At 36.4% G+C, this 576,716-nt stretch overlaps 1 protein-coding gene across 2 annotated transcripts; it reads left to right on the top strand.

Moving 5' to 3' along the window:
* The first annotated feature begins 18,908 nt into the window (after positions 1–18,908).
* Positions 18,909–255,954, top strand: LOC150100465 (26S proteasome non-ATPase regulatory subunit 11-like). Of its 2 annotated transcripts, XR_016549277.1 has the most exons (13): positions 18,909–19,011; positions 32,354–32,452; positions 44,174–44,298; positions 63,590–63,661; positions 89,371–89,428; positions 125,926–126,037; positions 135,356–135,583; positions 168,264–168,387; positions 179,377–179,502; positions 215,265–215,300; positions 234,212–234,263; positions 234,387–234,826; positions 251,187–255,954. XR_016549277.1 is itself a non-coding variant. In XM_090403074.1 (12 exons), exons 1-12 carry the CDS (start codon positions 18,924–18,926, stop codon positions 234,527–234,529), a joined length of 1,263 nt encoding a protein of 420 aa, XP_090259200.1. In that variant the 5' UTR covers positions 18,909–18,923; the 3' UTR covers positions 234,530–234,972. The 2 variants fall into 2 exon arrangements, 1 of the variants encoding a protein (XP_090259200.1); XM_090403074.1 differs by lacking the exon at positions 251,187–255,954 and having other exon boundaries at positions 234,387–234,972.
* The last annotated feature ends 320,762 nt before the right edge of the window (positions 255,955–576,716 follow it).

The following is a 576,716-nucleotide window of genomic DNA, read 5'->3' on the forward strand; positions in this document are numbered from 1 at the left end:
AAATATCCAACCCCATATGCTCTAGTTTGACTGTCAGCTTATCATGAGGTACTCTATCAAAAGCCTTTGCGAAATCTAAGTATATTACTGTGTATCCTTCTCCTCTGTCCAAGGAAGCAGTCACTTTATTGTAATAAGTAAGTAGATTACCAAAACATGACCTCCCTTTAGCAAATCCATGCTGTCCATCAAAGATTATACCATTGTTGTCAACCCAACTCCGGATCCTAGTTCTCACGTTTTCCAACAACTTAACCACAACACCTGACACAGAGATAGTCCTATATTTTGATGCTTGAGTTCTATCACCTCCTTTATGAAGTGGCACAATCTTGCTCTCCTTCCACTCTTTAGGAACTTGACCAAGTGCAAGACTCGTATTAAAAAAATATGTCAAGGCAGGTGTCAACTCTCTGGCACATTCCTTCAGATTACGCAATGATATATTATCAAGTCTCACAGCCTTATTTCTATTAGGATATTTTGTGTGGTAAATTGTTGACCTTTATAGTTAATAATGCAAAGTAGAATCATAATTTCAAATAAAATATCAACAATAGTAAACGAAATACACTACTCTTAGGATAGATAAAGAGAGTTCCTATTTAAACAGAGTTAAGTGAGTTAACTAATTATAATAATTTAACTTTTGTTAAATTAGATATATCAAATTTTGTATGAAAGAAGGTTTAGTAATAAAATGTGATTGTAACTGAAATAGCATCCTGACCCCCCCCCCCCCCAGTTGGAGATAGCGACCATGTGGTCTTGGCTTGGGGGATGATATGCAGAAGTGTTGAGAAGAAAAGAATTTATGTGGAAATTTAAGGCAGATGATTATAATAATCTTAGAAATCACTTTGAAGAACTGGAAGGCAGACATATCACTGGTGCATGGGAACTAGCAAAGAAATATTTATTAGAAGTAATGGCAAGTTGCATACTGCAAGTGAAAAAGAGAACAAGATTTGGTGTAACGTGGATGACTAACAATATCAAATGAAAACTGTAGATTAAAATGAGGTTATGAAAAAAGCATAAGGAGAGGGATGAAGGAATTGCATGAGGAATATAAGACTGGCTAGGAAAGTACTAGCATGGTAAGGAAGGATGTCAAGGTTCGTCTGAGAACAGACTAGCCTTGATATCCAAGCAAAATCCAAAGGAATTCTTTTGTTATGTGGCCAGTAGGAGGAGAAATAAATGTGGAAGAATTATTTATTTATTTAGCATTTGGCTAAGAAGAATACATGCATATGCTACCACACACAAAAAAAAAACTACATACAAGACAACAAAATGCATAAAGGAATATAACCATGTGAAGTGACAATGTAGTCATATATACATATAAAAATATACAAAAGCATAAAATTAAAATTGAATCTAAGTTTTACAACCAGTCAACAACATCAGTAGAAACTGTTATAAAGTCAGTTACTGGTCCCATGAAGGCTCTGTGAGGACAGTCAAATGTGATATGTTGTGTAGTTTGGTTATCCTCACTACAGAAATAAGATGAGTTTGGTCTTATTCCACAAGTAAATAAGGAAGCTCCACACCTTCCATGGTTGGTGTGAACCCTATTTAAGGAAGTTCATATTTTTTGAGGTAGGTCAAACCTGATGGAGGGCTGTTTGGGTTAACAGATTAATGGACCTTTGGCAGTCCATTCCATCTGCCATGCTATTGTTGCATCATAACCCTCAGTGACAAGTTGTTATATAGGCAGGTGTCTTGACTTAAGCTTCTGTGATGTAAAACTGTCAATATCAGAGTCTATAGGATGCAGTGGGTTCCGGCAAATTTTGTTATATTCCAGTGGCGGCTCGTACATAACAACTGCGACACTGCAGCATCCCCAAGGAAAAAGTGAAAAAATTAAATTTTGTTTGTGTTTATAAATAATAACAATGCTTACAACATTACATAAATGCAATACAACATGTTAAAAGGTTACAGCTTATGTTTCGACATTAATTGAATAGTTAATAATTGGAATTGTTCGATTAATGCCTTAGATTACGATACAAATGACTGCGATCTAACGCAGTGCATTTTATTCCCTATATACGAGAATAAAAAAAGGCGTTAGCTGATTTATATATATTATTAGTATTAGTATTACATAACACCTCCAGGGAGTCCAAAGACTCATCGAGGGAGGGCACTGCTCTACAACTCTCTGTCTCCACTAACCGCAGCTACCTTCATTATCTACACCAGCGCCACCATCCTCGTGTGTATATGTATATATATATATATATATAGAAAGTATTTTACCTTGAGTATAATAAATGTAGAATCTTATTCTACCTTTACCATGATTTGCTTTGACTTGCGTTACTTTGAGGGTCAGCTAGACTTGCGTTACTTTGAGGGTCAGCTAGACTTGCAATACATGCAGGAGCAAACTTGACTTATTTGTCTGTTTACTTACTTGGGAAATGGACTAAAACCAAGTTTAAAATTAATAAAGTTAAAACACCTTATGGTAACTTGTTCTAGTAAAATACTTATAAGCTCTGTATTACTAAAATCTTGGTATTTCTAGCCTGGCTCCCACTGATGAGACCTCAATAAAGGTCGAAACCGGTCTGGGGAGTGGCCCCTTGCCTTTAATACATAGCATCATACATCTCCTCAAGGAGATGGGCTGTGCATTATGGGTATATATTAAGAATAGTGATCAGAGCTTATTCTACCTTTACCATGAGTTGCCGTGACTTGCACTACTTTGAGGGTCAGCTAGACTTGCAATACGTGCAGGCGCAAACTTGACTTATTTGTCTGTTTGCTTACTTGGGAAATGGAGTAAAACCAAGTTTAAAATAGCTTGGCATCTTTAATATATATATACACGAGGATGGTCTGAAAAGTGCTCGGCCTAACAATGACAAAACGAATTTATAATTTCAAAATTATTTTTATTTTTCAACATAATCTCACTTAAGTATTCCAGCTATGCTCCAGTGCCATTATCCCGTCCCTGTAGTGGTTCTCAGTAGGATCTGCAAAATACCTCTCTACAGCTGCAATCACCTCTTGATCGAAGAAAAACGCTGACCAGCAAAGAAGAGTTTTAGTTTTGGGAAGAGATAGAAGTCAGAGGGAGACAAATCTGGGGAATAGGGTGGATGTTCCAACAATTCATAGTGCAGGTCCTTTAATTTTTTCCATTGTCAAAACACCTTTGTGTGCAGGTGCATTGTCCCGATGAAAGATGATTTTTTTCTTCTGCAAACCAGGTCTTTTCTCACAAATTTTTTCGTCTAGTCTGGTTAAAAGATCGGAATAATATTCCCCTGTTATTGTTTCACCCTTTTCAAGATAATTAATAAACAAAATGCCTTCAGCATCCCAAAATCCCAGTGCTATGACCTTTCCTGCTGATCGAACTGAATTTGTGTTCTTTGGCACTGAACAACCTGGTTCTGTCCACTGATTGGACTTCTGTTTGGATTCTGGTATGTAATGGTGAATCCAAGTCTCATTCTTAGTAATAAATCGATGCACAAAATCAGTTTTATTCTTGGTAAAACACTCCAAACACTGTTCCGAGATTTTCATGTGAGCCATGTTTTTGATCTGCTGTGAGCAAGCGTGGCACCCCTCCTGTGCAAAGCTTTTTCATTTGCAATTCTTCATGCAAAATATATCCTACACATTCTTTTAAAATGCTTCTGTGTCTCAGCAATTTCACGCACTTTGACTCGCTAGTCATCCAATGCCATATCGTCCACTTGATCCATGATTTCTGGATCATCTTGAAGGTTGGTACGGCCAAGTTTAAACTCAACAGCCATCTAAAGGTTCTGGAGGTGGTGTCATAGTGTAGGGAAGTTCTGTTGGTACGGAACGGTTTCTATGATATTACAGGACGGTCGGGTGTCATTGAAGGTATAACTGTATATTGTTGGCAGTGAAGTCTGCCCTGCAATGTTGACCTTTTATCCAACAGGTGATGGTTGTTTCATGGATTCAGCAAGCATGGCAGTGACTCAACCATCCTCCCTTGCCGCCATAAAGCCTGGATCTGAATCCCATTCAAAATGTATGGGAAATGTTAGAAAAAGAGATCTGGGAGCAACATCCACTTCTATCAAATCTGAACATGTTACAGGATGCTTCGGTGAACTCTTGGTGTGTTGTGGATATAGATGCAGTACAACACCTTGTTGAATCTATGCCAGAGCACATGTGTACTGTATAATCGACCTAAAGGTGGTCCAAGAAGGTATTAAATAAAAGTTTCTAAATCAGTTGCGGGATGTGTATGAAACGGAGTTTCGGGGATGTATTCGTAAATATTAATGTAATTACTGTTTTATATTCCATGAAATATAAATATTTTAGCTAATTTAAAGTATTCAATTTTGTACTTATTTCATGCTATAAAAGTGACAGTTTTTTAAAATATCATTTTTTTTTTTATTTAAAAATGGTTGTAAGGAGCATGTGTAGCTCAGTTCAAGTGGTGTTTCCATTCCTCACCTGATCGCTAGTTATTCGATCTCTGGCACGGGAAAGCGGACTTTTTCTCCCAATAACCCAGATTTTTCGTCCTGTAAACTCAAGCAAATCGACCTTAGAGCCCACACTATTTCAGACATAAAACTATTGTTAAAAGTTTATTTTTCACTTGGTTAGACTATAATAAATTTAGTTTAATCCTTTATCCAAGCGTGAACAAACAAAGTTTGCACCTGAAAGTATCTTCAGGACTGGGGTAAGGTAGTACAACTCCAGGCAACTCGTTGCAAAGGTGGACCAAGCTAACATCACTCCTATCTCAGTATCTCCCATAATGCAAAACATATCTCCTTGCAGATATGTATAATGTCATGCAATAAAGGAAGGGCCACCACTCAGACTAGTTTCGATCTTTATTGAGGTCTCTCCAGAGTAATTTAATAAAAAGGTGGCACACCTTTTGGCAACTCCTATAGGTAGAGATGACCTTGCTAATGCTTCTGTCTGGTATTTCCACTTGGGCCTGTCTCCCACTGAAGAGACCTCAATAAAGGTTGAAACTAGTCTGGCTAGTGGCCCTTCCCTTAATGCATAACATTATACATATCAGCAAGAAGATGTGTTTTGCATTATACATATCTGCAAGAAGATGTGTTTTGCATTATGGGAGATACTGAGATAGGAGTGATGTTAGCTTGGTCCACCTTTGCAATGAGTTTCCTGGTGTTGTACTACCTTACCCCAGTCCTGAAGATACTTTCAGGTGCAAACTTTGTTTGCTCACACTTGGATAAAGGATTAAACTAAATTTATTACAAAATGTGTTACGATTAGGGACGATGAGATGGCGACACTTGTTTAGCCATCTCTTCACTGTGGGCTGCTTAAATTAGTGATAGACTTGGGCCAGCTATCTCAAATTGGCTACCAGTGGAGATTGAACTGCCCACGCAGTCTCCAAAATTAGAGAGGTCTAAAACGGCCTCGCCTACTCCCGATATGGGAATAAAAGGCTTTAGCTGATAAAATAAATGTTTGTATAATCAGTTGAAATCGGGGTTGAGCTTGTAGTTTTACAAGATTTGTATTTTTTTTTAGCTTTAATTTAATTTTTTTTTATATATAATCAGTTGAAATCGGGTTTGAGCTTATAGTTTTACAAGATTTGTATTTTTTTTTTTATATATATATAACGAAACCTTTGGTGAATTCATCACTAAAAACACACGTACTAACCACAGTAATGACTATTTAATTATATTTACGAATTAAATATTCATTACTGTGGTTAGTAGGTGTGTTTTTTTTTAAATTTTTTGTTTGAATTATAGTTCAAAAGTAGAATTTAGACAAATAATTCAGTAAATTAATCCGCCAACGTTTTTTTTAATTCCCCAAAGATGTTGTGGAACTCTTTTGGACTTCACATTTAGACACTAATAGTTGAATTTATCTGTGGAGATGAATATGTACTTCCGGGTGTCGAGATAAGTGTGAACAAGTGACAACTGTCGTTGTCACATGTTCTTATTGCGTGGTAATATTTTCTGAAATAGTGTAAATTTTACGATGTTTCTGCATTGTGATTTAAAATCTAATATTTATGGGAACAAACATTCCACTCACTTCATTTAAAGCTTGAGTAACTCGGGAACGCTGCGGGTGGAGTTTGGTTGGGGGTAAAATCGAACCCTGCCATCGACAAGAATCGAACATACCCGGTCTTTCTTCAGTTCATTCAGCTTTATGGAAATTATCAACAAGGTTACAAAGGAATTTCAGTAGAATCACTAAAAAACTGTTTTTATCTAAAAAAATTTAAACAGAATTAGTTAAGCGAAATATTAATATTTCGGTATTACTACTTTTAGAGTCTATGTAGTTCAACTGAAGTGGTCTTGCACTCCACGGCGCATGATCGCATGGAGGAAGCCCTAGGTTCGAAACTGCTCCCCGACTAGAGGAACATTTTAAGCCTTTCTTTAACCGGTTTCCTAGTTAGTCGATCTCTGGCACAGGCAAGCCAGTTTTTCCTCCTGTAAACTTCAGAAAATAAACCATAGAGCTCATACTACATCAGACAATAAATATAATATTAGTATTATAGACCATGCGATGGTGGATGCTGGGTAATGTTAGTGACAGACTTGGGTCAGCTATCTGGCGTGTGGTGCAGATTGAATTGCATCCTCAATCTCCAAAAGTTACCTAAAACTGTTTGTCTATTCCTTGTAAGAGAATCAAAGGAGTTAACTGTTTATTTTTATTATTTGAGTCAAGATAAAATACCTTTGCATCTGCACTTTTAAAGTTTTCCGAAGATGAAGAACTCCTACGAATACAACCTCGTTCTACATTGATTTGGAATTGCACGTCTTAAAATGTATGGTACTAATATGCATTATCCAATAATTTCCCGTGGACCTCCTGTAATTTGAAGTTATAGAACATTCCAGGTTTATTAGTAACATAAAAATCGTGTACAAATAATAGAAAGCAGTATTTCATCGTCGTAGAAATTGAATACAAGTGGTATGTCAACACGACATGAACTCAACGACTTTGAGGGAGGTGTCAGTGCCAACTGGAACATCGTAAATCAACTGTTGCCGATGCGATTAAAAATGGAGACGTTCTGGCATCACTAGTGCAAGAAAATACCCAGGGCGGTCGACGAAACTGACTGACAGGAACAGGAATGTGTTAAACCGGGTGGCACTCCAAAACCAGTTACAATCGGCACGGATTATGCGTGATGAGTTCCAGAGTGCCAGTAATACCATGGTGAGCACTAATACTGTAAGAAAAGAACTCCATTTACTGGGTTTCCATGGAATAGCAATAGCTTACAAGTTGAACGTGACAACAGCGAAAAAGGCGGCTTGTCTGACCTGGTGAAAAGAGCATGTTAACTGGACATTGGACCATTAGAAAACGGTACTCTGGAGCAATCAATCAAGGTTGATCTGTTTCCAGTCTGATGGCATGGCGTGGGAGAGAAGGTAGCCTGGTGAACGCTTGTTTCCACAGTACATTTCGGTGGTGGAGGAGAAACGGAGTGAGACCACTGGTCGTCCATGATGGCAACTCAGTACCTTGATATTCTGGATAATCAGGTTCTGCCCACACTGGTAGTTTTTATGGAACGGACCCATATTACTATCAAGACGACAATGCCTCGTGCCACAAGGCTGCAGCTGTTATGGAATGGTGTGAAGAGATGCCCGTGGCCTGTGCAGAGTCATGACCTGAATTCCCTCGAACATTTGTGGGTCGAATTGCAATAGCGATTGATGTCCAGAGCATCATATCCTCAATCGCTCGCAGAACTCATTGCTGTTTTGGTGAAGGATTGGAGACAAATTTCACCTGATGTCTGCCTCACACTGGTAGGAAGCCTCCCTCAAAGAGGCTGGAGGTGATTAAAGCCAAAAATAGACATACACGATATATTCACCTGCTAGTATCAACTGTACACTGCTAAAGTGTCTGGACAGTTACTGGTAGATAGCGTGCTATACGTTGACATTATACACTGCTTAGAAACAAGTCAACTATAGCATGAGGAACATACAACCATGGAGCCCTACTTAATAAGGGACTTAATTTAATAAGGGACTATTTAATAAGGGACTTGTGTAGGACTTAATTTCACTGCGATGATTGTACCAATCGTACTCGGAATACTTTCTACAATTGGAATTTTGGATCATTCTTCCTGTAGAATGATCTTCCTGAACTTGAGTATCGAATGTGGTCAAGAGAAGCCAACAGATGTTCAATTGGGTTGAGATAAGGGATCTGTGGGGGCTAGTCAAGCATGATACTATGACTGTTACACCGCTCACCACACTCGGGCAGTGCATTCCAATTGCTCGCTACTCACCATGAAAAAAACCTGCTCCTTACTCACAATCACCTTATACATCTTCAAATGACGACCTCTTGTTCCCTGTCTTTACCATTCTATGAAAACTTCCCAGACATTAATCTGGTAATAACCTCTCAACAGCTTATATGTCTCAATCATATCCCCCCCCCTTTCCTCCTTCTATCCACCAATTACTGTAAACTACATTTTGTCAATCTGTCTTCATCTTCACTATTCAAGAGACCACCTTAGTCAATCATTTCTGGACGTTTTCCAATTCATCTTCATCTTTTTGAAAACCAGATCACCAAATCTGTGCACAGTAATCCATATGTGCCCTGATCAAAGCCATATAAGGGAGCCATAACATCCTTACTTCTACAAGTCAGAGCCTTCCTCATCATTCCCATTATTCGCTGTGCTGTTCTAGCAATTTTAGCAACATATCCCGGAAATTTTAGTTCCCAGCTCACAATCACCCCCAGATCTCTTCTACCTCTTCCAAGAGATTTACACCGATTATGTACTCTAAATCCTATCTCTGCTTCCCAAATGTCAAAACCTTGCACTTCGCAACATTGAATTGAATACCCCACTCATTCATCCATTCAGCCAATGTATTCAAGTCATCTTGTAAAGCCACTTTTTACGATATTTTAAAATTAGTCTTGAAATAAGAATGGAATGCAATTTAACATGTCTTGTTCATAAATTCAGAAAGAGCTGTTCTCAAATAGCAGCAGTATATCTAAATCTGCAAGCATAACAACGCGACATGCATATTTCCATACATCGTAGTAGCAGTGCAAGGTAAAATAAAAAGTAATGTTCGAACCTTATTTCTTGCAATAGATTTTACTTAGTATCATTTTTTTTTCCAGAATATTTTAAAACAATTGTTTAACACAAGCACGGAAATTATCATGAAAATAATATCCACAATATTTTCTGTAACACATATTCCAAATTGAATATATTTTAAAACAATTGTTTAACACAAGCGCGGAGATTAGCATGAAAATAATATCCACAATATTTTCTTTGACACATATTCCAAAATGAATATATATATATATATATTACTTGGCAATTACTTGGTAACCCTAATATATAAATAAATAAATAAATAAATATATATATATATATTAGGGTTACCAAGTAATTTTATAAACTTAGTTATTTTACTCCTAATCACAAGTAAGCAAACAGTTAAGTTTGCGCCTGAACGTAGTTCAAGTCTAAAGGTGGTGCAACACTAGGGCAACTCATTGTAAAGGTGGAATTTATGGAAAATACTAAGAATCACTATTCTTAGTATTTTCCATAATTCCACCTTTACAATGACTTGTCCTGGTGTTGCACCACTCACTATTCTTAGTATTTTCCATAATTCCACCTTTACAATGAGTTGTCCTGATGTTGCACCACCCTTAAACTTGAACTACGTTCAGGCCCAAACTTAACTGTTTGCTTACTTGGGATTAGGAGTAAAATAACCAAGTTTATAAAATTACTTGGTAACCCTAATATACATTACAAAAGTTAAAAAAACTTATTTACATCTATATCTCCTCCAGAGATTCTTATTCAAAATAAAAACATCTTGTAGCAACTTGTATAGGTAAAGTTGATAAGGCTCTGTATTACTAAAACCTTGGTATTTAGGGTCTAGTTACACACTGAGGAGACCTCAAAAAAGGTTGGAACCAGGTCTGGGTAGTAACCCCACCCATAATGTATTGCAGTATATATACATCTCTTAGTGAAATGTGCTTTACATTATGGAAAATACTAAGAAAAGTGATCAGTGCTTAACCACCTTTACAATGAGTTGCCCTGTTGCACCACCTTTAGACTTGAACTGCGTTCAGGCGCAAACTTAACTGTTTGCTTACTTGGGATTTGGAGTAAAATAACCAAGTTTATAAAATTACTTGGTAACCCTAATATATACATTACCCAAGTTAAAAAAAAACTTATTTACATATTTAAGTTAAGGGATATTACATCCCATATTGTTTCATAGCCGAATAAGAAACACAAAGAGTTTCATGGAGCCTGTGTAGCTCAGTGGATGTGGCGTTTGCACACCACCGCGCTAGGCCGCACGAAGGAAGTCTTGGTTTCGAGTCTAGTCGGCGACTAGAGGAAATTTTTCTAAGCCTTTTTTCGACCGGTTCCCGAGTTAGTCGATCTCTGGCACGGGCAAGCAGGTTTTTCCTCCCGGAAACTCGGGTTTTTCGTCCTGTAAACTCAAGAAAATCGACCGTAGAACCCACATTATTTCAGACATTAAATATATTGTGTTAGGGTTAGAGACCACGAGATGGCGGCACATTTGAGCCGTCTCTCTTCACTGCGTACCGCTTAATTAGTGATAGCCTTGGGCCATCTGTCTCTGATTGGGTACCAGTGGAGATTGAACTGCCCACTCAGTCTCCAAAAGTTAGATAGAGCTAAATGGCCTCGCCTACTCCCGTATATACGGGAATAAAAAGGCGTTAGCTGATTTTTTTTTTTTTTTTTTTTTTTTTAAGAGTTTCATGTTGCACTCCCTACAGGGTCAGTTGTAATACTATCCAAGGTATTTGCTTACGCTTGGACTCGCCGAATATAGTAAATATATAGAGCATGAAACTCTTTGAGTTTCTTATTCGGCTATGAAACAATATGGGATGTAATATCCCTTAACTTAAATAAGCTTATGTCGCCGAATTGAAGCCTTTGGCTCTTCATATAATTAATAATTTATTAGGACACCTTCTTGGCAAATCTCATAGTAGGGTATATGTAAGTTCTGTTTGCTACAATCTTGGCATTTCTAGGTCTACCTACTCACTGATGAGAGGTGGACGCTGGATATATGAGAAGCTTCTGCTTGGGATAGGTTTTCACCTGTCTCTTAGTAGGGCCACCGCTGAGATTATGATTCTGGCTGGTGGTGGGGTCAGCCTGTCACTAGGTAGAGTTAACGCTGAGAAGTTCTTCTCGGTGACGGAGTGAGTCTGTCACTGAGTGGAACAACGCTGAGTTGGACGGTCTTTCGGCCACTATTGAGTGGTCTAGGGATCGTCCTAATTTTTAGAGAGGTCTTTACGTAAATACACCTCAATAACCGGTCTGAGTAGTGACCTTCTCTCACTCATAATGTAAAACAGCAATAGAACTCCTAGGAGCTGGGTTTCACATTATAGGGAAATATCCAGAATAGTGATCGGAGCTTGCTCCACCCTTATCATGAGTTGCCTCAGTGTTGCACTCCCTACAGGGTCAGTTGTAACACTATCCAGGTATTTTCTTACGCTTGGACTCGCCGAACTTTATATATATTACTATATTCGGCATGAAACTCTTTGAGTTTCTTATTCGGCTATAAAACAATATGGGATGTAATATCCCTTAACTTAAATAAGCTTAGGTCGCCGAATTGAAGCCTTTGGCTCTTCATATATATATATATATATATATATATATATATATATATATATATATATATATATATATATATATATATATATATATATATATGTAGAAAGTATTTTTACCTTGGGTATAAATATGTTAAAGATACCAAGTAATTTTAAACCTGGTTTTACTCCATTTCCCAAGTAAGCAAACAGACTAAAAGTCAAGTTTGCGCCTGCAATTGATGCAAGTCTAACTGATCCCACAGGTAGTGCAGGACCAGGGCAACTCGTGGCAAAGGTGGAACAAGCTCCGATCACTAATCTTAATATTTACCCTTAATGCCAAAACACATCTCCAAGAAGGGGATGTATATATAATGTTTTGTATTAAAGGCAAGGGGCCACTACCCAGACCGGTTTCGACCTTTATTGAGGTCTCGTCAGTGGGAGCTAAGCTAGAATTAGAAATACCAAGATTTAGTAGTACAGAGCTTGTAAGTATTTCGCCAAAACAAGTTACCATAAGGTGTTTTAACCTTATTAAATAAGAATCTCTGGAGGAGATATAAATGTAGAAAGTATTTTTACCTTGGGTATAAATATGTTAAAGATACCAAGTAATTTTAAACCTGGTTTTACTCCATTTCCCAGCTCCCACTGACGAGACCTCAATAAAGGTCGAAACCGGTCTGGGTAGTGGCCCCTTGCCTTTAATACAAAACATTATACATCCCCTTCTTGGAGATGTGTAATGTTAGACATCTCCAAGAAGACTTGCATCAATTGCAGGCGCAAACTTGACTTTTAGTCTGTTTGCTTACTTGGGAAATGTTTGCTTACTTGGGAAATATATATATATATATATATATATATATATATATATTGGAAAAGACATTTACTGCTAGTTTAAATAGGTGGCAAAAATATCTATAATTTTACTACAGTTTTACACTAAAATGTATGAGTCAAATGATGTGGATATTTTACAGGATGACTTAATAGGCTGACGGTATGGACTGAGGTAAATGGCTGTCAGTTCAACGTGGCTAAGTGTAAGGTGATGCACTTCGTGAGGATGACATCGCATGCTGTTTACTATATTAACGGAACTGAACTGCAGGAAGTTGATGAGACAAGAGACTTGGGAGTTATTGTGGACAGAGAACTTAAGTTTAATGGGAATATTGCAAAGATTGCCAAAACATCACATCAAATTACATGGTTGTTGAGGAACACACTAACAAGCAGGGATAGGGAAGTTATTGTTCCACTCTATAAGGCATTAATAAGGCGCGTTGGACTATTGTGCACAGATCTGGTCGCCAGGATTTCTTGGTGATGCGGAAGTGGTAGGGAGGATTCAGAGGCGGGTTACAAAGATTGTTGCAGGTCTGTGGGATGTTCCCTATGAGGATAGATTGATCTGTGGGCTCAAAAACTAGCTGATAGACGTAGGAGAGGCGATATGATAGAGGTATTTAAATTGTTAAAGGGATTTTACAGGATTGATACTGATGATATTCTTAAGACCAGTGCAGGATGTGAGAGAACGAGGGCCATCCCTGGAGATTGTGTAAGAGTGTGGTTAACAAGGGTGTTAGGACTAGATTTTTTACTTGGAGAGTTGTGAATGGGTGGAATGCTTTGCCAGAACTGGTTGTGAATGCTTCAACTGTGAATGAATTTAAGGAGAGGTATGACAGGTATTGTGTAAATAATGGTTAGTGTGTCAATGTCGGGTCTCCCGCGATGAGTCTTTTGACTCCATGGAGACACCGTTAAAATAATAATAATAATAATAATAATAATAATAATAATAATAATAATAATAATAATAATAATAATAATAATGCTCCCCAAGTGATTTAGGTTTGTAACAATTGTATTGTGAACGGTTTAGAAAATAAATCATTTCAAACATCAGCAGGATGAATAGGTGGGTCCTCTTCCCTTCCCCCCCCCAAAAAAAAGGTGAACGCTTATGCAACACATGCAGCGATTTTTTTTTTTAAATTCAAATATTTCTTTCTTTCTTAAATAACTGCATCAAATTAAGTTTTCGATAATAGAAGTGATGTTGTGATTATTATAGATTGAGAAATTATTTTGACATAAATATTGTATCAGACTGTAAAAGAAATCTCAATAATTTATTTCTGTTTAGGATATAATTGAAAACAATACAAGACATTGCTGATGTATTATGCACTACTGCTTGAATTCCTTCAGTGTCCCTTCCTGAAGAAGTGATCTTTATTTCGCAGTAACATTGAGAGTAATCAAAGCTTTAACCTTTACCTCCAGCTGAGATTTCTGTAAAGCGAAAGTTATTTCCAGTAGCAGTTAAAAGTCGTCATATTTGGAATTTTTTAAGAAAAAAAAAAACTAACTTTACTGAACTTTCTTTTTTGTCACATGCATGTAAACGGTTTTTATATGATGAAAATATAGAATAGAATTTCTAAAACTTAGATTAACGTTAACAGACAGCGGAACAAAAATATTGTATATTACAAAGAAATAGTCCGGAATTAGAAGTATCTGCTTCGGCGGATACAACAATATTATTGGCTTAATTGTAATAACAAACGGTAGAATGAAGTAATAGATTTATTTATTTTTATTTAGCGTATGGCATAATAAAGACACATGAAGTAATAGATATTGAATATTGTCTGTTCAAACTTTCAAACTAGCAGAAAATTAGATACAGTAGTTACAGTATTTATAATAGAACCTCCGTAGCTCAGTCATTGTACACACGGCCTTTTGGTCGGAAAAACCTGCTTTCGATCCCATCAGTGATGTGAGGAACCTTTATCTGGTCCCATATATTTCTGGTCCAAAATTTGTTGAGTTAGCTGGTCTCATACGGTGCTTAAGGTTTTTTTTTTTTTTTTCACCCGGACACTCGGGTTTTTCGTCCCCCCAGAACATGCAAACTGTCCCAGTGAACACAGACATAGGGCACATTGGGAGGCATGGAGCCAACCACCTTATCCTCGAGACGGTTGCGATTGAAAGAATAAAAAACCTCGACACCACCGTAAATAAGGTAGAAGAGGAGGATTAAGACAGAAAGAAAGAAAATGATTTATAATTCAGTTTCAGGAGTTTCTATTCTGAAATAAAAAAAATTTAATGAACCAAAAATTTAGTAAGACAAAAAATAAATGTAAACGAAAATAAATACTTAAAGAAATTCATAAATTTTTCTTTGATTTGTAAAGCCTTAGTTTAAATTTTGAAAAATATACAGGGTGGCCATAGATTAACTTTTCCTCTTTGGAGGTATCTGTAGCTAAAACTAATACACGGAATGAGGCCACATTTTATATTGAGGCTTTTGAAGACATGGGAGATGAATTCGGCGAAAAAAAGATTTGGTACCAAAAGTCACCGATAGGGGAAATTTTGGCGCTAAAGGAGCCGAAAGCAGCCAAATATTTGCAGTAAACGCAGGTAAAAAGGATTATGCAAATTTTACTGTGCGTATACGTGACAGCAGCACCACCATTTCCACTTAAAAGGGATTGGGAACGTTCAGGTAGTTATGCATGTAAACGAGCGTGCTTGTAGCTCAGTGGATGTGGCGTTTGCACACCACCGCGCTATGCCGCACGAAGGAAGTCTTGGTTTCGAGTCTAGTCGGCGACTAGAGGAAATTTTTCTAAGCCTTTTTTCGACCGGTTCCCGAGTTAGTCCATCTCTGGCACGAGCAAGCAGGTTTTTCCTCCCGGAAACTCGGGTTTTTCGTCCTGTAAACTCAAGAAAATTGACCGTAGAACCCACATTATTTCAGACATTTAATATATTGTGTTAGGGTTAGAGACCACGAGATGGCGGCACATTTGAGCCGTCTCTCTTCACTGCATACCGCTTAATTAGTGATAGCCTTGGGCCATCTGTCTCTGATTGGGTACCAGTGGAGATTGAACTGCCCACTCAGTCTCCAAAAGTTAGATAGGGCTAAATGGCCTCGCCTACTCCCGTATATACGGGAATAAAAAGGCGTTAGCTGATTTTTTTTTTATTTTTTTTTTTTACGAGCGTGCTTTACTTGTTAAGTTGTTTTACCTTAAACAATGCAATGCCGTAGCTGCCCTTCGGGAATTTAGAAGGCTTCATAACCTGCGTTCAGGTCCTAGGATAGCTTTAGCACTGAGAGCTATGATTAAGAAGTTTGAAGAAACTGGATCACTAGGAGTTAGACCTGGCAGAGGACGAAAAGCAGTGCAAGAGGAGACAGTATCAAACGTTGCTGATGAATAAAACATTATTTCCTGTGAGCTCAATCACTACATTAATTTCTGTCTCTCGCAAGTTATTGTTTTAATTTAATTATTATTATTAAATAATAATTAAACACGGAATATGTGGCACGTTACAATTATTGTAACGTGCCACATATCCAGCTGGAATGAGTGACGCAGCTGTCGCTTACACCGTCGAAATGTTATTATTCCATTTTATCAGCCTTTCATGTTATTATCCGCTTATTTTCGCCTCCGCCAGTGCCAAAATTTCCCTTGTCGGCGAGTTTTAGTACTAAATCTTTTTTTCGCGGAAATCATCTCCCCATGCCTTCAAAAGTCTCAATATAAAATTTGGTCTCATTCCGTTTATTGATTTTAGCTACAGATGCCTCCAAAGAGCGAAAGTTATTTTATGGCTACCCTATACATTACAAACATAGAGTTTAAGCGAGTACACCTGCGTGACTCATGTCCTAATTGGCGAATGTGCGCTGCATGTAAACAAAAAGTCGGTAGTGTAAGGGAGTCCCCTGTAACACGACGCGAGGGCGAGCGTCTGGCTTGTCTAGTTTTTCCGCCAGCTCTATACTACAAATAGCGAAAAACAACTTGCAGTTTTGGCTGAATGTTATTATTGAAAGGCACAATATTTATTAAAATATATTTAGTGCATATCCACGTTTAATAAAAATCAGCTAACGCCTTTTTATTCCTGTATACGGGGAGTAGGCGAGGCCATTTAGCCCTATCTAACTTTTGGAGACTGAGTGGGCAGTCCAATCTCCACTGGTACCAATCAGAGATAGATGGCCCAAGGCCATCACTAATTAAGCGATACTCAGTGAAGAGAGACGGCTCAAATGTGCTGCCATCTCGTGGTCCCTAACCCTAACACAATATATTTAATGTCTGAAATAATGTGGGTTCTACGGTCCATTTTCTTGAGTTTACAGGACGAAAAACCCGAGTTTCCGGGAGGAAAAACCTGCTTGCCCGTGCCAGAGATCGACTAACTCGGAACCGGTCAAAAAAAGGCTTAGAAAAATTTCCTCTAGTCGCCGATTAGACTCGAAACCAAGTCTTCCTTCGTGCGGCCAAGCGCCGCGGTTGGCAAACGCCACATCCACTGAGCTACACAGGCTCTATCCACGTTTAATAAAAGCTAATATTAAACTGTGTTTTCATTTAATTTTTTCCGCTCACTTCAGCTCCCCGATGCGATGCATCGCCTGCTTACCGTGTTAAGCCAGCCCTGCATATTTTTATTTACTACCGTTATGCATTCACATCTAGCACATTTCAATGTGCTACCCTTCCTGGTGTGTGTGACAAACTGCATCCTTTACATGGCAGAACGCAGCTAGTCGAGACTGATGTTGCGTAAATGCTGGGTTATGTTGCCTTTTCAGCGCGTTCAAGTTATCAGGATAATCGAAATAAAAATAAACCCTGTCAGAGAAATCCACATTGGCAAAAGTCACAGAGGGGGTCAGATCAAATGAACGAAGCGACCACGCAGTGGGAAATTTACAGCTGATCATTATGGTTTCTGTGAAATGTTCTCCAAGAACCTCGCGTATGGATTGACCGATGTGGGGAGGACACCCTAATGCTGCATCAGAATGACTGAATCCATGCACAGGCGCTGCTATAACTGTGGCATAACAAAACTGTGTATCATATAGTGATAGGCAGTAATTGAGCAGGTCGGAAGAATGGTCCAATGATAAACGAAGCTGTTAATCCCCACCAGATAGTAACTTTTGTTGAATGCAAAGGAATTTGCTGGATTGTATGCGGATTTTGCATAATCCATACCCAGCAATTGTTGATATTTACAGTTCCATTCAAGTGAAAGTGAGCCTCACCTCCCCACAAAATCATGTCACAAGGAATGTTAAAGCGAATGTCAGTGCACTTTCAAAGTCCTATGAGTGCAATTCCTGTGTCATGTGTGTCAAATCCTATCTATCTATGTGTCTTGATACAGCATTTGCACCGCAGAAGCCAACGCTGTTATTTATGGCTTTCTCCATAATCACAGTAGCAACCTCAATCACATGTGAACTGATTGGCTTGCAACCTCTGCCAAGTCTAACAAGTTAGTCGATATATGCGAAGCCCTTTGTTTGGAAAGACCTGGGTTCGATTCCCGTCCAAGAGAGTAAGAACCCTTTATGTGGTCTTTCGACTAAAGATAAACTAACCACTCTCATACGGAGGCAGGGTTTTTTCACCCGGAAATTCGGATTTTTCTCCCCCGGAGCAGGCAAACTTGCCTGTGAGCACATGCATCTACAGACGTAGGATACATAGGGAGACATGGTTAACCACTTTATCCTCGAAGCGGTTGCGGTTTTTCGAATCGTAATAGGCCATCCCTAATACGAATTTAACGGCCGCTAGGGCCTAATATACGCATAAGGAGGAGGAGGAGGAAAAGCACAAAGTCACACAGGAATTAAACTGTATAGAACTATGATTAGACTATAATTAGACTAAAACAACTTAATTATATGGAAACATGGACCATAAAAGAAAAACGGATTCCTTAAGCAGAAAATAAATTTCTCTGAAAAATAGCCTGTTATACCAAGTGGGACTGTAAAATATGAGACAACTTTACAATTCCTGATTATAAAACAAGTCTGTTACTACATAAGCAAAAATGGTTAGAACATCTAAATTGAATGGACAATAGCACACTGTCAAAAATGCTCTACTTTCTTGGTCTTTCAATGTCCATTGAAAGACCAAGAAAGCGATAGCATGAGACCTGAATAAGCCACGCTGCCTAAAATCCATGAAAAGAAAAAATATATATATTAATATATTTTCCAGTTTCAATATTCCTCTTATTAAGGAGAAATTTGCTTCGGATCCTCTGTCACCTGTGGCGTTTTACTTGTAATCAACATGGCGGCTGCTGCTGCAGTTCTGGAAAGAGCGGAAACGCTTTCTCATATTGGTAATCAGATGGGAATCGATATATTTAATAAATTAGGTATGTTCCAAGAGCGGTTTTGTACGAAGTTATTTTATTACCCCCCCCGTCAAATAATTTCATTTATATATCTTGAAGTTATATTGTTACTGTTACTCCGGTGCGTGACATTACTAGACCATTGACAGCATTTTGTGTGCGATCTGCTGAATCATGTTGTGCACGAGGCTTGATTTGCTCATCGTAAAATGGAAATCGTTTTAAATTTAGTTTTCCGGATATTGACAGGTTCTGGTCATTTGTGAGGATAGTTATGTTTAGAAGCATTTGTTATGGACAATTTTTTCCCTCCCAATATAATAACGGGCTACCATTTTGTTACAGAAATGAATGAAATAGTAGTTGGAACCCAGTCATTCTTATCCCCAAGTTTGTTACCCCATAAAGGGATAGGATGTGGATTGTGTAATGGGACAGTTGTTGATTGTAATTATTTATTGCCTATTGATTCGGTTAAAGGATCTTCAATAAATCATGCAGACTTAGTAAAATAAAAAGTAATTAGAAGCATGGAATTATTTTTTTTTTCTTCCTCCAAGGAGATTTGGATATGCATTTAAAATCGCAACTAGAGAGCATGAAATTAATTTGTATATATTTTTAATAGTTGCATTTGTTATCAAATGCCTCCCCATAACTCTTGTTGAAACCATGGAAACTAATTTGATGCATCTGGGTTTATTTTTTTCTTATTGGCTATTCCATATCCAGTTATAAAAAAAAAATGGTAACAATTTTTTTTAAGGTTTGGTAATTGCATTTTTTAAAATCAGCTTTACTTATGTACCTTTACTCAGTGAATAGTAATTATGATTTGTCAGCAATTATGAGTGCTTATAAATGCAGAGAATCTCCTGTCTTCATGTCATTTTATATAGCAAAAAGATGTTTAGGAATAAGTTGTCTAATAAGGTGATACCAAATAAGATGATGATAATGGCATCATGCTGTTAATTTAATGGAAGGATGATAGCACTGTGGCAAGAATTGAACAGTGGTTTGATCCAGAATTTTGTCTGTCACAGGTACATCATTGGAGGTATAATATAAAACTAATAGGTATACAAGCAACACAGTGAAGTAGAACTGATTGGACTTAAAGCTAAATTTGGTATGGATGCTTAGATGATTATCACTCATGTTAATATTTAGTGGTCCATGAAGAAATATACTAAATACCTCCATGCAGTTACTCAAGTAGGAAGGCAGACAATAAGCTGGACTACTTTTGTTTGGTTAAAAGATGCTGAGACTTCTGGCATTGGCTAGAATAGTTTCTATGAACACTCCAAAACTGATTTTATTATTATTTTTTTATGTAGCTCCACTCATTAAAGATTTTTCTGTAAACAACCTGTAGTGCACATTTGTACTGTGGGTGGGTTATTTTTTTCCCCCCATTTTATAAATTTTGTATATTTTGTTGGCATTTTTTAAATTCATTTTACATAGTCTGGAATTCCTGCTCTAAAATCAAACATGGAGCTTTTTCAAGCCATTTCAGGTCTGTGATAAGCAGAGTTGTGGTCTCACACTGGGCAATGAAATTCATATCCCACCTGAAGACAATCCCAAACATCCATTTCCATGGTGGGATTTAAATCCACAGCCTGTTGGTTGGAGAGCGGATAAGCTAGTTACTCGGACAACAAAGCCGACATCATTTTATAAGAATATGAGATTCTACATTCTTAACTGGTGCCATCTATGGTGCAGTGATGGTCTCCCAGATTTTTGGTAATGTGAGGCAGCCAAATTTCTTTAGATTTGTAGAATGCTATAGTGTTGTGGTAAATTCTATACATAGTTTCTTAGATTTACACTTGAAAGCCAGAACACTGTGGCCATCCACCCAGTAGTGCTTTAGGTCTTCTTTGGCTGAGATTACTGCTTCCACCTGTTTTGGCATTGACTATTAGAGTATGGAGGGTGTATTGGGGTATTATTCTATAGCATGATCTGCCATACCAGAACAGCTGTAGTATAATAGACATAGCGAGTATCTGTGGAGCAAGAGATACCATAGATACCTGTATGCCCTGGATGATGGAAAGTCTCTCTTGGTCACATAAGGACAGCTAATTTAATGATGCATGAGATTCTCTCTGAGGGGCTCCTTTAAAGCTGGTGACTTTTAAATATTGGAGCCATTAAATATTATTTTATTCTGTATGCTATCTTAATTTTATTAAACTGTTAACACATGCTTCAACCAGTCTAAATACACATCTGATGTCCTGTTTTTTTACACATACTCTGTGAATTCTTCTCCAGAGACCAAACATGGAACTCTTTCAAGCCACCTCTGGCCTCCAATAAGTCTCACAATTCATCTGCCATCTAAAATAATACTTACCAAGAAATATTCTTGTTTTTATTTTTTCCTCAGGTATGTAAAGTAATATCACATTAGGCTACTTACAATAGACGATTTCACATTAGATTGTCCTAATGTTGCTTAATGCAAAACACACTTCTTTTGAACATGCATATTGCCATGTATTACGGGAAGGGTCACTACCCAGATTTGTTTCAACTTTAATTAAGGTCTCCTCTTTGTATACCAGAGGAATGTGCAATGATTTAGCTCCTATTAATGATACATGAGATTCTCTCTGAGGAGCCTAAGCTCTTGCTAATGGCATCTCAATAAAGGTCCAAACCACTCTGGGTTATATGGTTATCTGCCTCCACACACAAGTTGCAAGTAGCCTGTTGCGATGTTACCTCAATTGCTCATATCTGAGCAAATGATAAAAAGAATATAATTTCAGTTTAAGCATAATTTATAATGGTGAAGTTAGTCAAAAGCATGTCATTGGTATTAATGGAATAATAGTTTCATGCAGAGTAAAAGATGTATCGTGAATGTTACAGAACTCTGTCAAGGCTTCAGTGATGTCCTGAATTAAAGTGAACACTAGGGTCATGCATGCACACAGACCAGTGATCAACTTAAAATAGTTTAATTAGTTCAGGAATTAGCATCTCAGATAACTAGTACTTTGTCAGACTTAACTTGAACACACACAGCTATTAAGATTCTTGTGCATGTAGCATATTTATGACATCTTTGAAAGATATTAAATTCAAGAAATGGTATGTAGTCTGCACACTCATAAAATGATAAGCAATCATTTCATGAGAAACAAAATCTTTTAATGCAAAAGTAAATATTCAAGACTCAAGTCTACTAGAACATTATTTACCAGTTATTCTTGGAAGGCATTGCTGTTCTTTTTAAATCAGGACCATTGAACATTACAGTTTGTATAGCTTTAGCTTTACTGATGCATTTTTAGATAAATGCATTGTATTATATGGTTACAGCTTCCTGTGATTTCTAGATTCATTCATTACCCGGATTTTTTTTTTTTTTTTTTTTTTTTTTTTTTTAAATATTAGCACATGTGGAAAATAAGGTAGAGAAATGCAAGTATAGTTGCAGATCAGTAGCAATGATGAAGGAAATGTGTCATGAAGTACATTAACAATGTACACTATGGATGAGCACTGTACAAACAACTGTTTGTACTTTGGAAAGATAGATTTTTTTTTTTAGATAAATGCATTGTATTATGTGGTTACATTATTAGGTATTATTTCCCAGAAATAATACGTAATAAAAAGTTCACCAGAGATTTCCAGCAGATTTCGTAAATTGTACATGCCAAATCATTTATTAATATGTTTTTGCATTTTTTGCTAGACGAGTTACATTTTAATTGGATAATATCATATGTATAACTGCCTATATACAACACCAGTTTTCTATAAGTTTTGAAATGTTTCTTGTGGAAGTGATATTAAAAAATGTAACTGGAAATTTTTTAACTGGAGGAAAATTAAACATCTTTTTCCTATTGGAAGTTTTTCCATTTGCTAATGCAATAAATTAAAGATGCCAAGAAATTATATTCTTGGTTTAATCCTTTATCCAAGTATAAGCAAAATAAGTTTGCACCTGAAGTAATTTCAGGACTTCAATTACTTCAGGGGAAATTACCTGAGAGGAAGTAGCCACAGCATTAGAGGAACAAACGATAGGAAGCAACAGTGCATGGTGTGTTGCATGGTCTTTAGACAAACCTGTAAGCACGATTCACAAAGTTGTAAAGTAAATTCTGTGCCATTATCCTTACAAGATTTCCCACGTTCAGCAATTGCTTAATCCTGACCGGGATGCATGAGAAACATTTGCCTTGCAGTTTCTTGCTTGGATTGAACTGGACAACGACTGGCCTTGGAATGTTTACTGGACTGATGAAGCTCACTTCCACTTGGATGGTGCTGTGAAAACTGCAGAATTTTGGGAACCTTAAATCCATAAGTTGTGTGACATTTTCTGCTTCATTCTGTGAAGGTTCACCGTTTGGTGTGGTTTTACAGTGGTATTCATCATCGGACCTTTCTTTTTTGAGGAGCTCAGTCCTGCTGGTCTCATTACCTGCACTGTTAATGGCCAGCAATATGCATCTCTCTTAGCCAATTAGGTGATTACAACACATCAGCAGCATCAATGTCTGGATTCAACAGTTTTTATGCAGGATGTCACCCCTGTCAAGCAGTTGCTTCAGATACATTTTACTGAGAAAAGAATCATAAGCCACTGTTTTCGTACAATGTGGCCAGCACGCTTGCCGGAACTGAACTTTGGCTGTGGGGACAACTCAAAGATGTCTATCATGGACACATAGCCAACTTAGTGGACCTTAAGATAAGCATTACATGCCATATCCACAACATTTTGAATGAAACTCTGTTCTGTGGTTGAGCATGCAATTTCAGCACATTGCCGACAGTGAAGGACAACATGTTGTGTAACCACATGACGCGTTGTGTCTATCCTATATTTTGTGATGTTTTGAATTGCCCACTACAGTGCAGTGCCATGTATTGCCCTGATGGCCACTTTTAGAACTAACATTGGTTTTAGCGCAAAATAAAATTATAATAAAATTATATTTTATTTTTGTGATTCCCACCCATGAAAGGTTTACTTGTTGCTGGCAATTACATAAAAATTTTTTTATAGAGATTCACTATATGAACCTTTATAAAAATTAAGTGGATATTAAATCAAACATTATTTCAAAGCTGAATACGGAAACTATAAAAGTTTCGTATGAAATTTGACCAGAGAGCTTATGGGAATACATTCGCCTGCATTTACTAAAATAAAGAGCCTTTTGGCTCTCTATTTTAGTAAAAACTATATAAACCATTTGGATATGTTAAAACAATTAATTTCTTGAATGCTAAAAATTGTTTTGTTACATCTTTTGAACTAATTTTACTCTTTTGTTTATAGTGGAATAACAATGTACAAATTATAACAAAAAATTCTGCATGCACAATACTGTATTGTAATAATGAAGATTGAGTGTATAGTGTTTTGTTGCACTTATCAGTAAAATAATACATGGAGCAAGAGTAATTCTTGTTCCATGTATTATTACATGAAGAAAAAACATGGAGTAAGTGTAATTTTTCAAAGCTGATGTTTAATTGGGCAATTCATGAGAAGCTAAGTAACGAACAAAAAATTCTTCCACAAGTTATACACCAGATGCATAACTTATGGAAGGTCTAAGCTAATCATTTTAAACTTTTTTATGGAATTTACAACCATGTTAAAAAAACTTTTTTTAATTATCCCGACGTTTCGATCTTCACATCAAGATCATCATCTGGAGCATACATAAGTATACAGAACAAGCTGAGTTACATCATTAACTGTAAGCTAGAGAAACAATGATTTGATCACATGTTATTCTACTGGTGTGACCTCTGGTGGAAAAAAAAAATTACATCAAGCTAAATTCTATTTTTTACAATGACAGGAATAAACATTCTTTTAGATGGTTTTTCTTTCAGAAACAATTGGTGTCTATTTTTAGTATTACAATTCTTATTTACAATACTGGATTTTCTACAGTCCTGTTTATAGTTGTTCTTGGTGAGGAAGGTCGAATATATATCTTCCATATGTTTGGGATTTTTAAATCATCATTGTTGTTCAGATTGGGGTGGTTGCTGATAATCTGATAATGCTGAATTTTCATTCATACCATGTTCTAGTGTGATGTAGACAGCTGGTGGTTTTCCAGTCATTTCTGTGTAAGGTATTCAGGGCATGATCAGAAAGGCCAGCTTCACCATAATTATTATATTTAATGTGTCATTTATGTTCTTTTTGTCTAATAGGAATAGTGCGTCCTTTTCTCCTATATGTGGTATGTTGCAGGTACAATAAATCTGGTATACTCCAGGGTGAGCTAGTGGAGGGAGTGGGTCTTTGGATGAGTTGAGTAAGTTTTTTAATTTTGCAGGAGGTTTAAAGGTGGCTTTGAGGTTGTATTTTTGTAGTACTCTGTTTATTTTGTCTGATATTCCTTTAATGTTGGTAATGGTTATAGTTTTACTGTAGTCCGGTTTGTCTTTGATTTTTATTGTGGTTTTGTAGAGAATTTTGTTTATAGTATTTTGGCTGTATCCGTTTTGTTGTAGGTTATTACGGTCGGGTTATTTTGTATGGCAAAACGCCTTCTACTTACAAAAAGAAGGCACAGCTATGGGCTCGCCATTATCCCCCCCCTATTGCTAACTTTTACATGGAACATTTTGAGCAACTTGCCCTAGATTCCTCCCCTCTAAAACTCAAAGTCTGGCTTAGATACGTTGACGATGTTTTCACAATCTGGTCCCATGGCTGCCAGACATTAGACCCATTCCTTAGCCACCTAAACAAACAACACAAATGCATACAGTTCACAATTGAAATTGAAAACACAACACACTTCCGTTTTTTGATACACTTGTCACACGTCTTCCCTCGGGCAATCTTTCCTTCACTGTTTACCGAAAACCGACACATACGGGACGATATATACACATAAATTCCTACCACCCAACACAAAAACTAGGTGTCATCAACACGCTAAAAAACAGAGCTCAGACGATTTGTTCCAGTGAACAGGCACTGAAAGACGAATTTAAATTATCTGTAATAACCTACAACAAAACGGATACAGCCAAAATACTATAAACAAAATTCTCTACAAAACCACAATAAAAAACAAAGACCATTCCCTACATTAAAGGAATATCAGGCAAAATAAACAGAGTACTACAAAAGTACAACCTCAAAGCCACCTTTAAACCTCCTGCAAAATTAAAACACTTACTCAACTCATCCAAAGACCCACTCCCTCCAATAGCTCACCTTGGAGTATACCAGATTTATTGTACCTGCAACATACCATATATAGGAGAAACAGGACGCACTATTCCTATTAGACAAAAAGAACATAAACGACACATTAAATATAATAATTATGGTGAAGCTGACCTTTCTGATCATGCCCTTGAATACCTTACACAGAATTGACTGGAAAACCACCAGTTGTCTACATCACACTAGAACATGGTGTGAACGAAAATTCAAGGAAGCCTGCGAGATTATCAGCAACCACCCCAATCTGAACAACAATGATAGTTTAAAAATCCCAAACATATGGAAGATATATATTCAACCTTCCTCACCAAGAACAACTATAAACAGGACTGTAGAAAATCCAGTATTGTAAATAAGAATTGTAATACTAAAAATAGGACACCAGTTGTTTCTGAAAGAAAACCATCTAAAAGAATGTTTATTCCTGTCATTGTAAAAATAAAATTTAGCTTGATGTAATTTTTTTTTTTTTTTCACCAGAGGTCACGCCAGTAGAATAACATGTGATCAAATCATTGTTTCTCTAGCTTACAGTTAATGATGTAACTCAGCTTGTTCTGTATACTTATGTATGCTCCAGGTGATGATCTTGATTTGAAGATCAAAACGTCAGGATAATAAAAAAAGTTTTTTTAACACGGTTGTAAATTTCATAAAAAAGTTTAAAATGAATGCTGATCACCATGTAACCCTAAAAGAAAGGTCTAAGCTAATTCTGGGGATGAGGTGACAGCAGAAATGGGCTTCTTTAAAAATTTGTACATCATGTCTAGTTTAGTCTTCACAGGTTTCTTTTCTGCATAAATTTCTCTGTAGCAAGTAATTGCAGCTTACATCATTCTGTCTACTCTGTTAATCCTTTCCATGTTGGATGTATATCCTCAAACAACTGAACTGCCTTATTAACAGAAGTAAAAGCCTCTGCCAATTTTTTTACATTATAATCATATTAATGAAATTATAATAGTAACATTCAACAGAATCATAACAGCACTGTTGTAAAGCATTTAGATAATTTTATTGGGTGAGGGAGGAACTGGTCTCTTCCACAACACCTGAACTAGAGTTTAATTTAATAGTTCACTTGCTAATAGCCCACTTTGGTATTATCAAGTGAACTTTGAAATACAGTAACTAATAAACTTTAAAATGCAGTAGCATATGACATTGTTCTTAACTTTTTGTCTTGCAAAAAAAAAAAAAATTGTGTATGGTTTGCTACAAGAAGAGAGAAAGAAGTTATCATTATTACTGCCCATGATAGAATGGCATCGCCAGGATCAATTTATAGCTTTGAATCCCACCCGGGGCACTTATTGCCCACTCACATCACTGATATGTTGTAGGTCTTGCAGTCTTTTTTTTGTGTGCAATTCAATTAAAAAGGTGAAACACCCAGCTTCTATTTTTTCCAATGTGTTGTGCTCATTTGGATGCTTTTTAAGCACTATGGACAAATCATTAAGATATAGCTTAAAGATAATCAAATAAATTGTTCTTATAAATTATTAGTGTATTATTATATCATAACACATAACAATATATATTAGTATATTATTTCTTTAATATATAATAGTAATAATATATTAACTAATAATTGTCAGTTATTATTAAATTATATATATGATTGCATGTTATAGATCAAGATATTAAAACATCTTAATATCTTGATTTTTCAAAATCAGGAATATCCAAAAATCTTTTGGTAAAAGTGTATGGTAATAGCCTGCTTGCTGAGATGTAAGCAAAACCGTGTAACTTAGTGTGCAGTATGTTCTTGAAGTCACTGGAAGTGACGTCACTCAGGAAACTGATACACTGTCATGCATAAGACTAGAAACTTGAAATTCAAAATCAGAAAAAAAAAAATAAAGTAAAAACAACAAAAATGCTACATATTACACACACACACACACACACACACACACAAACCAATTATAAAAACAACATACCATAAAAAAAATTCAGAGAGCAAAAATAAATGATAAAATAGAAATAAACACATTCTCAATATGGAACTCTTCAAATTCTCTGAAGACAACTTCAGAGAATTTGAAGAGTTCCATAGATACAAACAACTAGAATTCATGAATAAGATCCTAAATAGCCAATTACCACCAGAAAATCGCTCATTGGCAAAATGCTATGATCTTCAAAAAAGACAATATTAATGAATGTCAAGACTATAGAGATAAAATATATTCAAGTCTCTTAAAGACTAAATATTATGAAAATATTTTTGGAGAAGAACAAAATGGTTTCTGTAAAGGCAGATCCTGCACTGACACCTTTTTCACTCTCAAGCTCCTGGTAGAAAAAAAAAAGAGAATGCTATATATTATTCATAGACTATAAAAAGGCTTTTGATAAAGTCAATTGTAATAAGCTGTAATACTGGAAATTTGAAGAGACAACGACATTCCTAACCAGTTAATTAAAGCAGTTTTCAATATATATATAACAATGACCAAATTAAAATAAAGATAGCCATGTAAAATTCTGAATCACAGAATATAAATGCAAGTGTCTGATAAGGATGGAATGTATTGCCATTCCTCTTTAATATCTGTATTAATAATAATATGAGAGAGTGGAGCAAACAATCAGTTTTGGCATTCACATAAATGATTACATCAATACAGTTTTATTTGCCAATGATCACGTTCTAATTGAAGATCACATTCTAAATGAAGATAGCGCATAGCATTTTCATTAAATGAAATAGCAAAAATGTACAATATGGAAATCTCTACTTCCAAAACCAAAATCTTGGCATATAAAGGCAAGACCCAGTTAGAAGTAAAACATGCATCAACTATGATATTGTAGAATAGGTTAATACATTCAAATATCTATGCTACCACTTATCTTATGAAAGAGAGAAAGGCATGCAACATAAAATAACCAGTTATATAGGAATAACAAAAACTGTTAATGAGATATTCAATCCAAATTTAATAAACTAGAAAACATGAATAAGAATCCATAACTCAATAGCAAGACTTATCCTAACATATGGTTCAGAAGCCTGAACCATAACTCACGCAGATAGAAAAAGACCGATAAGCTCTGAAATGAGATTCATGTGCAAAACAGCTGGATATACTAGACTTCAAAAGAAATAGTGATATCTTAAAGGAGCTTGAGGTGATATCTGTTTTAGACTACATTGATCTTTACACACACAGAGAGATATGGAGACAACACAGAAAGAATGAGTGAAGGAAGACTCCCCAGAGGGATACAGGGATATCGACCTCAAGGGAGAAGGAATAGAGGATGGCCTTTGAAAAGATGGGAAGAGATCATAACGGGCCACTAGGCCTATTACTGGAAAGGAGGAAGAAGAATACATTCACTTATAAAAGCAAACAGATGATAAGAAACCTATCAAGATTTTTATGTGTTACGTTAGCTCTGGTGTTCGAGAGCTAACCTGACCATAGGGCAGGGTGGGTGTTAAACGAACCAATCATAACATGAAGAAAAAACAGTTCTACACCTGCCTTTCCCACTTAAAAAAAAAAAAAGACACCCACCAACTCTGCCTGCTATAGTACGTCCACTTATTCGAGACCCTTCGACACTTCTGCGCATGTCACCAGAAGAGAATCCATTCTGTATTGTGGGATGAGTTGTTTATTATTACACATCGGAAAATTAACTTCACTTTTATGATCATTGTAGTTAACTATGTTGCTTGCATAACAGTTGGAAAATTTTACCTATAAAGCACGTGATTTCGCGTGTTGGTGACCAATTCGTACGTCCTTTATTTCTTTCTCCCCTTCAACATGAATCGACTATTCTTGGCAAGTCTCCAAACGAAGATCTCTAAAGCATAGGCATACTATACCTCAAAAAGCATGCCTACTCTGCCCACCACCTCAAAAAGCATGCCTACTCTGCCCACCACCTTAAAAACATGTACCCACCTGATTCCCCCCCCCCCCCTCTCAAAAAAGCATACTACCATATACAGGTAACCCTCATATAACGCGGTCTACAAATTGTAGTAACCCTTATTGAACACGCTTTCAATATAAGATGGTCTACAAACTGGTAACCTTGATCTTTTCATATATTTTTCAACGTGCAACTTAAAAAATCAAATTTTATCTTCGTTAAATTTGCACCTGCCCGTATCGAGCATTTAGTTATAAGTAGCGATATAAGTTATAAGTTATATTTCCCCTAATTTATATTAGGGGAAATACCCCTTAGCATGCATGTACGTCAATTGTTTACAGTATAAAGTATTAATTGTTGAAAATTGTCTTCGTTTTCTGCCAGGAAAGCGCATTAAAAATCATAATCTCAAGCTGAGCACTTTATTTTTTGGTGAGTGACATACAATATGTAATGCTTATTTTATGTAAAAAAAAAAAATATTTTTATAGTAATGGCAACTTAGAGCACTTTTGAGATATATGCATTTGTTAATAGGGATAAACCCACCCAGTGTAAACTGCAAAGATAACAATTGAAGAAGACTGAAGATACATTCTGTTTCAATCAGCACATGAGACTCAACCTTCGCGAACTTCATAAGTGCTCCAATCTCTTCAATAGTGAATTAATTGATGGGGAAATACATTTAAATGAGCAGGAACTGGTACAATTAATAGATGACATCAAACCAAATGGTGGGGAAAGTTCTGCCAAAGATTCTGATTGTGATGAATCCATTAAAGAATTCAGTTTAAAGAAACTACCAGAAGGATTGGACTTGGCAAGAAAGTTATTTTATGGATAATGATCTCTCAATGGAGCACTCCGGAAAATTCACGAGACAATTGGATATTTGTTTAGCTTCGTACTATGAACTTAATAAAAAATTGCAGCATAGTGATATGCAAGGTCTTATTATTGACTTCTTGATAACTACTAATGATGTCCAAGAGATTTCAAGTAATGACGACGTCCTGCCACTCGTAAATAAACATCTAGGAAATGTTAGTTTTGAAGAGAGTGATGATGATTAAAATATACACTTCATTTTATTTTGCCTAAAACATTTATGTATTATGTGCAATGAAGTTTACGTACAATTTATAACTTTTTATAATTTTATACTATGTATTTGTTTCATAATTTATGTTTTCTTAACTTACATGAATTACCTGAATTAAAACAATATCTTTTTGTTGGATATGTCATTGTTTATATAATCTTAAAAAAAAAAAAATACGATTTTGGAACCTAACCCTACTTTTTCTATGTGATCTGAGTCTCGTATAATGCGATTTATATAATGCAGCATTTTTATGGAACCTAACATCCGCGTTTATACGAGGGTTACTTGTCTAGATTTCATCAGCATCATACCAAATATGAGGTCGTTTGTATTGCTGTGGATTTCTGGAACATCCACATTATATGAGGGTTACCTGTATGTCTGTCACCACAAAATAATCACACTTGCCGTTTTAAAAACATCTTTACTCTACCCCCAGGCGCGCACGCGCGTGCGCACACACACACACACACACACACACACACACCACCTCAAAAAAAATAAAATACCAGGTATGCAACACCACTTTCATGATAAAAAAAAAACTCTCTATTTCCTAATATCACATGCATACACATAAACGGTATAAAAATGAAAAATCCCCCAAAATAAATATACCAGAACAAACAAGAACACACAAAAATAATATTACAACAAACTCATTTGAGTAACTACTAAGATAAAATATGTAAAAAAAAATGCAAATAAAAAATATCTGCATAATGGTTTCTGCTCTTCTGCATGGTAGTGCAGAAGTAGTGCGTCAATTGCCAGTGTGACTAATGTGTTGTCCACTAAGGGGGTATGTTGATAGCATCACCCTGACAATATATTTTTACCAAGCTTTCCTTTATAATTTGTGGATGGGCCTTCCTGCATTATGGTTGTAATATTTATTTTTACTGAAAACTCATGTAATACCTGAAGATTTTCCAGTCATCTATGCCATAGTGAGATTTAAACCTATCTATTGGTTACAAAGTAGGAATGCTACTATCCACTCAACCACCCTGGCTTATAATTTTATGCATAAATATAAGATAAGGGACAAAATTTTCTTATGATCTTATTTGTATTTTTTTGTATAGTGGTATCTCCGGATGCATCTGGTGATGAGACTATCTGTATTAAGGAGCAAGATATCTTAGAATTAGGAAAGATGTTGAGTCGGACAGGTAGAGCAATGGGTGAGTATGAAATATATTTTGCACTGAACTTTGTACTATATATTATGCTTGCACTTTTCCCATGACATTTTTTGCAGCATTTATTGAACTTTATGCTGTTTAGCCAACCAACATGGTTAACATACTGGCTCTCCAACCAACAGTTATGTTTCAATTTTGTCTAGGGCATAGAATGCTCATGATTGTGCTTCATTCGAGATTGTTTCATTTCTCATTTCATTTCAGATTATTGACTCACTAATTGGAGGCCTGAAGTGCCTTGTAAAAGTGCCGTTTGGCCTTTGGAGTAAAGTTTCTGGACTATATAAAATTTAATACTAAAAATGATAAATTCATTATCTAGTTCAGCGCTTCCCAAGCTGTGGGCCGCGGCCCCTGGAGGCCGTGAAATAACGAAAACAAATTTAAAATGTTTCAAGACTAAGTAGTTCTTTTTTTAATCTTAAAAGAAAAGTATTTCATTTTTATTATTTATTATTTCTTTTTTGTATTTTTATATTTTAATGGGAAAAAATCACACATTGATGTCATCATCATCATCATCATCAAATTCCTGCCATGTACCCTCAAGGGGTGTACAGGATATGATAGTACTACATGAAAAAAATTACATCATTATTAATTTCCTATCTACAATTTTCCTCCAAATCAGCCTGTTACTTGTCAACACTCCAACATTATCAGATCTTATATTTCTATCGTCTAAAGCACTTTGTACCGTATCAATCCACCTATATCTTGGTCTTCCTCTGGGTCGTTTTGCTGCCAACCTGGCAGAGAACACTTGTTTTGCTAATCATCTTTCGTCTCCCATTCTGTTTAAGTGACCATACCACCTGAGATTAGCTCTGCTAACGCATTCCTGGATGCTGACAATGCCAAGTTCTTTCCTAATATCCTCGTTTTTAATATGATACTGCCATTGATGCCATCTGTTCACGCCTATAATCTTTCTCAGGACTCTCATATCTGTGGTCTCTAGTCTTTGGTCAAGTGTTTTACTTCTGACCCAGCTCTCAGATCCATAAGTTAAAACTGGTTTGAACACTGTCTTGTATACAGCTAATTTAGTGTTCCGACTAATTTCTCTCTTATTCCATATGAATTCAGTCAATTGACTTCCTACCATACAAGCTTTGTTAATTCTGTTGTCTATTTCCATATTTAATTTACCATCTTCACTCAAAATCATGCCTAAGTAGCTGAAATGTTTTACTTGTTCTATAGGTTCTTCATTTACAATGCAGTTGAAATTTTCAATGATTCTGCCTATTTTCATTGTCTTTGTCTTTTTATTGCTGACCTTCATACCATATCTATTACAACAGTTATTCAATTTAGTCGAGGAATCTTGCAGACTTGTAGCAGATTTATTTAGAAGTATAACATCATCTGCATAAAGCAAAGAGCTGACATTAACATCTCCAAGTTTGATATCATGTTTAATACCATTTTCCTTCATAATGTGATCCATATAGATAATGAATAACAGAGGGGATAATGTACTTCCTTCAATTCTAACTCCTGACTTACAACTCAAATAAAGACTAAGTATTGCTTGATATAATGCCCCATTGACACCATATAACTGCAGCGTATTGAATAGCTTCTCTCTTGGCACCTTGTCATATGCCTTTTCCAGATCGACAAAACTTAAATACAGATCTTTGTTATATTCCCATGCTTTCTCGACTATTTGTCATAAAGTGAAGATCTGATCCTGACAGCCTCTATTTAGCCTGAATCCAGCTTGTTCTTCACCAAGCTTTTGTTCCAAAATTCTTCTCAAACGTTTCTCAAGTATACTTGCATAGATCTTGCCAGGTACACTCAGTAGGGAAATACCTCTGTAATTCTCACATTCAGTTTTATTTCCCTTTTTATATATGGGTACTATGAGAGCTCTACTCCAATCATCAGGAATTCGTCCCTCTGTCCAGGCTTTCTGAACTATGCAGTGCAGCCACTGTACGACTCTTATACCACCATACTTCAGCATTTCTGGTCGAATATCATCTACTCCTGCTGCCCTTCCACATTTCAAGCCTTTGATGGCTTTTTCTACTTAAAGTATGGATATGTATTCCTGACTGCATGCGTGGTCAATTTTTTTACCACTGTGCTGTCATCACTGCTTGTTTCATTTAGCAGTTTTTCAAAGTAATTACTCCATACTTCAAGGATATCTGTTTCTCCCGTTTTCATGTCACTTTTATCATCTCTAATTCCTTTTATAGCACTCTTTCCTCCATTCTTAAGCTTCTTCAACAACCTCCAGAATATTTTACCTGGAGGTTGTTGATATTTATTTACCTTCTTGATATTTATTTTCTATATTCTTGCGAAAGTCCTCCCATGACTTTTGTTTAGCTAGTTTTATACAGTGTTTAGCATTCTTACATTTGTCTCTATATTCTCTAAGAGCACAAGCTGACTTATTTGACAGGAACTTTTGGTATGCTTTCTTCTTTTCCTTCACTGCCTCTTTAACTTCCTGTGTCCACCAGGGAGTTCTGATTTTTTTTATCCTTATAGACAACCTCACCAGATGCCTCTCTGGCAGAATCAATCAATGTTTTCTTCAGAGTTTGCCACTTAATCTCCAAGGTTTGATTCCTGTTCTCAAACTCTTTCATTTTTTCTTCAATAATCTTTGTGTATTTTAGTCTACAGCTCACATCTGAGAGCTGCTCAACTTTTATTCGCTTTAAAACTTTCTTACATGTTATTCTTTTCAATATGAAATTCAATTTTATCCTGCTCAAGACTAAATAGTGATCACTTCCAATTTCAAATCCTCTGTACACTTGTCCTGCACCAGGGAGAAAACATCACTATCAACAATAACATAGTCAATGAGACTTTTCTTATTCCTAGCCTCTTCTCTCCATGTGAATTTGTGCACATTTTTATATTGGAACATGGTGTTAGTAATAACCAGTCCCTGTCCTGAGCAGAAATCCAATAGATATTTGCCATTATTATTAGCTTTGCTGTTTTCTCCAAATTTTACCAAAATATTTTTGTATGTCTCACAATCATTTCCTACTCTGCTACTTAGATCCCCAACAAGGACCAACTTTTCATATTTCATTGTGTCAGTTGCTTTTTCTAAAGCATCAAAAAATTGCTCCACTTCTACCTTAGTAGAACCGTCTGTGGGACCATAGGCACAAATAAGTCTCATTGTCCAGTTCCCCATTCTCATATTTGCCCACATTACTCTACTTGAGACTGACTGCCATTCAAGAAGATTAGCCTCGTATTTTGTGTTGAATACTATGGCTACTCCTTCTTTTCCTTGATTGTCATTGCCTGAATATAACATTTTGTATTTATTGCTCAGAAAGATCTCACCAGGTTTGGTCTTTTTTTTTCAGTCACCCCTATTATGTCGATCTGGTACTTATCTAATTCCTCAGCTAGCTCCATTTCTTTGCCATTCAGGCTTCTTACGTTGATAGTACCGATCTTTAACTCTGGTGATGTTGAGTTGGGGTTTATTTTCAGATTTGTGAACCAACACATTGATGTTGGTTCACAAATTTTGCTTCTTGCGTATTTCGGCGCTTAATGGATACTAGTAAATATATGCTTATCATATAAGTTTCATTTCAAAGATATATTGATAAGAAGCACAAAAAAGATTACAAACACAAAATCTTGAATAGAAATTGTATTGAATATAAATACAATAAATATTGTAATATATGTCTTTATTACGATTTTTTTTTCACTGGAGAGGCTGTGAAATATTTTAATTTTTACAAAGGGGTCCTTTACATCCATAAGTTTGGGAAGCACTGATCTAGTTCATAGTACTGATGTCCTATAGGTTTATAACTTTTCATTGGTAGTGGGGAGACATGCACACAAAAAAATAATTGATTTAGTATGTAAGCAAAGTAAATGTGGCTGAACTCCAAATTTAGTGATCTTTATTTTAAATAATATAAGAAATTATAGGCATTACTTAGGGGGCTACGCTCCATGATGCCTACGGCACCCAACCCCCTGTATTCCGGACTGGTAGGCCGGTTCTTGAATTCTGATGACTCAAATTTTGAAGACTCAAAAGGGAGGATACTGCCCCCCCCCCCGGCACATACGGCACCCAACCGCTTGAGTTCCGTGGGGGTTGTGTGCCAACCCATTTCATTTGTTTACCACTCCAAGTAAAAATGAGTCCCCTCAGCGTTTCTAACCACCTTCTTACCCAATTTCCAGGGACGACCTCTTGTCTTATCCCCTCTAGCCAAGTATTAAAATATTTCCTCTATTAATCCTATGAAATCCTTTTAACTAACTGAAATGTTTCTATTATACTTTTTGTCTGTCAACCAACTTTTGCAACCTACAAATCCCCAATCGATGCTCATAGGAAGCATTCCATGGACAACTCCTCATCTTGGTCCCTTGACTCAGCATCCTCTTCTCCATTTCCTCATTCCCAATTCTCTTATCTCTGCTTGTGTGTTATTCAATAACCAAGTAATTCTGTGAGCTCTCCTGGCTACTTTGGCAGTGTGCCATCTAAACTTCAACAATCTCTCTTTCTACTGTCTCTAAATCCCTGGCTTCATAATTTTCCTGGAGTATGGTTTCCTCAGTGTGGTGCACAGTTCGTAATATTTTTATCCCAAAATGCATAACTTTATACTTTTTTACATTAAATTGACATCCATTATGTTTTGCACATACTGTCAGCCTATTTAAATCATCCTTCAAGCTCTCTTCATCACCTTAACTGTTACTTTATCCAACTTTGCATCATCAGCAAACAACTGAATCTCTCATTTCAGATTATTTCCTATATCATTTATGTGCAAATTAAACAGCACTGGTTCAAGCACTGAGACGTATTACACCACTAGTCACCTGCTTTCTCTTGGATTCTGCTTCTCCATCTACTATATGGTATCAGTCACTCTTGTATCCATATCACCAATTTCATATCCATCACCATTTGTTCCAATATGTATCCTATTTGATATAGCTCTTTTATTTGGGTTTGTGTAAGTACTTGTGTGTGCTCTATTCCAGTCCTTCAATGGCTTACTTGTTTTTGTATTTTGCTAGCAATATTTGTTGATAGTAGTTCAGTGTTTTGCCTTTTGAACTAGTTTAGCTAGTAATGCTCAGTGATTAAACAATAATTCTCTACTGAAATTACTGTAACCTTTGAAACTGTCTTCTCAAATTAATATTGTGATTTGATTATTTGCTAATTTTGTAAAATGTTCCTTAAACATATACAGCAAAAGCAAGGGTATTTTTGGTGATGGAGCAATTTCAACATTAAAGATCGGTACTATTAACATAAAAAGCTTGAATGCAAAGAAATGGAGCTAGCTGAGGAATTAGATTACCAGATCGACATAATAGGAGTGACTGAAACAAAAAAGACAAAAACTGGTGCGATCTTTCTGAGCAATAAATACAAAATGTTATATTCAGGCATTGACAATCAAGGAAAAGAAGGAGTAGCCATAGTATTTAACACTAAATACGAGGCTACTCCTTCTTGAATGGCAGGGAGTCTCAAGTAGAGTGATGTGGGCAAATATGAGAATGGGGAACTGGACAATGAGACTTATTTGTGCCTATGGTCCCACAGAAGGTTCTATTAGGGTAGGAGTGGAGGAATTTTTTGATGCTTTATATAAAGCAACTGACTCAGTGAAAAAAGAAAAGTTGGTCCTTGTTGGGGGATCTAAATAGCAGAGTAGGATATGATTGTCAGACATACAAAAATATTTTGGGAAAATTAGGAGAAAAGAGCAAAGCTAATAATAATGGCAAATACCTGTTGGATTTCTGCTCAGGACATGGACTGGTTATTACTAACACCATGTTCCAACATAAAAATGTGCACAAATTCACATGGAGAGAAGATGCAAGGTATAAGAAAAGTCTCATGACTATGTCATTGTTGATAGTGATGTTTTCTTCCTGGTGCAGGACACCAGAGTGTACAGAGCATTTGAAATTGGAAGCGATCACTATTTAGTCTTGAGCAGTATAAAATTGAATTTCTAACTGAAAATAATAACATGTAAGAAAGTTTTAAAGCGAATAAAAGTTGAGTAGCTCTCAGATGTGAACTGTAGACTAAAATACACAAAGATTATTGAAGAAAAAATGAAAGAGTTTGAGAAGAGGAACCTAATCTTGGAGATTCAGTGGTAAGCCTTGAAGAAAACCTTGATTGATTCAGCCAGAGAGGCATGTGGTGAGGTTGTCTGCAAGGATAGAAAAATTAGAACTCCATGGTGGACATAGGAAGTTAAAGAGGCAGTGAAGGAAAAGAAGAAAGCATATCAAAAATTCCTTTCAAATAAGTCAGTTTGTGCTCTTAGAGAATACAGAGACAAATGTAAGAAAGTGAAACACTCTGTAAAACTAGCTAAACAAAAGTCATAGGAGGATTTTGGCAAGAACATAGAAAATAATTATCAAGAAGGTGGTAAGATATTCTGGAGGTTGCTGAAGAAGTTTAGGAATGGAGGAAAGAGTGCTGTAAAAGGAGTTAGAGATGATAAAGGTGATATGAAAAAGAAGAGAAAAAGATATCCTTGAAGTATGGAGTAATTATTTCGAAAAATTGCTAAATGAAACAAGCAGTGATAGCACAGTGGTAAAAAACATTCAACAGGCATAGAGTCAGGAATACATATCCATACCATCAAAAGCTCGAAATGTGGAAAGGCAGCTGGAGTAGATGATATTCGACCAGAAATGTTGAAGTATATGGTGGTATAAAAGTCTTACAGTGGCTGCACTGTATTGTTCAGAAAGATTGGATAGAGGGACGAATTCCCGATGATTGTAGTAGAACTCTAATAGTACCCATATATAAAAAGGGAAATAAAACTGAATATGGGAATTGCAGGGGTATTTCCCTACTGAGTATTCCTGGCAAGATCTATGCAAGTATACGTGAGAAACTGGAGAAGAATTGTGGAAGAAAAGCTTGGTGAAGAACAAGCTGGATTCAGGCCAAATAGAAGCTGTCAGGATCAGATCTTCACTTTACGACAAATAGTGGAGAAAGCATGGGAATATAACAGAGATCTGTATTTAAGTTTTGTCGATCTGGAAAAGGCATATGAGAAGGTGACAGAAGAGAAGCTATTCAATACGCTACAGTTATATAGTGTCAATGGGGCATTATATCAAGCAATACTTAGTCTCTGTTTGAGTTGTAAGTCAGCAGTTAGAATTGAAGGAAGTACAGGAAGATGGTTTAATGTTAAATCTGGTGTGAGAAAGGATGTACATTATCTATATGGATCACATTACGAAGGAAAGAGGTATATATCAGAATACATGATATCAGAATTGGAGATGTTAATGTCTGCTCTTTGCTTTATGCAGACAATGTTATACTTCTAAATAAATCCGCTACAAGTTTGCAAGATTCCCTGGCTAAATTGAATAACTGTTGTAATAGATATGGTATGAAGGTCAGCAATAAAAAGACAAAGACAATGAAAATAGGTAGAATTGTTGAAAATGTCAACTGTGTATTGAACGGGGAACCTGTAGAACAAGTAAAACATTTCAGCTACTTAGGCACTATTTTTATTGAAGATGGTAAATTAAATATGGAAATAGACAACAGAATCAACAAAGCTTGTATGGTAGGAAGTCAATTGACTGAATTCATATGGAATAAGAGAGAAATTAGTCGGAACACTAAATTAGCTGTATACAAGACAGTGTTCAAACCAGTTTTAACTTATGGATCTGAGAGCTGGGTCAGAAGTAAAACACTTGACCAAAGACTAGAGACCACAGATACGAGAGTCCTGGGAAAGATTAGAGGCATGAATAGATGGCATCAATGGCAATATCATATTAAAAACGAGGATATTAGGAAAGAACTTGACATTGTCGGCATAAAGGAATGCGTTAGCAGAGCTAATCTCAGGTGGTATGATCACTTAAACAGAATGGGCAAGGAAAGATTAGCAAAACAAGTGTTCTCTGCCAGGTTGGGAGGAAAACAACCCAGAAGAAAGCCAAGATATAGGTGGATTGATACGGTACAATATGCCTTAGACGATAGAAATATAAGATCTGATAATATTGTTGTCTAGACAAGTAACAGACCGATTTGGAGGAAAAATTTACAATTGTAATGATGTAAATTTTTCATTTAGTACTATCATATCCTGCACTCCTTGAGGGTACATGTCAGGAATTTGATGATGATAAAAAAAAGTAAAATGAAACTTGTTGTTACTGTTTTTATATATACTGCAAGCTGGCAGCTTAAATATTTTATCATCATTTGCTTCAAGAACATCTGTGTATGTAATGAATCTTTTTTTTAACTGGATTATAAAACTTTTTTGTTCTCCCTTGAAGTATCTTTGTCCTGGGGTCGTTCACTTTTTTAACTTAGTCAGCATCATGTCTTTTCCTTGGAGCATATCACACAAATTTTCGTTTATATCCAAATATTAGAAAACCTCTAACAATCCACCACTGGATAAGCACTAGTTAAATCAAGCAGGTAGCAAAAAAAAAAAAAAGAAAACTGTATTCTCTAGGAAAGGCTTTGATTTCTGTGAGTTCTATACTGTTATCTGATAATTAAAACCAGGATTACTGAAAAAAGAGCCAACAGGCTTCACTTTGGCCAAGTAAAATTATTCAAAATTAAGTGGATATTGAATACCACGTTATTTTATTTCACCGATTTGAATCCTTTTGGCTCTTTTTTCAGTAATTGTATTTCTGCACCTTTTTTGTCAACTTGTACAGTAAAGATATAAGTTCTGACCATTGAAACCTTAGTTTCAGTGGTCAGAACTTATATAAAACAAAATATAAAACCACACATGCACATACACATGATGTGTGTGGTTTTATATTTTGTTAATCCAAGTGTTTTTCACTCCCCTATCTCCAGTTCTTGAAGTATATTTGTGCCATGAAAATAACCAAAATGCATTATCCAGTTAAATCTCATATTTTATAGGTTTAAACATTTTGTAGGTCAGATTATCTGAACCTATTTATTTACAGTATACTGGTTAGAATTAGGAAAATATTACTGTAAATTATCATTATTTTATTTAATATTTTTAGAGCATTTCTATAAATCTTGACAAACTTTTATATTTCCACTTAGAACTATTGTCTGTTCATAACTTCCTTAACCTTCTCTCTGTGTACAAATATTTTAACGTTAACTGTGTACACAGGTGTAATTACACCCCATGCATTTTCAGTGCAAAATGTAAAGAAAAAACTTTGGCTGCATAAGTATTTGTGAAATTTTATTGATTTTTAAGAAGATAGGTATAAAAAAATCAAAAAATTTAAAATATAAAAATTAAAAAGTTTTGTATAAATAAAAAAAAAATAAATTTAAGATGCATCGTCAAAATTGGTGTGAATAATTTCTTCATCATAATGAATTTCAGTGTTCATGCATTTGTCTTTCTCCCAGAGCTCGTCCAGCCATTCATCCCAATTCCAGCGTATATTAGAATGCCAATCATAGTACAGGTAACCCTCATATAACGTGGTACTTATACAACACGGTTTTGATATAACACGGTCTACAAATTGTAGTAACCCTTGTTCAACGTGGTTTCGATGTAACATGGTCTGTAAATTGTAGTAACCCTTTATCTTTTCATATATTTTTCACCACGCGACTTAAAAATCATATTTTATCTTAAATTTGCATCTGCCTGTATTGCGCATAAGTAGCCAATTTATATTAGGGAAAATACCCTTTAGCAAGCATATATGCCAATTGTTAAACGAAGACAATTTTGTCTTAGTTTTCTGCCAGGAAAATTAATTAAAAATCATAAGTGTGTTAATCTCAAGCTGAGCACTTTATTTTCTGATGAGTTACATACAGTATGCAATGCTTTTTTTGTGTAAAAATGTTATTTTTATAGTAATGGCCACTTAGAGGGCTTTTGCAATATGGTTGAAAACAAAATTAGTAAATTAATTGATGGGGAAATAGATTTAAAAGAGGAGGAACTGGTAGAATTAATAGATGACATCGAACCAAATGATGAGGAAAGTTCTGCTGAAGATTCTGATTGTGATGAATCTGTTAAAGAATTCAGTTTAAAGAAATTAGCAGAAGGATTGGACTTAGCAAGAAAGTTAGGAAGTTATTTTACAGATAATGATCCCTCAATGGAGCGCCCTGGAAATTCACAAGATTTTTGGATATTTGTTTAGCTCCATATCATGAACTTAATAAAAAAAAGTTGCAGCATAGTGGTAAGTAAGGTCTTATCAGCTGAAGTATACAAATGATGTCCAAGAGATTTCAAGTGATGATGACATCTGGCCACTCGTAAATAAAGAACATCTACAAAATGTTAGTTTTGAAGACAGTGATGACGATTAAATTATGCACTTTATTTTATTTTGCCTAAAACATTTGTGCATATGTGCAATGAAGTTTACATACAATTATTAATTTTATTAGTTTATATTATGTATTTGTTTCACAGTTTATATGTTTTCTTAACTTAGGTGAATTACCTGAATTAAATAAAAATATATAATTTTGTTGGGTATGTCATTATTGTTTATATAATATTAAAAAAAAAAAAACAATTTCAGAATCTAACTCTACTTTTTCTATGTGATCTGAGTAGCCCATAACGTGATTTATATAACGCGGCATTTCTATGGAACCTAACATCCGCGTTATACGAGGGTTACCTGTATAGAGTTCATCAGCATCAGTATCATACCAAATACAAGGTCGTTTGTATTGCTGTGGATTTCTGGATGCATCGTAATGATCTCTGGCTTTTCTATTAGTTTCACACATAATCACATTTAAAATTGTTTCAGGAGTTATTTGTTTGAAACAGTCCATTGCAGAACATAGATTTTGAGTTAGTATTGCTCCAGCAGTTTCTTCTCTTTCTCGAAATACTTGAAAGTTAGGAACTTTATGTACATTAGGAGGAACATTGGTCCATCTTCTGTTCATTTTTGAGTTTCTATTCGGATACACGGCAACATTTTCCAGGATATTTTCATCAGAAGAACCAGGAGCTGAAGTGTCCACAGTAGTTATAGATTCTGTATTTGCTTCTTCTTCTCTTAGTTCTTCATCTAATTGTAGTATATATTCTTCAGCAACATTGTCAAAAGCTGAGAAATCGTGATCAAAAATATCATTTTCTAATTCCACATCTGAATCATCATCATTGCTTCATCAGATATGCAACAACTGATGACACTTCCTCTAAAAGATCTCTCAACTCAGAACTGGTACGTCTTTTTCTTCCTGTCATAATTATCTAAAATATCCACAGAAAAAAATTCTATAAAAACTATAACAAAAAAATAAACATATCACAAAACAAACTGTGGAAAAATACTAACGCAGCTGCTTACAAAAAATGGTTTTTGTATAGAGAATATTTGGATGCATATGCACCCCTGTACACGGTTAAGTACTCAAGTGCTTTGAAGCCTTACTACTAGATTCAAATTCACCAATTTCAATGAAATTTTTTTTGAATTGTGTGTGGAACATATCACAGATAGCATTCCTAAGAAAACTGGAAAATTTTCCATTCAGCAACTTTTTATTTACATTTTTATTAGCCTGGGATGTGTTTGCACAGAGAGAGGGTTAAAAGGTAAAAAACTTCAGATATGCAGGTAAATTTTTCTAAATTTAACCTTTTTTTAATTGATTATTTTTTCTTGTAGAATTAGGACAACTGATTAAAGCAACTCGCCCATTCTTGAATTTAATCAGTAAAGCAAAGGCTGCTAAATTAGTACGGGCATTAGTGGATATGTTTCTTGACATGGAAGCTGCAACAGGCTTAGAGGTTTGACATTTGATTTTTACTTGTGTGCATGTTAGTTTTTAAATTTAAAGAAAGAAATGTCATTTTATATTATTTTTCCATGGAATAAAATTTTATTCTGAAATTTATTTTTCATGTTACTCAATCCCTAGAACTCTACATTTCCTGTTTAATTTGTATTATAGCTAATACAAAGACAAGTACTGGTATCCATATTGCTTTTGGGCAAAATGAATTACTATGTGGATGTCAACATGTGGTATTAGTCTGTGATTTGAAATTAGAAATGGTGGTAAAACTTGTTACCCACAGACAAATGGGTGTGGCATTGTATAAACAGAGGTATTGTAAATGCTTTAGTGGAGATTTCAAACTGCGAAGTTTATCTGGACTTAAGAAAAGTGAAAAACCATCCAGTTTAATATATCTGGCATTGAATGTATAGTTAGCAAAAATTTGATTTCATTGCATCCTTTAAGTCTTGATGTCTACTTCAGCAGTGTACAGAAGAATGCTTGCTTATATCTTACAACAAAGGCTGGTTATTTTTGAAATAAATGACCTAATTTGAACATCCTTTGCTTGTCCAATGCATTTACATGACTACTCTGTGAAGACATCTGACTTCTTATCCAGAAGTCAGATGTCTTTACAGAGTAGTCATGTCTTTCCTCTATGACCAAAAATATTAACATGTTTTACTTGAAGGATTTATAACAGAGAGAAGTCTTAACTTTTCTTGCTTAATTGCAATGATGGCTTTAATTTAAACCTGATCTGGTCATCCATCTTGAACCTTTTGAGGAATTAAGCATATGGATTCACCAACCAGTATGTGGTGAAAATTAGTTGTATGAATGGCAACAGTACATGTGTTGCATGCCAATACTCATGATACTAATCAGTCTGTTGGAACTAGGAAAACTTTCAGCTTTTGTATCTCACTTCATAGTTTCTTATTCTTTATATGGTATGTCCTTGAAGATTGACAGGCAGTAAGATATCAAAGACAACCCAAAAGAATTCTGTCATTATGCTGCAAGTAAAAGAAAGAATGAAGAAAGAACTTCTTTGTTAAATGCAGATGGTATGCTGGAGGTGACTGATGTAGAAGTGATTGTTCAGCTAATGAGTAGCCATTTGCTAAAAGCTATCAACTGGATATTTGCAACATATGTCTTCACTAGACGAGAAAAGTCGTGTATGAGGAGGAAGTACTAGAGCTGTTGCACAAATTTAATAAGAATTCTGCAATAGGAACTGATGGGATATCAGCAAGGATGCTAAAAACATGTTCAGCTGAACTGGTTATTCCTTTCACCATGCTATATAATTTGAGTCTCAGAATAGGGAAGATTCCACAGGAGTGGAAAGAATGTATGGCAAATTTGGAAAAGTTGATTAGGACTTGCATTCAGAAATGGATTGAAAGAGAATCTCTACTTTGCAATGAACAGCATGGGTTTACTAAGGGAAAGTCATGTTTGATCAAATTGCTCACATTCTGTAATAATGTTACCACTGAGTTAGACAAGGATGGATACACAATGATACTTTTGGATTTTATAAAGCTTTTGACAGAATACAGCATGGGAGACTGTTGCATAAATTGGAGAATATGGGATTGGATTATAAACTATTGGCATGGATCCATGTGTTAAGACTTCTGGGAGGATATCATATTGGAAGTTTAATGGAGTATTCACAGCACTAGGAAAGGATTAAAAATTAATTTTAATGCTTCCAATATTTCATCTCAGTCACGGAAACATCTCCAGGGAGTACAAATAATGCTTATAACACACATATACACACAAAGACAACACAATACTTAATGAAACATGTGAGTGACTCTAAAGTCCTATCTAGGTGGTGCACTTGCAGGCAACTTAGGGTATAACTGGCACCCTGTGATGATTATTATTTCCCAAATTTTGGGAAGTTTTATGTTTCTGTATTTGTTTAAATTAGGTTGATTTCTGAGTGCCGCTGAAGATTCCGAAAACAGTCTTTTTAAATTTACTATGCTGGAGCATGGTGGTTTTTTTTTTTTTTTTTTTTTTTTCAGAAGATCCTGTGAGTTGTATCTAATACATGGTCTGTGAGGCAGGATTGACCATAGTAAATTTAAAAAGGAAAGATTGTTTTTGCAATCTTCAGCAGCACTTAGAAATAAAACTAATTTAAACAAATGTGGATGCATAAAACTTTACAAAATTTGGGAAACAATAATTGTCAGAGGTCCCAGTTTACATCCGTAGGCTGCCTACAAATGCCCATAGAGGGGCGGCACCACCTAGATAAGTCTTGAGAGTCATCCACATGTTTTATTGTGTTGTCTTTGTGTGTGTGTTACAAGTGTTATTCATACTCCCTGAAGATGTCTTAATGACTAAGATGAAATATTAGGAGCATTAAAATTTGTTTTTGATCAAAGGATCAAAGTGCTTTCCTAGTGCTATCAATACTCCATTAAACCTCTAACATGATATTGGCATGAATAAGAGGATGGCTGACTGACAGATATCCAAAAGTTGTATATGGAGGTGTGAATCTGCAAGATTCAAGGTAACTAGTTGTGTGCCTCAAGAATCAGTACTTGGTCCATGTGTTGGGGTTTAAGTGCTGTGAGGATATCATGTTGGAGGCTTATTGGATTGTATACAGCACTCAGAAAGGATTTTCAAAATTTTCACCTAGAAAAACACAAGTCATACATCTGCAACCATGACTATGGCCAGTCAGGCCTGGCTGACCATGTCTTGGATACAACCCACAGGATCTCTTGGGAAAAAACTACCATGCTCCACCACAGTAAATTCAAAAAAGAGAGACTATTTTTAGAATCTGCAGCAGTTCTCAAAAATTAACCAAATCTAAATAAATATGGTTGCATTAAACTTCCGAAGATTTGGGAAACATTAATCATCAGAGATCCCCCCCCCTTACATTCTGGGCCACCTACAACCACCCATAGAGGGCGCACCACTTAGATAGAACTTTAGAGTCACCCATGTGGTTAGCTTAGTTTTGTGTGGTATTTGTGTATGTGTTACATTAGTTTTTTTTTTGTAATCCCTGAAGATGTCTCAGTGACTGAGACAAACTATAGGAAGTATTAAATTTCTTTTTAAATTTCATTTTAATCCTTTCTGAGTATACAATCCATTAAGCCTCTAACATGAAGTACTTGGTCCATTCTTATTCAGTCTGTAGATTAATGACAGTGGGAAAGATTTGACATATGACATATGGCTATTTGCTGATGATACAAAGATAGGTTGGGTAATCAGGAGTGCTGATGATATGCAGTACTTGCACAATAATTTGAATAGGCTGGAATTGTGGTTATGTGAAAATGGATGTCGGTTCAATGTTGATAAATGTAAGGTCATGCACTTGGTGTGATTAGATATTCAGTGTCATATTATATTGGTGGGATTATGCTAGAAGAAACTGATCAGGCTAGGTTAGGTTAGGAAGTTCATATAGCAAAAATTGTAAATGCAACTCGGAGAATAATTACCATGTGAAGATATGAAAAGACTTGTAAAGATAAGGAAGTTATTTTACCTCTTTGCAAAGTCTTGATAAGATTTGACTTAGACTTGCATGCAGGTCTGGTCTCCTGGTTTCTATGGTGATTCGGATACGGTGGAAAGAGTGCAAACCAGAGTGTCAAAAATAATATGAGACTTGTGGAATACTGATTATGAAGATAGAGTGAGAATTTTTAAGTTGCAGACATTAGCAAACAGGAGAAAGAGGGATGATATGATTGAGAATTACAAACTTCTGAAAAGGTTATTATAGAGAATTTCAGTAAATGGAATTTTTTCATTTTATGGAGGGTGGGGAAAAGATGCTAGAGCATCCTTGGCAGTTGATAATGAATGCTGTCAAGAAGGGGTGAGAGCTAGATTTTTCTCTCATAGAGTGGTGTGTGATTGGAATGGATTGCCGTTGGATGTTGTGTGTGCAAGTAGCGTGGAAGAATTCAAGAGCAGGTATGACAGCTGGTGTGAATAGTACGGCCTCTCCAAATGAGTTTCTGACTCCCTGGAGGTCTCTCTTAATAATAATAATCAAAAAACAATAAATAAGAAAGACAGTATTCAAACCAGTTTTAACTCAGGGATCTGAGAGCTGGGTCAGAACTAAAACACTTGATCAAAGACTAGAGACCACAGATATGAGAGTCCTGAGAAAGATTAAGGGAGTGAACAGATGGTATCAATGGCAATATCGCATTAAAAACGAGGATATTAGGAAAGAACTAGATGTTATTATTATTATTATTTGTCACCTCCAGGGAGTCCAAGACTCATCGAGGGAGGACATCCACTTTACAACTTTGTCTCCACCATTCACAATCCACCAACTAACTGCAACTACACCAATGCCATCTATTGCCAACCACTACCACTAGTATTTCCACAGACAATCACAAACAACCATGTCCATGGCAGGATTCGAACCCACAGCCTTTTGGCTGGGGGAGCAGATATGCTAACCACTTGGCTCACCAGGCTGGCATCCAGGAATGTGTTAGTAGAGCTGCTCTCAGATGGTATGGTCACTTAAACGGAATGGAAGAGGAAAGATTAGCAAAACAAGTGTTCTCTGCCAGATTGGCAGGAAAAAGACCCAGAGGAAGACTCAGATATAGGTGGATTGACATGGAAGTTAGTAATAATGTGATGATGATGTAGACATCAAAGTTTTAAAACCATGGCCTTTTATTGACAAAGAATATGAATTGATAAACTTGTTATTCTGTCAAAGCTGGCTTATAATGCAGTTTTATTTCATAAAATATTTTACTTTAATCCATGCATTGATTTCTGAAAATGTTTTAATACTTTGTTTTGTTTGTTTAAGAAACAAAATGTATGCTTAACAATTGTTTAAGAAACTTAAACAATTGTTAAGAATACAGATCTGAGTTAAAGACTACTCTACTGTTCCACTTTAACTGTTAAGATGGAATACCTGTTATTAAATATTCCTCTGATTTACTTTATTTTATTTTATTTTTACTTATTGGATTGTCAGTGAAGTACTTTTTTTTTGTAATATGGAAATAACTGTGTGTGCGCTCATATTTGTTTGACTACAATGAGAAAAAAACAAGTTTATGAGAGAAAATTCCCTTCTTTCTCTACTCAAGGATGCAAGCATTTTGCAGCAGTGAGCCAATATGCAAGCATTCTTCTGATATTCTTCTGATTTACTTTATTTTCTTATGCATATTAGCAGCATGGATTATCTGTTTGCAAAAGTTCAGGTGTACAACTAAATGCTTTTCTCTACTCTTCATACTTTACCAGACATGAAATGAGTAAAGCAGGAACAAAATGAACAAAGCTATGGGTGTTGTGTTTTTCTTGCTATAATGCAGTACATTTGATTTAACATTTTTTTTTTCTAGCATTGATATTTTAAAAGTAAAGATTTAAAAAATGTGCCCATAGCAATGGTTATTGAGACATAATGAGTTGAAAATTATCACTTATATCAGAAACCTAAGAGGTGCTTAAGGATCAAAGCTATATAATTGAGAGGAAACCTCCACATAGCCTTTAAAGGAATGTGGAGAACCAACCAAGGCTTCTGACCTATGTCCAATCCTCACCTTCTCGTGGTGCATCCTGTTAGGTATCTACCTGGATACTGAACGAATGAGGATGGGTTGGCAATTTGGGATTTAGCTGACCAAATTGTATTCTTATTGGTTTGAACCAAAATATCAAATGATGGTACAACAAGACAAAATTTCATGTCGGTTAGGGCATCGCGCGGTTAAACAAGGCTCCTGTTGCTTTTGCCAGGGAACCAGGGCAAACACTAAAAAGTCAGCTACAGGAACAAATCCTGAAACCTACCCCATCTCAACATCACCAGAGTTTAAGATTGTACTGTCAACATAAGAAGCCCGAATGGCAAAGAAATGGAGCTAGCTGAGGAATTGGATAAGTACCAGATCGACATAATAGGAGTGACTGAAACCAAAAAGACAAAAGCTGGTGAGATCTTTCTGAGCAATAAATACAAAATGATATATTTTGGCAATGACAATCAAGGAAAAGGAGTAGCCATAGTATTCAACACTAAATACTAGGCTAATCTTCTTGAATGGCAGGCAGTCTCAGGTAGAGTGATGTGGGCAAATATGAGAATTGGACAATGAGACTTATTCGTACCTATGGTCCCACAGAACGTTCTACTAAGGTAGAAGTGGAGGACTTTTTTGAGGCTATAGAGAAAGCAGCTGACACAATGAAAAATGAAAAGTTGGTCCTTGTTGGGAATCTAAATAGCAGAGTAGGAAATGATTGTGAGACATACAAAAATATTTTGGGAAAATTTGGAGAAAAGAGCAAAGCTAATAATAGTGGCAAATACTTATTGGATTTCTGCTCAGGACACGGACATGTTATTACTAACACAATGTTCCAACATAAAAATGTGCATAAATTCACATGGAGAGAAGAGGCTAGGAATAAGAAAAGTCTCATTGACTATGTTATTGTTGATAGTGAGGTTTTCTCACTGGTGCAAGACATTACAGTGTACAGAGGATTTGAAATTGGAAGTGATCACAATTTAGTCACGATAAGGATAAAATTGAATTTCATATTGAAAAGAAGAACATGTAAGAAAGTTTTAAAGCAAATAAAAGTTGAGCAACTCAGATGTGAACTGCAGACTAAAATACACAAACTTTATTCAAGAAAAATGAAAGCGTTTGAGAACAGGAACCGAACCTTGGAGATTCATTGGCAAGCTCTGAAGAAAACACATTGGCTGAATCAGCCAGAGAGGCATATTGGTGAAGTTGTCTGCAAGGATAGAAAAATCAGAAATCCATGGTGGACACAGGAAGTAAAAGAGACAGTGAAGGAAAAGAAGAAAGCATATGAAACGTTCCTGGCAAACAAGTCAACTTGTGCTCTTAGAGAATACAGAGACAAATGTAAGAAAGCTAAACAAAAATCATGGGAGGACTTTGGCAAGAAGATAGAAAATAAACATCAAGAAGGTGGCAAGATATTCTGGAGGTTTTGAAGAAGCTAGAAATGGAGGAAAGAGTGCTGTAAAAGGAATTAGAGATGATAAAGGTGACATGAAAACAGGAGAAAAAGATATCCTTGAAGTATTGGAGTAATTACTTCAAAAAATTGTTGAATGAAACAAACAGTGATGACAGCACAGTGGTAAAAAAACACTGACCAGGCATGCAGTCAGGAATACATATCCATACTTGAAGTAGCAAAAGTCATCAAAAGCCTGAAATGGAAAGGCAGCAGGAGTAGATGATATTTGACCAAAAATGTTCTATGGAGGTGTAATGGACAAAGGGATGAATTCCAGGTGATTGGAGTAGAGCTCTCATCGTACCCATATATAAAAAGGGAAATAGAACTGAATGTGAGAATTACAGAGGTATTTCATTACTGACTGTTACTGGTAAGATATATGCAAGTATACTTGAGAAACGATTGAGAAGAATTGTGGAAGAAAAGCTGGATTCAGGCCAAATAGAGGCTGTTAGGATCAGATCTTCACTTTACGACAAATAGTTGGGAAAGCATGGGAATTTAACAAAGATCTGCATTTAAGTTTTGTCAATTTGGAAAAGGCATATGACAAGGTGCCAAGAGAGAGAGAAGCTATTCAAAACAGTACAGTTATATCAAGCAATGCTTAGTCTTTATTTGAGTTGTAAGTCAGCAGTTAGAATTGAAGGAAGTATGGGAAGGTTGTTTAATGTTAAATCTGGTGTCGGACAAGGATGTACATTATCTCCTCTGTTATTTATATGGATCACATTATGAAGGAAAGTGGTATTAAACCTGATATCAAATTTGGAGATGTTAATGTCAGCTCTTTGCTTTATGCGGATGAGTTTATACATTTAAATAAATCTGCTACAAGTCTGCAAGATTCCCTGACTAAATTGAATAACTGTTGTAATAGTTATGGTATGAAGGTCAGCAATAACAAGACAAAGAAAATAGGCAGAAGCATTGAAAATATCAACTGTGTTATGAATGGAGAACCTATAGAACAAGTAAAACATTTCAGCTATTTAGCCATGATTTTTAGTGAAGATCATTATTATTATTATTATTATTGTTCTGGGAAACTCCAAGGAGTCGACAGACTCATTGAGGGAGCCCCTCACATCATGTCTGGAACAACTATTCAACATTCACACAGTATCTATCATATCTTGCCTTGAACTCATTCACGGTCGTAGCACCCACAACAGACTCTGGAAGCTTATTCCACTCATTCACCACTCTCCAAGTAAAAAACCTAGCTCTAACACCCTTGTCAACCACGCTCTTGCCCAGCTTCCATGCATGGCCCCTAGTCCTCCCACCACCAGTCATATTTTCAAAAATATCTTCTGGATCAATCTTATAAAAACCCTTCAGTAATTTGAATGTCTCAATCATATCACCCCTCCTTCGCCTATCGTCCAATTTCTGCAACCCACAAATCCTCAACCTATTCTCATAAGCATCATTCCACAGACCTGCTATCATCTTGGTCACTCGTCTCTGGACCCTCTCCACTTCCTCCCCATCACGAAGAAACCCTGGTGCCCATAACTGGGCACAGAAGTCCAGATGGGGTCTTATCAAGGCTCGATACAGAGGAACAACAACTTGCTTTTCTCTGCATGTTAAAGTATTTTTCATAAGCCAAGTGATTTGGTGAGCTGTTTTAGTTACTTTTGTAATGTGCCCCGTAAACTTCAACTCCCTATCCACCAGCATTCCCAAATCCCTGGCCTCATCAATCTCCTGGAGTTCGGTTCCACCTATGCGATATACTGCTGCTATTCTTTTCACCCCAAAGTGCATAACCTTACACTTTGCCACATTAAATTGACATCCATTTTTTCTAGCCCAGTCCTCCAAACTATCCAAATCATCCTGTAAAATTTTGACATCCTGTGCACTCACAATTGCTCTACCCAACTTTGCATCATCAGCAAATAAGTGAACACTTCCTCTCAAATCCTTTCCAATATCATTGATGAACAAATTGAAAAGCAGTGGTCCAAGAACAGAGCCCTGCGGCACTCCACTAGTCATAAGACGTCTTTTTGACTCCACTCCCGAATAAACGACTCTCTGGTATCTCTCCTTCAACCACCCTCCTATCCATCTCACTAACATTATATCTATTCCCATCTGCTCCAGTTTACTGATTAGGGTTCCATGTGGTATCCTGTCAAAGGCCTTGGCAAGGTCCAGTAGTATCACTGTAAACCCATTACCCCTATCCAGTTCAGCTGTCACTATGTTATAAAACGTGAGCAAGTTACTGAGGCATGATCTACCCTTCACAAAACCATGTTGTCCCCCATACAATATCCCATTTTCATCTATCCAATTCTGTATTCTTTTCTTGACTAATTTCTCTAAGACCTTGACAATGATTCCTGATATGCTAATCGGTCGGAATTTACAACAGCGGTCTTGGAACCACCTTTATGCAGTGGAACTATTTTCCCCTCCTTCCATCCGCTCGGGACTAACCCAGACCCGAGACTCAAATTAAACAAAATGGTCAAGGGTACTGACAATTCATTAGCCGCTTCTCGTACTACACGAGCTGGTATACCATCCAACCCCACAGATGTATTGACATTGAGGTTATGCAATAGACTACTCACCTCCACTTCATTCGCCACAATTCCCGTATAATCTACTGGTTTATTCGTTTCTGCAATGTCACCACCTGGATGATATATTCTTGCAAAGTGCTCACTCAGTAACTCAGCTATCTCAACTGATTAAGTTACCTCCCTACCATCGGCATTCTTTAAAATCATTCTGCCATGTACATTTTTCCTTTTCTTTGCTACATATCTAAAAAACTGTTTAGGATTCTCTTTAGCCTGCATGGCCAATGTTCTTTCGTAATCCTTTTTTGCTTTTCTTACCACACTCGTCACCCTTCTGGCCTGCGCTTTATACCGTTCATGTGCCTGCCGGTCACCCTTCTCCTTAAATTCCCTCCATAGTTGTTTCTTTTTTTGCAGCTCAAGCTTAATGGTGTTATTCATCCATTTAACCCCTACTTGATTTATTATTCGGACTCTAGGTATACAGTCAGCCATTGCTTCATGCAAACACTTCTTAACCACCTCCATGTACTATCAACTTCTAGTCGTTGCAGTTGTACATGCCATGGCACTGAACCAATCAAACTCCTAAGCTTGTCATACTGTCCAACCCGATAATTCCACATGTACCCTGTCTTAATTGAAAATTCTACACCTTTAGCCACCTCCTAAGTCAAGACCCTATGATCACTCTCACCGATTGGTGGCAATGTGGTCGTATTTGTTACAGCCAAATTCTCAGATGTAATTACTAGGTCAAGCACTCTCTAACCCCTAGTATTTTCCATTACATGCTGTCGCAGATAGTTATCCCTTAATAACCGCATAAAATCCAATTCCTTCCTCCCGTGTGTCCTCTCCTCACTCCAATCATTGTGACCATAGTTGAAATCTCCCATAATAATCACCCTCCTTCCACTCATTTCTTCTATTTGCTTGTGCATACTGTCATCACCATCTTTTCCATCACCTGGTCTATAGCAGCACCCAATTGTATATTTAGTTCTGCTAGCCACAATCTCACACCAAATGGCCTCAAATGTGCTCTTTTCTCTATCTTGCAATTCAACTTCTATTCTCCTTGGCTGTAGCTCATCAGCTATCATCAACAATACTCCTCTCCCCATTTTATTCTCTCTGTCATTCCTGAAGATGGTAAATTAAATATGCAAATAGACAATGGAATCAACAAAGCTGGTATGGTAGGAAGTCATCTGAATAAATTTATATGGAATACCAGAGAAATTAGTCAAAACACTAATTTAGCTGCATACAAGACAGTGTTCAAACCAATTGTTACTCATGGATCTGAGAGCTGGGTCAGAATTAAAACACTTGACCAAAGACTAGAGACTGCAGATATGAGAGTCCTGAGAGAGAGATTAGGGGCATGAACAGATGGCATCAATGATAATATCATATTAAAAACAAGGATGTTAGGAAAGAACTTGACATTGTTAGCATCCAGGAATGTATTAATCAGAGCAAATCTCAGGTGATGTGGTCACTTAAACAGAATGGGAGAGGAAAGATTAGCAAAACAATTTTTCTAATCCAGGTTGGCAGGAAAAAGAACCAGAGAGAAGACCAAGATATAGGTGGATTGATACAGTAAAAAGTGCCTTAGAAGGCAGAAATATAAGATCTAATAATGTTGGAGTCTTGAAAGGTAACAGACCGATTTAGAGGAAAATTGTAGATAGGAAGTTAGTAATGCCTTAAATTTTTCATGTATTACTATCTTATCCTGTACACCCCTTTAGGGTACCTACCAGGAATTTGATGATGATGTCAAAAACTTATTTATATTCCCAATTTCAAGTTGTGTGCTTCTTATAAATAAATAAATAAATATTTGGTGTGTGTGTGTGTGTGTGTGAGTGATTGATTGATTGTTATTTGGTGTAGTGTTATGGAAGTCTGCCAGGAGAAAAACTCGAGGTTTCATTCTAGTTGTTGAGTAGAGAATCTTTTTATCCCTTTTCATCTTGTTCTTGGGTTAGTTCAACTTTGATTCTGACAAGTAGCGTGCTTCTCACTGAAAATTTGGGTTTTTAACTTGTAACTCAGTGTAAATTCTACAATAAATTTTTCTATTTCATACAATACTGGGTAGGGTTTAGGAAAACAATATGGCAGCATTTGCCTGCCATACTCTTTTTGCTTGTAAAGTCTATCTACAAATTGTATCATCTCAGTTACTAGTAACAGCTAAGGGTAGTGATCAGCCGCCTACAAATTTCCAAAAGTTCAGGATAAAAGATTATTAGAATCACTCTTTTCAGTATTAAACCACATGCAAAGAACAAATAAAGTAAGGGATATAAAGAAAAAGTGATTCTCCCATATATATAGTCAGTCACAAATAAAATAGCAGGATTGCTTTGCGAAAAAAATCTAAAGTGACTTTCTACCCACTGAACACAGTCTTCAATCATCTGAAACCTAAACCACCACATCAACCACTTAAAAAATCAGGTGTCTACAAGATCAGTTGCAGTTGTGGGCTGCACTACATAGGACAAACACTGGCAGATCTGGGGGAGATACACTGATCGGGACACTTTAAGGACATTAAGAATGTAAATACAAATCAGGGCTGGCAGCACATACAACATATACAAAACATCTAGTAGAATGGCAACAAACTGAAATGCTCTAAATTGATTACTGATTTTACTGCCTTTACATTCAAAGAATAAGTGTTGAAGTACAGTGTAACAGAAAACGGGATGATATTACATCAAATCTAGTCTTCCTGAATCCATCATGACACACTTGTATTTATCCTCAGTATACTATAGCCCATAAACCAGCAGCCATCGTAACAGCGAATGTACACTTTCCATTGTTTAAACATTTTCAAATATTCTTCACTAGAAATGTTAATAGTTATTACTTTGATTGTAGTTTTTATCATTTATCTCTGCTATTTCTTGATGAAGTGAAACAAAGTTTTTTCATGAAACTAGTTGAATTAAAACAGTTTCTTTTTGACTTCTTTCTGTGGGATGTAATATGGAGAAAACAGTGATACTAATATGTCCTTTCTCTACAGAGCCTACACCATAAGATAAAAGAGTTTTGCCTACTTCCTACATGTAATAAAAGGTGTTATAGGATTTCTTATATATGTCTAATGTTTTATATGTGTATATACGATAGTGCACACTATTGTTGAAGCCAGTTTGACAAAATGATGCACTATAATGAACTGTGGAAAAGTTCTGGCTTAAGTTTCATAGAACCAATGTAATTTTAAGCTCCCTATTACAAATAGTAAAACTGAAAAGTGTCACTATAGCAAACCGAATTTCCTAGCAAATGATTTCACAATCAGGATACAAAGGAAAGAGCAGGAAATATAACAAAAGAAGATCATGGGAAGTGAAACTTCCAAGGAATCTTCATAGAATAAAAAAGGGAATGAATCCTCCCAGATCATCATCATCACATTCCTGACATGTACTTCAAGGGGGATGTACAGGATATGATAGTATTAAATCAAACTTACATCATTACTAACTTCCTATCTACAATTTTCCTCCAAATCAATTTGTTACCTGTTAAGACTACAACATTACTAGATTTTGTATTTCTATCTTCTAAGGCATTTTTTACTGTATCAATCCACCTATATCTTGGTCTTCTCTCTGGGTCTTTTTCCTGCCAACCTGGCAGCGAAAACTTGTTTTGCTAATCTTTCCTCTCCCATTCTATTTAAGTGACCATACCACCTGAGATTAGCTCTGCTAACGCATTCCTGTATGCCGACAATGTCAAGTTCTTTCCTAACATCCTTGTTTTTAGTATGATATTGCCATTGATGCACTCTTTTCATGCCTCTAATCTTTCTCAGGATTTTCATATTGCAGTCTAGTCTTTGGTCAAGTGATTTATTGCTAACACAGCTCTCAAATTCATAAATTAAAATTGGTTTGAACACTGTCTTATATATAAACACTAAATTAGAAATATATATATCTATATCTAATTTAGTGTTTTGACTAATTTCTCTCTTATTCCATATAAATTTATTCAGTTGACTTCCTACTACACTAGCTTTGTTGATTCTGTTGTCTATTTCCATATTTAATTTACCATTGGTACTAAAATTTGTACCTATGTAGCAGAAATGTTTTACTTGTTCTATAGGTTCTCTATTCACAATGCAGTTGATATTTTCAATGCTTCTGTCTTTTTTCGTTGTCTTTGACTTGTTATTGCTGATCTTCATACCATATCTGTTACAACAGTTATTGAATTTAGTCAGCGAATCTTGCAGACTTGTAGCAGATTTATTTAGAGCTATAACATCATCTGCATAAAGCAAAGAGCTGAAATTAATATCTCCAATTTTGATATCAGGTTTAATACCACTTTCCTTTATAATGTGATTCATATAGATAATGAATAACAGAGAGGATAATGTACATCCTTGTCTGACAACAGATTTAACATTAAACCATCTTCCTGTACTTCAGTTCTAACTGCTGACTTACAACTCAAATGAAGACTAAATATTGCTTGATATAATGTGCTATTGACGCCTTACAACTCTAGTGTTTTGAATAGGTTCTCTGTTGGCACCTTGTCATATGCCTTTTACAGATCTACAAAACTTAAATACAGATCTTTGTTTTATTCCTATGATTTCTCAACTAATTGTCATCATCATCATCAAATTCCTGCCATATACTCTCAAATTAATAATGACAAAATTTATGTCATTATTAACTTCCTATCTACAATTTTCCTCCAAATTAGTCTGTTACTTGTCAAGACTCCAAAATTATCAGAATATATATTTCTAATTAAAATAAAAAGCCAAAAGGCTAGTTTTCTGGCAATTGAATAGATATTAAATGGATAAGAATCCTATATTGTTATATTGCCAGTAAGTGAAACTCAATATCGATAACTACGATCTATGAGTTTCAATGCCGAAAAAACTATCAGCGAAGGCAATTCGAAGCAAAGATGGAGCAAGCTCCCTCACTATTCTTGATATTCTCTCATAATGTAAAACACAGCTCCTAGGAGATGTAATACTGTCATAACATTATGAGGGGAGGTCTCTACCCAGACCTGTTTCAATCTTTTTTGAGGTCTCATCAGTGAGTAGGTAGACCTGGAAAATATCAAAGCTTAGTGAAAAGAACTTACATACCTTCACTATACGAATGCCATAAAGATGTGCTTGTATTTTGTAATTAAAATAAAAAGCCAAAAGGCTAGTTTATATCAAAAAAGGTTGAAACCGGTTTGGGTAGTGACCTCCCCTCATAATGTAATGACAGTATTACATCTCCTAGGAGCTGTGTTTTACATTATGAGAGAATATCAAGAATAGTGAGGGAGCTTGCTCCACCTTTGCTTCGAATTGCCTTCGCCGATAGTTTTTCGGCATTGAAACTCATAGATCGTAGTTATCGATCTTGAGTTTCACTTACTGGCTATATAACAATATAGGATTCTTATCCATTTAATATATATTTCTATCGTCTAAGGCACTTTGTACCGTATCAATCCACATATATCTTGGTCTTCCTCTGGGTTGTTTTTTTGCCAGTCTGGCAAGATGCTAATCTTTCCTCGCCCATTCTGTTTAAGTGACAATACCACCTGAGATTAGCTCTGCTAATGCATTCCTTGATGCTGACAATGTCAAGTTCTTTTCTAATATCCTCGTTTTTAATATGATATTACCATTGATGCCATCTGTTCATGCCTCTAATCTTTCCCAGGACTCTCATATATGCAGTATATAGTCTCTGGTCAAGTGTGTTACTTCTGACCCAGCTCTCAGATCCATAAGTTAAAACTGGTTTGAACACTATCTTGTATATAGCTAATTTAGTGTTCCGACTAATTTCTCTCTTATTCCATATGAATTTATTCAGTTGACTTCCAGCTTTGTTGATTCTTTTTGACTATTTCTATATTTAAGTTACCATCTTCACTAAAAATTGTACCTAAGTAGCTGAAATGTTTTACTTGTTCCACAGGTTCTCCATTCACAACACAGTTGACATTTTCAATGATTCTGCCTATTTTCATTGTCTTTGTCTTTTTATTGCTGAACCTTCATGCCATATCTATTACAACAGTTATTCAATTTAGTCAGTGAATCTTTTAGACATTTATTTAGAAATATAAGATCGTCTGCATAAAGCAAAGAGCTGACATTAACATCTCCAATTTTGATATCATGTTTAATACTACTTTCCTTCATAATGTGATTCATATAGATAATGAATAACAGAGGGGATAATGTACATCATTTTGTCACACCAGATTTAATATTAACCAATCTTCCTGTACTTCCTTCAATTCTAACTGCTGACTTACAACTCAAATAAAGACTAAGTATTACTTGATATAATGCCCCATTGACACCATATAACTGTAGCGTATTGAATAGCTTTTCTCTTGGCAGCTTGTCATATGCCTTTTCCAAATCGACAAAACTTAAATACAGATCTTTGTTATATTATCATGATTTCTCCACTATTTGTCATAAAGTGAAGATCTGATCCTGACAGCCTCTATTTGACCTGAATTCAGCTTGTTCTTCACCAAGCTTTTCTTCCACAATTCTTCTCAACCATTTCTCAAGTATACCTGCATATATCTTACCAGAAACACTCAGTAGGGAAATACCTCTGTAATTCTCACATTCAGTTTTATTTCCCTTTTTATTTATGGGTACTATGAGAGCTCTACTCCAGTCATCAGGAATTCGTCCGTCTGTCCAGGCATTCTGAACTATGCAGTGGAGCCACTGTAAGACTTTTATACCGCCATACTTCAGCATTTCTGGTCGAATATCATCTACTCTTGCTCTTTCCACATTTCAAGCCTTTGATGGCTTTTTCTACTTAAAGTATGGATATGTATTCCTGACTGCATGCCTGGTCAGTGTTTTTTACCACTGTGCTGTCATCACTGCTTGTTTCATTTAGCAGTTTTTCAAAGTAATTACTCCATACTTCAAGGATGGAGTAATTACTTTGAAAAATCCTTTTCTCCCATTTTCATGTCACCTTTATCATCTCTAACTCCTTTTACAGCACTCTTTCCTCCTTTCCTAAGCCAACAGCCTCTAGAATATTTTGCCACCTTGATATTTATTTTCTATCTTCTTGCCAAAGTCCTCCCATGACTTTTGTTTAGCCAGTTTTATACAATGTTTCACTTTCTTACATTTGTCTCTGTATTCTCTAAGAGCAGAAGCTGACGTATTTGCCAGAAACCTTTGATATGGTTTCTTCTTTTCCTTCACTGCCTCTTTAACTTCCTGTGTCCACCATGGAGTTCTAATTTTTCTATCCTTGCAGACTTCACATGTCTCTCTTTGAATCAGTCAGGGTTTTCTTCAAGGCTTGCCACTGAATCTCCAATGTTTGCTTCCTGTTCTCAAACTCTTTCATTTTATCTTCAATAATCTTTGTGTATTTTAGTCTACAGTTCACATCTGAGAGCTGCTCAACTTTTATTCGCTTTAAAACTTTCTTACATGTTATTCTTTTTAATATGAAATTCAATTTTATCATGCTCAAGACTAAATAGTGATCCCTTCCAATTTCAAATCATCTGTACACTGGTGTCCTGCATCAGGGACAAAACATCACTATCAACAATGACATAGTCATGAGACTTTTCTTATACGTTGCATCTTCTCTCAATGTGAATTTGTGCACATTTTTATGTTGGAACATGGTGTTAGTAATAACCAGTCCATGTCCTGAGCAAATATCCAACAGATATTTGCCATTATTATTACCTTTGCTCTTTTCTCCAAATTTTCCCAATATATTTTTGTATGTCTGACAATCATATCCTACTCTGATATTTAGATCCCCAACAAGGACCAACTTTTCCTTTTTCATTGTGTCAGTTGCTTTTTCTAAAGCCTCAAAAAAATTCCTCCATTCCCACAGAAAGTTCTACCTTAGTAGAACTTTCTGTGGGACCATAGGCACAAATAAGTCTCATTGTCCAGTTCCCCCTTCTAATATTTGCTCACATCACTCTACTTGAGACTGCCTGCCATTCAAGAAGATTAGCCTCATATTTTGTGTTGAATACTATGGCTACTTCTTTTCCTTGATTGTCATTCCTGAAAATAACATTTTGTATTTATTGCTCAGAAAGATCTCACCAGTTTTGTCTTTTTTGTTTCAGTCACCCCTATTATGTTGATCTGGTACTTATCTAATTCCTCAGCTAGCTCCATTTCTTTGCCATTCAGGCTTCTTATGTTGATAGTACCAATCTTTAACTCTGGTGATGTTGAGTTGGGGTGTGTTTTCAGATTTGTTCCAAAAAACTTTGTCGGAAAGTTAAAATCTGATCCTGATACCAGCTTGTTCTTCACCAATCAAAAATATGTTCTTGTGCATATATACTTTGGGATGAGTAAAGTGAAAAAAGGTGGTGAAGCAAAAGAATAGCAGAAAGCTACATAATTATAGTTCTGAAGTCTGTTTGCATGAAAACTTGAGATTTGTACTACACTACCTTAATAGTTGAGAAAATTATCAAAACATAAAGATTGCGAGGAAAACATCTAGGATGTAAGTATGACACAAAGCAAGAGAGTATAGATGTAGTGACAACAGATACAAATGGAAAGGGCCATCATGCTTACCTAAAAAGAACATGTAAAGAAGTTCATGCAAAAGAAAAAGTTCAATCAACACAGTCTGTTCAAGACAGTTAAAAAAAGGAGGGCGGGATAATGAACCATTATATGTGAATTTTGACACATCTTCTGAATATCATTTCGACATATTGTTAAGCAATGAAGGCTGATTGATTAATAGAATGAGAAATGCTTTTTAAAAAGATGACTTGGCACTCTTGTGCTAAATATAATAGAAATCCAATAATGCAGTAAAGAAAATATCTCCATCCTTCTTTCCTAAGAAAGAGAGAGGCATGGGGGTGGGGGAATTGATGCCTTGATCACTACTCCTGCCTGAGGGCATCAAGGAGTGACTGAGAAACAGCACAGACACTTAAGATGAAAGTTGGATTTTATTTAAAGTCAGTTTCTCAGTTACATCATCATGTAATCAAGGATGTAACCTAAGGCTTTGGTGCTACTGCAATTGTCTTAAATAATATGAAATGAAACAACTTCCCTTTCTTTATTGTATATTACAGTGACAGAGTTTCTCCTCTTCCAAAAGCAGGCAAACCTAGCAACAAGAGAATGCATGGTTAATAAGCATAATTACACTGGTTTTATGGCCTTGGTCACCTCAGTTGTAATTCAAACTAAAATTGACACTTTTTGACATTATTAGTTTCTTCTATTATAATTGTGATGGGATGTTGAGCAACATTATATTTTGTATTTTGAGCAACATATGATTTAAACAACATGAAGTTTTGGAATTGTTTTCTCAAAATGTTTCACACACTTTTTCTCTGTTCTGATATCACCATTTTTGTGGCTTTCACATGTTCACAACAGAATGTCTCTAAATGTTAAATATTAATTGAACTTATATGCTTGTGTGCAACTTTTCTGTGAGATTGTCTATTAGTACTGTGAAATTTATTCAGTTAAAAATCAAATCTGTCATGAATTTTGACCATCTTTATTTTAAATAGTGTGTGTATTTATTTTTTTAATTATTGATTTTCCAATTATAGGTTCAACTCTGTAAAGAATGCATTGATTGGGCCAAACAAGAAAAAAGAACTTTCTTAAGACAGTCTCTTGAGGTATATCTTGAATGTCTTTATTAATCTATATATATATATTTTTTAAATTAATAATTTTATTAAAAGTAGTTTTAATAAAATGTAAGATGCAAGCTGGTTAGAATTGAAGGTGTCCAAAAAAAAAAAAAAAAGAAAGAAAATAGCTTCATGTTAAATAGTATGGAAGGCAATATTCTATGCTCTTCTTTTTCTCCCTACTATTATTTATGATCTATATGAAAAACACTTCATTAAGGCACATATTCAAGAGTCTTGAGTTAAATTATTGTTGCAACAGATTTTATATGAACATCATATGCGTTATTATTAGTAAACTCATAGAACGGGTGTTTTTATTTCATTTATTTATTTTATTTTTTTTTAAGGGTAGAACAAATTAATGGAAATAGATATTAGAATAAGTTAGATGATGTAGTTGGGAAGCTAGCCATGTACCAAAGTGTTCAAACCAGTTTTAACATATAGATGAAAGTTGGGTTAGAAATAAAACAGTTGATGAAACTGAATGTCATAAATATGAAGATTTTTTTTAGGAAAATTGAGGATTAATCAACAGATAGTATCAATGGCAGAACCTTATTAAAAATGAGATGTGGAACTAATGAAAGATGTGTGCTTGACTACCATTAAGTGTTGGGGCTGTGATTGAAAAGAAAGGGAAGAAGGTAAGACTGGCAGTAAATTAGGTAATGAGCTTGAATAACCAGCCTGGTAGGCTAAGTTGATAGCATATCCATTTTCCAGTCAATAGGCTATGGATTTAAATCACACTGTGGGCATAGATATTTGTAAACGTGTGTGAATTGCACTACTTGGTGTTCACTGCCACCCTCCTTATTGGAGATTTGAAGTAGCTTGAATTCCATGTTTGGTACCATGGATGAACTATAGGCTTAAGCTTTGGTGAGATTCACATTTAAGAGAGTTGGATGAGACTCGGTCCTAATCAGGAACAGCACTTTTATAATAAGAGTTAAAATATTTTCAATAAGCAGTTATTATGTGACTACTTTGTGCAAGTCATACAAGCAAGATGTCATAGAATGACAGAAGCGAAATTTAAAAAAAAAAAAAAAAAAAAAAAAATGCAAAGTAAAGCATTATATTTAGGCCATCACATATATGCCAGGCACTGTCGCTCTTTGTGAGATCAGGCGTTATCAGAAGTCTACCGAACTTTTGATAAGGAAGCTGCCCTTCCAACGTCGTATTCGTGAGATCGCCCAAGATTTTAAGACAGACTTTCACTTTCAAAGTTCTGCCGTTATGGCTCTCCAAGAAGAAGTGAAGCTTATTTGGTAGGCTTATTTGAAGATAAAGCATTATTTATTATTATTATTGTTCTGGGCAACTCCAAGGAGTCGACAGACTCATCGAGGGAGGCCTTAACATCATGTCAAGAACTACTATTCAACATTCACACAGTATCTATCATACCTTCCCTTGAACTCATTCACGGTCGTAGCACCCACAACAGACTCTGGAAGCTTATTCCACTCATTCACTACTCTCCAAGTAAAAAACCTAGCTCTAACACCCTTGTCAACCATGCTCTTGCCCAGCTTCCATTCATGACCCCTAGTCCTCCCACCACCAGTCATATTTTCAGAAATATCTTCTGGATCAATCTTATAAAAATCCTTCAGTAATTTGAATGTCTCAATCATATAACCCTTCCTTCGCCTATCGACCAATTTCTGCAACCCACAAATCTTCAACCTATTCTCATAAGGTTCATTCCACAGACCTGCTATCATCTTGGTCACTCTTCTCTGGATCCTCTCCGCTTCCTCCCCATCACGAAGAAACCCTGGTGTCCATAACTGGGCACAGTAGTCCAGATGGGGTCTTATCAAGGCTCGATACAGAGGAACGACAACTTGTTTGTCTCTGCATGTTAAAGTATTTTTCAGAAGCCAAGTGATTTGGTGAGCTGTTTTAGTCACTTTTGCAATGTGCCACCTAAACTTCAATTCCCTATCCACCAACACTCTCAAATCCCTGGCCTCATCAATCTCCTGGAGTACGGTTCCACCAATGCGATATACTGCTGCTAATCTTTTCACCCCAAAGTGCATAACCTTACACTTTGCCACATTAAACTGACATCCATTTTTCCTAGCCCAGTCCTCCAAACTATCCAAATCATCCTGTAAAATTTTGACATCCTGTGCACTCACAATTGCTCTACCCAACTTTGCATCATCAGCAAACAAGTGAACACTTCCTCTCAAATCCTTTCCAATATCATTGATGAACAAATTGAAAAGCAGTGGTCCAAGAACAGAGCCCTGCGGCACTCCACTAGTCACAAGACGTCTTTTTGACTCCACTCCTGAATAAACCACTCTCTGGTATCTCTCCTTCAACCACCCTCCTATCCATCTCACCAACCCTATATCTATCCCCATCTGCTCTAGTTTACTGATTAGGGTTCTATGTGGTATCCTTTCAAAAGCCTTGGCAAGGTCCAGTAGTATCACTGTAAACCCATTACCCCTATCCAGTTCAGCCATCACTGTGTTATAAAACGTGAGCAAGTTACTGAGGCATGATCTGCCCTTCACAAAACCATGTTGTCCCCCATACAATATCCCATTTTCATCTATCCAATTTTGTATTCTTTTCTTGATTAATTTCTCTAAGACCTTGACAATGATTCCTGATGTGCTAATCGGTCGGTAATTTACAACAGCAGTCTTGGAACCACCTTTATGCAGTGGAACTATTTTCCCCTCTTTCCACCCCCTCGGGACTAACCCAGATCCGAGACTCAAATTAAACAAAATGGTCAAGGGTACTGACAATTCTTTAGCTGCTTCTCGTACAACACGAGCTGGTATACCATCCAATCCCACAGATGTATTGACATTGAGGTTATGCAATAGACTACTCACCTCCACTTCATTCATCACAATTCCCATATAATCTACTGGTACATTCGTTTTTGCAATGTCACCACCTGGATGATATATTCTTGCAAAGTGCTCACTCAGTAACTCAACTATATCAACTGATTCAGTTACCTCCCTACCATCGGCATTCTTTAAAATCATTCTGCCATGTACATTTTTCCTTTTACTTGCTACCTATCTAAAAAACTGTTTAGGATTCTCTTTAGCCTGCATGGCCAATGTTCTTTCGTAATCCTTTTTTGCTTTTCTTACCACTTACCAATATGTTAAAATATTATGATGAAATATTTAAAATAAATAAAATATTAGTGGAGATTCTGATACTAATATGTAAAATATAGAGGTATTAAAACAACTAAATATGTATTTGTATGTTTGTGTATATGCATATAGCATTAGTACACACAAAAAACATAGCACCCATTATCACAATACAGGCAGGCCTTGAGATGGTGGCAATTATAGCCCACTGGAGAACAGCAAACTGGTTTTGGATGAATTTATAGTGCACACATAAATGACACTTTTCCATTGTACTTCTGTAATGTTTTACAAAAGATGCACCTATCCCAAGTGAATTTACACTCAACATTTCTGTAGAAAGACTGTTATTGTGTGTAAAAGATCGGAATAATATTCCTCGGTTATTGTTTTATCCTTTTCAAGATAATTAATAAACAAAATGCTTTCAGCATCCCAAAACCCCAGTGCCATGACCTTTCCTGCTGATGAAACCGACTTTGTCTTCATTGGCGCTGAACAACTGGCTTCTGTCCACTGTTTTGACTGCTGTTTGGATTCTGGTGTGTAATGACGAATCCAAGTCTCATCCATAGTAATAAATCGATGCACAAAATCAGTTTTATTCTTAATAATAAATTTAGTTTAATCTTTTATCCAAGTGTAAGCAAACAAAGTTTGCACCTTAAGTATCTTCAGAACTGAGGCAACTCATGGTAAAGGTGGACCAAGATCTCATCACTCCTTGTCTTAGTATCTCCCATAATGCAAAGCACATCTCCTTTCAGACATGTATAATGCTATGCATTAAGGGAAGGATCACTAGACTGGTTCAAACTTTATTGAGGTCTCGTCTGTGGGAGCCAGACCCAGAGGTGGTGATACTAAGCTAGAAGCAATGGAGAAGTCATATTACTTATATGAGTTGCCAAAAGGTGTCTCACCTTATTAAATTACTTTGGATTTAGAGAAAGATGTTAAGTAGTTTTTTCCCCCACTTAGTTAGACTAAGAAAAAGGGGGAAAAAACTACTCAACAGTTTTATTCTTGGTAAAACGCTCCAAGCACTGTTCAGAGATTTTGATGCAAGTGCATTTTTGATCTGCTGTGAGCAAGCGTGGCACCCATCTTGCACAGAGCTTTTTCATTTGCAATTTTTCATGCAAAAGATATCCTACACGTTCTTTTGAAATGCCTATAGTCTCAGTAATTTCATGCACTTTGACTTGCCAGTCATCCAATACCATATCATGGTATTGGATGACTGGCAATCATGCACTTGATCAATGATTTCTGGTGTCGTTACACTTTTTTGGACGTCCTTCACGTGGATCATCTTCAGGGATTGTACGGCCACTTTTAAACTCGGCAGCCCATTTCTTAATTGTTGTAAATGAAGGAGGAGAGTGCCCATAAACTTTTATGAACTTCGAAGAATTTCTTTTGGCATTAAACCTTCTTTTATAAAGAATTTTATAACTGCACGATACTCAATTTTATCCATTTCAAGGGATACAGACAACACTTTTGCTTCAGACAGCTGCAAAAAAAAAAAAACTGACTTGCAATATTACATGGATGCTTATGACAGATGAACCAACTTAGTAAAAAAAAATCAATAGTGTTGCAGTCTATGGTCGAGGCCAAGAACTTTTCAGACCACCCTCGTACATAAGGTAAAAATAACTGTTTTACTATTTAATCAACCATAAACACCAGCTCCACCATATTTATCCATGCTTCCCAGATATTGAACTGCTTAGTGTGCAGTTAATATCATCATAGCTTTCGGACCTACTGTTAATCAGTATTAGAATATTCCCACAATTAACCATGGTTTATAAGTAGTGCAGTCTCTGAGCAACGCATTTATTTTTTGATTACATTCACTATGCTAATGGTTATATTCATTATGCTAATAAGAGAGCTAATGGCTGACTTAATAGAAGATAGAGTAACATGTGTTGTGCCGATCTGTTCTTGAAGTAAAGCAAAGCTAGCAGATCTTTAGATACGAAGAGCTTTATATGAGTGAAATTTAATTTTCAGCTTAACATGTAGTTATAATTCTAGTGACCCTACACCTTTTCAAGACGGTTAGCTGGTTAAGTTCCGTGGATAAACAAAGTTTCCACTTCAAGTACTATTTAGCTTTGCATGCTATGCCTACTTCGTATAGTATTAACAATCAACTATTTAGGCTTACATGCTAGTTAAAACTCATTATTAGGTTTCATGGAATGAAACATATGGCACATATAAATAATTAATCACAAGTTTAATTGATCCTATATTTTGTCTCAGTTATTGTTTCCCTGACAATGTCCCAGACATTGTGAGGGAAACAATATTAAAATTGTAAAAAACACACACAAAAATGCATGAAATAAGTGGAAAAAAGACGGAAAGCCTAAAGTTCTATGAGGGATGCCCTCTATAGGTGCTGTTGACTGTGATCCAGTGGATCATAGTCAACAGCATTTCTCAAAAGAAAACATTAAAAAGCTTCTAAAAATGTCATATCTGTCTTGGCCTCTTGAAATAGTTAAAAAAAAAAAAAAAAAAAAAAAAAAAAGAAAAAACTCCAGTTTATCCTCTCCTCTCCAATATATGGATTACCAAAATTTCATAAACCTAATAACCCTCTCTTTTAAATTAGCCAAACAGTTAGCTATATCCTTAACCCCACTAGCTGGCCATTTTTCATCTTATAAAAATTCCACTCATTTCAAATCCTTAATACCAAATTTAGTTTTAAACAATAATGATATCATGGTGAGCTTTGATGTCACCTCTCTTTATACCAATACCCCTCTTTCTGACAACACTTTAAATTGACTGAAAATGCCACCTCTCCCTGATATAATTGTTTTTTTCAATTTTACCATCCATTTTGGCTACTTTGTTTGGAAAGATACCATTTATAAACAGATTGAAGATATAGCTCAGCTATGGGCTCTACCTCTCTAGCTAGTTTCTATATGGAGCATTTTGTAAAACCTATTCTTGATACTGCTATTCTCAAACCTTTTATCTGGCTGAGATACATTGATGATGTGTTCTCAGACACATTAGACTCCTTCCTCCTCCATCTCAACATCTAGTACCTCAAAATCTAGTTAATTGTAGAAAAAGAAAATAATAATAGCCTGCTTTTTCTAAATATTCTAATCACACTTCTTCCCAATGGCACCCTTTCTTTCTCAGTTTACAGAAAATCTACCCAATCCACAAACTTCCCCATCACATCTTCTCTCAGCAATATGGTATTATCAAAACCTTTGTCAACAGAGCTTCCAATCTTTTTTCTATAATCCCATGTGCTCACATTCCTCTTAACATACAGACTAGTAAAGTGGTCATTGTTTGCTATATCCTGAATACTTCAGAAAAAAAGAGAATTCTAAAAGAGTACAATCTATGTAACATTCAAACTTCATTTGAAGTTGGCTGCCCAAATCTGCTCTCTAAAGGTTCCTTTAGATTTTTTTTTTGTTGTTGTTCAAGGTGTTAAGAGAGTTCTTTGTTGTTGGAAATTATCATATTATGATTAAACTGTGAGATCTGTTAGCATCTGCCTAGAAGAACATAAGAAATACATCTGCAGCCGTATGGTCAGTCAAATCCAGCTGACCTTGCCTGTGGATACAGATACCTTTTGCAGAATTAAAAAAAAAAAAAAAAAAAAACTTCACAACAAATACAAACTTGAAAGACATTTTTTTTTTTTTTTTTTTTTAAAGAATAGCAGCAGATTTAAAAAAAAAACCAACAACCAAATCTCAATAAATAATTTGCTTATATTACCAAACTAATACATGAGAGTAATCTTGATGTAACTTTGTTACCTTGGTGTCACACTTGGCCAGTCTAACTTACTGAAAAATTTTGAAAAAACTAAGTTAAAGATATATGCCAGGAACAACATCATAAACAAGCTGACAGACATAACTTGCGGTTGTAATGCTTCGACTCTTGGAGCAGCAGTGCTAGCTCTTAGTCTTCCCTGTTGCAGAGTAATGTTCACTAGTTTGGAGCCCAAGTCACTATGCGACTCTATTAGACACACAGCTTAATGAGAACCACTTCTGGTACCTTACGATCTACTCCTCTCCATTGGTTACTTTCTCTTTCTCATATCACCTTTCCATGCTTCAGAAGAGAAGCTATCATCAAAGAAATAAAGAAAATCAGAAATAACATGTATCTTGCTATTCATCAATATATAATTGGAGAAGACTCTGGAATGAGCTACAAACAAGTGCCTGATCACAGATCCAACCATAGAACTTCCAGGATTCAATCTACCCCTCAACATCCCTGGAGTCGGCTAAACAGATTTAGGACCAGACAAGGTTACTGTGCCCACTTACACATCTGTAAGGAATTTCACATTCACCTTTTTGCATGTGCAGTGCTGTGCCAGACTATGCATCATATCACCGATGACTGTCCCCCATACACTTCTTTCCTGGAGGCTTCAGGAATTTGCATTTACTTCCATTGACTGGTTAACTGAACTGTAAGAGTGTATATAGTTTTGCTCAATAATTTCTTATATTTCCTCCTAAATAAATAAATTTCATTAACATAATAATGCGTTTTAACCAGCACATAAGTTTAAATAGTCGATAGTACAGGTATGAATGACAAAAGTTTATGAATACAGTATAGTATAAATAAAAACAGATTTATTATTTTCTATACTTACATAGAATAGATTAAGTCATGTAAAGTTATTGCCAGCATTTCCGAGAATTATCAGGCTACAACTTATGCCAGCATTTCTTTAGTGGTGAAGCTTTTACCTTCTCATAGGCACTACAACCAACCAAAGCACATCTTTTATGCTAAATTCTTTAATGTCTGTACAGATTTGCCAGCATTTATCATATCTAACAGATGTTTATGAAAAGTGAGCAATTTAGTGAGTGATTTCATTGAGCATATTTCTTGGTCTTTGGTTCAATATAAAAGATGTGCAGTTTGATGGTAAATACACTGTATAAACATTTTTCTTATACCAACATTTAACTCCAAAGTTAGCTGAACACTTCTGCAGATTGAGAAGCCTTTTACAAATTCTGGCTGGGCTACAGATGTTGCAAGATGCTTGAGCTTCAGACACAAAACTTTTTCCGTTTTAACATAATCTCAATGGTAATCCGCCATTTGTATTTACACCAGATAAAGTTTAAGGTTTTAGATGATTTCATTTTTCCAATCAACTGTGGCTTATCAGTGCATGCCTGTCTGCTGCATTTTAGTACTTTACAGTAGTAACTATCATTAGATTACTTAAATTCTGCAGGTGTTTCTTTGTCCTCTTGTTTTAATGCCCTTAGCAGTGTGCATCTCCAGTATAATGCCGTTTCACGCTCATCAGCTATAAGATTAATAAATTCATCTACATGTTCAGTAGCTCAGGAATGGCTCTTACAGAATTCTCTATCTGTAACAAGCTTTATATTATGAATACATTTTTTAAGAAAGCCCTCAAAAGAAAATGGACATGGAGAAGTCCAAAAGGAGAATAAAAAATGAAATAGATTATACTGTGTAATAATAAAAAAATAGTTCAAGATACCTCAGTACTAAATCAGGAAGTGACCACTTACTGGTGAGAGCCAAAATTAAAATAAATCCCAAATTGGAAAGAATAAAATGGCTAAACAACAAAAAATCAATAAGTTTTGACTTAAAACCTATTGAAAACAAGACTGATTATGAAGAAAAAACTCAATGAAAAACTAGACTTAACAAATAGACATAAATAAAAATAGATAATAAAGAAGACATAAATAAAATAAGCAAAAACCTAAAGGAAGTAATGATCTCAGCAGCCAACGAATCCAAAAGCAACAAACAACAAAAAGACCATAAACTTTCAGAGGAAACCTTACAACTACTAAAAAAGAGATGAAATATGAAACGAGACGAAAATTGAATTTCTAAAATAGAATATGCAAAACAATAAGGAAAAAGATGAGAAATGAAATAAGATCTTATAACACTAAAAAAAATAAAAGAAACAATTGAAAACAATAAAAATATGAAAATACTAAGAAAACATTTATCAGTTTGCAAAAGTCAAATAACTGCAATAAAAGATAAGAATGGAACTACAATAAGAAACCAAGAACAAATCCTAAGCAGGCTAGAAGAATTTTATAAAGAACTCTATAGTGATCCTTCAATAGATAAATCAAGTATAAATAACCCTTCTCCATCGCATATAGAATTCATCCCCCTATTCAGATGAAATAAAACAAGCATTAAAACAAATGGAAAATGTCCTGGTGAAGACCTAATTCACATAGAATTAATTAAATGGGGATTTAATTAAATATAATTAAATTTAATTAATTATATTTAATTAAATATATGCCTAGAAGAGGGGAAGATACCAGAAAACTGGAAAAATACTACTCTGATACTGTTATTTAAAAAGGGGAACAAAGATCTATAGACCAATTAGTATTCTCTCTAATCTATGCAAAAATTCTAACAAAAGTAATAACAAACTGCTTAACCCCTCTTCTAGGCTCAAATCAACCAGTAGAACAAGCTGTATTCCATAAAGGCTTTAACTCAGTTGATTATATTCATGCAGTAAAACAAATAATAGAAAAAGCAGAAGGAAACCAATTGCCTCTCTGTTTAGCTTTTATTGATTATGAAAAAACATTTGATTCCATCAAAACTAATGCAATAATCAAAGCACTACAGAATCAGGGAGTTCCTGGAGAATATATGGACCTCCTGCAGGAAATATACCGCACTGCAACAGCAACGATCCCACTTCACACAAGTAGCAATGAAATATCAATTGAAAAAGGTATCCAAAGGAGACTATATCACCCAAAATCTCTACAGCAATCCTTCGAGAAATATTTAATAATATATACTGGACAAACCTTGGTATAAAAATTAATAACAGAAATTTAACACACCTAAGATATGCAGATGATATCATAATTTTTGCAAACATTCTAGAAGAGCTTAATATAATGATAGAAGACCTATATCATGAAAGCAGAAAAGTTGGTCTAAAAATAAACAGAGAAAAAACTAAAATCATGTTTAATCATGTTTAATTATTTTGTAACACCAAAAAAAAAAATAATAATTGAAAACAATTTCTTGGAAAAGTCTCTTCATATACATACTTAGGTCATCTCATTGATCTAAACTGTGGACTCCAAAAGGAAATAAATAGAAGAGTTCAACTTGCCTGGAGTGCATTCAGAAAATTAAAAAGCATTTCTCAAAACAATGATGTCCAACTCTGTTTAAAAAGGAAGCAATTTAACCAGTGTATACTTCCAGTCATCACGTATGGCTGTAAAATTTGGTCACTAACAAAAGCACTGGCAAATAAACTAACAACAACTCAAAGAAAAATGGAGAGGTTGATGCTAGGCAGTCACCATAAGCGACTAAAATTGAAATGGGCCGGACATCTATCCAGAAGAGAAGATGAGCGATGGATCACCATACTAACGAGCTGGATTCCAAAAGAAGGGAAATGAGCCAAGGACGTCCTAAAAGAAGGTGGAGCGATGAATTGTCAAATTTTTTTGGGGAAAATTGGTCAACCATTGCCAAGAATAGAGAAAGAAAGGTGGAAAGAACTGGAATAGGTCTTCATCCAGCAGTGGACAGAAAATGGCTGAAAATAATAAGAAGATTCAGTAGTTACTTCTGGTATGGACCATTCTTAGCCACACACTTTATGCATGCCATCACACATGCCACACACTTTGCAGCCATCCCTTATATATGCTGTATATATATATAGTCACACTCATGTCCTAATTTAAGTTCTTAATGGACTACCTGAGACTTTTCCATTAACATGATAACTGGACAAATCTACCCATCACTCCATTGTTGTTGAACCTATTCCATCATCACTCAATCATGCTCATAATCTTAGCATTTTTTGTAATGTTTTCTATCACTCATTTTCTACTTGGAATAACTGTCTGCAAAGAAACTGTATTTTGTCTCTTTGCTTGTTTATATCATAAACAGTGGATGAACCAGTACCATATGCATCACATAGTTTCTACACCAGAACACCACAGTCAGGTTGTTTGAACACTTCTACCTTATCCTGTATCAATATGGACTTGTGCTCATGCTTGACACCACCACACTGAACTTTACATTGTTTAGAAACAGTAGCTAGAGTTAAATGAAGGGAATTTTTACATTGCTCCCACCTGCAAAAAGTTATTTGTAAACCTATAGTGCATTTTGTACTTTGGGTGGGCTGGAGATTTTTTTTTTTCTATTTTTATCAATTTTATATATATATATATATATATATTTATTTATTTTTTCATTTTTTTAAATTAACTGACTTAAACCCGAGAATTATAACACAATGACATTTATTTGAAAAAAACGCAACATGTTTCGTCAAGAATGACTTCTTCAGGCGATAAGAACATAGAAAAGATAATAAAAGACACTTAAATTAACATTGACACACTCCAAAGCTATACAATTACAAAGCCATAATATTCGACTGTAAATTACAGTTATTATGAGCTTGAACTACAGTCCGAGTTAATGTTCTATTGTTTTATTTATTGCTCTAGAAACCAAAGATGGAACTTTTTTCAAGCCACTTCAAGCCTCCAAGAAGCAGGATAGTGGTGTCACACTGTGCTATGAAATTCATCTCCCACCTAAAAACCCACAGACATCCATGCTCATGGTGGGATTCAAACATGCAACCTTTTGGTTGGAGAGTGGATATGCAAAGAATCACTCAAAATCAAGGGATCAATCATTGCCATTTGCAGATACAAACAAATAAGTGAGCATGTATACCACATGCAATCCTATGGAGTTATATTTTCCACAAGCATACGATAGTGACCAGCAGGAAATTTTGGACCACTCTTCCTGTAGGCATGTAATGAGGTCTTGGACTGTTGTGGAGAAGACATCCCTTGACCTGAATTGGAGTAGTGAGTGAGGTCAAGGGATATCTTCTCCACATCTTAAACTCATTCACACTATTTGCACTCACTACTTCAACAGTGCAAATTTTTCCACTCATGATTCTGTGAGAGCAAAATCTAACTCTTACCCTTTTCTTAATCTCACAGAAACTTAACTTCCATGGATGCTCCCTTGTACTCTCTCCATCTTCCATATAAGGAACAATTTTATCAGTTAGTATTGTGTAATGCCCTTTAAAATGTTTATATACCTCATGGCATCCCCCTTTTGCCTGTCCACCAGTGTCTGCAGCCTATGTACTTTTCAGTCTGTTTTTGTAATCTACATTCCATAAAGCCAATATCATCATCTGTAGCTCTTTTTTGCATCCTTTCAACAGTCTGTGCACGGTGGTCCAGTTGCAGTTGTATCAAGGTGTTGTAAAGAGGCAGAATGACTTCTCTATCTTTTGAGAAAGAATAATTGCAATGCTGAGATTAGCACACCAGTGTTCATCTCGGCATTGCAATTATTCTTTTGGTTGCATTTGCAGTTTTTGATATGTGAACCCCAAATTTCTGTCCATCACGACTCCAAGATCTCTTGCCTCAACGGTTACTCCTGGAATAATCCCAGCAGCATAATATGCCATTAGATATTTTATCATGCCAAAGTTCATGACTTTATGCTTACTGACACTGAATTAATAGCAATTATCCTTTTCCCACACTTTCAGCCCATCCAAATCACCCTATAAATGCTGTATTTCAGTAGCTTTTCTGAGTGCCCTGCCTATCCTGGCATCGTCAGCAAACAATTGAGGATCTCCTGTCAGGTCCTCTCCACTATCATTGATGTATAGATTAAACAACAGTGGTCCAAGGAATGACACTGGTTACCTTAAATCTGGATCCCCCCCACCCCCAACACACCATCTCTCATATACTTTCTGATATCCATCCATCAGTCATCCACTTATCTAAGCATAGTTTACATCCCAATCCCATATTCTCTAGTTTATACAACAACCTTTCATGTGGTATCCTATCAAATGCCATAGCAGAGTCCAATGTTCTCGTAGTGCATTCCCATTATCCATCTCAGCCATAACATTATAAAATATGAACAAATTGCTCAGACACAACCTCGCTTTAGTAAGCCATGCCCCGCTTTAGTAAGCAATTCTTACTAAAGCAAGAATAAATTAAATTTGCTGTTTCTTGCAAAGTATATTTTGTTTGCTCACCTGATTTTGGATGTGAGTTCTTACTAACTTGTCTAAAATCTTTACTGTGGAGACACATAGGTCAATAGTTAGACACATTACTCTCTGCACCACACCATCCTTGTTATTGGAATTATCATACATTCTTTCCATTCATGTGTGATCTTTCCTGAGCTAAGACTAAAATTATGCAAAAATGTCAAGGCCCTAGCCAGTCTGGTTGAACATTCCTTTAGCATATGTGCTGATATCTCATCTGTCCCTATTGCTTAATTTTAACCCAGGTTATGCAACAGCTCTGAAATCTACTTCTCATGCATATCAATGTTTTCATCCAATGCAGTGATAGCACTGTGCTCCATGTTACATATACCAGGTTCATATATCTTGGCAAAGTGAGCACTCATTGTTTGAACTGTTGCATCTGCTACAATCAGTAAAGTTAATCTTCTGCATTCATTCTTTCTTTTACTTGCAGCATAACGATAAAATTCTTTTGGGTTGCCCTTATCCTGCACAGCAAATTTCTTCTTATACCCTAACTTAGGCTTTCCATACAGTACTCATAACATTTCTGGCCTGTAATTTATATATTTCATAAGTCCTCTCATTCTTCTACATCTTATGGATTTCTTGCTTAACAAGTTTGCACATCCATTTTACTCCCATATAGGATGGGAGTAATTTTATAAAATTACCATATTTTCACCTTATAAATCATGCTTTTTTTTTTGTACCTAAAATTTATCTGAAAATTAGGGTGTGTTCTATAAAGCCAAATGCATCTTATAAACTGGTGCATCTTACTGTGCGCCTTATACACTGATGTGTTTTTATGTATGTGCAGCCACAGTGCTTAATCGCTTGTTGGTAATGCATGATCAGTTTGAATAGTAGCACAGTCATTAATGGTCACACATTTAAATTAGTGGTCAGTACATTATTATATTTAATTTTTTTATATTTTTTATAACCCATGGATTCTACGAAGCACAGATATAGCTATATGACTGCGTTTAAGCATAGTGTGATTGAGTATGCAAAAAAGAATGGCAATTGGGCAGCAGAGCAGCACTTTGGGCTTCTGCCCACAGAAAAAAATGGTATGAACTTAGGCGGAAACAAGAGCAGCAAATTCTAAAAAACACAATCTCTGCAGCAAACTGCAAAAATGGCCAGAAATTGAAAATGAATTAAAAACTTGGAATAATGGATCAAAGAAGATTGGGTTGCTGTGCATCTACAAAAATGAATATTCAATGAGCAAAATTATTGTCAAGAGAAAGAAATACCATCGATTTTACATGGTCAGCATCATGGTGCTTTAGACTTGTGAAGAGAAATGATTTATGCATGCATGCATGAATTGAAAATATCACAAAAAATGCCAGATAAATTTGAAAATAAAATTATCGAGTTTCACAAATTCATCATAAATGTTAGAAAACAAGTTTTGAATTTTCACAGATAACTAATATGGATGTAGTGCCTCTGACTTTTGATGTGCCCTTAGATAAGACTGCTGACTCTAAAGGTAAAAAAAAAAATATTGCTAAAACTTCTGGTCATGAAAAAAATGACTATGCTGTTAAAAGGATGGACGAGGAAGGGATAAAATCATGGATAAAGAAAGTGTGGTCCAGATGTCCTGGCAGTGTATGTCAAAAACCTGCTTTTAGTATGGGATTAGTTTAGATGCCATAAAACCATAGCTGCAGTCCCAGGAGGAATCATCCTCACTTCAACCTTTAGATGTATCGATAAACAAACCATTCAAAGGATTTATTGAGGAAAAAATAGGTTAATTGGATTCAATCTCCAAATTTTGAGGAAACATCTATAGGTAAGAGGAGAAAGGAGATCACAATTTTGCAGGTGTGTGAATGGGTAAAGAGTTCATGGAATGAAAAATCTGAATTTATTATAAAATCTTGAAGAATCAAGTTAGAAAATTTTGAGAGTAAAGATGATGAATAAAAATTTAAAAAGGAACATTCATGAAATTTATAAAAATTATTTGTTTATAAACGGCCTGTGTAGCTCAGTGGATGTGGCGTTTGCACCCCACCGCGCTAGGCCGCACGAAGGAAGTCTTGGTTTCGAGTCTAGTCGGCGACTAGAGGAAATTTTTCTAAGCCTTTTTTCGACCGGTTCCCGAGTTAGTCGATCTCTGGCACGGGCAAGCAGGTTTTTCGTCCTGTAAACTCAAGAAAATCGACCGTAGAACCCACATAATTTCAGACATTAAATATATTGTGTTAGGGTTAGAGACCACGAGATGGCGGCACATTTGAGCCGTCTCTCATCACTGCGTACCACTTAATTAGTGATAGCCTTGGGCCATCTGTCTCTGATTGGGTACTAGTGGAGATTGAACTGCCCACTCAGTCTCCAAAAGTTAGATAGGGCTAAATGGCCTCGCCTACTCCCGTATATACGGGAATAAAAAGGCGTTAGCTGATTTTTTATTTTTTTTATTTTTTTTTTATTTGTTTATATTATTATTATTATTATATATATATATATATATATACACACACACACACACACACACACACACACAAGTATCCTCAACTTACGACAGCCAAAATTATTAGTATTAAAAATTATCTAATTTAACTTTGCTGCCAGCATATACATACATATATCACATTGCTTTTGTATGCACATTGCAGTGTCGCCATTAGTCGACAAGCAAAGCCTATCACCAACACTCAATAGCCGCTGCTATGGTTCATCCACTTCTAACTTATCACATCCTTTGGCACGTCAGTTGCTAATCAGTAGTCGAAGTGTTAATTTTTCTCTCGTTGCAATTTTTGTATCTCAGTGTAACCCTATCATGTCCAGTAAGAGAAGTAAAACTACTTATGAAAATTCCAACATAAAAAAGAAGGCGAGGAAAGCTTTAAGTTTAGATGCTAAAATGAAGGTCATTAAAGCATATGACAAAGGAAAGAAAGTCGGTGAAATAGCACAAGAAGAAAAACTATCGCATTCAACTGTTTCAACAATCATAAAAGATAAATCAAGAATAATGGAGGCAGCTAAAGGGGCAGTTAATATGAAATGTACAATTTTAACGAAAAAAAGAGAAGGACCAATTCATGAAATGGAGAAGCTTTTAATGATATGGATAGATGATCAAATCAACAAGAATATTCCTCTCAGTTTATTTACTATTCAAACAAAAGCACGCAGCCTATTTGACAATTTAAGGAAACAACAAGAAGATAAATATGATGAGCATACTTTTAATGCTAGTAAAGGTTGGCTTTATCGATTCAAAAGCCGATTTAACTTACATAACATACAAATAACAGAAGAAGCTGCTTGTTCCGATTTTGAAAGTGCCGAAATTTTCAAGAAAAATCTGAAAGAGATGATGAAGGCTATTTGCCAGAGCAGATTTTTAACGCAGATGAAACTGGACTGTTCTGGAAAAGAATGCCAGGACGAACTTACATTCACAGAGAGGCTACATTGCTGCCTGGTTTTAAGGCATTTAAAGATAGGATTGTGCTTCTTCTTGGAAGAAATGCCGCTGGTTTTAAATTAAAACCATTTCTTGTTTACTGTTCACAAAACCCCAGAGCTTTGAAAAACATTGACAAGAATAAATTGCCAGTTTACTACAGGAGTAATCCTAAGGCTTGGATGACAATTGTTTTATTCCAGAAGTACGTGCCTACTGTCTTGAAAAAAACATTCCTTTTATAATTCTATTGCTGCTTGACAATGCTCCAAGACATCCTCTTCACATCGGCGATTTGAATGAAAATATAAATGATGTATCTCCCGCCCAATACAACACTGTGATTCACAAGGTTCGATTGCTATATTCAAGACATATTACTTGAAACTACATTTTCTCAAGCAATAACAGCAATGGACAACGATGCTATAACATTACGCGATTTTTGGAAAAATTACGATATTAACCAATGTATCCAGAAATATATATTTAAAAAAAAAAAAAAAAAAAAAAGAACAGAAACATCATTATTTTACCTGCAGATAAAGGCAATGCCACAGTCGTCCTCAATTCTGAAGATTACCACAATAAAATGCTTCAATTGCTTGAAGACAACATTACATATTCAATTCTTCAGGATGATCCAACGAGAGAACTACAAAACTGCACAAACAATCTGTTAAAGACTACATTTGAACTTCCTCACAATATTCGCCTTTCTTTACGTTCTCTTCACCCTCTTATTCCACGCATTTATGGAGTTCTGAAGATCCACAAAGTAAACACCCCTCTTTGCCCAGTTGTGGAAGGAATTGATGGGCCTACTTATAAGCTTTCGAAACATCTTGCAGAATACCTCAAGTGTTTCTCCAATAAATTTTCATCGTTCATCAAAAACACCAGACTTTGTTTCTCATATCAAAATTATTTCAATCAGTGAAAATGATATCATAGTAAGTTTTGACATCATCTCATTATTTACTAACGTCCCTACCGAGGAGGTATTAACGTTACTTAAGGACAAATTATCTAAAAAGATATTTGCTTTATTAATGCATTGTATTCAATCTGGCTACTTCAGATATAGGGACTCCATTTACAAACAAAACCAAGGCTTAGCAATGGGCAACCCTTTATCCCCGGTTCTTGCAAACATTTTCCTGGAAGATTTTGAAACGAAAGCCATATCGTCCTTCTCACTTAAACCGAAACTTTGGAGACTTTATGTTGACGACATTTTCATTATATGGAGTCATGGACACACATCTCTCATGGATTTTCTTCAACATCTTAACAACCAGCATTCTAATATAAAATTCACTGCTGAACTAGAACGAAATAACCGCCTTCCTTTCCTGGAAATCTATCAGAGCTTCTTACTCGAAGCTCTGATAGATTTAAAATCTCTATATACCAAACACCAACTCATACTAACAGATATCTGCACTGTCAATCTCATCACTTTCCACCACAAAAGCTCGGAACTATTTCTACCTTAGGACACAGAGCATGATCTCTTTTAAATGAGCCAGATGAACTCCAAAAAGAAATTGAACAACTTTCTCTCATCTTTAAACAAAATGGATATTCTGAAAAAACAATTAAGAAATTTCTTCTGGATCCTCCTAGGTAGCGTACTACGGAAACTACTGTTTTTAAAGGTAGCATCTCAATACCTTACATTAGTTCAGTCTCCAATAAATTGGCTAAAGTTCTTAAAAAATACAACATCAGGACATTTTTCACTACACTCCCTAAAGTCCGTTCTCTTATGAGCCACCTGAAGCCCATTCATCATAACTTGAAATATCCAGGTGTTTACAAGTTATAAAGATTGTAATATTCCTTATTTTGGACAGACTAACAAATCTGTTGAACTGCGTATTGAGGAGCATAAGAGAGACATATCCTATAAAAGGTCACATGCATCTGCATTATCCAGTCATGTTCTTTTCTCTAACAATCCTCATGATAATCTACAGAGTCACTCAGTGTGCTGGGATAAATCCGAAAACATTTTTCGCTGTAGTGATGAGTTGGAAAGAAAAATCGTGGAGTCCAGGGAAATCCTCCTTAATCCTGAACATTTGAACAGCAATTTGAGTTATAACATCTGATAGTCATACAGCAGTTGTTCAATACCGGCATTCACAAGAACATGCAAGCACGCATGCAACAAACAATAGCGCTTTAGGTAGAATGACTTGAAAAGTATACAACGTTTTTTGTGTCAATTATGTATTTCATTTTTTGCCTGTAATTCTCAGTTTTTTGTATCTTCAATTTTTATTAGTGTGTTCTACCTTTAGCGGATACCTGATGAAGGCTGTAAAAGGCTGAAACTAGTTGCATCATTAAATTTCATATTTTATCTCGGTTTAAAGTCATTTAAAATTTATTATTTAAAATGTATCATTACAACCAAGTAGAAACCCAAGAATACACATATATATATAAACGTATTCATTCATCTTGGGAAACTGCACTTCTAATCGGCAAATTTTTCCAATAATGAATAAATCCTTCTGCACCTTTTCATTCACCAAAGGAAGTAGACAGCACAGTTTTTGTCTTGACTCTGGAAATTAATAGGTTGCTGGTCTTTTCCTTTTGCCATTGCCATAGTTCAGTTCATTAACAAGACATACTAAATAGCAAATCATATTTGCAGAAGCACTGGAACAGTACCATGTGAACATTATTGCTGTTACCGAGACAGAGAAGAACAGATGAGATTCATCATCATCAAATTCCTGCTATGTACCCTCAAGGGGTGTACAGGATATGATAGTACTACATGAAAAAAATTACATCATTATTAATTTCCTATCTACAATTTTCCTCCAAATCAGTCTGTTACTTGTCAAGACTCCAACATTATCAGATCTTATATTTCTATCGTCTAAGGCACTTTGTACCGTATCAATCCACCTATATCTTGGTTTTCCTCTGGGTCATTTTCCTGCCAACCTAGCAGAGAACATTTGTTTTGCTAATCTTTCTTTGCCCATTCTGTTTAAGTGACCATACCACCTGAGATTAGCTCTGCTAATGCCTTCCTGGATGCTGACAATGTCAAGTTCTTTCCTAATATCCTCGTTTTTAATATGATATTGCCATTGATGCCATCTGTTCATGCCTATAATCTTTCTCAAGACTCTCATATCTGTGGTCTCTAGTCTTTGGTCAAGTGTTTTACTTCTGACCCAGCTCTCAGATCCATAAGTTAAAACTGGTTTGAACACTGTATTGTATACAGCTAATTTAGTGTTCTGACTAATTTCTCTCTTATTCCATATGAATTTATTCAATTGACTTCCTACCATACCAGCTTTGCTGATTCTGTTGTCTATTTCTATATTTAATTTACCATCTTCACTAAAAATCGTGCCTAAATAGCTGAAATGTTATACTTGTTCCACAGGTTCTCCATTCACAACACAGTTGACATTTTCAATGATTCTGCCTATTTTCATTGTCTTTGTCTTTTTATTGCTGACCTTCATACCATATCTATTACAACAGCTATTCAATTTAGTCAGAGAATCTTGCAGACTTTTAGCGGATTATTTAGAAGTATAACATCATCCGTATAAAGCAAAGAGCTGACATTAACATCTCCAATTTTGATATCATGTTTAATACCACTTTCCTTCATAATGTGATCCATATAGATAATGAATAACAGAGGGGATAATGTACATCCTTGTCTCACACCAGATTTAACATTAAACCATCTTCCTGTACTTCCTTCAGTTCTAACCGCTGACTTACAACTCAAATAAAGACTAAGTATTGTTTGATATGATGTACCATTGACACCATATAACTGCAGCGTATTGAATAGCTTCTCTCTTGGCACCCCTTGTCATATGCCTTTTCCAAATCGACAAAACTTAAATACAGATCTTTGTTATATTCCCATGCTTTCTCGACTGTTTGTCGTAAAGTGAAGATCTGATCCTGACAGCCTCTATTTGGCCTGAATCCAGCTTGTTCTTCACCAAGCTTTTCTTCCACAATTCTTCTCAATCGTTTCTCAAGTATACTTGCATATATCCTGCCAGGAACACTCGGTAGGGAAATACCTCTGTAATTCTCGCATGCAGTTTTATTTCCCTTTTTATATGTGGGTACTATGAGAGCTCAACTCCAATCATCGGGAATTCGTCCTTCTGTTCAGGCCTTCTGAACTATGCATTGCAACCACTGTAAGACTCTCACACCACCACACTTAAGCATTTCTGGTCGAATATCATCTGCCTTTCCACATTTCAAGCCTTTGATGGCTATTTCAAGTATGGGTATGTATTCCTGACTGCATGCCTGGTCAGTGTTTTTTTACCACTATGCTGTCATCACTGCTTGTTTCATTTAGAAGTTTTTCAAAGTAATTACTCCATACTTCAAGGATATCTTTTTTTCCCGTTTTCATGTCACCTTTATCATCTCTAACTCCTTTTATAGCACTCTTTCCTCCATTCCTAAGCTTCTTCAACAACCTCCAGAATATTTTGCCACCTTCTTGATATTTATTTTCTATATTCTTGCGAAAGTCCTTCCATGAGTGTTGTTTAGCTAGTTTTACTCAGTGTTTAGCATTCTTGCATTTGTCTCTATATTCTCTAAGAGCACACTGACTGCTGACTTATTTGACAGGAACTTTTGATATGCTTTTTTCTTTTCCTTCACTGCCTCTTTAACTTCCTGTGTCCACCAGGGAGTTCTGATTTTTTTATCCTTACAGACAACCTCACCACATGCTTCTCTGGCAGAATCAATCAATGTTTTCTTCAGAGTTTGCCACTGAATCTCCAAGGTTTGATTCCTGTTCTCAAACTGTTTCATTTTTTCTTCAGTAATCTTTGTGTATTTTAGTTTGCAGTTCACATCTGAGAGCTGCTCAACTTTTATTCACTTTAAAACTTTCTTACATGTTATTCTTTTCAATATGAAATTCAATTTTATCCTGCTCAAGACTATCTAGTGATCACTTCCAATTTCAAATCCTCTGTACACTCCGGTGTCCTGCACCACTGAGAAAACATCACTATCAACAATAACATAGTCAATGAGACTTTTCTTATTCCTAGCCTCTTCTCTCCATGTGAATTTGTGCACATTTTTATATTGGAACATGGTGTTAGTAATAACCAGTCCCTGTCCTGAGCAGAAATCCAACAGATATTTGCCATTATTATTAGCTTTGCTGTTTTCTCCAAATTTTACCAAAATATTTTTGTATGTCTCACAATTATTTCCTACTCTGCTATTTAGATCCCCAACAAGGACCAACTTTTCATTTTTCATTGTGTCAGTTGCTTTTTCTAAAGCATCAAAAAATTGCTCCACTTCTACCTTAGTAGAACCGTCTGTGGGACCATAGGCACAAATAAGTCTCATTGTCCAGTTCCCCATTCTCATATTTGCCCACATTACTCTACTTGAGACTGACTGCCATTCAAGAAGATTAGCCTCGTATTTTGTGTTGAATACTATGGCTACTCCTTCTTTTCCTAGATTGTCATTGCCTGAATATAACATTTTGTATTTATTGCTCAGAAAGATCTCACCAGTTTTGGTCTTTTTTGTTTCAGTCACCCCTATTATGTTGATCTGGTACTTATCTAATTCCTCAGCTAGCTCCGTTTCTTTGCCATTCAGGCTTCTTATGTTGATAGTACCGATCTTTAACTCTGGTGATGTTGAGTTGGGATTTGTTTTCAGATTTGTTCCAGTAGCTGACTTTTTGCTGTTCGCCCTGGTTCCCTGGCGAAAACAACGGGGGCCTTGTTTAACCGAGTGATGCTCCAGCCAGCATGAAATTTTGTCATGTTTTACCATCATTTTTTTATTTTGGTTTAACCAATAAGAATACAATTTGGTCGGCTAAGTCCCAAATTGCGAGCCCATCGTTGTTCGTTCAGTATCCAAGTAGATACCCAACAGGGTGCACCACGAGAAGGTGAGGATTGGACATTAGGTCAGAAGCCCTGGTCGGTTCTCCGCATTCCTTTAAAGGCTCTGTGGAGGTCTCCTCTCAGTTATACAGCTTTGACCCTTAAGCACCCCAGGTGAGATTCAACTAAATAATAAATATGGAATGTTATATTCATGGAGCAGTGATAAAGGAAAGGGTAGTATTCAACCCAAAAAATGAAGATAAACTTCTTGATTGGAATGCAGTTTCAAGTTGAATTATGTAGGCAGACTTCAAAATGGGTGCAATGGACAACAAACCCTATTTGTGCCTGTGGTTCCACAGAAGGTTCTCCTAAGTAAGAAGCGGAAAAATTTTCAAGTTAATCAGAGAAGGCAGCTGATATAAAGAAAGTGGGAGATCTGAACAGTTGAGTAGGAAATGAATCCAAAGCATATAGAGATGTGTTTTGGAAAATCTGTACAAAAGGGCAACACTTATAATAATAGTAAGTACCTGTTATTCCAACATAAAGATGTGCACATTCAAATGGAGGAAGAGAAGACAAAAAAGAAAAGCTCCTTTGATTATATTATTGTTTAAAGCAATATCTTCATGCTGGTTCAGGATAAGAGTATACAGAAGCAGCATGAATATATCATTACTAACAGTAATATTCACTGACCATTGATCATCACCTTAAGTAGGATTAAAATGAATATTACATAAGAAAGAACAATATGTATGAAAGTTTTAAAAATAATTAAAGTTGAGCAGTTTTAGAAGTGAGTTGTAGACATAACTGTATTAACATTATTCAAGAAAAAAAAAAATGAAATCATTCAATAACAAGACTTTTGACTTCTCAGTGTCAAACTCTGAAGAAAAATACTGAATTTGGCTATTAAAGAACATGGTGAAGTATGCAAGGGTAGGAAAATGAGAATACTTTGGTTGACACAAAAAGCAGTCCTGGAAAAGAAGATAAGATACGGAAAGTTCCTAGCAAAATAAACCAGCAGATACCCTAAAAGAATATAGAGAAATATGTATGTGTGAGAGAGCGAGTGAGCTAAGCTATGTGTAAAAGTAGCAGGGTCAAATATTCAGGATGTGCTAGGTGTGTGGTGCTCATCCACTGAATAGCAATATCACTGATGTTATATTTTTGCATTTATTTCTGTTAAAGAGTTGCCTAATTGTTTCCAGATTTCACTTGACTCCTAAAAGTAAGCACAATATACTAATGTCTCACAAAGAGGACACTTTTCGATGTGTAAGCATTGCATCACATTTGGGTTAATAGTCCGGGTGTGCATTCAAAATGCAATACACCTTTGATTACAGAAAAGAATACAGAGAAAAATGCGAGACAGAGAGAGAAAGTCAATTATTAGAACTAAAGGTTCTAATAATTATATTGTAAGTATTGTAATTGACTTATTAGAACTAAAGGTTCTAATAAGTCAGTTATATTGTAAGTCAATTATTAGAACTAAAGGAAATACAGAAAGGTGGTTTGATGTAATCTCAGGTGTAAGATTACAATCTCCACTCTTATTCCTTATCTGTGATAATTGCATTATGGGAGAAAGTGGGATTAAACCTGATTTTAGAATTGGAGATATTAAACTTAGCTCTTTATTATGCGGATGAGTTGTACTCCTAAACAAATCCAACTCAAATCTGGATCCAGTATTGACTGACTTTATTGAATAGCAACTGTAACAAATTTGACAGGAAATTCATCAGTAAGAAGATCGAAACTATGCACATAGGCAGGAACATAGAAAATTTTGCTGTTTAGCAAAATTTTCTATGTTTAGGCATCATTTTTAGTGAAGATGGCAGATTAAATATGAGAATAGACAGTGGAATAAGCAAAGCTGATTAGTTGTGAAAACCACTTGAATAAATTTATCTGGTAAAAGAGAAATTAGTCAAAACACTAAATTAACGGTATTCAAGATGATGTTTTAAGTTGGAGATCTGAGATTTTGGGTAAAGTACATGATCAAAGACTAGAGACCACAGATATGAGTTTTGAGAAAAAATTATGGCAGTGAAGAGATGGTGTCAATGGCAAAACCATATTTAAAATGAAGATATTAGGAAGCACTTTGACATTGTTAGCATTCAAGGATGAGTGAGTACAGCTAATCTAAGATGGTATGGTCATTTAAACAGAATGAGAGAGGAACAGGTGTGTGAGTTGTCACAATCTCTGGAAAAGTCCCAGAGGAAGACCAAGATCTAGATGGATTGATTCAGTTAGAAGTGCTCTAGAACCTTGTTCTTCAACCTGTGGTCTGTGGACCGGCACCAGTCTGTCAAAAAATTTCTTCGTCTCTCAGAAACAACGCTCCAGCCACATATCAAATTTTCTAACCTCTAAGCAGCAGCCGCAGATGTCACACTAGCTAAAAATTGTAATTTTATAACATTGGATTTAATAAATAAAATACTATCTACATTGGTTTATATTTCTGTCTTAGCCGCAGCCGGTCAGCGAAATTTTTTTCCTATTTTTCCCGGTCTGCTAGTGTAAAAAGGTTGAAGAATGCTGCTCTAGAAGATTGAAATATTAGATCTGACAATGGAGTCTAATTTGGAGGAAAATTATTGATCAGAGAGCTATTAATAATGTAAACTTAATTGTCACGAACTGTCATAGTATCCTGTTATACCCCTTGAAATTACATATCAGGAAATTGATGATGATGATGATTTTTTTTTTTTTTAGATCTAACTTCCAAGATACAGTTGACTCTTACTGTAGGAAACTCCTAGGTACCACATGAATTGTTTTAGCAGACAGTTTATTATAGGGAATGTTCTTTAATGTTTCATTTTGCCTGTGGCATTTTGAATTGGACTTTTTATAATATTTGCTATAATAGTGAGATTCCACTGTACATAGATACATGCTGTTTTTACAAAATCACATTGCTAATTTTTTTTCCCTATCTCTTGTAGGCAAGATTAATAGCTTTGTACTATGATACCTCAAAATTTGTTGATGCTTTACAGTTAGGTAAGTATCATCATGCCTTATTAATATATATATATATAAAAGACATGAATGAATAAATAAAATAAATAAATAAATAAATGAATAAAATTCCTTACTCAGAAGCTAATTAATTTCTCAAAATACAATAAACCAAATGAGTACAGTGAAAGTAAGATTTGTGGAGATCAAATGAATAGCTTGTTATGCTTAAAGATTTGCTGTAGTGAATTTCCTTCAGACTAGCATTTGTCAATTTCCTTGACATATTGACAATCAAAGTCTTTGTCAATTTCCTTGACAAAGACTTTGATTGTTATACTTAGTGAGTTCACTATAAGAAATGAATTTTAGTGTGAGTTGACTATATCATCACATATTATCCATCTTTGTGTTTTCAAACTTATTATAAGCGGTAGTCATTTGTACTTCCATTTTGAAATACATTTTAATACATTTTTATGTATTTTACTGTATTCTCTTGCTTTAATCCAGATTTTACTATATGGTAAGTAAACAATAAATGTTTGCACTTTTAAAGTATCCCACGATGCAGAGTACACTTCTTATATGGTATATATCCACGTTTTACTGTGGATCACTTCTCAGATATTTTTTAACATTTATTGAGTTCTCATCAGAAAGGAGTTGCTAGGCCATTCAAATATCAGGAGAATGCAGAAATCGTTTATTAGACTCTGAATTTCTGATAGTTGTAGCTAGTTTTTCTGCTAAGTTAGGTACTATGTTATACTTGAAAAGAAATTTTCTTATTTTTATTCATATTTTTTATAACAGTCAAATTTATAATTGGATTGATCGTAGTCATAGTAATCATAATCTAATTATTGAATTTTATATTATCATTTGTAACTGTTAGATTTCATTATATCTGTCTACATGAGATATATTCACCGTATATTGCTAATTGGGTTCATCGGATAAAGAAATTAGAGAATATTGCTTAAAAATTTCTGTTAATCATTTTGTGTGTTATTTTTTAATTATTTTTTTAAATCTTCTAAGTGATAGACCTAAAACACCTTAATGTTAAATCAAACCTAACGTGTTTCAGGAAGTTTGGGTTATACTGGCTTGTGTGGCCGAGTAGATAGTCTGGTTCAAACACCACTGTGGCGTGGGTGTCAAATTTGACATCATTAGTCAAATTTAGGTGATTGGTTTTCACCTCCTGGTGTGCCGTTACATTGCTTATTAATAAATAAGCAATGTAATCACACGTCAAGAAGTGAAATGAAAAGCCTTAATCAAGAGATCAAGACTGTGTGTGATCTCTTCTAGAGGCACAATTCTTTCTCAGATGAGCTAAAGCTTGCCTACAATTCTAATGTATGTGCTATAGATGTTGTACCTTTTATGAGCAGGTTTTTTTTTTTTTTTTTAAGAGAGGGAAAAAAAAATTTCATCTTAGATTTATACATGAAACATGGACTTGGGGAGAACGAGATAAAAGACAAGTGGGAGCTGCAGAAATGAAGTTCCTAAGACCGCTCACAGGCTATAAAAGAATAGACAAAATAAGAAATGAAGAAATAAGAAAATAATTAACATAACAGAAGACATCACAGACAATAGAAAGAACTGGAAAAACCACATAGAAAGGAAGAATGAGGACAGATGACCAGATATTGCCTGGAAATATAAACCAAAGGGACACTGATCAAGAGGAAGACCCAAGAGGAGATGGGCAGAAGACTTTTTAAACCCTTGAAAACGTTACAGGCAAACAATTGCCTAATATGCGAAGCCAAGAAGAAGAAGATTTATACATGAGATTGCATAATTTAAAATGAATCTCAAACTAGTTACATGTTTTCAGTATAGCAGGACAGGTTGCTTGTTGGTTTTTGTCACTTATGCAATAACATTGCATAAGTGACATATCAGCATATACACTGATTGCTCAAAATTCAAACAACCATCACTCTTTGTCGTGTGTTTTGTATAACTTTGTGCAATATTATTTCTGGATCATAGTCTGCAATTCAATGTTGTTTCAGTTCCTCTGCTTTGTGGATTATTCAGTTATACTATTTCTTTGCGAAATTTTCCTTGATTAGATCACCCACAGTGTATCATGAGGATATATAGCTTCCTCTCCCCTTCCTCAACTCACAAGAAAAGTCCAAACCCTTCAAAGTCCAAATTTTTATTAATAACACTCCTGCTTATTTTCCAAAGTCGACTCCTTATTTTCTACCCCCTTCCCTAACTTCCATATATTGAAAAATCTTCATATTGTAAGAGGGTGGTCTGAAAAGTTCTCGGCCAAACAATGAAAAAACGAATTTATAATTTCAAAATTTTTTTATTTTTTTTATTTTTCAACATAATCTCCCTTAAGACTAATACATTTATTCCAGCAATGTTCCAGCACCATTATCCAGTCCCTGTTGTGGTTCTCAGTAACATCTGCAAAATACCTTTCTACAGCTGCAATCTCGATTCGAAGAAAATCACTGACTAGCGTGGAAGATTTTTAGTTTTGGGAAGAGATAGAAGTCAGAGAGAGCCAAATATGGGGAATAGGGTGAATGTTCCAACAATTCATAGTGCCGATCCCTTAATTTTCCAATTGCTGAAACACCTTTGTGGGCAGGTGCATTGTCCTGATGAAAGATGACTTTTTTCTTCTGCGAACCGGGTCTTTTCTCAGGAATATTTTCATCTAGTCTGATTAAATTGGAATAATATTCCCCAGTTATTGTTTTACCCTTTTCAAGATAATTAATAAACAAAATGCCTTTAGCATCCCAAAACACCTATGTCACGACCTTTCCTGCTGATGGAACTTACGTCTTCTTTGCTGCTGAACAACCTGGTTCTGTCCACTGTTTTGACTTCTGTTTGGATTCTGGTGTGTAATGGTGAATCCAAGTCTCATCCATAGTAATAAATTGATGCACAAAATCAGTTTTATTCTTGTTCAAATGTTCCAAGCACTGTTCAGAGATATTCATGCGAGTGCGTTTTTGATCTGCTGTGAGCAAGCACGGCACCCATCTTGCGCAAAACTTTTTCATTTGCAATTCTTCATGCAAAATATCATTTTTTTGAAATGTAGTCTCAGCAATTTCATGCGTTTTGACTCGCTGGTATTCCAATACCAGCACTTGATCAATGATATCTGGTATTGTTACACTTTTTGGACATCCTTCACGTTGATCATCTTCTGGTACGGCCACATTTAAATTCAGCAGCCCATTTCTTAATTGTCGAAAATGAAGGAGAAGAGAGCCCATTTTTGAACTTTGATTGAATTTCTTTTGGCATTAAACCTTATTTTACAAAGAATTTTATAACCGCACAATGCTCAATTTTATTGATTTCAAGAGATACAGACAACGCTTTTGCTTCAGACAGCTGTAAAAAACAAACTACTTGATAGAATGACTTGCAATTTCACATGGATGCTTATGATAGATATACCAACTTAGAAAAAAAAATCTTACCGATAGTGATGCCGAGAACTTTCAGACCACCCTCTGCTATAAAGTCTACTTAATATCTTATGTGCTACTATTAATCTCTTTTTCTACTTCTCTTCCTCTCTCTCTTGGAAACTGAATTTTTTCATCATAAGCACACACATGTAGCTGATGTTGGTTTTGTAGTTACAATTGCTTTAGTAATTTAGTCCTGCCCACTCTCCCCCCTCTCTCTCTCTGTCTCTCTCTCTCACACACACACACACACATATATATATGTGGAAGCAATCGCTTTCCTGTTCTTTGCACAATGTCTTCACAGGAACCATGTTCACCTACATGGATACCTATATGGAAAATGGATCAGGCTGACTTGAACACTTTTTCCTATCTTGCAAAATTACTGCTGATACCATCAATCAGAGAACTGTCAATGAAGCAATACTAAGCAAGCAAATTAACTGCCTCTATCACTTAGACAGAAATAACTGTCTCTTAATTATACCCTAAAGATAAAATCTCTCCCAGATCATCCTACACGGAACTAGTCTCTTTTCTCTGCATTGGGAAGCTCAATATCACACACACAGCAGACTGCCATACGTACTTTTCATATGCATGTTAAAGACTATGCAGGCTGTTGGCACGAATGTTCACAACATTGCCTACACCAAACATAACAGCATTCCTCCATGGTAAGTTTGCACTTCATCGTGCAACCTCTCACTTTGTCAGCTACAGAAGTCTCATACTCATCATACCATCATCTGTCTATTGCAGTTGTTTAATGCACACAGAGCAGCCCACTCTGATTTCTTGTCCATCTATATTGGTGGCTTAAGAACTGATACTGTGAACCAGATCTGTGCTGCTGTTTCCTGACATTACTATCTTTAGCCAGATCCCACTTGATTGCAGTAATTATACAGCAGCGTTGCATACCATTCAGCTTGCACTTATGCATATAAAAGAAAACTGCTACCAAAAGTGTAATTTATACAGACTCATTGAGCTCTTTACAGGCTATCTCCCCTCCTTTATATAATCCACATGCAGTGCTGTATGAGGTGTTCCACCTATTATACAAAATCAAAACCTTTAATTTGATGTTTAGTTGTGCTGGATTCCCAGCCACATTGTAATTAAGGGAAATGAGGCTGCAGATGCAGCTGCTAGATCAACTTATATAATAAGTTTAGTTTAATTCTTTATCCAAGTGTGAGCAAATAAAGTTTGCACCTGGAAGTATCTTCAGGACTGAGCTAAGGTGTACAACACCAAGGCAACTCGTGGCAAAGGTGGAGAAGGCTATCATCACTCCTATCTCAGTATCTCCCATAATGCAAAGTATATCTCCTTGCGGATATGTGTAATGCTATGCATTAAGGCAAGGGCCACTACCCAGACCGATTTCGACCTTTATTGAGGTCTCGTCAGTGGGAGCCAGGCCCAGTAGTGAAGGCACCAAGGTAGAAGCAATTGAGAGGTCATCCCCACCTATAGGCATTGCCAAAAGGTGTACAACCTTATTATTAAATTACTCGCGATTCAGAGAAAGATGTTGAGAGTTTATTTTTCACTTGGTTAGACTATAATAAGTTTAGTTTAATACTCTATCCAAGTGTGAGCAAAGAACGTTTGCGCCTGAAAGTATCTTCAGGACTGAACTAAGGTGGTACAACACCAACAAGTTGCCACAAGTTGCCTTGGTGTTGTACCACCATTTGTCACTATTTGTCATATTCTGGTGGAGTGCCAGCACTTTACACAAGAGAGGAATGAAATTTTTCCCTATCTAGCCAAGCCATATACACTCAGGCAGATGTTATCAGACTCAGACAGATTGCATGACGTTTTAACTTTCTACAAAGAATTAATTTGTACAAACCAATTTTAATGTAATTTTGTTTATACGTAGATACTGCATTTCTTAACTTAATTTTTGTACATATTTACTAGTTTATTTTTGACTATTTATGTACTGCTATAGTTTTTGACCTTCTGTGATGGTGTAACCTTGCTGTAATTTTGTTTATATGTAGATACTACATTGCTAAACTTAATTGTTGTGCATGCATATTATTTAATATCTCTTTGACTATTTATGTACTGCTGTAACCTTTGCAGTAATTTTATTTGTATATAGATACTGCATTGTGAAACTTAATTTTTGTGCATGGGCATTGTTTACTAATTTCTATTTGACTATGTACTGCTGTAAACTTTACTGTAATTTTATTTATATGTATATACTGTTGCTGGGCTTTTGTTAATTTTTTTGTATATTGTTTACAATTTTTCTTTGACTATTTATGTATTGCTGTAACTTTTGACCTTGCATATTGCTATAAAAGGTCATACTGTGCCTATGTTATGGCATGGCATGACATGACTTTTTCTGTTCTTGTGCCAGTAAACTATAAACCAACCAATCTAGCCACTTCATGCATCCTTGTAATTCATGTTTACAAGGCGACAGTGCTAAGTGTATATCACTTTAGCAATTATATTATCTTAACTACCTGCCATTAAAAGTAGGATCAATAACCTTTACCCATGCATTCAATTCACCATGGAAAAAAGAAAATGCTGGTAGTTAACCATTCTTGGACATTCTTGCACAGCCTCGGGTACTTTGTCAACCAGCATTTATCGAAAACCTACCTTTACTGGCAGATAGAAATTGGTGTTATCCTCTCAAAAAATTGATGTTATCAAATCTTTAATCAATAGAGCACATAATATGCTCTATTAATCTCTCCTTCAAGCTTACCACAAGAACTTCTCATTGTCAAAACTTTAATGAAATTAAATGGTTACAACCATCATCAAATCCAACAGATAATTGACTTCTGTGTTCCAACACCTAAGGATTCTGCCACAGACCTCAGAATTTGAATCCCTTATATTTTTGGTATCTCTAAAAATTTTGAAGTATCATCTTATTTCCACATGTTTTCCTATCAACAAAAGTTCTCATCTGTTACCGTCTACAAACTGTCACCTCTGTCTTTAACTGGTGTTTACCAGATTCCTTGTAAGTGTGTGAATTTTGTGAATTTAATATACTTTGGGCAGACAAGCCATTTTGTGGAAAAAAGAATGAATGAACATCAATACCAAATTGAATATGTGAAACATAAAAAGTCTGTTCTGGCACAGCATAGTATTGACACTAAACACCGTATCTGGTGGGATGAAAATTATATTTTCTCTATAGAAGCAGTTTAATTATGAACACCTTTTCAAAGAGAAAGTTTGTCAATCCTTTTGCATTGATCTAAATTGGAACGATTGTCTCCCCCCCCCCCCCCCCCCAAAGTTTGAGATTCATCATCATCATCATCAAATTCCTGCCATGTACCCTCAAGGGGTGTACAGGATATGACAGTACTACATGAAAAAATTACATCATTACTAACTTCCTATCTACAATTTTCCTCCAAATCAGTCTGTTACTTGTCAAGACTCCAACATTATCAGATCTTATATTTCTATCGTCTAAGGCACTTTGTACCGTATCAATCCACCTATATCTTGGTCTTCCTCTGGGTCGTTTTCCTGCCAACCTGGCAGAGAACACTTGTTTTGCTAATCTTTCCTCTCCCATTCTATTTAAGTGACCATACCATCTGAGATTAGCTCTGCTAACGCATTCCTGGATGCTGACAATGTCAAGTTCTTTGCTAATATCCTCATTTTTAATATGATATTGCCATTGATGCCATCTGTTCACACCTCTAATCTTTCTCAGGACTGTCATATCTGCGGTCTCTAGTCTTTGGTCAAGTGTTTTACTTCTGACCCAGCTCTCAGATCCATAAGTTAAAATTGGTTTGAACACAGTCTTGTATACAGCTAATTTAGTGTTCCAACTAATTTCTTTCTTATTCCATATGAATTTATTCAATTGACTTCCCACGATACCAGCTTTGCTGATTCTGTTGTCTATTTCTATATTTAGTTTACCATCTTCAGTAAAAATTGTGCCTAAGTAGCTGAAATGTTTTACTTGTTCCACAGGTTCTCCATTCACAACACAGTTGACATTTTCAATGATTCTGCCTATTTTCATTGTCTTTGTCTTTTTATTGCTGACCTTCATACCATATCTATTACAACAGCTATTCAATTTAGTCAGAGAATCTTGCAGACTTGTAGCGGATTTATTTAGAAGTATAACATCATCCGCATAAAGCAAAGAGCTGACATTAACATCTCCAATTTTGATATCAGGTTTAATACCACATTCCTTCATAATGTGATCCATATAGATAATGAATAACAGAGGGGATAATGTACATCCTTGTCTCACACCAGATTTAACATTAAACCATCTTCCTGAACTTCCTTCAATTCTAACTGCTGACTCACAACTCAAATAAAGACTAAGTATTGCTTGATATAATGCCCCATTGACACCATATAACTGCAGCGTATTGAATAGCTTCTCTCTTGGCACCTTGTCATATGCCTTTTCCAAATCGACAAAACTTAAATACAGATCTTTGTTATATTCCCATGCTTTCTCGACTATTTGTCGTAAAGTGAAGATCTGATCCTGACAGCCTCTATTTGGCCTGAATCCAGCTTGTTCTTCACCAAGCTTTTCTTCCACAATTCTTCTCAACCGTTTCTCAGGTATACTTGCATAGATCTTGCCAGGAACACTCAGTAGGGAAATACCTCTGTAATTCTCACATTCAGTTTTATTTCCCTTTTTATATATGGGTACTATGAGAGCTCTACTCCAATCATCGAGAATTCGTCCCTCTGTCCAGGCTTTCTGAACTATGCAGTGCAGCCACTGTAAGACTCTTATACCACCATACTTCAGCATTTCTGGTCGAATATCATCTACTCCTGCTGCCTTTACACATTTCAAGCCTTTGATGGCTTTTTCTACTTCAAATATGGATATGTATTCCTGACTGCATGCCTGGTCAGTGTTTTTTATCACTGTGCTGTCATCACTGCTTGTTTCAATTAGCAGTTTTTCAAAGTAATTACTCCATACTTCAAGGATATCTTTTTCTCCTGTTTTCATTTCACCTTTATCATCTCTAATTCCTTTTACAGCACTCTTTCCTCCATTCCTAAGCTTCTTCAACAACCTCCAGAATATTTTGCCACCTTATTGATATTTATTTTCTATATTCTTGCCAAAGTCCTCCCATGACTTTTGTTTAGCTAGTTTTACACACTGTTTAGCTTTCTTACATTTGTCTCTGTATTCTGTAAGAGTAAAAGCGGACTTATTTGCCAGGAACTTTTGATATGCTTTCTTCTTTTCTTTCACTGCCTCTTTAACTTCCTGTGTCCACCAGGGAGTTCTGATTTTTTTATCCTTACAGACAACCTCACCACATGCCTCTCTGGCAGAATCAATCAATGTTTTCTTCAGAGTTTGCCACTGAATCTCCAAGGTTTGATTTCTGTTCTCAAACTCTTTCATTTTCTTTTCAATAATCTTTTTGTATTTTAGTCTACAGTTTACATCTGAGAGCTGCTCAACTTTTATTCGCTTTAAAACTTTCTTACATGTTATTCTTTTCAATATGAAATTCAATTTTATCCTGCTCAAGACTAAATAGTGATCACTTCCAATTTCAAATCCTCTGTACACTCTGGTGTCCTGCACCAGGGAGAAAACATCACTATCAACAATAACATAGTCAATGAGACTTTTCTTATTCCTAGCCTCTTCTCTCCATGTGAATTTGTGCACATTTTTATGTTGGAACATGGTGTTAGTAATAACCAGTCCATGTCCTGAGCAGAAATCCAACAGATATTTGCCATTATTATTAGCTTTGCTCTTTTCTCCAAATTTTTCCAAAATATTTTTGTATGTCTCACAATCATTTCCTACTCTACTATTTAGATCCCCAACAAGGACCAACTTTTCCTTTTTCATTGTGTCAGTTGCTTTTTCTAAAGCCTCAAAAAATTCCTCCACTTCTACCTTAGTAGAACCTTCTGTGGGACCATAGTGGCACAAATAAGTCTCATTGTCCAGTTCCCCATTCTCATATATGCCCAACTCTACTTGAGACTGACTGCCATTCAAGAAGATTAGCCTCGTATTTTGTGTTGAATACTATGGCTACTCCTTCTTTTCCTTGATTGTTATTGCCTGAATATAACATTTTGTATTTATTGCTCAGAAAGATCTCACCAGTTTTGGTCTTTTTTGTTTCAGTCACCCCTATTATGTCGATCTGGTATTTATCTAATTCCTCAGCTAGCTCCATTTCTTTGCCATTCAGGCTTCTTACGTTGATAGTACCGATCTTTAACTCTGGTGATGTTTGAGTTGGGGTTTGTTTTCAGATTTGTTCCAGTAGCTGACTTTTCGCTGTTCGCCCTGGTTCCCTGGCGAAAACAACGGGGGCCTTGTTTAACCGGGCGACGCCCCAGCCGGCATGAAATTTTGTCATGCTGTACTATCATTTTTTATTTTGGTTTAACCAATAAGAATACAATTTGGTCGGCTAAATCCCAAATTGCCAGCCCATCCTCGTTCGTTCAGTATCAAAGTAGATACCCAACAGGGTGCACCACGAGAAGGTGAGGATTGGACATTAGGTCAGAAGCCCTGGTCGGTTCTCCGCATTCCTTTAAAGGCTATGTGGAGGTCTCCTCTCAGTTATACAGCTTGGACCCTTAAGCACCCCAGTTTGAGATTCTCAAACATCAAATCTCAACATCAAAAATAGTTTTAATATTAATATTAATTTCTAGCTTGGGGCAACCATTTTTAATTTGTAAACCAATTGTTGTACTGTTATTTTCTAACTGATGTTGTACTGATATTGTCAGTACAAAATATCTGTACTTGCATTTGAGTTTATTACCATGGTTATCGTGTAATTTTTTTTTTATGACTTTAGCAATGCCGCTTTGAGATTCATTTGCTACTTGCTCCGATGTCTTATCTACCAGTGAAGTCATCATCATCATCTTCATCAAATTCGTGCCATGTACCCTCAAGGGGTGTACAGGATATGATAGTACTACATGAAAAAAATTACATCATTACTAACTTCCTATCTACAATTTTCCTCCAAATCAGTCTGTTACTTGTGAAGGCTCCAACATTATCAGATCTTATATTTCTATCGTCTAAGGTACTTTTTACCTATCAATCCACCTATATCTTGGTCTTCCTCTGGGTCGTTTTCCTGCCAACCTGGCAGAGAACACTTGTTTTGCTAATCATCTTTCGTCTCCCATTCTGTTTAAGGGGCCATACCACCTGAGATTAGCTCTGCTAACGCATTCCTGGATGCTGACAATGTCAAGTTTTTTCCGAATATTCTCGTTTTTAATATGATATTGCCATCGATGCCATCTGTTCACGCCCCTAATCTTTCTCAAGACTCTCATATCTGCGGTCTCTAGTCTTTGGTCAAGTGTTTCACTTCTGACCCAGCTCTCAGATTCATAAGTTAAAACTGGTTTGAACACTGTCTTGTATACAGCTAATTTAGTATTCCGACTAATTTCTCTCTTATTCCATTTGAATTTATTCAATTGACTTCCCACCATACCAGCTTTGCTGATTCTGTTGTCTATTTCTATATTGAATTTACCATCTTCACTAAAAATTGTGCCTAAGTAGAAATGTTTTACTTGTTCCACAGGTTCTCCATTCACAACACAGTTGACATTTTCAATGATTCTGCCTATTTTCATTGGTCTTTGTCTTTTTATTGCTGACCTTCATACCATATCTATTCTTCTTCTTCTTCTACAGCTTCTCCCACTTAAGTGGGGTCACTGTTTGCTATGAGTCTCCTCCACACCTTTCTGTCTTGGGCTGTCACCACATCCAAGTCCTTCATCTTCAAATCCTCTTCTACCAGCTCCCTCCATCTCTTCTTTGGCCGCCCACGCTTTCGCCTTCCTTGCACATCCATCTGCATGACCCTTCTTCCCACATATTCGTCTTCCCTCAACCGTTTCTCAGGTATACTTGCATAGATCTTGCCAGGAACACTCAGTAGGGAAATACCTCTGTAATTCTCACATTCAGTTTTATTTCCCTTTTTATATATGGGTACTATGAGAGCTCTACTCCAATCATCGAGAATTCGTCCCTCTGTCCAGGCTTTCTGAACTATGCAGTGCAGCCACTGTAAGACTCTTATACCACCATACTTCAGCATTTCTGGTCGAATATCATCTACTCCTGCTGCCTTTCCACATTTCAAGCCTTTGATGGCTTTTTCTACTTCAAATATGGATATGTATTCCTGACTGCATGCCTGGTCAGTGTTTTTTTATCACTGTGCTGTCATCACTGCTTGTTTCAATTAGCAGTTTTTCAAAGTAATTACTCCATACTTCAAGGATATCTTTTTCTCCTGTTTTCATTTCACCTTTATCATCTCTAATTCCTTTTACAGCACTCTTTCCTCCATTCCTAAGCTTCTTCAACAACCTCCAGAATATTTTGCCACCTTATTGATATTTATTTTCTATATTCTTGCCAAAGTCCTCCCATGACTTTTGTTTAGCTAGTTTTACACACTGTTTAGCTTTCTTACATTTGTCTCTGTATTCTGTAAGAGTAAAAGCGGACTTATTTGCCAGGAACTTTTGATATGCTTTCTTCTTTTCTTTCACTGCCTCTTTAACTTCCTGTGTCCACCAGGGAGTTCTGATTTTTTTATCCTTACAGACAACCTCACCACATGCCTCTCTGGCAGAATCAATCAATGTTTTCTTCAGAGTTTGCCACTGAATCTCCAAGGTTTGATTCCTGTTCTCAATCTCTTTCATTTTCTTTTCAATGATATTTCTGTATTTTAGTCTACAGTTTACATCTGAGAGCTGCTCAACTTTTATTCGCTTTAAAACTTTCTTACATGTTATTCTTTTCAATATGAAATTCAATTTTATCCTGCTCAAGACTAAATAGTGATCACTTCCAATTTCAAATCCTCTGTACACTCTGGTGTCCTGCACCAGGGAGAAAACATCACTATCAACAATAACATAGTCAATGAGACTTTTCTTATTCCTAGCCTCTTCTCTCCATGTGAATTTGTGCACATTTTTATGTTGGAACATGGTGTTAGTAATAACCAGTCCATGTCCTGAGCAGAAATCCAACAGATATTTGCCATTATTATTAGCTTTGCTCTTTTCTCCAAATTTTTCCAAAATATTTTTGTATGTCTCACAATCATTTCCTACTCTACTATTTAGATCCCCAACAAGGACCAACTTTTCCTTTTTCATTGTGTCAGTTGCTTTTTCTAAAGCCTCAAAAAATTCCTCCACTTCTACCTTAGTAGAACCTTCTGTGGGACCATAGTGGCACAAATAAGTCTCATTGTCCAGTTCCCCATTCTCATATATGCCCAACTCTACTTGAGACTGACTGCCATTCAAGAAGATTAGCCTCGTATTTTGTGTTGAATACTATGGCTACTCCTTCTTTTCCTTGATTGTTATTGCCTGAATATAACATTTTGTATTTATTGCTCAGAAAGATCTCACCAGTTTTGGTCTTTTTTGTTTCAGTCACCCCTATTATGTCGATCTGGTATTTATCTAATTCCTCAGCTAGCTCCATTTCTTTGCCATTCAGGCTTCTTACGTTGATAGTACCGATCTTTAACTCTGGTGATGTTGAGTTGGGGTTTGTTTTCAGATTTGTTCCAGTAGCTGACTTTTCGCTGTTCGCCCTGGTTCCCTGGCGAAAACAACGGGGCCTTGTTTAACCGGGCGACGCCCCAGCCGGCATGAAATTTTGTCATGCTGTACTATCATTTTTTATTTTGGTCTAACCAATAAGAATACAATTTGGTCGGCTAAATCCCAAATTGCCAGCCCATCCACGTTCGTTCAGTATCAAAGTAGATACCCAACAGGGTGCACCACGAGAAGGTGAGGATTGGACATTAGGTCAGAAGCCCTGGTCGGTTCTCCGCATTCCTTTAAAGGCTATGTGGAGGTCTCCTCTCAGTTATACAGCTTGGACCCTTAAGCACCCCAGTTTGAGATTCTCAAACATCAAATCTCAACATCAAAAATAGTTTTAATATTAATATTAATTTCTAGCTTGGGGCAACCATTTTTAATTTGTAAACCAATTGTTGTACTGTTATTTTCTAACTGATGTTGTACTGATATTGTCAGTACAAAATATCTGTACTTGCATTTGAGTTTATTACCATGGTTATCGTGTAATTTTTTTTTTATGACTTTAGCAATGCCGCTTTGAGATTCATTTGCTACTTGCTCCGATGTCTTATCTACCAGTGAAGTCATCATCATCATCTTCATCAAATTCGTGCCATGTACCCTCAAGGGGGTGTACAGGATATGATAGTACTACATGAAAAAAATTACATCATTACTAACTTCCTATCTACAATTTTCCTCCAAATCAGTCTGTTACTTGTGAAGGCTCCAACATTATCAGATCTTATATTTCTATCGTCTAAGGTACTTTTTACCTATCAATCCACCTATATCTTGGTCTTCCTCTGGGTCGTTTTCCTGCCAACCTGGCAGAGAACACTTGTTTTGCTAATCATCTTTCGTCTCCCATTCTGTTTAAGGGGCCATACCACCTGAGATTAGCTCTGCTAACGCATTCCTGGATGCTGACAATGTCAAGTTTTTTCCGAATATTCTCGTTTTTAATATGATATTGCCATCGATGCCATCTGTTCACGCCCCTAATCTTTCTCAAGACTCTCATATCTGCGGTCTCTAGTCTTTGGTCAAGTGTTTCACTTCTGACCCAGCTCTCAGATTCATAAGTTAAAACTGGTTTGAACACTGTCTTGTATACAGCTAATTTAGTATTCCGACTAATTTCTCTCTTATTCCATATGAATTTATTCAATTGACTTCCCACCATACCAGCTTTGCTGATTCTGTTGTCTATTTCTATATTGAATTTACCATCTTCACTAAAAATTGTGCCTAAGTAGAAATGTTTTACTTGTTCCACAGGTTCTCCATTCACAACACAGTTGACATTTTCAATGATTCTGCCTATTTTCATTGTCTTTGTCTTTTTATTGCTGACCTTCATACCATATCTATTCTTCTTCTTCTTCTACAGCTTCTCCCACTTAAGTGGGGTCACTGTTTGCTATGAGTCTCCTCCACACCTTTCTGTCTTGGGCTGTCACCACATCCAAGTCCATCTTCAAATCCTCTTCTACCAGCTCCCTCCATCTCTTCTTTGGCCGCCCACGCTTTCGCCTTCCTTGCACATCCATCTGCATGACCCTTCTTCCCACATATTCGTCTTCCCTCTCATCACATGACCAAACCATCTCAACCTTGCCTCCTGTATTTTCGCTCCTAAGTTCGTAACTTTCACTGTTCCCCTGACATAGTCATTTCTCAGATGATCCTTTCTGGTCACACCGCACATCCACCTAAGCATTCTCATCTCTGCTACTTCCATCCTGCTGATGTTATTTTTCCTCAGGGCCACAGTTTCTATAGCATATGTCATAGCTGGCCTCACTACTGTCCTATGAATTTTGCCTTTCAGATTGATCGGCACCCTCTTATCGCATAACACTCCAGCCATCTCCCTCCAGTTCCTCCAACCCGCTTGTATCCTGCATCCCACTTCCTTCTCAGCTCCTCCATCTTCTTCCACTGTTGAACCTAAGTATCTAAAGTCTCTCACCTTCCTGATGACATTTCCTTCCAGCTCCAGATCTGTCTCCTGGCCACCGCCCACTGCGCAACACATATACTCTGTCTTACTTCTGCTCAGTCTCATACCTCTCTCTTCCAGTACTTTTCTCCATCTTTCCAGTTTAGTTTCTGCTTCTTCTCTAGAATCTACACACAGCAAGATGTCATCTGCGTACAACATTGTCCAAGGTGCATCTTCTCTCACCTCCTCTGTTACCACCTCCATCACAATATTAAACAGAAACGGACTTAATGCTGACCCTTGATGTAAGCCAACTGTTACTTGAAAACTTTCTGTCTGTCCCAAACAGGTCCGAACACTTGTCTTCACATTTCTGTACATTTCCTGCACCAACCTGACATATTTTTCCGGCACCTTCTTCTACCTCAGACACCTCCAGACTTCTTGCCTTGGCACTCTATCGTATGCTTTCTCAAGATCAATAAATACCAGATGTAGCTCCCTTTGTTTCTCTCGATATTTTTCCATCATCTGTCGTAACCCAAAGATAGCATCTGTTGTTGATCTACCAGGCATGAAGCCAAATTGTTCCTTTGCAATCTCCACCTCCTCCCTCAATCTACCATCAAGAACCCTTTCTAGGATCTTCATTGTGTGGGACATCAACTTTATTCCTCTGTAATTTTTACAGTCTTGTGCATCCCCTTTACCCTTGTAGATGGGAACAAGAGTACTCTCCCTCCATTCCTCGGGTATATTTTCCTGTTGGCAAACTTTCATGAACAGGTCCCACAGCAGGTCAATTCCCTCTTCCCCCAGTGCCTTCCATGCCTCCACTGGAATTCTGTCGGGGCCCACCGCTTTTCCATTCCTCATCCTCTTCATGGCCTCCATCACTTCCATTCTACTGATGTTCTGCACCATCCCCTCAGAAGGCTGCCCATCTCCTCTGTGAGTCCTTGCATTTTCCTCATTCAAAAGTCCCTCAAAGTATATTTTCCATCTGTTTCTTATGTCCACATCCCTCCATAATACTCTTCCTTTAGCATCTTTGATCTGCCTCACATGTAAGATGTCCTTAGCTGCTTTATTTCTACATTTCGCTAGTTGGTAAATTTTTCTCTCTCCTTCCTTTGTTTCTAATTGATCATACAGATCTTGATATGCCATGGCCTTTGCCTGTGCCACAACTCTCTTGGCTTCTTGCTTTCTCTCTTTGTACACCTCTCTCTCCTCTTCCTCTCTGTCCTCTTCCACTCTTGACTCATCCCACTTCTGCTTTGCCTTCCTCTTAGCTGTCACTGCCACTTGTACATCATTATTCCACCACCAGCCCTCCTTCTGCTCTCTAATCTTTCCAGATGTCTCACCAAGCACCTCGATTGCACAGCTCAGGATTACTTTTGAATTATGTTTCCACCAATCTTGTACACTTTCCAGACCATCCAAAATCCTCTCTAACACTCTCTCCCTGAAACGATTCCTCACACTCTCCTCTTTTAAGCGAAACCACTTAATTGTCTTCATCCCATGGCAACCAGAAGTTCTTATCTTCGATCTTATTTTAAAGTATGCGCACAGCAGTCGGTGTTGTTGTGCTACTTGATCTGTTGGAATTACTTTACAATTTGTCACAACCTTAAGATGTTTTCTTCTAGTCAAAATGTAGTCAATTTGTGAGCTGTTGTTACCACTTCTAAATGTTATCAAATGTTCTTCCCTCTTGAAGAAAAATGAGTTCACAATTGCCAGATCAAACGCTACTGCAAAGTCCACAACCCTCTCTCCTTCCTGGTTCATCATTCCCACTCCATGGCCACCATGCACCCTTTCACAGTCTCTATTCTGTCTTCCTATGTGCCCGTTCAAGTCTCCTCCGACAATCACCATCTCATTTTCTTCCAATTCCCTCATTTCTTCATCTAACACATTCCAGAACTCATCTTTTTCCTCTGCTGTACAACCAACTTGCGGGGCATATACACGTAATACGACCACCCGCTCTTCTCCAAGACCCAATTTCTTTCGCATGATCCTGTCGTTCCTTCTACCCACGTCCAGTACTTCACCCTTCATTCTGCCACACACCACAATTCCTACACCATTTCTTCCCTCGTTATTCGCTCCAGAGTAGAACAATTTATATCCATCTCCCAGTTCCTTTGCCTTTCCCCCTTTCCACCTTGTCTCCTGCACGCATAAAATGTCCAACTTCCTCTTCCTCATCATGTCTGCCACCTCTCTTCCCCTTCCAGTCATGCTTCCAACATTCAGTGTTCCCACTCGCAACATCCTCTCCGTCTGCTGGGCTTGCTTCTTTAACCGCACCCGCCCTTGATGCGGTAGCCCTCGTCCACTTCTCACAGCTGTAGGGCGATGTGGCTCCTCGTTGCTTGAGGGGTACGCCCTAGCCCTTATATCATTTTCTCTTCGACTCATAATCATAGTTTGAGTTGGCACTGAAGTTTTCCGACCGGATGCCCTTCCTGATATCAACCCTCGCATTTATCCAGGCTTGGGACCGGCACCTATTGAGGCTAGCTTGCCTCCTTCGGTGGCTGCATAAGACGAAATGACTTAGCAAGATAGAAAAGACTCGCCCCTAGCCCTCGAATACTCTAATAGCATCAGGGGGAAGGAGCAAGGAGAGGAGAAAGAAGCAAAGAAAGAAGAGGAGGGACCAGTCTACAGAATAATATAACAGATATATATTACATGAAGTAAGGCATGGTCCAGCATCAGGTACCTCGGGTTTGCCATGCCCGTACTCACTAAAGTGAGCCCTTGAGGATCTTCATACCATATCTATTACAACAGCTATTCAATTTAGTCAGAATCTTGCAGACTTGTAGCGGATTTATTTAGAAGTATAACATCATCTGAATAAAGCAAAGAGCTGACATTAACATCTCCAATTTTGATATCATGTTTAATACCGCTTTCCTTCATAATGTGATCCATATAGATAATGAATAACAGTGGGGATAATGTACATCCTTGTCTCACACCAGATTTAACATTAAACCATCTTCCTGTACTTCCTTCAATTCTATCTGCTGACTTACAACTCAAATAAAGACTAAGTATTGCTTGATATAATGCCCCATTCACACCATATAACTGCAGCGTATTGAATAGCTTCTCTCTTGGCACCTTGTCATATGCCTTTTCCAAATCGACAAAACTTAAATACAGATCTTTGTTATATTCCCATGCTTTCTCGACTATTTGTCGTAAAGTGAAGATCTGATCCTGACAGCCTCTATTTGGCCTGAATCCAGCTTTTTCTTCACCAAGCTTTTCTTCCACAATTCTTCTCAACCGTTTCTCAAGTATACTTGCATAGATCTTGCCAGGAACACTCAGTAGGGAAATACCTCTGTAATTCTCACATTCAGCTTTATTTCCCTTTCCATATATGGGTACTATGAGAGCTCTACTCCAATCATTGGGAATTCATTCTTCTGTCCAGGCTTTCTGAACTATGCAGTGCAGACGCTGTAAGACTCTTATACTACCATACTTCAGCATTTCTGGTCGAATATCATCTACTCTTGCTGCCTTTCCACATTTCAAGCCTCTGATGGCTTTTTCTACTTCAAGTATGGATATGTATTCCTGGCTGCATGTCTGGTCAGTGTTTTTTTACCACTGTGCTGTCATCACTGCTTGTTTCATTTAGCAGTTTTTCAAAGTAATTACTCCATACTTCAAGGATATCTTTTTCTCCTGTTTTCATGTCACCTTTATCATCTCTAACTCCTTTTACAGCACTCTTTCCTCCATTCCTAAGCTTCTTCAACAACCTCCAGAATATTTTACCATCTTCTTGATATTTATTTTCTATATTCTTGCGAAAGTCCTCCCATGACTTTTGTTTAGCTAGTTTTACACAGTGTTTAGCATTCTTGCATTTGTCTCTGTATTCTCTAAGAGCACAAGCTGACTTATTTGACAGGAACTTTTGATATGCTTTCTTCTTTTCTTTCACTGCCTCTTTAACTTCCTGTGTCCACCAGGAAGTTCTGATTTTTTTTATCCTTGCAGACAACCTCACCACATGCCTCTCTGGCTGAATCAATCAGGGTTTTCTTCAAGGCTTGCCATTGAATCTCCACGGTTTGGTTGCTGTTCTCAAACTCTTTCATTTTTTCTTCAATAATCTTTGTATTTTAGTCTGCAGTTCAAATCTGAGAGCTGCTCAACTTTTATTCGCTTTAAAACTTTCTTACATGTTATTCTTTTCAATACGAAATTCAATTTTATACTGCTCAAGACTAAATAGCGATTGCTTCCAATTTCAAATCCTCTGTACACTCTGGTGTCCTGCACCAGGGAGAAAACATCACTATCAACAATAACATAGTCAATGAGACTTTTCTTATTCCTTGCCTCTTCTCTCCATGTGAATTTGTGCACATATTTATGTTGGAACATGGTGTTAGTAATAACCAGTCCATGTCCTGAGCAGAAATTCAACAGGTATTTGCCATTATTATTAGCTTTGCTCTTTTCTCCAAATTTTCCCAAAATATATTTGTATGTCTCACAATCATTTCCTACTCTGCTATTTAGATTCCCAACAAGGACCAACTTTTCCTTTTTCATTGTGTCAGTAGCTTTCTCTAAAGCCTCAAAAATTCCTCCACTTCTACCTTAGTAGAACCCTCTGTGGGACCATAGGCACAAATAAGTCTCATTGTCCAGTTCCCCATTCTCATATTTTTCCAAATTACTCTACTTGAGACTGACTGCCATTCAAGAAGATTAGCCTCGTATTTTGTGTTAAATACTATGGCTACTCCTTCTTTTCCTAGATTGTCATTGCCTGAATATAACATTTTGTATTTATTGCTCAGAAAGATCTCACCAGTTTTGGTCTTTTTTGTTTCAGTCACCCCTATTATGTTGATCTGGTACTTATCTATTTCCTCAGCTAGCTTCATTTCTTTGCTATTCAGGCTTCTTATGTTGATAGTACTGATTTTTAACTCTGGTGATGTAGAGTTGGGATTTGTTTTCAGATTTGTTCCAGTAGCTGACTTTTCGCTGTTCGCTCTGGTTCCCTGGCGAAAACAATGGGGAGGGGGGCATTGTTTAACCAGGCGACGCCCCAGCCAGCATGAAATTTTGTCATGTTGTACCATCATTTTTTTATTTTGGTTTAACCAATAAGAATGCAATTTGGTCGGCTAAATCCCAAATTGCTAGGCCATCCTCGTTCGCTCAGTATCAAAGTAGATATCCAACAGGGTGCACCACGAGAAGGTGAGGATTGGACATTAGGTCAGAAGCCCTGGTCGGTTCTCCGCATTCCTTTAAAGGCTATGTGGAGGTCTCCTCTCAGTTATACAGCTTTGACCCTTAAGCACCTGTCCAGTGAAGTCAATAAATATAAAACACTATCTACCCTGTATTCAGTCCAGAATGCATAACTTTTACACCTGTTTACAATTAACTAACCCTCATTATTGTTTAGCCATGTCAGAAGTCTGTTCAAGTAAACACACACAAATCTTCCCTACTAAAAAGATTCTTCATCACCATCTGATCTTCTATAATTGGCAAATGATTGGAAATAGGTGCATCTTTTGATGGCTGAGTTGATCATGAGTATACTCTCCAGCCATCACACTGAGTTCAGATCCCACTGTTGTATGGATTCTGAGCTTTAGGAGTTAGATGAGTTTTATTTTCAGCATTCAACACCAAACATGAACATAAAATTTTTGATTGGAAGACATTTAAAAGTATAGTGATGTGGGGGAAATGGACAATGAAACTTATGTCTGTGGTTCCTCAGAAGGTTCTGCTAAGGATGAAGTGGAAAAAATTTTAAAGAGATTAGAGCAGGCAGCTGGCATAAAGAAAATGGAAAAAGTGGTCCTTATTGGAGAGCTTGAACAGCAGAGTAGGACATGAATTCCATCAGGCAAGAGACATTTTGGGAAAATGTGGAAAAAAGGGAAGGGCTAATAATGGAAATACCTGGATTTTGACTCGTCATTACTAACACCTTGTTCCAACATACACATGTGCACAAGTTCACGTTGAGAGAAAACACAAGAAATAAGAAAATTCTCATTGACTGTGTTATTGTTGATAGTGATATCTTCATCCTGGTTCTGGATACAAGAATACAGAGGATTTTTAATTGGAAGAGATCATCACTTAGTTTTAAGTAGGATAAAAACGAATATTTCATAGAAAAAGAAGAATGTGTAAAAAGTTTTAAAAACAATTAAAGTTGAGCAGTTTTTTACAAGTAAACTGTAGACTCAACTATACAAAAAAGTCCTTCAAAATAAGAACCAAACCTCATGTTTTGGTTTGTTGTGGTGAAGTTGTTTTCAAGGACATAAAAACAAGAATACCATGGCAGACAGAAATTAACCAAGCAGTCTGAGAAATCCAGAAAGCATACCAAAAGCAAATAAGTCAGCAGATGCCCTAAAAATACTCAGAAAAATGCAAGATAGCTAACCTGTGTGTAAAAGTAACTAAACCAGAATCATGGTAAGACTTCAGTAAGAATATAGAAGATAAGAGAATATTCTAGATGTCTGGAGTGGTTTCATTTTCAGCATTCAAACCAAACATGAACATAAAATTTTTGATTGGAAGGCATTTAAAAGTATAGTTATGTGGGGGAAATGGACAATGAAACTGATGTCTGTGGTCCCTCAGAAGGTTCTACTAAGGAAGAAGTGAAAAAATTTTCAAGAGATTAGAGCAGGCAGCTGAAAAGAAAATGGGAAAGTGGTCCTTTGAAAGTGTTGAACAAAAGCAGTGACAACAAATAGTAGAAAATATTTTAAGAGGAATGCAGTAAGAGTACATATCAGTACTTGAGGTAGAAAAAGCTATACAAAGCCTGAAATGTGGAAAGGCAGCTGGAGTAGATAATATTCAACCAGAAACTTAAATATGGATGTTTGTAGTTTTGAATTGGCTACACTGCATAATTCAGAGGGCCTGGTCAGAATGTCATTTTTTTTTTACAGATGAGATTGGAGTATATCTCTCATAGTTCTTATCTGTAAAAAGGGAAATAAAGCTGAATGAGAGAATTGCATAGGAATTTTGCTGCTAAGTGTTCCAAGTAAGATTTATGGAGATATACTTGAGAAGAGCCTGGGGAGAATTGTGGAAGTGACAACTTTTAGAAAAATAGCCTTAAAAGAGGTTGTTAACATCAGATTTTCACTTACAAATGACAAATAGTTGAGAAATCATGGGAAGATAATAGGGAAAGGTATACAACATTGTACTCAGAGAAAAACTTTCCAAAACCAGTTTTATAGGATAATGGAACATTATACAGAGCGATACATGGTCTACACTGTCTATCTACCAATAATTGTCTGACCCCCCCCCCCCCCAATTCCCTTATTTGGAGTTATGGAATATTCCAGGTTTGTTAATAACATAAAAACCAGTGTACAGATAGTAGGAAGCTGTATTTCATTGTAGCAGTTGAATACAGGTGGTATGGCAACATGATGTGAATCAGTAATTTCGAGAGAAGTGTCATTGTGGGCTGTCACATTGGTGGCATGTCCATATGTGCCATTGCCATTCAACTGGAGCATTCAAAATCAGTGGTTGCCAATGTAATCAACAAATGGAGATTTGTTGATCTCATTGATCCATAAAACGCCAGGAAAATACCCAGGGCAGTCACTGAAAATGACCGACAAGGACAGGACAGTGTTAAAACAGGTGGCATGCAAAAACTGGCTACAGTCAGCACAGACCATCCATGATGAGTTCCAGAGTGCTAGTGACACTATGGTGAGCACTAATACTGTAGGGAAAAAAAAAATTCCATTTAATGGATTTCCATGGAAGAGCAGTTGAGTCGAACATCACAGCAACAAACAAGGAAGCTTGTCTGGGTGCAAAGAACATGTGAACTAGTTAATTGAGTACCAGTGGAAAATGGTACTCTGATGAATCAAAGTTTCCAGTCTGATGACGGGGTGTGGAGGCAGCCTGGTAAATCTGACAGATCATGCATGTACTTCTCTGGACCTCAATCATTACTCCGATTCGTCCCACAAGTATTTGATGAGGTTGAGGTCAGGACTCTGTGTAGGCCAGGGCAGTCGTTTAACATTCATCTCTTCTTACCATTCCATAACAGCTGCAGCTTTGTGGCATGTGGCATTGTCGTCTTAATAGTAACATGGGTCCATTCCATAAAAATTCCACAGTGTAGGCACCACCTGATTATCCATAATATCAAGGTACTGATCTGCCTTCTTATGGAACCACAGACAATGATTTGTGTCCCACTCCAAACCAGCTGAATGCACCAACACCATTACTCTTCTATCACCAAACAAATTTCGCATAAAAATTGACAATGAAAAGACCAAATTAGGAAGGAACTTGACTAGCATTCAGGAATGTGTGAGCATTTCTAATCTAATGAAGCTGGCCTTTCTGATCATGCCAACGAACACCTTACATAGAATTGACTGGAAAAGCACCAGTTGTTTACATACACCAAAACATGGTATGAACGCAAATTTAAGAATCCTGTGAGATTATTATCAACCACCCCAATCTGAACAATAATGATGGTCTAAAAATCCCAAGCATATGAAAGGCACATATTTGACCCACAGAACCTTCCTCTCTAAAAGTTAACTATAAACAGGAATGTAGATAATTCAGAATCCTAAATCAAAAATAACAATTGTAATGTTAAAAATTAAAAACAGTAACATCATTGTTACTGAAAGAAAACTATCTATAAGAAAGAATGTTTGCTCATGTTATCCTAAATAGAATTTAGCTTGATGTAGTTTCTGAATAATTAATTTGCAATTTCTTTTTTTTTTTTTTTTTCTACTAGAGGTCATGCCAGTAGAATAACCGGTGATCAAATCATTGTTTCTTTAGCTTACTGTATGTCATGTAACTCAGCTTGCCCTGTATATTTGTATATGCTCTAGATAATGATCTTAATATGAAGATCGAAACGTCAGGAAATTAAAAGTTATAACACTGTTGTAAAGTCCATAATTTCTAAAATGAATGCTGATCATCGTGCAACACTAAAAGAAAGGTAAAATGAATTTTTAATCTAAGGTGGTATGGTACTTTAACAGAATGGAAGATGAAATGTGAACAGAACAGGTGTTTGATACCAAAGTGGCAGGAAGAATATCCAAAAGAAGACCAAGATGGAGACAGATTGAGTCAGTCAGAAGCACTTTATAAGTGCAAAATTTTAGATACAATAATATTAGAGTGCTGATAAGTAATAGACTAATTTGGAGGAAGATTGTTGAAAGATTCGTAATAATATAAACTTAATCACGTAATGCTGTCATAGTAGCCTGTATATCCCTTTAGATTACATATCAGGAAATAGTTCATGACGATGAATTTCATTGCCTTGTGAGACCCTTACCTGTTTATACTAGGAAATTGGCTTAAAAATGTTCCGTGTTGATTTTTAGTAGAGGATTTCTGCATTATTTAATCCTTAGACCACTTACAGTGTTAATACTGTAATTGGTCTAAGGTTTACAATTGTTTATGGGTTGGATTCACATAAAAAACAAAAATTACTACCTCAGTCTTAATCTATGATTAGATTCTGTCCCCCCCCCCCCATATGTGTCCTTCTGATACCTATCATTCAGCTACTATTCTATCCATGCCACTGTTTCATTTTTTATCCAATCTGTTTTAGTATATATAGTCATCCCTCCATGCTGAATATCCATTTCTCTTTGTTCATCTCAGTTAGTTGTCATAAAACATAGCTGATTACTGTGACAAGACCTGTCCTTGACAAAGCCATGTTGTCATTTATGGATAATTATGTCCCTATTGAACCATTTCTGTATATCAATTTCTCCATTACCTCAATCATCCTGGCAATGACAATCAAGGAAAAGAAGGAGTAGCCATAGTATTCAACACAAAATACGAGGCTAATATTCTTGAATGGCAGTCAGTCTCAAGTAGAGTAATGTGGGCAAATATGAGAATGGGGAACTGGACAATGAGACTTATTTGTGCCTATGGTCCCACAGAAGGTTCTACTAAGGTAGAAGTGGAGGAATTTTTGGGGCTATAGAAAAAGCAACTGACACAATGAAAAAGGAAAAGTTGGTCCTTGTTGGGGATCTAAATAGCAGAGTAGGAAATGATTGTGAGACATACAAAAATATTTTGGTAAAATTTGGAGAAAAGAGCAAAGCTAATAATAATGGCAAATATCTGTTGGATTTCTGCTCAGGACATGGACTGGTTATTACTAACACCATGTTCCAACATAAAAATGTGCACAAATTCACATGGAGAGAAGAGGCATGGAAGAAGAAAAGTCTCATTGACTATGTTATTGTTGATAGTGATGTTTTCTCCCTGGTGCAGGACACCAGAGTGTACAGAGGATTTGAAATTGGAAGCGATCACTATTTAGTCTTGAGCAGGATAAAATTGAATTTCATATTGAAAAGAATAACATGTTAAGAAAGTTTTAAAGCGAATAAAAGTTGAGCAGCTCTCAGATGTGAACTGTAGACTAAAATACAAAAAGATTATTGAAAAGAAAATGAAAGAGTTTGAGAACAGAAATCAAACCTTGGAGATTCAGTGGCAAACTCTGAAGAAAACATTGATTGATTCTGCCAGAGAGGCATGTGGTGAGGTTGTGTGCAAGGATAAAAAAATCAGAACTCCCTGGTTGACACAGGAAGTTAAACAGGCAGTGAAGGAAAAGAAGAAAGCATATCAAAAGTTCCTGGCAAATAAGTCAGCTTTTACTCTTACAGAATACAGAGACAAATGCAAGAATGCTAAACACTGTAAAACTAGCTAAACAAAAGTCATGGGAGGACTTTCGCAAGAATATAGAAAATAAATATCAAGAAGATGGTAAAATATTCTGAAGGTTGTTGAAGAAGCTTAGGAATGGAGGAAAGAGTGCTGTAAAAGGAATTAGAGATGATAAAGGTGACATGAAAACAGGAGAAAAAGATATCCTTGAAGTATGGAGTAATTAATTTGAAAAACTGCTAAATGAAACAAGCAGTGATGACAGCACAGTGATAAAAAACACTGACCAGGCATGCAGTCAGGATTACATATCCATACTTGAAGTAGAAAAAGCTATCAAAGGCTTGAAATGTGGTAAGGCAGCAGGAGTAGATGATATTCGACCAAAAATGCTGAAGTATGGTGGTATAAGAGTCTTACAGTGGCTGCACTTCATAGTTCAGAAAGCCTGGGCAGAGGGACGAATTCCCAATGATTGGAGTAGAGCTCTCATAGTACCCATATATGGAAAGGGAAATAAAGCTGAATGTGAGAATTACAGAGGTATTTCCCTACCGAGTGTTCCTGGCAGGATCTATGCAAGTATACTTGAGAAACGATTGAGAAGAATTGTGGAAGAAAAGCTTGGTGAGGAACAAGCTGCATTCAGGCCAAATAGAGGCTGTCAGGATCAGATCTTCACTTTACGACAAATAGTCGAGAAAGCATGGGAATATAACAAAGATCTGTATTTAAGTTTTGCCGATTTGGAAAAGGCATATGACAAGGTGCCAAGAGAGAAGCTATTCAATGCGCTGCAGTTATATGGTGTGAATGGGGCATTATATCGAGCAATACTTAGTCTTTATTTGAGTTGTAAGTCAGCAGTTAGAATTGAAGGAAGTACAGGAAGATGGTTTAATGTTAAATCTGGTGTGAGACAAGGATGTACATTATCCCCACTGTTATTCATTATCTATATGGATCACATTATGAAGGAAAGCGGTATTAAACATGATATCAAAATTGGAGATGTTAATGTCAGCTCTTTGCTTTATGCGGATGATGTTATACTTCTAAATAAATCTGCTACAAGTCTGCAAGATTCTCTGACTTAATTGAATAGCTGTTGTAATAGATATGGTATGAAGGTCAGCAATAAAAAGACAAAGACAATGAAAATAGGCAGAATCATTGAAAATGTCAACTGTGTTGTGAATGGAGAACCTGTGGAACAATTAAAACATATTAGCTACTTAGGCACAATTTTTACTGAAGATGGTAAATTAAATATAGAAATAGACAACAGAATCAGCAAAGCTGGTATGGTGGGAAGTCAATTGAATAAATTCATATGGAATAAGAAAGAAATTAGTCGGAACACTAAATTAGCTGTATACAAGACAGTGTTCAAACCAGTTTTAACTTATGGATCTGAGAGCTGGGTCAGAAGTAAAACACTTGACCAAAGACTAGAGACCACGGATATGAGAGTCCTGAGAAAGATTAGAGGCATGAACAGATGGCATCAATGGCAATATCATATTAAAAATGAGGATATTAGGAAAGAACTTGACATCGCCAGCATCCAGGAATGCGTTAGCAGAGCTAATCTCAGGTGGTATGGTCACTTAAATAGAATGGGAGAGGAAAGATTGGCAAAACAAGTGTTCTCTGCCAGGTTGGCAGGAAAACGACCCAGAGGAGGACCCAGATATAGGTGGATTGGTACGGTAAAAAGTGCCTTAGACGATAGAAATATAAGATCTGATAATGTTGGAGTCTTGACAAGTAACAGACTGATTTGGAGGAAAATTGTAGATAGGAAGTTAGTAATGATGTAATTTTTTCATGTAGTACTGTCATATCCTGTACACCCCTTGAGGGTACATGGTAGGAATTTGATGATGATGACCTCAATCATCTGAGGTGATGATTAAGGTACTGGATTGCAACTAGTCTAGGATTGCTGATTTTCATATTTTATATTTCAATGAAATTCATATTTTACTGAAAGAGTTTTACAACTAAAAATGATTCATATTTATTAGTCGTTTCCTAAATAAATAAATTACACCAACTAGTTTCACCACCTGAAAGAGAACTGGTGGCTTCTTCAGTGTTAGACATATCAAAACAAATATAAATACAAAGATCATGAGGTTGATTAACCTTTAAAACAATATTATAATACAAATAGGTGAGTTCATGCTATACAGTAAATATAAAAACACATGGCATGTGTTAACTGTCTTCAGTTAGTGATAGAAGATAATTGTTCTCATCTCTAATGCTGAAAGATTTAACAAGAGATTTCCATTTATATTTCCAGTCCTTGGTTTTTATTCAGTGATCTGTGTGAATGGATAATTGTGTAACATATTCCTTCAGGAGTCTGGAATAAAAGTTCTCATGGTTGAAAGGTTCCACTCAACTGCATGGTTAGTGCTAGAAATATGGCTGGCCAAACCAAATCTGTCTTTTCTTTTCTGGTCAATTTACAACATCCTCCTTCTTTCTCACCTCAAATTCATTGCTTGTCTATCCTATGTAGACCTAACTACATAAGCATGGAATTTGGTATACTTCTGGGTATTTGTTGAATTGTGTGCTATCTTTAGGGGATCTCAGGAGCTTATGAATAGTTTGAATTGGCTTGAACTTACTCTGATGTTAGGATCTTTGAAAAGAGGTGATATTTTAATTGATAAACTTATAATATTGTGTCAGAGTCTTTGTATTGGATATTCTGTTATTGGGAGTGGAAGGGTTCAAAAATAAAATCATATCAAGTTTTCTTTGAATAGCTATCACCACATTTATGTTGTGTTCATATGTGATTATTACATATATATATATATATATATATACACTGGTGTCCAAAACCTAAGGACGAACATTATTTCTGAAGATTTCAACCACAAATTCAGATGAATCAGCTTATGGTAATTTATATAACTGACAATTTCAAGTAGAAAGCAGGTACACATTCAAATTTTCAACTCATGCACAAAGAGGGCATGTGAGTATCACTCAACAGGATAAAAGGCTGCCCCGAGTGAATTGTGTTTGAAGGAAGCTCTTTTCGTGAAGGAATAAAGATGCAAACTTGGATACCTTGTAATGTTTCAAAAACATCATCTAGATGATTTCATGTAGGGAAAAATTATTGGAAAGCTTGAAGGCTGCAGAATTGCTGATATTGCTTAAGAGTTTGGAATCTTACATAACATTGTATCCAGTCTCTGGGTAGCATTTCAAACAATAGAATGTGTTCCAGATGTTTGCTGAGCGGTTGCCTTGCTTTACTATGGTGCATAAAAAAAGATTTTTAGTTATAACAGCAAACATCAATGCACCATGGCAGGTCAACTTGCAAGTTAGCTCTATTCAGCACAGGTACAAGGATATCTCAACAAGTAGGCCTATATGCCTGAAGTCTGTTCTAGAGTTTTATCCACAGCTCATCGTAGAACATGTTTTCATTGGTGTTGTATCCATAAAAATCAGATGAAACACCAATGGGTTAATGTACTCTTTACAGACGAGTCATTTTAGTCTTTCCTCTAATTCTAGACGACACTTGATTTGGCATGAAAGTGGTACTTCTTACTGTCATGAGAATGTTCCTGAAAGGGATAGATATGGCATTGCTGGGGTTACGGTGTGGGGAGGCACTGAACTACAAACTGGGAAAAAGGGACTATGACTGGTGACAATATTGCACCAAAGTTATTCAATGTCGCATTCGTTTGTTCTGTGGTACTGTAGGTGAAAAATTCATTTTTATGGATGACAATGCTACACCACATCGTATACAAGCAGTTGAGATACTTCTGGAGACTGAGGATATTAATTGAATCGAATGGCTACTGCACACCAGATCTCAACCCCATAGAACACTTTTGAGATGCAGTAGGGAGATGCATTGCTGCTCGAAATCCCCCTTCCCTTCAGAAAACAAACTATGTTATCCTTGCTCTAAAGGAGTAGTGGGCCAGTTTGCCTCAAGAACTCCTGAATCATTGATGCTAGGCTTGGCATGCATTGTAAGAGCTGTATCACAGTTTGGGATGGACATATTCCATACTGAATTGCCGCTCCATATATTTTATGTAAGCATTGTACATTAATTCCTTAACTGTGTCCTTAGGAAATTTGTAACTTTTGCCAAATCATATTGCATAATTTGTATGAAATTTATAACACATTTTTTGTGTAATATAATTTATTAGTATGCTGGCAACAAATTTATGTCCACGTTTGGCTGTAGTCGTGAAAATTTTTTTATATAGAGATAAAAATATAATTTATCCGTAGCCTTTAGACACCAGTATGTACTATAACGTAAGCATTGATATATCATAAATGATATGTAAAAGCAGAGTGTGTTATATACTTCTGCAGGACTTTCCAGTGATTTTTATTTGTGTAGTTTATGTTCTGAATAGTCCTGGACTGCACTTTGTACTACTTATTAATCTACTTATCACACTTCTGATATTCATCCACATTTTTTTTTTTTTTTTCATGTGGTTCTGCTTTATAATTTTTATTTGCTGTTTAACTACCTGTGTAATTTATCCTCCTAATTCTGGGAATGTAGTTGGTTATTGCTTTCTTCAGGTTATTAAGCCCTCCTCTAAGGTTATTGTAATCGCCTATCCTGTAATTCTACATATACTGTTCTTTTATGATTCTAGATATTTTTGCTAACATTTGCATGTCTGTATTTCCTCACAACTATATGATCAGCCATGTCATTTATAGATACATCTTTGGATGTTATATCACCAAAAAGTGCTCTTTCTTTACATTCTGAGATAATTTAAATTTATGAGTACAGGGAGGGACCCTCGAGTTACTTCGGAGATCCATTCCTACGGACCGATGTAAGGCGATTTTCGATGCAAGTCGGAATTTCCTTAGCCTAAGTTACTTACCTAACTTAAAACACCCTAAAGTCATATGTATATATCAAGAAACAGAACTAGGCCATAGGAAAATGAAAGGGAGAACATAATTACTGTATAGTACAGAAAAATGACAAAAAAGAACAAGAAGCTTTTCCATCTCAATCATGAGCCTACTATGTTTTTTCGTAATCACAGTCGATTTCATGGACGCCAATCCTTTCAAGTGTTCAAGGATGTGAACTTTATCCTTGATAATAAGTCCTGACTGTCGTACAACTTAAGTTCAATACGCGGCCAATGTTCATTGCCGTTTCTCCCTTTTTTACCCTTTTAATAATGTCTAATTTCACTTCTAATGTAATGGCTTTCCATTTCTTCAACACACTGCCATCAGAAGAGTCTACCTTACGTTTGGGAGCCATATTGAAGGGTAAAAAGTCACAAAAAAACACAAACACAAAAGTGAGAGAGTGGATGTAAACAAAGCATGTGGTACCCAAAGAGTGATGCTGGGACCCAAGTGATGGCATCGCACCCAAACAAACGCTGCGTAACAGCATGTTCTTCCGCCGTGCTCGCAAACAAGTTCTCCTGCTACAGTTGAATTTTACGTCGTGCTGCTTCAAGTCAATTTATTTTTTAAATTACTTATGGGATTACCGCTGCAAAGTCGAAATGACGCATGTCGAGGACGACGTAGGTCGAGGACCTCTGTAATTTAAATTCCTGCCATACATTTTTTTGATCCTTCTGGTCAATGTGGTAGTAGTTGAAATCATCCCATAATGCTTGTTTTTCTTGTACTCATTAATCATTTATGTTTTTTTTTTTTCTTATCTTCTACTTCAAACTAAACTCACTGTCTATAGGACCATGTTGCTATCCTTGATCTCTACCCGAAATGGATTAATTCGTCTGTTGTAATCAGTAACAACCTCACTTTTTATCACTGTCTTTCCTCAGTATAATCTATTCATCACATTTTGTACAGGTGTTCTCACTTATGTGTGTAATTTACACATCAGTGCCAGTTCCACCTCTTTATTGCTACTACTCTTGGTATTAGTAAACATGCTTAGCAACTGAAACTCTTATTAACTTATTGAGACTTGTCATGAAAAAGGGATGGGGGTCTTTGGCGAGTACATTTTATTTGTTGCAAGTAGGATTTTATATAATTTGTCAAGCTCTAGATATATACAAAAACACACACACACACACACACACACACACACACACACACACACACACACACACACACACACACACACACACACACACACGTATATATGTATTTATTTATTTTCCCTCATCTCTGACAATTTCCATCCTTATAAGTCCAGTTTCCCAGATTCGTTATATCCACTCTATCACAGAACAATGGTTTCCCATTCATATGAAGGTAAAGATTGCAAAATGACTCAAAATGCTCAAAAGTTGCTTAATATCACTAAGATTTACATAAGATGCTAAGAATTACAATTATTAAGAAAAATTGTCAGCTACTGAAAAATCTGAAAACACACCCCAACTCAACATCACCAGAGTTAAAGATCGGTACTATCAACATAAGAAGCCTGAATGGCAAAGAAAGGGAACTAGCTCAGGAATTAGATAAGTACCAGATCGACATAATAGGGGTGACTGAAACAAAAAAGACAAAAACTGGTGAGATCTTTCTGAGCAATAAATACAAAATATTATATTCAAGCAATGACAATCAAGGAAAAGAAGAAGTAGTCATAGTATTCAACACAAAATATGAGGCTAATCTATTTGAATGACAGGCAATCTCAAGTAGAGTAATGTGGGCAAATATGAGAATGGGGAACTGGATAATGAGACTTATTTGTGCCTATGGTCCCACAGAAGGTTCTACTAAGGTAGAAGTGGAGGAATTTTTTGAGGCTTTAGAGAAAGCAACTGACACAATAAAAAAGGAAAAGTTGATCCTTGTTGGTGATCTAAATAGCAGAGTAGGAAATGATTGTGAGACATACAAAAATATTTTAGGAAAATTTGGAGAAAAGAGCAAAGCTAATAATAATGGCAAATACCTGTTGAATTTCTGCTCAGGACATGGACTGGTTATTACTAACACCATGTTCCAACATAAAAATGTGCACAAATTCACATGGAGAGAAGAGGCATGGAAGAAGAAAAGTCGCATTGACTATGTTATTGTTGATAGTGATGTTTTCTCCCTGGTGCAGGACACCAGAGTATACGGAGGATTTGAAATTGGAAGTGATCACTATTTAGTCTTGAGCACGATAAAATTGAATTTCACATTGAAAAGAATAACATGTAAAGAAGTTTTAAAGCGAATAAAATTTGAGCAGCTGTCAAGTGTGAATTGTAGACTAAAATACACAAAGATTATTGAAGAAAAAATGAGAGTTTGAGAACAGGAACCAAATCTAGGAGATTCAATGGCAAGCCTTGAAGAAAACCCTGATTGATTCAGCCAGAGAGGCATGTGGTGAAGTTGTCTGCAAGGATAAAAAAATTAGAACTCCATGGTGGACACAGGAAGTTAAAGAGGCAGTGAAGGAAAAGAAGAAAGCATATCAAAAGTTCTTGACAAATAAATCAGCTTGTGCTCTTAGAGAATACAGAGACCAATGTAAGAAAGCTAAACACTGTGTAAAACTAGCTAAACAAAAGTCATGGGAGGACTTTGGCAAGAACATGAAAAATAAATATCAAGAAGATGGTAAAATATTCTGGAGGTTGTTGAAGAAGCTTAGGAATGGAGCAAAGAGTGCTGTAAAAGGAGTTAAAGATTATAAAGGTGACATGAAAATGGAAGAAAAAGATGTCCTTGAAGTATGGAGTAATTACTTTGAAAAACTGCTAAATGAAACAAGCAGTGATGACAACACAGTGGTAAAAAACACTGGCCAGGCATGCAGTCAGGAATATATATCTATACTCTAAGTAGAAAAAGCCATCAAAGGCTTGAAATGTGGAACGGCAGCAGGAGTAAATGATATTCGACCAGAAATGCTGAAGTATGGTGGTATAAAAGTCTTACAGTGACTGCACAGTAGATCAGATTGATTGGACAGGGAACGAATTCCCGTTGATTGGAGTAGAGCTCTCATAGTACCTATATATAAAAAGGGAAATAAAGCTGAATGTGAGAATTACAGAGGTATTTCCCTACTGAGTGTTCCTGGCAAGATCTATGCAAGTATACTTGAGAAACGGTTGAGAAGAATTGTGGAAGAAAAGCTTGGTGAAGAACAAGCTGGATTCAGGCCAAATAGAGGCTGTCAGGATCAGATCTTCACTTTACGACAAATAGTCGAGAAAGCATGGGAATATAACAAAGATCTGTATTTAAGTTTTGTCGATTTGGAAAAGGCATATGACAAGGTGCAAGAGAGAAGCTATTCAATATGCTGCAGTTATATGGTGTGAATGGGGCATTATATCAAGCAATACTTAGTCTTATTTGAGTTGTAAGTCAGCAGTTAGAATTGAAGGAAGTACAGGAAGTTGGTTTAATGTTAAATCTGGTGTGAGATAAGGATGTACATTATCCCCTCTGTTATTCATTATCTGTGTGGATCACATTATGAAGGAAAGTGGTATTAAACATGATATCAAAATTAGAGATGTTAATGTCAGCTCTTTGCTTTATGCATGTGATGTTATACTTCTAAATAAATCTGCTACAAGTCTGCAAGATTCCTGGACTAAATTGAATAACTGTTGTAATAGATATTTTATGAAGGTCAGCAATAAAAAGACAAAGACAATGAAAATAGACAGAATCGTTGAAAATGTCAACTGTGTTGCGAATGGAGAACCTGTGCTACAAGTAAAACATTTCAGCTACTTAGGCATGGTTTTTAGTGAAGATGGTAAATTAAATATGGAAATAGACAACAGAATCAACAAAGCTGGTATGGTAGGAAGTCAATTGACTAAATTCATATGGAATAAGAGAGAAATTTGTCGGAACACTAAATTAACTGTATACAAGACAGTGTTCAATCCAGTTTTAACTTATAGATCTGAGAGTTGGGTCAGAAGTAAAACACTTGACCAATGACTAGAGACTGCAGATATGAGAGGCCTGAGAAAGATTAGAGGCGTGAACAGATATCATCAATGTCACAATCCACAATATAGGTCGATTGATACTGTACAAAGTGCCTTAGACGATAGAAATATAAGATCTGATAATGTTGGAGCCTTGACAAGTGACAGACTGATTTGGAGGAAAACTGTAGATTGGAAGTTAGTAATGATGTAAATTTTTGATGTAGTATCATATACTGTACACCCCCTTGAGGGTACATGGCAAGAATTTGATGATGATGACGAAGAAAAATTGTGGAAGAGAAAGTTGGAGAAGAACAAGCTTTGTTCATGCCAAATGGAAGATGTTGGTATCATATTTTCATTTTATGACATATAGTTGAGAGAAATCTTTAGAATATAGCAACAGGGATCTGTACTTAAATTTTGTTCATCTAGAAAAGGTAATGACTCAGAGAAAAAAAAGAAGCTTTTCCTACAGTTATATTGGATAAAAGGAAATTTAAGATTGTAATACATAGTCTATATTTAGGTTGTAAGTTGGTAATTAGAATTGAAGGAAATACAAAATAAAAGGTTTGATGACCTCTGGCAGAAAAAAAAAACTTAAACTACATTAAAGCTATGGTAGTACTGTTATTATTATTATCTATTTGGGTACAAATCGTTAAGAGATATATTAAGCTAGAGAGCATGCTCCCACATAATTACTTGCGTAAATTAATACATAACAGTATAGATGATGGCCAGCAAGAGCTGAAATTAGAGTCCTAAAGTAAGGGTTTACTGGAAAACATGAACTTTAGTGGGCTGAATGTGTAACCATCCAGATTTTTGGGATTTTTATGCTACCATTATTAAAATTAGGATGATCAAAATTTCGCAGACTTCTTTAAATTTGCATTCATACCAGGTTTTTCTATGATGTAAGGAACATGTACTTTTCCAATCAATTTGGTGTAGGGTTTTAAGAGCATGATCTGAGAGGCCTGCTTTACAAAATTCGTTAAATTTAATGTGTCATTTGTGTTCTTTTTTACAGATAGGAATTGTGCATCCAGTTTAGCCAATATGAAGTAAGTTACAGGTGTAATGGATAAGGTATACTCCAGGATGGGCCAAGGAGGACGAGGATCCTTAAAGGAGTTGAATATGTTTTTTAATTTTATAGGTGGTTTAAAAGTATTATTAAGATTGTAATGGTGTAGAATTCTATTTATTTTATATAATAACTCTTTAATGTATAGGATAGCTATGGTTTTACTGTAATCTATATTATATGCATTTTTGAAGATTTAGGAAGAACTGTATTGATGCCATTTTTGCTATAGCCATTATTTATGAATGTGTTGCTAATAATTTGTAATTCTGAGATTTGAATTTGTAATTCTCTTGTTTAAGAGCTTGTTCATTAGAGCAAAATGTTATAGCTCTGTTTTTGAGGATGTTAATGACTCCAAGTTTTTGTGAAGGGTAGTGATAAGAGTTAGCCTACACATTACCCACCAATATATACATGCTAATAAATAATATATACTTGTATGCCTTTCCATCTCATTATATATGGTTGAAAAATTTGTCTTTCATATATTGAAAGAAGAAAGAATAATCTTAGAAGTAATGTCTTCCACACACTCAGGTTTGGTTCCTTTATTTATTATAGTATTTATTTTCTAGGAAGTGTCCTGTTGAGAGAATTGAAGAAATTGGATGATAAGAATTTATTAGTTGAAGTTCAACTACTAGAGAGTAAGGTGTATCATGCACTTAGTAATTTGCCAAAAGCTAGGTATGAGTTATTTGAAATATATTTAATCACGTTTATGTATTATAAGAGAAACTAAATTAGCTTATATTACTAGTTAATGCTGTGCTTCTTGGCAAGATGTCTTAGTCTACCCACCTTTCATTTAACACGTTCGCTTCCACGTTCCTCGGGCATAGTTTGTTCCCACATGCCAAGTGCTTTTGCATCTTCAAGGTCACTACGAGTAATCTCGTAGCCGGCTTATCAGACACAATTTTGTTTCATACGCCAACTACGAGTAATCTCGTATCACCCCCACTCATATATCACCTGCGCTGACGAATGTGTATTGCGTCTAGTCTCTAAAAACCTTTAGTTTCTCCATGACCAGTAAAAGAAAACTTACTAATAAAGAATTAGAAGTTTACTCTAATTAAACTCTCCATATGAGTGACTATGAATTTAATGAATTCATCATCGCAAATGGAAGGATAAGAGGGAAGTTCTTTCCATTTCAAATATGCACAAATTTTAACTGGTTGAAGCAAAAAATCAGAATGGTAAAATTCAATGAAACCAAATATCGTTAGGGACGATAATTTGGATATGTCAGGCATCGATCTTTCTGATCAAATGCTTTCTTACTATTCCCCCTTACGAAAGACAATTAGATGGCTAAAGAAATTGGCAATACGCATTTTTCATATATACATTCAAAATGTGCATAAATTTTATAATATAATTACTGGAAACGCAATGACTGCATTAAAATTTAGAGATCAGTTTATCTCGGTTTTTGTTTTTTGTTAGCATGGATGAGCTTACAGCATCACAGATTATCAGCAGGATTCGGGATCTTCATTATTTGGAAATTTTACCACCTACAGAAAAAAATATTCGCGGACAAAGCCATGCCGAGTATGTACACGAAACGAACAACAACGCGAAACACGTTATTATTGTCCTGTTTGCCAGGAAAAAAACATCATTGTGCGTGGAAAATTGTTTTAAAGTGTATCATTTGTAATTTGAATAAATTGGTTTTTATTTTATTGATTTCATTTTATTATTTTTATTGATTTTTATCAGTTTTAAAATGATTTACAAATTACGTGTTATACTATGGATTAGCTCGCGCTTGGCATAGGAGGTTGAATAATCGACATATGAATATATTCGTAGTTGGCTTCTGAGGCACATACATAATATACTATATTTTAGTTGAAATTATTTCCCTTCTATCAAGCCCCCAGACGTGCTCTCCTCTTTATTCAGAATCCAAGGGTCCAAATTAAGGTAATTATACTAAGGGTTAACTCGTGTTTGGCATAGGAGGTCGGTAAATCGACATACAAGTATACTCGTATGTCGAGTATACTCGTAGTTGGCAGTGAACATGTTAATAGGCGGTGAGTTCAGATCCTGTCACCATCATGTAAGAGATTTGTTTCTTTGCTGGTCTCGTTGGCCAAGTGGTTAGTGTATCCGTTTTCTAACCAACAGTTTGTGAGTTCAAATCCTGCTGTGGACATAGATGTTTATGATTGTGTTTAGGTTGGAGGTGAATTTTGTCACCCAGTGTGAGACCACTGCTCCACTTATTGAAGTTCTGAAATGGCTTGAAAAAGTTTCATTTTTGTTTGGTCTCTACAGCAGGGGTTCTGGATTATATAAAAAAAAAGTTAAAAAAAAAAAAAAATATATATATATATATATATATATATATATATATATATGTATATATATATATATATATATATATATATGTATATATATGTATATATATATATGTATATATATATATATATATACAGGGTGTTCGGGATAAATTTGACAGTTTCGTAAGGAAAAAGAAAATCTTCTTTGTATCTATTAAATTTAATGAATTGACAAAAAAACATTACAGGCAGAGTTAATTACAATACTATCAACAAGATTTACTCAAAATAACCACCATTAGCATCGATCACAGCTTCAATTCTGCTTCGGAACCTCGAACAAGCTGATGCTACAGTCTCCCTGGGAAGGGCCGCAAAAACTGTTTTAATTTTATCCATTAACTGGGCTTTTGTATTACTGGAAGTGCGATTGGTGTCTTTTTCAACTGCGCCCCATACAAAATAATCCATGGGGTTAAGGTCTGGGGAGTTTGGAGGCCAAACATTTGGACTGGTGAAGTCGTAGAAATTTTCAGACAACCATTTTTGACTTTTCCCAGAGGTGTGGCAAGGGGCCGAATCCTGCTGCCATACATACGGCCTACCATTGGCTACCCTTGTTATCCAGGGCTTGACTACAGTTAGCAACTCCACGAACAAAGCCCGAATTCCAATGCCAGGGTTCTTCAACACCTGTTCCTGCAGATTTGCGAGGAATTCTGCTGTACGAACGCAATCAGATCGTCTGCTAGGGATCTTTCTTCTTGCTACATCCTCGTAGTCACCATTGCAAGTCTCTAGTTCATGCCTGATTGTTTTTACTGTATTCAGGGAGCATTGGGCAGCAGTCGTAATATCCTTATTTTGATGGCGGGCACGAATCATCATGATACAAGTTATTCTCTTCCATGATTCAGGTGGGTTCCAGCTATCCATCCTTTCTGACATCTTGTATATGAATGAAGAAGGGTCCAAACTTTTAAATGAAGAGAAGTGTGTGTTAATACATGTAACTTACGGAAAAATATAATTAATTATAAATATGTCAAATTTATCCCGAACACCCTGTATATACATATACAGTAAAACCCTGTTTTTACGTTCCCGCAATTTACGTTTTCCTGTAATTTACGCATTTTCCGTTGGTCCCGTCCTAAGGCCTATTCTTACGATATATTGTTTTTTCCAGCCATTGACAACTTCATGTGGACGTTATTTCCTGTGACGTGTGGACAGACTTATGTGTTCGTCGAACATGTTGTTTATTATTTTAACGGTATAATAGAACACAGAAACTAAGTAAATAATTAGCAGACCATGCTCTGGATACCCCTGCACACAGGATCAACTGGAAAAACACAAAAGTATTACACAGAAACCCATATAAATCAGAGAGATTGTTCTTAGAGGCGACAGAAGCCCTAAAACACACTCCAAATCTCAACAAATATGGCTGTATTAACTTGCCGAAGATCTGGGAGACAGTCATATTAAGAAAAAACTAGCACTTTTCTAGGACTCTAGTAATATATGATAGCGGTTTTTTTTTTCTTTTTCAGATAGAGGGCGCCAAAATCAGGACTCTAGTCTTTGTGTTGCTGCTACAATTTTGTTTAAGTGCACCATGTTGTTTTAGTCTTGCGTATTGTGACAAACAGTGTTTTTGTGCTCTGAAGATGCTGGTTATAATACCAGCGAAATATCAGCATCAAGTTAATAAATTAATTATTTACTTAGTTTCTGTGTTCTATTATACCGTTAAAATAATAAACAACACGTTATTTCCTGTGATTTGTGTTTTTTTCTTGGGTGGCAATACTGATTTTCGAAACGATTTCTGCGGAAATCTGTGCATTTCTGTTCCCAGTTGGCGTTGCTTTTGGCTGTAGTTTCATTTCCACCATCACGGTGACTTGCACGTTTGCAGCAGTAATGTAATGATGAGCAATACCGTGATTTTCCAATCACAGTACGAATTGATATTGCAGAATTTCTGCTACGTAATTTAGTGTGTGAAAGTTGCTTTCAAGTTGCTTTGGTGAATGATCCATGTTAGTAACATGGAGAAAAAAGATAGAAAATGTATTTCGGTAGAAGAAAAGATGGCAATTCTACGATGTTAGATTGGCATGCCGGAACATGTGTGCATTTAGCAAAAGATCTTGGACTCTGCGTGTCCACTTTGAACACGATACTAAAAAACAGGTCAAGCATTGAACTCAATGCAAAGCAATCTGGGGCTATGTCAAAAAAAAAAACGAAAAGCAAAAACAATCAACACTTAAAGGTTTTTTTTAAATAGATAAATATAAGTAATTGTAAATTCATTTATTTTCAGTTATTAAATTTGGTAATCTAGTATGTAGACTCACATACTAGCAGTAAGTCATCTTTTAGCCTTTTTTTAAATGTTTTTTTACATTATCTGCTATTTACACTTTTCCCATCATTCCCCTGAAAAGTGTAAAAAAGGGATTTTACTGTATATATAATCAATAAAAATAGAAAAAAACACCTTAGCCTGTTCACAGTACAAATGTACAATAGGTTTACGAATAAATTTCTTGTGGACTTGATCCACATAAAATCTCATTTTCTGGTGTGAGATCACTGTCCTGCTTATTGGAGGCCTGAGGTAGCTTTAAAAATGTTGTCCCTAGAGCAGGGTTTTTTGATTATATATTAAAAAAATATATAAAATAAATAAAAAAAAATATGCTCAAAGGATGATGAAATTAAAGCAAAAAAATTGGATAAAATAATCTTTTTAACCGTTTTGTGTATTGTCTTTGTTTTTTTAAAACATTCTCTGAATATATACCCAGTATAAAGATTTCTTTACTCTTATGAATTTAATGTTTCAATAAATTAGGTAATGGATATCAAAATAAGCATTATTTTTACAATAGACTAGAAAGAAAATGCATGTTATGACCAGCTTATTCTGCCTGACAAATTCTAAAATTTCATCACAATATTTGCTTCCAGTTAATGATGACAGTCAAAATGTGTTTTTCTCAGATCATTGTCATTATCACTAACCTAATGTGTTGCCAGTATTAGTAGCAATTTTCCATGCAACTCTTGAGATGTTTGGTGCTATCTAGTCTAACAAGATCATTTGCTGGCAGTGATGGAATGCATTGCCTAATGAACCTGATAGGTACCAAATGAATAATCATTATGGATAAATTTAATTATCTAAACATTGACTGGATAGTACCGAAATTTTTTGAGAAGATTGAAGCTATATTTATTGACCTTTATTCTTCTCAAGAGATTGAATGCAATATCCATATACTTATCCACTTTCCAGGTCAGTACAACATTATCACTCTCACCAACTGGAGACAGAACAGTTACATCTTTAACTGAAATCTCCTCTGACACTATAATTAGGTCTAACACTCTTTGACCTCGAGTTTCCTCTATTACGTGCTGCTTAATTCTTCGGAAGTTTAACAGAACCATATTTATATGATTAGAAAAAAAAAAAAAGATTAGATTTAAAAAACAAATCTAATCTTAATAAATATGGCTGTTACTAAATCTGACCCAACAACTATGGCACAGCACCCATAGAGGACAGCCCTCCCCATAGGACTTTAATCTTTATATAGTCTAATTTCATTTCTTCCAGTTATTGTTTATTGTGGGTTTTTTGTGCATGTTATTTATAATTTTAACGTATTCCTGAGGATGTCTCTATGACTGCTGTTTAATTATTTCTCTTTGTGCTGTAGTTATTCCATTAAATTTTATTATAAGGCATATGGTGAGGTTGTCTGCATGGATAGAAAAATCAGAACTCCATGGTGAACTCAGGAAGTTAAAGAAGCAGTCAAGGAAAAGAAATCATATCGAAAGATCTTGGCAAGTAAGTCAGCTTGTGCTATTAGAGAATATAGAAAAATGTAAGAGAGCAAAGCACTGTACAACTAGCTGAACCAAAGTCACAGGAAGACTTGGGTAAGGAAAGAACATAGAAAATAAATATCAAGAAGGTGGTAGAATATTTTGGAGACTGTTTAAAAAGTGTAGATATGGAGGTAGGAGTACTGTAAAAGGAGTCAGAGATGATAAAAGGAACATGAAAACTGAAGATAAAAATATTCTAGATGTCTGGAGCAATTAATTTGAAAGTTTGCTAAATGAGACAATAATGACAGCTAGGTAGTAAAAAACACTTAACAGGAATGCAATCAGGAATACATATCAATACTTTAACTTGAAAAAGTCATCAAAAACCTGAAATGTGGAAGGGCTTGAGTAGATGATATTCAACAATAAATGCTCAAATATGGAGGTATGAAAGTGTTACAGTAACTACACTGCTTAATTCAAAAGATCTGGTGAGGGTGAATTCGACATAATTGGAATACGGTCCGTAGTACCCATCTATAAAAAGCATCATCATCAAATTCCTGCCATGTACCCTCAAGGGGTGTACAGGATATGATACTACATGGTACTACATGAAATGTAGTAATGTGTGTAACTAAAATGGTACTACATGAAAAATGGTATATGGTACTACATGAAAAATGGTATATGGTACTACATGAAAAATTTACATCATTACTAACTTCCTATCTACAATTTTCCTCCAAATCAGTCTGTTACTTGTCAAGACTCCAACGTTATCAGAACTTATATTTCTATCGTCTAAGGCACTTTGTACAGTATCAATCCACCTATATCTTGGTGGATATAGGTGGATTCTCCTGCCAACCTGGCAGAGAACACTTGTTTTGCTAATCTTTCCTCACCCATTTTGTTTAAGTGACCATACCACCAGAGATTAGCTCTGCTAACACATTTCTGGATGCTGACAGTCAAGTTATTTCCTAATATCCTCATTTTTAATATGATATTGCCATTGATGCCATCTGTTCATGCCTCTAATGTTTCTCAGGACTATTTTATCTATGGTCTCTAGTCTTTGGTCCAGTGTTTTACTTCTGACCCAGCTCTCAGATCCATAAGTTAAAACTGGTTTGAACACTGTCTTGTATATAGCTAATTTAGTGTTCTGACTATTTCTCTCTTATTCCATATGAATTTATTCAATTGACTTCCTACCATACCAGCTTTGTTGATTCTGTTGTCTAATTTACCATCTTCACTAAAAATCGTGCCTAAGTAGCTGAAATGTTTTACTTGTTCCACAGGTTTTCTCCGTTCACAACGCAGTTGACATTTTCAACAATTCTGCCTATTTTCATTGTCTTGGTGTTTTTATTGCTGACCTTCATACTATATCTATTACAACAGTTATTCAATTTAGTCAGGGAATCTTGCAGACTTGTAGCGGATTTATTTAGAAGTATAACATCTTCCGCATAAAGCAAAGAGCTGACATTAACATCTCCAATTTCGATGTCATGTTTAATACCACTTTCCTTCATAATGTGATCCATATAGATAATGAATAACAGAGGGGATAATGAATGGAAGTCACATTACTGATAAAATTCACCATATACATACATACAATGAGGGTGCACACACACACACACTTCATTTACAAGCTAAAGGCATATTCGGTTTGCATAAAAACATTTCATTTTTTAGTTATGCTCCTTCAAATTACTAGGCTGTTTCTACAAACATCCCTTGCAGCTGACTTCACAGTGAAATGCAAGTAAAGGCATTTCACTCCCCCAATATTATTGCCTCCTTTTTTCTTTTTAAGAATGTTGTATATATATATTATTTCAGTTGTCTAATAAAAGGACCAGCAGCAATTACTGCTCATATTTATCATAATTAGATGCCAGTTATTTAATAATAACTGGATAACTTGATGTCCATGTACAGATTCATGTAAGGGTATGCAAAAAAAGGACCAGCAGCAATTACTGCTCATATTTATTTATCATAAGGTAGATCCACCATAGCACATTTGGAAGAACAATGGTTGTTGTGCCCTTCGGTTGGAAATGGCCCAAGTTCAATTTTTGTTGTGATGACAGGAATCTTTATATGGGTTTTTTCAACTTGCTTATTCTTATGGCAAAAACAGCTACAGGTCAATGTCCAGACTAGAAAGCCAATTTGTTTTGACAGGCAAATCAACGTTGAGAACACGTGCAAAATTACAAACAAACACTAGTAATGGCGGCGCCGATTTTGTATAGTTGGTGGATTAAGTGGTTGAGACGAAGAGTTGTAGAGTGCCCTTCCCCAATGAGTCCTTGGACTCCTTAGAGGTGTCATGTAATAATAATAATACAAATTGCTCGGAAATTTCTTTCTTTCAATCTTGACTTAAATGCATAATTAATGAATGTGAATGACTTGCACTCAATTTAGTAATAAACTAGTTCCAGTGATTCAGAAAAGTTCCCTAAGAAAGCAAACCAAAACATTTATAATGTTAGTGTGCGCACTTCTTTCCCAGACAGGGGCACAGTATTCTGCTGCAGATGTTTTTTCAACTGAAGGTGAGTTACTCAATCTCATATGGAGATAGTAAGGTTTTTCCTGTTGGAAATTTTAGTTTTTAATTTGGCATACAGTCAAATCAGCCTGTTATCCGCTTATCAAAAATAAGGCAGTATAAAGGTAAAACTATTTTACAACATAAGTCGCAGTTGTACATAGTGCAATATCAAGATAACCTGTAGATGTGACAGTTTAAATATAAGAAAGTAAGGCAAGGAGCTCACCCTCCCACTAAGCATAAACTCAGTACAAGCCAAATATCAATGATTTTGTTGCATATTTTAGTATTGCCAGTAAAATTCCTGATCAACCATTCACTTATCAAGAATAAAATTTTAAGGATAAAGCAATAATAATACCAAAAAAAGTTAAAACTGAATTACATGATTACACACACACACATGCATACATATACAAGCAAATTGACCAGACATGTATATAAGCAATTTACAGACAAAAATACCATTAATGGGCAGCACATGACATAACATTTAGATGGTGGTTGTGACACTGTGGAGGATTAAGCAGTGTTCATTGGGGGGTCATGTGGAGAACAGTGCCCTCTCAAAATGAGTCCTTGGAGGTGTCATGTAATAATAATAAGACACACACAACTGAATTTGTCAGCACACGGGTGAATATACAACAGTTTATAAGACAATAACTGGTAATTGGCTTGTAAACTGCTGTATGCACACAAGCGCACGCACACACACACATATAGAAAGAGAAAAATAAAATCTAACTCTTGTATATACTGATTATAAAGTCATAATATGTAAGTAGCTTTTGTGTGTTACAACTACAGTCCATCAGCACAACAGATGAACTAAATTTTTATTTATTTTTGAATGTTTTTTTTTAATCTTATAGATAATTTGGAAACACTCTCTACAGACCATACAGAATTTTTTCAATTCACTTCAGGCCTCTAATAAGTAAGGCAGTGGCCTCACACCAGGCAATGAAATTCATCTCCTAACTAAAAGTTAAATTACTGCAACAATGGTCATTATGAATAGGTAAAAATTAGCCACAGCATTAAAAAAAAAAGCTTATAAATTAACAAGGTAAAGTAAAACAACAGTTCATTTAATTTAGGGATTAATATATGTGAAGCTGGATTTTATTTGCATTATAACTACAAGAAACACTGGAAATTTTTAAATTTCTTAGTAGAAATTTACAGTTATATTATAAACTATCAAAATAGCTATATCAGTGCTCATCCCATTCTTTTAAATTTGATATTTAGAGCTGCTTTAACATCTGCAAGGACCACAGCCAATGGAATATATTGTCCTCCAAAGTTACAGGCAGCTTTAGATCTGCAGTCTGGCATTTTACATGCTGCTGATGAGAGGGATTTTAAAACAGCATTTTCATATTTTTATGAAGCCTTTGAAGGATATGACTGCATTAACAGTACCAAAGCAATCATAGCACTAAAATATATGTTGCTGTCAAAAATTATGCTTAAAATGTAAGTATTTTGTGCTATCTTGAATGGCTACCCTTTTATTTATTTTATTTATTTATTTTTTTCTGATGTGAATTTCATGTAGTACTTCTGCTTATTTATACAGAGTGAGTCAAAACAATGTGCTTGATAAGAAACATTTATTGAGCAAGTATTAAATACAAAAAATATGAAATGCATTTTTCAACAACTCATCTGTGGGGTAATCATAGTTGTGCCATTTTCTTTACAGATTTCCACTTAGTTTTTTTGAAGAAAAAAAAAAGTTCTTTGTCATGTCAGGCTCAAAAAAATTTTAATTTTGGACTGTCTCTTGAATGTTCAACAGCAGTGTTGATATTTAGAGCTACTTTAATATCTGCAGTTATTTATTGCATAATTTCTGAATTCACATACAGATGTTATGCATGTCTGTTTACTTTTCTTGACACATGAAATGTGGCCTCATCATTGAAATACACTATTGAAAAGAATGTTGTATCCTCCTTGATGTAGGCCATGTCTGCAAAATGTGAAGTGGATCACTGTCATTTGAAAATAATGGCCTGCTGTAAGCGTAAACAGTATGATTGTAATGCAAGGCATTTTTGCATCATTCACCACATAGGTTTCTGTGGGACACTTTCATCACACGTACACTGTTTTGTCAACTTGTCTGAGCTTCATATAAGTGACTGCCAAACCCAATTACCTGTTTACTTGCTCATGTAAAAAAAACAACAATAATTTGTAACTTCAAGACACAGAAAGCAGGTTCCTGTCTATTTGCCATCTTTCTCTAAATTAACGATGTAACTGAATCAGTTACATTGTTAATTTAGTGGTACATGCCGGAAATTAATTCTCTCACCTGATCATACTGAAACTCCTCTTTCTAATTATGTATGTTGCATTTTCCTACCCCACTTTTTTTTTTTTTTTTTTTTTTTTTATCATCATCATCAAGTCTTTCCATGCCTACTGGCACATAAGGCTGCAATGCTGGTTTTCCATTTGCCCCTGTCCCTCGCAGCTGCTCTTGCTTCTGCCCAACTCGCCCATTTTGCTTCCTTCATTTCGGATTCCATCATTCTTCTCCAAGTTAATTTTGGACGACCTCTAGAGTGTCTTCCTTCTAGAGTCCAACTCAGTGCTACTTGGAGAATTCTGTTTATCCCCATGCGAAGAATATGTCTGGTCCATTTCCATCTTCTTAGGTGAATCTCCTCATCTATTGACTTGGAGAAGGTTTTCTTTAAAAGTTCCTCGTTAGTAATTGTATTTGACCAGAAGATTTTTAATATTCTTCTTAAACACTTGTTTTGGAAAATGTCCAATTTATTACTTTGTGCTTTAGTAAGTTTCCAAGATTCAGAGCCATATAGCAATATTGCTCGCACAGTAGATTTATAGACATTAATTTTCACTTTAACTGTAATGGTTGATGCTTTCCATAATTTGTTTAGTTACCTGAAGCAATTTTGTGCTTTAGCAATTCTTTGTAAAACGTCTTCGTCAGTGCTGCCTTGTTTATTTATTCCTGATCTAAGGTATGTAAAAGTATCAACATCTTCAATTGTTTCATTTTTTAACTTAATTTCTTTATTTGATTTTTCATTTATTCGCATGACCTTGGTTTTTTTCTTGTTTATATGTAGACCCACAGTTTCTGCGCAGCGAGCAAAGACATCAGGTTTTAGCTGTAAGTTATTTAACTTGGAGTACCGGAGCATTATGTCATCAGCAAAATCAAGGTCTTCCAGTGTGGATGTAAAGTCCCAACATATTCCTCTCTTTTGATGATTAATTGAGTTTTTCATATTCCAATCAATTAAAATTATAAATAATAAACCAGATAACACACAACCCTGCCTAACTCCAGTTTCAATGATAAAGAAGTCTGTAAGTTTTCTATCGATAACACACAACCCTGCCTAACTCCAGTTTCAATGATAAAGAAGTCTGTAAGTTTTCTATCTACTTCCACACAAGACTTGCTGCCATCACATATTCCAGTATTTGCTTACGCTTGGAATCGCCGAACTTTATATAGTTTCTACTATATTCAGCATGAAACTCTTTGAGTTTCTTATTCGGCTAAGAAACGATATGGGATGTAATATCCCTTAACTTAAACAATACATATTCTGTATTCTTCTAATATTTTCCAAAGTTTCTCTCTATTTACTGAGTCAAATGTTTTACTGAAATCGAGAGAAACTTTGGGAAGTTTAGGTAAAGTGGGACTCGAAATTCTATACTTTGTTCGATTATATTTCTAAGAGTAAATATTTGTTGAATGGTTTCGCAACCAGTTCGAAAACCTGCCTGTTCTTCTCTTAGTAAATTTTTGATTTCCTTTTTTAATTTATTAATTAAAATTTTGGTAACTTTTGCAGGAATTGACAGCAAACTTTTATTCCTCTCCAATTTTCACATTTAGTCAGATCTCCTTTTTTAGGGATTTTTATAATTACTGCTTCTTTCCATTGTTCAGGAATTTTTTCTGTCTTCCATATTTCATTGTATAACCTTTTAACATTTTGGCATTGATATTATCATTTCCACATGCTTTTAGTGCCTGGGTGTTACACTAGTTGTAATATTTTGTGCCTGTTGAGATCCTGTATCTACCTTTACATTTAAAGTTTCTTCAAAATAGTCTCTCTATCTTGCTTCGATTTTGGAGTCAATAACTTTCCTTGTTTGTCTCTAATGGAGGAAGGGATTGCTTTTTTGTTACCACTGATTTGTTTTATAGTCTGATAAAGTTGTCTAATTTGTCCATTTTCTGCAGCATGTTGTGCTTCTTTTGCTAATTTATCAATATACTTTCTCTTGTCAGCTCTTGCAGCTCTCTTTACGCTTTTATTTAGTTCATTATGGTGATTGCTATGCACCTTATATAATTTCTGAATTTGTATTCATTAATGATTTAATCTTTTTTCTCTCTTCAATGATCTTCCAAGTTTCTGAAGTTAGTCATTCTTTATTTTTCTTTTTTCTTCGTTTACCAATTGCATCTTCAGAAACTTCATTATATGTATTCCTGAAGTTTTTCCAATTCTTCTACTTTGTTGTTTTCTACTGTTATTACATCTTGATTTTCCTCTATTTCTAATATATTGAATCTGTTCTTTATCTCCAAAGCAAACTTTTCTCTTGTTTCTTTAATTTTTCAATATCAAATGCAGTTTCTTGAACTTCTTTTCTTTCTTAATACACTTTGAAGTTTTAATTTCAACTTTGTCACTAACAAGAAGTGGTCAGAACTAACATCTGCACCACGTTTGACTCTCACATCAAGCAAGGATCCTACGAATTTACTATTGATAGTAGCATGATCAGTTTGGTTTTTTTGTGCTGCCATCCAGTGCGATCCAAGTCAATTGATGTATTTCTTTATGCTTGAATTTACTTCCTCCAATGACAAAGTTGTTCATTTCACAAAAGGATACAAACATCATGCCATTTTCATTTCGGTCTCCACAAGCCTTGAAATCTAAGCATTTTTCTTCTACACATGACCTTTTATCCACTTTTGCATTAAGATCGCCAATGAGTATTATCATATCGTGTTTTGGAATAGAATTTATTACTTTTTGGAGTTGTTCATAAAAACATTCTTTTATTTCTTCATCTGCATCATTAGTGGGTGTATAAACTTGCACAACAGAAAGTTTGATAAATTTGGAATAAAACCTGGCTTTTATAATTCTCTCGTTTGCTGGTTCCCATTCCATCAGTCTTTTGGGTTCAGTTTTAGCGCAACTCCTTTTCATGCTTCTCCTCTGATCCAGAGTACAATATTGTCTTGTTGTCTTTAGTTGTAAGTCTACCAAAATCAGTCCATATGAGTTCACTGATGCCTAAAATGTCTAGCTTGTAATTTTCCATTTCATTTGTTACCTGCCTAGTTTTTCCTACCTGGTACAGTGTTCTGACATTCCATGATCCAATCTTTAAAATTTTTTGTGGCTTCATAAGTGGCTCTTTCAACAACAAGGATTCCGAAAGGCTTTCCCCTTGGTGTGTCATATATACGCTATCCACATCAGACCAGGCTAGATAACAGTCTTCTGGGGACTCGCAAGTCAGGTCTGTTGCCAGGAGCATTTGTTCATCCAGATTTGCAGTTTCTGTAATCAGATAATTTTTACACGGAAGGGTGATTAGCCCCTCACCCAACCCCCAAAGGGACCTGGCTATACCCCTGGGGACTGGGTCTTCATTTATCGCCTCTTACGATATGCAGGGGTGCAGTTGGGGTATTATTACCCGTCCCAACACAATGGGGTGTTTTTTTTATAATTTTTAGAAATTTTCATTTTGACTTGTATATTATATTATGAAAAATTTTCAGTTAATATGCAGTTTTCAGGCGTCATTTTTAGAACTATGAAATTTGCTTGGTTTTAATTCATCTGCTTAGTATTGGAATTAATAGTATTCTACCAGTCAAGTCAGGTTAATATCCATAAAGATTTGTAAAAATCTTTATGGATATTAACCTGATAGATTACTGTATTTGCTTGAATATAACTCGCACTTTTCTCCCCAAAATTAAAGTTCAAAAATCATGGTGAGAGATAATGCAAGGATTTTCGGAAACAAATTTTTTATTTATTTGGGGGGGGGGAATATATGTCGGTGTATAAGATGACTCTCAAATACCACAAAAATCCCCTCAAAATCATGGATTGTCTTATACGATGAGCATAAAAAGGGAAGCTTAATTTCTTGGATGAACATTGAGGTAGTTACAATACATCGTTATATAAGAAAATAGGCAGTGTTTATAAACAGTTCAGATTAATTTTTTGTTACATAAATTAATTTAAAATATTACAATAGATGTAAGTCTTAAAAACCAAATAATAATTATTAATCCCAATTTTCATGTTAATTTTCTTCATCACCTGTTGAAAATAGTTCTTCAGATTCATTGTTTAAATTATTGTCATATGGATCCCAGTTTGAATCCAGTGAATTGATTTCGTTTTCATTGTCATCAGTGTCCCACAACATATCATCTTCCATACCATCCATAAGATTAGAGATACCACACTTTTTAAATGATTTTATTATTTAAAAATTTAATTCGAAATTTAAAAATTTCAAATCAGTCTATACTTTTACTTTATTTCATGCTTTGATCCCAAAATTGCACAACATATCAAGTGATGCAGCGCGCATAGATCCACCGTTTGTAAATGATTTTTCACCAGTCGACATCCAGTTATTCCACTCTTCTCACATGTGAACTTTAAATAGTTTGTTCAAGCAGACATCTAGTGGTTGTAAGTAACCTCACCTTCATGCGATATATTTGAATCTTTTAGCATCAATTTAATTACTTTTGTAATTAAATTATTTCTGGCGAAATCACGACCCAAGCTCCCAAAATCCAGTTGTACAACAGTTCTAATAATGGTGTCTGAATTTTAACCCACCTCTGTGCAATCCAAGATGGAGTAGAAGTCAGTGCTCTCACTCCCACATTTGCTTCCATCTCTATGCATGTGATTGATGTGGTATTAACAAGAGATCGCACGCCTCAACGACAAAGGCAATATATGTGACTGAACATTCCCACAATATACACACAAGACTTAGTTAACCCTGTCACAATGCTTGCCTTAACTTATTAACTAATTAAAGGCTTGGTTGGCTGAGTGGTTAGCGTATCCGCTCTCCAGTCAAAAGGCTGCGGGTTCAAATCCTGCCTTGGGCATGGATGTTGGTGATTGTCTGTGAAAATACTAGTGGTGGTTGGTGGTAGATGGCGTTGTTGTAGATCAGGAAGGTGGTTGCGGCTGGTGGAGACGGAGAGTTGTAGAAAGGTGCCCTCCCTCGATGAGTCTTTGGACTCCCTGGAGGTGTCACATAATAATAATAATAATAAATACTAACAATTTCCTGTAAGCACACATACAATTCTCAAGTGCAAGCTTTTAAGAGATTAACAAAGTAGTGTTTGCTTACATTTACTTTTACAAACACGGCTCAATCAATTTGAACAAACTTCAGCTAATTTAGCTTGATGTTTTGTCTTCTTCCTGGGTACTGGCTGTTTCCTGAACGATCCTGGCAGTTCTGCTATAGAAGTTTTCCGTGAAAGCTTAGATTGATTTTCCGTCAGGAAACTGGAATGGAACTGCTGAAGTCACTGCAATTTCTAACGGGTAACCACACTCTTGTAGCACGTCCACAGGAAATTCATCGAAAATTACAGCCTCCCCCCCCCCCACACACACACCTGGGGTCATATACCTGGAACAAAAATCTGGAGATGGAAAAAACTGAGAGCCTAGAGCCCTTTTATATCATCACTAATCCTTTGTTCTTCTGATGTAGTTTCTAGGAGATTACCCTCGAGCACGATGACATCACTTTGGCTCCCTCTGTTCTTTGGAGCATATTTCTATATTCACATGACCTTGCGAACTTTTGTTTTTACTTCGTCATTGCTACAATCCATGTTAATCCTGTTAATCCCTTAATTTCCATTTATATATACAGTCATACCCCGAAGTTATGCGGTAGGCGGGACCAACAAAAAGCGTGTAAATCGAATTCACGTAACTCTGGTATAATTTTGCATACAAACATACAAAATATTAGTTAATTGGGACCAAAGGCTTACAAAAACACCTATTTTTTTAAGAAATATAATCATAATTGTAGTTTTTTGTACATAAAAAAAAGAAAGTTATTTCGATGTCAATGGTTTCATAAAATCTAATAGATTCGTCTGATGGCATAATGTCTTTCTTGTCATGCAAAATTTCTTCGCAAGCTAATAATTTTTTTATTCCTTACCTTGTGGCTACAATTCATTCCTCGTTATCCAAAATCTGTAAAATTTTGGATAACGAGGTAGCGCACAAATTTTTGTGCGCTAGCAAAGAAGTTTAATCTACAGGAATCCACAGTAAGAACAATCATACTGTGGCGGAATGAAAATTTGTGCGCTAGCACAAATTTTCATTCCGCCTTCAAAATCCTTAATAATGTTGAATTTTGTTTCCAAAGTCAATGTTTGTTTTTCTTGCTAGCTGTAGAAAAATCGGACTTGCTTCCTTTGGACGACATTATTATTTTTTATGTGATAAAATTTTTATCAAGAACATAACATTAAACAGTTGCAAGGTTTGTAGACTATAAAAATCGTGTATGAATGGAGACCACGCGAAACACATCAGTGCTTGTTCACAGCATGTGCGACACTGGATAATGCGGCTGGTGCCAGAAAGATACGACTAGTGGTGAGGCATTAAGTGGGACTAGAATACGTACATATACGAAACAGCGTAAGTCAGGGTATGACTGTACTTCAATATATATTAATTTATGCATTTTAACAGTAGAGGTATAACATTCATTTTAATACATTATAATTTCTAATTTCTATATGTTCGAAAACCTCTGTGAAATCGATCTTGGAAATTTAATTAAAAAATTTATCGCGAGAAATTTTACACCATCTTAAATGGAAATCAAAAAATTACAGAAGAATTTCCCATGGTGTTCTAGTAAGGTTTATGCAATTATACTTGAGAAGAGGCTAAGAAAAATTGTGGAAGGGAAACTTGGAGAAGAACAAGACCAAATACAGGTTGTCAAGATCAGATTTTTACTTTGTCGAATAGTTCAAGTTCATCATGCATGCACTTGAAATCAAAGTATTATAATGAGTGAGTTAGAGAGACATCTTTTTACATGGATCGGAGATTGTAACCAAAAACGGATCCCACTAAACACTGGCCTTATTAAATCAAAAGCATTGCCTCTTTGTAACCTGGAAAGAAAGGGCTATCAATGATGGAAAAGAAGAATTCCATGTTAGTGCTGGTAGAAACCATGAGAATATGACAAGGATCTGTACTTAAGATTTTTGATCAGAAAAAAGCATACAACATGCTACTCAGAGAAAAGCTTTGTGAATGAATTCAAGAACAGGTATGACAGCTAATGCAAAGAGTGTGGCCTCCCTTGATGAGTTCTGACTTCCTGGAGGTCTCTCTTAATAATAATAATAATAAAATGCTGCAATTATATTGGGTAAATGACACATTATACAGAGTTATACATAGTCATCAGTTACAATTGATGAAAACACAGGAAATGGTTTGCTGGTCTGGTTGACTGAGTGGTTAGCATATCTGCTCTCCAGCCAGTCGGTTATTTGGTTCAGATTCCACTGTGGGCATGGATGTTTGTGATTGTCTTTAGGTGGAAGATGAAATTTATTGCCCAGTGTGAGACCACACTCCTAGCATATTGGAGGCCTGAAATGGCTTGAAAAAGTTCAATATTTGGTCTCTAGAGGAGGGTTTCCAGATTGTGTAAAATATAAATAAAATACCAAAAAACAAACAAACAAACATATATTTACTAAAATAAAGAGCCAAAAGGCTTCAGTTCGGCGATGCAAAATTATATAAATCATGTGGATATTAAATCTAGCACTATTTCAAACTTTCAGAGAAACTGAAAGTTTTGTACAAAATTTGACCAGAGAGCTTACGGGAATACACTTGATGACATTTACGAGTTGCCTAGCACGGACCTTATAGAAAACATGATTGCTTGCCCAAGCATCCATATATTCACCGGTGTAAAGTAAATATTTTATGCACTGACCGAGAGTTTGCTTACGAAAAATACACCTCTCCAACACTTCAAGTTCCTTAGTACTGAATAAGAGTTTTTGCTCTCTTAAGGTTTCTGCTTATTCTCTGAGGAGAACCAACCAGCTTGAAACAACTGTCAGACCAGTGAAACCTTATCAGAATGGACCAATAGATGGCGTATATATGGATGCTTGGGCAAACTATGATGTTTTCTATAAAGTCCGAGCTAGGGCAACTGGTAAATGCCGGCGAGTGTATTCCCATAAGCTCTCTGGTCAAATTTCATACGAAACTTTCATAGTTTCTAACATTCGACTTTGAAATAATGCTGGATTTAATATCCACTTGATTTAAACACAACCTCTTGATACACACACACACACACACATATATATGTAAACTTTGTCAGTTCAGGAATAGTTGATTAAAGTTTATAAGGCAGAACACTGAAATAAGTTGAGAGCATTTATTTGTTTAGTAACACAACATTTCCCAGTTGCACAGGATTTCAGGTGTAAATAAACTAGTCAACAAAACAGTAAAGACTAACAAAAGTGACAACTGTTATGCAGCTGTATAAAAGATACTGATGTTATTTTTCAAATGTTATTTCTAATTGTTCCGAATGTTTTGTGTGTTTTTTGCATTCACATGAACATTCTTGACTAATGAAAGCTAGGATGTTTTGAGACAAGTTAATACTTTGGTTAGTATTTAAATGTTTAGGATCTAATGCTATTTCCAAGGATTCCCATATTTTTCTTTCTGTTGTATCATAGCAACAGTGTAATACAGTAATCCCTCGATTAATGCGTTCTTTAAAACAGGTGCATTAATCGAAAATACACTAATCGAATATAATAACCTATGGGAAAATGTATAATTCGTTCCTCGCATTTATTTTTTTATAAAAGAATTAGGGTATGTCTCAGGGCCTAGTTAAAGGAAACACCATGAAGCTGAAAGACAATAAAATATTCAGAATATAAATTTATTATTCTGCTTCTTAACAAAGAATTGAGCTAACGTAGTTTGCCGAGCATTTTGTTTCTTTTTTTCATACAACTGAGTTATGGCCCTATTGCTGCTGCTTCTGCAACTTTTTACTGGTTCTCTCTCTCTCTTCACCAGGGTTAGTCTCTAAGCATTGCTGCTTAAAAACGTCAACTGTATGAAAACTATTTCCAAATTGTTTCTGTGAAACCTCTTTGGACTTGTTAGTGATTAAATTTTCTTCATATTCTTCAGGATCTTCCTGTTGTGTATCTAAATTTAGCAGGTCAGAATGAGATTTAATTAACTTAGATTTATTTGAAAAACTCTAAAATCATTTTCACAATGTGGAAGAATGTGCTTCGAAACGGCTCGCATATTGCTAGCAGTAATTTCATTCGACTTTGCAACTTTATGACAAGGCTGAGATTTCTCTGATTTGGCCAGAAAAGTCTTGGAGGGCTTTGCTTACAAGAAAGGCCAGTTTCATCGACGTTAAATATTTATTGGTCACAATAGCTCCCTTCTTCCACAGTTTTCTTCAAAATCTCTGGATCATTTGCATCCCCCTCCTTATCTGCACTTGCAGCTTTGCCTGTGATTAGAACATTATGTAGGCTATTTCTCTTTTTGAAACACTTAAATCAACCAGCACTAACGTGGAATTCTTCTTTTCCATCATTGATCAAGTTCATCATGCATTCGAGTGCATGCATGATGAACTTGAAGCAGCCATACCTTTCTCTTTGTATTCAGCAGTTGATTCACCCATTTTTGTGTTCTTGTCCTATCTTTGCTCTGGACTCGCCTTGCTCATTTTTCTTTATTATTTCAAGTTCTTCCAATCAGATTAGTTTTCGAATCATTTTCACAGTTCTATTTTTTGCTCACTAATTCTTCTACTCATGATTAAAAGTTAGGAAAATAATTTAAAATAAAAAAGTAAGGAAAACAATTGCATAAGATATGATTAGCAAAATGCAATGTAAAGCAGACGACATAAATTTTGGCCGTAAACTTGGAACATAGCGTACATGGAAATACTGTAGTATGCCATTAAAAAATAATTTTGTAAAATGTTTCAAATCAGTAACTAAATTATTTCATCCTGGTGAGTGATTTTTTAAAATAGTTAGCCATAAAAAATGTATAGATCGAAAATTTTTAAAATCTGTAACATTTATTTTTAAGATAGGCACACTAATCGAATTTGGGCATCGGAAAAAAATGATGCACTAATCAAAACACACTAATTGGGGGCGCATTAATCGAGGGATTGCTGTAGTTTTCATTTATCCCATAAAACTTGATGTCTCATTTGCAAAGCATCTTGTGGGTCAGCTGAAGAGAGCACGTGTGATGACAAAGCTGAGGCTTCGTTTCTGTGGTATTCAATATGTCGAACGTGTTGTTCAATTGATTTTTCTGCCTGTCCATAGTAAGATGACCACACCTTGGTCGATAAACATCCAGACATTGAGGTGGGCTGTGTTGAGGCTTTGCATATCTTAGTAGTGATCTCATCTTGATAAGGGGGGTAAATACTACTTTGATTTTATATTCCTTAATCATTTTTGCTAGTTTTATGGACACAGAGAATATATATATATATATATATATATATGGGATTGTGATGAATCCTCTGTTTACTTCTTCATTAGAAATTTCTCTGGTCTCATGTCGGTTGAATAGTCTGGAGATCGTGTGCTCACTATAGCCATTTTGAAGGAAAATGTTTCTTAACTTTTGAAGTTCTTTGGCTGATTTGTTCTTGTCAGTGATGAGTTTCAGGCTCTTGCTCCTAGTGTGGAAATGATACCCAATTTTTAGGTCTATAAGGATGGGATGAGGCATGGATATCTGTCAGCATGTGTAGGCTTTTGAAATATAGAGACTTAATTTACCCAGTTTGTTAGTAGAAGGTCCAGAAATGGGAGTGAACCATTAGATTCTAATTCATAGGTAAATTTTATGTTAGGGTGTTGGTTCAGGTACTCATGAAAAAGCAGAAGTGAAGAAAGTCCATGGTTCCAGAATAAGAATATATCATCGGCGTACCTTTTCCATAATTTTGGTTTATGATAGTATTCTTCTAAGGTCTTGTTTTCAAAATGTTTCCGTATAAAGATTTGCTAAAACCGGTGAGAGAGGACTGCCGATGTTCTAGACCCGAGTTCTGTTTGTATATTGTATTTTTATGTTTGAAATATCCAGATGAAATACAGTGTTTGAGAAGTGGCATAACCTTCGTAGAGAATTTATCTTGAAGCATTGCAAGTATATGATCACTAGGAACATTGGTAAACAAATTGATTACATCAAAGCTTGCTAAAATGTTATGTTCATCAAGGATAATTTGCTGATGCTCGAAACAAAATGCTCAGAGTTTATAGCAAAGGATAGTAATTGTTCTGTTAGGCCCTTTAATAGTTTGCAAGAAGATATGTTGGAGAATCTATCCCTTCTACTATTGGACGTAGAGGCGTATCTACTTTATAAATTTTGGGTGTCTCATATTAACATGGAGGAAGAGAATGGAGAGCTAGTCTGGCTTCTCTGTTAAGTTCATTATATCTATATCCTGTCTTGTCAGGCGTCTTCTCCCTCCAGGAGATTGACTACCATGTGTCTTCACCATGGCCTATTCTGCGCCTCTCTGCTGCATTCTTCATATTTTTCATCCACTCCAGTCTTTGTCTTCCTCTCTTTCTCTTTCCCTCAACAGTTCCTTTGAGAAGTGTCCTTTGTAGGCAGTTATGTCTCAGAATATATCCAAAATATCTGACTTTTCTCTTTTTAATTTCTTTCATCAAGCTCCTGTTTGCGCCTGCCATCTCTAGTACCTCTTCATTTGTCTTTTTGTCTTTCCATGATATTTTCATAATTCTTTGCAGCATCCACATTTCAAAGGCCTCCAGTTTTTTCACACTCAGATTGGACAGTGTCCATGTCTCTACTCCATATAATAATGTAGACCATATGTAGCATTTGGAGATTCTTAGTCTTGTTTTCAGATTTAATTCTCTAGATGTTAGTAGATTTTTCATACTGTTGAAAGTTGACCTTGCAATTTCAATCCTTTTTCTAATTTCATCTTCTGTTCTGCCATTTTATGTGATCAAGTGTCCGAGGTATCTGTATTTTTGCACCTGTTCTAATTTATTTCCTTTTATATTGATGCATATTTTTGATATTTTCTTTTCTCTTGAAATTATCATGATTTTTGTCTTTTTAAAGTTGAAACTGAGGCCATACTGTTCGCTATACTTGAGGGTTTCATCTATAAGAGTTTTGAGGTCATATTTGTTTTCAGCTAGAAGAACTATATCATCTGCATATCTTAGGTTATTAATATTTCTGCCCCTACAGTGATTCCTTTGAGGTTACTAATTTTATTAAATATTTCTTCTGTGTACAGGTTAAAGAGAATCGGAGAAAAGACACAGCCTTGTCTCACACCTTTCTGAACTCGTGTGTAGAGGCTTAAGTGCTGTGAGGACATCATGTTGGATGCTTAATGGATTTTTTTACAACACTCAAAAAGAATTAAAATAGAATAGAATTTAATACTTCCTATATTTCGTCCTAGTCACTAGGACATCTACAGGGATTACAAAAACAATTAATGTAACATATGCACAAATAACAAACAATACTAAGCCCAACCACGTGGGTGACACTAAAGTCCTATCTAGGTAGAGCGCCCTCTAAGGGCAGTAGTAGGCGGCCTGGAATGTAAGGTGGGAACTCTGGTGATGAGTGTTTCAAAAATCTTAGGAAGCTTAATGCAACCATATTTATTGGGATTTGGTTGGTTTTTGAGAGCTGCTGCTGCTTCTAAGAAAAGTCTCTCTTTCTTGAATTTGCTGTGGTGGAGCATGGCGGTTTTCTTCCATGATACTCTGTGGGTGGTGTCCAAAACATGGTCAGCCAAGCCTGAATGGCCATAGTTGTGTTTGAAGATGTAAGACTTGTGTTCCTCTAGACGGATGGATGCTGATCTGCCTGCCTGTCCAAAGTATGCCAGCTTACAGGAACAGGGTACTTTGTAAACTCCATGCAGAGAGAGAGGAGGGAGCTGATCTTTCGTAGAACAGATAAGGGTAGCCAGTTTGCGGTGGGGCTTATATGCTGTGTGTAGGTTGTACTGTTTTATTATCTTGGCTATTTTTTCAGATGTGCCATGGATGTAGGGTATGGTGATGGCATTTTTAAAATCTTGTTGACGAGACATGGCGAGACAACATGACAAAATTTCATGCCGGCTGGGGTGTCGCCTGGTTAAACAATGCTCCCCCCCCATTGTTTTCGCCAGGGAACCAGGGCGAACAGCGAAAAGTCAGCAACTGGAACAAATCTGAAACCACATCCCAACTCAACATCACCAGAGTTAAAGATTGGTACTATCAACATAAGAAGCCTGAATGGCAAAGAAATGGAGCTAGCTGAGGAATTAGATAAGTACCAGATCGACATAATAGGGGTGACTGAAACAAAAAAGACAAACTGGTGAGATCTTTCTGAGCAATAAATACAAAATGTTATATTCAGGCAATGACAATCAAGGAAAAGAAGGAGTAGCCATAGTATTCAACACAAAATACGAGGCTAATCTTCTTGAATGGCAGGCACTCTCAAGTACAGTGATGTGGGCAGATATTAGAATGGGGAATTGGACAATGAGACTTATTTGTGCCTATGGTCCCACAGAAAGTTCTACTAAGGTAGAAGTGGAGGAATTTTTTGAGGCTTTAGAAAAAGCAACTGATGCAATGAAAAAGGGAAAGTTGGTCCTTGTTGGGAATCTAAATAGCAGAGTAGGAAATGATTGTGAGACATACAAAAATATTTTGGGAAAATTTGGAGAAAAGAGCAAAGCTAATAATAATGGCAAATATCTGTTGCATTTCTGCTCAGGACATGGACTGGTTATTACTAACACCATGTTCCAACATAAAAATGTGCACAAATTCACATGGAGAGAAGAGGCAAGGAATAAGAAAAGTCTCATTGACTATGTTATTGTTGATAGCGATGTTTTCTCCCTGGTGCAGGACATCAGAGTGTACAGAGGATTTGAAATTGGAAGTGATCACTATTTAGTCTTGAGCAGGATAAAATTGATTTTCATATTGAAAAGAATAACATGTAAGAAAGTTTTAAAGCGAATAAAAGTTGAGCAGCTCTCAGATGTGAACTGTAGACTAAAATACACAAAGATTATTGAAGATAAAATGAAAGAGTTTGAGAACAGGAATCAAACCTTGGAGATTCAGTGGCAAGCCTTGAAGAAAGCCCTGATTGATTCAGCTAGAGAGGCATGTGGTAAAGTTGTGTGTAAGGATAGAAAAATTAGAACTCCATGGTGGACACAGGAGGTTAAAGAGGCAGTGAAGGAAAAGAAGAAAGCATATCAAAAGTTCCTGTCAAATAAGTCAGCTTGTGCTCTTAGAGAATTCAGAGACAAATGCAAGAATGCTAAACACTGTGTAAAACTAGCTAAACAACAGTCATGGGAGGACTTTGGCGAGAAAATAGAAAATAAATATCAAGAAGGTGGCAAAATATTCTGGAGAAGCTTAGGAATGGATTAAAGAGTGCTGTAAAAGGAGTTAGAAATGATAAAGGTGACATGAAAATGGAAGAAAAAGATGTCCTGAAGTATGGAGTAATTACTTTGAAAAACTGCTAAATGAAACAAGCAGTGATGACAGCACAGTGGTAAAAAACACTGGCCAGGCATGCAGTCAGGAATACATATCTATACTCTAAGTAGAAAAAGCCATCAAAGGCTTGAAATGTGGAACGGCAGCAGAGTTAAATGATATTCGACCAGAAATGCTGAAGTATGGTGGTATAAAAGTTACAGTGGCTGCACTGCATAGTTCAAAAAGCCTGGACAGAGGGACAAATTCCCGATGATTGGAGTAGAGCTCTCATAGTACCCATATATAAAAAGGGAAATAAAACTGAATGTGAGAATTACAGAGGTATTACAGAGAATTACAGAGGAATTTCCCTACTAAGTGTTCCTGGCAAGATCTATGCAAGTATACTTGAGAAACGGTTGAGAAGAATTTTCGAAGAAAAGCTGGGTGAAGAACAAGCTGGATTCAAGCCAAATAGAGGCTGGCAGGATCAGATCTTTACTTTACGACAAATAGTCGAGAAAGCATGGGAATATAACAAAGATCTGTATTTAAGTTTTGTAGATCTGGAAAAGGCATATGACAAAAGGTGCCAAGAGAGAAGCTATTCAATACGCTACAGTTATATGGTGTCAATTGGGCGTTATATCTAGCAATACTTAGTCTTTATTTGAGTTGTAAGTCAGCAGTTAGAATTGAAGGAAGTACAGGAAGATGGTTTAATGTTAAATCTGGTGTGAGACAAGGATGTACATTATCACCTCTGTTATTCATTGTCTATATGGATCACATTATGAAGGAAAGTGGTATTAAACATGATATCAAAATTGGAGATGATGTTAATGTCAGCTCTTTGCTTTATGCGGATAATGTTATACTTCTAAATAAATCTGCTACAAGTCTGCAAGATTCTCTGACTAAATTGAATAACTGTTGTAATAGATATGGTATGACGGTCAGCAATTAAAAGACAAAGACAATGAAAATAGGCAAAATCATTGAAAACGTCAACTGTGTTGTGGAGAACCTGTGGAACAAGTAAAACATTTCAGCTACTTATTCACGATTTTTAGTGAAGATGGTAAATTCATTATAGAAATAAACAACAGAATCAGCAAAGCTGGTATGGTGGGAAGTCAATTGAATAAATTCATATGGAATAAGAGAGAAATTAGTCAGAACACTAAATTAGCTGTATACAAGACTGTGCTCAAACCAATTTTAACTTATGGATCTGAGAGCTGGGTCAGAAGTAAAACACTTGACCAAAGACTAGAGACCGCAGATATGAGAGTCCTGAGAAAGATTATAGGCATGAACAGATGGCATCAATGGCAATATCATATTAAAAACGAGGATATTCGGAAAGAACTTGACATTGTCAGCATCCAGGAATGCGTTAGCAGAGCTAATCTCAGGTGGTATGGCCACTTAAACAGAATTGGCGAAGAAAGATTAGCAAAACAAGTGTTTCTGCCAGGTTGGCAGGAAAAGGACCCAGAGGAAGACCAATATATAGGTGGATTGATATGGTACAAAGTGCCTTAGACGACAGAAATATAAGATTATATTAAGTAACAGACTGATTTGGAGGAAAATTGTAGCTAGGAAGTTAGTAATGATGTAATTTTTTTTTCATGTAGTACTATCATATCCTGTACACCCCTTGAGGGTACATTGCTGAAATGATGATGTTAATTTCATCAATTGGTGTTCTATTTTCTGGATGAGTTGTGGTGTCAGACTTGTTAAGGAATTTTGTGACTTTTATAAATCAGTCTTTAACTTCTTCGTTGTTAAGTGAGTCTGAATTATAAGTTTCTGTTATGAATGGTTGGCTTGGTATCTTAAGTTTTATTTTGATTTTTGCAATCACTGGGTTGTGGTCTGATCCTATGTCTGCTCCAGGATATGTTTTTGTTTGTGTTATTGTATTTTGGAATCTTTTGCTTATTATTATATAGTCAATTTGGTTTCTATAGATGTCTCCAGGGCTTTTCCAGGTATATAGTCTTCTGGGAGGATGTTTAAACAGTGTGTTGGCAATTAATTGGTCATTGGTTTCACAGAATTGAATTAATCTTTCACCTCTTTCATTTTTAATTCCAAGCTCTTGGTTTGCCATGCAAAATGAGATTTTTTCTGATCCCATTTTTGCATTTAGGTCACGAATCATTATAATAACATCATCTGACTTACCACTGGAGATTGCATTTTGGATGTCTTCATAAAATTGTTCCATCTCTTCATCTGGGTGATCTTGGGTTGGCGCATATGCTTGGATAATATACAGGATGAATGGGTGTGCAGTTATTTTGGCTGTTATGATTCTGTCATGTATATGCCAGTATCCCTGTAGAGATTTTGCAATTCTATTAGGACAAGCGCTACTCCATTAAAGGGTAAGTCACTGCCAAAGTAGATTATAATGTGATTTTTTCTTCTTATTATGCCTGTATCTGTCCACCTCACTTCACTGATACATCGGTCTTCATCACTTCTAATTCCTGGAGTAAGTTATCTAATTTGCCTGCCTCGTAGAGTGTTCTGACGTTCCATGTTACTATTTTCAAGAGATTGCTCCTGGTTTTCAGACAAGGGACATCTGAGAATATCCTCCCTGGAGGGTTTAGGATATTCTCAGTACCTTAGTAGTTCTTGTTTTACAATTCCTGGTTTCAAGCTCTTCCCTGTAGCTATAAGAGCTGATGGTTGCAGGGGTCTCAACCACATCTCTAACTTCATATTGGGACATGGCATGTTTCATGGTTGACAATCGATAAATACGTGGTGAGGCTCCAATCTCTTCCATGACGGCTGGCCACAAGTCCCTTAGATGTGAGGAGTGTGCTCTCGATGTGCCGCACATCTTGCTGTCATGCCCTTGATGCCATTGATCAGTCACTGTTGATTCTTCTGCCATCTTGACCATTCCAGACTTCATGCGCATAAAGGGTGACATTCCCTATTTACAGCATTCTTTATTGCTGATAATACCCTCACTTAGTTTAGTCCGCCAGCTGAGGCGGTATATCTATATATATAATGAAAAAAAAAATCCTTATCCAACTCACAGTACTATATGTTTATAGAAAACCTTTTATGGATGTTAGATGCATAATTTTTTTTTTTTTAATGTAAAATCAAATTCATCCATATAAATAAGATTCATTTATATGGATCACATTATGAAGGAAAGTGCCATTAAACTTGATATCAAAAGATGTTAATATCATTCTTTACTTTATGTTCATGATTCCTAAATAAATCTATTTTATCTGCAGGATACCCTGACTAAATTGAATAACTACTGTACTAAATTTGATATGAAAATCTGCAATAAAAAGACAGTGAAAATAGGCAGAAATATTGAAAACATCGACTATATCCTGAATATAGAACCTCTAGAATAAGTAAAACATTTCATTTATTTAGGTACAATTTTTAGTGAAGATGGCAAATTAAATATGGAAATAGACAACAGAATTAGTGAAGGAAGTCAGCTGAATCATAGGGATTAGCTGAATATGTTTATATAGAATAAAAGAGAAATTAGTGTAAACACTAAATTAACTGTATACAAGGCAACATCATAACCAATTTTAACTTATAATTTTGAGAACTGTGTTAGAGATAAGACTTGTTTAAAGACTGGAGACCATATATATGAGAGTTCTTCTGAGAAACATTAGGATACATGGTACCTTTGGCTTAACCTTATTAAAAACGAGGATATTAGGATTAAACTTCATGTTGCTATTATTCAGGAGTGTGTGAGTAGAGCTAACCTCAGGTAGTATTGTCACTTAAACAAAATTGAAGAAGAAAGGTTAGCAGAACAATTGTTTTGCCAGGATGGCAGAGAAAAGACCCAGAGAAAGACGAAGATTTGGGTGGATTGATGCAGTAAGAAGAGCTTTAGAAGACGAAATATGAGATGGGATAATTATTGGAGTCCTTACTGATAAAGATTAATTTGGAAGAAAATTGTTGATAGGATGTAAATCTTTTCCAAATATTTAAGAGGCTTTAGCCAAATTAAGAAATTCCTTTAACAAATGTGGTGTGTGGAAAACATAACCAATTTGTTAGTTTTTTTCTTCTTTGCAGTAAGAAGACAAAACTATGAAAATAAACAGGTAAACAAAATGCATTAACTTCATTTTCACTAGTAAACTTCTAAAACAGTTTAACCTCCCTACCGCCCAAGGTGGATGAAATAGTGAGACCAAATTGCACCTCTTATCCATGTTATTCAATAGGTGTTATTACAGACTTATATCCAGATTTAGCTGGACATCTATAGACATCATGACTGGTTGGGGTGTTAACATTTTTGCACTATGTAATCACAATTTTAAGTGAAAATGGAAAATTAAATAAGGAAGTGGTTATTAGAATACAGTATGCTGATATGTTTGGAAGCTGGTGAATAAATTTTTATGGAACAAATTAGAAATCAGCTAGAATACCAAATATACAAATGGTGTTCAAATGAATTTTGACTTATATATCTGAGAGTTAGGTTCAATAACAAGTGCTGCAGATTCCAAAAACTCCATAGTAAATTCAAAAAGTAAAGAGAATTTATCTTGGAACTGTTTTTGGAATCTGTAGCAACACTCACAAATCAATGTAACTTAAACAAATATGGATGCATTAAACTTCCAAAATTTTGGAAACAATAATTGTTAGAGGTCCCAGTTTACATCCTAGGCCAGTGATGGCAAACCTTTTTACCCAGGTGTGTCAGACATCTTTTTTTTTTTTTTTTTTTTAAATATTGATGTTGTTGATGTGCCACTTGCATACATGCATTATTAATTTAACTACATAATCATAGATGGTGACTTATACATATCATATTAGGCTATTTATTTAATAGGACTTTCATATAAAATCTTTGAATTCATATTATACAATTAATTTAATAAACTGAAATTACAAACTTACATTACATTTAATCACTTTTCTGTTGCTGAGTGCTGGTAGAAAGTTGCTTTATAGAATGACTATAGTGTGTAGATTTTAATGCTACACAGGCAGTGCTCAAATCATTGCTCAATCTATTTCTCCCTTTCGATTTGATATTATTTAAGGCAGAAAATAGAGTTTCACAAGAATATGTAGAAGAGAAAATTGTTAGAAGAGCTTTAGGAAAGATTTTAAGAGCATGAAAGTTTTCGGGAAGGCTATTTCACACGCTTAGAATTTCACAATCTGAATTTTTACATGTGGTATCATGCAGAAGTTCCCGCTCAAGTTCTTCTAATTCATTTCTAAGAGCAATAAACTTTCTTTTCCAGATAGGATTACACTGGAAGTCGGCTAGTTGCATTTCTAGAGCTTTGAAATCCAACTACTCAGAGCCATCTAATTTAAGATCCATGAATTCTGTTTCATCAGAATACTTTATGAATTGGATTGTTTGTTCCAACATTCGGAATTGCTCAAATCTAGAAGAAAACTGCTCGGTTACTGACTTTTAGAACTTCCAATAGATTGGTTGATATGTTGTGTTGTTCAAGATTTTTGGGGCTGGTTTCGTTAAAAAAAATTTTCACTCTTGGGAAATACTTAAAATTGTTACTTTTTAAATCATGTTGAAATATTTTGCGTTTATTCTCAAAGCCGAAACCTAACGTCGCCTTAACTGAGAGCGATCTTACATGATTTATCACAGTTTTTTCATCAGAATACGAATATTTTTCAACATCCAAGGTGTGTACTTGAAACTCTGAAGTGTATCAGTGCTGACACGCGTGTCATAGGTTCGCCATCACTGTCCTAGGCCGTCTACAAATGCCCATAGAGGGCACATCACCTTGATAGGACTTGAGAGTCACCCATGTGTTTCATTTAGTATTATGTGTCTTTGTGTGTTTGCTACAAGTGTTAATTGTACTGCCTGAAGATGTCTCAGTGACTGAGATGAAATATTGGAAACATTAAAATTAGTTTTTAATCCTTTCCTGGTGCTGTCTATTCTCCATTAAACCTCCAACATGAGATTCTCTCTTATTCCATATAAATTTATAGGATGGATTTGTTGAACTGTGGTAAAAGAAAAAAAAAGTGCTTTTAAAGATGTATAGTGTGACTTTTTTTGCAAATTGTGCTACATTTCCCTCAGTAATACAAGTGTTCTTTAGAGGTGCTACTTTTGGAATTTAGTTGTTGTTTATATTGTGATTTTTGTGTTACTGAGAAGGTGAAGTCAGAGTCGGACATCTGCGGTGGAAGAAAAGATAAGTTTTTGTTATTCGCTATTTAGTATAGTTAAATATAGGGTTATACTTATAGTATCAAGTAAGTAAATTAGCTTATGTATAGTGTATAACATAGTATTTAGCATTTAGTTGTAGTTGTTTCTCGGCACAATTTAAATGATGGCAGCTGCCATTGCTCCAATTACAACTGGCATGCCACCAAGTTCTCCCCCATTTAAGGACTCTATTTTGCATAAAAGATTTTGTGGCATGTATACATCCCAGCAGTTGGATATGTGGCGGGTGAGAGAAGGGGGGGAGGTGTATATGCTTAAAATGTAGGCAATGGGAGGAATTCAGTGAGTTAGATGTTACAATATTTGACCTCATTGCATCAGGAGCAGGAGATTTTCGAGAGACGAGTAGTGTGATAGGTGAGAATAACAAGCAATGAAATATGAATGAAAAAATAAGAGTGGTGAGTGTGGAAGGCTTGAACGATTGTGAGGTTTTTGGAGATGGTCATGATTGTGAGGATGAATGGCGAGTAAGAGTGGCTAACTTACAGAGAGAGATAGATGAGCTGAAAGGGATGGTGGAATGTCTCGGGAATGAGATGAGTGTGAAAGATGAGATTAGGCGAATGGAAGAGATGAATGCAAGGCGAATCAGAGTAGGACTGAGAGAGAGTTATGGGAATGATAGAAGAGGAGAGAATGGAAACAGTCAGAGAGAATGAGAAGAATGTGATGAGGGAGTGCTGGAACCAGGGATGGAGTGAAGACAGGACAGCAGGTAAGTAGGGGAACACAGTGAAAGAGTTAGAGGAGGGAAGAGAGAGAGAGAGTGAGGGATGCAGGTGAGCAATCAAGGAACAGAGTGGTAAGAGCTGTAATGTATGGAGACTCAATCCATGGGGTGCAAGATAGGATGCCACAGGTGTGTTTGCCTGGAGGAACTATAGACAGTGTGGCTATGGCAATTAAGTGGGGTGAAAGGGGGGATGAGATGATTGTGATGGTGGGCACAAATGACTTGAGAAGCAATGTAAATTGGGTGTCAAGAGATCTGAGATTCTTGCTTGGGGGGGTTGTACGAAAGAAAATGCAGAGAGGAAAGGTTGTGTGTGTTGCCCAGGTATGATATGAGCTGAGCAGAAGAGCAGTAATAATAAATAGCATAATATTCAGAATGTGTCAGAAGAGAGGATTGGAATATGTGGATGCTTGGAGGACATTTGAGGACAGAAAGGAACTGTATGCGAGAGACTGCTTGCATTTGAATGAGGAAGGACGTAGACATCTGGAGAGATTGCTGTTTTCTGAACGAGTTGGTGTGTCAGTGCAGGGAAACTAAAATTCCCAGAGTGGTAGCAGGGGGGGGGGCTCTTGGGGGAAGGGGGATGACATCAGGTAACACAGTCCAGGGGGCTGAAGGGGATAGTGATAGGTATAGAAGCAGTGACATTTTTATGCTTTATACTAATGCCAGGAGTATCCGGAATAAAGGAGATGAATTGATGGCACTGATAGCATCAACCTGGCCAGAGATTATTAGGATCTCTGAGACATGGTTGATGGAAGATGATATAATAGCAGGAATAGAAGTAGCAGGATATAGCATTTTTCAGCAGGATAGGAAGGGAAAACGTGGTAGTGGAGTACTGCTTATGATAAGTGATGTCTTATGTCCTCTAAAAGTGGAAGCTTTGGAAGACAGTGATACTAATGGTTTTGAAAGCATATGGTGTGAGGCGGGCAAGATGGGATATTTAGTGGGGTATTGCTACAAGCTAAGGAACACAGGAAGTGGAGAGCAAGAGATGTTTAGGCAGTTGAGCTTGACAAGTGCAAGAAGAATAATTGTTATGGGAGATTTTAACTACAGCAGTATAAGCTGGGAAGAGAAAATGCATGTAGTAATTAGGGAATTACTACTGCCTCTTAAACGATTTGACAATGACTCTAAGACTTCAGCAGGCCATGCTAGGTCTAAATCCTTGATACGCATGATGATGATGTAATTAGGGAATGGAATTTCTAAAATTCTTGAGGGACAAATGTCTTAGACAAATTTGGATTTGGTCATATCATCAGAAGAGCTGATAATAACTAAGATGACATCTCCCCCCCAGTTGAAGAGAGTGACCGTGTGGCTTTGACTTGGAAGATGAATAGACATGCAGGAGTATCAAAGAAAAGGGAACATATGTTGAATTATAAGGTGGGTGATTATAATAGTCTTAGATATCAACTTGGGACAGTTCCATGGAAGGGAGAATTGGAAGGGCGAGATATCATTAGTGTTTGGGAAATTGTGATGGAATATTTGTTAGCAGCAATAGTAACTGTATTCCATGGGTGAAGAAGAAGAGAACAGAATTTGGTGTAAAGTGGATGACAAACAATATCAAACAGGAAACTGCAGGTGAAAAAGAGATTATGGGAGAGATATAGGGAGAGGGGCGGAGAGCAGATGCACGAAGAATATAACTCAGGCCAGGAGAGTGACTGGTACGGTGAGGAAGGCAAAACTGGAATATGAGAAGAGATTGGCATTAAGATCCAAAGAAAATTCTAGGGAATATTTTAGCTATATGGCCAGTAGGATGAGAAATGATTGTGAAAGAATGACATTGTGGGATAAAAATGGGAATAGAGTGACTGATGTAGAGGACATAATGTAATTGTTCAATGAACACTTTATTGGAGTATTTCATCCTAGAGGAGTCAGTTTTCATGCTAGAGGGGCAGGTTCGAGGTTTAGAGGTACAGGAGGAGAGTGTGTTTCAGATACTGAGTACTCTAGATGTCAGTAAAGCTTTGGGACTGGATAGTATTTCACCACTAGTTTTGAGAGAATGTGCTAAAGAACTGACAATTCCATTGACCTGGCTTTTCAATGAAAGTCTGGTTACAGGAAAGGTACCCAGGGAATGGAAGGAAGGTAAGATAGTGCCATTGCATAAGGGCAGTAGCAGATTGGATGTGTCTAACTATAGGCCAGTTAGTGTGTCATCAGTAGTTGTTATTAAAGTTTTGGAAAAACTGCGTTGGGCAGATGAGGATAATGTTATCTGTGAGAATCAACACGGATTTGTTAAGGGGTGTGCTTGTTTTAGTAATATGATTGCCTTTTATAATAAAGTGACAAGAGCAGTTGATGAGGGAAAAGCATATACTGCCATTTTTTTGGATTTCGCAAAGGCATTTGATAGGGTGCCACATAATAAGCTGACACTTAAGTTGCAGCACATGGGTTTAGATGTTGGGTTAGTCAACTGGATTCAGGATAGGCTGTCTGATAGGTGTCAGAAGTTATCAAGGAGGCAATATGAAGGAGGCAGAAGGTTACGTGGGTTCCCACAGGGCTTAGTGCTGGGACCTGTATTATATAACCTTAATATCAATGGATTGCAAGGGGATATTCAATTGTTTGCAGATGACGTGAAGCTTGGGCATGGTTATTAGTAATAGTGCAGATCTGGCAGCCCTGCAAGAGGATTTGAATAAACTGGACAGATGGGCAAATGCATGGGAGTGTTGGTTTAATGCAGCAAAATGTAAAGTCTTGAAGTTTGGGACACATCAATGGGAGGCTGCATACTCAATTGGAGGAGCTGTACTGGAGGAAGTAGGGGAGACGAGATTTGGGGGTGGTGACTGATAGAAACCTGAAGTTTAGGGGACATATTGCAAAGCTGGTGAAGGTAACCCAGAGGATTGCCTCAATACTGAGAAGGACGCTGACCTGCAGAGATAAAAGAGTTATCATTCCGTTGTATAAGACTCTGATCAGACCACACTTAGACTATTGTTCTCAAATTAGTCCCCAGGATTCGAAGGGGATAAATTAACTGTAGTAAGGGTACAGAGGCAGATAACAAAGATGGTTTCAGGACTGTACAATGTTAGTTATGAGGATCGGCTGAAGGATTGTAGACTGCAGAGTTTGGTGGATAGAAGAAGGACGTGATATGATCGAAGCTTTTAAACTGTTGAGAGACAGTTACAGGATTGACACTGGGGTGTTCTTTCACTTGGTGGATCAGCAGGAAGGAATGATGACAGGGGACCATCCCTGGAAGCTATTAAAGGAAGCTGTGAGCAAGAGGGTGAGGAATGGTTTGCAGAGGGTGGTTGAACTGTGCAATGCATTGCCTGATAGAGTGGTGAGAGCAAGGAACGGTAATGAGTTCAAGGAGTTGTATGATAGACTATGTATTTCATAGGAAGGTTCTCCCACGATGAGTTTCTTGACTCCATGGAGGCCTGAATAATAATAACAACATTTATGCATTTGACTTCCTACCATACCAGCTTTATCAATTCTGTTGTCTATTTCCATATTTAATTTGTTGTCTCAACTAGCAAGTGTGCCTGAATAGCTGAAATGTGTTACTTATTCTGTAGGTTCTCCATTCAGGATGTAGTGACGTTTTCAGTGTCTTTTTAATTGCTTATTTTCATAACAAATTTATTACAATAGTTATTTAGTCAGGGAATTTTGCATACATGTCTGAATTTATTTAGAAGTATAACATCATCATAACATTATTAAGAATACTGAATAGGATGACTTTTGTGATTTATGCGGTTCATTATATATACCAGAGAGTGGTTTATTCAGGAGTGGAGTCAAAAAGACGTCTTGTGACTAGTGGAGTGCCGCAGGGCTCTGTTCTTGGACCACTGCTTTTCAATTTGTTCATCAATGATATTGGAAAGGATTTGAGAGGAAGTGTTCACTTGTTTGCTGATGATGCAAAGTTGGGTAGAGCAATTGTGAGTGCACAGGATGTCAAAATTTTACAGGATGATTTGGATAGTTTGGAGGACTGGGCTAGGAAAAATGGATGTCAGTTTAATGTGGCAAAGTGTAAGGTTATGCACTTTGGGGTGAAAAGATTAGCAGCAGTATATCGCATTGGTGGAACCGTACTCCAGGAGATTGATGAGGCCAGGGATTTGGGTGTGCTGGTGGATAGGGAGTTGAAGTTTAGGGGGCACATTGCAAAAGTGACTAAAACAGCTCATCAAATCACTTAGCTTCTGAAAAATACTTTAACATGCAGAGACAAAAAAGTTGTTGTTTCTCTGTATCGAGCCTTGATAAGACCCCATCTGGACTTCTGTGCTCGGTTATGGGCACCAGGGTTTCTTCGTGATGGGGAGGAAGTGAAGAGGGTCCAGAGACGAGTGACCAAGATGATAGCAGGTCTGTGGAATGAACCTTATGAGAATAGGTTAAGATTTGTGGGTTGCAGAAATTGGATGATAGGCGAAGGAAGGGTGATATGATTGAGACATTCAAATTACTGAAGGATTTTTATAAGATTGATCCAGAAGATATTTCTGAAAATATGACTGGTGGTGGGAGGACTAGGGGTCATGAATGGAAGCTGGGCAAGAGCATGGTTGACAAGGGTGTTAGAGCTAGGTTTTTTACTTGGAGAGTAGTGAATGAGTGGAATAAGCTTCCAGAGTCTGTTGTGGGTGCTACGACCGTGAATGAGTTCAAGGGAAGGTATGATAGATACTGTGTGAATGTTGAATAGTAGTTCTTGACATGATGTTAAGGCCTCCCTCGATGAGTCTGTCGACTCCTTGGAGTTTCCCGGAACAATAACAATAATAATAATTACTTACTGGGACTATTGTTTTCAGATAAATATCTGAAAACAATAGTCCCAGTAAGTCCCATTTAATGCATTGCTGAAATAATTTTAATTGAATTGAAACATTTATTCCTTATTCTACTTAAATTCTTGTTCTCTATTAAATTCTTGATTCAGGACTGTATGAGGAAAGAATCAGGCAAAGAATTAATTTTTCAATTAGATCTGTCTTTCTTTTCTGTTTATACTGAGTCTCAAAATAGTTATAAGAAGATCATCAACACATCCCAAAGTAATTTTGAGAGTTGAAAGCAAGAAATATACACCATGTATAAATGGGATGCTTTCCATGGTTTTGCTAAAGCTATTGGTTGTGACTTTAGTCCAGTCCTGCTTCTGCCTCCTTTGCACTTGAACAGTTCTGTTATATCATTACCCACAGAAAAACCCATCTCCTGTATTCATACTTTACCTTCAATTTTTGCATTGATGAACTTGATAAGTATCCTCCTACTACTTGTTGCTTTCCTCTCTTGGATTCTTTTAGAACAAGATAAGAAGAATCATTTCTAAGTTGCATGCTATAAAGTTTCCTGTTCCCAGCAGCATATCTCCAGTTGTCCTGAAAGTTTTATTCTTTAGAATTGACTGCTGAGTTCTATGTTGTATATTTATTTGCTTGTATTCCACTGATATCTGTCTTGGGACCTGGATATCAGTGTATATTCAATCCATTCCTAAGCCGAGACCATCAAATTACTGTCCAGTGTCTCTCGCTCCATTTCTTTCTAAAGTAATGGAGAGAAAAGTATTAACACATCTCATCATGTGCTCTCTAGATATCTCCCGATCATTAAACGATTGCAGTATGGATTTTTTCACCATTGATCAATAGGTTATCTTCTTTCTTGTATATCTTTAATGACTTGAAGTATGTATAGCATGATAGTTTGTTACTTTTAAGTCGATGTAAAGTAGCATTATATGCTGGACTCCACATTTATTCATATTCTATTTAGACCACTTTAGTAAAGAAATGGTATTAAGCTGACATTTACATAGGAGATATCAGGGCGAAGAAAGATTAGCAAAACAAGTGTTCTCTGTCAGGTTGGCAACAAAACGACCCAGAGGAAGATCAAGATATAGGTGGATTGATACGGTACAAAGTGCCTTAGACGATAGAAATATAAGATCTGATAATGTTGGAGTCTTGACAAGTAACAGACTGATTTGAAGGAAAATTGTAGATAAGAAGTTAGTAATGATGTAATTTTTTCATGTAGTACTATCATATTCTGTACACCCCCCCCCCTTGAGGGTACATGGCGGGAATGTGATGATGATGATGATATCAGGTCTTTTCTCTATGTATGACATTCTCTTAAATCTTTTACAGGTCATCTGGTTTGGGATAAATGCAGTGGAAAAGTTTGGAAAATCTTTATATCTAAGGCATGCGATCGTGATTGATATAAAGGTTCACTAAAAGAGCTCTCATCGTGTGATCTGATTGTGCTACTTCTGCATTTTGGTTGCCAGCTTTCTCTTTAGTCATATATTATGTGTAAGGATGGATCTTTATTTTCAAATGCTAAGCTTTTACAAAACTTCCTTCTATACATCAGTGACCATCTTCATTGACTGCAGATCCAGTCTACATCAGATGAGAAAGAGGAGTGGAGTATACTCTGTATTCCTCTTCTTGTATAAAGATGTCTGTGGGATGGGACATGAATTGTTTTAAATCAAAAACACCTATGCCAAAGTAAAAAAATAATATTTATTAATCATAAATATTTCGTTTTATGTACTGTAAAACATCATCAATATAAGCTGAAGAATAGTAAAACTTTGAATACTGTAGACTAGAAAAATGCATGGATTAAAAGTTTAAGATTCTATTATTGTTCTTCATCTCACTGATGATGTTTTATGATACATAAAATGAAATATTTGCGATTAATAAATATTCATTTTTATTGTGGCATGCATATTTTTGGTCTAAAACTGCAGCTTTCACAATATCAATTTCTGAAACTCTAAATTCTAATATTTAAACTAATCTATAGTGGGAATTCTGATAACCGTATTAATTTCCATGCCAGCAAGGCAACCTGTTTATTCAGGTTTGTTTGAAAGCATCTAAATTTCTAGACAGGATGATGTTTCGCTTTGTTTGATTGCTCTATCCTTCTGTCTTTCTTGGTACAGATATATTACAAATAATCACCTTCTCACTGTTCAAAAAATCAAGTTTTCTTTTTGCTGAAGTTGTTACTTAACCTGTGAACGACTTAACTGTACAAATTACTGCTCCATCCAAGAATTCAGTAAAGTTTCCACAGTTGGAGTTCTTTCTCTAAGAAAATGCAAAAATCCCATGATTCAGTGAAGAAGAAAGTAGTTAGGGTGATGTCTTATTTCCTGCTAATTCATTTCACTATAGATGGAGTTTAAACCAATTTTATCATATAGATCTGATAGTTAGGTTAGAAATAAAACACTTGATCAAAGACTGGAGACTACTGAGGGTTCTGAGAAAGATTAGGGGAGTGAACAGATGGCATCAATGCATGAAATCAGATGGTATTAATATTAGAAAGGAACTTGGCTTTGTTAACATTAAAGAATGAATTGAGCAGATCTGATGTAAGATGGTCACATAAAGAGAATGGGGGGGGGGGCTGAAAGGATAGTGAAACAGGTGTTTCACTATCCTTTTGATGATGAGTAATTTGGAAGGAAATTGTTGATGAAAAACTGATAATAACATAGACGTACTTATATATAGTACTATCATGATATCTTGCACATTTTAAAGGGTACATGTTTGGAATTGATACTCATCTGAATTTATATTTGGACGAGTAGTATTACAGATAGTTTTTTTTAATGCTTGTAAAACATGCATCCTTGTTTTTTTTTTTTTTTTTAATTTTATACTACTTAATTATAATCATTACATCTATAGTTTATATATGAAATGACCAAGAAACTTAGTTAAAAACTTTGCCTTCAATAAAGAATGAAATTTTTATTTTTTTCTCATCTAAGTAATTATTCTGATATATGTAATTTGTATGTCTTTCATCTCAAACAAGCCTTCATGTTTCAGTCAACAATAGCAATGCTCTTGTTCAGAAGGATCCAGGTGATTTGTATCCTATATAATATGCAAAGAATCTTTATAATGCCATTTCACTAGAAAGCAAGTTAGTGGATCTCGCACTTGGGTTTTTTTCATCCCAAGTTTACACTAGCTTCATAGTCGTTGCTTTGGTTGGTCAAAATTGGTGTTGCTTATCACAGATGTTTGGTAAAGTAATACAGCCATTTCTGGTTTTCAGTGCAGTTATGATATGGGGGGGGGGGATTATATAAATTCCTATAAACTTTAATGATCAGTAATAATAGAATTTTAATTTAAGAAATGTGTAGCATGAAGTTGTTATCACCTCTTCTTTCCTCTATTACATTAGGTATCTTGAAATTCGACAGATATGTCTGTTCAACTTATCTTATCTAATATCCCTATTCAGAATTTGCTCTTGAATAAAACATTAAGGACTTAAACATAGTCTTAAATTCATTGTGAAGAATTTATGGAAACAAAAAACACCTGTGCTGGACTATTATTTTACTTATAATTATGAAAATAACACTTGATGTGTCAATCCTAGTTGTGTCTTATTTCTCACAAAAAAAGAACCATTTTCTCCTAGTATTATTTTTGACAAGGATTTCCAGACAAGATGAGATTTTTCTTCTTAGAATAACCCTGACATCAAGCCTATCCTGGTATATACACATCACAACCATTATATCCTCCGCTTCAAAAAAAAACTAGGATTTCTTTTGCTCAAGATGTTACTTCACCTCTAAACAGCTGTTAACCTTATACAAATCAGAAATCTGCCAGCTATTGAATACTGCTCTCACATTTGTAGTGGGAATCCCTAAGAGCTCCTTCACAATGCTTGATTCAATTCAGAGAAGAGCAATTAGATTGATTGATGATCCATCTTTACTAGCTCAGTTCTCCCACTTTTGCACAGATGTTTGGTTTCTGCAATATGTGTATTCTATAAATACTTCCATGGCAAATGTTCATCTGAAATAGCATCAATAATTCCCCCACTCAGTACTAAGTCCGTTGGAACATGTACAGCTGCTGCCCAACATTCCTTCACAGTACACCTTGAAACCCATAGAACAGATTTTTTTCCTCCTCTTTCATCTCTACTACTGCTGTGTTGTGAGACAGGCTTCTGCCTGATGTGTTTCCCAAGGAATACAATATTCAGGCTTTTAAATCAAATGTAAACAAGTTCTCCTTTCCCAACCCACTACCCATACATGGTACTAATGTACTATAGGTTGATTAACCAACCTCTCGTGTATGAACTCAACATAAAAAAAAAAAAAATGTATATAAATATTTCATTATATATATATTTGTGTGTGTGTGTGTGTGTGTGTGTGTGTGTGTGTGTGTGTGTGTGTGTATAATAATGGAATAAGAAAAGTGGCATTATTACTAATTAAATTTACTTAACTTATGAATACCATCAAGAAGTTAATTATAGCACTTTTCATGATTCTTTGGTTCAGCAATGCTTGTGTTACCATAATGACCACTAGTAGTATGAAGTGGCAATAATTTTGAACTACACTTTTCCAGAATAAAGTAAAGCATATTTAGCATGCGTTTATCATGCTAAATGTGCTCTGCTTTATCTTAAAATTGGAAATTTTTGAGTTGTCACTTTTACAGCATACAGATATATCAATATCTCTTTGCTTGCTACATATTTATGATCATTAGAATGGAATTTCATTATTCATGGAGCTTATTTTTCTGCATAGATAATGCAGCAAAATTAATTAATAGATCAGTTTTGATCAATAAATATTCTTTATTTCACTTTTCTGATATTACACTATTGCACTGACTTAAAAGTTTATTTCTCCCATTCATGAAAGGTTAGAATACAGTTTGCTAAAATATCTTATTCATAATGTTGTTTTTCATTTGAAAGAATAATTGAAATTGGCGATGTTATTTTTCTCTAAAGTTTGACCTGATCTTATAGGTAACAGAATTATATTTTGAAGAAACAAAAGTGCAGTTAATAAGTGTTAGTAAATGTATTTCACATTTAACCATGTAATGAGATGTGATGTTTTTAGTACAAAAATAATATATCATTGTACCTCCAGTTTATTTACTATTTATTAATAGGGCTTCTTGTTCATACATTAACATTTCTCACTTGCTTAAGAAAAGGCTGTGCTATTTGTTGCCATGAAATATTTGTATTAATTTATGGTATTTAATAACTAATACTGATTCCGTACTTCTTTTTTTACTTCCAAAAATGCATTTATCCATAGGCGTTATGACCCACCCACAGTCCTCACAGCTTTAGTTATTAAGAAGGAAATTAAGTTTTTTTTTAGATCCTGTAACTTTGTTAATGGCCAGTAATTGTCGTTTTTCATGAAATGTGAATTTATCATACTACATAACTTACTAGAAATGGTTAATACACAAAAATTCATTATAACAGTTTATATATATTTTTTGTTAAATTTAAGGCCTGAAGATGTTAATTCTATTGTACTTGGGAAGTTAGCTCTCAGGTATGCTGGTCCACAAGTTGAAGCCTTAAAATGTGTTGCACAAGCAAGTCATAAAAGATCTCTAGCTGAATTTCAGGAAGTAAGTTCAATTTTATCTAGAACTAAATCTATTCTCCTTATATAACTCTTTTTAAAATTCAGTGTTAAGACTTCAAGTTTCTGATATCTACCCTGAAGGGGTCTATGTACAGGTTACTTTTTAGTCGTTCTTAAGTTTGCAATATCACTTTCTTCCTATGAACAATTTTCTTTCATGTTATTTGTCAAGTCGATAATATTAACAAATTTGATACTTTGGACCAGCACTCCTCCAAACATAACTAAAGGAAAGGTAAACCCTAACAGTATTACAAAAATCTTAGCACAAAAAAGCTAAACCCAAAATTCCCACGTAAAAGATACAAAAAAAAAAAAAAAATCCATTATCTTTATAAAAAAAGTTTTCTTATTATGTCTTACATCTAAAGCAACCTCCAATCCAGTAACTGTAGTGGAAATTAATGCAGCTCTCAAATTAACAGGTAAAGCTTATGGCATTGGTGGCATCCTTCTAGACTTTTTTTTACTCGTCTTGGCCTAACAGCAAAATCCTGGTTATCGAATTTCTTCTCCTCAATAATAAATAATGAATGACACCAAAACTTTGGCATGAATCAAAGATAATAGCATTGCCAAAACCTAATAAGTCAACTGATGGTCCTATCAACTACCACCCAATAGTTCTGCACTCCTTACAAACACTATGAAAGGATCATTCTCCTTAGGATTTCTCCAAAAATAGAAGCCAATTACCTATCACAGAAGCTAAGTTTAGATCTGGCAGAAGCTGCTGCAACCAACTCTGTGCTCTTACAATCCACATAGAAGCTGGATACCAAAAGGGTTTAAAAACAGGTACTGCCTTCATAGACCTAACATCAGCTTATGACATTGTGTGGAAGAAAGGTCATCATCATCAAATTCCTGCCATGTACCCTCAAGGGGTGTACAGGATATGATAGTACTATATGAAAAAATTACATCATTACTAACTTCCTACGATTTTCCTTCAAATCAGTCTGTTACTTGTCAAGCCTCCAACATTATCAGATCTTATATTTCTATCGTCTAAGGCACTTTGTACCGTATCAATCCACCTATATCTTGGTCTTCCTCTGGGTCGTTTTGCTGCCAAACTGACAGAGAACACTTGTTTTGCTAATCTTTCTTCGCCCATTCTGTTTAAGTGACCATATCACCTGAGATTAGCTCTGCTAACGCATTCTCGTTAAATTTCCCTCGTTAAATCTTCGTTTTTAATATGATATTGCCATTGATGCCATTTTTCACGCCTCAAATCTTTCTCAGGACTCTCATATCTGCGGTCTCTAGTCTTTGGTCAAGTGTTTTACTTCTGACCCAGCTCTCAGATCCATAAGTTAAAACTGGTTTGAACACTGTCTTGTATACAGCTAATTTAGTGTTCCGACTAATTTCTCTCTTATTCCATCTGAATTTATTCAATTGACTTCCCACCATACCAGCTTTGCTGATTCTGTTGTCTATTTCTATATTGAATTTACCATCTTCACTAAAAATCGTGCCTAAGTAGCTGAAATGTTTTACTTGTTCCACAGGTTCTCCATTCACAACACAGTTGACATTTTCAATGATTCTGCAGTTTTCATTGTCTTTGTCTTTTTATTGCTGAACTTGATACCATATCTATTACAACAGTTATTCAATTTACTCAGAGAATCTTGCAGACTTGTAGTGGATTTATTTAGAAGTATAACATGATCCGCATAAAGCAAAAAGCTGACATTAACATACCTAATTTTGATATCATTTTTAATACCACTTTCCTTCATATTGTGATCCATATAGATAATGAATAACAGAGGGGATAATGTACTTCCTTCAATTCTAACTGCTGACTTACAACTCAAATAAAGACTAAGTATTGCTTCATATAATGCCCCATTCACACCATATAACTGCAGCGTATTGAATAGCTTCTCTCTTGGCACCTTGTCATATGCCTTTTCCAAATCGACAAAACTTAAATACAGATCTCTGTTATATTCCCATGCTTTCCCAACTATTTGTTATAAAGTGAAGATCTGATCCTGACAGCCTCTATTTGGCCTGAATCCAGCTTGTTCTTCACCCAGCTTTTCTTCTACAATTCTTCTCAATCGTTTCTCAAGTATACTTGCATAGATCTTGCCAGGAACACTTAGTAGGGAAATACCTCTGTAATTCTCACATTCAGTTTTATTTCCCTTTTTATATATGGGTACTATGAGAGCTCTACTCCAATATTTGGGAATTCGTACCTCTGTCCAGGCTTTTTGAACTATGCAGTGCAGCCAATTTTAAGACTTTTATACCACCATACTTCAGCATTTCTGGTTGAATATCACCAACTCCTACTGCCTTTCCAAATTTTAAGCGTTTGATTGCTTTTTCTACTTCAAGTATGGATATGTATTCCTGACTGCATGTCTGGTCAGTGTTTTTTTACCAGTGTACTGTCATTACTGCTTGTTTCATTTAGCAGTTTTTCAAAGTAATTACTCCATCCTTCACAGATATCTTTTTCTCTGTTTTCATGTCTAGGGGTGCTTAAGGGTCAAAGCTGTATAACTGAGAGGAGACCTCCACATAGCCTTTAAAGGAATGCGGAGAACCAACCAGGGCTTCTGACCTAATGTCCAATCCTCACCTTCTCGTGGTGCACCCTGTTGGGTATCTACTTTGATACTGAACGAACGAGGATGGGCTGCAATTTGGGATTTAGCCGACCAAATTGTATTCTTATTGGTTAGACCAAAATAAAAAATGATAGTACAGCATGACAAAATTTCATGCCGGCTGGGGCGTCGCCCGGTTAAACAAGGCCCCGTTGTTTTCGCCAGGGAACCAGGGCGAACAGCGAAAAGTCAGCTACTGGAACAAATCTGAAAACAAACCCCAACTCAACATCACCAGAGTTAAAGATCGGTACTATCAACGTAAGAAGCCTGAATGGCAAAGAAATGGAGCTAGCTGAGGAATTAGATAAGTACCAGATCGACATAATAGGGGTGACTGAAACAAAAAAGACCAAAACTGGTGAGATCGTTCTGAGCAATAAATACAAAATGTTATATTCAGGCAATGACAATCAAGGAAAAGAAGGAGTAGCCATAGTATTCAACACAAAATACGAGGCTAATCTTCTTGAATGGCAGGCACTCTCAAGTAGAGTAATGTGGGCAGATATTAGAATGGGGAATTGGACAATGAGACTTATTTGTGCCTATGGTCCCACAGAAGGTTCTACTAAGGTAGAAGTGGAGGAATTTTTTGAGGCTTTAGAAAAAGCAACTGACACAATGAAAAAGGGAAAGTTGGTCCTTGTTGGGAATCTAAATAGTAGAGTAGGAAATGATTGTGAGACATACAAAAATATTTTGGGAAAATTTGGAGAAAAGAGCAAAGCTAATAATAATGGCAAATATCTGTTGGATTTCTGCTCAGGACATGGACTGGTTATTACTAACACCATGTTCCAACATAAAAATGTGCACAAATTCACATGGAGAGAAGAGGCTAGGAATAAGAAAAGTCTCATTGACTATGTTATTGTTGATAGTGATGTTTTCTCCCTGGTGCAGGACACCAGAGTGTACAGAGGATTTGAAATTGGAAGTGATCACTATTTAGTCTTGAGCAGGATAAAATTGAATTTCATATTGAAAAGAATAACATGTAAGAAAGTTTTAAAGCGAATAAAAGTTGAGCAGCTCTCAGATGTGAACTGTAGACTAAAATACAGAAATATTATTGAAAAGAAATTGAAAGAGTTTGAGAACAGGAATCAAACCTTGGAGATTCAGTGGCAAACTCTGAAGGAAACATTGATTGATTCTGCCAGAGAGGCATGTGGTGAGGTTGTGTGCAAGGATAAAAAAATTAGAACTCCCTGGTGGACACAGGAAGTTAAAGAGGCAGTGAAGGAAAAGAAGAAAGCATATCAAAAGTTCCTGGCAAATAAGTCAGCTTTTACTCTTACAGAATTCAGAGACAAATGTAAGAAAGCTAAACAGTGTGTAAAACTAGCTAAACAGAAGTCATGGGAGGACTTTGGCAAGAATATAGAAAATAAATATCGAGAAGGTGGCAAAATATTCTGGAGGTTGTTGAAGAAGCTTAGGAATGGAGGAAAGAGTGCTGTAAAAGGAATTAGAGATGATAAAGGTGAAATGAAAACAGGAGAAAAAGATATCCTTGAAGTATGGAGTAATTACTTTGAAAAACTGCTAAATGAAACAAGTAGTGATGACAGCACAGTGATAAAAAACACTGACCAGGCATGCAGTCAGGAATACATATCCATACTTGAAGTAGAAAAAGCCATCAAAGGCTTGCAATGTGGAAAGGCAGCAGGAGTAGATGATATTCGACCAGAAATGCTGAAGTATGGTGGTATAAGAGTCTTACAGTGGTTGCACTGCATAGTTCAGAAAGCCTGGACAGAGGGACGAATTCCCGATGATTGGAGTAGAGCTCTCATAGTACCCATATATAAAAAGTGAAATAAAACTGAATGTGAGAATTACAGAGGTATTTCCCTACTGAGTGTTCCTGGCAAGATCTATGCAAATATACTTGAGAAACGGTTGAGAAGAATTGTGGAAGAAAAGCTTGGTGAAGAACAAGCTGGATTCAGGCCAAATAGAGGCTGTCAGGATCAGATCTTCACTTTACGACAAATAGTCGAGAAAGCATGGGAATATAACAAAGATCTGTATTTAAGTTTTGTCGATTTGGAAAAGGCATATGACAAAGTGCCAAGAGAGAGAAGCTATTCAATACGCTACAGTTATATGGTGTCAATGGGGCGTTATATCAAGCAATACTTAGTCTTTATTTGAGTTTTGAGTCAGCAGTTAGAATTGAAGGAAGTACAGGAAGATGGTTTAATGTTAAATCTGGTGTGAGACAAGGATGTACATTATCCCCTCTGTTATTCATTATCTATATGGATCACATTATGAAGGAATGTGGTATTAAACCTGATATCAAAATTGGAGATGTTAATGTCAGCTCTTTGCTTTATGCGGATGATGTTATACTTCTAAATAAATCCGCTACAAGTCTGCAAGATTCTCTGACTAAATTGAATAGCTGTTGTAATAGATATGGTATGAAGGTCAGCAATAAAAAGACAAAGACAATGAAAATAGGCAGAATCATTGTGAATGGAGAACTTGTGGAACAAGTAAAACATTTCAGCTACTTAGGCACAATTTTTACTGAAGATGGTAAATTAAATATAGAAATAGACAACAGAATCAGCAAAGCTGGTATCGTGGGAAGTCAATTGAATAAATTCATATGGAATTAGAAAGAAATTAGTCAGAACACTAAATTAGCTGTATCCAAGACTGTGCTCAAACCAATTTTAACTTATGGATCTGAGAGCTGGGTCAGAAGTAAAACACTTGACCAAAGACTAGAGACCGCAGATATGAGAGTCCTGAGAAAGATTAGAGGCGTGAACAGATGGCATCAATGGCAATATCATATTAAAAATGAGGATATTAGGAAAGAACTTGACATTGTCAGCATCCAGGAATGCGTTAGCAGAGCTAATCTCAGATGGTATGGTCACTTAAATAGAATGGGAGAGGAAAGATTAGCAAAACAAGTGTTCTCTGCCAGGTTGGCAGGAAAATGACCCAGAGGAAGACCAAGATATAGGTGGATTGATACGGTACAAAGTGCCTTAGACGATAGAAATATAAGATCTGATAATGTTGGGGTCTTGACAAGTAACAGGCTGATTTGGAGGAAAATTGTAGATAGGAAGTTAGTAATGATGTAATTTTTTCATGTAGTACTGTTATATCCTGTACACCCCTTGAGGGTACATGACAGGAATTTGATGATGATGATGTTTTCATGTCACCTTTATCATCTCAAACTCCTCTTACAGCACTCTTTCCTCCATTCCTAAGCTTCTTCAACAACCTCCAGAATATTTTGCCACCACCTTGATATTTATTTTCTATATTCTTGCCAAAGTCCTCCCATGACTTTTGTTTAGCTAGTTTTACACAGTGTTTAGCATTCTTGCATTTGTCTCTGTATTCTCAAGAGTACAAGCTGACTTATTTGCCAGGAACTTTTGATATGCTTTCTTCTTTTCCTTCACTGCATCTTTAACTTCCTGTGTCCACCAGGGAGTTCTAATTTTTCTATCTTTGCAGACAACTTCACCACATGTCTCTCTAGCTGAGTCAATCAGGGCTTTCTTCAAGGCTTGTCACTGAATCTCTAAGGTTTGATTCATGTTCTCAACCTCTTTGATTTTTTCTTCAATAATCTTGGTGTATTTTAGTCTACAATTCACATCTGAGAGCTGCTCAACTTTTATTCGCTTTAAATTTTTCTTAACATGTTATTCTTTTCAATATGAATTCAATTTTATTCTGCTCAAGACTAAATAGTGATCACTTCCAATTTCAAATCCTCTGTACACTCTGGTGTTCTGCACCAAGGAGAAAACATCACTTTCAACAATAACTTAGTCAATGAGACTTTTCTTATTCCTTGCCTCTTCTCTCCATGTGAATTTGTGCACATTTTTAATGTTGGAACCTGGTGTTAGTAATAACCAGTCCATGTCCTGAGCAGAAATCCAACAGATATTTGCCATTATTATTAGCTTTGCTCTTTTCTCCAAATTTTCCCAAAATATTTTTGTATGTCTCACAATCATTTCTTACTCTGCTATTTAGATCCCCAACAAGGACCAACTTTTCCTTTTTCATTGTGTCAGTTGCTTTTCTAAAGCATCAAAAAATTTCTCCACTTCTACTTAGTAGAACTTTTTTTGGGACCATAAGCACAAATAAGTCTCATTGTCCAGTTCACCATTCTCATATTTGCCCACATTACTCTACTTGAGACTGCCTGCCATTCAAGAAGATTAGCCTCGTATTTTGTGTTGAATACTATGGCTACTCCTTCTTTTCCTTGATTGTCATTGCCTGAATATAACATTTTGTATTTATTGCTCAGAAAGATCTCACCAGTTTTGGTCTTTTTTGTTTCAGTCACCCCTATTATGTCGATCTGGTACTTATCTAATTCCTCAGCTAGCTCCATTTCTTTGCCATTCAGGCTTCTTACGTTGATAGTACCGATCTTTAACTTTGGTGATGTTCAGTTGGGGTGTGTTTTCAGATTTGTTCCAGTAGCTGACTTTTCGCTGTTCGCCCTGGTTCCCTGGCGAAAACAATGGGGGGGGGGGCATTGTTTAACCGGGCGACGCCCCAGCCGGCATGAAATTTTGTCATGTTGTACCGTCATTTTTTTATTTTGGTTTAACCAATAAGAATACAATTTGGTCGGCTAAATCCCAAATTGCTAGGCCATCCTCGTTCATTCAGTATCAAAGTAGATATCCAACAGTGTGCACCACGAGAAGGTGAGGATTGGACATTAGGTCAGAAGCCATGGTCGGTTCTCCGCTTTCCTTTAAAGGCTATGTGGTGGCCTCCTCTCAATTATACAGCTTTGACCCTTAAGCACAGAAAGGTTTATTGTATAAAAATGCAAAAATAATCAATTTCCAAAAAAAATTTTTAAATTATTCGAGCAAATGCTCTCCAATAGGAAAATAAAAGTTCATCTGAATTCACATGAAAGCAGAACATTTATTCTGCAGGATGGATTGCTGCAAGGATCTGCCCTCACTTAGCTCTGTTCAGCCTGTACAGAAGTGACATCCCTTCAACAGCTAGTTGAAAGTTTATCTATGCTGATGACAGCAGTTGCTATCCAAGACATACCTTCCAAGACCTTGAGGAAATACTGAGCAAAGATCTGAGCTCACTGGAAAACTACTTTGAAATCTTGGAGTTATCTATTTCCTAACCTAACTGCAGCATATGATACCATAAACCATCTCACACTCAGAAATAAAATATACAGAATAACTAGAGACTATCGCCTTGTTCTCCTGATCCAATCACTCTTGGAAAACAGAGGCTTTTTTGTTAACCTGGGTAGTAGGAAGAGCCACTGGCATCCCCAAAAAATGGCTTCCCCCAGGGAAGTGTGTTATCACCATTACTCTTCAACATTTATGTCAATGATCTCCCCATCTTTCCAGGAACTAGAAATTTTACCTATGCTGATGACCTTGCCATAGCTACCCAATCAAAAAAATTTCAAGTCCACTGAAACTACTCTATCACTTCCTTAAATAGACTAACCACATATTATAGTGGCAATCAATTAAAACCAAACCCCTTGAAAACCCAGACTGGTCTTTTCTACCTTAACAATAAGGAAGCCAACAGGAAGCTACAGATTTCTTGGGAAGGCCCTAATTTAGAACAATTCTGGAACTCAATTTACCTCTGTGTGACTCTCGATCGCACCCTCTCATATAAAACCCACATAGAAAAAACAAAGGCAAAAGTGAATGCAAGAAACAACATACTAAGAAAGCTTATCTCCTCCAAATGGGGTGCAGATACTACCACACTGAGATCTTCTTCCTTGGCCCTTTGCATATTCTTCTGCTGAATATGCCTGCCTAATATGGTCCAGATTCTGCCATGCTGAAAAACTTGATCGAGCATTGAATGAAAGCTGCCACTTAATTACAGGATGCCTGAAACCAATACCATAAAAAGATCTGTATACTTTTGGCTGGTATTGCACCCCCTTCAATTTGAAGATCTGCATTCTCAGCTGATGAAAGAAGCAGATAAATGAATGATGAATGCCACCCAGTATTCGGCCAGACCGCAGTGCCCCGAAGACTAAGATCCTGACATCTTCCTGATAACTGTTGAATCACCTAAAAACCTCCCAGACACAACACTTCAACAATGGCTTGCATTATATCTTGAAAATAATACTGGTATTCGAACAGCCGAACATCTTCCACGTGGTGCCCACTTGGACTGGAATACTTGGAAAAGCCTCAACAGACTGCGGATGACAGGACGCTGCAAACAAAACCTCATCAAATGGGGCTACCTCACTGGACCAGTGGCTACCCCACACTCACAATTTCACATCCCTTTCTTCAATCACAAAAGAGGATATGATATCCTGCACAGAAAGAGCAGTTGATTGTGCAAGATACTGGAGTAACATCTGACCATATTTATTGTATATAACTTATGTATAGTTTCTTTTTCTTCATACTTCACTTATTATTCCCTGTATAATTCACCTATCAAATTTCAGCTGTTCTCATTTGTTATGTATCCTAATTTGTTGTAAATAATGTTGTACCACTTACTTACTTACTACTGTACCACTTGGGTTTGGATATTAAATAAATAACTAGGCCAAGTCCTGAACAGAAATCTAGCAAATACATACTGTTATTATTAGATATATTCTTTTCTACAAATTTTCCCAAACATTTCTATATGCTCTAATCATTTCCTACTCTGCTGTTTAGTTCTCCAACAAGGACTAACTTTTCCTTTTTTGTTGTGCCATCTGCTTTCTCTAATGCCCCAAAAAATTCCATCTTTTTCTTCCTTAGTAGAACCTTCTATGTAGAATACCATAGGTATAATTAAGTCTCATTGTTTAATTCCCCTATTTTCACATCACTTGATATTGTCTGCCATTTAAGAAGATTATTGTTATATTTAGTGTTAATACTATAGCTGCTTTTTCTTTTCCCAGATTGTTATTGCCTGAATGTAACATTTTATATTTCTTACTTGAAAAGATATCACCTGTTTTTGTCTTCTATGTTTGAGTAACACCTATTATGTCAATCTGGTACTTATCCAATTCTTCTGCTAGTTTTATTCCTTTTCCATTAATGCTTCTTATGTTGATAATACCAATCTTAGGATACTGCTGATATTGAGTTATTTGGATGTATTCCAGGATTTGTTTTTAGTCCCTTGTTTTTTTGGCCCTTAAGCATCCCTGTTCCATGGGCTAGGAATTTGGATTTAGCCAACCAAATTGTATTCTTATTGTCTTGAACCATAATGCAAAATGATAGACAATAAGACAGAATTTCATGTCAGCTGGTGTGTCGCCCAGTTGAACGATGCCCCTTTTGTTTTCATCAGGGCAAACAGTAAAATGTCATCTACAGGAGTAGATGACAGTAAATTGAACACATCCATTTACTTATAAAATAAATTTTACAAGAAAAAAGCTGCTACATTTCTGTAGCAACCAAATTAAATATAGCTATTAATTTGATTATTATATTGCACATCTCCCTTTATGTATTAGCATGATTTTGTACTCTGGATGATAAGAAAAGATGCAGGGTCAAATCTTGCATAGGTTGCAAGGAACAACTGCAGGAATTAGTGTTCTACAGAAAAGAGAGATTTTCATCTTTAACACAAATGGAATGATAGATAAGCTACTCTACAGAGATAGAATCAACCACCCTATCAATACAAAAATTAAGTTTATAAAAGAAAAACTGTTATTTGGCTGTAATAGGGTACTTATGCCTAATACATAAAGGGAGATGTGCAATATAATAATCAAATTAATAGCTTCGTTTAATTAGGTTACCACAGAAATGTAGCAGCTTTTTTTTTTTTTTTTTGCTTTTTTCTTGTAAAATTTATTTATTTAATTTTATTAAATTTATAAATTTATTTAATGGAGTATAGGTGAAAAGGGATTTGATTTCAGCTAACCACAATGTCCAAATTATCTATTATAAGACTGATTTTCTTAGGTGTTATTTGGATGTAGAGAAGTTGATTTGTAGAGAAGTAAATTTCCTCTAATAATTCAAATGGAAGTCTAATTTGCGAACTTTGAGAAGGCTATAAATTTTAGGAATGTTTGCTTAGTCTTAAATATATTTATAAGTTTAGGATCCTAGGAGATTATCTCTTCAAGGGATCTGGTAATTTTAGGGCTGCAGTTAGTAAGTGGAGAAAACCACACCAGAAAAATTACCGGATTCTTTGAAGAAATGATGATTGCTTTTTTAACTAAATTAAAAACACATTTTATTGTTAACAATTGTCTTATGCTGTTTGAAAAAAAAAAAATATGATTTCTTACTGTTCAGGCTTTAAGCAAGTACAAAAAGGAATTGATAGATGATCCCATAATCCAAGCTCACCTAGATACTTTATATGACAGCATGTTGGAACAAAACTTGTCACGTATTATTGAGCCATATTCAAGAGTGCAGGTAAGTTTCATAGCATTATTTCATTTTAAGAATATAAATACAGCAGAGTTGCAAAAAAAAAAAAAAAAAAAAAAAAAAAAACTTTATTTTGTCACTTCTGACTGCATCAGTCTACCTAGATCTTGAGCTTCCTGTGGATCTTTACTATCTTGGTATGAAACACTTGTTTTTCCAACCCCTTTCCTCTCCATTCTGTTTTAAGTAATCATATCACCTTGCATTAGTTTTGCTCACATGGTCTTGAATTCTAACAATATCATGTTCCATCCTAATACTCTTCATTTTTAATATTATTCTACCATTCATGGCATCTGTTCACTCATTTAATTTTTCTTAAAACTCTCATATTGTGGTCTCTAATCTTTGATCAAGTTCTTTATTTCCAACTCAACTTTCAGATCCATAAGTTAAAATTAGTTTTGCCACTGTATTATATACAATTACTTTGGTATTTTCACTGATTTCTCTCTTATTCATTATAAATATATTCACTTTACTCCACTCCAGGAGTATATGTTGAGGTTGTGCTAGATGTGTGCAACACACCTGATCAATTCATGAAGTGATTTTTAAGAAGTTATTTATTTGAAATAAATTTATTTATTTATTTATTATTCATATCAATTATTTATTGATATTGACAGCATGACTGTAAATCAGATAAGGCAAGCATCGCCCTGCAAAACTTTTATTCTTTCATATTTGAGTATTTCTGATTGAATATCATGCACTTACTCTAGCCTACTTTCCACATTTTAGAGTTTTGATGATTTTCTACTTCAGAGTATATACAGGGTGTTCGGGATAAATTTGACAGTTTCGTAAGGAAAAAGAAAATCTTCTTTGTATCTATTAAATTTAATGAATTGACAAAAAAACATTACAGGCAGAGTTAATTACAATACTATCAACAAGATTTACTCAAAATAACCACCATTAGCATCGATCACAGCTTCAATTCTGCTTCGGAACCTCGAACAAGCTGATGCTACAGTCTCCCTGGGAAGGGCCGCAAAAACTGTTTTAATTTTATCCATTAACTGGGCTTTTGTATTACTGGAAGTGCGATTGGTGTCTTTTTCAACTGCGCCCCATACAAAATAATCCATGGGGTTAAGGTCTGGGGAGTTTGGAGGCCAAACATTTGGACTGGTGAAGTCGTAGAAATTTTCAGACAACCATTTTTGACTTTTCCCAGAGGTGTGGCAAGGGGCCGAATCCTGCTGCCATACATATGGCCTACCATTGGCTACCCTTGTTATCCAGGGCTTGACTACAGTTAGCAACTCCACGAACAAAGCCCGAATTCCAATGCCAGGGTTCTTCAACACCTGTTCCTGCAGATTTGCGAGGAATTCTGCTGTACGAACGCAATCAGATCGTCTGCTAGGGATCTTTCTTCTTGCTACATCCTCGTAGTCACCATTGCAAGTCTCTAGTTCATGCCTGATTGTTTTTACTGTATTCAGGGAGCATTGGGCAGCAGTCGTAATATCCTTATTTTGATGGCGGGCACGAATCATCATGATACAAGTTATTCTCTTCCATGATTCAGGTGGGTTCCAGCTATCCATCCTTTCTGACATCTTGTATATGAATGAAGAAGGGTCCAAACTTTTAAATGAAGAGAAGTGTGTGTTAATACATGTAACTTACGGAAAAATATAATTAATTATAAATATGTCAAATTTATCCCGAACACCCTGTATATATATCAACACTTCAGTGTTGATATTATATACTCCTGATTGACTATTTTGACCTCTTGACTATTTTCTTCTACTGCTATTATAAACACTTATTCACCATAATAATAATAATTTTATTATTGCAAATATTTCAACCTGAAACTAACAGGTCATCATTAGTGCACAACACATTTGTAAGATGAAGCACAAACAATGGAATGTTACTCTTTTTACAGATTTGAGCCAAATGATAGAGTGCTACCATACAATTGGTATTTACGAAATAAAATGAACAAGAAACATATATATAATAAAATTAAAAATTAAAAAAAATACAGTGAAATTACATTTTAAAAAGTAACAACATAAAAAAAGCTGGTGGAGTGGAGAAGTTATCGCATGCCATTTATCAGGACGAGACTCTCCTAAATCTTTGCAATGGATGGACAGATTCTGATTTAAGTTTAGGAAGTGTAGAAGTACTTCAGCACTCTACAGTACTAGTACATGGGTATATAGGGATTAGTGTACACTCCTTGTTTTCTCCGTCCAGATTTTTCAGGCTTATTTTGGGTGATATAAAGGTTGGTATTCCTGTTGTCATTTTTTGACCGAACTTATTTGTTTAGAGTACAAGCGGAGGCAATCACATTGAACCTGGCAAACATCAGGAAGGGAAAAAAGAAATCTTATTTTTTGTGGAAGGTAACCAGGAGAAGATTTTGTTGACAGGTAGAGACAAAACTATCTTTTTCAGGATCTTTGCAATTGATTCAGAGATACCTGCGATGTATGGAATTGTGATCTTCCATACCAGTTCAGGATTTCTGGGGAACAGCTTCTCAGTGTCAGATGCAGTTAGTCTTCTTTGAGATGAAGCCATCTGTAGCATGTTGTTTGGATGGTGTCAAGTTTTAGTCAGAGATCCTTAAGATTTGAGCAGCCAACATGTGCTCTATTAAATAAGATTTTATGATGCCCATTTTGATAATTATTTTGATGATGATGGCTATCTTGAATTTTGCTGATGTTATGACTTTATTTCAAAGGAAAGGAATTGTTAATGTAACTATTGAAGAATTGGAGATTGTCATTGTGGAAAACAGTATGAGGAAGACTGTTCCAAAAGTTTGAGGTGTAAGAGGTATACCATATATCTCAAAGAAAAAGGTACATGGCATATACTTCCTTGGGTTCCAAAGGTATAAGGAAGGGGATGAGAAGTTGGTTCATTGAATTCAAAACTGAACTACATATGGATGCTAACTAGCAGCTTTCTGTGTTTGTGCATGATTAGAAGAAAATGGAGGAGTGGTGGTGGTGGTGGTGGCCAGTTTGGCAGCATTCATGGAAATATCTATAGAAAACACACAATGAAGAAACAGAGCATCTGGGGGAAAGTGATTGTAAACATAGATCATTTATTGAGTAAAAAAGAAATGGATCATTTATTGAGTAAATAGCTTTAGTGAAGCATTTTGAAGGAGGTTTTTGGTGCAGTAAGGTTGGGAAGATTTGGGATTTATAAATTGTTAGCAGTTGAATAGAAGAAAAGTATTGTTTAGAACAAGAGCTGAATACCATGATTTTGGAGGCCAAAGAAGGTATCAGTGTGACATGTTTATGCTAGTATGGGTTAGATGTGAAAGCCAATACAAGAAGAGAAAGCTGAACTTGGTTGGCATGTGGAATGTTATCAGAAGCGAGGCTCAGTTTTACTTCCCAGAAATAGGACAGGATTGTTGGTGGCATTAAAATTTACGCATTGTCATTAGCCATTTCTTTTCTTCCAAGTTTTTTATGGATTGTACAGACAGTTGAATCATTGGTTTTGTAATGGTTTCAAATTCAAAACTCATTTTGAATGCTTATTTATTAACTCAGGCTTTCTGGCTAAATGTCCTGACCTTCATTCTTTTGACAATTCTCTTGTTATAAGAAGTAGTTTTCTTAGTGTGGATTAGCCAAATTTTAAATTTCTAACGAACATGCACTTCTGCAGTTGATGTTCACACTTTCATAATAAGTGTACAACACATACCGAGAGAGAACTTTTATGGCTTCTTATGCGATTTTAACTGATCTATTCTGGTCATCAAAATAGATCATTTAAAATTAGTATTTTACACTTTTAAGATATGACTGCATATAAGCAAATAAAAAAAATATGCAAATAGTAAGCCATTACTGTATTAATAGTTAGGGATGTTTAAGCAGAGTTGTTCTAAAATCATATAGTAACTTAAATGAAATGTGAGATGAAAGATTATCAAAACAAGCATTTGAAGCAAAAATGGCAGGAAAAGAATCCAGAGGATGACTAAGATATGCATGATGTAGTTGTGCGTGATTTAGAACAAGGGTTCTCATCCTTTTCCAGTGGTGTACCACTATATTTAATTCAAGATATTAGATATATCAGTAAACAAATCTGTTTTCGTACCACCCTGCAGTGGCTCGCGTACCATAGGTTGAGAATCCCTGATTTAGAAGATTATTATTAGTTACAAAATATTTATTAGTTTAGACTGTCATAAAATTTGATCAACCCCGTGATATTCAGTAAATGATGACATTAAGAAAAGTTCTGTGGTGGAATTTATTGTATGGGTTGTAACTGAACTGGCTTGTTTTAACTTGAAATACTTTAAATGACCAGTAATTTTTAGATAGTAAGAAGCAAGTCAGCAAAGTCATTCAGAATAAAAGAAAATAATACATTAAGAATATAAAAGTTAATACAAGAAATGTAAAAAGCTAGAATAAAATAGTGCAAAAAACAGAATAGCCTTTGATAAAATGAAATTTTCTGCAGGATATGGAATAATTCTCATAGAAAGAAAACTACAACTACATTTGCCATGTATTTTAACCTTGCAAGGGTTCTAGAAATGGGAGATACTGTTAGTAATTAGAGATTTTTATATAAAGGATATTATCATAATATTAATCCTACCAGCTGCACCATTGTTTAAATATAGGATTTTTATTTATTTTATCTCTTTTTCTAACAATTATTATTATTTTTTTTAATTTGTGAGTGTACCTATATATTATATTGCACAAGGGCTCACTCCGATTGGTGCAATTACCCCTTTTTTACTATTGTTTTCAGAATCCAAAAAATCACTAACTCAAGACCAAAATACAAAATAAACACATTTAATAAAACAAAAACAATATATATATATACACTTCAAACAAATTTCACATAACTAACTACAGAATTAATTGGATCCAAGGGCTTTTAAAATAAAGTTACACTTAAGAGACTAGACTAAACACTTTGTTTGCACAATGACAAAATGTTCAGTCAGTTTCTTTCTTTGTCAAGGCCCTTTTCCAAAGATGAAGAATGACTTTATTCTTCATTTTTACAAGATCCTTTTTCTTCACTCATGTAGCACACATTTAATTCTTCCTGACTCAATTTTGTCTTCTCTTCAGTAGAAATCATAGTTAGATTTGGCATCCTTAATACAGATGAAACTTCCTAATCAGAGTTTTCTCGAACATTCCTTTAGAACGTAAATAGCAACTTCTTCTTCTTCTATTCACTAATGCTTATTGACAGTCTTAACTCTTCCACTTTAAAAAAAAACTTAGTTCTATGATTCCTTTTTCAGAATCTACTACTGATCTTCCAATTAGCGTTTCTTCCAATATTCCTTTTAAAACGTCTATAGCAATATTTCCCTTTTATTTACCAATACTTATTCCACATTAAAACTTCATAGTTCCATGATTCCTTTTTCGGAATATACTATTGATTTTCTTCCGACTGTCACGTAAAAAAAACTCAATTTCCTTCGAATCTAAATATTTGCTTGCCTGTGTTCTAATTTCTTTCCGAACGCTCTCTTGTTTACTCTCCCGTTGCTTCGATACCGAACTTGTCAGCTGTCAATCACACATCGAACTTCTCAGCAAGCATGCACACTCTGTGAAACTGGCAAGTGAGAAACTAAATATAATGGCTGACACACAGATTACGTTAGCGACAAGAGAATGTCTTCACAAAACATTTTTTAAGTTCTTTACATTTCATTTTGACAAAACAATTTCAATAACGAGCACATGGCAAGTGCCGACAATGTGTGTTATGAAACCAAAATTAATAAACATACTAACATAAACAATACATAAAAATATTCAGAATTTTAAATTATGATTATTTTTACATCAGTTTCATCTTTCTCTGAAAATTAAAAAAAAAAAAAAAAATTTAAATATTCAACCTATATTTAATAAATCTTTAATGCTTATTCTTAGATCATAAATAATAACGTGATTCTTGCTTATCATTATTTACACTCTCAGAATCACTAGTTTCAGCATCATCTGATGCTAGATATAATTCAGAATTTTCTTTTTCCAATTTACTATACTTACAAATTTCATTTCTATACCTTTCAAATATTTCATTTAAACTATTTGGATTATGCCCTAAATCTACGGAATCATCACTATCAGAATCAAATTCTACAAGTGTTTGAGATTCTACAAATTGAGATTCTTTATCCTTACTAACTAAATTAGAGGTATTTTCACATTCCTCTGGCTTACTTAACTCTATATTAACTAACCTATGATATTCTGCTATAATTTCATCAATGTTAGAGTCAGTTTGATTATCAATACTCTTACATTGTACATTATCTAAATTATGTACCCTGGGAGTTCTAAAATTTCCTGCACTAGGTATTGTTTTACCGAAATTTCTTAATTTTCTCCCTTGCTGTGTATTTGAATTACAAGCTTTAAAACTATTCCCTTTCCTACTAACTGATTGTGAATGAGATGCACAATTAGTATCAGGAAAACAACAATCATCTTTCAATATTTTATTCATATTGTCTCCTAATATAACTAAATTTCTACTCCCTAAAAAATACTGTGTACATTTATAATTTTACTAGGATTTTTGACATCTTGAATCCTAAAATTCGCAAGAGAAAATTTGTCTAGAATTCTATATAGACCTATCCTAATTTCCCAACTCTTTTTATACTAAATTTATCATCTAACAATACTAAATCTCCTGGTGCAAATGGCTTATACATTCTAAAACGATTTATATACAGCCTAGTTTTCTAAGAACTTAATTTACTTATTTCACCTACTAATCTGTGAGTAGTAGAAAATTTATCTACAACTGTTCCAAATTCTCATTTATGTCATTGTATCCTGTATTAGGAATGACTGAAGCAAGTTCATTAGGAAAGATTGGATCAAAACCATATAAAGCAAAAGATGGTTTTTCTTTGATAGAAAAACCATCTTTTGCTTTATATGGTTTTTCTATGATCTGTATGCAAATAATGCTTGAGCAAGATATGTGTCCCAATCATTCATTTTAGTGTTTGCTAGATTGTGAGCCCCCCTGATAATCTCAGGGGCTCACATTGGTGAGTACGGGCATGGCAAACCCAAGATACCCAAACTAGACCTGATCTTCATACAATATACACTTGATATATCATATCTGGAGGCTGGTCTTCTACTCTTCTTTCCCTCTACTCTCTCTTACTTCTTACTCCCCCCCCCCCCCCCCAGTGCTATTAGAGCAACTCGAGGGCGAGGGGGTGACTCTTTCCTCTCAAACTGTAGTTTCCACTATCTACTAAAAAAAAGCTGTTGAACTCAGGTCAAGGAGTGGTGGTTGACACTTGACGAAAACTTAACCATTCAAACCGAATGAACTCTTACCAACCCAAAAATATATGCCGGCTCGACCATTGCCCGGTCAAACAAGGGTCTTGCCCACTATTAGGAAACCAAGACAGTGAGGGCAAAAAATATGCTATTGGACCAAAACATCACCTAATAGACAGGAAAGACATAACAAGCATGGGAACATGGAATGTAAGAACTCTTCACCAGCAAGGAGCATTGGAAATACTACTGCATGAATTAGACAACTACCGATGGAAAGTGATTGGACTCTGCAAAACCAGATGGACTGGAAAAGGAGAATTCCACCATAGACAGTACAAAATCTTAACTTCAGGTAGGAAGGACAACTAACACCAAGAAGGAGTAGCACTTATATTAAAACCAAAGGCTCAAAACTCTCTATTGTCCTACAATCCTATCTCACCTAGGATAATTAAAGCAAGATTCAAAACATCGATCGGATCACTAACTATTCAAGTATACCTCACCAACTTCAACATCATCAGAAGAAGACATTGGGGAGTTCTATATAAATTTGCAAAAAGCAGTACTGCAAACATCAAGGCAAGATCTCCTAATTGTAATGGGGGACTTAAACACAAAAGTAGGCAAAGACTGGGATACCTGGCCAAGAGTAATCGGAATGTTCAGGTATGGAGAAAGCACTGAACGCGATGAAAGACTGCTAAACTTTTGCTCAAATAATAGACTAACAAAAACCAACACTCTCTTTAAACATCCAAAACCCCAAAGAAAACAGACATGGATATCACCAGACAGACAAACCAAGAATATGATAGACTATATTATTGTAAACCAAAGATGGAAATCAAGTATCCTAAATTGCAGATCCTTCTCTGCAGATTGTGGATCAGACCATAAGCTAGTATTAGCAAACCTAAGAATAAAGTTAAAATCTGGAAGCACTTTTAGAGTCAAAAGGAGACTGAATGTAAAAAAACTACAAGACAACAATATTCTAAGAAAATATCAACTAGAACTAGATAAAAACCTGAATGAACTACCAAAAGAGAATATAAACATCAAAGAACATTGGTGCAAATTAAAGGAAATAATATTAAATTCGACAGAAAAAACAATAGGTTACACAGAAAGAGAAAGTAAAAAGGATTGGATCTCGAATGAAGTAAAAAGGTTAAGTGATCAAAGGAAAAGCCTGAAACTAAAACAGAACTATAACAGAAATGAATATAATAGATTAACCAGAGAAATTAGAAAACTAGTTAAAAGAGACAAGAATAACTGGTTAGAAGAAAAATGCAAAATGTCAGAAAAGCTATCAAAACAAAAGCTATTTGTTTATATAATCCTTCATGGATTATATAAACAAATAGACCAAATTTAGTAAGACATGGACAACAAAAATTATAGTGATCAAAAACAAAGAGGGACAACTAATTGAAAGTAAAACAAAAAGAATAGCCAGATGGGAAGAATACTTCAAAGATTTATATAATAAAAACAGCTTCCAGGATATTACAATTCCAGCCACTGAAATGGGAGAGGAAACAAATATCTTTACCAAAGAAATAATAGTACACAGCATAGAAAAGCTGAAAACTAGGAAAGCACCCAGCATTGATCAAATGCATGCAGAATTCTTAAAAGCAGGAAAGGAACAACTTTTGGAACCATTAAAAACATTATTTGAAAGGATCTACAAAAACGAAGCAGTGCCTACTGATTGGACCAAATCAGTCATAGCTCCTATATACAAAAAAGGAGATAAAACAGAATGCAATAATTACAGAGGCATTGGCCTCCTCAGTATTCCAAGTAAGGTTTTTACGAAAGTATTCCAAAAACAAATTAAGCCATATATAGAACTGGCACTAAGAGAAGAACAAGCAGGTTTCAGACCAGGGCGAAGCACAATTGATCAACTATTCACCTTAAGACAGCTAATAGAAAAGACACTAGAGTACAACCAAAGTTGCTACATAAATTTCATAGACTTTCGTCAGGCATTTGATTCAATCCATAGAAGAGAACTATGGAAAACTATAGAAGAATTTGGAATTCCCAACAAAACTATAAGAATAATAAAGAATCTGTATGAGAAATCTGAAAGTGCAGTACGAATGGAGGACACCTTAACCAACTGGTTCCACACAGAGAGCGGAGTAAGACAGGGATGCAATCTGTCACCAGACCTGTTCAATCTTACACTGGAAGAAGCAACGAATAAGGCCTTAAACAATGAATACTCTAGAATCAAAATATATGGAAAAAATGTGACAAATTTAAAATTTGCAGACAACATTGCATTACTTGCAAGGACAGAAGAAAATCTATAGCGAATTTCTGATAAAATAAAGGAGGAGTGTATAAAATCTGGATTAAACATAAATATAGACAAAACAAAAATTATGCAAATAGGAAAAAGAAGCGCCAATCTGAAAATTGAAATTGATAGTAAGAATCTAGAGCAGGTAGAAAACTTCACCTACCTTGGAGGAGTTATTGAATACAGTGGTGAAATTATAAAAGATATGAACAGACAAATCAGTCAAGCATCCCAAACTTTTGGACGACTTAATAAAATATGGAAGGCAAGAGAGACATCAAACAAGTAACAAAAGTAAGAATCAATGAAACAATGGTCCTCCCAATACTCTATGGAAGTGAATGCTGGAATCTCAAAAAGGCTGAAGAGAAAAAATTATTAGTTACTGAAATGGGTTGACTAAGAAGATTACTTTGAGTATCTCTGCTGGATCGACTAAGAAAAGAAGACATAAGGAAACTACTAAAACAAGAAATAACAATAATAAGACAAAATCCAAGAAAGAAGACTGCGATGGTTTGGCCATGTGACCAGAATGGGAACAGAAGGACTACCATCTAAAGCCCTGAATACAACGATTGAAAGTAAAAGATCCAAAGGACGGCCCAGAATTAGTTGGATAGACAAAATAAAAGAGGACCTGAAAACCAAATCACAACACGCGACACCAAACTGGGCAGAATTGTTCAGACTCTCCCAGGACAGACAGAAGTGGAAAGAGTTTATTCGACCTCATCATTCACATAGATGATGGAAGAGAGAAGAAAATTGGAAAGTATTTGCTTTATTCATCCTTTCACACATACTATTACACTGTGGGTGGTAAGATGAAGTAAAAATCTTCCTAATATTAAGTAATTTACGTAACTGTTTCACAGCAGTTCAGATGTGAAATTAGCTCCTTGATCTGAAAATAAGGTCTGAGGAGTTCCATATCTACAAATTATCATATTCAAGAACTTTCTTGCAATAGTATTTGTAGTTTGATCCTTCATTGAGACTGCTTCAGGAAATCTAGTTAGCATATCTATAGCTACTAGAATGTACCTATTGACTTTTTTAGTAATTGGCAGTGGACCTACCACATCAATAGCAACAGTCTGAAAAGGTCTAGTTGGAATTGGAAATAGTTGTAATGGAGCTTTTCCTCTGAAAGGGGATCTTATTTGGCATTTATGGCATGATTTGACTTATGTGAGTATGTCACTCCTCATACCTTTCCAGATGTAACGATCCTTTATTCTTTCCCAAGTTCTAGAAAATCCTTGGTGTCCTGCCAAGTCAGAATCATGGAAAGTGTACATAATCCAAGGAATCATTTGAGTTGGTGCCAAATATTTTCACTTTCAACCTTCCATCTGTCTAGATAAGAGTAACCCATCTTTATCTAAATATAAGTTTTCCAGGTTTAAAAATGTATCCAGTTGAGTTTCGCCCTTCAATACTGCCTTATAAATAGTTTTGAGTATGGGATCATCTTTCTGAGCTCGGACAATCTCATCCTTTTCCCAAATTTGTGAACTAGGTTTTTTTATTCTTTAGAGTCTCAATATTAAACACTTGGTCGTTGTCATCAGGGTGTTTAAAATCTTCAGGAGATTGCTCTAATTTTCTGTTGTCACCTGATATCCTGTCTAAATGACATTCTAATCCACACAAGGACATTGTACCATTAACAAAATCACATGCAAAACCATGACATTTCAGAAAATCAATTCCAAATATTACTTGTACATTTGGATTAGATGATTCTGGAAGAAAAATGGATGACAAATTTTCAATCGAAAACAAGGAATTGAAATAAAAGCATCTATTTGCTTATCAGCTGAAATTTCTGATTCAAATATATCCTTAATTTAATTGGATAGCTTAAAACTGAAATGTCATTTGGAATTAGAGATTTAATTCTGTTAAACAAACTATGAGAAATGAGTGAGATATGTGCACCTGTGTCAAGCAAGATTTCACAAGGCACATCTTCAATAAATCCTTGTAGAACTGTCAAAGGATTACCTCTATTAGCATAAGAAGCTAATGATACATCAAACTCTCTTTTAGGGTTTGAGCTGCCTCTAGCTTTACCCATGTCTACTGAGTAGCTTGACATTTCTGTCCTTTCTAGTATGATATTGGAATAATAATTATTCCCAGATTTTTCATTATTCTCTGATTTCTTATGTTGAAAATGAGATTTTTCCCTAACATAACAGTCTTTAGCAAAATGACCAGGTTTATTGCATCTAAAGCATTTTGAAATATATCTCCTTTGAGATATTTTATTCCTGTCAATACCATTAGATTTACAAGAGAAAGATTGATTATCTGTAGGATTGTTGGATATTGTTAACCACCTCACTGGCCATTATGGATCAAATGCGCATCCTCATAGGCTTCGTATCCATCATATATTTCAATGTAATATCAATGGTATTATAATTTTAACATGCATTTCGCATCCAAGATGAACTTGACGTCTTGGCCGGTAGTGTGGTTAAATCAGATATCATCTTAAATAGAAGTTCCTATTCTTTTACTATTGGTCTTTGTTGTCTTTCTATTTCTTCAATAAGAAATGTTTTCAGTTCCTCTAATTTTCCCAAATCATGTAATTGTACCTTGCACTGAGATTCTGGAACATTTTCTGTTAGATTTACAGAAATTTCCTTAGACCATTTCTTTTTCTTAGTACCTTTATATTTTTGAAACTTTCCTTCTCTCACTTTATCTGTAACCACAATGCTAGGAGAATGAGTTTGATTATACTGAAAAGAGTTTACCTGTTTATTATTTTCAGAATGAAATATATCTCTAAGTCTCTTTTCCTTTTCCCTAACAAGTTCAAAACATTGTTCAAGATTTTTAACCTTTTTCTTGTATGCTGTTTCTTTCAAATTATCTTTAAGGCCATGTCTAAATTGATTAAACAGCAACCATTGTAAAGAGGATTTCTCTTCAGATGAAACATTAAATTTATGAGCAATGCTCCAAAGTCTGTGGTAATATTCTGAAACAGACTCCCTATGACCTTGAATGCACTGATGAATTTTCCAAAATGTTAGGCCCTAATTCTCCCACACTTGAAAATTATGATATTAGCAAACTTTTAAATGTTTCATAACTGTCAGTGTCTCTCACTAAAGGAGATGTGTTAGAATGTTTTGGCTTTACCCAATAATTTATTACAAAGTATAATCAACAAATGAAAATCTGACCATTTTCCTAAATCTGTAATTTTTTCTGCATATTTAAAAAATGTTTCTATGCTTTCACTACTATCTCCTGAGAAAGAAGGTATTACTAAAGTTGGATTAATTAACCTAAAAAATTCCTCATCTTTAACTAAAGAAACTTGACCATTAGAATTACTACCTCCTGTAGCCATTTTACTTGAGTCAAGATTTACTTTCTGGATTCTAAAAATAAAGTTAAGTCATAACCAATTCTGTCGGCTACACCATTGTTAATAATTAGAGATTTTTATATAAAGGATATTATCATAATATTAATCCTACTGGCTGCGGCATTGTTTAAATATAGGATTTTTATTTAATCTCTTTTTTCTAACAATTTTTTTTTTTTTATTGCTTTCAGAATCCCAAAAATCACTAACTCAAGACCAAAATACAAAATAAACACATTTAATAAAACAAAAAAAAATATATATATATATACACTTCAAACAAATTTTACATAACTATAACTAACTACAGAATTAATTGGATCCAAGGCCTTTTAAAATAAACTTACACTTAAGACTAGACTAAACACTTTGTTTGCACAATGAAAAAATGTTCAGTCAGTTTCTTTCTTTGTCAAAGCCCTTTTCCGAAGATATATGACTTTATTCTTCATTTTTACAGGATCCTTTTTCTTCACTCATGTAGCACACATTAATTCTTCCTGACTCAATTTTGTCTTCTCTTCAGTAGAAATCATAGTTAGATTTGGCATCCTTAATACAGATGAAACTTCCTAATCAGAGTTTTCTCGAACATTCCTTTAGAACGTAAATAGCAACTTCTTCTTCTTCTATTCACTAATGCTTATTGACAGTCTTAACTCTTCCACTTTAAAAAAAAACTTAGTTCTATGATTCCCTTTTCGGAATCTACTACTGATCTTCCAATTAGCGTTTCTTCCAATATTCCTTTTAAAACGTCTATAGCAATATTTCCCTTTTATTTACCAATACTTATTCCACATTAAAACTTCATAGTTCCATGATTCCTTTTTCGGAATATACTATTAATTTTCTTCCGACTGTCACATAAAAAAAAACTCAATTTCCTTCGAATCTAAATATCTGCTTGCCTGTGTTCTAATTTCTTTCCGAACGCTCTCTTGTTTACTCTCCCGTTGCTTCGATACCGAACTTGTCAGCTGTCAATCACACATCAAACTTCTCGGCAGGCATGCGCACTCCATGAAACTGGCAAGCGAGAAACTAAATATAATGGCTAACACACAGATTACGTTAGCAACAAGAGAATGTCTTCATAAAACACAAAACTTATTATTTTAAACTACAATAAATTCGCTTAAAATAACACAACTATTCAAATCCGGTAAGTACATCAATTTTTTAAGTTCTTTACATTTCATTTTGACAAAACAATTTCAATAACGGGCACATCGCAAGTGCTGACAATGTGTGTTATGAAACCAAAACTAATAAACATACTAACATAAACAATGCGTAAAAATATTCAGAATTTTATGATCCCGTATATCTTCTGGCTAAATAAGGTTTAAAATAAACAATACTTATTGTTGATTGACTATAGTAACAACTATATTTCCCTCCCCTTTCCTTATGTATAATCATGAAGGGGAAAGCACTGGTGGATGTGAAGAGAAAGCAACTACAGGGTTTTTCAAAAGGGTGTATACAACTTGACAGGAGAACAGAGAATAACTTGGAAAATAAGCCCAGAGAGAGTGTCATAATGTAGTGAAACACATCCATTTTTGGTCACATAAATTTATTACCAAATGACAACACTAGATGGCATGATATAGTACACCATTTGAAAATGGCGACTTTCAGTGGTGCAGAGTGAGCATGTTTTGGTTTGATAAAATGAAGTCTGCAACACAAGTTCGGAGGAATTTTCGCATGCAACATAGCACAGAAATCCTAGTAAGTTCACGATTTATATGTGGCACAAAAATTTTGTGGAAACAGACTGTTCTGTGTGCATCATCCAAGGTCAATGGGAAGGTTTCATGCTGCTGATGCTGTTGTGGAAGAAGTTCGAGAAAGTTTCCAGAGAAGCTGGAAAGTCAGCCAGATGGGCATCTCGTCAAAAAAGGAATTCCACATCTGACTGTGTGGTATGTTTTATAATAGCATCTACATTTAAGGTCCATAAAAATTTAACCTCGTACAACATTTGAAGAAAGACTATAAGAAGATATGCCAGGATTTCTGTATGGAAATGATCAGTAGGATAGAACAAACTGAGGACTTTTTGGACGATCATTTTCAGTGACGAGTTCACTTTTCACATAAGTGGACAAGTAAACACAACTGTAAAATTTGTGGAAGCGAAAATCCACACATCATCATAAAATATGTTTGCATCACCCCAAAGCCAACATTTTTTACGCCATAAGCAAGAAGAAAGTGTATGGGGCCCTTTTTTTTTTCCCTAGAATTACGGTTACTGGTGGTGTGTATCTGGACATGCTACAAGGGTGCCAAATACCACAATTAGACGACGATGATATGATGGATGCTTACATTTCTCTCATTACCTGACAGATGTAAGGTCATACCTCAACAACCGTTTTCCAGGCAGATGGATTGGTAGTTGTGCCTATAGCATGGCCGCCACATTCCCCCAACCTTACACTGCTAGGTTTTTTCTTGTGGGACTTTGTGAAAGATCAAGTGTTTGTACCACCACTACCAGCCAATTTGGATGAGTTGCTTTCCAGTATTACTGCTGCCATTGCTGAAGTTATGCCAAATATGCTCTGCCACATGTGGCAGGAAATTTATTACAGATGGGATGTCTGTAGAATTACTGGAAGCAATCAAACTTTAACTGTCTGTGTTGAAACTTCAAGTGTTATGCTAACATTTACACAGTAATAAAAATTGTTCATCTATCACTATTTACCTTCTATTGTCATTCAAAGTTGTATACCCTCTTTTGAAACACCCTGTATATGAACTTTTTTTTTTTTTTTTTTTTTTTTTTTTTTTTTTTTGTACAGCTATTTTAGCCATCTGAGAGTTATACCTTCTTAAAATTTAGGTGTATTTATATCTTCCTAAGTCCTTCGTAGAACATCTTTTAGTAAATCTGCATAGACTGCCTGTTAATTAGTTCTAATGTCATATCCACTGATTTGAACTCTTTGAGGACACCTATCAACAGAAGAAGCCTGAATGGCAAAGAAATGGAGCTAGCTGAGGAATTAGATAAGTACCAGATCGACATAATGGGGTTGATTGAAACAAAAAAAAGACAAAAACTGGTGCGATCTTTCTGAACAATAAATACAAAATGTTATATTCAGGCAATGACAATCAAGGAAAAGAAGGAGTAGCCATAGTATTCAACACAAAATACGATCAAGTAGAGTGATGTGGGCAAATATCAGAATGGGGAATTGGAAAATGAGACTTATTTGTGCCTATGGTCCCACGGAAGGTTCTACTAAGGTAGAAGTGGAGGAATTTTTTGATGCTTTAGAAAAGCAACTGACACAATGAAAAATGAAAAGTTGGTCCTTGTTGGGGGATCTAAATAGCAGAGTAGGAAATGATTGTCAGACATGCAAAAATATTTTGGGGAAATTTGGAGAAAAGAGCAAAGCTAATAATAATGGCAAATAACTGTTGGATTTCTGCTCAGGACATGGACTGGTTATTACTAACACCATGTGCACAAATTCACATGCAGAGAAGAGGCAAGGAATAAGAAAAGTCTCATTGACTATGTTATTGTTGAAAGTGATGTTTTCTTCCTGGTGCAGAACACCAGAGTGTACAGAGGATTTGGAATTGGAAGTGATTACTATTTAGTCTTGAGCAGGATAAAATTGAATTTCATATTGAAAAGAATAACGTGTAAGAAAGTTTTAAAGCGAATAAAAGTTGAGAAGCTCTCAGATGTGAACTGTAGGCTAAAATACACAAGGATTATTGAAGAAAAAATGAAAGAGTTTGAGAAGAGGAACCAAATCTTGGAGATTCAATGGCAAGCCTTGAAGATAACCCTGATTGATTCAGCTAGAGAGGCATGTGGTGAAGTTGTCTGCAAGGATAAAAAAATTAGAACTCCACGGTGGACACAGGAAGTTAAAGAGGCATTGAAGGAAAAGAAGAAAGCATATCAAAAGTTCTTGACAAATAAATCAGCTTGTGCTCTTAGAGAATACAGAGACCAATGTAAGAAAGCTAAACACTATGTAAAACTGGCTAAACAAAAGTCATGGGAGGACTTTGGCAAGAACATGGAAAATAAATATCAAGAAGGTGACAAAATATTCTGGAGGTTGTTGAAGAAGCTTAGAAATGGAGCAAAGAGTGCTGTAAAAAGAGTTAGAGATGATAAAGGTGACATGAAAACACCAGAAAAAGATATCCTTGAAGTATGGAGTAATTACTTCGAAAAATTGATAAATGAAACAAGCAGTAATAGCACAGTGGTAAAAAACACTCAACAGGTATACAGTCAGGAATACATATCCATACTTGTAGTAGAAAAAGCCATCAAAGGCTTGAAATGTGGAAAGGCAGCAGGAGTAGATGATATTTGACTAGAAATGCTGAAGTATGGTGGTATAAAAGTCTTACAGTGGCTGCACAGTAGATCAGATGGCCTGGACACAGGAACGAATTCCCATTGATTGGAGTAGAGCTCTCATATTACCTATATATAAAAAGGAAATAAAACTGAATGTGAGAATTACAGAGATATTTCCCTACTGAGTGTTCCTGGTAAGGTTTATGCAAGTATATACAGGGTGTTCGGGATAAATTTGACAGTTTTGTAAGGAAAAAGAAAATCTTCTTTGTATCTATTAAATTTAATGAATTGACAAAAAAACATTACAGGCAGAGTTAATTACAATACTATCAACAAGATTTACTCAAAATAACCACCTTTAGCATCAATCACAGCTTCAATTCTGCTTCGGAACCTCGAACAAGCTGATGCTACAGTCTCCCTGGGAAGGGCCGCAAAAACTGTTTTAATTTTATCCATTAACTGGGCTTTTGTATTACTGGAAGTGCGATTGGTGTCTTTTTCAACTGCGCCCCATACAAAATAATCCATGGGGTTAAGGTCTGGGGAGTTTGGAGGCCAAACATTTGGACTGGTGAAGTCGTAGAAATTTTCAGACAACCATTTTTGACTTTTCCCAGAGGTGTGGCAAGGGGCCGAATCCTGCTGCCATACATACGGCCTACCATTGGCTACCCTTGTTATCCAGGGCTTGACTACAGTTAGCAACTCCACGAACAAAGCCCGAATTCCAATGCCAGGGTTCTTCAACACCTGTTCCTGCAGATTTGCGAGGAATTCTGCTGTACGAACGCAATCAGATCGTCTGCTAGGGATCTTTCTTCTTGCTACATCCTCGTAGTCACCATTGCAAGTCTCTAGTTCATGCCTGATTGTTTTTACTGTATTCAGGGAGCATTGGGCAGCAGTCGTAATATCCTTATTTTGATGGCGGGCACGAATCATCATGATACAAGTTATTCTCTTCCATGATTTAGGTGGGTTCCAGCTATCCATCCTTTCTGACATCTTGTATATGAATGAAGAAGGGTCCAAACTTTTAAATGAAGAGAAGTGTGTGTTAATACATGTAACTTACGGAAAAATATAATTAATTATAAATATGTCAAATTTATCCCGAACATCCTGTATAATACTTGAGAAACGGTTGAGAAGAATTGTGGAAGAAAAGCTTGATGAAGAACAAGCTGGATTCAGACCAAATGGAGACTGTCAGGATCAGATCTTCACTTTATGACAGATAGTTCAAAAATCATTAGAATATAACAAAGATCTGTATTTATTTAAGTTTTGTCAATCTGGAAAAGGCATATGACTAGGTGCCAAGAGAGAGAAGCTATTCAATACGCTACAGTTATATGGTGTCAATGGGGCGTTATATCAAGCAATACTTAGTCTTTATTTGAGCTGTAAGTCAGCAGTTAGAATTGAACGAAGTACAGGAAGATGGTTTAATGTTAAATCTGGTGTGATACAAGGATGTACGTTATCCCCTCTGTTATTCATTATCTATATGGATCACATTATGAAGGAAAGTGGTATTAAACATGATATCAGAATTGGAGATATTAATGTATGCTCTTTGCTTTATGCAGATGATGTTATACTTCTAAATAAATCCACTACAAGTTTGCAAGATTCCCTGACTAAATTGAATAACTGTTGTAATAGATATGGTATGAAGGTCAGCAATAAAAAGTCAAAGACAATGAAAATATTTACAATTGTTGAAAATAATAACTGTGTTGTGAACAGGGAACCTGTGGAACAAGTAAAACATTTCAGGTACTTAGGCACGATTTTTAGTGAAGATGGTAAATTAAATATGGAAATAGACAACAGAATCAGCAAAGCTGGTATGGTGGGAAGTCAATTGAATAAATTCATATGGAATAAGAGAGAAATTAGTCGGAACACTAAATTAGCTATATACAAGAAGTGTTCAAACCTGTTTTAACTTATGGATCTGAGAGCTGGGTTAGAAGTAAAACACTTGACCAAACACTAGAGACTGTGGATATGAGAGTCCTGAGAAAGATTATAGGTGTGAACAGATGGCATCAATGGCAATATCATATTAAAAACGAGGATATTAGGAAAAAACTTGACATTGTCAGCATCCAGAAATGCGTTAGCAGAGCTAATCTCAGGTTGTATGGTCACTTAAACAGAATGGGCAAGGAAAGATTAACAAAATAAGTGTTCTCTGCCAGGTTGGCAGGAGAATGACCCAGTGGAAGACCAACATATAGGTGGACTGATACGGTACAAAGTGCCTTAGACGATAGAAATATAAGATCTGATAATGTTGGGGTCTTGACAAGTAACAGACTGATTTGGAGGGAAATTGTGGATAGGAAATTAATAACGATGTAAATTTTTCATGTAGTATTATCATATCCTGTACACCCCTTGAGGGTACATGGCAGGAATTTGATGATGATGATATACCATTTTTCTTAAAATATTTATCTTTATACTAATTACCTGTGCACGTTTTCTCTCTTATCCTTTCTCACTTACTCTGCTGTGTACTATATTTATCTACCTTTCGCACTACGAGTCTTATGCCTAAGATACTAGAAAATTTATTTAATTTAGACTGTGCCACTAATATCATTTAATTAGCATAAAGCTCAATAATACGGCTGGCAGATTTCTCTCTGCTTCTCTAACACAATTTCCTTCAGTAAAGCTTTACACAAACAGTCGTGATCTAATCTTAACACATTTTTATTTACATTACTATGAAATATACACTAATTTATTTATCCATCTATAAAAATTCTTAGCATAAATTAGAACCTATTTACTTCAACATTAATTAATCTCTTTAACTCAAATACTTATTTACTCTCTGCTTGCAATTTTCACTTATTAAACTCCTACCTCTCTGTTAAGTTACTTTTACAAGCTTTATATCAACTTCAAATATGTCAATAGATTCTCTTAATGACACTTCTTGTTACTGTTAATCTAAATCTTAAGTGTCCAACTAAAACACATTATAAGAGGAATTGTACAAAAGTATGTAACTTACAAAAGGCCCTGTATCGCACATTCAGTCAAAAGTCTTTCACTAAAAGTTCTATGGCAATTCTTTCAATTCAGATCTTGAGCTTCCTCAGGAAATCTGGCATCAGCAGCGTTTCATCGGGAACATACCGGGCTGTGGACTCGCATAGCTCCGCAAAAATGTTGCTCTCCCACGGCGAAAAGAATAAAAACTTCTGAGTGAAGGTGCTTTGGGTAATTTGCCTTGCCTTTTCTCCTCTGCTTGGGCTCACCGAAAATGCTTGGACGACTGCCTCCTTTTTCTGCTGTCTCGACTAACTCGAACTGCCACCAGTTGTCAATTGGGATCTCTCTCTTTAGCACCTGGAAACCTTCTCTTCTATGTCATTTGGGACTTTGGCAATTCTGAGCCTTCTCTCTGCAACTGCTGGAGGCCCATTCTCTGATGGCAACTGGAACCGGGAAGCTCTCTTTCTCTCTGGCGACGTCTGGAACCATGCAGCCTACTGTCTCTCTCTGGCGACGTCTGGAACTTGGCAGCCTACTCTCTTTAGCGACTTCTGGATCCGGGAAGCCCCATATGCTTGGCTCTGTCCCTTTTTATTATGCCTTCTCTGAGACCTCGCATGAAGTTTTTAACCCCAGAAGAATTTGGCATGATTCTTTCATCTTAAGTTCGGCCTGCTCTTTGTTCTCTTCTGTGCCTTCTTTTGATTGTAAGTTGCCGGCCATCGGAATGTTGTTTGATCCTTTCTGACTAACTTTGAAGGTGTTTATGTGCAGAGCTTGTAAGCCTTTCTCATACACACAAAGTTTATAAACAACCTTTCTTATGCCGCCATGTAGATCTATTACATACAGCTCCTGTGGCAAAAACATTGCCTTTGTTTTTAACACTCTAACATATTAAAGGAATTAATTTCCAAAGAGCTATTTACAAAAACATCTAGTACAAAATATACAGAGACAAACAATGTTTAATTTTACATCATTCTTATGGGACTTGACCTAAGTAAAAAAATTGATGTAATGTGTTTTGGAATATTTAAGCTACAGTCGAGTTTTTACAGGGGCACAGTATTCTGCAGTAGAGAATGCGAGGTGCTAGTGCACACAACCTTAGGACTTCTAAATAAATAAATAATTAATAAATTATTGTTTATTTTTAATAAACTCTTTCTCGTAGAAAGGCTGATATGTTGATTATACACGATTATTAATTAACTTAAGGAATTCACAATGTACACTAGAATATAAATTAAATAAACTTTAATATATATTTCCAATATATCGGCATCACATTGCCATCTTCAAAGGAACTTAAAATAAAGACACGTGGACACAGGCACTACACACAGTAGATGAGGACGAAGCAAGGAAGCTATTGTTTTCGCCAGTATAGCCACTCTGGTCTTGCAGCCCATGCTCTGGATACTCGCCACAGAATACGGTGGAAGAAAGGCGCAATAAAACACCATAGCAAGTTCAAATTTGAAAGACTTTTCATGGAATCAGCCCTAAGAAACATGCCAAACCTCAACAAATCTAGTTGCATGAGACTGCCCCAAATTTGGAAGACTTGCATCAGGAGATCTTCAGCCCAACAGCCAAGAATACCTACATAGCCCGCTACAGGGGCACCATCAGGACTTTTAGGAGAAACAATAGCTTCCTTGCTTCATCCTCATTTACTGTGCATAGTGCCTGCATGCACGTGTCTTTATTTTAAGTTCCTTTGAAGATGGCAACGTGACGTTGCTGAAATATTGGAAATATATATTAAAGTTTAATTTAATTTATACTCTAGTGTACGTTGTGAATTCCTTAAGTTAATTAATAATAATAATAATAAACTCTTTATATTACAATGTGGTCTCAATACCAAAAATTACCTATAGAAGAAAAAAAAGATTATCAAAATATGCATACCTTTTTGCATTGTTGGAACTAACATACTTGTAGACCTTAAATATACCAAGCTATTTTAAACCTGGTTTTAATCCATTTCCCAAGTAAGCAAACAGACAAGTCAAGTTTGCGCCTGCAAGTAGTGCGTCTGGGTGACCCGCATGTAATGCAACTCGTGGTAAAGGTGGAATAAGATCTGATCACTATTCTTAATATTTACCCTTAATGCAAAGCACATCTACTTGAGGAGATGTACAATGCTATGCATTAAAGGCAAGGGGCCACTATCCAGACCGGTTTCGACTTTTATTGAGGTCTCATCAGTGGGAGCCACGCTTAGAAATACCAAGGTTTAGGTAATACAGAGCTTATAAGTATTTTACCAAAACAAGTTACCATAAGGTGCTTTGACCTTATTAAATAAAAATCTCAGGATGAGAGATAGATGTAGAAAGTTTTTTACCTTGGGTATAATATACGTTAAAGAACTTGTTTTGGTAAAATACTTAGCTCTGTATTACCTAAACCTTGGTATTTCTAAGCCTGGCTCCCACTGATGAGACCTCGATAAAGGTCGAAACCGGTCTGGGTAGTGGCCCCTTGCCTTTAATGCATAGCATCATACATCTCCTCAAGGAGATGTGCTTTGCATTAAGGGTAAATATTAAGTAAATATTTGATGCTAAAATGCATCAAAATTATTGATGCATTTTAGCCTTCATTTACTATTTTATGGCAGGTGGTCTTAATTATTGGTTTAGATGTGTATCCTGGTAAACTTACAATTCAGTTTTTCTCTTATTCTTTTTGAGTGAGAGAGAAAGATTGTCTGGAAATCAATTGTTTCCAAAACTATTTCTAATAGCTGTGCATTTAGAGTTTCTGAAATAGTTGCTTCTAGTCCAATTATTGACTGCATATTAAGTTGAATATTTCTGACTGTGTAGTTAAGAATGATTTCAGCTTGCATCATTGTTTAGGAAAGTAATGTGATGTGTATGGATCCTACCTTGAAAGACAATTGTTTAGTAAATTCCTACTCATGAGTAATGAATATGAGTATTAAGATTAGTTGGAACCACACAAGTGCATTTGTTAAAGGATATAGTTTTTCATTTGTTTCCAGAATGATTCTTCCTTTTTTAGATTTCCTGCATAACATAACATTTTTTTTGTCCTTCTTGTGAATGTGTTAAAGCAGCTTCTGTTCTGTTCTATATAAGGCCAAACTCCTAATATCTCTTTAGTCAAATAAGATTAGGTGTCCACTGATCCTAAAATACTATTTTAATACTACTGTCATAAAAGCAGAGAATGGAGAAGCAGTGGTTGTGATGGATAAAGCAGATTATTGAAAGATTTTATTAGTTCTTCATGATAGAAAAGCTAATAAAAGCCACTTTTCTTCTTCAACTCATCTGTTCTTTAAGATGGGCGGAATCTCCTGATTAAGAATCCCATAAAATTAATAGCCTGCATGCTATTCTTCTGCTGTGTCCCTTGACAGCAAGTGTTTATGACTATAGATCTGTATTTACAGAGTTGGTTTTGCCTGTTTTGAGGGATAAAACAACAACAAACAAACAAAAAATGAGCTTCTAGGAAGGGAAAACGTCCACCCTTGTATGAGACTGGCTAACTCAACATTTGATTCAAAAGACCTGATGAAAGTTCCTTACATCACAGATGGGATTCAAACTTGGGGTCTGTTCAACTAAATGGCTTGTCTAAATCAGCTGAGTTGCAGAGGCTCTAATAAAATCTTAAAAACTTAATCCAGTGGCTTAAGTTTATGTTATCTAAATATAAATGTAAAAGGAAGACTTCCTTTTGAAACTGATCATGAATTATATCGATTCACTTACCTATGCTTTTTTTTTTTAATGACTAATACAGTCACTTGGTCCCGTTGGCTGAGTAGTTGTCTTCTCTTCAGCCAGAAGATTGTAGGTTTGAGACCTACTATGGCCTGGAGTGAGACAACCACTCTGCTTAATGGAGTCCTGAAATGAGGAAAAGTTCAATGTTTGGTTTTTAAAGTAGACTTTCAAGATTATGTGACCCTTGTTTTATTCACAGCAATAATACTTATGTACTAAGAAAAAACAAGATAAATAAGTAGTAGAAATCACACAAGCAAACCAAGCATTTTAGCTGTATATAAAGATTATCTGCAAGGAATCTATATGCCTTAAAAACTGTTTAATGAAGCTCTTCAATATATATTATTGCAGTGTGTACCCATGGAAGTGAGACATGAGCAACAACTAAAAACTGGAAGACAGGTTGTGTGTGGCCCAGATAGCCTTGGAGAGAAGAATTCTCCACATAACAAAAAAAAAAGGGATAGAATATGAGATACTAGAATTAGAGGGACTAGGGTAAAAAAAATTAAAAGTAGTTACTCAAATAAACTCCACATACTTCAGAATTGAAGATTGGCACATCAGCATAAGAGGCATCAATAGGGAAAAAAAAAAAAAAAAAAAAAAAAAAAAAAAAAAAAACAGAACTGGCAAAAGAACCCGTCAGTGTGACTGGTGTTACTGAAAATTTTACAAATATTACAAAATGTTACATTCGGAAATCTTCCTGCTACTCTTTTTCCCAATGAATATAACTCTCTGGTCATTAAGAGACACATCAGCAAATTCCTTTCTTCCTATTGACTACTTTGCCCACACATGAGACTGTTGTATTATGGGTCTTGGGAACTCCATGTTGGACTGATATTTACAAAAAAAAAGAGAAAAGAGAAATTGGATAGTGAGATTTATTTGTGCATATGGCTCTACAGAGGGTACTACTAAAAAAGAGTTTTTCAAGTCATTAGAGAAGGCAGCTGACACAAAGGAAATATTGGGGCCTGAGAGATCTTAACAGCAGAGTAGGAAATGATTGCTGCCCTGGTTGGCCAAGTGGTTAGCATATCTGCTCTCCAGCTAAAAGGCTGAGGGTTCAAATCCTGCCGTGGGCATGGATGTTTGTTGTCTGTGAAAAATACTAGTAGTGGTGGTGGGCAGTAGAAGGCGTTAGTGTAAATGTTGATGGTAGTTGCGATTCGTTGTAGTTGGTGAATTGAGTGGTGGAGACAGAGTTGTAGAGCAGGTGCCCTCCCTCGGTGAATCTTTGGACTCCCTGGAGGTGTCAAGTAATAATAATAATAATAATTACCAGATATACAGAAATGTTTGGGGGAAATTTAGAGAGAAGAGCAAAAATAATAATGGTAAGTACCTGCTGGATTTCTGTTCAGAACATGGACTAGTCATTACTAATACCATATTTTAGCATAAAGATGTGCACAAAATCACATGGAGAGAACACAAAAAATAAGAAAGGTCTCATTGGCTATGTTATTGTTAGTGATATCTTCATGCTGTTTCAAGACATGCGTATACAGTTGGTTTGAAATAGGAAGTGATTACTGTTTGGTTTTGAGCAAGTTAAAATTGAATAGCATATTGAAACTTGTTAGAATTTAAAAAAAAAATACAGTTGAACTGTTTTCAGGGGTGAACTGTAGATTCAAATATATATTAATATTATTTAAGAAAAAATGAAGGAGTTTGAAGACTAGAATCAGACCTTGGAGACTTATTGGAAAACTGAAGAAAACTTTCATTCATTTAGCCAGGAAAGGATGTGGTGAAGTTGTCTGCAAGGATAGAAAAATTCTATGGCTATGAGGATAAAGAGGCAATCATGGAAAAGAACAGAGCATATCATAAGTTTCTAGTAAGTAAATCAGCATGCACTCTGATAGAATGCAGAGAAAATTGAAAGAAAACAAAGCAATGTGTAACGGCAACTAAACAAAGGTCATGGAAAGACTTTGGCAAGAATATAGAAGATAAATATCAGGAAGCTTGCAAAATGTTCTGGTGGCTATTGAGAAAGCTTAGAAATCGAAGAAAGATACCGTAAAAGCAATCAAAGATAGAAATGAAGATAAAGATGTTTCAATATTCTTCATGTTTGTAGTAATTACTTTGAAAGATTACTCAGTGCAACATGAGGTGACAGAACAGTGGTAAAGAGTAGTCAAGATGAATGTAATCAGGAGTACTTATCAATGCTTGAAATAGAAAAATCCATTAAAAATATACGTGGAAAGGCAGGGAGTAGATGATAATATTCAAAATGCTCAAATATGGAGGTGTAAAACTTTTATGGTAGCTACACATTATTGCAGATGCATTTCCTTACTGAGTGTTTCAGGAAAGGTTTATACTTAATGTAAAATCAGGTGTTAGACAAGGGTGCACATGATCTCCACTGTTTTTCATCAACTGACTGGTGTCGAGGCTAGCTGGCGAAAAGACGTACTGTCAGAAAGCTCCTGAAAGATTTGTGATTTTTGTTGATTTATTAAATATTTTGTTAGATTAATTGTGTAATTTTAGTATATTGTTGTAATTTTATTAGTGTAGTTAGTGTACTAAAGTGTTTTATAACATAATCTATGTCGGGAAGTCGCCGCTAGAGGGATTCGTAGTGTCCGTGAAAGCTCCTGATAAGATAAGCGTTATTTTTCAGTTATCGTTGATAAATTTACTTTAATATTGCGTAGTTTTGTTTGCCTTGCTTTGTTAGTGCATCTGTTTGTGTGTTTTCGGTGTTTATAATTTATAATTTGATAAAATACGTTACTAGTATGGCTCCAGTACGAAGGAAAATGGCGGCCAGTAATGATGGTTCGCCATCTTCTTTCAAGACCGGTAATGTAAAGGAGATGATTCAGTGTACTATCTGCGAAATGTATGCTTTGCGGAGTGCGGTCAGAGTGTGGTTAGATGATAATAAAGGAGTGAATGTGTGTAGAAAATGTAGGGAGAATGAGGAATTGAAGTGTATTTTGGATCGTGAATGTGATATTTTTGTCAAACTTCAGAATGAAGAAAATAGGGATATGACAAGAAACGGTGAGGTTGTACCAGAGAATTGTGAGAGTGTGAATGATAGTATTAATGGTTTTACAGAGAATAAAAAAGATGAGATAGATGCAATGAGTGAGATCGCGTTGTTGAATGGTGCAATACAAAGGGCAAAACAGCAGCTAGAGCGTATGAGCAAAAGTCGACTGAAACCAGCCAATAATAAAAAGTATGACAGGAAAAATAGGCATATGAGTGTGAACATGAACAAAATGAAGGATAAAGTGCTGTATGGAGACTCGTTAGTACGAGGTGTGTTAGTAGAGGATTTGACAAAATCGTACCAACCTGGTGCCGACCATAAAGGATGTAACTGAGTCTATTAGAGAGCAAAAGAAAAGGGTGAAAGAAATGATTGTTGTGGCAGGTACGAATGATTTGAAAGGAGATAAAATGGAAATGATAGAAGACCTGAACGAATTGTTTGAGGTAGCAAAAGAAAAGAGTGAGAGAGTTAGAATGATTAGTCTTTTGCCACGGTATGACAGTGAAATATTTAAAAGGAGGGCCATAATTGTGAATGACTTTATGCGTGGGTTATGTATGACGAGTGGTGTGGAGTGAGTTCGATGGGCGAAAGGATCTATATAAGATGGATGGCTTGCATTTGAATGGTTACGGTGTAAGCAGACTTGAGAAAGTGTTGCTGAATGTAGTGGATGTGCAAATTCAGGGAAACTAGATTTATTAAGGGGGGGGGGGTTGATATACAGTCCCTAGGGTGGCAGTTGAATGTATGAATGAATATAATATGCCTGAGCAAATTACATTCATTCATATTTGTTGTCTGAATGAATATAATTCATTCAGACAACAAATCAGAGTGGAATAGTTAATATAAGGCATCAAGGTAGGGTTGGGGCTAATGGGGGTCTTAAATTCATGTATACTAATGCTAGGAGCATTAGGAACAAGAAGGAAGAGCTTTTGGCCATGGTTGGCACTTCCAGACCACAGGTTATTGGTATTAGTGAATCATGGCTGACTGTAGATGATATAGCTAGTGGGATTGAATGTGATGGATATAGTGTGTTCAGGAATGACAGGGAGAATAAAATGGGGGGGAGGAGTATTGTTGATGATAGCTGATGAGCTACAGCCAAGGAGAATAGAAGTTGAATTGCAGGATAGAGAAAAGAGCACATTTGAGGCCATATGGTGTGAGATTGTGGCTAGCAGAACTAAATATACAATTGGGTGCTGCTATAGACCAGATGATGGAAAAGATGGTTGTGACAGTATACACAAGCAAATAGAAGAAATGAGTGGAAGGAGGGTAATTATTATGGGAGATTTCAACTATGGTCGCATTGATTGGAGTGAGGAGAGGACACATGGGAGGAAGGAATTGGATTTTATGCGGTTATTAAGGGATAACTATCTGCGACAGCATGTAATGGAAAATACTAGGGGTCAGAGAGTGCTTGACCTAGTAATTACATCTGAGGATTTGGTGAGAGTGATCATAGGGTCTTGACTTGGGAGGCGGCTAAAGGTGTGGAATTTTCAATTAAGACAGGGTACATGTGGAATTATCGGGCTGGAAAGTATGACAAGCTTAGGGGTTTGATTGGTTCAGTGCCATGGCATGTACAACTGCAAGGAATAGAAGTTGATAGTGCATGGGAGGCAGTTAAGAAGTGTTTGCATGAAGCAATGGCTGACTGTATACCTAGAGTCCGAATAATAAATCAAGTAGGGGTTGAATGGATGAATAACACCATTAAGTTTGAGCTGCAAAAAAAAAAAAAAAAAACTATGGAGGGAATTTAAGGAGAAAGGTGATCGGCAGGCACACGAACGGTATAAAGCGCAGGCCAGAAGGGTAACGAGTGTGGTAAGAAAAGCAAAAAAGGATTACGAAAGAACATTAGCCATGCAGGCTAAAGAGAATCCTAAACAGTTTTTTAGATATGTAGCAAGTAAAAGGAAAAATGTACATGGCAGAATGATTTTAAAGAATGCCGATGGTAGGGAGGTAACTGAATCAGTTGATATAGTTGAGTTACTGAGTGAGCACTTTGCAAGTATATATCAACCAGGTGGTGACATTGTAGAAACGAATAAACCAGTAGATTATACGGGAATTGTGGTGAATGAAGTGGAGGTGAGTAGTCTATTGCATAACCTCAATGTCAGTACATCCTGGGATTGGATGGTATACTAGCTCGTGTCGTACTAGAAGCAGCTAAAGAATTGCCAGTACTCTTGACCATTTTGTTTAATTTGAGTCTCGGGTCTGGGTTAGTCCCGAGGGGGGTGGAAAGAGGGGGAAATAGTTCTACTGCATAAAGGTGGTTCCAAGACTGCTGTTGTAAATTACTGACCGATTAGCATATCAGGAATCATTGTCAAGGTCTTAGAGAAATTAGTCAAGAAAAGAATACAGGATTGGATAGATGAAAATGGGATATTGTATGGGAGACAGCATGGTTTTGTGAAGAGAATCCTAAACAGTTTTTTAGATATGTAGCAAGTAAAAGGAAAAATGTACATGGCAGAATGATTTTAAAGAATGCCGATGGTAGGGATGTAACTGAATTTTGATCATGCCTCAGTAACTTGCTCACGTTTTATAACACAGTGACGGCTGAACTGGATAGGGGTAATGGGTTTACAGGGGTACTCTTGGACCTTGCCAAGGCCTTTGACAGGATACCACATGGAACCCTAATCAGTAAACTGGAGCAGATGGGGATAGATATAGGGTTGGTGAGATGGATAGGATGGTGGTTGAAGGAGAGATACCAGAGAGTGGTTTATTCAGGAGTGGAGTCTAAAAGATGGCTTGTGACTAGTGGTGTGCCGCAGGGCTCTGTTCTTGGACCACTGCTTTTCAATTTGTTCATCAACGATATAGGAAAGGATTTGAGAGGAAGTGTTCACTTGTTTGCTGATGATGCAAAGTTGGGTAGAGCAATTGTGATTGCACAGGATCTCAAAATTTTACAGGATGATTTAGATAGTTTGGAGGACTGGGCTAGGAAAAATGGATGTCAATTTAATGTGGCAAAGTGTAAGGTTATGCACTTTGGGGTGAAAAGAATAGTAGCAGTATATTGCATTGGTGGAACCGTACTCCAGGAGATTGATGAGGCCAGGGATTTGGGGGTGTTGGTGGATAGGGAATTGAAGTTTAGGGGGCACATTGCAAAAGTGACTAAATCAGCTCATCAAATCACTTGGATTCTGAAAAATACTTTAACATGCAGAGACAAACAAGTTGTTGTTCCTCTGTATCGAGCCTTGATAAGACCCCATCTGCACTACTGTGCCCAGTTATGGACATCAGGGTTTCTTCGTGATGGGGAGGAAGCGGAGAGGATCTAGAGACGAGTGACCAAGATGATAGCAGGTCTGTGGAATGAACCTTATGAGAATAGGTTGAAGATTTGTGGGTTGCAGAGATTGGACAATAGGCGAAGGAGGGATGATATGATTGAGACATTCAAATTAATGAAGGATTTCTATAAGATTGATCCAGAAGATATTTTTGAAAATATGACTGGTGGTGGGAGGACTAGGGGCCATGCATGGAAGCTGTGCAAGAGTGTGGCTGACAAGGGTGTTAGAGCTAGGTTTTTTACTTGGAGAGTGGTGAATGAGTGGAATAAGCTTCCAGAGTCTGTTGTGGGTGCTACAACTGTGAATGAGTTCAAGTGGAATGAACCTTATGAGAATAGGTTGAAGATTTGTGGGTTGCAGAGATTGGACAATAGGCGAAGGAGGGATGATATGATTGAGACATTCAAATTAATGAAGGATTTCTATAAGATTGATCCAGAAGATATTTTTGAAAATATGACTGGTGGTGGGAGGACTAGGGGCCATGCATGGAAGCTGTGCAAGAGTGTGGCTGACAAGGGTGTTAGAGCTAGGTTTTTTACTTGGAGAGTGGTGAATGAGTGGAATAAGCTTCCAGAGTCTGTTGTGGGTGCTACAACTGTGAATGAGTTCAAGGCAAGGTATGATAGATACTGTGTCAATGTCGAATAGTTGTTCTTGACATGACGTTAGGGTCTCCCTCGATGAGTCTGTCGACTCCTTGGAGTTGCCCGGAACAACAACAACAATAATAATAATAATAATAATTAATATGGATTACATTATAAAGAAAAGGGGCATTAAGCCTGATGTTAAAATTGGATATGTTTAACTCAGCTGTTTACTTTACACAGGCATTTTACTGCCTCAACAAAGCCAGTAAAAGTTTACCTGGTTCCTTAACTAAATTGAATAATAGCTGTAACCAGTTTGGCAATTAAATTAGTAATAAAACGACTAAAACTATGAAAATAGACAGAACATAGAAAACTTTCAGTAGCATTCTCAATGGTGAACCTTCAGAAGTAGTAAAATATTTGAATGGTAGGCACTATCAAGTAGTGATATGGGCAAATCTCAAAATGGGAAATTGGATAATGAGATTTACTTGTGCATATGGCTCGAAGAAGCTATATGCACAAGTAAATGACTCAAAAAATGACTCAAAACAAGTAAATGACTTCACTAATGACTCAAAAAAAAAAAGATTTTTTGAGTCATTAGTGAAGATAGCTGACACAAAGAAAAGGGAAATATTGGGCCTCGGGGATCTTAACAGCAGAGGAGGAAATGATTACCAGACATTATGCATTTAACCCAATAAAATATAATTTGAATTAACTGTGTTTTCAACTATTTAGGCAGGATTTTTAGTGAAGATGGAAAACAAATTTTCAGAACTTGTGTAGTAGTAAATGAACCAAATAAATTTATGTAGCATATGATGGAAATTAGTCAAATACTAAACTTGCACAACAAATAAACAGTAACCAATAGTAACTGATGGATCCTGAGAGTTGGGTTAGAAATAAAGTACTTCATCAACGACCAGAGATCACAGGTATGAGAGTTCTGAGAAAAATTAGAGGAGTAAACAGATGGCATCAATAGTAAAACCATATCGAAAAGGATGATATTAGTAAGTTACTTGACATTGTTAGCATTCAGGAATAGGTGAGCAGAGCTAATCTAAGATGGTATGATCACTTAAACAGAATGGAAGAAAGGTTAGTAAAATATGTTTGGTAGGATGTTAAAATATCCAGAGGAAGACAAAAATCTAGGCAGATTTAATGCAGTTAGAAGCAACTTAGAAGAATGAAATATAAGATCTGATGATATTGGGATAACAGATTAATTTGCACAAAAATTGTCAATAAGAAGTTGGTAATGATGTGAAATCATGTAGTAAAGCAAAGCACCAATTATTCATGGTTGTCTGTAGTACATACAGATTTTATTATTTTAAAATTTTATGTGCAAGTGGATTTGTAAAATAACAGAAGTCATTACTGCATAGTTGAAATAACATTGCATCATTCATGGACATAAAACATAAAATAATGCTACAAAGAAAACAAACAAAAATCACATACTTTCTATCTAAATAAATTTAAAAATGTTCAGTTTTGTATTTCCATACTACAAGAATGTTTATGTTATGTTTTTAGTTTTTTTTAATGCATTTAAGCCAATAAAACATAATTTAAGTTAACTGTTTTCAGTTATCCAGCCTCTAGCATTCCCCAATTACCATGGATAATTGACAGTTTTACTGTACTAGCATAATATCCTGACACCCCCCCTCCCCCAAGGATACACATCAGGTATTTGATGATAGTTCATTATTTATAAACACACACACACACACACAAAATCAAGAAGTTTTGACTTAAAACCTATTGAAAACAAGGAGGATTACAAAGAAAAATTCAATCAAAAACAAGACTTAATAAACATATTTGAAGAAGACAAATAAAATGACCAAAAACCTAACAGAAGTAATAATCTCAGCAGCCAACAAATTCAAACAACAAAAAGACCATAAACTTTCAGAGGAAACCTTACAACTACTACAAAAGAGATGAAATATGAAACAAGACAAAAATTTAACTTCTAAAATAGAATATGCAGAACTATACAAAACAATAAGGAAAAAGATGAGAAATGAAATAAGATCTCATAACACTAAAAAAATAAAAGATACAATTGAAAACAATAAAAATATGAAAATACTAAGAAAATATTTATCAGTTGGCAAAAGTCAAATAACTACAATAAAAGATAAGAATGGAACTACAATAAGGAACCAAGAACAAATCCTAAGCAGGCTAGAAGAATTTTATAAAGAACTCTATAGTGATCCTTCAATAGATAAATCAAGTATAAATAACCCTTCTCCATCGCATATAGAATTCATCCTCCCATTCAATTCAGATGAAATAAAACAAGCATTAAAACAAATGAAAAATGTTCTAGTGAAGACCCTAATTCACATAAAATTAATTAAATGGGGAGGAAACAAGATAATTCATCATGTCACAAACTTACTAAATATATGCCTAGAAGAGGGGAAGATACCTGAAAACTGGAAAAATGCTACTCTGATACTATTATTTAAAAAAAGGGAAAAAAGAAGTAAAGAACTATAGACCAGTTAGTATTCTCTCTAATCTGAACAAAAATTCTAACAAAAGTAATAACAAACAGGTTAACCTCTCTTCTAGACTCAAATCAACCAGCAGAACAATCAGGATTCTGTAAAGGCTTTTACACAAATTAACAACATATTCATGCACTAAAACAAATAATAGAAAAAGCAGAAGAAACCCAATTGCCTCTGTTTAGCCTTTATTGATTATGAAAAAGCATTTGATTCCATCAAAACTAATGCAATAATCAAAGCATTCCAGAATCATGGAGTTCATAGAGAATATATGGACCTCCTCCAGGAAATATACCACACTACAACAGCAACAATCCAACTTCACACAAGTAACAATAAAATATCAATTGAAAAAGGTGTCTGGCAAGGAGACTCTCTATCGCCCAAATTCTTTACCAGCAGTCCTCCAAGAAATATTTAATAATATAAAATGGCCTTGGTATAAAAATTAATAACAAAACTTAACAGACCTGAGATATGCAGATGATATCATAATTGTTGCGAACACTCCAGAAGACCTATATCATGAAAGCAGAAAAGTTGGTCTAAAAATAAACAGAAAAAACTAAAATCATGTTTAATCATTTTGTAACACCAAAAAACATAATAATAGAAAAAATGGTTGTGAAACTTGGCCTCTAACAAAAGCACTGACAAATAAACTAGCAACAACTCAAAGAAAAATGGAGAGGCTGATGCTAGGCACCACATTAAAAGAAGCGAACCACCTGGGTAAGAAGCCAGACTCGTATCACTGACATCATTCTTCACAAGTGACTGAAATGGAAATGGGCTTGACATTTATCCAAAAGAGAATCTGAGCAATGGACTACCATACTAATGAACTGGATTCCAAAAGAGAAGAAACGAGACCGAGCACATCCTAAAAGAAGGTGGAGTAATGAATTGTCAAATTTTGTTGGGAAAAATTGGTCAGCCATTGCCAAAAACAGAGAAAGGTGGAAGGAACTGGAGGAGGTCTTCATCCAGCAGTGGACAGAAAATGACTGAAAAGAAGAAGACACACATGCTATAGTAAAGTACTATTATTATTATATTAAACTTCTAAAATATTCAGAGACACAATTTCCTGAATTGTGGACACTATAATTTGCATAGGTGCAGTTTATGCCCGAGGTGGATTTTTTGTTGGGACATGGAGCTGTTGTTGTAGTACAAACACTGATCTTAAATAGTTAATATCTAGGATGATATTTAGCATAGTAAAAGTGCAATATGTATTATGTGATAGACAGACATTCTGGTATGAATGATTAAAATACACAGAAATAAAAATTCATCATTAAAGTAAAATAATAAATTTTTATTTTTATTTATTTTGTGAATGATGTACATGTAGAAAGTGATAAGAGAATAAACATTTAGAAGTATTACATAAAACAGAAAAGGGCATCATAGTTTAACAGAAAAAAAATCCATGTAAATTGCAGAATAAGAGAATGCAGTGCAGTCACTGACAATATGGCTGATGGGTCTGGGCTACACTGCCACAATCGCAGTGTAGAAAGTGTCCGTTTCCGTTTGTGACCCATCTGTTTGCCATCTCCCATCCTGATCTAGTAGGTGTAGACCATGGATGTCTTGCAAGCAAAACCTTTTCAAAACTCTGTCAGTTGAATCAGACAGAATAATACTGTGTTTCTGCTAGTATGTAATGAATGATATTTTGTTTATGGATGCTATTGCTGTGTTTGTTTTTGATTGACTGATATTATGGGGAAACGTAACTTAAAGACAATGCATGTTTTGGCTTAAAGGAAAGAAATTTTGCTAGCTGAAGTGCAGAATGTTCTTGTTTTGTATTTCTGGGATTATTTCGATACATATTCACATTCTTTCATTAATAACAGAAAATTTACTTTCTTCAGAAATGTATGTGATATTGCTGTATATAATATTAAATGCAAGTTTGTGATGTTATATTGTGCCTTCATCTTAATCCGTCTTATTTTACAGTTGGTTCACATATCTAAAACGATAAATCTGCTGCTGGTAAGTTATTTTTTCCATTTAAACTTTCCACATTTTATAATACTAAACTTAGTATTATAAAATAAGTACTTCAATTTTAAGCATGAATTAAGATCGTTGTTTGTAGGCCATCATTTAATTGAAGGCAGTTAATCAAAAATTAATTGTGAAAGGCAGTTTCATCCAGACATCAGTTAAGAAAGCATGAAGTAACTTTACGAGTATATCTAATAGAGAAAAGTAACTTTGCCAACTTGGTCTTTTGCTATGATAATCTTTTGTTGGAAATTTATAAATGCAGTCCACTTCTTATATAATGCATAGGATTCACTTTTATTCAGGAATAGAATAAAACCCACTTACCCACAAACACTTTGCTGCGTGTACAAGAAAAGGTTTTATTGCATCACCAAACACAGTATCTAACTAAATACGTTTGTCTCAATATTCGGTTTCAAATTCTCAGTTGTAGAAAATACGTGGTAACACCTCTTTATAATGCATTCGTTGGGTACAGAAAGCAAATAATATAAAGTAAATTTTTGTAAAGCAAATAACAATGTATATATACACTACTTAGAAAGAAGTCAATGGATACTGTAGTGTGAGGAACAAAACAGCCATGATGCCTACCTTAATAAGATGTAGGACATAAATACAATAGCAATCAATGGGAATTTTGAACCATTCTTCTTAATAGATATGTAACGAGGTCCTGGACTGTTTTTGGACTGACGTTCCTTCACCTTAACCAACACACCAGTTCATCCCATAGATGTTCAGTAGAGTTGAGATCAGGGCTGTGTGGTGACAAACCATGCAGTTACAGCTACAGCCTTATGATGCAGTACATTGTCTTGTTGAAAGACAATGATCAGTTCTGTAGAAACACCACAAAATAAGAAGCATTGCATTGTCCAGAATTTTCAGATACCTCTCGAAGTTCAATGTTCGTTGCACCACAAACAGAGGACGGAGGCCAAACCATGAAAAACAGTGTCGTCCTCTGAGCACCTGCCACAGCCATCCATCTGTTCGGTACAGGGCATGGCACGATTTATCGCTCCAAACACGACTTTCCAAGCTTCTGCTTCCCACTATATGTGCTCGTGCTCTTTGCGCTATTGAAGACAATGCTGCATGTTGGTTCAGGTAATATATGGCTTGCATATTGCAGTCCTACCATGGAAACCCATGTTGTGAGCTTTGGTTCAAAATGTATATGTGCAGATTTGTGTTCCAGTTGATGGCGGGAACTCTGCATTCAACATGTTAGCCAATAAATGGCGGTTTTTACGTATTATCCTTTGTAGCACTCTACGGTCTCATTCAGCGAGTATAGTGTGTTGTCCATTGTGAGTAGTACTCGCAGTTGACTCCCTGTGCTTCTATCTCAGTATGGTGTCACTGATTCCTACTACCTGATACTGCTTCCCTCCTATATAACTCTGATGTCTCTCAGAAAGCCAGTTACCATTCCAATCCAAACCCACGTGTTGTAACATTAATACCAGTTTCTCTCGTGCCCTGTTAAATGCTTTTGCAAAATCCAAATAAATGTATGCCTTACCATCATTCCCTATTCTTGTTACTCCACTATAAAAGGCAACCAGATTACTAAAACAACAGCACCCCTTAACAGATCCAATATTGTCTTCATCTGGCCAATTCTGTATATGAATTCTTACCAATTTTTTCAAAATCTCAACAGTCACAGAAGAAATATAAACTGGTCTATAGTTGGATACCTCCATTCTTTTACCATCCTTATGCAGTGGCATTCAGAATATATCTTCTTCATTCCCTCCAGGAATATAGCTTGCTTTACCAGGACTGAACACCCTTTACCAGGATTGAACACACTGTTCTCTGCCTCTCTCTCTCTTCCCCAAGTATTTCCCATGCACTATTCATCTCTTCTCCTTCAAATTCTTTTATCCACTATATTACTTCAAGCTTCTGTCATAATGTTGATAATGTGGTAATGTATACTAGTGGCCAAAATTGTGGAAACCTTTTGGGAAAAGTGTATTTTTGAGGTTTGATGGCTTATAGCACCACTTTTTTTTGGTGTAATACCATAAAATTATATATCGATGGAATGATAATTTAATCAAGAATGTAATGCAACAAAGTTTGTTCGGTTATCTGTATTCTATGTTATTCTATTAAAAGTTATAGCCAAATAACCAGAAAAAAGAAGCACAACTTGCTTAGGTTGCTATGAAGTAGCTTTCCTTCATTTGAATGTAGCCAATGAGCATGAGTATTTAGAGAGCCAATCAGGTGTCATCTTGTTTTGGCAATGAGCCAATAAGATCACAGTAGAATTCAGCTATTGATGTCATGTATTGGAGCTGAGAGGAGGACATTTGTCAGTGTGTTATGCGATTACTATCAAGTTGGTTGGTTATTTTTGTGTTCTTTCATTTAGTGAGCTTGTGAAACAATAAAATTAAAGAAATGGTGCCAAGATTTGACTGGTACATAGAAAGCGATGTAAAATAGTACTATTAAGTGAACAAGGCTACAGTTATGAAGAAATTAGAAGAAAAATTGGTGGAAACTTAATCAAAGGTGGCATTTCTAAATTTTTGAAGAGGTATAAGGAGACTCAGTCACTACAAAACCAGACTGGTAAAGGCAGGAAAAGGTGTACAACAACAAGTGATGATAGAAGAATTGAGAGACACTGCCTACGTGACAGAAGAAAATCATCTGGGTGTATACAAGATGAAATGGCACAATACAATGTAATTTGAATGCAAGGACTGTTCGGCGCAGACTGTAGGAATTTGGTCTAAATGCTAGAATTCCATGAAAAAAGCCATTTTTATCTCTCAAACAAAGGTTTGAAAAGATTAAACTGGGCTAAAACCCATGTTAACTGGACAGCAGAACAATGTCACAGTGTTATTTGGAGTGATGAGACCAAAATCTCCCTGTTTGGTAGCGATGGCATAAAATACGTAAGGAGAAGAATCAGAGAAGATTTGCATCTGATTGCATTATACCTACTGTGAAACACCTACTTAGTGTTTTGATCTGGAGTTGTATGACATCAAAAGGTGTGGGCAGAATTTGCGTGATTAATGGGAATATAAATGCCCAAAAATACATAAATGAAATACTTGAGCACGTGATCTTTTCCAAGATAATGAACATTTATATTTCAACAGGATTCAGCTTCATGTCATGTTGCTGCTGTGTGCAAAAAGTGGTTTCAAGATAATCATATTCCACTGCTGGAATGGCCTGAGAATAGCCCAGACATTAACCCAATTGAAAATCTATGGAGCCGACTAAAGAAACTTGTTAGTCAGAAGCAACCCAGCAGTTTATTTATTTCGTATCCAAACACAAGTAGTACAGTAGTAAGTAAGTGGTACAACATAATTTACAACAAATTATGATACATTACAATGAGATCAGCTTAGATTTGGTAGGTGAATTACACAGGGAATAATAATTAAATATGAAAAAAAGGAAACTATACATAACTTATATACAATAAATATGGTCAGATGTTACTCCAGTATCTTGCACAATCAACTGCTCTTTCTGTGCAGGATATAAGATCCTCTTTTGCACAAGGTGATGGAACAAAGGGACAAGAAAGAAGGTGTTCCATGGACTGGGTTGTCCAGCACTCAGAATTGTCTGGGCAAGTGAGGTAGCCCCATTTGATGAGGTTTTGTTTGCAGCATCCTGTCGTCCGGAGTCTGTTGAGGCTTTTCCAAGTATTCCAGTCCAAGTGGGCACCACGTGGAAGATGTTCGGCTGTTCGAATACCAGTATTATTTTCAGGATATAATGTAAGCCATTGTTGAAGTGTTGTGTCTGGGAGGTTTTTAGGTGGTTCAACAGTTGTCAGGAAGATGTCGGGATCTTAGTCTTTGGGGCACTGCGGTCTGGCCGAATAGTGGGGGCGTTCATCATTTATTTGTCTGCTTCTTTCATCATCTGAGAATGCAGATCTTCAAATTGAAGGGGATGCAATACCAGCCCAAGTTTACAGGTCTTTTTGTGGTGTTGGTTTCAGGCATCCTGTAATTAAGCGGCAGCTTTCATTCAATGCTCGATCAAGTTTTTCAGCATGGCAGAATCTGGACCATATTAGGCAGGCATATTCAGCAGAAGAATATGCAAAGGGCCAAGGCAGAAGATCTCAGTGTGCTAGTATCTGCTCCCCATTTGGAGGAGGTAAGCTTTCTTAGTATGTTGTTTCTTGCATTCACTTTTGCCTTTGTTTTTTCTATGTGGGTTTTATATGAGAGGGTGCGATCGAGAGTCACACCAAGGTAGATTGGGTTCCAGGAATGTTCTATATTAGAGCTTTCCCAAGAAATCTGTAGGTTCCTGTTGGCTTCCTTATTGTTAAGGTGGAAAAGACCAGTCTGGGTTTTCAAGGGGTTTGGTTTTAGTTGATTGATGTTGAAAAGTAATGGTGATAACACACTTCCCTGGGGGAGGCTATTTTTTTGGTGGTGCCAGTGGCTCTTCCTACCCCCAAGGTCCACGTAAAAGTGTGTTTTCCAAGAGTTACTGGATTCAGGAGGATAAGGCGATAGTCTCTTGTTATTCTGTATATTTTATTTCTGAGTGTGAGATTGTTTATGGTATCATATGCTGTAGTTAGGTCTACAAAGCTACTCCTGTGGCTAGTTTTTGCTCTTAACCATTTTCTATATATTGAGTGAGGTTGAGAATTTGCCTGGTCTAAAGCCAGCCTGCTCAGCAATAAGATGGGGTTGTAGCCTATTCAAAATTAATCGTTCATAGAGTTTAAAGAGTTTGCTGAGTAGTGATATAGGTCTGCAATTTTTTGCTTCAGTTGGAGTTTTCCCTGGTTTCAGAATGGCCACCACTTTGACATGCCTCCAGATAGTTGGTATCCTTATCTGAGGCAAGTGTTGTATAGGTTTAATAAATGCTCTTTAGTCCTGGTTCCAAAATGTTTAATCTGTTCATTACAGACATCATCAAGGCCTGCAGATTTTCTAGGTTTTAATAGGTTTATGACAGTGTTGAGTTCAGTGATGGTGAAATCTGAGTTAATCATATTTTGTTCCTCACTTGGTTCTAAATATCTTATTTTTTGTGTGTTTTTTTAGTGAATTTTCCATTCAGCTGGTGAGCAATTTGTTTAGCTGTTACCTGCGGATGCTGATATGGCTTAGTGAAATCCTTCCTAATTCTGTTGATAAAGTTCCATGCCTTTCTGCTACTATGGGTCATATCAAGGGCTTCTATTTCTTTTTTCCATGAGGAACGCCTTTCCTCTGCCATCGTGGAGCATAATTTTTCTCCTGCTTGGATGGTCTCTTCTGAGAAGGGGTTGGTGTTGTAAGGTTTTAAGTAATCAGCATACTGGGCTTGTATGTCACTGGAAAGGCCTGGAATGTAGTTTGTGCGTCATCCTCGGGGATGTGTTTGGTGGAGATTTTCCTCAGTATTTTTATGAATTCTGGATACTCTTGAGGTCTTGGAGGGACTTCTTCTTTGGAGCGATCAAGTGGGATCAAAAGTCAGCATAACTGCTGGGTTGAATTGAAGCATTATAGGTCTGTGTTGAGTATGTGGAATTGGATTTAAAACCTTTATAACACAGATGCTGGATATTTTTGAGCTAACAAATATGAGGTCAGGGTTATAGCCTCGCTTCCATCTGCCACTGTTGAAAGATGCAGGGAGTTTTGGATTATGTATCAGGTTTAGAGAAAGGTTTTCAGCCCATTTTTCAACAAGTTCTCCATCGTAATCCCAGTTAACACTATGGATGTTAAAGTCACCTAATACAACATTAGTCATGTATGCATTATTATTGAGGAGGATGTCAGGGAAGGAGAAAGCTTCTTCTGGTGGTTTATAGACTGAGGTGATTGAGATATTTTTAAATGTGATCGTAATAATCTCAATGTTTCTGTTGTTCATTGAGTCAATGGACGATGGGATCAAGTTCTCTTTTGTTGCACTGCCATATTTGTCGTGGGGTATTTCTTTGAGTTTCATGCCATGGATGTAAGGTCTTGCAGCACCTTCTCCTCTGCGAGTTTCTTGCAGGCAGAGCACATCGCAGTCATTATCTCTGCAAATATTTGCAATGAGATCTTGCTTGACACTGGAGAAACCTTCAATATTAAATGATATTATTTTTAGGCTTGGCCCCAGGTAGGATACTTTAGGGTAGAAATTTGGGAGCATTTTAGTTCGATCATTTATAGGTCTAACCCAGTAATAAAACCCAATTGATAGAAGCAATAATTCAATCTTGGTTTCACATTATAATAGCTGCAGAACTAAAAAACTTGGTTCACTCCATGGGAAGGCATTGTAAGGCCGTAATTAACGCTAAAGGTTACCCAACTAAGTATTTACTCGCATTGTGAGAATTTTTGTATATCTAATTTTTTCTATGTGTTTCACTTTTCTTTATAACTGCTGTTCTAATAAAAAATTCTTCATAAAAGTTATTGCATTACATTCTTGATTAAATTATCTTTCCATTGATATATAATGTTATGATATTACTAAAACAAAAAGTGGTGTTATGAGCCATCAAACCTCAAAAATACACTTTTTCCAAAAGGTCTCCACAATTATGGCCACTATATGTTGGTAATGTGGTAATGGTAACTTCTGATAATGTTGGAGTCTTGACAACTAACAGACTGATTTGGAGAAAAATTGTAGATAGGAATTAGTAATCATGTAAATTTTTCATGTAGTACTATCATATCCTGTACACCCCTTGAGGGTACATGGCAGGAATTTGATGATGCTTCTGTCATTGTTGCCTGTCTTATAATTCCACATAAATTCCTTCTGCTGTGACTAAGTCCAAAACTCTTCATCCTCATGTTTCCTGGCTTTCTGAGAGACATCAGAGTTGTATAGGAGGGAAGCAGTATCAGGTAGTAGGAAGGTAGGTTACAAGTGCATTTCTACAAGATTCTGTACTGGGACGATTACTGTTCAATCTTGATGTCAATGATAGTTTCACAGGATTAGAAGGAGATATTCAGCAAATGGTGGAATTCTACAAGATTCGGTACTGGGATAATTACTGTTGATTACTTCTTAGGGACAACTGTCTGACAGTTGTCCCTAAGAAGTCTCATATTCATTTCCTTTAGTGTACTTTTTAAACATTTAGAGAAATTAATTTTGGTAAATGCAAAGTGAGTGATTATTATGAGGCAGAGGAAGTTTGCTACTTCCTCTGCCCCATAATAATCACTTGCTTTGCATTTACCAAATTAATTTGTCTAAATGTTTCCTGCTCAGTGGAAAGGAGGACATTTTGAAAAGGTGGGCAGAATATTTTGAAGATCTCCTTCAGGACAAAACAAGCTTGGAAAATAACGTTCCAGAAGAAGACGAGTTTAACGAACCCCTGGCAAGTATGGGAAAAGCTGAGACAGAGGAATCACCAGAATTAAACGAGGTGGAATTAGCCCTAAAGAGAATGAAAAATAATAAAGCACCTGGTAAAGATGGAATACCACTCGAGCTGTTAAAATACAGTGGGCAATCACTATTAATCAAAATACATAAGTGCTTGTCAGAGGTATGGGAAACTGAATCTATGCCTACTGAATGGGACACTGCTATTATCGTTCCTATACATAAGAAAAATGACAAGTCTCTGTGCCAAAATTATAGAGGAATATCACTGTTAGCAGTAATTTGCAAAATATTTGCAAGGGTACTGGAAACTAGATTGGAACCCTTTATAGAAAAAACAGTGGGTGACTACCAATGTGGCTTTAGGTATGATAGATCAACAACAGACCAGATCTTTACAGTACGAACAATAATGGAGAAATGCTATGAGTTCAGGATCAATCTGCACCATTTGTTTGTGGACTTTAAACAAGCCTATGATAACATCAATAGAGATAAGCTATTTAAAGTCATGAAGGAATTCCAAATTCCACCTAAACTGATAAGATTAGTTAAAATGACACTCGGAAATACAAACAAGCCTATGATAACATCAATAGAGATAAGCTATTTAAAGTCATGAAGGAATTCCAAATTCCACCTAAACTGATAAGATTAGTTAAAATGACACTCAGAAATACCATGGGTAGAGTGCAAATACAGGGTGAACTCACACCTGAGTTCAGAATTACCAAAGGATTATGACAAGGAGATCAACTATCGACAATGCTTTTCAACCTATGCCTTGAAAGGGTAATATGAAATGTAATTATAAACAGAGGTGGAACTATTATGAATAGAAGTCTACAGCTTTTGCGGATGATGTGGACTGTATTGCAAGGACTGAGAGAAGCCTTAGAGAAGGTTATAGACAAATGAGAGAGGAGGTAAGGAAAATGGGACAACAAACAAAACTAAAACAAAATACTTAATTGTTGCCAGAGATAAACAAAAATTGGGAAACAGCCAAAGTTTCACAGTAGATGAAGAAACCTTTGAACAAGTCCAGCAGTTCAAATATTTGGGTTCAGTAATAACAGAAAGTAATGCTATGTCAGTTGAAATTACTTATAGAATAGCTGCTGCAAATAGAACTTATTATAGTATTCAGCCATTATTAAAATCTAATTTGATTTCGATAAAAAGTAAAATCCAGCTATATAAAGTACTCCTCAAACCTGTGCTTTTGTATGGCTGCGAAACATGGACAATGATTCAGAGAGATCAAAACTGATTACAAATTTGGGAACGAAAGGTATTAAGAAAGATCTTTGGCCCAGTTAATGAGAATGGACTTCGGAGAGTGAGGAATAACAAAAATAATGGAGAAATTCAATAAAGTGGATATTATTACTGAAATAAAGGTGAGAAGACTGAGATGGCTAGGACATGTTCAGCGAATGGGGGATGAAAAAAGGTCTTCATGTCTGGACCAGGTGGATCTAGGCCCAGAGGACGACCAAAAAGGAGATGGCTTGACGATGTGGAGGATGATTTAAAGAAAATGAGAGTAAAGAACTGGAGGAGCAAGGCACAGAATCGTGAAGAATGGAAGGCTATCCTGAGATAGGCCCAGGTCCTAAATGGACTATAATGCCAAGGAGTAGTAGTAAAAATGTTTCCTGCTCATCACCATCTATATGCATTCCATTAAATATCTTGTTTATCCACTTCTACCTCATTCCATATACTCTCAAAGCCATTAGTTTCATTTCCTCTCTGATTCTCTACCTTGAGAGAATACAATTCATCTCTTACCATGAATAACACTCCACCACTCTGTTTAACTTGCCTGTCCTGCCAAAATATGCTATTCTTCTTCCTTATCTTGCTGAATCTCTAAGGTTCTTCACAAGTGCCAGCTTCTTCCATTCCGTCTGTCTTCAGCTCTTTCAGTGCAGTCCAGGATTCCCATCTCAGCTAAGTTTTTTTGGATGTTATTCTCCTGGCACTGTCTTTTTCTAGGTCAATTTCCATCAGGCTTCATAAAATAAAATCCTCAGAAAAGTCTACTGACCTGCAAGAAATAATACAACAGGTGAATGGAGGAGAAGGCATGATCAAGAACTGTGTGAGCTTGTATTTTAAACAATCTGGAAGCTTTTGCATCTTGGTCTGTTATGCTCTAAGTTTCTACACCATATAAAACAAATCCAATGATTGTCTTGTATATTTCTCTTTTAACTTTGACAGAATTTTGAAAGATAGTAAATGATGTGAGGAATGATACGATCTATTGGAGGCATATATTCTAGCTTGTGTTTCTCTACTAATGTTATTATCTCGAATAAACTGTTCCAAAATATTTGAAGGAAGCAGCATGTTTAAATTTCAGGTTAACAGTGACAATTTCCCCCCCCCCCCCCCCCGAATGTGATGTCTATATATGTTTAAATGTTCAGTTTAATCATGGTTGATTTATAAGCCTAGTTTTTCATCAGAAGTTTTGAGTTTTCTGAATGTTATTCTAATGTCTTAAGCATTTTTTTCCAACTAAGCATATTTCATCTGCATATGAAAATTAAAAAGGATGGATGAAAGTGCATCTCCTTGCTTCAATCCTGTCTTAATATCAAAAGGTTCAAATCTAATTAACTGTCATCTAATTAGGTTAATCTAACTAATTAATCAGCTGTCAGTGGTGTAAATATTAATGAAACATATCTTATTAGGTATTCCCAGTTCATCTAATACTTCCAAAAGGCCTTTTCTATGGATGCTATCATATGCTTTTCTAAAATCTGTAAATAAAATGTGGACCTGATGATCGGATTACTCTTTTTTTTTCTTCTCTCTCTCTCTCTCTCTCTGTCTATCTATCTAGTATTAGTGTAAAAATCTGCTCTAAATATATCCTTCAGTTTCTATCAGAACCATGTTTCAGAAATACCAACAATCTTTTGAGAGACTGAATCAATCAATGCCACAAAGCCATTCCCTTTGTTCTTAATGCTCTTGGCATTTGTGCTCATAGCCATTACTACTCTCTGCAGACTTTGCAATATAGTATACATCCTCTCATTTCTCAAGACACTATTTGCTACCGTCCATCCTTATAGTTCTAGTTTGCCTGTCCTGACACATCATTTGCCAAAAAACAACCTCTCAAAATGCCTACATCCTTCTGTGTTGAAATGTAATCCATCTCTTCCATATAGCTCCCTTCTGTTTTCAAATGTACTTCAAGCATTCATATATTCAAAACTCTCCTCCTGTGTGTTCTCGCTATCATTCATTATCAGTGCTCTTTTACTCCACTCTGTGTTATACTGACGCAACCCACTCACCTATTTCTGCTCCACAATCCTTAATATCAATCCAGATGCTTGCTATATGATTCACATTATCTCTCAGGTCATTTGTACTAACCATCACTATTATCTCTTTTGTGTTTTTACATCACCTCTCCATACTTGACACCCCTTACAGTTTTATTCATACTTCTCTCACTGGCATCGCCAACCCTTCTGCTTCACTCTCTCTCTCCTCCTCCCACTTTTACCCCGTCTCTTCTATCTTTGCTCCTTCTCTCTCAACTTTCTTCATTCCTTTCTTTTCCTGTCTTTCTCGCCTTTTTTTGGTTTACTCTCTTTCTCTGTCTTTCCTGTTCTTTTGCCTTGTACTCCTTGCACTAGCCTCTCTAGTCTCTTCATGCTTTTCATTTCCTTTCTCAGCCGTTCTGTTTTTCTTTCTGCACATTCCACTTTTACCTGACAGTCACTCACACAATCACAGACATCTGTCAGACATCTCTCTCTGCCACATTGTCTATTGTCAAATCCATAGAATGATTTCATTCTGTTCACCTTCAAACATGCTACTGGTTCTGCAAGTTGACACTCGCTGTTTCTAACATGCCAGCTCAACTGCTACTAAAGTCCAAGACTCGAGTTCACCGTAGTGCTTTTCACTGCTTACATTTAATACATACACATTCCTCACCTGCTACATTTATCATCTATAATTTATAATAATTCATAATCACACATGTGGCATGTATAATTTTTGACCATGTTATGAATAATGTAGTCTTTAAATGGTGGAACTGTATGACAGTTCTGGCTGCTGCCATGATGAATACAAGCACAGTTAGATACAAGACAAACAGTAAATTCATACCAAACAACCGAAGAAATCATACAAAAAAAATCATCAATTTCAATAGTTAAATTTAAAAGTCTGTATTAGTAAAGATGTCTGCACGAAAAAAATCCTTATTATTATCTGAGATCTTCAGGAAGTCAAGGACTCATCGAGGAAGGCTATAAATGAATCACCCAAATCAGCTGTCATATCTTCTCTTAAATTCATTCACACTAGATGCACTTACTACCGCTAAAGGCAAACTATTACACTCACTCACTGCTCTGTGAGAGAAAAACCTAGCTCTTATCCCTTTCTTGACTGCGAACAAACTTACTTCCATGGATGCCCTGTGTTCTCTCCTCACCTTCCATATATATAGCGAAAAATTTCATCAGATGATATTCTATAACATCCATTCAGAAGTGTATAGACCTCTATCATATCACTCCCTCTTTCTCCTGTTATAACCATTGTCTGTAATCCACATACAATCTGTCCTCATAATTTAAATCCCATAATCTGGATATAATCTTTGTACCTCTTCTTTGCACCCTTGGAACCTGAGAGACCAAATATGCACACTGCAATCCAGGTCTGGTCTTATCAAGGCCAAAAGAGGCAAAATGATTTTCTTATCCCTACATGTCAAGGTTCACTTCAACATCTTAGTTGTATTTGCAACTTTTGCTATGTGATCTTTAAACTTCAAATTCCTATCCACCATTACACCACGATCCCTAGCCTTGTCAGTTTTTCTTGTAGCATAATCCCACTAATATATATATATATTTTTTAACCCTTCTCATTGACTCTCTGCTCCTATTGTGGCAAGGTAGCACCACCTCCACTTTTATCACCCCCCCCACCCACTTTTTTTTTTTTAATGTATTGAACATGCTGTAAGACATATGCTGGACAAGTAAGAAAGATTGAAAACACTATAGGACAGGTGTTAATTCTGGATCACAAGTTTTAAGAAGAAATTGGAAGTCACGAGGACTAGAAGCCTTGTTGGTGTTTGACTTCTTCTGTACTTTTCTGATTTCTTTCTGAACAAAAGACTAGAGGAGGCATGGATTATCCTTGATATTGTGAAATTTTCTTGGGTCAGCTATGCAGGAACGGTAGTAAAAAATGATACCAGGAGATCTTACCTTATTATGAGGTGATGTTACAATGGTAACATCACCCAAAATGGATCTGGATATGGGGGGACAGAAGGTGCACCTAATCTTCCTTGCAAGGAATCAGAAGACTTGCCTGTGATTTGAACAGGAGATAAGTTTTCTGCATTTGTCTCAGCAGCAAATCAGTTTTGATTTGCTGCTGATTTTGTTTTTGCAGCTGCAGTGCAATGTAGGCTCAGTGTGAAGCTAGAGTTTGGCCTAGTAATTTGCTATTTTGAATGAAATGGAAGAAGTGGATCTTCATTCCACTTAAAAATTATTTCTATTATTCCTCTGTAGAAGTTATCTGCATCAGGAGAACAAAAACAGTAATTTGAACATGGAAAGGGGAGATTGTAGATGGCTTTTGGTACCCCATTATAATTAGGGATCCAGAAATCCACTCACCACTGGTGAGTGAATTTTTACAGTCCTAATTGCATTCAAAATATATTATTCTTTGCATAATTATTATTATTATTTTTTTTTCATTTTAAAACATCTCATTTATTGTCAAATTATTTGTTCACGAGCAGCAGCTACCAAATTTATCAAAGAAATGTTATTTCCAACCAGGTGTTAGCATCTTTATTTAATTAAAAAAAATTAACAGTCATTGTCATAACCTAACAATCGATAACTTTTAAACATATTTCTTTCCATACGACAAACTTCGTAATATCCAATATTGAATTCCAGAAATTCCCTAATTCTCTCCCATGTGTATCGTAGTATTCTTTTCACTTGGTGCATGTTCCTTACACATCATACTTCCAGTTTTCATTTCAGTCATGAAGCAGTAGAAATGAGCTGCCATTACGTGCTAGTATGCCACTTTACTTGAAACAGTAAATCTCACACACTTCAAGCAAAACAAATAAATTTTTTTATATCATGAATTCATTAAAATTAAATAATAGTTATCGTGTTCAATAAATTGATTTTATAATCAAATGTGCATTAATTTAGTTCAATATTAGCTTTACACGTGTATTCAATATGCATGAGATATGTAATAGACAGTATTATTTTTTAAAAAAGGTGCTTTTTTTCACTAAATAATTTCATTAAAAATAATCTTGTAATTATAAACACAAAACTGGCAGAATTTAATTGTGTAGTATATCAATACAAAATTTTGATATAGTAATATCCCAAGCTTATTTTCACAATTCACAACATGAATTAACTTAGCATAATTAAATAAATGAATATTTTGCATAATAGCAGGGCTTTTTTTAAACACTTGTTGTTTTAAGGATACTTGCGACATAAGACTGAATGATATAATCACGTAATCACAAGAAAGATATTTATTTAACCAAATATTTCGGTCTGGAAATAGCAGACCATCGTCGGTTCAACGATCTATTGTTAGTATTCTAGCTTGTATATTTTTTTAAACTGTTCTTGTAATACCACCGACGATGGTCTGCTATTTCCAGACCGAAATATTTGGTTAAATAAATATCTTTCTTGTGATTACGTGATTATATCATTCTTTTTTTAAACACTGTTATTTAAAAAATACAGTTATTCACGATGTGACTGAGTACATCGTGAAAAGCAAGTCTGCCAAGGTGAGTGCTATTGTCTTGTTGTTTTCCTGAATTTTATTATTTCTTTCCTATTATTGTTCATGGATGATTTATATAAATCCGCCCTTCATTATTAATAACAAGTGAAAGAAATCAAAGTACACTAAAGTTTTGTGAAACGAAGAAAAACTGAAGGTAAATTGCAGGGATTTTCTAGTACCTGCAAATGGATGAAAGAGTTCTGTTTTTCCATCAAGTAAAACAATCAGGTGAGACATGCTTTCCAAGAACAAATCTGCATTTTGTAATGCCTGTAAAAAATATCATGGGTCTGCTGACAGTAATTTTAGATTTCTACAGGCTTTTTGAGGACCTTTCAAAGTTGGAGACATTTAGGTTTCATGAGGTACCCAGTTATCACAAAAATGCTGTGACATAGACATGGCCATAAATCACTCAGAAAACAGATCTCTAGCTGCTTGCCAAAGGAATATAGATCCTAAAATGTTTGAATACCTTAAGTGTTTTTTTAATACAGCCTATTATGTAGCCAAATTCAATAAACCATTTACTGATCTCTAAGACTTAATAGTCTCTGCTAAGTAAGCATGATATAGATACAGGTCCAGTAGAGCAGTACCAGAATGACATGAAATGTAAAGAATTTGTGTCAGTTATTGATAATGTCATTAAACAAGAATTGGTTCAGAAAATCAGACTCGAGTAGAGTGAGTCTTCTTTTAGCTGCTTCTACAGATATTCTATAAAATTAGAAACTGAAAGAAGCATTTGTGTCCATAGTTCTTCATCAAAAGTAAACAGCTTCCAGGTACTTTGATATATATTAGAGAGTGAAATGAATAAGTTATTCTTGCCATGGAAGGCTGGTAATTGGTCATTTGGCATTGGAACAGATGGAGCAGGAGGTATGCTTAAAAAAAATAAAAAAAGGCTAGTGGCAAAATTAAAGAAAGATGTGCCAGATCTTATATCAACACTCCCCATTGTATTGCACATAATTTAAATCTAGCTGTTTTAAATTTTATCAGAGCTGTTCCCTTTGTTTCTGAAATAGAAACAGTAGTTAAAAAATTATATACCTTTTACCAGAATTCACAAAAAAGACTGAAAGAATTGGGAAAAGTAGCAGCCATGTTACAAACAAAAATCCTGAAGTTCAAGTATCTGCATTCAAGGTGGGTGTCTAACAGAGTGGGAGAACTGACTGTACTTGTTAACAACTACTCTACAATGGTAATGCATTTGGAGGAAATATGCATTGGAAAAGAGATCATGCTGCAATATCAAAAGGCCTGTTAAAGAAAATGAAACATAATTCTTTGCCATAAGAATTCATTTATTTTAGATTTTTGAACTTTATTCAAATAGCTACCACTTATTTTTCGAAGGGAAAACTTAATAAGACAAACGAAATACCATGTGGACAGTACCTTGAATGCACTGAAATAAATGAGAAAAGCTCCACAACCTTTTGAGATAAAATTTTTATATTACATAAATAGTGTAAGTGTACATGACGGTATTCAGATAATGCATGCCAAGAGCTATTCAAAATGTGGAATGAAAAATACTAGTAGCTGAAGGAATAATGTATTTGGGGCGGAAAAAAAGATTTAGTGATAATAAATCAGCATTTACCAAAGCTATCTCAGTATTTGGTACATTTACATGGCCTGAAGATCTGGAAGATATGGGGAAAGAAGAAATTAAGATTTTGGGTAAACATTTCAGGAAATATTTTGATGATAATGAAGAAATATTTTCGACATATTTGGTGAAAGAGTGGTATGAGTGGTTCATAGCTTTAGGAAGCATGTAGTAAAAGTCAACCAACGAACTACAGTCCAATTGCTCTCACTTCTTTCTCTCAAAAATTATGGAGAAGGTCATCAACAACCAACTCTTGAGCCATCTAGAAACATACCAACTAATCAGTGACCAGCAGTCAGATTCTGCCACTCGTGATCTACAGCTGATCTTGCTTTCACCACCCACTTATGGACTCAATGGAGAAATTTGGAGAAACTCGCACGGTTGCCCTCAACATTTCAAAGGCATTTGATCATGTTTGGCACAGGGGCCTACTCACCAAACAGCCATCCTATGGTCTGCCTTCTCTGCAATTGGATCACCAACTTTCTCAATGGTCACTAACTATGTGTTACGGGGGGAATGGCTTATCCCTCAGATTTCCCCACCAATGCTAGGAGTACACCAGGGTTCTGTTCTTTCACCCATTCTCTTCCTTTTGTATATAAACAACCTGCTCTCACAGACTTCCAATCTTATCCATAGTTTTACTGATGATAGTATACTCCATTCCTCCTTTTCATTCAGCAACTCTGTTAGTGCTGAAGTATTAGAATCCTCAAGATCTACCATGACTAGGGTGCTGATCTCAGATCTCCAGCTATATCCCAGTGGGCAAGGTCAACTTTGTAAACTTCAATGCCACCAAAACTCAATTCTGTCTGATACTGAGATATCTAAACACGATCAGATTTCTCTTCTTGAACTTACTTGCATCTCCAATCTTTCCTGACACAACCATATTTCAACTACAGCTGCCAAAAAAACTTGGTGTACTTTTTCACATAAGACACTACTTCACAGCTGCTAACTCTATACAAAACCCAAATCTGCCCAGCCATGGAATATTGCTTCCATATTTGGGGTAGTGCACCAAAATCCTCTCTAAAATTGCTTGATTCTATCCAGAAGAGGACAATTCGGCTAATTAATGATCCCTCTCTCTTAGACATTCAGTTTCTGCCTTGTTCCTTCTACAGATACTTTCATGGACAGCTGAATTGGCTCTTTATTATTCCTCCAAAATCATTAAAACAGAGTCATTGCTAGCCAACACCTTTTTACAGTCCATCTTAAAACTCACTGAACCAACTTCGCTGCCTCCTCTTTTATTCCATCTACTTCTGTCCTTTGGAACAGTCTCTCCTACTCTGCCTTCCCCAAAGATTACAACCCTCAGCTGTTCAAGCAAAATGTGAACAGACTCCTCCTTTCTTCTATTCCTCTTGCACACGCACACACCACTAGTGTACTATAGGTCTTGTGGCCTAAAAATTTTGCAAGCAAGATAAGACATACTGTTGAGGCCATATGAATCCATTATGTAAATGCGCTGTGATATTTATATAAATCAGACCAATAACTTTGATAAGTAAAATTTTTTTGTAGCTAGTAGATTTAAGTTGTATTTCTGGAGCCCTGATTTAACAAAGGACATGAGACTTGATAATGGCTGAATGAAGAACATTCCATAGTAAGGGAAACTTTTATTAATACCTGAGTTATCAAGAGGAGAACTGCTTAAGAAAAGGTCAAGGTTGTTGGCTGGGTGGTTGAGAATAATCTGGTATTAAGTTGGTTAAAGGCAGATTTCAGAATGGGGGAATAAAAATATGAGTTAGTGATTTACTTTAGTAAATCAGTTTAGTACAGTTGGATAAAGGAGTGGCTGCAAGACGATAACACTAGATTTTGCAAGTGTTTGACAGGATCCCATGTGGCACTCAGTTACACTAATGGGAGCAAATGGGAATGGATATGGAACTAGTAGTAAGTATAGATACAAGGGTGACTGATAGACAGATACCAAAAAGTACAATATAGAGGAGCAGAATCCATAAGACAGTGACTAGTAGTTCATGACAGAGAATAGACCACTGCTATTTAATATGTACATCAGTGATATAGGAAATGATTTAAAGAGAAATATTCAGTTGTTGTTTGCTGATGATGCAAAATTGGATAGTATAATAGTTAATGAAAGCAACGTAAATACACTGCAGTACCATTTAAATAGGCTGACTATGGATATAAGGCACTAGGTGCCAGTTCAGTGTGTGGAAAAGTGGAAAGTTATGCATTTTGAGATGAAAAGATTACAAACTTTGTACTAAACTGATAATCTGTACTCCATGAAATTGTAGCTGGAGATTTTGGGTCGGATGGCGTATAGTGAGTTCATAGTTCAGAGGACATATTGCAAAAGTGCCCATGGTAGGTTAGATCATAGGATTACTTGATTATTAAAGAACATATTAACAAGGAGGGATAATGAAGTTATTCCTCTTTATAAAGCTTTGGGTTGTATAGCCACATCTGGATTACTGTGTACAGGTCTGGTTACCTGGGATCAAGGAAGTCATGAAGAAAATCCACAGCCAAGTGACCAAGATGAGTGATCTTTAGAGTGTTGCTTACAAAGATAGATTGAGGAATTGGGGGTTGCAGAAATTAGTTTATAGGAAAAAAAAGAAAGGATATGATGAAAAAATTTAAGTTACTAAAAGTATAGGATTAATGCAGAGGAACTTTTTCAACATTTGATTGGAGATCTTACTTGAAAATTTAATAAGAGTTGGTTAGTAAAGGCTTGACTAGATTTTTTGGTGAATGAATAGAATTTGTTTCCAAGGTTTGTTGTGAACGCTTTGTCAGTGAATGTGTTCATTGAGAGGTAAAATAGGTATTGTGTTGATAGTTGTCTACCATGATGAGTCTGAAGACTCATCATGGTAGACAACGATGAGTCTTCAGACTCCATGGAGATTCCCATGCAGTAATAATTATTGTATATTCATTTTTAATAAAATGTTAAAGAATGTAATACATGTAATTTAAATAACATTATTTTCAATTTGTTTTTCAGCCAGTAGTTGAAAAGAAACTATCACAAATGATCTTGGATAAGAAACTGAATGGTAAATACATTTTAATTAATTATTTGCAGAATGAATTGTATACATTATAGTTTCATTTCTGCAGGAGTTCAAATTTTTCATTAGTTTTGTGTTAATTTCTAATAAATATTAACCTTTTCATAGGAATCCTGGATCAAGGAGAAGGTGTATTAATTGTTTTTGAAGACAGTCCTCATAATAAAACGTATGAAGCAGCTTTAGGAATTATTCAAAGTTTAGGAAAGGTTGTAGACTCTCTCTACCAAAAAACAAAAAAGTTGTCCTAAATTATTAATAAATCAAAAGATCATGTAATTATTGCATTGGAGTGGTGCGTTTCATTTTGCTATTCACATCACACCGATATTTGAGGGCATGAATCATGCTCTTTATTAATTTGAAGTAAGACACAGTGCATCTGCAATGAAAGTACTCCAGTATATGTTGTTGAATATAGCAGACTCCTAAATGTTTTAAGAATAGACTGCCGAGATATATTTTTCCTGAATTTCTTTTCATGTATGTAAATTATTTAATACCTTGAGACTGGAACAGTGAAGATTGTGCTACAGTCTTGTTTATTTGTAAGTATAACAAATTTATGTAATTTTCTTTATTTTATATTTACTTAATAGATATTGATATTGCTATAATTAAAATAGAGTGTGGGCACTTAAGTGCCTGTTAAAGCCACTGATAAATGAATAAAATATGTACAAAAACTTTTCAATATATACTCATGTTTATTTTCCAAATATTTTTTTTATTTTATTTAACTTACTACATATATATTATGTATACATGTGTATATAGGGTAGATCTTTCAGGTTTAAGAGTGGGTGATTTTAAAATAATTTCTTAACAGAAAAGACCAGGTTTATTCTGTGTTATCCAGTGCTTCCATATGTGTTGATAGGAAATAGTGTAGGTCATCCATAATAAATTAATGTTTTCAAAATTGAAGTTCAAAATAATATATACAAAAATGTAAATTTATTCATTTAACTTTTCTATTTGGTTAATTCTTAATATGTTTTACTGTATTCACATTTCTCATCAGGGTGTTAATGAATACTTTTTCCTGTGCAGCTGCTTTAAATTATAAGGTTGTTGGTATATACCAGGAGTTGCCAACTTTTTAATACTAAGTGTGCGCATCAAGATTTTTGAATTTCACCACATGTGCATTTTGTAGCATGTACGTATAGGATATGAATTTTAAATATAATGAATAGTAATTAAAAAAAAGCTTTTTTTTTAGCTTCAAGAAAAAATCTGAAATGCATTTTGAAGTTTTTATTCCAAAGATTATATCTTTAAAAAATTTAGAATTTTTTTATTGTAACATAAAAATTCAAAATTTCAAATCTGATTTTTCTAAATTTTCATTAATTTAATTTTTACACGAGTTTTCTATTTTCATTTAAAAGTCATTTTTTTACAAATATTTAAAATAAAAATATTCAGATTTTTAAGACGAACAAAAAACATGGTGCTTGTTATAAGAAAATAGCATTGTATTTCATAACTATTGTAAATGATTTTTTCAATAAATAAAACATTTATATAGAAATATAAAAATCAAATAAAGTTTTAAATCTTATTTATTGTTATTATGTGACACCTCCAAGGAGTCCAAAGACTCATTAGGAGGGCACTCAACTCTACATAGCCTGCCATCTCCACTTCTTAATCCTTCATTCCACCACCCATCAATAGCATTTTTTGTCTGTAAATTTGGCATTCTTCTGGCAAGTTTGCATATGTGCAGGGCATAGAATCCAAGTTTCTGGGAGGAGAAGGGGAAAAAAAAAATCCTCTTTTGCTGAAAAAGTTCATATTAAAATTCCTCTCTTCAAGATGAGAATTTTTCAGTTTAAAATTGGTAAGTGTTTTAATGCGATAGTTGAAACTGCATTTCATATGTTATTTTTTCAAAGTCACAATCATAATTACATATTGATGTTTTCTAACAGTCACTAAGATTTTCATTAGTAAGACAAGATCTATGTTTTGGTTTAAAATTTGCATTGTGGAGAACATTGTTTCACAGAAATATATTGATCCAAAATGTGACTCAGTTTTCATTTTTTTTTTTTTTTGCAAGAACGGTTTGATTCTAGTCACTGCCTACAGCAACTTATTCTAGATCTTTTTTTCAGTCACTTTCTGAGTTAGTTTATCTTTGGCATGGGCAAGTAGTGTTTTACTTATTAGAAACTCAGCATTTTAATCATGAAAAAAAAAACATGAAACTCAAGAAAATTGACTTTAGAACTTGCATTATTTCAGGCGATGATATAGTGTGTTAGGGACCATGAGGTGACAACAGTTGTCTGCCATACTCTCCTCCCAGATGCCTGTGAGTCGCTGATAATCTGGGCCTGCTCTCGGTGTCAGCTAAGGCTGGAGGTTAATTAGCCATCAATCTTCAGAAAAGGTTCGTGAGGACTGAAATGGCCTCGCCACAACCCTTTAGGGATAATAGAGGATTTATTTATAATTTTCTAAAATTTTTGTTGACATTTTGAGCTTTAAGTGACACATCATTAATAAAATTTCTGAAGATTTGGAAATGGAAATTTCCAAATTTTATTAATACTTGTGGCAACAATAGTAAAGAACATTAAACAGATTTTCACAAAAGAGTATTGCTGGCCTGAATCTGTGCAATCTTGCATAAAATTCATTACTCAGTTATATGTTCAGTGTTCAATTTGGATTGAACTGTATACTTGATAATATTTTTGTCATTTGAAAAATAAGTTGATGTAGAATTTTGAAAAGATTTTGTGTTGCTCCAAAATTAGATCAACAGGATTGCGAGTTTGAATCCTACCATTTGTGTGGGAGATGAATTTCTTTGCCTGGTGTGAAACCACCACCACCCTGCTTATTGGAGGCCTGAAGTGGCTTGAAAAAGTTCCATGTTAGGTCTCTAGAGTAGGGTTTCCAGACTATGTAAAAAAATAAATTTAAAAAAAAATTACAATTACAACAATAAAAATATATATATATATATATATATATTTAAAATTTATATGGCAAAAAAATCCTTAGCCCATCCATGATAGAAAATTTACTATAGGTTTATTATAATAACCTTTTGTGGGTGGGAACCACACATAAAACTGAAATGGAGCTGCCCTTAAATGCCTGAACATGAAACTGTACCTTTCATTTTATCAGCAACTGTTTCATTTTGAGTTAATGCTGAAAAAAATACCAAATCTGATAAGAGTGCTGCTTCTCCAGCTTTCGTTTGTCTCCCATCTCCATTTCAGTTAAATAAGTTTTGCTATACATTTTTCATGAGTTTTGTAGTTTTTCATGATATTCTGTTGAGGTGTCCTTTCCAAAGACTTAATTTACTTTTAAATGCATTAATGGCCAATTACATGTGCTCAATTTTTATAGCTGCCATGAAGTTCAAGATTTTAATTATTCAGTTTGTGTAATATCAGTAAAAAAAAAAAAAAAAAAGCCAGTTTTGCTAACTAAGATGGCTCATATATTGCATAAAAAATTTAATTTTTTTATTCAAGAAATTTTTTGCTTTTCTCAATTAGAGTGATGAAACATTCAAGTACTTTGCCTTTACTAAGCCATCTCACTTCAGCATTCATTAACCAAATCTGAATACTTGCTGCCATTATCTTCTCTTACCAATTGTTTCAAAAGGGTATTATGATGGCATAGCACTGTCTAGTAACTGAGGAAATTTATCTATTGATAACATAAAGTCTGAAATAAAATTGTGAAATGTTTGGTAAAAGTCCTCTCCTCTTACACATCCCTTTGTTGGTAAAACTGTTAACATTTTTTTTTTTTTTTAAATACTGTGTATTCATCAAAAACCATTCTGATTACAGTTAATTGCACTGAAGTTCCTGTTATGTGTCCAATGATTCATTAATTTGAAGAGCAAAACTCCAATCTATATCATTACACAGCTGTTTTTGCAAATTGTTAGAATCTTACCCCCCACCATCAACTGTGTTTGATAACTGTTAATCACTTAAAAAAGGAGACATATTTCTGGTTTGTTTAAGAAGAACTATCCAAGAGAGATACACCAACAGTAACAAAAGCTTCTTTTAATAGTGGTGGCTGATGGATGGATATCAAGAAGTGATATATATATATATATATATATATATATATATATATATATATATATATATATAGAAGAGCAGGAATCTGGGAGAAAGCAAGTGACTAGTGGTGTGGCACAAGATTCTATGCTAGGACCACTACTGTTTAATTTGTACTTAAATAATATAGGAAATCTGAAAGGAAATAAATATTCACTTGTTTTCAAATAATGCAAAATTGGATACAGTAATAATCAAGATGATGTAGGTAGCTTAAACAGGTTAATAAATCAGGTTAATATGGAGAAATGTAAAGTTTTATGCACTTTGGGATAAATTGATTACAAGCTGTTTACCACATTGATGGAATTGTACTTCGGGAAATGGTTGAGACTTGGGATTTTGAGAGTAGTAGATAAAGTTTAGAAGCCATATTAAGGTTGCTCATATGATTATTTGGCTATTGCAGAACACACTAATAAGAAGAGATAAGGAAGTTTTTCCTTTCTATAAGGCCTTGATACGTCCACATCTGGATTACTGTGCTCAGGTCTGGTCTCCTTGGTTTCTTGGAGATGAGGAAGTGGTGGAGGGGATTCAGAGGTGAGCAACCAAGATGGTGGCTGGTGTGGATTGCAGAAGTTGATTGATAAGCTAAAAAGAAGGGATATTATAGACGCATTTAAGTTAAAAGTTTTTATAGGATTGATGCAGGGAAAATGTTTCAGCATGGCTAGAGGGGGACAGAATAAGAGGTCATCCCTGGAAGCTGAGTATAAGTGTTGTTAGTAGGTGTGTGAGGACTAGATTGTTTTCATTTGGAGAGTTGTGATTGAGTGGAATAGGTTGCCAGAGTCAGTTGTGAGCACTTTATCTATTAAAGGATTCAAGGAGAGGTATGATAGATCATGTGGATAGTTTGGGTCTACCATGATTTATCTTTGGACTTCATGTAGGTGCCTGTACAATAATAAGAATAATCATTCACCATCTAGAAATGGCTTTCTTTACTTCTGTTGAGAATATGAGCAGTTTTAACTGAAGCTATTGGTGACATTTTTAGATTTTTACTGTTACTTTTTCAATACTGATTGTTGAATAAATAGACAATTTTAAAAAAATTAATCTTGTTCTTTTTACATCAATATGAAGTGTGTGTGTGTGTACATATTTATATAAAAAATTTTTTTTCTTCCTTTTTGATCAACATTTCCATGTCTGAAAATTGAAATGGCTTTACGAGTATGATTACACAAAACACACAGCATGCCTTCCCTTCGTTGAAACAGTAATTTTCTTTCTACTCTTCTTGAAAGTGATAATAGCATTGCTTTTTAAGAATTGATTTTTGTTCACCCATTTTAATGGGGGTTCTAAAAGCATACAAAAAGTTACTCAAATGTTTAAATAATAACATATGTTATTATGTAGTTTAAAGCATGTTTTAATTATATTATAGAAAAAAATATAAATCATTTTATAAACCAACTGGATATAAATCATTTTATAAACCAACTTATAATAAATATTAGTATGATTCATTCATATGAATGATTTTTTGTTTGCTGAATTTCATTCAGCAAACAAAAAATCATTCCTTTTTTTAAATTATTATTTAACAATAATAATAGAAACTTATCCCAGTATGAAATTTATTACTACAGAAAACATGCTATTTCTGATAGCACTAGCGACACTAATATTGCATTTGCTCTTCTTTCATATACAGCAACACAAACATGTGTATTAAACATTCACATATATGTTCTCATTTGCAGAAAATCAATTGTGTAGTGCAGTGCTTCCCAAACTTATGGTTGTAAAGGCCCCCTTTGAAAAAATTAAAATATTTCACACCCCCCCCCCCCAATCAAAAAAAAAATTGTAACACAGACATATATTATTATAATATTTATATTCAATCTTCTTCTTCTACAGCTTCTCCCACTTAAGTGGGGTCACTGTTTGTTATGAGTCTCCTCCACACCTTCCTGTCTTGGGCTGTCACCACATCCAAGTTCTTCATCTTCAAGTCCTCTTCTACCAGCTCCCTCCATCTCTTCTTTGGCCGCCCACGCTTCCGCCTTCCTTGCACATCCATCTGCATGACCCTTCTTCCCACATATTCGTCCTCCCTCCTCATCACATGACCAAACCATCTCAACCTTGCCTCCTGTATTTTCGCTCCTAAGTTCATAACTTTCACTGTTCCCCTGACATAGTCATTTCTCAGATGATCCTTTCTGGTCACACCGCACATCCACCTAAGCATTCTCATCTCTGCTACTTCCATCCTGCTGATGTTATTTTTCCTCAGGGCCACAGTTTCTATAGCATATGTCATAGCTGGCCTCACTACTGTCCTATAAATTTTGCCTTTCAGATTGATCGGCACCCTCTTATCGCATAACACTCCAGCCATCTCCCTCCAGTTCCTCCAACCCGCTTGTATCCTGCATCCCACTTCCTTCTCAGCTCCTCCATCTTCTTCAACTGTTGAACCTAAGTATCTAAAGTCTCTCACCTTCCTGATGACATTTCCTTCCAGCTCCAGATCTGTCTCCTGGCCACCGCCCACTGCGCAACACATATACTCTGTCTTACTTCTGCTCAGTCTCATACCTTTCTCTTCCAGTACTTTTCTCCATCTTTCCAGTTTAGTTTCCGCTTCTTCTCTTGAATCTGCACACAGCAAGATGTCATCTGCATACAATATTGTCCAAGGTGCATCTTCTCTCACCTCCTCTGTTACCACCTCCATCACAATATTAAACAGAAATGGACTTAATGCTATCCCTTGATGCAAGCCAACTGTTACTTGAAAACTTTCTGTCTGTCCCAAACAGGTCCGAATACTTGTCTTCACATTTCTGTACATTTTTCCGCACCAACCTGACATATTTCTCCGGCACCTTCTTCTCCCTCAGACACCTCCAGACTTCTTGCCTTGGCACTCTATCACTCCAGATCAATAAATACCAGATGTAGCTCCCTTTGTTTCTCTCGATATTTTTCCATCATCTGTCGTAACCCAAAGATAGCATCTGTTGTTGATCTACCAGGCATGAAGCCAAATTGTTCCTTTGCAATCTCCACCTCCTCCCTCAATCTACCATCAAGAACACTTTCTAGGATCTTCATTGTGTGGGACATCAACTTTATTCCTCTGTAATTTTTACAGTCTTGTGCATCCCCTTTACCCTTGTAGATGGGAACAAGAGTACTCTCCCTCCATTCCTCGGGTATATTTTCCTGTTGGCAAACTTTCATGAACAGGTTCCACAGCAGGTCAATTCCCTCTTCCCCCAGTGCCTTCCATGCCTCCACTGGAATTCTGTCGGGGCCCACCGCTTTTCCATTCCTCATCCTCTTCATGGCCTCCGTCACTTCCATTCTACTGATGTTCTGCACCATCCCCTCAGAAGGCTGCCCATCTCCTCTGTGAGTCCTTGCATTTTCCTCATTCAAAAGTCCCTCAAAGTATATTTTCCATCTGTTTCTTATGTCCACATCCCTCCATAATACTCTTCCTTCAGCATCTTTGATCTGCCTCACATGTAAGATGTTCTTAGCTGCTTTATTTCTACATTTCGCTAGTTGGTAAATTTTTCTCTGTCCTTCCTTTGTTTCTAATTGATCATACAGATCTTGATATGCCATGGCCTTCGCCACAACTCTCTTGGCTTCTTCCTTTCTCTCTCTATACACCTCTCTGTCCTTTTCCACTCTTGACTCAACCCACTTCTGCTTTGCCTTCTTAGCTGTCACTGCCACTTGTATGCATTATTATTCCACCACCAGCCCTCCTTCTGCTCTCTAATCTTTCCAGATGTCTCACCAAGCACCTCGATTGCACAGCTCAGGAATACTTTTGAATTATGTTTCCACCAATCTTGTACACTTTCCAGTCCATCCGAAATCCTCTCTAACACCCACTCCCTAAAACGATTCCTCACACTCTCCTCTTTTAAGCGAAACCACTTAATTGTCTTCATGAATATTCAATACAATTTATATTCAATATTTTGGGTTTGTACACTTTTTTGTGCTTCTTATCAATACCTTTGAAATGAAACTTATATGAATAAGCATATATTTACTAATATTCATTAATCCCCGAAATACGCAAAAAGCAAAATTTGTGAACCAACACCAATGTGTGATTTTTTCCATTAAAATATAAAAAAAAATAATAAATAATAGAAATTAAATATGTTTCTTTTAAGATTAAAAAAAGAACTACTTAGTCTTAAAACATTTTAAATATGTTTTCATTATTTCACAGCCCCCCTCAACAAAACTTGCGTCCCCCAAGGGGACTGCAGCCCACAGTTTGGGAAGCGCTGGTGTAGTGAAGGATTATTTTTATTCACAGAAAACTGACTGCAAGATAAGTGGTTACTGCAGATGCTACCAGAATTAAGAAACAAATTTATACATTTCATGATAATTATAATTTAATTAAATTTTAAATATGAAGATAAAATATTTAATATTAAAAGTAGTACAAAATTATGAGATGAGAAACAAATTGTTGTCACAGATGCATTAAAGAAAAGTTGATGGGTACACATGTTGAGTTGGTGACCCCTTTGGTATATACAGAGAAAACTTTATTGTAAAAAAGTTTACTTCATAACCCATTATGCTTAAGTAATACTTCCTAAGAAATATCTCAAAATAAATTAATTTTGAACTGAAATTTTTTGTTGTTCAGAATCAGTGTTAACAAATACCAGTTACTGGTAGAACACTTTTTAATAATTATATTGTGAAAGACTGTTCACTTTGGCTCTTTTAAAGGAATGTTTATTTTTAAACTCTATACTGCTAATGAAAAGAGGGACATAAAGTAATATACAATATATGGTTTGTCATACTATAGTTTTATTATTTATTTCTGTGACTGCAAATAAAAATATCAATTAATATATTAATAAACATCATCAATCATGAGATGTAGTTAATGTGTTACATGGTTGATCAATTGCTTTTGCTTCTTGTATCACTAGCCAGCTGTTAATTAATTGAGAGAGAGAGAGAGAAGCTCTCTAAAGGGCATGCCAAATTGCCAATACTAGCAACCATTACAAATAATTATCTTCATAGCACTAGATATGTTGTCACATTTGGAGGCAGATTTTGTATGAGAGAAGATTTCTGGTCCTAACTTGGGGGGTTGAGCAAAGTGTTCTGTATTTGTAAAGGAAAAGCCATTAGCTAAAAAAAGTGCCTGGTGTGATTTATTTCTGTGGAGAGCCTACAGGAATGGTTTGTCATAGTGTTATTCTTGTCTGAACAGATAGTTCTAGCTCAATTTTCTAAGGTTTTAATAACACCATATTGTCGGAAGAGGTGATGTGACAGATGATAGATGTAACTTCTAACAAGGTAGGTTTTCCGTAGACTGACAAGGATATCAAGGAAGGGCACACAATTAAGGTTTTCCCTTACGTTGGGAAAACTGATTTTTAGCTGATTACTGTTGAGGTGTGATAAGTGTTTCCAACATAACCTTGCAGTGTGGCCAAATGAAGAATGGCATCTATATAGTAGCCATACCATGGAGTGAATTTGAGAAGGGATGAACTTATGGCTGTATTTTTGGAATATTCTCTGATAAGATTGGTGTGTAGGGAGGAGCACTTAGCTGTGCTTCAATCTGCTTGTAGATTTTTTTTCCTTGTCACATCAAATAACCATAGTCAATGGTTAGACTGAATAAGGCTGGTATATATTAAGGAGGAGAGTCCAAATAGTTTTGAGGTTTCCTTTTAATGATATATTAGTGAATAAGAGGGCTATTCACTAATGTACCCCTGAACTGACCATAATGTCAGTATCATTAAAAAGGATCAAGCCTAACAAGTAAGATTTGAAGGTCAGAGTTTTTTTTTAACATTGTAGGAAGTATGACCTGTAATGAAAGACTGTTCTTAGGCTGTGTTTGACCACTTTATAAATAGGGTAAACCAATACTGCTCATTATGGGTTTCAAGATTGGTTCTGTTTGTATATTTTTGCTAATTCATAAATCCAGTGTAGGGAAAATCTGAGATTATAAGGGTTTTTTTTTTTTTTTCCCAGTATATTATAACTTTGTATAATAATTTTTTTTTGTGCTTGCGTGGAATCAGTGATAATTTAGTGGCAACTAGATCAATCTCTGAGTAAGATTGACATTTTTTGATCCTATTCAGTGTGATCAAGCACTGCCATTGTGTATCCCTTATAGTGACAATAGGAATAATGCCTCGGTCACAACAACATTTGAGGAATGCAAGTCTGTTCTGTAATCTCGCTTACCTGAGTTTACATTTTAATATGGTATGGATGCTTCAGTGTTGGAAACATTTTTTAGTACACCTTAACACTCAAGGATCTGTTTCACTGGTAAAAAGGGAAAACAATAGTTGTATGCCCCTCCTTGACACTAGTCACCCAATTAGCCAGTGGAATCTTATCCTAGTTTGACTACCCTTAGTGGAAAGCATACATCCATCATCAGTCACATTACTCCTCCCAAGAATGTATTATTAAAACTTATCAAATTGAATTAAAACATTTGCTCTGAGCAGAACATTCCCATAGCTCTCCACAGAAATCAATCATGTCTGGGACACTTTTTAACCAGTGACTTTGGCCCTCATAAAATCAATAGAACATGCTGCCTCCCCCTCCCCCCCTCCAAAAAAAGGATAAAATCTAGAACACGAAAAATCCTATATCCAAGGAATCTCAAAAACAGACTGTTTTAAAAACCTATGACATACAGATTTTCTTCAAGCAATACCAAAAATTAGTTACCTTTATCCACTCAACAAAAGATCCTTTCCATCATCTAGACTAGGGATTGGCAACCTTTTTCTTTTCCATAGGTAAAATTTTGCAACTTGTATGTTCACCATTTAATGTGCTGGTTACACAGATATTATTATATATAGTTTATAAATGAAGTACTAAGCATTACAGAAAAACAAACCCTTTATTCTTCTTATAAATACATAAGAAAAAAAAAAGTACAGAAATCTTTTAAATACTATTTTGATATTGCAAACACAAACATATTTAAATCACAAATTTATATATAAATTATTACAAAAGTATATAATAATGATAAATATATGTAAATGGTATTAAAAAATAAAAAGGAATTAACTTATGTGCTTTTTGATTTTTAAAAAAATTGGATTTAGTTTTCAAATATAAACTTTGGGTAAGTCAACCCAAATGTTTTTGCAGGTCACTCAGTGACCTGTTGGTCATAGTTTGTTGACACCTGATGTAGACCATCCTGGAGATCTGTACAGTGAGATTATTATACATTCTTTTCACTCCTGTGGAATCTTCTCTAAGACTCAAATTATACAGCCAGGTCAAAGGAACAGCTAGTTCAGCTGAATTCTCTTAGCATCCATGCTGATATACCATCAGTCCCTATTGTCCAATTCATATTCAGTTTATGCAATAACTCTAGTACCTCCTCATACACCCAAGTTTCTTTCTCCACTTTGGAGGTAGCATTGAGATCAAATGGACATTTGTTAGTTGAACGATTCCTTCTGCATCTGCACACCATCTGCATTGACGAGTTATTTCTTCACATTCATTCTTTCTTTTCATAGTCACACTTAGCTTTTCATACAACAGTTGTAACTCTTCTGATTTGAATGTTATAATTTTTATATCTGACATCACCTTTATTAAAAAGATGATGACTTGTCACAATGTTTCCATTGTTTCTCTCTGAAAGTGATGTTCTATATCACAGAATATTACTCATTCCAGTGCTGATCATCTCTAATAGCAGACTACCCTTCAAGCTTTGGTTCATGAAGAGTTTCTTCTTCTTGTACAGGTACTTGTTTACTTGTCTCTGAACCAGTGACATATATGCTTGCTGATTATCATTCTTACAAAGGCTCATCTTCTCTTCGCTCCTCAGTCTCAGATTATTCTTTAACCGTCTTGGACTCTACAAGAAAAGTTGACAGTTTATTTACTGATGAACAGCTTATGTAGTGTTTGATATAATCTTGAAAGGATTTGCTGTTGCACACTGTAAAGTACCTTATGTATGTATACACATGTAATTCCAACACACTTATATTCAGGCAATTCCAGAAAATAAAAAATAAAGAAAAAGAAAGAAAAGAGATAAATATTTACATTTTTGCTCTTATCTCAGTTCTCTAAAAAAAAAAAATGGAGAACATAATCAACAATCATCTTCTTCAGTCAATAAATCAGTATAGATTCTATCACTATTTCATAGCCTACATCCACCTCTATAAGGCTTGGCAATTTTCTAGGCTCTTTTATATGCAGAACGCCATCAGTTCTCTGTCCATGGTTGATTTCTGTTCATCATGGTAGAGATGGCTTCCTCTCTTCAGGCTTTACCCAAATGCAGGAATGCTCTAATAATCTATTCTGTCACTGTACACTCTTTTCACTATATGTAAATGACCTTTCACAGGCAAATATACTGGGATTTGTTCCAGTAGCTGACTTTTTGCTATTTACCCTGGTTCCCATGAAAAAAGAATGGATAGGCTTTGTTTAACCAGGTGACACCCCAGCTGGCATGAAATTCTGTCATGTTGTATCCTAATTTTGCATTATGGCTTAGAACAATAAGAATACAATTTGGTCAGCTAAATCCTCATCCTTATTCGTGCAGTAACCAGGTAGATACTTAGCAGGGTGCACCACGAGAAAGTGATGACTGGATGTTAGGTCAGAAGTATTAGTTAGTTTTCCATGTTCTATAAAGGACTGCATGGAAGTCTCCCGGTTATCCACCTTTGACTCTTAACCACCCCACTTTGTTTTTTGGTTTTTCATTAAAAATACTTGGCTGTCTTATGAAGTACTTAACGAAAGAATTTCTCAAGTATATTAACATCTCTAGGTACTTAATTTTTAGCTTTAAAAAAATCATTTGAGTGCTAGGGTTGCTATTTTTCATTTTGAATGAACATTTCTCTTTTGGGTAATAATTGAAGATATCATCTTCCCATAGTGGTTAGTGAAGAGAAATAATGTATCTGAGAGAGCTGAAAATATCAAATGACTAGAAATATGGGGGGGGACTGGTATTACAAATTGTGAAATACAGTTTATGTTTCATAGCTTGGAACAGTTATGAATATAAATTGTATTCAGAAAATATTGTTCAGTGAGCATTTGGAAGTGCAGTCAGGGAAACTAGAACGTTTGGGGGGGGGGGTGCATGTGAGAGTGTGGGTCCAGGCAACCTACAAGTTAATAAGTGGGAGAGGGATCACATGATACTGAATGCAGCTCCACTGGTTCTTAACTTTAGTAGGCTAAAGAGCACAAGGTGTAAGGAATGAAGGTAGCAATGCCAAAAGTATTCAGAATAACAGCAATAAGTTTTTGGCATTGGTCAGCTCAGTACTGCCAAAAGTTATAGGCATTAGTGAGACTTGGTTGACTGATGATGATGATATAAGAATAGAATGCAAAGGACAGATTATCTTCAGAGATGACAGAATAGGAAGGGTAGAGTGGTTTTGCTAATGATAGCAGAAAAATTATAGTCAAAAGAGTAGAAGTACATCGAGAGGACAGGGAAATAGAGGGCAGTTCATTTGAAACTATGTGGTGCGAGATAGTGGCCAACAGGATGAAATATATAATTGGTTGCTGATTTAATCTGGGGAGCATTAGGATGAATGTAGATGACATGCAGGTGCAGTAATTATTATGGGGGGCTTCAACTATGGAGACATAGATTGGGAGGAGGAATGGTCATGGGAAGGAAATGGAATTTACACAGCTATTAAGAGATATTTGCTTGAGACAGCATGTAATGGAGAGGACACAAAGTTTGAGAGTACTAGATCTTTTCATAGCATCAGAGAACAGTAACCAATCTAGCCACACTGCTTCTACTCACAGAAACTGATAATGTAGTCTTGACCTGGGAATTTTCTGTTAAGAATGGATAAATGTGGAATTACAAAGCAGGTGATTATGATAAGCTGAGGAGTCAACTTTCAGCAGTGCCATGCCATAAGAATTTGGAGGGAAAATATTTGGTAATGCATGGGAGATGGTTAAGGAGTGTTTGAAGAACGTAATATCTATGTGGTGCGAGATAGTGGCCAACAGGATGAAATATATAATTGGTTGCTGATTTAATCTGGGGAGCATTAGGATGAATGTAGATGACATGCATTCGCAAATAGTGTGATAAGTGCAGGTGCAGTAATTATTATGGGGGGCTTCAACTATGGAGACATAGATTGGGAGGAGGAATGGTCATGGGAAGGAAATGGAATTTACACAGCTACTAAGAGATATTTGCTTGAGACAGCATGTAATGGAGAGGACACAAAGTTTGAGAGTACTAGATCTTTTCATAGCATCAGAGAACAATAACCAATCTAGCCACACTGCTTCTACTTGCAGAAACTGATAATGTAGTCTTGACCTGGGAATTTTCTGTTAAGAATGGATAAATGTGGAATTACAAAGCAGGTGATTATGATAAGCTGAGGAGTCAACTTTCAGCAGTGCCATGCCATAAGGATTTGGTAATGCATGGGAGATGGTTAAGGAGTGTTTGAAGAACGTAATACCCAGAATCAGAAGGATAAAGTGGGTAGGAGTTAGATGGATGAATAGCATCATTAAGCAGGAGTTGCAGGCAAAGTTGTGGAGGGAGTATAAAGAAAAAGGTGATCAGCATGCCTATGAGTAGCACAAGCAAGAAGGCTGACCTGTATGTAAAAGGGGAAATAACTATGGAAGAATGACTTTCAAAAGTGCTGATGCTGGAGAGGTAACTCAAATATTTGAGTTACTGAGTGATTATTTTGCAAAGATATACTATATAGGTGAAGATATTGCAATGCCAGATGTGATATTGACTGATGGGAGAATAGAGGTTGAAAAATTGGAGGTGCATAGAATATTGCAGAACCTCATTGCAAACACAGCCATGTGATTAGATTCCAGCCACATGAGCCCTTGCACTATGAGAATGTGCACGAGAATTATCAGCTTCTCTGACCAAGCTGTTTAATTTAAGCCTCGGTTCTGGGATGGTATCAATGAAGTGGAAAGGGCAAAATAGTTCCACTGCATTTGCACTTCTGTCCTGGAGCTTCCTGTGGAAGCTCCAGGACAGAAGTGCAAATTATAGGCCAGTATACTGGTTAAGGTATTGGAAAAATTGGTAAAAGACAGGAATATGATACTTTATAAGGGACATGGCATTTGCAAAAGCATGGATGGCTTGATGAACAGATATTGTAGAGTGGTTTATGGAGGAATTGAGTCCAAGAGAAGGCAGGTGACTAGTGGTCTATCATTTGGTCCTCTGGTGTTTATTTTGTACATGATGATATAGGAAGTAATTTAATTGGAAATATTTAGTTGTTTGCTGATGATGCAAAACTTTGAATGGCAATAGTAACTGAAGGTGGTGTAGATATCCTGCATAGACTTGCAGTATGGACCAAGGTAAACTGGCTGCCAGTTTAAAGTGGCCAAGTGTAAGGTGAAGCACTTTTGAAAGAAGAGATCACAAGCCTGTGTACTATACTGATAGAACTAAACTACAAAAAAACTAATGAGGTCAGAAACTGGGGGGGGGGGATTGCAGTCTAGAGGGCATATCACAAAGATGGCCAAAACAGCACATCAAATTACATGGCTGTTGAAGAGCACATTTTCATTAACAAGCAGGGATACGGAAGTTATTGTTCCCATTTATAATGCCACATCTAAACAACTGTGCACAGATCTGATCACCTGGATTCAGTGGGGATAAAAGTGGTGGAGAGGATCCAGAGGCAAATGACGAAGGTTGTGGCAGGTCTAGGAAATGTTCCTTATGAGAACAGATCGAAGGTCTTCAAAAACTTGCTGATAGGTGAAAAAGAGGGGACACGATAGAATCAACAATGAAGACTTTTTAGTTCATGGCAGAGAGAGAACAGGGAGTCACCCATGGAAATTGTATAAGAATGTGATTAGTAATTAGGACTAGATTGCTTAGAGGGTACGAATGGTTAAATAGGTTGTCAGAGATGGTTGTGAGTGCTTTGTCAGTGAATGAGTTTAAGGAGAGGAATGATAGGCTTTACATGAATGGGTCTCCCATGATATGAGTTCTGATTCCATCAAGATATCTATATAATAATAATAATAAATTAAGAAATAAGAGCAAATGCTCATTATACTGATACATAAATTATTGGCTGGTTTTACATTTACCAAACATTATTTTTGTTCTTTAGTATTTAGAAATAAATAAAATTGCCTTTTTATACAGTAACTCACAACTATTTCTGTAATTATTTCATATTTTATGTTTCTAATCTTATACCGAAGTATGCTTTATTTTTGAAGAACTACTGTACCTGATTTTCATGAAAATTGTTACACTAAATTTTTGAAGAGCTTGGTTTCAAGGTGAAGGTATAATTTAATTTAATTACTTCTTTTTTTTTTTTTAGAAATCTTTCACTATATTTCAATATTCATATTTCTGTAATTTTCATGATGATGAAATTTTTGGGGCAAGGGAAGAAAAATATAGCATTTCAATAGTTAATTTTTATTACTTAAAACTAAATACTGTATTTAAAATGCAATATTCCACTAGCTAAACCTAGCATTATCTTGGCATTTAAAACACACATAGCAAAGACAAACTGAAGATCTTTAATTTTGTTTAACTTATGAGTGACAAGAACAATTTCATCTGTTGCTAGCTGTATTTTTTGATTTTATTGATATAATTTATGATAACATGATGAAATATACAAGATTCCATGAATGATTCACTTATGAAGAACTCACGACTTTTCAGGATACCCATAAACCATGGCTAAACAAATTAGTGAAGAAAGTTGCAAAAGAAATAAACTGTGAAGTAATTAAATAGCATGTGACATAATATAAATGCACTCAAAATCAGTGAAATATCAAAATTATCTTCTTGAATATGAGCATTTAGTTGTTCAATAGTTGTATATTTCCTAATTATGTATTTTACTAATCAAGAAATGCTTTATAGGAAGAATGCATATTATCTGTCTGAATTAAACATGCACACAGCCAATTTATTTATGTTGCCAATATAATTGATATTTAGGGGTATGGAATTTAATTATTTTCTTTTCTTGACAAGCATATATTTTCTGTGGCACAATATTATTTGTAAATCAAGTGCATTCTGCATTTCTTTATGCTAAAAAACTTTTAATATCCTTTCTGTTCATATTCATATTTCCATAATTGTAATAGCATTTTTGTGTGGAAAGTTTAAGGAGAGACTGTAGTAATTAATTTACTTACTAAAGCTAAATAATTGCAAGCCAACATTTTGCTAGTTTGAGCTACCATTATCAGAACAGCCATTTTCATAATTGAAGAGTCAGATAATTTAAGTACATTTACATGCTCTACCAGAAGTTAGTTGACACACAAGCAGTGTTTTAATTGAAGGGACATTGTTTTGAAGATCAGATTTGATTCATCGGTTAGGTAGATATCTCACTACTCAGGTGCCTGGGTGAAGCCTCATGGTTGCCTAATATATTAGTCACATCTCCCTGGTGAATTTATAGATTGGTAATGCTATAGTTATCTTTTACCTTGTATAGCTATTAATGTTGAAGCTAACAGGTTAACTATTTTTCTATCCACTGCAGGGTGAAGGCCTCTCCCATTGAGGGAGGTTTTGGGTCTACTACTCCCATGGTGACCCAGTCCATATTGGGAGAGTGTATCTATACTTGGATGAATGAATGTATGAAGGTGGAAGACAATCACAAACATCCATGTCTAAGTGGGATTCAAACCCACAGCCTCTTGGCTAGAGAGCGGATACACTAACCACTCGGCCAACCAGGCTGACCATACTTATATATATATTAGTGAGTTTATCAGTCTGTGAGGTATGAAGAAAAAATACATATATTTTATCGAATATACGTGGTCATAAGAAATAAAACGTGTCAGTTTCTTGAATTAACATGAAAAAACAAAAGGGATGAGTAATACTATTTAAGGAGAGATATTCTTTATTCCTTTTGTTTTTCCATGTCAAGAAACCTCTCATGGTATAAGTATCTCTTAAACAACAAAACAGGCTAGTACAATTAATATGTAATTGGCACCTATTCAAATCTAAAAAAAAAGTACATTTCTTTCTCAACTTCTGCAAGCTTTAATATCCAAATACCTTCATAGCACAATTGCAAGGACAAGAGACATTCAGCCCTTCAATTGGAAAAGACGAATTTGATTCCCATCATGATGCAAGGAATCTTTATGTGACCTTTCTTAGAGAAAGATTATTTCATATTGAGGTGGCACTTTTTTGTTGTCTTGGGTAAGAGGCCACTCTACTATCATCTGCACGTCCATTTCAAGTAATTTCATGATTGGCTGGTTATTTCACAGTGGACACAGTATGCTTGAGTGCTCTCTAAAGATATTCCATCACCTGAAGGGGTGCACAGGATACTATGATAGTAATACATGATTGTTTACATTGTTATTAATATCCTCTCATTAATTTTCCTCCAAATTAGTCAATCATGTATGAACACTCCAATAGTGTTGGATCTAATATTTCTGTTAGAGCACTTCTGACTGCATTAACCTATTGAGATTTTGGTCTTCTTCCTCTGGGTCTTTTCACAACCATCTTGACATCAAACACCTGTTTTCTTTTCTTTGCTTTTTGGTGTAAGTGAACATACCACCTCAGATTAGCCTTGCTCATATGTTCTTGAATGCTAATAATGTAAAGTTCCTTTCCAATTTCTTCCATTTTAATATGATTCTGCTACTGTCATCTGTCCACTCCCCTGATTTTTCTTAGAACTCTCATATTTGTTGTCTCTATTCTTTGATCAGTTGTTTTATTTGTAACACAACTCTCAGATCCATAAATTAAAATTGGTTTGAATAGTGTTTTGACTAATTTCGCTCTTATTCCTTATAACTTATTATTCAACTGGCTCCCAACCATTCTAGATTTGCATCTACTGTTGTCTATTTCCATATTTCATTTGCCCTGTTCACCAAAAATTGTGCCTAGATATTTTACTTGTTTCGCCACTGAGAATATACTTGAAGATTTCCATATTCCTGCCTTTTTTTTTCCCCATAGGTTTGGTCTTTTCATTGCTAATTTTCATGCCAAATTTGTTACAGTTCTTTGACTAATAACTGTGGAAGCTTACACTGGCTTTGTTTAGAGTACTTCATCTGCAAAAAAGCAGAGTTAAGGTGATATCTATGATTTTGAGTTTTGTGCCACTTTCTTCCATAATGTGGCCCATTCAGATGATGAATAACAATGGAGATAATGTGTGCCCTTGTCTCACACTAAATTAGCATCAAACCTTCTTCCTATACTTCTTTTTTTTTTTTGTCCTAATTGCTGACTTACAACTCAAACTTAGACTATATATCTTCATATAATGTTCCATTTACACCATATAATTGTAGTACTTTGTAAAGCTGTTCTCTTGGAACCTCATCATACAAGACTTAAATACAGATCCTTATGTTCCAATGATAACTATATGTTGCGAAGTGAAAACCTAATCTTGGCAATCTCTGTTTAGCCTGAACTAACCTCCTCCTCCTCATAGATTCCCTTGTGGGCTATGAGAGCCACCACGATCATCTGGAATTTAACATTCTGACCAGTCCTTCATAATGATGTAGTATAGCCACTCTAAAACTTTTATACTGCTTATTTGAGAATTTCTGGTTGAATATTGTGTACTCCAAATTGCATTCCTTTTATATATTTTCTGCTGCTGTTCTCTAATGTTTGTTTCATTTAATATTCCTTCAGAGTAATTAATCCAGATATCCAGAATATCTTTAGTATTTCCAGATATTTTATTTAGTTTTAGTTTTCACATCATGCCACCTTTATCATCTTTGATTTCTTTTTACATCACTTTATCCTCTATATTTAAGCTGTTTCAATAGCCTTCACAACATTTTGTGACTTTCCTGATATTTATCTTCTATATTCTTATCCATAGTCTTCCCATGACATTTTTACCTACTTTTACACGTTTAGTTCTATAACACTTTTGCCTCTAACTTCTTACGTCCACTATCATCTGATTTTTCTATCCTTGCAGACAACTTCACCACATGTACTCACTAGCTGAGTGCTTTCTTCTGAGTTTGCCACTAATACTTCAAGGGTTGGTTGGTTGTTTTCAAACTTTCATTTTTTCTTGAAAATGTTCATATAGCAGAGTGCTGTTCACCTGTAAAAAGCTGCTCAATTTTAATTCGTCTTAAAACTCTTACATATTTTTCTTTTTATTATGATATTCATTTTTATCCTACTTGGAACTAAATGATGGTCACTTGTAAGCTGAACTAGTGTGAAAATATCACTATCAACAATAATGTAGTCAGACTTTTCTTTTTTTTTTTTTTAATCTTCTCTCCATGTGAATTTGTGCACAAAGATGTTCACAAAGTCATATGGAAATATAGTGATCACTAGTCTGAGTTCTGAACAGAAAAAATCCAACAGGTTCTTGCCATGATTAGCTTTGCTCTTTTCTCCAAATTTTCCTAAAACATTTCTATATGCCTGGGATCCATTTTCTTTGTCAGCTGCTTTCTCTGACAACTCAGAAAATTTCTCTACTACTACTTCCTTAGGGAAGAGCTTGCTTGCTTCTTTTTGAAATTTTTCCACATAACACTGCTTGAAATTACTTCCCAATCAAGAAGTTGATCTTCATGTTTGGTATTGATATTGCCACTCCTTCCTTTCCCTGATCATTACTGCTTGATTGCACTGTATATATTATTTAACAGTATCTAACTTATTTTAATCTTCTTTGTCTTATTAATACCAGTTATGTCTGTGCATTACTTCTCTAGTTCTGCTGACTGTTTCAGAGTTTGCTCTGGTTCTAACAAAAACAATAGATTTCACACAAATTTCATTTTCATGTATCATCATGTTTGTTTCTGTTTTAAGCCAATAAAGAATACAATTTGGTTATCTATGTATCAGGTTACTGGACCATCCTCGTTTATTGATTATCCAGTGGGTGCTTACTAACAGCTTGCACCATGTAAAAGTGAAGATTGGACATTATGTCAGAAGCCCTAGTGGTTCTCTGCATTCCTTAATGGCTTTGTGTGGTTCTCTGCATTCCTTAATGGCTTTGTGTGGTCCTCTTCTAGTTATCTAGCTTTGAACCTTAAGTGATCACTGCTGATTGACAAAACAGGTGTTTTGTAATGACTAACAGCTTGCACTATGCCATAATAGGTCTGATAAAAAAAAAAATAAATGAAAACTTTTTACAGCATAGAATCAGTGACACATTAAAACAAAGTCCATTAAGATGGAACTCTTGATCTTTTTATCCATCCATCTGCTAAAAATTCCCAGTTGTCATAAATGTGCACACAAGTACTTATTTTTTTTTTCAAGCCATGATATACCTTGTGATCTTCTGTCATTAATATCTTTGGACTGAAGGGCAGTTGAGGAGTGCACAAGTTTATTTTAAATTGATTAATATTGATTCTGTTACAGTTAAAAGCAATTTGTAAGATTTGAGAAACTTCCAGAACAGTTTTTGTGTTAGGCTATTTTCAGTTTTGCACAAGGGTTCTAAGTGCCTAGTAATACAAGTGTGAGTTAGTAAAATGTTGGTTTGTATCTAGTTTTAGTAACTAATATCATAATCTCATTTCCTACCCCCTCCCATCCCGAACTTCAGTATTATAAGATCATTTTAGACTGGCTATTTATTACTAAAATCAGAAAAAAAAATGTATAAAAAATTGAGATTACAAGTTATTTAATAATTTAAAATTGATGTTGATTGAGATCTAAAAGTAATAAGGAAAAAAATCCTATATCTAGTCTTAAAAAGTTCAGGTGATGATAAAAGGAGTTTTTTGAATACATATTGAATATGAAACTAAGAATTGCAGAAAAGTTTGTGTCAAAAGTAACATCAATAATATTTGTTTATTGTCTGTAACAATACTATTTTTAATAAAGATTTATTGTTTAAAAAAAAACAGCTGTATGTTTTTATCGAGGTCAGAAATTCTAAGTTTTTATTTAATTACCAGGGGTTCCCCCCCCCTGGCGCCTAACCCCCCGAGTTCTGAACTGGTAGGCTGGTTCTCCTTGAACTGATGACTCGAATTTTGAAAACTCGAAGGGGTCCCTGGCATCTACCCCCCCCCCCCCTCGAGTTCCGGACCGGTGAGCCAGTTCTCGTTGAATTCTGATGACTCGAAAGGGAGGATGCCCCTGGCACCTACGGCGGCCAACCCCCCCCCCCCAAGTTCCGGACTGGTAGGCCGAATTCTGATGACTCGAAAGGGGTTCCTTTCCCCTGGTGTCTAACCCCCCGAGTTCCAGACCGGTAAGCTGGTTCTTGAATTCTGATGACTCGAAGGGGCACCTATGCCCCCACCCCAAGTTCTGGACTGGTAGGTTGGTTCTCCTTGAATTCTGGTGACTCGAATTTTGAAAACTCGAAAGGGGTCCCTCCTGAGTTTCAAATAACTTGGCAAAAACGTTACAAAAAAAGGCTTATCGTTTTATATAATAGGGTAGATAACATTTTAACTTTAATTTGCTGGCCTTATTAGAGATAGTTGTCACAAACAGCAGCTAGTGTGCCTTCAAAGTAGGCTGTGCATTTAAACTCCTACCATGGAATGGATGCTAGTTTCCTCGTTTATTCATCTGAAAATATATCAGGTTGTTATTAAAAAATAATAAAATAACTCATAGTTAATAGCAGTCATTTGGGCTTTTAAGTAGCAAAATGACTTAATTCCCAGAGCATATTGAATATTGTACAGTTAATAAATGTATTTGGGGCCAGTTAGTTTACACTTCAGTTTGAGCCTCTGTGTGTGTGGGGGGGGGGGAGTTTCTTGTTTGATTTAAAAATATATGTGGTGCTTTTTCTGGCATACTTACTGTCTTGTCATTCAGGTACATCCAGGAACACTACATAGTAATACTGGAAAATGCAAATGAGAGAAATGGAGTTGGATAAATAAGTTGGAGTTGCATAGAATGCTCCAAAGGTTAAAAAAAGGCAAGAGTTAAAATTTGGTCTCTTTCTGTTGCATTACAGAAGTGAATTGAAAAGAGCTATAACAGAGAATTTTTTTAAAAAAATATCTTAATTCAACTTGCAGAACTCTGTAAAACCTCTGTTGGCTCTTATCCACTGCATTGGTACTATATGCAGATGGGAAGAGGCTAAAAAAGAGAACTCGTATGTTTTTCTTAGGAAGAGGGGAAACACATAAGGAAGAAAAAGGTGGAACAGAAGTTTGTTCTGTGTTTTGAAAATAGCTATTAACTAGAAATTGTTTTAGTTTTTATAGGTCTGGAGGAAAGAGAAGGAATGATGGAAACCACTTCAGTAGAACAGCATCTCTTTAAAAGCCAGAAATGTAACTTCTGTGAAAAAATAGTTGAAGTAATCCTGTGAAGGGGGAGAAATCGCTCAACTGGGTCATTCTCTTCTGAATGGTATTAAGGATTTGCTGAGAGGTTTGATGCATCAACCTGAATGTGAGGACAGCATTCCATTATTAGTGTTCAAATACTCAGGTAAAATATTTTTCTCCCCCAGAAGGCTGGTCTGTGTTTTGGTAGTACTGAAGTTGTACCCATCCAACAAAGGATGGCAGGCAGATTAGGATTAGGGGAATTAGTTATAGAAGATTGAAACCCTTGGAATGGAAAATAATGTCATCAACAAAACTATGGATGGGATTCGAAGTTAGAGAGATTATTAATGTAGAGGAACAAGGGGGGGGGGGGGGCATATAAAAGTATGTAGTCCCAAGGTATCCCAGCATTGGTAGGGAAAGCTAAAGAGTAGATGTCATTATTGCAATGTGTAGTGAACAGCTGGAAGAACAAAAAACTTTCAGTTTTCTCACTGGTCAGGGACCTTGGAAATGTCGAGTACAAACAACTAGAAATCTCTAGATCTTTCCATTGTTTACCCATAGGTGGGTAATATGGACTGCAGAGTGGGGTGGCTTAATCCATACTGGTGGTCACATTCAAACTCTCCGAAAGCTTGCCAATTACTAAAATATAACCTTCACACCACAATTAAACCACATGTTAAATTAGCAAATGTGATCTGCTTTCTATCCCTTAGCACAGCATTTCCCAAAATTTTCCTACAAAGGAACACTTCACAAATCCTGAAATTTTAACGGAACACCGTTAGAGTCTAGCATCATTGGTCTCGTATTCAGTGTAAAGCTAAGAGCGCACTATCGCTGCGCTATTAAGGCCAGCATCTGCGCTGGCCTTAAGAGCACAATCCACATGCAGAATGAGGAGCCTGCCTGATTTTCAAACATGTTTGAACTTGTTGCAGCATTTAAAACCATTCCAGGCTCAAATTAATTTTGATAATTTTTCATGGAACACTTATTCACTTTCCACGGAACATAATTTGGGAAACACTGCCCTAGCATATCCTGGAGTGTATGAAGTTCAATGTGGCTGTTAACATCCACCTTAGACAACATAAAAAAATAGATTCACTACCATTATTATGGCAAGTCTGGATTAGCAGACCATGCTTTGGACATCCTTTCACACAGGTTAGATGGGGGAGGGGGAATCCATGTACTTTATAGAAGTTGTTACATGTCAGATGTTACAGTTAACATATGACAATGAGTAAGTTAAACCATTCAAATTGTAACCTACAAAATCTGAAGTCCTCATTTGGTACCCTCTAATGTTGTATTACAGCTATGTATGAGTTGATCTTAAGATAACTATCTCCCAAAATTTTCGTAAATCAATGGAACCATACTTGTTCAAGTTAGAAGAATGCTTCATAGCCATGGCTTACGAAAATTTTGGGAGATAGTTATCTTAAGATCAACTCATACATAGCTGTAATACAACATTAGAGGGTACCAAATTAAGACTTCAGATTTTGTAGGTTACAATTTGAATTGTTTAACTTACTCATTGTCATATGTTAACTGTAACATCTGATCAGAATCCATTAAAATAAATCAGATCCCACATATATCTCAGCAAGCCATCTGCTTATCCACGTCATCACAAATTTCTGATCCCTAAGGGAATGTAGAGGATGTCGTGATAGTACTACATGAAAAAGTTACATCATTACTAACTTCCTATTGCCAGTTTTCCACCAAATTAAACTATCAGGTCAAGACTAGTATTATCAGATCTTATATTTCTCCTTTCTAAGGCACATTTTACTGTATCAATCCACTTAGTTATTGTTCCTCTTCTGGGTCTTTTTCCTGCCCTTTCAAAGAACAATTTTGCTAACATTTCATCTATTTCGCTACCTGAGATTTGCTCTATTAATACACACAGCAGCCACTGAATTAGAAACCTTTATGCAGAGTACACGTTTTTCCTCTTGATCAGAATAGGATAAACAGGATCTTTTGGAGTCCGATAAAGCGCTTTTGAAAACAACAGCTGACGGTATTCTCAAAAGGTGAGATATCCCAGGTGTTTAATCAGTAGAAAAATTATCCACATTGCTTGTCTCAGAGCTATAATTGTGGTCCTAAGACTGTCAGGAATGAGATTGCCATCATCTGCCATACAGAAATAAAACTTCCTATGTGCAGCTGTTGACTGAAGCATTTAACGAAGGCTGTTTGCTGACCCATACCTCACTGAACTATGTGCAGGGAATTGAAGAGGATTAGTGTTGGAAGTCACATACCTAAGTCAGGAACACAAAGACTCAGAATAAAAAAAGTCGTGGTCTGATGAGTTACAGTACACCTTGTCCTGTTCTGATGGTAGAAAGGGTTTGGTGTGAGCCCATGAACCAATGAATCCAGCTCTTGCCTTGTAAACACAACTCACGGTTTTGCAAGGGATGTCATGATTCTTTTGGTTTCCCTGATGTTGCTGGAAGGTTAGGTCTCGAAGGAATATCTGAACATTGTTACTGATCAAGTCCATCCTGCAATGCTGACTTCTTATCCAGCAGATGACGATTGTTTATTGGACAACAATACTACTGTCCATTGTGCAAGAATTGTTCAGCAAGCACACCAGCATTCCTCCTTGACCGCCACAAAGCCCAGATCTTCACCCCATTGAGAATGGGCTGAAGATCCGGTATGGGACATGAGAAAAGCATCTGGGAGCAGAGCCCTCTTCCATCAAATCTGAGCCAGTTAAAGGACTGTCTAATGAATGCCTGGTAAATTGCAGATACCATCCAACACCTTATGGAATCTAAGGCAAACAGTACTGTATATGTGCTGTAATTCGTCTTTCCGAGCTTCCACGCCCCACTGTACATGCTTTTCATACAACTGACGATAATGCATGTTGATTCAGGAATTTGTAGCTTGCGTATTGCGGCCTTACCATGGAAACCCATGCCTCGTTTCTGAATGTTTTTGTTCCCGACAATACCGGGAACCATGCATTCGGAAAAAAATATGTATAAACTGCCATTCGGCCAATGAATGGCAGTTTCTGCATATTATCCTTCATAGCACATTATGGTCACGTTTGGTGAGTGTGGTGGGACGACCACTGCGAATAGCACTTGCAGTTTACTCCCTGTGATTCCATCTTAGTACAGTATCTGTACTAAGTCACTGATTGTTGACCTGGGATGGCCCAATTTGCCAACTGGGATGCCTGCAACATGGCATCCTCTCACAATGCCTCTTACAATCTCTGTCAGCTCCCTTCTCTTTCACCAGGACAGAGTTGCACTGACTTGGGAGCATCACATTCTTCCAATTCATACTGGTTACAAACACTCGTTACATAGAACGATGCACCTTGCCCACAGGCGGTGTCTACTGGCTTCTTTCCAAAAATCAGGAATTTGATTATGATGAATGTAATCATATTAACCGATTCACACAGAAGCGAATAGTGTAAATAAGACAAACTTTCATTTTTGTAATTAATAATGTAAAGATGATCCATAATCTTTAACCAAAATCTTTACAGCCAAATTTTTCATTGAACTTTTTGGCAGCTATGTAATCTTTGTATTTTCAGGATTTGGGCACTAAAGTTTTTTTTTTTTTTTTTTTTCTTGAATCCTATCAGATCCTTATAGGTAAGGCTATTCTATATAAGCTTATCATCTTGATTTGGTATATTTAAAATAACTATTAAAAGTCCCACCCCTCCTTTTTTTTTTCTGGTATGTTTTACCTGTGCTCAAGTAACTATTCTCAAATCATGCTATATGGGGTGTTAATTATAAGAATGTTTTAATATTTTTCATATACAAATTATAATACACGAAAGTAATTAAATAAAGTGCATATCTCTGTTGAACAAGGTTTTTGTTAAAAAAACTTTTTAAAAACATCAAAGAATTCTTTGATCAATACATGACAAAGATTGAAATTGATGCAAAAACTACTACTGCGAAACACTTAAGTAATGTATCGAAGTGAAATTTGTGATTAATTTCTATACTGAATTTCAGCGTGAACTTAAAATTGCCCATCACTCGGATTTTTTGTAGATTAACTACATATCATGCATACATAAATTATTGTCAGGATTGTGTGAAATTAAATTTACTTGCAGTTTAAAACTCCTGCTTTATATTAGCGTCAGTAGTTTAAGAATCAGGAAGTGTAGTTGGAGTTCTACTGTGCACTTTCTGTTCAGTGGAGTGTAGACCCATTCAGAAACATTTAGCACGTCTCAGTAGCAATACTTGTACTGTGCAGGTGCAACATACGTTCAGCAGCACTAGAGTTGGATCACTGAATACACTATCAACCAATAATTGTCCAGACACTAGCAATTTACAAATGATACCAGCAGACAAGTCCTAATATCAGGTATGTTCACATGAATCACATTTTTACAGTAAAAAAGGCAAATGGGACAAAATAGAGTGGTCAATAATAGGTTAATGAAGGGTTTTAATGACGGGAGAAATATAACACGAACCTTAATCACGAGCGTTCTACTGAGCATATACGAGCAATGTGCACATATCGCAAAAGAAAATCAAGTACTGTAAATAGTCGAATCGATGAAACAAATATCTGAAGAAAATTATTGGAGAAAGGTTTTAAAGAGAATAAAAGCTACCACTAAATTACTGTGGCTAGCATTTAGAGGCAATACAAATTATATTTTTTCTGATTCTTGGGGAAATTATTTAAGTTAATTTGATGATTTTTTTTAAAGCATCGCATGAAAATGAACGCCAACTGTGGTTCTGGAAGATCAAATTATCTTCCTTACCACACTTATGAATTCATAGCGTTAATAGCTAATAAAACAAGAGATATTAATATCAGAAATTAAGGAAGCTGCTTATTTTTGCAATACTCGATTCAACGCCAGACGTTGCCCATAATGACCAACTAGCTATTATATATATTTAGATACGTTACCGCAAATTCTAACATTAGAGAAACATTTATCGGTCACCAGTATTACACAACATAATTCCTTATATTTAGAAGAGGAAGTATTAAAAAAAAAATAGAATAATTATAATTGGAGTTAAAAATGTGCAGAGGGCAAAGCTATGATAACGTTGCCAATATGAAAGGTATCTAAACAGGTTTACAAGCCAGGCTGAAAAAAAACATAGTCCCTCTGCACATTATATATACCATGCTCTAGACCAGCGTTTCCCAAACTATGTTCCACGGAAAGTGAATAAGTGTTCCGTGAAAAATTATCAAAATTAATATTAGCCTGGAATGGTTTTAAATGGTGTGACAAGTTCAGACATGTTTAAAAATCAGATGCAAAGCGAGAGTATGGATTATGCTATTAAGGCCAGCGTGCGCTAGCTAACATCCCACATCCCCCGCGGTTGTTGACACCTCCGAGCGCGAGTGAAGTACGGAGGTATCCATTCTAGGAAACGTGCGGTCACAAGCAAGGTCAATGCGATGCGGCCCGGCACGCCTGTAGTGTGCGCTGTCGCATTTTTGCGATGCGCTACAACCTGCTGCAGCGATAGTGTGCGCTTAGCTTTACATTAAATACGAGACTAATGCTACTCGACTCTAACCAGGGTATTCCGTTAAAATTTCAGGATTTGCGAAATGTTCCGTCGTAGGAAAAGTTTGAGAATCACTGCTCTATTCATTCCTTAAATTTAATTGGCAACAATGCCGCAGAATCTTGTCTGGAGGCAGTGCAATATATATGTATATTTTTTTATTCAAAATGTATATAATTACTGTTTATCTTCAACAAGAAGATGGGGTAAACATTTAGAAAAAAAATCTTATCTTTAACAGTTAAAAAGACTAAGTGAAACGAGGTGGTCTGCAAGAGCTGACGCTATATTGGCTTTGAAACGTGGATATAAACAAATTAAAGAGGCATTACTTAAACTATTCATTTCTCCTCATTAAAAACCTATTTCTAAATTAGAGAGTTCATCATTGGCTGAACATTTTGACAATTCGGAAACAGCAATTTTAACAGTTGTGCAGGACAAAATTTTACAATGAATAAATGCTACAAGATCCCGATATGGATTTGTTGTTAGTAATAATTTGTTACAGTCTTTAGTTGGTTTTATTTATGATATAAGGAATAATTTTGCTGCTTTAAATAAAGAAGCGAATTTATTAACAGATGAGCAGTAAAGAGTGAAAAAACGAAAAAAAAAAGTGACGAAGTTTCACATTCAAACGATGAGATTATATCACATGAGAAAGAAAATTTCATTGTTAATACTTTTAATGTCATTTGCAATAAGCTAATTTGGAAATTAATGAAAGAGAAAAAACTATTTAGACATTAAATATGTTTGACATTTTTTGAAGAAAGAATTAGATCAAGTACAGGGTGGCCATAAATTAACTTTCCCTCTTTGGAGGTATCTGTAGCTAAAACTAATGCAGGGAATGAGACCAGATTTTATATTGGGAATTTCAAAGGCATGGGGAGATGAATTCTGCGAAAAAGATTTACTACCAAAAGTCGCCGATAGGAGAAATTTTGGCGTTGGCAGAGTCGAAAGCAGTCAAATATTTGCAGTAAACGCCGGTAAAAAGGATTGTGCAAATTTTACTGTGCGTAAGTGACAGCAGCGCCACCAATTCCACTTAAAAAGGGATTGGACGTTCGGGCAGTTATTCGAATTGGCGAATTGTGCTCAATATGCATCCTACCTTGCCTCAGCATGCTTTAATTGGGCGTATTGTTATGTTGTTTTACCTTAAACAGTGCAATGCCGTAGTGGCCCTTCGGGAATTTAGAAGGCTTCATAACCTGCTTACAGGTCCTATGTCAGCTGTAGCACTGAAAGCTGTGATTAAGAAGTTTGAAGAAACTGGATCACTAGGAGTTAGACCTGGCAAAGGACAGAAAGCAGTGCAAGAAGAGACAGTAACAGACGTTGCTACTGCGGTGTTCGACCACACAGGACCAGTACTGGTCCAATCGCTCGTGTCCTACTTCGTAAACTTGATGTGGCTTATGGTACAGTCTGGAAAATCTTACGGAAAATGATTCACTTCTATCCGTATAAGTTCAGTTGTGTGCAAGCACCAACTACCGCAGATTATGATAAGCGCATGACCTTCGCGCTAACGTTTCTTGCCCGAATGGAGGTCGACAATGACTGGCCTTGGAGAATATTGTGGGGTGATGAGGCTCATTTTTATCTGAATGTGTCGGTAAACACTCACAACTGCAGAATTTGGGTATCTGAATATCCCCAAGTGATCCAGCAAGTACCACTGCATTCTCCAAAAGTAACCGAGTGATGTGGCTTCACATCCGATTTCATAATAGGATCATACTTTTTTGGGCATATTATCCCTACAGGGTAATACGCAGGCTACAGGTCCTGTAACCTGCTCCATTACTGGAGAGATTTATCGACGAATGCTGGAAAATTTTGTCATTCCTGCATTGAGCAAAGACAATGTTTGGATTCCATAATTTTTATGCAGGATGGAGCATGGCCACACATTGAACATATAGCCTTTTACACCAGCATTTCAGTAATGAGAGGGTTCTCAGTCAGTTCTTCTTTCCGACAGCATGACCGCCTCGATCCCCAGACATCGCTGTGGGGGTTTTTGAAATCCGTTGTGTATGTTCCCAACTTGCATGTCTTGAAAGAGAACATAAAACAGGCTGTTATGAACATCCAATCAGACTTCTTATGCTCAACGTAGAGCGTGTCGCACACAAGAAAAGTCAGCACATTGAAAATCGTGTATGTGGTCCAGGGGACCCTGATTCTGATGAATAAAACATTATTTCCTGTGAGTTCAATCACTACATTAATTTCTGTCTCTCGCATGTTGTTTTAGTTTAATTATTATTATTCTTATTTGTATTTAATAATTAAATTTAATAACAATTTAATAATAATTATTATTATTATCATCATTGTAACGCGCCACATATCCAGCTGGAATAAGTGACGCGGCTGTCGCTTACACCGTCGAAATGTTATTCCATTTTATCTGCCTTTAATGTAATTATCCGCTTGTTTTCGGCTCCGCCAGTGTCAAAATTTCCCCTATCTGCGACTTTTGGTACTAAATCTTTTTTTTTTTTTTTCGCGGAAATCATCTCCCCATGCCTTCAAAAGTCTCAATATAAAATTTGGTCTTATTCCGTTTATTGGTTTTAGCTACAGCCTCCAAAAGGGAAAGTTATTTTATGGCAACCCTGTACAAGTATTAACACTTGTGCAGGTAAGACTAGTATTAACAAAATTTTGCAAACTTATGGGACTGATATTGACTCAGAAAAAATTATTGATGAAGTTAAGCAATTTTTAATAATACTATAGGAAGAATATTCTTCAATTAAAATATGTACAAATTTATAAACGATGGGTTAAGGTCTACTTTTCCTAAGGTGGAAACAATTTTAAAAATATTTTTGATGATGCCTATTTCAAATGCAAGTGCTAAACGCTCATTTTCAGTGTGTGAAACGAATACAAAATTATTTAAGATGCAACTTGCACCAAAAAAACAAACAAGTGATCTGTCGTTATTATGCATTGAATCAGATGTAATGGACTCGATTAATTATGATGACATTATTTGTGAAGGGTAGATGTGAAGTTATGAAGTAACTTGCTCAAGTTTTATAACAAGGTGACGGCTGAACTGGATAAGGGAAATGGGTTTACAGTGATACTGCTGGACCTGGCAAAGGCGTTTGACAGGATACCACATGGAATTCTAATCCGTAAACTACAACATATGGGAATGGATATAGGGTTGGTGAGATGGATAGCTGGGTGGTTGATGGAGAGATATCAAAGAGTAGTTTATTCAGGAGTAGAGTCCAAAAAAAGGCCTGTGACTAGTGGTGTGCCACAGGGTTCTGTTCTTGGACCACTGCTGTTTAATCTGTTCATTAACGATATAGGGAATGGTCTAAGTGGGACAGTTCATTTATTCGCTGATGATGCAAAGTTGGGTAAGGCGATAGTGAATGCAGAAGATGTCAAAGTCTTGCAAGATGACTTAGATAGATTGGAGTTCTGGACTAAGGAGAATGGATGTCAATTTAATGTGACAAAATGTAAGGTTATGCATTTCGGAGTGAAAAGATTAACAGCAGTATACCACATTGGTGGAACTGTACTCCAAGAGATTGATGAGGCCAGGGACTTGGGAGTGTTGGTGGATAGGGAGATGAAGTTTAGGGGGCACATTGCGAAAGTAGCTAAATCAGCTCATCGACTCACTTGGTTGTTGAAAAATACCTTGACGAGCAGAGAAAAACAAGTTATTGTACCTCTGTACCGAGCCCTGATAAGACCTCATCTCGACTACTGTGCCCAGATTTGGTCACCTCGGTTCCTTCTTGATGGGGAGGAGGTTGAGAGGATCCAGAGGCGAGTGACTAAGATGATAGCAGGTCTATGGAATGAACCATATGAGAACAGGTTGAAGATTTGTGGGTTGCAGAAACTAGTTGATAGGCGAAAAAAGGGGAGATATGATTGAGACATTCAAATTGCTAAAAGGATTCTATAGGATTAATTCAGATGATATTTTTGAGATCAGGACTGGTGGTGGGAGAACTAGGGGACACCCATGGAAGTTGGGCAAGAGCGTGGTTAGCAGGGGTGTTAGAGATGGGTTCTTTACTTTTAGAGTGGTAAATGAGTGGAATAAGCTGCCAGAGTCTGTTGTGGGTGCTATGACAGTGAGCGAGTTCAAGGCAAGGTATGATAGATACTGTGAGAATGTTGAACAGCTGTGTGAACATGATGTTTAGGGCCTCCCTCGATGAGTCTAAGGACTCCTGGAGTAGCCCGTGGTAATAATAATAATAATAATAATAATAACAATTATAGATATATTTGCTAAAACCAAAGCCAAAAAAAAACTTTTAGCTATTTTTTTTTATTTTAAATTTTAACTGATCTTAATACAGTATACAAATATATGTATACTAATGTTGTGTTATTTTTATTTTATTAAAATGAGTTATGGAAATGTCGACTTTTATATTCAATAAACTAAAAAAATGCGTATGAATTTGATTAACTGAAATAGAACGTCCTACTTAATAAGATGTAAGACCTCCTTTCGCTGAGATGACTGCTGCAATCCTACGGGGTATACGTTCCACAAGCATACAATAGCGATCAATGGAAAATTTGGACCATTCTTCCAGTAGGCATGTAATGTAGCTCTGGACTGTTGTGGGGTAGACGTCCCTTGACCTCACTCGACACACCAGTTCATCCCACAGACATTCAATAGGGTTGAGACAGGACTCTGTGAAAGCTTGTCAAGTGTGGTGACGTTCATGACCACAAACCAAACAGATGCAACATATCAGCCTTATAACACAGTGCATTGTCTTGAGACAAGGGTCAGTTCCGTAGAAACGCCACAAAGTAGGAAGCATTACATTGTCCAGAATGTGCCGAGTGCGTTCCGAGGTCAAACCATAGGATCATAAAACCATAGGACTTTGCCTCCGTAGTGCAACTGGAAGAACGACGGTACGTTGCGCCCTTCGATTCTCGTCATTACGGGAGGAATCTTTATATGGACTTTTTCAATCGAAGGTGAGTGAGCCGATCTCATACGGAGGTAGCAAGGTTTTTTTCTCCCGGAAACTCGGATATTTCATCTCGCATACAGACAAATCGACCCTTCAGAACACACGCAATTTACAGACAAAAATTACTAGCTGTGGTGGTGATGGTTGGCAGTAGATGGCGCTGATGTTGTTGATTGGTAGTGGAGGTTCGGTGTAGTAGTAGAGACGGAGAGTTGTACAATAGGTGTCCTCCCGCGATGAGTCTTCGGACTCCTTGGAGTCCGAAGCCTAATAATAATTAATAATAATAATAATATCATCACACTGCTACCTCCGAATTTCATAGTTGGGATTACGCACTCTGGTAAGCAGAGACGTTCTCGGGCGCACTCAGGATTTAATCTTGGAGGGGGCGAGCGCTCAGGATTTAACATTTGGGGCGGGGCCGAGTTGAGTAGACGTTTTGCGAATACACACTACACATCGCATACGACCTATAACTGAGCGTCTGCAGTGATCGCTAATTCATAAGTAGCACACAACATAAATAAAAAAAATGAATTTTAATTAGGAAAAGATTTTTGGAAATTTTTCTAGTATTTTTTCCTTTTCTTTGGGGGATGCCCGGGCCCCTTGCCCCCCCCCCCCCCCTATGGGTGCGCCACTGTTCTCGGGACATTCGCCATACTCGTTTATCTGCTAGGTAGAGGGTATAGCGCGATTCGTTGGTCCATAACAGCTTTTCAAGCTTCCATGTCCCACTCTACAAGCTCTTTGCACCACTGAAGACCACGCTGCATGTTGGTTCGGGTAATGTGGGGCTTGCATATTGCGGTCCTGCATGGAAACCCATGTTGTGAGCCTCACTTCTGAATGTTTTTTTTTTTGCAAATTCGTGTTCCAGTTTCATGCCCGGAACTTCGCATTCAACATGTCAGCCGAATGGTGGTTTTTGCACATTATCCCCTACGGTCGCGTTCGGTGAGTGTAATGGATCATTCACTGCGGATGGCAATTGCAGTTGGCCTCTCTACGCTTTCATCATCACTGATTATTGACCTGGGATGGATTAATTTTTCAACATTTGCCGAACAGATAGGTCTGCAAGATGGCATTATATCAGAACGCCTCTTTCATACAAACTCCATCAATTTCTTTCTCGCAGCCATTTCACTAGAACACAGTTGCACTAACTTGGGAGCATCATAATCCTCAAATTTATACCGGCTGCAAACATGTGACTCGTTACATGGGTGTAACCATCAACTTCTTTCCAAGCAGTGTATGCAAAATAAGAAGCAGAAATCATAATAAAAGCAGAAACTTTAAATGGGTAACATTAAATAGAAAGAAGAGAGGAATGTCATATGAAAGAATTACAATCAATGTTTCAAGGATCAATTAAGAAATATTTGAAAGAGGGTAACATCAAGCAAATGTAAAACAATAACACAAATAAGAAATGCTCAAATACGGAATGATTTATAAGTATATACATAATTAAATATGAGATTATTAAGAATTAGAGAGCACCTTTTTTTTTTCTTGTAAACTTGAACATACATGTTCAGAAATAAGGGACAAGCTTTGCTAATTGATTTTACGAAATCTCACCCTAACAGTACATTTTTATTTTTTTTAAAAAGCAACTTAATGGATATATAAAAATAAGTATGCAAAGAAATTATGTAAGATAATGTACTTTGTCTATTGGTTTATGAAATGTATAATCTATTAAAAAAAAAAAAAAAAAACGTTATAAGGACACCTATGAAATGACTTTTGAGGATGACACTCTTAATTACATTTTTTTTCGGATCGGTACCGGCAGCGTGCATATTGAAATAAAAGAATTAAAATAATACAATCACTGACATGTTACTGTCTAAGATGTTTTTAACTGTGAGGGTCAAGATTGGTTTGCTCTTAGTTCTGTTGCTCGTGTTTGTAAAGTAGTTAGCACTGGTGTGCTGTGGGAAGTGGCTGCTATGATTTTGGTTAATGATCCGCGGTTTTGGTTCTTATTACTGATGATGCTTACGAGTTGGTAGATGTTCTTATGATCAATGCATACACATACCGTCACTAAATTAGAAACTTATTTAATATAGTGGTTTCCGTATAGGCATGCGACTGCCAAAACCGATCCTCTTCAATTCCCTGCGCATAGTTCGGTTGCGTCGGGAACAGCTTTCATTTAATGCTTCGGTCAGTTGTTGCACACAGGAAATTCGTACAAGCCTTCTCAGATGACGGCGATCTCGTTCCCGACAAACTATCTTAGAATCACATTTATGCCTCTTAGACAAGCAATGTAGGTTATTTTTCCACTGATTTCCGGCCCGAGATATCTCACGTTTTGAGAAAACAAGTATTTGAGAGACCAAGTATTTTGAATATACGCTGCAAAGTCTAAGATGTTTTTAACTTTTACGTATATCTGCATAAAGCTGTCTAATTCAGTGGCAGGTATATCAAGGTAGAAGATATTCATGGCTGCAGAGGTAAGGTCTAGCATACTGATATTGAGATCTCTAGTTAGAATGAGGCAGCCACTGTGCGCGTAATGATACCGTTCATCCATGTTTCCAGTTCTTGCAGGAAATGTTTATGTTCGGAGGTCTACATATCGTGTTTAATAATGCATTTGTATTTTTGTTTATTGTTAACAGAGGTTTCAACACTAATGTATCGTTCAAAGGCTGGGATTTCGACAACATTCCAACCCTCCTTAAAGAAGACCCTGATGAACAGGAGCTTCCTGCTCCCTCTTTTGTGCTGTCTACATTGTACCGTAGTCCGTGGTCAACCCCGGGCCGAAAATATTAAACGAAAAATTCCAGAAATAAACAATTTATAATTACATCGGCAAAGTGGATCTTTGATCCAAAGTGGATATTAGATTCAACATTATTTCAAAGCCGAATGTTTCTAGAAACTATGAAAGTTTCGTAAATTGACCTGAGAGCTTACAAGAATACAATCCTCGGCATCCCTGAACTCGGGGATAGCTTGCACTACTTGATTTAAGTAGCTAAGCCGCAGAGCTTCCCAAACTGTGTGTCGCGACACACAGTTTGGGAAGTGTGTTGGTTAGTGTGTCGGCTGCAGTGTGAAGGTATGTAGCGCGAACATAAAGCGTTAAACAGAATAATCGCTGAAAATTTCCACAGCGGAATCCATTTCGCAAAGTACCGGTACGACTTTTATTTAGCGCCGTCAAAATTATATATACAAATTATCTTTTAATTATTTTTAACCTTTAAAAATATTTCATATCAATATATTTCGATAAATAATGGAGAATAAATGCAGCAGAATTCATCCCTGTGGTTTTATCATGTAGTAGTCGCTCGGTTCTTATTATCGTTCGACCAATAAAAATAAAGCGCACCACTTATTCATACAAATGTTATTATTGATGTTTATTCTAACTACAACGTGAATAAACGAAGAGCTGGTGCTTGTATTATATGTTTAGTTACTGTTAAAGCTTTATAATAAATTCGCACAGTTTTTTTTTTATCAAATTGGCGTTGAATTATCCGTAAAATAGATAAGTTTCTAATTAATAAAAGAAAAGCTGAAGGTGACGTTTGCGATGAGCAAAATGTATCGACTATAGAGGAAACTACGCAATAATCAACTGTTGAACGGTCTGCATTAATACGGACCACGTGAGGCACATCAGGCTGAATTACTGTGCCGCGAAATTATGTTTGTCTAAAGAGTGTGTCACCAACATGAAAAGTTTGGAAAGTACTGAGCTAAGGCAACTCGGGGATGCCGAGGATTGTATTCTCGTAAGCTCTTGGGTCAAGAAAATTTCATAGTTTCTACAAATTTTAATGTTTTGAAATAATGTTTGATCTAATATACACTTTGCCTATGTAATTTTACATCGCCGAAATGAAGCTGTATGGCTCTTTCTTTTAGTAATAGACAATTCATAAGTTTTAAATTACGCGCCATTCTGAGTATTTCTCGGTTATCAGATCGACTGTCGGGGTATCGCAGTGCTTGTGTTCAAGTAACCCTTTATTTTACTTAATAATGGCCCCAAAGTGCAAGAGTAGTGATGCTGGCAATTCGGATATGCCAAAGAGAAGCCGTAAAGTGCTTCCTTTTAAGTGAAAAAGTGAAAGTTCTCCACTTCATAAAATAATAATAAAACGCAGGGCCGTCGCCAGATTAGATCACGCCCTGAGGCAAACAATTAAATATCTCCTCTGATGATTATAAGACAAAAATATAAGAAAATCTCCAATTGCCATTTTGTTTTTATTACAAGAGAAACATTAATGCAGAACGATTACATAATAATATTAATTAAATGTTTGCTCTTCAGGGATATCGCACAATAAAACTGTTTATAAGAGCTCTTCTAAATTTAAATTATAAGCTACAGTATGTCCGCCTCTATCGATATAGTTGCTACCAGTGACGGCCAGTACATAAGCACTGCGACACTGCAGCAACCCCAAGGAATGAACAAATGAAAAAAATTAAATTTTGTTTGTGTTTATAAATAATAACAATGCTTACAACATTATATAAATGCAATACAACACATTAAAGGTTACAGCTTATGTTTTGACATGATTGAATTAATAATTGGAATTGTTCGATTTACGCTTTAGATTACGAAACAAATGCACTGCGATTTAACGCAGTGTCAAAATTATCGCGCCGATTGCAGCTAGACTCGCCGATATTCGTTTACGCTTGTCGTTGCACATTACAAGTGATTCTGACACTGCTTGTTTGGGTAGTGTCGCTTACAGATAAATTGTATACATACGCGCGTTATTTCTGTGAGATACGAAACTTTTATTATTGGTGTTTGTTAGTGGTGAGGGTGAAATATTTTTAATAAAGCAATTTTTTAATATGTAAATTTATTTATTAATAAATTGGTTACTGATTAGGAAAATAATAATAATTTTTTTTTTGCATATGCAGCACGCCCACTTAAAATTTTCACCGGCCGCTGCTGGTTGCTAGACCAACCAATATTTCTTGGTTCATTGCTGTTCGCGAATAATTTTTAATTAGTTTAAGCTTGGAAAAACTTCTTTCCGCACTTGCTACGCTAACAAGAATTGTTAGAGTAGGGACGGCGCCTATCGCAATATGGCTGAAGGAGCTCCCTATTAAGCCGCACCGTGAGGCAGGCTGCCTCTATGCTACACCCCTGTCGACGGTACTGATAAAACGTCTGCTGAAGTTGCTAAGATTCCATTCATAATCAGATAACTTATTACAGTATATTATAATTGTTCTATTTTATTATTAGTTATTGTTGTTAATCTCTTATTGTGCCTAATTTAAAAATTAAACTTTATAATTGGTACGTATGTACAGTAAAAAACATGGTATATATATAGGGTTCAGTACTATCCGCGAGGTGCATTGGAACGTATCCCCCGCGGATAAGGGGCATATACTACTGCATAAGCAAAAATGTTATATACACGCGCCTCTGTATCATTTATAGAATTTTCAGTAAGAATTAGTATGTCTACATTAGTCAGTGTGTTATTGAGCAATGCCATGAGGGTGAGTCAGGGTTTCTTTATGCGTCTTAAAGGTGAAGTAGTGTTTTAACATGACTGTGTAGTATCAGATGTTTTACCTTAAATATTTTGTGTATCTTAGGATATATTATATAAATATCCGAATTTCTTTCTCGTGATTACTTTGGCTTAAATTGTTTATTGTACTGAAAACAGTAAAATGATAAGATTTAAATAAACGATAGTAACAATTATTGTACTGAAACAAATAATTAGATAGGAAAACAGCAAAACTATAAGAACTTAAGATATGGAATTCCCTTTAGTCCCATTTCAAGACTATTTTCAGTGAATACCGTTAAGAGACAAAACCAGAACAAGTGAAAATATCAGACCACGTTTTATACATATTAAATGCAGATGGAGAGCTCGATCTCCTATTAGAATTTAAGGAAAAGATAGCAAAATTATTATCAAATAAAATTATGTAAACACAGTCATGAGAGGTACTGAGCAGGATAACTTCCCCAAATTTGGAAAGTTCTATAGACAGTAATTTCTGTTTAGGTTCAGATGATGAACAGAGACTTCACAAATTTTCACATATAATCTTTATACAATCTTGATTATTATTTTATGGATTATAATCTATGGACGTTTATGATAGGCTACAGGATTTCTTCTGAATGTGCTTAAAGGATTTTTATAATAGTTAGGAAAGTATATTAATAAATTTCAAATACTGCTAAAAAAAAAAAAAAATCGGTCCCTTTGATACCATTTTTACACCAAGAGAGCTATTGCTGATACAGTCAGTCCGAGGTGATATTGCTGTCTTCAAGACATATTATTTAAGAGGTAGTTTTGATCAAGCTATTTCTGCTACTGAGTGTGTATGAAAGCTCACAGAAACTTTTGGAAGGCTATAATTTCTTGCATTGTATAAAACATGTGAATACAGTATGGAGGGAGATGACAACAGTGTATAAATTGGAACCTGTTGACAATATGACCAATATTTCGCAGATTCTAACAGCTGCACTGTGCCCCCACCCAGGGCCGCGCCGAGGGTTGAGGGGTGCACCGCACCCGGGTGGCAACATTGATAAGGCGGCATTTTATGTAGCTAATATATAATTTGGATTATACAATGCGTATTAGGGGGGGGCGATAAAAGTTTGAACCCATAAACGATAAAAATTGGCAAATACCCTTGGCGTGCCAGCCCCCCCCCCCCCCGAAGATAAGCCTATACTTCCTCAGAATGCTTTGTTGCAATTCCTGAATCTAAAGATTTTTCTTCCCTGATGAACTATTACTGCTTCCAATGACGCGTCCATTAAAGCAACTGCTTTGAAGAATTACTTGTACTACGTGCTTCCATCTGATTATTTTACTTATAAGTGCACAGAAGCACTGAACTTGTTTCATTATTGATTACACTACATTATTGTATACAGCGATTGTATGCTATAATTTGTACATCCTATTATTTCACTATAAAGGAAGAGTAAAATTAGTTAAAATGTAACAAAACAGACCTACACATGTCTGCATTCAGACAAGTTAACTGTAAGTAATCCTTATGATTCATATAGTAGCGATTTACATGACTTTCGACTTAGAAGGAATCGTCGGAACGGAACTCCGTCGTAACTCGAGGACTACCCATTTCAGGCCGACCAAATTACAGTTGATGAAATTTCGGTGCTGCCTAAAAGTTTTAATTTCACCGCATCGCGAAAGCCATTCTTATTGTGGATTTCGTGATTAATATTGATACAGGACTTCGTAATGTCTCTTCTCTCACTACAAGCAGAATCCGTTTTGAAGCTCATTTAGTTTACTTATTCGTACCTCCGTGAGCCAGTTTGTGTATAAAAAATTCGGCCCTCATCTCGATACGTTTCCAGAGACTGCACACGCAAGAACTCCCAGACTTTGTCTTTCGAATATTCATAACGAAAAATGTTCCTTTGAGAACCCGTAGATTTTATTGGCTGTCCAACTCACAGTTAATGAAATAGGAATAGCATATTTCTATTTCATTATTCTCGTCGCAACGGGAGGAATCTTTATCTGGACGATTTCAATCGAAGGTGAGTTAGCCGATCTCATACGGAGGTAGCAGGGTTTTTTTCTACCGGAAACTCGGGTTTTTAATCCCGCATACAGACAAATCGGCTCTTCGGAATACACGCAATTTACAGACAAAAATTACTAGTTGTGGTGGCCGGTAGATGGCGTTGATTCGTAGTAGAGGTTCGGTGTAGTGGTTGAGACAGCTGTAGGTGTCCTCCCGCGATGAGTCTTCTGACTCCTTGGAGGTGTCAAAAAAAATAATAATAATATTTTCAATCCAGGAGTTTACAGAATTCCTTACTCATGCCGTCTCGCATATTATGGCAGAGGTCAGTCTGCTCAGAAACGTTTGGAAGAACACCAAGTTTACATCCAGCTCCATGACTCTAACGTATTGCCAATCACGATATCTATCAGATAGACGATTCATTGGAATAAGACTAACAAACCGCTTTTTATTAGAAAGATTATAAAGAAAGCTGTGAAGCCATATTCATCATGCGAACGTAAAGTCTAAAATTTTCCCAATTTTGGAAGATATCCTACTCAATATTCCTCATTTATTATTTGATAATTCAGTGTCCTTTCTGAATTCTAATAATTAAAGATCAAGTTCTCCAATCTTTATTTATTTTATTTTGGCTGTTAATAAAGCAGAAGCTTTATTAACAGCCAAAGCTTTGAAGCTTTGGCTGTTATTCATTAGCTTTGAAGAATTACCCTTCAAAGTAATTGAAGAGTAATTCTTCAGGTGTCTACTTCGATTAATTATTAATGACAAATCGTCATTGTTTATTAGGTACTGAGTAACAGTACCTAATAAACAATTTTCATATATAAAAACTGTTACTGAGTAACAGTTTTTATATATGAAAAAAGCAGTTTTAAAACCACATTCGATTTCTTTTAAACTGCGAGTTTCAACTGTAATGCGAATATAGAAAGTTTCAGAAGTTCTAGTTTAGATTTCAAGTTATGTTTATTTTATTTATTCACTGCAATCTATATCGATAGTGTACACCATCATAAAAAAATAACTGTAAAACGAACCAAACAATTAAAAATTTGTATTATAACTGAAAAGAACGCAATCAACTGCTGACCCATCATCGGTTCAAAATTAGTATTATTACGTTCCATGTATTGTTTGAAGTATCTCTCACGTTCCAATTTCCACTTTCACTTGCTTTCTATGCTGTGACAAAGCGTTGATAAAGCATTTTATTAAAGCGTTTACAAAGCAATTTCTGAGCTAATCTACTATTTATTTCTGATATAACTACTCTACCTGATATAGTGACTTCTTCAAGATGCGTCTGTTTGAATGTTGTAAGTTAATTTAAACCTTTTATATTTAGAAATTACTTTTTTTTTTTTTACCTTTTAGTTTAAATGTATCAGTGCCATTAGTCTCAATTATTAGAATGTTATTTGGTTGGTTGGTGGCTTGCAATAGGTACTTTGTTTTTCGTTACGAATAAGATTAAATTTACTTTATCAGACAGCATTCAACTTTAGTTTCATATTCCGTCTAAAATATAAACGCGTTTCTATTTTCTTTTAAAAATATATCAATAGTCAATTCTGGTTTTTCAGTATTTCAGAGATTATTACAGTATTATAGAACCACAATGGCAATAAGAGATGTAACACTTGGAACACTTTGATCTGTTACACTATCAGTCTAAGTTTGCGTTATGTTTAGAGAAAGAAAAAATATTTTTTTTACAAACCAAAAATAACTCGGAAACTAAAGAAAAGTGCAGACACATATCTTAAATTATTCTTCATTATTCTAGCTTTTCAAAAATCTATTTCTAATTTACTTAGTTTTAAGCAGTACTGCTGACAATAAAATAAACACTGTTCGGTTGTGCACTGAATATTTTGTTGTTGTAGTAGCAACGTTAGCATTTATTCCACTTTATGATTATGGAATAAATTATATAATATTTAAATAATACTCAGTGATTTCCCAGGTTAAGAAACTGATTATTTTAATGACATTATAGAAAAAAAATCAACGATGCTGTTTTACATTATCTTAATAAATTTCATTAAAACCTTGAAATGGAAGAAGAGTTTAGCGGAAAAAGTAGGGCGCAGTGACCTCCCGCGATGAGTCCTTGGACACTTTGAAGGTGTCTTATTATGATTATGTGACACTCCAGGGAGTCCAAAGACTCATCGAAGGAGAATGTGCCAACAGCATCGAACGATTGAACCCTTCCATCTACTAACCGCACTCAAACTTGCTGAACTTTTTGCGTGAGCCATTAGTAGCAGAAGTTCTACCAATTGACCAACCTTGTAATAATTTGTCTTTTGTTAAAAATTCATCTGCACGAAATCAATACACTCTTGCAAATACCGATTTCGTTTTCGAAACGGAGGATTACGTAGTTTAGTTTCTATAATCACCTTTCTGTTTTATCTAACAGCTGAAGAAATGGCAAGTTCAGTTATTTTCCGGAAAAAAAAAAAAAAAATCTGTCCCTATATGGAGTGGGCAAATCAGTTTCAACCCTAACTTTCTGAAGACTGAAAGGGGGAGGGGGGTTAATTTTCACCGGTGACTGATTTGAGATAGCTGGCCCAAGACTATCATTCATTATAAATGGCGTTCGGTGAAGAGAGGAGTGCCGCCATCTCGTATTCTCTAATCCTTAAATAATGTGGGTTTTACAGTCGATTTTCTTGAGTTCGTTTTCACAATATTATCATAATTAACATTCTTTGTTTTAAGCTATTCTATCCCAGATGTCTCAACTGAACTTCAGTATAATTACCACTTTCTTTGAATGCATACTTTCGTGTCAGGGTTTAGTGATATGTAAATTATATCTATCACATGTCATGATATTAGGTAGAAAACTGCGCCATTGAATAAAAACTCATTCTCATTCTTTACAATCAACGAGATTATCACGGGTTCACGTATAAATATTCTGACCATTTACTAAACTCAGCAACTGCCATTTCATCAGCTTCTCCCAATAACCAATGCCCCTGAATCCTGTTACTACCTTTTTCTTGTCAATTTTTTGCTCATGGAAACAAAGATGTTATCTGGCTCAGTTAGCATTGGTCTTTTGTTTACATGCTTGTATATTGTACTCTGTAATACAATTTATGCAAAAATCTCCAGGGTAAAAATAATTCAAGCATTTTTGCTGTATAATAACATGATTTTTTGTATCATCCTTAGTAACCATTGTATGATTTTTTGAAATGGAGATTCTGACATTTGATAAATATGATGAGAGACTGTACAACGTGCTGTTTGGAAATGAATTTCATTCTGTGGAACTGGATATCCATCAAGTATAGGATTTTTGCAGGTACTGTATGGCTTAACAAGCATCTTTACAGGATCCTAAAGGTAAACTCATTTTGTTTCTATGACTAACTTGGATTTTAGAAAATATTTGCTGAAAGAAGATAAAAGTAGGATCTTTCTGATTTCTATTATTTTTAAACTCTGTTACAAATTTAACTTAAAATTTTAGATTAAACTTAAAAATATTAAACTTACTCTGAACAATGTAATTTAACAAGAAAATTGTTTATTAGCAAAATTTAAACAGTATGGCTGGCTTAAATTTTTCTCTATTCTAACTATTACACCTGTAACAGAAACATGAATGTAAAGCACAATATTGGATAAAATAGAGATATAGAATTTTATATTGTATATCCAAGTACAGTAAAATGCAGATTATCTGGGGCTCAATTATCTGTGGGGTCAGATTAACCATGGTTCTCTGTAGTATATAAAAATTTCATTCTTTTAAAATTCTCTATGATAACAATTATTACTGCTCATTTTAAATAGGATAACAAATAACAGAAAATAAAACATACAAAAATCATGGACTTTCTTAGATAGAGTCCATAATTTTATCTACATAAGTTTAAAAACATTCAGTTTTGTATTTGCATAGTACAAGAATGTTTATCTTATGTTTTTATGTCTTTTTAATGTAATTTGGATTAACTGTGTTTTTCAATTATCTGGGCTCTAGCATTTCCAGACTACCACAGATATTTGCCGTTTCACTCTATATGATATACATATAAAATATGTAACATTAACCATTTATAAAAATCTAAATTTTACATTTAACTTTTACATATAAATATCTTAACTCATTCACATTTTTATTTTAAATAAGCATATTCCCTATATAAATCAAATTATTTATTTATATTTTTTAAGATAGTATAGAACAGCTTTAAATACGCATATAGGAATATTTTTTCTGTAATGTATATCTGAATATGTTCAAAAATTCCCTCTATCATGCATGTCACATTTACATCTAAAACAGAATAATATAATCACTTTTAAATTTTATTTACCTCAGTCTATTTGATTAACCAGTTCATGCTTGTTTCCTGCCAGTGAAAATATGCCAACACATTTTAATTTTAAGCATAATTTCATCTTACAGTTAAACGGCGAAAGGCGAGACCAGGACTGCTGAGTTGGAAGACCTCTCATGATCTTCGAGTGGAAGCAGCATCCACAACACCAGTTGAGAGCTCATCCAGGGCCTGGAAAGTCACTTTCTCTGATGCGGTGATAGTAAAAAAATACTAGTAAGTGTAATTAGATGTTTATGTAAACATTTCTGGATTTTCTAAAGATATTTCTAAGATATGCCTTCTAACAAAACATGGACTGTACTGAATGAAGAATTTATTATTTTGATGTTAATATGAGTAATACCTAAGCAATAGTGAGATATATATACATGAAATAGTATTTTACAAGTATGAAAAGTATTTGCTATTGTTCATACTTGTATAAAATTTTGCCTTAATATTATTAACATCAAGGCTAATTTTTACAGGCAAACTAAAACATATTTGTATCTTTTCACAGGATCATTCATAATTAAAAGGAATGCAAAATATCTTTTTTACTTATTTATTTATTTTTTTAATCTGCTTATATGACCATGGAATGAATGTGTGTGTGTGTGTGTGTGTGTGTGTGTGTGTGTGTGTGTGTGTGTGTGTGTGTGTGTTTGAAGTAGAATGCTCTCCTGTGATGTTACTGGACTCCTTGGAGGTGTCATATAATAATAATAAATATACAACGTTAATATTACACTGTTCACTTTTTGATTGTGGGAAGGGGAACAGTTGCTGTGATGTTTCAAACTGTGTTCAGTGTTCGTATCATAGCATTGATGACATTCCTGATCACCATATAATGATAAAGCACTAAATTATTATTATTATCCAGGCCTCCATGAAGTCAAAAGACTCATCGTGGGAGGTCCTTTCTAAGAAACACAAGTCTATCAAGACTCATCGAGGGAGGTCCCTCCTAGGAAACACAAAGTCTATCATATCACTCCTTAAATGCATTGACCGTTCTCGCTCTCACCATTCCATCAGGCAATGCATTCCATGGTTCAACCACCCTCCATGCAAAGAAACCACTCCTCACCCTCTTTCTCCCAGTTTCCTTTCATAACTTCCAGGGATGGCCCCCTTGTCATGACTCCTTTCTGCTGTTCAACCAAGTGAAAGAACTCCCCAGTGTCAACCCTGTAACCACCTCTCAACAGTTTAAAAGTCTCGATCATATCACCCATCCTTCTTCAATCCACCAAACTCTGCAGTCCACACTCCCTCAGTCGATCCTCATAACTAACATTGTACAGTCCTGACACCATCTCTGTTATCCGCCTTTGTACTCTTTCCACAGTTAATTTATCCCCTTCAAATCCTGGGGACCAGATCTGAGAACAATAGTCTAAGTGTGGTCTGATCAGAGTCTTATACAACGGAATGATAACCATTTTATCTCTGCAGGTCAATGTCCTTCTCATTGTTGCAGCGATCCTCTGCGTTACCTTCATTACCTTTGCAATATGTCCCCTAAATTTCAGATTTCTATCAATCATCAAACCCAGATCTCTTTGTCTCTCTTACTTCCTCCAGTTTAACTCCTCCCATAAAGTATGCAGCATCCCATTGATGTGTCCCAAACCTCAAGACCTTATATTTTGCTGCATTAAACTGACACCCCATTCATTTGTCCATCTGTCTAGCTTATTAAAATCCTCTTGCAGGGCTCCAACATCTGCACTATTACTAATAACCCTTCCCAGCTTCACATCATCTGAAAACAACCGAATATCCCCATGCAATCCATGGACAATGTCATTGATATAAAGGTTAAACAGTATAGGTCCAAGTACTGAGCCCTGTGGAAGCCCACTTGTAACCTTCTGCCTCTTTGATATTGCTCCACCATACACAACTCTCTGATACCTATCGGACAACCATTCCTGAATCCAGTTGACCAATCTGACATTTTATTTTTATGTATTTATTTATTTATTTTTATCTCTTTCTCTCTCTCCCCCCCCCCCTCTGTATCTTTAAGTAAGAACACCTCCCCCCCCCCCCCACCCCCCCCCCCCCCCACCCCCCCCCCCCCCCACCCCCCCCCCCCCCCACCCCCCCCCCCCCCCACCCCCCCCCCCCCCCACCCCCCCCCCCCCCCACCCCCCCCCCCCCCCACCCCCCCCCCCCCCCACCCCCCCCCCCCCCCACCCCCCCCCCCCCCCACCCCCCCCCCCCCCCACCCCCCCCCCCCCCCACCCCCCCCCCCCCCCACCCCCCCCCCCCCCCACCCCCCCCCCCCCCCACCCCCCCCCCCCCCCACCCCCCCCCCCCCCCACCCCCCCCCCCCCCCACCCCCCCCCCCCCCCACCCCCCCCCCCCCCCACCCCCCCCCCCCCCCACCCCCCCCCCCCCCCACCCCCCCCCCCCCCCACCCCCCCCCCCCCCCACCCCCCCCCCCCCCCACCCCCCCCCCCCCCCACCCCCCCCCCCCCCCACCCCCCCCCCCCCCCACCCCCCCCCCCCCCCACCCCCCCCCCCCCCCACCCCCAGTTATTATCAACTCTTCATTATTATCAATTGGATTTATAAGGCAGATGATTATAATAGTCTTAGACATCAACTTGGGGAAGTTTCATAGAGGGAGGAATTAAAGGCCAGAATATAATTTTTGCTTGGGAAATTGTGAAGGAATATTTGTTAGCAGCAATAATAAGCTGCATTCCACAATTTGGTGTAAAGTGGATGAGAAACAATATTAAACAGGAGCCGCATGTGAAAAAGAGGCTATGGAAGAGATATAAAGAGACAGGTGAAGAGCAGATGCATGAAGAATATAAGACACACGCCAGGACAGTGACTAGTATCTTAAGGAGGGCAAAACTGGAATATGAAAAGAGATTGGCCCTAAGATCGAAAGAAAATCCTAGGGAATATTTTAGCTATGTGGCCAGTAGAAGGAGAAATGATTGTGGAAGAGTGACATTGTGGGATAAAAATGGGAATAGAGTGACTGATGCAGAGGACAGAGTGGAATTGTTCAATGAACACTTTATTGGAGTATTTCATCTTGAGGAGTAAATTTTAATACTAGAGGGATAAGGCAGGTTCGAGGTGCAGGAAGAGAACGTGTTCCAAATACTGAGTACTCTGGATGTCAGTAAAGCTGTGGGACTGGATGGTATTTCACCATGAGTTTTGGGAGAATGTGCTAAGGAACTGACAGCTCCTTTGACCTTGCTTTTCAATGAAAGTCTGGCTATGGGAAAGGTGCCCAGGGAAGGGCACTGGAAGTAGCAGACTAGAAGTGTCTAATTATAGGCCAGTTTGTGTGTCATCAGTAATTGTTAAGATCTTGGAGAAATCAGTTAGGGACCGTATACAACATTGGGCAGATGAGGGTAATGTTATCTGTGAGAGTCAAAATAGAGTTGTGAGGTAAGCGCCCTTGTTTTAGTAATATGCTAGCCTTTTATAATAAAGTTACAAGAGCAGTAGATGAGGGAAAGGCATATACTGCCATTTTCTTGGACTTAGCGAAGGCATTTGACAGGGTGTCATATGATAAGCTGATATTTAAGTTGCAGCACATCGGTTTGGATGTCAGGTTGGTCAACTGGATTCAGGATTGGTTGTCCGATAGGTGTCATAGAGTTGTGTGTGTGGGGCAGTTTCAAGGAGGCAGAGGGTTACAAGTGGGGTCCTACAGGGACCAGTAGTGGGATCTATATTGTTTAACCTTTATATCAATGATGTTGCAGCAAAGGGATATTCAGTTGTTTGTGGATGATGTGAAGCTGGGAAGAATTATTAGTAATAGTGCAGATGTGGTAGTCATGCAAGAGGATTTGAATAAGCTAGACAGATGGGCAAATGAATGGGGATGTCGGTTTAATGCCGCAAAAATGTAAGGTCTTGAGGTTTGGGACACATTGATGGGACGCTGCATACTCTATTGGAGGAGATATACTGAAGGAAGTAGGAGAGATAAGAGATCTGGGGTTGATGATTGATAGAAACCCGAAATTCAAGGAACATATCGCAAAGGTAGTGAGGGTAACACAGAGGATTGCTGCAATAATGAGAAGGATGCTGACCTGCAGAGATAAAAGAGTTATCATTCCGTTGTATAAGACCCTGATCAGATCACACTTAGACTACTGTTCTCAGATTTGGTCTCCAGGATTTGAAGGGGATAAATTAACTGTGGAAAGGGTACAGAGACAGATAACAAAGACGGTTTCAGGAGTGTACAATGTTAGTGGGGAGTTCTTTCGCTTGGTTGTTCAGTGGGAAGGAGTGATGACAAGGGGTCAACCCAAAGTTACGAAAGGAAATTGTGAGCAAGAGGGTGAGGAGTGGTTTCTTTGCATGGAGGGTGGTTGAACTGTGGAATGCATTGCCTGATAGAGTGGTGGGAGCAGTCAATGAGTTTAAGGAGTGGTATGATGGACTTAGTTTCCTAGGAGGGACCTCCCACGATAAGTCTTGATAGACTTGTTTCCTAGGAAGTACCTCCTGCGATGAGTCTTTTGACTCTTTGGAGGGCTAAATAATAATAATGATATCTAAGCTATTGAATTTTTATATGGTAGAATGACAGGAAGGAAAAAGGAAATAGTAAAAGGTCAGAAGTAGGTTTCTAACATGAAGAGTGGTAGGAGAATGGAATGCACTATCTTAGAGGGTGGTGAAAATACAAGTGGTGGTTGAGTTAAAGGAGTGGTAAAATAGACTGTGTTGACTAGACGTTGTGTAGACATCCACACATCCCAAATCGTTGGGATGTGTGGACGTCTTTAGGAAAAAGTTGGAAGCTAAGGATTGTAGATAAGAGAGAATATAGGGAATATTTGTGTCTCTGTGGAGTTGGCTGTTTCTAACATACCACGGGGCATTCAGAGTCATTCTCAAGCACTTGTTCTGCACTCGCTGTATCTTGATGATGTTAGTATTAGAGGTGTGGCTCCAGGCTGGAGAGGCATAGGTGATTAAAGGACGAATCGTCATCTGGTATAGTTGCAATTTGATTCTGTTGCTTAGCTTGCTATTTCTATTAATTAGCGGATAGATCTGAGCTATGGCTTTAGATGCCTTTGTGCACGCGGACTTGGTGTGCTGATTGAAAGATAGCTTTTTATCGAGAATTATACCCAGGTAATTTGTTTCTGTCTGTCAGGGAATTTTAGTATTGAATAGTAACATATCTCCTACAGGAGACAATGGCCTTTTTGAGAAAAGAACGGCTGAGCTTTTCTCGGGGTTGACTTCCAATCTCCACTTAGAGAACCAATCCTCCAGGTTTAGAATGTTTTCTTGAAGCTTTCTGGTAATGAAATGGGGTCTGAGAGATCTGGTTAGTATTGCCGTATCGTCCGCATACAGGGGCAAAATGGAAGTCATCGGATTGTGCGGGATGTCTGATATGTATATAGAGAACAGCAATGGAGCCATTTGAGATCCCTGTGCACTCCAGCAAAGATGTGGCACTGGGAGGATGTAGAACTGTTGATTTTTATTTGCACTGATCTATTCTGAAGATATGAATGGATTAAATGAACCATTTTTAGTGAGGTACCAGCTGAGATAAGTTTGTGCAGGAGTCCAAAATGCCAGATTTTGTCAAATGCTTTGGATAAGTTTAGGAAAACAGCTCCTATGCATTGGCACCAGTTGTAGCTGGTGGTGATGTATTCGACAATTCTGTGGATTTGCTGGGTAGTACTATGGTGTTGCCTAAAACCAAAATGTTCTTTAGGGAGAATGTTTAGGTCATTTGCTGAGGTTTGGAGTCATGAGAGGATGACCTTCTCTGCAACCTTACCCAGATTGGAGATCTAGGTAAGGTTGCAGAGAAGTTTACTGGCTTATCCACCTTGGATAAGCCAGTAAACTGAGTGGATAGTATCTCTGCTATGGGTTCAAGTTCCTGTGGTATAGATGTTTGTGTGTGGTACACAGTATTCATTTCCTGGTGTGTAACTACTAATCCTGCTTATTAGAGGCTTGAAAAGTTTCATGTTTAGTTTCTAGGTCATAGTTCCCAGAATGCCCACTGTATTAAATGTACTAGAGGTTTCCAATCCAATCTCAGGTGATATGGTCACTTAAACAGAATGGGTGATGAAAGATTAGCAAAACAAGTATTGTCTACCAGGTTGGCAAGAAAAAAGACCCAGAGGAAGACCAAGATATAGATGGATTGACACAGTAAAAAGTGCTTTAGAAAACAGAAATATAAGATCTGATAATGTCGGAGTCTTGACAGGTAACAGATCAATTTGGAGGAAAATCGTAGATAGGAAGTTAATGGTGATGTAAGTTTTTCATTTAGTACTATCATATCCTGTACACCCCTTGAAGGTACATGTCAGGAATTTGATGATGGTGGTGGTTTCCAATCTTTCATTAATGGAACCAATGTAAAAAAAAAAAATTAATCACTTCATGTCTTTAGAAATTCACATGTTCAAATTATAGTTGCTGACTGCTATATTACAAAGAATATAGATAAATTAGCTCTCAATTTTCCTTGGAAAGTGTTAATGAAAAAACTGAGACTGTTCCAATTTGGGTTATTAAGTATGAAAACTAATTTTTGCAGAATTCATTCAAGAAAACTAAGAATAGATTTTATTATTAAACTTTCTTTCATACAAAAGTTGTTTCATATTTTGATATATTAAATTAAGAAAAGTTAAATTACTACAATCTGCTAACTCAACAAACCCTGTTTAAATAGATACCGTTTTCATCTGTCCTGACAGTATATGTATTATTTTCAATACTGTTCATATTTAATTTTTAATTATGCTTCCAACTTCCATTATTAATTGTAAAAGATGAATTTAGCACACAAAACTTCTTAATCGAAATAACGATCTGAATATATATATATATATATCCATTTGGTTGATATGTATATCCAATAATCTACTGCATGTACATTCGATAGAGAATTAGTGGTTAGATAACGGTACCTCAAAAAGTGAGCCAATGGCCACAATATCTTCTTAGAGACATACATACCTAGCTGTTTTTTCTTGGATAAAAATAATGAAATATTTGTTTTTTTGTTTTGTTTTGTATTGAGGAATATATTATATTTCGAAATTACATTCTTGGTTTTATCCATATCACTGAACATATTATGATGAATAAAAATAGAAAATTTAAAAAATAAAGATTTAAAAAAAATTTAAAGCTTGCTGTTCATCCCATAAGGCATAATAAAATATTATTATTATAAGGGCATCTCCATGGAGTCAGTACACTTATCATGGGAGACAAACTATCCACACAATATCTATCACACATCTTCTTGAACACATTGACAGATGAAGCACTCACAACTGAGTCAGGCAATGCATTTCATTCATTCACTACTCTCCACACAAAAAATCTCATCCTTACTTTTGTTAACCACACTTACTTAACTTCAAGGTTTGTCCTCTTGTTCTTCACCACTATCTTAATGCTGAAATATTTTCCCCTGCGATCTTATGAAAATCTTTTAGTAACTTATATGTTTCTGTCATATCCCCTCTTTTCTTCCTATCAACCAATTTCTGTAATCCATAAACTCTATCTATCAATGTAGGTTTTTATCACTCCATCATCTACAAGGAATCCAGGTGACCAGACCTGAACACAATAATATACATGTGGATGTTTTAATGCCTTATAAAGAGGAATAATTACTTCTTTATCTCTCCATTTTGGTTTGTTGTTCAATAGCCAAGTAATTCCACGAGCTATCTTGGACACCTCTATCCACCAACATGCCTAAGTCCATAATCTCATCAATCTCTTGGAGTATGGTTCCATCAATGTTGTTACACAGCTTGTAATCTTTTAATACCAAAATGCATAACTTTACACTTTTCCATAAACAAAAGAGTAAAAGACTATCAAGGTTTACAGATTAAACATTTTATTCAAACTTCAAACATTATTATTATTATCTGACACCTCCAGGGAGTCCAAGGACTAATCGAGGGAGGGCATCTACTCTACAGCTCTCTGTCTCCACCAACTACACCAAAGCTATATGCCACCCATCACCACTAGTATTTTCACAGACAATCACAAACATCCATGCTCACGGTAAAAAAATTTGAACCCATAGGCTGGAGAGCAGATACGCTAACCACTCGGCCACCAACGAGGCCAGGAAATCATAACATTATCAACTTCAAAGTTACATATGTTACTATGTCACATATCTCGTATATAATAAAAATAAAAAATGTACATCGTTAAAAATGCTAAGTTGAATTAAGTTCATAATGCAACTCTGAAGAAAAAGCAAGTGATTATAAAAATGCAGATTTTTTTTTTTTTTTTTTTTTTTTTTTTTATAAGTAAAAGCTCTACCACACAACTATTATATTGAGAGACATATATATATTATGAGTTGACTTGATGGGGTAGTCAAGAAGCAGTTCAGGCATGTAAGGTAAAAATTATTCTTGTGTAGGAACTGAACAGATCAGTTAGTGTAGCTAACTGATCTGTTCAGACTGATACTTGAATAGCCACTCACAAAATGAATTACTTTGTTAACATATCTCTGCAGTTTCTTTTATTCTTTGCATATACAGCACATATATGTGCATGTATAGATAAAAGCAAGAAAAATTTGATGTCAAAGTATAATATACTTACCATTACAAAGTCCGCGTGGTTAGCCTAGTGGCTATGCACTTCACACAAATATGCTTGGGGAAGGAGTGTCCTGGGTTCGATTCCCATCACCGACGTGAGGGGCTTAAGGATCTTCCTCAGCCATAGCCAAGTTAGCCGGTCTTGGGCATGGACAGCAGTGTTTTTCTCCCCAGTTTATCTGGAGGTTTTCATCCCGCAAGCAGGCAAACTGGCCTCGTGAACACATGGGTCAACAGCCATGAATACTTAACCCCCCATGATGGGGCTCAACTCATCCCAATATTGACGGGGGGGAGGAAACTCTATATGAATAAATAAATAAACCATTCCAAAGTGGGGGGAACCTTCCAGCAACGATCCTATTATTCAGAATACAGCAAATATAGCATTATTCACCCTGCAGAGATATTTCAAGTTGAATTAATAGTGGAAGTCACATTTTTAATATGACTTCTATTATTAATTTAACTTACAACATACTCATGTGACTGTTTTCATAGAATAAAGTTATTTTTGCAGATGCAGAGTTTGTGAATTGAATCACAGTCTGCATGGGATTATGCTAACCTCCGCTCTAGACAGAGTAGCATTTTTCTGCAGACACACAGTTCATCTGTGGCAGCGCTGTGTGAGATAATTGCAAACCACTTTAATTGCAAACAGGATTTTTTGCTGACATTGTACTTGAATATAGTACCATGTGGGATTTGTAATTGTTTAGATTTTCTAAAATTTAATTATTTTTCTTTTATATCTTTGTCTTTCAGATATGCTGTGAATCCTAAATAATTTATCTTACCTGTTCTGTTATTTTATATGTTGGCTTATCATGAACTTTTTTTCAGTCATCTTCAATATCTTCAAATATAATATGATCTTCTAGATACAGCATTGTACTGTATTAATAATAGTTCTAGTTAAAGGAATATCTTGTTTTATTGTTTTTTTTTTTTACATATTTTGAATAGAGTTGAAGACAAACCACTTCCTTAACTTAGACCTTGATTCATTTTAATTTCCTTTGTTAAACACAACAGTAATTGACTTTACTGTTGTGTTTTCATTTAAACTTTTTATAGCTTGTACAATATATAACGGATAATGTTGTGTTTTCATTTATACATAATTTAAGCATAAATAAGTCTATAACTTTTCTTTAGGTATTTTATCAAAGGTTTCTCGTAATCTCTGAAGGCTAAATGGATCTCCAAATTAAAATGATTTTTTTTTGATAGTTTGTTTTAAAAGAAAACATTATATATATATGATCTTCCATACCTAAAACCACTTTGTTCTTCTGAGATTGTTTGCAGCACTGCTAAGTATTTCATTCAAAATTTAATGATATATTTTGTGACTAATATTGCATCAATTTTATTCCTTTATAATTTCCACATTCACCTGTCTTCTTTCATCACTATAAATACAACTATAGCATTTAACCAATGCGATGGCACTTCACATTTCTTCTGACAGATGTTTATTAACTTTATGAAAAGGTCTGTATTTAGGGTCATATAATCCAGATTTCTCAGATTAGATTGGAAAAAACCGAACTTCTTTTTGGAAGTTTGGTTTTTTCCAATCTAATCACCCTTATATCTGTATTGATTTCTTCATGGTTATTTTCTGTTAATTAATTTAAGTAATATCAGAAATTATTATAATATTTTATCAATTGTTCTTCTTATATTATATTGATTTATCCTGCATTTCTTTCATCATTGTTAGTTTCCTTAATATTTTCTGGTATATTTCTTGTCAAAGAGCCTGTGTAGCTCAGTGGATGTGGCGTTTACACACCACGGCGCTTGGCCGCACGAAGGAAGACTTGGTTTCGAGTCTAGTCGGCGACTAGAGGAAATTTTTCTAAGCCTTTTTTCAATCGGTTCCCGAGTTAGTCGATCTCTGGCACGGGCAAGCGGGTTTTTCTTCCCGGAAACTCGGGTTTTTCGTCCCGTAAACTCAAGAAAATCGACCGTAGAACCCACATTATTTCAGACATTAAATATATTGTGTTAGGGATCACGAGATGGCGGCACATTTGAGCCGTCTCTCTTCACTGCATACCGCTTAATTAGTGATAGCCTTGGGCCATCTATCTCTGATTGGTACCAGTGGAGATTGAACTGCCCACTCAGTCTCCAAAAGTTAGATAGGGCTAAATGGCCTCGCCTACTCCCTGTATACGGGAATAAAAAAGGCGTTAGATGATTTTTGATGATGATGATATTTCTTGTTATATACCCCCCCTTCTATTTTATTACATTCTGCATTTTCATCATTGTTAGTTTCCTTAATATTTTGTAGGATAGTTCTTGTTACACACACACACACACACACACACACACACACACACACACACACACACACACACACACACACACACACACACACACAATCTGTTTTATTATATAAACTATTAATAAAGAATAAATTAAATTTTAAAAAATAAAAAAAATTAAAACTTATTGGTAATAATACTGATGTTTTAGTTCTTTTAAGATGTTATATTTGAATAAGCTGGAAAGGTTAGTATATGAAGGGGGTGCCAGTTTAATGCAACTAAATGTTCTGAAATTTGGGTTCCACATATGGAATGTTTCATACTCACTGGGGGAGGAAGCAAGCAGAACTGATGGTAGATAACAATCTGAAGTTCAGAGGACTCACTGCATATGTACCCATGAGTATAGACTGGAAGGCATGCACACTGCTGAGATAGGTGAACAGAAGTCAAACAGCAATATATGGTTGAGACATTTAAGCTGCTGAATTTTTATATGGTAGAATGAGAAGGAAAAAATAGTGAGTAAAAATGCAGGAAGTAATTTCTTCTACATGGAGAATGGTAAAAGAATGGAATGCATTGTCTGAAAGGGTGAAAATGCAAATGATGGTTGAATTAAAAAAGTGGTATGCTAGCACTTACCTCCCACAATAATTCTTGTGACTCCATTGGGATCAAGAAAATAATAATAAATCTATCCCAAGAATCCTGGTAAGCTTTCTTTATTATTATTATTATTATTCAGGCCTCCAAGGAGTCAAAAGACTCTCGAGGGAGGTCCTTCCTAAGACAAAAAGTCTTTCAAGACTCATCGAGGGGAGGTCCCCCCCCTGAGAAACACAAAGTCTATCATACCACTCTTTAAACTCACTGACCGTTCCCGCTCCCACCACTCCATCAGGCAATGCATTCCACGGCTCAACCACTCTCCACACAAAGAAACCACTCCTTACCCTCTTGCTCACAGTTTCCTTTCGTAACTTCCAGGGATGGCCTCTTGTCATCACTCCTTCCAGGTGATCAACCAAGCGAAAGAACTCCCCAGTATCAACCCTGTAACCACCTCTCAACAGTTTAAAAGTCTCAATCATATCACCTCTCCTTCTTCTATCCACCAAACTCTGCAGTCCACATTCTCTCAGCCGATCCTCATAACTATCCTTGTACAGTCCTGAAACCATCTTTGTCATCCATCTTTGTATCCTTTCCACAGTTAATTTATCCCCTTCAAATCCTGGGGACCAAATCTGAGAACAATAGTCCAAGTGTGGCCTGATCAGAGACTTATACAATGGAATGATAACCCTCTTATCTCTGCAGGTCAGTGTTCTTCTCATAATAGCAGCAATCCTCTGTGTTACCTTCACCACCTTTGCAATATGTCCCCTAAACTTCAGGTTTCTATCAATCATCAACCCCAGATCTCTTGTCTCCCCTACTTCCTCCAGTATAACTCCTCCCATAGAGTATGCAGCACCCCATCGATGTTTCCCAAACCTCAAGACCTTACATTTTGCTGCATTAAACTGACAGCCCCATTCATTTGCCCATCTATCTAGCTTATTTAAATCCTCTTGCAGGGCTACCACATCTGCACTATTACTAATAATCCTTCCCAGCTTCGCATCATCTGCAAACAACTGAATATACCCCTGCAATCCACTGGCTATGTCATTGATATAAAGGTTAAACAATATAGGTCCTAGTACTGAGCCCTGTGGGACCCCACTTGTAACCCTCTGCCTCCTGGAAACTGCTCCACCATACACAACTCTCTGATACCTATCAGACAGCCAATCCTGAATCCAGTTGACCAATCTGACATCCAGACCCATGTGCTGCAACTTAAATATCAGCTTATCATGTGGCACCCTGTCAAATGCCTTCGCCAAGTCTAAGAAAATTGCAGTATATGCCTTTCCCTCATCTAATGTTCTTGTAACTTTATTATAAAAGGCTAGAATATTGCTAAAACAAGAGCATCCTTTCACAAATCCATGTTGATTCTCACAGATAACATTACCCTCATCTGCCCAATGCTGTATACGGTCCCTCACTACTTTCTCCAAGATCTTAACAACTACTGATGACACACAGACTGGCCTATAATTAGACACTTCCAGTCTGTTACCACCCTTATGCAATGGCACTATCTTACCTTCCTTCCATTCCCTGGGCACCTTTGCCAAAGCCAGATTTTCATGAACAGCCAGGTTAAAGGCACTGTCAGTTCCCTGGCACATTCTCTCAAAACTCGTGGCGAAATACCATCCAGTCCCACAGCTTTACTGACATCCAGAGTACTCAGTATCTGAAACACACTCTCCTCCTATACCTCCAGACCTCGAACCAGTCCTATCCCTCTAGCATTAAAACTGACTCCTCTAGGATGAAATACTCCAATAAAGTGTTCATTGAACAATTCCACTATGTCCTCTGCATCAGTCACTCTATTCCCATTTTTATCCCACAATATCATTCTTCCACAGTCATTTCTCCTCCTACTGGCCACATAGCTAAAAAATTCCCTAGGATTTTCTTTGGATCTTAGGGCCAATCTCCTCTCATATTCCAGTTTCGCTTTCCTTACCACACTAGTCACTCTTCTGGCCTGTGTCTTATATTCCTCATGCATCTCTTCACCTGTCTCCTTATATCTCTTCCATAGCCTCTTTTTCGCATGCAATTCCTGTTTAATATTGTTTGTCATCCACTTTACTCCAAATTGCATCCTCTTCTTCACTCGTGGTATACAACTTACCATTGCTGATAACAAATATTCTTTCACAATTTCCCACGCACTGGTGATATCCTGGCCTTCCAATTCCTCCCTCCATGAAACTTCCCGAAGTTGACGTCTAAGACTATTATAATCACCTGCCTTATAATTCCACATAAGTTCCTGTCTCTTTGATACTCCTGCATGTCTATTCATTTTCCAAGTCAACACCATATGGTCACTCTCTCCAACTGGTGGGAGAGACGTCAACTCAGTTATTATCAACTCTTCTGATGCTATAACCAAATCCAAAACTTTTGAACCTCTTGTTCCCTCTGTTACATGTTGCCTAAGACATTTGTCCCTCAAGAATTCTAGAAATTCCATTCCATTCCCCTATTGCTACATGCATCTTCCTCTCTCCAATTTATACTACTGAAGTTAAAATCTCCCATAACAATCATTCTTCTTGCACTTGCCAAACTTAGCTGTCTAAACATCTCCTGGTCCCCATCCTCTGTGCTCCTGGGTCTGTAGCAACACCCCACTAAATATCCTGTCTTGCCTACCTCTACCTCACACCATACGCTCTCAAAATCATTTGTCTCACTTCCTTCCAAATTCTCCACTCTTAGAGGACATAGGTCATCACTTATCATAAGCAGTACCCCACCACCACGCTTTCCCCTCCTATCGTGACGAAAAATGCTATACCCAGCGACTTCTATTCCGGTTGTTATATCCCCTTCTGTCAACCACATCTCAGTGATCGCAATAATTTTTGGCCAGGCTGATGCTATCTGCTATATTTTCTGTCATGTGAGAAAAGATGTGAAAAAGAGATTTTTGCTCGACAGGTGATGAATGAGTGGAATGCCAGAGTCAATAGTGAACACTCCAACACTAAATGTGTTCAAAACAAGGTATAAGAGTTATTGTGGTCTGTGAGTGTTTGATCTCCAGTGACGAGTCTTCGGACTCTATGGAGGCTTGGAGTAATACTAGTATTAAAAACGTGGATATCAGGAAGGAACACAACATTGTTAGCATTCAGGGCTGTGTGAGAAGAGCCAATCTAAGGTGGACATGTCACTTCAGCAGAATAGGAAAGGAAAGCAAGTGTTTTTTGCCTGGATGGTAAGAAAAAGATCCAGATGAAGACCAAGTTCTTGGTGAATTGATACGGTAAGTGTCTTAGAATATATAACATAAGATAACATATTAATTTGGAGGAAAATTATTAATAAGACGTTAGTAATGATATGAACTTTTCATGTAGTGTAGCACTATCATGATATCTTGTGCACCACCATCCCCATAGGAACATATAAAAAAATTTGATGATGACGATGAGATAAACCTTATAAAGTCATGGAGCTTATAAGGTTTATTTTAAAAAAAAAAGTGGCTGGAATAGCTTTTCTATTGCAAAAAAAGTTTATAAGGATATTATAACCTTATTTAGAGCTGTTTACAAACATCTATATCTTAAGCAGGATTCAAACTCAGACTCTGTGTGGTAAACACACACACTGGCTTTTACCAGCTGAACTACTGAGGCACTACAGTTGTATGCTGAAAACAGGATTATCATATATAACTGAATGTATGAAATCAGGCATGATATCAAATAAGGTATGAGGCAAAAGTGCATGCTAATCTTCTGTTATTAATTACTTATATCAATCACATTACAAGAGCAGGTAGCAGTAAACCTGATACTAAAATAAGATATACTATATTTAACCCTTAAACTCTATGCACAAGATATACTCCTAAATAAATCCATTACAAGTCTTCAGAGCTCTTTAACTAACTTGAGTCATTGCTATGACAAAAAGTTATACAAAAATCAGCATATGAAAAAAAGACACCATCATGAAATAGGTAGAAACATGGAAAACATCAATCGCATTCTCGTTGGACAATCTATGGAATAAGTAAAACAACTTGTCTATTTAGGCTCATCTATTTCTGATAATATAAGAAAACATTGAGTGATTGGGTGGCCAGTTGAATAAATTTATTATTATTATATGGCATCTGACTGGAATCTGAGACTAATTGTGGGAGATTCACATTAAAGTTTATACAGGGTGTCCCAAAATTCACGCAAGATTTAAATTTAGTGCCATTTGTGCAGTAAAGTGTTGCCAATGAGAAAAAAAAGTGTGGCAGCTGACAGTTCAGGGTTATTAAAAATGGAGCACTACACGAAAGAACAACGCATTTTCATTGTCGAGCAATATTTTAAAAATAATGAAGGTCTGGCAGCTACAATTCGCAATTTTCGTACAAAATATGGTCGGAATAGTGATTTAACTTCATCAACTGTGAAAAGATTAATTAAAAAATTCAAGGAAACTGGATCAATTAGTGATCTTATACACTCTGGCTGGCCTTCAACAAGTCGTTCAACAGAAAACATCGAGGCAGTTCGTGAGAGTGTTGCTGAGAGTCCAGCAACATCAATTTGGCACCGTGGTCTTGAATTGGGCATTTCGAGAAGCTCTCTACAGCGTATTCTCACAAAAGATTTGCATCTTTATACTTACAAAGTTCAATTGACTCAAGAACTGAAGCCTACTGACTACACACAGCGAAGAGAGTTCGTTGAATGGATTATGGAACAACAACAAGTGGATGCTTATTTTTTGAACAAAATCATCTTCAGCGATGAGGCCCATTTTCATCTTGATGGCTTCGTTAATCGACAAAATTGTCGCATTTGGGGTTCAGAAAATCCATGAGTGATTGTTGAGAAACAAATGCATCCACAATGTGTCACTGTTTGGTGTGGATTTTGGGCTGGAGGCATCATCGGTCCATTCTTCTTCGAAAATACGGCTGGTAAGGCAATAACAGTTAATGGTGCTAACTATCGCGACATGATAATCCAGTTTTTTGTGCCTAAATTGCAAGATATGGATGTGGACGACATGTGGTTTCAACAAGACAGTGCCACATGCCATACAGCCCGAGAAACAATTCAATTACTGCAAGAGTCATTTCCTGGTCGTGTAATTTCCTGTTTTGGTGATCAGAATTGGCCGCCCAGATCATGTGACTTAACGGCGTTGGACTTTTTTCTTTGGGGTTTTTTGAAGTTTAAGGTTTATGCCAACAAGCCCACGCCTTGAAGGAGGAAATTGAGCGCGGTATCAATGAAATTCAGCCACATTTATGCAAAATGGTCATGGAAAATTTTGACAAAAGAGTGCGTATGTGCCAGCAAAGCCGTGGAGGCCATTTACCCGATATGCTATTCCATGCATAACCCTATACTGTATACTTTATGAATCAATAAGAAATTACAATTTTTAATTAAAAACCTGTGTTTTCTATCAAAATTACTTGCGGGAATTTTGGGACACCCTATATAAACAAAATCTGTCAGATCTCTCCTTAAACTTATTTACTGTTACAGGCACTCAACTAATTCTGGCAACTCTTGCTCAACTTCCACTGATGACCCCTAGTTCTCTGTTTATCATATATAGAAAAATTTCCTTTGTATCAATTTTATAAAACCTACTTCATGTCCCCTCTTTTCCACCCATCAACTAAACTTTGTAACCCACACACCTTCAACCTATCATCATAGAGAGCATTTCACAGACCTGTCATCACCAACTTGGTCACTCATTTCTGAATCTTCTCTATCACCTACTGATCACAGGAAACCCAGTTGACCACACCTGTGCACAGTAGTCAAGATGCGGCCAAATCATAACCTTATAAAGAGGGATAATAACTTACAATATCTCTACTAGTTAGTATGGTTTTCAGCATTCAAGTAATCCTTTGGACTATTTTACCAACTTTTGCAATATGCTCTCTCAAACTCATCTCTTTGTCCACCATTATCTAGAAGTCCCTAACTTCATCAATTTCCTGCAATCCGGTACCATTAATATGATACACAATATGCAGCCTTTTCAAACTAAAATGCATAGCCTTACATTTTGCAATATTATATTGACAACCATTATCTTTTGCCCACAATGCCAATTTATTTAAATCAAGCTGCAGGATATCTACATCATGTTTATCAACTATTGTATCATCAACAAACTACTGATACCCTCACCTCTTAAATCTTTCCATACATCATTGATATACAAAACAAAGAGTAATCACTCTAGTACAGAACACTGATGTGCTTCTCTAGTCACTCTCATTCTTCTAGATTCCGCTCCACCATATACTGCTCTCTCTCTCTCTCTCTCTCTCTCAGCCACCCTACCAGACAATCCATACTGCTAGCTTCATATCCACTCCCATTTTTCTATACTAACTTTTGTAATTTTTTTTATGTGGTATTCTGTCAAATGCTTTTGTCAAGTCCAGCAGTATTATGGTGCAGCCATTTGCTTTATCCAGTTCCACTGTCACTTTATTATAAAATGCGAATAAATTACTAAGGCAGGACGTACCCTTTACAAATCCATGCTGCCCATTAATTGTCTATAGTTTGCTACTTTTGTCTTGGAGCCACCTTTATATAAAGGAACTATCTTACTCTCTTTCCACTCCTTTGGAAACTTGCCAGAGTTTAGACTTAAAATGAACAACTTCTTCATAAGTAATGCATATTCCCATACTACATGGGCTGATATGCCATCCAGTCCTACTGCTATATTCATGTTGATATACGCATTCATTTTTTTCAACAGCTCATCATAGAGCACGTTTTCAGTGATGTTTTGTCCATAAAAATTGGACAAGACCCCAATGGGCTAATGTACTCTTTACAGATGAGATATTTTAATCTTTCCTTTGATTCTAGATGACATTTGATCTGGTGTGAAAGTGGTACTTTGTGCTATCATGAGAATGTTCTTGAAAATGATAGATACGGTGACGTCATGGTGTGAGAGACATTATGCTTAATGGATGCACTGAGCTAGAAATGCTGGAAAAAGGGAGACTATGAGTGAAAGACATTGCAATGAAGTTCTTCAACATCATGTTTGATTGTTCCGTGGTGCTTTAGGTGAAGAATTCATTTTTATGGATGACATCACACCACATCGTACACGAGAAGTGCAGATACTTCTTGTGACCAAAGGAGATTAAGTATTATTAAAATACTTCAAACTTTGTTTGCTTACACTTTGGATAAAGGATTAAACCAAGTATATAATTTCTTGGTATCTTCAATTTATGGTATAACCAAGTGGAAAAACTTCCAACAACTATCTTTAATCCAGAGTATTTTAATAATAAGGTGTGACACCTTTTGGCTACTCATATATAAAAAATTGACTTCGGTGTTACTTCAATCTTATTATCACCTCTGAGTCTGGCTCTCGTTCATGAGACCTCAGTAAAGATCGAAACTAGTCTGAGTAGTGACCCCCTTCCCATAATGCATAGCATTATAGATACCCATAAGGATATGTGCTATGCTTTATGGGATACTAACGCAAGTGATGTGAAGCCATCAGCCTCTATATATACGAGTTACCCCAGTCCTGAAAATACTTCAGGTGCAAAATTTGTTTGCTTACACTTGGATAAAGGATTAAACCAAGTATATAATTTATACTTGGTTTAATTTAGCCAGCCTGGTTGGCTGAGTGGTTAGCATATCTGCTCTCCAGCCAAAAGGCTGCGGGTTCGAATCCTGGCATGGGCATGGATGTTTGTGATTGTCTGTGAAAATACTAGTGTTGATGGTGGGTGGTAGATGGTGTTGGTGTGGTTGCGGTTCGTTGTAGTTGGTAGAGACAGAGAGCTGTAGAGTAGGTGCCCTCCCTCAATGAGTCTTTAGACTCTCTGGAGGTGTCACATTATAATAATAATAATTTCTTGGTATCTTTAATTTAACTGTAAAGAAGATTATCTTGAGCAATGTCCAGATAGTGAAACTTTGTCAAGGTGCTGCAATGCAGAAAGCAAGGGGGGAAACTACTGCATTATATTTTCCATGATAAACTGTCATGGAAAGAAACATAAAAAAAGCAATAGAGACTGACAAAAACAGAGCTTCAAAAAGAAGTCACATTTCTTTTTGAAGACTGAATGGGAGCCTTGTTACCTATCCTTTGTCATGTCTGAAAAGGATAGGTAACAAGGCTCCCATTCAGTCTTCAGAATTGGAATAAGGACAGGAAAATTGGAATAACTGAAAAGTGAGCTAAGAAGATTGAACATTGACATTATATCTGCAGTGTAATGGGAAGGAAATGGAGATATTTAGTGTGATGAATATTGTGTTTATATACTCTGGAAGAGAAAAAATAAGAAATGGAACAGCTGTAATGATTAATAAGAGATATGGTAATAGAAGTGAACACTTGACATAATAGTGACAAAATAATCATGGTTAAAATAGCTAGTGAGCCAGTAAATACAGTTATATTATAAGTGTACATGCCAACATCTAATAGTGAAGAAGAGAAAACGTATGAAATCATAGATAATTTGATAAACCACGTAAAACACAATGGCAACTTGGGATTAATGGGAGATTTTAATGCAGTAGTTCGAGAAAGGAAAGAAGACAAAATGGAAATTTGGAATTGGCACAAGAAAGGAAAGAGGTGAAAAATTGGTAGAGTTTTGGAAACAAAGAAATGTAGTCATTAGTAACACTTTCAGTCAAGTTCATAAGAGAAGAAGATAAAAATGGAAAATGCCAGGAGATTTAAGCAGTGTTGCTGGAAAAGTCATTAGCGTGTTGCCCAGAAATGACAATAGTGAATTGAGAAGGAGAGCAGAGATAATGAATAGTAACACGACTGAGATTTGTGAGTCAAAGGGGGAGAGGGTTCAAGTTTGCAAATCTATGGAGTTAATTTGAAGGAAAGTTGGAATGGTTTAAAGTTGATGGATTGCATTTAAATAGATTTGGTGATGGACATTTAGAAAGGCTATTGTTTACTGAGAAAGCACAGAGTCAAGAAGTTAATGCAGTAAATGATCAGAGTCTTCTTGTTAAGCAGAATAGCACAACTAAACGGGTTGTACGACAGGAGGAAGATGGATATGAGGTGTAAGATGGGGTTGCAGCAGCACAAGGTGATGGAATACATAAATGTGAGGATGAGACACGTAGGAATGGAAATCAGAGTCAAGATCAGGAATATGGGAGTGGTCAGACCAAACAGAGAGGGGGGGGGGGTATAGCAGCTAGAATAGAGAATGTTGATGCTGGTAGAATGGTTTCAAAGACACAAGGATATTGTTATGTTTGCACACAAATGTAAGGAGTATTTGAAACAAGAGAGCTGAGTTTGTAGCATCAATTAAGTCAGTATGCTCAAAGATAATTGGAATAAGTGATACATTTTTGAAATAAGTGAAATAATTAGTGATAATGAGGAGGATGTGACATCAGGAATTGAAATGGAAGAATATATAATATTCTGGAAGGAGAGGAATGTGAAAAGGGGAGGGGAAGTGCTGTTAATGATTTCAGAGGAACTGTGTCCACAAAGTGTGTAAGTTGATAGTACAAACTGCAGAGGATGGGAACAGTTTGGCTTTCTGAATGATCCTGCAAGTTGTGAATAATGGAGCAATGAAGTGGTGTGATCCAGGGTTCTGTTCTTCAGCCCCTGCTGTTCAACTTGTTTGAAATGATATATCACGTGGACTGAGTGGGAATCTTCAGTTGTTTGCTGATGATGCAAAGTTGGGGAGAATTATAAGTAGCACTGCTAATGTTAATTCCCTTCAGGATTTGAATAGACTTTTGACTTGGACAAAGGAGTGGGGTTTGGAGGGCAGAAATATAAGGCTGTGTACTATATCGATGGTGCCATACTGCAGGAAGTGGATGAGATTCAAGATTTGGGAGTGATGGTAAAGAAGGTATATTGCAAATGTTGCAAAGACTGCACATTGGAGTTGCTATGATAAGAAGTACTCTAACATGAAGAAATAAGGAAGTGGTTGTTTCACTATATAAAGCATTGATCAGACTTCAATTGGACTATTGTTCTCAAATTTGGTCACCCGATTTTCAGTATGATGTGGAAACATTGGAGAGGTTCTGGAGACGAGTGACTAATACAATATCAGGACTGAATGCTGGCTATGGAGAGAGGTTGAAGAAATGTGGATTGCAAGGTTTGGTGGATAGGAGGAAAAGAGGTGACATTTACATTAGTGAGACGATTTTATTGAATTAATAAAGAGGGGATTATAAAAAGAAGAGAAGTCGAGAGGGGAAGAACCAGAGGCCATCTCTGGAAGTTATATAACAATGTGGTGAAGAAAAGAAGTATGTGAGGAGTAGCTTTTTTAAATGGAGAATTTTCAGTAAATGGAATGCATTACCAGAATACGTTGTTAACGCAAGGAGTGTTAAGGATTTTAAGATTTGGTATGATAAATATGTTGTCAGTTCAATGAACCTCCCATGATAAGTCTGCTGACCCCATGGAGGGTGCAATAATAATAGTAATAATAATAATAATAATAGACTACATAGCAGAGATTCCAGAACCAAGTTAAATCCTACAAGGCTTACCCAGTAGCAAATATTGACAGTGGTCATAACTTAGTCAGATTTTAGATTCAAGAAGTGAAATAAAGCTTAAAAAGAAATGTATATGTTGTGAATACACTAAAAAATTCTACATTCTTTGGAGATGAACAAATGAAACAATAAACAATCAGAAGACATATTGTTGAGGAAAAAAAGGTCAAAGATTAAGGAAACAATACATCAAATAGCAGAGCAATGCCTCAGTAAAGTAAGAAGAGAACGTAGAAAACCTCAAGTAACAAATGAAGTGATCTCATTGATTGATGACCAAAATAAAAGGGAAAAACAAGCAGAATGATAAGAGTAAAGAAGAATATGTAAGATTAAGGAACAGAGTTGTTTCATAATGCAGAAGACCAAAAGAAAAGTGGATGCACAGAAGATGCCAAGAGACTGAACATATGATGAAAGAGGGAAGACAGACATTGCATACAGATTAATAAAAGAAATGCAGTATTATGGGAAAATCAGAAGCACTGTAATAAAATATCAAAATGATAAGATCTTGATAAATCCTAAAGATATGGAAAAGAGATGGCAACAGTATTTAGAGGAACTATACAATGGACAGGATTTACATATATGAACATAATAACCAAAAAAGATTATTCAAATGAAGATGAGGGACGTGATATTCGAAGAGAAGAGTATGAAAGTGTGTTTGCCATATAAACCACGGAAAAACATCATGTCAAGATGATATCAAATTAGAACTGATAAGGAAGCTGGTGATATGATAAAATCGGAGTTTTATTCAATCAGCTTTTACAGAGATGAGGCTGATCCCCTGACATCACCCTTTTCCTCCAATTCCTGCATAGATAACTAAGGCAAATTGCCTCCTACCATGTTGAAAGTTTATTTTTCACTTGGTTAGAGTATAACAAATTTAGTTTAATCCTTTATCCAAGTGTGAGCAAACAAAGTTTGCGCCTGAAAGTATCTTCAGGACTGGGGTAAGGTGGTACAACACCAGGGCAACTTGTTGCAAAGGTGGGGCAAGATACCAACACTCCTGTCTCAGTATCTCCTATAATGCAAAACACATCTCCTTGCAGATATGTCTAATGTTATGCATTAAGGGAAGGGCCAATGCATAACATTGGACACATCTCCTTGCGAATATGTCTAATGCATAACATTAGACACATCCGCAAGGAGATGTGTTTTGCATTATAGGAGATACTGAGACAGGAGTGTTGTGCTGTCTAATGTTATGCATTAAGGGAAGGGCCAATGCATAACATTAGACATATCTGCAAGGAGATGTGTTTTGCATTATAGGAGATACTGAGACAGGAGTGTTGGTAGCTTTCCCCACCTTTGCAATGAGTTGTCCTAGTGTTGTACCACCTTACCCCAGTCCTGAAGATACTTTCAGGCGCAAACTTTGTTTGCTCACACTTGGATAAAGGATTAAACTAAATTTGTTATGCCTCCTACCATACTAGAATCCAAACAAGGTTTGAATCCTTGTCTTCACTAGCTTCTCCAATACCTTGACCACAACTCCAGACAAGCAGATTGGCCTACAATTCGAAGAATTGGTCCTATCACCTCCTTTATGAAGCAGAACAATTTTGTCATTTCTCCATTCCTTTGTGACCTGAACTAATCTAAGACTCATGTTAAAAATATATGCTAAAGCTGCTGGTAACTCATAGGAACATTCCCTCAATACATACCATCAAGTCCCATGGCCTTGTTGATATCAAATTTACTCAATTCCTCATGTACCTCCTGCTTACTAGCCATCAGTGGTTTCTCCCTCATTTTCACTGCTCTCGAGTTCTGTTCTGCTTTATGTTACAATCACAAGGATGAAATACTTTAATGAACTGCTTCAAAACCACTGCTCCTTTACTATATCCTCCTCACTATTTATTATTTTCCCATTATCACTGACCAACATCATCCTTCCATAATCATTCTTTCTTCTACTGGCCACATATCGAAAAACTCCCTAGGATTTCTTTTAGCATGTTTGCTAACTGCTGCTCATACCATATTTTTGCTACCCTTACCAAGGGTAGCAAAAATGTCACTTTTCTTGCTTGCTCTTTGTACTCCTCATGTAATTGATTTCCACTCATCTTGTGCTGCCTCCACAATGCTTTTTCCTTCCAGATTGCACACTACATCTCTTCAGTCATCCATTTTCACCTATCTTATTTAATCTCTTGACCTTTGGAATACGCTCAGTCATTGCTGCTGCCAGATAATTCCCGAGTAGAGATCACAGTGATTTCTTTCCCATGCAATTCCTCATTCCACGATATCACTGCAAGCTGCCTCCTGAGTTTGTCATAATCATCTGCCTTATAGTTCCACATATAACTCTTTCTCACAAAAAGTCCTGAAATGGGTCAGGACTAGCTCATGAAGTGATTACTTGGGTGGTGATCACTTCATGGTCACTTTCAAAATCCGGAGGAAAATGTGATGCTTCATTTACAACAATATCTTCTGATGAGATAATCAAATCCAAAATCCTTGATCCATGTGGCCTCTGTTATATACTGCTTAAGGTTCCCTTAAAAACTAAAGAAATTCATTTTCTCTTTGGTCTCTTCATTCCAGTCTATATTACTGTAATTGAAATCACCCATAATGATCACTCTTTTCTTATTAGCCAGACCAATTTGTCTAAACATTTCCTTCTCTGTCACATTAACATGTCTAAAGCAACACCCTACTAAACATTTCATCCTATCCACTTGCACACCATACTGCTTCAAAACCACTGCTAGTATTTGCTCCTTGCATCTCTACCATAGATGGGCACAATTCCTCTGCCATCATCAATAATACCCCTCCTCCTCCTCCCATTTTGCTTTGTCTGTCTTCACAAAAGACTACATATCCCTCCATCTCTATTTCTGTTAGAATGCCATCTTCATTCAACCATGTCTTACTTATACCAACAATTTTTGGGCAAATGAACTATCATGTTACAATTTTACCTGTCCATTCCCCTTGTTTTGAATACTTCTAGCATTTAAAAAAACACACTAGCTCATTTCTGTTTCTATAACAAGTCTCACTAACCCCACTTCTCGGACATGACTCCTCTACAGTCTCCCCTGTCCATTCCTGTCTATCATCACTGATATTACACCTCTCCCCCAGACCTAATGTCACCCTCACATCCTTGACTGTCTTGATTCATGCACACTCCCACATCTACATCTACTCCTGAAGCCATCATCTACACTTTTCACACAGTGTCCCCTGTCCACCCTGTTTCCATGTCCACTCTGTGTTCCTTCTCTTATTCTCCACATGCACCACTCATCTATCCATTCACAAACTTGCCTACCTTACTCTCCTGCTCTTCCACAGTACCTATTGCTTTCTCAGGTCTTACATTCACTTCAGTCATTCTCTCTAGCAACAAGCTTCTCCAACTGGCTCACACCAAATCCATTCAAATGCAGCCCAACTCTTTTATACAGCTCTATCTGAACCTCAAACTCATCCCACACATTCACAAAACAAACTCCTTTCTCCTCACACAACTCTACTAGCATATCATTCATAATCTTCACTCGCCTTCTCAACTCATCATTATCATACCTGGACAACAAGCTGACCACATTACCTACCACACTGTTATATTTCCCTCTCCTTAACAGCCTTGTGACATCCCTCTTTACATTCTTCTTGTTACCAGTCAAATCATTCTTGCCAAATACCAACTCTTTTGCTTGCATACTCTTCTTATCTAATGCTTCAACCACCCTGCTCATTCAATCTCTTGGGAAACAGACCTTGTGCACCTTTTCATTCACCGCACCTCTTATGATTGAATCTCTGTCATTGCACTCACGTTTAATCTTGTGCCTCATCTTGTGCCTCGTCTGCTGTCTTACCATGCAACACCACTAATGCGCTGCCATCTACACATGCTGTCTTTACCAATCAACATCATTAACTTATCGCCACTTTTGTCTGCTATCTTACCATTACTGCTCCAACGCTCAGCTGTACCGTCAACTCTGCTTACTCCTATAGCTACATCCATAATCTTATGCACACTACTGCTTACATTCAATGATATTTCATAATCCATAAATATGCTGCACTTCTTACACACCCAAACTCTCTCATCTCTCCTATTTTGGCTCTCTACATAAATATCTTCAAAATATCCCCAAGCATACATACTGTATTCAAGACAACTCATCATTTTCAAAAAATCTATGATATTTGTATTCGTCTTTCATGCTATCTTACATTTCATCCATTTCACTCAACCTCAAAGCTGAACACACGAAACACAAAATAATATAACAAATACAGAAGTATAACTATACCGAACATCGCCTACCGATCACAACTATAATACAACAATATTAAAAAAACAAACAAACTAATTATTACTAATGACACCCACAATTTAAAATTTTGAACTTATCTTTTCACATCGATCTCGTCTAACACAGTTCTCTTTGCCAGCTAGTGGCCAACATCTGCTTTGGCTATAACAATGTTTTTGTTCTTCCATAACCATAATGGTACTGTTGCAAAGACAACTGACGTTGATAGCTTTAGGGGTGAAGCAAGATGCTTTCATATTCCCCGCTATCTATTATGGCTACACTGAGGGTAAAATTTTATGAGCAGTTTGCTTGCCCTGAATGGGGCATGGAGATTATGCATCACTACAGGAAGTTAAAATGGCTTTTGGTCTTTTATGTTTGAATATATCTGTCGCCTCGTACAGCTTGCTGAATTAGATCGTTGGGGGTGTATGGACATTTTTAGGATAAACTTTGTTGCTAAAGATTGTAATCATAATTGTAATCATAACCATAATGGTACTGTTGCAAAGACAACCGACATTGATAGCTTTAGGAGTGAAGCAAGATGCTTTCATATTCCCCGCTATCTATTACGGCTACACTGAGGGTAAAATTTTATGAGCAGTTTGCTTGCCCTGAATGGGGCATGGAGATTATGTATCGCTACAGGAAGTTAAAATGGCTTTTGGTCTTTTATGTTTGAATATATCTGTCGCCTCATATGCTATAGCTTGCTGAATTAGATCGTTGGGGGTTTTTGGACATTTTTAGGATAAACTTTGTTGCTAAAGATTGTAGGAAAGAGAAGAGATAAGGAATATTTGTATCTCTATGAAGCTGATTGTTTCTGATAAACCATGGGGCATTTAAAATCATTCGCAGGCACTTTTTTGTACATCTTACAGTTTAAGAATGTTAGTATTGAAGGTATGGCTCCAGGCTGGAGAAGCATAAGTGACTATGGGACGAATTGTCAGTTGGTATAAAAGCAATCTGATTCTGATGTTTAGCTTGCTGTCCCTGTTAATTAGGGGGTAGATCTGGGTGATGACTTTAGATGCCGTTGCACAAGTAGTCTTGATGTGTTGATTAAAAGTTAATTTTTTGTCAAGCACGACAGCAAGGTATTTTGTTTCTATCTGCCAGGGAATTTTGGTATTGAATAGTAAGACATCTCCTACAGGAGATATCGATCTTTTCGTGAAGAGAATGGCTGAGCTTTTTTTGGAATTCACTTGTAATCTCCAAATGGAGATTACAAGTTCCCCAACTTTAGAAGGTTTTCTTGAAGCTTTTTAGTAATGAGGTATGGCAGGAGAGATCTGGCTAATAATGCTGTATCATCCGCATATAGGGCCATGATGGATGACATTGGGTTGTGCGGAATGTCTGACATGTATATAGAGAATAGCAATGGAGCCAGCAGGGATCCCTGTGGTACTCTGGCCAAGATATGGTGCTGGGATGCGGTAGTATAGTTCGCCCACTGATTAGAGGTCCCTTGACACTTCTGCGCATGCCAGAAAAAGGAGAATCCATTCCGATAATAGGGTAATCAATCTGTCTTCTGGGATGTGTTTGTTTATTATTACAGGTCGGAAAATTTAGCTTTTCTTTTACGAACATTGTAATTTTTAAAGTGTAACTATTTTGCTTGTATAACAGTTGGAAAAATGTACGTAGAGTATTAACAAAATTAAAAAAGGTATAGCATAAAACAAAAATTTAACTAAGTTTATTTTTAAGAAAGTTTTCTATAAAATAAAAATAATTATACAGAAAAACAGAAATTTTTTCAAATGAACTCAGATATTCTAAACTTACAGTTGAGAGAACTGAGAGACTTTAATGTCTTATACCGATTAATTATTTATGACTTGTTGCGACTCTTTTAACAAACCCATGCAAAAAAAGATTGGAAAAAAATACCATTATCAAATCTTTTTAATCTTCAGAGTCATCTGAATCGGTATCCGAATCGCCATCACTTTCACTTAAACTGATCATGAAAGGTTCGCATAATTCTTCGATAATTCCGTCTCTGTCCCAATACATATTTTCCAATGAGGTGACATGAAAGCAGTATTTCCCCCAGTTTTGAACTGTAATACTTTCAATCACCTGTTCTGAAAGCTTAAAAAGTTTCGACATGTCAATATCTCCAGTTACGTTGCAATGGCGAATGAAACTTTTCACTTCTGCCCAAACATACTCAATAGCATTAATATCGCAATGATATGGTGATAGCCTCAAAGCTAGAAATCCATGCTCTTTGAGCATCGTGTCGAATTTAAATAGTTAGCTGTGGGCGAGTTTCTTTTGACCAAATTAAGCAATTCAATTTTTCGCATATCTGGGGAATGAGAAATGTTATTTGCAGAGAGCCAATCCATAAGAACTTGCTTCTTATTAGACCAATTTGGAACTTTGTTTAATCGAATAGTATGAAGCGTTATCAATTATAACAACAGCATTTTTAAGAAGGTTTGGAATCAGTTTTTCTTCTGCCCACTTTTCAAAGATCGTAGAATTCATTTGCCTATGGTAATTGGCTTTGTATAGTAAGTTTGAATTTGGTAAAAAACCCATTTCTCCACCCGCACACAAAATTATTATGCGCTGCGAGGCATTTCCAGTTTGTAGCACTCCACATTCTTCTTTAGACTGCCAACATTTTCCATAAGTTAAATTGCTATCAATCCAAGTTTCATCTAGATACACAATTGATCTTTTCTCGTCCCTGAAATAAGAACGTCTTATTGCTCTCAAATACTGCGTTCTAGATAAAACAATGTCACTTCGCTCCATGATAAGTTTCCTTTATTCTGGGACTTTTTAAAACAAAATCCGATTTCATGAAGTATTTTCCTTAAAGTTTCTCTTTTCCAAGGAAAATTAATTTTTTCTTTAAGCACATGAATTAATTTCGGAACAGTTGGCACTCTTTTCTCGACCATGTAAAATTCGTGAATAGTCCTTCTTATAACATCTACATCAAAATCATTCAAAGCTATGGTTTTGATGGTTTTCTTTACTCTGGCGCTTTTTTTTTTTTTTTTTTTTTAGGAGATTTAAATTTTGGCTTACCTTCACTTTTTGATTCCCTACAAATTCTTTTAACAGTCGCCCCTGATACGCCTGCACTTGCACGTTTTATGACTTTTGAGAAAGGGGAACAAGGAGACGATTCTTTTTCTCAGAATGTCAACACATTATTCAATATTCTTTTGCAAGAGCTACTGAAATGTTTAACAACAGAACTTGTTGACTGCACTGGATCCATCATACAAATTTATAATAAAAAATAATGCATAAAAGCGACAACAAAAATCAAGCTAGTACCAGTACAGCGACAGACAAGAAAGCACATGATTTCGCATGTTGGCGACCAATTTGTACATCCTTAATTTCTTTCTCCCCTTCAGCATGAATCGACTATTCTTGGCAAAATGCCAAGGATCTACAAACGGCGGGCGAACTATACCATTGATCTTCACTTGCATGTTTCTATTCTGTAGATATGATCTAACTAGATGTACCATTTTCAGTGAGATACCAGCTGAGATAAGTTTATGTAGCAATCCAATCTGTTGCAAAGGGTGAAGCTTAATGCTTTTTATACTCCCTGAGTATAAAGAACTTTACTGCTAAAGAGCGAAGGAATGTGGAGATATATGGAATATTGGTGTCCTGGTGAATCTGATCATTTCTAATGAACCACAGAGCATTTAATATCATTTATAAGCATTTGTTTTGCACCCATTGTAATTTTAGTATTTTAGCTTTGGAGGTGTGGCTCCATGCTGGACAGGCATATGTATTTATAGGCTGAATTGCCATCTGCTTTGTCGATTAATCAAGGGATAGAGATGAGTGATAGTTTTGGATACTTTCACACAGATGTTCCTGATATGGTTGCTGAAGCACAATCTTTTGTCTAGTAGTAATCCAAGGTATTTGGCTTCTATCTGTCATAGAATTTTGGTGCTGAATAGAGTGATGTCCCCTTTGGGAGATGCTAATCTTCTGGTGAAGAGTATGATTTACTTGCAGTCTCCAGTCTGAGAACCATTTTTCTAAGTTTAAAAATGCTATTTTTAAGTTTTTTTTAGTTACAAGGTGTGGACAGAGTGATCTAGCTAATATTGCTGTGTCATCTGCATATATGGCCATGATGGACACCATGGGATTTTGTGGGATATCTGCCATGTAGATTGCAAACAATATCAGGGCAAGTAAGGATCCTTGTGGAACTCCAGCCAAAATTCTACATTAGGTAAAGCTTGTTTCATTTATTTTTACCTGCATATTTTTATTGTTGACACATGATCTGATTAAATGTATCATCTTCAATGATATGTTAGTAATAATAAGTTTATAAAGCAAACCATAGTGTCAGATTTTATCAAATGCCTTTGTGATGTCAAGGAATACAGCACTGGTATGTTGCCTCCATTGTATCCTGTAGTGATGTATACAATTAGATGATGAATTTGTTGGGTGGTACTATGATTACGACGAAAGTCAAATTGTTCATCATGCTGTATGATATTTAATTTGTCAACTGATTCTTGAAGTCTGGAGAAGATAATTTTTTGGCAGTTTTCCTAGATTTGATAGCAGGCTGATGGGCGATAATTTTGAGGTAAATGAGTCTTTGCCTGGCTTGTGAACTGGAATAATGTCAGCTTTTCCAAAAGGGAAGGAAATATTGCATTCTGAGGACTGCATTTATGATGTTGACAAGGTGCACTATAGCTTTAATGCACTATATGATAACTTTGTTTGTGAGCCATCTGGACCTGGAACTTTTTTATTGTTGATACTTGATGTTAATTTATTTCTGCTAGTGAAGTAAGAGTAATCAGATTTGAATTATTGTCAGGTTGTTTAGTGTGTGTCTGATGTGTGATGAATATATGATTGATGTTTAAATTTTTGTATGAAGGACTGCACTTGTTTTCCAGATTACATGCTATAATGTCTGTTTTCAGCATCAGTGTGTGTGTGGGTGTGTGCTAAACTCACATCTGATTGGATAGGTGGGAGAGATTTGCATTTGTTTCTAAGATTTTTTAAGAATTTTCAGATGGAATGATCTGTAGGGTTAAGAGACAATAATTTATTTCCCACTGCTGGTTTCTATGATTTTTGAGAGCTTCTCTGACTGAACTGTTCAGCTTGTTGAGGCATTTTTTATCTTGAGAAACATGTATGTTATATCTTTTCTTTGCTTTATTTTTCTCTCTAATTTATTATTATTATTATTTTGGGCAACTCCAAGGAGTCGACAGACTCATCAAGGAAGGCCCTACCATCATGTCAAGAACAACTATTCGACATTCACACAGTATCTATCATACCTCGCCTTGAACTCATCACAGTCATAGCACCCACAACAGACTCTGGCAGCTTATTTCACTCATTCACCACTCTCCAAGTAAAAAACCTAGCTCTAATACCCTTGCTAACCACATTCTTGCTCAGCTTCCATGTATGGCCCCTAGTCCTCCCACCACCAGTCCTATTCTCAAAAATATCTTCTGAATTAATCTTATAGAAACCCTTCAGTAATTTGAATGTCTCAATCATATCATCCCTTTTCCACCTATCAACCAATTTTTGCAACCCACAAATCTTCAACCTGTTCTCATAAGGTTCATTATTATTATTAATCTTACGGGTATCTCCATGGAGTCAGTAGACTCATTATGGGAGACCCAAACTAGCAAAACAATATCTGTCATATCTCTTCTTGAATTTATTTACAGACGAAGAGCTCACAACTAAGTCAGGCAATGAATTCCACTCATTCACCACCCTCCAGGCAAAAAACCTTGTTCTGACACCCTTGTTAACCATCTCACCAACCCTATATCTATCCCCATATATTGCAGTTTACTGATTAGAATTCCATGTGGTATCCTGTCAAAGACCTTAGAAAGGTCCAGTAGAATCACTGTAAACCCATCACCCTTATCCATTTCAGCTGTCACTGTGTTATAAAACGTGAGCAAGTTACTGAGGATCTACCCTTCACAAAACCATTTTGTCCTCCATACAGTATCCCATTTTCATCTATCCAATTCTGTATTTTTCTCTTAATTAATTTCTCCAAGACCTTGACAACGATTCCTGATATGCTAATCGGTCAGTAATTTACAACAGCAGTTCCGGAACCCCCCTTTATGCAGTGGAACTAATTTTCCTTCTTTCCACCCCCTCGGGACTAACCTAGACCAGAGACTCAAATTAAACAAAATGGTCAAGGGCACTGACAATTCTTTAGCCGCTTCCCGTACAACACGAGCTGGTATACCATCCAATCCAATTTATTCATATCTTCTGAAAGGCGGTTAGGCTTATAAATAGTGGTAGTTTCGGTGACTGCTGCTAGTGCTTTGTTGATTTGATTAGTGAGATTATCTATTGCTTTATCCATTTCTTCCTTTGATTTTATGCTGGACACAGGACCAATGTTGAACTCGGGCTCACATTTGTGAGTATGGGCATGGCAAACCCGAGATACCCAAGCTAGACCCGATCTTACTTCATACAATATACACTTGATATATCATATCTGGAGGCTGGTCTTCTACTCTTCTTTCCCTCTACTCTCTCGTACTTCTTACTCCTTCCTCCCCCCCCCCCCCAGTGCTATTACAGCAACTCGAGGGGGTGACTCTTTCCTCTCAAACTGTAGTTTTCACTATCTACTAAAAAAGTGGCTGAACTGAGGTCAAGGAGTGGTGGTCGACACTTGACAAAAACTTAACCATTGAAACCGAATGAACTCTAACCAACCTAAAGATACATGCCGGTTCGACTGTCACCCGGTCAAACAAGGGTCGTGCCCACTATTAGGGAACCATCAGTGAAGGCAAAAAATATGCTATTGGAACAAAACATCACCTAATAGACAGGAAAAACATAACAAGCATAGGAACATGGAATGTAAGAACTCTTCACCAGGAAGGAGCATTGGAAATACTACTGCATGAATTAGACAATACCGATGGGACGTAATTGGACTCTGCAAAACCAGATGGACTGGAAAAGGAAAATTCCACAATGGACAGTCCAAAATCTTAACTTCAGGCAGGGAGGACAACAAACACCAAGAAGGAATAGCACTTATATTAAAACCAAAAGCTGGAAACTCTCTATTGTCCTACAATCCTATCTCACCTAGGATAATTAAAGCAAGATTCAAAACATCAATCAGATCACTAACCATTATTCAAGTATACTTACCAACTTCGACATCATCAGAAGAAGACATTGAGGAGTTCTATATGGATTTGCAAAAAGCAGCACAGCAGACATCAAGTCAAGATCTCCTAATTGTAATGGGGGACTTAAACACAAAAGTAGGCAAAGACTGGGATATCTGGCCAAGAGTAATTGGAAAGTTCGGGTATGGAGAAAGCAATGAATGTGGCAAAAGACGGCTAAACTTCTGCTCAAATAATAGACTAACAATAACCAACACTCTCTTTAAACATCCAAAACCCCAAAGAAAATGGACATGGATATCACCAGACAGACAAACAAAGAATATAATAGACTATATTATTGTAAACCAAAGATGGAAATCAAGTATCCTGAACTGCAGATCCTTCTCTGCAGGTTTGCTAGTATTAGCAAATCTAAGAATAAAGTTAAAATCTGGAAGCACTTTTAGAGTCAAAAGGTGACTGAATGTAAAAAAAAACTACAAGACAACAATATTCTAAGAAAATATCAGCTAGAACTAGATAAAAACCTGAAGGAACTACCAAAACAGAATATAAACATCGAAGAACATTGGTGCAAATTAAAGGAAATAATATTAAATTTGGCAGAAAAAACAATAGGTTACACAGAAAGAGAAAGTATAAAGGATTGGATCTCGAATTAAGTGATCAAAGGAAAAGCATGAAACTAAAACAGAACTATAACAGAAATGAATATAATAGATTAACTAGAGGAATTAGAAAACTAGTTAAAAGAGACAAGAATATTAGAAGAAAAATGCAAAATGGCAGAAAAGCTATCAAAAGAAAATAACCTTCATGGATTATATAAACAAATAGACCAAATTAGTAAGACACAGACAAAAATTATAATGATCAAAAACAAAGAGGGACAATTAATTGAAAGTAAAACAAAAAGAATGGCCAGATGAGAAGAATACTTCAAAGATTTATATAATAAAAACTGCTCCCAGGATATTACGATCCAGCCACTGAAATGGAAGAGGAAACAAATATCTTTACCAAAGAAATAATAGCACACAGCATAGAAAAACTCAAAACTAAGAAAGCACCTGGCATTGATAAAATGCATGCAGAATTCTTAAAAGCAGGAAAGGAACAACTTTTGCAACCATTAAAAACATTATTTGAAAGGATCTACAAAAACGAAGCAGTGCCTACTGATTGGACCAAATCAGTCATAGCTCTTATATACAAAAAAGGAGATAAAACAGAATGCAATAATTACAGAGGCATTGGCCTCCTCAGTATTCCAAGTAAGGTTTTTACGAAAGTATTCCAAAAACAAATTAAGCCATATATAGAACTGGCACTAGGAGAAGAACAAGCAGGTTTCAGACCAGGGCGATGCACAATCAACTATTCACCTTAAGACAGCTAATAGAAAAGACACTAGAGTACAACCAAAGTTGCTACATAAATTTCATAGACTTTCATCAGGCATTTGATTCAATCCATAGAAGAGAACTATGAAAAACTATGGAAGAATTTGGAATTCCCAACAAAACCATAAGAATAATAAAGAATCTGTATGAGAAATCTGAAAGTGCAGTACGAATGGAGGACACCTTAACTAACTGGTTCCACACAGAGAGCGGAGTAAGACAGGGATGCAATCTTTCACCAGACCTGTTCAATCTTACACTGGAAGAAGCAACGAATAAGGCCTTAAACAATGAATACTCCAGAATCAAAATATATGGAAAAAATGTGACAAATTTAAATTTTGCAGACGACATTGCATTACTTGCAAGCACAGAAGAAAATCTACAGCTATTCTGATAAAATAAAGGAGGAGTGTATAAAATCTGGATTAAATATAAATATAGACAAAACAAAAATTATGCAAATAGGAAAAAGAAGCACCAATCTGAAAATTGAAATTGAGTTTTCTACCTGCTCTAGTAAGAATCTAGAGCAGGTAGAAAACTTCACCTACCTTGGAGGAGTTATTGAGTGCAATGGTGAAATTGTAAAAGATATAAACAGACGAATCAGTCAAGTCCCAAACTTTTGGACGACTTAATAAAATATGGAAGGCAAGAGAGACATCAAACAAGTAACAAAAGTAAGAATCTATGAAACAATGGTCCTCCCAATACTCCTCTAAGGAAGTGAATGCTGGAATCTCAAAAAGGCTGAAGAGAAAAAATTATTAGTTACTGAAATGAGTTGAGTAAGAAGATTAGCTGGAGTATCTCTGCTGGATCGACTAAGAAACAAAAACATAAGGAAATGACTAAAACAAGAAATAACAATAATAGACAAAATCCAAAAAAGAAGACTGCGATGGTTTGGCCATGTGACCAGAATGGGAACAGAATGACTACCATCTAAAGCCCTAAATAAAATGATGGAAGGTAAAAGTTCCAAAGGATGGCCCAGAATTAGATGGATAGACAAAATAAAAGAGGACCTGAAAACCAAATCACAACAGGTGACACCAAACTGGACAGAATTGTTCGGACTCTCACGGGACAGACAGAAGTGGAAAGAGTTCATTCGGTCTCATCATCATCCACATAGATGATGGAAGAGAGAAGAAGAAGAAGACAGGAGCAATGTATTCAGGGAGTACTTTTGATAATCTTTCCCAAGCTATGAAGGAGAGAGAGGGAGATAGTTTTCTTGATTACCTAATTTAAGCAAAATAGGGTTCTGGTCTGAGGACAACTCATTCACTGACTGAAACGTTCTATTGGTATTTAACATTCTGTACAATTGCAATATTTAAGATATCAGATCTGCCAATAGGACTATAATGAGTAGGCTCAGTAGGATTGGCCACTACTATATAATTTGACCCTGTATAATTATATAGAATGCGACCATTTTTATTGGTTGTTTTGCTATTCCAAACTGGGTGCTGTGAATTCAGATTCCAGCTATGATGATGATGGACTCCCTGTGCTAAGAATGGCGTCTAAATCAGCTGATAGTAAAGTTCTGGATGGTGAGTTGTAAGCAGCTCAGATTTTGAGCTTAGTGGCTGCATTAGTGTATACTTCAATGCCTGTAATCTTTAAATTTGTAGTTGATGGGTTAGTTATTGAATTGCATTTAATGTAGTTTTTAATAAAAATGACAGTGCCACCACCTCCGTAATTCAGTCTGTCATTTCTGTAGAGCAGGTATCCTCTCAATTTCAGATTATCTGCAGGTTTTATTTATTAGTATAATATCTGGATTATATCTTAGTGAAAATTCTTGAAGTTCCATAGTCTTGTTGGTTAAGCTTTGGCATTCCAAGTGACAATTAGAAGGGAGTTTGGAAGAAATTTATTTCTAATCAAAAGTGACAGCTGTTAGGATAGAGTGAGTTTCTTGAAGGAATATTTTTGTAGAGGTTAGTGATGGGTTTGATTTACTGAAATCTTGAAGCATGGTAGCGAGAGAAGCAGTAATGATCACAATCAGGTTAGGATGTGTTTGATCCTGGCATGTTGCTTTCATAGGGCAAGTCATTTCAGCATAAGTTTTGCCCATATGATGAATATCTGCTTGCTTTATAAATTTTGCTTGAGTTTGCAGACGTTCTGCTTCCTTTATCTGTGTGTGAGGTTTAGAGGTGAACTGATTATTTTTGACTGGTAGCTGGTTTTTTTTGGATAGTAGATGCATCCTTCGTAATTGGCCGGATGAGGGGGCACTGCAGTTGGCACATTTGGCCGGTATGGTTTTAGACTTGGTGCAGGTGTTAATGGGATGGTTGTTCTCGCCACATTTTAAACATCTGTAATCAGTCTGCATAATTTCTGAGCATGGCCATATTTTTGACTTGCTGATGTTCTTTTCCTTAAAGGTTCAGGTGTTATCCTGAGCCCACAGACCGATGTTAATTTGTATATATTTGTGTATAAATTTTGTATTTTCACCAAAACCAGTGGCATTGGTCTCTTGTCAGCTTGAAACATTCTGTTGATTTTAACTGGAGGCAGACCATGACACCAGAAATCAGTCACTATTTCCTCCATAGTGATGTCTTCTGTTATTCCTCTCAGAACTAACTTTAGATTTTTTTTGGAGCTGAGGGAAAATGTATGATATTGCATGTTTAGGCCATCAATTACCCTGGTTAAGCGGCAAAAATCTTCCACTGTGCTGGGCTGAATTTTGATGCCCTCATTTGTGTTTTTAGCCCATGAATAGGCAATTTCTTGATCAGTCATGATTGAAATGAGTGTTGTCCATTGTGATTTTTTTCATGTAGGATGACTGGAGGCACCGTCTCTTTAACAGAGCTAAAAGCGTCTGTGTGTTGAGGCTTAAGTGCTGGGAGGACATCATGCTGAAGGTTTAATGGAATATTTACAGCACTAGGAAAGGATTAAAATCTAATATTAATGCTTCCAATATTTCATCTCAGCCATTGAGACATCTTCAAGGATTACAAATAACTCTTGTAACACTCAAATCAAATATAACACAATACTAAGTGAAACATGTGGGCGACTCTAAAGTCATATCTAGGTGGTGTGCCCTCTATGGGCATTTGTAGGTGGCCTAGGATGTAAAGTGGGAACTCTGATAATTAATGTTTCCCAAATTTTGGGAAACATTAATTCTGTAACAGATCATATATTGCTATTTCTAAGATAAAAATTAATCTAAAAAAAGTAACTACAAGGAAACAAACCAAATCGTGGAACATAAAGCAGCTGAAAATACCAAATACCAAATTCCTCTACTTTCTTTGCAAATTTATTTGCAAGGAAAGTAGAGGAAGAAATGAATGAGAGAAATATACAAGAAAGTGAGGATGTAAGTGAAAAATGGAAGATTCTGAAGGAAAGCATAATTACTGCTACAGATATTACATTTAGCCAAAAAAGAAGAGGAAAGAGAGTAAAAAAGAACCCATGGATGATGGCAAATATTTTGAGGAAAATAACACAAAGAAGAAAGTTAGTTAATAGTAAAACAGAGGAGAATAAACAAGCAGTATAAAGACTTGAGTAGGGAGATACAAAGAGAGATAAGAAGGAAAGAGGAAGAGTGGTTAGATGAAATAAGTAAAGACACAACAGCAAAGTCAGAAAGAAATGACATAAAAGGAGTTTACAAAAACATTAATATAATGACAGGAAGGAGAAAGATGCAAAGGACTACAGCAGTCAAGAATGAAAGAGGTGAAATTCTGATAGAAAAAGAAAAGATATTACAGAGATGGGAAGAATATGTAAGTAAACTTTATGAAGACAGAGAAAGAGAAGAAAATCAAATGATAGAGCATAGTGGGCAGAGGCTGTACATCATGAGGGAGGAATTGAATCTAGCAATTCAAAGGATGAAAGAAGGAAAATCCCCTGGAATAGATGGTATACAGATAGAACTTATAAGGAATATAGGTAAAAAAAGGTATGGAAGTGTTATGGCAAATTAATAATGGAATTTATGAGGGACAAGAATTACCAGAGGAGTTTAGAAGATCAATTTTTATCCCCATTCCAAAAAAGATGGAAGTTTTAGACTGTAATAATTTTAGAACGATAAGTCTTATAACTCACACAGCAAAAATTCTGGCACAAATAATTTTAATTTTGGAGAGAATTAAGAGTAAAATAGAAGAAGAAATGAATGAGAAACAGTTTGGATTCTGAACCAACAGAGGAACCAGAGAGGCTATAACTTGTCTAAGAATTATTGGAGAGAAAACACTCATGGTGGAAAGTTGTTTTGGGATTTCTAGACTTTGAAAAGGCATTTGATACAGTGAAACATAAAAAGCTTTTTGACATTCTAGAAAATATTGATATTGACTCTTATGACTTGGAAATTTTAAAGAGATTATATTGGACACAAACAGCACCAGTATGTGTAAATGGAGAGGAATTATTATTATTTATTATTATTTTGACACCTCCAGGGAGTCCAAAGACTCATCGAGGGAGAGTGTGCCGACAGCATCGAACGATTGGCCCCCTTCCAACTACTAACCGCGCTCAAACTTACTTAACTGAGCCATTAGTAGCAGAGGCTCTACCAATCGACCAACCTTTGTCGGCACATGAAAATGGACACTCAGAAAGAGAGATATGAAAAGAATTAATGCATCGGAAATGTGGTGTTATAGAAAGATGGAAAAGATTAGCTATACAGAGAGAATATCAAATAAAGAAGTTTTAAGAAGAGTTGGGATGGAAAGAACACTGATCAAGAATATTATGCAAAGAAAGACCAGATTTGCAGGACATCTTCTGAGAAGTTCTTCAGAACACCTGACAAGAACTAACAAGGGAAAGTTGAGGGGAAGAGAAAACATGGAAGACCAACTAGAGAGTGGAGAACAGTTGCTTATTTGCTGCAACCGTCTTGCTAGAGGATTCTACTGGATGACGACGACGACGAAATTTTGGGCAGTTTTATGCAACTCTCTTTATTTAAATTTGGTTGATTTCTGAATGCCACCACAGATTCTAAAAACAGTCTTTCTTTTTTGAATTTACTATGGTGGAGCATGGTGATTTTTCTCCAGAAGATCCTGTGGGTTGAATCCAAAACATGGTCTGCAAGGCCAGATTGACCATAGTCATGATTGCAGATGTATGATTTGCATTCTTCTAAATGGATGGTTGCTGATCTGTCTGTCCAAAGTAAACCAGCTTGCAGGAACAGGGTACTTTACATGCTCCAGGCACTGAGAGAGGAGGGAGCTGACCTTTGGTGGAATGGATAAGGGTAGAAAGTTTATGGTGGGGCTTAAAAGTTGTGTAGAGGTTGTGGATTTTTAAGGACCTGGCTATTTTTTCCAATGTGCCGCAGATGTAGGGAATGGTGATGGCATTTCTGAAATCCTTCTGAAGAGATGGCTGAGGGAATGGGGGAGGAACTGATTTTTTTTTAATTCTGTAATCACCGTAGCCATTGGAAAGGAAGGTGTTATGTATGTGTTGAGTTTGGTTGAAAGGGAAGTTCCACTGGAACAAAGATTGTGGGTTCTATTAGTTAGAGTTTTAATAATGCCATATTGTTGATAGGCATGGTGGTGGGAGAGTTTGTGAATGTATACATTTGCTTGTGAATAAGATCAGAGGTCCCACTTTACACCTTAGGCCACCTATAAACGCCTATAGAGGGTACACCACCTAGATAGGACTTTAGAGTCAACACACGTGGTTCACTTAGTATGGTTGTATTTGAGTGTGTTACAAGAGTTATTTGTAATCCCTGAAGATGTCTCACTGACAGACAAAATATTGGAAGCATTAAAGTTAGTTTTTTAGCCTCCAAAATGAGGAGCTAGAAGGGTCATTATTAGAGATATCATCCATCCTGTCATCTTTGTGTGTTTTTTCAGTTTTGCACTTTTTTCACACATATACTTCTTAGAACCCTGTGGGTGGGGAAACCACCAAGTCAATTTTTTCCTCCATGGTCTCATGTCATCCCCTTCTGTGTCATTATTTGTTGCAGAGTAAAGGTTTAAGTATTCTGGTCATTCAATTTGAAATTTCTTTAATAATTTTTTAGCAGCTCAAGTGCAAGATGTTTATCCAGTTTTTTTTTTCGGATTAAGTCATCCATGTCAAGATTATCCCTAGCGTGTATAACACTAGGGATAATCTTAACTGTATAATAGCTACTATTTCATTCAGACACTAATAAAAATCAGTGATTCTGATACATCACACTGCCATCACAGTTTCCGGTTTCCAGTTTTTTTTTTTTTTTTTGTTACTGTATAGCTCTTTTTAAGGCAGTAATTTCTTTACATGGGTATTTCTTTTGAGAGATATGGATCAGTAGACTTGATTAAATAAACTCTCAATATACTAAGTTGACATCAAAACTTTGGCGTTACAACTAAGCAAGCTTGGAAAAAAAAAAAAAAGTGAAAATAATGGCATCCGGTGAGCATGAAACATCCAGCGTACATTCTGTTATAGCCATTAACATTTGTTTAGATGTGGGGGCTTATTAACATATTAACCTAATTCAAACCTCTCAAAAGCAAAATTCTACATAAAGAAATTGCAGCTTGCTACATATTAACAAAACCAGTGTTATAAGCAAAGCAGAAAGTAATGCTGTGCTACTCTTAAAATGAGTCAAATGGAATATAACAAAATGCACGATCTTCTACAAGATCTGTTCATTATCACATGATTATGATCTTACTAATACAAAAAACAACAAACTTATTAAATTACTGAAAAAAAAAAGTCACATCTTGGCTCAAAGAAATTGTTAACAATTTCATGTTTTTGCCATTTGGCCACATTGTTCTGACACATTAGATACAATTTTAGTGCATTTAAATAGCCAACATTCTAAAATCCACTTTTGGATTTTAGAATGTTATATAACAATATTACTTCATAGTAATATTTTGTTATTGTTTACTATTGAACTTGCCTAACTTCGTCACACTTTCTTAGCCAGTGGCCATAATCTCCATAAAATATTAAATTTCCCCCTCAAAATCTTTCCCTTTCCTAATACACAAAACTACAGCAAAATTTTTACTATCCCATATATTCAGGGCACATGGAGTTTAAATATAAGCTCCATGCCATATTTCAACCATATATCAAACTAGCAACATTCATCCATTGACATAAGTACAAACTCTCTCCTTTATTAAAAACATCTAATAAGAATAAACTTAGAAAGAATACTTAGAAGAATATATGAAATGAAATTTGATGGGAAGAGACCAGGAGGAAGACCACGGAAAAGGTCAAGACACTAGATAAGAGAAGATCTAGAAGAGAGAAACCTGAACTAGCAGGTTCATAAAAGAAGAATTTGAGAGGAAATAAAGACATGGGGAGAGAGAGGGATTTGATCTGCCTGACCTGAGAGGCCTGTCAGAACAGTTTTGCTAAAGAGAGATGAGAGAATTAAGTTTGTTGATTAAGTTTGTAATCTCTTGGTAAATGGTTAGATCATGTAATAGAAGGGAATTTTTTTCTGTTGAACCAGTAATGTCCATGAATACTACAGCATTTCCTTTGTTTTCCAAATTTTAAAACCTTACACTTTGCAACAACAAACTGTTAACCTCACTCCTGTGCCCATCGCATAAAGTAACATCTATTCTAATTCTCACAGTTCTTCTTAACTTTGCATCATCTAGAAACAGCAGGATATTACTTTAATTTTAGTTTTAATCTCATTTGAATTTATAACCAGTCGTATGTGGTGGCATTCTGGCACATGGCTGACCTCTGTAAATAGGATTAACATTCCTTGTTAAACTTCACCTTGTAATTATGCTGATACACTGATGATGATCCATTAATTTCTGGCCAAAATATTTGCAATAATAAAAATTATCATTCTTTATTCTTGAGAATACAAGTCTATAACTTGTGTATGTGTGGGAGCAACATCCAAGAACAGGAAAGTTACTAGTGGTGTCCCTAAAGGGTCTGTTTTAGGACCATTGCTGTTTCAATCTGTAGGTTAATAGTATTGGTAAAAGAGTGAATGGGAATATCCGATCGTTTGCAGATAATACAAAATTGGGAATAACTATAACAAGCAGAACAGATGCTGGGGCTTTACAAGAGGACTTGAATAGACTGAGTGAATGGGCACAGAAGTGGGATTACAGTTCAGTTTTTGCAAAATGTAAAGCTTTGAAATTTGAAAAACAAAGATGGAATGTAGAATATACACTTGCTGGGAATATATCAGAGGTAGTGGAGGAAATAAGAGATATAGGTATGATGGTGGATAGGGATCTAGAATTTAGAGGACACAGTTTTTAAATTTTGAGGAAAACAGAAAAAATGCTTCCCTGAAGCTGTGGGGAAACTTTAAAGTAGAGGATATGAGAGATCTAGGAGTGATGGGTAAAACTAGAGATATGCAGCTGTTTGATGATGTAAAAGTGGGGAGAACAATGCATAGTCAAGCAGATGTCATGGCCTTACAGGAGAACTTGAATAGATTACATGAATGGGCAGTAAGTGGAACTGTCAGTTCAGTTCAGTGTTGCAAAGTGTAATGTTTTGAGATGTGATAAGCAATGATGGAATGCCAAGTATACACTTGGTGGAGAAACTTTAAAGGAAGCAGAGGAGATGAGAGATCTATGCATGATGGTGGACAAGGACATGAATTTTAGGGGCGACATTGCACAAGTTGTGAAGACATTACATCAGTGGCAATGATGTGGAGCACCCTGACATGCAGAAATAGAGAGGTTATGATGCCATGTATAAATCTTTGAGCAGGCCTCCTATGGATTATTGTGTACAGATTCTGTTGCTGGGTTTTCATGGTGACGAGAATATGTTGGAAAGGGTCCAGAGTATATTCACAAAGGTGATCAGTGGTCTTTGGAATGTGAAGTACAAGGACAGAATGAGAGAATGTAAGTTGCAAAGCTCCTGGATAGCAGGAAAGGGGGGGGGGAGATATGATTGATTGAAACATATAAGCTAGTCAAGGGTTATCAGGTTCACATGGAAGAGATTTTTCATAGAATGGGAGAGGGGGATAGAACAGGTAGAGAGTGAGGAGCAGGTTCTTTGCATGGAGTGGTTGTGATTGTAATGCATTGCCTGTGTGTGTTGTGAATGTAGATACATTGAATCAGTTTAAGGCATGATTGGATGAGCATTGTGTGTACCTCCCATAATGAGTCTGACTCCATGGAGGTCAGATGATGATGATGATGATAATAATATGAGATGTTTCACTACATAAAATACATTTGAGTTGAATGTTTGTAAGGGATGAGGGCATCTTCTAAGTAAACTTGTTACCTGTTGGAAGAAGGTAAAGGAAAAATCTGCTCCAAAGAAGAGAGAGAGAGGAGGAGGAGAGGCTGGTATGCCTGATTTGAAGTTAGGCTATATATGAATGTTGACCAGCAGTTCGTGTGCTTTTCATAAATTTCTATGAAAGTGAAGGGACTGTGCATGCCAGTTTAGTTGAACAATGTCCATAGAGGCATGCAAAAATGCATATGACAGAAAGAGATAGCTGTTTGACAGAGTAAAGTTGAGAGTTAGTGAACTGTTTATTATAAAACTTGTTTTCGTCTGGAATACATAAAGAATTTTTATTGCAGAGGGTTTTGGTTCTCCACTCCAAATTGAAGAACACTATTCCAAGCAGAGTGGATTCAGGACTTGTATGATATGAGCAGTGATGAGAACAGATGTGGTATCAAGAGCAAAAGATAACACTGGTTTCAACATTTATTGAGGTCTCAGAGAACCCAATAAAGGTTGAAACCAGTCTGGGTAGTGACCTTCCCAATGCATAGCATTATACATGTCTGTATAATGTCTGTAAGGATATGTGCTTTGCATTATGGGATACTAAGGCATGTGATGTGAAGTCATTAGCCTCTATATACGAGTTGCCCAGTCCTGAAATTCCTTCAGGTGCAAACTGTTTGATGAAGAATGGAGGATTGATGTTCTTGGATTCTTTTTTCAAGAGAACATTTGTTCTCTTGAAAAAATATTTATTTATTTATTTTATTTTTTCTTTGCACAGACTGGACATTTTCTAGAAAAAATAATTCAAGAACATCAATCCTCCATTCTTCACAACAAACCTGAAAATTCTGGATTGGCTCAACATGGAATTGAAACTGACCACAGCATCTTTTGGTCCAGGACTCGCCTCTTACATAGATCCCGTTATAGGTTCGAACGTTTGTTCAAGGAAAGCGTGGAGGCCTTGCTCCATCGTCCCAACCTGAATCGTAATGACTGTATATCTATATCAAAATTCTAGGAAAGTCTAATCAAGATTACTCATTAATTTTTTTTTTTTTTCATTCATGTCTCTACTTCAAAATATTCCGTTTTCTACTTAATACTTAGTGATATAACATCACGCGGCGTGTTCTATTTTTAACGATCTATTGTTAGTATTCTAGCTTGTATTTTTTTAAAACTGTTCTTGTAATACCACTGAGGATGGTCTGCTATTTCCAGACTGAAATATTTGGCTAATTAAATATCTTTCTTGTGTTTACTTGCATATATCATTAAGTGTATGTGAGAGTATATGCACTTAGTGTAGTGAAATTATGGTTATACACAATTTCACTAATTCATTTCATCTCATCATAAATGTAGAGTATAGACAAAAGTGAGAATGTCTTGTCAAGTATATGCTACAGTATTACTCAACCCAGAGAAATTTCCTACAACTATTTTAAACTTACAGGTAAAAAAAAATAGTCCGTGTGCTTTATACATATTAAAAATGTCTTCTTACTATCAAAACTCAGAGTACCTTCATGTAGGTCTATCATACCATACCTGCCTCTGAAGAAAATGCCACATTTTTTGTTGACAAAATAATAAAAGATTGTGATTCTTTAATGCTATAGACAAAATATTTTGCTATGACTGCTAACATCTGTACTCAACAGCCAGATAGGATATATTGCTAACATTCACCCTAAAAAGAGAAATGTAGGATATTTTTTCCTAATATTGACCCTAAGCAGGTGTATATAGAATGTATTGTTAACATCTGCCCTAAACAGAGGGATGTAGGATATTTTGTTGCTAACATCCACTCTAAACAGGTGGATGTAGGATATATTGTTTACTTCCACCCTGAACAGGAGAATGTAGGATATTTTTTGCTAACATCTGTTCTAAACAGGCAGATGCAGGATATTTGAAAATGTAAGAATGTAGATGATATGATAGTGATGGTTGATTCAAATGATTTGAGAGGTGTGAATAAGTGGTAAGCAAGAGAGATTTGAAGTTATTGTTAAGAACTGTGCAGTGGAAAAGTGTGAAAAGGAAGACAGAGAATATTTTACCCAGATGTGAATATGCAGAAGTGAGGAGAAGAGCAGCAATATTGAATTGCATGATGTTGAGAATGTGTGGAAAAGAGATCTGGAATTATTATTATTATTATTTAGGCCTCCAAGCAGTCAAAAGGCTCATCGCGGGAGGTCTTCCTAAGAAACCCAAGTCTATCAAGACTCATCGTGGGAGATCCCTCCTAGGAAACACAAAGTCCATCATACCACACCTTAAACTCTGACCATTCTCGCTCTCACCACTCTATCAGAAATTGCATTCCACGGTTCAACCACCCTCCATGCAAAGAAACCATTCCCCACCCTCTTGCTCACAGTTTCCTTTTGTAACTTCCAGGAATGGCCCCTTGTCATTACCCCTTCCCACTGTTCAACCAAGCGAAAGAACTCCCCAGTGTCAACCCTGTAACCACCTCTCAATAGTTTAAAAGTCTCAATCATATCACCTCTCCTTCTTCTATTCACCAAACTCTGCAGTCCAAATTCCCTCAGCCAATCCTCATAACTAACGTTGTACAGTCCTGAAACCATCTTTGTTATCTGGCTTTGTACCCTTTCCACAGTTAATTTATTCCCTTCAAATCCTGGTGACCAAATCTGAGAACAATAGTCTAAGTGTGGTCTGATCAGGGTCTTATACAACAGAATGATAACTCTTATTTCTGCAGGTCAGCTTCCTTCTCATTATTGCCGCAATCCTCTGTGTTATCTTCATCGCCTTTGCAATATGTCCCCTGAATTTCAGGTTTCTATCAATCATCAACCCCAGATCTCTTGTCTCCCCCTACTTCTTCCAGTATAGCTCCTCCAATAGAGTATGCAGCATCCCATCGATGTGTCCCAAAGCTGAAGACCTTACATTTTGCTGAATTAAACCTACATCCCCATTCATTTAGTCATCTGTCTAGCTTATCCAAATCCTCTTGCAGTACTACCACATCAGTACCATTACTAATAACTCTTCCCAGCTTCACATCATTTCCAAACAACTGAACATCCCACTGCAATCCACTGACAATGTCATTGATATAAAGGTTAAACAATATAGGTCCCAGTACTGAGCCCTGCAGGACCCCACTTGTAAACTTCTGGCTCCTTGAAACTGCTCCACTATACACAACTCCCTGATACCTATCAGACAGCCAATTCTGAATCCAGTTGACCAATCTGACATCCAGACCCATGTGCTGTAACTTAAATATCAGCTCATCATGTGGCACCCTGTCAAATGCTTTCGCTAAATCAAAGAAAATGGCAGTATATGCCTTTCCCTCATCTACTGCTCTTGTAACTTTATTATAAAAGGCTAGCATATTACTAAAACAAGAGAGCCCTGTCACAAATCCATGTTGACTCTCACAGATAACATTACCCTCACCTGCCCGATGTTGTATATGGTCCCTAAATAATTTCTCCAAGATCTTAACAACTTCTGATGATACACAAACTAGACTATAATTAGACACTTCCAGTCTGCTACTGCCCTTATACAATGGCACTATCTTACCCTCCTACCATTCCCTGGGCACCTTTCCTGTAGCCAGACTTTCATTAAAAAGCCAGGTCAAAGGAGCTGTCAGTTCTTCAGCACATTCTCTCAAAACTTGTGGTGAAATACCATCCAGTCCCACAGCTTTACTGACATCCAGAGTACTCAGTATTTGGGACACGCTCTCCTCCTGCACCTCTAAACCTCGAATCTGTCCTATCCCTCTAGTATTAAAATTTACTCCTCCAGGATGAAATACACCAATAAAGTGTTCATTGCACAATTCCACTATGTCCTCTGCATCACTCACTGTATTCCCATTTTTATCCCAAAATGTCATTCTTCCACAACCATTTCTCCTCCAACTGGCCACATAGCTAAAAAATTCCCTAGGATTTTCTTTGGATCTTAAGGCTCCTCATGTTCCAGTTTTGCCTTCCTTACCATACTAGTCACTCTCCTGGCCTGTGTCTTATATTCTTCATGTATCTGCTCTTCACCTGTATCCTTTTATCTCTTCCATAGGCTCTTTTTCACATGCAGTTCCTGCCTAATTGTTTGTCATCTACTTTAGTCCAAATTGTGTCTTTTTCTTCACTTGTGGAGAAGAGGACACAATTTGGAGTAAAGAATGCTAACAAATATTCCTTCACAATTTCCCAAGCTATAATGATATCCCAGCCTTCCAATTCCTTCCTCCATGAAACTTTCCCAAGTTGATGTCTAAGACTATTATAATCACCTGCCTTATAATTCCACATATGTTTCCGTCTCTTTGATACTCCTGCATGTCTATTCATCTTCCAAGTCAAAACCACACGGTCACTCTCTCCAACTGGTGGGAGAGATGTCATCTCAGTTATTATCAACTCTTCTGATGCTATAACCAAATCTAAAACTCTTGAACCTCTTGTTCCCTCTGTTACATGTTGCCTAAGACATTTGTCCCTCAAGAATTCTAGAAATTCCATTCCACTATTGCTACATGAATCTTCCTCTTTCCAATTTATGCTACTGTAGTTAAAATCTCCCATAACAATCATTCTTCTTGCACTTGCCAAACTTAGCTGTCTAAACATCTCCTGGTCCCCATCCTCCGTGCTTCTGGGTCTGTAGCAACACCCCACTAAATATCCTGTCTTGCCTACCTACCTATACCTCACACCATATGCTCTCAAAATCATTTGTCTCACTTCCTTCCAAAGCCTCCACTCTTAGAGGACATAGGTCATCACTTATCATAAGCAGTACCACACCACCACGCTTTCCCCTCGTATCCTGACGAAAAATGCTATACCCAGCGACTTCTATTCCTGTTATTATAACTGATCACTGAGACGTGGTTGACCTTCTGTCAACCACGTCTCAGTGATCCCAATAATCTCTGGCCAGGCTGATGCTATCAGCACTACCATTTCCTCTCCTTTATTCTGGATACTCCTGGCATTATTATAAAGCATAAAAATGCCACTGTTTCTATACCCAGTATTATCCCCTCTAGACTCCACTGGGCTCAGTTGGACTCAGGATGACATGAGGCTCGTTACCTCATGTCATCCCCCTTCTCCCAAGTACCCATTCCCATAAGAGGCCACCCCTGCTACCATTCACCTTGGGCATTCTAGTTTTCCTGCATCGACACATTGACTTGTTCAGAACAGCAATCTCTCCAGATGCCTATGCCCTTCCTTATTCAAATGCAAGTGGTCTTTCTCATACAATTCCTCTCTGTCCTCAAATGCCATCCAAGCATCCACATATTCCAATCCTCTCTTCTGACACATTCTAGCTATTATGTTATTAAATATAATAGCTAGAATGTGTCATTACACCGTTTTTCCACCCTGTTCCTCGATTGCTCCCATGCATCCCTCACTCTCTCTCCTCTAACATTTTCTCTGTGTGTTTCCCTACTTATCTACCTTCCTGACATCACTCTATCCCTGGTTCCAGTGCTCCCTTGCATGCTTCTCATTCCCTTTCTCCTACCATTTCCCCTCTCTCCTCTTCTATCATTCCCATAACTCTCTCTCATTCCCCCTTTTCCACTGTTCCTATTCTCTCCTCTTTCTCATTCCCTCTTTTCTACTGTTCCCATTCTCTCCTCTTCTATCATTCCCATACCTCTCTCTTTCTCTCTCTCATTCCCTCTCTTCTACTGTTTCTATACTCTCCTTTTCTATCATTCCCAAACCTCTCTCTCTCTCATTCCCAAAACTTTCTCTCACTCCTACTCTGATTCGCCTTGCATACATCTCTTTCATTCTCCTAATCTCATCTTGTGAATGAGATGAGAAGTATGAAAGATGAGATTAGGAGAATGGAAGAGATGTATGCAAGGCGAATCAGAGTAGGAGTGAGAGAAAGTTTTGGGAATGATAGAAGAGGAGAGAATAGAAGCAGTAGGAGACATTCCACCTCTTCTTTCAGCTCATCTATCCCTCTCTGTAAGTTAGTCACTCTTACTCGCCATTCATTTATTCAATTAAAACCATATCTGTAAACTTCACAGTCATTCAAGCCTTCCACACTCCTGACTCTTATTTTCTCATTCATACTTTGCTCTTCTTTCTCTCCTATCACACTACTCGTCTCCCGACATTCATTTCCCATCCCTGAAGCAACTATGCCGGTTATCGAAATATCTAATTCACTGATTTTCTCCCACTGTCTGCATTTTGCACATATACGCACTCCCCCTTCTCTCACCTGCCACATATCCAACTCCCGGGAAGCATACATGCCGTAAACACTGCATGCCACAAAGTCCTTTATTATGTTACGTATAATAGAGTTCTTAAATGGTAGGGGACTTGGTGACACGCCATTTGTGATTGCAGCTGCATCCACCGTCATTCCTTACTACCAAGTAACTACTAAACTAATCGCAAAAATATATATGAACACTGCATCATACATATATATATATAAACGCTATATTCAACTATACTAGATAGCGAAAACTTATCTTCTCTTCCACCACAAATGCTGCTGACTGTGACCTCATCTTCTCGGTAACCCAAAATTAACACAATATATAGCAACGAAACTCCAAAAGCAGAACCATTAAAGAACACTTCTGTTACTGAGAAAAAAATGTAGCACAATTCACAAAAGAGTTCACACTATGCACCCGTTTAAAAAACACATTTTTATATGGATGTGTGTGGAATATGTGGATGCTGGATTGTATTTGAGAATAGAAGAGAGTTGTATGAAAGATATGGACTGCATTTAAACAATGAAAGGTATAGGTCTCTGGAGAGAGATTTTTGTGATGGGGGGTGAATTAGGACAGGGGAACTAGAGATGCCAGGGTGTATGATATATTGCAAAGTCAAGTGGAGTCTAGAGAGAATAATAAAGGTACAGAAATGGTGACGATGCTGGAAAAGCAGATTTTATTTCTGGAAGAATGGGACACATTTCAAATATTAAGCATTCTAGAGGCCAGTAAGGCAGTGAGACAGGATGGGATTTTGCTGTGTTTTGAGAGAATGCACAAAGGGCACTGACAGCTCCTTTGACAGGCTGTTCAGTAAAAGCCTAGTGACTTGGAAAGCACCTAGTGAGTGGAAAGAGGGGTAAGGTAGTGTTGTTGTTGCACAAGGGTGGTGGCTTATTTATTTAGTGTTTGGCTAAGAAGAATACATGCACAGGCCACCACACACAAAAGGACGTATAAGACAACAAAGGCATTAAAGAATACAATAGTGTGAAGTGACACAGTAGTCATATATACATATAAGAATACACAAATAAGCATAAAATTAAAATTAAATCTCTAAGTTTGACAGCCAATCAGCAGCATCTGTAGAAACTGTTATAAACCACATTCGCAAGATGACTTTGGTCTTATTCCCCTAAGTAAATAAGGAAGTTCCGTAAATGCCATGGTTGGTGCGAATCCTATTTAGAGAGGTCCATATTTTTTGAGGTAGATCAAACCCTAATGGAACACTATTTGGGTTAAAGACAGGGTGGTGGTAGAATGGAGGTATCAAACTATAAACCAGTTTGTATTTTTTCTGTGGTTGTTGGTGTTATGGAAGTGGGATCATAAACAAAATTAGGTAGAGGAGGGTAATATCTATGAAAGTCAGTATGGATTTGTTAAGGGCAAGAGTGTTTCAGTAATTTGACAAGAGCAGTTGAGTGGGGAGTCTTGTGTCGGAAATAACTGGCCCACTCTGTGACCGCCATTTGTTTCAGCCGCAACGTGAGAAATTACTCACTTAAGATAAAGACATGCTTGAGCTCTCAAGAGCAAAGGCATAGAAGCAATGAATAAAATGTAATTTGAGACTGTAACAATTAAATCAATAATATTATTGTGAAGAATCCAAAAACTATGTTATAAATCATGTCCGACACAGGAAAAGTTATGTTAAGTGACTTCAGAGTTGTTAACCAATCAGCAGAGGGTCTCATCATTACGTATCAGTTCATGACTCAGCAGAAAAATCTGAGACGTCATCCAGTAAACTCGGCAGTAAGAGTTCTGTCATCAAGAAGGCCGCTGAGGAAAGAATGTGACCCTATGAGACCAATCAAAGACGGCTGTGTGAGTGACATCGATAGTGAGAGAGGGCACTCGCCAGCATGATATAAGCACGGTGCACTCTTCAAACGCTCTCGTTTCCTGCATTTTTCCTGTGTGCCAGTGAGAAGGCCGTGAAGGCTGAGGATGCATGACGGCGGTTTCCAGCAACCCTCCACGTTGCAGTGGGTTCCGTCATGTACAAGTCTTCCAACTGTACAACAAGAAACCAGCAGACAGGGCCATTGGTGAGTTACCGCCAATGTAACTACTTCGTAGGATTCAACAAGGAAAGACAGTGGAGATGACAAGGAAGTCTTGTCGTATCCGAGGAAAGAATAGCCATAAAACCAGGGAAACTAATCGGTAAGCCAAACAATTCTTATTCTATATGCTTAAGAAGTGCTGTAAGGAAAAGAAAACCTTAGGCATAGCCCTACTAGACTCGACTCGTAGATCCTTTTGGACTGAACGTCTAGATGTGACCTTCCTGCTGTGACTTATAAAATATGTACGTGTGAACTTTTAATAAGACAATTTAAGAAATGAAATGTTATATAAAATGCACTGATTGAAAATACAGCTTTATACATTGGACCTATGAATTGCATAAATCTAATAGCAAGGAGATTGACTCTCATGAGATCTGTGATAAATAAGATTAAGCGAAATATCATGTATGAAATTTGAATAACTTAGTATTGCCAAAACTAACATAATAACAGGAGCATCACTCAATCCTAGAGCAAACCAATGGAATAACGATGATTGAATAATGCTTCTGAGCTATGATTATATAACCTTGTATTATAAGAAGTATGTAAGAGATTGAATGAGCTCAGTGCATGTGTGCAGAAATGTATTTAATGTATATTAATACCTTTGCTTGATTTCATGTATAATCTAATTAGTAGTATTAAAATGCATTGTTTTAGATCAAACTTTGTGTGTTCTGTTAACTGAGACTGACCTACCACTTGTTAAAATTACGAACCTGTGTAAGTGAAGGGGGAAACATTTGTGTAAGAAAAAGGGGGGGAGCCGCAACTGCATACCTCGTGTTCCCGTTACTAAGTATTATCATAGTGATAGTCATTGAAGTAGACCTAAGAATCAGGAATTAATCATCGGTTGGCGCAGTCATTTAAAATTAAATAAATTTGCCGGAAATAACTCCTGGTACAAGTAAGAAGTAAAAACAGAATAAGGAATAAAGAGAATATAAACATTAAAGTAAAATACCAATACCTAACAGGAGATTATTTTGCATCAGCATAGAAGGCAGATGACAAAGAAAAATTAAAACCTGGGCCTTGTTGGAGTTCTAAAGAGCAGAGTTTGAAATGGATACCAGGTATATAGAAATGTTTCAGGAAAACCTGGAAAAAAAAAAGCAATCTAATAATTCCCTTAAGTATCTGATCAATTCTGTTCAGGACATGTACTAGTTATTATTAATACCATATTCCAACATGAGGATGTGCAAAAATTAACTTGGAGAGAGGATCATTTCAAATAAGAAGTCTTATTGACTATGTTGTTGTAGTGATACAAGAGCATATAGTGAATTTGAAAAGGAAATGATCCTCATCTAGTTTTGAGCAGATAAAAATGAATATCATATTGAAAATAAAAATATGTGCAAAAAGTTTTAAAAAAGAATCAAAGTTGAGGAAGGTAACTTTCAGAGTTGAACTGTAGATTACCATAGATATTTATTCCTGAAGAAAATGTGTACATGTTTGCAATGACAGAAAAACCTAAATTATGGTGTATTCAAGTTAAAGATGCCATCGTGAAAAAGAAATCATACCAAAATTTATAAATTTTGAGAGAAATCAGCAGGTGCTCGGAAAGAATAGTGAAAAATGTGTTAGATGAAAATAAGGTAAAGTGATTAGTATGAATGATATAGTGGGGCTCTTTAATGATCAGTTTATTTTGGGCAAGTAATAATGTAAAAGCTGATTTTATTCCTGGAGGAATGGGAAGGCCTTGAAATGCATGAAGAGAATGTGCATATTAAGCACTCTAGCAGTCAATAAGGCGGTGAGGCAGGATGGGAATATGCTAAGGAATTGACAGCTCCATTGATAGGCTGTTCAATGAACAACACCTTTGTGCAAGATGATGCACAAGAGTGTTGGTAGAATGCAAATATCAAACTTTAGACCAATTTGTATTTCTTCTGTGGTTGTTATGGTTTTGGAAAAATGATCATATACAAAATTAGGCACACGAAGGTAATGTCTGTGAGAGTCAGTATGGATTTATTAAGGAGCACTTGTTTTAGTAATTTGACAAGTGCAATTGAGTGATAAAGAGAAATGTTTTGCATCAGCATAGAAAGCAGATGACAAAGAAAAAGCAAACTTGATCCTTGTTGGAGATCTACAGAGCAGAGTATGAAATGGATACCAGGCATATAGATATATTTCAGAAAAACTTGGAAAAAAGTGCAAGCTAATAATATCCTTAAGTTCCTGTTCATTTCTGTTCAGGACATGTACTAGTTATTACTAACACCATATTCCAACATAAGGATGTGCAAAAAATCATTTGGAGAGATCAAGTCTTATTGACTATAGTGATATTTTCACATCCATTCAGAATACAAGAGCATGTAGTGAATTTAAAATAGAAAGTGATCACCATCTAGTTTTGAGCAGGATAAAAATGAATATTATATTTAAAAGAAAGATATGTACCAAACGTTTTAAATAAAAAAGAATTAAAGTTGAGGATGGCAGCTTTCAGAGGTGAGCTTACCATAGAAATATTATTCCTGAAGAAAATATATACTGATGTTCTTTGCAATGGCAGAAAAATCTAAACTTTTTTGGTGTATTCAAGAAGATAAAGAGGCCATTGTGAAAAATAAATCACATCAAAAGTTCCCCACAAGTCAGTAGGTGCCCTGAAAGAAGAAAGCAAAAAACTGTAACAAAGCTATTTGTAAAAATAGCTAAACAAAAGTCAAGAGAAGACTGGTAGAGGATAAATATCATGAATGTGGCAAAAATGTCCTGGAAGCAACAGAAAAAGCTTAGAAATGGAATTTTCTTAAAAGAGCAGCGTAAACGAAACCAGAGACGATAAAGGTGACTTCATGATATGCAGCATGAAGAGGATTAGAAGCTATTCAAGGAAAATGCAATCTCATGTGTGTGTGTGTGTGTATACAAGGGTGGTCTAAAACGTTCTCGGCTTCGACCATAGATAACGACACTATCGGCACGATTTTTTTTTTTTTTTCTAAGTTGGTGCATCTGTCATAAACATCCATCTGAAATTGGAAGTCATTCTATCAAATAGTTTTTATACAGCTGTATGAAGCAAAGATGTTGTTCTGTATCCCTTGAAATGGATAAAATTGAGTATTGTGAGGTTATTATTATTATTATTCCTGATACCTCCAAGGAGTCCGAAGACTCATCGTGGGAGGACACCTACAACTGTCTCAACCGCTACACCGAAACTCTACTACGAGTCATCTCCATCAACGCCATCTACCGTCCACCTCCACCAACCACCATAACTAGTATTTTGTGTCTGTAAATTGCGTGTGTTCTTAAGGACCGATTTGTCTGTATAAAATTATATATTTAGTTTAATCCTTTATCCAAGTGTAAGCAAACAAAGTTTGCACCAGAAGTATCTTTAGGACTGGGGCAATACTGGGTATTGGATGACCGGCGAGTCAAAGTGTGTGAAACTGCTGAGCCTATAGGCATTTCAAAAGAATGTATAGGATACATTTTGCATGAAAAATTGCAAATTAAAAAGCTTTGCGTAAGATGGGTGCCACACTTGCTCAAGAAGGATTTCATCGCCCAGTATGAGATCGCCATCCCACTTATTGGAGGCCTGCAGTGGCTCAAAAAGTTCCATGTTTGGTTTCTAGAGCAGGGTTTCCAAATCATGTAAAAATAAATAAATTACAAAAAAATATATAAAGAATTGACAAAAACAAAACAAAAGAAATCCTTAGACCACCTATGGTACAAATACACTATAGGTTTAGTAATAACCTATTATGGGTGGTTACCACATGAAAAAAAAAATCTGAATAGGCCTGAATTGCATCTAGCCATTGTAAATTTTTATATCTCTATGTGTGATCATTGCTGCTTGAAATCTATTCCTGCTTCCTTTCCACATTTCAGTTTTCTTTTGGATTTTTCTACTTCACAGATTGATATATACGAGAGCTGTCTGAAAAGTTTTCGGCCTAACAATGAAAAAACAAATTTATAATTTCAAAATTATTTTTATTTTTCAACATAACCTCCATTAAGACTAATGCATTTATTTCACTGATGCTCCAGTGCCATTATCCCGTCCCTGTAGTGGTTCTCAGTAAGATCTGCAAAACACCCCTCTGCAGCTACAATCACCTCTTGATTCAAAGAAAAATGCAGACCAGCGAGGAAGAGTTTTATTATTATTATTATTATTATTCAGGCCTCCAAGGAGTCAAAAGACTCATCGAGGGAGGTCCTTCCTAAGACATAAAGTCTGTCAAGACTCATCGAGGGGAGGTCCCCCCCCTGAGAAACACAAAGTTTATCATACCACTCTTTAAAGTCACTGACCGTTCTCGCTCCCACCACTCCATCAGGCAATGCATTCCACGGCTCAACCACCCTCCACACAAAGAAACCACTCCTTACCCTCTTGCTCACAGTTTCCTTTCGTAACTTCCAGGGATGGCCTCTTGTCATCACTCCTTCCCGCTGATCAACCAAGCGAAAGAACTCCCCAGTGTCAACCCTGTAACCACCTCTCAACAGTTTAAAAGTCTCAATCATATCACCTCTCCTTCTTCTATCCGCCAAACTCTGCAGTCCACATTCTCTCAGCCGATCCTCATAACTATCCTTGTACAGTCCTGAAACCATCTTTGTCATCCGTCTTTGTATCCTTTCCACAGTTAATTTATCCCCTTCAAATCCTGGGGACCAAATCTGAGAACAATAGTCCAAGTGTGGTCTGATCAGAGACTTATACAACGGAATGATAACCCTCTTATCTCTGCAGGTCAGTGTCCTTCTCATAATAGCAGCAATCCTCTGTGTTACCTTCACCACCTTTGCAATATGTCCCCTAAACTTCAGGTTTCTATCAATCATCAACCCCAGATCTCTTGTCTCCCCTACTTCCTCCAGTATAACTCCTCCCATAGAGTATGCAGCATCCCATCGATGTTTCCCAAACCTCAAGACCTTACATTTTGCTGCATTAAACTGATACCCCCATTCATTTGCCCATCTATCTAGCTTATTTAAATCCTCTTGCAGGGCTACCACATCTGCGCTATTACTAATAATCCTTCCCAGCTTCGCATCATCCGCAAACAACTGAATATCCCCCTGCAATCCACTGGCTATGTCATTGATATAAAGGTTAAACAATATAGGTCCTAGTACTGAGCCCTGTGGGACCCCACTTGTAACCCTCTGCCTCCTGGAAACTGCTCCACCATACACAACTCTCTGATACCTATCAGACAGCCAATCCTGAATCCAGTTGACCAATCTGACATCCAGACCCATGTGCTGCAACTTAAATATCAGCTTATCATGTGGCACCCTGTCAAATGCCTTCGCCAAGTCTAAGAAAATTGCAGTATATGCCTTTCCCTCCAAGGAGTCAAAAGACTCATCGAGGGAGGTCCTTCCTAAGACATAAAGTCTGTCAAGACTCATCGAGGGGAGGTCCCCCCCTGAGAAACACAAAGTTTATCATACCACTCTTTAAAGTCACTGACCGATCTCGCTCCCACCACTCCATCAGGCAATGCATTCCACGGCTCAACCACCCTCCACCCTCAACCACCCATCTCTTCTTAAAACTTTTAGTTTTAAGAAGAGATAGAAGTCAGAGGCAGCCAAATCTGGGGAATAGGGTGGATGCTCCTACAATTCATAGTGCAGATCCCTTAATTTTCCCATTGGCAAAACACCTTTGTGGGCAGGTGCATTGTCCTGATGAAAGATGATTTTTTCCCCTGCAAACCGGGTCTTTTCTCACGAATTTTTTTGTCTAGTCTGGTTAAAAGATCGGAATAATATTCCCCAGTTATTGTTTTGCCCTTTTCAAGATAATTAATAAACAAAATGCCAAAACACCGATGCCATGACCTTTCCTGCTGATGGAACCGACTCTGTCTTCTTTGGCACTGAACAACCGGCTTCTGTCCACTGTTTGGATTCTGGTGTGTAATGGTGAATCCAAGTCTCATCCATAGTAATAAATCAACACACAAAATCAGTTTTATTCTTGTTGAAACGCTCCAAGCACTGTTCAGAGATTTTCATGCGAGTGCATTTTTGATCTGCTATGAACAAGCATGGCACCCATCTTGCGCAAAGCTTTTTCATTTGCAATTCTCCATTCAAAATATATCCTACACGTTCTTTTGAAATGCCTATGGTCTCAGTAATTTCACGCACTTTGACTTGCCAGTCATCCAATACCATATTGTACACTTGATCAATGATTTCTGGTGTTGTTACACTTTTTGGACGTTCTTCACGTGGATCATCTTCAAGGCTGGTATACGGCAACATTTAAACTCGGTAGACCATTTCTTAATTGTTGAAAACAGAGAAGAGTGCCCAGAAACTTTTATGAACTTCGAATGAATTTCTTTTGGCGTTAAACCTTCTTTTACAAAGAATTTTATAACCGCACGATACTCAATTTTATCCATTTCAAGGGATACAGACAACACTTTTGCTTCAGACAGCTGTATAAAACAAACCACTTGATAGAATGACTTGCAATTTCATATGGATGCTTAGAAGAAAAAAATCGTGCCGATAGTGTTGCCATCTATGGTCAAAGCCGAGAACCTTTCAGACCACCCACATAGAATGCAAACCTGGACTGATGAGAATAGAAATCTTTTGAGAGAACAGTATGGATTTGGTTACAGTTGATAATATGTTAACTAGCATATCAATCACATATGATTTATTTGGATTTCGCTAAAGCATTTGAGTACAGGATGGGAATGGATAGTCATTTGGTAGCTTGGTTACAAGGCTGGTTGACTAATTGGAGCTAACGAGTTGTGTATGGAAGTACAGTGTTTCAAAATGAAGATCACATGCGAGGTGTCAGAGTTCTGGGACTGCTGTTGTTTAACTTATATATCAATGATATAGTTGTTCACAATGTGAAAGGAGATATTCAGTTGTTTGCTGATGATGCTAAATTAGGAAGTCAATGTCAGGAAGTTCTGATGTGTTGTTGTTACCAGAGGATTTGAATAGGTTGGTTTTATTGGGCTGAAGAAAGGATGTCATTTCAATGTGGCTACATGTAAAGTTATGCACTTTGGCCAGAGAAGATAGAATGAGGTTAACCACATTGAAGGAACTTTGCTTCAGGAAATAAAGTAAAAGATCTGAGCATTTTGGTAGATAGAAAATTGAAGTTCAGGAGACACACTGTAGAGGTTGTAAGGGTTACCCAAAAAATTGCTACTATAATGCAATGAACACTAACGTGTACAGATAAAGTGATAGTTTCACTCTATAAAGTACTAATTTTGATTTCTATACAGATATCTAATCACTTGGCTGTACTGGTGATAGAGAAACATTAGAGGTGAAGTGCAGAGGTGAATAACTAACATTGTTTCAGGCCTCTGGAATATTGAGTATGAGGACAGATAGAGGGAATGTGGTCTTCGGAGCTTGGTGGATAGGAGGAGGAAGGTAATGTGATTAAGACCTGGAAGATTGTGAGAGAAGCCTGCCAAAAAATATATACAGAGGAATTATTGCCTAGGATGATTGCAGAACAAGAGGTTAACCCTGGAAACTGTACAAGTCATCTGAGAAAAGATGTAAAAAGATTTTTTACTTGGCAGGTGATAAACGAGTGGAATGCATTGCCAGAGTTAATAGTGACTGTTCCAACATCGAATGTGTTGAAGGCAAGGTAGAAGAGTTATTGTGGCCTGTGAGTGTTCAACCTCTTGCAATGAGTCTTCAGACTCCATGGAGGATTAGGAGTAATACTAATACTAATATTAAAAATATGGATATCAGGAAGGAACACAGTATTGTTAGCATTCAAGACTGTCTGTGCAAAGCCAATCTAAGGTGGACATGTCACTTCAGCAGAATGGGAGAGGAAGTAAAGTAAACGAGATTAGTAAAGCAAGTGCTTTTGCCTGAATGTAAGAAAAAGATCCAGAGGAAGACCAAGATGTAGGTGATATGGTAAAAAGTGGCTATCAATATATGACATAAGATAACATCTGATGTATTAATTTGGAGGAAAATTGTTAATAAGGTGTTAGTAATGGTGTGAACTTTTTTATATAGTACTATCATAATATCCTGTGCACTCCCCCACACTGGAACATAAAAAATGATGATATGATATAAAGTCGTGGAACTTATAAGGTTTATTTATTTTTTTTTTTAGAAAAGTGTCTGGAATTGCTTTTCTCTCTATCTCACAAAAGTCCATAAGGAACTTACAAGCTTACAAACATCTATACTTTAAGCAGGATTCAAACTCACACCTTTTGCAGTAAACAAACAGTGGCTTTTACCAGCTGAACTACTGAGGCACTACAGTTGTACATTTAAAAACAGGATTTTCATATATAATTCACCATCATCATTCCTGATATATACCCTCAAGGGGCGTACAGGATATGATAGTACTAACATGAAAATTTTACATCATTACTAACTTCCTATCTACAATTTTCCTCCAAATCAGTCTGTGACTCCAATATTATCAGGTCTTATATTTCTGTCTTCTAAGACACTTTTTACTATATTAATCCACCTATATCTTAGTCTTTTTCCTGCCAACCTGGCCGAGAACACTTGTTTTTCTAATCTTTCCTCTCCCATTCTGCTTAAGTGACAATACCACCTGAGATTAGCTCTGCTAATGCATTCCTGGATGCTGACAATATCAAGTTCTTTCCTAATATCTTTGTTTTTAATATGATATTGCCATTGATGCCATATGTTCTTGCCCCTAATCTTTCTCAGGACTATCATACCCGTGGTCTCTAGTCTTTGGTCAAGTGTTTTACTTCTAACCCAGTTCTCAGATCCATAAGTTAAAATTGGTTTAAACACTGTCTCGTATATAGCTAATTTAGTGTTTCAGCTAATTTCTCTCTTATTCCGTATAAATTTATTCAGTTGACTTTTTACCATACCAGCTTTGTTGATTCTGTTGTCTATTTCCATATTTAACTTACCATCTTTACTAAAAATCGTGCCTAAGTAGCTGAAATGTTTTACTTGTTCTATAAGTTCTCCATTCATAATACAGTTGATATTTTCAATGTTTCTGCCTATTTTCATTGTCTTTGTCTTTTTAATGCTGACCTTCATACCATATCTATTACAACAGTTATTTAATTTACTCAGGGAATCTTGCAGACTTGTAGTGGATTTATTTAGAAGTATAACATCATCTGCATAAAGCTGACAGTAACATCTCCAATTTTGATATCAGGTTTAATACCACTTTCCTTCATAATTCATATAGATAATGAATAACAGAGGGGATAATGTACATCCTTGTCTGACACTAGATTTAACATTAAACCATCTTCATGTACTTCCTTCAATTCTAACTGCTGACTTACAACTCAAATAAAGACTACGTATTGCTTGATATAATGCTCCATTAACACCAGTAGCATTTGGAATAGCTTCTCTCTTGACACCTTATCATATGCCTTTTCCAGATCTACAAAACTTAAATACAGATCTTTGTTATATTCCCATGATTTCTCAACTATCTGTCATAAAGTGAAAATCTGATCCTGATAACCTCTATTTGGCCTGAATTCAGCTTGTTTTTCACCAAGCTTCTCTTTCACAATCCTTCTCAACCGTTTCTTAAGTATACTTCCATATATCTTACCAGGAACACTCAGTAATGAAATGCCTCTTTAATTCTCACATTCAGTTTTATTTCCCTTTTTATATATGGGTACTATGAGAGCTCTACTCCAATCATCTGGAATTCGTCCTTCTGTCCAGGTCTTCTGAACTATGCAGTGCAGCCACTGTACGACTTTTATACCTCCATACGCCTTTCCACAATTCAAGCTTTTGATGGCTTTTTCTACTTCAAGTATGGATATGTATTCCTGACTGCATGCCTGGTCAGTGTTTTTTACCACTGTGCTGCGCTGTCATCACTGCTTGTTTCATTTTGCAGTTTTTCAAAGTAATTACTCCATACTTCTAGGATATCTTTTTCTCCTTTTATCATGTCACCTTTATCATCTCTAACTCCTTTTACTTCCTCCATTTCTGAGCTTCAACAACCTCCAGAATATCTTGCCACTTTCTTGATATTTATTTTCTATGTTCTTGCCAAAATCCTCCCATGACTTTTGTTTACCCAGTTTTACAGAGTGTTTAGCTTTCTTACATTTGTCTCTGTATTCTCTAAGAGCACAAGCTGACTTATTTGCCAGGAACTTTTGATATGCTTTCTTCTTTTCCTTCACTGCCTCTTTAACTTCCAGTGTCCACCATGAAATTCTGATTTTTCTATCCTTACAGACAACCTCACCATATGCCTCTCTGGCTGAATCAATCAGTGTTTTCTTCAGGGCTTGCTACTGAATCTCCAAAGTTTGGTTCCTGCTCTCAAAATCTTTCATTTTTTCTCGAATAATATTTGTGTATTTTAGCCTGCAGTTCACATCTAAGAGCTGCTCAACTTTTATTCTCTTTAAAACTTTCTTACATGTTCATAGAATTGGGAAATTGATTGAAGAATTGAAGCTATCACCACCAGGTAATGAGTATGATGTAGACATTTTAAGAGGAGAGGTAGAAAAAGCAATAGGATGGCTAAAATGCAACAAGACTCCTGGTAATGATAACATCACTGGAGAAATGATTAAATATGGTGTCAAAAGTACGGTTACAGAACTGCATCAACTATGTAATATGGTATGGAAAGAAGGGAAAATGCCAGAGGAGTGGGTGAAATCAATATTAGTGACATTATACAAGAAAGGAAATAAGCTAGAATGTAAAAATTATAGAACAATTGCTTTGATGAGTCACCTTGGTAAGGTGATGAAGATGATATTGACAGAAAGATTGAGAACACAATTGGAAGCATACCTTGCAGTTGAGCAAGCAGGATTTAGGAAAGAGAGAAGCTTTTGATAATGCAGTTTTTGATAATGCAGTTAATTTTGATAATGCAGTTAATAGCAGAGAAATTTGCTATTTCTTTGCTATTTTTCTGCTTTGTTGATTTTCAGAGGTCAAGTGACAGTGTCGACCAGAAAGTGACATTAGCAGTGCTAGAATCTATGGAACTGATAGAGAACTAATAGCTATATTACCAGTGGATGGAATTGATATAGAAAATGTAGAACAGTTCACATATTTGGGAAGTAAAATTACATATGATTTGGACTGTAAAAAAGAAATAAAGATCAGGATTGCAAAGGGAAGAACAAATCTGAAGCCCATGGATAACATCTGGAAAAGTAAAGTGATCAGCCTGCAAACAAAACTAACAGTGCTGGAGACATGCATCTTTAGTGGTGTACAGTATGGATCTGAAATGTGGGTAATAAATAAGGAATCAAGAAATAGAATTTTGGCATTTGAAAGAACTTGTTACGGGAAGATTCTAAGAATAGGATGGGTACAGAAAATCACAAACGAAGAGCTCTATTGGAAGATACGACTAAAGGAGAATCTAATGCAGAAGATTATAAAACGGAAGCTGCAATTATTTGGACACATCTGCAGAATGAGTGAGAACCAGAAGATAAAGACATTCGTGATTGGTATCATGAATGGTGTAAACAGAAGAGGTAGACCATACAGAGAACGGATAGACGACATAAAGGACTGGTGTGGAATGGATGTACAGAAACTGCGACACTGTGCACTTGACAAAGAAATGTGGAAGAAGATAGTGAAGGAGGCATCGGACACCAACAGGCAGTTTGCCCATGGTTCGTGATGATGATGAAATCAGGTGTAAGGCAAAGGTGCATGCTAACTCTTCTGTTATTAATCACTTATATCAATCACATTACAAGGGCAGGTAGCATTAAATGTGATACTAAAATAAGAGATGCTACATTTAGCCCTTAAACTCTATTCATAAGATATCTTCCGTTTTATAATGTTTTTATCCCGCTTAGTTCAAGGTCAGCTATGATTATCTGTGATCTTCTTCTGTGATTATGAGACTGTGATCTTCTTCTGTGATTATGAGACTGCGATCTTCTTCCACCTTTCTTTGTCCAGTTTTTATGACTGTAGATGCATGTTCACGGGGCCAGTTTGCTTGTTCTGGGTTCTGGGGGACGAAAAACCCAAGTTTCCGGGTGAGCCCCCTCTGCCTTTGTATTATTATTATTACTTGACACCTCTCCAGGGAATCCAAAGACTCATCGAAGGAGGGCATCTACTCTACAACACTCTATCTCCACCACCCACAACTACACCAATGCCATCTACCATTCACCACTAGTATTTTCACTGACAATCACAAACATCCAATCCCATGGCGGGATTCAAACCACAGCCTTTTGGCTGGAGAGCAGATATGCTAACCACTAATAATATTAATATATTAATATAAAACAGAGCATTCAAGGAAAAACTGGCTGAGAAACCAGATGTACCATATAAAACATATGTGGTCATCTGATGGCGTGTCAAATTATATGTGCTATATTACACAACATTAATTTGACAGTTCGCTCTAAAAACTGCATTTTTTAATAATTGTGATATGGACCGATCAACAGGTGCTGTAACCTTTCCTAACGTATGGAGATAGTCTCCTATGTTGATTAGTTGCAAAAAAGATATAATTAAATAACTAGATGTACTAATTAACTTGGTCTGCAATTGCTTACAGTGCTAGGTGTGCTCCCAAAATTTTTGCAATAGCATTTTGATAGGTAGGCTATTTCACTCAAAAAGCTAAGTCTTTCTCTAAAACACCAAAACTGAACATACATATCGTTATCCTGACCCTCCATAGCAAATGCTAGATCGAATTAAGACAGCAGTTAAAATCGATCTGAATGGTCTGCACTACTGAATTCCTAATATTATAAAAATATAAATAAAAACAACCTCACGAATGCCTAGAGGCTGGTGTGCGTGTGTGTGTACTTCCACAGTCACCTGGTATGAGACTGGATAACTTGCCTTTAGTTGAAAGAGATCAGATACAGTTTCATGTCTTGAATGGGAATCGAACCCAGGTCTTTCTGACCAAAGGGCGGACTTGGCAGACACCAACTCAACCTTCATGACAATTTTCCCCCTTCAGCCAATTCGTTTTCACGTCCAGTAGAGGAATCGGGTCCTACATCTCCCCATGCATTTTTCACTTAAAATGCTCTCTGATCAGTAGACTAAATGGGCTCGACCGACAGCAGTGGTGCAATAGAGCTCCATTGCACCACCACGATCCATGCAACATGCATTGGAGGTCCTTCTTATTAGACATGGGGGGGGGGGTACATAATACACAAAAAAACAAAAAAAGACATGGGGGGATATATAGTACACAAAAAAAAAACACAATCTATACTGACTGTGCTATGGAGGCTCTATCCATAAGATATTAAGATATACTCTTACATAAATCCAGTAAAGTCTTCAGGACTTTTTAAATAACTTGAGTGACTACTGTGACAAAACATTATATGAAAATCGGCATATGAAAAAGATGCCACCATGAAAATAGGCAGAAATATGGGAAACATCAGTTGCATTCTGGTTGGAGAACCTATGGAATAAGTACAACAGCTCGTCTATTCAGGTACAGTTTTTAGTGAATGCAGAAAATTAGATATGAAAATTGATAATAAAATAAGCAAACCTAGTGTGATTGGATGGTCTGAATAAATTTATTATTATAATTATTATTATTATTATATGATATCTGCATGGAGTTCAAGAGTGATTTTCAGAGACTCACATTAATGTTTATATAAACAAAACCTATCATATCTCTCCTTAAACTCATTTACTGTCAAGGGCACTCGTAATTAATTCTGGCAATCCATTACACTTATTCATCACTCTCCATGCAAAAAAATCTAGTCCACACATCTTTACTAACCACACTCTTACACAACTTCCATGGATGACCCCTAGTTCTCTATTTGTCATATACTGAAAAATTTCCTTTGCATCAATTTTATAAAATCCTTTCATGTCCCCTCTTTTCCACCTATCAGCTAAACTTAAACCTTCAACCTATCCGCATATGGAGCATTCCACAGACCTGCTACTAGCTGGGTCACTCATTTCTGAATCCTCTCTACCACTTGCCGATCCTCAAGAAACCTACCTGTGCACAGGAGTCAAGATGTGGCTGAATCATAGCCTTATAAAGAGGGATAATAACTTCCCTATCTTTACTTGTTGCTGTTTATGAACATCCAAGTAATCCTTTGAGCTATTTTACCAAACTTTTGCAATATGCCCTCTGAACCTCATCTCTCTATCCTCCATTATCCCAGTCTCTAATCTCATCTGTTTCCTGCAATTCAGTGCCATTAATGTGATACACAATATGTATCAATTAAACAATATGTATCCTTTTCAACCTGAAATGCATAGCCTTATGCAACATTATATTGACCCACAATGTCAATTTATTTAAACCATCCTGCAAGATATCTACATTACCTTTATCAAAACTATAGCCCTTCCCAGTTTTGTTTGATATTCAGCAAAGAATTGAATACCCCCCCCCCTTAAATCTTTCTCTACATTATTGATATACAAAATACAGAGTAGTGGCCCTAGTGACATATTCCTCTAGTCACCCTTATTCTCCTAGATTTCACTTCACCATATATACTTTCTTGTGTCTGCCTGACCCCCCCCCCCCCACTATTCATGCTGATAGCTTTTGTATCCACTTCCATTTGCTTCAACTTTTGTAATAGTTTATCATGTCAAATTAACTCTGTCAAATTCTTTTGCAACGTCCAACAGTATCATGGTGTAAAACCATTTCAAGTTCTGCTGTTGTTTTTATTGTAAAATGTGAATAAATTACTGATATAGGACGTACCCTGTAAAATCTAGTGTTGGATTTTACCTTTAACCAACTTTTCCAACACTTTAACAACCATTTGCCATTAAATTTTGCAAACCATTTGCCATTCTTGCCAGTAAAGGTTGGTCAATTGGTAGAGCCTCTGCTACTAATGGCTCAGTTAAGTAAGCTTGAGTGCGGTTAGTAGTTGGAAGGAGACCAATCGTTCGATGCTGTTGGCACACTCTCCCTCGATGAGTCTTTGGACTCCCTGGAGGTGTCAAATAATAATAATAATAATAATAATAATAATAATTTCTGATATATTAATTTGTATGTGGTTTGCTGCTTCTGTCTTGGTGCCATCTTTATGTAAAGGAACTATCTTATCCTCTTTCCACTTCCTTGGCCAGACTTCTTTCCACAACTTTGCTAGAGCTGATTTAACTGAACAACTTCATCAGAGGCAATGCTAACTCTCTTGCACATTAACATAGTACACAGGCTGACATGCCATCCAGTCCCACTATTGTATTCATGTTGATATTTTTCAATATGCTGAACTCCTCCAGTTCATGTACCTCAATTTTGACATGTATCTCTGTCACATCAGCAACTGCAAAATCTCCACCTGATGATACACCTTTGCAAAATGATCACTCAGCAATTGAACTATTTCTTTCTATTAATTTTCTCTCATGATATGACTTGGTCTTTCTTACCATACTAGTCGCCCTTCTTGCTTGCACTTCTTACTGCTCACGAGTATGCTGATACTGAAAAAAAAAATGTTTTTTTTTTTTTTTTTAAATTAAGGGGATATTAAATCCCACATTATTTCAAAACCGAATAAGAAACTCAAAGATTGGAATCAAAGAGTTTCATGCCAAATATAGTAAACTATAAAAGTTTCAGCGGATTGTAGCATAAGCTAAAGCACGCAGTTCAACACTAGGGCAGCTCGTTGCAAAGGGGGTAAAGTTCTGATCACTATTCTTAGTATTACCCATAATGTAAGACACATCTCCTGGGAGATGTATGATGTTATACATTACGGTAGAAGATCACTACCCAGACCAGTTTCAACCTTTATTGAGGTCTCATCACTGAGTAGGTAGACCAGGGAATACTGACGTTATAGCAAAAAGAACTTATGTACTTTGCTATACGAGTTGTCAAAAAGGTGCACCCATAAATTGCTTAAATAAAAGAGCCAATAGGCTTCACTTTGGCGATGTAACATTATTTAAATTAAGGGTTGATACCTTGATACCTTAATTTAAATAATGTTATGTCGCCGAAGTGAAGCCTATTGGCTCTTTTATTTAAAGTTTTTTTTTTTGCAACTTTTGTTTTTATCCACTCATCCACTTAATCTCCACTTGATTTATCATCCTGAGCTTGGCTATGCTGTCTGTTACTGCTTCTCTCAAACAATCTCTGACCACTTTTTATTCACCACTGACATTCTTTCCTTGAAGCTTCTCAAGCTATGCCACTGCTTCAAGATGTCTACTTACTCTGTCATAATTACCATCTTTATAGTTCAACATAAACCCCTTTCTTGACAGAGAATTCCATATGTTTAGCCACTTCCTGAAACAAGACTGTGTGGTCACTCTTTCTCCAATTGGAGGCAGAGCATCTACCTTGGTTATGGATATATCTTCTGATGCTATTATAAAACCTGTCAAATTGATTGAGAAGAACTTTGTCAAATCACTAAACAAAATCATTAAATAGCATACTGTTGTTTTGTGTGGAATTTAATGATTGTATCCAAACTATTTTTTCTTATACATCTCTGTTAGTAAAACACTTTAAAACTGGAGATGACAGATATGGTGAGGTGACAGAAAAACTAGATATGTTAAAAGGTGCTATCAATAGCAGAATCATATATAAAAATGAGGATATCAGGAAGGAAGGTAATGTTATTAGCATTCAGGAATGTACAAGCAGGGCTAATCTAAAGGCAGCAGATTGACCTAAACAGAATGGAGACAAAAAGTTAGCAAAGCAGCTATTTGATGCCACGGTTACAAGGTTATCAGAGTCTAAGAAAATTGATGTTAGTAGTGCCTTAGAAGATGGAAAGTTAAGAGGTGTCATATTGGAGATCTTACAAATAACATTAATTTTTATGGCTATTTTTTTGCCAATATTTATGTAAGAGTACCCCTTTTTGTAATGCCATTGACTTTTTACTCAATTTTTAAGGCATTACTGATGTTTTAAAGACCTGGAATATATGAGAAGAATAATTTTGGACATACCAATATTCTGAATATTCTTACAAAAGGTATGTCCAAAATTATTCTTCTAATATATTCTTCAGGTCTTTAAAACATCAGTAATGTCCTAAAAATTAGTAAAAAGCCAATGACATTATTATAAAAAGGGGTACTCCTAAAAAAAAACAGGAAAAAAATAGCCATAAAAATTAATATTTATTTAGAGGAGTAACATGGAAATTTTTCCAGAAATAATACCTATATTACAATAACACATTAATTTTTCAGAACATTGGTGATTGATATGATGAAGCTAGTAATAATGTCGACTTAATAGTGTTCTATTATATTATATTGTATACAGCAAGATATGATGACGATTACATGATTTTTAAAAAAAACATTAATAGTAGAATAAAACTGATTTTTTAATTATTTTTTTAAATATTGATTCTATATGTGAGAGGTAGAGAAAAACCTATATACACATAGGTAGTGAAGAATGAGAAAGAAGTTATTAACTTTTTCTTGAAGAGTTACAGGTTATAGTTGTTTGGGAATACTTCATGAGGAAGAGTATTCCAGAGAAAACAGAGGTGGAGAGAATTAAAGAAGAGAAGAAGTGGTTCAGTGTGTTTGCAGCTGTACTGAAAAGGGATGCTGGGCAGCTGCTGCTGCTCATATTGTTACAGGCCCAACAGAAGAAAGTAGAGGAATGATGGTTGCCAATTCTGCAGCACTAAGACCATGGAAGTATCTGTAGAACAGAAACAGAGCTAAACATTGCATCTGTGAGATTTAGGTTGAGGTGTGTTTGTAAGGAAGGGATCATCTCTGATCCTAATTGATCCTTATGAGAATTCATAAGGTTTTTAGGTATGCCATCCCAGAGGATAGGGAAATTTGTACAGTTAGTAGTTGGGTGGGTGGATAATAGCATCTTGAGTTGAAGAGAATGTCTAGTTTTATTAGATGCCGAGGAAGCTACTAATGTAATATGTTTATGTCAGGAGAAGCTGGAGGTAAATATCAATCCTAAGAGAGAGAAATTACCCTGTCTGGTGACATATATTACTGAGGAATAAGGATAGGTGTAGGAGACAAGAGGTTCTAGGGCTGTAAGGGTGGGGTTACACACATCCAAAAAATACTAAAACCTGTAAACCACAACCTCCCTCCCCCCTCCACAATAAAGACTACACCAAGTCTATCACTATCCCCTACATCCAGGGCACCTCTGAAAAAATAACTAATATCCTCAAAAAATATGACCTTACTTCCTGTTACAGACCATATAAAAAGTTGGCATCCCTTATCCGCTCTACCAAAGACCAACCACTTCCGCTAGACCTAACTGGTGTATACCAGGTCCCTTGCAGCTGCAAATTGTCCTACTTTGGCCTAACAGGCAGAACAACAAATATCAGGATTTCAGAACACCAAGACTACATCCGTTTTCACCAGTACAGCCGCTCTGGACTGGCAGACCATGCCTTAGATACCCACCATAAAATTCGTTGGAAGAAGACAAAAATAATCCATCGCAGCAAGTTTAAATACGAAAGACTATTCAAAGAATCTTCAGCAGCTCTAAAAAACGTTCCTAACCTCAACAAATTTGGGTGCATGAAACTGCCCCAAATTTGGGAGACTTTCATTTTGAGAACTTCAGCCCAACTGCCAAGACTACCAAATTAGCCCACGAGAGGGCACCATTAGGACTTTAGGAACAAAATTAGTTCTTATTTTCTTCCTCATTTGCTTTGTTAGTTCCTTAGTGCACATACCATATCTTTATGTTCCCGAAGATGGCAATGTGACATTGCCGAAATATAGAAGTGATTCATTAAAGTTATCTTTAATTTATTTACTTTATATGCGTTGTCAATTCCGTAAATTAATTACCACTTACCTTCCCATTCATGCAATTTATTCAAGTCCTCTTGTAAGGCCATAACATCCACTTGACTATAACATCCCTCCCCAGTTTTGCATCATCTGCAAACAGCTGCATATCTCTAGTTTAACCCATCCCAATGTGATTAACATACAAAGTGAACAAGAATGGTCCCAAAACTGAGCCCCGTAGTATACCACTAGTGACCTTCCTCTTTCGGGATACTGCACCTCCCCACTCTATCCAACTTTCTGATTCTATCTGATAGCGAGTCACCGATACAACTCAGAAGTCTGTTATCTAATCCCATCTGTCTCAATGTACTTAACAGCTTGTTATGTGGCAGTCTATCAAAAGCTTTTGCAAAATAGACCTAGTAACCTGCAGAGAAAAAAAAAAAAATGGCGGCGGCATTGTCATTCCATGATTTTAATTTGGATTTCAGTCGGTTCGTTAAGTGTGAGGTCTGTTATATGTATTCCTTCGATTACATAAATGATTTGTGGATGTTTAGTGCGGATGGAAGAAGGGTGTATGCGAAATGCGACCTGAACGAGGAATTGATGAATGCGAATATGAAGTTGATGACAGAAAGTGCTAGTACCGATTGTGTCGCGAGTGCACGTTTGAAAGAGAAGGATGGTGAGGAAGACAGGCGAAAAAATGTTAAAAAATCAGGAAAAAAGAAAAAGAGCGATTTCACAACCGTAACGGATGTTAAAAGGGACGAAAGTGAGGCGGAAAGAAACGAAATTGAGAGAACGAATGAAAGTAGCAATGGCGTGGTGCAGAAATCGCAAGTAAAAAAAATCGAAAGAATGAATGATAGCGAAAAAAGAATGACTGATGGCTAAAGTTGGACGCATGTTGGAACGAAAGTACTGAACCAAAGAAAGATGAATGACAGTAAAAGTGAGAAGAATGATAGCGAAAGTTGGACGCATGTTAGTCCGAAAGTACGGAAACAAAGAAAGATACGTGAGAGTGAAAGTGAGAAGAATGATAGTGAAAGTTGGACGTATGTTGGACCGAAAGTACGGAAACAAAGAAGGATGAATGAGAGGGAAAGTGAGAAGAGGGGGTCGAGAGTTAGAAAGTTAGAAAGATTTAATGATAGAGTGAATGTGTTGCGAGGTTCAGAAGGTGAATTGGATTGGATGAAGCAAGAAATGAAATGGATGCGGAATGAAATTAAGAGAATTCAGGTCAAAACTATTAAAATAAATCATGATGGGATGAAAGAGTTAACAAAAGATGAGCGAGTGGTGTTGTATGGCGACTCCATTATTAAAGGTGTGCTAGAGGATAAAATGCACAAGGTATGTTTTCCAGGCGGTAAAATGAGTAGAGTGATTGAGGCATTGAATATGAGGCAGGAACGAGCAAAAGAGTTAATTGTATTAATTGGTACGAATGATTTGAGAGAGAACAAAGAGCATGTCAAAATGAATGTCAGGAGACTGCTTGGAAAGATAAAGGAGAATAGTGTGACAGGAAGGGTGGTCAGTGTGTTGCCTAGGTATGATTGTGGTGAAATGAGGCGGAGAGCAAGGATTATGAATGATATTCTGGCTGAAATGTGTGAGGAAATGGGAGTACAGTTTGTTAATGTGTGGAATGAGTTTGAGGGACGAAGTGAGCTGTATGGGAGCGATGGACTGCATTTGAGTGGTTATGGTGTGAGTCGCTTGGAGAGACTGCTGCTGGAAGGTAGAGAAGTGAATAGAGAGAATGAATCAGATCGAGAGGGGAGTGATGTGGAAGAGCAGGAGAATAAGACAGGAGAGATTGAAGGAGTGGAAATGAATGTGGAAGTGAGTGGTATGAGTATAGAAAATGAGAGAATGGGTGTGCAAGAGGAGCAGGGAAACGGGGAGGCTCAGGGTGGACAGGGATACACAGCGTGAGAAAGGTGGATGCTCCAAGAGGAGGTGAGAGAATGTGTAGGCAGGAAAGTAATGGGATGATCAGGGATCAAAAGGAAACAGATGGAATTGCAAAGGGTTCTAAAATGAAGAAGCAGAAAGGGAAATGGCCCAAGTCCAGCATGGAGAGATCACATCGAGTGAGTGGTATCAGTGGAACTAGCTGTAGATCCAGAAATGAGTTGTTGTGTTTGTATACCAATGCTAGAAGTATAAGAAACAAGGCGGATGAAATGGTTGCACTAATTGCGTCTGTGCACCCAGAGATTGTCGGAATAAGTGAGACATGGTTAGATGAGGATGACATCCTGACAGGAATAGAGATGGAAAGGTATGATGTGTTTCGTGAGGATCGAAGGGGTAAAAAGGGAGGGGGAATGCTATTGATGATAGAGAAAGAGTTATGTCCATACAAGGTAGAGATGCAAGAGGGAAATGGGGCCAGTGGTTTTGAGGCATTATGGTGTGAGATAGACGTGAATAGAATCAAATACTTGGTGGGATGTTGTTATAGACCTGGTAATGGATGGTGGCGATAGTGAAATGTATAGTCAAATAAGCCAAGCAAATAAGAAAAGGGTGATCATTATGGGTGATTTTAATTATGGCAATATAGACTGGAATGACGAGATAGCAACTGGAAGTAAAGAAAATGAGTTTCTTGAGTTTTTGAGGGATAAATACCTCAGACAGTATGTAACAGAGGGAACAAGAGGATTAAGGGTCTTGGATTTGGTCATCTCATCGGAGGATGTAATTATTAATGAGGTATCAAATCATCCACAAATTGGTGAAAGTGACCATGAGGTGATTACTTGGGTGGTTGCCAGCAGTGCAAGGACCCCTGTGAAAAAAGGGTATATGTGGAACTACAAGGGGGGGTGATTATGAAGAGCTCAGGAGACAGCTTGCAGGTGTAGCATGGAATGAGGAGTTAGCTGGAAAAGAGATCAATGCAGCTTGGGGGATTTTCAAAAAATATTTAGTGGATGCAATGTCTAAATGTATACCACGGGTGAGAAGGTTAAATAAGTTAGGTGTGAGATGGATGAATAAAGAGATTAAGCTTGCAATACAGAGAAAAAGGGCATTGTGGAGGCAGCGTAAGAGAAGTGGAAGTAACCAATTTCATGAGTTCTACAAAGACCAGGCAAGGAGAGTGACTTGGTTGGTGAGAGTAGCTAAAGAGAGGTATGAACAGCAGTTAGCTAATGAAGCTAAAAAGAATCCTAGGGAGTTCTTTCGATATGTAGCCAGGAAAAGAAAGAATGATTATGGAAGGATGACATTGATTGGAGGAAATGGTATAAAGACAGCTGTTGCAGAATGTGTGGTGGAGATACTTAATGAGCAGTTCATAAAGATCTTTCAATCTTGTGAATGTGACTTCATGGAGAGATTAAGAGCAGTTGATGATGGGACGGAGAGACTGACTGTAAGTGAGCAAGAGGTGTTTGGGGAGTTGAGTAAACTAGATGTAAATAAGGCTGTGGGACTTGATAAGATATCACCGCGTATTCTGAAGGAATGTGCCAGAGAGTTGACATCTGCCTTGACATATTTTTTTAATACGAGTCTTGCACTTGGTCAAGTCCCTAAAGAGTGGAAGGAGGGCAAGATTGTGCCACTTCATAAAGGAGGTGATCGAACTCAAGCATCAAACTATAGGCCTATCTGTGTGTCAGGTGTTGTGGTTAAGTTGTTGGAGAAGCTTGTGAGAACTAGGATCCAGAGTTGGGTTGACAACAATGGTATAATCTTTGATGGACAGCATGGATTTGCTAAAGGGAGGTCGTGTTTTAGTAATCTACTTACTTATTACAATAAAGTGACTGCTTCCTTGGACAGAGGAGAAGGATACACAGTAATATACTTGGATTTTGCAAAAGCTTTTGATAGAGTACCTCATGATAAGTTGACAGTCAAACTAGAGCAGATGGGGTTGGATATTAGATTAGTGCATTGGATTGGAGACTGGCTATCTGATAGGTATCAACAAGTTGTGTATGGGGGTGCAATATCCAGGAAAAGGAAAGTCACTAGTGGAGTGCCTCAGGGATCTGTTTTAGGGCCATTACTCTTTAACTTGTATATTAATGATATTGGCGAAGATTTGGATGGAGATATTCAGTTGTTTGCAGATGATGCAAAGTTGGGACGAACCATAAAGAGTAGTGAAGGTGTTGTGGCCTTGCAAGAAGACTTGAATAAATTGAGTGATTGGGCAAGCAAATGGGGATGTGAGTTCAATGTTGCAAAATGTAAGGTTTTAAAATTTGAAAAACAAAGATGGGATGCAGAATTTATGCTTGGTGAGAATATATTGTTGGAAGTAGAGGAAATAAGAGATCTGGGAGTGATAGTGGATAAGGATCTAAAATTTAGGGGACACATCGCCAAAATTGTGAAGACAACACAAAGACTTCTGGGAATGATGAGATGGACACTGACGTGTAGAAGTAGGGAGATTCTTGTTCCATTGTATAAGGCTTTGATTAGGCCACATATGGACTATTGTGCCCAGATTTGGTCACCTGGTTTTCAGAAGGATGAAGAGATGTTGGAAAGGGTCCAAAGGCGACTGACTAAGGTAGTTTCTGACCTCTGGAATGTCGAGTATGAGGAAAGATTGAAAAGATGTAATTTGCAGAGTCTAGTGGAGAGAAGGAAGAGGGGATATATGATAGAGACCTACAAGTTGGTAAGGGGTTGTTATAGGATCAATGGTGGAGAAGTTGTACAGAGAATAGTGGGAGATCAGGGGAGAACCAGAGGTCATCCCTGGAAACTGTATAAAGAGGGTGTGAGTAGGGGAGTGAGAGGCAGGTTTTTTTCGTGCAGAGTTGTGAATGATTGGAATGCCTTGCCTGAGAGTGTGGTGTCTGCAAGGAGTTTGAATGTGTTTAAGACCCGGTATGATGAGATGTGTGTGAGATAAAAGGACCTCCTAGATGAGTCTTTGACTCCATGAGGTCTTGTTTAATAATAATAATAATAATAAAATCCAAGTACATCACTGAATATGCATCTCCCCTGTCCAAGGTATTTGTCACCTTGTTCTAGTACATAAGTAAGTTAATAAAACATGATCTCCTTTTAAAAAATCCATGCAAATAACCACAGAGAATACTGCTGTTATCAACCTATTTCTGTATCCTATTTCTCACAAATCAGTTACCACCTTTATGCAGTGGAATAGTTTTACCCTCCTTCCACTCCCTTGGAACCAGGGCTGTTGTAAGACTCTTATTAAATAGGCATGCCAATGCTACTGTCAATTCCCTGGAACATTCCCTTAAGATGCCTAGTGATATGTCATCAAATCCTACTACCTTATTGACATCAAGATTATTTATTTCCTCAGATACCTTCTGCTCACTCACAATTAAGCCATCCTCTCCTTTGTCCTCTAACTGAGTCACTCTACTAGCTTGTTCTTTATACTCTTCATGTAACTGATTATTATCATCATGATTCATCTTGTACCGCCTCCAAAGTATCTTCTTACAGATTTCATGGTTAAGTTACTCATTCATCCATTTTACACCTACTTTATTCAGCCTTTTGGCCTTTGGAATACATTCACACATTAGGATGAAACACCCTTATAAACTGATCACTAAATACCTCAACAATGTCTTCTGTAGCAGTTACCATTCTATCATTTTCATCCATTAACATCATCTTACCATGTTTATTCTTCCTTCTACTTGCCACATATCTAAAAATCTCCCTAGGGTTTTTCTTCACCTGATTTGCCAATTTCTCCTCATACTGCATTTTTGTTTTCCTTACTAACTGAGTCACTCTGCTGGCTTGTTCTTTATACTCTTCCTGTAATGGATTATTATCATTATTCATCTTGTACTGCCTACAAAGTACCTTCTTCTTCTTCCAGATTTCATGCTTAAGCTACTCATTCATCCATTTTACACCTATTTTATTCAGCCCTTTGGCCTTCAGAATACATTCACACACATTGATGCTGTTATGTATTTCTTTGTCAGTTCCCATGCAGCATTTATTTCCTTACCGCTCAACTTCTCATTCCATGCTATAACTCCAAGCTCTCTCCTAAGCTTTTCATCATTACCAGCCTTATAATTCTGTATATATCCTTTCCTCACAAAAGTCTGCATATGGCTAGCCACAACCCTGGTGATCACTTCATGATCACTCTCACCAACTGGAGGAAAGCATGAAAGCTCAATTACTTCCTCTGATGAAATGATCACATCTAAAACTCTCAATTCTCACATGACCTCCTTTACGAGCTGCCTGAGATGGTTCTCTCTCAAGAACTCGAGAAATTCATATTGTGTTATATATTCTGGAAGAGAAAATATAATAAATGGAACAGCTATAATCCTTAATAAGAGATATGGTAATTGACTGATGAACAATTTATATATTAGCAACAGAATATATCATGGTTAACATAGCTAGTGAACCAGTAAATACAGCTATATATTACAAGTGTATTTGCCAACATCTGATACTAAAGAAGAGGAAGAAGACAAAAGATCATAGATGATTTGATAAACCAGCTGAAACACAGTAAGAACTTGAGATTAAGGGGAGATTTTAATGCAGTAGTTGAAGAAAAGAAAGAAGACAAAGTATTTGGAAATATTTATAGTTGGAGATCTTGACAGATCCTAACGATATGGAAAAGAGATGGCAACAGTATTTGGAGGAACTATACAATGGATAGGATTTACATATATGAACGTAATAACCAAAAAAAGATTATTCAAATGAAGATGAGGGATGTGATATTCTAAAAGAAGAGTTTGAAAGTGCAATTTGCCAACTAAACAATGGAAAAGCATCAGGTCAAGATGATATCAAAATGGAACTGATTAAGGAAGCTGGTGATATGATAAAATCTGAGTTTTGTTATTGAAAAAAGTTTACGGAAAAGGATAAACAGTGATAGACATCAAACAGAATGTAATAATCCTAAAAAAAAGAAAGCTAATGCTACAGATTGTAAACATTATAGTACAGTTAACCTCTTGTTACATTCTTCAAAAGCCCTTCTCAAATAATACAAAACAGAATAAGAAATAAAACAAAAGAGAACCTAAGTGAAGTCTGACTTAGGAAAAAAATCTTGGACAAGAGAAGCAATGCTTGCCTTAAGACAAATCATAGAAAAGAGAATGAAGGTGAGAAAGTACACATATATTGTATTTGTGGATTTTAAGAAGGCATTTGATCAAGTAAACTGGATAAAATTATTCAAAAGTATGGAGCTAACATAGACTGGAGAGAGAGGGAGACAGAAGGATTATATGACCTGTACTCAGAACAAATGGCTAGAATTGGAAGTGATTAGAACTCTGAAACTGCTAAAATAAAGAGAGGAGTCATTCAGCTTGTACTCCCTATTACCACTTCTTTTAAAGTTATATTTTGAAGAAACTATAAATGAAATAAAAGTAAAAACAGGCTAATATTATTTAGGAAGTGTTGATAAATGAGGATGGTGAGAATGAAAGAGACATAAGATGCAGAATTTCAATGGCAAAGGAAGCTTTAACAAAGAGATATTTACTAATTATATGAAGAGCCAAAGGCTTCAATTTGGCGACATGAACTTATTTAATACCCCTTAACTTAAATAAAAAAGAGATATTTAATTTCCTCCAACATAAATTTAGAAGTATTAAGAAGATTAATAAAGCATATCATTGGAGTATTACTACTGAAAACTGAAAATTAAATGAACAGAAAAGTGAGCATTGAGGAAGTACCCCAGTGAATAAGAGAGGATAAGAAACATCATTAGGATAGTAGAAAATAGAAAAGGAAATTGGATAGGGCATCTTCTGAGGCACAGCAAATGCAGTTTCTGGAACAAGTGAATAAGAATGCTGCAACTACACTCAAATGAAAGGAATGGCAATGGATAAAAGTGAATGGCATCGGAAGCATTATTTTCCATGACATTGAAGACGGTATTTTTACTTACACACATGCTTCTCTCTCTCTCTCTCTCCCTCCCCCTCACACACACACAAGGATAAAGAGTAGGTGAACTGAGATCCCTTTTACAAGAGAAAAGGCAAGATTGAGTTTTGGTGGCATTAAAAGTGACCAGACTGTTCTCATCCTACTGCAGGATAGTATGGAGATCAATGTTTAAGGCATTAATTGAAGATAACCTTGAAGCTTCTGATGTCTTAGCTGCATGGCTTGTTAAATGAGTAAGATGGATGGAGGTGCTATCATCAGTAGAGCTTTGAACAGGATCAGTAGGGATTGAGAGCAGGTTATGTACAGGAGAAAGAGGGTAGGTGATAGAGCCTGATGTCTCAAGCTCTATCACCTAATCCTGCATGGCCAGGCTCAAAGAGAGGAAGCCATCCACCATGACACAGTGAATGACCAGAAAGAATGCTGCCCACCAAATTAGAGAGTGGAAGGCAAGCCAAAAGGATGGCAATTTGTTTTGCAAACCTCAGTTCCAGATGCAATTAAAAGATTTAGAAATGTAAAGGGACATGTACACGGTTCTCTGAAGCTTTTCATGGCACGTGTCCAGTGATGGATAATGTAGGCTAAAAGGCTAATGTAGGCAGTCTTTAACCTTGAATAACAGAATCCATGCGGGTAGTTACTAGTTAAGTTGTGGGCCTCTAAAAAGTGGAGAAGTTAACTATTGATGACTTTTCTATTATTCTGGAGAAGATTGAAGTTATGGCGATTGGTCAATAGTTTGATAGACTTCTACCTCTCTTTTATGGAATGGACTGAATAAATCACTGCTTCCATGTGTAGGGATAGGTGCCAGTTAAATATAAAAGACTGCAGAGATGATATAGAACAGGTGTTAACTCTAGTGCACAATGTTTGAGTACAGTTAAAGAGATCCCATAAAGATTAGATGTTTTAGTGTCCAAGTTTTTAGTATTTTTCTGATGTCTTTTTACCATAAAACCATAGAAGGCATACTTTCTTCATATTTTGGTATGATAGGAGGCAATCTGCCTTAGTCAACTACACAGAAGTTGGAGGAAAATAGTGATGTCAGGAGGTCCTCTTCATCTCTGTAAAAGTGGTCCCATCTAGAGATGAAAGAGAAAGTTAGAAGCACAGGTGAGCAGAATTTCATCTGATGGCCTTAACAAGGGACCAGAAGGCATGGATTCCATTTGGACATAAGGCATATTTACTGCTGTTGGGCCTTTATGAAGTCCAATTTAGATTTGCTGATGGTTACATTATATGTTGAAACATAGCCTCAGCATGAAGATGGGATTCTTGATGCAAGCTACCTGCATTAAAAGAAAAGAAAACTGCTTAATAGCAGTTTTCTTTTCTTTAACTTTGATGCACTTTGTGTTGACTAGAGATTGCAAAATGGATAAGGTGTTTGGGTCAGAAGAGTAGAACTAATAATCAGACCATGGAAAGGAAGAGCAGAAGTTTTGAATGTCATCCCGCTTACTACAAAGGTATCAAAGAACACAGTTTTTTGGATTGTTGTAGGAAGGATATTCTGTGTGTGTGTGTGTGTGTGTGTGTGTGTGTGTGTGTGTGTGTGTGTGTGTGTGTGTGCGCGCGCATGCCCACAAGAAGACTTTCACAGCATTTCGATCTAAGTTACTGAGAATAGAGGTGACATGATATGATGTATCTGGAAGAAAATCTGATTAAAAAGAGATCAAGGGTATTGGAGAAGTGAAGAAGGGTTATCAGAAATTAGGATAGGTAGATGTCTGATTTGCATAAGGTTAGTGCTTATAGAAAAACTTCTGCATCTCATCCAACTTGGTCAGTGGTGTTGGAAGAGCCTCTGTAGCTCAGTCGGTATACACAAAGCACTTTGGTTGGAAAGATGCGGTTTGCATTTGATTCCCATCCAAGATGTGAGGAACCTTTATCTGGTTTCTTTTGACTAAAGGTGTGTTAACTGGTCTCATACAGAGATAGGGAGTTTTTCATCCTGAAACTCTAGTTTTTCATCCCCCAGAACAGGCAAACTGGTCTCGTGAGCACACACACAGATACACAGTCATAAAATACATACTTTATCCCTCGTTAGGAGGAGGGCACATTCAGTCCTAAGGGATGGGGGAAGAAAGGAGGAACCCCATACGAAATAAATAGTGGTGTTGGAAAATTGAAGCCAGCTGGAGTTGTAGACATTAAGATTATATAGGAAGATCTCATTATTTTAGTTGGATGGTTGAGCTTCACAGAGAGGAAAGTGAAGAAATCACAGTGGTTTTCAGAGATTGGAGACTGGTAAATACAGCAGATGAATGTTGAGGCAAATGAGTCAAGGAACCTTGAGCCAGAGGAGGGCAAAAAGCAGGGGATTAGCCATTCTTTGACAAGTAATGCAGAGCACAAAAATGCACAGAGGCCACCCTTATTATTATTGTACAGGCACCTATACAGAGTCTGAAGACTCATCGTGGAATACCCAAACTATCCATGAAATCTGTCATACTTCTCCTTGAACCCATTAACAGACAAAGCACTCACAACTGACTCTGGCAACCCATTCACAACTCTCAAAGCAAAAAAATCTAGTCCACACACCCCTACTAATCACATCTTTATTCAACTTCCAGGGTTAATCCCTTGTTTTGGCCCCTCTAGCCAAGTAATGAAACAATTCGCCTGCATCAGTCCAATAAAACTCTCATATCGCCTCTTTATCTCCTATCAACCAACTATGCAATCCACACATCCTCAATCTATCCTCATAGGAAACATTCCACAGACCACTCATCATCTTGGTTGCTCACCTCTGAATCTTTACCACTTCTCATCTCGTCTGGTCTCCCGAGTTTCTTGGGGAGACCAGTAATCCAGATGAGGACATATCAAGACCTTATAAAGAGGATTAACAACTTCCTTATCTCTACTTGTTAATATGTTCTCCAACAGCCAAGTAATCTCATGGGCTACCTTAGCAATATGTCCTCTAAACATCAACTCTCTGTCTACCACCACCATCCCTAACTAAATTAATAACTTCATCTATTTCTTGGAGTATAGTGCCATCATGTAATACACTGCTTGTGATCTATTCTTCCCCAAATGCATAACTTTACATTTCTCGACATTAAACTGACACCCATTAACTTTTGCACATACTGGCAGCCTATTTAAATCATCCTGCAAGCTCTCCATATTGCTGCCTTGATTAACTATTATTCTACCTAATTTTGCATCATTAGCAACGACTGAATATTTCCTTTCAGGTTATTTCCTATATCATTTATGTACACATTAAACATCAATAGTCCTAGCACTGAACCTTGTGGCACACCACTAGTCACCTGTTTTCACCTCAATTCTGCCATTCCATAAACCAATTTTTGATATCTGTCCAGCAGCTACCCTCTTATCCACTTAATCATTGTCATATCCATCCACATTTGTTCTAATTTGTCTAACAGAGTTCCATGTGGTATTCTGTCAAATGCCTTTGCAAAATCCTACAAAATCATTGTGTAACCATTTCCTTTATCCAACTCAGTTGTTACTCTATTATAAAAAGTTAGTAAATTACTAAGGCATGACTAACCCTTCAGAAAGCCACGTTAACCCTCATACAGTATCATATTTTTATCTACCCATTCTTGAATTCTCTTTTTTATCAATTTTTCTAGTACTTTTACAACCATGCCTGAGATACTGATTGGTCTATAATTTGCTACTACAGTCGTATAACCTCCCTTATTCAAAGGAATTATTTTGCCCTCTTTCCACTCTTTTGGAACTGCACCAGAGCTGAAACTTAAATTAAAGAGCCTGGTCAAAGGTATTGCCAGTTCCCTTGCACATTCTTGCAAAATTCTAGCTGATATCCCATCTAATCCCACACTTGTATTTATATTAAGATTTTGCAATATCCTAAGAATCTCCAATTCATCCACCTGTTCCCACATTAGTGACTGTTGCATAGGTTAAAGAAGTAACCTCACTAGGAAGATATATGCTTCCAAAGTGATCACTCAGTAACTCAACCAGTGGCGCACCCAGGGGGGCCAAGGCCCCCCCCCACCAAAAAAAAAAGAAAAAGGAAAAAACACTAGAAAATTTTCCAAAAATCTTTTCCTAATTAAAATGATTTTTTTAAAATTTATTTATATTGTATCGTGTTTTCTATTTCTATACTACTTATGAATTAGCCGTCACATAAGATGGGAATACCCTATAGCTCTCGGGAATCACGGCCAATGTTGAACGCGAGGCAAACGAAGAATTGCTCCATCAAACTGAGCGCTACTTCGTTTGCCCGAGCCTGGTCAAAGGAGATCATGGGTATCATGTACTGGCGATCACTGCAGATGCTCAGTCATAGCTCGTATGCAATGCATAGTGTGTATTCTCAAATTGTATATTTAACTCGCCCCCCCCCCCAGATTAAATCTTGAGTGCGCCACTAAACTCAACTATTTTATCCACTTCTGTCTCCTCATGACCATCATCATCACTCATTATGGTTAATCTTCCATAGTCATTCATCCTCTTACTTGCCACATAACGAAAGAACTCTTTGGGATTTCCTTTGGCATGCTTGGCTAGATTCTTCTCATAATCTGATTTTGCCTTGCTGGTCACCTTTCTTCCTTAGCCTGGTACTGTTCATGAGTTTGCTGGTCACCTTTCTCTTTATATACTCTCCATATCATTTGCTTCTTCTTCTGCTTATTACTGATCCATCTAACTCCTATCTGATTAACCCTTCTTACTATTGGTATACAATTTAATACTGCTTCCTGTAGATGACCCTTAACTATATCCCATGCACTACTAACATCCATACCTTGCAGTGTTTCATGCCATGGTACAGATATAAGCTTCTTCCTAAGCATGTCATAATCATCTGCCTTTTTGTTCCACAAATATTCTTCTTGATAGAATATTTCCCATGTTTTACACTGTCCCAAGTCAAGACCACATAGTCAATTTCCCCAATTGGAGGCAATGTTATCACCTTGCTTATGGATAGCTCTTTTAATCCTATGACCAGGTCCAATACTCTCCCACTCCTAGTCCCCTTCATCACATGCTGCCTTAAGTAATTATCTCTTAGCAGGTGTATAAATTCTGTTTCCTTCCTGCCATGTGATCTTTCTTTCTTCCAGTCTATATCTCTATAGTTGAAGTCCCCCCATAATAATCGCTCGACCTGTACTCATTGTACTAATTTAGCAAAGCATGTTTTCCAGATCATCTTTGGAACTCCCTGGCCTAACAACAATCAACCTGGTCATCAGCATGCTTGTATATTTTGTCTTACAGGCCTTAATTTCACACCTGCTTCAAATTAACAGCGATCCCCCCAACTCCTATTCTCTTTTGCTGCATATTCATCTACTATCATCAGCAGTACTCCTCCCCCTATTCTAGCTTCTCTATCTTCCCTGAAAATACTAAGCCCTTCACATTCAATCCCTGTAAGTACATCATCTGCTGTTAGCCAAGTTTCACTAATTGCTATAATGTTTGGCGAGGTTGCACTAACCAATGCCAAAAACCGCTACCTCTTGTTCCAGATACTTCTGGCATTACTAAAGAGATACGACAGCATCTCTTTAGTCCCCCCCCACACACACACACCTTTACTTTCTGAATTGACTACCCTATTCAATATTTTTGCTTGAGAGACTAGATTCCTCACTTGGTCATTCTCACACTCTCTTGCTTCATGGTGCCTTCACACAAACTGACTTGCTTCCACACTAATTGCGTAAGTTTCTCTGAATTTGCACATCAGCATGCTTGATAAACAAACTGGTCTCTCCAGACTAGTTTGTTTGATTTTAGTGTTAAATCTCTCCAGACACCTTCAGATGCGGTCCATCCACATTGTACAAATCCTTCTTACCATCAAACAGAGACCACAGACACACAAATTCTACATCTTTCCTTTTGCATAATCTACATATAGACTCATTGGCTATCAGTGCCCTCCTCCTCAGTTTGCTTCTATCACAGCATGATAGGATACTTACAATCTTCACCTTCTCACGCTTCAGTTTTACCTCTTCTAACAACTCCTTTACATTCTCCCTCATAGAATACTTCTCGCCTCTCAAATCATTTGTACCAACCAAGACAATCAGGTTAGGCAGTTGAGTTTGGCAAGTGCAAAACAAGTGATCATTATGAGAGATTTTAACTACAGGCTGTATATCTTGGGTATAGGAAGCGATATGTAGTAGTAAGGAATAGAATTTCTGGAATTCTTAGGGGACAAATGGTTTAGCAAACATGAAGTAAGAACACTAAGTTCAAGAGTGTTGGATTTGGTCCAACGTCAGACGATCTGCTCTCAACTGGAGAGAGAGTGACCATGTAGTCATGATTTTGAGGATGAATAGGCATGCAAAAGTGCAATAGAGAAATGGGTTTATAAGGAATTATAAAGCAGGTAATTATAATAATCTTGGAAATCAACCTGAGACAGTTTCATGGATGGAAGAATTGTAATAGAGAGATATCAGCATGAGTATTAGTGCAATATTTATTAGCAGCAATGGCAGGTTGTATACATTAAGTGAAAAGAGAAAACAATTTAGTGTAAAGTGGATGACTAATGAAATCAAACAGGAAATGCAAATGAAGAATAGGTTATGGAAAAATTATAAGGAGGGTATAAAGTATATACAGTATAAGTTGCATGAGGAATATAACACTCAGGCCAAGAATGTGACGATTATAGTAAGGAAGACAAAACTGGAGTATGAGAAGAGATTAGCTCTGTGATCCAAGGAAAATCAAAATGAATTCTTTGATTATGTGGCCAGAAGGTGAAAAAATGATTGCCCAAGAATGACATCATTAGATGAAAATGGGTAGTCAAATAACTGATGCAGAAAAAATAATGGAGTTGTTTAATGATCACTTTATTGGAGCATTTCATCCTAAAAAATTAGGTTTTATTACTAGAGGGTTGGGATTTTGCTTTAATGTTTTAAGAGAATGTGTTAAGGAGCTAACATCTCCATTGAGAGTCTGGCTATGGGAAAGGTGCCCATGGAGTGGAAGGAAGGCACGATAGTAGTGCCAGGAAGGTGTTAACCTTAGCACTCTTAAAAAATTTTCCTTCTGATATCTTAGAGCTCTTTTCCTTTGCCATCGACTCTGGTTATTTCTCTTGGAAGAACAAAATCTACAAACAGATAGAGGGAACTGCCATGGTTTCCCCCCTCTCACCCCCCCCCTTGCCAATTGAAAAACGAGCCATTGACTCTTCCCCTCTAAAGCCTTCTATCTGGCTAAGATATGTAGATGATGTGTTCTCTATTTGGCCTCATGGCCCAGACACATTAGATTCCTTCCTCGGTCACTTCAATAGTCTACATCCAAGAATCCAGTTTACGATGGAAAAGGAAAATAATAATCGTTTACCCTTCCTAGACACCTTAAGGTATCTTTCTCTGTATATAGAAAACTTACTCATACAGGCAGATGCATTCACAAACTCTCCAACCACCACCCCTCCCAGCAATATGGCATTATTAAAACTCTGACCAATAGGGCCCACAATCTTTGTTCCAGTAAAACTGCCCTTTCAACTGAACTCAAACACCTACACAACACCTTCCTTCCCAATGGCTATAATGACTACAGAATTAAAAATATAATCAAGTCCTTCCCCATTCCCTGACCATCTCTTCAGAAGGACTTCAAAAATGCCATCACCATTCCTTACATCTGTGGTACTTCAGAAAAAATAGCCAAATCATTAAAAAAGTACAACTTCTATACAGCTTTAAGCCCCACTGTAAACTTGCTACCCTTATCAGCTCCCTCCTCTTACAGTGCCTAGTGTATATAGAGTATCTTGTTCCTGTAAACTTGCCTACTTCGGACAAATAGGAGGTCAGCATCCATCTGGTCAGAAGAACACAGTTCTTACATTTGCAAACACGATTATGGTCAATCTGGCATTGCAGACCATGTTTTGGATACATCTCACAGGATCTCCTGGAAAAAAACTACCATGCTCCACCATAGTAAATTCAAAAAGAAAGACTATTCTTTGAATCTGCATCTGCACTCAGGAATCAACCTAATTTAAACAAATACAGTTGCATTAAACTTCCCAAAATTTGGGAAACTTTAGGTATCAGAGATCTCTCTTTACATCCCAGGCCACCTGCAAATGCCCATAGAGGGTGCACCACCTAGATAGGACTTTAGTTTCACTTTGTATTGTATTTGTGTGTGTGTGTTGTTACAAAACGTTTTTGTAATCCCTGAAGATGTCTCTGTGACTGAGACGAAATATTGGAAGTATTAAAATTAGTTTTAATCCTTTCTCAGTGCTGTTAATATTCCATTAAAGCTCTAACAGGAATTCTTTACTACCACATTGAGTGCAAGTGGCAGAGCCAGGATAGGCAATTTGAGCTAGTCTGTATTTCTGATATTTAAAGCATCTTAGCGCATTAAGAATGTACAGTCTAACAGGACAGTTGAGATACCCTGCTTTTACAGATGTTGAGTCTTAGGTGTATCAAAAGTGAGGAAAATGTTCCTGGTCAGAACCCAATGATGACCATCCTTATGTATTAACATGTGCTAACATCTGTCACTCTCTGATCTTTAAGCTCTGAACATATTTCTTCATCAGGGACATCAAGTAGATCCCATGCTCATAAAACACTTAATTCTATAAGAATTAAGTGTTTTATGAGATGTTACTGTGATTGGTATTCCAGCCATTTATGTTGATCTCAGCAGTTTCTCAGAATGTTGTTGACATAATGTTTCCACAAGGATATTACTTGTGGAAACAACATAATAATTTAATTTTTGGTGAGATGCTGTCAGTTCTTCTAAACCCTTTTAAATAAAAATGATGACCTTTTTCTTATTGGCTTTTCACCTGTTGCATGGATGATCAGAAACATTGGTATCACATATCTTTTGTTTCTTACTTCTGTTACCAAATGCTGTATCCACAGTATCAGTACTTGGTTGGGACCTTGTACTTGAGGATAAAGAATTCATGCTCAAAGGGTTTTTGGTTCATTGCCACTCCCCACCCAAGACAAAACCACACACGGATGTCTGCTGAATGGCAAGTAATGACTGTGCTCAGAACAGAGTTCCAGGGCTATCCCCAGACAGTATACCAGCAAGACTTTGGTCCCAACCCCAGAGCATGTAGTGAGAGACTTACTACAACACCACTGACCCTTGAGGCAAGCCACTGGCCAACTGAGCCTCACTGGGCCATCCAGGACTACCCATCTTGCCAACGAAGTAACTAAAGCAGTAGACTACCCAGGATACCTCTTTTTACACACTGTATGCAAACGCAGCATGGCATTGGAACCCAGTGATGGTGATCTGGAAGAAAGGATAGTAAAAAAGATTCAGGAAAAGTAGAGTGAAAAATAAGGGAAAAAAAGCAAAGAAAAGAGTAAGAATGAAAAGGGCCAGTACCATCACTGGGAGGTTTAGGTTAGGGTGCCTCGTGGAGAGGGACAATTTGAGCTTCTTTGTACTCAATTTTTTTTTAGAATACAAAAAGCTTAGGGTTACCAGGCTGAATAATGAGGAGCATACCAGCCCAGGGAGAAATGGAGCAGACAGAAGTTTCTGAGTCATACAGTAGTGGGACTGTGTCTGTGAGCAAGTGTGTGGCAGCCTGGACAACAAAACTATATCCAATTCTTCTTTGTGTAAGAGCATAGTTAGCAAAGGGATTAGGACTAAACTTTTTTGCTTAGAGGGTGGTGAATGGGTGGAATGAGTTGCCAGAGGTGGTTATGAGTCCTTCATCAGTGAATGAGTTTAAGGAGAAGTATGATAGGTACTGTGAATAATAGCTAGTGTGTGAATAATGGATCTTGTGCAATGAGTCTTCTGACTTCACGAATATACCTGTATAATAACAATAATAATAATGGCCATCAGTCTTCATGACAGATCATCACATGTTTTAAGGGAAGTGTTCCAGTGAGTTAATGCACCCTCAACATGGTTGTTTAAAAATAGTCTTGCAACAGAGAAGGTGCTAAAAGGAGTGGAAGGAGGGTAAAATTGTTCAATTTCACAAAACATTTGCCAAGACTGATGTTTCAAATTACAGGCTGTATAGGCTGATGCATACCTGGAGTAGTTATAAGGTGTTGAAGTGGTTTGCAAGGGCTAGGATTATTTAATTAACATGGATCTTGATAACAGCAGGATTCTCTCTGAGGGTCAGCATGGTTGTTAAGAAGTTGCATTTTAGAAATTGATCTTTATTGCAACAGGGAAACAGATGCACTGGACAATGGAGATGTGCATACACAATTATATCTAGGTAATTGAAAAGGTGTATAACAAGCTAACACATGAAAAGTATAGTTAAATTGAGAAAAATGTAGTTTGATAAGAAATTTAACAACTGAATATCCCCTTGCAATGTCATTGATATAAAGGTTAAACAATATAGGCCCTAGTACTGAGCCCTGTGGGACCCCACTTGTAACCTTCTGTCTCCTTGAAACTGCTCCACCATACACAACTCTCTGATACCTATCAGACAGCCAATCCTGAATCCAGTTGACCAATCTGACATCCAGACCCATGTGCTGCAACTTAAATATCAGCTTATCATGTGGCACCCTGTCAAATGCCTTTGCTAAGTCTAAGAAAATTGCAGTATATGCCTTTCCCTCATCTAATGTTCTTGTAACTTTATTATAAAAGGCTAGCATATTGCTAAAACAAGAGCGCCATTTCACAAATCCATGTTGACTCTCACAGATAACATTACCATCATCTGCCCGATGTTGTATATGGTCCCTAACTAATTTCTCCAAGATCTTAACTTCTGATGATACACAAACTAGACTATAATTAGACACTTCCAGTCTGCTACTGCCCTTATACAATGGCACTATCTTACCCTCCTTCCATTCCCTGGGCACCTTTCCTGTAGCCAGACTTTCATTAAAAAGCCAGGTCAAAGGAGCTGTCAGTTCTTCAGCACATTCTCTCAAAACTTGTGGTGAAATACCATCCAGTCCCACAGCTTTACTGACATCCAGAGTACTCAGTATTTGGGACACGCTCTCCTCCTGCACCTCTAAACCTCGAATCTGTCCTATCCCTCTAGTATTAAAATTTACTGCTCCAGGATGAAATACTCCAATAAAGTGGTCATTGAACAATTCCACTATGTCCTCTGCATCAGTCACTCTATTCCCATTTTCATCCCACAATATCATTCTTCCACAGTCATTTCTCCTCCTACTGGCCACATAGCTAAAAAATTCCCTAGGATTTTCTTTGGATCTTAGGGCCAATGTCCTCTCATATTCCAGTTTCGCTTTCCTTACCACACTAGTCACTCTTCTGGCCTGTGTCTTATATTCTTCACGCATCCTCTCTTCACCTGTCTCGTTATATCTCTTCCATAGCCTCTTTTTCACATGCAATTCCTGTTTAATATTGTTTGTCATCCACTTTACTCCAAATTGTGTCCTCTTCTTCACTCGTGGTATACAACTTCCCATTGCTGCTAACAAATATTCTTTCACAATTTCCCACGCACTAACGATATCCTGGCCTTCCAACTCCTCCCTCCATGAAACTTCCCGAAGTTGACGTCTAAGACTATTATAATCACCTGCATTATAATTCCACATAAGTTCCCGTCTCTTTGATACTCCTGCATGTCTATTCATCTTCCAAGTCAAAACCACACGGTCACTCTCTCCAACTGGTGGGAGAGATGTCATCTCAGTTATTATCAACTCTTCTGATGCTATAACCAAATCTAAAACTCTTGAACCTCTTGTTCCCTCTGTTACATGTTGCCTAAGACATTTGTCCCTCAAGAATTCTAGAAATTCCATTCCACTATTGCTACATGAATCTTCCTCTTTCCAATTTATACTACTGTAGTTAAAATCTCCCATAACAATCATTCTTCTTGCACTTGCCAAACTTAGCTGTCTAAACATCTCCTGGTCCCCATCCTCCGTACTCCTTGTAGCAACACCCCACTAAATATCCTGTCTTGCCTACCTCTACCTCACACCATATGCTCTCAAAATCATTTGTCTCACTTCCTTCCAAAGCCTCCACTCTTAGAGGACATAGGTCATCACTTATCATAAGCAGTACCCCACCACCACGCTTTCCCCTCCTATCCTCATGAAAAATGCTGTACCCAGCGATTTCTATTCCTGTTATTATATCCCCTTCTGTCAACCACGTCTCAGTGATCCCAATAATTTTTGGCCAGGCTGATGCTATCTGTGCCACCAATTCCTCTCCCGGATACTCCTGGCATTAGTATAAAGCATATAAATGCCATTGTTTCTATACCCAGCATTATCCCTTCTAGACTCCACTGGGCTCAGTGTTACCTGACATCGTCTCCCTTCTCCCAAGTATCCATTCCCATAAGAGGCCACTCTTATGGGAATGGATACTTGGTATCATAGCCCCTGCTATCATCCTCCCTGGGACACACTGACTCGATCAGAACAGCAATCTCTCCAGGTGCCTACGTCCTTCCTCATTCAAATGTAAACAGTCTCTCGCATACAATTCCTCTCTTTCCTCAAACGCACTCCAAGCATCCACATATACCAGTCCTCTCTTGTCACACATTCTTGCTATCATGCCATTCAATATCACCGCTCTTCTGCTCAGCTCATCATTATCATACCTAGGCAACACACACACTATTTTTCCTCTCTCTATCTTCTTCCATACAGTCTCAAGCAAAAACCTCATATCTCTCGCTGCCCGACTTGAGTGGTAATGTAAGTCTGGCATTATACCTCGCCATACATTATACCTCTTACCATTCCCTCTCTCCTATTGTTTCCATTCTCTTCTCTTCTTTCATTCCCATAGGTCTCTCCCATTCCCTCTCCTCTACTGCTATTCTCTCTTCTAGCATTCCCATAGGTCTCTCCCATTCCCTCTCCTCTACTGCTATTCTCTCTTCTAGCATTCCCATACCTCTCTCCCCTACTGTTTCCATTCTCTCCTCTTCTAGCACTCCCATACATCTCTCATTCCCTCTCTCCTACTGTTTCCATTTTCTCCACTTCTAATACTTCCATATCCCTCTCTCATTCTGTCTCTCCTACTGTTTCCATCCTCTTGTCTTCTAGCATTCCTATACCTCTCTCTCTCATTCCATCTCTCCTACCGTTTCAATTCTCTCCTCTTCTAGCACTTCCATATCTCTCTCTCATTCCATCTCTCCTACTGTTTCCATCCTCTCATCTGCTAGCATTCCCATACCTCTCTCTCATTCCCTCTCTTCTACTGTTTCCATTCTCTCCTCTTCTAGCAACCCCATACCTCTCACTCATACTCCCTAAATTCTCTCTCTCTTACTCTGATTCTCCTTGCATTTATCTCTTCCATTCTCCTAATCTTATCTTTCATACTTCTGCTCTCATTCACAAGACATTCCACCTCTTCTTTCAACTCATCTATCTCCCTCTGCAGGTCAGTCACTCTTAATCTAAATTCACTCTCTAATTTATCAATACTATAAAAAAATATTGATAGTCTCGGCAAGAAAGTGAAAGCTAATGGGCTAGTATAATAAAGTATAAATATATACAGTATTTTGGAAGTTTTTCCACTTGGTTATACTATAAATTAAAGATACCAAGAAATTATATACTTGTTTAATCCTGTATCCAAGTGTAAGCAAACAAGTTTGCACCTGAACTATTTTCAGGACTGGGGCAACTCATATAAAGAGGCTAATGACTTCACATCACTTGCCTTAGTATCCATAATGCAAAACACATCTCCTTGTGGACATGTATAATGCTATGCATTATGGGAAGGGTTACTACCCATAACTACCCAGACCGGTTTCAACATTTTTTGAGGTCTCATCAGTGGGAGCCAGACCCAGAAGTGATACTAAGGTTGAAGTAATGCAGAAGTCATATTTTCATATATGAGTAGCCAAAAGGTGTCTAACCTTATTATTAAAGTATATGAAAATATGACTTCTGCATTACTTCAATCTTAGTATCACCTCTGGAGCTGGCTCTTACTGATGAGACCCCAAAAAAGGTCGAAACCAATCATATTTTCATATACTTTAATGATAAGGTGAGACATCCTTTGACTACTCATATATGAAAATATGACTTCTACATTACTTCAACCTTAGTATCACTTCTGGCTCTGGCTCCCACTGATGAGACCTCAAAAAAAGGTCGAAACCTGTATGTATAATGCATAGCATTATACATGTCCACAAGGAGATGTGCTTTGTATTATGGGATACTAAGGCTTGAAAAATAGCAAGGCTCATATAAAGAAGCTAATGACTTCATTAGCTTCTTTATATAACTTGTCCCAGTTCTGAAAATAGTTCAGGTGCAAACTTTTTGCTTACACTTGGATAAAGGATTAAATCAAGTATATAATTTCTTGGTATCTTTAATTTATATATAGTACTTTGGAGCATATGCAAGACATGTCTATGAAATCCTTCACAGAACAGTATAAGAAATAATGTAAAACATACAGAAGATATCTAGTATAACTCCAGGAAGTGTTAATAATGATAGAAGGATCAAACCTTTTGATTTCTGTCTCTCTTTCTCTCTCATTATCATGCATCTAACCTCTATGCAGAGATGTTATTGTGGGAGGTTCTCACTGTTGCATGCAAAGCTCATCAAACCATGTTTTACTCATTCAAGGTAGCCATGCTCACTACATTCTCAGGAAATGCATTCCACTTAACCATCCAACTCAACCATAACTGTATTATAAAAAGTCAATAAGTTACTATGACATGACCTACCCTTTCACAAAAGCCATGCTACCCCTCCACATTCTTATTCACTCATTCCTGAATTCTGTGACCAACTTTTCCAACATCTTTCCCACTCCTGTGATATTGATTGTTCTATAATTTGCAACCTATGCAAAGACCCTGCTCATCACCTTCTCTATGCAAAGAACTCAATCCTGACTTCCTTGTTCACACCTTCCTCATGCAGTTTTACAGAAATGGTCTCTCGTTCTCTTCCTCCATTCTTCATAGAATGGAGGAGGAAGATGGGAGCATAACAACTGAACAGATACAAGACAAAATGCAAAAACATGAAACTATTCTACAAGGAGAAACTGGAGAAGAAACAAAAACAAGTAAAACAACTGAAAGAACTTAATATGCAGACAGGATCATCAAAAAGGAAAGATGAATTAATAAAAGAAATTGAAGATATACAAAAAAATATAAAAAAAGAACTACATCTAAAAGAAAAAGAAGTAATAAAAAATGTAAAGATGGAGAAGGTTGCAGATCGTCAAATGAAAACTCTTCAGCCTCAGACGAGTTTATGGACTATGAAGAACCTTTTCATGCTAATAAAGGAAAAGCAAGAGATACAATTAATGAAAACATAATAAAGTTTACTGATTTCAAAGTTTTCTCAATATGATTATCATCTTCATGAAAAGAAAATAGCTATCTTCCAAATCAAGAATGATAGGCATGAAATTGAAATAATGGAAAGCAACAGTAAAAAACTGGAAAACAGTTTACAAGAAGCAGGCTACACAATTGCTCCTTCACAGATTGAAGAACTCATCAGGTTCATCTAAAATCTAGAAGTTAAAGACTTAACAGTGACACTTCGCTCATCATAGCATCTCCTTTCTGCATTGTCTCATTAAATGTACAAGGATTCTACAGACAAATCAAACAAGAAACTATATGAAAACTTATGCTACACCATAATATCAGGTTTTTGTTTCTCCAAGAAACATACTTCTGTAGATATAAAGATATAAAATCGTTAACAGAGAGATATCCACTTCTTTCCTATTGGAGCTTTGGAAGAGTTGTAGGAATTGTTATTCTTCCCTGCACCCCCCCCCCCACCTTGGGTCATTCTGTAATATCCAAAGGGATGCAGAAGATAGAATCTTGACAACAGACTGGAATACTGTCGATGTGTAATAAGGTTTATAAATGTTTATGTTCCATCCAATGGAACAGTTAGATGAAAATTCTACCAGGAATTGCAGCGATATTTATACAGTGCCCACTACATGATAGCAGCTAGAGATTGGATATAGGAGGACACCCCAGGAGTGGAAAAGTGGGATATGCACAGTTAAAAACATTTCTCGACAATGCTCAACTAGTAGACATATGGAGGATTGGCAATCCTAAACTCCAAGCTTACGCATACATGAATTCAAAGTATTGGTACTCGTATTGATGAAATTTATACCTCTTCTTCCCTTATAAATAGGAGAATTCAGATAAAACATCTTGACATCAACATGTCAGATCATAATCCAGTTCTACTTAAGTTCCACTGCATGGAACAAGTAGAGATCAGTTCTGGACCATGAAGACTTTCACTAAATTTTCCATTGATCTTTTCAACCAAATTCCAGACCCTCTGTTTTCAAATTGGAATAATATTACCTGGAATTGGGATATGTGGTTAAAATTCAAACAAGCAGTAAAACAGAATATGATGGAATGGGGAAAGGAACAGACTTTCTTCAAAAGAAAAAGTTGAAAGACCTGCATAAAGAGAAGCTGGTTCGTAACAAAACCAACACGATGGTATAGAATGTAGCAAACATTAACAAGGAGATAGAAGTGGAAAGGTAGAAACAAGTAGAAAAAATTTTAAAATAAGAATACAACAGCACTTAGCAGATTGCCCTTCAGCTGCATTCTTCAATAGATAATTCACTAAATTCCACAAAGAAAGGACTATCACTCAAATCTGTATTGATGGTGAAGACATGTCCACCACTCAAGACATCTTTGACTCCTTTCAAAAACACTACAAAAATCTGGTTGAAAACAATAGTACTGTTGGAAATTATAACTCTTGGAACATTAATGACTTTCCTGTTCATATTTAAGATGGGCATGACAGACCCATTAGAGCATCTGAAGTTACCACAGCCTATAAAGCATGCAAGAGAAGAAAATTCCTGATGGTCTAGGGATAGAACTTTACTGCAAGGCATTGGGATTTTATTCTTCCCATTCTAGTTATAGTATTTAATTATTTTCTCTCATCAGGACACATACCAAGTGAATTTGTAGCAAGCCATACCGTCCTCATTCAAAGCCTAATAGAGATCACACCTTAATCAGCAGCTGGAGACCTATTTCTCTATCTAATGCTGACCACAAGATATTTTTCTGCATTATCAATAACAGGTTCAAAGTGGGAATGAAATACATAATTAAAAGCACACAGGTATATGAAATTTCAGGCCAAGCAGCAGAATTTAATCTGTTTCTGCTATGTGATCTAATCTGCTTAGTTAATATGAAAAAGCAGCCGATGGCAGTACTATCAGGAGACCTTACTCAAGCATTTGAATGTCTGGCATCCCTTTCTGTTCCACATCCTCTAGCAAATTGGTGTAGGTAAAAATCTGCTAACTGTTAATAAAGAAGCCTATGCCAAGTCAACAACCTGCCTCCTAGTTAATGGATTCCTGTCAGACCCGGTCAAAATTTGAAAAGGAGTAAAGAAAGGTTGCCAGTCCATTGCTCTTTGCATTGGTTCTTGAACCTTTTTTACAGGAAGTCGACAATACACATGCTATGCAAAAAATAACAGTTCCTTCAACTATGAAGGAAAAAAAGTATTAGCATATGACGATAATGTAGTGGACACTTTGAAGGATAATAAATTCCATATATATCTTTTTTGGTATTTTGGAAAAATTCAGCAAGATAAGTGAATTAACTACTAATGGAGACAAAACAAAAAAGTTTTTGGAAAGTGGGATCATGGAAGCATTCCTTTTGGACTGACCCCCTAAGAGAGAACCCTCATTATACTTGGAATTCCCTTCTCCACTTACCAGTTCAAGAACTTGTATTTTGAAACCTTACAAGACTAGAAAATAGGGCCACTTTCCTTTTCTTCTAAAGCCAGAGTACTCACAACCATAATCTTTCTTGCTCAGCTGCACATAATAAATATTACAGACATCACAGAAGCTGAAGAAAAGCAATTATACAGTAAGCCTGTGAATTTTTTTTTGTCCAGCCGATACCAAGAAGTTAGGAATTTTTTCAATTATCAAAGAAGCATGGAGGATTTGGGCTTCCAGTCTTAAAATTCTGCTATTTAAGCAGTACAACTTCAAAAATCCATAAAATATTGCAGACCAATCACACATGTGCAGACCTTCTCCTGCATACTACTGGGTTTTCATCTTCCTCTGTTTGGAGTAAATGATTATGAAGTTCCAAAAACTGAGACTGTTCCTGAATACTACAACACTCTATGCTTAATTATAAGACTGCTACAACACTCTGGAATTGACATTCTTTCCATTAAAGATTTCTTTACTTTAGCATCAGAGATCCAATCTCTGACATCTGTTACTGATTGAAAACAATAGAACATGCATTCTACAGCTGCCCTCTGCCTTGCATATTTAGAATAGATTATGTAATGTGTTGGGCATTCCATTACTTACAACAGAACAGGTTATTTTTTGTGTTACCCACCACCTGTCAGCAATGGGAAGAGAATTTTGATTTTTATAATTAATGAATTGAAATACCATTTATTATTATTATTATCATTGATGCCTCCAATGAGTCCGAAGACTCATTGCAGAAGGACACCTACTGTACAACTCTCTGCCTCCATCACTATGCCGAAACTCTACTACCAATCATCTACATCAACACCATCTACTGCCCACCACCACAACCAGTATTTTTTGTCTGTAAATTGCATGTGTTCTGAAGGGCTGATCTGTCTGTAAAAACCCAAGTTTCTGGGAGGAAAAAACCCTGCTACCCTCCGTATGTGATCGACTAACTCACCTTCAATTGGAAAAACCCATACAAAGATTCCTCCGTCATGATGGGAATCGAACTTAGGCCTTTTCTAATCAAAGGGCACAACATACTATCGTTCTTCCAATAGGCACTATGGAAGGTTAGAAAGAAAAATGGATTTGAAAACCAGCAATATGACATCCAAATGCTTTATAATATTGTACCATGGAAATTTTATTGTTCAGTCAGATGATTTTTGCATTTAGAAAGAAGCATTCTAGGAGATATCAAATTTTTGACTAGATGATGTAGACCACCCACATTATGCAATATTCACCAGGGGGACAAATTTGATTTGAATAGACTGGAAATTTGGACAAACGAAAATGGCTACTAGTTTAATGTGAGTAAGTGTAAATCACAATCAGAATAAGCGTAAATCACTCTAATCACACCAAAGTTATGCAATGTGATTAGAGTTCCAGCAGCATATTATATTAGCAGGGTTATGCTACAAGAAACTGAAGAGGCAAGGGATCGTGATGTATTGGTGGATAAGAATTTAAAGTTCAAGGGTCACATAGCAAAAGTTGCAAATACAACTCAGAGGATAATTGTGATGTTGAAGCGAACCTTGACATATAAGGATAAGGAAGTCATTTTGCCTCTTTATAAGGCTTTGGTAAGACCACACCCTGGATTATTGTCTGCAGATTTGGTCTCCTGGGTTCCAAGGGGATAAAGAAGCCATGGAAAGGATGCAAAGAAGAGTTACAAAGATTATATCTGGATTATGGGATTTAGATTATGAGGAAAGATTGCTGACTCTGGTTAACAGGAAAAAGAGGGATGATATGATAGAGGTCTATAAACTTTTGAATGGATGTTATACGATTTCGACTGATGAAATTTTTCATTATATGGAAGGTAGGGAGAGAACACGGGGGAGGGGCATCCGTGGAAGTTAAGTTTGTTCACAGTCAAGAAAGGGGTAAGAGCTAGGTTTATCTCCCAGAGAGCAGTGAGTGAGTGGAATAATTTGCCTTTATGGGTAGTGAGTACATCTAATGTGAATGAATTTAAGGGAAGGCATGATAGCTGGTTTGGGTGATTTATAGCCTTCCTCGATGAATCTTTGACTCCCTGGAGGTCTCAGATAATAATGATAATAATAATAAAAAAGAGCTGAAGCCTTTTCTCTATCTCTGATATCTCTGTCTTTTCTTTCTCCTAATAATATCAGGCTCTCTTGCACCCCTATACTAACTACTCTAGGCCTATGATGAGCATCCCTTTACTTTTTCACCTCAATAAAAGTTGAAACTGGTGTGGGTAGTGACCCTTCCCATAATGCATAATGTCTCTACCCAAGTCTCTAAGTTTAAGTACTTTGCATTATGGGATACTAAGGCAAGTGATGCAAAGTCATGAGCTCTATATACAAGTAGCCCAGTAATGAAGTTACTTCATGTGCAAATATTTCTTTGCTTACACTTGGATAAAGGATTAAACCAAGAATATAATTTCTTGCCATCTTAAATTTATTGTATAACCAAGTTAAAAAAAAACTTTCAACATTTATCTCTAACACAAGGTGAAGATTATAAGTCTCCTGCCATGATATGATAGAGACAAACTGATCAGGAGGGCATGGATAGCAAAACAAATCAATATGCAGGTTGTGCAGAAGGAATGATGGAGGATTTGTGGACCTATGGTCTCAGTTTAACAGAAAGCAGGATTTGTATAATTCTGATGGCCCACATCTAAATGTTTTGGTGTTAGATGTCTAGAGAAAAATAGCTTTGTTCACTGAGCATGCTGAAGCCCAAGGTCAAGAACACTTAAATAATTAGGGTGAATACAGGTAAGTGTAAGTAAGCACCCATGAGGCAAGTTAGTGAAAATGACCAACAATGATTAGTCAAATCAGGAAATCAAGTTGGTTGGGGGCCTAAAGGGATGCTTCATTTGTATATACCATTGCCAGAAGTATGAGGAATAAGAGGAAGTTTTTTTGAATTGGTTAGTTTAACCTAGCACAAAAGTTATAGGCATTAGTAAGACTCAGCTAACAGCAGATAGAGTTACAGAGTTAGAATGTGAAGGGCTTAGTATTTTTGAGGAGGAGAGAGAAGATAGGATTGGGCCTTCCCCCATCCTATCTTTTATTCTTTCATGGACGTCATTAGCAGTATCCCTCATACTGCTAATGACGTCAATGAATTGCAGCCAAAAAGAAGAGGAGACAGACAGGAGGGTGGCTATTCATTTGAAGCACTCTAGTGTGAGATCAAGGCCAACAAGAGAAAATATATGGTTGGTTGCCTTAGCCACCTTTGGGCAAGAGACATCTTTGTTCAAAGTTATATTTCAGTGCCCCCATAAAATAGAATTTGCAAATTAAAGTGAAATTAATTTCAATTTTTTTTTATTTATTTAGCACATAAATAAGATATGTGTATGTGTATACATAAAAATAGAGCATCTCAAAAAAAAAATTTTTTTTTATCATTTATTACAAAAAAATCACAACACAATTCAAACCTGCTTTGACACGCCACTCATGAAGCAGTACATCAAAGCAAAGTGGCTACTCCGTTGTTAAGTTTACTGTTCATTTTTATCGCCTTACTGTTTGTTGTAAGTCATGTAATCTATTAGTCAAGTTTTAATTCATGAATAAGAGCATTGTATAAAAATTTAGTATTATTTATCATATTGAAATGCAACCCTCCTGATCAGGCACTTTTGTGTGGGACAAAATTTGCACACTCACATGGGGCAGCCCTGTTAGTTGCTGCTATAAGTCAGGGGTTTCTAGGGATGATGTGGAAGACATTCATTAGCAAATTAGTACAATGAGTGCAGGTCGACTAATTATTATGTGGGACTTCAACTATGGAGATATAGACTGGAAGGAAGAAAATAATAAATTTAGTTTAATCCTTTATCCAAGTGTGAGCAAACAAAGTTTGTGCCTGAAAATATCTTCAAGACTGAATATGGTGTTGTACTACCTTACTGGGGTAAGGTAGTACAACACCAGGCAACTCGTAGCAAAAGGTGGACCAAACTACCATCACTCCTATCCCAGTAGCTCCCATAATGCAAAACACATCTCCTTGCAGATATGTATAATGTTATGCATTAAGGGATTGGCCACTATCCAGACTAGTTTCGACCTTTATTGAGGTCTCTATAGTGGGAGCCAGGTCCAGGCAGAAGCAATAGTGAGGTCATCTTTACCTATAGGAGTTGTCAAAAGGTGTGCCACCTTTTATTTTTTTTTATTAAATTACTCTGGATTTAGAGAAAGATGTTGAAAGTTTATTTTTCACTTGGTTAGACTATAATAGATTTAGTTTAATCCTTTATCCAAGTGTGAGCAAACAAAGTTTGCGCCTGAAAATATCTTCAGGACTGAATATGGAAGGAAGAAAGATCATATGGCCGGAAGGGAATGGAATTTATATACCTACTGAGAGATAATTATTTGAGGAAGCATGTGATGTAGGGGAACTCATGGTGCAAGAGTATTGGACCTGGTCAAAGGATCAGAAGGTTATCTATAAACAAGGCAGCCACATTGCCTCCAACTGAGGAAAGAGACCATGTGGTCATTTTCTTGACTTGGGAAATTATAAATTATGAGGAATATTTTGTCAAGAAGGGATATATGTGCTTGAATATATAAGTTTGAAGCCTTGGCATGGTGTAAAAATCTGCAAGGGGAATCTAGAGGAAGTGTTATCAAATTGTATATCTAAGGTCAGGAACATTAATCAGGTAGGAGTTAAATGGATGAGTAGTATCATGAAGCATGAACTGTAGAAAAAGAAAATGTTGTGGAGAGTATATAATGAGAAATGTAACCAGCAAGCTCATGAACAGTACAAAGATCAAGGAAGAAAGGTGACCAACCTGATGAGGAAGGCAAAATCAGATTATGAGAGGAAATTGGCCAAGCAGGCTAAGGAAAATCCCAAAGCGTTCTTTCATTACAGGGGAAGTAAGAGGAAGAATGACAATGGAAGAATAATCTTAATGACTGCTGATGGTGACAAGGTGACAGAAACAGATAAAACGGTTGGGTTACTGAGTGACCACTTTGTAAGGGTATATCATCCAAGTGAGATTATTGCTGTGATAGACTGAGGTGGATGAATTGGAGGTTCTTAGGACATTGCAGAATCTCAATGTAAATACAGCTGTGGGATCAGCTTGTGTTTTACAAGAACAATCAGGGAAACTGGCAGTGTCTCTGACTAAGCAATTTGAGTCTTGGTTCTGGTAGATTCCAAGGGTGTGGAAAGAGGACAAAATAATTCCCTTGCATAAGGGAGCTTCTAAGACTGCAGTAGCAAATTATACACTAATCAGTATTTCAGGAGTGGTGGCGAAAGAGTACTGGAAAAATTTGTCAAAAAGAGAATTCAAGGATGGGTGGATAAGAATACAGTGTCTATAAGGAGAAACATGGCTTTGTGAAGGATTGGTCATGCTTAGTAATTTATTAACTTTTTATAATAGAGTGACAGCAAAGTTTGATAAAGGAAATGGCTACATGATGATTATGCTGTATTTTCCAAGGCATTTGACAGAAAATCACATGGAGTTCTGTTACACAAATTAGAAAAAACGGTAATGGATTTGAAAGATTATGTGCTAGAACCACTACTGTTTAATTTATGCATAAATGATATAGGAAATAATCTAAAAGGCAATATTCAGTTGTTTGCTGATGTAAAATTGGGTAGAGTAATTCGAGGCATTGTGGAGAGCTTGCAGATGATTAAAACAGGTTGTCAATATGGGCAAAAGATAATGGGTATAGTTTAACGTGGAGATATGTAAAGTTAAGTATTTTTGGATAAATCAATTACAAGCTGTGTACCACACTGATCAAACTGTACTCCAGGAAATAGATAAAACTATGGATTTGGGGGTGGGGGTGGTAGTAGATAGAGAGTTGATGTTTATTGGACATACTGCTAAGGTTGCCAAGGTAGTTCATAAGATTATTTGACTATTGAAGAACACATAAGCAGAGATAAGGAAATAGTTATTCCTCTTTGTAAAGCCTGATGTCCAAAACTGGATTGCTGTGCTCAGGTCTGGTCTCCATGGCTTCTTGGTGATGGAGAGGATTTAGAAGTGAGTGACCAAGATGGTGAGAAGGTCTGTGGAATGTACTCTATGAGGATAGATTACAAATTGTATACCCTCAGTCTATCCTTATAAAAAATCAAGTCTTCACACTCCTTATACTCTTAAGGGTGTGAGGATTAGATTTTTTATTTGGAGAGTTGTGAATGAATGGAATGGGTTGCAGAGTCAGTTGTGAGTGTTTTATCTGGTAATGGGTTCAAAGAGAGGTAGTATGGTAGTTTGGACTCTATAACAGTGCCCATACAATAATAATGATGATGCAATAAAGGAAAAGGATTAATTATAAGGACATTACTCATATAAAATATGCATATGACTGCCATAATTGTAGATATATACTAAAACCTAATGTGCTATCCTGTTTTCTCAGCCATATGGCTGGTGGGGATATACTAACATACTAGGGAGATGATTATGAGCAAGGTAGTTTCCCAATGCCTTCCTTGCCATAGTATATTTATGAATGTAGCTGAAAAACCTGAGTTACCAGGAGGAAAAAACCCTCCACCACCATATGAGACCAGTTAACTCACCTTTAGCCGAAAGAGACTAGATAAAGGTTCCTCACGTCATAGATGGGAATCAAACCCAGGTATTTCCGACCAAAGGGCTTCGTCTATACCAACTGAGTTACGGAGGCTCCCAAAACCTAATACAGTCCAACACAATTTTTGCTGACTTTTATATGAGACTTGTTTTTTACTAATTTGGGTGTGCTGATTTCAAATATCAAACCCATTTTTCTCTATCACGTCAGGTCTTTTTGCTAATTTGCAAGTTTTTGATAGTTTTAAGGAGGCAGTACTATTCAGAGGATCAAAAAAAATCGATTTTTTAATATTATTTTCTGAAAGTATGTACTTTTAAAAATCTGTTCCTAACTTTTTATTAAGAAATTCGAAAAATTCCCGAAGATATAGCCTATTATTCAAAGCGGTGCGCAGATCAGAATCGGAGCGCTCACCGCTCTCGCTTGTTAGTAAACGAATAAATGCGTAAGAACCTGCAACGGCACGTACTGGCGCTTTGAATGCGAGAGAGGCCGATAATCAGATACATAACTACTTAACAATATTCATTAAAAATTACAAGAATATTTATAAAAAAATAACAATTTTACTTACACATGAGTTTCAGGGAATAAATTTTTGTTTGTAGTAATTTCTGCTGTGTGTTCTGTTTTAGCAATCCCTTTGAATACTCCAACAGTAGTCGGCCATCATGTGAGAATCCCATCTTCCTTGGTACCGATCTTCCATAGTTTTTAAGTCTTGATGAAATCTTTCGCCTTGTTCATCGCTTACAGCACCTAAATTCTCGGGAAATCTATTAAGATGACTATAGGAAATGAAGCTTTATGCTCATGTTGCAACCTAGGTGCTGGAAATTTTCAAGCATTGTTTCCACTAGATCTTTGTAATTGCATTCTTTTTTGTTTCCAAGAAAATTATTCGCAACCATCGTAAATGAAGTCCAGGCCTCTTTCTCAATTTCGTTCATAGAGTTGATGAAATTTGGGTCTCTCATTAAAGTTCTAATTTGCGGTCCATCAAATACACCGGTTTTAATTTTTTCATAACTAAGTCGTGGAAATTTTTCACGTACATATTGGAAACAGTCACCTTGTAAATCTAAAGCTTTAACATACTGCTTCATAAGATCTAGTTTGATATGTAGAGGTGGAAAAATGATTTTTTCTCTGTCGATTAAAGGTTGATTTATAACATTCTGTTCTCCAACATTTAAGGATGAATGATATAATCACGTAATCACAAGAAAGATATTTATTTAACCAAATATTTCGGTCTGGAAATAGCAGACCATCGTCGGTGGTATTACAAGAACAGTTTAAAAAAAATATACAAGCTAGAATACTAACAATAGATCGTTGAAATTAGAACATGCCGCGTGATGTTATATCACTAAGTATGAAACGAAATATTTTGAAGTAGAAACATGATTGAATTTGCTATTAAAAAAAAAAAAAAAAAAAAAAAAAAAAAAAAAAAAAAAAAAATTAATGAGTAATCTTGATTAGGCTTTCCCAGATTTTTGATATAGATATGCAGTCATTACGATTCAGGTTGGGATGATGGAGCAAGGCCTCCACGCTTTCCTTGAACAAACGTTCGAACCTGTAACGGGATCTATGTAAGAGGCGCGTCTTGGACCAAAGGATGCTGTGGTCAGTTTCAATCCCGTGTTGAGCAGACGATGGTCTGCTATTTCCAGACCGAAATATTTGGTTAAATAAATATCTTTCTTGTGATTACGTGATTATATCATTCAGTCTTATGTCGCAAGTATCCTTAAAACAACAACATTTAAGGATATTCTAAGAAGCCAATGTTTCTGACTCCAGTGTTGGTTTCTAGCTAGACTATCCCAGAAGCATAGAAAACACGGAAACTTTGTATATCCTCTTTGAAAGCCAAGTAAAAAGTTCACCATTTTAAGATCCACACAGATGATCCAGTTATGGTCAATATATTTTAATAACTTCAGAACCTTTTTAACGTCCTCATATGTTTCCTTTAAGTGGACACTGAATAGCCAATAGGAATTGAGCCATATACATTCCCAGTGTGTGGTAAGACACACTTGAGACTTCTGCTTGAACTGTCGATAAATAAACGCCACTCATTTGGATGATATTGTACAACACTCATTTCAGTTAGTAAACCTGACACATTGTTACAGTAAACAAACCCACACTCGTGTTTAAAATATCGTACAAGATTACTTTCCCTGCTACGATAAAAAGTTATCTTCGTATCTTGCTCCAGTAAGTTTTTTTCATTTAATCTTGAAGCTAACAATTCCGGCGATTCCTTTGATAGGCCTAAATCTCTTACTAAGTCATTCAATTCCACTTGAGTAAAACGTTGCGGTCCAGAACTAGAAATTAAATTTGCATTGTCTAAATCAACATCCGGGTCTTGCTCCTCAAGAACATCTGGCATATCCTGATTATGCTCGTTCTTCTCAAGTAAAGGCAGTCCTTTATAAATTGGCACAGCTATTTCATTGGAATGAGCAACTGGCCGAATTGCTGAGTCGAGATTTGGATACACACTTTTTTTCTTATTCTTCTTATTATAACCAGAAGTATGAACTAAACAAAAATAGCAATCATCTACGTGATTTTTCGGTTCACGCCAAATCATTGGAATGCCAAAAGCTAATTTTTGGCGTTTTCCCTTGCTCCACTGTCGTAAATTTTCTATGCATGACTTACACACTTTATTTGGAGCCCACGAATTGTCCTGATCTGCAAGTTTTACGTCAAAGTATGCAAAATACACTTTCTTAACGAAATCAGTGATATATGTCCTTTGACTGGGAACAGTAAAGCTGCCACAAATGTAGCAGAAGGAATCTACACTATTGACACATTTTCGAGTAGTAGACATGATGTATTTTCTTCACTGCCGACTAACATGCAATTAACAAGACAAAAAAAAAACAAAGACTTTATTGAAACGTTATAAGCGCTCATCATACTTTCACGATCGATTAATTATTGACTGATTTCACTCGTTCTTTCTGCTACGATGCATATAGCATTCATTTGTTTTAGGCAGTTGTCATCGCCTACTTTTCATCACCTAAATGTATTAGGTCAGTTATTGGCCTCTCTCGCATTCAAAGCACCAGTACGTGCCGTTGCAGGTTCTTATGCATTTATTCGTTTACTAACAAGCGAGAGCGGTGAGTGCTCCGATTCTGATCTGCGCACCGCTTTGAATAATAGGCTATATCTTCGGGAATTTTTCGAATTTCTTGATAAAAAGTTAGGAACAGATTTTTAAAAGTACATACTTTCAGAAAATAATATTAAAAAATCGATTGTTTTGATCCTCTAAATAGTACTGCCTCCTTAAAACTATCAAAAACTTACAAATTAGCAAAAAGAAAATGCCGTAGAGGAAAAACCTGACGTGATAGAGAAAAATGGGTTTGATATTTGAAATCAGTGCACCCAAATTAGTAAAAAATAAGTGTCAGATCATAATCAGCAGGAAAAAAAATTTTTTTTTGTTAGCCAGTGTAATGTACAGTATGATATTAGATAACAAAATCAGAAGTAACTTGGGAAAAATATAAGATGTTGATTTAAATCCTACAAAACAAAAACAATGAAGGCAGACAGAGGAAGTAATATTAATTTTTAAATATAAAAATAAGTGAAATCCACTAACTCCTTTTATCCCCTTACATATGGAGCATTTGAGGAGTCCTATCTAACTTTTAGAGATTGAGGGAATAGTTCAATCTCCATCAATAGCTAACCAAAGATAGCTGGCACAAGACTATCACTGATTATACATGGCATCTAGTGAAGAGGGTTGGCTGGTAAGTGGCATTATCTCATGGTCCCTAATCATAACACTATGTTTACTGTCTGAAATATTGATGGTTCTACAGTTAAATTTCTTGATTTTACAGAATGAAAATCCCAAGTTTCCAGAAGGAAAAAACCTGCTAGCCCATTGTTTTTTCCAGAAGGAAAAAACAATGCCAGAGATCGGCTAACTTGGGAACATTGAAAAAAGCTTAGAAAAAGATCCTCTAGTTAGCAACTAGAATTGAACTTAGGATGCTAATTTTTTGGTGGCCTAGCACTGTGGATGTACACTACACTTTTACTAAGCTACACATGCTACTAATTTTTTAAATTATTATTATTATTATTACATCACACCTCCAGGGAGTCCAAGGACTCATCGAGGGAGGGCATCTACTCTACAATTCCTCGTCTCACTACTCCACCCACCTTCATCATCTAACACCAATGCCATCTACCGCTGACTACCAACACTAGTACTTTCACAGACAATCACAAACATCCATGCCCACGGCAGGATTCAAACCCGCAGCCTTTTGGCTAGAGCAGATACGCTAACCACTCAGCCAACCAAGGCGGCATTAATATTAATTTTAAACAATAATTTAAAGAGCAAGTAAATAGTTGCAACTACTTTGATTCACTGATCAAATGCAATTTAAATTTATTTATTTATGCTTATGGCTACATGAAACTGGTAAGTGAAATGTACAATCACAATTTCCAGCAACAAATGGTGAAAATCTTAACATATAAAAGTTCATTACATAAAAGGCATAACCAGCTTTCAAAGTCTTTCCTTTTTTTTTTTTTTAAATAAAGCAAAAATAACTTGTCATAATCAAGCCAGGGGCAATTATCGTCTTACTATAAGAAGTATGACAAGGCTGCATGTTCTCACAACACTTCACAACATAAATGTAGCTGTATCCTAGTTTTAATTAGAGAGCAGTTGTGTCTTGTGTGAGAAAACTTAATCCATTAGAGGGGGCCCATTTCACATTACATCATCATCTTCTAACATGAGGAGGAGTTCTGTTGATACCATGACGAGGACTATGAGAGTGACTACGAGAATAACGTCTTCGTGATGAGATGGGACCGTGATCTTCTGTTTCCTCCATAACCACCACCACACCAACTACAGGTCAAGGTCCAGGCTGGAAAGCCAATTCAAGGCTTCATCTGTCACTTTGTGGATGTCCTGTAGGCCACCACCGTGAAATTGGTGCTTTGGGCATACACAATATGAGTAATCGTCTGAGCCACGGGAGAACAATCACAATAAGGGTGATCTGACAGCCTCCATTTATGTAGAAGGTAGTCACATCTGCCCTGACTAGTTCTAATCCAGTTTACTGATGACCAAATCTTCCTAGGAAGATCAAAACCAGGCTGCGGAGCACAGGGATCCTCTACCAACCAGGAAGCTATTTGTTGGTAGATTGTTGGACCAACATTCTCTCCATATGTCAGATATTGATGGTAGCGAAACTGAAGAGAGTTCGTCCATGGACCAGAGAAGCTTTCTTTTACATTTGAGGTGTAGACTAGGTGGGTTTATGAGAGTTTGATGGAGTGGGTTGCTCACTGCTTTATTAAATTCCTTAATCGAGGCTTGTCTTCTCCGTATGTGTGGTGGAGCAATGTTAGATAGAATAGGCAGCCAGGAGAGAGAGAGGGGTGCTTCTCACTGTCCCACTAATTGTGCGCATGGTAGAGTTTAGCTGGGTGCCTATAATGTTAGTGTGTGTGTGTACTTCTTTCCCAGACGGGCACAATATTCCGCTGCAGAGAATGTGATGGCTAGTGTAGACGACCTTAGGACTTCTGCATCACAACCCCAGGTTGTTTCAGCAAGCCTTGAAATGATATTATTTCTGGTTGTTTTAATTTTATTGGAGAGGTTGATGATGTGCCTTTTATAGGTTAGGCCAGGAGTATCAAACTCAATTGGACTGCGAGCAATTTGCCATAAAAGTGTATCTCAAGTGGGCCGCAAAAATTTTCGACTAAAAAAACCTTCACTAATTAGAATTGAGGGAAGGGAAAGAATGAGTATAAATAAATTGGAAACTTAATAACAAAAATTTTATTTATTCTAAGTTATTACAAGACATATAAAATAATAGTATAATGATTATGACGACTAAAAAAATAAAGAATATTCTGTTTATATTTATATTACGAGAATAAAAGGCATTAGCTGAATTTTTTTTTATTAATATTTACAATAGATGGCATTTAAACCAAATTAAACCGAAATTAATTTTATTGTTGCTTTGCATTTGAGTTAGTGGGTGCACTCACACACATCTAAATAAAAACACTAGTTTTAATTAGATATTGTGTTGGCCGATGCAACATATGGTTTTGCTTGAGTCTAAACAGCATGGTTAATGTGGGAGGAGACATGTGATTCATTAGTTAGTACCGTGTTTATCCCAGTTGTCTCTAATTGCACTAAAGAAATATATTACACAGGCAGCAAATGTCTCAGTACTTTATTCAGTGGCACAATAAAACTACTTGTTTTCCTATATAATTACATGCTAATAAAACTACATGCTCTCCCCAACTGCCACTATATCTGCAATATAATGGCAGTTGAGGAGAGCATGTTGTTTACTGCAGAGATCGAGTTATCACCCCGACTTGAAAATGGTCAAACTTTATTTTCGTGTGCGATGTATATGCAAAACTTTTTAAATGTTTTTTTCGTAAAGTAAAATCAGGGATGCGAGCGATACGCTAGAGCAAGTTATATTCAAGTAAATACGGTATTTCAGTTTTATTATAAAAAGCAACCATTTTTTTTTTTTTCATCTTTCCTTGAGGCGTCGTGGGCTGCAAGAAATTGCTTTGGGGGATGCATGCGGCTCGCAGGCCACCAGTTTGACACCCCTGGGTTAGGCATCTGTCCAGGCTCACCCCAAGGTATTTTGGGTGAGGCTCGTGTTCTACCATTTTTCCACAGAAAGAAAGGTTGAGTTGTCAATTCACCTCTGCATTGTACAGGTGGAATACTGAGGACACTGTTTTAGTTGGATTTGGCTTCAAGTATCACTGCTTAAAGTACTCTTTAAGCAGTGATACTTGATGATATTCAAGTTGATTCTAGGTTGATAAAGGAGGTGGATTGATGTAAGATCACTAGGTCATCGGCATACATATACTTGCTTGATCTGGTATGAGGTAGATCATACACATAGATGTTAAAAAGGATAGGGGATAACACAGAGCCCTGAGGAAGACCATTGTGAAGGAATCTGGGCCTGCTCTTTTTTCTGCCAATATGGACCCGGATCTTTCTGTTCGAGAGAATAGAATCAAAAAGTTGGAAAGTTTTTTTACACTTTATAATATTTCCTAATTTTAGGAGGAGGGCCCCTGATTGAGACAGTGTCATAAGCAGATGTTAGGTCAATGAAAGTGGCTCCAGATTTAAGTTTCTTCTGGAAGCCTGCTTCAATTTGAGTTGTCAGGGCCAGGACCTGGTCATAGCAACTTCTTCCTCGCCAGCTTGTTCAATCGGGAGTGCTCTTTCAATAAGTGGTGAAATTCTTTTAAGGAGAATTGTTTCAAAGAGCTTAAAGGTGGTGCAAAGCAAGGAGATAGGTCGCAGGTTTTTCACATCGTTTGGATCTTTCCCTGGTTTGGGCACGGCAATTATTTTGGCTTCCCACCACAGCTTTGGTAGTTTACCAGTCATGATGATTTCTGAGAAGAGGGCAGCCAGCCATGTTTGGCCATGTTGACCAAGATGTTTTAGGAACTCAGGGAGCATACCATCCACTCCTGCAGCTTTGCCATTCTTGGTAAGTTTTAAGGCTATTTGTACCTCTTCCCGAGATACTGGGTGTACGAGTTCAGGAAGCTCGGGTTCCATCTTCAGGATTTGTCTGGTGGAAGCTTGTACAGCAATTTTCCTGGTAGAGCTGGGATGAATCTTGGAGGTTTGCAATTTAAATGAAACTTGAAGAAGTGAACACAGAACCTCAATAGGATGAACAAGAATGAGCAGAAAAGAGAAAAAGTAATAAATTATCCAACTATCTGAAACTAAAGCTCCATAATTCAGTAATTATTTCCACTACATTTCATTGTGCTGAGACTGTCAATTAGAAAAGATGCTTAAAGAAACTTGCTAGCATTTGAAATGAAATATCTGTGAAAAATTAATGAAGCACACTGAAAAGAATTCAAAGCAAATGAGCAAATTAAAAAAAGAACTTGATAGATCACATACAATTATTAATAATATCAAATGATAAGTGAGAATGGTTCAGTTACATGGTCACAATCTATCCAGAGACTAGTGCATCAGTTGCTGAATGGACAGATCCATCCAGCACCTGAATGATCATGTTTCAAAGGAAGATTATTAATCTGTAAAAAAGATGTACATCTCTAATTAACATGGTTACAGGCATTATTATTATTATCATTACTACATAACACCTCCAGGGAGTCCAAATACTCATCGAGGGGAGGGCATCTATCCACAACTCTCTTTCTCCTCCACTCAATCCACCGACATAATTGACATAAATGTTGGAAGCCAGGAATTTCCTATCTTGCACAAGATAGGAAATAATGGCAAATATGGGAAACCATATCCATTTCAGGTTTTCCAGATGAGTCTTTGACTCTATGGGGTCTTGGGTAATAATAATGATAATAACAACCCATGAGATGCTCAACCTGTCCTATTCCCATTTTTGCTATCTAATTTGATGGTAAAGATTTGTCACCCTTCTTATGAATGGGTTGAATCTGAACTGATATTCTGGCTTCAGGATGGATATCATTGGAATAGGAGACAATAAAAAAGCAGCACAGAACAGGAGAACAAACCATAACATTCAGTGAAATGCCATGAGAACAATTACCCTTTTGGTATGCAGTCTGGAAAACATTCTTTTGATTGCCTTCTGGGCAAAAATTCAAAGCCACATTGTTCTTTTGATTGCCTTCTGGGCAAAAATTCAAAGCCACATTGTATGTTGTTTCTTTAAAATAGCAGGAGAGCATTTTATCCAGTCATTAATGCAAAATCAGAAAAAAATTAAGTTAAGATGCCAGGAGATATTAGCTTTTTTAGTAAATGTAAATATAGAACCACCAAACTGCATTTTGATAGTTCTAAGCAATATTATTATTATCAACAGACCTCCATGAAGTCAGGAGACTCACATGAACAGCTCATCATACCTTGACTTAAATGCATTCATTGCCTCTGCACTCGCCACACTCTCAGGCAATGCATTCCAATCACTTACCACTCTCCATGCAAAAAAATTTAATCCTCACCCCCTTGCTCACGCCCACCTTATTCAGCTTCCAGGGATGGCCTCTAGTTCTCATATTTTATGAAAAATTTCATCCATGTTAATCTGGTAATTACCCCTTGCCAACTTATACGTTTTGATCATGTCTCACCTCTTCCTTTCATCCACTAGGTGCTGTAATTTGCATTCTCTCAATCTGTTCTCATATTCCACATTCCTATACTTTGCATCTCATCATTGCTTCCCAAATTTAAAACCTTACACATGCAACTTAGTCAATCGTCTCTGAACCCTTTCTAACATCTCATCATCCTTCTGAAAACTAGGCAACCAAATCTGTGCAGAGTAATCAACATGCAGCCTGATCAAGGCTTTGTACAATGGAATCAAAACATTCGCTTTTACATATCAGTGTTCTCTGCATCATTCCCATAATCCACTGTGTTGTCCTCACAAACTTCAAGTTCCTATCCATCACCATCCCCAGATCTTTCATCTTCTCCAACTCCTCTGAAATATCCCCACCAATACTATACTTTGCATCCCATCATTGCTTCCCAAATTTAAAACCTTACACACTTTGCTACATTAAACTAACTTCTCCACATACACTCGTCCATTCAGGCAGTTTATTAAGGTCCTCTTGCAAACCTACATCTGCTCTACTTCTCATAACTCTTCCCGTCTGCAAACTGAATATCACCATTTAAGCCCTTTCCAATGTCATTTACATACAAATTAAACAACAATAGCCTCAAAAAAGACCCCTGGGACACACTACTAGTGACTTTCCTCTTCTGGGATATCACTGCCCTCCCCTCCCCTCCCCCTATACACAATCTGCTAATACCTATCAGACAGTCTGCTGATACCTATCCAACAATCAATCTCCAATCCAAGGCACTAATCTAGTGCCACTTTAACTACTAGTTTGTCATGTGGCAATCTATCAAATGCGTTTGAAAAATCTGAATATACTACTGCATCTCTCTTGTCCAATATACTGTACATATTCATCACCTGCTTATAAGTAAGCATATTGCTAAAACATGGTCTTCCTTTAGAAAATCTATGCTATCCATTAAAGAGAATTCTGCTGCTGTCAATCAGTTCTGAATCCTTGTCCTCACTACCTTCTCCAACACCTTGACCACAACTCCAGACAAGTTGACTGGCCTATAATTTGAAGCTTTAATCTTATCACCCCCTTTATGAAATGGAACAATTTTGCCATAATCATATCCAAGATACTTGATCCATGTGTGACCTCTGTTACACACTGCTTAAGGTAGCTGTCCCTTACAGTAAAAATATTCATTCTCTTTGGTTCCTGATGTTGTGTTTTCAATCCAGTCTATATTACTATAACTGAAATTGCCCATTATGATCACCCTTTTCAGTAGGGTGCTTAGTAATACCCTACTAAACATTTCATCCTGTCCATCTCCACTTTGGACCATACTGCTTCAAAGCCGCTGTCAGTATTTGCTTCTTGCATCCCCAACCTAGACGGATACAACTCCTCTGCCGTCATCAATAGTACTCCTCCTCGCTTTTTGCCTTGTCTTCTTCACGAAAGGCTATATAATTCTTCCATCTCTATTTCTGTCATGATGTCATTCTTGTTAAACCATGTCTCACTTACAGAATCAATTTTTGGGTGAATGAACTATCAATGCTAGAATTCCATTCCCCCTTATTTTGAATACTTCTAGCATTTGTAAAGCATACACATTATCTCATTTCTGTTTCTATAACAAGTCCCACTGACCCCACTTCTCGGATATGACCCCCCCCATCCATTCCTGTCTAACATTACTGATATCACATTCCTCTCCACACCTAAACGTCACCCCTACATCCTTGACTATCTTAATCATTTCTTGCACACTCACACATCTACTCCTGAAACCATCATCTACACTTTCTCATGCAGTGTCTCCCTGTCCTCCCAATGTTCCTTCACTCTCTCTCTCTCTCTCTCTCTCTCTCTCATTCTCTTCACTTGTGCCACTTGTCTCTCCATTCACAAACTTGCCTACCATACTCTCCTGCTCTTCCACAAAGCCTCTTGCTTCCTCAGGTCTTACAATTACTTCAGTCATTCTCTCTTGCAGTAACAGCTTCTCCAAATGACTCACACTAAATCCATTTTGACCAAATCCTAAGAGGTTTGTACAAAAGTATGACTAACAGGTAAGGCAAGAAACCATGATTGCCACTTGAACATGATGTGTGTTTCCTAATTTTAGATGTTTCAAAATCAGTTTTGGATGTGTTGATGGTTTTCTCGCAGTAATTTCAGATTAAAAGGGCATTCAGTAAATTTCACAGGTATTTACAGTCTCAGAGAGGGAAACCAGAAACAGAAATAAATACATTCTACAAAGAATTACAAGAAACTCTAGTCATATAATAAAGTCAACAGAATAACCATTATAGTTAGAGATTTAAATGCACAAAATGGGAACCAGATAACACCAGAAATATGCCAAAATTTAATGAGCCAGTGCAAAATAAAAATGGAATTAAATTACTGCAGTTCTATACAGATAATGAATTGAGAATAGAAAACACATTCTACCAACATAAAGAAAATCATAAAATAACATGGAGAAATCCCTTACAAAACTTTTCTACAATAGATTATATATAATAACAAACAGAAAAATTACACCTGAAGAAATAATTTATATCCACGTTCTAATATCTACTAATATAAGAACTGACCATGCAGTACTTACTTATTGAAAAATTAAGATTCTGTAAAAAAATTTCCAAAAATGTAACACACATAATAATAAAATCAAAGAAAAAAGTTTAAGGTTGAACTATTACAAGAAGAAAGTATTAAAACAATATATATCAATGAAGAATAGAAGATCAGTTGAACAAAAACAATTTCAATAAAAACAAAGAATTAGATGAAAGCTAGAAAATCTTTAAAATAATATTACACAAGCAGCATACGAAGTTTTAGGTAAGATAGAACAGGTGGAAATAAAAGGGAGAGATGGACTCCTTGGTATTCAGAGGAGATTAAACTATTGGTATAAATCGCAGGTTCCCAAAGTGGGCGGTACCACCCCCCAGTGGGCGCTGAAGCCTTATAGGGGGGCTATAGTGGGATCAGAAGCATTTGGGGGCGTTCAGGCAGTCTAGGGGTTGGTGGCTCTTTATAGAAGAAATTAATAATATATATTTAAAAATTAATTATTTTTGTGATTTTGCGATTAGATAATCATTTAAAATTTAAATATTGCATTTTAATTCATCTTATGCCCATCTTACATGATCAATTTTTTTATCATTTTTCTATTTCAATTATTTAATCATTTGAAAATTTACCATGTCAGATAGAAATAGATATCAATTTTCTATGTCAATGAGAAAATAGAGCATGTATATATGTGTGTATAATGGGGGGGGGGGGGCATTACAAAATTTATGTCTTGCAAAGTGGGCGGTGGCCCGAAAAAGTTTGGGAACCTATGGTAAAGTGAAAAAAGAAGTCGTTTTAGCATATCTACAAGATAAATCTAATGAGGAAAAGTGTAGCAGATGTGAAAGCTTAAGAAATAAAACTTGTAATACAATCTGGAATATAAAACAAAATTTATTATTATACGGTATCTCCATGGAGTCAGAAGACTAATCGCAGGAGACCGGTACTAACATTCACACACACAATACCTATCATACCTCTCTTTAAACTAATTCACTGTCAGGGTACTCACATCTAATTCTGGCAATTCATTCCACTCATTCATCACTCTCCAAGCAAAAAAATCTAGTCCACATACACCTTTACTAACCACTCTTACACAATTTCCAGGGTTAATGAGTGCTCTTTATTTATCATATATTGGAAAATTTCTCTCGTATCAATCTTATAGAACCATTTAATAACATAAGTTTCTATCATATTACATATTTTCCACTGATTAACTAAACTTTGCAACTTGCAGATCTTCAACTTATCCTCATAGGGAGCATTCCACAGACATCTCACTAGCTTGGAATATAAACATATTCTTAACTGAACAAAAATTGAGAAAAACAATTTACAAAATGAATGAAGATGAAGAAAAGGTAACATTACCTGTAAACCTGAAAGATGATCAAGACTTAGAAATAACATCTCAACTAAATAGAAAATGTGTGTTGAGGCTTAAATGCTGTGAAGAATTCATATTAGAGGTTTAATGGACTATTAACAACACTGAGAAAGGATTAAAACTAATTTTAATACTTCCAATATTTCATCTCAGTCACAGAGACATCTTCGGGGATTACAAAAACTTTTTTGTAATCTCCACTAAAGACCAGCTCCCTCCTCTTTCAGTGCCTGGTGTATATAGAGTACTTTGTTCCTGTTAACTTGCCTACTTCGGACAAACAGGCAGGTCAGCATCCATCCAGTTAGAAGAACACGGTTCTTACATCTGCAAACACAATTATGGTCAATCTGGCCCCACAGGATCTCCTGGAAAAAACTACCATGCTCCACCATAGTAAATTCAAAAAAGAAAGACTATTCTTTGAATCTGCATCTGCACTCAGGAATCAACCTAATTTAAACAAATACAGTTGCATTAAACTTCCCAAAATTTGGGAAACTTTAATTATCAGAGATCCCTCTTTATATCCCACCTGCAAATGCCCATAGAGGGCGCACCACCTAGATAGAACTTGAGTTTCACTTTGTATTGTATTTGTGTGTGTGTGTTGTTACAAAACGTTTTTGTAATCCCCGAAGATGTCTCTGTGACTGAGACGAAATATTGGAAGTATTAAAATTAGTTTTAATCCTTTCTCAGTGTTGTTAATATTCCATTAAAACTCTAACATAAATAGAAAACATTTAAAGTAAAATTCGAAAGAGAAAACATTTTAAGTAAAATTCAAAATCGAAAAGCAGCCAGAATAAACAAAATACAGAATGCATTATTAAAATATGAAGGAAGAGAAATAGTAATTCACCAAAGTTATTAAAAAAGTATTTTCTAAAAAAAAAGAGATAAAACAGATTCAAATAATTACAGAGGATCAATCTATTAGCAACCCCTTTGAAAATCTGTACAAAACTTATCCAAAGGATTGTAAACGAATCTAACTATCTGTTCAATGAATATCATCAAATGCTGTATGGTCACTCTGTTGCTCAGTGATGTGGCACACCAGTCCTTACCAGATAGTCCTGTGGTATGCTTTTCTGGAGGTTTCAACTCTCTGAAGATTCAGTCACTCCAGACAGCCATCCATCCATCCATCTCATTGGGGATCTACCTTTTTTTCTATTTCCAGGAACTTTATCTTCTGTTTTGAGAAGTCTTCCTTCCACCCTTTCAATGTGTCCAAAGTATTTCAATTTTTTTCTGCAATATCCTTAAGGAGACTTGAAGTTCTACCAATATTTTCTAACACCCCTCTGTCTGTCCCCCCTTTCAGTACTTTCCTATCAGACCTTTTTGGTTCCAAGTCTTTCATCTGTAATTTGCTGTTGGAAAAACAGCTGCATCCAGAATCTTCAACTTTATTCCTGTGGAGATAGATCCATCCTTCCAGAAATAGACATCTCTGACTGTTGTTTCACCCATTCCTAATTTTTTTCTGATGTCTTCTAAGCAATTCTTTCTCCATTAAATGCACTTGTTTCTCAGGAGCTTCATTGTCTGTATTGAGAACCATAAGTTTTGTCTTGCTAGGATTGAGCTGAAGTTCTCTGTTCTTACTAATTTCATTAATTTTAGCAAGGATTTGTCCTAGTTCTTCCTTGTCATTACAAAGGAGTACTGTATCATCAGCGTACCTCAGATTACTGATCAATCTACTAATCTGTCTTCAGCTCATCCAATCCACATGCATTATAGTATGTCCTCAGCATACTAAACAAGTGAGGAGAAAGCATGCATCCTTGCCTAACTCCCTTTCCAATCTGAAGCCAATCAGTTAATCCAATACCTGTTCTTATTGAAACTTCTTGCTCTCTGTACAAGTTATCAACCTGATAACATGTTGAAGAAAACCTATTATTTTCATTAATTCCCACCGATTCACATGCAGAACACAGTCAAAAGCTTTGGAGAATCTATGAAACACATTATCGTAGGGAGTCTAAACTCTTTATACTTCTCAATGAGCTAAGGCAAGTGATCTGATCTCTTGTACTTTTACCTTTCCTAAAACCTGTTTGTTCCTCAGACATCTACACCCAACTTTGGCCTTAATCCTATTTAGAATGAACTTTAATAAAATCTTGCTTACATGATAGATTAAACTAATCATTCTATAGTTCTTGCGATTCTTTATATTTCCCTTCCTGTGTAGTGGCGTGAAAACCGACTTCTTCTTCCAGTCTCTAGGCCATGAACCTGTCTCCCATATCCTTGTAATCAACTGTGGCTTTAATTTTAACTCTTCTGGGATTCCATCTGTTGTTAAGCTGTTTAACTGCTCTTTCAACTCATGCCTAAGTGGAGGAGGTTCCAAATCAAAAGTTTCCTTATCTTCTCTGCTGTACAGTTCCTCACATTATTCATCTGTATTTGATTTCCAGTTCTTTTGTTAGTACTGCTAGATTACTGCCTTTCATGACATTCCATTTGGACTTAAACTTGTGCTTTCGGTGATCAACTAAATGAAATTTCATAATTGTACCTCCTCACCTGAATGAATTTCTAACATTAAATGATGAACAACAAGGTTTTATATCACGATGATCCCGCAGAGATACAATTGCACTGAAACAACAGAAAAATCAGTAGAATCTAACAATCCAGTTTTTATAGATCTACATAAAGCATTCAACAGTATATAATTACAAGATATTTTAAATATAATAGCAAAAAGAGAAATAAAAATACTGATAGTAAAACACATCAAAATTATTTCTACAGATAATGTGTAATAAGGTACTGAAATAATTAAACAAAATAAATTGAAATAAAGAAAGGAATTTAATGATGATCCATTAAGTCCTTAACTGTCAATATTTTAATGGATGAAATAAAAGCAGAACTAAAAGATAAGAAGTTAAATGAAATAAAAATTGATAATATAGTAAATTAAATCTAATCTGTTATGCAGATGATCTAATAATGATTGCAGACACAGAAGATAATTTACAAAGAAAAGTATCTCATTTCAGTGAGGACCTCTGTGAGAAAAGGGTATATGTGAAACTACAAGGGGGGGGGGATTATGAAGAGCTCAGGAGACAGCTTGCAGGTGTAGCATGGAATGAGGAGTTAGCTGAAAAAGAGATCAATGCAGCTTGGGGGATTTTCAAAAACTATCTTGCAGATACAATGTCTAAATGTATTCCAATGGTGAGAAGGTTAAATAAGGTAGGCATGAGATGGATGAATAAAGAGATTAAGCATGCGATACAAAGAAAAAGGGCATTGTGGAGGCAGCATAAGAGAAGTGGAAATAACCAATTCCATGAGGTCTACAAAGACCAGGCAAGGAAGGTGACTTGGTTGGTGAGGGTAACTAAAGAGAGGCATGAACAGCAATTAGCAAATGAAGCCAAAAAGAATCGTAATGAGTTCTTTCAATATGTAGCCAGCAAAAGAATGAATGATTACGGAAGGATGACATTGATTGGAGAAAATGGTATAAAGACAGCTGTTGAGGAATGTGCGGTGGAGATACTTAATGAGCAATTCATAAAAGTTTTCAATCTTGTGAATGTGACTTCATGGAGAGATTGAGAGCAGACGATGATGGGGAGGAGAGATTGACTGTAAGTGAGCAAGAGGTGTATGGGGAGTTGAGCAAACTATATGTTAATAAGGCTGTGGGACAATATATCACCACATATTCTGAAGGAATGTGCCAGGGAGTTGACACATGCCTTGAAATATTTTTTTAATATGAGTCTTGCACTCGGTCAAGTTCCTAAGGAGTGGAAGGAGGGCAAGATTGTGCCACTTCATAAAGGAGGTGATTGAACTCAAGCATCAAACTATAGGCCTATCTATGTGTCAGGTGTTGTGGTTAAGTTGTTGAAGAAGCTTGTGAGAACTAGGATCCAGAGTTGGGTTGACAACAATGGTATTATCTTTGATGGACAGCATGGATTTGCTAAAGGCAGGTCATGTTTTAGTAATCTACTTATTTATTACAATAAAGTGACTGCTTCCTTGGACAGAGGAGAAGGATACACAGTAATATACTTGGATTTCGCAAACGTTTTTGATAGAGTACCTCATGATAAGTTGACAGTCAAACTAGAGCAGATGGGGTTGGATATTAGATTAGTGCATTGGATTGGAGACCGGCTATCTGATAGGTATCAACAAGTTGTGTATGGGGGAGTGATATCTAGGAAAGTCACTAGTGGAGTGCCTCAGGGGTCTGTTTTAGGGCCATTACTGTTATATTAATGATATTGGTGAAGATTTAGATGGAGATATTCAGTTGTTTGCAGATGATGCAAAGTTGGGACGAACCATGAAGAGTAGTGAAGATGTTGTTGCCTTACAAGAAGACTTGAATAAATTGAGTGATTGGGCACAGAAATGGGGATATGATTTCAATGTTGCAAAATGTAAGGTTTTAAAATTTAGAAAACAAAGATAGGATGCAGAATTTATGCTTGGTGAGGATATATTGTTGGAGGTGGAGGAATAAGAGATCTGGGGGTGATAGTGGATAATGATCTGAAATTTAGGGGACACATAGCCAAAATTGTGAAGACAACACAACAGCTTCTGGGAATGATGTGGAGGACACTGACGTGTAGAAGTAGGGAGATTCTTGTTCCGTTGTATAAGGCTTTGATTAGGCCCCACATGGACTATTGTTCCCAGATTTGGTCACCTAGTTTTCAGAAGGATGAAAAGATGTTGGAAAGGGTCCAAAGGTGACTGATTAAGGTAGTTTCTGACCTCTGGAATGTTGAGTATGAGGAAAGATTGAGAAGATGTAATTTGCAGAGTCTGGTGGACAGGAGGAAGAGAGGGAGATATGATAGAGACCTACAAGTTGGTAAGGGGTTGTTATAGGATCAATGTTGGAGAAATTCTACATAAAATAGTGGGAGAACCAGAGATCATCCCTGGAAACTGTATAAAGAGGGTGTGAGCAGGGGAGTGAGAGGCAGGTTTTTTTTTTTGTGCAGAGTTGTAAATGATTGGAATGCCTTGCCTGAGAGTGTGGTGTCTGCAAGGAGTTTGAGTGTGTTTAAGACACAGTATGATGAGCTGTGTGTGTGATAAAAGGACCTCCCAGATGAGTCTTTGACTCCTTGAGGTCTTTGGGTAATAATAATAATAATAATTTCCAACAGCTTTGCAAAAATATAATATGGAAATATCTATATTAAAAACACTTGATTAGTAGGCAACCAATCAGGTGTAAGTTAGAAATAGACAGAAAAGAATCAAACAAGCAGTGAACTTTAAATGCTTAGGAATTCAGATCAGTTCAGAAGGAATAACAGAAAATGAAGTAATAGGAAAAATGCTTAAGGCAAACTAGAGTTTTAGATGTTTAAACATAATATGGAAAAATAAACATCCAATTACCATATTAGAACTAAGACAGGATGGCCCATAAGTCACAAAGGGGAGTTTAAAATGTGAATACCTCTTTTGATTATTAATTTTTTCATTGTATTTTTTCATATATTCTAAGATAATTTGGGAAATTAATTGTGGGAAAGTTCACAACCCCAAAACAACCAAATTGTGCAATTTTATTTTGAAAATCAGGCAAATTTTTGGTGAATTCATCTAAAATAATTTTGTGAAGATCTATAATTGGCCATAGTGTTCTCCAGATCTGACAGCTCACGACTTCTTCCTATGGAGTTACCTGAAGAAAAAGGTGTATGTGAACAAGCTCCAGACAATCCAATAGTCGAAGGAGAATATTTGTGTAGAAATTTGGGCACTGCAGCCAGAAACATTGACAGCTGTCATGGAACATCTCATAGAAAGGGCCCATCTTTGTGAAGCCAAATACAGAAAGCATTTATATGTGGTTTCTCATAACTAGTAAAAAAAAAAAAAAACTCTAGTTCTGTATTTCACTATAATAAAAAAAGAATAAATCAAAAAGTTATTAAATGTTTAAACCCTTTCATCACCTATGCACCCTGTATATAAAATTATAGTATGACCAATTTTAACTTATTCATCTAAAATAAGAGCTGAAACAGTTAAGCTCACATAATTAAACATGACTACAGAAATGAAAACTCTTAGGAAAATGCAGGAAAAATAAAAATCTGATAAAATCAGAAATGAAGAAATACACAAAAAGAGAGTGTACTACCACCAGTAAATAAATGGATAGGTAAAGGAATGGCAAAAACATGTCAATAGAATGTAAAAAGAAATAATAATCAAACAGAAAATATAGAAACCCAACACTAGAAAATTGGTTGGATGACCACAAAAATGATAGAAAGATAAATTACAATAAACATTTTAAAGATACCAAGCACCCAAGTTAAAAATACTTTCTACTTTCTACAATAAACATTGTTGCAATAAGTTTTATTCTTCTTCTGACTCAGGTCAGAAGATGAATAAGAAAAATTTCCAACTTTGATATAAACAGAGAAGGAAGATTATGAGATTTTGATGCAAACCAGTTGTGATATGGCTAGTTCTAATCTTGCAAAGCTGCGGAACACTTCTTGAAGAACCAAGGCTAAGACAAAGGGTAAGAATTGAATCTATATTAATTTAATATCAATTAAATCTAAATCAGTGCAAATGTTTGCATCAGAAGAATGAAAAATAATCCAATAGGAAAATTATGCATACACATGTCATTAAGATCATCACACTTGGCATCCTTATAATTCCAGACAACATATGAAGGAAAGTGGCTGTGTAAGTATTATTTCACATGAGACGAATCCAGCACAAGATTATGGTGTGAAGTGCTTAGAAAATAAACATCCACAGTATATTTAGAAGGTCACTAGTGAGGAAAAGATCTAGCATGCTTGAAGAGTGGTTAGGGTTATCTGGTAGGGATGAATGGGTGGATCAGATTATGATACTCTATAGGGGCCAACATGGTTTTGTTAAAGGTTGATTCTGCCTTAGCAATTTATTAGCTTTTTATAATAAAATGACATCTGAGTTGGACAAAGGAAATGGCTACACAGTGGTACTTCTGGATTTTGCTTTTGACAGGACACCCCATGGAATACTGTTGTGCAAATTTTAGCAGATGGGGATGGATACTAAACTGGTGATATGGATAGGAGAATGGCTCAGAGAGAGATATCAGAAGGTGATGTATGGAGGAGCAGAGTCCAGGATGAGGCAGATGACCAGTAGTGTGCCTCAGGGCTCTGTACTTGGGCCATTGTTGTTTAATTTGTACATAAATGATATAGGAAATGGCTTAAAGGGAGATATTCAGTTGTTTGCTGATGATGCAAAGTTGGGTAGCACAATAAAAAATCAAGCTGATGTTGAGAGTTTGCAGGATGATTTAAATAAGCTGGTAAAATGGGCAAAAGGAAATGGATGTCAGTTCAATGCATAACTTTACACTTTTCTATAGTGAACTGACATCCATTTCCTTTTGCCCATTTTACCAGCTTATTTAAATCATCCTGCAAACTCTCAACATGGATACTAAACTGGTTTTTAAAAACTGATTTTTAAATTAAAAGATTATCATCTGTGTACTACATTAATGGAATGGTACTCCAAGAGAATGATGAGGCTAGGGACTTAGGGGTGTTGGTAGATAGGGAAATGTTCAGGGGGTACATTGCTAAGGTGTCCAAGATTGTACATAGGATTACTTGGTTATTGAGGAATACACTAACATCCAGAGATAAAGAGGTTATTATTTCCTTTTATAAAGCACTGATACTTTCACATTTGGATTACTGTGCTCAGGTGTTGTCACCTGGATTCCTTGCAGATGAGGAGGTTGTGGAAATGGTTCAGAGGAGAGTGACTAAGTTGGTGAGCGATGTAAAAAATGCTCCCTACATTGACAGATTGAGAGTTTGTGGATGCAGAGGTTGGTTGATAGGCAGAGAAAAGGGGATATGATAGAAACATTTAAATTACTAAAATGTTTTTATAAGATTGATGCAGGGGAAATGTTTCAGCTGTGTAATAGTGATAGAAGAACAAGAGGTCATCCCTGGAAATTAAGGAAAAGTGTGGTTAACAAGGGTGTGAGAACAAGGGTTTTTTTTGCCTGGAGGGTGTTGAATGAGTGGAATGCATTGCCTGACTCAGTTGTGAGTTCTTCGCCTGTAAATGAATTCAAGAACAGATATGATAGATAATGTTTTGACAGTTTGGGTCTCCCGCGATGAGTCTACTGACTCCATGGAGATACCCGTAATAATAATAATAATCATTAGTGATAGTAAATGTCTTAGCATTGCTTCCTATTTGACTGATGCAAATGATAAAAGAAAGCCAGCTGCAGCTATAAACATTAAAATCTGCAAATAAAATGATTCACTATCAAGAAAGCTGAAATGAGGAAAACAACATTTAAAGAAAAGAATTCAGAAAGTTCAGAATAGTTGGTAGCATTAGGAGGGTGATAGAGGCAGCAGGTGAATTTGATTTGGGACAAAGAGAGTTTTAGTCAAAGAAGATATAAAAGAAGTGGTTCATATATATATATTTTTTTTATATTGCACCCACCCTCAAAAGGTTATTAGTAAACCTATAGTACATTTGTACAGTGGGCGGGCTAAGGATTTTTTTCCCATTTTTTTTAATCAATTATATATATTTTTTTATATTTTTTATTTATTTTTTACATAGTCTGGAAATCCTGCTCTGGAGACCAACCATGGAACTTTTTCAAGCCACTTCAGGCCTTCAATAAGCAGGGAGGTGGTCTCAGACTGGCCGATGATAATCATCACTCACCTAAAGACAAACACAAACACCCATGCTTGTGGTGGGATTCAAACCCACAGCCTGTTGGTTGAAGAGCAGGTATGCCAACCACTCTGCAACCAGGCTGGCTAAAAAAATGAAATGAAAAGAACTTGTATGTAATTGGAAGAAAAAAAAAATCAACAAAAGTTATGACTTTCCATCCATTGACAAAACTTAAACTCAATTTTCATCTTCTTCAACGTGTATGAAAAAGTTAAAATCAAGAGACAGATCAAGTATTTCTTCAGTACTTTCTGATCCCAAAATGTTCTTAATGCCATAGCTTAATCAAACGCTTACATCAGTGGGACCTCACTGTCATAACGTAAACCACTTAAACTCTTCAAAAAATTGGATCAGTGACATCTTCCTTGATATCTCTCTCCTGATCTGAACTTCCTTAGTAGCATCATTGACTTTTACACACTACAATTTATGACCATGCTCTCATTCTTTTTGCTGTTTAATATGTAACCAATAGTTCTGTGTCACACTGTTCAATTTGTCCAGTTTCTTCTGGACATTCAAAAGAAGAACCTAGATCACCCAAATCATTAGCCAACACAGTTGATTTTCTTTTCTAGTCATGAACCATATCTAGCACACTATAGCAGTGGAGATAAGACACTTCCTTATTATTATTTGTCACCTCCAGGGAGTCCAAAGACTCATCAAGGGAAGGCATCTACTCTACAACTTTGCTTCCACCACTCACAATCCACCAACTGACCACAACTACACCAACACCACCGCTGGTATTTCCACAGACAATCACAAACATCCATGCCCACAGCAGGATTCGAGCCCACAGCCTCTTGACTGGAGAGCGGACACGCTAACCACTTGGCCAGCAGGCTGAGTGGTTAGCGTGTTTTTTAAGTTATTGTTTTCTAATTTTTTTCCAAATTTTTAAGTTATTGTAATCTATTTAAATATAAACTATTGTAAAATTATGTAAACCACTGTAAGAACTGCATGACAACTAAATTATCAAATTTAGTTGTCATGCAGCTCTTACATTTCACATACAAGGGTTGTTTGAAAAGTTTGAAAAAAAAAAGTTAAACACATTTTTTTTTTTGGAAAAAATTACCTTTATTTCTCAACGTAGTCTCCATCAAGGTCTACACATTTGGTCTAGCGAGTTTAAAATTTTTTCATCCCATCTAAAAAGTAGGATTTGTCAAATTGTGCAAAATAGTCATTGACAGCCTTGATGACATCCTTGTTCGAAGAAACTTTTTTCCCACCGAGTCACATTTTTAAGTTTGGGAACAAGAAGAAGTCACATGAGGCCAAGTCCTGAGAATATGGTGGATATGAAACCAATTCAAACCTCAATTTGTGCAATTTTGCCATTGAGACGGCCAATGTGTGAGACGGTGCATTGTCTTGATGAAAGAGCACTTGGCCGTTTTTTCTTCAGGTTCTTCTTTTAAACGGTCCAACAATGACACATAATAGACTCCTGTTATTGTCTTACCCTTTTCAAAATAGTCTATCATGATAATTCCTTGGGAACCCCAAAAAACAATGTCAATCACCTTCCCAGCTGACAAAATGGTGTTTGCTTTTTTTGGTGCTCTTTCACCTGGCATTCTTCACTGTTTTGACTGCTGCTTGGACAGGTGTGTAGTGGTGGATCCAAGTTTCATCTACAGTCATGAATCAATGCAAAAAATCCTGCGAATTGCGATTAATCATCGCCAAACACTACATTGAAATGTCTTTTTGCATGCGTTTTTGATTGACAGTCAACAATTGCAGAACCCATTGCGCACACAGCTTTTCATGTGCAATTTTTCGTACAGGATATTATACACCCATTCAGTTGAGATGGCTACAATCTCAGTAATCTCACTCACTTTCACTCAGCGGTCTTCCATAATGATACCATGGATTTTATCAATCATTTTCTTCATAGTGACTTTAGTTGGGTGTCCGGAGCACACTTCATCTTCGATGGACCACGTTTAAACTCATTTATCCAAAAATAAATAATCTTTAATGATGGTGTGGAGTCCCCATGAACTGCATCTAACTCAGCTTTGATCTTTGCACTTCATCACTGCACAAAACTCGTTTTTCTCCATTTTTATGTAAAATGCAAACACTGTCATTTTAAATGTTTGCCAAACAAGAACTAGGCTTTGCATGTGGCTAAAATTTTGCCAGGGATCATTCATACCGACACTGGTATGAATGAATGGATTGTATCGGCATCTATTGGAAATTTACCAAACTTTTCAAACAACCCTCATAATTAATGATCATAGCTATTTCTTTTTTTCTTATGCCTATTTTTTTTACAAACTTTCACAGACTTTTTTCCATGAATCTCAATCAAAAGCTTTTTCCCAATCTAGAAATGCCATAAATACTTTTTCCAAATTCCTAGCATCTCCCTTACAGAAAAAATCAAATCAAGCAACAGTTGATTTCCTTTCTAAAACCAAACTGCTTCTCTCTTAGGCCTCCCTCTACTTTATCCCTTAATCTTATTACCATTACTTTCATAAATCTTTGCGGAGTGACCCAATAATGCTATCCTCTATTCTTGAGCTACCTTTACATAATAAATAACAATAAGACCTTTTGGTCCAATCACCAAGTATCACCATCTTTCTACAGATTAGTCTAAAGATGTCACACAACCATTTCAATCCTGAACTACCAAAAGCTCTGATCAATTAACCAATCATCCATTCTTCATTTTCTTAAACCTCTACCAGACCTATTTCCATATTTCATCTCTTTCATTTCTATATTAATTCTAATTTATTTAATATGGCTTTCATCTTTGTTTATCTAATATCTAAAAATAACATTGCCACATTATTCTAATCTTTCTCATTGCTTGTTCATTAATCCATGTAACATTTTCTTGTTCCCATTAATATCTAACATATGTGTAAATTCAACCCAGCTTATAAAATGCTGTTTTTACATATTTTTTTAACTACTTCTTTCTCATTTCACCAGCATGTTTTCTTTTTTACTTCCATCTCCTCTGCTGTTCCTACTATTACTTCAAAATCTTTTCTATTTCTCAATCACATTACACACTTTTTTGCTTATGGCAGATTAAAATGTAGATGAAAATGGGATTGATGAATACGAAAAATTTGTGTACAAACTAATAGTACAGAAATTTTTCTCTATTCTTTCAGAATTTACCTCTATTCTTTCATTAAACACTATAATTATGTGATTGCTTTCGTAATTAATTACTCTAATTTTCCATTCATTATCATTATTATTATTATTATCATTATTATTCAGGCCTCCAAGGAGTCAAAAGACAAAAAGTCTGTCAAGACTCATCGAGGGGAGGTCCCCCCCTGAGAAACACAAAGTTTATCATACCACTCCTTAAAGTCGCTGACCGTTCTCGCTCCCACCACTCCATCAGGCAATGCATTCCACGGCTCAACCACCCTCCACACAAAGAAACCACTCCTTACCCTCTTGCTCACAGTTTCCTTTCGTAACTTCCAGGGATGGCCTCTTGTCATCACTCCTTCCCGCTGATCAACCAAGCGAAAGAACTCCCCAGTGTCAACCCTGTAACCACCTCTCAACAGTTTAAAAGTCTCAATCATATCACCTCTCCTTCTTCTATCCGCCAAACTCTGCAGTCCACATTCTCTCAGCCGATCCTTATAACTATCATTGTACAGTTCATAACTATCATTGTACAGTCCTGAAACCATCTTTGTCATCCGTCTTTGTATCCTTTCCACAGTTAATTTATCCCCTTCAAATCCTGGGGACCAAATCTGAGAACAATAGTCCAAGTGTGGTCTGATCAGAGACTTATACAACGGAATGATAACCCTCTTATCTCTGCAGGTCAGTGTCCTTCTCATAATAGCAGCAATCCTCTGTGTTACCTTCACCACCTTTGCAATATGTCCCCTAAACTTCAGGTTTCTATCAATCATCAACCCCAGATCTCTTGTCTCCCCTACTTCCTCCAGTATAACTCCTCCCATAGAGTATGCAGCATCCCATCGATGTTTCCCAAACCTCAAGACCTTACATTTTGCTGCATTAAACTGACACCCCCATTCATTTGCCCATCTATCTAGCTTATTTAAATCCTCTTGCAGGGCTACCACATCTGCGCTATTACTAATAATCCTTCCCAGCTTCGCATCATCCGCAAACAACTGAATATCCCCCTGCAATCCACTGGCTATGTCATTGATATAAAGGTTAAACAATATAGGTCCTAGTACTGAGCCCTGTGGGACCCCACTTGTAACCCTCTGCCTCCTGGAAACTGCTCCACCATACACAACTCTCTGATACCTATCAGACAGACAGCCAATCCTGAATCCAGTTGACCAATCTGACATCCAGACCCATGTGCTGCAACTTAAATATCAGCTTATCATGTGGCACCCTGTCAAATGCCTTCGCCAAGTCTAAGAAAATTGCAGTATATGCCTTTCCCTCATCTAATGCTCTTGTAACTTTATTATAAAAGGCTAGCATATTGCTAAAACAAGAGCGTCCTTTCACAAATCCATGTTGATTCTCACAGATAACATTACCCTCATCTGCCCAATGCTGTACACGGTCCCTCACTACTTTCTCCAAGATCTTAACAACTACTGATGACACACAGACTGGCCTATAATTAGACACTTCCAGTCTGTTACCACCCTTATGCAATGGCACTATCTTACCTTCCTTCCATTCCCTGGGCACCTTTGCCAAAGCCAGACTTTCATTGTAAAGCCACGTTAAAGGTATTGTCAATTCGCTAGCACATTCTCTCAAAACTCGTGGCGAAATACCATCCAGTCCCACAGCTTTACTGACATCCAGAGTACTCAGTATCTGAAACACACTCTCCTCCTGTACCTCCAGACCTCGTACCAGTCCTATCCCTCTAGCATTAAAACTGACTCCTCTAGGATGAAATACTCCAATAAAGTGTTCATTGAACAATTCCACTATGTCCTCTGCATCAGTCACTCTTCCCATTTTTATCCCACAATATCATTCTTCCACAGTCATTTCTCCTCCTACTGGCCACATAGCTAAAAAATTCCCTAGGATTTTCTTTGGATCTTAGGGCCAATCTCCTCTCATATTCCAGTTTCGCTTTCCTTACCACACGAGTCACTCTTCTGGCCTGTGTCTTATATTCTTCACCCATCCTCTCTTCACCTGTCTCCTTATATCTCTTCCATAGCCTCTTTTTCGCATGCAGTTCCTGTTTAATGTTGTTTGTCATCCACTTTACTCCAAATTGCGCCCTCTTCTTCACTCGTGGTATACAACTTACCATTGCTGATAACAAATATTCTTTCACGATTTCCCACGCACTGGTGATATCCCGGCCGTCCAATTCCTCCCTCCATGAAACTTCCCGAAGTTGACGTCTAAGACTATTATAATCACCTGCCTTATAATTCCACATAAGTTCCCGTCTCTTTGATACTCCTGCATGTCTATTCATTTTCCATGTCAACACCATATGGTCACTCTCTCCAACTGGTGGGAGAGACGTCAACTCAGTTATTATCAACTCTTCTGATGCTATAACCAAATCCAAAATTTTTGAACCTCTTGTTCCCTCTGTTACATGTTGCCTAAGACATTTGTCCCTCAAGAATTCTAGAAATTCCATTCCCCTATTGTTACATGCATGTTCCTCTCTCCAATTTATACTACTGAAGTTAAAATCTCCCATAACAATCATTCTTCTTGCACTTGCCAAACTTAGCTGTCTAAACATCTCCTGGTCCCCATCCTCTGTGCTCCTGGGTCTGTAGCAACACCCCACTAAATATCCTGTCTGGCCTACCTCTAGCTCACACCATACGCTCTCAAAATCATTTGTCTCACTTCCTTCCAAATTCTCCACTCTTAGAGGACATAGGTCATCACTTATCATAAGCAGCACCCCACCACCACGCTTTCCCCTCCTATTCAAAGTAATTTTTCTCATATGTTTTAAAAATAGTCAATTTGAGGGCATATATTAAATTTGTAATAATATAGGATAAAAATTATAATTTTTCTATACTTCTGTATGCTCCCAAGTTATCCGCTCAAAGTTGTATAACACATGTATTGTGATTGTCAGATAGAGGTAGTAGCAATTGTAACAGTTCACAGCCATTGCAAAAATTTGTTAAATTACATGTTCTGAAAATATGAAAGTACAAGAGACTTTAAGTTAATAACTGTACTGTTAACTTCCCCATTCCATCCCATATGTGATATTTTATGCTGATAGTTCCATCACAACATATAGAATTTGACAAAACGATAAGGCAGATAAATATATTTGTTGCAGAATTGTTTAATGTTTGATTAAACACTATATTTTTTTATGATAATTGGATACACTTGAAAGTTTATTTTTCACTAGGTTAGACTATAATAAATTTAGTTTAATCCTTTATCCCAGTGAGAGCAAACAAAGTTTGGGCCTGAAAATATCTTCAGGACTGAATATAGTGTTGTACTATCTTACCTGGGTAAGTAGTGCAACACCAGGACAACTTGTAGCAAAGATGGAGCAAGCTACCAACACTCCTATCCTGGGATAGGAGTGTTGGTAGCTTGCTCACACTATATTCAGTCCTGAAGATATTTTCAGGATCAAACTTTGTTTGCTCTCACTGGGATAAAGGATTAAACTAAATTTATTATAGTCTAACCTAGTGAAAAATAAACTTTCAACATCTTTCTCTAAATCCAGAGTAATTTAATAAAAAAAAGGTGGTAAACCTTTTGGCAACTTCTATAGGTAAAGATGACCTTGCTACTGCTTCTGCCTGGTATCTCCAACTCTGGGCCTGGCTCCCACTGACGAGACCTCAAGAGAGGTCGGAACTGGTGGGGGCTGGCTTTGAGAGGCTCTGCTTGGGGATAGGCTTTTACCTGTCTCTCAGTAGGGCCACTGCTGAGATTATGGCTCTGGCTGGTGGTGGGGCAAGTCTGCCACTGGGTAGAGCCAACACTGAGAAGTTCTTCTCGGTGATGGGGTAAGCCTGTCACTGAGTGGAATAACACTGAGTTGGACGGTCTTTCGGCCACTACGGAGTGGTCTAGGGATCGTCCTAATTTTTAGAGAGGTCTTTACTTAAATACACCTCAATAAAGGTCGAAACTAGTCTGGGGGTAGTGGCCAATCCCTTAATGCATAACAGTATACATATCCACAAGGAGATGTGTTTTGCATTATGGGAGATACTGGGAGAGGAGTATTCGTAGCTTGCTCCACCTTTGCTACGAGTTGCCCTGGTGTTGCACTACTTACCCAGGTAAGATAGTACAACACTATATTCAGTCCTGAAAGATATTTTCAGGCCCAAACTTTGTTTGCTCTCACTGGGATAAAGGATTAAACTAAATTTATTATAATTGGATACACTGTTCATCCTATAATAAACTAGTACTGTGGAAGGCAGAAAGGAGAAAAAGAAGAAACTTGTTAACACTGGATTTTAAGACCTGCACATTGTATTCTTTAGGAAATAAGAGGGAGGACTGTTCCAAAAGACAGTAATATTCTTTAGGAAATAAGAGGGAGGACTGTTCCAAATGACAGTAATAGAAGGAATGAATGAGGAGAAAGAAAAGCTTTTTAAGTGAAAGCACATTAGATGGTCTCATAGAAAGTGGTATAGTTTTCTTCCTAGAAACTCAGGATTTTACTCCTGAATTTCTAGGAAAAATCAGCTGCAGAACATGCAATATAGCCTTAGATGCTTGAGTATAAATATGGAATTTTTTTTATATATCTGACTAGCATAACAAAGGTTGCAAGACCTATAACATCAGTGCCATGTGTGTGGTAACTACAAAGCAGGAAATTATGAGAAACTCATGAAAAAAACTGGCCACTTTTATGATCAGGTGAAAGAGAAGGGAATCAGTAGTACTTGGAATTCGCATTGAAATTATTATTTCTTGGGCAACTCAACTGTGTCAAAGACTCATTATGGAAGACCCACTCTAACCATTGTTCCCACAATATCTATCATACCTTTTCCTTGAACTTACTGACATATGAACAACCACTGATTACTTACTTACTGCCATGAACTTATTGATCACTCACAGCCAACCCATTCTACCTGTTCACCACCCTCCAAGCACAAAATCTAGTCCTAACACCACTGTCATCATACTCCTATATAACTGCTATGGCGTTACCTCTTGTTTTTTCCCATCCTGCCATATACTGAAAAAAACTCCAGGAATCCTAAAAAATTTCTTTGCTAACTCATATGCTTTTATCATGTTTCCCCCACTTAATTGTATGTGTATCAATTATTTTTTGAAGCCCATAGAACATCAATCTATTTTCATAAAGGGTATTCCATAGACCTGTCACAATCTTGGTCACTCATCTCTGGATCCTCTTTAACACTTGTTCATATAGGAACCCAAAGTACTGCATCTGCACATAGTAGTCCAGATGTGGATTTATTAAAGCCTTATAAAGGGGGAATAATAATCTCTTTATCCATGTTGTCAGTGTGTTCTCCAATTGCCACATAATCTGATGGGCTGTTTTGACTGCCTATGACACTCAAATCCCTGACCTCAACACTTACCTGTGGTTCAGTTCTATCAGTATAGTATACAGCTTGTGATCTCTTCATCCCAACAGCGCAAGGTTTGCACTTTGGGATGACATTCCCAGTAGTTGATATTCAACTACTTTCATGAAATACTTGTGTTTCACATCATCAGGAGATAGAAAAATAAAATAAAAATTAGGTTACAAACAAGGCTCAGAACCAAGGCCCAAAGTGAGCAGCTTGGTCAGAGAAGGTGCCAATTCCCTTGCACATTCTCATGATATGCCATCTAATCCATGACCATGTTTGCATTAAGGTTTTGCAATATCGGAAGCATCTCCAGTTCATTTACCTCTATTCTTTCATTAGTCAATATCATCACTGGCACTGGGATATCTTCACCTGTATGGTACATACTTGCAAAATGATCAGTATCTGAACTATTTCGTTAGATTCTGTCACCTTCCTATCAATAACACTCATTAAAGGTCTCTAGTGAAAGAACTCTTTGAGATTTCTTTTGGCCTCATCAGCTAGCATCATCGTATAATTAGCTTTTGCCCTCATACTCATCACCCTTCTTAACTGTCACTTCTTTGTAGACTTCTTTGTCTACAACTCCTGATTAATGATACTATTCATCCATTCAACTCCTACCTGATTTATCCTTCTGACTTTGAGTATACAGTGATTTACTGCTTTCTTTAAACATCCCTTGACTATCTCCCTTGCACTGCTAACATTTCTTCCCTCTCCAAATTCTTATGCCATAGCACTGCTGTAAGCTGACTCCTCAGTTTGTCATAATTGCTTAATTTCACATATGCACCTTTATAACAGAATATTTTATATCTGGCAATCTCCCTGGTTAAGACCATGTGATTTCTTTCTCCAAGCAGAGGCAGTATTGCTGCATTGGTTACTGTTAAGTTCTCTGATGCTATGATCCGATTCAGCACTGCTGAACATCATGCCCCTTCTATTACGTGTTTCAAGTAATTATCTCTTAGCATCTGTATAAATTCCATTTCCTACACTCCCTATGACCATTCCATCTTCCAATCAGTGTCCCATAGTTGAAATCTCCTATAAGAATTATGTGACCTACACTCAGTTTGCTAATGCATGCAGTCTACATTCTCCTTCATGACCCCCTATAGTACATATATCCTCCTGTTGGACTTCATCTCATACCAGATTGCCTCAAGTGCACTGTCCTCTGCATTTCTCTCTCTCTCTCTCTCTCCTGCTGAGGTATTTATACTCTTTTTGGGTTTAATTCTTTGGCTATCATTAGCAAAACCTCTCTTTCATTCTGTATTTTAGAATATTTTACATCTGGCAATCTCCAAGGTCAAGACCACGTGATTGCTTTCTGCAAGCAGAGACAGAAGCCTATAACTTTTGTCCAAGTTCAACCAACCAATGCGAAAAACTCCTCAACCTTATTCTGAATACTTCTGGCATTAGTATACATACACTTCAATGTCCCTTTTGTCCCACAAACTCCCTTACACCTGATATTCATTATCCCACTAATACTAAGAACCTGGGAGTGGGGGGGGGGGGAGGTGCTACATTCAGAATCATATGATCACTCTGCCACTTATGTATCACCTGCATCCCCACCCAACATTCTAGTTTCCTTGACCCTGCTGTTTCGAATTCTTGTTGAACAATACTTTCTCAAGACTACCAATGCAAAATCCATTCAAATGCAAACCATATGACTTATGTAAGTCCTTCCATCCTTCAAACTCACTCCACACACACATAATTAGGTACTGGTATATTGTTAGACCATATCCTTAAAGTTAAAAGGATAAAAATTAGTAGTAAAGTAGATAAATTATGAAATTATATGAAGGAGTTGTAAAAAAGAGGATGTTATTAAAGAGACAAGTATAGTGAAGGAGAAACTATCATATGAAAGGAGAATTAGCAAAAGCTGAGTCTCACCAAAGCAAAATCCTGGAGGGGGAGAGAGAGAGACTTCTACAATTATGTGACTATGTTGTTGAAAGTTTTTCCACTTGGTTATATTATAAATTAAAGATACCAAGAAATTATATACGTACTTGGTTTAATCCACTATCCAAGTTTACGTAAGCAAACAAAGTTTGCACCTGAAATATCTTTCAGGACTGGGGCAACTCATGGCAAAGATGGTATGACTTCAGATCACTTGCCTTAGTATCCCATAATGCAAAGCACATCTCCTTGCGGACATGTATAATGTGCGCAAGGAGATTATACATGTATTATGGGAAGGGCCATGTCTGCACACTATGCAGACATGTATAATGCTATACATTATGGGAAGGGCATTATACATGTCCGCAAGGAGATGTGCTTTGCATTATGGGTTACTAAGGCAAGTGATGTGAAGTCATACCACCTTTGCCACGAGTTGCCCCAGTCCTGAAAGATACTTCAGGCACAAACTTTGTTTGCTTACACTTGGATAATGAATTAAACCGAGTATATAATTTCTTGGTATCTTTAATTTATAATTATGTGACTAGTTAAAGAGAGGTTGAGTATGGAGGACTGATATCAGTTGCTGGAGATTACACATAGGTGACATCCATGGAAGATATAATAAAAGAGCTCAGTGAATATTTTATCAGGGTGCTTCATGTTCGAGTTGTGAGTGACATTGAAAAAAAGTGTTTGGAATTTTAACTAAACCTGGTATTCATAAGGCTGAGATTTCATGTGATGTCACTGTGTTGCTTAAGGGAATATGCAAAGGAACTATTAGTGTCCTTGACTTGGTTTTACATAAGTCTAGCAATGGCTCTAAATCCCAAAGAGTGAAAGGAGAGAAAAAATAGTGCCACTGCATAAGACAGCACTTAAGTCAACGGTGGCAAACTATAGGCCAATTTTTTGTATTAAGCATAGTGGTGAAAGTGTTAGAGACAGTGGAATGAGTGAATACAAAATTAGACTGAAATAGGAATCTCTCTCTCAAGAATAACATGGGTTTGTTAAACAGATGTCTTGTCTAAGTAACCCTGATTATGTTTTACAATAGAGTGACAACTGTACTAGAAAGAGATGTTTTTACTAGATTTTTACAAGGGTGTTTGATTGAATACCACATGACAAAGTACTGTAAAAATAAGTGGGATGGACAGTCAATTGGTAACTGGATTACAGTGATATTTCTGTCTTGCCTGATAGAAACTAGCAAATTTTATATGGGGGAAGTAGTCTCCTCTGAGTTGCTTTTATTTTTGCTTTGAGTAGACAAATGGGGACTTATTCCATTGGCCAAGAGTCAGGGTCACTTTGACTAGAGAAGATGAGATGAGAGATAAAGAATAATGTCAGTGGTAATTAGTTGAAGTTCAATAACATTCTAAAAGTTATAATGGTTACCGAGAAAATTGCTGCCATAATGCAAAGGACACTGGCAAGTGCTGGTAAGGAGGGGTTAATGCCACTGTATAAGGCACTGATTGTGCTTCTTTCAATTTTTTGTGCACAGATCTGGTCACCTGAATACCTGGGTGATAAAAGAACATTAGAGAAAGTCCATAGGGACTTTCTCTAATCTGAAACAGTTCCTGAAATAGGGGAGTGGGTATTTCAGAAATGTTGACTGCTGGGATAGAGACAGGGAATGTGCTCTGAAAAGTCTGGCTGATAGGAGATGAGGTGATATGATTGAGACATACACTTGTGAAATAAGCTTATCAAATATATATAGAGCCTCCGTAGCTCAGTCAGCATAGACAAAGCCCTTTGGTTGGAAAGACCTGGGTTCGTTTCTTGTCAGTGACGTGAGGAACCTTTATCTGGTCTCTTTCGACTAAAGGTGAGTTAGCTGGTCTCATATGGAGGTAGGGGTTTTTTTCACACAGAAACTCGGGTTTTTTGTTCCCCAGAACAGGCAAACCAGCCCCGTGAATACACATGAATTAGTAATGAATACATCCCAGCCATATGCCAGTCCTGAGCCTGGATAAAATTGAGGGGTTGGGGAAAGCAATGGTGAACTACCCTGTAAAAATCTCACCAGGAATACTTTGTGGGTAATGCCTACAAAGTCACCTATGGTCAGAAATGACTGAAAAGGAAATTCAGTCCATCAATCAATAGATATAAGAGAAATTGTTGCATAGGATAATCGATAATTGTAGAATGAGCAATCATATCTGAAAGCTGTATAAGGGGTCACATCAGTAAAAGGGGCAAGAAGTAGAGTTTTAGTATTGGAAGGAGAGCAGTGAATGAGTGTAATGATGCATTGCAAGAGTAGGCTGTCATGTACGGATGTTGAATGTATTCAAGTTAAGGTAACATGCAGTTTGTATAAAGTTTGGCTTCTGTAATGAATTCTGCAACTCCATGGAGGTTGAGAAATAATACTGATAACACAATCATAAATGACAGCAGAATAGTCAGCTTGGTTGGTCAAGTGGTTAGCATATCCGCTCTCCAGCCAAAAGGCTGCGGGTTTGAATCCCGCTGTGGGCATGGATGTTTGTGATTATCTATGGAAATACTAGTGGTGGCGATAGGTGGTAGATGGTGTTGTTGCGGTTAGTTATAGTTGGTGAAGAGTTGTAGAGTAGGTGCCCTCCCTAAGAGTCTTTGGACTCCCTGGAGATGTTACATAATAATAATAATTTGTAGCCTGTGGCCTTTGTTTCAGCTGCTTTAATTTAGAACTGATAACTTAACAGGACCTCAGTTAAGTTATATTTTTCCAACTGGAAAAGGACAAGAAGATGGTGTTTTTGGACATCATTCTATTTTATTGGTTTGCATATTGCAAGATTAGTGGATGAGCAGGAAGGGTACAATTTCTGTTATCTGTAAACCATGTATCAGATTACTAGCACTTAAAGATCAATGATATATATAAGAAAGAAAGAGAGAGAACCTTATGGCACACCAGTAACTAGAACAAAGTTGGAATGGATGGGGAGGGAGGATAACCAGTTGCACATGCACACTATGAGTGAATAGGGAGAGAGAGAGGAAAGGAGAGGAATCATTAATTTGCATACTTCAGGAGGAAGATTATGGGATGGGATTTTGCTCAATAGACCTTTGTATGCAACTTGATTAGATGCTATAAAAACACCAAGAGAAACAACCTGGGTTTCTTAAAACCTTTTTGTAGCACTTGTCCGGAAAGGAGAACATAAACTAGACGATCTGTATAAAATATGTATTATCAATCACTGACTGATACATTTAGCTTCTTAACATTCCAGAAGTAGCTGGGAAGGGGATGGGACTGGTTAATTTCCAAGAAACAGATTCATCCCAATAGACTAGGAGAGTGTCTACTGGGATGAATATAACACAGATAACACAGGAATAAGCTAGGACACACAGATAACACAGGAATAAGGGAAATTAGATTTCATATGATAATGGTCACGATAATTTTCTATGATAATGGTAACTGAGAATGGTATCAGCCAGAAGGGTGAGAAAGAGAATATTAGTGAAGAGAATGTGATTGGAAATACAGAAGTGATTGAAGAAACAAAAGCAGAGGTGAATGTGGGAAAGGAAGTGTGCCTAACTGACAAGCAAAAATGGATGTGATTGTGGGAATGGAAGAAAGCCTGACTGATGATGCGAAAGTGGGAGCAATTGCAGATATGAAAGAGAGCACAATTGCTGGAATGAAAAATGTGATTAGACATGTGAAAAATAAGATTGGACATGTGAAAAATAAGATTGGACATTTGCAGATGCGAACAGAATAGTGCAAAAGAATAAAATGAAAGATAGTGAAGAAACATTGGTGGCAAATGATTAAAGGCTAGTACTATACAAAGATTCTTTTATAAAAGGCATGGCAGATAATAGGGTGCACTAGGTCTATTTTCCAAAAGAAAGGGTGAACACGGTGATTGATGCTTGGGATATGAGAAGCAAATGTGCAAGGGAGTTAGTTAGTTAGTGGTAGTAGGAAAGAATGATTTGGTTGGACACAAGTAGAATGTAAGGTTGGTTATCAGGAGATTACTAAGGAGAGATAAAGACAACGGTGTGGTAGGAAGAGTAGTTGATGTGTTGCCGAGGTAGGATGATGAGTTGAGACTGTGAGCAAAAATCATGAATGGTATGGGAACAGAGCTGTGAGGAAAAAAGAGTGCACTTTGTTGATGTGTGGAATGCATTCGAAGGGCAACTGGAATTGTATAAAAGAGATGAATTACATTTAAGTGGATCTAGTGTGAATCAACTGGAGAGAAATTCTAGAAGGGTAATGAGTGATGTGAAAAAGGAATGAGAGGAAGTCAAAGGTGATGTGTGCAAGCAGGAGAGCAGATCAGGTGAGAATGAAGTGTTTATAAATGTAGAGGAGAGAAGAGTAGTGCGAGAGAGAATATGAGAACAAGAATTCAAATTGGACAGGGAAATGGTAAATACAGGAAGACACAGTTGAAGGATAGCCGATTATTATTATTATTATTGAGGCCTCCATGGAGTCAAGAGACTCGTCGTGGGAGGTCCTCTCTAAGAAACACAAAGTTTATCATACCACTCCTTGAACTTATTGACATTTCTTGCTCTCACCATTCTATCAGACAATGCATTTCACGGTTCAACCACCCTCCACGCAAAGAAACCACTCTTCACCCTTTTGCTCATAGCTTCTTTTCATAACTTCCAGGGATGTCCGTTGTCATCGCTCCTTCCCGCTGTTCCACCAAGCGAAAGAACTCCCCAGTGTTAACCCAGTAACTACCTCTCAACAGTTTAAAAGTCTCTATCATATCACCACTCCTCCTCCTATCTACCAAACTCTGTAGTCCACATTCCCTCAGCTGATCCTCATAATTAACATTGTACAATCCTGAAACCATCTTTGTTATCTGCCTCTGTACCCTTTCCACAGTTAATTTATTCCCTTCAAATCCTGGGGACCAAATTTGAGAACAATAGTCTGTGTGGTCTGATCAGGGTCCTATAATGTAACAATAACTCTTATCTCTGCAGGTCAGCATCCTTCTCGGTATTGCAGCAAACTTCTGGGTTACCTTCACCACCTTTGAAATATGCTCCCTGAATTTCAGTTTTCTATCAATCATCACCCCTAGATCTCTTGTCTCCCTTACTTCCTCCAGTGCAGCTCCTCCAATCGAGTATGCAGCCTCCCATCTATGTATCCCAAACTTCAAGACTTTACATTATGCTGCATTAAACTGAGACCCTCATTTATTTACCCATCTGTCTAGTTTATTCAAATCCTCTTGCAGGGCTGCCACATCTGTCCAATTACTAATAAACCTGCAAACAACTGAATATTCCCCTGCAATCCATTGACAATGTAATTCATATAAAGGTTAAACAATACAGGTCCCAGTACTGAGCCTTGTGGAACCCTACTTGTAACCTTCTGCCTCCTTGACATTGCCCCACCATGCACAATTCTGATAGCTATCAGACAGCCAATCCTGAATCCAGTTGACTAACCCAACATCTAAAAAAAATGTGCTGCAACTTATATATCAGCTTATCGTGTGGCACTCTGTCAAATGCCTTTGCAAAATCCAAAAAATGGCAGTATATGCCTTTCCCTCATCAACTGCTCTTGTCACTTTATCATAAAAGGCAATCATATTATTAAAGCAAGAGCACCCCTTAACAAATCCATGTTGGCTCTCACAGATAACATTACCCTAATCTGCCCAATGCTGTATATGGTCCCTTACTAATTTCTCCAAGATCTTAACAACTACTGATGAAACACAAACTGGCCTATAATTAGACACTTCCAGTCTGCTATCGCCCTCATGCAATGGCACTATCTTACTTTCCTTCCATTCCTTGGGTACTTTTCCCTTAGCCAGACTTTCATTGAAAAGCCAGGTCAACGGAGCTGTCAGATCTTTAGCACATCTCTCAAAATCTGTCGAGAAATACCATCCAGTCCCACAGCTTTACTGATATCCAGAGTACTCAGTATTTGGAACACACACTCTCCTCTTGCACCTCTAAACCTCGAACCTGCCCTATTCCTCTAGTATTAAAACCTACTTCTCTAAGATGAAATACTCCAATAAAGTGTTTATTGAACAACTCCACAATGTCCTCCGTATCAGTCACTCTATTCCCATTTTTATCCCACAATGTCCTTCTTCCACAATCATTTCTCCTCCTACTGGCTACATAGCTAAAAAATTCCCTACGAGTTTCTTTGTGTCCTAGTGCCAATCTCTTCTCATATTCCAGTTTTGTCTTCCTCTCCATACTAGTCACTCTCCTGGCCTGAGTCTTATATTCCTCATGCATCTGCTCTCCATCCCTCTCTTTATATCTCTTTTTTCACCTGCAGTTCCTGTTTGATAATTGTGTCCTCTTCTTCACTCGTGGAATACAGCTTACTATTGTGCTAACAAATATTCCTTCGCAATTTCCCAAGCACTAATGATATCCTGGCCTTCCAATTCTGTCTTCCATGGAACTGCCCTAAGTTGAAATCTAAGACTATTATAATCACCTGCCTTATAATTAAACATATGTTCTCCTTCTTTGATACTCTGCATGTCTATTCATCTTTCAAGTCAAAATCACATGGTCACTCTCTCCAACTGATGAGAGAGATGTCATGTCAGTTATTATCAGATCTTCTGATGCTATTACCAAATCCAAAACTCTTGAACCTCTTGTTCCCTCTATTACATGTTGCCTAAGACATTTGTGCCTCAAGATTTCTAGAAATTCCATTCCCTTATTACTACTTGCATTTTCCTCTTCCCAACTTATACTGCTGAAGTTAAAATCTCCCTTAACAATCATTGTTTTTGCACTTGCCAAGCTCAACCCTAAACATTTCCTGCTCCCCATCCTCTGTGCTCCTTGGCTTTTAGCAACACCCCACTAAATATCCTGTCTTGCCCACCTCTACCAGACACCATATGCTTTCAAATCATTAGTGTCACTGCCTTCCAAAGCTTCCACTCTTAGAGGACATAAGTCATCACTTATCATAAGCAGTACTCCACTACTGCATTTTCCCTTCCTATCCTGCTGAAAAATGCTGTACCATGCTACTTCTATTCCTGTTATTATATTATTATTATTACCTTGGGCAACTCCACGGAGTCAACAGACTCATTGAGGGAACCCTAACATCATGTTAAGAACAACTATTTGACATTCACACAGTATCTATCATACCTCGCCTTGAACTCATTCACAGTCATAGCATCCACAACAGACTCTGGCAGCTTATTCCACTCATTCACCACTCTCCAAGTAAAAAACCTAGCTCTAACCCCGGCTAATCACATTCTTGCCCAGCTTCCATATATGGCCCCTGGTCCTCCCACCACCAACAGTCCTATTCTCAAAAATATCTTCTGGATTAATCTTATAGAAACCCTTCAGTAATTTGAATGTCTCGATCATATCACCCCTTTTCTGCCTATCAACCAATTTTTGCAACCCACAAATCTTCAACCTGTTCTCATAAGGTTCATTCCACAGACCTGCTATCATCTTGGTCACTCGTCTCTGGATCCTCTCCACCTCCTCCCCATCAAGAAGAAACCCTGGCGCCCATATCTGGGCACAGTAGTCTAGATGGGGTCTTATCAAGGCTCAATATAGAGGAACAATAACTTGTTTATCTCTGCTTGTTAAAGTATTTTTCAGCAACCAAGTGATTTGATGAGCTGATTTAGCCACTTTTGCAATGTGCCCCCTAAACTTCAACTCCCTATCCACCAACACTCCCAAATCCCTAGCCTCATCAATCTCCTGGAGTACAGTTCCACCAATGTGATATACTGCTGCTAATCTTTTCACTCCAAAGTGCATAACCTTACACTTTGCCACATTAATTGACATCCATTTTCCCTAGCCCAGTCCTCCAAACTATCCAAATCATCCTGCAAAATTTTGACATCCTGTGCACTCACAATTGCTCTACCCAACTTTGCAACATCAGCAAACAAGTGAACACTTCCTCGCAGATCCTTTCCTATATCGTTAATGAACAAATTGAAAAGTAGTGGTCCAAGAACAGAACTCTGTGGCACACCACTAGTCACAAGCCGTCTTTTGGACTCCACTCCTGAATAAACCACTCTCTGGTATCTCTCCATCAACCACCCTCTTATCCATCTCACCAACCCTATATCCATCCCCATCTCCAGTTTACTGATTAGAGTTCCATGTGGTATCCTGTTAAAGGCCTTGGCAAGGTCCAGTAGAATCACTGTAAACCCATTACCCTTATTCAGTTTAGCAGTCACTGTGTTATAAAACATGTGCAAGTTACTGAGGCATGATCTACCCTTCACAAAACCATGTTGTCCCCCATACAGTATCCCATTTTCATCTATCCAATCCTGTATTCTTCACTTGACTAATTTCTCCAAGACCTTGACAATGATTCCTGATATGCTAATCGGTCGGTAATTTACAACAGCAGTCTTGGAACCTCCTTTATGCAGTGGAACTATTTTCCCCTCTTTCTACTCCCTCGGGACTAACCCAGACCCAAGACTCAAATTAAACAAGGGTACCGACAATTCTTTAGCCACTTCACATACAACACGAGCTGGTATACCATCCAATCCCACAGATGTATTGACATTGAGGTGTTGCAATAAACTACTCACCTCCACTTCATTCACCACAATTCCCCGTATAATCTATTGGTTCATTCATTTCTGCAATGGATTTCTGCACCTGGAAGATATATTCTTGCAAAGTGCTCGCTCAGTAATTCAACTATATCAACTGATTTGGTTACCTGCCTACCATTGGCATTCTTTAAAATCATTCTGCCATATACATTTTTTCTTTTACTTGCAACATATCGAAAAAACTGTTTAGGATTCTCTTTAGCCTGCATGGCCAATGTTCTTTCGTAATCTTTTTTGCTTTTCTTACCACACTCGTTACTGTTCTGGCCTGCGCTTTATACTGTTTATGTGCCTGCCAGTCACCTTTCTTCTTAAATTCCCTCCATAGTTGTTTCTTTTTTTTGCAGCTCAAGCTTAATGGTTATTCATCCATTTAACCCCTACTTGATTTATTATTCGGACTCTAGGCATACAGTCAGCCATTGCTTCATGCAAACACTTTTTAACCGCCTCCCATGCACTATCAACTTCTAGCCCTTGCAGTTGTACATGCCATGGCACTGAACCAGTCAATCTCCTAAGCTTGTCATACTTACCAGCCCGATAATTCCACATGTACCCTGTCTTAATTGTAAATTCCACACCTTTAGCCACCTCCCAAGTCAAGACGCTATGATCACTCTCACCAATGAGAGGTGGCAACGTGGTCATATTTGTTACAGCCAAATTCTCAGATGCAATTACTAGGTCAAGCACTCTCTGACCCGTAGTATTTTCCATTACATGCTGTCACAGATAGTTATCCCTTAATAATTGCATAAAATCCAATTCCTTTCTCCCATGTGTCCTCTCCTCCTTCCAATCAATGTTACCATAGTTGAAATCTCCCATAATAATTACCCTCCTTCCACTCATTTCTTCTATTTGCTTATGCATACTATCTCCACCATCTATTCCATCACCTGGTCTATAGCAGCACCCAACTGTATATTTTGTTCTGCTAGTTTCAATCTCACACCAAATAGCCTCAAATGTGCTCTTTTCTCTATTCTGCAGTTCCACTTCGATTTTTCTTGGCTGTAGCTCATCAGCTGTCATCAATAACACTCCCTCCCTCCCCCATTTTATTCTCCCTGTCACTCCTGAACAACCATATCCTCACATTCAATCCCACTAGTTGTGTCATCTTCTGTCAGCCATGTTTCACTAATGCCAATAACCTGTGGTCTGGAAGTGCCAACCAAGGCCAAAAATTCTTCCTTCTTGTTCCTAATACTTCTGGCATTTGTATACATGAATTTCAGGAGCCGATTTGTCCCATCCCTATTTTGATGCCTTATACTAACTGTCCCATTCTGATTCGTGGTCTTTCCTACTCGCTTGGGCATATTACACACATTCACACACTGAAGTGTCTCCCTAAAATCTGTATATCTACTCCCCCCACCTTAATAACTCTAGTTTCCCTGATTCTGCACATTCACTTCCACTAATTCAACAACACCTTTTCAAGTTTCCGTACACCAAATCCATTCAAATGTAAACCATCCATTTTATATAAATCCTTTCGCCCATCGAACTCATTCCACACATCCACATATTCCACACCACTCATCAAACATAATTCATGCATAAAGTCATTAGTCAACCGTGGCAACAGACTCACCATCCTAACTCTCTCACTCTTCTCTTTTGCTACCTCAAGCAATTCCTTCACATTCTCACTCGTAGCCTTTTTGTTTCCTTTCAAATCATTTGTACCTGCTACCACTATCAATTCTTTCACTCGCTGCTTTTACATTCTAAATGACTTGCTTACATTCTTAATGTTCGCACCGGGTTGGTACGATTTTGAATTTTCAACAATCAACCTAACAACCAACATATCATCTTCCATCAACTACGTCTCAGAGATTCCAATAATCTTTGGCCCAGACTGATGCTGGCCAAAGATTATTAGATTAATAGAAATGGAATATATGATTTTTTTTTTTTTTTTTTGTGAGGGAAGGGCAAGAATTTCACAAAGAAGGGAGAGTTTTGCTGATGATAGTATGAGATATATGAGAGGATAATAGTGATAGTGGTTTTGAATGTTATTATACGTTGGATGTTATTATACGCTAGGGAACATGGAGAGAGAAAGAAAGGTCTAGGAAAATTGGCTTAGCAAGCAAAAGAAGGTGATCATTTATGCAATATTGACTACAATGAAGAGACAGCATCAGGGAACAAGAAGAATGAATTTGAGTTCTTAAGAGAATTATTTTAGGCAAATGTAATGGAGGGCACTCAAGGATCGAGTGCCTTAGATCCGGTGACAGAGGATGTGATTGTGAATGGAGTGTCTAATCTTCTCCCAGTTATCAAGAGTGACCATGAGAAAATCACCTGGGTTGTAGCCAGTACATGAGAACTTCTATGAAGAAGTTCTCATGTAGTCACTAGTCATAATCACCCTGTATTTTCACATGTACATGTGAAAATACAGGGTGATTATGACTAGTGATTATGAAAAGCTTAAGAGACAACTAAGAGCTATAATATGGAAAGAGGAGTTAAGTGGAAAGGATACAGATGTTGCTTTGGCATTAATCAAGAGCTAGTTAACAGCAACAGTGTTTGAGTGTATTCCAAAGGTGAAATGGCTAAATAAGTTGAGAGTAAAATGAAGGGATTAAGCATGAAATCTGGAAGAAGAACAAGGTACTGTAAAGGCAGCACAAGATGAATGTTGGTAATAATCAGTTGCATGAAGAGTACAAAGAGAAGGAAAAGAAAGGTGACTTGGTTAGGAAAGACAGCAAAAGTGCAGTATAATCAGAAATTAGCCAATCAAGCTACCAAAAAAAAATCTTCTTTTATTAGCTGATGACAATGGTAGATGACATAGGGTATAGCTGAAGTATTCAATGAGCAGTTTATCAGAGTATTTCATCCTTGTGAATGCAACAAGAAGCTGGAGTAGCGAGGGTACCTAGTCTTGACATAAATACTGTTACAACTTCTGCACACCACCGTGCTGCCCACAGAATTGTGCAAGCCCAGTTCTGTTACATCCTAAAAACACTCAGGATCAGTAGGATGTTTGTGTATTGGACTATTAACCATTATAACAATACAAAAGACATCTGACAGCCAAAGATCAGATTGACCATGCTATGTTACCATGCAATAGCTTATGAGGGCTGTGAAGGTATGTCTCTGCTGTAATCTTGTGAGCATGCAGAAAGTGATGCCATGAGAGATGAACATTTCACAGAGAACGATGTCACATATACTAACTGATGACCTGGTGGTGAGAGCCTATCATTGTTCTACTGGATACTTCCTAACACAACTTATGTAGAAGAGGGTGATAAAAAAAGACACTTCTCATATGGCATGCAAACAACAGACACAGAGATATCTCTTCACAGATAAGAAGATTTTCACCACTGAAGAGTTGAATCATGTATATGGAAGAGTTGGATCAGGTTGCTGGCCTGGTTGGCCAAGTGGTTAGCGTATCCACTCTCCAGCCAAAAGGCCGTGGGTTCGTGTCCTGCTGTGGGCATGGATATTTGTGATTGTCTGTGAAAATACTAGTGGTGTGGTTGGCGGTAGATGGCGTTAGTGTAGATGATGAAGGTATGGGTATGAAGGCTCATAGTTGCGGTTGGTGGAGTGGTGGAGATGGAAACTTGTAGAGTAGATACCCTCCCTCGATGAGCCTTTGGACTCCCTGGAGGTGTTATGTAATAATAATAATAATATGCCCTGGATGGTGGTACAGCATGTGCCATAGCACCCAGGATTCAAAGAGATCATCATCCTGCAACAGCTGGCCTGGTTGGCTGAGTGGGTCGTATGCTCTCCAGCCAAGAGGCACAGGTTTGAATCCTGCCAAGGGCATGGATGTTTGCAATTGTCCTACTAATTATTTACCATATGTACTACTGTAACCTGTGTCCTGCCAAAGTATGACCTTAGATGTTTTTGCACCAGCAAAATCAAATCAAACCAACCTTGAATCAGTGATGGTTTGGTGGGGGATGACGTATCATTGGGTATCCAAGTTGCATTTCTGTGAGAAAGAAGTCAAAACCTCCACGAAAATGTATCAAGACACTGTGCTGGAACCTTTGGTATGGCCCCTGAACAGCACCTTGTTTCACAGTAGGAAGTGCACCTTCTAATAGGACTCAGTCCTTGTACACAAGGCAAGGACCACACAACAATGGTTAGAGGTGAATGTGCCCAACCACATATCATCATCTGATTGGCCATCTGGGAGTTCTGATCTGAATCCACTGGACTTCAAATTGTGGTCGGAGCTTGAAAGAGTAGCCTGTAAGAAATGATACTCCAGCATCACCAGCATGAAGGTGGATTTGGAGCAAGCAGGGGCAGTATTTCTGCTGGATGCTGGGTTATGCTGCCATCGATATGTGGCCATGGCCACACAGATTTTGGGTGTGCATGAAGACACAAGAGGGATATTTTGAACATTGAATGCTGTAATACACATTATATGCACATTATGGTTTGTATGTGCTGAAAGCTACTAATGATTTACTGATAGATTAAAGGTTTATGTGCTGTTTGTAACAGTATTTATGGCTAGACTAAGTATGGCCGAGGGGGAACTGATTGTGAGTGAGCATGTGAGGAATTGATATATGAGGAATTAAGTAAACTTGATATTAATGAGGCAGTAGGACTTGACATATGTCACTGCATGTCATGAAGGAATGCTCCAGGAAATTAATAGCACCCTTGGCACAACTGATTAATGTGAGTTATGCAACCAGGTAAATCCCAAAAGTGTGGAAAATGGGAAAAATTGCCATTTCACAAAGAGAAGTAGATAAGACTGAGGCTACAAATTATAGAACAATCTGCATGTATGGAATTGTTGTTAATGTGTTAGAGAAGTTGGTGAGAACTAGGATTCAGAAATGGGTTAATAATAATAGTATTCTTTATGATGGTTAGCATGGGTTTGCTATTCTGGGGAGGTCATTCTTTAGCAATCTGCATACATATTACAAGGTTAAAAATTCACTGCATAAAGGAGATACATATACAGTGTCATACTTGAAATTTTCAAAGGCCCTTGACAGATTACCACACAAGAAGCTGGTAACTAAACTGAAATCGATGGGATTGGATAAGAGACTGGTGAGTTGGACAAGTGATTGGTTGGCATATACACACACAGTGGCTACTGAATTAGAAACATTTATGCTAATGTATGTAGATATCATATTGGAGGCTTAATGGATTGTATACAGCACTCAGAAAGCATTAAAACAGAATTTAATACTTCCTATATATTTCATCTCAGTAAATTAGACATCTTCAGGGATTACAAAAAAAGCGATCACATTATTAATAAAAAAAATAATCAGGTCCTCCCCCTTTCCTCGGTCTTCTCTTCAGAAAGAGTTTAGAAATGCCATCACCATACCCTACATCGGTGGCACATTCGAAAAAATAGCCAAGATCTTAAAAAAGTACAACCCATACGCAGCATTTAAGCCCCAATGCAAACTTGCTACCCTTAACCACCCTACAAAAGATCAGCTCCCTCCTCTCTCAGTGCTTGGAGTCTATAAAGTACCCTGTTCCTGTAAACTGGCATACTTTGGACAGACAGGCAGATCAGCCACTATCTGCCTGGAGGAACATAAGTCATACATCCGCAAACATGACTATGGTCAGTCAGGCCTGGCTAACCATGTCTTAGACACAACCCATAGGGTCTCATGGAAAAAACCAGCATGCTTCACCACAGCAAATTCAAAAAAGAGAGACTATTCTTAGAATCAGCAGCAGCTCTCAGAAATCAACCAAAACTCAACAAATATGGTTGCATTAAGCTTCCTAAGATTTGGGAAACACTTATCACCAGAGGTCCCACTTTACATTCCAACTAGCTTGCTGACAAACATTTGTCTGTTTGTCAGCAAGCTAGTTGTTAAACTGACAATGGCTGACAAACAGACAAAGAACATGCTGCGCTGAGTTACAGAGCAGCATGCCTGCTGTGATAACTCAAAGCAGCATGTACTTCAATCTACAATGGCTAGTGGCATTTGGGTTTGTATATGGTGACAAATAAAAATCCAGCTGGGGCACACTTATTTCAACACCCTTTGAGCTTCTATTCCCATGTCCCCCCTCTCTATGTAATATCCTGTGTGGAAATTATCTTCGCTAGCAATTTTATAGGAATAATATTTTTCATAAAACATTTGGAAATGCAAATATTTTACAATTCTAGAAATGTAATAAACCTAATAAGGTCATAACCCGAAAAAGCAGCAGCTCAGGCAAAATAAAGCAGATTTTATTGGCAAGTCATTTGTTCAAAATGGACTATATGGTGACAAATAAAAATCCAGCTGGGGCACACTTATTTTAACATCTTTTGAGCTTCTTTTCCCATTGCAATGATGAGAACTTTGGCATGCAGAGGCAAAAAGGTTCTGGTTATATTGTATAAGATTTTGTTCAGGCCGCATGGCCTGCTGTGCACAGATTTGGTCACCTGATTTTCAAGTGAATGAGGGTATCTTAAAGAGGGTCCAGAGAATGTTCACTATGGTGTCAGTTCTATGGAATATGAGGTATACATGAGGACAGCATGAGGGAATAAAACTTGCAGTGCCTTGTGTAGAGGAAATATATGCTGATGGATTGCAACCAAATTAATATGCAGGAGATTTTTCATAGAGTAGAGAGAGACAGAAAGAGGCCATCCCTGGAAGCGTATAAAGAGGGCATGGGAAAGGTGGCGAGGAGTAAGTTTTTTGCATGGAGAGTAGTGGTGAGTAGAATGCATTGCCTGAGAGTTGTGGTGAGTGTGAAAACTGTGAATGGGTTTAAGATACAGTTCAATGATCTTTTTTGCATGAGTGTAAAGACCTCCTGTGATGAGTGTCTTGACTCCAGAGGTCTGGTAAAAGTCTCGACTTATGACACATTAGTACCATAGACCCATTAAATGAATGCTTCTAAACGAATAAGTGTGAGGCTATTGCTAGATTGTCGCAGCATTTTTTAAATTTAATTAATTTATTTATTCTGATGGAGTTAGTCATCAGTCCTTCTCTTCCACACCACCAGAAACATTAAATACAAATACAAAATTACAACTTAATATAATACTTCTAACATATTAATAGTAATTGTTCGTAATCAGGTGACTGTTGATATCGACTTTATATATGCATTCAAAACTGTAAACAACTGTTGAATAATAACACAATAATGTAGGCATAATTACCATAAAGGGAGAAAGTCACAAAACAGAAAAATGTTCCGGGTCCATGCCTGGCAAATAAAAAAGTTCTGGAGCCGGACCCCAGCTGAATTTAGCCACTGCATAGACCCTCAAGAATTAAAACTGATCATTGCTCTGGAGATTAAACAGGCTTTTTTTTTCATACCATTTTAGGCATCTGATAAGCAAGTGTTAGTCTCATATTAGGCAATAAAAATCTAATTGAAAGAAAGAATTTTTTTTTTTTTTTTTTAGTACCCAGGGTGCTTATTTTCCTGATGTAACTTGAGGAAGATTATAGGAGGGAATTCAGTATGAAGTATTGCACATAGCTAATGAACACTTTTCTTGGTTATTTATGTAGAGTTTCAAGGAGAAAAGTTGCAAAATGGTATTCTAACACCCCTAGCTCCAAACGTTAGTCAGAATTTCTGTTCATCTCTTCTTCCTTCTCTATGATAGCTCTCTGATAACACTAAGAAATAAACCTAGAGACTTTGTTTCTTAGTGACTTTCAGAATGCTTCGATTTTTCTTGTGATGTCATGGCACTGAATTTTGACATATGCTAAAGAAGTTGAAAGTTTTTTCACTTGGTTATACTATAAATTAATATGCATTTATATTAATTTATATAAATTATTATATAAATTTATATAAATTATTATTATTTAATGCTATGCATTAAGGGAAGGGTCACTACCCAGACCGGTTTCGACCTTTATTGAGGTTTCATCAGTGGGACCAAGACCCAGTGATGAGAACTTATACCACCTTTACCGAGTTGCCACAGTCCTGAAAGTACTTCAGGTGTAAACTTTGCTGCTTACACCTGGATAAAGGATAAAACGAAATATATAATTAGTAGCATAACCAAGTGAAAAACTTCCATGAACTTATCTCTAATCCAGAGAATTTTAATAATAGGGTGTGTCACCCTTTGGCAACTTGTATAGGTAAATATGACTTCTCCATTACTTCAACCTTAGTATCACCACCTCTGGGTCTGGTTCCCAGTGATGTGCTTTTGTGCAGAAGTGGTTACTTTCCCTGAGATATGAGAGGTTCTGATTGGGGGTAGGTTTCTGCCTGTCTCTGAGTGAGGCCACCGCTGAGATTATGGCTCTGCTTGGTGATGGGGTGAGCCTGCCACTGGATGGAGTTGGATAGTCCTTTGGTCACTCGTAAGGAATGGTCTGGGGGACCACCTAATTTTTAGAGAGGTCTTTACTTAAACAGCACTCAATAAAGCTCAATAAAGTCAAAACCGGTCTGGGTAATGACCCTTCCCTTAATGCACAGCATTATACATGTTTGCAAGGGAAATGTGCTTTGCATTATGGGGGATACTAAGGCAAGAGCTTATACCGCCTTTATCATGAGTTGCCCAGTCCTGAAAGTACTTCAGGAGCAAATTTTGTTGCTTACACTTCGATAAAGAATAAAATCAAATATATAATTTGTAAGTGAACATAGTTTAAAATTTTTTTAAACTTTTAAAAGTTTTATATTTTAAAAAAATTACATGAGAAAGAAAATAAATAACAGCAATATGATCAATATATTCAATATAATTTTTAAGAATAGGCTGGATGTGGACTAATTTCTAAATTTCCAAGCAGTAGGACAAATTCCTATGGAAGAGGTAAGTATAAAAAGGTAAGATGAAACAGAAGTCAACTTTGGAGTTTAGAGTCTTCAAAGCAAACAGAGAAATGCCATTATGACCAGGAGACTTTTTGGTATTCAGTTTGGAGAAGAATCTTTGGAGAAGAATGTAATTCTTCTGATCATCTTGGTAAAGAGTCAAAAGAAACATTTTTATTGTCTCTTTGAATCAATATTTCAGGAAAAGCCAGATTTTGAATATGCTTATGTGTAGTATGCATATCTCCCAGGGTACACAAAAGGTCTTTAGGGGTGCAAGGCACTTTTATTTTGATTAATTTTTTTTTACTTTATTTTGTTTTTATTTTATATTTTTGTCACCATATTGTTGTGGACAAGAAGAGTCTACTTCATAATTAATTTTCTAATAACTAAAAAAGTCTAAAAAAAAGTTTTAAAGAAATGTGTCTCTTGGTATGTATGACTGACCTCCCATTAGGAATGCATCTGATTGATGGCACAATTGCATTCCAACTGCATGGCTTGTAGTGTCTGCATTAAGTTCAAATAGTGTGAACCATGCAGTCAGAACTCTTCACTAAATTTCAGAATAATTTGTATTTTACATTTTAACAGTCCTCAGCAATTATTTCACAACTCGTGTATATATCTATTGGATTTTATGTGCTTAGACCTCAAAAAATAAAATTGTCTTTTTGGATGTATAGCCCCATCTAAGGCTAAAAATAAAAAATGTAGAACTGAAATTCAAACTAACTTCTTCTTAACAAACAAAAATTTCATTCATCTTATTAAACTTTTTTTTTTATTACTGAAAATTTTATAATCTTTGTTTCTACTATATGTATATTGGATTCATATAAGTAAAAATGTATTTAATAATTACAAAAACTGTTTTCATTCTTCCAGTTTATTATAATGTGAATGTTAAAAAGCAAATACCTTTATAATTATTTGTGTTTGAATGAAATATTATTATAGCTCCCAAACTGCCTTTGCCTGAGAGGAAGGGGGATGAGGCACTTTTTTAAATTTTATTTCAAGTACTTTTTTTTAAATTTTCATATTTTTGTCATCGTATTATCACAGATAAGCAGGAGCTATACTATAATACTTTATAAGGCACAGAATCAAGAAGTTAATGTAGTAAATGATCAAAGTCTACTTGTTAAGCAGGATAGCACAGCTAAACAGATTGTATAACAGGAGGCAGATGGATATCTGGTAGAAGATGTGGCTGCAACAACACAGGGTGATGGGATGCATAAAGGTGAGGATGAGACAGATATGAATGGAAATCGGAGTCAGGATTAGGGAAATGGGAGCAGTCAGACTGAAGAGAGAGATGTTGTATAGCAGCTAGAATAGAGAATGTTGGTGCTGGTAGAATGGCCTCAGACACAGGGATTGTTATGCTTGTACACAAATGTGAGGAGCATTTAAAATAAGAGAGCCGAGTTTATTGAGTGAGGATGCCCAAAGATAATTGGTATAAGTGAAACTTGGTTGCCTGAGGAGAATGTGATGTCAGGAATAGAAATGGAAGGATATATAATTTTCCAAAAGGATAGGAAAGTGAAAAGAGGAGGGGGGGAGTGCTGTTAATGCAGAGGAATTGTGTCCACAAAGTGTGAAAGTTGATAGTACATGCACAAATTTTGAATCTGTGTTGTGTTAAGTTGAAATTAACAGGCTAGTATAGAACCAGAGAATATTGATTGTGAAATGTTTAGGCAAATTGGTTGGACATGTAAAAAAGAAGGTATTCCTGACGGGAGACTTTAATTACAGGAACATAGAATGGAAGGAGGAGATAGTGTATAGGAACAAAAAGAGCATGTTTGTTGAATTTCTGAGAGATAAATATCTTAAGCATCTTGTGACTCGAGCAACTCAAAGCTTTAATGTGTTAGATTTGGTGATAACTTCACAGGATGTAGTTGTTAATGAGATATTAATACTGCCACTGGTTGGTGAGAGTGATTGTGAGGTACTTGTTTGGGGAGTGGTAAAACAAGAAAAGGTTACTGCCAAAAACACATATGTGGAAATATAAGGTGGGTGATTATGAGAAGCTCTGTAGTCAGTTAGCATCAATATGCTGGGTAGATGAGCAGTGCAGAAAATATGTTAATGGTCTATGGAAATTCACAACACAGTATCTGACAAGCAATGTGTAACTTCACACTGAGGGTTAAGCAATTGTTGGAAATTTGGAAATTTTGGCCCTTAGTCCATTAAACCAAGTATATAATTTCCTGGTATCTTTATTTTAAAATTTAGAAGTAAATAGAAAAAGACTGAAATGGACAAACAGTGAAATTAATCAAGCTGTGTTGGAAAAGAAAATGCCACGAAAGAGGCACAAGACAGTTGGTGGTGATCGGATCCATGAAAAGCATAAAGTGCAAGCTAGGAAGGTAATGAGCATGGTAAAGAAAGAAAAGGTACAGTATGAGAGGAGACTGGCTGGTCTGGCCAAGGGTAATTCAAGGAAATTTTTCTGCTATATGGCAAGCAAGAGAAACAATAATTATAGCCAGTTGACACTGGTGGATAGTCATGGCAGCAGAGTGACTGTTGCAAAGGATTACTAAGGAATGGAAAGAAGGCAAAATACAAAATACACTCCACAAGCATGGTTCTAGGACAAGTTTCCAATTATAGACCTGTCTGTATAGCTGCAACTGTAGTCAAAGTGTTGGAGAGATTGGTAAGGAATAGAATATTCTTTATACTGGATTGGATTGATGGATAGCATTCTTTATGATGGTCAGCATGGATTTGTAAAGGGTCGGTCCTGTTTTAGCAATTTACTTGCATTTTATGAGAAAGTAATGAGTGTATTAGACAAGGGAGAATCATATACAGTGATATTCTTCGACTTTGCAAACAAGTTTGTGTGCAAACAGGATAAGTTGGTGTACAAGCTGCAGAGGATGGGAATAGACAGGTCAGATGAATCAGAGACTGGCTCTCTGAATTATACCAGCAAGTTATATATGATGGAGAAGAGTCTCAAAAAGGAGAGTAACCAGTGGTGTGCCCCAGAGTTCTGTTCTTGGGTCACTGCTGTTCAACTTGTTTGTAAATGATACATTATGAGGACTGACTGGGGATCTTCATTTGTTTACTGATGATGCAAAGTTGGAGAGAATTATGCTGGCCTGGTTGGCTGAGTGGTTAGCATATCCGCTCTCCAGCCAAAAGGCTGCGGGTTCAAATCCCGACATGGGCATGTATGTTTGTGATTGTTTGTGAAAATACTAGTGGTAGTTGTTGGTGATAGATGGTGTTGGTGTAGATGATTGTGGTAGTTGCGGTTAGTTGTAGTTGGTGGGTTGAGTGGATACAGACAGAGAGTTGTAAGGTAGGTGCCTTCCCTCAATGAGTCTTTGGACTACTTGGACGTGTAACGTAATAATAATTATAAGTAGCAGAGCCAATGTTAATTCCCTTCGAATTTATAATTTCAAAATTATTTTTATTTTTTAACATAATCTCCCTTAAGACTAATACAATACCTTAAGATTATTCCAGCAATCACCTCTTGATTCAAAAAAAAACCGTTGACCAGCGAAGAAGAGTTTTAGTTTTAGGAAGAGATAGAAGTCAGAGGTATCCAAATCGGGGGGAATAGGGTGGATGTTTCAACAATTCATAGTGCAGATCCCTTAATTTTCCCATTCCCAAAACATCTTTGTGGGCAGGTGCATTGTCCTGATGAAAGATGATTTTTTCCTTCTGCAAACCAGGTCTTTTCTCATGAATTTTTTCATCTAGTCTGGTTAAAATATCGGAATAGTACAAAGAATTTTATAACTGGATGATAGTTTTATCCATTTCAAGGGATACAGACAACACTTTTGCTTCAGAAAACTGTATAAAACAAACTACTTGATAGAATGACTTACAATTTCATATGGATGCTTATGACATATGTACCAACTTAGAAAAAAAATCTTGCCGATAGCATTGCCATCTTTGGTCGAGGCCGAGAACTTTTCAGACCACCCATGTATGATGATGCTGTACTACAGGAAGTGGATGAGATTCGAAAGTGATGTTTGACACTAGCTGAAGTTTAGAAGGCATATTGCAAGTGTTGCAATGACCACACATTGTACTGCCACTATAAGAAGTATTCTAACATATAGGAAAGTGGTTATGCCACTGTATAAAGCTGGTCAGACCAGTGGCCCTTGGACTATTGTGCTCATATTTGGTCATCCATCTGGTTTTCAATGTAATGTGGAAACATTGGAGAGGATCCAGAGAAGAATGACTAAGACAATATCAGGACTTTGGAATGCTGGCTATGGAGAGAGAGAGAGAGAGGTTGAAGAAATGTTGATTGCAGAGTTTTGTGGACAGAAGGAAAAGAGACGATACGATAGAGACATTTAAGTTAGTGAAAGGATTTTATCAGATTAATTTTCAGAAGAGGTTATAAAAAGAGTAGAAGGTGAGAGGGAGAAGAACCAGAGACCTTCCAATGAAGGTCTCTGGTTCTTATGTAAGAGTATAGTGAAGAGGAATGTGAGGAGTCTTTTTTTTTTTTTTACATAGAGAATTGTCAGTGAATGAAACACATTACCAGAATATGTATTAATGCAAGGAGTGTTAAGGATTCTAAGATTCAGGATGATAAATATGTTATCAGTTGAATGGGCCTGCCACAATGAGTCTGCTGACTCCATGGAGGATGTTGTAATAATCATATAATAATAAATTTTTTGATAACTAAAAAAATCTAAAGGAAGTTTTAAAGAAAATGCATTAAATAAAATAAATACACTAAAATAAATAAAATACCAAATTACAACTAACAGAGGTCAGCTGTATATGCCCAAAGCACATTTATAATAATAATAGTCTCTTGACATGTACAACTGACCTCTGTTAGGGCTGTCCAGTTGAAGTGGCCCTAATTTTGGTCAGTTGTACATACAATCGCATTTCAGCCTTGAAGACTTGAAGTGTTTGCATTAAAGGTTTAAATTCAAATACTTTGAACCATGCAATCAGAAGAGGGGGGGGGATAGCCAGAGTAAGTCCACTATTAAGCGGGCTTACTCTCTATGAGAAAGTGGAGTGAGCATCTAGGAAAGAGGCAGTATTCTATTAAGTGGGCTAGTCTTTTCCAGATAGTATCAAGCATTTTAGAGAGGTTTTGGAAGCATCATCTTAAATGTAGGAAAAAGTAAAACATGTGAACCAAATTCACCTAAGATTAGGTGAATTTAGGATTTATATAGTGTTTGATGTTGTAAAAGTGAGAAGTAGTGACATGTTCAGGAGCAAATGAAGTTTAGAAATACACCATGGTTCCAAATGTGTTTTATAGTTAGATTTGAGCATTTGTACAAAATCAAATTGTTCTGAAGCTAAGTAATTTGTGAGATCCACTTTGATATTTTCTACATTGGATTCCATAAATTAAGGAACAAAGAGAAAACTCACAATAACTTGAAAACTGCATGTTGAATTTTTATGCAATTCAGTGAAAAGCAGTACAATATGAGATCTGAAAGTAACACCCACAAAAATAGGTACATGAAGATAATGGTCAAAACCAAGATCAAACAGAGATTGTCTGAGTTCCTCAATAAGGAATATGGTTACCCCACACAGCAGTACAGAGCTCAATGTTTCATACTTTTATATTGGTATCCAGAAGCTCTCAGTTGGTAATAACAACAAACAACTAAGTCCCTCAAGGTTTTGGGGAGGGGGGGGGGGGGCTTTGGGAACAGCAACATATCTTCTGAGAGCACTCCAGACATGCTCACTAGGATTAAGATCAGGAGATGTTGCCAGCCAGTCCATCCATGTTACTGTACATACGGACCGTGGAAGACATAGATCCTCAAGTTCTGCTCAATGAGAATCATAAATGTCTCTTTTATTGTGCCCACATAGGGATTAAGAACTTTGTCTCTATAAGTTGCAGCATTCATGGGTCTGCTGGGAAGCAGATATAGATCGGTGCATCCACCCAATGAAATGCCTTCCTAAACAATCACATTACTCCCACCATAAGTGTCTTTTTCATGGATATTAGTGGGAATGATACCTATCCTTGGTTCTCTTCAGATCAGTGCATGCCTACTATCACTTTGTAGAGCAAATGGAGACTAGCCCATAAACAATATCAACCTCTATTTGTCTTGGGTACAGTTGACATGGAGCCAGGTCCATCTCAAACATTCTCTCTTGTGTCATAAGAATAAGGACACATTCTATTGGTTGCCTAGGATACAGATCACCTTCGTGAAGCCTTTTGAACACAGTGGAAGCAGATACTGATGTTCCTGTAGCCAACATGAGGTCAGATCATCGCTGATTTGGGGTAGCACTACTGTTTTGGCAAGCAGATAATTGGAGATGTCATCCACTGTGGTTGTAGTCCATGGTGTTCCTTCACTATACCTCTGGGATGCTGCTTGTGATTTTTGGAATTGGTTCCTCAGTCTGTGAACCATGGAACAACTCCCATGCAAACCATCTGGCTATTTCTGCCTGACTTTGGCGAGCCTCTAGTCTTGCAATGGCTCATCACCTGAATTCATCAGTTAAATGATGCATTGAAGCTATATCTAAGAAATATGCCATAATGAAATGTCTTGTTCTCACCCCAGACACCAAATGAAAAAAATAAAAAAAACTTTAAACACTCACTTTCATGCCATGCTCCTTTGCATATACCACCACTCATTTGTATACAATAACCAGCTTAGCATCACTTTTTATATAATGTACCTGACTTTCAGATGCTTTTTCCTCACTTTTCCTACGAGTTACCACGATTTGTCTCTTTGTTCCTTAATTTATGAAAAATCAGTGTATTTCATTTAAAAAAAAAGAAAAATGCTAGTTGTAATCCTAACCCACTAAACTGATTTCACAACCCACTAACAGGTCAGGACCTAGCTTGAAAAACACTGGCTAAATGTATTGTCTCAGATTCTCTTCAAACAAAACGTTTGTAGTTAGAAGTTTGCGACTGCAGCAGTATTGTCACATTAAGAATCTCAGAAATTGCTGCCATTAGCTTATTAAAGAGAGTCAAAACTTTAGATGTTCAGAATATTTTCAAAAATACTGTGTTTCACGTTTATCACCAGGTATATTCATCATAATATCTTTCTCTCATTATATTAAACTATCTTTATTTTAATTTGCTAACTTTATGCAAATACTCTCAAAAATTGAAGCACATCTTCACAAGAAACACTGCTAAACTTGAGTTTGTATGAGTTTAATTTATTCAAATTAAACTCCTTGGAATAAAGACTATTTGCTGTTCGCCCACGACCAGTCTCCTTCATCGAAATAAGGTATTCTGAGTCAGATCCTGAACTAGTACAGGATTTAATGAGAAGAATCCAGTGCAAGTTCATCTGTATTTAAGCTGCCACCTTCATTCATTTGGAAGTCTTTTTAACAATGTGTATTAGTTTCTAACGATTTTTTAGTCAGAAAAACAATATCTTATTCCCATTTTAAGAACCACAGAATTGATTATAACAATTTTCCTCTTTACGCATATCTCAACGCTTATCTGATACTCAAAATCTTTTAATCAGTTCGACCCAGGGACCATTTCCCTAATTCTGTGCGTAAGTGTACATATACGCATGCTAAATGACTACTTGCCGCTTATCCTAAATAAAATATGCCATTATAAAATGGGCCTAAAATATCATAATAAGCTATGCTCTCCTTGAGAACGTAGCTTATTATATTATTGGTGATTTTAAAAACCAGTGTTCTCAAAAATATTGAAACGTGCTCAAATTTTTACTATTGCAAGCCAAGTTTATCTTTTAAAAGCAATCTTAAAGTTACGAAATCTCGGATTACGCATGATGCGGTGTATCACTAAGGGGTTCCTGGAAAATTGGTCTTTTAAATTCGCTGTAATTATTATTCTCTAAATGTCAGTGAAATTCAGTGGTTAATCAACTCTTCTACTAAAAATGCTAACATTAACTAAATATTGTTCAGAATTATGAACATTTTAACAGTACTTAATATTTTATGCATCCCACTAATTGACAAAATGCTACCCAAATCGCAGAAATCAATATACCAAGTCTGTCCACACAGAACGTTACTGTAATTAGTCTATACGGAGTAAACTCTCCCCCCCCCCCCCGCCCCAACTTTCATTTTATATGATTTGCTATCATACGGTAACAAAACACAGCGCCGTAAGCAAACTAATGTATCGATATATACAACACGAAATGTTTACCTGGACTTAGGGAAACAGTTGTTTTCTGCGACGAATCTAGCATTTGCCCAGCTTATCTCCTCTTCTTCTGTTAACATGGACGCAGTTTGTTATTATTATCATTTAATGATTGACGCGTAACTGTTTTTTTTTTAAACCATTGATTTTATGACGGGTTTCCAAACTTATTTAACACTGAAAACAGATTAACACTTGCTCAAAAATGCTCGTGCTGATATAACGAACACGCACTACGATTAGCTTATGAGATTTCGGCTGTTATGTTTTTATATACGATTCAATATCAGTAACATATTTTAAATACAAAAATAAATAGAGCACACATATTCGTCCGTTTCCTGTAATTTCATACAAAATATGTTTAATGTGTTTAATTAAACCTTCCTTTAATTGTTTTTGAAAATTTTTTTATAATAATAATAATAGTTCTTTATTGATTACTAAAATATTTATACATACAACAAATATCTTGTGTGACATTGCATCTTATAATTTTACAGAGTTCAGCGCTAAGTGCTGCAATTCCTACATTGGATTTCAATTAAAAATTTTAATAATACCGATAACTGATAACTGATGTGGCATGATGGATATCAGTCCCAAGGACTCCAATCCCTTTGTCTCTATGAAATAGTCTTGCATTAAAGATTAGCGAGCACTTGGCTCACCCTATTTAGGGCTGTATGGAGGCACCTGAACCGATAAGCAGAGCTGTTTTCGGGCGCTTATGTTTCCACCTGTCGTGTTCGTCATAGTTAGAAGAATCTCGAATGAGTTGATTTGGATGAACAGCTGCTTTGGCAAAATAAGCAGCAGCACTGTTATGGAGGAACGTGGGAATATCTGGAATATCGGCATCACGGTGTAAGAGAGCATTTCTGACAAACCACGGAGCGTTAAAAATCATACGGAGGCACTTGTTTTGAATAACTTGTAGCTTGTTGATGTTGGTGGGGGAAGTGTGACCCCAGGCTGGAGATCCGTAAGTTAACGATGGTCTGATAATTGTTTTATAGATCCGTAGTTTGTTTTCAGTGCTAACTTGACTTCTTCTATTGAGGAGAGAATAGAGTTGCACAATTGCAGAGTTTGCTTTTTTGCATGCATAAACTATGTGGGAGTTAAAGTTTAAATGGTTATCAAGCTGAATGCCTAGATATTTGGTACTAGATCTCCATGGGATGGCTGTGTTAAAAAGTTTAACTTCTCCAGAGTGAGATGCTTGTCTTCGTGTGAATAGAATGGCAGTGCTTTTATCGGCATTTACAGATATTCTCCATTTTCTGGTTCAGAAAATGGAGAATATCTGTAAATCCTCCAATTTTCTTGCTGCAGTTTGTAATCTCTGAGTAGCTATATTAGGCCTGAGAGATCTGCTAAGAATTGCCATATCATCCGCATAACTAGCTATAGTGGTTAGTGATGTGCTAGGAACATCAGAAACAAAGATGTTAAAAAGCAGCGGTGAGAGCAGCGAGCCTTGAGGGACACCAGCAGTGTTTTTTTTCCAGTGAGGATCGAATTCCGCGCAACTTGACCTGGATTTTACGGTCCTGTAGAAAGGAGTTAATAATTTTAGTAAGGTAAAGAGGGATGTTGGCTGTAATTAATTTATAGATGAGACCTTTGTGCCACACCTTATCAAATGCTTTTGCAACATCTAAAAAGATAGCTCCTGTGTGCTGTTTCCAGTTAAAGCCTGTAGTGATGAATTCAGTCAGTCTGTGAATTTGCTGTGTAGTGCTATGTCCGGTACGGAAACCAAATTGTTCTTTCGGAATTATGTTATTTTTTATTCACCTCCTCATTAAGTCGGTTGAGAATGACTCCTTCTGCGATTTTTCCTAAGCATGATAAAAGACTGATAGGTCTATAGCTCTGTGGCATTTGTGGTGCCTTACCAGGCTTAAGGATAAGGAATATATCAGCTTGTTTCCATCTTGAGGGGAAATAATTTAATCTCAGAATTGCATTAATAATGGCTACTAGATGCATGACAGCTTTGTGTGGGAGGGCTTTAATTGTTTTGTTGGTAATTTCATCTGGACCAGGGGCTTTTTTGTTTTTAAGCTTCCTAATGATTGAATAGACCTCTTTAGGTGAGGTGGGACAGATATTTTCACAGCTACAAGGTTTCCGAAGTGCAGAGCGTACACGACGGTGTATCCTCTCTATGAAGGTCAGATCAGCATGCGTATAATTAGGACGGCAATGAAGCTGGAGGGCATCAACGAAAGCTTCCGCTTTTTCATTATCTCTGTAAACAAGAACTCTTTCTCCGTGAATGGGCTGGATGTTAGAGCGATCTGTACGGAGAGCTTTATCACCTTCCACAGAGAATTATCTTCAGCTTTGAGAGAACAGAGTTTTCTCTCCCATTGCTGGTTTTTGTGATCTTTTAATGCATAACGAACTTGGTTGGATGCTCTATTTAGTTCTCGACGGTCTTGCGGAGATAGCGTGTTGTGATAGCGGCGTCTGAGTCTATTTTCGTTCCTGATCAGAACAAGGATTTCTTCAGGAAGTGAGTTGACTTGAGCTAGGGTGGAAATAGAACAAGCTGCGGATAAGCCAGCGTGTATTTTACATTCAAGATTGCTGACTGCCACGTCAATTTCTTCACAGGTGGAGATAGTAGGTACTGAGTCTATGATAGTGTTCATTTTAGCCTTGAATTTTACAAAATTAGTGTGGGATTGGTTGGGAATGAGCTCAGGCTCTCCCCCCTAAACTTAAGAGTACTGGATTGTGATCTGAGCTGAGCTCGTCAACCACTTGAAGTTGAAATTGATGACAAATATTGTTAAAAATAGCAATATCCAAAACATCAGGTCTGCCGATCGCTCCATAATGTGTTGGCTCGATTGGGCCTGCAATAACAATATTTCTCTTTAAGGCAAAATTGTAGAGGATCATTCCGTTGTTGTTAAAACTCTTGCTGTTCCATAAAGGATGCTTAGAATTGAGATCGCCTGCTACAATTATTGCTTCATTTGTATCTAGTAGCTGAGAGAGATCAGAGGGGAGTAAAGGTTTGCCAGGGGGGTTATATACAGAATAAATCTTTAAGCTGCCTGCATTGTTGGTATGAATTTCTATGCCTGTCTCCTCGAGGTTAGATGTATTAGTCTTCTTAATCTCATTATAGCGGATGTTTCTTCTGACAAAGATGGCAGTGCCTCCACCTCTGGCATTGAGTCTGTCATTTCTAAGTAATGAGTAGTTTCTGAGTTTGGGATTATCGCAGGGACGTAGGTGAGTCTCATTAATGAGGAGAATATCAATTTGTAAGTGATCTGTAAGTTCCTGTAATTCCATAATTTTGTTGTTGAGACCGTTTGCATTCCAGAATATTATCTGTATAGAATTTGATGTTGAAGCTGGATTAGTCATTAATCATGGAGAAGATGACTTGAGTATTCCTAAGGAATTTGTTGGTATCGGCCTGGCTTGGATTTGTTTTGCTGAAGACCATTAGCATCTCCCCTAGTGAGGCAGCGAGAATTGCTGATGAATTTTGACTGCCAGCTGCAGGGAGTACGCCGGTGTTACGTGAGGAAACCACAGAAGCATAAGATTTATCTGGTGTAACTTTTCGTGCTTTGATTTCAGGCACAGATCTCACAATATTTTTCTGCGTGGGCTGAATTAACTCCTGTCTAGATCTTTGAAGGTTGGATGGGTGGAAAGAACAGCCCTTGTAATTAGCAGGATGTGGGCCACTGCAGTTCGCACATTTAGCAGGTGTGGACTTTGGCTTGACGCAAGTGTGCGAGGGATGGTTGCCACCGCATTTCACACACTTGTAGTCTGCTCTGCATAACATTTGCGCATGCCCAAATTTTTGGAAGCGATGGCATTGACCAGCCGATGCCTTTCTTCTTAGTGGCTCGGTCTTGATGACCAAGTTGCAGACTATTTTAAGATCATAAATTTCTCTCTGATCTTTACTGATCTCTACTAAGACCAGAGGCATGGGACGCTTGTCTGCTCGATACATTCGAGAAATCTTGATCGGCTCCAAGCCTTGTAATCTAAGGTCAGTAGCTATTTCTTCTGATGTTATGTTTTCTACCAATCCTCTGATCACTACCTTGAGGTTCTTTTCACTTTTGAGTTGGTAAGTATGGTATGGAAATTTATGATCGTCCATAAGTCTGGTTAGCTGGCGGTAGTCCGTTGTTCCTTCAGGCTGTATGTGGACTCCGTCATCAGTGTTTTTGGCTGATGAGAACTTGTAATTTTTCTTCATCGTCTCTGCAAGCAACGACCATTTTTCCTTAGATCGCAAGACTACTGGTGGGATCCTCTCTTTGGGCTGTGTCGGTATATTTGTCTCTGTTCTTGCACTAGATTGTGCTGATGTGTCCATTTGAGGTGCAAATTCAGGTTCTGCAGTAAGAGACTCTTTCTTTCTGCTGACTTCCTGATAATCATTGGAATCTATGTCAGTTGTTGTGACATTGTCATGTGTACTGTGAGGAGAAATTTCGGAGGTTTGAGAGTCTTCTGTCTCGACCTCCATAATCTGATGAACTTCAACTCTTCCTGGCATTTCGTGTGCAAAATGTTACCAATTTGCCGAAAAATAGCTAGAAGTTCTTTGAAAGAGAGATTCTCATATGGTGAATCCATAATTAAATCTAGACTTGAAGTGGGGGAAGGATCTGCCTTGTCCCTTCAACCACCAAGTGCTGCACAGGGCAGGGAACAGGAGAGGGCCTGAAAAATGTTTTTGAAGATGAAATAAAAGTCTTACCTGCTCTGATGATCGAGTACTCTGTTGACGCTGGATAATGCACTGACGAAAATTAAGCGACTGTTTATAACAGCAAGCTATTAACTACTATTACAATGAATAAACATAAAAAATCGCTAAAATATATCAATTAAATTCACAATTCATCATCAATAATACCCGATACGAAACACTAACCGACTACCGTTATTATCCATAATCGAGATCGATAAAAACGACTACACTACTTGAAAGTAAATCCTTTACTGTAGTTTTTGTTTTTATTCGATAATGATCTTTTAATAATACTTTTTTGCCTTTATATTATGTATTTACAACACATGTTCCTCTAATATTAACAATGAAGGTTATACAGAATTTTTTGTATAATTTTTTATTTTTTTATTTTATTTTTATTTATTTTAAAGTTTGAGAAAGAGTGATTATACATACAAATTTCTGCATTTACTTTTAAGGATTACTTGTAGATGAGTGAGGCAAGTTAATTCCACCTACTTCGAAGCTTGGGTTAGCTTTTATGAATATAATAATAATTTTATGAAAATAATAATAATAATAATAATAATAATAATAATAATAATAATAATAATAATAATAATAATAATAATAATAATAAATACAGTCAGTGAGCAGCAATTGATAGAAAAACGAAGATTGTTTTAAGAAAGAGTTTTCAGTGTTGTCAAGAATTGTAAAAACAGATTATCACTGAATCTCGGCAAGAAATTGAAGTCTTTACGCGTCCCCATTGAAGAAACAATTGCTTGAATAAATTATTTCCCACAACGATGGAAAATTGCCTACGTTTTCCTAATTCCCAAACCTGGGAAAAATACACAGTTTCCTGAAAATTACAGACCAATCAGCCTTCTTTCATGCATAGGTAAGATAGCCGAACGTGCTATTCTCACACGGCTTCAAGAGGCAACAGATATCAACCATATAATTCAATATGAACAATTCGGCTTTAGGAAATATCACTCCACAACGCTACAAAATTTACAGAGTTATCGAACATATAACCCAAGGGTATGAATGGCACCAACACACTGGCGCAGTTTTTCTAGACATCACTCAGGCATTTGATAGAGTATGGCATCATGGACTAATTTTTAAACTACACGAAGTTGGTATCCCATTGCCACTAGTGCTACTTATCAAATCATATCTACACAACAGAAAATTTAAAATAAAACTCAACGGTATCAGATCCACAGAGAGGAGAATCACGGCCGGAGTACCTCAAGGCTCACTACTATCTCCCCTACTCTTCTCCATATACATGGCAGATCTCCCCAAACTGTCTCCAGCTATCACCGCTCTGTATGCCGACGATACAATCATTATAGCCAGATCCCTCCGTCCACACCTGGCCACAATCAAGCTGCAGAGAGCAGTCAATGAATTGGAGGATTGGTACACCAAGTGGCGTATCGCAATTAATCCAAACAAAAGCTCTGCAGTACTTTTCACCAGACGTAAAGCAGAACCGAATACAAGCATACAAATGTTTGGTAAAATCATCCCTTGGCGCAATTCTGCCAAATATCTGGGAATTCATCTTGATAGATGTCTAAACTTCAAGTCACATATGGATAGTGTTGCCACTAAGGCAAGCCAGACTATAGCACAGCTATATCCACTTTTGAACAGGAACAGCTTCCTAAGCATAAGCAACAAAATCCTCCTTTTCAAATCGGTAATCAGACCGCAACTAACTTATGCCTCTCCAACCTGGGGTCACACGACTAAAAGCAACATCAACAGACTTCAGATAATACAGAATAAATGCCTAAGAATGGCATTTAATGCCCCATGGTTCATCAGAAACATCCAGTTACATCAAGAAGCCAATCTTCCAGATATTAAGACCTACATGACAAGCATTGCAGAGAAATTCTTCACAATCACGGATAATCACCCAAATCAGCTAGTTCGACAGGCAGCGGACTACAAGCCCTCAGATCGTTTTAAACATAAAAAACCGAAATCCTCCATCGCAAGAGAAAGCTGATACAGCCTCAATGCTCACAATGAGCGGGTAAATTACCCACAATAATCTCATCACCCACAATCTAAAATCCAGATGAAGGGATAAAGAGTCAAGGACTTAGTCCATCAACCAATTAAGTTCAAAGTTCAAAGTTCAATTGTTTGAATAGAGATGACCCAAAGAATGAATAAAATACTACAACACGAGTTAAGATGTATAATTGTAGAACAGCAAAGAAAGAAGCGATAACCGACACTGGAACAAAGCTGAAGATGAAATTTGACCGCAGTACTCGCAACACCAACTGCATAATAGAAACAGTTCCTACTAAACGTTTGGAGAAACAAACAAATTGGCTGGCGTAGCAGTTTCTGCAGTTGTAGATGCAAAATAACTTGAGACCCCCCCCCCACACACACACACACTACACAGCACGAAAGAACCAAAACGACCAAAGTGGAAATTACATTGGGCATCAAAAATAAACGAGTTTCAAGTGACTGTCAACAAGCTAAAGAATTTACAACAGGGAAATTTAAACAGTCATGTAAAGTGATACAATTTTGAAACAAAATAACCGAAGTATCAGAACGATTAAAATAAAGAGAATATAGAATATAGCAAAAATGCTGAACGGATAAAAGATCTTGAGAAACAAACAACAATCAGGTGGAAGGCTTTGTCATAACAACAGAAATGACAGGGATTAATCGTATAGGCTTTGGCTCAGTTATCCGAATAGCACTTATGCTTAATTAGCTGAACAAGTTAATTATCTATTGCCAACAAGTGCAACTGAATGGATAACAATCAGAGGGACATTTTTTTCATTTTGAAAGACAAAGTAGGTGTTTGAAGTCATTACCGCCCAATAACTTGTTTGCCAACAATATGTAAGTTATTCACTGGACTTCTAGCAAGTTCTATTAGTTAGCATTTATCATGACATCAACATCACAAAAAAATCATCTGGGAAATTCATAGTAGCAGTTATGACCACGTGGAAAATCCAACTAATAGTCAAGAGACCATCTAGATGCAGTGAATATTAAGAAAGGAGTTTTCCAAGATGATTCATTATCACCTCTATTGTTCATCCTAGCATGATTCCTCAAACATTAATTCTAAAGAACACTCGTTTTAGATATGAAACATCAAAGCAAGCACAAGAGCTTTAACTATACTGAAAACCATCCAGAATAATTGAGCCACTGCTCAGTACAGTCCAAATCTGCAGTGAAGGCGTTTGTATGGAATTTTGGCAACCCTATCTATAGTCCGAGACAAAATAGCAGACAAGAATCGCATCTGCAGATGGAGAATTAAAACATTGTCCCAGAATGAATCCCACAAATACATAGAAATCCTTGGGGCAGACAACATTTTGCATTCAGAAATCAAAACGAAAACATGGTTTGAATATCTGAAAAGAGTCAGAAGAGCTCTCAAATGCAAACTTAGATGGATTATATCTACTCAAAAAAAAAAAAAAAAACTTGGAGGACGTGGCTTTTCCAAGTCAAGTAAAGAATACAAGAAGAAGAGCAGGCGTTTAATGGTTACATTAAAGTATGCACAGAAAAGATGCAGAACCAAACTCACATGAAGTAGTGAATATAGTAGATGCAAGAAAACAGTATAAGGAGAAAAAATGGCAAAACAAAAGGATCAGAAGGTCAGAAAAATAACGATCGACATTTGAAGTACATTGAAGGGAAAGCTGATTGTCACTAACTTGTCAATGGCTTCAGCATGACGCCATCAAGAAAGAAAAAAATGTACTTTCGTTCAAGAACAAGCATTCCAAACGAATACAATAAAGGCGAACATTGAAAAGATCAGTAATGGCAGTGAAACTGCCGATTGTGCAAAGATATAGAAGAAATAGTATACCATCTAATTCTTTCTGCAAGATTGCTTTATACATACTATAAAAAAGTACAGGTTACAAAATTCAGTACGCCGAACTTGTGTAGGAAATATGGTTTTCCATGTTGCAAAACCTCTTCGAAACATACAATTAATCATCGAACTGGCCTTGACGTATATTCATAAGTCAATAATTGCTTGTAAGCGAAGTGTCCATTGGAATTAATACTGTTTAACATGTCGATATTATTGTAATAACACGGATACGAAGCTTACATTTTTTTATATATTTTATCCGTGTGGCCATTTGGGGGTTAAAAAGTTACTGAAAATGCAAAGTTATGGGACTTAAAATTTTTGACAGATAGACATCTGAAACACAACATGCCAGATCTCACTGTAGCTGAATAACAACGTGTGTTTTATTGATGTAGCAATACTAAGGAACAGTAGATAGAACAAAAGTACATCAAAAATTGACGAAGTATAGAGATCTAGAGATTGAAATTCGACGAATTTGGAAGAAAACAGCAACAGGCACTTGCAACTGTCATAGACGTGATAGAAGCAATACCAATTCACGAAACCCCCAGAAAGCTAAGCCTCCCAGATATAAGATGATCTCAACTTTAAAAGAAAAAAAAGAAAAAGCGTTTAGAACATTTACGACTGGGGATAAACTAAATATATGAGGGGGGGGGGACATTATGCGTGAAGTGTCCCTCGTGCATGATGGAATCTTTGCTAATCAAAGATTTTCCATTGCATTTTTTATTTATGATTTTTTATATTTTTTTATTCTTCACTATGAGCTCTGTTCACAGTCAAAATACAAGAAACTCGTAGAAGAATTTAATACTACACAAACATACCAGCTACCGAATTAGAAACTTTTATTTAATACCGTTTTAGATTTCCTTTAGCCCGAATTACAACATATACCTGGTTTGACATAGATTCCACAAGGTGTTGGATTGCATCTACGTCTACCACATACCAGGTGTTCAAGAAACAGTCGTTTAACTGCCTCAGATTTGGAGGAAGAGAACTTTGCTCCATGGTCTGTTGTTCTATCATATCTCATACATTCTCAATGAGGTTCAGATCCGGGCTTTGTGGTAGCCAGGGAAGATGGTGGAAGGCGTCATCATGCTTGCTGAACTACTGTTGAACAATTCTTGCGCGACGTACGGTAGCATTATCGTCCATGATACAACCGTCGCCCTCTGGATAAAAAGTGAGCATTGCAGGATGGACTTCATCAGCATTAATGTTCAGATATTCATTGGAGGACACCCAATCTTCCAACAATATCAGGGAACCTGTTCGGTACAACCAGAACATGCCCCACACTATAACACCACATCCAGAACCTTGTAGATGTGACTACAAGGCATGCTGAGTTCATTGCTTCATAGGGTTCCTGCAAAACTATCATCGATACAGAAGAAGGTGTACTGTGACTCGTTGGACCACTGAACGTTTTTCAGAGCTGACTCGCAGTGATTTCTGACATCACTGTAGAATACCGGTCTTCTTTAATTCCCTGCGTATAGTACTTGGATATATGGGTCTCAAACAGTCATCATTAAATGATTTAGTCAATTGGTACACAAAAGAAGTTCTTTTAGCATACAAAACAAGTTTCGTATAAGCCTTCTCAGATAACGGCGTTCTCGTTCCTGACAAACTGTCTTAGTCACCAAAGTTAGACTGACACGGACAATAAGCCCTTTATCGAACTCCGAAAGATCTTTGTTTTTCGCATTGTGGTCCACCTTATTGATGATTACTGGTTAGCATCATTCTTAAATAGTTGTCCGGTAAACGGGGACCGTGTTCTAGGTGACGCACATGACCATTTATTTTGCACATACGCTACTAAGTGACGTTTAGGTGTATCTGCATAAATGTTTCGAATTCAATATCTAGTATATGTAGAAATTAATAATAATAATTTTTTTTAAGATCTTATTATTTCTCAGAAAAATTACATATATTATATGAACACAATTATGCATAACAAATACTTTCTCGTACATAAAGTTTTTTTAAATAATAATAATAATAATATATTATTATAATATTCATAATGATGATTATTACAGATGTTTCTTTGTAATTTTATACTCTATATATACAATATCAATGGATATAATCACTGTATATTGCATACTTTTGTTACAGTTATTACATACATTACATGCATTTGATTACATATGTTGCATTACTTACATTTGTTTACATATGATACTTACATTACATACATTTGTTTACATGTGATACATATTACATGCATTGGTTTACACGTGAAACGTACATTACATGCATTTGGTTACATATGATACATCCTGGATGAGAACTAATTTCTCTGCTTTCATCCTCGAAGCTTATATGTAAGCTTATCTAAGGATGACACCAGTTGGTTATTATTTATTAGGTTTTTTTGCTGTGTTGGGAAGTTACGAAATCTATGATTGAGAAATTCGCGCGCACGCACACACACACACACGAACGCACACGCACCCCCCCCCCCACACACACAATAACTTGGAATGTATTGATGCGTCGCTGAACTGGAAGCCTGAACGATATTGTGTTTCATTAAGTTTGTATTGTATTTTGGGTGCGTGTTTCTTGTTCATAGTTTGTCCTTAGAGCTTTTTTCAGGCTATTGTAGTTTGTAAGGTTTCTGTATTCAAAAGGTAATTTGTTTATCATGTCTGGGATGTAAAAGTTTCGCGTGGCCTTTCCGTAGTGATTATTGTATTTATATGTGATATAATTAGTTGTCTGAGGTCTTGTTATATGGTATGTATTTCTGACTGTCCTGTAATTGGCATCAAAATAATGTTTTAGCAAAGCTGCATAATGACATAAATGTTTTGCTGTCAGTATTTTGTGTTCTGACATTGCAATGTATATAAGGTCGTTATTTTCTCTTTGTTCCCAAAGATCAGTTTTATCATTTTGTACTGTAGCGACATTAATTTATTTAATTTGTAGGGTGTACAGAAAGCATACGTCGTTATAGCGTATCTTAGTATATTTTGGCATAATGCTTTGTATATTAGTGTTTTTAGGCGTATGGAAACTTTTAACCTGTAGAGTTTGCCACTTATTGGTCGGAGTTTGTTGTGTAGATGGTGTATGTGGCTATTCCAGTTCATATCTGCATCGAAGTAAATTCCAAGGTATCGTATTGCTTCAACCTGATGGTTTTGCTGTTCTGTGTGTTTTTTACGTTGGAAAGTGGATGTTGGATGGTTATATATTTGTTATCAACTGGTCGAGTCAGTGGATTTCTGAATATCATTAATTTTGTCTTTTCTGAGTTTAGGTGTATGGAGTTTTTCGTGAGCCAGTCTATGATCAGATTTATGTCATGTTACATATTTTTTGGGCTATGCTTGCGTTATTATGGATGGATATTATTGCTGTATCGTCTGCGTATTGGAATATCTTACCTTTGAGTGGTAGCTGATTAATATCGTGCGTGTAAATGTTGAATAGAGTTGGGGAGAATACAGTTCCCTGTACTTTCAGGGATCATTATGCTGTAGGGGGATGTCAATTGCATGGCCTAACTTTAAAACTACGTCTCTGAGATTTTCTGTGGATTCAGTTTCTTGAAGACCGTTTATGACAAGGTCTTCTTTATGTTGTTGTTGGTTTAAAACTTCGTATTGTAGTTTCAGGGAATTAAATTCTTGACGGAGTTCCAATGTGTCTTTTATCAATCTGCAATCTGCTGCCTGTCAGTTAGTGCGTTAATGCTGGTTTTAATGTCTTTTACCGTTTGTAAGGCTTCCTAGATTACTAAATATCGAAATCTGGCAATCGAAGTTGGCAGGCTGTGGCTTAAACACACTAAAGTTATCCCAATAGTTACGGTGCACTTGGCGCAATTTCAAAGAAGTTATCCAACTATTTACAGCAATTAAATATCAACAAAATGACCCCATATGACCTACAAGAAACAGCATTACTTGGAACAGTCCATATTTTACGACGCTACCCGATAGACTATTCTTAGATTCTTGGGTAGAATCTGAATTGTTCTGAATCACCAGCCAAATTGTTGTTTCAATAATATTTGTTGTTTAAATAATGTTGTTTAAATCTTGTTTTGACTGTATATCAATTATGTGAATAAATAATAATAATAATAATAATAATAATAATAATAATAATAATAATAATAATAATAATAATAATAATAATAATAATAATAAATCAAAAAATCAGCTAACGCCTTTTTATTCCCGTATATACGGGAGTAGGCGAGGCCATTTAGCCCTATCTAACTTTTGGAGACTGAGTGGGCAGTTCAATCTCCACTGGTACCCAATCAGAGACAGATGGCCCAAGGCTATCACTAATTAAGCGGTACGCAGTGAAGAGAGACGGCTCAAATGTGCCGCCATCTCGTGGTCTCTAACCCTAACACAATATATTTAATGTCTGAAATAATGTGGGTTCTACGGTCGATTTTCTTGAGTTTACAGGACGAAAAACCCGAGTTTCCGGGAGGAAAAACCTGCTTGCCTGTGCCAGAGATCGTAATAATAATAAACAATTCTAAATTATGCTTGTTATATAACATAGTTTGCTACATATACACTGGATAGAAGAAGTCAACAGACACAGCAGTGTGAAGAACCAACAGCCATGTCGCCCAACTTTAAATAAGATCTAGGACCACCTTTTGTTGCCTGCAGTAGTCATACTTTCAACAAGCATATGATAGTGATCAGTGGGAATTTTGGACCATTCTTCCTGTAGACATTTCATGGGGTCCTGGACTGTTGTGAGGAAGACATCCCTTGACCACACCCTCACCTGCTGCTGCTGCTGCTCCAGTTCATCCCACAGATATTCGGTAAGGTTGACATCAGGGCTTTGTGGAGGCCAGTCAGGTGTGATAACGTTCATGTCCAAAAATCACGCAGTTACAGGAACAGCCTTATGACTTGATGCATTGTCTTTCTGAAAGAGACAGTTATCATTTCTGTAGAAATGCTATAAAGTAGGAAGCGTTGCATTGTCCAAAATGTTCAGATACTTTTCTGGTTCAATGTTCGTGGCAGCACAAACAGAAGTATGAGGCCAAACCAGGAAAAATAGGACCATACCATCACACCGGCAACTCCGAATTTCATAGTTGGGGCGTCCGCCACTCTCACACCCGTCCATCTCTGCTCGCAAGAGGGGGGGGGGAGTTGAAGCTTGATTCGTCGCTCCATAACATAGCTTTCTAAGTTTCTCTTTGCACCACTGAAGGCGATGCTGCATGTTGATACAAGTGCGAATTGAATATCGCTGTCCTACCCTGAAAACCCATGTTGTGGGACTCGGTTATCAATGTTGGTGTGTAAATTCGTGTTCCAGTTTATGCTCCGAATTCGGCATGTCGACGTGTCGGTCATCGAATGGCGATTTTTAAGTATTATCCTTCGTAACACCCTGCGGTCATGTTCGATGAGTGTGGTGAGTCGTCCACTGCCGGTAGCATTTGCAGTTGACTCCCTGCACTTCCATCTCAGTACAGTATCACTGACTGTTGACTGAGATGGCCCAATTCGCCAAAAAGTGTCCCACAGATTGATTTGCAACATGACATTCCATAGGGCACGCTAAAACATGACATTCAATGTTTGGATAATGAGATAAATTGAGGAAAAAGTCGAAAAGATTTGTTTGTTATTTCAAAATACTAAGAATATTGCAGTAGAAGGCCATACTCCATTTCATACTGTCTGAGTGGACTCTAAGCAAATAGATTCTGAAGATAAGCATATTGTAGGTAAAGGTTTAAAACATTTGAGAAGGAAATTCCCTAATACTTTTACTGAAGGCATACTTGAATTGGTTTTATACAGATAACGTAGAACATTATGCCATAATTAATTCATAGAAGCCTATTTTTTATAAGCAATACCAAACATTTTCAAGTACTCTGATAGGCTTAAAACATTGCTATTTAGAGGCTGATATTATTGAGCATTCTGAATTATCATGGAACTCTCCATTTCATTTACTAGAGAAACCTAATGGAGACCTTTGATTTATTTTCGACTTAAGCACTGTAATCAAAGTGACTGAATCTATTAATTTCCCATTCTGTGTCACTGAGGAACTTTTGGCCAATTCATATGGTGCTGAATTATTTTCTAATAATGGCTACTATCAGATAACTCTAAAAAAAAGAAGATAGGAATTATTTTGCATTTTCTACATCTTGGTCTAAGTATGAATTAACCAGATTATCTCAAGGTGCAGAGAATTCTTTACAGTCATTTCAGGCACTAACAAATTTAGTGTTATCTGAATTTTTAGAAACCAGCGTTTTGGTATTTCAAAATGATTTACTCATATTTTCTTCAATTTTGAAGTCACATGCAAGACTACTGAAAGCAGTAATCAAGAAGATTCTTTAGGCAAAGTTGAAACTGAAGATCTGAAAATGAGGACTATTTCTGAAGAATGTGAATTATCTTGGGCGTGTTATAGATAAGGAATGTATTAGACCAGATAATAAAAACGTTAAGGCAATTTTTTCCTTAAGTAATCCTACAAATATTAGTCAAATTACAAAATTAGTAGAAATGATAAACTGTTATAGGAGATTCATCCAAAATTTTTAAGCCTACCTCAGTCCTCTTGTTGATCTTATAAAGAAGTGAGTAAAGTTTTTTGAGGGAAAAGTACAACAGAATGCTTTCATGATCTCCAGTCTATCTTGACGAACTCCTATTTTGATCCGTCCAAAGTTCCTTTTTATATTTCAGCTGATGTTTCATAGAACTGCATAACTGCTATAGTGGAACAATGCAATGAAGATAAGCTGAAGCAGGTAGTATTCCTCAGTAGGAAAAAGTAGCTCAGAGAAGAAATATTTTTGACAGAGAAAGGAGTATTAGCGTTAATTTTTCCTATTAGGACGCTAAAGTATTGGTCATATGGTCAGGAGATGTAGAACTAAAGTCAGACTTAAGCCTCAGACATTCTTGAAGAATGTCAAGTATAAAAATCAGACTTGTCAGATGACCTTTGAAGTTCAAGAATATGATTTGAAAGTGTCCCGTTTACTCAGTATACGAAGTGTAGTTGCTGATTGTCTTTCCAGAATTGACACAGATGTGAGTAAGAACGATGCTACAAATGTAGATCCTATTCTGCTTAAAATCAGTATGATGCTACTGGAGCTTTCCAAAAAATAGATAAAAAGGAAGAAAATCCAAAAGTAGAATAGACAATCTACTTGTAAGAAAGGTAAACTGGAATTACATCAATCTAGAAGGGAAAGAGTGTAAGAAGTGGGTAAATTTGTCTTAATTCAAAACAGAAATGATTTGAGAAGTAAAACCAAACTACGAGTGGGAACATCAGGCCCATACAGAGTTTTGAAAAAGATGTCTCCTGTAACGCACAAGATTGTGGATGTTATGTATCCAAATCGATTTATTATTGCACAATTTGATAGACTCAAGAAATATGATTATGATAAGAGCACTGTAGTAAAAGGAAGTAGTATACGAAATTCCACTTGGAAGAACAGGTGAAACAAAATTCCATAATTTCACCATAAGTCTAAATGGAATGGTCAAGAAGGAATAGAGTTGCTTGTCGTCCTTTATTTCAAAGCACTATCCTTTATTTTGGCTACATTGTCCTTGTCCTTTATTGAAACCAAAAAGGATGCAATTTGTCCTTTATTTTAATTTTTTATGCCTGTGCATCGTATGGCAGATTTCCGTACAGTTGTATAATGCGTAAGCTTCGGATCCCATATGCGCATCCCCTCCTCTCCAAAAATTATAATTTTATTTCAAAGGTTTAACTCACACGAAGGCAGAGTTGGTTATTGGTTCAATAACTGACAAACTTGAATTATACAGCCCTGACAATCCCCGTTTGTCCTAGTAATCATTTTTTTTTCTTTTTGTCTACCTAAAATTACTTTAGTCAATTAATGTACTAAATTTTGTTAATTAATGTACTAAACTTGCATCAATGCATGATTTTATAGCATCCCTATTGTTCATTATCCTTAGATAACAATCAATATTCTTCCCCACAGAAAGCCATGGTTTCCGTTAAATATTTTAAATTCTAAATTTAACTAAAATTTTCAAATGTTTAAGTCAATATGAAAACTATAATTTTTAGACCATACCTTGGGAATAATGTATATTAGGGTTACCAAGTAATTTTATAAACTTGGTTATTTTACTCCTAATCCCAAGTATATATATATATATATATATATATTGTTAATAATTAAACTTGTAATAATAATTAATTGAACTAAATTAATTAATTAATAATTAAAAAGGTAAACTTGAATAATATTTTAGTTAATAATTAAACAAAACGTTTAATTATTAACTAAAATATTATTCAAGTTTACTTTTTTTTGGATGGGCGGTGTATATATATATATACAGTATAAACGTTTTGTTTATATATATATAAACAAAACGTTTAATTATTTACTAAAATATTATTCAAGTTTACTTTTTTTTTTGGATGGGGTTAGGAGGGAGGTGGAGTGAGAGTCAAAGAGTGGTAGCATTAATAATTTTGGAGTGTCCTTTAAACCAGTAGTAAAAATCTGGCAACCCTATGAAGGAGATAGTGAAATCACGAATGAACATTCTGATTAATGCATAGCTAGATTCAGTGGCGCACACATAGGGGGGGGGGGGGAAGGAGACCTGGCAACCTCCGAAGAAAAAGGGAAAAAAACATTAGAAAATTTTCCAAAAATCTTTTCCTAATTAAAATTCATTTTTATATTTACGTTGTGTCGTGTATTCTATTTCTAAACTACTTATGAATTAGCGGTCATATAAGGTGGGAATACCTTATAGCTCTCGGGAATCATGGCCTCTATGAACACAAGGCGAACGAAGTGCTCGGGCGGACCGAGCGCTACTTCGTTTGCCTGAGCAGGGACAGAGGAGATCACGGGTATCATGTACTGGGGATCATTGGAGATGCTCAGTCATGAGTCGTATGCGATGCGTAGTGTGTATTCTCAAATCGCCTACTCATCTCGTCCCCCTCCCCGCAAAATTAAATCCTGAATGCGCCACTGGCTAGATTTAGTAATTATTCTCTACAACCATCTTCCAGTCATAAGAAAACTTGTAAATTTTGTTTAAAAATAATATATTTTTTTATTATTAGAGTATGCCATTGTAGGATATCTGTATTAAAATTCAGATTCCCACAAGTTAAAAATATAGAAATGAATTAAACTTAAGAAGTGCTTTATTATACAAAATACAGTACTTTATTGTAAGTACTATTCTGTTGTTAGTTAAACGTTTGTTTATTTTTAGATGTCGCGAGAAGGAGGTTTTGAAATATTATTTTAATCTTTGACTACGGAATCTTGAAATGTGAAATAAATTAATTAAAATTAGTCATTAGCTTAACTGTGATTTTGTATGAGGTGTCAAGTTTTGTAATGTTGTGGCGCTTGTACGTACCCACAACGTTGTTTACGAAGTGTTGTCAGTTACGAGACAAGCGGATGTTACTGCTTTAATTCACGTTGCGTGAATAATTAAATGAACTCACCTTGATGCATAAAATATTGTGAAATGAACTGTTATAATTTCCGCTTGTTTCGTTTTGAAATTATAAATAAACTTTTTTTTTTTTTTTTTTTTTGCACTGTGAAGAAAGAACTTCGTTTCAAGCCAGACGGTGGAAAGCAGTAATGACAGCCAAGATGTTGGACTTGGTTCTCAGTTGCATTTCCGAGCATGTGCAAAAGCGTACAGGATGAAAGTAATCGAACGTTGCTAAGGGTAGTAGAAAGCGAACACAGCAGAAGAAATCTGGGGAGTTTCTGTGTCTTCAATATATGAAGACTAAGCAGAAATCAGAAAAAAGAAAGAAGAAATTAGAAATGGAAAAATGATATCCTTTTATGAAGAGCTAAGTAAAGTTTTGTAGTTATTAATCCAAATAGAATTTATTTCGGTTGAAGCTGAAATGAACTTCACTGATTCCACTCCAGTTCATATTGAATGGACCAGTAAAGTTTGTTTTATTTAGGATTCGCAGACTGATATTTATCGTAATTCTAACAGTTGATATGTTTCTAGTTGCTTCTTCATATAAAAGGCAAAGTTGTTCTGAAGTGATGAAGCTGTTGATAAGATTTTAAGGAGAATGTCGAGACTTTCATATAGAAAGTTAGTGCATTCTAAAGTGATAACATGGCTGATAAACTTTTACTTGTTTTTTCAGTGGAGCTTACTATCACTTTTATATAGAAATTGAAGTTATAGAAGTGTATTGGATGAAGCCAGGATATGTTTTCTTCAGTGTTCTGAGATTTGAGATGTAATAAAATTTGTTTGTCTTATGTTGCTCTTATATAGAGAGAAGTTTGTGTTAGTCTTTCTCCTGTGAATTTAAAAAGGAATAAAAGTTTCTGTAAGATGCAAGAAACTGAAATTCCAGGAATATTGTCCGTATATGACAACATCTGTTGTTTTATGTGATCGGAAAGAAGTTGTTCATATTAAAGTATTTTTCTCGCTGTAATATGAAGAATACATTGCGCTTGCGTATACATAAGTTGTGTTGATTTGATGCACGTGTATACTAGTATATTTGTGTTATGTGTAGATTAAACTTTTTTTTTGTTAGTAGAGTATGAAGCCTCAGTCTCTTAATGGATTTAATAAGTGAACAGGCTAGTTTTAAGAGGTAAAGTTACATATGAGTTATCCTAGAATACGAACCTGTGTGCAAGGTTTACTAAGAGTGTTTTCAGTGTTTTCTTTTTATTTTGAATTTAAGAGTTTTAACCACTCGGAATGTGGAGCAAAGTAAAAATATATCCCCCACACACACACACACACACGCGCGCGCGCGCGCGCGCGGCATCATCGCAACCGATCAAGCATGTTGCTTGATCGGTTTCGAATTGATATCTCTTATCCATCATGTTGAATTTTAAATTCATTCATAATTGCAGCATTCACAACATGTTCAGGCAATGAATATCATTTAATCAACACTCTCTACGTTGATAAACAAAAATCTAATTATCATATTTACCACTTCCTTGCATAATTTCCAAATGGTACCTGATCCTTCTCTCTGTTCTGCCATTGACAAATCTCTCTCATCATCGAGAGAGATTTGTCACTGCTGATTTGTCATTACTGGATTTTCATGTGAAAATCGAGCAATACCTCTCAAAAGTTTAAACGTCTCAATCCTATCATTCTTTGCCTTCTTCCAAAGTCGACAGCTGCATTCATTTAATTTATACTCGCAGCTAATATTCCTGAAATAATTTTTGTCAACTGCTTCTTCGCCCTCTCCAAAGTATCTTATTACCTATAAATCTCTTGACCTGATCTGTACCTGATCAGAGCCTTATACAATGGAATTATTGCCATTCATCTCCGCTGATCAGTGTCTTTCTTAGTATTGCAGCAATCCTCTAAGTTACCTTCACCACATTTGTGATATGTTTCTCTAATTTCAAATTTCTATCCACCATCATTCAAAGATCCTTGCTATCTCCACCTCCTCTAGCAAAGCTCGACAAACAGAGATGGCAGCCTGCTATCTGCGAAATCCAAAGGAAAACATTACACTAAGCAACTTAAATCAACATTTCACTCATTTGCCCGTCTTTTCAGCACGTTCTCATCTTACAGCTAATGGCTATGTAAAATCTGAATGTGGTGGAAAGCATCCCTAAACCATCTGTAGTTTCGCATCATCGGCATACAACTGAATATCTCATACTCAGAAAAAAAAAATCAGCTAACGCCTTTTTATTCCCGTATACGGGAGTAGGCGAGGCAATTTAGCCCTATCTAAGTTTTGGAGACTGAGTGGGCAGTTCAATCTCCACTGGTACCCAATCAGAGATAGCTGCTGGCCCAAGGCTATCACTAATTAAGCGGTACGCAGTGAAGAGAGACTGCTCAAATGTGCCGCCATCTCTTGGTCCCTAATCCTAACACAATATATTTAATGTCTGAAATAATGTGGGTTCTACGATCGATTTTCTTGAGTTTACGGGACGAAAAACCCGAGTTTTCGGGAGGAAAAACCCGCTTGCCCGTGCCAGAGATCGACTAACTCGGGAACCGGTCGAAAAAAGGCTTAGAAAAATTTCCTCTAGTCGCCGACTAGACTCGAAACCAAGTCTTCCTTCGTGCGGCCAAGCGCCATGGTGTGCAAACGCCACATCCACTGAGCTACACAGGCATTAATTTTTAATACATTTAAAAGTAAAACAACTTCTTTGAAGAATAATATTCGACATCTATTCTGTTCTCTAATAGCATAGCATGTAAAATTTTGTATATCGGCTAATGCCTTTTATTCCATTACAGGGAGTAGTCGAGGTCTTTTAACCCTATCTAGCTTTTGTAGACTGGGTGGGCGGTTCAATCTTCACTGGTAGCCAATCAGACCCAAGACTAACACTAATTATAAGTGATAACCGATGAAAGGACTGGCAAACAAGTGCTGCCATCTATTGATACCTAACCCTAACTGGATATGTTATTGTCTGCAGGCCGTACTTACACTTTTTCCGAAGGGGGGGGTGCCGAGGCTCTGGAGTGTTCCTGGGGCCCTCTTCTCATTGTTTGGGCCTTCAAACTGGCTCTAATATTTCGGGATTCCCAGCCAGAGCCTTGTGCGCCTGTGAAAAAAGTACAGCCTGAGTGTCTGAAATAGTGTGATTTCAAATAGTTGAAAGTCGATTTTCTTGAGTTTATGGCACGAAAAAAATCCTAATTTCTGGGATAAAAAAGCTGCTTGTTCTTACCAGAGATCGACTTACTCGGGAACCGGTGAAAGAAAGGCCTAGAAAAAGTTGCTCCAGTCGCGACTAGACTTGAACTTAAGTCTATCTTAGGACGGCCTACCACAGAGGATGCAAATGGCACTTCTATTGAACTACAGACTCTAGCATGTAACAAACTTGGTTTATTCATGCATACATTTGACCATTCCAATATTTGATACTTATTTTGATATTGGCACATATTTTGGATTAATTAAATAGGGAGAAAGTTGGTGGGGAGATTTTATCATAAATTTCCAGGATGATCAACCATAAAATATTCTTCCTTGAAGCACCGAGTAGTTGTGGCCAAACACTTCTTTATTAAAGCGTATTAGATATTTGCAGAATGGAAAGAGTAGCATTAATCTCTTCATCTTAAATGCATAACAGATCAGTTACTCCCTGACTGCTTTCCATTTTCGGGTTTTAAATTTACAAAGGTTGATTTGAAAAGTATTTAGAAAAGTTTGATTTAATTCGTTGTAATTGCAGTAGAAGCAACTATCGCTATGAAGTAAATATATTATATTAGTTAATTACGTGTTTTCTGCTGGGGATTATTGTGTGAAATGAAAAAACTTGAGTTTCCATGAGGAAAAAAAAATCCTCCATCTACATATCAGATTATTTAGCTCATCTTCAGTTGAAAGGCCCTTGTAAAAAAAACTAGTTTCCTAGCTGGAATACGGATCCAAACTTTCCAATCGATGATCAGATGTTGTTAATTGTCTCGTGACTATAGAATAGACGCCTTAATAGTTAATGAAGTGGCGTGGCTATTTTAATGGACCAGGCTTTCAATAATACCAGCACTATCTGTTCTGTCAATTGCAAAATGGCATAAACATGGATAGACAATGTAGCATTTTGGGTGGAGAAAAATCAAGCAAGTCTTCCTGGTTGAGATCATTGCATGGAAATCTAAAACACTGAACTGTGTACTCAGGGAAACGCCAAGGGTATTTGTCGCTAGGGTGCAAACTTTTATCGGCCGCCCCTAATATTGCATTGTATAATCCAAATTAGATATTAACTACATAAAATGCCTCCCTATCAATTTTGCCTCCCGAGTGCGGTGCACCCTCGAGTTGGCGCGGCCCTGTGTGCACTCAAATGCCAAAAATATAAAATATGGCGAAAAGTTAAAAATTGCATTTAATAATTACATTACCATTAAACTAACATCGTGCGTTATTTTTAAATTAAAACATCATTACTGAAAATGCAATAATTCAAGCCATGACAACAATCCAACGTTTTCATTATGAAACCGAGATTTTTGGCCATCATGATGTTATGATGGTTAACATAGCGTGTATGTAATTCGATATGAGTTTACTTTATATTATGTTTTTAAAGGTTGTTATGTCCAAGTATCTCGTGTTGTTAGTTTTTTTTTTTTTTTTTTTTAAACTGCACAAACTGAAAACCTTAGTTTGAACTGTTGGCCCTTTTCTAAAGATGGAAACATCTCAGAATACATGTAGTAGTTCGTGTTGAAAGTTAGACTTGTAGATCATCCATCAGTTGATAACTGGAATGTAACATTACTCATTGAAGGCAAGTGATATGGCTCATTTGATTAATTAAAAGAAAGAGGAGAAAAAATAATAATTTATGTTTACTTTGGTAGTCATCTAACCATAAGAAATCTTTGCTAATAATAAATAAATAAACAAATACTATATCATCTAGTAAAAGAAAATAACATATTTCAGATGGCACGCTTTGGTATAAAACGACCAAAAATGTTCGTGGGGTTTTTACAAAGTCAATAGTTTGAATATGTAGGAAGCCATTATGGATTGTACTTACCCATTGATGCCTTCGGAACGAACAAGTGCTTTTGAGTCAGTTAATGCCTAGTGAGCATGAAATGCGATTAGGAAAAACTGTGGAAAATGATGATAGGAGACTACTCCAATTATACAGTAGTTATTTGGACGTACTTACCTGATATAAGTATAAATGAACACAACCAACCAGAATGATGTGCATGACATTCGGCGAAGATGCAGTCAGTAAACGCACAATCCAAAAATATTAAAATAACAGCAGTAAGGTCGTCATTAACTTGATAACTTGATGACTCATATCCTGGAGGAATGACCGCCCACCATTAATGACTCAGACTGAAGTTCACCATGAACAGATTCAAGTCAGGTACTTTCAGAAAGATTCAATATGATTAACCAAACCATCTTTTGTACTTGCATCGAGATGGAAAGATGCAAAAATTCTAGAAAATTGGTTCCACTTTTACTTACAGCAGATTGCTCTCAACTGTGAGTTTTTCACATCACAATAATGGGTGATTTTTGGATTGGTTATGTTATTGTTTTGCGACCAAAAATGGCTTGGGTGGTGATAATTATCATATCGAAACTAAGAATTTTTCAACAGAAGATTGTGCTGTGTATGAAGTCTGCAATAAGTAGCTGATATCATCTATCAAGAGAGTCTCTGCCCCTTGGTCAAATTACCACAGGCGGGTCTACTCGGTACAAGTCGTGTACAGAGTACGTGGTGTGCTACTCCAAAAATGCCTGCGTTAGTTAATCACATGGCGCAAAGCTTCACACAGCTCCATTAACACACTTACCGGCCGAGGTGGATAAATAATGAGACCAATTGCACTTCTTATCCATGTTATTCAATAGGTGTTACAGAATCGTATCCAGATTTTGGCCAGGACGCATATAGACGTCCTGGCCGGTTGGGGGGTTTTAACCTGGAACAACTTTAGGTCTTTAGTTGGATAGTTCTGTTCCACCTTTCATATTCCACAGGCGTTTCTTCATCTGACTGCTATTTTTTGTTATCGCCTGAAAATCATATGTGCAACAGACAGTTCTGAAACCTAGATTATCAAACATTTCCGGAATGCAAGTACGTTACATCGACATTGGATGTCGTCTTTCTTTAAAATAATTTCTTCGACATGTCGTTGACCAAAGAGAAGAACAATTTTCTGTCGATGTCGTTTCTGATTCAACATAATAAACCTATTCTGACAGCTTTGTTATATGAATCCCACACAAGAAAGTGGTGCAGAAACCTATAGCAAATCAGTGCCATATTAAAATTAAAGAGACATTATTGCTGTTTTTTCCTTTCTTTCTTCCCCCACCTCTATAACAGACGTGTTATAGAGGTGGGGGAAGAAAAATGAATTGAGAAGAAAAAAAAAGCCAATCTCATTCAAAGACTCTTTGAAGTGGAAAATTGCATTAGCAGTGTCATTACTGGTTCCACCATTTAATAATCCTCTACACCTTTGGTTTTTGCGAAACGTTTCTAGATGCGTGTTCTCTCATGGATGCTTCTTCTAATAGTTAGTGTCCTTATAAACGGATTTTACACCCAGAAGTTAAGCTTTTGTTTAAATATTTTCCTAAAAAAAGTTTTATGAAGTTTTAATTTTTTCGAATAAAGCAACTACTGTGGTCTACTAAATTCAAACTTTCTACGATTATTTTAATTCCTTCTTCATTCTTACTGAGTTCATTACTTGATTTTATGAGACAAAAATTAACAGGAGGGCATAATAATAAGAATAAAATATAAAATTACCATTTAACTCCAAAGGATGTATTTGGGTATTTCTTATTGATTAATTCTTTTAACTGGGACTTTTTTTTCATTCGCAAACCCATGACACAATGAGTGTGATAAGTGATGATGTAGAAAGAAGGAACCGTTCTTGTACCTCTATGTGATTCTTGGAGATCGTAATCCTTTGGGGGAAAACAGTGGCGAAGGCTATTTCGAATAACAGAGGTAGATAGAAAAGACAGACTGTCTATGAAAATTGAATGGAGAGAGTCTCTGCGAAAAGGATACATTCATTATTCTAAAACAAAACAGGATTCCAAATTCTGTGATTTATACAGTGTAAGGAAAGTAGTGTAAATGGAACTCTTGATAGAAGTTCTTGTAGACTGTGGATGTGATATTTACGCAAAGAAGTGTATATCAGCGTAAGAAATCTTGATTTGACATCTGAATATTATCAAAAAGTAAAACGTGAATGAAGTGAAATCTTACTTACAATAAATAAGACAGGACTACGTGTCGATGGTATTGAAGTCGACAAGGGTATCACTGAACAGTGATGAGGTACAAGGGAAACTCATTACTGAAGAATAGAAAGAAGATTTTCTTAGGAAAAACATTGGTTATGGGATATCTTAAAGCTTGAATTATTTAATTACTATAAGGAGTATACTGTCTTCAGTAAAAACTATGGATAGGATTTGAGGTTTGTGTACGGTCATTAATTTGGAAGCTGAAGGTAAAAGTACAGAACCCTAGGGGAGGGGGGACCCAGGCATATCCTTGATTTTTTTCTTTCTTGGTAAGGAAGCCTCTATAATATATCCAATTAAATGCCTTGGAAATGTCAACAGTGACAAGAGTTTCTTCAAACCTTTCTATGGCTTGGCCTTTAGGCGAATATGATTAGCCATATCTTCATGGAATTCATATTGATTGTGGAATTCCTATTGATAATTGCTAGTTAATTTGGCCTTCGGGTAGTGAAGAAGTTAGCTATTAATGACCCTCTGGATTGTGTGTTTTGAATGGGATCAAAAGCAATGGGACGATATTTCCTCTTTTCAGATATGAGCTTGTATGTTGTCAGGCAGCTGCCAGATGAGTATCATAGAGATATAGGATGGTGTAAATTTGAACGCGCAAATTTCTTGTACATCTCGGAAGACTAGTCAGGATTTTTTTTTCTCCGATCGAAATAAGGCAGGCTATGTGCTGTTCGTGGTGTACGGAAGATGATTTTGTTGTAATTTTGCATCGTTCGGAGGTTGGAGAATAAGATTGATGTCAAGAGGTAAGCATTATCTTTGATGATGACGTTGATCAATGTGTGTGTGTGTGTGTGTGTGTGAGAGAGAGAGAGAGAGAGAGAGAGAGAGACGTAGGAATGGAAGAGCATCAGCTGTGCCCAACAGCTTAGCAAAAGGGCCAGAAAGAAGCACTTTGAGTAGGTGGAATTTGTGATGTGGATCTATTAGATTTTTTTTACAGATGTTGAAGGCCGTACTATAAGTTGAGGACAAATTTAAATTTTTAACATCAGCATGTTTGCTCCAGTAGACTGTTGTATATCCTTGCGCTAAAACAACTAGGGCTATGATGCAGTATGTTCTAATTCCATGTTCATAGGTAGTTGGCCTTGAGTAGGATTATTACTGCTAACTCAGTAATACAGAGGACAAACCAGGATGCTGTTTATAAATATTTTTGAATATGGCCCGACAACTTCCATTTGAAAACTCACAGCGAAGTTTTATGGACACTTCAGTTAGCAGACTGTTTGAAAATTGCAGTACGGCTGGAGTGACAAGCTGGTTGACTCTAATTTCAGCAGATTTTTTTTCACTCTCTTTATCATCAGGTTTTTGTTTAGAAATTACAACCAACTATTTAGCTATCGTTTAGTTGATTCAACATTTCTTTCCAACAATATTTTACGTAGCAATGTAATAATGAATAAACCAACATGTTTTCTCTTTTTAATGCACAAAAGTAAGAGTGAGTGCGTGCATACGTGTGTGTGTGTTAGCTTTTACTTATTATTGATTCATCAGCGTGGAAAAGTCGTGTGTTGTTGGTACATCGTTTAGTTGTTGTTTTTTTTTTCTTTTTTTTTATTTATCTCTAAAAATAAATTACTTTGCCATCCACAGAATGTCCTTGAGAGCGATATGGGCATTCCATTAAAAACGTTTTTTTTTTTTTTTTGGTGCTGTAATTACACTACTTGCTTACAGCTCACATTTTATCCCCTGCTATAATGATTTTCACTAAAGAATTGAAATAGTCGGCAGAACCTGCATTAAAATGTGCGATGATTTTTCAGAACTGTTTCAAATTGCTTTCTTTCACCGTTTAATGACACAAGCTCAAACTGCATCTTCAGAAGACGAATTGTATCGCTTACAAAAACGTACATGTCACGGAGAGAAAAACAGTGTTATTTTTGTCTTTGTCGTTTCTTGTTGAAATCAATGACACAAGCAGCAGGACTATGTGTCCTTGAAGAAACTAATGATGACGAAAGGAAATCAATTTGCTAGCCTGCCTTTGAATGCAGACTTGTGTCTAGAAAATAGGCGTAGTCCTTCATCTCTCACACGGCTTTCATAAAAGGGAGGAAGAGAGAGAGAGAGAGAGAGAGAGAGAGAGAGAGAGAGAGAGAGAGAGAGAGAGAGAGACTTACGCAAATAGATCATTATAGTCCAAAATGATGACAATGTCTATCGTTAAGGCAAGTGGATTGCTACGAAGACTCTCATAACAGCTCCCTCGATATCCAGCGACCTGGCAGTACTAGTGTACTGTAAATTACGTCTTTTACCTCACTAGACGAAGCGATTTTGATGTTCCTTCTGGCATAATACCGACTATAATCGAGACGAGTCGAATATCGACGCTAGTGCGTTGTCAAGGAGGAAAGAAAGTTGATAAGGAGACACCGAAAGTCTAAATGTGAATTACTTTAGTTCTGCGTGTTTGGACCGATCGTCGACCCCCTTAAACGCCTGGAATTATGATAAAAAAAAAGTCCAATAAAAGCAAAAAGTTTCCAAAATATCGAAATTCTACAAAGTTACGCGTTGGCTATATTAGGCAATTCAAGTCAAGCATTAGAATAGAATTGGAGTCGCGCAGCATCAAGATATGTTTTCTTTTTTGCCTAAGGCTATTTACGTCCTTTTGCAGAACATAAGAGCCACGCGGACAGTCCCTATGGTTAGTATTAAAGTTTAAGTCTAAAATACTTCAAGTATAGTACAGCTTTTCCCAGGCCGCTTAGATGGAGTATAAACATTATTTTCAGATTCTCAAAGAAAATCTCAAGAATAGAAAAATATATTTTATCATACTGAATGCCTTAATGCAATGAAGATAAACAGATAGAATAAAATTATTATTCTATCTCATATTACGGTGACAGTCGAAGTAAGATATCCTTATTTTTTGTTATTTGTAAAGAATGTTTTTATTATCCGTGAAATGTGCATGAAAATTACAAAGTATCAAGAAGATACAAAATTTGTCTCTCGTATTATGCTAAGAGTCTTTTTTAAGCGGGTCTACTCACAAAAAATAATTAAGACCTTATAATACATTAATACCCATTTGGGATGCCCTGGAGATAATTTTGTACGCAATTTCAGCCTCCATTACACTGAGCAGGCAGTAGTATCACGCCAAGTCATAACAATCAATCATCGATCCACTATTTTTTTTTTAAATGTTGCTCCCACTCTCGAAAGGTCATTCATAAACTTATAATACATTTGTACCTTGGGTAGGCTAAGAATTTTTTCCATTTTTTACAATTTTATAGTTTTTTTTTTTTGTATTTTTGATTTATTTTTACGTAGTCTGGAAACCTCCTCTAGAGACCAAACAAGGAGATGATATTCATCTAAATTTATTCACATAAATTTTGGAACTGAGTGTATATCGCTAGCTTCATAAATTAAGAAATATAAACAGGTTTATTATTGTCAAGCAAATTCATTTCTTAGCGAATGCTTTACTAATGATTCATCGTTAAAATTGCAATATTTACCATCAGCATAATTAAATAATTCGATATCTTTTTTTTTGTTGTTGTTGCAAAAAGAAGTTTGATTGTAGTAGTATTGCAATGTTCTCTTTCCTTGGTTTTTAATCCACATGGAAATGGTGATTAAAAGTATCAAGTCACTCTGTTTCCAGATTTCTGCTTAAACTTCCCCACAATCACAGTTAATCCTTTGTATTCGGACATTGGTCATAGCTTTAGTTGATGCAGTCGTAATATCAACTAAATTAAGTTCACATCACACCCACCTCCCTGCAGTTTGACAAGAAATCAATGAATTCGCAGACGGAATGTTTATTTTGTTTGGGATTCTAATGAAATTTTACTTGATTTGAATTCCTAAAAATACTTTGGTCTACCCTAAGCTGTATCATAATATCCAAAGATGCGGATGCACCCTTCTCCGGTCAAACAACGGGTGACCACAGACCCATTCCGTAATGCCAAGAAAAGGAGAGAATAACCGTGCGAAGTGAGTTGGTTATGATCACATTAATTATATGCGTATGTGTTCTAGAAAATTAATAAAAATAAATATCGAAAGAAATAAAACTAATCAGGAGATTGTAAAAAAATCAAGCTGCCATATCCCATTAATAGCAAAGAATAAAGAAAAACAAGACCTCGTAAATCACAATCTCACACAAAAATGTGGAAATTCACCAATTTGTGACTGTTCTCCTAACGTCTATTACATAAACTAAATTGCAATAAGATATTAATCTTAAGAAATTACGATTGATTTCGTCATCTATGTGCATGTAGTGAAAACATTTTTAAGACTTTGAAGATTCTTCAGAAAATTTCGTTTAATTGTAAGATTTGCATCAAAAGCTTCAGGATACCTGCAATCATATCATATACTACTTCATTACGTGTTTTCATAAATTGCATGTTTTCTAAACTTTGAAACAAATATTTGAGGAAACAAATAGAGTATCCTGGCTGTCTCTTTATAAACTTGGTTGATTTGGTATTGTATTGTCTCTTAGGTGCGTTTACGCTTTCGGGCGGATTTGCATGTTTTCCAGGATGAAAAATGTCTTGTAGAAAAATCCTTCCACTTCCATATGAGACCGACACTCACTTTCATGTGAAAAATCCCTTATATAAGTTATTCACGTCCTACACAAGATTCAGACTCAGTTCTTTCCAACCAAGGACTTACTGATTCAGCTATAAAGGCCCACATTCACTTCTCCATCAATGTTTACCCTTGAGTGTAATAATTTGTGCTTTGCTGCATAATTCCCTCTGACTTCGTATCGTCTTCTTCTTTATAGCGCGTTTATCCCGCTTAATGCAGGATGCGCTATAATTATGCGACTGTGGGAAACCCCAACCGGCTTGTCACAGAGTCTGGTGTGTTGGGGGAGGAAAAATTTTTATGACTGTAGATTGTGTGTGTGTGTGTATTCATGGGTTTTTCCTATTCTGGGGGACGACCAGAGTTTTCGGGTGACAAATCCCTTACCTTCTTATGAGACCAGCTAACTCACCTTTAGTCGAAAGAGTCCAGATAAAGATTCCTCACGTCTTGGAAGGTAATCGAACCCAGGTCTTTCCTGGCCAAAGAGCTTCGTCTATACCGACTGAGCTACGGAGGCTCATACTCTGACTTCATATAAACTCAGCATATTCGCAGCACTCCTCGAACTAAATATTCTAACCTAGTCTCTGGTACATATCTTTTGATTAAAAAAAAAAAAAAAGAATCCTCTAAGAAATAAATCTTAGGATTTTCTTTCCAAAATATAAGATTTATATCTAACTCAACCTGACATCATAGTGACCTTCCATATTTATTAATTCAACTTATTTCACTTCACACACCAGCGCGCGCAAACGAAAGAGAGAGGATGGGGAGTATTAATTTATACTGCTAACTTCGTTATTCCTGTATGTAGTGACAAGTAGATTTAAGACCACCCTGTTCATTGGAGGCCTGAAGCGACATGAAAAAGTTCGATGTTTTCAAGCCGGATTCCTAGAGAGCGGCTTCCCTATTATCTAACCCCTAGCTCGATATAGCAGTAATATAACGTGCGTAACTGTTAACAACCTTTTGTACAAAAAAAAAAAAAAAAAATACATTTTATGAAAGATTCGGTGCAGAAGTGAACCAACTCCATCGAATGATAGTTTGAAAAAAAAAAAAAAGTTTAACGAAGGAAGTATCAGAATCTATAGCTCAAGTGAACTACTTCCCTCTAGCGGCTTAATATTAAACTAAAGATGATTCATTTCTTTCACTGAAAAATGTCGCTGTTCAGCTACACTTAACTTGCATAATTCAATCTAACAGATAAGCTTAGATGTCGATGGTTATTCATGACTTATTTTTCACGGTATTGACAACACCACACACACTTTTATCACAAAGATGTTTTATTAACGCTTATATTTCGCTGATTTTCAACTCAGCATCATCAGAGCACAACACGCACGTATACGCGACCAATGAGTGAGTGAGTGAAACAATATAATTGCAAAAGACAAAAGATCTAAAGTCCTATTTTTGGCGCCCTCTAATGAAAAAAAAAAAAAAAAACAGTTATCCAGGAATTTTTCTTAGGATAACTGTCTCCCAAATTTTTGGCAAATTAATGCAACCATATTTGTTAAGGTTGGGAGAATTCTTCAAAGATATTGCTGACTCAATAATCTTTCTGAAAGATCTGAATAATCTTTCAGATCTATAACGACTCCTAAATAGCATATTCGTTTTCCTCCATCTTATCCTGTGTGAAGGAGTGTCCAAAGAGGCGTGGTCTGCCAGTCCCGACTTGCCATAGTGATAGTAGCGAATGTATCTTTCATGCTATTCCAGGCGGATGTTCACTGATCTTCCTGTTTGCCCATAATAGGCCACGTCCCAGTCACAAGGAACTTCATACACTACCGGGTGTGCTAAAGGGTGAAGTTTATCCTTAGGCGAGCGGATCAGAGTTGCCAGCTTGACATGATTTGAAAGTGGTGCGAAGGCCATGTTTCAATAATACTTTGGCTATCTTCTCTGATGTACCTCTGATATAGGGAATAGAAATGATCATGTTGTATTCTTGTGTATTGGGGGAGGGCAGAGTAATGGGCCTATGTAGTATTTTATCTATTTTGTAGGGATTGTAGCCTTTGGCTAAGAACGTATTGCGCAGGTATTGGAGTTCAGTGGTCAGATTTATGTAGGTATCTTCCTGTGTGTGTAGGCTTTCTGTAAATAGAAAAAGATAATGATCCATCTGAAAGGCGGGTGACTAATGTGTCAAGAAATGGTAAACAGTTATTTGATTCTTTTTCTACTGTGAAGTGGATTTTGGGGGGTGTTGGCTGTTTAGGTAGGTGACAAAAGAATCCAAAGTGTCCGTGGGGCCAGATGGCAAACACATCATCTACATAACATAACCACACTTCTGGCTTGTATGTAGCTGTGGTAAGTACTTTGTTTTCAAAGTGTTCCATGTAAAAATTTGCGAACGGGGGAGAGGGGGGGGGGAACCCATAGCAGTACCATTAATCCGTTTGTAGAATTTTCCTCTCCATGTAAAGTAACCTGCATTTATGGTAAATTGAAATAATTAAAAAATATCAGGGGTAAATTTAGACTTGATTAAATCAAGAATGTCTATAAGTGGTACATTGGTAAATAAGGAGGTGACATCGAAACTAACCATTATGTCTGAATCTTTTAGGATTAGATTTTTAACCAGTGTTTTGAAATGGATTGAATTTTTTACAAAAGTAGAGGAGTTGACAGCAAGGGGGGGGGGGGGGAGAGCAAGCGACTTGGCTAAATGTCGGGCCAGTTTATATGTGGGACTATCTATGCTGTCGACTATGGGGCGTAGAGGGATATTAGTTTTGTGGATTTTTGGTAATCCATAAATACGGGGAGGTTTAACATGAATTGATTTTATTTTCCTGATGATTTCTTTGGGCCATGATGCCACTTTTTTCAGTAATTTTCGAACTTTTTTCTTTTGAGACATCGTAGGGTCTCGATGCATAATTTGATATGCGGAACTGTCACATATGAGATCTTGCATTTTTCTGTTATACTCTTCTTGATTCATGATAACTGTTGCATTTCCTTTATTGGCTTTTGTAATAATAATATTTTTATTATTATATAACTTTTTTAGGGCAGTTATTTGCTTACGTGGCATATTGCTTTTTGGAGGCTTAGCCTTGTTTAGAATACTTGCTATGAGTATAGCAAGGATTTGTAGTATCGCACCTTATTGGCCATTGCTGGCGGAAGATCGTGGATACCCCGTTCTATTTTCATCATAATTTCTAGTTTAGGAATTTGTTTGGGCGTGACGGCAAAGTTATGTCCTAGACTGAGAGCGTTCTTGGCTTCTTCAGTGAGTGTTTCCGACGATAGGTTTACGACCACGTAGTCTCGTCGAAGTTGCGGTCGGGACTTCGTATGTTGACGCTGTTGTAGGAGTTCATATTTCTTTAGGTGTTTGCTTTTTACTTTTGTGAATTCTTTTTTTGCTGCAACTTCGGAGATGTGCTGTAGGACAGTCCATATTTCAGGATTTAACACGTTGATGAGTTCTTGTTGTAGAGCTGTGATAGAGCTGTTTAGCTTACTAAGCTCTATGCGAGGAGGGGCGATTTGTTCTCGAAGAAGCGCTAAACTCGCCCGTTGATAAATACGATGTGCCTTGCGATTGTAACTTTTCTTTGAATTTCAGAAAAGATGGAATGATATCGTTGTCGCGGCATCGTTTGACACGTTCATTGCCAAGCTGAAAATTGGAATTTCGTGTGGTGGCCAAATTTTTTTTCTTTTATTATTTAGTTAGCGACGTCCGCACGATAACGCGTGATCGGCCGTTTGGTGAGAACTCGCATCGCGTGATCGCGCGATATCGTTCATTGCCAAGCTGAAAATTGGAATTTCGTGTGGTGGCAAAATTTTTTTTTTCTTTTTTTCTATTTAGTTAGCGACGTCCACGCGATAACGCGTGATCGGCCGTTAGGTGAGAGCTCGCGTGGCGCGATATCGCGTGATTGGCAATGAACGTGTTAAGGAAGGCTAACCTGTTCAATTTTCTGGACAATTTCAGTTTCAACTTACCGAACCGTCGCGTTTTGTATACAATATCTTCTCCGTGCAGAATCATCAATGTCGCATATACAAGTGTGTTGTGCTCTGATGATGCTGAGTTGAAAATCAGAGAAATATACGCGTTAATAAAACATCTTTGTGATAAAAGTGTGTGTGTGGTGTTGCATAATTCAAATTGTCACATTTTTGGACTTGGTCCACTTTTCCTCCAAACCTTTTAATATGCAGGGTGTTTCAAAAAGAATGTCCCGATTTGAAAATTGTATATTTTGGTACATTTGTACAAATTACATTGTACATTTGTAATTGTGATGAGTGAAACTTTAGGCCTTACTTCATACTTGGTAATTTATTTTGTAACGGTGCCACATTTTCATTATTAAATATAATTATTTGAAATCGGGTCATTCTTTTTGAAACACCCTGTATACAGAGAAGAGTAACAAAAGAGACGAAACTCATAATGAACATTATGAGTTTCGTCTTGTGTGTTTTTCAAGATTATGTGTTTCAAGACATTATGTTCATAATGAACATAATGTCTTGAAACAATAGAGCTTTCTAGCTCTATTGTTTCAAGACAGTGTTCTTTTCATTGATGGAATGGAGCAAGTTTTACTATCCATCCCAGCTTATTCAGTGCTGCTTACATTACAGAATGTTTTGCTATACGTTTGATGTAGTTGTGCAGATAAAAGTGTGCAAAAGGAATACTGTGTTTTTCTGATGAGCAATTTCTCTTTCTACTAATAATAAAATCTTAAACTCTTTTAATAAGTGTTTCCGCTGAGTCAGAAAGTAATTACACTTAACAAGAAATTATATTCTCGTTTTCATTCGTTACCAGAGCTTGAGCAACAGAAGTTTATACGTCTGTTGCTTTGCGACAAGTTCTTTGCATTATAGGGTTTGTATTGCAGGATCAATCAATAACTAGCTAGTTTCGACCTTTACTGAGTTCTCATCAGTATAAACAATGGAAATACTGAAAACTAAATCAATGCAATAAGTGTAGTAAGTTGTTTTATACCTCCTAAAGAAAGTGAGTTGAGTATTATGGGATACTGAGAGAAATTCATTCAAGTTAACTGCTTCTATATACAAGTCCTAGACGTGACAGTTATTCAGCTGCGAAATTTGTTGTTTATGTTTTGGTGAAGTATAAAAACAAAAATATAATTTCTTATCATATATAATTTATTTAACCTCTTATCTTTTCTCCTTAATATGTGTAGGTTATTTCATTATGCTTTGAAATGTAATGCCAGAAAATTAATCTTGAATATCCTAATTTAGTTATTTAATTTCATTAAAGATAATCGGAGAAATCTATCGTTTTTATGATTTTAATAATCTTTACGAAAAACGTAAAACAAATAAATTAGATAACTTCAATATGAAAATTAGCCGCCCGCTCCCTCCTCCGAGAACATTTAAACTTATTTTTTTCCTTTGGAAACAGAAATACATATTAATAACATACATAAAATTCTAATTGGCAATTATTTTGTAAAAATGATTATAAATTAAGATGAATCTTAAATGGATTTAATTGCTTTGGAAAGCTGAGGATGTCACTAATGTGAATTTAATAATAATTATTATTATTGTTTCCGCTGGGGGGCGCAGGAGAGTGGACGTACTTCTTTGAGCTTTCTTCTGCAAAAATAGGAAAGTAGTGGATGATGATATCAAGTTCCGTGAGGCACGATAAGATTTTATCTGTTTAAATAATTATTTTATTATACACGTCGCATAACAGAGAATTAATCGGAGCTTCATCGAGTATTAACGGAAGCTGTATCAATGAAGTGATCGCACTTTGAAACTGTAGCTGAAATTAGATGGGAAAATAAATACTGGCAACGTGAAATCGGTAGAGCTACTGTACATTGAACTGTTGTAAATTACGAGGTGTTTTATTTATTCATTTACTTGACTATTACTTTAGAAAGAGTGCACCTTACGAAAAGGAAACCTAAAATATTAGATTAGAGTATGATAGTGAAGGTGAAATACTGTTGAAATGCAGTTAATGTGCAATATGAATAACACGTTCAGTTTAAATTAATTTCCTCAATATAGAAGAAGCTGTTTATAAATGCACGAACGTAAAGAAATCGCAGAGCTAAGTAACAAATAGAAACTGTTTAAAATAATGGCAGAAGTAGAAATACTATGAAGTAAAGCGAAATTGAGCTGCTTTCACGAATTCTTATTTAATTCCAAGTATGCAACTTAATAAGGCTCGGAGGGAAGTGGACTTGTCTCATCATTTAATATCAAGAAAAGATAAAGGTAAACCGTTAACTATAATAAGGAGGGATTCGTTGAATTTAGAGGCGTTAGGGCGGGTGGGAAAAGGGCAAAGTTACTTCTGCCCATAAAGGAGGATCAGAAGGTGATGTTGAGAACTACAGGCCTGTAGTGTACTACTGTTGTGGATAAAATAATGGAGTCCGTTTTTAGGGAGAACCCAGGAATATTTCAATGCCAATAAAATGACAAGCGAATTGAAAACATGAATTTCTTAAAGGTGAGTCATGTTTATTTCATTTTAGTTGCTACGATTCTGTTACTAGATTAGATCCACGAAATAGTTTCAAAATCACGTGTTTCGATTTATGTTGCTCACTTTCGTCTTATTTACTAATAAGGAGAAATAGGCATTAAGCGTACAGCAGTGAAGTACTTAGATGGTGAAGGCAGAGTGGTAATGAATAGCTGACTCCCCTACTCTCTGATTGGGCTCCTGTAACTGTTAAGGTTCCATAGAGTTAATACTCAGATCCGTGTCTGTATAATATTTTCGGTAGTGCAGACTATTTAATTCGATTTAAATGATCTAGCCATTTTTATTTATACTGTCTTATGTAGTAATTAATTGGTTTTATATTCAGCGAATGTAAAAATTCTTCGTTTGTTTTATGGTCCCACTGGGTATATCCATCTATTTTTCTGAGAAATTTGATTTCTGCTGTTTGAATTCGTTTTTCATCTTTCCTTTTTATGGTCCATGTTTCGCCTCCGTATAGTAAGGTTGGTTTTGACAAGACATCATATAGTCTGATTCTGGTGTGTTTTTGTACTAGGGGATGGCTTAAATATATTATTTATTATGCCATTTACTTTGACAAAGTTTGATATTTTAGTGTCTATGTCTTTTTCTTCTTCGTATGATAAATCACATCCCAAGTATTTTAAAGTAGTATTTACTTGTTCTAATATTTTATTATCTATCACTATTTTACTTCTTATTGTGTTTTCTCCTTAGAATGCCATTAGTTTTGTTTTTCTTTAAATATTCTCATATTATATTGTTTTGAGATATCATTTAATGATTTTAATGATTTTTCTAAATCATCTTCTGATGTAGCTAATACTATTTGATCGTCTGCAAATAGTAGCGTATCTATCTTCATTTGTGGGGTTATTCGTATGCCAAATGGGTTATACTGTTTCCAGATTGTTATAATTTTATTTATATATATACTGTGGCGTACCCAGAATCTTTGGTACCCGGGGTGGTATTTCTTTGGTCTGAAATCAAAAAACAAACACATCTGTTTTAACTTTCAACACACATTTTATTTTACATTCTGCGGCACTTAACATTTATGTAATGTTCAATAACTTTGTCAAAGTTTATCTTGCTGGCATAATTATTTTCTATAGAAAGTATGGATAAATTACTAAGTCTCTCTTCTATCATATTGGACCGCAAGTAACTTTTAATTAATTTTAATTTAGAAAACTTTCTTTCACAAGAAGCCACTGATACACAAATACTTAAAAAATCTTAAACTCAGTGAAATATTTGGAAGAGATTCCACGAAATCCCACTCTACAATGAACTGTAATAATTGAAGAGCTGTCCATTTTTCTGCTTCTTGTTTGCTGATATTAACAGCTGTTAGGTCAGATTAGTATCAGCTGCTAATATCGTCACTGAAGATATTTATGATGTCACTGAAGTCTAATTATTTCAGGAATTATATCTTCGCTTTGAAATTCATCATAGACATTTGTTAAATTGCAGATGCAATTTTCGAAATCTTTTTCTGTGCCATGTATTAGAATATTGGGTTGTAGAACCCTAAAAATTGTCATTATTTCATCCATTGCTTTTTACGGCTACATAATTCTAGAAAAAAGCGATCGAGGCACACAAACATTATCTTCTCACCTCCTCTTGAAGTGTAAGACCAACATCGTCCAGCAATTCTCCCGGCATTTTTCTTTTCAGTCTTTTTTTGCCTCTTTTTTCTATAGGAATGTCCCATTTATCGCATTTTGTTGTTGCATATTCGATTTCTCTATTCACCTTTCCTTCTCGTTCATTTTCAAGAAGAAAGAGTTTCAGATTTTGAGGTCTCGCACTACATTTTTCTACACTCATTCCGCTAGTTTGCATGTATTTTTGAGTACCATTTACTTCTAAAACTTCATTCCCAAAAGACAGATACCACAAAACAGTAAAATCGCAAATTGCACCAAGTAAAATTTGAGCTGATCCCCGTGTGTCAATATTTTCTTTTACATCACATCGTGCTTCTAAACTTAAAATCAACTTTTCGATATTATATCTTGCAGTATGAAATGCTTCATAGTGACTCCATCTTGTGTCTGATAATCTTTTTAATGTTAGTCCTACATTTTCCTTCAATACTTCCCAACGGTGAGTTGAACTTGAAAAAAATGAATATAATTTTTCCAAAACTGAAAAACATGTTACACAAGTAGAAATGCTTCCAAAAGCATGAACTCCACAAAGATTAAGTGAGTGATTTGCACATCGCATAAATAACGCTTTAGAATTGATACTTTTTATTTTACGTTGAATTCCACCATGAATTCCAGACATAGTTTGCAGCATTATCATGTCCCTGGCTACGGCATAGGTTGATGTCAAGTGTGTCCTCTTCTAATTTCTTCAGAATATCAGAAGTAATATTATTTACATTTTATCCTGAGATAGAAACAAAACCTAAGAATGCTCCCTTACTTCAACTTTTCCATTTTTGATGTGCACTTATCTGGTAACTTCATACATTTGATCCACGTGAGATACACCAGGAATACTCGAAAAGAATCCCTTAATATTTAGCCTTTTCTGTGTCCGCCAATATTTTGTCTTTTACATGTTTCCTAGTAAATGTATGAATTCATTTTGGATTCTGGGAGATAAGTATGAGCTGTATCTCCTATTGTGTAAAGCAGAATGTTCAGTTCTTAATAAATGTTCTTTTAGAACAGGGTCATAATGAGATAGAAACTGAATTAATTCCAAAAACTTTCCTGTATTTGTCGCTGACGAATCTTCTCTATAACTTCGAAAAAGAGAATTCCATCCAAAACTCTCTTCAAAACATCCTTCATTCTTGTATTTTCCTTAATAATTTGATCTCGAGTAACTTGATCTATAGTCTTATAGATCAAGTTACTCGAGATCAATTTTAACCTTCTTGCTCAAGCTTTCCTCATTTCTAAGCAGTTAAGATGTTGTTTCGAAGTTTCATGTTGCGAAATCTTTGGATTTAATTTCCACCATTTATTAAAACAATTCACAAAACTCGATACTCTAGTTGTATCGCCGCAGGCGAATAAACGGCAACAAAAACAGTATAATTTTTTTTTTCTGTCTGAGAATAAACCATCCACGTTCTAAGAACATTTTCGCCATTTGGTAGTTCTTTATAAAACCACGATTTTGCAAGTTGGCGACGATCTCCATTAATTCCTATTCCAGATCTATCTGTTGCATCAAAAGGTCCATCCTTATTTTAAAATACTTCACTTCCTTGCTTAATAATATCAATTTCTCCTGGTGTTTTTCTATTTTTCATCTTCTTTATTGTATTTTTCAGTTCTAACATTGCGATATTTTCTAATAAGTCATTTTTTGTTTTATGAAATTTTGTTTCATTGTTCTCATCTGTCCAGAGATTTTGGAAATAGATCACCCATCGTTCATATTTTTATCTTTTGTTTTATTTCTTTATTCACGTATTTTATTAGTTTATAGGTTTTAGGTTGTGGCTTAAATATATCCTTTTCTAGTTCTGTTACGAAACTGTTCCATCCCCCCCTCTCTCTTTTTTTCCTTATTTCTCGCTTTGCAATTTATTTCTTTTATACTCTATTTCCGCTTTTATCGTTTTGGAATTTAGTCATTTCTGGTAACTGTCCTTTTTTGCTTTTATTATATTTTCTATTTCTTTGTTCCTGTCTCGTAGTCCTCTTTTTCTAATCCATTTGCACTTTATTCCTAAGATTTCTGTTGCTTTTGTGAGAATTATTTTCAAATTTTCCCATTTCTCTTCTATGTTGATTTATGCGTAGTTTCTGTTTTTAAGTTTGTGCATTTTTGACATTGCTGTCTAATATGAGGATCCTGTAATGAAGAAATTTTGTAACTGGTTTGATAAGAATTTTCAATTTTATGTATTTTTAGCCACTTTGGTTTAAATCGAATTTTTTTGATACCATATAATGATCAGAGTTTAATTCAAAACCTCGATATGCTCTTGCGTCTAAAATTAACGCTAATTTAAAATTTGTGATAATACAGCCAATTACTAATTTGCATCCTCTGGCTGACCAAGTATATTTATGCATTTCCTTGTGTTTAAACACCGAATTCATTATTCTCATATTATAAATGACAAAATCGCGCAGTCTGCGACCATTTGATTTTGATTACATGTATCTTCACCAAATTTACTTATGTTTGTTTTCTATTTTTTGATTCCTATTCTGGCATTTAAATCTGCTGCTAATAGTAAATAGTCAGGTTTTTTTTTAATTTATGGCATTCTTTAATTCTTCGTAAAATATATCACTGTATTCTTTCCCCTTTTTTGTTGTCGAAGAATTTGACATTTTAAACTGTTAAATGGGGATGGAAGGGTGAAGTGCAATACATAGCCTCTCTCGCTCAAATGCCAACCTTACCTTCTCGTGGTTCATCTTGTTCTAACAAACGAGGCACTGGCGACCGAGTGGGAGGTATTACCATATGCCATAGATTAAAAAAAAACCTGACTATTTACTATTAGCAGCAGATTTAAATGCCAGAATAGGAATCAAAAAATAGAAAACAAACATAAGTAAAGGTTTATCTTTACAATTGTGTAAAGATAAACTCGAAATAAGGGAAGAGAAAACGCCTTAGGAATAATAATGCAAAGAAATTTTCTAAAAATTGTAAGCTAGCCACAGATGCAAACAGAGTTCTTTCATTCATGTGCAAGAAGTTTGAAAGAATACGCAAAATGGAATTATTCCTTATAAAAAATCAAGATTTGACCTCAGAATACGGTATTCAAGTTTGAGGTCTCTATCTTAGGAAAAAAAAAAAAATATATATATATATATATATGTGTGTGTGTGTGTGTGTGTGTGTGTGTGCTGAGGAAGATACGGCGTAGAGTGACAAGGTAAGTTCATACCTACAAGAGAATGCGAATACGAAGGAGGGGGGGTCTATAAATGAATGAATAAGTTAATTTAGGAGTTATTTTTCATATCCACAGGAATCGGGATCTAGGAGATATAATTTTAAACTAATAGTGTTGCCCAGTGTTCGTCATAAGAAAATATTTTAGAGAACGAATAGTCACCCACAGGAATGAACTTCCGGAGATTGGCAGACGCTTTAGGCAAATTTAATTCTTGCCTACGCTAGGCAAGAATTTGAAAAAAAAATTAATCTGGTATAGCTAGTATTTCTTGCACTTTGCGCTTAGGTACATTGATTTTTATTACAAATGATAGAATTGATTCAAATGCAATAGCTTTTTTGTGAAAAGTTCTTCTGATGATTTTATTGCATATTTTTTTTTTTTACCATTATGTGTATGAGGCAATCAGGAACAGTTTGCCCGTAAGAATTGTTTGTGTTCTGCCATGTATAAAGTTTGCTTCCTTACATCAGATTTTATACTATTATTACTACTAACTACAATAATAAGAATAATTCAGTGATAGTGAGTTTGAATCGCTCCATGAGTCAATGTTTTCAGGGAAGAGATGATGGCAGGCAAGTGCCTCTGTCTCGTAGTCTTAAACTAAGTATATACACCAGTGTAAAAACCTAAGGATGAAAGCTATTTGTGAAGATTACAACTGCAAATTACGATGAATCAACTTGTGGCAATTTGCATAACTGACGTTTTTGAGTAGAAAGCGGCTCAACGTGGAAAGAAGAAATGCTTAGAAAAAGTTCCTATAGTCGTGACTAGAATCGAACTTGGAATGATGTTTCTTTGCGGTCTAGCGCTATGGAGGCAAACATCATTTCCACAGAAATGATGTTTGCCTCCATTGTCTATTCGGAGAGCATTATCACGAGGTTTTTTGAGTTACAATTGTGCATTATTATAGGGTCTCTTCGGTTACATGAATAAATGGATCTATCACCTTTTAATTATCATTAGATATGTGATATACAATATCAAAGCGTTGCTATGTTATTTTTTAAGTATTTCGCATTGAGTTATTCTCACATGAACGTTATCCTGTGGAATAATCTTGCTGCAAGAGAGTAACGGTGTTCTATGTTCAAGCATTTAAAATCTATTCTACGGACCTGCTTCCAGTAATCGAATTATCCACTGACCTAGTTATTCCGGTTTGCATTAAACCAGGAAGTCCATGGTATCTAAAATTACCTTCTGGGAACAAACGATACATAATCCATTTGAGGACATCACAGAGGTTATTAGCTATATAACCCTTAGCACGTCACGTGCCTTAGTTTTGGTTTATGAAGCAACTAAATCGAAGAAAAAAAAACATTACTTAACTGAAATTAAATTGCTTTATTGCTGTGAGACAATTCTAAATTAAAGTCTGTTGACTCTACAGTGTCATATTATATTCGATTACTGATGTTTGCTTCAATTACTGATATTACGTCGTTTGATCCAAAAAGAGGACATAACTAAACTTTATTTTCACGTAAAGATTCTGCTTTTATTTGGTCAAATAAATTTCAACGTTTGTTTTCATTGTTGCACAGTAATTGAATTCTCTGTGCATCTACTGAGGACATCCATCAAAGCCAATGTTTAGTGACGTCACGAGTTCATTGAATTCATTTATTCGCGTGTTCCACGAATCGCACACGTGACAGCTATTTCTGCATAGGTGAAATGTTACGTATATCGTCTCCTAACAACGCCAGTTCATAAGTGAAACCAACGTAATAATGATTTCGAAATCCATAGGTCAAAGGATGTTTATCTGACCGTATTGCAGATTCTACGTGAAAAAAAAAAAACAGTTTCATGAAAACGTGACAGTTCTAGAGCAAGAAATTTGTGTGGTTTTGTTTTTTTAATCTTATCGAATTTTTTTCTTCCTACGTTTAACTGCAAGAAATAGTAGCTTAATTTACCGTCTTAATTTTTTAATAAAATATTTTAAATAATTTTAAAATATTGTATAAATAATTATGATAATAAGGAATGTTTGTGTTTAATTTGCAGTTTACTATTATATTCCATTAACTCAGTGCCAAATTTAAACTGAATAAAAAGAGCCGAGTTAGCAGTGTGAGCCACACTACCAGAAGCAGTCAAAATTTGTTTGCAATATTCTGTAGTTTTCCCATAATCAAACAGCGAGTAACGATACAAATTTAAAGATTAGAACTTAAGATAAAGAATAATACTTATCTGTTATTATTGCCGGCATGGCTGGCGTACCCACTCGCGAACCAACAAGTTGCCGCTTCGAAGGAAGGCTTAGAAAAAGGTTCACACCCAGCGATGGATTTCATCGCTATCTTCTTCTTATTGTGCTATCTTCTATCGAAGGTCAGCGACCATCTTGGCGAACAAACTGCGCTCTTGTGCTAATCTGAGCAGTTGTGCACTGCTCTTTCCTGTCCACGTCTTGATGCTGTCAAACCATGATATTCTTTTTCTTCCTCTAGTTCCTTTGCCATCAATTCTTCCTACCAAAATAGTTTGTAGAAGTTGGTATTTGCTGTTTTTTCTCATGATGTGTCCAAGATATGATGTTTTTCGTTTCTTGATTATTTGTACAAGATGTTTAGCTTTGCCAATGGATTTTAAGACATCTTCATTGGTAATTTTTTCTGTCCATGATATCTTTAGCATTCTTCTGTATAGCCACATCTCAAAGGCTTCGATTTTCTTGATGGTTGTCGCCTTCAATGTCCATGTTTCAACTCCATAGAGCAGAATAGACCACACGTAGCATTTCAGCATTCGGCATCTGACTTCCATGTTTAGGTCTTTATTGCAGAATAGTGTTATCATTTTCATGAAGGACTGCCGTGCAACTTCAATCCTTGTCTTTATATCTATTTCTGGATCCCACCGTTCATTAAGCCAGAAACCAAGATATTTATATCTTGACACTTGATCAATATTTTTCCCATTGAGTGTCAGTTTCATTGATGAGGCTGGATGTTTGCTGATGATCATGTATTTTGTCTTGTTGATGTTTATATTTATTCCCATTCTTTGGCTTTCTATGTATACTCTGTCAACGAGTTTTTGGAGATCCATAATGTTATCTGCAATTAGCACGGTGTCATCTGCATATCGTAGGTTGTTAACAATCTTTCCATTTATTGTGATTCCCTCTGGACATTCTTCCAATGCTTTTTTAAAGATTACCTCTGCATATATGTTGAACAGGAGTGGTGAGAGCACACATCCTTGTCTCACTCCTCTTTTGATGTTAATATCACTGGTGGTAATGTTGTCTAATTGAACGGTAGCTGACTGATTCCAATACAGATTTGTTATTAGTCTTATGTCTTGTTCGTCTAGCCTTATTTGTTGAAGGATTTCTATTAAGTTGGTGTGTCTGACTTTGTCGAATGCTTTTTCAAAATCTATGAAATACATAAAGACAGATTTCTGTTTTTCTATGCATTTTTGTATCAATATTTGGGTACAGAAAAGGGCCTCTCTAGTACCAAAACCATTCCGAAAGCCGAATTGTGTTTCACTTAGAGTTTCTTCACTTTTTCTATAAATGCGATTCTGAATTACTTTCAAAAATATTTTTAATGTTTGGCTCATTAGACTAATAAGTCTGAAGTCACCACAGGAATTCGCTTTGGGTTTCTTTGGGATAGTGATAAATGTAGATTTGAGACAATCTGATGGAAATTCATCACTTTCATATATTTTATTAAATAGTTTTTCAAGAAGTTTGATGTTATCTGGTTCGATTAATTTTAAAAATTCTGTTTGCACACCATCTGGTCCACTGGCTTTTCCTATTTTACTTGTTTGTATAGCATTCTCTATTTCGCATTTCATGATTGCTGGTCCTTGAATGTTATCTTTTATATTTATAGGCGTCTGTCTAGTATCATTGAAAAGTTCTGTTACATATTTTATCCAAATCTGTGCTTTATTCTCTTCTTCTAGAACTATTTTTCGTCTTTCCATTTTCGTCTCTTAGAGACACTATTTGCTTTTTCCTCAGTTTTCCGGAAATTTCATTGATTTTCTTATATAGACTGAAATTATCATGTTGTTTCTGAAGCAGTTCAATTTCAGTACATAAATTTTTCATCCAATTTTCCTTGGCTTCTTTTATTTTTTTCTTGATGATGTTATGTGTTTCTGTATACCTTGCTAGGTCTTTGTTTTTATACATTCTTCTTGTATCAATAAGAGAAAGAATCTCATCTGTCATCCAATCCTGTTGTTTTATATTATTCACATAACCTACTTCTTCAATACTTGTTGTTACGATGGCATTCTTTAAGCTATTCCAAAGAAATTCCACACTTTTATTTTCTTCTATGTTAATCTGTTGTAATCGCAGGTTAAGCTGTGTCTTGGCACTTTTATTTATGTTCGGGTCTTTCAGTTTTTCTACATCAAGTTTCTTTTTCTTCTTTTGTGATTTTTTAGCTGATTTTAATCTAAGACGTACTTCTGCAACTATGGGATTGTGGTCTGATGAGATATCTGCTCCAGGATAAGTCTTTGCACTCTTTATACTACTGTGGAATCTTTTATTTATCAGTATATAATCAATTTGATTTCTGACAATATTATGTTGGTTATCTTGAGGCGATTTCCAAGTGTACAGTCTTCTGGGTGGAAGTTTAAACCAAGTATTTGCTATTGTTAGATCTTCTTGCTGACAGAATTGGACTAGGCGATCTCCTCTGTCATTTCTGGTGCCTAAGCCATGTTCGCCAACAATTTCTCCATCACCCCCTCTTCCCATTGCATTGAAGTCACCCATCACTATGTTTATATCATGTTTCTTTGTTAGGTTTTTAATCTCTTTTAGGTGTTCATAAAACTCTTCGACATCTTCTTCACTTTTGTCAGCTGTGGGTGCATAAGCTTGGATGATATTTATGTTAACGGGGTTTCCCTTAAGTTGTAACAGCATTATCCTTTCAGAAAATGGAATCCAATTTATTACTGATTTATTGATTTCTTCATCTACTATTACAGCTACACCATGTCGATGTTTGTTCTCATCATTCCCAGAGTAATACATTGTCATATTATCTTGTTGACACTTTCCAGATCCTGGCCATCTTGTCTCGCAAATTCCCAAAATCCGGATGCCCAGCCTCTTCATTTCTCTTGTGGCATTTCTTAATTTGCCAGCTTCATACAGAGTTCTGACATTCCAAGTTGCAATTTTAAAAGTGGACACCATTTTGAGGCCGGAGATTCTTCGCACCCCTGTCCAATTTAAGGGACGCCGGGAACTTGAGGCCAATTGTAAGGGTTTGCTCGCCATGGTGGTTGTTCTGGAGATAAGGTAGAGCAGTAGTTTCTCCATTTGCTTTCTGCTCCGCAGTATTACAGACGTACACAATATAATCATATTGCCATCTGCAAATCTCTGATCACAAGCTTTTCCGTCATCATTTGGCTTCAACCTTGTGTCAGTACTGACATTGCTGCTTCCCAATATCAGGGGCGGTGACCCCTGACTATGGATACCTTTAAAAAGGTATTTAAGTTCAATTCTGTCAAAAGCTTTTCCAATGCTGCTTACAGCTCAACTTTCATTTTGAGTGTTGACGTGGTCTTTGATGAAGTGTAGATTATCATGTATTGATCTTCTTGACAGTGAGTAGGTTTGGTAGCGTCCAGTAACAAGCGGAGGCCTTAATAGTTTTGCAATTACTTTGGAAATGATTTTAATTAATGAGATCGTTCATTAACACAAATTAGTTTGTGTTAATTAATGAGATCGTTCTCCAGTTTCGAGTGTTTGCAGGAAGGCCTACTAAGTTGTGACAGATTGTAGAAGAGCATTTAAGAAATCTTCTTGCAGCATTTTAAGGAGTAGTAATCCTGGTTGATCCCATAAGGCTTGAAAGTACTCTTATGTGAGTCCATCTAGGCCAAGGGATTTATTATCGTATTAGATTTGCTTGAAATGTTCAGTTCTTCCAAAGTGATAGGTAGTTCCAAGCTGTGGGAAAGATTCTGTTGGTTCCTCTGGGGATTTGGTAGATGACTTCAGTAGAAATCATCCATCTCGGCCATTAGATTAAATAACGGCAGCATTACAGATGATCCAAACAAAATCACCCAGGAAGCAATGAATTGCTTGTTTGTATTATTGTATTATTATTATATTCATCTTCAAAGGACGAAACGAAAAAAATATAGATGTCGCTGTTTTTCCCGTATAAGTTAGTCATGTCTACCTCCCATTATCAGAAATGAATTGAAGTAAAAATAATTAGAACCCCAGTCGTTAATTGTGAAGGTTAGTCAGTAAAGTTCACCTTTCCCTCCCACTACAAACAGAATATATTCTTTCCCTTATCATAAATGTCACCCTTAACGATTTTTGTTTAATAAAAATCCCCACATTAACATTTCACATTTGCATGAATTAGTTTTAGATGAATATGTCCGTCGCTTTTGTGGAACAACTGCCAGTATTTTGTTGGCACCATTTCAGGAAGACTTTATCGATTTTTACAAGGCCATTCACCCTACGATGCATTATTCTCTTTCCTGTTTCTCGGTGGGTGTGGGTGGCTGGGGGATATTCCTGTGGAAAGTTATCGATTAAACCGTGAGTCACAATTCTCAAGAGGAAAAAAAAAATCTAAACATAAGAGTTAATGATGTTCTTCGTAAAAATAAAAAATAAAAAAAAATAAAAAAAAGTAGGTAGAAAGTTACTAAGTTTTGGTCACAGTAGACAGTAACAGCAGCTTCTTTTATAAAAAAAAATATTCTGTTTAGAAGCTCGACATATCATCAGCGGCATTTTTTAGAGAGGTATTAGGAAAATAGGCGTTGCCATAGTAACTCGCTCGACCATATTTTAAGGTATGACAGACGTGGCAATTTGCCGCAGTTCGCCAAACTTGCTGTATCCATGCTAAAGTGTCTTTGGCTTTTTTTGGTACAGGCGCGGTCACATCGCGTGTAGCGAACCTAACAACTGAATGTCTTACGCTTTTCATATTTCATTATGTATTTGAATTATGCAATGCATGGTAATTGTAATAAAAAAAATCGAAATCTGCAAATTCTTTCACACGACGTGCTTATTGAATCACGTTCTTTCAGTTCTCACTATCCGACCCTAGTTCAGACTCTAGTTTGAAAGAAGGACCTCCAAGAATCATCCAACTCCTCCCTTTCCTGAATACTAGAAAATTCTAAGTCGCATAGTTTTTTCTTTCTCTCACTTCCAGGGAGAAGCAATAGATTTCACAATATAAATGACATTCTCCCTGGAAGTGAAAGAAAAAAAAAAAAAAAAAAACTACGTGAACGTAGAATTTTCCAGTATGCTAAACGGATAAAATAATCACTCGGCCAACCAGACAAACAAATTATGTCCTTTGAAAAAAAAGTATCTAATACTATACAAAAGCCAGAAAAAACGAATATTTCATTTTTCGCCAATAGAAAAAAAAGAACAAAACATTTTACTTTTCACCGAAGTGTTCTGTCCAACCTCGGCCTGCAGTTTAGAATTCTTAATCTCATCTCTTTTTTTTCCCTTTAATCCGAAAGTACCAATGGAATGTTAAAAGTAATAAAGTAGAACGTATAAATACATGCATTTTGTGTGGATCAGTGATGTGTGGTACACATACCAGCCACTGAATTAGCAACCTTTTTGCAGATATACGTAAACGTCACTTACGCAATGTATATGCAAAATACTTGGTCACGTGTCACCGAGTGTTCTAGCCAACTATTTAAGAATGCTGCTGGTCTTTGGGATCGATAAAGGGCTTATTATGGATGCTCGTCTGGCTACAGTCACGATTTTGAAAACAGCAGCGCCTACTGGTTTCATGAAAGGTGAGATTCCCGGGTGTTTAATCAGTGGAAAAATAACCCATTTACTTGTCGAAGAGGCGTGACTGAGGTTTTAAGACAGTCCGTCAGGAACAAGATCGCCGTCATCTGAGAAGACTTATACTGACAAACAGAACTTACTCTGTGCAGCAAATGACCAAAGGCTGTTACTGACCCATATCGCACCAACTCTATGAACAGGGAATTGAAGAGGATCGGTATTGGCATTAGCATGCCTATCCGGTAATCACTATATTAATTAAGCTTCTAATTCAGTGGCATGTATGTATAGCATGCCAGCGATTCAACTGCAACTGAAAAAACTTGCATCCAAGTTCATGATTATTTTTACGCTTAGCGTGAAAATTACGTCACCTATCATTTGGAGAAAATTTTCGATATCTTCTCTTCACCGGTCGAATCCCTTATGCTAAGAATCTTTCGAATTGATCCATCTATTCAAACACTGCACCGAATGCGGCCTACATTGGACACTGTGGTGTAAACATCATCATACGTATCAAGGATTTAGGCTAGTATGGCCTGTTCCGGCCTTAGAAGTCATCGTTGAATCGTTTAAGAGGACGTCCTGGTTTTCTTTTTCCTAATGGTTTGTACTTTAAGGCTTGTTTTGGTAATCTTTCTGTTTTCATTCTTTGAACGTGTTCCATCCATCTATGTTTATATTTTTTGATTTTTTCAATTACTGGTTCTTGGTTTAATTCTTTCATAATATCTTCGTTTCTTTTGTGATCAAATAGGGTATACTTTGCACTTTTTCTCATAAACTTCATTTCTGCTGTTGTTAATCTTTGTTTGTCTTTTTGTTTTATTGTCCAGATTTCGCTTCCATACATTAAGACCGGTAAGGCTAATGTATTGTATACTTTTAGCCTGGTTTGTTTTTGAACTAGGTTTGGTTTAAATATAGAGTTAATTACTCCTGTTATTTTTAAATATTTTGCAATTTTTATGTTTATATCGTTTTCATTTTCATCATACAGTCATCATATATCCTAGGTAGTTAAATGAATTCACCTGTTCTAAGATCTTATTATCTATTACTATTTTAGTTCTTGCTAGATCTTGTCCTTTAAAGGCCATAGTTTTTGATTTTTCCGTTGATATTATCATACCATAATCTTTGGATATCTCATTTAGATTTAAAATAGCTTTCTGTAAGTTATCTTCAGAATTTGTAATTATTATTTGGTCGTCTGCAAAGAGGAGAGTGTTTAAGTTAACTGTAGGTGAAAGTTTAATTCTTTGATGTAAATTTTTACTCCATTTTATTATTATTTCATCTAAGTAGATATTAAAAAGAGTTGCTGAGAGGGGACATCCCTGTCGGACCCCTTGGTTTATCTCTCTTGTATATGATAGCTCATGATTTAATCTTATTTGTATTTGATTATTTTCATATATACTTGTGACAGCTTTTAGGATATTATTTGGTATTTGTCTTTCTTTTAATATGTTAAATAGTATGTTTCTTTTAACTTTGTCAAATGCTTTTTCAAAGTCAATAAATGCAATATGTGTTTCTAAATTATATTCTCTTCTTTTCTCTGTTATTAATTTTAGGAAGAAGGCTGGGTCTATACATGATCGTCCTTTTCTAAATCCATTTTGTACCTCTAGAATAAAGTTTTCGGAATATTTCATTAGTTTGTTATTTAAGATTCTGCTGTATATTTTGTAACATGAATTTAGTATACTGATACCTCTATAGTTTTTAAGGTCATCTCTATTACCTTTCTTAAAGATAGGAATCACAATTGCTTTTTTCCATTCTATTGGGTGGATACCAGTTGAGTAAATTTTATTTAAAAATAATAAGAGTCTTCCTTTGAATCTTGTTCCTGCGTATTTATATAGTTCTGAACCTAGCTTATCTTCTTTAGGTGATTTTCCGTTTCTTGTTTCTTTCAGGCTGATTTCTAATTCTTCTTCAGTTATTTCCTTTTCATTTTCGTTAATTGTTTGCTAGTTGTCTTTTTTAAAATACTTGTCTGTCCACAGTTCTGTGTGGTAATTTAGAAATTCTTCTAATTTCAATTCAGTGTTTAATTTTATGTTTTCTTTGGTATCTGCATTTAGGTGTTTCAAAATCTTATATACATTGGGTCTTATTTTATATAAATCATGTTCTAAATTAGAAACAAATTTATTCCATGATTCTCTATGTCTTTTTCTGACTTCTCTTTTAGCTATGGCTCTTATTCTTTTATATTATATTTCATCTTTTAATCTTTTACTGCTTAACCATTTGTGATAGGCTTCTTTTTTCTTTTTGATTATTTCTTTGATTGTATCATCCCAGATCTTCAGTTTTTTTCTTTTATTGAATTTTTTGGTCTTTCTTAAGCTTTCATTTGTTGCTGCATTTACTATCGTTTTTATATTAAGCCATTCTATTTCTATTTCTTCATTTTGTTTTATTTTATCTAGATACTGGTTAATTCTTTGTTCATATAGCCATTATACATTTGTGTCATTCAATAGTCTAGTTTTATAAACAAATGTTTCAATTTTTCTTTCTGTTCTTGTTACTTGTAGCCATTTAGGTGGTAATCTTAATTTTATTTTAACAAGGAAGTGGTCACTGCTTATTTCATATCCTCTGTGAACTCTAACATCTAGTGAAAATTTTGATGTCTTTTCATTTAATATGAAGTAATCTAATATTGATTTCCATCCTCTTGATGCCCAAGTATATTTATGTATGTCTTTATGTTTATAGAAGGAATTCATTATTTTTAGGTTATTATAAACTACACAGTCAATCAATTTTTTACCATTTCTGTTTAGAGTGTGTTCTCCATGTATTCCTATATTATTATTAATTCTCGTGTTTCCAATTCTTGCATTTAAGTCACCTGCTAAAATTATGTAATCATTTTTATTTATTTTATTATATATGTTTTGTAGCTGATTATAAAAATCAATATTATCCTGTTCTCTTCTTTCTTCTGGGGCATATAAACCAATTATTGTTAAATAGCCTCTATCTATTTTTATTCTAGCTTCTATTATTCTTTCATTCCATAATTTATAATGTTTTAACTGTTTTGAAAGGGAATTATGAATCCAAATCATGACTCCTGCTTGTGCTCTTTGGTCTCTGTCGACTCCACTGTATATCATATTAAAATTTTCAGTTCTCATAGTTCCTTTTAATTTCTTTTTTGTTTCAGTGATTACTGCTATTTTAAAATTTCTTTCATTTAATAAATGAAAGTGGAGTAAACGCTTTTGTTTTACTTATGAGTCAAAATCTGATCACATTTTTCAAAAATCTGTTGTATGTACTGCATTTGTAATTAACATTTGAGTAAAAACGATACAAGAGTGGAAACAATACAACCATGGATAATCATCTGTCATGCCGCGTTTGTAGCTAGGGATTACAGCAACATCCAAAAATTTCACTGACTGGTGAAAATGGTCGAGCTTTTCGACCATTTTCACCAGTCGAGAGTACTTCCTGTTTTTATGTTTAAAAATTCATATTTTCTTTAATATGGTTTAGTCATCTGTTTCAGAAGATTATATTAGATAACCATCTTCTGAAACAAAGGACAGTCATTTTTATAAAAAACAAAACTAGTTGCATTGAAACAGTTTCATTATTATAAAACTTTAGTACTTATTTTCGCATCCAGTTTACATCAAAATGCGTCAAAAATTGGAGTGATTTAGTTGCATTTCCACCCCCCCCGCACCATCAGCTGTTGAGATCTATTTTTAGCATCGAGGTCTCCGAAGACAATGCCGTTTCACGGTCTGTTGATACGAGTGCAAAGTGACCTACTTATGCCAGTCATTTGTATTTCCTCTTTTCGTGATGACAGAATTTTTTAGTTATTTTCAATCGATAAAATATCCCTAGAACGCTACGATCTGCTCAATAAAAGAAAAAGTTTCTACTTGTCAGGAAGCAACCCAATTGGTGCAAGCTACTCGAAATCACAAGAGCACGTGTGGGAGTAACGGTGATTTGTAACACGTTATTGAACGTCTAAAACTTAGCGTGAAATAAACCGATTGTCACGCCGTTATCCAGATAAATGATGTTACGAACGAACAAGCGTGAATTCAAAATTTTTTCTACGGATATTTCTTAGAGCAGAGAAATTTCATCTCGTCTCGCAATAAAATGATCTTTGAAAATAAATGAATGGGAACAACTAAAAAGAAGCGGGAAATGAAATCAGGTTTGGTTTGCCAAAGAATTAATGATTTTTCTGGTTGAATTTGTTTTTATTTAATAAAGAAACGGAAGTATGAAAAACAAAAATAAGAATTAGGATTTTTTAAACAAACACTGTTTCAATTGTGCATTAAAGTAGGCAGCAGAAAGGCTTCGGTTTGCCGGAAACTGTCTGGCAGATGTGTCAAAACCGAGGCCATTTCAACCGAAATGTCATACTGGGGAAACAGGAAAAAATCCCAAGGGGGACAAATAGAAGGATGGGAAATGACTGTCGTTTTTTTAACAGACATGACCTGTCGAAACAGCGAGTGATGTGTGGGCGGCATTTTGCAGCAATGTGTCTCAGTCTTCCAGGACGCTCGTCCAGAATGCTCATCGTCGTCGACAAACATTCGTCTGTTCTTGAAGCGTTTGTACCAAAAAAAAAAAAAAGTAACCCAAGAATGAAACTTCTCGGCTTGCTGACTGTTGGTATACTGATTGACAACGATACGGCTCATTCCTTATAGCGGCAGAAAGCCTTAATACAACCGGTTCGAGGCTCTATACCATTTCCTCGAACTTTTGTGTTGCATGTCGTAAGCAGGACAAACCAAGGAAACTCCGATGCCGAAGATTACATTAATCATAAGCTCGCTAGTATATTAATCATAATATTATTATGATTAATGTTATTAATCATAACATTAATCATAATCCTGCATTTTAATGACTTTTATTATTATTTTCTTACTTTCCTGAAAATACTCGTAAGAGAGCATTTTAAAAAAGTGAACACATCATCATCATCATCATCATCAAATTCCTGATGTGTACCCTCAAGGGGTGTACAGGATATGATAGTACTACATGAAAAATTTACATTATTACTAACTTCTTATCTACAATTTTCCTCCAAATCAGTCTGTTACTTGTCAAGACTCCAACATTATCAGATCTTATATTTCTATCGTCTAAGGCACTTTGTACCGTATCAATCCACCTATATCTCGGTCTTCCTCTGGGTCGTTTTCCTGGCAGAGAACAACACTTGCTTTGCTAATCTTTCCTCGCCCATTCTGTTTAAGTGACCATCCACCTGAGATTAGCTCTGCTAACGCATTCCTGGATGCTAACAATGTTCTTTCCTAATATCCAGATTTTAAATATGATAATGCCATTGATGGCATCTGTTCATACCCCTAATCTTTCTCAGGACTCTCATATCTGCGGTCTCTAGTCTTTGGTCAAGCGTTTTACTTCTGACCCAGCTCTCTGATCCATAAGTTAAAACTGGTTTGAACACTGTCTAAAACTTAAATACAGATCTTTGTTATATTTCCATGCTTTCTCAACTATTTGTCGTAAAGTGAAGATCTGATCCTGACAGCCTCTATTTGGCCTGAATCCAGCTTGTACTTCACCAAGCTTTTCTTCCACAATTCTTCTCAACCGTTTCTCAAGTATACTTGCATATATCTTACCAGGAACACTCAATAGGGATACACCTCTGTAATTCTCACATTCAGTTTTATTTCCCTTTTTATATATGGGTACTATGAGAGCTCTACTCCAATCATCGGGAATTCGTCCCTCTGTCCAGGCATTCTGAACTATGCAGTGCAGCCATTGCATAGTTCAGAATGGTATAAGACTTTTATACCACCATACTTCAACATTTCTGGTCGAATATCATCTACTCCTGCTGCCTTTCCACATTTCAAGCGTTTGATGCCTTTTTCTACTTCAAGTATGGATATGTATTCCTGACTGTATGCCTGTTGAGTGTTTTTTTTTACCACTGTGCTATCACTGCTTGTTTCAATTAGCAGTTTTTCGAAGTAATTACTCCATAGTTCAAGGATATCTTTTTCTCCTCTTTTCATGTCACCTTTATCATCTCTAACTCCTTTTACAGCACTCTTTCCTACATTTCTAAGCTTCTTCAACAACCTCCAGAATACCATCTTCTTGATATTTATTTTCTATGTTCTTGCCAAAGTCCTCCCATGACTTTTGTTTAGTTAGTTTTACATAGTGTTTAGCTTTCTTACATTTGTCTCTGTATTCTCTAAGAGTACAAGCTGACTTATTTGCCAGGAACTTTTGATATGCTTTCTTCTTTTCCTTCACTGCCTCTTTAACATCCTGTGTCCACCATGGAGTTCTGATTTTTCTATCCTTGCAGACAACCTCACCACATGCCTCTCTGACTGAATCAATCAAGGTTTTCTTCAAGGCTTGCCACTGAATCTGCAAGGTTTGGTTCCTTTTCTCAAACTCTTTCATTTTTTTTCCAATAATCTTTGTGTATGTTAAAAAAAAACTTCCTGTATTTTAGACTACAGTTGATATCTGAGAGCTGCTCAACTTTTATTCGCTTTAAAACTTTCTTACATGTTATTCTTTTCAATATGAAATTCAATTTTATCGTGCTCAAGACTAAATAGTGGTCGCTTCCAATTTCAAGTCCTCTGTACACTCTGGTGTCCTGCACCAGGGAGAAAACATCACTATCAACCATAACATAGTCAATGAGACTTTTCTTATTCCTTGCCTCTTCTCTCCATGTGAATTTGTGCACATTTTTAATGTTGGAACCTGGTGTTAGTAATAACCAGTCCATGTCCTGAGCAGAAATCCAACAGATATTTGCCATTATTATTAGCTTTGCTCTTTTCTCCAAATTTTACCAAAATATTTTTGTATGTCTGACAATCATTTCCTACTCTGCTATTTAGATCGCATAAAAGGACCAACTTTTCCTTTTTCATTGTGTCAGTTGCTTTCTCTAAAGCATCAAAAAATTCCTGCACTTCTACCTTAGTAGAACCTTCTATGGGACCATAGGCACAAATAAGTCTCATTGTCCAATTCCCCATTCTGATATTGCCCACATCACTCTACTTGAAACAGCCTGCCATTCAAGAAGATTAGCCTCATGTTTTGTGTTGAATACTATGGCTACCCCTTCTTTTCCTCGAATGTCATTGCCTGAATATAACATTTTGTATTAATTGCTTAGAAAAATCTCATCAGTTTTTGTCTTTTTTGTTTCAGCTACCACTATTACGTCGATCTAGTACTTATCTAATTCCTCAGCTAACTCCATTTCTTTGCATTCCGGCTTCTTATGTTGATAGTAGCGATCTTTAACTCTGGTGATGTTGAGTTGGGGTGTGCTTTTAGATTTGTTCCAGTAGCTAACTTTTCGCTGTTCGCCCTGGGTCCCAGGCGGAAACAACGGGGGCCTTGTTTAACCCGGGCGACTCCCCAGCCGGCATGAAATTTTGTCCTGTTGTGCCATCATTTTCTATATTGGTTTACGCCAATAAGAATACAATTTGGTCGGCTAAATCCCAAATTGCCAACCCATCCTCGTTCGTTCAGTGTCCAGGTAGATACCCAACATGGTGCACTACGAGAAGGTGAGGATTGGACATTAGGTCAGAAGCCCTGGTCGGTTCTCCGCATTCCTTTAAAGGCTATGTGGAGGTCTCCTCTCATTTATACAGCTTTGGCCCAAAAGTGAACACAGTGACTTGGTATTTATGCATAATTTTCTCACCATTTGAATACTTGTTGAAAAGCGAAGCAATAATTGTATTTCTTGTAGTAACTTTTACGCGTAGCACTGAGTTATGGATTATTATATTTTTAATTCAGCGCTGGCTTGGACTGCTTTTCGCGATTGTGTGGAAGGAAAAGATTCTGCTTTTCGCAAATAGACGCTGCTCTCAAACAGTTCACAAGTTAAATTGCACTCGTACATTATTCACAAGGCAGTATTTCTTCTTTATTCGTAAATAATAACTTCGCCATGATCGTTAACTCTCCGATTAATCTGGTGAGTGCTTTTCGGAGCATCACAGGAGATTTAAGTCCGTTAATAGCCTACAATGTTTCAACCGAACTATTTTATTTTTCCTTCCACCGCTACACGTATTGAATTACGATGGAATGAGATATGAAGACTACCATCTTCGTTCAGTAACGAAAATATTTACTTATACCGCATTACTCTCAAGAAATTTTTGTGTAAGCGGCTTCTAGTGGAGGTAGTCGACTAGTAGTTGTGTTGGGTTCTGGGGTCATAACTTCACGAGCGGTAACCATGCAAGATGATTAAAGTGGTAATTTTCTCGTCTCATGATGTAATCTATGTTGTTATTAAACAGCATTAGCAATGTTCGTTACCGGTTTTATGGGCGCTTCTAATTGCTTTTCCCAATTATCTGTTAGCGTAGTCATTTTAATGCTGGTCACATATCATAGTTGTATTCGTAATTGTTCCTCCCTCTGTCACTCATCTTCTGTACATTTAACTTGATTGTTCAGAGGGGGATAGTTGGTCTCAGTTGACAGATTTTCAATAACGAAGTGGAGGAAGGCGTATTAGAATTTTGTGCTCCTCTTGTGGGGAGTTTTAGGAAATGGTTCCTATGTCAAACCACAAACAAGTGTAAAGTTCCCCGTATCGAATGGTTGGTGAACGTTTAGTGAAAAGACTGTCCTAGAGTCGATTGCCTTCAAAGTGGCTACCTTTTGTTCGAATGTGGAAAAGCATTGAGAACACAGCCACTGAACCTTGGTTTCCTATACATATATACATCAATCTCATTTCTATCTCGTCTTCTATTATTTAATTCTAACTATTTCTACTCATCCCTTTTTAAATCTATCCCTCGTTCATACTTCTTTTTATATTTCTCTTATTTTCTTTTACTTTAGTCTCCTATCGATTTGTTGTCAATCACGGACTACTCGATTTGTCTGGCTTGTATTATTATAGTTTTCTTTTTCTTTTTTCCGAAAGCTTTGGCAGTCGAATTACAGTCAGGACGAGTAATTTCTGTTCCTTTATCCTAACTGCTGCTTGTTTGTGTTTCCATTCCAACGCAGTTTTTCCTGGAGCACTTTGTCAGTCTTCTTTCATTTCCGATTCTTACATGTTACTTATTATTTCCATTCTTCCTTTGATGATATAACATCCTGCATCTTTACGTATCTTTTCTGCGTCCTCTGCTATTTTGGGCCTTGGGCAACGTTTCACATTTGTGTAGGAAGAGAGAGAGAGAGAGAGAGAGAGAGAGAGAGCGTGTGTGTGGTGCCGCTCCCTGCATGCACGCAGCACAGCAATGGTTAAATCTGCAAGGCTCTGAAAAATTCAACAGAAAACAGAAGGATAGTATCTGTTTAAAAGAAAAATCTTTTGATAGTGAACCTTGTGTGTGTGTGTATAGAGAGATAATTATTATTAATTGATAGCTATGTATTAATGCGACTGATCATGCGTTCTTTAAGAAAGCGTGGGACGAGGCTAATTACTGTGTTATTAAATAAGCTTCGTGTTCATTCAGTGATACACTTTGGTATTTCTCAGTGTTATAAAAACCAGACGCTACCAAATACAGCAATTGAAAAACAAAACACCGTATTTTCTCAATTCAATGGAGATAGAATTATCATTAGAGAATAAATGACTGCAAAAAAGACATGTTTTAAACGCTGTTATTGATTTTGTAGGAAGTAATAATTCTGAATTACTGACTGGAAGTTGTAAAAACAAAATCCACCTTTTCGAGTGTATTCCATTATATGTATATGAAAGATTAATTTTGGGTGAGTTTCGCATAAGATAATTAAAGGATAATTGGATTTGTTTAAAGAATTCCATACATATGAAACGGCGCTGTCTGAGCTAAGTGGTCCTTTCTCATTCTGTAAAATGCGTGGAGATTTGTGTGTGTGAAATGAATCAAATCTGAATGAATTACAAAACTTCTGTCTGAAATTGCGCAATATTTAAAACGCCGGAAGTATTTCATAGTTAAAACAATATATTTTAACAATGTCAAAAACAATTTTAAAAATATATTTTAGCGAAGTATTTTATCAGTTGCAAATACTTCAAGAAAATATGAATATGCCAATGTTAAAATATTTTCCCGTCTTAACAAGAATCGAACTTTCGTCTTTTACTATCGAAAAGCACATGCATCGTCATCTTTCCAGCTACACGACACTGTAGAAGTGCCCAAATAATAATACAAATAGTATAAACGGTATAAACACAAAAATTGTATAAAAATTAAAAATAAACCTTTAAACTAGAAGATTCACCAGCCAACACATACAGTTACCAGACAACAATACTGGACAGTAGCAGGGACCAGCATAGACGGTGGATCGTGTTTGCAGTGTGCAATGCGAAAACTCTCGTTATGAGTTTTTCAGATGATATTGTGTGACATAATAATAACACTTTTGTAATTTAAAGCTAGTTTGTTTTTTGGAATTTATTTTCGTAAAACTGATAGCGAGTTTGTTAGAATGAAACCGATTTTTTTATTGTTTTCAAATGTACATTCATCGTAGATTGCAGTTCATCTACAGAATCTTATCTCTTGCATTGTAATTCCCCAAAGAAAGTCAGTGGAAGTCTTTTAGACCTAAATTTTGGAAATCCTTAGGCAGCTAGTTTTTACTTTTATCCCTCATCAGTGGCTTGAAAATCGCTGTTAGCTCATGGCTCTCGATGACTTTCAACACAGCAGTTGAGAATACGGCCGATAACTTCTGCCATTTTGTTATCCTAAGAGGGTCGAATTTTTCTGAGATGAAGGATTAAAATCACTTCCAGGAAGTCGGATGGAATTTTTCTAGCAGTCTAGCATTATGGAACCAGAAATTGCTACACTACAGAATATAAAGTGAAAATCAATGCAGTATTAACTTGGTAGACCAAAGGACTTCGCTTCGGTCTTTTATTTTTAAGTCGTACAACAATTTTCAACTACAATTTCCAGTTAATTACTGGGTATCATTGGGTTGTAACTACCTTCTCCCACTCCTAAATGAGTTTCTACTTTAGCCGTATTGTATGGCTTATTTTTTCCAATTTGTTTTTCTAATTATCATTGTCAAGGGTTGCATTTATCATAAATTCCAAACAAATTCAGAATGTTTCTGAATGAAAAAAAGAAAAAAACAATGTTGCTAACGTTTTGTGCACAAAACGTTATTCCCTTTGCATTTCTTGGAAAAAAAAGAAGCAAATCCTCCGGCAAGCAATACCGACGATACTAAAATGTTTTTGGAAACATTGGAATTTCTCCAGTTGTTCTTAAATCGTATCATTCAGAGAAATATAAAAGTTATATGTGCTTTACAGTTATCATCCCTTTCATGTCAAATCCTTCTTCAAAGTGATCGGAAAATACATTTATATCCAACTTCTCAGGTACCGTTTAAAATTTTTTAAAGGGTACATCAGATTTTTTATGGACGCCATAAAAAATCTGAGAAGCTTAAGGTGTCATCGTGTGACATTTTATGGGCGTCTGATCGAGTTTGGCACAAAGGATTTCATCAACTTCGGTGCAGTTTTTATTCTTTGTTTTGACTGACTGTCCGTCATCGCATGTGATCGCTGGCTGTTTACCTTTTAAAGAGGCTCCTTCAGCTAACCCTTTGAGCACCGCAATTCCTTGCAATTTCACCTTTCTCCATTAAATACAACTTCTGTTCGTTATTCCGCGTGGTCTTGCTTCGAATTATTCTTTGCCAATTAACCTATTTTAGGTGCGTGTCGCAATACTGTAACCCTGTTTTAGATTACTTTTGTCCATCTGTCTGTTGTCAACTCCATTCTAGCTGAACGAGTTATAATGAAATTATGTATATTATGAAATTAAGTGACAAAAAAATTATATTCTTGTTTAATCCTTTAACCAATTCGCTCATATCTCATAATGCAAAAGTGTTATAAAAAGGACCGCTGTCCAGACAGATGTCGACCTTTATTGTGGTCTCATGAATGGAAGCTAAATCCAGGAAGAATTATTGCAGAAGTATGATATTTACGATACACAACTAGTAAAAAGGTGTAAAACATTTCTATAACTATCTCTCATCCACGTTATTTTAATAATAATATGATACACCATTTTGCTACTTGTATATGCAGAAATATCCGACTCTGCATTAATTCAACCTTGGCATCTTCCTGGCTCTAGCTTCCACTAATGAGACCCTAATAAGGGCCGAAATCAGTTTAGATAATTCCTTTCCATAATGCTTTTGCATTATGAGATACGAATCAATCGATGTGAAGTCAATAGTCACCACATACAAGTAGTCTGGCTGTGAAGATACTTCACGAGTACTTTATTAGCTATCACTTGGGTAAAGGATGAAACAGGAATATAATTTCTTGTCAAATTTAATTTACTTTGTAACCAAGTGAAAAAAAAATTATACAGTGAAATCGTGCATTTTTATTCTCTATATTTTGCCATTTCAGTTTTGGTTGAAATAGGGCTAACGTAATGTGCCAAACATCCTAAGCCTTCACTGGCGATTCAAAACATTTTCCAGAGGGAATTACGCTCATTCCTATGACGCTCTTGAATCATATCCATACTTCTTTATTATACACCGTCTTCCACTTTATATTTCATCTCGCTGCATTCAGTTAAGTTCTTAATTAAGTTCTATTAAGGATATGGCAATCTGGAGAGATATCCACATAGCGTTATTCGAAGTGTCTGAAAATCGTGCCGAATCCTAAATTATTTTATAAATATCTTTGGTGGTATTTCCTCCACATTCCTCCAATTGACTGAAGATAAAGAATAGATCCGGAATAAAGATATAGATCCGGAATACATCGAACCATTGACGCATTCCTGTACACCTAGGAGGGCATTACAATACATAGTAAAAACCTGTAATGCCTCCACGGAGGCATTACAGGTTTTTACTATGTATTGTAATGCCCTCCACTGTTCTCTGCGCAAACTTAAGCAAACTACAAACAGATAAATGATTTGCTCAAATGAATTAAATTTGTTTCTACGCTAAATTTCGAACAACTTTTGCCAAGAGCCACTTTTATGTTATTTGAAATGGAAAACAGCAGTCATTTGAAACTGTAGAGATATTCGCACATTTCTCATTAAATTCCTCGGTGTTTATAAGGTGAACAGCGCTAGCGTATTAGCGTGGCTATCAATGGCCGTAGCTAGCAGTTGGAAAGTAACAAGAGTTCTGTTTCATGACTAATTTCTCGAGGCTATAACAAATGAGGCATCTTCATTTATTCCTGTCAACAACATGTTTACTGGGAACATTTCATCGTGAGCTCGAATGAAACAACACAAGGTTACATAGGTAAAGTTAGAATACCATTTTCCGTCCTTGTTGCTTAGCTATTACAGTATTTTAATTAATGTAATGATTTCCTTCCACATTGTTTACATTTTCTCTTCAATGTGACTTGAATGGTCCACATTTAAATGTAAATCATCGCAAACAGGAATATAATACACACATTGAAATATACGTGTATATGAAACAAAAATATTGCTTAACAATGTAAATGTTGACGTCAACAATGAACTACTTTTAAGGCAACAATAGAATTGTTCACGTCTACATGAATTGAACATAACAATAAACTAATTGTTGCTATAACAATCAAGCAATTGTTAACGCAACAATGAACTAATTGTTGATGTAACTATGTCAACATTGCTAAAGTAGCAACGAATGAATTGTTAACGCAACAATTACGCAACAATGAATTAATCGTTAACTAAGCAATTACGCAACAATAAATGAATTTTTAACGTAACAATTAATCAACAAAGAATTAATTGTTAACAGAAAACAATTGCGTAACAATGCATTGATTGTTAATACAACAATTACGTAACAATGCATTAATTCTTAGCATCGACAATGAACTCATTGTTAACGCAACAATGAATAAATTGTTAACACAACAATTAATCAACGAATTGATTGTTAACGTAATAATGCATTGTTAATGCAACATTCACGTAACAATGCCTTAAATGTTAGCATCGACAATGAACTCATTGTTACGATAATTGTTGACGCAACAATTAACTAAATCGTTAACGTAACAATGAATTAATTCTTAACGTAAACAATTACAATACCGTTAATAGTAATTGTCGAAGAATCAACTAATTGTTAATTATTTATCGCAGACAAATACGCATGCTAAAAAAAAGCAACGAAAAAGGAAACAAATATCCACAGGCAAATTGCCAATATCCTTGATTTAGCAAATGTCTTCCGCCCTCAGGATGTTGCATGTCAAGTCTCAGTTGGCATTTATCTTCGTTATCGCGCAATATTTAGCCAGTCTCTATGAACATCGACTTCTTATTCATACAAGAAAATGGCGCGTAATCAGGGTTGCTGGTTAAGGTGGTTTCTCGGTTTCACATTGGAGTTCAGTAGTTGCAATTGGAAAACAATTGCATGTTAATACAATATATTGAATTAATCGCAGCAAATGAAATTGTTCACTGCGGTGCCTCTTTCTTTTCATTGTGAAATATGCAATTCAAACGAACAATGAAATGAAGATCTTTCTAGTCTAAAAGACGTTTGTTTGGCATGTGATGAATTATGTTATTAACTTTTATCGTACAGTTGTAAATAGACTTAAGTACAGACTTTCTCATGGATAAGCTGTTGTACAGATCGTGTTAAATGACACAATTTCATTGAAATCAGATTAACTGCGAACACGGACAACAAAGAACTTTAAAAACTTGAAGAAAAATATTAAGAGACGTTTGCTTTTTTAATAATAAGCATCAACAATAAGAAAAACACAGTCCTACATCAGAGCGACATATTTTCCGTGATTGATTATAAAGTGTCAGAAATGGCGTCAGGAAGCATCGTGGAATTCATTCCATAGAAACACAACACTTTTGTATTCCCTATTATGCAGAAGCGACATCTAGTGGGCAGTAGACTAATCCACAAGAACAGCGAAGGTCAAACACGGGGAAACAAACTGATATTGTAATACATATCACCAGTTGATTGCGCATGCCCATCCCGAGCAATAACTGCAAACGACAAATTGCAATCTCTTATCTGATGGGCTCACAGATCATTTATATTCAATCATTCTCATATCACAAACATCATTTGTCAAAGACTAATATAACCGTATCTGACATGACGGCATCGGAGCATTTTTATATACTAATTGGTACTACAAACTTCATGCTTAAATATATTAGTAATGTTTTCTGGTTTTGTGTGTAGCACTCTTACTGGTAAAAATGAAACTAAAACATCGAAGGCTGGTGAAACTCTCACATTAATTTCCTCTTAGCGATGTACTAGACTAACAAATTTTTACACCATGCCGTTAACCTTACTTTAATTTTCACATACCTCTAAATCCAATTAAGATTACCGAGTTCAGGAATCTATTAAACACCCAATAATTCAATTCACCATGGAATTTATTTTAAATTTAATTAAACTTGATGAATTACTTAATTTGTTTTTTGTCTTTTCGTCACAATTTAAATATCACCCGATGTTTGTCTAAGCTGACTTGTTTTTACAGAAAATAATGTGTCGAATGGAAAAACACTGGAGTAACTACTTTTATTGCCACGAAACACGCAACAATTAAATGAGTTTCGCAACTTCAGTAACAATGAAAGTTGTTTTTAACAATGAAGGCCTTCAATCGTCTGAATTTGTGAAATTAGAACTTGTGGTTTTCTTTTTAACTTTCATTTTGGGAATGTGATATTTTCTTGACTGCTATAAGCCACGGATAATATTTAAAAGTAGCATATTTCTAAAAATTTACATTTTTCTGTAAAATACGTATTTCAACCTTTTCCTTTTCGTCACTCTTTTTAAACAGTTATAATAATCCCATACCATTGTTAGCAAGCAGCAGCCATGACGACGTATACTGGCATCGATTTAAATTCTGACAGTACTGGCTCTTGGCCAGATTAGAGACAACATCAATAGGATCGATAGGGTCTGATGTAACGCATATTTAAATAATTTAAAAATCGAAATGACATATACATCTTTAATCGCTTTCTCTGATTACTTTGGACGGTCTTTGGGCACTGCGAAACTCACTTGTCCGACTTGTTTTCTTTACTTTTAAGAGTTTTGTAGAATGTTTTATTTACTTAGTAATATCTTTAAGATTCTCAGGTTTTAAGCTCATATCAATCTCTGAATTATAGCAGCTGTGCAAACACACTAAATTATAAGTTTTAATTCTCATTTTGGGCGTTTCTTTGTTGTGATTTTTATCCACAGAAGTTTGCCACTAGACAATAAAAACGCAATAATGCTTTGCAACTAAGCTGAGAATAAATTAAAATTCAGGCAGAAGATAAACGTGCCAGACCTTTATTGTTGCGCGAAATTGCATTTTTCGAAAAGATATTGTCACACAATGTGTTGTGCAACACAAGAGATACTCATAAGTGACTGCAACAGAACTGCCGACTGGTGGCCAATTTAAGAATCTTAGGATAATATTAAAATTTCCCCAAATTTCGGTGTAATTTTATGAAAAAATTATCTATCAGATGCTTGATTATGTTTCTAATTTTTATTCTTATGATGTTTTAAATTATTTCTAGTTTATCGTGAAAATATCACGTTAATACCTGATGATTCTGGAGGTGATTCAAGGTGCTTTTAAGCAATATCTATCGCTCGATTTATCACAATTCCTACACATTTCTATAATATAAAAGTTGATTGATATGATATTTATTAAAGTTAACATTAAATTATTAAATAATTCGAACCTTTTTTTTTTTTTTTCAGTCAAAGGACTTTTCTAAACCTACGGAGGTTCTACATTATCTCACTAATTAAAAATAGGTCGAGAACATAACCTTAATGAAAAGACTTGTAAACCTCATTCCTTTTTATTTTTATTCGTTCTCTTTCAGTAATAAATTTATATATCTCATAACATACAGAAGTGACAATTGTTACAATATTTTCACTTTTATTTATTCTTTCTTTATTTTTATTCCCCTCATCACGTCCGATGCCTTCGTCGGAAGGTACACGTCTTCCATTCGGTATTGTGAAGTTCGAATCTCGTCCAGGTTCAAAGGGAAATTTCTAGGTCTTTTTACCAGAAGGTGAGGTAGCCAGTCTCAGACGAAATTGAAGGTTTCTACAGACATCTCGCGTTTTTATTTCGTGAAACGGACATATTGGCCTGTAAACATACACTTTTGGCAAATGAAGTTCCTTTTGTTTTAGAGGCAATTACCAAGGCCACGAGGCGCCATTATTATTACGAATAACGAGCTTATTAGCATAGACATCATCGATCAGTTTGGTGCATTGTTGTAAGGAAGACATTAAAAATATTAGGAAGGAAAATTAATGAGGGGATTTCTTTTAATGACAAAGAATATCAAATAGGGTCAGTCTTTGGACGAGAATCTCGGAAACTTCTCTTTCGCACGTGAATGGAGTTGTTTAAGAGAGTAAAAGAACACCCATTTCACACTCTCTCTCTCTCTCTCTCTCTCTCTCTTCTACTGAATACTCATTGATTTTCCATTTCTAGACACGGATTGTTAACTGAGGCAGTTACTTGAATGCACGCGATGATGGTGTTCATGAATTACGGTAAGGACACCTGTCTAGAAGACTTTGCTCACCAATTTATTCAAAGAATTTCCACTTTACATAAACGAACGTGCAACAGTGTTTTGACAACTTTCTACAGACACCGGTCCCGATGGCCGAGTGGAATCCGCTCTCCAACCAACTGGCTGCGGGTGCGAATAACGGAATGGATATGGATGTTTGCGATCACCTTCAGACGGAAGATGAATTTCATCACGCAGTCTCACATCGGCGATGAAAAAAAGTATAAAAAATTATTTTACAATATTTATGCTTTCCTTGGTGTAGCGGCCACCTCAAATAACCTGACGGCATCATATTGACTATTAAATTCCTGCGTCCAAGCATTTCACGTGTCTTAGCTGAGTAAATGCGACCAATAAACTGTAACTTCTGTTTATTCCGACCCTCTGCCGATCTTTCTCTCGCCCTTGAGTCATCTTAAACTAATACATCACACAGCTCACTTGCCTAAGAGTTCGAGACGAAGGATTTTATGACTTCCCCACTCCTCACCCACTCGATTCGTTTTTTACGGACCTTCCCCATCTCCGTCGAAATAAAACTTTGTTCGGGAATGCAAAATCTAATTTCTTTACAAGATCCATTTGAGTGCGAAGGTTACTTTACGGAGAAACCACGAAAATTATTTCCGACCCATCAACTCCATGAATGTCGGACGGTCCGTCTTTACCCAGTGCCCTCACGTCACCGACAAACATTTTGTTCGATGCACGGCCGACGGTACACGAGTGTGTGCGTGCGTGTGTTAAAACCCCGTCGGCCGAGGTTGGGCTTAAAGCGCGCAATCGATACACGTGACCTTCCTTGGCACGAGCATTTTTCTAAGGGGGTATTAAAACTTGCGCGTGTGCTGACGTTTCATTTATGGTAATGCATCGCGGGGTTTTGTAGTTTGCTCAGGAATTCGGGATAGAACTAAAAAAAAAAAAAAAAAATCCATGGGCTCTTTCACGATTTCCATGGTTTTTTTTTTTTTTTTTTTGTTATCATTTTCCGCTACTGTGAGCAAATGTTCACAGCATCATAAAGACTCCTTTTTCCGGCTCAGTTTGGTTTAGAAATCTCCGACTTTACGCCTTTACTTTTATAGAATACTTGTATGATTTCAATCCTAGTAATCTCTAATTCCCCTTGTATTGTGACGTCATCAACACCATGAACTAGTTTTCCGGAAGTTGGTGATTTTCGTAATTCGAGTTTGCAATTCAGTCTTTTATCTGCGAGTTAACAAGCTCAGCTAGAATATTGTTAACCGCATGCTTCTGTTATTGCTATATTGATTAAGGAATTAATAGAAATAATAATTTTGGTTGTGATTGTTATTATTTGTTGTAATTAAAACAGAAATAAGAATATTTCACTAATGATATCGTTACTAAAATATAAGTGTCAGTTCAGGAATGTTTACGATAAGAAACAAGCTGTTTAGTTCCGTTAAGATAAAGAAAGTCGAGATAATGACGTGTAAAACTAAAGTTACTGGCTTTGCCAACCCATACGATATCAGAATTATCAGAATATAGTAAGAAAATGATATACGAGCCTAGAGACAGGTTTCTATGAGCATTGAAAAAAAAAAAAAAATGACGTTAACATAATAGTCGTTCATTGACTGTTGCTAAGTTACACTCTAACAAAGGAAAAGTGACGCTTTGGTTGTGAGGGTATTGAATTCAAATATTCTCGGAGACAAGACAAGCAAGAATGCTTCAGAATCTCAGAAAGAACACGCCTCTTCTCCGAATGCACTGCGATTTCGCGGAATTTCATGAATAAGTACGGCTTATACAGAAAGGAACTTGGTATTGTAGTATTCACTATCTGATTTCAATTAAATCTTGAAATGTTGCATTCAGACCTAATCAGAGCAACCTTTAGATCGCTCCCTTGACCCGACACTCCCCTAGATTCATAAAAAATAAAAATAAAATGTTTTACACAACTTTTTTTATTCTGAAAACTATTTTATTGTTTTAAACACTTAAATAGGTACTAACTATCTAAGGTTATTGCTTTGTTTCATACATCTTTGTATTTGCGTACAATAATATGATATGTGATTCATACAGGGATCTACAGGGAAACCCTGTAGATCTACGAAACTTGCCGACTTAATTAATAGGTGGCGTTTTTAACTAACGTGATTGTAATTTATTTAAGTACAGTATAGAATGTAACTTTCATTTTTAGTTTTATTTTTTTGATATATTATTAGTGAAAGAGCGACACGAAAGGTGAATTTTAAAAACAAAGTAATGAGGCAAAAATCGCCAATGGAACACTTTTAGATTAAACCAGCTGCTTGACAGGTTTCATTAACTTCGAAAAAAAAAAAAAAAATGAAGATAAAAATTTAATTTCATGAGGTTAGTAAGAGCGATGCAAATAGCCCGAGATACGAAGCGCTTAGTTTCAGTTGCGAATACGAGAATCTAATTAAAAATCTGCGTGCACTCTCAAAGGCATTCATATTAAAAACCAAGAAAACAAAACATTCTGCTAACCAGTAATCCGAGCTTAATACAATTATCTTCAACTCATTCTGTGTTTTCAACAACTATTTTTTTCCCGTATGCTAATCTTAGTTTACTTCGTCATTTTCGTGCACATTTTATGATAACTCAAAATCGATAACTTCGAGTGCCGCAATTATGATTAATTCATATTTCAGCAGCCAGAAAGAAATCAAACAAGAAATAAAAGTAAAATACAAAAAACGCATTTTATCATTTAATTTCCAATTATGTAAATTTCGATAAAATTCTCAATATTCTATTTTTAGCATAAAAAGCACGAAAACCTAATCGTAGCAATTGGAGTCGCAATTTTCAGCATTGTTGCATTCTTTTCAGCAATTCTCCACTGATAATTGCAAGTTCAGATGCAGACGTAATCGCAACAATTGAATTCCTAATAATACTTCTCTCTTATATGGAGTATATTTTCTAATTGTTATCAACAATTAGATGCAATGCTTCTGATGGAACGTCGTTTATTTATTAACAAGTTTATTTATTTATTAAATTGAATCAGTTTACTATAATGACCAAATAAAAATCCCAAAATTTTCGTGTTCGCATTATATAAAAACCAAATTCTCGTTTCCATGGCGTGATTACAAATCCCGATGGCTAGCATGCATCTGTCTTCACGTCATACTTTCCAAGCACGCATAGAAAAATAATTACACATGCAAAGATTGTAATTTCAACCATAAAGATTATAAAATGTACTTGAAATTGGTTCGTGTTGGCTCCGAATGGAAAATTATAGTATTTGAGATTTTTCAGATCTTTTTCGGCAATCAGCAAACAAGTAGCTGGCTAATCACTCACCCTGATAGCATATAGATAATTCTTTAAACTCACGTAATCTGACGGTTAAAAGAGACTCATCTAACATTTGAAGGTCGCACGAAAGTGAATAATCAAATACCAAACCTGCACTATTTTAATTGCTTTACGTTGAAAAACTAATAATAGTTACAATAACAGGTTTCGGAAGCTTTTATCTCTGACATCTATAATCATTTTCTGTGTTATAATAAACTGTTATTGAAATCTCAATCGATAATCTACAGATTGTATTAAATTTCGACAAAAGTGCCCAGCATATACACTATGTTGACAAAAGTATTTGGACACCCAGTTTTGGTTAAAAAAATGCGTTTTAATTATATTTCTAGTACCGAGTGGGACCATCTTTGAACTGAATGACAGCAACTCCCCTTCAGGGTATGCTTTCAACCAATTTCTGAGATGTCACAACAGGAATAATTCTTCCATTCCTCGCGCAAAGCTCCCCCCCATCTCATTGCTGACGGCTGCTGTGGTCTGGAACGAATTCGGCGTTCTAATTCGTCCCAAAGATGTTCGATGGGGTTGAGGTCTGGACTCTGAATCGACCAGTGCAACACTTCAATGTTGTTTTCTGAAAACCAGTCTCGGACACGCGGTGCAGTGTGGAAAGAAGCATTGTCAGGCTGAAAGATGCAAGGGTCACTGTCGAAGTACTTGCACAGCGTCGGAAGCATGAAGTTGTTCAGGATGACCAGTTAGCCATCAGACGTCATCGTTTTAGGCACGTCCACCAATAGACAAGCGCCACCAACTGAAACACCCACATACCATTGCCGAGCCTCCACCAAACTTCATAGTTGGATTGATGCAGTCCTACCGGAACCGTTCTGCGATTATTCTTCAGATCCAAACACGACCATCAGAGTGAAACATTGGGAAACGTGATTCGTTGCTAGTAGTAGGGTGACCACTAGTGAAAAGATCAAGATCAAGATAAGGATTCGTGACGTCGTTGTGTGATGAGATCATTGACCTCATTGTGATGGAGGCGTGGCGTGACGTCACGAGATTGGAATGTTTGGAATTTTTCTGAGGAATTTATGTGTGGGTGACGTGACGTTTGTTTGTTTTGGTCGCGTATGGAATTGTGGGTGATGGTTGGAGATAAGGATTCGTGCTGTGATTGGTGGGACACTTTAAGCAAAATAGGGGTAGGGTGAATAGGGGAAGCGACATCAGTGTCTTGGATGTGTTATGTTATCAGATGTAAGGGTATTCTTATTTTAGACTCGAGATGGCGGTAGCGTTTAGACCTTTCTGAATAATTAATTAAACGCTCAAACACACACTTTTTTCTCATACACATAACTCATCCGAATATTTTGATTTGTCTATAATTTAAGATCTTAAAGAATCAATAAATAAATATGGGAATTTTAGTTTAGAGCCAAGAGAGATGATACCACCGTTTAGAACGTTTTTGAATATCTGTCAGGGACATCACGTGGTGAGTTGGGTTTGCATTGAGCATTGTGGGTGAAATGGGTGAAATTTAGAGATAAGCAATCGTTCGTGACGTTCTGTGTTTGGAAATTTCTGAGGAACAGATGTCTCTCTGTGATATCACATGGTACTTTGGTTTGCCTATGGAATTGTGGGCGATGTTTTTGAGATAAGATATCTTGGAATTTTCTCACGGTGACACACATCAGTTATTGTTGTCATGTTTTGTCTTTGGTTGTCTATAGATGGTTGTACTAATTTTACAATACATTTTGGGACATTTCTTTCCTGTTAAAGGGTGGGAATTCTTAGAGTAGAGTCGTATTGGCGGCAGTGATTAGGCTTTTCTGAATAATTTAATTATATGCTGTTGTCCCTCAAACACACTTTTATTCCATAGCTCATACATATTTATTCTGTATTCATATTCTGAAGACTTAGAGTATAGTAGAGTTAATATGGCGGCAGTGTTTAGGCTTTTCTGAATAATTTAATTATATGCTGGAGTCCCTCAAACACGCGCACACAAACACACACACAAAACACACATTAGACACGAAAAGTCGCTAATGTATCCATATTGATACTCTAATATGTACCCTATGATTATTCTTATGAAAAAAAAAACTATTCAGTATTAGAATTACACTTACCAAAACATACGAGCGTTGATTATTGAAATTACAATTATTAATTGTTATGTTTATGTTAAGTTAAAAAAAAAAACATTAACTTACATTTCTTTTCGAATGGGAACATATTGGTACTATCTAGGTTTTCTGGATATTTGAAATTGTTGATTTTTAACATATATTCACAGCACAGCACAGAACACAAACACAAGTCTGAAAATGCAGTTGACTTTTTCATTATAGGTTACTAGGGCTAACATATAGTCACAGCACAAAAACACACAAAACATAGGAGTTGAAAGATATTTCTGTAATTAACCAGAAAAGCTAGTTGACTACTTAATTTAGATTACTATCCGATTAGATTACTATCTGTATTAATTCCTTCCCACAGTTGGTCATGTTATGTGTTACCAAGATTGCTGGGAAAGTCTATGTGCCGTTTTGTTTAGGGTAAGTGTTATTTCCTGTTTCGAATTCCGAGTGCCATTAGAGTATGGAATTCTCACAAGTGAAATGATTTTTTTTCCAAATTGATTGGTTATTTTCTCTATTTTACTTATAAAATTCGGTTTAACTACGTATTCTAACAAAAGAACTGATCAATTAATAAATAAATAAAATGTATGTGAATTTATTTAACAACACTGTAGATTTCTCGAGTCACGAGTCTACTCTAATCTGTGTGTGTGTGTGTGTGTGTGTGTGTGTGTGTGTGCGTGCGTGTGTGTGTGTGTGTGTGCGCGTGCGTGCGTGCGTGCGTGTGTGCGTGCGTGCGTGCGTGTGTGTGTGTGTGTGTGTGTGCGCGTGTGTGTGTGTGAGGGACACCACGGCATATAATTAAATTATTCAGAAAAGCCTAAACACTGCCGCCATCACGAGTCTACGCTAAGACTTCCCACCATTTAACAGGAAATGGATATAAGAGACTAGCATATAATTAAATTATTCAGAAAAACCTAAATGCTGCGGCCATATCAACTCTACTATGCTCTAAGAATTCCCATAGTCTTTAGAATATGAATGTAGAATATGTAGAATAAAATATGTACGAGCTATGGGAAAAAAATATGTGTGTTTGAGGGACAACAGCATATAATTAAATTATTCATAAAAGCCTAATCACTGCCGCCAATACGACTCTGCTCTAAGAATTCCCACCCTTTAACAGGAAAGAAATATCCCAAAATGTATTGGAAAATTAGTACAACCATCTATAGACAACCAAAGACAAAACATGACAACAATAACTGATGTGTGTCACCGTGAGAAAATTCAAAGATATCTTATCTCAAAAACATCGCCCACAATTCCATAGGCAAACCAAAGTACCATGTGATATCACAGAGAAGCATGTGTTCCCCAGAAATTTCCAAACACAGAACGTCACGAACGATTGCTTATCTCTAAATTTCACCCACAATGCTCAATGCAAACCCAACACACCACGTGATGTCCCTGACAGATATTCAGAAACGTTCTAAACGGTGGTATCATCTCTCTTGGCTCTAAACTAAAAATTCCCATATTTATTTATTGATTCTTTAAGATCTTAAATTATAGACAAATCAAAATATTCGGATGAGTTATGTGTATGAGAAAAAAGTGTGTGTTTGAGCATTTAATTAATTATTGAGAAAGGTCTAAACGCTACCGCCATCTCGAGTCTAAAATAAGAATACCCTTACATCTGATAACATAACACATCCAAGACACTGATATCGCTTCCCCTATTCACCCTATCCCTATTTTGCTTAAAGTGTCCCACCAATCACAGCACGAATCCTTATCTCCAACCATTACCCACAATTCCATACGCGAACAAAACAAACAAACGTCACGTCACCCGCACATATGTTCCTCAGAAAAATTCTAAACATTCCAATCTCATGACAACACGCCACGCCTCCATCACAATGAGGTCAATGATCTCATCACACAACGACGTCACGAATCCTTATCTTATCTTGATCTTGTCACTAGTGACCATCCTACTACTGTCGCTCTACAGAACCCTTTTCCAATCATCTACGGTGCTGGAACGGTGCTGAAAGACACCAGTCCAAACGTCGGTCGTTTGTAGTTGGGGGGTGGTGATGTGTGGCTTATTCGCAGCAGCTCTGATGGCTACAGATGCCCCTGCAATGTCTTCCAGATTGACTGCGAGGTCCACCGCTGATGACCTGCGGGATGCTCGAACATTCCGAGACAGTGTTCGTTGATCTCGGTTAATGAGTGTTGGTAGCCTTCGACGGCGTCGTTTTCCTGCACCATCAACTTTCCCTCTTCAAATGACATAAGCAACGGAGGATTGCGTTGAGACGGTATCAATATCGGGACAGAAAGACCACCGATGTGACAGTCAACTACCATCCCACGTTGGAAGTCTGTCAGTTCAGCTGAAAGTGGCATCTTGACATCGAGTACCGTGCAAAACATGCAGAACATCTTCCCTTTTATCACCAGACTTACGGTGACACTCCCTGAATACTTGCATGTGATAGATCCGAAATTTGCAGGCACGTAAGGGTGTCCAAATACTCCTTGAATGTGTTTTAAGTATTCGTCAATATACAGCATATTTGAGCTTTTATTTAACCAAAGGAATATCATTAAATTTCAGACTGAAATCATTTATGCAAGAAATACTGACTAAATCCAGTTTAAATTCATATTGAATAATTTAAACTACGACATTCATGCGGTCGTTTAAATTATCCCATTAATATGATTAATTAATTATCAATAGTGTTTGACGTTTATGTCGTTTTAAAAATCAGCATTCACAATAATCCTACAACGGTTGTAAAATACGCTTATTGTTTTATTATTTTGGTGGTCATAAATAAAAGTATATATGCATGATAACTTTCGACTTCATTCCAAGGTTTTTCCATGTTGGAGTTCGTATTTCTATATTTACAGAGCTATTGGGCAACTTTACGTTACGTAATCTACCTCCATTATCGTTAATGCTATTAATGTCAACAATTGCAGAGCAGTTTGTAATCTATTTCTGTAAGTTGCACAACGCAACCTATTATAGCATTGTTACGCAATGCATAACAAAATCCATTGTTTGTCCTACAGAGATAGCTATCAGAATAGAAAACTTGCTTGCTTATGATAAGAATATTGTGTTGATTTTTGGAAAGGGGGAGGGATACTAAAATATTGTTGTCAAAAGTTTGGGTTAACTTAATTATAGTAGGGCTTTTTTAAATAAAAATATCAAAACTTTTCCAGATAGTAGCCCTTTCGAATTTATTAAATGAAAGTCTAATTAAAGGCTCACTTATTGGTAGCTGCTTTCCAGCACATTCGATGTGAATAATTTTGAATTAAACACCACTCGCTTACGTCGTTCTTTTATATCACCTTGACCTGTGTGACAAATGGAGTCTGGAACCCACTCTTGTTTATCTGTGGACAAAGGAAGCAAAGAGGGTTCTAAGACAAAAGACAGGTTGATAGCCCGACCACTTGGCAAGGTGCCAATGAGACATTTTCAGAGACTGTGTGCGAGTAATGAAAGATAAAGCAGTCAGTCATCTTCGTCTGGCTTGTCTTCGTATCGATTGCCTCCGAGATGCGCGGCCGACACTTTTGCAGAGATAGCGGAAAAGACGGAGCCGAGCTTCGCACCGGCGCGTGCTATTGTTTTCGAGTGGCTTCTTAGAGTTCTTGAAGGACAACGTCAAGGTTTACCTCCGGGCTCTTCCGCCAATGAGAGGTGTTAACATGCTTGCCTTCAGCAGAGAGAGAGAGAATGTTTGATTATAGAAGGTCGCTCCTGTGATAGGTATTCGACTACGGCGTTACTAGCAGGAATGGAAGTCTTCGGAAGGTGATGCCCTGATGAATTCAGTGGATGAGATTCATCTCCCCCTTCGTAGCCATTCCGACACCCTTTGAGTGGAAGGACCTGGGGTGTGAGTGATGTGGGACCCTCCGTTTTGAAAGGGCAGCCTATTGCTCATATTGCACTTGGAATCAGTATAACTCACACACACACACACACTTATACATGGTGGTGGGTTTCCCCTTTCAATCGTTTCCGACCGTAGGTGACTTTGTAGACATTGCCGACAAAGTATAAGATTTTTAGAGGGTAGTTCACCATTGCTTTCCCCAACCCCCCAATTTTATCCAGGCTCAGGACCGGCATATGGCTGGGACGTATTCACGACTGTAATCCGTGTGTGTTCACGGGGCCGGTTTGCCTGTTCTGGGGGACGAAAAACCCGAATGTCCGGGTAAAAAACTCCCTACCACCGTATGAGACCGGCTAACTCACCTTTCGTCGAAAGAGTGATAAAGGTTCCTGACGTCACTGATGGGAAACCAATGCAGGTCTTTCCGACCAAAGGTCTTCGTCTCGTCTGTTCCGACTGAGATACGGAGGCTCCACACTTACACACTTATATGTTTTTGTGGAGTGGTGGAGCCTTCATAGCTCTGTTAGTATAGACGAGCCCTTTAGTTGGAAAAATCACGCCGATGACGTGAGGAACCCATTATCTGGTCTTTTCAATCACACAGTGAGTTAGCCAATCTCATACGGCAGTACAGGATTTTTCTCCCAAAAAATCGGATTTCTCGTCCCTCAGAACAGGCGAACCATCCGTTGAACACACACACATATGTACCGGCACAAATTCTTTCCCTTAGGGAATGAAGCAGAGGAGTTGCAGTGTAGCGACTGCATCCTTCCTCTAGGATGGGTGCAGTCACTAAATTGCAACTCCTCTGCTCCATTCCCTAAGTAGAGTTGAAGAACGAGATGTAGTTAAGGTATTCGTTTTTCAATTAACAGACTGCAGGTTCGAATCCCGCTTCGGACAAGGATGTTTGTGATTATCCTTATGTGGAGATGAATTTCTTCGTCCGGCACGAGATCTCCGTTTCGCTTATTGAATAAACTGAACGTGTTGAGTTTATTCAATAAGCGGAACAGCAGGGCTTCCGAATTATGTAAAAAATAAATATTAAATAGGGAAAAACCTTACTCTGCCCACAACACCAAAGGCTTGCAACCTTTCGTGGGTGGGTCGTATTAATATATTTTTTTACAAACTGACTTGATGCCTTCATCCTATCGACAAGCAACCGCTAAGTTCAGCTAAGTGCGCATATTGTTAGCGGATTCAAAATTCAATTTCATACTGAAGTCATGAATCAAAGAAAAAACTGGGATACTTCACTTCCTGTTCAAGATTTTTCTGCATCTTCGAGAGAGTCGGATAAAGCGATCTAGCGACACGGCTTGCATATAAACTAATAGAATACGCCTCGACGCAAGCTGTGCTTTCGATGGAAATGGTGTCACAGTTCACTCCGTTCCTGAAAACGTCTTGCGCTGCGGGAAGGCGTTCATAAACACCGCACGTGGAGGAGCTGAATGAAGGTAAACTATTAAATGCGAACCGAGTGAAAATATCGTGAAATCCGACTGGAAGGCGACAAATTGTTGCGGCAGCATACCGTAAAATGGTGGGATTAGTTTGCATTTGTGGTTTGTGCTATCGGCGACCGTGTTGTGCACGGTGGTTATGACTGTGTTCCTACGCGGCAGCTGATTAATACTATTTCTTTCTTTTCAAACTACGGATACGCAGATATCCCTTAAGCGCCTCTTCCAGTAGAAACTGAATGTTTGCTGTCTTGCTGAGCTGTTTTCTTTATTGGTTCATAATTTGAAATTGTGAATAGATTGTATTTCGTTTTTCTTCTTAATGGTTATGGTTTTATTTTTGGATTACTATTTGTTATCAGTATGGAGTAAGGAGGGATGCATATAGTAATATACAACTGAACACGAGGGAGAAGTCTGTTTTGTTTTGTTTTTTTTTCGGTAAAAGGTACTACGCCTTGAGAGTACTAAATATTTCTTCTTTTCCTGTGGTGCCATTTCCTTCTAAGATACCTTTATTTCCATTCTAAGAAGACTTTCCGATCCACAAATTATGGCATTTTAAGATATCCAGTATCGTTATTATACCTGCTGCGAAGGAAGAGGTTTGGCTCATCCGTTTAGTAGTCTTAACACGAACTTCATGGAGATATTAGTATATGGATTGATTATGGCTTCCTACTCCAGATGTTAAGACTGCTTCATCGCTCGGATAGCTTCGTATTTCCCCTGACAGCTAAATCCCTCATAATTGATGTCCCATATGAACAGTCACTCTCCTTCCGGGGAAGAGGAGTACTTTGGCCTCAGAACTTCTTCCGTGGTTTACTTTAAATACAGTTCCCCCCCCCCCCACAGTTCTTTATTCTACAATGCTTTTTAATGTTTCTTTATGATTGTAGTAGAATACCGTATATCGTGTTTTCTGTCTTAAACTGCACGATGAGTTTTGATGTGGGCCATTCTTGCTAAAACCTGAATTCGGAAGTTACATCTGTGATGATATTTCGAAGAAAAAAAACTGGGAATGAAGGTATTTCCTAGTATTCAGCGATTAGCATGGTGAAGAGTTTATTCGAAGCTTTTGTATTAATTAGATGACTTTACAATGGCCTTCAAACTCGCTAGTTAATTAACAGGGTGACTAATTTGTTTATCTGTTTCCAAGTAGTGGAATTCTTGAAAATATACAAAATAGCGAATGAATTAGTTCGTGCTCATAATTACATAACTTCTCAATCAATTATAGCCGTTAGGTTGATTAATTTAAGCATTTCTGTAATTATTCTTGCGGCAGTTAGTTTGTTATTCTTATGGCTAACTCATTGATTAGTATTAAATCACATCACCGTTAATTGCATGCTAAGAAAGTTCATTCCTTACGAGTATTTCCTCATCTTGCTGCTCATAAGAAGCAAAAAATACATCTCATTAACATACGGTTTCAAATCTTTCCTTACTTCTTAAACATTATTAAATATAAATAGATTTCTTATTTATCCAGCGGTTAGAAATAATTGGCAAGTTATTAAACGCAATCTTTTCACGCAAACTCCAAAGAATTTGAATGAACCGATGTAAACACCCTCAGGTGCTGCGCGGCTTTCTAGGTTGTGCAGCTGACAGAGAACACAGGTGGGTGATGCCCACTCGTGCAAAGTCTTCGTGTGCCTGGCAAATGTGATTTGCGCATCGGGCCATCAGACCTTCCGGCTAATAAATTTGGAGACGGAATACAATTATCTAAGAAAGTACACATCATCTTGGAGTGTGGTAAGATGTTATACTTGCCACAAGAGGCGGAAATGATTTGTTATATCAACTCGAGACTTTCTATCGTATGGATTAAATTTCTCCCGGCATTTCCTATTTGCATGTTTATATTTGCTTCTCTCGCATGGTGGTTTAGAAAATAAGGGAAAAATAATGCATTCAATGCTTTCTGTTTCTTAAATTAGGGTAAGTTGAGAATTAAATGAATATTATCCGCTTAATTCACTTCTGTAGCAGAATAGTTCAGTAGTTTATAAAGTATTAGGCTTTTAAATCAATGCATTAGATCAGACAATTCATAAATCTGTTATTTTTGAATTAATTGCATTTGTGAAATCCGTTTATAAAAGTAAGCATTCTACGCTACAAAGACATGAGACTCTTCGTCAGTATTTCATGGCTAAAAATCAATCAGTTATTGATTATTTTTAAGTTTTTCAAATTAATCATTACTGAGACTATCAGCCAAGGTATTTTGTCATTACATGTGAGGTAATACTCCTAAAATTTACGTTACCAATCTCTGAATTAAAGGATTAGATTAGTTGAGCAATCCCATTACTAGATTCGGTAGATGTTGTAATTCCAAAACTGCCTTTACATTTATACAGTCGATGCCAGCTGCCTTCTGAAAATTACGTGTTATACGTAGTTAAAGAAATGCCAATGGCATGCTTATGGTCGCGTGTGTACACTTACAGTTCAACGAACTCTTGCCAATTGGACTTCAACTTTTAGCATGAAGAGAGATAACAGAGAATAATAAATCGTTTGCGATAAAATAAAATAGTTAGTTCGCGGTTCACTACAAACCCATGGGATATCATTAGATTAAGGATAGGGAGGAGGAGGTAATACGATCTTGGAATACCCTGTTAGTATAATTTTGGCAACCAAAGGTAAGTTAGCCTGTTCACATGCAAGTGATGTTTCTTTTACCTCCCGCAAACATGGGTGGTTTTTCGGAAGGGAAAACACGTGCATTTAACAATAAAAATGTTAGTCTGAAGGGATTAGATTGGTTCACCCTTATCAGAGCCGCTCCTAAAAAGAAAGAAAAAAATTAATCAATTGCCAATATGCTCGTCCACTTTGTATAACTCGCTGTCATTTACGATCCTTCAAATCTCAATGTGATCTAATTTAAAACCGCATTCAAAAAACGTCCAGTGGAAGCACAAGTGAACTCTCTGCATTTATATTCCAATCGCGAGTGTCTCACGACTCTCCAAAACACTTAGAAGAAAATTTCTTCACTTTAGTAGATGCGGACGAGTGAAAAAAAAATGCCTTTTCAAAGCCCGCGGCCACTGAAGGCTCCTCCTTCTTAATTTAGAAGCTGAAACCGCCGGTATGAGTGGCGATGCTTTAAGTCTGAGAGAATACGCCCAGGAACCAATTTGCAAAATCAGAACGGGTCGCTAGGGGAGCTCAGGTTTCACTTCTCTCGCTCTTCGTCAAGGTCCCCTTTTTGTTCTATTTCCCTGATGGCAAATTTCGACGTTCCACTGCTGTCATCATAGGAAGTCAAAAGAAGAATCTCGGATGTCTCCAGAGAAAGACGGGGATTGGTGGTCGCCTCATACATTTCAGCCTTCATTTAGAGGGAAATATTTCACGAGAAAGACTTCGCCGGCGACTATTCACTTTTTTTTTTATTCGCTCGAACTCTTCATACCGCATAGCGTTTCGGAGGAGGGCCAAGTAATGATAAGGTCGCAGGTGGACGGAAGAAATAAGCTTTTTAAGAGGTAAATGGTCGCAGAATTAAAGATTCGAGCCCTTTAGAAAGGCTTGTGCTGAATATAGATGGGTAATTATTCTGATACGACTTTCTAGTTAAGTTTGGCAATTTAAAGACGAGTTTAACTTATTGGAATGGGTTAAGCTCATCTCACGAATCCTGTAGTTGGAATCGTGAATGTTTATGGATTGCAGGGAAATTAAAAAAACGGCATTAATTGGATCTGATAGATCTTGAATTTTAATTGCACACACAAAACAACCTTCTGAAACAAAAATCAAGAACTGAATAGAAAATTAAGGGACTGAGTTTTGAGTCAAAGTGCATCGAATCACATGTTTTAATTTACAGTCAAAAATAAATAAACAAATAAATTTGCTTTACATTTGAGATCTCGATTTGTGGCTAGGAATTACGTAAATATAATTAATGTTAATAAACTAACCTGTTGGTACAGGCGTTTCACGCTAAACAAGGAACTGTTTTCAACATCTCTCGCATATACACACATGACGTAGCTCCAGCTGACGTTTCTGTTTCCTAAGTTGCAATCGAGACTGAAAGGATGGCAATTTGACAGTCACAATCAGAAACTGTCAGAGAAGAAATACGAATATTCCCAGCCAATGAGTTTTTTAGTCTTTTTAAAGCTTGTATAATAAGAATATTCCTTCCTTTAGGGATTATTTTGAGAGAGACGAGTAGCGAAATATTCCTTATCCCTATTCTGAGTGATTTAAATTCACTCTCATGACTGTTGTCTCTCTCTCTCTCTCTGTCCCCGCTAAGTATTAAAACTTCTATGAAGTTTCGGTTCGTTGTTCAACCAAACCATCGCTGCTACGACACTGCTAATGGTGAAATAACAAGACTGTGAGAGAAAAATGGAGTGAATCAACGAGAAAAGGATTACTGAGTAACGTCACTTCCTTCTGCACTTTTTAAGTGATCTTTCGGTCTCTGCTACAGATATGAAAATCGCATCCTGACAGTGAAAAAGAAATCAGAATATTTTCTTTTTGTCCTTTCCCGCCAAATAAGTTGTATAAATTCGATCTTATTTAAAAATATTGGTTAGGAAAAGTAGAAATTATGTATCGAAATTTCGAAAAGTATTACCTCCTAAATTATTTTAGGAGGTAATGCGTAGTGCATTTCGCCATTATTTATTTTTCTGGGAGTGGAATTTTGAAAGGATAAAAGTAATAGTCGTAAATAAACTCAGATCTGAAAAGTGATTCGATTTGTTGACTTTAGATCAAAAGCATTTTGAACTAGCATAGCTTTCTTAAGATTAACTGTCTTCCTGCCCTATTCACAGATTCGCTGGGCAGTGATAGCTTACAAGGATATTTTCTATCACGCTATTTCTTTCTCATCCCTCTAACTTAGAGCGATGACGTTGGAACATGTCGAAATACTTGCATTCAACTCCCGTCTGGAAAACGAGTAATATTTTACGAGCTTTTTTTTTTTAAGCAGGATGAGTTAGCCAATCAGAGATGGAATTTTTTTTTCAGTTCGCAAAGCAAGCAAATCAGCCAAAACGCAAATGTAATTAACGGACATAACACATTGGCCTCACAGATTTAGTTGGTTCTCACTATAATTCCACTACGTCTCAATGATCATGCCGTGATTCGTTGGTCATTTGGGACTAAACTGGCCTCTTCTACGTTAGGTGGGAGATAGATTACCTCAGCAAAAAATCTTCTGAGACGACCGAACTACTTTTGATCAGTGTGTACGCTGCTTTTTTTGCATAGAAAAAACTATGTCAGTCTCTTTTGAGAGGCCGAACTTCTCTGCCTTCTTTGATTGCAAAGAAAAATAAGCATACAAAATGTTTGCCTTCATCACTGATGAGGACAAGGGAATATTTGGAACTTACCACAGGAATTTCATATTTACTATAACTTTAAATAAATAAATCTGCTGGGGGGGGGGGCATTTCCATCGGATTGGATCGTGGAAGAATTAGATTCCATACGGGTTGACTTTCAGCGCCCTTACGGCATCTAATTCCGCTTTTTGTTTAACTTTACAGTTTATTTACACACCAGTTGAGCTTCATACTCCTTGGTTTCTGCTTCCAAGAACCAAGGAGAGTGAAGCTAAACTGGTGCTGACCTCGAAGAATTCAGATTTCCAGTGGTTTCTGCTTTTTGACCTCTAATCTCGCAGGACAGTCTTTTTACAACTGAGGGAGTTCCTTTAGTGAACGTAAGAGGGAGCCCCATAAGTTTTTGAATATTAACAGTGCAATTCCGTGGTTTATCAGAGATCTTTTTAGTAGTTATGCTTAGCTCAGGGATACCTTTTCGACACTTTTCAGAGTATTCAGACCAAGAGCCATTACATAATGGGATTTTTTTTCTATTCTATTAGTCTTAAAAGCGGAGTGCGGCAATGATTCAACTCTGCAATCACGCATTCCGACCTTTCGCTGATGGGAAATGGTCGATATAGGTTAGCATGCCTCGGCAATAGATGCATGCTGCAACTCAGTTTTCTGCTCTATCTATCTAGCTTGATTCAATCGCTCATATTTACAATCAAAGTTATGGATCGTCTCCTGACGATCCATAACTTCTTTATAAAATTCCGCATTCACTGTTCTCACTTCCGGTATAAATGTTTTGTGCACCACACCTTAAGAGTCGAAAATTATTAACACTGTCTTGATGCGTGAGTCTTGGAACCTCAATTATTTCGGTCTGGGAGTTGTCCCGCCAAACTTTGTCGCTTTGTTTCCGGATCGTGGGCGAAACACCAACTCTTAACTCCCGTGATAATTTTAGCAAAGAAATTTTTGTCTCTATTTGTCAAGATGTGACTCGATCTTCTCTTTGCTGAATTGTCAAGGCATGCGGGAAAAAACGCGCGCACACTTCCTCTTCCTCAAATCTTCACTCAGAATGTGGAGAACGACGTTCTTCGAGTTCAATTTCTAGATTTCTAGAAATGTGGATGCTTATTTAAATGTTGATGCATTTAAATATCAGAAAAACATCGATGTAGCTTAGGATAGAATGCTCTATGTATCGCATGTAATTTTTCAGTCTGGAAAATTGAACGTACACCACATTTGTCGTAAAATGTGCTGAAAGCATTATCTGAAATATAGCCAAAAGAATCTCAACGGCTTTCGCTTCAAAAGACTGTAGATAACCCTTCTGTCTAGGAGAAGGACCCTCCCCATCATTGCATTGTCTTACAATTATCAGACATCAATCCATTGTGAGGCAAGCGACTTGCGCGATGAGTATAACATTGTATTTCACCAAGTATCACAAGTAAGTTTGTCAAAGATGAAGCACAACCACGTTTTCAAGATTATTTCCATTCCCAAGACGTTTCTGAAGGTGGTAGATGTCATAAATGGTCTAAACCCACTTGCTGTAGCAAAAGATTATCCATGTGGAAAGTTTGATATTCTAAGTAGCCTCGTTCCAGAAATCAAGCCTGAAAAACTCTGAGGATACTATTAATGCATGATTGTTAAAGCAACAAAATAACCCAAATGATTCTCTTAAAGTTGAATCTATAGCATGTGAGGACTTAAAATCTACAAATTTTCCCAAAGAAACTTCATGGAAATCGAAGGCAAAACCTCGTCTTTGAATACCCGCTTATAAACGTTTAAGGCCGGTGGAAAGTCACAGGTCTTATGAAGTAAATATGGAGAAGGAAGAATGGAGGCAGAAATTGCTTACAATATGCTTTTTGTCTGAACTGGAAGTTGGTTTAGAACCTCTCTGAGTTCTAAAGTAAAAAATGTAATAATAAACCTGCTAAAAAAATTATGAAAGGATTTCCTTTCCCCTCTTAGGAGTGCCAATTGCTCTTTCATTTATGGCAAAAGAAGATTTCTTCAGTTGTCTTCTTTCCTCTCTCAAGGTTCTGTTCCTTGAGCCAGTTAAACGAAGTATTCAAATATTTCTTCCATCTATTCTTGACAATGCGTGCAAAAATGTTATCTTCGCTGTACTCTTTAGAAACATCTTTTGTATTTATTACTATTATTTATCTTTTTAAATTACTTCACTTTTCTGTTCAATTCATAATTTACGCTGTCATCAGATGAGCATCTGTTTGTCGTGCAACGTAATTTAGCTATCTACTCGAAACGGGTGGGTTTCAACCAGCTGTCATCCTGAGCGACAGCTTCATTAATTACCTGTTTGGTGTACCATTAATCACTCCTTTCCTTTTGACGATTTAAAATATCTATCCGCTGTTAGAGTAATTTAGAACTTCCCTTGTGGTATCTCCTTTTTATTGTATTCAAGATGGCCTCTCGCTTTATGCGAATATTCAAAACGCTGTTTTGCACTACAATTAATGTACAATAATAAAACATTCAGCAGCCTTGATTTTACTTTGCCGACGAGGATCGCGTCTCTTAATAGTGTAATACTAAGGCAACTCATATCGAAGTCCAGCACTCATTAAAAATTCGTAAAAATTCGTTTACTTTATCAACAAATGAGGAAATTAAAGGGATTCTGATTTATTGCGAATACAAATAACTTGCTTATTGTAGAATTAAAGTATAATAAACATTTAAAACCTCCAGGTGGATTTAGTATGCTTAAACATGTGTAGAAATGAACTAAAACCATCATAAAAAGTTGACTCGCCATATAACATTCTTTTCTAATAATGTCATTCCTATCATTGAATTTAAACCAAGTGCTGTTTAGATGTGTGTTGCAAAATTTGCAGCATTTTATCCAGTTTCTTTTTTCTATCCACACGCATGTCACGTGTTGTTTCCGCTCTGCGTAAACGGATTAAACCGAATTTCGATATTTAACATTCTTATACAAATTTCACAATCTTGGTTTAAAGGAGAATTTGCATAATTGAATAAAACGGTTAACATTATAAAATGATAATTATTATCTGGCGAGATATCTATCATTTAATCTCAATTTTGATTTCATTCTGACCATTTTTGCAATCAGAATGATGCTCTGCAGTACAGAAGTCAAAACACGGATCTACATTCAATTGTTATGCTAGAAGTCTATTGAAAAAAAAATGCATTTTAATACATTTTTCAATAGACTTCCTGGAATCATTTCATTTCTTATTACTTTATATACTGCAGACAGTGTATTTCGCTCATGTTATCTGTAATATAACCTTTTGTTTAAAATCTCCTTGTCTTTTGCCTGTACAGCTCAGTCTCGAAAACAATGTAATAATAACTTCAGTTGCTCTGGGTTTGAGCCGTCTATGGAGAGAAAAACGTTTTATAAAGATATCTAGCTGAAGATGGATTAGCCCTTTTGATAAGGAGGTGACAGGCCGTAGAAAACACAAATTTAGGAGACATAACACAGTAGCCTCACTTGCTTTAGTTACTTTAGCCTGTAAAAGACATTTACGAGATGGAGCCATAATTTGCCACTAAACTCTGTTCGATCAAAACCCACATATTTCAGCATAGAGATAATTAGTTGTATACTTTCGACGTGTTTGTCTAAAATGTTACAATTGATATCAAGAGTGAAATTATTTAGCAAATTTTTGTAAAGATTTTAAAGATTTCATTTCCAATATTACTAATTTAAAATCCTTCAAATCAGAATGGAAGAACAACTTGCGTAGTAAATTATTTTACCATTTTCTCTTGTATAAACAATTTTTCTCTGAGTGCTTCTACGAGTTCATTTTATTCTTTTGCGTTTCCATTCGTTTTCGTAGTTCACAATCTAAGCTCGTACTTTTAGTGAATTTATCTGTGGAATATCAAAATGTGCTGTCATTTTTTTACTTCGTTCAAATAGGACTCTCCACTGCTCCAAACTACTGCTATATTTGCAGGACAGCGAAACTATAAAAAATAACAAGAAAATATTGCCTCGGCTTAGTGTGGCTATTAGAAGTTAGTTAAATGCATACTCGCTTTTGACAGCTATATTTTATGAATATGTTTGTTCAGAGGCGGTGAGAGGAACTTTTCGTATCTAAACTTAAAGATGGCTGTTTCCACTTCGCACAGTTTTGCCCGTATGAATTATGTAACGTCTTGTCGTGAGAATTCCACAGTAAGTAATGAAATATACCATTCATTTTTCTTCTTTTAGTTTTAATATTTATTTGTTCATTAAGTGATAGCCCTTTTCTGCGAAGGGATACAGTTAATTTTCCTAAGACTGGAATGTGAAGATGCCTTTAGCGAATATGGTTGTTTATGCTCGCTAATGAAAATCGATTTAATTTTTTTTTTGTTGGAATCGCATTGAAATAGGAAATCTGAAATGATTACTTCTAAATGGAAGCATTTAAAAGTAAGCATTTCTAAGCATTTAACTTATTCTAAGAAAGAAATTTAACTGCACTGAACTAAATAGTTAACAAAAACAAAATTTTGCTTTAAACATATTCGCATAATTCTAACGTATTGTAAAAAAATTGATACTTACAGGTAAAACTTTTAATTCTGGGAGACTATCTGTTAATTAATTACAGCAGCTTAATTGGGGATGGAATTCGATGAATAAATAGATCGATAAATGATGAGAACTTTGCCGTCATTCTCCTGGAACCATTTCTACAATGAATTGTGTGGTGTTATGAATGGGTATCCTGATGGAATAATCATTATCGGATGAATTTTATGAATATTTTGTTTCTTATAAACGCACTTCATCTGTCCGACTTTTGTCACTTGGCTGGATGAATCCAGTGATTCATCCAGCCAGGTGTAACTCTTCTAGTGTGGGTTTCTTGTGCCCATTGTACCCATAATCTTGTTTTCAGTTGACAGGAGTACAGCTCCTGCCTCTAAGAATGGTTGCTATTGCTTTACTTTAACGAGAGCGCACCTAATAAATAAAAGCGCACCTATTTGCTCTACATTAGCATGTAAACTAATGTAGAGTAAAACTAAGGTCAATGGAGTTCGTTTTGGAATCATTTTACAAACTCATTTGTACGATGAATGTGCACATCAGATGATGCATTGAGTTTAGAACTTCTTGTTGCTACGCAAGATTCAAAGTTTGCTCGCTGGCAATTTGGCAAGTTGTGTGTCGAGATGCAAATGGTGAAACGGAATTAAGATTTCTGTGAATAGCAATATATCGTAAATAAATTTGTATAATTTTAATGAAGTAATACGATATTACTTCGCTGAAAATTTTGTGAAATTTTAAACCAGCATTGTGCTGACAGGGTGATGTCTTAAGTATCAATAAGTTATTGGGACTGGGTATACAATAAATATTGCAAAACTAGTTTAAATCTTAAGTAGATTATTATGCAACACAAAATTTTATTTTTAGTATAAACTAATGGTTCGTATACAAGCTTCAGCTAGACTAATTTCCTGAGAGTTACCGCAGGCGACTCTATTCGAGGCGACTTAATCCTCGCAGTGCTGTAGACTGGGCAGACAACCATCACTTTGGAGCGTGTCATAGACTAAAATTCCTAGTAAAAACTCTGAAAAGAATTTTTATTGAGCATCTCCTCTTAGAGAAATCTCACAGCATTAATCGTAGTGTGGTGAGGGCTTACACCCTAAGGCGACTGTTATTAAAATTTCTGTACTTTCATCGCATCCTCCCATCGGAAAAACTGTCATTAATCAATTGTATGACGGCTCCTCTGAGTACGGGGAATTCCATGCCGGTAATGTGATTAGGTATAGAACAAGCAACAGGAAAAGGGGAGGGGGAACAGGTCAAGTCACCATCTGCACTAAGTCTTCTAAATCTATCAGAGAGGCTTTCTTCCTGTGAAAGAGTCCCATAATCCCCCGCTCACGAAATACCGTTATTGATTTATTTTACACTGCAAGCGTACAGGATGTGTTTAATGCTCCTTGGAGTCCTTCTCAGTAGAGAAGACATCTCATCTTTACTCAATGCCATAATCCTACAGGAAAGCGATTTATTCTGGAATAAGTGGGAGTTGGTGAAGCAGGCATCACTTAGGAAGTTAAGCTATTCATTACATTCGGTTGGTACCAGCGAAACATAAATATAAGTTACAACTTCATCCATCATTTTTCTCTAACTGAGAAAGATTTGATTACGTAAACGCCACACTCGATAAACGAGACGCTTGAAATGGAACTTGCCTTTTCCAGTCTCTATCTGAACTGGACGATGTTTTTGCCGGTCTACGAAGATCGCGCTTTCAGTAGCAATAATAGCAGTAACCGGAAGCCACACTATTTTCCATTGGTTGGCAAAGTGCCAGAACTCAGACTTGACTGCTTTGTTGACATGGAAACGTCGTGTGTATATGAACGGTAATCACCTGACTTCACTCATGTGAAAGGAATATCTGTATATCTATGGCTAATGTCAACTTCCCGTGCATTTTCAATTTTGAGAAGGCGTTTCCTCATTAACAAGCATTTTCCCGGAAATATTATAAAGAAGTAGTGTAAAACTGTCATACGTTTATCATTAGTTTTGGGCGTTTTCCTTTGTAAATAACTTTTTGTTTGATTTTTTAAGCTAAAAGTCGAATATCTCACAAAAATGTTTCTAGTGGAAAACAACGGGAACGATTTGGAATCATATTTAAAGCCCCTGGTAATCACGCTTCTCTGTAATAAGAGGTGCTAGAAGGGGAAGCCCCATCGTACTCATTTAGTCCAGTAGATCTTAAGATTTTTTTTTTTAAAACAGTTTTCTACTTATTGCACTTTATGCGAATACCTGAAAAGTTACATTCGCCATCTAAAAATAATTCATATTGTTGGAAATAATCCAATGAACCTCAATTTTTCGATTGATTTCTGAAACGATATTCTCTTCAGTCTAATCAGAACATACATATTTCTGTTATGTTCGAATTGGGCTAAAATAATAGAAACAGTTTAAACAATTATCTTCGCTTGGATTTCATAAAGATCAATTCATATAGCCTTATCGGATTACAGCTATTTTCTGCAACTTCTTTACTGATACGTATAGATATTGGCGGATGGCTAGAAAGGGAAGCTAACATCAGCGCTATTAATTTCATATTTTGTTCTGGTTATTTCCAGCCAGCTGAGATCGTCATCTGTTGTCCCGTTTTCTCTACCAAGACAGTCAAGGCTCTCCAGTGAAACTATAAAAATAACTCAGATATCCTTTTCTCTTGCTTCGAATCATTATTACAAAACAGTGTAAATGTCTTTTAAAAGAGAATCTTTGACGTGCTTTCTTACTTTAATTCGTTTTTCATGGAGTTCTTGTTCTCTATTTTTTTTTCATTTTAGATGGTAAGGAAGTATTCGTGACCCTTATTGCAGCCTAATGCAAAGGTTTGGTTGCCATGGAAACGACAGGTAGGGGTTATTTGTCTATCTAAGAAGATAAGATTAAATCATGTTTGAATATTTAATGCAATACAGCTTTATACTGAGTTGTCTCTTCCTTTCTATGGAAATGATTATCAATTACTTTATTATTCAACATTCTCAGGATATTTTTCTTCATTTTCCTCTCTCTCATCGGATATTTATATATCTTAAAGTTAGAAGATTCGAGTAGGAAAATTAAAATGGTATGAGGAATAAAAAAGCGCGTACTCATAAATTCAAACTGTAATTTATTTTCATTTTTCGAACCAAACACTACAAGATATTCAAATTAAATTTGAAATTGTTTCTTTTCTTTCTTTAATTGTTGGATATGTCAACTTGAAGCACAATTTATTGGTGAGTTGTAACTAATGGAATCCCAAAGACTCACCCTCATCTTTCATATGTATCAAGATAAATGACCTGTTTATAAAAAGAATGCGAGCATGATTTCTTCTTTTTATTATATTACGATGATAAGATAGTCAGTCCCAGCCCCATAGTTCTATGTTTTATGTCTATCAGTTTTCTCTGAATAGTTTCTGTTTTACATGAGGGAAAAAGCAAGAGTTTCTGGGAGGGAAAAAACAACCCTCCCACTTCCTTATGAGATTGACTAAATCATCTTTAGTCGAAAAGCCCTTACAAAGATTCTCTCCGTTTTAGAAGTGTTTTGAACCCGGTTCTTTCCAACAAAATGGCATCGTTGCTAATGATTGCATTATATTTTAATTTATAAATGAAGTTGTTTTAATTGCAGTTTTATTTTATGTTAAATATGTTTGTAAATTTATTTAGAAAAGGATATTAAATATCCATTTAGATTTTATGTAATATAACCTTCGGCATGGAAGTTGCCTTGGTTTGCGCTACTTTGCACTACCACTATATCGATACATTAAATCAACAGAGTTATAGGGGTCAGAGACTTAACCGTAATAAGTATACTGTAATTTTAATTTTTAAACCTTATTATAAAACTGTACTGTGTGTCGCTGCCACTATAAAACAGGAGATAATCACCCAAATTTTCCTTCACAATCACATTTTCATCACCTTCCCTAAAGCTGTGGCTCTTGTAGTGTAACCTTTGTTTTTGTGATGAAAATGTCCAATGTGCTTTGCTATTATTCTTCTTTTTATCATAAATTTGTTCATCGCAAAAAACGCATCATGTACTTCGTTTCTATTATTAAGTAGCGTTCAGTATTGGGGTCCATGTTTTCAACCATTTTGAGAACATTGCTAACTGCAAAAAACATTTCTACAAGACCCTTCACTATAAATTGTTTAACTATCTCTTCTCTCTCTTTCTCTTTTCCCTCTTCTTTTTCTCGTTTTTCCTCTTCTGCAACAGTTATTCCTCCAGTTCGACCAATTCTTCGTTGTTCAACTCTTCACAGGAACTTTCTATGAGTTGAATTATGTCGTCATCATTTACTTCGATATTCAGATTGTTTGCTAGGCCCACTTTTACAAACTTCCAAAATCATGCACAAACATTTTTAATGTCTTTTTCCATATGCCACTCATACATTGAGAGGTCACTTCGTCCCAAGCCACAGCAATATTTTCAATAGATTGATAAATATTGAATGTTTTCCAGAATTGCATGAGAGTCTGGTCATTTCCTTCAGTAGCAGAAATGGCCTGTGAAAAGGTTCTCCGTAGATAATAAGCCTTAAACTCTGCACGAACTCCCTGATCCATCGGTTGAATCAATGAAGTAGAATTTGGAGGGAGAAACATAACCCTGAACTTGGTGAAGATCACCGCTATAAGACGGATGACCTACAGCATTATCTAGAATTAATAACATTGTAAATTTTACATTTTCTTTCACACAATAGCTTTTTATTTCACTCGCAACAGTTGATTAAGGCATCCTCAAACAATTTTTGAGTCATCCACGACTTCTTATTGCTCCGATAATGAACTGGAAGTATGCTTCCTAATGTTTTTGAAGATTCGTGGATTCTCACTGTGCCACATTACAAATGGTTTCAGTTTATATCCAGCCACATTACCCCTAACAGAATCGTAATACGGGCATTGCGAGCTTTGAAACTAGGTATAGATTTTAGCTTTTTGAGGAGGAATGTCTGCTCGTGCATTTTTTTCCGAAACAAGGACGTCCCACCCGTATTAAATATTTGCTGTGGCAAATAATTTTCCTCCGTAATAATTTTATTCAATTTTTCCACAAACTCCTTGGCAGCCTTATCAGCACTTGCAGATTCCCACACATTTCACATTATGCAGCGCAAAACGTTCCTTGAATCTCATAAAGCAACCGGAAGAAGCGTTGAATTCGTAGTTATTATCGGGTTCTGCTTTGTCCTTCAACATGTTAAAGAGAATTAATGCCTTAGCGGTTATGATCACAGTGCAAAGAGGTATGCACTTTGGGTTCAAGTCCTCGATCCATGATGCAAGTAGCTTTTCCATATCACCGATTTAATGTCACTATCGTCGATTTAATGGAATCAGATCCTTTCGCAGCCTCTACGATTTTATCCTTATTTTTCAAAATGGTCGTCACTGTAGAATGAGACCATCCGAAGTCATGTGCAATCGCATTCACGGGCTTACCAGCTTCATGTTGCTTTATAACTTATAACTTCGTTTCAAGATCAATTGTTCGCCTCTTTTTCTGTGATTCTCCACTAGGTTTTTTGATTGTGCGTGTAGGGCCATGTTGCGCAAAATATCGCGAACTATTTAACGATAAATACACAAATAACCCATTTCTCAAACACAAGATCAACAGAGGAACTGTTGAAGACACGTGCCGAGGAAGGTTACCGCTGAAAGCGCTGTTGCCACTGTGCATGGTTTACCTTACGCTCGCTTGCTTCTTGTTCGAAAGTATAGCCGAAAATGTTATTTATTCCCTTATGGGATCACGGACGTATCTTCGAAAGGACGTAACTCGAACGGACGTAAGTCGAGGGATGACTGTAATATCCCTTATTAAATCACTTACTTTTGCCAGAATGAAGTGTCTTAAGACTTTTATTTTAGTAATTATGTTTGTAAAATTATAAGAATTTATTCTTATAAAGTTGAGATTTCCTTCAATTGGGCGTTACTCTCAATTTTCTTGTCTTAACCAATTTCTTTCCTAACTGACTTTCATTTAAAGCTCATAAAACATCTTTGCATCCCAGAGTGTCTATTTAAGATTAAGCAATCTTTACGTAGTTGAAGTTATGATATTTATATGTATTCAACGCAGTTAAATGTTATTAATACTGACCACCGCTAAATGGAAGTCGCCAAGGTCTATTATAAAAATAGCTCGTTAAATGAGAAATAGCTATTCTGAGGGTTTGCTTTTCTTCCATTCATTTGCTTTGAACAGCCTTCCTAATATACTCTTTTAATAGTTCCGGAAGGATTCAAGAAAAAATTTAAAAACTGATATGATTGGTTTTTCACATTTTTCGTCCGCTATATTTCCTTTTCAATTAAAATACTGGGCTATGTTTCCTGAAATCATGGCCAATTCTGTTTATTTAACCAGCAGGGAAAAATTAATTAAATAGTTTTTTTTTAAAGATTCAGTTTTACATAAGAACTTGACTAGACATTACTGCGCTAAATAAACGTCATGTTTTAAAAAGAGTCTTTCGTATACATGGAATAATTGCATACGAGAAGCCAAACAGCAGAGTTATTCACGAATGGAGCCGCTTTATATTATCTTGCTGCATGCACTAAATTTTTGATTAGTCCTCTGTGGACAGATGCCAGAATCTACTATAATCAATCTTGTTGTACAAATAATGCAGCAAAAGAGCTTGGTCTTAATGCTTCTTGTCCGCTGACTAGACAAAAACAAGACCCAGACGTTTTATTTTGTTTTGCGTAATTTCGGAATGCCATGTATCACGCGCACATTCACAAACAGTTCTCTTTATTCCCTTACTTCTCTGATTATTTTAATGATTCTCATTCAAACATTGTCTTGGTTAACCGTGAGGGAATAAAAGAAAACACTTCCCTGTTTCTTGTTATTTGTTTGACATCATGGGCAAATTCTATTCCTTTAATCATTTTCTCACTTGAGTATGCAAACTCAAGACGCTTCCACAACTCTGTCGATACCGATGACGCCCTTTGGAGTTCGAATCCCTTCTAGAACGCGAAAAACCTTTTTAAGAGTTTTCATTCGAAGGTGAGTTATGTGGGTAACAAAGTTTTCTATCTGCAAAACAGAAAAATGACCCACAAAAACATACAATTTACAAACATAATACCTTACTTATTATGTTCCTTACGTATTACGATATTCCTTACGTTGTCTTTTTTTTGGGGGGGGGGGGGGATGGACTGAGTCCTTGACTCTTCATCCCTTCATTTGATTGAAGAAAATCTGTGTGGATTGGGGTTTATTGAGCTAAAAGCTTTACTCATGGCTGGGTAACGGCAATAGCCGAGCCTCAGTTAAAACTTCATTGTTTACAGCATTGCCATCCGTTACCCTGGATCGACATTGTCTTTTATATATAAGGACTGGCTTAAAGGGACGAAGCAAGAATGCTTTTCATCTTCCCCGTTATCTGTAGCGGACAGTGTAGGGATAAGGTTATTGAGCTATTATTAAAGCTCTGATCATGGCAGGAGGGTAACAGCAATAGCCGAGCCTCAGTTAGAGCTTCATTAGCTACAGCATTGCTATCCATTACCCTCCAAGGGTATTGGATTGAATGAATCAATCACCGTATCTCACGGTCGATTGATTATCATCCTATCCGACATTGTCTTTTGTATAGATACCAATTTACTTATACATTTAATATTTTTGAAATAAAAAGGTATATGAAATAATTTTCTAATTTTATAGACGTTTTCTTAATTATGAACTTTTATGTTCAAAATTATATATACACCCTCTGTCCAAAAAGAAACCGAACTTTTCGAAAATAGAAGCTAGTGACGACACCTGTTGTATCTTTTTGTTGTCGAAAGCGGCAGCCTTCATCAGTGTTGTGTCAACTGTTTATGACATTTGTTTCATTAGAAGTCGAGCTATAGCGCCAAGAGTGACAGTGTGTTTTGACGAACGGTCGGAAAATGAGTTTCAAAGAGAGCTGCGATTGACTTTTGTGTTAAACTTGGTAAAAGTTTTACCGAAACGCATCAAATGCTTCAAAAAACATACGGTGATGAATACTTATCCCGTGCTCAAGTTTACGAGTGGTTTAAGCGATTTCAAAGTGGTCGTGAGACGCTTGAGGACGACGAAAAGCGGGGCCGTCCAAAAACTGGACTGAGCGAAGTTAACATCCAAGAAATGCGTGATTTCATCAAAGAAAACCTAAATCGTCCGTGAGATTGATTGAAGATGAATTGGGGATTCCAAAATCAAATGTGCACAACATTTTGACCGAGAGTTTGGGTCTTCGTAAATTGAATTCGTGATTTGTTCCCCATAAGTTGACCAACGACCAAAAAATGTTTCAAATTGAACACTGCAAGGACCTCATTAAAACCGTAAGGACTCAAACTTCCTTGAAACGATCGTTACTGGTGTCGAAACGTGGTGTTTTGAGTATGAGCCCGAAACAAAGCGCCAGAGTGCTGAGTGGAGACCACCAGAAGTGGGGCATCCGAAAAAAAGTCGCTTGGAGAACAGTCAAAAGTAAAGACAATGCTGGTTTGTTTCTACGATTCCAAGGACATGATCCACAAAGAATTCGTTCTGCCTGGCCAAACGGTCAATGGTGAGTTTTATCTCGAAGTTTTGAAGCGATTGATAGCGAAAATTCGTTACGTACGGCATGAATATCGTGACTACCTACCGTTCGTCAAAACACACTGTCACTCTTGGCATTATAACTCGGCTTCTAATCAGGACCGCATTTATACTTTTGGAGACCCGAGGAGCAACATCATTATGAGGCCTCAAAAATAAGCATTTTTTTAGTTTATTGTAAATAAAAGTCAACATTTCCATAATAACTCATTTTAATAACACAATACAACATTGGTATATATATATTTGCATTTTAAAAAAGTATAAAAATAAATAAGTTCAAATTTAAATAAAAAATTAATAACTAAAAGTTTTTCTTTCTGGCTTTGGTTTTAGCAAATATATCTATAATGTCATCATAATTAATCGAGTCCATTACATTTGATTCAATGCATAATAACAACAGGTCACTTGTTTTATTTTGGTGCAAGTTGCTTAAATAATTTTTTATTAATTTCAACACTGAAAATGAGCGTTCAGCACTTGCATTTGAAATAGGCATCGTCAGAAATATTTTGAAAATGTTTTTACTTTCGGAAAAGTAGACCTTAATCCATCGTTTATAAATTTGTACATATTTTTAATTGAAGAATTTTCTTCCTTTATCATTATTAAAAATTGCTTAACTTCATCAGTAAATTTTTCTGGATCAATATCAGTCCCATAAGTTAAATTTTACTAATACTAGTCTTGTACTTGTCTTGATCTATATCTTCCTTCAGAAAAATGTCAAACATATCTAATATGTCGAAATAGCTTTTTGTTCTTTCATTAATGTCCAAAATTAGCTTATCGCAAATGACATTAAAAGTGTTCACAGCGAAATTTTTAAACTTTATTTTAAACTAAAACATTATTTTAGAATTACAGAATGGGTTTAGAAAAGGACGATCATGTATAGACCCAGCCTTTTGCCTAACATTAATAATAGAGAAAAGAAGAGAATACAATTTAGAAACACATATTGCATTTGTTGACGTTGAAAAAGCATTTGACAAAGTTAAAGGAAACATCTTACTTAACATATTAAAAGAAAGACAAATACCAAATAATATCCTAAAAGCTATCACAAGTATATACGAAAATAATCATATACAAATAAGATTAAATCATGAGCTATCATATACGAGAGAGATAAACCAAGGGGTCCGACAGGGATGTCCCCTTTCAGCAACTCTTTTTAATATCTACCTAAATGAAATAACAATAAAATGGAATAAAATTTTCCATCAAGGTATTAAACTTTCTTCTACAGTTAACTTAAACACTCTCCTCTTTGCCGACGACCAAATAATAATTACAGATCCTGAAGATAACTTACAGAAAGCTATTTTATATCTAAATGAGATATCCAAAGATTATGGTATGATAATATCAACAGAAAAATCAAAAACTGTGGCCTTTAAAGGACAAGATCCAGCAAGAACTAAAATAGTAATAGATAACAAGATCTTAGAACAGGTGAATTCATTCAACTACCTAGGATGTATGATCACATATGAAAATGAAAACGATATAAACGTAAAAATTGCAAAATATTTAAAAATAACAGGAGTAATTAACTCTATATTTAAACCAAACCTAGTTCAAAAACAAACCAGGCTAAAAGTATACAATACATTAGCCCTACCGGTCTTAATGTATGGAAGCGAAATCTGGACAATAAAACAAAAAGACAAAGATTAATAACAGCAGTAATGAAGTTTATGAGACAAACTGCAAAGTATACTCTATTTGATCACAAAAGAAACGAAGATATTATGAAAGAATTAAACCAAGAACCAGTAATAGAAAAAATTAAAAAATATAAACATAAATGGATGGAACACGTTCGAAGAATGAAAACAGAAAGATTACCAAAACAAGCCTTAAAGTACAAGCCATTAGGAAAAAGAAAACCAGGACGTCGTCTTAAACGATTCAACGACGACTTCTAAGGCTGGAACAGGCCACGCTAGGCCTGAATCCTTGATATGCATGATGATGGTGACTGTTAGATTGTGAAACTTCGTCACTCATTTTTTTTTTGTTTTTTAACTCTTTCCTTTTCATCTTTAAATTTTGTTTCATCTGTTAATAAATTCGCTTCTTCATTTACAGCAGAAAAACTATTTCTGATATCTAAAATAAAACCAACTTAAGACTGTAACAAATTATTAGCTAAAAACAAATCCATATCGGAATCTTATAGAGATTTACTAGTAGCATGTATTCGTTGTAAAATTTTGTCACACACAACTGTTAAAATTGCTGTTTCTGGTTTGTCAAAATATTCAGCCAATGATGAGTTCTCTAATTCAGAAATAGGTTTTTCATGAAGAGAAATGGAAGTTCAAGTAATGCGTCTTAGTTTGTTTATATCCATGTTTCAAAGCCAATATAGCATCAGCTCTTGCGGACCACCTCGTTTCACTTAGTCTTTTAACTGCTAAGGATTTTCTTCTAAATGTTTAAGGAGCATACCCCATCTTCTTGTTGAAGATGAAAAGTAATTATAAACATTTTGAATAAAACAAAAATATTGCACTGCTTCTGGACCGGATTCCGCGGCATAGTTGCCAATTAAATTTAAGGAATAACTAGAGCACGGTACATGATGTGTAGAGGGACTACGTGTTTTCAGCCTGGCTTGTAAACCTGTATAGATACCTTTCATATTGGCAGCGTTATCATAGCTTTGCCCTCTGCACATTTTTATATCCAAAGATAATTCTTCTAATTTTTTTAACACTACCTCTTCTAAATATAAGGAATTATGAATGATGAAAAATATAAGCACGAAAACACAAGAAAGATATTTAATTAACCAAATATTTCTGTCTGGAAATAGCAGACCATCTTCTGCACTAAAAGAACAGTTTTAAAAAATATATATACAAGGTGAATACTTACAATAGATCATTTAAAAATAGAACAAGCCTCGTGATGTCATATCACTAAGTATTAAAGGGAATATCTTTAAGCAGAGACATGATTGAAATAAAGATATTAATTAATAATATTAAATAACATAAAATTAATATGAATTAATGAGATATCCTGATTAGACTTTCCCAGATTTTTGATATAGATATAGACATTCCGATTATTCAGGTTAGGACGATAGAGTAATGCCTCTACGCTTTCTTTGAATAAACGTTCAAATTTATAATGGGATCTATGTAAGAGGCGAGTTTTTGACCAAAGGACGTTGTGGTTAGTTTCAATCCCGTGCTGAGCCAATCCAGATTTTTCAGGTTTGTTGTGATGAATGGAGGATTGATGTTCTTGGATTCTTTTTTCAAGAGAACGTCCAGTCTGTCCAAAATAGGAGAGATCACAGTTGTAGGGAATTTGATAAACTCCAGGAAGAGACATAGTTGAGCGTTTGTCTTTAGGAGAAGGAAAATGGGAAGATAATTTGTTAATAGGTGAATACGTAGCTGTTAACTCATATTTCTTCAGAATTCTTGCGAAAAGTTCTGAAATCTCGGAGATGTATGGAATTGGAACTCGACGTATTGAATCTTTGTTTGTTTTGTGGTGGATTGTAAGAATCGAGAAGATGTTGAGTACTCTTTTCGGAAAAGCCACTGAAGTTCATGTGTTGTTGGACAGTAGAAAGTTCTTTCTGTAGAAAATTAGAAGTAGAACAATTAGTTTTGGCTCTTCTAATTAGACATTTTATGATTCCTGTTTTTTTGACAAGGATGATGGGAATATAACGACCTGTGAACGTTGGTTTCCTGTAAACTGTAATTGTAAGAGTATTTGAAGGTGACCGGATAAAGAGAACGTCTAAAAAAGACAACTGGTTGTTTTCTTCCATTTCCATAGTAAACTTTATACGATGATGTAAGGAATTGATACTGTTTAAAAAAGAAGGTAAGGAGTTTTTGTTGTGCGGCCATACAGTAAAGATATCATCTATATATCTTATCCAAAAGGATGGTTGAGGGAAAATAGATGAGAAGAGGACTTTTTCTAGACAAACTGGATGTTCTCTTGAAAAAAGAATCAACGAACATCAATCCTCCATTCATCACAACAAACCTGAAAAATCTGGATTGGATCAGCACGGGATTGAAACTAACCACAATGTCCTTTGGTCAAAAACTCGCCTCTTACATAGATCCCATTATAAATTCTAACATTTATTCAAAGAAAGCGTAAAGGCCTTACTCCATCGTCCTAACCTGAATCGGAATGACTGTATATCTGTATCAAAAATATGGGAAAGTCTAATCAGGATAACTCATTAAATGATATTAATTTTATGTTATTTAATATTATTAATTAATATCTTTATTTCAATCATGTCTCTGCTTAAAAATATTCCCTTTAATACTTAGTGATATAACATCACGCGGTTTGTTCTATTTTTAAATGATCTATTGTTAGTATTCCACCTTGTATTTTTTAAAACTTCTTGTAGTGCCACTGAAGATGGTCTGTTATTTCCAGACCGAAATATTTGGTTAATTAAATATCTTTCTTGTGTTTACGTGCTTATATTATTCAATCTTTATGTCACAAGTATCCTTAAAACAACAAACATAAGGAATTATGTTGTTTAATACTGATGAAGTCCGCGGTGGCTTTGCGCTTCGCAACCATATGCCTGGGGAAGGAGTGTCCTAGGTTCGATTCCCGTCGCCGACGTGAGGAATTTAAGTATCTTCCTCAGCCATAGCCAAGTTAACCGGTCTTGGGCGTGGACAGCAGGGGTTTTTCCGCCAGTTTATCTGGGGTTTTTCATCCCGCAAGCAGGCAAACCGGCCCCGCAAACACTCAGGGATACAGCCAGGAATACGTAGAGCAGTGGTTCTCAAACTTTTTGCAGTCGGGGCGCATTTAAAATCCTACAAATAATTGTAGGCGCACTGTATACAAATTTCTGAGAAATATGTTATAATAATTAAGTCAAATATTACAGAAAAAAAATAATGCGATAAAAAAATAAATAAAATGAAACATACCTTAAGTTTATTCATTCTTGTGTTTATGAGAAACATGAGTCTGATGTGTCCTAGCGATTGCTTCAATGTTTGGGCATATATTTGAAAGGCAAACTCTCATTTTCTCGTCAATACATCGACGAGTTCCTCTCTTTTTACACTTAATTGTGGTGAGGGTAGAAAATCCTAATTCACATAAATATGATGTTGAAAATTGTAGTAAAATATTCAAAGCTTTTTTAGATATTGACACATATTCTTCTTTTATAGAAATCCAAAAGGCTTCAAGAGGCAATTCCTTACGTTTAATCATCAATCCACGATCAGTGGATATAGCTGCCAGTTCTTCTTCTTCTTCTGTTAATGTTAAACCAAAATCACTTGAAGTTTCCATTAATGGGTTTCTAATCCAATCGTATTGTTCAGTGTTAAGTGATGGAAAATAAGAACTCAATTTTTCTTCTAAACTTGTTAAATGTTCAACTATTATTGGAAGTGTTTCATTTATGCAAGTGTTAATTACCAATGGAAACATTTCCAAATTACCTTCAAACAGCTTTTCTTTTCCAAATCTGTAGTTTTCTCTGAAACGCATTCATTTTGTCAGTGGATGTGAGAATATTTTCTTCTTTCCCTTGCATGCTAGTATTCAACAAAATATTGAGCTGCTGAAATATATCGGCCAAATACTGTAACCTGGCAATCCAAAATTCGCACCGAAGGAGGTTACAAAAATGTAATTGTTTCATCTCTTCAAAAAACGCAAGAAGTTCTTGTCGTAGCTCGTGTGTAAAAGCAGCCGTCTGTGTTGTGAATCCATATCGATACAAAGCTTTTCGAATAAACGCGATTTGATAGGTCTTGTTTTAATAAAGTTTACCATCTGAACAACTTGATCTAAAACTTCTCTTAATTTTTCTCCCAATGTTTTTGCCATCGAGGCCTCCCTATGAAGAAAGCAGTGAGTTACGATAACATTCTCATTTTGTTTTTTTACAAAAGATGTAAGGCCCTTAACACAGCCTACCATGGAAGGGGCTCCATCTGCACAAATGCCTACACATGACTTCCATGTTAACTGCCATTTATCAAGATAGCTATTCAAAATGTTAAAAACATCCTCACCTTTTGTAGACACACTTAATTCTTTGCAAAAAAGAAACTGATTTACTATTTGATCTTCATTAATACAACGGACGAATGCTAAGAGTTGCGCCTTGTTGGTAATATCTGTTGACTCATCAACTTGCAATGCAAAATTTGAATACTGAAGTTTATTACTGCATACATTTTTCTCGATATCAGAAGACATTTCTATAATACGCCTGTGAACTGTATCGTTGGATAGAGGAATCTTGCTTATTTTCATTGCTGCTTCATTTCCTGGCATTGTCATGACCATCTTTTTGCATGCAGGCAAAATAAGTGACTCACCTAAAGTATGATCTTTCATATTTTTTGCTATCAGTTCTGAGACTTGATAAGAAGCGATTTGAGCATTATCAGAAACAGTCATTATACTTTTAAAAGAATTTGCCGCTTTTGTTTGCTGTTCAGGCAATCTCTTGAAAAAACTTACAGATTTATCTTGTAAATCAGAGTGTATAGTTTTAAAATGTTTACTCAATTTACTAGGAAGCAATGATTCATTTGCCATTTTACACCCACATACTAAACATAGTGGCAAAGGATGATCTTCACTTCCGGTCCAAGTGAAACCAAAGCTTAAATAACTTTCATTATATTTGCGAGTAGGCGGCAATTTTGCTTTCTTACTTGCACTTAACTTTTGCTCACTTCCAGAATCTGATTCTTCAATATCACGCTTCTATTTGAGAAATCTATCCATTTTATTTGGGTGTATTTATCTGCACATAACATCCACTTCCAACACTTTTAAAATAAGTAATATACACAACAAGAATAAACGATATTCTTGTTCTCTTTGCAAGAAAAACTGCTGTTAATTGATGTGTTGACAAAAAGAGCGGTATAATCGCAATGAAAAGGTATAATAGAGTAACTATATTTATTTTCATATCTGGACACATATTTCTCTGGAATACCACAGGGCGCACCCGGAAATCTTCTAGGGCGCACCCTTTGAGAACCACTGACTTAGAGGCATAGGAGTGACCATCCTATCCTCGTACTTCGGTTACGAAATATAAGCATTAGAAGGTTATGAGCCTTAAAGGCCTGTTAAAGCCATTGGGATAGGATAGGAATACTGATGAACCCGATAAATGTTTCTCTAATGTCAGAATTTGCTGCAACATACCTAAATATCGTAGCTAGTTGGTCATTATGGACAATGTCTGGCGTTGAATCGAGTATTATTGCAAAATAAGCAGCTTCCTTAATTTCTTATATTAATATTTCTCTTGTTCTTTTAGATATTAACAGTATGAATTCATCACAAGTATAGTAATAAAGATAATTTGATCTGCCAGAACCACAGTTGGCGTACATTTTCATGTGATGTTTTAAAAAAAATCATCAAAATCATTTAAATAATGTTAAGGGGATAATAAGTCCAGTATTATTTTATTTTACAGTCGGGTACGAAACTCGGAGATCTAAATCTAAGAGTTTCAAGCCGAAGAACTATCGGCGAGTCCAAGAAGAACTCACTTAAATAATGTAAACATGATAAATAATTTCGGCAAGAATCAGAAAAAATATCATTTGAATTTCCTCTAAATGTTTACTAAGTAACTTAATTGTAGCTATTATTATTTTTAAAACCCCTCTCCAATAATTTTCTTCAGATTGTATTTACTTGATCAATTCAGAATCAATTCGACTATTTACAGAACTTGATTTTCTTTTGCGATATGTGCACATCGCTCGTGTATGCTCAGTAGAATGCTTGTGATCACATAAGGTTCGTGTTATATTTTCCCAGTGATTAAAACTCTTCATTAAGCTATTATTTGACTTAGAAAACAATTTACAAACAAAGTAGTAAATTGCCTTGCTGTTTTCTGAAAAATATAGCCACTCTCGTTTCTCCTTTGTTCCATTCGCCTTTTTACAGTAAAAATGTGATTCATTTACATTTCTGACATATATTCTATTGTGTTCTATGTATTCGTTTTTTTAATTTTTCGATTTTACCAACATTCTGAGGCATATTTATTAAAATATGCTCAATAAACTGTTCATTAATAGTAAGTGGCCACACTGCTATATCAGTAGGATAAGAGATAGTTTGCTTGCTGGTAAGTACAGACTCCGAATGAAAATTTTCTTCAGAACCCTCTTGATTTGTTTCATTTGCTTCTTTCTCTTCTTTTATGTTTTCCACATCATTTTGATGTTCTTCGTTTTCACTTTCATCTCCTCCTGATAATGATACTAATGTTTCGTTTTCATTCCGAGAAGTGTGAAGTACAACTTCAGTTCTACGAAATTCTTCATTTTCAGAACGCAAGAAAGACAAAATTGCCCCCTTTTGACTATTTAGATGTTTTTTCATTTTCTCTGAGTAGTTTTCTTTTACTAGCTCCGGATTCAAATTTTCTTGGCATAAAGCGAAATAAATATTTATTAAATCCAAAATAAACAATTACGTTAAAAGCTAAAAAAAATACAAAAATAGAAACAGTAGTATCTTGGTTTTGTTAAAATAAAGGAGTAACAGTAAAATAAGAATAATAAATTAATTGAAAAATATATTCTTACCGACTGCGACAACTACTTCAACAATATAATTAGGTATACTGCTTTACATATTCTAGCCAAATAACTTTATAGTCCTTATAAGGACTGCCTTAAAGGGGCCAAGCAAGAATGCTTTTCATCTTCCCCGTTATCTGTAGAGGACAGTGTAGTGATAAGGTGTTATTGAGCTATTAAAGCTCTGATCATGGCAGGAGGGTAACAGCAATAGCCGAGCCTCAGTTAGAACTTCATTGGCTACGGTATTGCCATCCATTACCCTCCAAGGGTATTGGATTGAATGAATCAATCACCGTATGTTTAAGTAAAGGTGATATCTCAAAAATATCGGACGATCTCTAGGCCACTCATTCGTGGGCGAAAGACCGTCCAAATCTCCGCGTTGGTTCTACTCAGTGAAACTCGACCACCGAGCAGAACCGCTCATTCCGAAGAAAATAATTCACCGACAAGTACCCCTCAGCGGGCCGTGCCGAAGAACACTTTCCCCGGTGACTCAATTGCTCCCTTAGGGCAAAACCTAAGAGCGCGAACTCATTAACCCAGGATAACAGCACCAGCCGAACCTCAGTTAAACTTCATTGGTTTTGCATTGCCATCCGCTACCCTATATGGGCATCTCATATAAAATCAATCACCGACTATGTAAGTAAAGGTGAAATCTCAAAAATACGGACGATCTCTAGGCCACTCCATAGTGGGCGAAAGACCGTCCTAATCTCAGCGTTGGTTCCACTCAGTGACGGGCTCCCCGACCACTGAGGAGAACCGCTCATATTCCGAGGAAAATAATTCACCGGCAAGTACCCCTCAGCGGGCCGTGCCGGAGAACACTTTCCCGGGAGGCTCAAAGTGCTCCCTTAGGGCAAAACCTAAGAGAGCGAACTCATTAACCCAGGATAACAGCAACGGCCGAACCTCAGTTAAACTTCATTGGTTCAGCATTGCCATCCGTTACCCTATATGGGCATCTCATATAAAATCAATCACCGTATGTGTAAGTAAAGGTGATATCTCAAAAATATCGGACGATCTCTAGGCCACTCATTCGTGGGCGAAATCGGACGATCTCTAGGCCACTCATTCGTGGGCTAAAGACCGTCCAAATCTCAGCGTTGGTTCTACTCAGTGAAACTCGAGTACCGAGCAGAACCGCTCATATTCCGAGGAAAATAATTCACCGGCAAGTACCCCTCAGCTGGCCGTGCCGGAGAACACTTTCCCCGGAGACTCAAAGTGCTCCCTTAGGGCAAAACCTAAGAGAGCGAACTCATTTACCCAGGATAACAGCAACAGCCGAACCTCAGTTAAACTTCATTGGTTCAGCATTGCCATCCGTTACCCTATATGTATGGGCATCTCATATAAAATCAATCACCGCATCTCACGGTCGATTGATCCCAACTCATTCACCTAACCAAATAACGGTTACTAAACTATCAGTTTAATTACCGTTATTTGGAATTTCCTTTACTGTCCTACGATATTTCACCCTTTTTTGCTGCACAATTTATTGATTGTGTCTTCCCAAAATAAAAGCGAATTTCCCATATGCAAAAATAAATAATCAAAATGTTTGTTTACATTGGAAATATTATGTCAAATATTTATATTTTTTAAATAGCATTTATTGAAATAAATATCACATTTTGCTTTCTTTCCTTGCAAAATAAGATGTCGCACATTTCAATTTTAGGAACGATTTTTTATTTTTATTTTTTATGAACAACAAATGATGTTAAACTGTATTATTCGGGTTTCCGATTGTGAGTGTTTTTAATATCAAAAATATATATCCAATTACTTAAATATAAAGAGCCAATAGGCTTCATTTCGGCGATATAAACATTATTTAAATTAAGGGGATATTAAATCCCAGATTGTTTTAAAACCGAATAAGAAACTCAAAGATTGGAATCAGAGGGTTTCATGCCGAATATAGTAAACTATAAAAGCATCAGCGATTACTAGCGTGAGCTAATGCAAGTAGTCCTAGTACGTAGTACAATCTCGGGCAACTCGCAACAAAGGTGGTAAAGTTCTGATCACTATTCTTGGTATTTTCCATAATGTAAAAAACACATTTCCTAGGAAATGTATGCTGCTATTACATTATGGTGGGAGATCACTACCCAGACCGGTTTCAGCCTTATGAATAAGTAAAGCCGTCTCTAAAAATTCGGACGATCCCTAGGCCACTCAATTGTAGGCGAAAGACCGTCCATCTCAGCGTTGGCTCCACTCAGTGATGGCCTTCCACCCACCACCACCACTGAGCAGAACCGCTCATATTCCGAAGAAAAGCATTCACCGACAAAGCCCCTCACCGGGCCGTGCCGGAGAACGCACTCCCCGGAGACTCAAATTGCTCCCTTAAGGCAAAAACCTTAAGAGAGCGAACTCTTATTAGCAATCTCACGGTTTCAGCCTTGTTTGAGGCCTCATCAGTGAGTAGCTAGACCAAATAGATATAGATACCAAAGGGTATAGCGAAAAGAACTTATATACTCTGCTATACGAGTTGTCAAAAAAGGTGCAACCATTAAGTTACTTAAATATAAAGAGCCAATAGGCTTCATTTCGGCGATATAAATATTATTTAAATTAAGGGGATATTAAATCCCACATTGTTTTAAAACCGAATAAGAAACTCAAAGATTGGAAGGCTTCAATTCGGCGACATGAACTTATTTAAGTTAAGGGAATTATATCCCACATCGTTTCTTAGCCGAATGAGAAACTCAAAGAGTTTCATGCCGAATATAGAAACTATATAAAGTTCGGCGATTCCAAGCGTAAGCATATACCTGGATAGTGTAGTACTTGATCCCTTAGGTAGTGTAAGCTGAGGCAACTCATAGAAAGGGTGGAGCAAGCTCCGATCACTATTCTTGATATTTACCCATAATGTGAACTTAGCTCCTAAGAGCTGTATTATTGTTCAACATTATGAGAGAAGGTCACTACCCAGACCAGTTTCAACCTTTTTTTGAGGTCTCATCAGTGAGTAGGTAGACCTAGTTAATAATACCAAGTTTGTAGCGAACAGAACTTACATCCTTTTTATGAGAATTGCCAAGAAGGTGTCCTAATAAATTACTAATTATATGAAGAGCCAAAGGCTTCAATTCGGCGACATAAGCTTATTTAAGTTAAGGGAATTATATTCGGCACGAAACTCTCTGATTTCAATCTTCGAGTTTCTTATTCGGTTTTAAAACAATGTGGGATTTAATATCCCCTTAATTTAAATAATATATATCCAATGGTATTTTATCAGAGACTCTTCGCCTTTGTCTTTTGCTTAAAACTGCAACAGTACAATTACTTTGGAAAAAGAACGAATTGAAACAAAGAGAAAGTGCACATATGTTATCTAGCAGTATTTTGTGTGTGTGTGTGTGCGTGCGTGCGGCGTGTGTGTGTGTGTGATGATAATTTTGGGAGGCGGGGAGTTAGCCATTAAAGGCGAATTAATTCTGTTATGAAAATTTTTGAAATAAAATTTCATTTTGACGCATGCGCCTACACATGTTTCGAAAGATAAACTATAGGGAAAATATCGCTACTTCAAAACTGCCGCATAATATCAAAATTAGCCGAAAACATGTACATAACAGTTGACTTCATAAATGCCGTTTATTTCGATTTGTAGTGAGTGATTAGGGGGAAACCAAGAAAGTTGAAGTGCAAAAACCTACAGTTATGCTATAAAAAGTGTGCATTATATGATACGATTCAAGATTTACGTATGATTCTCTATAAAGCAAAATTTAAAAATGAATATAACTCGTAGGTATTTAGTCTAATATAATTTAGATTCCGGTTACCGAGTAAACGGAAAGCAACTGCGTTTCTTGATGTAGGCCACAGAACTACGTTCTGTGGTAGTTCATATAGATAGTTAATATGAACGGTGTTCATATTAAAAAACAGCTTGTTTTTTAAAGTTTAATTTTTATAAATTAATTAAAGTAACATTATTTTATATTTTTTTAATATGTCATATTCTTGCAAATAGTGAAACACTCATCCTATGACGTCATTCTTGCAAATAGCAAAAACACACAACCTAATATATATATATTTTTTTTTTTTTTGCTAGATGGGTGAAACAAGAATGCTTTTCATATTCTCCTTTATGTGTGGAATGTATGTGTGGAAAACGTATGGATGGGGTGTTATTGAGCTATAAGCTTGGTCTTGGCAGAGTAGCAGCAATAGCCGAGCTTCAGTTAAAACTTCATTGGCTACTGAATAAATAAAGCCATCTCTAAAAATTAGGCGATCCCCGGGACCATCCTCTACAAGTGGCCGAAAGACCATCCAACTCAGCGTTGGTTCCACTCAGTGACGGGCACTCCCACCACTAAGCAGAACAGCTCATATTCCATTCCAGGGAAATTCCACGGAAAAGCATCCACCGACAGTACTCCTCACGGGCCGCGCCGGAGAGCACCCTCCCCAGAGACTCAAAATGCTTTCCCAGGGTAACCCCCCCCCCTCACCGGGAGCAAAATTTCGGAAGAAACCTAAGAGAGCGAAACAACGTCCCAGGGTAACTGCAATAGCCGAGCCTCAGTTAAAACTTCATTGGCTACAGCATTGCCATCCATTACCCTCTGGACTATTATTACCACCCTGCCCTCAACCTAATAATGTAACAACAACAACGTTACTGGCTTGCTAGGTGAAGCATAAAATGCCTTTTGTTTTCCTCTTTGTCTGTGTCGAGAAGCTTGGGGGGGGGGATCCTTATCCTTATAAGGACTGGCTTAAAGGGGCGAAGCAAGAATGCTTTTCATCTTCCCCGTTATCTGTAGAGGACAGTGTAGGGATAAGGTGTTATTTATTCAGCTATTAAAGCTCTGATCATGGCAGGAGGGTAACAGCAATAGCCGAGCCTCAGTTAGAACTTCATTGGCTACAGCATTGCAATCCATTACCCTCCAAGTGTATTTATTAATCACCGCATCTCACAGTCGATCTCCATGAGGTGGGGTTGTCCTTATAAGGACTGGCTTAAAGGGGCGAAGCAAGAATGCTTTTCATCTTCCCCGTTATCTGTAGAGGACAGTGTAGGGATAAGGTGTTAGTGGACTATTAAGGCTCTGATCATGGCAGAGGGTAACAGCAATAGCCGAGCCTCAGTTAAAAATTCATTGGCTACAGCATTGCCATTCGTTACCCTCCAAGGGTAATAATCACCGTATCTCACGGTCGATTCTCACTGGGGGGATTTGTTAACTGTTAACTGATGTGGCTTTGATGGATATCAGTCCCGTGGACTCTGATCCCTTCATCGCTATGAATGATTCTCGGTTTAAAGGAAGAAAGTTTTGAGCACTTGGCTCGCCCTATTTAGGGCTGTGTTGAAAGATTTCAATCAGTGATCAGGGCCGCCTTTGGGCGTTTATGTTTCCATCTGTCTTTTTCATCGTAATCTGATGACTCACGAATGAGTAGGTTGGGATGGAGTGATGCTCGAATAAAGTACTTGGTTGCTATCTGGAGGAGAAATGTAGGTATGTCTGGCAGGTTTCCGTCTTGATGGAGGATGGTGTTCCTTACAAACCACGGGGCATCGAAGATCATTCGGAGGCATTTAGTTTGGATTATTTGTAATTTTTTGATGTTGCTAGGAGAGGTGTGGCTCCACGCTGGTGAACCATAGGTTAGTATGGGTCTGATGATTGCCTTGTATATTCTTAATTTGTTTTCTGGGCTGACTTTGCTTCTACGGTTGAGTAGGGGGTAGAGTTGAGCAATTGCTGAGTTTGCTTTGTTGCAGGCATGAGAGATGTGAGAGTTAAAGTTGAGGCGGCTGTCTAGTTGAATACCTAAATATTTTGTGCTGGATTTCCATGGAATAGTTGTGTTGAAAAGTTTGACTTCTCCGTATTGTGATGCCTTCCGTCTTGTGAAGAGAATGTCAGTACTTTTGTCAGCATTCACAGATATTCTCCATTTCCTGAGATATCTTTCCAGGTTTGCTGCTGCGGTCTGCAAGCGCTGTGTAGCTAAGTACGGCCTGAGAGATCTACTTGAAATTGTCATATCATCCGCATAGTAAGCTGTGGTGGTTGACGTCGTGATAGGAGCGTCAGCAACGAAAATGTTAAAAAGCAGTGGGGAGAGCAACGAGCCTTGAGGAACACCTGCAGTGATTCTTTTCAAAGAGGATTTGAGTCCTCTCAACTTGACCTGAAATTTCCGGTTTTTTAGAAAGGAATCGATAAGTTTGATAAGGTAGAGCGGACCTTTGGCCATAAATAATTTATAGATGAGGCCTTTGTGCCAAACCTTGTCAAAGGCTTTTGCTACATCCAGAAAAACAGCACCTGCATGTTGTCTCCAATTGAATCCAGTAGTGATAAATTCAACCAGTCTGTGAACTTGATGTGTAGTACTGTCCGGTTCTAAACCCAAACTGCTCCTTCGGTACTGTGTTGTTATTATTCACCACATCCTAAAGTCGACTGAGGACGATTTTTTCTGCAACCTTTCCCAAGCATGAAAGGAGACTGATGGGTCTGTAACTTTGCGGCAACTGAGGTGCTTTTCCCGGCTTATGAATGAGAACTATATCTGCTTGTTTCCATCGGGTTGGAAAATAGTTTAGTCTGAGCATTGCATTTATGATTGCTACCAAGTGCATGACGGCTTTGTGCGGAAGGTCCTTGGTTGTTTTGTTGTTAATTTCATCTGGGTCAGTGGCTTTTTTGTTGTTGAGCTTCCTAATGATTGAGTAGACCTCTTTAGGTGAACTGGGACAGATATTTTCGCAGTTGTTAGGCTGCTGGAGCACAGTACGGACTCCACGATGAATTTTCTCTAAGAGCTTCAGCAAGGGCTTCTGCTTTTTCATCGTCCCTATAAACTATACCCCTTTCTCCTTGAATGGAGTGGATGTTGGAACGGTCCGTACGGATAGCCTCTGCCAACTTCCACAAGGATTTATCTTCAATTTTCAGGGAACAAAGTTTTCTTTCCCATTGCAAATTTCTGTAATCTTTTAGTGCATAGAAAAGTAAGTTTGATGCCCTGTTCAGCTCTTGGCGATCTTGAGGAGACAGTGTGTTATGAAAGCGACATCTGATTTTATTTTTGTTTTTGATTGGAGCAAGGATTTCTTCTGGAAGTTGGTTTATTTGAGCTGGAGTGGAAATAGAAGCGGCTGCATTTAAGCTAGTTTGAATTTTTCTTTCCAGGTTGTTGACTGCTGCGTCAATTTCTTCACAAGTGGAGATATTCGGCACTGAATCTATGATAGTGTTGATTGTAGCCTTGAATTTTGTTAAATTAGTAAATGACTGACTGGGAATAGTTCCGGATCCTCACCCAGTTTTAGAAGTACCGGGTTGTGGTCCGAACTGAGGTCGTTAACTACTTGCAGCTGGAATTGATGAGATGTGTTTTTGAATATGGCTATATCTAATACATCTGGCCTGCCATGTGATCCATAGTGCGTTGGTTCAATCGGGCCTGCGACGATAATATTTCTCAATTTAGCAAAATTGGAAAGGATTTTTCCATTGTAATTGATACACCTGCTATTCCATAAGGGATGTTTTGAGTTTAGATCACCTGCTACTATTGTTGCTTCAGTAGTGTCAAGCAACTGAGAAAGATCAGAGGATAACAGAGTTCTGCCTGGAGGGTATTAAACAGAATATATTTTTAAGTTGCCTGCATTAATGGTGTAAATTTCTATGCCAGTTTTTTCCAGATTAGTTGTAGGAATCTTTTTAATCTCATTATAACGGATGTTTTTCCTGATAAAGATTGCAGTACCTCCATCTCTGGAATTAGGTCTGTCGTTTTTAATTAACGAGTAATTTCTTACTTTGGGATTATCACATGGTCGCAGATGGGTCTCATTAACTAACATGATATCAATTTTGTAGTGTGTAACAAATTCATGAAATTCTAGAATGTTGTTGCTGAGTCCATTAGCATTCCAAAATGCAACCTGTATAGAATTTATTGTGATGGCCGAATTATCCATTAATCAACGAGAATATGACTTGGGTATTTTTGAGAAATCTATTTGTGTGTCATCCTGGTTTGGATTTGATTTGCTGAAAACTGATAGCATTTCTCCCAAAGTGGCAGCAAGCATTGCAGCAGAGTTTTGGCTGCTTGGTGTGGATTCTGCCGGTTTGTTGCATGAGGAAACTACAGAGGCATATGATTTATCAGGTGTAATATTCCGCACTTTAATTTCCGATTTAAGGTGTGTGACTCAATTCTGAGTGGGCGGGGTTACTACCTCCCTAGTCCTTGTCAGGTTAGATGGGTGGAGTGAACAGCCCTTGTAATTAGCTGGATGTGGGCCGCCACAATTGGCACACTTAGCAGGAGTGGTTCTTAGTTTGGCACATGTGTGCGAGGGATGATTATTTCCGCACTTCACATATTTGTATTCCGCCCTACAGAGTTTCTGCGCATGCCCATACTTTTGGCAGCGGTGGCATTGACTAGCTGAAGCCTTTCTTCTGAGAGGTTCGGTCTTGATGATTAAGCTGCAAACTATTTTAAGGTCGTAAATTTCTCTATGGTCTTTACTGATCTCGACCAAGACCAGAGGCATGGGGCGTTTGTCTGCTCGGTACATGCGCGATATCTTAATCGGCTCAAGGCCTTGTGATCTGAGGTCAGTAGCTATTTCTTTGGCTGGTATGGTTTCAGACAGCCCTCTGATTACTACCTTTAAATTTTTTTCGCTTTTAGGCTGAAACGTATGATATGGGACTTTTAGTTCATCCATAAGTCTGGTGAGCTGGCGGTAGTCCGAAATTCCTTCTGGTTGAATCTGGATTCCTTCATCTGTATTCTTGGCTGATGTAAATTTGATGTTTGCGTTATTCATCGTCGCTGTAATTGAAGACCATTTTTCTTTTGTTCTTAAAATTACAGGTGGAATCCTCTCTTTGGGTTGTGCCCTGGAGTCAGTCTCTATTCTTTCATCAGGTTGTGCTGTTAAATCCATTGGAGTTGTTTTTTCCAAGGGTTGATCTATTATTTCAGGATCTGCTGCTGGCGAACCCTTCTTACGCTTCTTTATGCTGACAACCGGATAGTCTGTAGAGTTATCTGAGTCCACTAGGGGCTGGTCGTTAACCGGTGACATAATCTCTCTGGTGTTATCTTGAGAAGTGCTGGGGAGAGGGTGAGGGGATTGACAGTCCTCTGTTTCAACCCCTTCTATTTGGTGGATTGCCACCTTTCCTAGCCATTTCCTTTATAGTAGGCCTCATACATGCTTAAAGATTGCCAATAGCTGCTGAAATCAAGCTCATCGTATGGAGAGCCCATAGTTTGGCCTGAGTGAAAATAGCGGTTTCCCGAGTAATCCTGTAGACTGAGAGTCCACTAGCAAATCCCGTGGACAGCTTAGAGTAAGCGTCAAGTTAGTTTGTTATAGGTGACTGTCCTAAAAACGAGGAAAAAAGGGTTTCGAGAACTTACTTGGACACAGTGCAGCGATCTACCTCCCTAAAAAAACCATTCAACCACCACTGGTCCTCATTGCGGGTGGGGCCTGCCGGCCATTAGACCTCTGCATATTTCATACAGAGGGGGAGATAGTAGGTCACGAACTGTGTTAGTTCCAGTGCAATGCGAGCTTCCCGAAAAACCTTATATAAAAATCAACTAGGCAGAGTCTAAAGGAATACGTCCAATCACAATGACAGCATTTATTATTTTAAAATAAAAAGGGTGTCTTTAATAATAAATATTTTCTAAAGTAATTAATTAAGAAGGTTTACTGTTTTATATATAATTTTAAAACTTAATATGTCAGATGCTAAAGTTATTCATGTACGTTGTTTAAATCGTGTAATATTTGAATCTAAAATAATTCTTAAGTCTTTATTATAGTTCGTTTTTGTTGTGTAACAACCTCTGGTGAGAATCCAACTTTCGTGCCAGATAGCCGAGAAGTCACTTCAGCTCGTTCCTGTCATAAGAACAAATACTGGATTTTATTTATTTATACGACGCTTCCTCATTACATCTTCCGAATGTGACAGATAAACACTTATATCACTTCTCGCGGTTGCACTGCGTGTCCCACTTTCTCAGAAGCGTAATCATGGTGACTTTCGTCCTTATGGCGTTAGTCCATTAGACTTCCGTGAACTGGAGGGAAAGATCGGTACTTATCCATTAGTGACGCCAGCGAACGACGATAATTGGTTTCTAAGACAACCGTTCTTCATTAGCGCTCTTACATCTTGCAGCACCATCTGATCTTTAGTTCAATGACTGACAATCTCATCTGAAGCCGACTCTCAGACGAGCATTTATCGATCTCGTAACAGAAGGTGTTTATTTTTGATATAATGTGCATACGCGTTGCTATCTGTTTAAAATATTCGCCGCAGATTCTTTCTATATTTCAAAAGACAGCGAGAGAAAGAGTTGCAACATTTTTTTTAAAAATAAATAAATATTGTGAAAAATTTTAAATTAGTAAAACACTTTTATATAAAATATTAGAATATTTTAAATTAATAATCACAATTTTATCAAATTACTTGAAACATTAAAGATAAGTTGATTAAAAAAAATTTAAAAATACACCATATAAATATTTATATATTGAATATATAACAATTTACACATTTCGAAGGTTTTTGAGAAGGAATCAATCGACCGTGAGATGCGGTGATTGATTCATTCAATCCAATACCCTTGGAGGGTAATAGATGGCAATGCTGTAGCCAATGAAGTTCTCACTGAGGCTCGGCTATTGCTGTTACCCTCTTGCCATGATCACAGCTTTAATAGCTCAATAACACCTTATCCATACACTGTCCTCTACAGATAACGGGGAATATGAAAAGCATTCTTGCTTCGCCCCTTTAAGCCAGTCCTTATAAGGACTATAAGGTTTTTGAGATGGACATGCTATTACTTAAAATATATAAAATATATTTTATATATTTTATAAATGTGATTTTAAAATAGGTTTGTCTCCTCAGAGAAACTGAGCAAAAATAAATACAACTATCAACGTACATCAAAATTTCAAAGAATAGCCATTCACGTATGTAGGTTATATATTTGGCTAAATAAGTAAGGCAGATACCTAGGGGCACTAGAAGTTCGGTTGCTCTAAGAATTCCTTCAGATATCTTAACTGAGGAAGCAACTGCGAAACAGATTTAATTATTTAGAAGCGCAAACCGAGGAGAAACATGCACAAGGTCAAGCGTTTCAAAAATAGATAGAAAAATTTCTGCCATCTCAGAGTGAATGTTTCATGCGTAAAAGGTGTTCTGGAGAAGTAAAGTGGATTTGGTCAATTTATTTCGGTGAATGATTGCAAGGAGAATATTGTGAGGGAATTCCTTAGGGATGATTATTTCATTATGGTGTGGGATAGTTCGTTCCTTGGGAAAGGGCAGATGCTCTGTATATCAGGAAAAATGCAGTTTGGGATTAAATGTTTCCTATTTCTTCCTTCTCCCTCTTTTTTTTTTCCTGTTTAATTTTCTTTTCAACGTTTTTGTCTCCTGTTTCTTTTTTAAAAGACATTTGCTAGAGAGAGAGGGATTCTAAGAATAAGAATCAAAAAAGATATTACAGTTTATTTGAACGACATAATACTCAAAATAAAATACTTTATTGAGAAATATTGATCTCATATTTCGGAATTATATAAAGTGCGAGATTATATAATTTGTGGCCTTTCACAAAATATTCAGTCTAAAAAAACATAATTTATATTTTAAATGTAATACTTCTATGCGAAAAGTGCTAAAATTTCTGAACTGCGTTTTATTTTTTGTAAGAGAAGCAAATCTTAAGGGAGAAGAAAAAGATGAGAACCTTTATGTATTAGAAGTTAATACCCCTCCAAGCAGGGATTATTAGTTTATCGGATAAAATTATATGCACAAAAAAAGGTATTATATTTCCCTATTCTCAATGTTTGCAACCTATCCGCAAAGCCGACATAACTCCATTCTTAGCCACCAGGTACTCACCTTGTAGTTGCAGTGCAATAACGATTGAAGCAGCGAAAACATACTTCGGTTTTTGTAGACAGAAGACGTCTTAAACTTGCGCGGCAATAATTGAACTTTGCGTTGTGTATCGAAGGCCGATGCTTGCTCGTCTAGTCAAAGCTACCTTGGCTTGCTCAGTTGTAGGAGCTTCCAAGTCCTCGCTGCAGCACTATGATTTCATGCGCGCGCATAACCATTTCCACTCCCTTCACGCTAATCATTATTCCGCTAATCAGACTTCAATCACACCTCTCACTCCCTGAATGATAACAAGAGCAAGACCAGCATTCGCCCCTGATCTTGAAAGAAAATATTTAAGGTTGATGTTTCAGATACACTTTAAGTCTCTTCTGAATATACATTTGATATTAGTTAGCAACTGCAATGTTCCTTTACTCTCTTTTCATAACATGTTTTCGTCCCTTTGTGTACCGTCTGGTTTTGTGATATTCCATTTGGTTCTCTGTTTGTAAATATTCGCTAATTAATTTGTTCATTTTTGTATAGTAATGCAAATTCCTTTGGAGAAATGTGGTTTTATAGGCCTTTCTCTCAAGATCTATATTCATTTTAACTGTTCAATTTTGGTGACACATTAATAGAAATTTGTATTATTTAAATGTTATGGATTTTGTCATTTCTATCGACTTTCACAATTTTTACCACAGCGATAAATATCCAGTGAATTCAATTTTTATTTTATTCTATACAATTTTCACTGGAAAAATTGCTGCATGTGTTTATATCATAATGTCTTTTTTAATGCAGTACAATTAGCAGGGTTATTATATTTACATTGTAGTTTCGGAAGAAGGTGAGCTACGTGATTGTTTTCTTCCCCACGTTCAAGACAAGTTCAGCTACATTGCGAATGTTGAATCATGTATTGACAAGTAATTCTACAGAGCATAACAATTACAACTAGGCTCTCCGAGAGTCCAATAGAACTTCGATTCACGACACGCATTTAGACCAGCTAACAGACAAAACAGTTCCTTGGATGAATTAATTCACAATTAAACGAACTACCGACACATGCCAATTTGTTTCAAATGACCTTGGTTCATATCTCGCGTATGACGTTAAATATGTATAGTGACGCTTTAGCTTAGGAGAGTTGTTTCGGACTCCTAAGGAGGTGGCAAGAATTTTCTTCACTGCAAACCAGCCATAGAACACACACAATGACATCATATATTTTTCTTATGACTTCCCTTGGAGAAACTGTAATCGGCCATTGAAGGTTACCTTAGAATGAAAATGACACCGCGAAAATATACATGTTTCAATATTATCATTTTTAAAAAATGTTCCATATATTCTGTACGCAAAGGGTTGTGGGAATTATACTATATTAGTTCTATGGGTGGATTAGTTAACGAATGTTTTAATTCTCTGCAGATACAAAGGCAAGCGGTGTTGTGTGTTCTTCAATTTCACTGCGAAAAAAAAAGTTGGCCTCCGATGTGTTTGATCAGCCCTCGAAAAACAGAAATATGTATTAGGAGTCATTCACGCAAATACTTAAGGAGACACGACATTTTTTTACCACAGTCACATAATGACTATTTTTAACCTCCTTCATGACGGGGGTTAAATCGTTCAGTATTCACGAAATCAGTGCTTCGAAAACGCAAACGTAAATTATTGAACTGTTAGAGGGCACCGCACTTAAAAACAGAGTTCCATTAAGCTTGCTCTAACCCATTCCGATACACGTAAAATTAGATGGGCGGATTTCGAGGCTTATCACACCTTATCACGCTATTTATCAAAACTGTTTATGATGTCCTAGAGTTGTTTACTCAGCACGAGTGGCAAATTTAGACTTCATTACTTCATTACTTAGCGGCCCTCGGTAGCATCTTTATTCTGTCGACTCGGTTATTCCACGTGAAAATGTGCCCGACTGTTTTCTCTTATCTGCTTTCGAGACGTTGCCTAGAAACAGCAACAATTAATGACCAAAATAAGTACTCACGTGATTCGCGCATGCTACTTCCTCATTAAGGAAGGAAGTTGAGTCGTATTGATTTGCCAGCCTTGATACTGCATCTTCATGCACGAGCCGAAGTATCACGGCACGAGATGACAACAATTTTCATTGTAAGGAAAATGAGAAGGGTTACTTAACATGCTTTTGAATAGAATTAACCACGTTCGGTACAACAATGCTGATGGATTTCCTTTGTTTTTAAAATTCATGGAAGTTCCGAGTGAGAGCTGCAACGTTGTTGATGGAATGGATATCCCATGCCTTACATTTGTGCAAAAAAGATCGGTTTGGTTTCAAGAATTTTTGATTAATTTTTTTTATGAAACCTAATTATCTTTTTCTAGATTTAGCTTGTAAAAAAGACTAATCCAGCGTTCAATTTATTCTAAATTTGTTTAGAACCCGTTACCTTCAGCTAATTTAAAAATATATAAAACCATTCATTACAGAAGTTAAATAAATCAAAACGTTTCTTTATTATTCTTCGTTTTTTTCATCCTGGAACATCATTAATGGCAGCGATGCCATTCAAAAGGTATATTATTGACTTCGGGAGTGTAAATACTTTTTGTTTTTTCTCTGAGTAATATTACGACAAAAGTCAGTTGACGACTCGCGCTGAATAAAGACATTTATAAAACCAGTGACTTTCTTCAACTAAGAGTGGTTTGAATTGTCACTGCGATTGGAGTTCTGGACAAAAGGTTATTGCACCGTGTATAAAAGACAATAGTACCTCAGGATATCCTCTAACGACAGCGAAAAGAACTTAATCGTACGTGCGTGTTGTTCCAACAAAGACAAAACTTCATTAAGATTCCGGAAATGGCAGCTCATGAATGAAGTTTTTTTTCCTTTCATTTTTTATTTTGAATGCGCGTCATTATCGCAATGTTTCTGAGAAAAATAATCCAATTTAATCTTTTTTCCATAAGTATAAAATTATTTGTAATATTAATTTTAATATCATATTTATGAAATACAGAAATAATTTTAATTCCTCAGACATTTTTCGCAATTTATTTATGCTTTGAATAACCACCCTTTACATCTATAAAAACTACTATTCCAAATTCATCTACTTTTAATGGCTTATTAGCGGAGATGTCTGGCTCGTGTTAAAACGGAGTATTCGCTTTATTTTTTCTTCCGTTATATATACGTTAAGATTATATGGTTATATAATCAAGATTATATTATATGGAAGTCATAAGATTTTAATTTCCCTCTCATGATGTCTTGTATCAAGCGTGATTCTATTGACACAATATTTCCTTCAGCCAAGAATCAGTTCTTTCTCATTCTGATTCTATCAACTTGTGAATGTTTAACTCCCCCCCCCTCCCCTCCCCAAAAAACACCCCCCCCCCCGAGTATTTGTTTACAAAGATTTACAAAGATTACTAAGCTGTTGTGATCTGGAACACGAATTTTCGGATATTTTTCGTGTCAGACTGTGATTACCAATAGAAAGTTTAAAAAATAAATAAAAACAATGCTTCTCACTCATGAAAGGCGTTTTTATTTGTAAACTTATAGTATATTATCGTGGGTGAGCTAAGTATTTTTTTCTATTTTTATTAATTTGTTTTTTTTTATATTTTTACACGTGGAACTTCAAGCCACTTCAGGCCTCCAGTAAGCGAGGGGGTGGTCTCACACGGCACTGAACTTCATCCAACAACTGAAGACATTCACAAACATCCCTGCCCACAGCAGGATTCGAACCCGCGCCATGGCCGATACGATAGCTTTATTTACTTGTTACTATCCACGTAATTCGAATTCGACAAAGAATCGATACTATTAATTTAACTGGAGGTAACTGGCGATGGGAATTCGTTTATTTCCTCCCCTTCCCAAATAACGTGTGACAACAAGTCATCAACTTTCTATAATTAAGCTAATCTGCTAATCTTTAGTTTTCAGCCCGTAAGTATCTAAGACATTTCCATAATATACATGTGATGTAATTAAGTCATATTCTATAGCCAACTCTAAATATTTTCTTTTATTCTTTGTAGCTATCCAAAACGCAGATAATTGGACTTAAATGCGAACCATTTTAAATAAAGGAAATAAAGAAAGTCCTTGCTATAATAAGTCAGTGTTTTTCCGCCTCTTTATGATCCATTTTGTTTCATATAAAGTTTCATTTTAAAATTTTCATTTTAATGTTTCATTTTATAACATTTCATTAAAGTTTCTCATGGTGAGGTTATTATCAAAGAGCGGACTTTCTAACGCATTAACTAATATAAAAGCCGACTCTTCTTGCAGCGACTACTTTACTTTAATGAGGACTTTATGAAGATGAGTCGAACGAATTTTCTTACTTTTCAAGATTGCATTTTAAAGAATTAATATTCATAAAAATTTTCCAAAACTTAAGTGAGCATTTATGTTTTTTAAATAAAAGAACGGAAACATTTTCTATGGAAACACTTATTTATAATTAAAACAATCAGTAAACAAGTCAGCTCCTACAATTTTTTTTTATATTTTCAAATTCGCGTAAATATACGCTGCAATTGGGAGCATCAAAAGGAGCCAACATTCCTCTTGCTAAATAAGCAGCCAGACGATCAATAGAATGCAGAAGATCTGCAACCTGGTGCAGTTAGATGCGCTTCCGTATTCGCTATCAAACTCGCTATCGCTCTCTTTATATATATACAAACATGAATGTATGTTTGTATACATATATATATATAAGGTTAAGTACGCAGAATGCGTATGTTTTTGTTTATACTTTCGCTGTAATTCATTTTACTCCCCCATAAATTTCCACGTGATTGCAGGCTAAAAATAGCACGAAGGCTGAGATGCTTCACAGCCAGTGACGCAAGCTACGAAACAATATTTGGTGCCAAAATTAGAACAACAAAAAAAGAAACCAAACAGTTGTACTAATGAATTGAAATCTGTCTTGGAGTACTATCAATGGCTGCGTCTTCGTCACAAAGATTTCATCTCATCGCATGCTTCCTGTAAATGTCAAACAATCATTATTATAAAGACCCAAATATGCAAACGCATTCATTATTTTGGTGAGGTCTTTACTGTTATAATAATTTAGATTTGAGGCTTCATTTGTTTCAGCATCGTTCAGTTTAAACAAGCAAAAGGCTTTTTTTAAATAAGTGTTACGAAATATGCAAACGGCTATCGGGATCGCTGTGTGTTTTTTCCTATATTGGTCGCATGATATCTTATAGTCTGTCGTTTATTTCGGGATTGCAGCATATCTCCTATTTTAGGATTTCTTTTTTTATTGATCTCCAGTTAAAGACATGTTTGTTTCACATTTCATTTATTGGATCAACCAAGTTGTTGAAGAGATTTCAGAAACAAAAATAGCGTTTTCCCCCAATTTTTTTTCTCCGCTGGTTGAAAAGCGACCTTAATATTTTATTTGTAGGATGTTGATGATTTTGATGTATTTTCAAATACGAAATGGAGATCGTTTCTTTATTTCTTATCTGTATCAGCAACTACCATGTTTCTGTGAAAGAAGATGCACTAAAAATTATTTTACGAATAATTTTTGATTTTTTCTTTGTGGGTTCATGAAAGAATATTTTATTTATTCACTTCTAATGTGAATTGGAATTTCTTCGCTTGGACCTTCAGAAAGTAAAAAAGCAAAAAAAAAAGACGTAAATCACCTTGATCATGACGTTGGTTTGGAGAGAATGTAAATATTCTTCTTGAAAAATCCTATTTCTTTCACACTAGAAGACAAAGTTCACTTATCGACAAGGGATATTATATTTGAGTTGTAGAGATGATTCGGCTTCTCCCTTTTCCTCTACCCCACCCCCCACCACATACACACATAGACACACTCGAATGCTTGGTATTCATGATGATTGGTTTGCTTTGTTTCTTCTGGATTTGACCAGATTGACTAAGGCTATGTGGCTAGTTTGTTGTTTATAAACTGCCTGTTTTTTTATATGAAAAAACCATAGTTTCCAAGAAGAAAAACCCTGCTACCTCTATATGAGTTCGGCTAACTCACCTTCTATTGAAAAGTCCTTTCTAAGGTTCTTGGTGTATTGCTTATAATTATGTAAACCTATGCAGTGTGCTAAACGAAAATAAATGTATACAATACAGGAAATGCAGCTTAAAGTTGGCAGGTGGAGTGTTATCATAGTCTGGCACATTGACGATCATTCGTTTTACTTTTGAAGAGTTGCTGCTCACACGTCAAAGGTTACTCAAAGAAACGCTCAAGGTCAATTTGTGTACAAGAGAACTATGAAGTCATCGTTAAATTTCTTAAATATCGAGATGGATTCTTATCTTGGTTCAGAGCAGAACTTATTATCTTATTCTCTGGAAAAGCAGGGCACGATATCATATTGACATTCTCGGCTATGTTCTGAGTTGCCTGTGCTGTGTCTGTTCTGCGGGAACGAATGAGTTGGATATCAACATACAATTAACTACATCGTACTATGAGGACTGTGGTGATTAAGGAAATAAGAGGGCCAAGATTAGAACAGCTAATGTAAAAACCCTACTGAAACTATTATATAGAGCTCATTTGAGAAGATTCAGAAGTGGGCAGAAGACCAATATGCCTAACCTCAATATAAGAAGTGTGCCATTTTGGTGGAGAGATTTATCAAAATACATTTTAACAACATTTAATGAGCAGCCTCTCCTGGAGGGCCACATCTGCAGTTCAGATTTGTAACGTAGTGTAGAAATTTGAGCCTCAGCTAAATCTGTACATCAATGTACTTTGGATGGAAAGATCTGGATTCGAATCTCGTCTAGGACGTGAAGAGCAATTTAAAGATTTTTCAACTGAAGACGAGTTGGCCGATCTTACAAGGAGATGGCAAGAGTTTTTTCTCCTGTTAATTTGAGTGTTTCCTTTTCAAGCAGACAAACCGACTCAAGGAAAATACATAACACAGAACATGAGAGAATGCAGTACTCTGATTGATTCAACGTGTGAGGTCTAGATCTGAAACAAAAGATGCTCAAACTCTTTTACCCTACCCGGAAAGCATTTTTGTTTTATCATTTCCAAAACCTCTTTTCTTTCTATTAGTAGCGATACTGCGTTCGAAGTGAGCTTCTTGAAGATGCTCGAAGAGACGTAAGCTATTTACAATATTTCCTTTATTATTTACTCCTCAAGGCCCTCATGTTTGCGACAAATATTCGTCTAGTTAGTGAAGAATGGGTTTGTTGAGGTTATCTTTTGTCAGTTAGTCTAGGTGAGTTTTCAAGGTCGGCACTGGTATAGATGAGCTCACTGATTACTTTCGTTATTGTTTCATATCTGTTGTTGCACTCGTCGATATCCTTCCGATTGGACAACAGTCAGTGGATTTCTTTCGACATCTAGATTGGTGTTGATTCTGGAGCTGCTCCTGTTCAATAAGCCAGCATTCTCTCTCTCTCTCTCTCTCTCACTCTCATTTCAGATCCCCTGATTTAAAAATGTTATGATCTTTTCTATGTGAATGAATGTTGCAAAATACACCTGTTGTTCAAATCATTGTTAACACATGCAATTTGAAGAAAACTATTTAATTTTAAGAAATATTTTTTAAAAAATCTATTTTTACCTTTCATTTTAAATAAGTAATACACCTTTTGTGGGATTCAGGTTTTTAATTTTTCGTTAGTATTTCTTCCTTGAACCGCATACGCGCTACTGAATAAACCATCTTGTTAAAATAGTGCGTATTCTTAGACTTCTTAATTCCTTTGAAGAATGACAAGGAGATTAGTTGTGATAGCAAATAGGAAATCTGTAATTTATCCCGTCGTTCAAACCTTCTACAGTTCAAACCTCGGATTATTATAAGTGTAAAATTGCTTTTTTGCACAATCGTTTGCAGATGGTTAATATTTTGTTTTCTTTCATATCAACTAATACAGTTTAACCATTGAAAGTGTATTATTTTTCCTTTTTATAATTTAATTCACATCTACAAAATTTATATTTTTCCCATTATTAGTAATTTTCCTTGGAGTGAATTCAAATGATGAATTCATGTAAAAGAAAGAATTTTTTGACCTATTTCTAAAACTAAATTACAGTATAAATTGGCCTTTTCGAAAGTAAGCAAAAGAAACAGAGCTTAGATAATCAATATTTTGTATAAATCATCTATGGAGTGGCATTTCTCTATGAAGATAATTTTACCTTCCTCTTAACATGTTGGCCCATTTTCTACGAAGCCAAGTCAAACAACTTCCATAGAAAATGAAGTAATGCTACAATAGGGCAGTCAGTCCTATCGTCATAGTTTCCTATGTCTATCAGTTGGGTGTATTTTCTGTCCAGCTTGTCTATCCTGTTGGATGACAAGCCCGTGTTTAAGGAAGGAAAAACTCCGACAACTCTGTATGAGATCAGCTGACTTACCTTGAGAAGAAAGCCTGTAATGTCCTTCGAATTCAGGTCTTTATGACAAGTGCTTCGTTGGCAACTGAGTTGCGGAAGTTCTCAAAATATGATTGGTTAACAATTTTGACGAAATTATCATAAGGAGCTGTTACTAAAGTTATACAACGTACAGAATTGTACGCTAAATGATCGAAATATTAAAAATAACCGATGCTAAATGGAAGTCACCAGTGACACGCAGTACGTAATACGTGGAAGCCCCAGAACATATATTTTGCAAGCTTATTTGGCGAAGTAGTTAATATATCCGTCCTCCAACCAACAGGATGTTGGCTCATCTCCCACCGTAAGCGTAGATGCTTTGTAAATATCGTTAGGTGATAGACAAATTTCATGGAATTTATGTAAAATGTACATTTTCATGTAAATCACATTCATGCCGTATCGGTAACCTACACCATATTTAGCAGCATGGATATTTCCGGTCTATAATAAGTGGCGTAGTGGTTAACCTGGCGACCATATCTTCTACCAGCTAGAGACCTTCACAAACATCCCTGACTCAATGAAATTGGAACTCCCGGCCTGTCGGCTAGAGAGTTGATGCGATGCTCTATTGAGATATTGGATAAGGTTATGATGTCAGTTACTCAGAACAGGCTGAGACAATGGGGGGGGGGGGCAGATGAGCCAATAAGAATGACTTGTGCATTCCGAGGATAGTATGATAAACAAAAACTATCAAGTACACTATGTTAGATGCTGTCCTGAACTGGAAAAAAAAAAAAAACAGCACACGACTATTAATGAGCAATGTCTGTTTGTTTTTAAGCAGCAAATAAATGAGATTAGCGAAGGAACATTGGTGTTGACCACTAGAGGACTGGAGAAAGGTGTCATGTAGTGGTGAATGCAGGTTCCTGTCGTTTCATGGCAACAGAAAAACAAGGATGTGGCGATTACATGAAGACATAGAAACGGCATCCTTTTGACAACGTACAGCCGTAGAGCAACGGCTGAATAAGGAAAACTACCTGAATCTCGTTGTCGACTAACCAAACGCATCTGAAAATGTTGATCATTTACATGTACTAAACACTTATAACAGCAGAAAGGACCATGTCACTAGCATAGACGGTCCTGAACTATTAAAGAAACAGTTGAGTAACTTAGAGATCCCCACCTCTCTCGGCCACCGATCTCAGTGTAATGGAACTGCAGGTATTTGAGGGGTGACTTTAGATTCTGCTGGCGTTTTGTAACCAAGTGGAAAGTGTGTTAGATAAGTATCTATAATAAAGTGGCTACTCAGTGTATATAAAAAGGCGGTTACTCGATATTCATATTGCTTTGTACAAGAGTGTTTTTTAAAAAATGATACGAATTGAGTTTAAATTAATGAACACTGATCATCATAAGGTGTGCTACGATGTAAGAGCCTCCTAAGGAGTAGTTTCCTTGTTTTGTGAATCTCTTTTAAATAGCGTTGCATAAGCCGGTTCTACTTGATCTTATCAACTTTGATTCGACTTTTTTTTTTTTACTAGATGAAGAAGATTGGGCCCGCGTCATAATTTCTAACAAAATGTATCGCGAAGCCAAACTTTCCTTCGTTTATTTAGTACCATGGATATTTCCGGTCTGTAATAAGTGGCGTAGTGGTTAACCTGGCAACCGTATCTTCTACCAGCTAGAGACTTCCACAAACAACCCTGCCTCAATGAAATTAGAATCCTCAGCCTGTCTGCTAGAGAGAGAACAGGCCTCAGATTTTCTTAGCATGGCTCTCTATTTGGTGCGACTACTAAAGGTGGAGTTAAATTCTAATTGATTGTCTCAGTTACGATAAAATAAATTTAATGACGGGTGTAAATATGGATTTCGATACCGATGAGTGTTTTTCTAATAAGATAAATCAGACTATCAAAAGCTCTGTAAAGAGCTTTCAGAAAACATCTCATGAAATTGGGAACAATTACTCCAAGATTCAGTTTTTTCAATCACTCAGTAGGTTTTGTTAGTGAAAAATAGTACTATTTTCTGGAATGTTTAACTGAGACAGTCGGATATTCTTATTTAAATATTCACAAGAATACCAACATTTCAACACATACGCGCGCCGCTGAGACACTATCATAAAAACATAATCTATGTTTAATACATTATAGCTCTCATAAAATCTGGCAAATTAGTTGTGATCCTTCGACAGTTACTATGAATAATAACCAGTTTAATATCCCAACTTTGGGTTAAATACCGCTTAAAGGTCATGTATTAGTGTGGTCATGTGTACGTCTGCAACCTCTCGTGTGTTGGACTGATGCACGTTAATCTTTCAAAAAGATCAATTAAGGTTTAACTGTAATTATTTGGCACGGATTCTCCCTTTTTATAGATCGACTCAGTACTGATCATCAGTACTCCGCGACCTCTAATAGTTAATTAACTTCGTATTATATTATGAGTCGGGCATTAATTAAAACTACATATTATAGCTTAGGTTACCCGGATAACCTTAATGATGAAGGATGTAAAGGGTAATTTAATGACTATTCATTTATCCTCAAGATATTAATTGTAGTGAAAACCGAAGTTTCATTCGGATGTCCGTACAACAATGAATATCCTTTCTCATAATCATTATGCATGCTCAGTTCGTTTCATGCAGCACTTTATCCTTGAGTTAAGATTACTCAAGGATAAAGTTCATCAATATTAAAAACAGATACGGTTTCAGTGGTACGGTTTGATTACTTTAGAAGACGTGGGCATATTGGAATGCAAAAACTTCTAGAACATAACGGATCGTATTGACTACAAGTGCAATGTGTTATTGTTAAAAAATAATTTAAAATTTTCAAAAATATTATTTTGAGAGATCAAGCCCTCTACTATATTTTCAACATTACGCGCGCGCGCGTATGTGTGTGTACTTACGTAAGTAAGTATATATATACACACACACACCTTACTGCATGAGAGTTTATTCACCGACAATGCATTATTGTTGAGTTAAATTAAGTCTGGTTTGTGATGCCGCCATTTGATTTCTTTTACGATCTGCGTCTTGAAGCATCAATTTCCATAACACATGCAACTAAGTATATTTACGTGAGTTTTGTGCAGCGAGTAATTCCAGACCTGGCGAGATAGCGAAGGAGTGATAATTTTAAAAATTCACTCGAACTAACCAGTTTCTCTACGAAACTATTCAAAAGAAACACTGGCAGTGGATTACATGCCGAACTGCCAGATGAGCGATATAATTGTGTGGTGATGTGATTGATGAAGGCTAAATTAGGGTTCGAAACGTCAGCTACCTTGGATTTCTTGCGATATAGTTGACTTTGCTTATAAACCGGTGTGGAAGTTTAATGATTGATTACTCTTTCATTAGAATCTCATTGACTGTTACAGGAATACGTTTAATGGGCAATTGCAGTCAGAAAACACAGCGCGATAGTTTCGAAGAAAGCATGACTACAAATTTGGCTTTCGGACAGTTTCGTAACTTAACAGATCCAGCTATCGATCCCACTACAGGTGTGTCTGTGTGCATGTAACACACGCAAAGAAAGCCAGTCGAATACTGTGCAGCTCGGAGAAGAACAGGTGTTTTGAGGAAGATCGATACGGCGTGTATACGTTTGCATGCTCCTCAAGGTCGGCATTTTTCTGTTGTTTTCTGCTTTTATTTCAATATCCATTCCTGTTTACAAAAGCTAACGATTTAATCGACATAATTTCTGTTTTATTTTATAACTCTGGTGTGAGATTTGTTTGATGTCCGCGCTAGAAGGCTATAAAACTATAATTTCCCAGAAATCTTTTCTCCAAATCGATTTTCGATGTCCTTAATGTATGTATTTCGGAGGGGAAGTTATCATCACAGGAGAGATTATTTTTATTGTATTAAAAAGTACGAGCCATCTTGTACTTATTTCCACTGCATTATGTGGAAATGATAGCCACACTTTACTCGTGTGTTCTTTTGTATCAATTAAAATAAATAAATCTTCTCCTTGTTTCACTTCGTTTATCATATTCTGGTTTTGTGTTTTTCATTCATTATGTGTATGCTGGTTCCTCTGTATTGCGTCTGTCACCAACGCATCACAATCATTCTTTTTTTCTATAAGAGATAGAGTTCAGTTTATTTATTTAGGAACGATAGTCCTGATATAATATTTAAATTCCAGAAAACGTTTTCCACAGAAATTTTTATAACAGCAAAAAATAAATAAATAAAAACTGCTTAAATAATAAACATCAGCATTCAATTTTGAGAATCCGTTTTAATATTGAGAGTAAATGTATTTTAGTTCCTAATAAAACACATTAAAACCTAAAGAAGAAATCTCCTCTTAATAATTAGTTAAAGACGTAAGTAAAACTGTAACCCTTGTGTGTGTGTGGGGGGGGGGTGGCCAACTTATAGACAATAAGCGAGTTGTTTCATAATATAGTGAATGCATTTCCTATGATGGCATGTAGTGTGATTACTGGTTTCAAGAACAATTTATTATGGCGTAAATATTAAAGTATCAAATTTTTATTATTCATAGGAATAATATGACTGATTTCGTTTATTTTTCATTTAATTTTGACAACTCCACTTACTTTAATAAAATAATATATATAAATTCCTTATTCTTCGAGTAGTCAATAAGTCAAAATAGTGATAGAAGAACATGATACGAACGTTTAATTAAATTAGCGCCAACTGCTTGAAATAATTGGGATCTAGTAAATATTTCCCGATAGTGAAGAATTATTGGATGATGAATGAATAATTTTTTGCTTGACTGAAGTGCATTCTTTCAATGAACATAAATTGGCATTCGTGCAGTGCTATAATTAATTCACCAACCTTGTTTATTTATTTTTTGCTATGATCTGTTATAATTTTCTGCGCAAATCTAATGTGAATATAGTGATGTATAAAATCCAATGTGAGTATAGCGATATATAATGAAAACAAATTATTGTTTTTCTTATTATTTAAGTATATTACCCATGCTTGTTTCTTGAACATTATAAGTGGCAAATGTCCGCTATTGCATATTTTTCTTTATCTTCACACATTAATTATTTTTAATGATTAATAGATCTCCGCTTTTATGATATAAACTTTCTATTATGAGCCTACTAAATGCCTGACCGGAGAAGCGAAGCAATCGAGTCCAGATACGTATCCTTAAACAGCAGGTTATCAACTGATTGTGACCACAACGTACAACCAACAATGAAATATTTTAACTAGTACGAATGACTTATATAACTGGAAACATGGTTTATTTTTTATGCAATAACTAAGTTTATTATGTCACAAAATATTGTATACATATATGTCTTACAAGTGAATCGCTGTGTCTGCGTAAAGGCATCCAATTAAGAAGACAGTCCAACGATCAGGACATGTGCAAATTCACACCTATATGCTATTTTAACAGTTCTTATAAGGAATAGCTTAAAGGGGCGAAGCACCAATGCTTTTCATCTTCCCCGTTATCTTTAGAGGACAGTGTAGGGATAAGGTGTTATTGAGCAATTGAAGTTCTGATCATGGCAGGAGGGTAACAGCAATAGCCGAGCCTCAGTTAGAACTTCACTGGCTACAGCATTGCCATCCATTACCCTCCAAGGGTATTGGATTGAATGAATCAATCACCGCATCTCACGTCGATTGATTCATTTGACCCACGTCCCATTCTCCCAGGAAAGTCCTTATAAGGACTGGCTTAAAGGGGAGAAGCAAGAATGCTTTTTATCTTCCCCGTTATCTGTAGAGGACAGTGTAGGGATAAGGTGTTATTGAGCTATTAAAACTCTGATCATGGCAGGAGGGTAACAGCAAAGCCAAGCCTCAGTTACAACTTCATTGGCTACCGCATTGCCATCCATTACCCTCCAAGGGTATAGAACTTCATTGGCTACAGCATTGCCATCCACTACTCTCGAAGGGTATATTATTAATCATCGCATCTCCACCGAGGAAAGTTCTTAAAAGAACTGGGAGATGGACTGAGTCCCTGTCTCTTTATCCCGTCATCTGAATGAAGAAAATCTGTGTGGATAAGGTGTTATTGAGCTAAAAGCTATATCATGCCTGGGTAATGGCAATAGCCGAGCCTCAGTTAAAACTTCATGGGCTACAGCATTGCCATTTGTTACCCTGGAAGTCCTAAAAAGGACTTTTCTTCCACCCAAGAAAGTCCTTATAAGGATAAGGACTGGCTTAAAGGGGCGAAGCAAGAATGCTTTTCATCTTCCCCGTTATCTGTAGAGGACAGTGTAGGGATAAGGTGTTATTGAGCAATTAAAGCTCTGATCATGGCAGGAGGGTAATAGCAATAGCCGTGCCTCAGTTAGGACTTCATTGGCTACAGCATCCTTCCAAGGGTATTGGATATACCCACCCAAGAAAGTCCTTATCCTTATATAAGGACTGGCTTAAAGGGGCTAAGCAATAATGCTTTTCATCTTCCCCGTTATCTGTAGAGGACAGTGTAGGGATAAGGTGTTATTAAGCTATTAAAGCTCTGATCATGGCAGGAGGGTAATAGCAATAGCCGAGCCTCAGTTAGAACTTCATTAGCTACAGCCATCCATTACCCTCCAAGGGTATTGGATTCTTCAATCCCACCCAAGAAAGTTAATGACATGTAATGAATATATTCCAATCATGAGAAATTTATTTTGGTGTAATTATTAAAGTATCAATTTTTTATTATTTTTAGGAATAATGTGATTGATTTCGTGCATTTTTCATTTAATTTTTACAATTCCACTTACTTTAATAAAATAATATATACAAATTCCTCATTCTTTGAGCAGTCAATAAGTCAAAATTGCGACTTATTGAACTTCATTCATCCGAGGCGTCTATACTCGCTCAGTCCATTCCGAAGAGAATTTTAAAGAAATCATTTCACAAATTTGAAGATGTCCTCATCTGTTTCCACTTTTCTCTCTTCACATTAACAATCTTTTTGTCTGCTAACGCTGTCTATAGCCAATGGGCCTTTTAATAATTCTCATTTATAATTTATAAACAAAGGACACTTGAATTGATTAGGCTTACTTAATATGCTCTGCTTTAATCCTAAATGATTTATGATTTTACTCGTATATTGGTTGGATACCTTTTGGTAAGGATATTATTATTAATCTTAATGATAACATGTTCAAAAATAATGTCGGAGTTAATTTATAATTTGGATTTTCTTGCTAATAAGCACTAAAATGCTACTTTCTTAATTTTCTCTTAGTGACTTTGAATTTATGAAACGTAACAGCATTTTAATTTTAAATTTTATAATCAGTCTCTACGCAAAAACAGATTTTAATACCTGTAAAGTAGCTTCAACTTCCATTCTTTATGGGTTGGAAGCTATAAATATGATATATTTATGAATTTCTAAGAAATGAGAAAAATTTTATTTTATTTTATTTTTTAATGTTGTAATGCTACTGAATAGCTATTAATTTTACAAAAACCTAAACTAATAATGCATTTTTTTCAAGAAATTTAAGGTGATAATCCTACAAAAATTCTCCAATTAGTCGGAAATCTCAAAAAGAGATTTCCGACTAATTAATGGTTCTGATTTTCTTGTCAAAAAAAAAAATTATAAAAATTGTAATTCAGATTCACCAATCTTTATTTATTTTTCTTTACTTTCATCTATTCTGTTCTTTGGAACAACTATCAGTATATAAACATAGATACTCTTCTTTCTTCTGAATCACCTATTCTATCATAATGAATGTTTGCGCCTATCAGGAGAACAATAAATAAATCGACGAGAATAAAATGTGCAGAGCACAGTGCCCTCTAGGATTAGAATACAAGTAGATTGTTTTGTGGATTTCTTATACACTCTCTGTCCAAAAAGAAACCGAAATTTTGATAGAAAATAAAACACAGGCCAATTATAATTATTCAAATCATTTATTTCAATCAATATATTCTCCCTCAGCTCGATACAGCGTTTGGCAGGTCAATTAATTCGTTAAATGAGTTTTTTTTAATCGGTGTCGTATCGCTTTCCTTTCATCGCAAATGAAATCGGGGGAAGAGAAAGAAATCACAAGGTGAATACGGCGAGTGATCCAACACACAAACTTGGTTTTTGCTCAAAAACTGTCTCACAATGTTCGAACGATGAGATGGTCCATTATCGTGCAAAAGTGACCAGCTGCCTGCATCACGATATTCATGTCGTACGCGACGAATTCTCGCTATCATTCGCTTCAAAACTTCGAGATAAAACTTACCATTGACCATTTGGCTAGGCAGAACGAATAA

This window comes from Typopeltis vanoorti, chromosome 13 (assembly GCF_054136105.1).
Source record: "Typopeltis vanoorti isolate ZY-2024b chromosome 13, IOZ_Tvanoo_1.0, whole genome shotgun sequence".
NCBI classification, from domain to species: Eukaryota; Metazoa; Arthropoda; class Arachnida; order Uropygi; family Thelyphonidae; genus Typopeltis; species Typopeltis vanoorti.

Bases quoted from the DNA above. Each gene is read 5' to 3' on its own strand.
- LOC150100465 (XM_090403074.1), top strand. From the start codon at position 18,924: ATGGCGGCTGCTGCTGCAGTTCTGGAAAGAGCGGAAACGCTTTCTCAT. The intron at 19,012-32,353 runs GTATGTTCCAAG...TTTTTTGTATAG, and splicing joins CGATATATTTAATAAATTAG to TGGTATCTCCGGATGCATCT. The intron at 234,264-234,386 runs GTAAATACATTT...ACCTTTTCATAG, and splicing joins CTTGGATAAGAAACTGAATG to GAATCCTGGATCAAGGAGAA.